A 576,716-nucleotide genomic window follows, 5' to 3' on the forward strand; every position below is an offset into this window, starting at 1 on the left:
TCTGGGATCTGCTAAACATGTCGTGATTGTGATTAAAACTATATCGGCCAACAGGCAGGACCTTTGACTTAAGGTTCAATGAACATACCTACGCTAGCACTAAAACACCATTAGGTTCATGTGCTTTAAGGAGGGATATGTTGTTCGCAGCACTGTCCAGCAACTAAACATTTTACGTAATGTCGAAAAAAGTAAACGGGTAGACATTTTAGAAGAGGTGGGTACGCAAAGAACCAGATAAATTCCTCAGTGAACAAAATGGGTTTGCAACTAATGCAAGCTTTAATATTTGCGACGGTTTACTCAGCTAAGTTAGTCTCTGCTTCGTTCATGATGTTCCAGCTCAACATGGGCCGCCTTGTGATCGAGTGCCGCACTGTACTGTCCTGGCCGCGTCTGCGCTCCCTAGCATCTACGCAGCTAACATGAACACCTCACAGCAGCAGGAAGGGTGCGAGCGTGTTGCAACAAGGAACCGCCACGGTCGTCCATTCCGTGGCGTAGCGTTGTCCGAGGCGCGTTGTCACGGTCCGCGCGGCTCCCCGCGTCGGAGCTTCGAGTCCTCCCTCGGGCATGGCTGTGTGTTGTCGTTAGCGTAAATTACTTAAAGTTAGATTAAGCAGTGGGTAAGCCTAGCGACCGATTACCCCAGCAGTTTGAAACCATAAGTCCTTACCACAAATTTCAAATTTCATTCCGTGCCGTCTCTCCTAAGACTACGTGAAGTAGCGTTAACGTCTAGGACCTAAAGTCCAGCCCCATCAGGCACCGAAAAATGTACTATAAGGATTGCTACTCCGTCTCTTTTTAGTGTAAAGACCTCTCTTTGTTCTAAATAGATTTTACTATTTTAACGGTTTGTATTTAATTTCGTGTTTGATGAATAACTGCCCGAAATATTATTGTAATAACTGTCATATTTTGTGATTTTTATGATTGAAGATTGTCTTATAGAGGTTGCGTGCAAAGAGTAGCGAAGGGAAAGTACACTTGGTTGTATGTATATAATTCCCTGATTTTATGTTTAGTTGATAACGCGCGAACACTTCATCATTTGCCGCCCATAGGTACGAATCATATACAGGGTGTTACAGAAAAGTACGGCCAAACTTTCAGGAAACATTCCTCACACACAAAGAAAGAAAATATGTTACGTGGACATGTGTCCGGAAACTCTTACTTTCCATGTTAGAGCTCATTTTATTACTTCTCTTCAAATCACATTAATCATGGAATGGAAACACACAGCAACAGAACGTACCAGCGTGACTTCAAACACTTTGTTACAGGAAATGGTTCAAATGGCTCTGAGCACTATGGGACTAAACTTCTGAGGTCATCAGTCCCCTAGAACTTAGAACTACTTAAACCTAACTAACCTAAGGACATCACACACACCCATGCCCGAGACAGGATTCGAATCTGCGACCGAAGGGGTCGCGCGGTTCCAGACTGTAGCGCCTAGAACCGCTCGACCACCCCGGCAAACAAACCTGTTATAGTTATATCATAAAAAGATTGATTCAGTCAAAAATAAAAAAGAATACCTTACAATATGTAAATCACGATCTCCGCAAACGAAATGTCGTTTTTTCCAAGATTTTAAAGTGATGTGCATAATAGTATTGTATGAGAAATGGGTATTTCACGATTATTGAAACTGTTTAATTTGATCAATAAAAATTATCGGTATATTTGAGCATCAAAAGGGATTACTTTTTGATATGTCATAAATTTTGATTGCGTGCTGAAGGTAGTTGTTCAGATTTATGAAATTCTAAAATAGTTCCAGTGGACTGCAACTATATCAAACATCACAGCATGCTGCCTACCGCTGCAACTACGTATTTAGGTTTGGAAATTTGTCGTAAGGCCTCATGGGACCAAACTGCTGAGCTCATCGGTCCCTCAGCTCACACACTACTTTATCTTACTTAAACTAACTTACACTAAGGACAACACACACACACACACCAACAGCCGGAGGGGGACTCTACCTCCGACGGGGGGAACCGCGCGGACCGTGACAAGGCGCCCCAGACCGCTCGGCTACCCCGCGCGACCGTATTTAGGTATCTTGTGCTACAGCAACCATTCTTTTGTGGATTTGTAATACATTTGGGGAACTAAGTGGGGTAACGCGAATTTGTCCTTGGTAACAGCGACTCTCTTTCGACAGCTACACTTGTTCAAATATTTAAGCAGCCTACGGCCTTGATCTGAAGAGTGGCAGACGTGCCTGCTGAATGTGCTGAGCTTCCGAAGCGAACATACAGAATTTCAAAGTTGCTTTGCTTTCCGAAAGGCAGGTTTTAATTGAATAGGCAGTCATTTCTTCGTGTTGTATTTTCTTCAGAGGATCTGTCTGCCAAAGGTTCAGTGGCTGATTACTTTCCAGTCGAGCTCGCTGTCGTCCTCTTGTGTGTACGAAGCCGCGAAGAAACAGCCCAGATGCTAGGCGGCCCAAGTAAATGAAGTTTTCAATGTGAAAGGTAGCTTCTCATTGCATATTTCAAATGCAGGGTGTTTCAAACAGATTAATGCTGTTTAACAGTACTGTATCTTCTACTTGAAAGAAGATAGAAACTTGGGGTGGATTTTAACTTGAGCATGGAAACTATAAGTTTACCTTAGCGGCAGTGATTCATGTGTCTCGCCTCGCTAGCTCGTTCATTGCCCAGTGTGGGTCGTGTCGAAATGGCGCCAACACAGCAGCAAAAGGTGTTTCACATTCTCCATTTCAGTATGTGCTTATTCAGTTACAACTGTGGAGCGTGATTTTCGCCGACAGAACAGAAATGATTCTCCTACAATTCAAAGCATTCGATGATGGCACCATCCGTTCAAGACAAAAGTTGTTTATCTACGAGAAATTTGAAGGTCGTCCATCACGTGGTCGTTCTAGACATAGAGAACATTCAACAGAACCTTAGAAGCAGTCCACAAAAAACTACTTGTAGTGCCAGCCGGTAGTTAGCCATTCCTCACGAGCCTGTCTGGCGTGCTTTGCGGCGACATTTGTGTTTCATACTACACAGATTGCAGTTGACCAAGGCCATTCATCGTGGTGATAAACAACAACGTGTAACCTTTTGTGACTTCATTCTTAGCGTATGAATGGAAGATAAAAATTTCATTTCATGGTTAGTGTTCAGTTCTGAGGCTATGTTCCCTTTCGGTAGAAAAGTGAACAACACAACGTAACAACACTTGGAACGCGACAAGCACGTGCCATAGTCGAACGTAAGAGACACACATCTCTCAAGTTCTCTCGGCGTGATTGATTGTTGGTGTACTTCCTAGTGTTCATCCCAATTTTTATTTCACTTCTCGGTACCTGGACTCCGATCACAGTCTGAACTATTGTTGGTGTCACGTCGCTATTTAGAGATGATTGTGAGTTCGACTGCCGACGTCCATTGCGACCTTTCATGCTGTTTTGTTTTTCGTACCCCGCAGGTGATATTTCGAGATACGCACGTTCTCTCAGCGTTTCCAAGATGTGACGGCCGACGATATCGTAACAATTTGACTGCTGTACCGCAAGCTTTGTTTAAATTGAAGCCGGCCGTGGTGGGTGAGCGGTTGTAGGCGCTACAGTCTGGAACCGCGAGACCGCTACGGTCGCAGGTTCGAATCCTGCCTGGGGCATGGATGTGTGTGATGTCCTTAGGTTAGTTAGGTTTAAGTAGTTCTAAGTTCTAGGGGACTGATGACCTCAGAAGTTAAGTCCCATAGTGCTCAGAGCCATTTCATTTTCATTTAAATTGAAAATTCCGGTAGATTCCTTAACTACGCTGTCCCAAAAACTTAGGGTCTGTACCACGATGTTAGTCTCATCATACTTCGTTTGAAGATCGTATTCGTGGCAGTGCTTGATTGTCTCAGTCGGGTGTGCCTCTGATGTTCCTTGGTTCCTCCTCGCCCGTTCTTATAGTCTGTCCCACGTAAAACATGCCACATTCACATGGAATGCGGTTTTCGAAGTCAAAAAGCGGCTTCAGTATTAGTTTTTAGCCTATTTGCTTGCAAAATACCTCAGCGAAAATATTCTCAGCGGAGAAGAGCGAACATAACAATCGCGGCTCCACTCACCTGGTACACCACCTCAGTGAGATGCGGCTCAGGGATGCGGGTACTGCCGTCAGTTTTGATGTAGTCTCCCTTTTTACGAGAGTCCCATTTTTTTAACTCTTGGAACTAATTGCAGGAAATTTCAGCAATTGTTTACTGATCTTTTCAGGCACGTTCTTACGTCGACTTATTTCCTCTTAGATGAAAAATGTTATAGACAAACCCATGTCGTGCCGCGCGGGGTAGCCGTGCGGTCTGATGCGTCTTTTCACGGTTCGCGCGGATCCTCCCGTCGGGGGTTCGAGTCCTCCTTCGGGAATGGGTATGTGTGTTGTCCTTAACGTAGGTTAGTTCAAGTTAGATTAAGTAGTGCGTAAGCCTAGGGACCGATGAATCAGCAGTTTGATCCCGTAGTCCTTACCACAAAGTTAAAAAAAAATAAAAAAATTAAAAAAAAAAATAAAATAAAACACGATGGGTGCTCAGATCGGCAAATTGCGTGGGCATTACAATAAAAAATAAGAGCGCCCGAGGAAGAAGTTGACGAAGGAAGAGATACCAACGATCACCTGTCTACCTTATGCTGGGCCAATACCCGGGAAGATCGGTAGACTCCTAAGGAAACAAGGCATCCAGCGTACTTCGGTCCTGTCAACAATTATAAAAAGTCTACCTTTGATATTAAAGACGACCTATGTCACCGATTGCCGGGTGTGTAGCGCGTTTCAAACAAATCTAGCATGCTTTATAATGGGGCAGACAATCAAAAAAGGAACATCAGCGACACACGAGATAAAACAACCTTGAGGCAAATCAGCTGTCGCCGAACATTGTCTCGAACAAAATCATCAGAGGAAATATGATATCTGATTAGACAAATATCGTGGTGCAACCCCAAGATTCTGGGACAGAGTGATTAAGGAATCTGTCGAAATAAGGATCTCAGAAACCTAATAAAAAAACCGAGATTTCAATTTTTCAATGTAAACAAAGCCCATGGTCCGGCACTCAGTTTATTAAAACCTCATTGGCCATCACATTCAAAGGAGCAGGAAAGCGCAGAGAAAACGTAGTTTCACGGAATAACATTGCGGGATCTGAAAAGCGAAGAAATGTATCTAAGGGTCGAAGTAATAATCAGCTATAAATAGCGACGCAACACCAACAATATTTCACAGTCAGATTGGACTCCCGGCAACGAGCTGTCATATTGTGCGAAAATGGAAATACGAGCTGGGCTGCACACTCGGAAGTAAATCTTTAGGAGAGACAGTCTTAAAAGCTTCAAGTGTTCTGTGCCATTTCTCGAGAAAAGATTTACGGTCTCTTCCTTTTCACGAAAAAGACAGTTACTGGAATCACGCTTATGGAAATGTTTAAGATCTGACTCTTCACAAATTGCGAGAACATGCTGAGTATCTCATTTTTCAATAGAACATAAGAGTCATGTATCGTAAGAGCATTTCTTAAGAATGAGATTTTAGTGTTTACGCTACACGGTTCGGTGTAAAAACGTATAGAACTGTGTATTCTTTGCTGTAGCTGTCCATGCCGGTACAGAGACAGGTTACGTACACCATGCCTGGAGCCGCAGTGTGGGAAAGCTCTGACAGAAGGATACTTTGCCCTTGAGTGACGGCAGATCGGAGGAACTCCCGTATCAGAATTGACGCCAAGAAGTATAGCGTCCAGTAATAATATCTAATGGTTGACTTATTGAAAAATCAGTCTTATAATGTTGTATCTTTGCTCATGCTGACGCTTCACAATTACTGTAATTTCACTTATTAAAAATTAACTTGCGAAATGAATTAGATCACTACAATGATTATCGACGTAGAGGGCCGAGTTATCACGAAAATGTGTCATGAGCGGGCAGGCGGGAAACAGCCAATCACAGTTTACTAACAGACTTGTGCGAGTCACCAGTCAGACCCAGTGATGTGAAAAGGTACCACTCATGAACATGTACGTTTTTTCACGTAAATGAAAGTGATATATATTTGGCACGGGAAACGTTAATTTGGTCTTAAAATAGTAGAACTAAAAGACAGTGAATTTATGTTGGATATTTATGGCGCTCGAGATACTATTATCAGACCTCGGGACTGTGATTTAGGTTTTCCGTGATTTCCCTAAATCGCTTCAGGCAAATGCCGGGATGGTTCCTTTGAAAGGGCACGGCCGATTTCCTTCCCCATCCTTCCCTAACACGAGCTTGCGCTCCGTCTCTAATGACCTCGTTGTCGACGGGACGTTAAACACTAATATCCTCCTCCACCTCGGGACTGTATGTAGATTTATGAACAACGGTTGCTCTCAAGTAGAACTTACAACGTTTCCATAACGAGAAGAATGGGGAAACGAAATTTTCTTCGATTAAAATTTGAATTTGTATTTTAGACATGGGAGGGCGGAAACGTTATAATTAAAAGGTCAAAGTGCCTAATTTCGCTTCACCTAGACACAGAGCTGGTAAAATTTAAAATGATTCCTCAACTGACTATTTTTCATTTTTATCCAGCTGTTCCTGCGCGGGCGTAAATTATATCGTTGGCAGTACAACAATAACTGACTACGCGAGGGAAATTTAAATTCTCGCCCTGAATGAACATTAGGTTAGAAAACATGTGATAACTATTCGCTGTGTAAAAAGTAAATTTATTTTTAGAACAAGATTTATACTAAGAAAATTCGATCTTCGGCGGTTGGCATCACGTCGAATGTTCTAGTCAACGTAATGCTACCAAATTCTGATGAGCTACAAAGAGATTCTTGTTAACATTCATAAATAGGATACAGTCTCGAACTCCTTAAATAAAACAAGTTATTATCTGAATTAATTATCTGTGGACTAGCGGTTCTAGGCGCTTCAGTCCGGAACTTCGCTGCTGCTACGGTCGCCGGTCCGAATCCTGCCTCGGGCATAGATGTGTGTGATGTCCTTAGGTTAGTTAGGCTTAAGTAGTTCTAAGTCTAGGGGACGCATGACCTCACATGTTAAGTCCCATAGTGCTTAGAGCCATTTGAACCATTTATTATTCAACTAATGAAATTACACTAGTGGATCAAAGTAGATGCTTACATGCTTGACTCAAGGGAAGAGAACAACAGTTGGTAGTCGCTTTTTATAGTCCCCCAAACATATCATAGAGTTCACTGATACTAGATCAGTCACATCCTCCCTGTGATATTCATAGAATTACAATACATCCAGAACGAGAGTTTCACTCTGCAGCGGAGTGTCCCGAGTTCGAGTCTCGGTCTGGCATACGGTTTTAATCTGCCAGGAAGTTTCAATTACAGTTCATGTTTAGGAAAATAATAAAACTAATAACTGTTATTGTCCAATGCAGTATTCATAACCATAATTTTGTATAGAAATTTCGATGCCCATTTGGAGGCGTTACAGACTGATTGTGTTGTTCTGATTGCATTGTTTCCTTATTTCACTTGGGCCAATAAATAAGGTGCATGCCTTTTTCTTAAAGAACATTATTAAAGTGACTGTAGTAGCAGTTCCAAAAGCCACACTAAATTTACTGTCAAAAACACTAATGTTTGAAGGTGCTACTCACGGAGAATAATTCCAATGGAATCAACGACACAGCTTTAGAAGACATGAGGTAAACAGGCCTATTCTCGAACAACCAGTGCAACATCACCTGCAGACTAATAGGATTTTTCCTCGCTGTTTATCCAATGTAGTCATCCATATGCAACTTCATGTAAAGGACAACTTACGGTGTTGACATACTTAGGTACAGTAATGTATCGCAACAGGGAGTTTCTCTATGTCGACCATTTTCAATAGAACAGATCATAATGAAGAGCCACTACAAGTTGCCTCAGCAACGGCTTTCTGGTTGGTTTGTTGGTTGGCGGTAGGACCAACAGCAAGGCGATCAGCGCCCACATGAAACCAACTTGGGACGAATGTGATGATATTTAATCAAATTGCGTATGAAAAAGTAAAATGTATAATAAAAATCTTGCTCAACCTGCTCCCTGCACGTATGTATTCATTTCTTTGTTGCGTTAATTTCCGGCCTATCGTCTAGATACTATGCTAGATCCTACATCCCTTTAATTACATAATTAACAATTATTATTTCAACAGAGAAACGATACATGATTCTCACATCCATCAACAATTTGTGAAGGCAAAGTGACTTGTTTGCGACCCTCAAGGGTCGGTAGCATGGAGATGTAACAAGAGGAGTTACCATGACGTCACAAGCGTCCACCATGTCAGTTACCCCAAACATTAGCTTCTGATGGAAGTTTTTCATAAAATATTCCAGCATGTGACATTTACAGGTGTACTAATGATTCTGATTATAGTCTAAAGACTGAAGGAACCATATTTCATTCGTATTTGGACTTGTTCCAGCTATATTTCTTTGTATGTATTTGAATTTTGGTTGCGCTGTTTACTTCTACTATAGTTGTTTTATTTCTATTCTTTGACTTTAGATTTCCCGTCAGTGCAGCTCGAAAAGCTCTCTGGGCGAATGCTGTATCAAATTAAGATTGGAAACCGACGAAACAGAGAAAAATATGTTCTCAGTATTTTAGGGAAGATGACATAAACCAAAAATGAGTTTCATAAGCCCATATTAAAGAAAATGCTAGGTTACAAAATCAGCCTTTTCACACGCTTGGTTATCGAAACGTGTAACAACAAGGAAGTTACTTAACGAGATGAAATGCGTCGCATTACTGGATAAAATTTGCGTGTAAGTCTAGAAAAACGTCCGAAAATGCATTCCTGATACTATGTTATTCATGAAAACATTGTAAAATTTTCTATTTTAACAAATGTTGTGTGCACACAGCAGATATTATGAACAAGAAGCAGTCTAAATAGTAGTCTGCTAATGTTTTAAGGAATCTAACATGGCGGCGGCGGCTTCAATGGAACGTACAGGATTAGTCGGTAGCACTGGTCTGCAGCGCCATCTCATCTTATTACACTTCCATGATCGGTAAATAAGTAACAAAGACCAACGGACAAATGCTCCTGCCAGAAAAATGCGAACATATTCCTGTTTATTTAAATGACTCCGACTGAATAGTGGAGTACCGGCTGCCTCATTCTACCTTCCTCAGCAACTTTAAAAATTTTCCCAAAACATTTGGCATGTGACATATTGGTGCTTGTACAACATGCAACACACCTCAGACTATTACATATGAAGATGGTATCTGTTCTTTCGGACATGTCCGAAAGAACAGATACCATCGGTGACTGTACAGCTCGTTAGAATGAAATTACAATTAAATCAATATAATGAAATGAATACCCTTAGCTGCATACAGGCGTTGATATACGTCAACGGGGACAGTTGAAAATGTGTGACCCGACCGGGACTCGAACCCGGAATCTCCTGCTTACATTTAACAAATATTGACCTAAATAATTTGGTAAATACTTCGCCAAATAAAGGTTTACGGTATAATATTATTCCAAATATTAATAAGAAAAATATGAAAGAGCCATAGCTGAAAATAAAATGCATGTGAATCTGCAAAGATAACGAAATTGTGGACATAACCACTGAAGTCAGTAAAGCCTTATCCGTTCAGTATAGCTCTTGCAAAGTTATGATTCACGAGACCTGTATTTTAAAAACTTTCAATTCAAAGTCAGAGAAACAGAAGACTATGATCATTAGAGCAGATAACGGGAAACATGAAGATAACTAAATTAGGACGACAGGAGAGTTCTTTTCAGAAAATCAATAACCGAAGTTCACAGATACCTGACTAAGATGTTTCAGACTACTCTGTGTAAAAAGATAGGTAGCCTCCAATTTCTTCCTAGTGAATACGAAAAGAAATAGCTTAAAATGATGAATGCTAAACTTCTCCAACTTGAGTCCTAATGTAAAATACGCAAAACCAATAATCCTGTTCATTGATCGTGAACAATATGTCATCACCTCACTAGAGACTAAATACGTTCCTTAACAAGACATCAAACTCAGTTTTACGTAATAAATATCAATTTTGGGTTTAAAACAGTTATGAACTTGCAAAAGGAACCAAGGATATTCCATAGTCAGTGTGGGAAATGCAAACACTAATGATTGTCACAATCGGTTCACAGACACTATCACTGCCATTATTGAAATTCTAATATCAATTATTCCATTATGAATTACTCAAAGTTCTATCAATATTCATCTCAACATATAATAAACAAATATCAGTCAATATAAGATAATTGTTGTTTATTTACATACTCAAACGTATACATGTAGCTTTATCATTTCCTGTGAGACATAAATCGTCAAATATATGATTGTTTAAATTTAATCAACAAGCAGGCCTACTGGCGTTCCATGTCATCACCTCCTGGCTTTATTTACTTTCTATTACATTTTAGTACTAGATTTACTTCAGTCATGTTCAGTGCTATACATTTCTAGATACTGCAAGTATTTTACGTCTTCTTCTAATACATAACACTTTCAATTATATCTTTTTTATGACTTGCTATTTTTTAACTGTATGGTACTGCCACAGCTATATTTTTTCTTCTTCAGCCACAGAGAGAACACCAAGGGACCATAGGCCAACTAATGAACAGAACATGAGTCTATGAAAGGAAAGCCATGTCTCATTAGAGATCCAGTGTGTCTCACACACTTCTTCACAACAAATGTGAGTTTTCTGGAGGCTAAACATTCTTTAATACATTCTTCTAACACCACTAACTAACTTAAGAAACTAGTATTGTGATAATATCCATCATAAATATTTTTTGAAAATCCATTACCAATTTACCTTAAGAGACTTCCATTATATCAGTGCAGTATGTTGTACCCCTTGACACCCCCAACCCAAATGTTATAGCTGATGTTATACTCAAAATGCCTGTAGTTAAGAACTCCATACGAAACAGATTAAATCTCTCCTTTTTGTACCATACAGGTCTACTCCCCCCCCCCCCCCCCCAAAGCCTTCCGCCTAGATATTTTTATTAAACATTATGGTTGATGATATTGCGTAGTAACTGAAAGTATGAATGATTGTAACCAATCAGATCCTTTGATCTTTCCACTAATCATTTCTAAAGATTATATATCCATTATCAGTTGTATTTATTTACGTTAATAAGTCATAGATGACTTGTACATACGACTTTTCTGAGCAAGATGTTTCATATTCAGGCGTCAGAAGAAAAAAAACTATTTTAGTAGTTTGGTATACAAGTTCAAGTTATATGGATGCTTTGATTACATACGTAAACAGTAAAATACATACAAAAACATTTTAGTGCTTGCAGGTTGTGTTATAGATTACATTCACATTACGAATACTTCCTGCAGTCTAAACTAGGTTATGCACTAGGAACTAACACGTGCAAAGAACATGAAAATAATAATTCTACCAACAATGGCATATACATATAACATTTTAGCCCCCAGTAGCTGAGTGGTCAGTACGACAGAATTTAAATCCTAAGGGCCCGGGTTCGATTCCTGGCTGGGTCGGAGATTTTCTCCGTTCAGGCACCGGGTGTTGTGTTGTCCTAATCATCATCATTCTATCCCCATCGACGTGCAAGTCGCCGAAGTGGCGTTAAATCGAAAGACTTGCACCAGGCGAGCGGTCTACCCGACGGGAGGCCCTAGTCACACGACATTTATTTACCGTTTCTAAATATTATTATTTATTATGTCGATAATGTGCGTGTGTGTGTGTCTGTGTGTGTGTATGGGTGGGTGGGTAAGTGAATGTGTAGATGAGAGAGATAGAGAAAGAAATAAAGAGAGAGAGAGAGAGAGAGAGAGAGAGAGTGGGCGAGAGGAAAAAGGGAGGAAGGAAGATAAATACGCAGTGAGAGCGTGTGTTAAAGGGACTGAGCCGTTGGTTGTTAAGCATGTGATTCCAATGTTTTGTCATGATGACTAATTCTACAGCACTGTTATGTTCTACATTTAATTTGCTTAAATAATTATGAGTAGCTCCTGATTGTGAGGATTCTGATGTGAGGATGTAGTTTTGGTGGTGCTAAGGAACTGACTTGTATACTAGTAAGCAGTTGTGTTAAAATATAACGGAAGTTATTGCAGCACACTGCATCCTAAGTGAAGTGTCAACAGAATTTCCCACGTTATAGCCGGGATCAGTTTCCCAGTTGCTCAAATGTGTCTTAAGCCAGAAACTGGCATAGCTTCAGCCTCCATTTTCAACATTCAAAACCACACTTGGCAAATCCCACGTATTTGTCTGCTGCTGTTTTGTAGGATTCCAGTCTGCCTGCCTGGTACACCGACTAAAGTAATTGGATATCTAGTACGCAGATGATACATTCGTCTAACAAATAAGCATTGATTTGATTTCTATTCTGCTACTACATTCTTTGCAACTTGTTTTCTTTCTGTACGCCAGGTTCTTAGCTGCCCCAGTCTCCCTGCTAGAGACAAATTATGGCATTTCTTTATTTCTTCTGCAATCTATAATGCCTCTATTTCTTAATCATGTTTACTAAATTCTTTACTAGCAGAGTATCCCATTCCCTACCAGCGAGCAACCCAAAAACAAAGAGCCTTTAATTCCTCAGCTTTTAATCAGTCTTTGCTGACGTATTGCGATATCTCAGCTTCATTTTACCAGCGAACTTCTTCCCTAACACTTCATCTATTTTTTCTTTATTGGTTCAAAATGTAATCCACCAAATGCTGCAGTATTTCTCCTGCAAGCATTCTGGCCAAAGTCATATAGAGCAGTTTACTGAAGACACATGTATGCAGTGAGTTAAAATTCTCAGGAGATGAGCCTCCTATATTAAAAGCTCCTGTATTAAAACACCATTGCCAGTGCCTTCCACAGTTTCCATGTACGATTTGCCGAACCGCAACGTCAAGACTGTTCAGGGACCTTAGCGAAGCTGCGTAGATCCTGTTAGCCTCCTACCGTATTCTTTGGGCGCCAAGTGTAGAGGTCAGGGTAAGCCAAAAATGGGTTCTGGGAGTCGTTGCTACGTTGTGTTTGATTAGTGCATCGCTCAGAAATAGCAACATATGGCCAGACATATAGTCATGATGGAGTACGCAGGTATCGGCGACTTCCTTTGGCGCACGTCTATACCGGTTATGCTCACACTTTCCCCATTTTCAAATAACCATCCAAAACTGAGTACTCAGTGGATTTCACTACATGTAAACGAACACTTTACCCGTGATCACAGTTCAAGAGTTCTTACACTTTATGTCTTATCATCTGTTCAGCTTAAGGGAAAATTTGAAGCACAAAACGAAATTTCATTCACATGTCACGGTGTATTTATTATCATTTGATGTCATCGTATGTTTATACCCATTTCATTGTAGATCTTTCGAAAATGGCGTAACGCCGAAATGCGTAAGGTGTAACAAAGACCATAAAAACTCCGATCAAGACGTAAGTGTTATTATAGTGCAACTAAATGATCTCACAAATCATTTATACAACACATTGCTACTTGGTGGGTCGCTGCATCTTGACACTTGACTTGAGTTTACGTGAGATTTTCACTTAAAAGCACAACCAACAAACTCCAAAAGTTCGAAGACTACTGAGCCTCGTGCTTCTATAATTTGTTCATCATAAGAATAAACCTGATGTAAACATTACGCCATGTATTCTTCCGCCTTTGCCTGAATCTCATTGGATTTCGTTTCACGTGGAGCGGAAGCCAAGTTGTGACCAGTACAGTCAAGTACGATCATAAGGATGCGTTTTATGCTCTGTTACACCCACATAGACTGCGCGACAATGTACTGGACAAAAGCTTTACCGGCGCATTAAACTTGGACAGCACTGGCCACCCAGCGGTCCAACTAGGCTGCAGTGATGTGAGCAGTTGCAGTTCAGACGTAAAAAGAGCAAAGAAACAATATATCTTCGAAAGTCATTTAATTTTTTAAGAGAATGAAGCAGTATTCGGCAAAACTCCAGCACTACCGCGCCCTTCTTAAGCGACCAGACGGAAAGCATAAAATGCTCTCGTTCTCACCTTACATAGTATTTTACTCACAAACAAGAGTGATTAAAACTCCTAACTTAAACACAGGGTAATTTTCCTGAGCGAACTGTGAGTGATGCAAAAGCATACTGTAGCGATTTCACTGTACTGTTGAATACTGAAGCCACTGAAGGTATTCATTACAGTCAGTCGTCACTTAATCTCTTGGCTCCTTCCTTATCCGAAACCGAGAAATACATTTCAGCACTGTAACTGTCATCTGCTACGTTGATAACGAGTCGATCGACAACAGAATCCACGAAGCCGCCCAGGCGCCGCATTTTCTCCTCTTCTTTTATGACGTGCCGTTGCATACCCCGCCAACGTTCGGCAGTGACATGTGAAAAAGCTCAGTGCTTTAGTTCCGGTACGTCTGGCGGCTTAACAGTTTGTTATTTCTTGTGCCAAATCCCTTATCTTGGCTCCATCAGTTCTGTTGGGTTCATATTGTCATGTTACAGTGGCAAATGTAAAAATGCAGGATTTGTATGGAGTGCTCGGTGCTGTGAAAATGATTGTTTTTCATGTTTTTACGACAGGTATCTCCATCTGTGGTATAAAACAATGGACATAGTCCGAATAAAGAGTGTTTAGTTTTTCATTTTTGCCTTACTAGTTAAATTGTCATGTTTTCTTAATTTAAACTACCTTTATTAACAGTCTTTCATAAAACATCGATAACTGAGAATTTATATTTGAAATGAAAACAGGAATTTCGCGTGCGTTATGTAATTAAAAACAAGAAGACGTGCATATTCATAACAATGATGATGAATTTAAGATTACGAGATGTATGTAATTCAAATTGAACGAGGAAAAAATATGACACGGGCGAGACTTGGACCAGCAATCCATTATACGCGAACGATTCCGCTACACACAAATATAATTTTGTCTCAACTGTATCTAATACAGTCCCTCAGAAAACTTCAAAGCCGTTTATCTCTGTAAATTTATGACAAACATTAAGAACAACCTATTTCTTGGCACTTTTTAACCGTATTCCACACGCGTGTTTCACTACGGAATGGGAAGTTTTTTTTTTTTCCTTTATTGTATTTCAATTCCCCATCGGGGCGGGCTGGCAGCAGCATATGCGCTGCTCTTCAGCCGAAAGACATAGAACAAACAATAGAACACCTTTAAAAATAACAAAGGAGAGAGTATGGTGAACATAGATATAAAAAAGGGGAACATCATGGAAGGCAATAGACAAAAAAACGGGGTGACTGTAAAATGGAGATAAAAAAAAACTGTTTAAAAGTAGCACACACAAAAAGCCACACACTGCGACAATTAAAACAACACAAGGCACAGTATGACTGGAGCATAAAAGGTATCGACGGATGGCGTAGCACATAACAAACACTGACGGCGAACCTCAAGGCAGTACACAATTAAAATCACACCTCTTAACGCACAGGAGAAACAGCACTAAACACAACACTGATGTGACACACTGACGATGATCAACACAGAGGATCTGCCAGACGCAAGGAGATGAGGGAGACCATAAGAAGGGAGGGAGAAGAAGAGATGGGGGAGAAGAGCGGGGGGCGCGCTGAGGAGGGCCAGGTAGGGAGGGATGTGGGAAGGAAAGAGGCAAGTATGGGATGCAGGGACTCAGGGGAGGGGGGGGGGGGGGGAAGGAGGAAAATCCACTCTGGGAGAAGGAGGGAAGAGGAAAAAGGGGGCCCTGGGGAGGGGGGGGGGAACAAGGCAAGGTCATAGTTGGAAGGAATGGGAAGCAGCCTCAGCCATTTTCATACTGCATATTAACAGCGCCTCAGTCAGAGCACAACAGTGCAGAGGCCATGACTATACACGATTTTTGAAATAAAAACTACACTACTGCCCATTAAAATTGCTACACCACGAAGATGACGTGCTACAGACGCAAAATTTAACCGACAGGAAGAAGATGCTGTCATATGCAAATGATTAGCTTTTCAGAGCATTCACACAAGGCTGGCGCCGGTGGCGACACCTACAACGTGCTGACGTGAGGAAAGATTCCAACTGATTTCTCATACACAAACATCAGTTGACGAGCGTTGCCTGGTGAAACGTTGTTGTGATTCCTTGTGTAAGGAGGAGAAATGCGTACCATCACGTTTCGACTTTGATAAAGGTTGGATTGTAGCCTATCGCGATTGTGGTTTCTCGTATCGCGACATTGCTGCTCGCGTTGGTCGAGATCCAATGACTGTTAGCAGAATATGGAATAGGTGGGTTCAGGCCTCGTATCAGTAGCAGTGGAGATGACAGGCATCTTATCCGCATGGCTATAACGGATCGTGCAGCCACGTCTCGATCTCTGAGTCAACAGACGGGAACGTTTGCAAGACAACAACCATCTGCACGAGCAGTTCGACGACGTTTGCAGCAGCATGGACTATCAGCTCGGAGACATGGCTGCGGTTACCCTTGACGCTGCATCACAGACAGGAGCGCCTGCGATGGTGTACTCAACGACGAACCTGGATGCACGAATGGCAAAACGTCAATTTTTCGGATGAATCCAGGTTCTGTTTACAGCATCATGATGGTCGCATCCGTGTTTGGCGACATCGCGGTGAACGCACATTGCAAGCGTGTATTCGTCATCGCCATACCGGCGTATCACCCGGCGTCATGGTATGAGGTGCCATTGGTTACACGTCACGGTCACCTCTTGTTCGCATTGACGGCACTTTGAACAGTGGACGTTACATTTCAGATGTGTTACAACCCGTGGCTCTACCCTTCATTCGATCCCTGCGAACCCCTACATTCCAGCAGGATAATGCACGACCGCATGTTGCAGGTCCTGTACGGGCCTTTCTGGATACAGAAAATGTTCGACTGTTGTCATGGCCAGCACATTCTGCACATCTCTCACCAATTGAAAACGTCTGGTCAATGGCGGCCGAACAACTGGCTCATCACAATACACCAGTCACTACTCTTGATGAACTGTGGTATCGTGTTGAAGCTGCATGGGCAGCTGTTACTGTACACGCCATCCAAGCGTTATTACCCCCAGAGGTGGTTGTTCTGAGTACTGATTTCTCAGGATCTATGCATCCAAACTGCGTGAAAATGTAATCACATGTCAGTTCTAGTAGAATATATTTGTCCAATGAATACCCATTTATCATCTGCATTTCTTCTTGGTGTAGCAATTTTAATGCCCAGTAGTGAATATAACTAAAGTGTGAGTAAGAAAAGTTGATGGCTGGTAATAAATTTGAATATCTTGATCATTTAACGTAACTTAGCAATAATATATCTAATACATAAGTAGGACCTACTTCCAAGAGCGCAACAATACTACTGTACCTGTGCTATGGCTTTTGAGCAATCATCGCGTTTGTGTTTGTTTGTTGTTGTTGTTGTGGTCTTCAGTCCTGAGACTGGTGTGATGCAGCTCTCCACGTTACTCTATCCCATGCAACTTTGTCATCTCCAAGTAACTACTGCAATCTACATCCTTCTGAATCTGTTTAGTGTATTCATCTCTTGGTCTCCCTCTACGATTTTTACCTTCCACGCTGCCCTTCAATACTAACTTGGTGATCCCTTGATGCCTCAGAACATGTCCTACCAATCGTTCCCTTCTTCTAATCAAGTTGTGCCACAGATTCCTTCTCTCCAGTTCGATTCAGTATCTCCTCATTAGTTACATGACTAGGCCATCCTTTGTGGCCATGCGGTTCTAGACGCTTCAGTTTGGAACCACGTGACCTCTACGGTTGCAGGTTCGAATCCTACCTCGGGCATGGATGTGTGTGATGTCCTTAGGTTAGTTAGGTTTAAGTAGTTCTAAGTTCTAGGGGACTGATGGCCTCAGAAGTTAAGACCCATAGTGCTCAGAGCCATTTGAGCCATTTTTGAGTTACGTGGCTAACCAGCTAATCTTCAACATTCTTCTGTAGCACCACATTTTGAAAGCTTCTAATCTCTTCTTGTCTAAATTATTTATCGTCCATGTTTCACATCCATACATGTCTACACTCCATACAAACACTTTTAGGAAAGACTTCCTGACACTAAATCTATATTCGATGTTAACAAATTTCTCTTCTTCAGAAACGCTTTCCTTGCCATTGCCAGACTACTTTTTAGATCCTCTCTACTTCGACCATCATCAGTTATTTTGCTTCCTAAATAGCAAAACTCATCTACTAATTTAAGTGTCTCATTTTCTAATCTAATTCCTTCAGTATCATCTGATTTAATTAGACTACATTCCATTACCCTCGTTTTGCTTTTGTTGATTTTCATCTTACATCCTCCTTTGAAGACACTGTCCATTCCGTTCAACTGTTCTTCCAGGTCCTTTGCTGTCTCTGACAGAATTACAATATCGTCGGCTAACCTCAAAGATTTTACATCTTCTCCATGGATTTTAATTCCTACTCCGAATTTTTCTTTTCTTTCCTTCACTGCTTACTCAATATATAGATTGAATAACATCGGGGACAGGTAACAAACCTGTCTCACTCCCTTCTCAAACACTGCTCCCCTTTCATGTCCCTCGACTCTTATAACAGCCATCCGGTTTCTGTACAAATTGTAAATAGCCTTTCGCTCCCTGTATTATACCCCTGCCACCTTCAGAATTTGAAAGAGAGTATTTCCGTCAACACTGTCAAAAGCTTTCTCTAGGTCTGCAAGTGCTACAAATGTAGGTTTGACTTTCCTTAATCTATCTTCTAAGATAATTCGTAGGGTCAGTATTGCCTCACGTAGTCCAATATTTCTACGGAATCCAAACTGATCCTCCCCAAGGTTGGCTTCTACCAATTTTTTTCCATTCGTCTGTAAAGAATTCGTGTCAGTATTTTTCAGCCGTGACTTATTAAACTGATAGTTCGGTAATTGTCACACCTGTCAAAACTTGCTTTCTTTGGGATTGGAATTATTATATTTTTCTTAAAGTCTGAGGGTATTTCGCCTGTCTCGTGCATCTTGCTCTCCAGATGGTAGAGTTTTGTCAGAGCTGGTTCTCCCAAGGCTATCAGTAGTTCTAATGGAACGTTGTCTACTCCAGGGACCTTGTTTCGACTTAGGACTTTCAGTGCAATGTCAAATTCTTCACGCAGTGTCATATCTCCCATTCCATCTTCACCTATGTCCTCTTCCAATTCCATGATATTGCCCTCGAGCACATCGCCGTTGTACAGACCCTCTACATGCTCCTTCCAACCTTTTGCCTTCCTTTGTTTGCTTACAAACGGTTTTCCACCTGAGCTCTTGATATTCGTGCAAGTGGTTCTCTTTTCTCCAAAGGTCTCCTTAATATTCCAGCAGGCAGTATCTATCTTACCCCTGGTTATATACGCCTCTACCTCCTTACATTTGTCCTCTAGCCATCCCCACTTAGCCATTTTGCACTTCCTGTCGATCTCATTATTGAGACGTTTGTATTCCTTTGCGCCTGCTTCATTTACTGCATTTTTATATTTTCTCCTTTCATCGATTAAATTCAATATCTCTTCTCTTACCCAAGGATTTCTACTAACCCTCGTCTTTTTACCTACTTGATCCTCTGCTGCCTGTACTATTTCATCTCTAAAAGCTACCCATTCTTCTTCTACTGTATTTCTTACCTCCGTTCTTGAGACTCGTTCCCTAACGCTCTCTCTGAATCTCTCTACAACCCCTCGTTCTTTCAGTTTATCCAGATCCCATCTCCTTAAAATCCCACCTTTTTGCAGTTTCTTCAGTTTTAATCTACAGTTCATAACCAATAAATTGTGGTCAGAGTCCACATCTGCCTCTGGTAATGTCTTACAATTTAAAACTTGGTTCCTAAATCTCTGTCTTACTATTATGTAATCTATCTGAAATCTCCCAGTGTTTCCAGGCCTCCTCCATGTATACAACTTCTTACATGATTATTAGACCAAGTGTTAGCCACGACCGAGTTATGTTCTGTGAAAAATTCTACGGGGCAGCTTCTTCTTTCATTCTTTACCCTCATTCGATATTCACCTACTACTTTTCCTTTTCTACCTTTTCCTGCTATCGAATTCCAGTCCCCCATGACTATTAAATTTTCTTCTCCCTTCATTGTCTGAATAATTTCTTTTATCTCATGATACATTTCTTCAATCTCTTCGTCATCTGCGGAGCTAGTTGGCATATAAACTTGTACTACTGTGGTAGATGTGGGCTTCGTGCCCATCTCAGCTACAATAATGCGTTCACTATGATGTACGTAGTAGCTTACCAGCGCTGTTATTATTTTTATTCATTATTAAACCTACTCCTGCATTACGCCTATTTGATTTTGTATTTATAAACCTGTATTCACCTAACGAGAGGTCTTGTTCCTCCTGCCACCGAACTGATTCCGCCGGCCGCGGTGGTCTCGCGGTTCTAGGCGCGCATTCCGGAACCGCGCGACTGCTACGGTCGCAGGTTCGAATCCTGCCTCGAGCATGGATGTGTGTGATGTCCTTAGGTTAGTTAGGTTTAAGTAGTTCTAAGTTCTAGGGGACTGATGGCCACAGCTGTTAAGTCCCATAGTGCTCAGAGCCATTTGAACCATTTTTGAACTGATTCCCACTATATCTAACTTCAACCTATCCATTTCCCTTTTTAAATTTTCTAACCTGCTCGCCCGATTAATGGATCGGACATTCACTCTCCGGTTCGAAGAATGCCAGTTTTGTTTCTCCTAATATCAACATCCTCCTCCTGAGTGGCCCCCGCCAGGAAATCCGAATGCATGACTATTTTACCTACGGAATATTTTACTCAAGAGGACGCCATCATCATTTAACGATACAGTAAAGCTGCATGCCCTCGGGAAAAGTTACAACTGTAATTTCCCCTTGCTCTCAGCCGTTCGCAGTACAAGCACAGCAAGGCCGTTTTGGTTAATGTTACAAGGCCAGATCAGTCAATCATCCAGACTGTTGCCCCTGAAACTACTGAAAGGCTGCCGCCCCTCTTGAGGAACCACACGTTTGTCTGGCCTCTCAACAGATACCCCTCCGTTGTGGTTGCACCTACAGTATGGCTATCTGTATCGCTAAGGCACGCAAGCCTCCCCACCGACGGCAAGGTCTATGGTTCACGGGGTGTGTTTGTCTGCATCAGGTTTATTGTTATGATGTTTGGAGTGTAGATGATATGATCTCCCCTCCCACCCCCCCTCCCTCCCACCAACTGATACCACAGATAGAGATTGCTCTCTGCCGGTCGCACTGGCTAAAAGAAAATCACTCGTGGTGTTTATTGGACACGTCCTATATTATGTGGCTTAACTACTTTCATCCAGTGGCGGATACATATGGGGGGCCGCCCGCATTGCGACCCACGCCATCCCCGCAAGTCAACCTGCACGCTATTCGTTCGTTTCTTTCGTCAGTCGACTCGACTGAATCGAGTTATCGAGCAGTTGTACTTTCCTATGTAGCACACGCGTCTGCGTCATCGTATTTTATACGTATCTGTCTGGCACATAGGGGTCACCTTAATGGCTTAGAGCTATTGAACACTCACCCTGACATTGATTGTCTTGTTGGCGATGTAAATAACCAATTTCCCTGGAAGAATAGGCGCATAGAATTCATCATTTAATGAAGAGAACCACAATTGTAACTTTTTTGTATCATAAGATGGCATTGTCTTGTATATGTGTATAATCAGTTTCAATCAAACTTTTTTAAACTTTGCATGTGACTTGATTATTTTTTATTACGGTAAAAGTAAAGGTAGCTCAAGATATCTTTAGCGCCCCCTCCTTGAGGTTTTTCTTTACTCGCCACTGCCTTCATCTTCCTCTTTTTAAACCTTTCCTCAAAGCCTTTATTGTAAATCCCTGTATGTCTACTTCCTTCATTATTGAAGCAAAATCACTATTTACTTCATTAGTTCGTTACTTGCTCCTCATTGTGCTTGAACAAATCATCTTTGCTTGTGAAAGATGCCCTAGAATTTTCTCTTGCATGATCAAGCTGTCTCAAATCGTATCTGTTCTCGTATACCTCCTCTATAATATGTTCGTCCAGGTTTTCATTGAAGCCTTCATCGCTTTCCATATAGCATTTCGTTCAATGTACTCATTCCTTGAGGTGATACACCTTAACCTTATGAACTAGTGTGACCTCCGCAAGCCTGAGTACCACCTCAGTTATACCTTTGCTATCTTTTATCCGTCTAATTCACTCCCAACTGTAATTTCCGGATTCGATAAAATATTGATCCCAGTACGAAATTAATCAGGCTGTAAGAGACTAGCATGTGATTAATTCGTGACCCTAGGCGCCAGTCAGTACGAAAATGTGAGGACTGACTTAGCATACAACCCTTTTACCTTAGCTCGCCTAAATGATCGTAGAAGGAACAGGGAAGGGGGTCGCACACCGTTACCCCGAAGCCCGAAAACACCATACTGCTGACAATGCTGAATTAATGGTGAAGAATGAAGTGTCCTGCTCTTCTGAAAACAAACATTCATTACAAAACTTTAACGATCGATCATTAACAGTGATAGCTGACACCGTCCATTTATAATGATTAGTGACTAGTGTTTATTCATTCAGTCCATCATTGAAAATATAAAACTAAACCGGTAGTTGATATGGCATGCACTAATCCCTATCAAATTCTGTTAAATGTTCCAGTCAATCCTAGTAATCAAAGACAAGTGCAAGCTGACTCTCTAATGTCATTCAACATCCATGAAGTCGTGTATAATATGCAGAATAGTGACGTGCTATAAACCGGCGAAAATATAGCCAAAACTTTTCTCAAATATTTAAGTCTCACTGCTGTATCACATTTATTGACTTGTCAGTGATTTCCATTAAAAAACCGTCGACAGAAAGATGAAAGTGAAAAATAGACCAAAATCAGGCTTATGCGAATATACGCTACCGACCAAATGAAGTTATCCTGTATCTAAGGTCTCATTGGTGGTTACCGATTAGTGTACAGGGACATGTGTTTCTACCACATGTTTCTCCCAGTCGAAATAAATACATGCATTGTTGCTGTAACATCGATTACTTGCTATATAAACTACCACCTGCATGTGATTTCATCTCAGTACACAAAGTTGCTGTTTCTATACATTTTTGCATCACTATCAGAAACTTAACAATGTCTTGTCTTCGTATCATTCTGTCATGTAGAAACAAGAGTACGATGTTATTCGTCTGGACTACTCATCTCTAAACAAATTTTGCGTTTTGCGAAAAGTAAATCAAATGATTTCGCACTACATGAAAACTAGTATCCAGTGTTTTCTTGAAGGAAGAAAATAGACCAGATCACTCACACAAAGATATCATGTCTTACGTGAGGTTGCCAAAATTGTCTGTAGTCATGATAATTGCGCGATCCTTGTAAGTGCTTTAACACTTGTTGCTGCGCGAAAGCTCAATTTCGAGGTCGACTACCTCGTTTACCAGTGGTTTGATAGAGAGACTATGATGTTTACTGGTAGCGACAGATGAGAGAGCTGCGGTTTTTGTTGGTGGTAAGAGATAAAGTGCGATCAGATGCCCTTTATGTTAGTTCTTTATATTCTTCTGAATTTTGTTGTTTTGAATTAGATAATCATGTACGGTAGTGGGAAAACATGGTAATTTTTAGATGAAACTGGTCACAAATTTCAGTTAAACGTTCCCCATTGTCATTGTATTCTGTCTCTCCAACATCTCTTTTAAACATAAGGAAATTCATAAATGTACTTGGCAACAGAACATCAGAAAACTTCATTCTATAATAGGTTATATTATCATTACATAGACAAGTAGTTTCAAGGCAGCAGATGGTGTAACTTATAGAGGAGCCAAGTGTGGATCAGACCATTATCTAGTAAAAATGAAGAGTTTTTGACCATGGAAGAATGCAAGAAGTATACTTAACAATACTGAAACAAATTGTGCTGAGAAAGCTCAAAATCTATATTTCTGTAATGACAGCCTTCAAAATGAGAGGACAGGAACATTCTTTGCTGCCAGAATGGAATGGACACTGGAAAAACCATTTGAAGGAAATACAGAGGAAATCTACGAATACATAAAAACCAATGTTATAAACATATCAGCAGAGATGCTGGGCATAAGGGGACAGAACCACAGACGTACAGCAGAATGGTGGTCGAAGGAAATAGAAAAGGCAGCTAAAGGGAAGGGGAACGCATTCAACCAGTGGTTGAGTGATGAATCGGAAGCAACAAGAACAGTCTACAAGGAAACAAAGAATGAAGTGATGAAAAAAAATAAGGATAACAAAGAATGAAGTATGGGAAAGGGCATGTGCCAATGTCAATAGCAAACAAGGATTTGGGAGAGCGAAAGAAATGTGGTCAGTATTAAAAGGGCTTCGACAGGAGACGAAAGCCAAAACCAATCTTCAGCTGATAACACCAAAGGAATGGGGAGAATATTTCCGGAATTATTAAATAAGGATAGGGAGGAGTATCTGGAGGAGGGAGCAGTGGAAGGAAAGGAACAGGAAGGGAAGGAGATTTAAATTTTAGAAAGCTAGGTGAGTAACTTATTAACAACAGGGAATAACGATGAATCCACCTGGTCCAGGCAGTATCTATCCGGAGTTCTTAAAATATGGTGGAGACAAAATTGTGAAACTATTATCACGATTATTCAATAAAAAGTTACACGGAGATTCAGTATCCAAGGAAATGAAACTAGGATATATTAATACCATATTTATCGCAAAAGTTGGTAGAACTATCGAGGAGTTTATATTATAAACACATTAATGAGAATTTTTAGGAAAATCATTAAAAATAAGCTGGCAATAAATTTTTAAACCCAAGAATTACAATATGGCTTCATTGCTGGTAGATCACGCGTAGACCATATTTTCGCATTACGACAGATCTTAGAGAAAAATAGGGAAAAATAAAAAAAACATGGGATTCATTTTCATAGATTTAGAAAAAGCACATAACACTGCCTCGAGAGAACTACTTTGGAAAGCATTACATATGGCGAATATAAAGGGTTCTTTAATTAAAACAACACTTTCACAGAAATTTAGAATAAGCAATGGTCTGTTTCAAGGCCGCTCCATGACACTAACATTATTTAAATCTAAGTAGACATAAGTCTTAAATCATTGTCTCGTTAATGCAATGGGATGGGGCTAGAAATTGAAGAAGGGGTTCATTTACATTGCCATCTATTTGCTGATGATCAAGTAGCTATAGTACAATACGGGGAGGATGCAAATTATATGTGTAATCTGTCAGCAATGGAGTACAGAAACTGAGGATTGAAGATTAATTATCAGAGGACAGAATACGTCACTCATGTTCCAGATAACCTATACATAGAGGGAAAGAGAATTAAGAAGGTCAATACTTTCTGTTATTTGGGATCCATTTTAGAGATGGAGGGAAAATCATAGGTAGAAATTAACGAAAGAATTAGCAGAGGAAGGGAGGTCACTGGGATGCTCAACTCAAATTTATGGAGCAGAAATGTAATAAACCGAACCAAAAGACTCATATACAAATCGATACTAGACTATGGAGTGGATACATGGACTATAATCTGAAACACGTAGAAAAACTGCAAGCAGTTCAAACGGACTTCTAGAGAAGATAAGCAAGAATTTATAGAAAAGAGAAAATAAGAAACGACGAAATAACAAAGAGAATGGAAGTAAGAGAAAAAATATAGGACGTGATGGATAGAAGGAAGTTACGATGGTATGGACATGTAAAAAGAATGGAGGAAACCAGAATACCGAAAATGATACAGGAATGGGAAGTGGCAGGAAAGAAAAGAAGAGGATGACCTATGACCACCTGGCTCCAAAATGTACAATTAACAACGAGAAGAATTGGCACAGAGTAAGAAAATGTACAAGACAGAAACCTAGAGAGACATCCTGAGAAGATAAATTAAGATCTTATGTAAGAGATGTAATAATTTCGGGTATTTGTTACCTTGGAGAAAAACCTTTGTATAGAGGAAAATCTCAATAAATAAAACAAATTGTTGTACTTGGTGTTCACTATGTCCGGGTCATATTCGTTTGCAAGGGCGACCTGTCTCAAAGTGTGTAATTCTTTTTTCACTTCCCCCTTGACGTAGGGGAATCCGTATTACTCTGTGTATCATAGAGTATAAGTACGTGTGCTCCTGACGTAGAGGATGATTGATGTGGGTGTGGGCATTGATAATACGTGCGCACATGCTGGTTTTTTGTGGTCAAATCTAAAAAACATTACTCTTTCCGGCTACTTCATTTCCCGTCGTGAATTCGATCTTGACACGCACACTACTCATTTTCTGGGCCAAGTTTTCTATTTGTGTGTTTTTTTTTATTTGCGCTTTAGGAAGGCAGCAAATTATAGACGGCTATAGGTGCAGCACGCGTCAATATTTCTGCAGAGGACTTGGAATGACATGTTGAATCCATGCCACGTCGAATTGCTGCACTACGCCACCACCTGTTAGTGGTACGACACCATATTAGGAGGCATGCCGTGACTTTTGTCATCTCAGTGTATAATGCCCAACGTTTCTGTATTCATTAACATTCATTTACAGGTACTGTAGTATGCTGTGACTGAGTCCATAAACTTTGTATTTAATTCACCATTGATAACGTTTCTGTATTCATTAACATTCATTTACAGGTACTGTAGTATGCTGTGACTGAGTTCATAAGCTTTGTATTTAATTCACCATTGATATTGAATTGAGATGTGTTACTGAAATAAAATCCAAAACGCGTAATGTTACTATGTAATGCAGTATGTTATTCAAATAAATAAACTTTGATGCTCCAAAAAATAATCTGTTTACTATTAACCAATCATGACGTGCAATCACGCCAGTTATCAGCGATTTTGTTTTCTGCGGAGGTTGGGTCGGAAACAGTCTATCGTTGGCGTATTGAAGCAGCATAAAACTCGCTTCTTCACATACTGAAGCAGAGGTGTTGTTAACCATCGTCCTCTACCCATGGTACTACGATTTGTGTACAAGATGGTAAGGAAAGCGTGTCTATAATTACACATATGTCACTTAAATACCTTAAATACACCACTGGGCAAGACAACATACAATGAGAAACATGCAGCTAGGATCGTAGGAAGTTGGTGTAGCCCACAAGAAGCTCGGGGAACTTAAATAGAAAACTCTGTAAGGAAGACGACGTAGTTCCCGCGAACTCTGTTACGTACATTTAGGTAACCATTACTTTATTAACACCATGCGACCATTATGCTTCCTCAACTAAGGGCAGATTGTTGACCCTTGGAACACCCTTAAACTTTCGCCTCTACCGAGCTCTGTAACAGAATATCAGTACATTTTCTTATTCCACTTTCAATGATGGCATTCACGCTGCCCTCTTTTCCTAAAATTATAAAATCGCTCCGGAAAATTGAGATTTTTCCAGATGTAAAAACATCTTACAAGCTACAACATGGTTTAGTATCCAGAACAAATATGCTATTGAAATTATTACTTTGCAGTGACACATCAAGTGAGGGTTACTTTCATCCTTAAGTTTTGCACACCATTGTAGTTAGAATAAATGATGGGGAAGACATCTGCTAATTGTAGAAAAAAAAAGACTGTCACAAGTACGAAACGAAGGCAGAAAAGGAGCTACCACTAAATAACCAAGTGAATATGAGTAATCACTCATTGTTTGCACTAATTGATTATACAATAGACAAACATCCCAATACATGGTCATAAATACCATTTCTCTCTTAAGTATTAAAAAGTGTATAGACACACACACACACACACACACACACACACACACACACACAGAGAGAGAGAGAGAGAGAGAGAGAGAGAGAGAGACAAAGGGGCGGACACACACGGAAAACCTTACATGAACATAAAAATACAGCCAAACGAAAAACAATTGAAAGCAAAAACTGAAAAAGTTGGCAACGTTTACAAAAACAAGTGGCACTCTAGACACAGAAAATAGCGTTTACAATGTTACATTATGAAAACACAGTAATTCTGCGAAAAATCTGAGTCTTGCAACACGTTTTCCAAACCTGCTTTGTTTTCAAATTATGAGTTAGACTCTGATGTGTAGATTTCTTTTCATTTTATTACGAAAAAGTCTATGAACTTTTTAAATGTACAACCAATAAGTGAGAACGAAAAAAATCAAATAATATGCCAGGACACTCACTAAAGATGTCTTGTTAAAAAGGCGAAACGCGTCTGGGTGCAACAATTAAAATAAATCTTAAAGTGCGAAACGTGTTTTACTGCAATCTACTCCACTTGGTGAGCAAGGTATACGAGATGGATGATATAGCTTCAGACATCAAGTAGAATATCATTCCATTCCAAAGAAGTAAGGTGCTGACAGGTGCGAATTCTACCAAGTAAAATATTGGCAGGAATTAAAGACAAATGGGAAATCTGTTAGAGCCCTGGGAAAGATCAGTCTGTGATCTGGAGAACCGTAGAATCACGTGAGGCAATACTAATTCTATGGTTTTTTTTTTTTTTTGAAGATAAGTTCAATTGAGGCAAACTTCCTCTTATAGCTCTTGAAGGCTTACAGAAAGCTTCTTAATTGTTAAGTGGAATATACTATTTGCAATTCTGAGGACAGCAAGGATAAAATGCATGAAACAAAAGGTTATTGATAACTTGTAGAGAAACCAGACCCTTGTTATAACAATCGGACATGAAAGAGTAGCAGTGGCTGAGAAGGGAATCAGACAGACTCGTAGTCTATTGCCAGTGTTATTCAATCTGTACAATGAGCGAGCAACAAAGGAAATCAAGGAGAAATTCTGAAAGGGAATGAAAGTTCAGAGAGATGAAATAAAAATTTTGTGCTTTGCCAATGACACTGTAATTCATCAGAAACAGCGATGGACTTAGAACAGTTTAATAGAATGGAGCATGGCTGAAAGGAAGTTATAAGAGATCATCAACAGAAGGAAAACAAAAGTAATGGGTTATAACAGGCGATGCTGAGGGAACTCAATTAGGAAATGATGATGGTCAAACTTGAGAAGGTATAAAATATAAATTAGCTATAGCAAGAAAAGAATTTCCGAAGAAGAGAAATCTTTGTAACACCTACTATAAATTTTCGTTGGAGATGTGGTTTGTCAACACATATAAATGAAAGGTTTTTTTCTTTGCCATACATGGTTAGCTTCTTTTTATTTATGAAGTATTTTCAGTGGTCAGAGTTGCACGCTTGTTTTATATGTATAACAATGCATTATGTAAGGATTTCTGATATTTTAATGTGTTACATTTTTTTGTTATTCTATTATAGTGTGATGAGAAACAATTTTTTGGGCCGCAAGTCTTGTAACGCTTCGTTCTACTTTCAAAATTTTATGATATTATTACTCCATATGTGTCGAGCTGGAGTTGTATTTAGTTGGTCTGCATAGACCAGAAAGTCCGATTGTCCGCATCTTCGAACCTGTTTCAATTGAACACTTCACTTTCACTTTTTGTTGGTTGTCTATGGTTACTATATAAATTGTCGAAAGGTATATACACAGGTAAGAAAATTGTATATTGACCCAGAGATGGTCTAATGTAGTATTGACTGTGTAGTAGCGTCGCTGCTCGACAGCGATCGCTGGTTCAAGGTGTTATGGGTAATTTGTTAGAGTAACTTTGGATAGGGAGATGTATGGAGGACTCTCCAAGTGTACAGATGTGTTGTACTTGATGTGCGCTCGCTGTGGGCAGTAATGATATCTTATTTGCAAGATACTATACTGGAAATAATTACGGTAAAGAAAGTTGTTTTGTTACCAATGCAATGTGCTTATTCGTATGTGATGATGGTGATGTTTGGTTTGTGGGGCGCTCAACTGCGCCGTCATCAGCGCCAATACAAAGTGCCAATTTTTCACATAGTCCAATTTTTTACACTGCCCAATCCAGCCACTGTCACGAATGATGATGATGAAATGATGAGGACAACACAAACACCCAGTCCCTGGTCAGAGAAAATCCCTAACCCGGGCGGGAATCAAATGCAGGACCCCATGAACCAGAGGCAGCAACGCTAGCCACTTAAATTTGTGCTTATTGCTGTCTCTCTTTGTTGTTATACTCAAGAAGTGTTTCTTTTTCCGTAAGGAAATGGATATTGTTATGTGTACTGCTCATTCCTGCATGAAGTTAATTTATTTTGTCTGTTGGTTCATTTACCATACAGATACAATCCACACACAAGTACCAGTAAACGACTTTGTATCTTTTCTTTGCTGTTATTTAATCAAAAGTGCACTTTCCACATCGTTGATACATATGACTGTCAATGTTCCTGGCGTTGGAGATGCCATTGGGAGGTCATCCTTTTTAAGTAATACTAGTTTTTCCAGTCGGATGTAATTTTGAGATGTGATTATTGATCTTGGTTATTTCCTAATATTATCTGTCGATCATTGGTGCATATCAGCAGGTTCTCTTAAATTAGTTTTTGTGTGTCTACAGTTAGTACTGAAGTGTACATATTCGCTATATCAAATGAAAAAAGTGAGGCTGTTTGTGGATTATGTGAGTTCTTTATTTGCTTTATAATTTCGTTTATGTTGATCACTGTTATGTTGTTCTTCATTTAATAGTATTGTGCTACGATTTTGTTGAAGTGATTTCTCACATAGTATGATGGCGCATTTATAAAACTGAAAGCTTGAAATAAAAACATCTATGAATGCGAAAATCATGAATTTGAGGGGAAAAAAATATGGGTCAAATATCTCTGAGCACTATGGGACTTAACATCTACGGTCATCAGTCCCCTAGAACTTAGAACTACTTAAACCTAACTAACCTAAGGATATCACACAACACCCAGTCATCACGAGGCAGAGAAAATCCCTGACCCGCCGGGAATCGAACCCGGGAACCCGGGCGTGGGAAGCGAGAATGCTACTGCACGACCACAAGCTGCGGACAATTTGAGGAAAATGAGTTTTAAGTATATTAGGTAATTAATGGCCATAATTGCACTAATAATGTGTTTTATTTGAGAGCTAAGCATAATATGGATCTAGCTTCTAAAATAAATTACAAGCATTGTATTGGAATAGGATGAAAAACTTACTGAAAGTCGAAATGCAATGAAAATCTCAAAGTGTCATAGCTCAATACTCAGCAAAAAGGTAGTAAAAGTTCATTCAGCTTCTGTAACTCTGTGCATGAGTGTTATTTATGAGGTACCAGTACTGAAAAATTTCAATCAAATCTTTCTTCTTTTCTTCACAGATGTGGCCTGCAGCATCCAGGGCAAGTAGTTGCATTTCTTGACAACCTGTACTCACACAACGTTTCTCAAAATAGGGATATCTTCCCAGGCCTCCTGGTCATACGTATATAAGGCTTATGTTTGTTCAACCATAGCCACTTTACTTTGGATTTTTTTAGATTTGCCGCTTTTATACTACAATCTGCTGCTTTCTTGAAATCTAAGAAGTCACATGAATTCATATTACTGTCGATTAATGGCTTTATTTGTCTTCATTGCTTTATTATGTCCTTTACATCTTCTGACACAGTACATTTGGTAACTCAAGAATAAACAATCTGTCCCGTTATGGTGTAGGGTAGCAACCAGTGATGAGACTTGCCTCCTATGCTGGATGGGCTTTTGCAGGAATACGTTGATTTTTGAAGTTATACATTCATTCCCTCCATTTATGAGCTTTTTCCTCATTGCTGTCGTAGTACTATCTCCTTTAATTCGTCGTTTCTTTTCACTGAAACTATTAAAAACATCTGCTGCCTACGTCATTTTATCTAACACAGGAATAAACTTGTGGATCGCACCTTTCATATGTAAACAGCAGTTCTGTTAAACTGCATGCCATCTGTTGATTGATTTTGGTACTACATTTACATTTGTGGCAGTTTTAGCCTTTTATACATTACTGGGCTTGCCACGTAGATCCCATTTCACACAAAACACAAATATTCATTATTACGGCATTTAGAGCCTTTTTTATTTCAAGTCTTCAATTTATGATAGGTCTCCTGGAATGATTGTATTGTGACTTTTGGGTTGATTTCTGAGAGTTGGTGCTTTTAGGTTATTTTATAATATGTGTTTTTTCTGTTTGGATGTGAACATATGTTTCATGTTGTTGAGATCGATTTTTGTGTGTGTGGAAATGTGATGTTGGATCAGATTTCAGTTTTGTGTTATGGGGAAGCATCACTTTTCATCTACGAGCATGGCATACAATATAAACTGCGGAAAATTGTACACGGATTTTAGAATGTCTTCAGATCTTCTGTATAGATCTTTAGATGGTCAAAAGTAGAGTCAGTAATGAAAATGAACATATTTGGGAGGTGATGTCAGCCGAAGCTGCAGCGTCATTGTTTCATTTGTCTCAAGTGGAGGTAAGCCTCAATAAGTAATGGAAGAGCAACTTTGAACGTAAGGCCAAAAATAAACTATAATATAGCTTCAGAAATTGGATGAAGTGGATGAGTTATCGTACATACGTAAATCGAGGACAGTGTCTGTCTAGACGAAAAAACAGACAAAGAAAAATGTTCTGGAGCCATTTAATGAACTATATTGAGTTTGCAAAAAAAAAAAAAAAAAAAAAAAAAAAAAAAAAAAAAAAAAAAAAAAGAAGCTTCCAGTATGTTTGAAACAGGCAGCTAAACTTCAATGTGTGTTATCAATTTCGAGCTATGACAACCAGAGAAAAAATTTTATTATAGAAAAATACAAAAACTAAGAGCTGTTCAGCGAGCACTGGAAACATGCACGATGGGAATTGCTATAAGAGACAGGAAAACAAATAAATGGTTACAGACTGCAATGAAGACGTTATCACAAAGGTAATGAAGGCAAGACATGTAGCCTTGTGAGTAAATTAGAACATTATAGTGTAACAGGAAATGCTGCAAAACGGTTCAAATCTTACATCACTGGCAGGAAACAAAGGGTGTTATTAGGAAATAGACATGTATCAAGCTATCAGGCATCATCAAACTGGGAACTAATTACATGTGGCGTCCCACAAGTTTCCATTTTAGGGCCCTTACTTTTTCTTGTGTACATCAATGACCTTTCATCAGTAACATTACCAGAAGCCAAGTTCGTTTTGTTTGCCGATGATAGAAACGTTGCAATAAATAGCAAATCAAGTGTAATCTTAGAAAGGTGTTGGCATTACTTCAGTGAGATGATAGTCAATTTGACATCGAGAGTTTGGATATTATGTATGAGGTAACCGAAATTAGACACTATACTTTAACAATGTTCAACTTAAAACCGAAAATGTGATTGGGTTTCATTTGAGTTAACGAATAACCGCCGCCAGTACGTATCTCAGATCGTTATGCAGCATGTGTAGTGACCCTCTTCCAAAGAATCGCTTTGCAATGCAATCCACATCTACATCTACATCTACATAATTACTCTGCAATTCACATTTAAGTGCTTGGCAGAGGGTTCATCGAACCACAATCATACTATCTCTCTACCATTCCACTCCCGAAGAGCGCGCGGGAAAAACGAACACCTAAACCTTTCTGTTCGACCTCTGATTTCTCTTATTTTATTTTGATGATCAATCCTGCCTATGTAGGTTGGGCTCAACAAAATATTTTCGCGTTCGGAAGAGAAAGTTGGTGACTGAAATTTCGTAAATAGATCTCGCCCGCGACGAAAAATGTCTTTGCTTTAATGACTTCCATCCCAACTCGCGTATCATATCTGCCACACTCTCTCCCCTATTACGTGATAATACAAAACGAGCTGCCCTTTTTTGCACCCTTTCGATGTCCTCCGTCAGTCCCACCTGGTAAGGATCACACACCGCGCAGCAATATTCTAACAGAGGACGAACGAGTGTAGTGTAAGCTGCCTCTTTAGTGGACTTGTTGCATCTTCTAAGTGTCCTGCCAATGAAACGCAACCTTAGCTCGCCTTCCCCACAATATTATCTATGTGGTCTTTCCAACTGAAGTTGTTCGTAATTTTAACACCCATGTACTTAGCTGAATTGACAGCCTTGAGAATTGTACTATTTATCGAGTAATCGAATTCCAACGGATTTCTTTTGGAACTCATGTGGATCACCTCACACTTTTCGTTATTTAGCGTCAACTGCCACCTGCCACACCATACAGCAATCTTAACTAAATCGCTTTGCAACTCATACTGGTCTTCGGATGACCTTACTAGACGGTAAATTACAGCATCATCTGCGAACAACCTAAGAGAACTGCTCAGATTGTCACCCAGGTCATTTATATAGATCAGGAACAGCAGAGGTCCCACGACGCTTCCCTGGGGAACACCTGATATCACTTCAGTTTTACTTGATGATTTTCCGTCTATTACTACGAACTGCGATCTTCCTGACAGGAAATCACGAATCCAGTCGCACAACTGAGACGATACCCCATAGGCCCGCAGCTTGACTAGAAGTCGCTTGTGAGGAACGGTGTCAAAAGCTTTCCGGAAATCTAGAAATACGGAATCAACTTCAGATTCCCTGTCGATGGCGGCCATTACTTCGTGCGAATAAGGAGCTAGCTGCGTTGCACAAGAATGATGTTTTCTGAAACCATGCTGATTACGTATCAATAGATCGTTCCCTTCGAGGTGATTCATAATGATTGAATACAGTATATGCTCCAAAACCCTACTGCTAACCGACGTCAATGATATAGGTCTGTAGTTCGATGGATTACTCCTACTACCCTTCTTAAACATTGGTGCGACCTGCGGAATTTTCCAATCTGTAGGTACAGATCTATCGGTGAGCGAGCGGTTGTGTATGATTGCTAAGTAGGGAGCTATTGTATCAGCGTAATCTGAAAGGAACCTAATCGGTATACAATCTGGACCTGAAGACTTGCGCGTATCAAGCGATTTGAGTTGCTTCGCAACCCCTAAGGAATCTACTTCTAAGAAACTCATGCTAGCAGCTGTTTGTGTTTCAAATTCTGGAATATTCCATTCGTCTTCCCTGGTGGAGGAATTTCGGAAAACTGCGTTCAATAACTCCGCTTTAGCGGCACAGTCGTCGGTAACAGTACCATCGGTACTGCGCAGCGAAGGTATTGACTGCGTCTTGCCGCTTGTGTACTTTACATACGACCAGAACTTCTTCGGATTTTCTACCAAATTTCGAGACAATGTTTCGTTGTGGAACCTATTAAAGGCATCTCGCATTGAAGTCCGTGCCAAATTTCGCGCGTCTGTAAATTTTAGCCAATCTTCGGGATTTCGCGTTCTTCTGAACTTCGCATGCTTTTTCCGTTGCGTCTGCAACAGCTTTCTGACCTATTTTGTGTACCATGGGGGATCAGTTCCATATTTCACCAATTTATGAGGTATGAATCTCTCAATTGCTGTTGCTACTATATCCTTGAATTTGAGCCACATCTCGTCTACATTTGCATAGTCAGTTCGGAAGGAATGGAGATTGTCTCTTAGGAAGGCTTCTAGTGACACTTTATCCGCTTTTTTAAATAAAATCATTTTGCGTTTGTTTCTGGTGGATTTGTAAGAAACGGTATTGAGCCTAGCTACAACGACCTTGTGATCACTAATCCCTGTATCAGTCATGATGCTCTCTATTAGCTCAGGATTGTTTGTGGCTAAGAGGTCAAGTGTGTTTTCGCAACCATTTACAATTCGCGTGGGTTCGTGGACTAACTGCTCGAAATAATTTTCGGAGAAAGCATTTAGGACAATCTCGGAAGATGTTTTCTGCCTACCACCGATTTTGAACAAGTATTTTTGCCAACATATCGAGGGAAGGTTGAAGTCCCCACCAACTATAACCGTATGAGTGGGGTATTTATTTGTTACGAGACTCAAATTTTCTCTGAACTATTCAGCAACTATATCATCGGAGTCTGGGGGTCGGTAGAAGGAGCCAATTATTAAATTAGTTGGGGTGTTAAGTATAACCTCCACCCATACCAATTCGCACGGAGTATCTACTTCGACTTCACTACAAAATAAACCACTACTGACAGACGCAAACACTCCACTACCAATTCTGCCTAATCTATCTTTCCTGAACACCGTCTGAGACTTTGTAAAAATTTCCGCAGAACTTATTTCAGGCTTTCTGTACCTATAACGATTTCAGCTTCTGTGCTTTCTATTAGCGCTTGAAGCTCAGGGGCTTTCCCAGCACAACTACAACAATTTACAACTACAATTCCGACTGTTCCTTGATCCAAGCACGTCCTGTATTTGCCATGCACCCTTTGAGATTGCAGCCCGCCCCGTACTTTCCCGAGGCCTTCTAACCTAAAAAACCGTCCAGTCCACGCCACACAGCCTCCGCTACCCGTGTAGCCGCCCGCTGAGTGTAGTGAACTCCTGACCTATTCAGCGGAACCCGAAACCCCACCACCCTATGGCGTAAGTCAAGGAATCTGCAGCCAACACGCTCGCAAAACCGTCTGAGCCTCTGATTCAGACCCTCCACTCGGCTCTGCACTAAAGGTCCGCAGTCGGTTCTGTCAACGATGCTGCAGATGGTGAGCTCTGCCTTCATCTCGTAAGCAAGACCGGCAGCCTTCACCAAATCAGATAGCCGCTGGAATCCAGAGAGAATTTCCTCAGATCCAAAGCGACACACGTCATTAGTGCCGACATGTGCCACCACCTGCAGCTGGCTGCACCCTGTGCTCTTCAAGGCATCCGGAAGGACCCTTTCCACATCAGGAATGACTCCACCCGGAATGCACACGGAGTGAACACTGGATTTCTTCCCCTCCTTAGCCGCCTTAGAATCGTCTCGGTTTAACTTCTACACAATCTCAGTGCAGTAATGTGTTCATTGCAAAAAGTGTGTGTGTGTGTGTGTGTGTGTGTGTGTGTGTGTGTGTGTGTGTCTGTGTGCGTGTGTGTGTAAGTACAATCTAACTTCTGCACCAGTTCAGTGCAGTAATGTGTTCATTGAAAATAAGTATTTACTAGTTGTATTACACGTTTATTACCTTATAAATAAATAAAAAGCTTTTTTTATTTTAAATTCAGTGCATTAGTATTTGTAAAATGAATCTTTCATATAGCGTTCATTAAAAAATGACGACCATGCCACTTGGGACCTGTGGATGGTACATTAGCTTATTTTTTTGAGTTGTAAATATTTGTCATGTATTGTTGTTTTTCTGACATGTTCTACCCCCTGGAGGACCTCCTCACTACGGATCAATTAGAATGAAAGTAAATCTAATCTAATCTCACTGGATGTGAAAGTGTTCATGGCGAGTTTTGTGACGTCAGAGCGGGAATTTCACATTCCACTACATTGCAAAGAGTGAAAGGAAGAATCTGTCAAGTCAGATTTTTGCCTCGTGGAGAGAAACATGACCAATGAGATGTCACATAGGTTTTACATCACTAGCAGAACTTAGGACATGCCATATTGATTGAACTCGGTATCTGATGGTGCTGGCATTATATAACGTGTGTGCTATGAATATAAGCTGTTTCAAAGCGCTTGTACATTAAAAATCTCTACAAAACGTGGTTTTTGGTACGATTCGTCATAATAAAATCTTGGAAACCACATATCGGTATTTAAAGGCTTTTCGTATTTGATACTTTTTGTGTTTTAACTTGCACACTATGAAAGTACGCCCTTACAGTGCAGTCAGACTAGTTATCAAAAGTGAGTCGGTTTAGTTACCATTTTTTGTAATTAAATTTCAAATAAATTCATCTGTGCTTACAGTCTCCAGACATCTATCAGAGTTGTTTATTGTGTAATTTAGCCCTCGCTGTCATGTTGAAACAGAAGTGTAATTGACAGCATCGTGCATCATTAATGGAAAGGTAGTGGGTTTGCATCTGGCTCCCTGCAATTTCTTTTTTCTCTTCATGTTTTCTCAAAGACTCCGGCACTTACTTGTTAATTTAATAAAGTATATATAATATGTAATACTCGATGTTATGTGTTGTAAACAATGTAACCGCTGCAATTGTTGTTGCACAGACCGACAACTGGAATGTTTCCCCAGTGATTGCCAGTCTATGTCAGAAAGTAAACTCACTCAAGTTATGCGCAGGAAGTTTTTGCTATTATGAAACTTTCTGTAAAGGACATATAGCTATGTCTCGGTTTTATGGCTGCCTCATGTATGTATCTTGCTGGTAAATATCTTTTCCGATAATGGGGGAGTAGCATGAGAAAATCTAGTTTTCCATTCGATTGAAACTACGAAACGAATCTCGAGCTTGACACATACGTGATGAAGTACTTTACGTCAGTGAGATGACAGTCAATTTGACATCTAGAGTTTGCATATTATGTATGTGGTAACCGAAATTAGACACTATGCTTTAACAATGTTCAATTTAAAACCGAAAATGTGATTGGGTTTCAATTGAGTTAACGAATAACCGCCACTAGTACGTATCTCAGATCGTTATGCAGCATGTGTAGTGACCCTCTTCCAGAGAATCGTTTTGCAATGCAATGACGAGTTTAGAATCGTCTTCGCGATTTTCTACGCTCTTCTTCGACGATCGCTAACAGTGTTAACGCCGCTATTTCACACAAGTCCTCTTTCGTAAACAAACTGTGATTATCACACCAGACGCATCCGACAACTGCCGCTGGAGAGCGCTGCGGTCGCAAATCACGTTGAGGATCGCGTCCCGTTTGATGTATCAGATCGTTTCAGGGCCTGCAGCAACCACGGCAGGTATCACGTCTGACGTGCTTCACTATGGGAAACAAGTCCAGTGTCAGAACGGCTTTAAGTCACATGCGGCGCGCGGGCACAATTACTCGGCTTATTGCTCTGCTAATCACAAAGAAGCGTTTATCGACTGACCGGGGTTAAATCTCAGCACAACTACACTGTAGCGAACTGCCCTTAATAGGGTCTGCAGCCTCGCTTTTACACGAAGACTCGGTTATACTTGTGTCTGACCTTAAATCAGTTAATAATGCATTGTAGCTGTCTAACTGCGTACAGGAAGGTTCCGAAATCCGACCTTTTGACTGTAAAACCTACCACACTAACCATCAGATGTAATTTGTTGTGTCAGTGAGACCTAGCCGAGCCCCTCTCTTTTATTGAATCTGTCTAACTATTTGTACGGCATGGTAGCTACAGGGGGTAGACAAAAACACGGATAACCAAACACGCAACTCATTACCATGCCTAATACGGTCTAGGAAACCCGCTGGCATTAAAAACAGCTTCCACGCGTCTCACATTGGATAAATAAAGGCCCTATATGGTTTTCAGTGTAATCTCATAGCATTCTTCCTGCATAATAGTGACAAGTTCAAGTAACGCTGGTTGAGGTGGGTAGCGATCACGGACGTTTCTCTCCAAAGTAGACCACAAAGGGTCAATGATACTGATTTGGTGCCTGTGGTGGCGAGGAGAGATGTGACAATTCATCCTCGTGCTGACAAATCTAGTCGCTGGCGATGCATGCTGTGTGAACAGGGTTCTTGTCATCTTTGAGCACAGTGTCACCATAGGGAGAAAAACATTGTACCATTGGACGAACCTAGTCGGCCAAAATAGTCACATAGTCCTTATCAACAAAGCGATCTTGCAGCGTAAGCATGGTGTTCATGGAATACCACAACAGGTGTCGTAATAGCTATTACGAGACCTGTTAAAGACACTGCTATACAGGGTGTTACAAAAAGGTACGGCCAAACTTTCAGGAAACATTCCTCACACACAAATAAAGAAAAGATGTTATGTGGACATGTGTCCAGAAACGCTTAATTTCCATGTTAGAGCTCATTTTAGTTTCGTCAGTATGTACTGTACTTCCTCGATTCACCGCCAGTTGGCCCAATTGAAGGAAGGTAATGTTGACTTCGGTGCTTGTGTTGACATGCGACTAACTGGGCAGGCATTGTTGGTGATGTCTTGATTGGGCCCCATGTTCTTCCGCCTACGCTCAATGTAGCACGTTATCATGATTTCATACGGGATACTCTACCTGTGCTGCTAGAACATGTGCCTTTACAAGTACGACACAACATGTGGTTCATGCACGATGGAGCTCCTGCACATTTCAGTTGAAGTGTTCGTACGCTTCTCAACAATAGATTCGGCGACCGATGGATTGGTAGAGGCGGACCAATTCCATGGCCTCCACGCTCTCCTGACCTCAACCCTCTTGACTTTCATTTATGGGGGCATTTGAAAGCTCTTGTCTACGCAACCCCGGTACCAAATGTAGAGACTCTTCGTGCTCGTATTGTGGACGGCTGTGATACAATGCGCCATTCTCCAGGGCTGCATCAGCGCATCAGGGATTCCATGCGACGGAGGGTGGATGCACGTATCCTCGCTAACGGAGGACATTTTGAACATTTCCTGTAACAAAGTGTTTGAAGCGACGCTGGTACGTTCTGTTGCTGTGTGTTCCATTCCATGATTAATGTGATTTGAAGAGAAGTAATAAAATGAGCTCTAACATGGAAAGTAAGCGTTTCCGGGCACATGTCCACATAACATCTTTTCTTTATTTGTGTGTGAGGAATGTTTCCTGAAAGTTTGGCCGTACCTTTATGTAACACCCTGTATTTATAACACGAAGGTTACTGGATTGGAGCAGTTTAGGCCTAGAAACTGGTAGCCTAGAAATAAAACAATACAACGACGATTGGTACTGTTTTTATTGAAAATGTGAAGGGGTGCTCTTATTACTAAAAATGTCGGAAAACCAGCGGCTAAAATGTTTGTGGTCGGAAACATCATGTTGACGTCATGGGTTGCGAAGTCCATGGTCAGAAAGTGCACGGCATCGGTGCAACAGGATGAATTTTGTGTCCCTAATAGCTAAGAGGGAGCACACACTGTATAGTGGAATGCATATGACAAGCTGCATCAGGTTTTTGGAGACATTTCACTCGGTCGGAGCGCAGTTAACAGTGCAAAGAGATGGTGTGGTTAATGTACCCACTCACATTTGGGACGAGCGACGTTCATAGTCCTACGCAGACATCCAGTTTTAGGTTTCCTGTGGTCTCCCAAACCCATTTAATGAAACAACTAGTATGGCTTTCCACCCCAACCAGTCCATTATGAACTTGAGCTCCACTCGTTGACGCTAACTGATCTCATTCTTTTTAAACAATGACTGATCTTGACAGAATCGAGCAGGTTAATAACCAAAATTACTCGTGGAATCAGTTCAACAGACTTCTCTACGAAGGAAAATGGTATTACAAAATTGTTAAGGCTTTCGTGGCCACTTGTTAACAAACTGCCTATTGGCTTCTATCTCGGGTTCTTCGACCGACGTTCATCTAATGATTTTTCTGACGTTTCGCCAGCGCTATTGGCTGGCATTGTCAAAGCTTCACCCTCCATTGCCGGTGGTGAACTGGAGCCGAGCTCGCTGCCGCAGACTATATGTACCTGGCGCGCCTACGTCCGAAGGCTTCTCCGCGGTCATTTCCGGTGCGGTTCTCCTCTTGCTACCTGCGACGGTCGTTCGCTGCAGTACGGGAAGCCAGGATCCGTTTACCTTAAGGCTTTCCTCTTTCTCGTTGAAACTGTTCGCGTGTTTTTGTGTTTCTACAGCTTCTCTGAACAAGCGCGTGTGATAGTGCTTCTCTACAGCCAGAACTTCCGTGTCGGCGAATTTTATTACGTGCTCGGTCTCATTCAGTGCGTGCTCTGCCACGGCCGATTTCTCCACTTGCCCCAACCTGCAATGTCGCTTATGCTCTTTGAGCGGATTGCAGGTTGGGGCAAGTGGAGAAATCGGCCGTGGCAGAGCACGCACTGAATGACACCGAGCACGTAATAAAATTCGCCGACACGGAAGTTCTGGCTGTAGAGAAGCACTATCACACGCGCTTGTTCAGAGAAGCTGTAGAAACACAAAAACACGCGAACAGTTTCAACGAGAAAGAGGAAAGCCTTAAGGTAAACGGATCCTGGCTTCCCGTACTGCAGCGAACGACCGTCGCAGGTAGCAAGAGGAGAACCGCACTGGAAATGACCGCGGAGAAGCCCTCGGACGTTGGCGCGCCAGGTACATATAGTCTGCGGCCGCGAGCTCGGCTCCAGTTCACCACCGGCAGTGGAGGGTGAAGCTTTGACAATGCCAGCTACTCGTCCTGGCGAAACGTCAGAAAAAACATTAGTTGAACGTCGGCCGATGAACCCGAGACAGAAGCCAATAGACAGTTTGAAAATGGTATTGTTGGAGCATGAACTGAAATGACAAAATGGTTTGTGAAAACTGTAGTTGCTTTGGTATGTGGAGATATCAGAACAGAAATCCGACAATAAAGAACAATAATAAAAGTATATTGTTCTTTTTTATCAGCGAAAGATACATGTGTCAATAACTTGCGTGCCTTCCTACTCGTTAGTGAAGACAGAGCAGTTATTTTGAGCTCGACCCCAATTCTGGAGAAGCAATGTCAAAATCCAGCCATACATATCCTTTCTTCTTCCTTGTCCAACTGAGTAAATACTCCCGTTCTAATGACGTCGTTGTCCATGAGACTCATCCTCGTTGGCAACCATTTCTGGCAATAACGGAGAGCGTTCACACTTTCGGAATGATGAAGACATGTACTGTGGTGTTAGTCGATGTCGGCTTAACACCACTGGAGCGGAGTGCCGAAACCAAAATTTCACAGAAAAAAGCCCAAACTGCAATGTGCAATGTGTACTAGCTATTTTGCTAAGAACAGAAAATGCTGGAATATTCAACATAGTGTGAAAGTTGTCAAATATTGAGGTACGTGGCATAATAATAACCTTACTGAACTGATAGGCACGGCCCAGAGGCAACTTGCAGTTCGACATGTAACGGAGTTAGAATTCATCGCTCTTGCTGGACAAAGTAGAATGTGTGAACTCCCAAGGCGTGGCAATCGTACAGGTATTAGAAGGAAGGTTAGAGTTAAACGTCCCGTCGACATCGAGGTCATTAAAGGCGGATTGTTTCAAGGATGGGGGAGGAAATTGGCCCTGTCCTTTCAAAGGAATCATCCTGGCATTTGCTTGGAGCGATCATGGATACCTAAATATGGATGCCTCGACGCGAATTTGAACCGACCTCCTCCAGAATGCGAGTCCAGTGTGCTAACCACTACGCCATCTCGCTTAACCCAGCTATCAGAGAAACAGGAAAATGCTATCGCGTGGCAGTCACAAGAGGAAAAAAAACCAAGAAACTTCTTGAACCGCCTATCACGGGGAAGGATAACAACGGTCACGAAGGAAGGAGATAAACAATCTCGCGAGAGTCCAGATAATTTCGGTTTATGCTTGACGTTAACTTTTAGAAGCGCAAGAAATGAAAAGGTGGTCTGGTGGCCCAGCGAATAAAGCGCTAGACTCTGTCCTTGGAGGTCCCAGGTTCAAATGAAATTGTTCAAATGGCTCTGAGCACTATGGGACTTAACATCTCAGGCCATCAGTCCCCTAGAACTTAGAACTACTTAAACCTAACTAACCTAAGGACATCACACACATCCATGCCCGAGGCAGGATTCGAACCTGCGACCGTAGCAGTCACGCGGTTCCGGACTGAAGCGCCTAGAACCGCTCGGCCACCACGGCCGGCGGTCCTGGGTTCAGTCCGGTAGTGGTGGGGACTCCTTCTCATTCCAGTCCCTCTAGGACGACCCACATGGCTTACTCAGCCTATCATCACACTGAGTGCTGGGGATCTTCCCCGGGGGTAAAAAGTGGCCGGTTCGATGGACTCGCCACCCTCCGTCTCCTCGTCCCACGGTGAACGGAAGGCTGCTCGGTACCTGTAGGCAGCCCAGAACCCCGTTCACGGGTCGAGCGCCACAGACTTTCTACATCTACATCTACGTTTACATCTACACGGCTATCTGCGAATCACACTTAACGTGCCTGACAGACAGTTCATCGAACCACCTTCGCAGTAATTATCCGTTATTCCACTCACGAACAGCGCGCGGAAAAACGAACACCTGTATCTTTCTGTGCGAGCTCTGGTTTCTACTTTTTTATTAGGATTATAATTTCTCCCTATGTAAGTCGGTGTCAACAAAATATTTTCGCATTCGGAGGAGAAAGTCAGTGACTGAAATTTCGTGAGAACGCAACGAATAATCCCTGTGTTTTAATGATTTCCACTCCAGATCCTGCACCACGTCCGTGACACTCACTCCTCTATTTCTCTATACTACAAAACGCCCTTCTTTGAACTTTCTCGATGTACTCCGTTAATTCTCTCTGGTAAGGATCCCAAACCACGCAACGGCACTCCAAAAGAGGACGGACAATCATAGTGTAGGCGGTCTCTTTAGTAGGTTTGTTGCATCTTCTTTCTGCCAATAAAACACAGTTTTTGGTTTGCCTTCCGCACAATATTTTCAATGTGATCTTTCCAGTTTAAGTTGTTCGTAATTGTAATTCCCACATATTTAGTTGAATTTATGTCCTTTAGATTTGATTGATTTATCACGTAACCGAAATTTAACGGATTCCTTTTAGCACTCATCTGGATGACCTCACACTTTTAATTATTTAGGACCAGTTGCTATTTTTCCCACCATATTAGTTCATTACCTAAATCTTTTTGCAATTGGTTATTATCTTCTGGTGACTTCACTAGACGCTAAACGACAGAGTCATCTGCAAAGAATCTAAGACGACTTCTTAGATTGTGTCCTAAACCGTTTATATAGATAAGGAACACCAGAGGGCCTATAATACTACCTTTGGAAACACCAGAAATTACTTCTGTTTTACCGAATGACTTCCCGTGAATTATACTACGAAATGCGACCTCTCTGACAGGAAATCACGAATACAGTCTCATAACTGAGACGATATTGCATAAGCACGCGATTTCACTACAAGCCGCTTTTGTGGTACAGTTTCAAAAGCCTTGTGGAAATTTAGAAATACGGAATCAATTTGAAATCCCTTGTCATTAGCACTCAAAACTTCGTGTGAGTAAAGAGCTAGTTGTGCTTCACAAGGACTACGTTTTCTATATCCGTGTCGATTGTGTGTCAATAGACCGTTTCCTTAGAGGTAATTCATAACGCTCGAACAACAATATACGTTCCAATATATGTTCATGCTGCATATCGACGTTAATGATAAGGGCCTGTAATTTAGTGGATGAGACCTACTACCTTCTTGAATATTGGTGTGACCTGTGCAAGTTTCCAGTCTTCGGGTACCGATCTTTCGTCGAGGTAACGGTTTTATATGATTCTTAAGTATAGAGCTATTGCGTCAGCAGTTTTTGAAAGGAACCTAATTATTATATAATTTGGACTGGAAGACTTGCTTTTATTAAGTGATTTAAGTTGCTTCACTGCTCCGAGGTTATCTGCTTCTAAGTTGCTCATGTTGGTAGCTATACTTGATTCTAATTCTGAAATATTTACTTCGTCTTATATCACGAAGGAATTTCGGAAGATTGTGTTTAGTACCTCTACTTTAGCATTACTGTCATAGAAAGAATTTCCACTGCTGTCGCGCAGAGAAGGCATTGATTGTCTTGCAGCTAGTATACCTTACATACGACCAGAATCTATCTTGATTTTTTGCCGTGTTTCAAGACAAAAGTTTCGTGGACGAAGCTATTATAAGCGTCTCGTATTGGAGTCAGCGTTAAATTTTGATCTTCTGCAAAAGATAGTCAATCTTGGGGAGTTTGCGAAGGTTTAAATTTGGGATGCTTTTTTCGTTGTTTCTAGAACAGTGTTCTGATCTTTTCTGTGCACCGCAGGGCATCAATTTTTTGTTTATTTTTGGTGGATTTGTGAGTTACGGTATTCAGTCTTGATGCGACAATTCTGTGTTCACAACACTGTATTCGTTTTGATACTCGTTATTAGCTCAGAGCCGGCCGTTGTGGCCGTACGGTTCTAGGCGCTTCAGTCTGGAACCGCGCAGCTACTACGGTCGCAGGTTCGAATCCTGCCTCGGGCATGGATGTGTGTGATGTCCTTAGGTTAGTTAGGTTTAAGTAGTTCTAAGTTCTAGGGGACTGATGACCTCAGATGTTAAGTCCCATAGTGCTCAGAGCCATTTGAACCATTTTTATTAGCTCAGAATTATTTGTTGCCAAGAGGTCAAGTGTGTTCTTACAAACGTTTACTGTTCGAGTGGGCCCATGAACTAATTACCTCAAATAAGTTTCAGAGAATGCGTTTAGCACAATTTCGGGTGATTTTTACACGTAATTCCGGATTTAAAAATGTAGTTTCGCCAACATATCGAGGGCAAGTTGAAGTCGCTACCAATTATAATTATATGAGTCGGGTAAGTGTTTGAAATTAGACATAAATTTTCTTGGAATCTTTCAGCAATTGTATTAGCTGAGCTGGGAGGTCGATAGAAGGGTCCAAGGGTCCAATTATTCTTTTATTCAGGTGGCTCAGAATGACCTCCACCTGTACTAATTCACAGGAACTATGTATTTCAATTTGGCTACTTCTAACAGCAACTAACTCGCCACCCCCAACCGTATGTAACCCATCCTTTCTGAACACCGTTAGGTCCTTTACAAACATTTCTCTAGCTTCCACTGCCTATAACGATTTGAGTATAGGTAACTTCTATTAGCGCTTGGAGCTCTGGTACTTACCAACACAGCTACAACAATGTATAAGGGTTGTACTGATGGTTCCTAGGTCTACGTTCTTCCTGCTTTCGACCTGCAGCCTTTGAGACTGCAGCCCTTTTTGTGTTTCCCCAAGATCCTCTAAACTAAAAATCTCCCAGTCCACGCCATACAGCCGCCATACTCGTGTAGCCGCCTCCTGCATGTAATGGACTCCTGACCTATTTAGCAGAACCCAAAACCCCACCACACTATGGCGCAAGTCGAGGATTCTGCAGCGTACAAGGTCGCAGAACCGTCTGAGCCTCTAATTCAGACTCTCCACTCGGCTCTGTACCAGAGGTCTACATTCGGTGCTGCTGACCACGCTGCAAATGCTGAGCTCTGCTTTCATCTCGCGAGCACGATTGTTAGCCTTTAACACTGGAAGTAGCCTCTCTAAACCAAAGAGAATCTCTTCTGATCCGAAGACACACACCTGCTATTGGCTGCGCCCTGTGCTCTTCATTGCACCTCGAAGGATCTGTTCCACGTCCGCAATGACTCCTCCCAGTATGCGCATGGATTGCACACTGGCTTTCTTCCCCTACTTGACAGCCACGTCCTAAGAGGTCCTATATCGCGCCTAACATTGGAGCTGGCTGGTAGGTTTCCTTTGAAACAGGGCAAGCGACTACTTTTGACTGAGCGATAGTGTCAGCCACAAACGTTGCGGAACTCTACTTAAAACACTAACGAAAATGCGAGAATTGTGTCTAGTGAATATTACCTCCCTGAAGAAGCTGTTACTTTCTACTTTGCTCTCCGTAACTGGAAGTCAACACTGCATGTACACTGCTCTGCAAACCTTAAGGATGAAAGTTACTTTCGCATGATGTGTCACTGCCAAGTACCGTAGCTCGATGAAACTTGGACCATACAAAGAAAGAATTGCTGCGATACAGTACTCGTATAGATGGTGACGTCCATTCAGGGACAATAACCACACCGAACTGACCGCGATTCATGGAGGTCCTCTGGACATTACACAAGGCGGGACATGGTTCCTGATCACCACGGATGGGAATACTTGATCTGCAACGTGCTTCCATGCTGGCCACAAGGTTGGTAAGGTGTTCATGTGGTAATGCGTTCCATTTCTCGACCAGCACGGTTATCAACAGCTGGACGGACGTTGGTTCATATGGTCGTGGTGCAATACAACGCACTCCACTCATGCTCTACAAGATTAAGGCCTGGGGAACGGGCTGGCCAGCCCATTCGCCAAATATTCTCTCGTTACAAAAACCCCTCCACGTGCGCTGTTCGATGCTGTTACCCATTGTCATCCGTAAAAATGAAGTCGGGACAGAATGCACCCCTGAAACACACACATGGCGAGGAGTGCAGTATCAGAACAACGTTGACTGGTGATTCTCCGCGTTCAAATATTTGGAGGTCAGTATGCCCATGCAACATGTGTGCTTCGCTATACCATATTGCCGGGACCATCTAAAGGATAACGCGTGACAATTTTCTTGGGTTCATTACGTGTTCGACAATGTTCCTGGCTGCATTATGTGATCGACAATGTTCCTGGGTGCATTACGTGTTCCCAATTCTTGCCATATGAGGGCAATTTCAGTACTGTCGAACATGATCGTTTTGGTGGTCCAGGTGCTATATTGTTGGGAGGCATATTGTTGTATGGGCGTACTGACCTTCAAATCTTTGAACACAATACACTCACCGGTCATCGATTGTAACACTGTACTCGTTCCTCAAGTGAATCTTTCCCTGACTTTGGTTTTATGGATGACAATGCGCGATCGCATCGAACAGTGCAGGTGGAGGAGCTCTTGGAACGCGATGATATTCGGCGAATGAACAAGCAAGTCAATAACAATTTGGACCACCTCTAGCCCTTATGAAAGCAGTTATTCGGCTTGGCTTGACTGAAAAAGTTATTTGGTGTCCTCCTGAGGGATATCGTGCCAAATTGTCTTCAATTTGCGAGTTAGATCGTCAAAATCCCGAGCCGGTCGGAAGGTCCTGCCGTAAGTCTTCAAACGTTCTCATATGGGACAGATCCGGCGACCTTTCTCGCCAAGGTAGGAATTTACAAGCACGAAGCAGGAGAAACTCTCGTTCTGTGTTGGTGGGCGGGCGTTATCTTACTTAAACGTAAGCGCAAGATGAGCTCGTGGTCGTGCGGTACCGTTCTCGCTTCCCGCGCCCGGGTTCCCGGGTTCGATTCCCGGCGGGGTCAGGGATTTTCTCTGCCTCGTGATGACTGGGTGTTGTATGATGTCCTTAGGTTGGTTAGGTTTAAGTAGTTCTAAGTTCTAGTGGACTGATGACCATAGATGTTAAGTCCCATAGTGCTCAGAGCCATTTGAACCATTTAAGCGCAAGATGACTTTTCATTGAGGGCAACAAACGGGCCTAGGATACTGTCGACGTACCGCTGTGTTGTAAGGGTGCCGTGGATAACAACCAAATGGGTCCTGCTATAAAGGAAATGGCACCCCAGATCATCACTCTTGGTTGTCGGGCCGCATGGCGGGCGAGAGTCAGGTTGGTATCCCACCACAGTCCGAGGCGTATCCAGACACGTCATCGCTGGTCATTGGCGCTCAGTTCTAAGCGGGATTCATCACTAACGACAGTTCTGCTGTGGCCCTCAGACACTTGCGGCGGCGAACTGGGCACCGAACCCTAGTGTGGCGCCGTTTTTGGCCTGGCGCTGTAATGACTCTACGACCATCACATAAGAGGAAGAGAAAATCGTTTTGGTTTTTAAAATTTTAGTGATATTAAAGCCCTTATTTTTATATGTTGTGCTTATGAATATTTTTATATATGAATTACTTCAAGAGGGCTCTCTTGAGCGGCCAACGGCCTTTCCGCAGTGGTAACACCGGTTCCCGTCAGATCAACAAAGTTAAGCGCTGTCGGGCTGGGTTAGCACTTGGATGGGTGACCATCCTGTCTGCCGAGCGCTGTTGGCAAGCGGGTTGCACTCAGCCCTTGTGAGGGAACCTGAGAGGCTACTTGACTGAGAAGTAGCGGCTCCGGTCTTGGAAACTGACATGCGGCCGGGAGAGCGGTGTGCTGACCACATGCCCATATCAGCATCCAATGAGGCCTGTGGACTGAGGATGACACGGTGGCCGGTCGGTGCCGATGGGTCCGCCAGGGCCTGTGGACGGAGTTTACGTTTTACTCTTGAGCACTACAAGCTCTACGAGCACTTAATGAAAGCGGGAGAGGAGTTTTTGGAATGTTAGAAAGCTCTTTTATAGTTTATTATAATAATAATAACGTCCTTATTGAAGTTTCATTGGTTACATTTAGGAACATCTTTTATGTGTTACATCCTTCACAGAGGGCACTTTAGAGCGCTACGAACTTTGGACCACTTAGGAACCTTACATAAAAATATTTTTAAAAATTTGCTTAATTTCACATCAGTGTTTCACGTTGTACTTAGGCGCATTTTTTATTAATGACATGAATTCACTCTCTACGAACAGAGGGCGCTTTCCAGCGCGCTAGGTGTTGCACCAATCAGCTTTATTAAAAATTTATTTATAAAGCCGCAGCAAACTGGTGTATGGCTAGTTGTGACGGTGAACTTTCAGTTCCATATTCGACACTTTACTCTGTAATTGGAACATGTGGTATCTTGCACAAATTTATATTATAACTAATTTTTAAAGAATGTTTAAGTTTGACAGACTTAAGTTATAAACCATTAGTAATTTGAGACAACTGTAACTATAAAATAATTTTTTGTAAGAGATCTGATCTGTAATAGATGTGAAAACCTGGCGCGAAACCGGTCATGCTGAAATAAAGGGAAGAGAAACGGAGACTGAATTTGGACACTCTTTTAAATAGAAACGGAGATAAAATATTAAGTAGTTACCCACAATTCTTTCACGGAAACTCAACAAAGGACGAAAATCAAGAGCTAGAGTTCTGTGTTAAGAAAGTGTACGACAGAGTGCATCTCGTTTCGACTTGGAGGATGAGTGAACAGGCGAGCTCGCTTGGGGAGGGGGGGCGATGCAATATATACCCGCCTTATGCAAACCAAGATCATCCTTAACAGAACCCAAAAGAGTTCTAATTTTAGACGAAGGTCGGAAAACACATTTAACGTCGTATTTCACATCGTGTGTATCGCATTCCTTGTAGTTGTGGCATGACGTACATTGGTCAGACTGATAGTGGGGGACTGGTGTACTGAGCATGTACGGCACACACGATTACAGCAGCCAAGTAGATGTGGTATTGCCGAACATTGCTTGGATACTGGTCACCCCATGTTGTACAATAACACCGAGATATTGGCATGCACGTTCAGCGATTGGGACTGTGTCATTAAGGAAGTTGCTGAGACGAAATTAGCAAGCAACCTTGTAAACAGGGATAGAGGTTTTTGTTTAAACTCTGATTGGAATCCTTCTCTCTCCCTTGTCAAAAAATAGAGGGACAGAGTCAATGTTCCCTCACCTGCTAGTCCGTAGTCTTTCACTATCGATACCTCTGACCTTGGTCATCTTTGGTGGCAAGTTGTGTGAAAATTGTATATGACAGGAGAAACTCAGGTCTCATATATCTCAACAGGTTTTCGTTTCCAGACATATAGTTATAGGAACTTTTCTTCCAGTCTCGACTAATGCTACCTTTTTTTCTAAAAATACCCTGTATTGCTTTTTCATCCTGCGAAATAACCGTGAAGGTAAAATTGAAGTGGCTTACCAAATGATTGTCTTCCTGTACACCATTCGCGATTAAAACAAGAAAGGGGAAAGCGGCAGTGGTATTCAAAGCGACTTTCGCCACAGTTTGTAAGGTGGTTTTCTGAGTGTAGATGTAGACGTAGACATAGACGTAAATGATGCAATGGAAAACTACGCTTAGCAGGTTTTGTGAGGACAGTGAGTATGCGAAGTGACTAACTGTCCGTTTATCACTCACCATTCGTAAAAGGAAGGCATGTGTATAGCGAACACGCAATATCTACACTAGACTGAAGACCAATGACGACCACATTCTTTTCACAGACGGGTCCCATTTTAGTCGGCGTAATGACGTCGGGCGCATTTTTATTTGAAGAGGAGCCTGAATCGATTACCATACATGTAGGACCTATGAGAAAGGAAGACCTCCGGGCAGGGCGTTGTCAGTGTATAGAGTGGTGTGATATGTCTTTAGGCGCGCACGTGCACCAGCGTGTCTATCCGCTTGGAGCTGTGACTGGGCAATCGCCTTAAGAGATGAGACCATGTCCTACGGAGCTGATGGACGCCATCTACTGTATAGCTCCACATACGTTGCATTGAAGCTAAGGGTAATCAGACTCTGTCATGGCAATTCTCGTGCTACACCAAGCAGACACATCGTATATTTAGACCTTCAACGAGAGACTTTAGGAGGGATTGTGTTCACCTACATCCCTTTCTAACACCAAACTATTTTGGAGTTGCTTCGAGTATAAAAGGGTTAGCGTGGTTACAAAGCCGATTGGTTTCTTTGCTTCAAAGTTATTTAAGCTCAGCGGACAAAACATTATTCATCCCCTTAAAACTGACAATTTTTTCCGTGTACGATCTGGAAAAGGAAACGGAAGGGCCCAGATGCTGTTGATATACTGCGTGCCGTCTGCTAGACTCTGTACAGATGTAAATGAAGGGATCAACAACGAGCTGTATGGACTCCAGTGCTCGCCTAGGTGAGGAGGTTTCTACCAATACACTACTAATAGCGCTTGAAATGGGTCTTGTGAAATACTCTATGTCGAAAGCAGTACTGCAGCGGTAGCTACAATCTTACAATTCGCAGAAAATGCAGTTTTTAGTTACATTTAGTTTCAGCCCGCTTGTCGCTGTCTGGTCTATACTCATTTTCCTGCGAATTTACTTTTCTCAGATGAAGCCTTCATCTCCAGAAATTGAATGCGTAACAGTCGCAATAGTAATGTGTACGCCATTGAGAAATGGTACACTACAGTTGCGGAAAGCCATAAATACAGATTTACAGTGGACCTATAGGGGAGCATAGTTAATAACTGGTTATTAAGAACGTATGTTTCCTCCGCGCTTACTACATCAGTGTACACAGTGTTTCAGAGAGACCTACTCGCTACGTTGTTACAACATATGCCAATTGGTCTTCGAGCACATGTGTGATCCCATTTTGCTCGTTTTGCACTTCTTGCTCATGAACACCACAGTCAGTGGTCCCCTGAACGGTGAACGGGGAGAGGAAGTTCTGTTTCATGGGTAGCTCGTTCAAGTGATCTGACTCGACTTATTTGTTCTGTTGCGGTCTTGTAGGAGTTGCATGTACAAGACACCTGTTGAGACTGCAGAGCTCATCGTAGCTGTCTGTGACATCGTTACAATAACACTAGGGTTGTTCGAGTGGATCGACAGACCTTACTACGACGACGTCACGCCTACACACACTGACGGAAATGAGATGTAGTCCACCATGAACACGTTTACCGAACGCAGCTTGACTGATACTCCAAATAACTTGATTAAACTTTAATCCGTGCACGTGCTTCGCTACAGTATTTTCAGTAAAAAAAAAAGTCATTCCTACAGGCATATTACGTTATGATTTTTGAGCGCGTCCAACGCGCCTGGAAATTTTCGGATGAAGATCTCAACACAGTATGCCCAGAGGACATGTACTTGTAGATTACTACCATCTTTCGGACTTTAAGAGAAGTCAGATGATTGATATGTGGGCCATGCGAGCATCATACCGACAGATCGGTCAGACTGTTGACTGTAATGCAATGATTTTTTTTTTTTTTAAAAGGGTTCAAATGGCTCTGAGCACTATGGGACTCAACTTCTGAGGTCATTAGTCCCCTAGAACTTAGAACTAGTTAAACCTAACTAACCAAAGGACATCACAAACATCCATGCCCGAGGCAGGATTCGAACCTGCGACCGTAGCGGTCTTGCGGTTCCAGACTGCAGCGCCTTTAACCGCACGGCCACTTCGGCCGGCTGTAGTGCAATGATGCAGAACGTGTGATCACGAAATGAGCTTAGGAAAACTCTGTATCAAGTAAAGTCTCACTTCTGTGTGTGTGGCGGTCAGATCGATATCAACGTGTCCGTAGACGACATAGTGAAAGATTACAGGAAGCAGGGCCTCTAGACTCCAATTTCTCTCCAAATCCTGAAATCGCAGTGTGGGTTAAGGCTACGACAGCAGGACTGTTTCGGTAACTGCTGAATGCTAGTCGGTATGTGACAAGAATGATGAACCCTGTTGTCATACCCTTCATGACGAGGATGCCAAATGTCATATTTCAGCACGGTGCAAAGCTCTGCACTGTAGTTCACAACACAAAAGCCTTCGAGACTTTACAGAGCCTTGACCTGCCTGCACCTCCCCTGTTTTGTCAACCACAGAGCATGTCTGAGACACGATGAAAAGTCCTACGCTTTCTTACCAGCCTCTAGCTGACACAGCATGCTATTTCAGGCATGGTAAGAAATTCCTTAGGATGACATTCAGAGGCTGCTTACGTCCATGCCACAACAGCTAACAACAAGATTGTATTCGAGCTCGGAAGAGTTTCCAAAAAGGGTCACACCTCGTACTGATGTTTATGAGGGACTCCAGATACAAATGGAATGGTAGTTTAACCATTTAGTACCTGTTACGTGATGATCATCTCGACCGAGTGTGGTGAACATCGTGCTTGTGCTCCATGGTAAACACGATCATCTCCACCGAGTGTGGTAAACATCGTGCTGGTGCTCCATGGTGTAACACTCCCCATTTCCGGCGGTCAATCAGCTAGGGGCTTCCAATCTGAACAACTGTTGCAATTATGTAGCACTGTGCAGCTAAACGAATTGTTATGACAATATATTTGCTTGGATTTTTATCGTCGTCAGCACATGACAGGAAAATCTGAAATTTTCCAGTTTTCACTTGTAGATTTCAACTGTCATGTCCGGACGAGGATTTCATATCTCCAACTGATGTATTTGCTCTACTCCATCACTGAAAGTTTGTGTCATCATCATGGGAACAGTCTGTATATACAGGGTGGCCAGAAACATTCTGGAAAGCTTGTAAGGGTGCCGCAGTGTAGGTTGTGCTGAGAAATAATTGTTAAGAAAAAAATCGATACGTTGCCGCCGTTTCCGAGTTAATTGGTATTGAAGTTATCCAAGCAGACAGTTGCGCACGCAAATTCAAGCGGCCTCCCAGAGACAGTGTCGCCAAATGTGTTCGTCGTTTGGTACCTTAAGACAGAACAAAGGAGCAATGCAAAATCTTGATATGGGACGCTAGTAAGAAACGAACCCGCGGCAATGGCTGAGCAGTCTCATACAGTATCACCTACGCTATACGAACAACCGACACTAGTTGTATCTGCCAGGCCGCTTGAATTTGCACCTGCAACGACCACATTGGCTAACTTCAATGCTAATTAATTAGGATATGGCGCAACAGATCGAACTTTTTTTATCAATAATTATTTCTCAGGGCAACCTACCCTGCAATACTCAGCGAAAACCGAAAATGGTTTATCGATCTTCCCCCTTCATTCCTTGCACAGGATGGATAGAAGTTTATTTTAGATAAACGAAAATTACGACGCTCATATTTTGTTGTTGTTATCGATGTCTTTGGTTTCTCAACTTAATATGTTTAGTAACCCTCTTGGTTTTTTCCATGACATCAGAGATGTTGACGAGGAAGCTGAGGCAGTAAGCTTGTTTTTAGAAGAAAGGGGATTGAAATTCCTGTTATGACCTTTCATTCAGGGGAACGGTAGTCGACATTACAAAGCAGTAGTAAATTTGTAGCTGGCGAGAGGTTATTTCAAAGTACCAAGTCACAAAGCTAACCTCCTCCAGATTAACAGCGAGTGTTACAAATACATGGCTACAGCTTACACAGGGACCATACGAATTTGGACGTCAGCGATTATGTGTATATATGAAGGTGTCCCTCCTAAGACTCGTCAGTCACAGTTTCTCTGGTTTTTCGGCAGATATTTGCAATTTCGTTTTTTCAGTGTGTAGCTGGAATCATGCCAAAAAATACTGCTCATCCAGTCTTTCATGCGATAGTTTGTTTCCCCTTGCAAACAACATGATTTTTAAAGTGGAATTTTACGTGTACATTCGATAGTAATAGCAAATCAGTCTAGTGCGATATTCGTTTTACCGATGTGTATTAAGTAAAACTCGAAGAATAACGAGTACTCCAGCGACATTGCTGCCCTCGGGCACTGGCTGCTAGGGCCATATAGCAGCACCGCTCGGTCGTCGTTGTAGCACGGGTCATTCTCCGTCTTTTACGGTCCCTGTTAATACCTATCGCTAAAACAAATATCATACTGGACTAATTTCGGACCGCGCTATCGAATCGGCAAGTAAAAAGCCACTTTAAAAATAATTTTGTTTTTAATGAGAAACAAACCGACGCTTTCCCTCGACATTGTGCGTCGAACGAAAGATGTGATGAGCAATATTTGTTTGGGCTGACTTCAGTTACATATTGCAAAAACGAAATTGCAGGTATCTGTCGAAACATCGGAGAAAATGCAACTGACGACTCTTGGGAGCGACACTTGGTATGCATATACAGATAGAGAAAGGCGTGTTATTTACGGAAATGCTCGTTCACGGTCAGTAATTCAGATGCTATCAAATCCTCATCTAAATGGCGTACATACATTTCCACAACCGGCCACCAAACCTGAAGAGTTCGGCGATGCAAAAAAGAAAGGACTTGGTATGGTCACTGTCATCGAGGCGAGGCTGTTTGCAATGAAGGTAGTTGCCGGTAGCTGATTGCGTAGCCTAAAAGCCTAATAATGTGAAGTTGTCGGAATTAACTTTCCTTTTTTAACATATGAGCCATTAGGGACGATATTTACTCTTCCGCATTTCTCTCATCATTTCTCAGTGTTTCTTTCTTCTGTACAAGTGGTTCTCGTCTTCTTCTTGGCTTTTTCATGAAAAATTTTGGAATTTGCGAATTATTTCTGAGTGACAGTCGTTCCTCTATATCTTGTGGAGTAATTATGAGCTCGTCTATGTGCCTTACAATTTTTTTGCACCATGTGTTGTCCATTTTTCACTTACCAAGACAAATGAAGTCTTTTGTCAGTCTGTTAGTATTCGTCCTTTTGTAGTGACCATTCTTCTTTTCATAATCATGTCTGTAGCTTTTTCAGTATGTGTATGAAGTTCGCTACTACAACGTCTTTATTTTGCGTTAACTCTTTAACTGGTACCAAAATTTTCTTTAGTATTTTTCTTTTTGTGATTTACCATAAACTGTTTCTCGGTGAATTATTGTAATTAGTGTATGTTAGCAACTTATTTCACGTTTACTTAAATTTCTTATCTGTTAACAATTTAAATATTAACTAACTGATACTGAATTACATTTTTAAATAAACTAACAGCTTTCTATTTTTAATTAATAATGGCATAACAAATTAAAATTTGATGGACATACGAAGTACCTTACTGTGAAATGAAAATTTACGTACATCAGTAACACTGTTCAATCTCAACAAATAAGAAATTATTTTATTTGACATTTCATGTTTCGTATTTTTGTACCAATGCTAATGTGTCATGAATGTTCACAATTTTATTTTGTAATTAAAAATAGAAAGATTTTTATTAAAAAAATAATGTTTCAATAGTTGTTAATTAATATTTCCATTTGTTAAAGACTATGGAATTTAAATAAAAGTTTCAGAAGTATTGCTGCTACTAAGATTTTAACCAGGACTCTATGATATCTACAAACACTCAATTACCTCTTCATTGTGTTCATAAGCTCGAAATACTTTGTAGTCAACAGCGGTCGGAAATCTCATTATTTTCAAAGGCGACGTTTTTTAGGTTTTTTTTTTTTTTTTGAGAATTGCGTCGAACAGCTTTAGGGACTTTATGCTTGTGCATTGACTTTGAAATCCTATAAATATTAAGAAAATAGAAGAGGCTAGGCAGCCCGTAAGGTGCCCCTGTGACTTTGGCTGCTGATTCTCATTTCGTAGCAGGGGATTGATTATCTTTGTTTTGCACGTAGTTGAGGCACAGTGAATTATATTTCTGGACAAATGAAGTGTATTTAAAAGCTGTGAGTGGCTTCATATAGTGACAACTGTCATTTTCACGAATCTGGACGTAAACGGCCTGTCTCTATCGATCTCGTCGTCAATTGGACGCTAAAATCAAGTCTTTATATCTCCTAGCCTCTGGGTAGACATCTTACGGTGGTCCCGCTGAATATCAGTCATTTCCATGTACAGATTTTCTAGTGGTTTAATGATGCAATAGTGATACAATAAAAAAAATTTCTATAACAAATTTTAATGTTATATAATTGACTTATTTAATAGAAATCACAACAATACAGTGTATAATAATGAATAAATTCTTAACTGATTAAAAATGTCTGCAGTGTTATAGATGAGTTCATAGTTCCGGTATCACATATCATTTGCACAAGGAGCTTCCAGCGCACCTCTTTGTGACGTCACATTAAATCCGCTAACATCACAGCTTCTACTGGTTTCCGACACTGAGACAGAGTCCACTGTAAGCCGTAGGAAGGATCGTTTTCAGTGTCCCACCTGCTGCAGCTCTTGGTGGAGATCACACTGACGTTGTTAACTTACATGCTACAGCATCACCTCGCTTGTCTTCCTGCTGCTGTGTTAATTTACGCAGGTCGTAATAAATAAAACTTCCTTCGGCGAACAAAATATCACAAGGCCAAGTACGTTAAGAAACCATTACTCCTTCCTTCCATATTCATAACTCGCTACTGACGTCTGTCCTTTTAATCACACACCAGTGTGAGGAATATCTGAAATATGAGAGTAACCATTCTGTGGAGTACTGAATAGCAGATGCGTGTGATGCAAGCGACTTATAAAGAAGAGAAAGGAGACTGGCATTTTATAAGGAATACAGAAATCTTTAAACAGCGGCTAGTCGTCTCATACCATCTAAACGGAGGTAGCCCTGGGCCATGAAGCTATGGGTGCTTCATTTGAAGCTGCTTGGGGTGTATGAGCAACAGTTTCAAGTTTGATGTCAGTGACGATGGAGACACTTGGAATTGGAACGTCAATAGCGGATATTTTATTTGAACGCCATTTCTCAGTTATCTGCTGCTTCTGGCCAGAATCGGAACGCCTCACATTACGCTTGAAGAAAAGAAAATGGGTATCTACCGGAATACAGCAGAAGCTGACAGATGACTGTTAACTACGTATTCCGTGTCAGCGCATACAGACGGAGGACTACACACGGTTTGTAAGCACATGCAATGCGTTTGTTTGTGACAAAATGAAGTTTGCTTTGCTGTTGAATTTTTGACTGTACAAGGCAGCGAAAATGAAAAACAAAGTTAAATGCCTCGCCTGCAGAGAATTGTCTGATGGAGCAACAGAAATGAGAAACCTGCATATTTCATCAGAAATACTTCGTCAAGTTAAGTTTCGCGTGAAGACCTTGTTCCTTCCACAAGCCTTTTAATGATAAATCGCTTATCAGTCAACAGAACAAGATTGTTCTTCTATAATATCTCCATCTAAAATAAGTTTTGTATGCCTGAGACCACTGAATATGCAAATTCAACCTGTTGCATAAATCAGAACATAGTATAATACCTGTTTTCTAGCATAGTCTCATTAGTTAGTACAGTGTAATGGACATTAAAGTGGAGTCCGTAGCTCCATTTATGTTGGAGTGTAGTGGAGTTAAGGAATACACACACTGCACGATGTTCCACACTCTGTCAGTGAGGTAATAGCAGCTTTTATCCTCTCTGATGACCAACTGTGGACTTGAGTCGCAACCCTGTTAGTGTCAAGCAACTTGCACTGATGAGGCAGAAACGGACGTTAATTTTTAAAATAACACATAGGAACATTATAACCGTCAGAGATTGTCTCTCGCACTGACAGCTGGTAACAGCGGAGTTGCAGGAATGTCTGCCACAGGATTCAAACACGATGCACGAACAGTACTTTCAAATATCGTGACCCTCGCATTGCACTCGCGACAGATTTCCAGTCTGGACGTCTAGTGGAGTGACGTCTTCTTGTCTCCGTCGACGATCACCGTCTGGAGGTTCCCGGCGGTCTCGATGACGAAGATGCCGTTGGCCACGCCCCTGCTGTCGCTCTCCACAGAAGAGACCGAGTCGTCCTTGGAGCGGAAGAGCGTCTCTATCTCGTAGGGTGTGATGGCGCGCGTCTCGGGGACGAAGAGCCAGACGAAGACGACGCCGACGAAGCAGACGGCGCCGTAGGCCCAGACGGCGCCGTGCAGGTGCAGGCAGGAGCGCAGGTCCAGGAAGGTCTTGGTGATGACGAAGGCGGACAGCCAGGAGAGGGCGCCGGTGAACGAGCTGACGACGCTGCGGTGGCGCTGCGGTGCCAGCTCTCCCAGCGCCAGCCCCGACACGGGGCCCAGGCCCATCGAGTTGGCAACGATGTACACCAGGATGGCAGCCATGGGCAGCCAGCCCAGCAGCGTGTCGCGCGCGTTGTCCACGTCGTCGCGGTAGTACAGGTAGCACCCCAGACCCACCAGCGCACACCCCATCACCGCCTGCAACAGCACGCGTACAATAAATATCCTTGAGGCAGGAAAGCCTATGCCCACAAATCAGGACAGATTTAGAGAACATCGCTAGTGTGATCTCAGCTTGATCTTTTCTCAGACGTTATACAGGAAAACCATGAACGAAGATCAACAGGCAGATTCCATACTCCTACATTTCCGGAAAATGTTTGATGCGGTGCTGTAGTGCAGATTGTTAATGTAGGTCCGAGAATACGGATTACGTTCCCAGGTACGTGAGCGGCTCCCAGACTTCTTAAGTAACAGAACCCAATACTTTAACCTGGACTGTGAATGTTCCTCAGCGACAAGACTATTGTCAGGAGTGCCGCAGTGAAGTGTGCGAGGAGCGCTTTTCACATTTATATACCAGGTGATCAAAACGTCAATATAAATTTGAAAACTGAATAAATCGCAGAATAATGTGACAGGGTTGTAGCCTCTCCCCAATGCTATTCAATCTGTATATTGAGCAAGCAGTGAAGGAAACAAAAGAAAAGTTCGGAGTAGGTATTAAAATCCATGGAGAAGAAATAAAAACTTTGAGGTTCATCGATGACATTGTAATTCTGTCAGAGACAGCAAAGGACTTGGAAGAGCAGTTGAATGGAATGGACAGTGTCTTGAAAGGAGGATATAAGATGAACATCAACAAAAGCAAAACGAGGATAATGGAATGTAGTCGAATTAAGTTGGGTGATGCTGAGGGAATTAGATTAGGAAATGAGACACTTAAAGTAGTAAAGGAGTTTTGCTACTTGGGGAGCAAAATAACTGATGATGGTCGAAGTAGAGAGGATATAAAATGTAGACTGGCAATGGCAAGGAAAGCGTTTCTGAAGAAGAGAAATTTATCAACATCGAGTATAGATTTAAGTGTCAGGAAGACGCTTCTGAAAGTATTTGTATGGAGTGTAGCCATGTATGGAAGTGAAACATGGGACAGTAACTAGTTTGGACAAGAAGAGAATAAAAGCTTTCGAAATGTGGTGTTACAGAAGAATGCTGAAGATTAGATGGGTAGATCATATAACTAATGAGGAGGTATTGAATAGGATTGGGGAGAAGAGGAGCTTGTGGCACAACTTGACTAGAAGAAGGGATCGGTTGGTAGGACATGTTCTGAGGCATGAAGGGATCACCAATTTAGTATTGGAGGGCAGCGTGGAGGGTAAAAATCGTAGAGGGAGACCAAGAGATGAATACACTAAACAGATTCAGAAGGATTTAGGTTGCAGTAGGTACTGGGAGATGAAGAAGCTTGCACAGGATAGAGTAGCATGGAGAGCTGCATCAAACCAGTCTCTAGACTAAAGACCACAACAACAACAACAATGTAGATAGAGAGGTACAAATTGACACACATGCTTGGAATGACATGGGGTTTTATTAGAACGAAAAAAATACAAAAGTTCAAAAAATGTCTGACAGATGGCGCTTCATCTGATCAGAATAGCAATAATTAGCATAACAAAGTAAGACAAATCAAAGACGATGTTCTTTACAGGAAATGCTCAATATGTCCACCATCATTCCTCAACAATAGCTGTAGTCGAGGAATAATGTTGTGAACAGCACTGTGAAGCATGTCCGGAGTTATGGCGGGGCATTGGCGTCGGATGTTGTCTTTCAGCATCCCTAGATATGTCGATCGATCACGATACACTTGCGACTTCAGGTAATCCCAAAGCCAATAATCGCACAGACTGAAGTCTGGGGACCTGGGAGGCCAAGCATGACGAAAGTGGCTGCTGAGCACACGATCATCACCAAACGACGTGCTCAAGAGATCTTTCACGCGCCATCTGTCGTACATTTTGTGAACTATGTTTTTTTGGTTCTAATAAAACCCCATGTCATTCCTAGCATGTGTGTCTATTTTTACCTCTCTATCTACATTATTCCGTGGTTTATTAAGTTTTCAAATTTATACTGACTTTTTGATCACACTGTACATAAACTATCTGATGGGTGGGGTGAGCAACGGTCGCTGACTGTTTGCTGATGATGCTGTAGTGCACTGAAAAGCGTTGTAGAGGAACTGCAGGAGGATACATGATAACTTAGAGAGACTTTGTATTTGGTATGATGAATAGCAGCTTGCTCTAAATGTAGTTAATACAGATGAGTAATAAAAACAGTGCTGTAATGTTCGAATACAGTATCAGCGGCCTGACAGTCATATCAATTACATACTTAGATGTAACGTTGGAAAGCGATATCAAATGGAACGAGTCACAAGATCGAACTGGGAAAAAAAGACGAAAAGGAAAGACTATTACGAGATTCGAACCAGCGATCCATTGATTGCTCAGTAACCATTTGATAATACAATAGCGTGAGCAACGCGGCATGTCGTGACAATCGCCTTAATTTTCGAAAGTTTAAGTTCTTCAGAAGTCTACTAAATCGATTTTTCTCAAGAATTTTTCAGGGATGCATCGAAATTCTTGGGAGTATTGATACTTGAGTTCTGAGCTTCTTTTTACCTGAGGCCAAACTTGAACATACACACTACATACACTGCAGATCCCTCATATAGTATCAATAATGACATCACCAGACCAAATAGTGGTCACCCTTTTAAAAGAGAACACTGGTAGTTCTGGGGCCCTGTAAATGGTGTAGAACTAGTCCCAAGCAGTGATGTGATGTTAAGTCACAGCAGTGAAGTGGTGTGTTTGTGCCAGTCGTTTGTATGCAATAAGCGCAGTAAGATGAGTAGACATGGAGATGTAACAAAGTGATAGAGAGGAGCTATCGTCTTTGTCCGTGTCCATAACCAAGCCGTAAAGTTGCCCAATCTGTTGGTAAATCGACGTCGACTATCCAACGTTTATACAGGAAATGGTGCACGGTGATAATAATAGTAGTAAGCATCGACAGGAATCGAAAACGACTGTCATGCTTTCTCAGTGACAATCTAACTCAACCAGTATTTAAGCGAACTTTGTGAAGGGAATTGCAGGCAATGGACATTTGTAACGGCTAGTGAAAGGTAGCGATCAACATCCCCGCAATTTACTAGCTCTGCACGATATAATCATCAATGAATGGCATCAGCTGAATATGGCATACCTGAAGAACCTTGCGGACAATCTTTCTTGCCGAAATGAAGCCATTAACTAGGCTATAAGCGGTACAGCCCGATGTTAACGTCTTGTGTCTGGAGTAAATATTTTCTTTCCGATGAGCTTATCATAAATCGCTTTTCAGCTCAGCAGTTCTAAGTAAAGTAAATGATACTACATATATTCATTCAGCTTTGCATCTTCCGCAGCATATGTTACATTACATGTCTTATTTGGCTTTTCTCGTCTTAAGCGTACTAAAAATTAGGAAATATTTTCACATTCGCGTTTCGCTTTAGTGTTAAGGCTTCATCAGTTATGATCGGCGTTTTCTGCTCGCTTTTCATGTGCTTTGGTGTACACCGGCTTTTCTGCTTGATGCAAAATTTTGATTTCGCTTTCACTACTTTCCTTTTTCCATTTCTGAGAAGCCCACTTCTCCTTTAAGTGCAGTCAGGTTATTCACTTCACTCTAATTTCACAAAACTTTATGGAAAGCGAACGACAACACAGTTGGAATGCAGAGTAAATAAAGAAACATTAAAGTTTGTGTTAAGTTAGCAACAACAAAGTTTTACAAATTGAAATAGTCTTGTACAGAGCTACCAAACGCAATTAAGTGAACTGTGGACTTCAGAAAACCGAAAAGAGTGAGTATTGAAAGTGGCACAAAGATTTTTTTTTTCTGTAAGCCATGGTAACGAGTGGGAAGATTAGTTCTCAACAAAACTCGCGAAACCTCTAATCACCACCGATAATGTTTTACTATTAAGGTAACGCGTCTGATGAAGAATATGCTTAAATAGTACTATGCTCAAGACAGGAAAAGCCTAACAATACTTATTAAATGCCATCACCTTATTTTGATGTAAACCTCCATGTAATTCAGCTCGGTATTTCATCCAATACTCCAATCATTATTACCTAAAATATGCAGCACATTTTTATGTGTAATTTTTGAATATTTTACTACTGTCTCGGTAGACGTGCGCTACCAGTGGACGTGACCGGATCTACCTTTTACTCGATACAGTGAGTCGTAGACCTTTTCACACCGGAAACTAACTTGGTACCCCTGCCTAGGTACAGCACGCTCTACTTCAAAGAGGCGCAGGTCATGACTCCGCAGTACGACCGTGAAAAGTGATCCTGAAAATTTCCTTCGCTGCCGGGCGCAACAGCTTGCTGTTGCTATTAATGTCATTGAGATTGGTTGACGATGAGCGTGACAACCTGACGGGGAAGGTGACAGAACGTGCAAGCAATGTCTTAAACAAAGTTGAGCAACTCCACGAAGCGCAAATTACGAGGGACGACGACGGCGACACGATGTTGAGCGATGTGGGGTTCAAGTACCTACTTCAAAGAAGAACAAAAGAGCATACAATAAATATCACGTTGACGATGAGGATAGTTGTGTTATCAGATTTTATGTTATGCTGTGATTGTTACAACGAGATACCGACCTTTAGGAAATTTCAGTATATTTTTTGCGGGGAACTGAACTTCTAGGCTAGGAAGAGAAGTTTCAGGAGACTTGTTCCGTGTATGAGATTTGATTTTAAAAGGTGTCAGAATAATTGTGTGAACGAGACAACACATTTTTAAAAAAAGGCACACTGCATTAAATTTTTACGAAAATATAGAGCTTCAAAATTAAAGCGTCCACTGTCCATAGGTAGGTTATTTATACGAAATAATGCTGTCAGTGTGTGCGTGGAGTATAGTTAAAAAGCGCTGGTTGCTGTGTGATGTTGTGTAATGTAGGGCAGCGTGGGATTGTGCTTTTTAGAGCCCTGTAGTGTACGCTGTTGCTAACTCTCTTCTGCGTTTCTCGATCGTAAATGCGATGGTGATACCGCCCGGGCCAGAACTTCATACTGCTTTCTCATTTCTGACACTAGCAGCTGCGGTATAGTTTGTATACGGGTGTATCATAAGCAACGGCGTACTCAGACGTGGGAGAATGAACGAGATAACAAAAGCAAACATGTGTCCGCAAACGAGCCGGTTTGCCAGTGTGTGGTTACGAGTCAGCACTGAGTTCAATATGAACTATTGCCCCATTTAGTACAAATATATTTGAAATGCAAACTTTGCTTAAATTCTGTTTCCACTGGCCGACAAAAATTGAAGCACCCAGAAAGAGAGGAAGAAACGAAGCAAAACTTCGCAGGTTGTGAGAGGGTATCACATGTTATTACAGTATCGAGCCCAATAATGAGTATGACTTTGATCCCCCCTGGTCTGCGTGCATACGCTTATTCGGTACTAAGACTGCCACGAAGCCGTTGTATCCTCCACTGGGGCTAGCTGGCGCACAACTGTTGTAACTGATTCTTGGTTTTCTGGATACTGATACTAGGACGGAGTTGATGCCCGAATTCGTTCCCACATCTTACGTCGGGTACAGATATTGGGATCTCTCTGGCCGCGATAGTATCTCAGCGTCATGAGGATATTTCATAGAGACGCACGCCACGTGTGGACGAGCACTAACATGTTGAAAAAGTGCACCTCGGCACTATCTCATGAGAGGTAACACATGAGGAAGCATCATGTCCGTGACATATCGTTGTGCAGTCAGAGTTTCCTCAGTATTAACAGCCGTGAACTCAGATCAGAACCCACTGTTTTCCACACCATAACGCCAAGAGTAACACCCCTGTGCCTCTCCAAAACACAACAATCTCTCCCCAAGTCGCCGCCACATTCGCCGACGACGGTCGTCTCAGGTAGCGCAGAACGACTACTTATTGCTGAACACAATGCGACGCCGTTCCTTAGAAGTCCGCGCTACAAGGTGACGGCACAGCCCCAAACGTAGCTGTTCATGTTGTCGTATTAACGGCAGTCTACCCATACAACAGTTATTCGCTAGTCCGGCTGCTGCCACTCTCCCACAATTCACGTAGAGTGACACACAATGTCGTAATGAGTCCATTGTTTGTCCTTGAGCGGCAGGTGCGGATGTAAAGGTGTTACAATGTCCTTGGCGCCCACTCTTGTGTTATCAGACGTGGTCAAATGCAATCTTGACATCGAGTATGCCTGCCGTCACATTCCCTTGCAGTCCAACATCGGGCCCCTCTCTCAAAGTTTTTCAGGTGTTGATAATGCTGTCTCACAAGAGTACACGCAATCAATGTGTCCTTCACAGTGATAACTCAACATCTGACTCTACTCAGACCCCTTATATACCCTACCAGTCCCGGTAGGGACACTAAACAGGAATGATGCTAATGCACTCTGGTAGCCGTTGTAAATGCCACAGAGAATTGTAACTCTAATCATTTATTTACCCACTGATGGTGTGTACGAGTATGAAGTTACATTGACATTCGAGAGTGTCTTCTGGATGATTTTTTTTGTGATGCAGTGTAACTGGGCTAAAAATTTTATCGATGGTCCGTGGTACCGGAATGTGGTGCCTGCATGAGAGATACTGGAGAATTTTGCTGGTGACGTAAGATCATATTTTACACGCCAATATGATACAAGATGGACAGGTCGAACAGGGCCTGGACATCGATGTTTCTGTCTGTAGTCACCTCAGAAACAAAGTGTTCAGCATTTCCATCGATATGGTTGAAGAACTGGAATAACGGGTTGTGTAGTTTCGTCATAATTTACGAGATGATCAGCGTTGTTTACAATAATTATTAGTTTACTGCAGAGACGGGTGCGTATTGCATCCAAATGGAAAGACGACACCTCAACACACCTTTTAACAAGTGGGAGTGTACAATAAATTGTAACAGGTAATGTGCTGAAGCAGTATTGTATTTGTTGTCAAGGTAGACGTTGGGTGAAATCAGAGTCCAATTAGATGGTGACTTAAATGAAGGAAGTTCGTATGACTTAGCTGCATTGGGCGCCGAAACAATTCAACAGCTGGACTTGAAAATTTACGACCGGACCGGTTGCGGACCCGGATTCTTCGCTTGTTGCGAGTACTCGCCTTGACCACCTCAGCCGGTGTCAAATTTTCAAACGCAGCTGCTGAATTATTTCCCTTTAGTTATGTAAATAAGACTGCTTAAGTCAATCATTAGTGTCTGTTCTTTCGGACATCTCTGAAAGAACAGAAGCCACACACGATTAGATGTCGACTTGGTTGAAACGTTTACATTTCAAACACATGTATAAATAAATATTTCATATCGAAGTCAGACAAATACTCATTCGGAATTTTCTCGGAAAGGGTTCTTTTGCGGACCCATGTTTACAGGGTATTATTTCAACCGTGTCAGTTTTGGCCATTAATTATGAATGACAAATATTTACCAACTGGTATGTAAGATCTCTGAATTCGCACAGCTTGAATATAAGCACAACAACTAAGTATGGAAATCTTGGAGACAGAAGCTCTGCTTCCTAAATGCAGACTTTAGAAATGGGGAGACCTTTTAGCAGTGACAAACACCGTTCAAGACTGGACATGCGGGCCGCCACATTATAACAAAGGTGACTAAAAACGATTTGAGCCAGTCCGGTTGGGAGGCGCTTGTAAAGAGTGGTGTGCAGGTAACGTAGGTGGACGGTCGGGCGATGTGCAGTACTCGCGACAGCCAGAGTAGTACCGTTATTCTGTAACATATGACTGCAGCGTGCACTTTAGGGCGTACTTAGAATTTTTAGCGTTGATTTTCATGTTATGTTAGGAACGGCGAGCCGATCTAGTTTCCACTATAGCGAAGATAAAGAAACAGAAAAGTGCTATGTTAACAAGCATCAGCGACAGTATTCCTACTTTATAAACGTTTGCAGGACAAGCAGAAGCAAAAACAGTGACCCAGCGTGGCGCTTACCCTAGTATTGACTGTAACCTAGGTAGGGCACCGTTTGGAGTCACTGGCCTGGGGCAGAGACACAGAACACAATGGTGGCACAGCTTTGTATTTTCCACCTCTCTCTGTGCAGAACACACCTGTCTTCTTATTTGCGCCTCACTTTAATACTGGATAGTCCGAAAGGTGTTGGAGGTGTTTTTTGGTGAGAAGATGGCACCACTATCTATCGCAAGATAGAGAAGGGGTAGTCAAACAGTGTTATAAGTAGAAGGGTGCCTTCCTCGTCCCACTCCCTTCTGCTACATTGTAAATATGTAATGATGTCCAGACACAGCACATCCCAGGAAAGGTCTTTAGTTTTCATTGTAAATAAGGCTGTTAAGTGAGAGTAGTTCCAATTTATTTGCCGACGGTTAATCAAGTTGTGGTATTCCACGATATTAGGGACTATCCACCTTCTAGCACTGGGAACAGGAAACAGACCCATTGTAAGTAGTGGAACAAAGTAACTTATGTACAAAGTATGTTAAGTACAGTAGTAATAACGTTTGTAATACAGTAGTAATGTTTAGTACACTCGAGCCGACAAAAAAATTGAAGCAACCCACGTATGTCAATATACTTCCGTATTCGGACACACCATCGGCGTTTCTGTAACTGATCAGAGTTGCAATTGAGTGCGACAGATAGAACGGCCACCAGAGTACATTGGTGTTGTTCGTGTTTAACTTTGTTGCCAGTCCTGGATGTTATATAAGGGACGTGAACAGCGTCAGTCGTTGAGTGATCACGGTGTAGGACACGGAGATGCCGCGCAATCGTGTGAGACCTTGTTGTCAGCACCTGACAGAGCGTCAAAGGGGCCCCATTGTGAGTCTCCATTTGGCCGGCTGGCCGAATCGTGCAATGTCCAGATTTATGGAGCGATGCTGTATTGCACGGGGACTTGAGGGCAGGCAATACTGGTCGTCTAGGTTCCGGTCGACAGCGTCTGGCCACCATAAGGTAGGATCCCCGTCTTGTGCGCCCTTCACACCCGGGCCTGCTATCTGAGGAGAAGTAATGGACTCCTTGCAACACTCCGTGTCACCCTACACCATTGTCTGGAGAGCAGCAGCAGCAGGGCTAGGGACCTAATATACCACGTGCAGGCTAGCGTCAACGTCACAACACAAACAGCTGCGTTTGGATCTGTGCCGCGGTCAGAAAGCGTGGAGTGCTAATGAATGGCATCGCATTGTTTTCAGCGATAGACTCACGATCCCGCACTACACCCCATGAGCATCTTTGGCATGTATGGCGGCGACCCGTGGAGGTATCTCATTTTTCCAATGTTTTCCAAAGTTCAATGTTTACCAAAGCAAGAGCGGTGTTACTACTGGCGTCATGGTCTGGGGAACCGTAAGGTATAACTTCAGGTCACGGCTAGTAGTGACTGAGGAAAGTCTGATGGCATAGCGATACGTCACTGTCGTCCTGTGTTGCCTCTCATGCAACAGTGTCGTGGTGCCATTTTTAAGGTTCCTTACCTCAGTTGGTAAAAACAGAATCCTTATAGGATCATTTTGCTGACTGAATGTCTGTTTGTTCGACTATTAAGACCCCTTTTTCTCAGAAATGGGTAGACGTATTAAGTTCAAATTTGTGTCACATACTGGGGTCTACGGTCGCTTTTCTTAAGCTTCTAGACTGAACAGTCTACTGAGTAATGCCGGTTCATTGTGTCCAACAGGCACGAAACTTAACCGACAGGAAGAAGATGCTGTGATATGTAAGTGATTAGCATTTCAGAGCGCTCACACAAGGTTGGCGCCGGTGGCGACACCTACAACGTGCTGACATGAGGAAAGTTTCCAACTAATTTCTCATACACAAACAGCAGTTGACCAGCGTTGCCTGGTGAAACTTTGTTGTGATGCCTCGTGTAAGGAGGAGAAATGCGTACCATCACGTGTCCGACTTTGATAAAGGTCGGATTGTAGCCTATCGTGATTGCGGTATATCGTATCGCGACATTGCTGCTCGCGTTGGTCGAGATCCAATGACTTTTAGCAGAATATGGAATCGGTGGTTTCTGGACAGTAATATGGAACGCCGTGCTGGATCCCAAAGGCCTAGTATCACTAGCAGTTGAGATGACAGGCATCTTATGCGTATGGCTGTGGCGGATCGTGCAGCCACGTCTCGATCCCTGAGTCAACAGATGGGGACGTTTGCAAGACAACAACAATCTGCACGAACAGTTCGACGACGTTTGCAGCAGCATGGACTATCAGCTCGGAGACCATGGCTGCGGTTACCCTTGACGCTGCATAACAGACAGGAGCGCCTGCGATGGTGTACTCAACGACGAACCTGGGTGGACGAATGGCAAAACGTCAATTTTTCGGATGAATCCAGGTTCTGTTTACAGCATCACGATGGTCGCATCCGTGTTTGGCGACATAGCGGTGAACGCACATTGGAAGCGCGTATTCGTCATCGCCATACTGGTGTATCACCCGGCGTGATGGTATGGGGTGCCATTGGTTACACGTCTCGGCCACCTTTTGTTCGCATTGACGGGACTTTGAACAGTGGACGTTACATTTCAGATGTGTTACGACCAGTGGCTCTACCCTTCATTCGATCCCTGCGAAACCCTACATTTTGCTCTGAGCACTATGGGACTTAACCTCTATGGTCATCAGTCCCCTAGAACTTAGAACTACTTAAACCTAACTAACCTAAGGACATCACACAACACCCAGTCATCACGAGGCAGAGAAAAACCCTGACCCCGCCGGGAATCGAACCCGGGAACCCGGACGCGGGAAGCGATAACGCTACCTTACGACCACGAGCTGCGGACGAAACCCTACATTTCAGCAGGATAATGCATGACCCCATGTTGCAGGTCCTGTACGGGCCTTTCTGGATATAGAAAATGTTCGGCTGCTGCCCTGGGCAGCACATTCTCCAGATCTCTCACCAACTGAAAACGTCTGGTCAATGGTGGCCGAGCAACTGGCTCGTCACAATACGCCAGTCACTACTCTTGTTGAAGCTGCATGGGCAGCTGTACCTGTACACGCCATCCAAGCTCTGTTTGACTCAAATGCCCAGGCGTATCAAGGCCGTTACTACGGCCAGAGGTCGTTGTTCTGGGTACTCATTTCTCAGGGATCTTTGCACCCAAATTGCGCGAAAATGTAATCACATGCCAGTTCTAGTATAATATATTTGTCCAATGAATACCCATTTATCATCTGCATTTCTTCTTGGTGTAGAAATTTTAATGGCTAATAGTGTACTTTCAAAATCGCTCATCAAGATCTGTAGGGTATTTCCCGTTAACCTAGAATCCTGAAATTTGCCAAGAAGCAAGGTTCTGCAGTACAAGTAAAGGAAAAAATGTGAAAATTGTTAATTTGTAATTACGTCACACAAAAGAAATATTTTTTGTCATGTTATCCGACTGTCTGTCCATCTGCTAAGATTACTTTTTCTCTGGAACAGGTAGACGTATCACGTGGAAACCCATGTCTTATACTAAAGTCATCCTACCTTGGCAGCGAAAAAAATCAGCTTCTATGGCAATGCAGTCAAAAGATGCGGCCATTTATGTCACATACTTCGATATCGAATTCTCGATTCCCACGGTTGATGAACTACCCATGTACATAATTAAGTTTGTATAGAAGCCTCTATGAGCGAGTCCTTCTCGCACTTAGCCGGTTTTTTCAATACGACAGTATTCGTGGACACATGAGATCCATCAGGGTGCTGTGTGCTTGATATTAATGAACACCCGTGACCAGCAAGATCTTCCAATCTGTCTCCAACAGATGTGTTGAACCAGTTTGGATGTCAGCTCCACGGCAGTGCCAGTATCTGGGATATCAAAGACGAGTTACAACAGCTGCGGTCCAGCATGGTTCAGGATGGGATACACTGGTTTTACGGCAGAGTTTCCAACTGGATCACTGCATGTATCCAGGCCAGAGCGGTTTCAACTACATACACACAAATGGGATCATACTACCAAGGTCTACGTACATATGACCCGATTTTGTAATCACTGAAAAAGTCACATACTTTCGTTTCGTTCCTTTCTGTCCTTCTCTACTTCCCTCTTTTCTCAGGCTGTATACACACTTCCTTACTGTATGAGGAAAGGGCTAATAACAGTATAATACACTGGAGCCCGAAAGAAACTGGTACAGGCGGTGTGCCTATTCAAATATGGAGATATGTAAGCAGACAGAATACGGCGCTGCGGTCGGCAATGTCTATACAGGTATAAGACAACAAGTGTCTGGCGCAGTTATTAGATCAGTTACTGCTGCTACAATGGCAGGTTATCACGATTTAAGTGAGTTTGAATGGATGGGACACAGCATCTCCTCGGTATCGATGAAGTGGGGATTTTCCCGTACGACTGTTTCACGAGGTGCCGTGAATATCAGGAATCAGGTAAAACATTAAATATCCGACATCACTGCGGCCGGAAAAAGATCCTGCAAGAACGGGACAAACGACGACTGAAGAGAATCTTCCAACGTGACAGAAGTGCAACCCTTCCGCAAACTGCAAGAAATTACAATGCTGGTTCATCAACAAGTGTCAGCGTGCAAACCATTCAACGAAACATCATCTTTAAGGGCTTTCGGAGCCGAAGGCCCACTCGTGTACCCTTGATGACTGCACGACAGAAAGCTTTACTCCTCAGCTGGGCCCGCCAACACCGACATTGAACTGTGATGATTGGAAACATGTGGCCTGGTCGGACGAGTTTCGTTTCGCATTGTATCGAGCGGATGAACGTGTACAAGTGTGGTGACAACCTCATGAATCCATGGACCCTGCATATCAGCAGGGGAGTGTTCAAGTTGGTGGAGGCTCTGTAATGGTATGGGGCGTGTGCATTTGGAGTGATATGGGACCCCTGATGCGTCTAGATACGACTCTGACAGGTGACACGTACGTAAGCACCCTGTCTGATCATCCATTCATCCATTCATTCATGTTCATCGTGCATTCCGACGGACTCTGGCAATTCCAGCTGGACATTGCGACACCCCACACTTCCAGAATTGCTACAGAGTGGCTCAAGGAACATTCATCTGAGTATAAACAGTTCCGCTGGCCACCAAAGTCCCCAGACATGAACATTATTGAGCATATCTGGGATGCCTTGCAACGTGCTGTTCAGAAGAGATCTCCACCCTGCCGTACTCTTACAGATTTATGGACAACCCTGCAGGATTCACGGTGTCAGTTCCCTCCAGCACTACGTCAGACAGTAGTCGACTCCATGCCACGTTGTGCTGCAGCAGGTGTATCAGTTTCTTTCGCTCTTTAGTGTAATTAAGTGTAATAAAATATCTAGAAAAGGGGAGAGAGTTGTCGCACGGTAGGTTACCGGTTGGATGAGCGCGTGGAGCGTGAGATGAGAATGTTGTTGACGGTAGAGCACAGAGCAGTTACCTGAGAGACGATGAGCAGCGGCCGGCGGCCGACCCTGTCGAGCAGGAGGCAGGCGACGAGCGTGGCGACGAGTTGGACGGCGCCGGTGGCGACGACGGAGAGCGGCACGTCGACGCTGGAGTTGGAGCCGACGAGGATGGTCTGCGTGTAGCAGAGGATGGCGCGCAGGCCGCAGAAGCGGCTGAGCGCGCGCACCGCGGCCACGAGCAGCAGCGGCCGCAGCAGCGAGCCCTGGTGCTTCTTGCCGCGCTCGCGGCAGCACAGGCTGCGCAGGCGCGCGCACAGCGGCGGCGCGCGCTCGCAGTGCTCCAGCTCCTGCCACACACACCACGCCGCAGCTGCAGCTCGACTACATTACACGATCGCTCCGAGAGTTGCAAATATCGCGCTTTTTTCACCGACCAAACACACGCTCTATGTTATTGACACGATAACATTTTTTGTCAATCGGTTAGGTGACGTGCTAGTCCACGAATGTCACATTATTACTGCGCAGTGTTTATGCCTGGGACTCACCAGTTAAGCTATGTTTTCCTAGCTGCGGGAACTTCCCGCAACGTACTGCGTACAACACGTGAGACCGCGCTCGCCTCTTGTACATTGCAAATATTCCAGACCATTTTCCTACTGTGCGAACGACTCTGTGCGGACTCTATCTGCGGGACACGCTTGGTGTTTCAGGACTAGACTGCTCCATATGTCGCAGCAGTTTGCTTGGTTGGAGTGGGGGAAGTCAGACTAAGCGGCAGAAAGCAACTAGGCGACAGCTACAGTACTTTTTCGCGCGCACAGTTAGCAAGAGAGTATGTGATTCTTCTACACCTACATGTCCATCTACATGAATACTCCGCAAATCTCATTTAAGTGACTGCCATAGGGTTCATCGAACCACCTTCACAATTCTCTATGATTCAAATCTCGTATAGCGTGCGTAAAGGACGAACACCTATATCTTTCCGTACGAGCTCTGATTTCCCTTACTTTATCATGGTGATCGTTTCTCTCTGTGCAGGTCGGTGTCAATAAAGTATTTGTGCATTCTGAGGAGAAAGTTGGTGATTGGAATTTCGTGAGAAGATTCCGTCCCAACGAAAAATTCCTTTTTTTTTAATGATGTCCAGCGCACATCCTGTATCAGTTCACACTCTCCCCCCCCCTGTTTCGCGATAATACAAAACGTGCCGTCCTTCACTGAACTCGTTCGATGCACTCCGTCAATCCTATTTGCTAAGGACCCACACCGCGCAGCAGTATTCTAAAAGAGGACGGGCAAGCGTAGTGTAGGCAGTCTCCTTAGTAGATCTGTTACATTTTCTAAGTGTCTTGCCAATAAAACGCAGTCTTTGGTTACCCTTCCCCATAACATTCTCTATGTGTTCCTTCCAATTTAAGTTGTTCGTAATTGTAATTCCTAGGTATTTAGTTGAATTTACGGCTTTTAGATTTGACTAATTTATCGTGTAGCCGAAGGTTAACGGATTCCTTTTAGCACTCATGTGGATGACCTCACACTTTTCGTTATTTAGAGTCAATTGCCAATTTTCGCACCAAGAAGATATCTCTTCTAAATCGTTCTGCAATTAGTTTTGATCTTCTGATGTCTGTATCAGTCGATAAACGACAGCGTCATCTGCAAACAACGTAAGACGGCTGCTCAGATTTTCTCCCAATTCGTTTATATAGATAAGGAACAGCAAAAGGCCTATAACACTACCTTGGGGAACGCCAGAAATCACTTGTGTTTTACTCGATGACTTTCCGTCATTTACTACGAACTGTGACCTCTCTGACAGGAAATCACGAATCCAGTCACATAACTGAGACGATATTCCATAAGCACGTAATTTCCAATCCAATTACGGCAACTTTCAACAGAAATGTCGGTTGACCATTTCTCTGCCTCAGAGGATGGGCAGCTTATTGAGTATTCAACAGAAATATCAGCTGACCATTTCTCTGCCTCAGAGAACCTATCGAACATTAAGGTATGCTCTACATATTACGACAATAACGTCAGTACTGCAGCCTTCGCTACCTACACACGAGTTATGTCACGTTCTCTCACAACGTATGTATATACCAACGTTACTTATTGATCAGAAATTTACCCTAATGTAGTTACAGGGATTATTCTCAGTTTTTCTTTAGTTAAAAGAAAGTAGATAATGTAACTAACTGGTTGGTGTGAATCTGAAGAATACCTAAAACTTGTCCCCATCGTCGAGCAGTTGTTTTGTTACTATAATGTTATATGTTCCTTTTTCCTCACGATATAAGAACATTTGTCTGACGGCTTTGCGCTTCCTGATTACTTTCCGAATAATAGACATTCTTCCTCCTCTTCCCTAACTTCCATGTGCTTCCAGAGTGCTAAAATTAACCGTTATTTTTTTAGACCAGATCATGCATGTCGTAAGGAACATTACATCGTAATCCAGAATAACACATGCACTGCAATATTGTATTTATCTGCCGCCACCGGGCAAGCAACTTTCAAGTAAAATGTCTTCCCAGTACAGGAATATACATAATGGATGTACCAGTACACATGGTTGGCACCATGTGGAAGGTTGAGTGTGGGCTGAGTCGTGCTCGCATAGCCAAATGGTAAGGTGACCGCTCGAAATAAGCGGCAGATCCCGGTTAGAGTCCAGGTTCGGCACAAATTTTCACTATCGTCATTCCATTATGCAGCTGATTGTAGTCCATATTCGCAACTGCGAACGCATTTCATATATAAAGTTATGTTGTGTTACGACACATATTTTAGGAGGTATGGGGTGATAAATACTGCGTAGTGTGGAAAATCAAGTTTTCTTAGAAGCTTAAATAATTCTCTACTTCTATAGCAGAAGATTTTCACTGAATTAAAAAAAAAAGGTGTCAGAAGGTAGTTGTTGTATCACTTCATCTGTTCAGTTGCCAAATTATAAACAACACTACATTCATTTTCTACGTTCTGATGCACACCAATGCGCGCCTATGAAAACGTTTCACGCAGCGTCCTGTGGCCCGCATCAGACAGCGGAAGACACAAGCGAATTTAACGAATCTCTACATCTCCCACATCGGTTAAAATATGCATATGTGAAACCATTTTTCAATAAAGGTGAAAAAACTGATGTAACAAATTACCACTCAGTATCCCTGCTAACAAGTATTGCCACGGTTCTACAGGCTCTCTCAGGATAGTTTTTGGTCACCTATACGGTCACAACATTCTCTGTCAATACAAGACTAGTTTCTGCCAATGCATGTCAACAGATGATTCTATTTTCTCTGCAGTATCTAAACAGTAAGTTGGCACCAATGGGAATCCTATGTGGCCTATCGAAGGCTTTCGATTCTGTAAGTTATGAAATTTTGCTAAATAAAACAGTAATCTATCGTTTAAGCGGAATAATTGGGACATGGGTTCTTATCTTACAGTAAGGAATCAGAGCCTAATGCTGACAGTAGTGGAATTTGTGCTTTGTCTAAGTGAGGCACAGTCAACTTGAGTGCCACATGGTTCAGTGCAGAAGCCCTTGCTCTTTCTTTATTTATAAATTATCTCCGATTCGGTTCCACTACAGTGAGCAAATTAACCCTCGTCGCTGACGGTACTTATCTTCTAGTCGATAAAACAGCGCGAAAAAACCTGGAAACCTCTGCTAGGAATCCATGTAATGATATTCTCAATTTCTCAGCTGCAGTAGACACTTTCTCAATGTAAAAAAAAAAAAAAAAAAAAAAAAAAAAAAAAAAAAAAAAAAAAAAAAAAAAAACCTCTCGTTATGTACAGTTTCATGTGACAGAGAAAGAACGAGAGTACATAAATATAAAATATAATGGACTCTGCTAAGTGCTTGGATGACGTCATTTATAGTAAATTCAATTGTTCCTGCCATATCCCAGACCTGAGAACAAGACTTCATTCCCATAATTGCACCATTTACAAATAAGCTACAGTCAGGGTCGCTTAGTTTGGACATTTCAGTGTACTGTTGTCTTATGGCATCTTGTTTGGGAGTAATAAGACCCTGAAAAAAAAAAAAAATTTTAGTTGCTCAGAACAGAATTATACACATTATGAGTGGTGTTAATCTGAAACACAATCCCAGGAATCTGTTCCAAAGTTCTTATTTTGGCGCGTCAGTGTAACTTTACCATTTATGTTTCATTTATATAAACTGCTCTCTGTTCAAAACCAATAGTGTATATCATGGTCACACAGTACGAGATCAAAACAGGACTTACATATAACCAGACAAACTTCATTCCATTTAGTACCAGCAAAAATATAATTCTTTTTATTTACAGAAAATGTATCACATTGATTTTCAAGTATTAAGGTACTATTAATACGAATGTCTCGTGGTATATGTGTAAATATCAATTCTGGTGTCTTGTTGTATTATTTACCTTATTTATTTTCTTGTATTATGATGTAACTTTACTTTATATGAGTACTATCATGACTATACAATATTGTACTCCACTGTATCCATTGTTGTAAATTTCATGAAAATTCATATTCGTAAATATTGTAAAACTACAGAGTCGTTCCATATCCTAACCAATCCAGTGTTATTGGGATCAACGGAACTCGCAATAGCTGCTAGAAGGTTTCTGTAAATATTTTAATGTGACAGAGGTTTTTTCATCGCAGAATATGTTCCTAAACCAGAAAAACTACAAATTAAAAATTAAACACGTAGTCTGTGTAATTAACTGTGTACGTGCGCTGTTTTCTACGTACTTCTCTACTGTAAATACTGTCGGGAATGAAATAAAATATTTATGGTAATTGAAAGCAACATCATCGTTTGTGAGTACTGGGACAACTGTTGCAAGAAAAATAGACAAGTATCCTTACTTGAACAGTCGAGCAAATGTTGTTTGTCAGTTCTGAGAACTGCTGCAAGTAAAATAAACATTTTTTTCTTCCTGTCGTGACACAATGACCCTCAGTTTCCTGTGCGACTGTGGATAACGAGGTATCTGGCGTTCCCTATTCAACTAGGAACTTCATGTCTTCAATGTATCACATAATATTTTCATATACATCTTCCAGCTCACTTCCTTATCTTTCATCGTTTACTTTTTCCGGTTTTTTGCGGAAATTTGTTCAGAGACAATTAAATTTTCCTTGGGCTCAGCATGAACTGATGTGTATCGTGCAAAACCAGTCTCGCACCGTACAATATATTTAACAAGCGTCAATATTTTTTAAAACTCTGCAGTCTTCTTCAATGTATGGCTTAAACCGATCTCAGATGGTCATTATTACTGTGCAATACTTGTTATCATGCAATGAATATTGAGGGTGTGAGGGAATCTTAAGACGACATGCAACCATCGTCAAGTTGGCATGGAGGCTATTAAACGCATGGATACGGAAATGACAGGCACTCCATCTCAACAAAATTATGACGGTAGAAGTAACGCTATCTACTCTCTGCACGCACGTTCCATCACATTAATGTGACAATCGCCCATATTCGACGTCACTGTGCAATAACCACTCACAGATGGCAAGTAGCAGCACTAGCTGTGTAAAGTGTGTATGTCGGGAACACGACCACATGGTCGTTGTAATGCGGAATCGGAGCGATTTATCAAACGTCCAAAAGGGATGATTATTGGCATCCGAGCCAAGGGTGGAAACATAAAAAAAAACAGGTTTTTCAGCTTTTTGGCAGGTAGTCGCATTAATGTGGCTGGACAGCGTGATCACACAGTGGATTTCTCATCCAGAAATCACAACTGAATGTTGTTTGTTTGTGAGAGAAACGTGTTGCGCCTTGTGTAAGAAGCAGGAACGTCTACCAGCATGAGTCGGAAATCAACAGAAACAGTCTCGTAGCTGTTGTGACGGCAGTTTATCGTTTTGCTATATTGCAGGTTGCATGGAGCAGTGTCCTACGACTGTCATACACATATAGATTCGATGGATTTGGAGAACGTTACTCAACGCGATTAGCGCCCGAAAGGAAAGCCATATTGTTTGATTACATGTCACATACTTTGAGTCAGGAATGCGTTTCTTTGTAAGAAAACATAAATGGAGACAGAGACTATCGACATCTGAAGTACCAACGACTGTCAGCACAGCAATCATGGCTGCGGCTTGCAGATGCAGCAGCAGTGGGAGCTGACACAGGAGCGACTAATGACAACACTTGACGCAGGAGTGGTAACACATCTTCTTTTCAGACAATTCCCAGTCCTGAGCACAGCATCATGCTGGATGCGTATGTGAGTGGAATCTCCAAGGAGAAAGAACATTTCCTTATTGCATTCCCCGTCATTATCCAGGCCCAGCACCTGTTGGGATGGTGTGGGGGTCATGGGATACAGAAGACGATCACCTCTGGTTCTCATAGCTGGTAATCTGGGCAGCGGGCGTTACATTCTTGACATGCAAAGGCTGGTGGCTGTGCCCTATCTACAGTATCCCCCAACATTATCATTCAGTAAGATAACACAAGACTACATGTAGCCTATGCTATTCTATCTACTTTAGAACAGGAAGGTATTCGAGTCTTGCCCTGGTCTGTACGTTCTCCAGATCTGTTCCTTATTGGAAAAATCTGCCACGGGTTGCTGAACGACTGGCATGCCACCAGCCGCCAGCCACTGTGATTGATGAAGCAGGTCATACAGACTAACAGCATGCAACGATATATGCATGTATTTGTCGTGCAGAGAAATTATTGTTGCCATATGTTGGCAGTTCCGTGTACTCAGTTCTGCACCCTCTACAGGGTGAAAAGTATTTAAACCGACAAACTCTGGGAAGTTGTAGGGGTCATCAAAACAAATATTTTTCCCTAATGTCATTTTCTCCTGTGAGGATTATTTAAACAGGTGGAGGCCGTATTACGCTCTTCAGCTGTTAGAGGGCGTATTACGTTTTTCAGTTGTAGGCAACTGCTGTCCACCAGTGTAGTAGTGCATTGTCTCTGTTTACTAATGGAGCGATACACCTGGAGTGAGTATGCTGATACGGTTGGTGCATTCTACGTAGCGCAACACAACGGACGAGCTGCACAGCGGGTTTATCAACAACAATATCTTAATCGCCGTATCCCCTTCATATGACCTTTGCTGCTGTGTACCAACGTCTGCGTAAGACTGGGTCATTTGGCAGATTACCTGGACAGGAGCACCGTCGCACGGCAAGAACGCTGCAATTTTAGGAAGCTGTCTCGCAGCATGTGGAGCGGGATCCTTCAATCAGCACTCGTGCAATTGCACGTAACATGGGGACGAATCATACGAATGTAAGAACAGTCCTTCGAGAGCAATTGTTACGTCCACTTCACTTACAGCTGATTATCCATCCAGAGCACAGTTTTCGCAATGGTGCCTGCAACAGTGTGAAATACATCCTACATTTCCATCCTCTGAGTTGCTTACCGATGAAGCAACGTTCGGGCGTGATGGAGTCTTCACCATGCACAATTTGCATGTTTGGAGTGAGGATAACCCACATGCCGCAGTTACTAGCGCTCCTGGACCAACGGTTACCAGAAGCGTGGATTGGCAGAGGTGGTTCTGTGCCATGGCCTGCTCGATCCCCAGATATGTCCCCTCTGAACTTTTTGTGTGGCGGAGAGATGCTCAACCTCGTTTACACAACTCCAGTTGCATCAGAAGAGGATCTGGTTTCCCGGATAGTAGCAGCAGCAGCAGGAGGAACAATTCAGGATACTCCTGGGGTTTTTGCCGGTGTCAGACAGAACATGATCCGACAGTGTAACCTTTGTTTACGTATCAATGGAGGTATTTTTGAAAATCTACTTTAATTGAAATTGGGTTGTGTTAATGTGTCGTCTCTTGGTCATCAAAAAATGGAAAAGTGTTTGTTCATTTAATTAATTTGCCGCCAGAGAAATCTTCCTCTACCGGTTTAAATACTTTTCACAGGAGAAAATGACATTAGGGAAAAATATTTGTTTTGATGTCCCCTAAAACGTCCCAGAGTTTGTCGGTTTAAATACTTTTCACCCTGTATATCCCCAAACACAAATTTAATCCTGTATTCTTGTTACTATACTGAATATATCCTTGCTGGCGTTACCATTTACTATTGTATTCGATCTCAAGGCCGGAACTATCTTCTCCACCAAACACTAATAAATTTTCAGTGGCACATGTTTCATTTTGCAGCTTGAATAGTTTATTTCTAGCAGTATTAAATACCCGTGCTATTAGTTTCTTTCCACTCAGTCATCAATGCAATTTTTGTCAGCAGTGTCGAGCCGTGGTAAAATTTGCTGTTTTGAAGAGCGCGCCGCTGCGGGCAGTGTCAAGCAGTCGCCTTCCGTTTCTGGCGGTGGTGCCGCTGTGAAAATCGCAGCTTTGGTGTCTCCCTCTGGTGGGAGAGGGGAAAAGTTGGCTGTTCACGTGCATTTAAGGAGCGCTGTAAGCTCGGCAAACTTCAGTCTGTCAGTCTCGGTGAGTCTGGTCAGTTGGTCAGTCGGGTCAGTGTGGGGCAGTCAGTGTCTGTCTGTCGTCCGGAGTGCTAGTATGTGTTAGGCCGCCAGTCTGCTCGAGTTTGTTCAGGCAATGGTCACTGGCGATTGGATCGATCGGTTGGTCGGTCGCGCACTGCGACATAATATGCCAGTCTTGAGCGTCGGCGCATGTGAGGTCGCCACGTCAGTCCAGTGGGCCGCGGCGTATAGCGAGGGGTAGTGACTTTGCGGCCGACACGAGAGCAACAGGAGTGAACCCACGACATCGGTCTGGCAGGCGCAAGCTGCGACGCCGTGAGACGGGAGATCGGCGCGCCTTCCTGCGTCCGTTGCAGCGGCTGGCAGCGGACGGTTCGGGAGAGCGTTTTGGGGGTGCTGCGCCAGATCTTCGCCAGACATCGCAGTTTATTAAAAGTTAAGTGATTCGTGATATGTTGTTTCATTTACTGGTTAAATTCTACTTGTGTTCTTGGTCGGTCTCTCGTTACCAGCTTGCTCGTCTGTCTGTCGTCCGCATTTGTTAGGCAGTTAGTGTCTGTCGGTCTGCCGTACGTTAATAGCTGCCTCTGTCATGTTTGTCGGATTCGGTGTTAACGAATTTATTGCTTAAGGTGTAAAGGCCGAATTCCTGAAATATGTTTTTATCTCGCCTATCATCTTGCGAGGTGGTATATATGTAATGTAGAGCATGTTGGTACATTTTACGTAAAACTGCATTTCGTGGATTTTGTTTAAATGGTCATTTTAGTATATAAAGTTGTCACCCTTCCACCGTAAGAGTTCTTTTAAAAACAAGTTGCACTTTCGGTGGCAAATAATTCTTAATGTTAGTGTTTTGTACCACCTCCATCCATCTTATGGGGTGCTTAGTTTATGTGTTTGTGTGAGTTGTTAAAATTTTTAGTTTACAGTAATCTGGTGTGTTGCAGATTTGCACCAGTGTAGCCTTTCACAGGTTGTTGTGAGCGGTCGTGACTACGGACGCGTTAAAAGGGAGCGGCAAGGTTCTCAGCCCGAATGCTCATACTATAAAATAAAAAAAATGTTATTTCTGCCTCTGAATAAATTGTAACTTGATATTTACAGGGCGCTTTCTGATTATAATTTTAAATCTGTTTAAAAAAAAAAAAAGGGCTTTTAGGAATAAAATTTCCATTTATTGAAAAAAAAATTTGTTTCATCAGTTACCCGTTGGCAACTACTTCCACGCTCACATAGTGTGGTTAAATGTGTTAATGTTCTTGGTGAATCGCTAGTAAATAAAGTAAATTCTTAAGAAAAGATTTTGAAAGTAAATTCACAGTTCAAGTGCGTAGAAGGTACAGAGCTCACTCCAGGTTTCGTGTGGTTTTCAAATGAGACAACAGAGGGACTGCCAACATTTCTGTGTAAGCGACAAGACGAGTGCCAGAGCGACGCGGGACGCACCTGCAGCTCCTGCTGGATGTCCCAGACGGGCCCGCGCAGCGCGCGCAGGGCGGCCGCCGCCTCGTCGAGGCGGCCCTTGGCCACCAGGAAGCCGGGGGACTCCGGGAAGAGCAGCGGCAGCAGCAGCGCGGGCGCCGTGAGCGCGGCGCCGAACGCCGCCAGCAGCTGCCAGCCCAGGAACGCGCCCGCCAGGTAGCTGGCCAGGATGCCCACGTTGAACATCAGCACCGGCACGCAGCCCAGCGCCCCGCGCCGCTCCGCGCTCGCCGCCTCGCTCACGTACACCTGACAAGGCACACCAGGTACGGCTATACACTCAGTAGGAACACCTTCTGAGAGTTGCTATTAGTACTCGTCCCTGTACTCTGGAAGAAACCTTATCAAGATGAAAACACATGAAATAGCTATTCCACTGGTGTGTGTAGCATCTTTTGATGTAGCTGTTGGACCAGGTTTTCGAAAAGTCGGTATAAATATGAAAACTGAATAAATCACGGAATAACATAGATAGAGAGGTACAAATTGACACATGCTTGGATGACATGGGGTTTTATTAGAACCAAACAAATACAAAAGTTCAAACAATGTCCGACAGATGGCGCTTCATCTGATCAGAGTAACAATAATTAGCATAACAAAGTAAGACAAAGCAAAGATGATGTTCTTTACAGGAAACGCTCAATATGTCGACCATCATTGCTCAACAAAAGCTGTAGTCGAGGAATAATGTTGTGAACAGCACTGTAAACCATGTCCGGAGTTATGGTGAGGCATTGGCGTCGGATGTTGTCTTTCAGCATCCCTAGAAATGTCGGTCGATCACGATACACTAGCGACTTCAGGAAACCCCAAAGCCAATAACCGCACGGACTGAGGTCTGGGGACCTGGGAGGCCAAGCATGACGAAAGTGGCTGCTGAGCACACGATCATCACCAAACGACGCGCTCAAGAGATCTTTCACGCGCCATCTGTCGGACATTTTGTAAACTATGTTTTTTTTTTGTTCTAATAAAACCCCATGTCATTCCAAGCATGTGTGTCAATTTTTACCTCTCTATCTACATTATTCCGTAGTTTATTAAGTTTTCAAATTTATACTGACTTTTTGATCACCACCCGGTACTTAGCCATATTTTTCTCCATCTCTTTCACACGGCATCTTTCCAGACAGACTAACGTATACTACAGTTAAACTCTTCTTTTAAAAAAGTAGTAGGATAGATATTAATAACTATTGATCTGTTTTTCAAACGTTTTTGAAGAGGTAATGTATTTAACAGTGGTTGAGCTTACCTGCAGATATTAGAGACTGATACAGCCACTGATTTCAGAAGCGCCTCTCCACAGAGCACGCCGTCTACTAGTCAGTGACCATGTACTAAAATATCCTAATGACAATATTTCATCAGTCAGGAGTTTTTGTGATGTGTCTAAGGTATTTGAATGTAAAAATCACATTCTTAATGGCTTTAACTGTTAGATAGGGGAGGGCCATGTTAGATAGCCATGCAGCTCTCAAGATGAATGTTCTTCTGAGTGAGGACAAATTATTACTGCCACGCCACAGGGTTCAGTTCTGGGGCAAACACTGTTTCTGCTATCACAGGATCATTCAGCTGCCCCTACCAATGGCGTTTTATGCAACCGGCATTGCGTCTGTATCAGGAACAGTATCCAGACAGGCTGCAGCCCCATAATCGATATAAGTTCCATCTCAGAACTTTGGACGACTGTTAGCAAATGGAAACATACTGTAAAAGAGCTCAAGATAGGATTGGGCATCAATTACACGGTATTTTTGGACCAAGATAGACCTTACTTCTGCCATACTTATCCAAGCGTCTTCAGTCTTTCTTTGTGTATTTACGGTTTAGTCATACAGGTTTTTTTCATGTCTGTGTAAGTTTATTCCGTTTATAGTACTTAATCATTCGTAAGTCAGAAATGTTGCGTTGTAAAGTGTGTTTCACCATTGGAAATAACGAAATTAATAGGAGCTATCAAAAAGGGAAACGTGGAAGTAATAACATTTAGGTATATAACCAAACGAGGATATTAATATATGACATGCTGTGTTAATGTGCTAAAGTAGTTTCATATACAAAATTTCTACAATAGGTCTAAGAAGTCTTCGGATACTTTACGAGTTATTCGGCGACATTTTGACAATGTGCTTCATATCTGCAGGACGAAATGATCAACAATACTGTTCTGTAGAGGTAGCTGAATCACCATGTATAAATGGCCTTTCATCTTTTACTGATATTTCGGAAAGAGTTCTTTTTGCTGACTATGACACTATCATAAAGTCCAAAACAGCTGCGGTAATAGAAGGAGCAATAAATGAAGTATTGACTGGTTCTCCATAAACGAACTATCACTAAACTTAGAAAAAAACACTCCTTATTCAATTCTGTACAAGGCAAGATATATCATCATCAAAGACAATTCCACGCAGTGTAAATGAAATATTTAAAACTGATGGGTAAGGCCGCGCGGTTCTGGCGCTGCAGTCTGGAACCGCGAGACCGCTACGGTCGCAGGTTCGAATCCTGCCTCGGGCATGGATGTGTGTGATGTCCTTAGGTTAGTTAGGTTTAACTAGTTCTAAGTTCTAGGGGACTAATGACCTTAGCAGTTGAGTCCCGTAGTGCTCAGAGCCAAAACTGATTGGTAAAACTTTAATCAGTGCATACTCATCATAACTTGATGTAGAAATAAAATATTTCAGGTTCTCTCAAACTCCTCAGTCACTAACATTTTCTCTGCACACAGTTTCTGATTTTGGCGATGAAGGCATTAGCAAATTAGCTTATTTCAAGTACCTCCATTCACTGATCTCATCTGAAATAATTTTCTGCGGCGATTCCACATATAGACACAAAGTATCCATTGTACATAAACAAGTTATATGGATAATGTCTGGTGCCCATACTCAGACTTAGTCTAGCCAACTGTTTTAAAGGCATTTAGCTTATTAACAACAGAATAAATTTACTGTCTTATGAAGTTCGTTTTGAAGAATCATGGCAATATTCTTAAATATACTACTAGTAACAGAAATCACCTCCACTATCGATAACTCAACTTCATTCTTGCACAAAAAGGAAAGTATGCAGCCATAAATGTATGTAACAAACTCATTTGTAAATTAAAGCTGCTGACAAGTAAAAGAAGTTTTAAGAACATATCATTTCTGCTTGTCAACACGTTCTATTCCCTAGGTGAATTTCTGAGCAGATAATGTGTATGTGGTTGGGTTATATTTAGCAAATTTTGTATTAAGGTTTTTCAAAAACTCAATAATGTATATGATCAGGATGTAGCCATGTTTTCACAGAGAAGATGCATCTTAATTCTAAACCTACTAACACATTCCACTTATTGGATCGTTCTCTTACATATGATCCACGGACGATGCAGAAAACTAAACTAAACTTAGTAATTTAGGTTCTAATTCGACAGGTATGAGTTGGGAAACTGTCAAAAATAGGGGTTTGTTTGGATAAAGAGGCATTTGGACCTGTGTGCTTGTTAGTCATGTTGACTATCATACCGCATAAATCATAAAGAAGAGGTAAAGCCTTTCTCCCGCGCCATTTAACTCGTGTATCAGAAAAGCTTTGAAGTAAATAAAGGAAAGGTTCAGTGGAATAAATGATGACTAACTGAAACCCTCAGCTGCCGAGAGGTGTTGTTGATATACCTCGATGTGGACAGTTGAAAATGTGTGCCTCGACCAGGACTCGAACCCGGGATCTCCTGCTTACATGGAAGATGCTCTATCCATCTGAGCCACCGAGGACACAGATCAATAGCGCAACTGCAGGGACTTATCCCTTGCACGCTTCCCGTGAGACTCACATCCCGGGTTCGAGTCCCGGTCGGGGCACACATTTTCAACTGTCCACATCGAGGTATATCAACAACACCTATCGGCAGCTGAGGGTTTCAGTTAATCATCATTTATTCCAGGGAAAAGCTGCACGGTCAACAACAGTAATCTGTTCTTTCTAGAACAGTTACTGTCTTCATATATATAGGAAGGTTCAGGACTGGCAGTTATATTCAGAGTGAAAGGTTTTCAATGATAAAGTTCTTTGATGAGATTGGTAGCAGAAGTGAAAGAGAAGTACAGGACCTGTTCAGTAACATGGACTGTCTACTGAGCACAGAATACAGATCGAGAGTAAATGAAAGAAAGATGAGAGTTTTAAGGAGCAACAGAAAATGGATTAGCGACAAACCGATCAAATTTGCAGATCACGTAGAATACGAAGTAAAGCAATTCCATTAACTCTGAAGCAAAAGAACGTCTGATAGAGGAAGGTAGCATGACATAAAACACAGACGAACACAGGAAAAGGGGGCATTTGTCGCCAAAAGACGTCTACCTGTAGCAAGCATCATCCTTAATTTCTGGAAGAAATTTCTGAGCATGTTTGCCCGGAGTACGCTTTGTATGAAAATGGGTCATGGACTTTTGGAAAACAGGGGCTGAAGATGTGACTTTACAGAGGGATGTTGAAAGTTAGATGGACTGATAAGATAAGAAATGAAGAGATTGCCCTCAGGATCAGTGAGAAAGGAAGTATATGGGAAATTCTAAGTAGAACCAGGGACAGGAGCACAGGGCATGTATTAAGACATCAGGAAATGAGTTCTGTTGTACTTGTGAGAGCCTCAGAAGGGAGAATTATAGGGGAACACAGACATTGGAATCTACGTGGTGTATATTAATTAACAGCTGAAGCAGACTCGGAGGAGAGTATATGATTAAACCAAAATGGTTTCAATAAACATGGGTCTTATCTGGAATGTAAACTTTTCGGTTAGGTCCTCATATAATTGGGCTCAAATTTCACTTATGGCCTACCTTAACATGAAATACAACACTGCTCTACTGTGTTACAAGTTCTGATTTACTGCAAACTCGAATCTGTTAGAGGAAGTGTACCAGATGTCGTCCTAGTAGATGCATGCAATATAGCACTCGTCTGTGCAGTGAACTGATAATCCTGTCCTCCATATAAACCCGTAAATCTTGAGAAGACTGTCCAATTCGCTGCTGCAGTTCAACTGTTTCAGTGTGCCTGCTAAACCTTTAACTTTTGAGATGATCCAAGCAGAAAAATTTGGATGATCGAGGTCATGTAATCGTGGATGCAAAGATACAGGCACTGCAAGACCAATCCGTCTTGGACCACGTTAGTTCGTTAGATATCTTAAATCAGCAAAAAATGTGCCGTGATCTCGACGTGCATATTCCAGGACTCGAAAAAATGGGTCATGAATCAAAACTGAGCTGAGTTAAATTAGGACTTCATCGAAAGTACATTTGTAGTAGCTCGGTCAGTACTTTACACTGAAGTCACTTACCTCACTATTGGTCCATGTTTACTGGAACGTTTCTGCTTCTATTATAGTACGCTCTAACATGCATGAGTTTTCGGTTTTAATTTTGAAGCAAGTTATATACGAGGGTCACTCTAAATGAAATGCACAGTATTTTTTAAAAAATCCATCTTGTATTCTACATGTTTGAAAGTTTTACAGTGTGTAGATACATCCTTTAGGAACAATATTTTCATTTTTCCACATAATTTCCATCCCTCCCAACTGCCTTACGCCATCATGGAACCAGCGCCTGTATACCCACACGGTAAATTCTGGACCAACGTGTTGGAGCCACTGTTTGGCAGCGTGAAAAAGGGAGTCATCATCTTCAAACCTTGTTCCACGAAGAGAGTCTTTCAGTTTCCCAAGAAGATGATAGTCACACGGAGCCAGATCAGGACTGTAAGGGGTGTGTTTCAGTGTTGTCCATCTGAGTTTTGTGATCGCTTCCATGGTTTTTTGATTGACATGTGGCCGTGCATTCTCGTGCAACAGCAAAACATCCTGCTTTTGCCGATGTGGTCGAACACGACTCAGTCGAACTCGAAGTTTCTTCAGTGTCGTCACATATGCATCAGAATTTATGGTGGTTCCACTTGGTATGATGTCCACAAGCAAGAGTCCTTCGGAGTCGAATAACACTGTAGCCATAACTTTTCCAGCAGAAGGTGCGGTTTTGAGTTTTTTTTCCTTGAGTGAATTTGCGTGATGCTGCTCCATTGACTTCCTCTTCGTCTCTGGTGAAAAATGATGGAGCCATGTTTCATCACCTGTCACAATTCTTCCAAGAAATTCATCTCCACCATTCTCGTGCTGTTCCAAAAGTTCTCTGCATACCGTTTTTCTTGTTTCTTTGTGAGCCACTGTCAACATCCTGATAACCCACCTGGCACAAACCTTTTTTAACAACACTTTCGGTATTCTGCAAATACTTCCTTCCCCTATCCCAACGTAGCGTGACAATTCGTTCACTGTGATGCGTCTGTCAGCAGTCACCAATTCGTTAACTCTCTGCACATTGTCTGGAGTGTGTGCAGTACGAGGCCTGCCGCTGCGAGGACAATCCTCAATATTGCCGTGCTCGCTTCAATCGCGTAACCTGCTTGCTCACCGACTAACTGTACTGCGATCGACAGCAGCATCTCCATACACCTTATTCAACCACTTGTGGATGTTTCCCGCTGTCTCGTTTTCACAGCACAGGAATTCTATGACAGCACGTTGCTTCTGACGAACGTCAAGTGTAGCAGCCATCTTGAAGACATGCAGTGACGGCGCCACTCACGGGAACAGGTTGACCTAAGTTTGAAAACAGGCGGGAAGCATGTATCTACACACTTTCACACATGCAGAATGAAAACTGTATTTGTACAAAAATAGTGAGCATTTCTTTCGGAGTGACCCTCGTACAATAAATAATCGATGTCGCCGTGCGTAGGTGCTACTGAGAGATGAGCGGAGAGGAGAGTGACCGACCTGCGCGGCGTCGGTGATGACGCCGAGGCAGACGCCCATGATGACGTGCGCGACGTAGAGGTGTGAGACGGCGGTGGCGGCGACGACGAGTAGCCAGGCGAGGGCCAGCGGCGCGGCGGCGGCCCAGAGCGCGGCGCGGCGGCCCACGGCGATGCACGGCCCGGCCAGCGCGCCGCCCGCCAGCGCGCCCAGCATCGCCAGGCTCGCCACCCACGAGCCCTGCTCGTCGCTCACCTGCAGGCCGGAGCCCGCCGCCTGCAGCGACGGCAGCGCCGGCGTCACGTAGCCCAGGCTCGCGCCCGACGCCAGCGCCACCCAGCACGCCAGCAGCGCCGCCACCAGCTGCCGGGAAAACGCGGCATTACTGTGCGGCGAGGGTACGAGTCCAGTGTCGAGGGTTGCATACACTAGCAATCGAGGGGACGCTGTTAGCCGCAGTTCTCACTGAGGCAATACGATATGTGATTCGATAAGCCGTGCGACTTACGATACGACTCAGAAACGACCCACATCGGTGAGCACTTAGAAACGTAGTCGAAGTGCAACTGGTACAGACTGCGCGCTTGCAGACGACGAGAGGCCGGAGCAGCCAACGACCTCGCAGACGGCGCCCACGACCGCTGCACAGGTTGGCTGCTCAGACGACGAAGTAGAGACGGCCCCCACCACCGGGCAGTCTCATCGACGGCCGCCGCCGATAGTCTTTGAGGTGGCCAAAGACTACAAGCGTTTCCTGCAGCTCGTCAGGCAGTGGACGACTGCCGATTTCACGCTGCGAGCTGCTTCTGGAAACCTTGTGCGGCTGCAAGTTAGTAATACGCAGGATTACATGAAGGTGATGTCGGAGGCGTCGAACCAGGGCCTGCACTGGTACACGCACGCCGCCGTCCCCGAGAGGCTGCTAAAGGTGGTCGTCAAGGGCTTCCCCATGGCGGCTGAACCTGACCTGCTAAAAGAAGAGCTGGCGGACCTTGACTTTCACGTCAGGAACGTGACGTGGGTCAAGTCCCACGTCAGCCATAAAGAGTCGCCTTCTCTGCTGGTGATTGCCACCGACACACCGGAGAACAGGCGGCTCTTCGAGCTGAAGAAGGTGGCCAACACATCGGTCACCGCGGAGGGCCTCAAGCAGAAGAGGGGGCTCGTACAGTGCTTCCGCTGCCAGGGGATGGGACACGTGGCTCGCCACTGCTCCTTTCCCGAGGCATGCGTGAAGTGCGCAGGCCCCCACGCAAGTGGGCTATGCCCACTTCCCAGGACGCACACACCCAAGTGTGCAAACTGCGGCGGCCCGCATGTGGCGAGTTATCGTGGCTGTGAAGTCTTCAAAGCTGCGATTGCTCGCCAGCGCGGGCAGCCAGCACAGAAGTCTGCCGGCCGCTCCCTCCGCCGTCCGCGCCCAGGCGCAAAACCGGCGAGGCGGCAGGCAACAGCGACTACCCAGAGGACAACCGCAGGCGCTAACAACGTCCCCACCACGGCGGGGAACAGAAGAAGGCGCATCCGCGCCAACAAACGTGCCCGAGAGGGCACGCCTGAAGCTGAGCGCGTTTCCCCCCACAAGGGGAAATTGCGCAAAGGAGACGCCACAGCAACGGACGGTGGCAAGAGTGGCAACACGACTGCCACCGCCCGTCAACCTGCTGCGCCAAGGCGAGAGGCTGCACCTGCAGCGAATGAAGACATCCTGGCAGCAGCCGTCTCCGCACTGTCTGTGGCGATCGACAAGGTGGCAAGCCTTGCCGACACGCTGCAGCGAGTTGCGGAGGCCATGCTGACGGCCACACAAGCGGCGGCTAAGCAGCAGCCGAAGTGAGGCGCTCCCTGCGCCGTCCGCGCCGGGAGGAGTGCAGTCGGCCCGCCGAGGGCCAACACCGTTGTCCGCACACGCGGCCAACACAGAAGGCAATTAAACCTGAAAAGGGCAACTAGAAGACAAGAATAAAAAGAGAAGAACCGAAGAAAAACAACTAGTCGAAAGAAGATATGGAGGCAATGCAGGGGAAGCCTGCAAATACTCCGGCCACCAGGGTTAGATGGCAAACCCTGAAGAAGATGCTCTAGCTGGCTGGTACAGACTGAGATGACAGCGAAGCCACAATTACACGATTCTCTGTCGTATCACCTGGCGCTAGGCGGAGTTCCAGTTTCTCCAACCGACTGTATCGTACGATACACGGGAAGCAAATTTCGACACATCTAATGTGCCTAATAGGTGCCTATAGGTGAGGTGATGCTATATCTGCTTCTATAGTTACACTATTGGTCATTACAATTGCCACACCACGAAGATGTGCTACAGACGCGAAACTTAATCGACAGGAAGAAGATGCTGTCATATGCAAATGATTAGTTTTTCAGAGCATTCACACAAGGTTGGCGCTGGTGGCGACACCTACAACGTGCCGACATGAGGAAAGTTTCCAACCGATTTCTCATACACAAACAGCAGTTGACCGGCGTTGCCTGGTGAAACGTTGCTGTCATGCCTCGTGTAAGGAGGAGAAATGCGTACCATCACGTTTCGACTTTGATAAAGGTCGGATTGCAGCCTATCGCGATTGTGGTTTCTCGTATCGCGACATTGCTGCTCGCGTTGGTCGAGATCCAATGACTGTTAGCAGAATATGGAATAGGTGGGTTCAGGAGGGTAATACAGAACGCCGCACTGGATCCCAACGGCCTCGTATCACTAGCAGTCGAGATGACAGGCATCTTATCCGCATGGCTGTAATGGATCGTGCAGCCATGTCTCGATCCCTGAGTCAACAGATGGGGACGTTTGCAAGATGACAACCATCTGCACGAACAGTTCGACGAAGTTTGCAGCAACATGGACTATCAGCTCGGAGACCACGGCTGCGGTTACCCTTGACGCTGCATCACAGACAGGAAAGCCTGTGATGGTGTACTCAACGACGAACCTGGGTGTACGAATGGCAAAACGTACTTTTTTCGGATGAATCCAGGTTCCGTTTACAGCATCATGATGGTCGCATCCATGTTTGGGATCATCGCGGTGAACGCACATTGGAAGCGTGTATTCGTGGTATCGTGTTGAAGCTGCATGGGCAGCTGTACCTGTACACGCCATCCGAGCTCTGTTTGACTCAATGCCCAGGCGTATCAAGGCCGTTATTACGGCCATAGGTGGTTGTTCTGGGTACTGATTTCTCAGGATCTATGTACCCAAATTGCGTGAAAATGTAATCACATGTCAGTTCTAGTATAATATATTTGTCCAATGAATACCCGCTTATCATCTGCATTTCTTCTTGGTGTAGCAATTTTAATGGCCATTACTGTAGTTTCTCAGTAAAACTTTTACTTTCCACGAAAAAATTGAAAACCACTGTTTTAGGATTTGTGTGTGTTCTCCACTGTGCAGTCTTTCTCAATCTGTATGGCGAAAATTATTTAAAAAAATTACCTTTTCACTTCTTGTATTCTGATATCACTGCCTGATAACAAAGTGGTTTACCTTTCGCTATTGCCCATAGTTGTTGCCTTATTTAGAAACTTATTAAAACACAGTGCCTATTCTGAAAAGTTTGCAGTAAAAATGTAGTCACTGGCCAGTTTACATTTGGTGCATTGTAGGTCATACAGTACTGCATACCTAACGTAGCTAACGTCTCACAGTTGTTTACGATGCAAGAGGACCAACCATACCTTTTTCCAGTCTTGATTAAATACGTGACATATTTGGAAGTTGTCCAAAACGAGACTGCCAGTGACACACTACGCAAGAGGCTGAAATGTAGCGACCCTTTGGCCATGCTATCTTTCTCCCCCTCGTTAATTACGCAGTTCCTGCAGCTACGGGGTGAGCCATCAGGGCGAGTAATTATAATTAAGACAGGGAATGACTGTTTGCCGCTAGCAATAATAGTTGTGGCATTAGATTTTTCTGTGTCGGTGAGGATGGCAGGGAGGCGTGCCGAGGACGGCAGACGTGAAAGCAAGAGCCGTAGGCTCTTCTAGGAAAGCTTCTGGGCTTCTACAAAAGCGTGAACGCTTTGCTTGTGAGCTCAGGCGGTGGCATTCCGCCACAAAGTCGGCCCACGGTGGCGGCCCGGACTTCTTCTTCTATTTAAAGAGAATTAAAATTACAAGAAAAGAGTGCACGGTATGGTAAACTGGTATTCTGGTTTATATACGTTGAGTATGTGGAATGTGAGTTTTTGTTATGTTCCTCAACAGCATTATTACACTCCTGGAAATGGAAAAAAGAACACATTGACACCGGTGTGTCAGACCCACCATACTTGCTCCGGACACTGCGAGAGGGCTGTACAAGCAATGATCACACGCAAGGCACAGCGGACACACCAGGAACCGCGGTGTTGGCCGTCGAATGGCGCCAGCTGCGCAGCATTTGTGCACCGCCGCCGTCAGTGTCAGCCAGTTTGCCGTGGCATACGGAGCTCCATCGCAGTCTTTAACACTGGTAGCATGCCGCGACAGCGTGGACGTGAACCGTATGTGCAGTTGACGGACTTTGAGCGAGGGCGTATAGTGGGCATGCAGGAGGCCGGGTGGACGTACCGCCGAATTGCTCAACACGTGGGGCGTGAGGTCTCCACAGTACATCGATGTTGTCGCCAGTGGTCGGCGGAAGGTGCACGTGCCCGTCGACCTGGGACCGGACAGCAGCGACGCACGGATGCACGCCAAGACCGTAGGATCCTACGCAGTGCCGTAGGGGACCGCACCGCCACTTCCCAGCAAATTAGGGACACTGTTGCTCCTGGGGTATCGGCGAGGACCATTCGCAACCGTCTCCATGAAGCTGCGCTACGGTCCCGCAACCGTTAGACCGTCTTCCGCTCACGCCCCAACATCGTGCAGCCCGTCTCCAGTGGTTTCGCGACAGGCGTGAATGGAGGGACGAATGGAGACGTGTCGTCTTCAGCGATGAGAGTCGCTTCTGCCTTGGTGCCAATGATGGTCGTATGCGTGTTTGGCGCCGTGCAGGTGAGCGCCACAATCAGGACTGCATACGACCGAGGCACACAGGGCCAACACCCGGCATCATGGTGTGGGGAGCGATCTCCTACACTGGCCGTACACCACTGGTGATCGTCGAGGGGACACTGAATAGTGCACGGTACATCCAAACCGTCATCGAACCCATCGTTCTACCATTCCTAGACCGGCAAGGGAACTTGCTGTTCCAACAGGACAATGCCCGTCCGCATGTATCCCGTGCCACCCAACGTGCTCTAGAAGGTGTAAGTCAACTACCCAGGCCAACAAGATGTCCGGATCTGTCCCCCATTGAGCATGTTTGGGACTGGATGAAGCGTGTCTCACGCGGTCTGCACGTCCAGCACGAACGCTGGTCCAACTGAGGCGCCAGGTGGAAATGGCATGGCAAGCCGTTCCACAGGACTACATCCAGCATCTCTACGATCGTCTCCATGGGAGAATAGCAGCCTGCATTGCTGCGAAAGGTGGATATACACTGTACTAGTGCCGACATTGTGCATGCTCTGTTGCCTGTGTCAATGTGCCTGTGGTTCTGTCAGTGTGATCATGTGATGTATCTGACCCCAGGAATGTGTCAATAAAGTTTCCCCTTCCTGGGACAATGAATACACGGTGTTCTTATTTCAATTTCCAGGAGTGTATTTCAATGTTCTTTACCCACTCAGTTAGTGTCCTTGTATTACTTTCGCATGAAAACAGGACGAAAAACTGGAATACTTTGGCGCGTCTCGCGCATTGTCATCTCTTCTCAACTTCACGCGTTAGTTAAAAAGTCTTATAGCCTTTCATTCAGATCAAAAGCCTGAGTTGTCGCATCACTTTTCAAACTTGCATGATGTTCGTCGTTTCTACCATTGTAATCAACTCTTTGGTTTCCCATGGAGGCTGAATTGTCGAAAAACAGTGTAACACCTAGCGATAAAGCCTGTTGCTCCACCCTTTTCCGAAGAGATGTGGCAGAAAATCCAAAGAGATTCTGGTCGTGTGTGAAGTATACCAGCGGCAAAACCCAAACGATACCTTCACTGCTTGATGACAGTGGCAATGTTACCGATTACAGCGCATCGCAATACTACAGAAGAGGGCTGACAAGCGTAGTTCTAGCAGTCTGTTTAGTAGACCTGTTGCATTCTTTCACCGAAGAAGACACAGTACATATTCCAGAATTCGAATCAAGATGAGCTGCTAACATTAGTAATTTTAACATAAAATAGACTTTTAACTGTCATAGGCAAAAATTCATCAAGGATTCCCAGCTTCGTATCTATATTTTAGGCAGTTAACTTATTACTCACGAATAAAATACTCCTTTTTCATATTATTTTATTACAAATCCCATTTTTGTGAGAATGCATGTTGTGTGTTCCTCTCGAACAGACGCCACACATTTATAAAACAGAGTCGCCTCGGTGGGCTATGAACCCACCACCTTCAGTACGAGTGCTCAGTCTCGTTCGACCTCCTGCAGGAATCTCTAAGTAGCGTTAAACCCAATCTTCCTTTGTTCCCTTTCAAAGTAGAAGCATGGAGGACATGGACGGGGACTGCAGATAGGTGGCGCTGAGTGGGAGTGTGGGTCGGCCGAGGGGCGTTCCGAGGTAGTTCCTCGCAATAGCGGTAAACAATGTGTCCAGTTGGCGCAGTCGTTAACGCAGCTGCCTGGTCAGCCGGAGGTCCCGGGTTCGAGTCACGGTGCGACACACTTTTTCATTTGTTGCCGTTGATTCCGCATAAAATCCTGATGATTCCTTCCCTTTCCTTTCTCCCCCTCCACTTTCAATTTACACAAAATACCATTTATGTGTCTTAAATTACTTATTAACTGGATAGTCTGTATACAGCATTGTCATAGATAATAATCATGACCACTGCTGTAGTCTATTATCCCTACTCGTAGTACAAGTTGACTTTTCTAAACGAAAGTACTTTCCGAAACGACAAACATATTTGTCATTTTCGCCTTGATCTGTGATTTACCTATTGTTAAAAATGGCTCAAATGGCTCTGAGCGCAATGGGACACTTAACTTCTGAGGTCATCAGTCCCCTAGACCTAGAACTAGTTAAACCTAACCAACCTAAGGACATGACACACATCCATGCGCGAGGCAGGATTCGAACCTGCGACCGTAGCAGCAGCGCGCTTCCGGACTGAAGCGCCTAGAACCGCTCGGCCACAGCGGCCGGCACCTATTGTTAGTACGACCTAATGTGCTTACTGTAATTGAAAACGTTTGCGGACTAGATATATTGCACATAGATGTAGATATATTAAATGAAAATCTTTAGACTGCCACTGGTAGGCCGTCATCACCGAGTCAATACTGATAGTGAAAGAGAGGAAGAATGTTATCGTAACGTCATTGTTGTGCCGCCATTGTGGCTGCCTCGTAGTTATGTATGTCCCTCGCGCACGATCGTAGACTGTATACTTTCTTGATGATAAGTAGCCACGAATATATTGAAACCAAAGACCCGTGCGAAACTTGCACACTTCTATAGTGTTAAACAATGACAGTATTTGGAAAAAGTCTAGTCGTTTACGTAAGGATGGGTGTGGGAATGAAGAGAAAACATCTTTAAAATAAACCGAACGACGTGAAATAATAATCATAAATTTGTGATATATACTTGTACATACATTTCCATTCACATAATTTTCAACAAAATTATTTACAGAGCATTACAACACTTCGGTGTAAACGATATTTGTGATAAGGATGTAATCTTCTAGTACATTTAGTTTCTCATTTTCTGTATGGGATACAAAAATGGTAGCCGATTCAGCTACTCTTGAAAAGGCTACATGTAATCGCCGGGTGAGTAAAGCCGGGATATGGAAAATGCAGTCCTGCGCTTTGAAACGTTTGTCTCTGTGACAACTTCTAATTTTTTTGTAGGCAACTGTCTTCGTGCTAATTGAAAAGGCATGTTTGGTTCAGATGATTTTAAGTTTAACCGTGGTATTACAACAGTTTTTCCGGTGTCAGTCAGCTGAGCATTAATTGTAAACAGGGGACCCCTGTGAAACTTTCACACTTTCCAGTTGTAAATAATGACGGTATTTGGAATATGTTTAGTCGTTGGGATAATGTTAGTTATTGACAATAACAATTATTTTGTCGTTTCGGAAAGTGTATTCGCTTAGAAAAGTCAGCTTGTACGAGAGGCAGAGATAATGTATTGCCGCAGTTGTCACAGTTACTATCTATGACAATGCTGTATGCAAATTATCCAGTTAATAAGTACTTAAAAAAATAAAAGGTATTTTGTAATAAGGTAATATGAGAAGGAGGTCTCTCGTTAGCGATTAATAAGTCAGCTTCGTAAAATATATCTGGGCGTCCATGACACCCTTTCTCCTATGGTAGTTAGAAGTCTCTTATGTTAAAATTTTCCACAAACAATAAATTTTAGCCCAAAATCAGTATGCAATATCAGAAGCCGGTTAAAAAGTATTTCTAACAAAATCTCATTTATCCCTGTACGATTAGTATGTGCTGACAAAAAGGGATGTTGACTTAAGTAATAATATATCTGATTTTAACTGATTCGCGAGCTTTCCTTCTGCTTGGTGACCAAAATAAAACTGGCTCTAAAAATATTTACACTGATAAGCCAAAACATTACGACCACTGCCGACCGCGACGCTGGTGGCCTTGCTGGAAGTTGACGAGGTAACGAAAGTATGTAAGCCGAGCAGACACGGACGGTGTATCAGCCTCGCGAAGGTGTGGGCTGCCAATGGCAAATACATTGAAATAAGCGACTTTGACTAAAGGCAGATTATTATTACGCAGATCATATGAATGAGTATCTCGAAAACGGCGAAGCAGATCGAATATTCATGTGGTACTGTCGTAAGTATTTACGGAAAGAGGTAAAAGGACAGTGAAACTACCACTAGGCGTTAAATGGCTGGACGTCTACGACTCTTTACAGAACGTGGTGTTCGGAGGCTTGTCTGCTCTGTAAAGTAGGACTGATGGTGACCTGTGGCATCCCTGCCGGGAGAGCATAATGGCAGTGCACGCACAACTGTTTTGGAGCTGCCATTCAAGGTACACTGTCGAATATGAGGGTCCGCAGCAGACCGCCCCTGCGTATTCACATGTTGACCCAACGACATCGTCAATTACGATTGCAGTGGGAGGACCATAGGGATTCGACCGTCGGTCAATGGAAACGTGTCGACTCTTCGTGTGAATCACACTTTTGCTACTCTAGGTCAATGGTCGTCTCCACAAACGCCGTCATCGAGGTGAAGGGCGGCTCGAAACGAGCAGCGCGCAGGCTTGTGGTAGCAGTATTGTGGTATTGGAGACTTTCTGCCGCGCTTGCGTGGGACCTGTAGTTGTGAGACACGCTGACAGCTGCAGACTACCTATATCCCTTCATGCCTGATGTCTTCTCCAATGGCGATCTCATCTTTCAGCAGTACTGTTGTCCGTGTCTTGGAGCCAGAACAGTGCTACAGTGTTTTGAAGAGCATTATAGTGCAATCACGGTGATGTCTCGGCGATCAAATTCGCCTGATGTAAATTCTATGGCACCCTTCTGGGTCGCAATCCGGCGCTGTCACCGCTTACGCAAATCAGCGGCCGTTATTTACTCGAATTACCTGAGCTGTGCGTAGACATCAAATGCCGCATAGCTGCACAAACCTACCAACAAATTGTCTGCTCCCCGCTACGTAAGAGTCAGTGGTGTATTTCGTTCCAAAGACGGACAAACAAGCTATTAAGCATGTGGTCATAAATCTTTCGGCTCATCAGTGTATGAGAGAGACGCGGAACTGACCCTTGTTAATGAACATACTTACGGATGTGCATGAGCTAAAGCGCCCAGACGGACTGTCACGTATTGAATTCTGCCGGTGGTTTATGAGAGAAATGGAATAGGGAATTGTAATCAGGACTTTCAAATGCTCAGTTTTTCATTTCTTCAGATGAGGCCTGGTTCAGCTAGTCAGGGTATGTGAATTCGCAGCACACGCGTCATTGTGTAACAGAAAATTCTCAACATTACTTTGAAACTCAAAAGATTGGTGTTTGGTGCACATCGTAACACGATTCTTTCAACAGACTGTTAATGCTAACAGGTACGTCCAGAAACTGTTTAATCCATATGTCAATCAACTCACAAAAGATATACTACTGAACGGATATTTCCAGCAAGACGGAGCAGCAGCACACACAGTGTTGACAAGCTTGTCACAAGTGCATGTGGTGTTCGGTGAGCAGAGAACAGTCAGCAGAGACAGTGTTTTCTCCTGGCCACCTCGATCGCCGGATCCCTCTCCCTGTGGTTTTTACGTGTGGTTGACCTATATGAATGGTCAGTTGTACTCAGATAATCCTCACACACTGGGAGACCTACGCCAGAACAACGAAAAATCCCTCCGGCAGAGCCACCACACGCGTCTAACGCCTTGATAAATCGACCACAGCGCTGCAATGATATCAACTGTGGCCATTTCTTGTATCTTCTCTGATGATGAGACAAAACGAATCAGTGTTACTGTAAAGATTTTCCGGACCAGTTCTATTTTGCCCACCCTGCGTAAATTTTACTATGACTGTACAAGAACTCTATTGACAAAATTTCAGAAGTTATTCAGGGACATCTTCTCAATTTTTTGGTGTAAGGAACCTAAGGTCTCTGTCGTCTCGTTACAGAACTATTGCAATTCGTTTGGTTGCGCCAATCAGCTATGTATCTGTTATTGCACTGAAACTAGTGCACAACAGCACAAACGTTGGCGGCATGCACTGTGTGTGCCTGTTTCCATTGGCTCACGGTACCGCTTGTTGACAATATTAATGCCCTCTGTAAATTGTTGCCTTCAAGATTGCATTCAGTACTGCTCGGTTCTACCTAGGGTTTTATCTTCCGGCAATGTTAGCTGAGCGTTAACAGCGATACACAGCAGTACTGTGAATACGTTTACTGATGTAGGGTTGACCGATAAGCAACTCGTGTATGGCTTCACTGAAAGCAATGGGAAAGTATCACAATGGAGCGAGCTATGCCGAACTGTTCACACAGTGACGGCAATCACATCATAACCCAGTGTTTCGTCGGAAGGTTGTTGCATTACTATGTGTTGCGCTTTTACGTACTGGTTATTGCATATTACAGGTTTATTCACTGCTGTGCAGGTATTTTCACGGAAACAACGGCGACTGCGGTAACAAAAAGCGAATAAAACTTAATTACGTTATTACTCTGTAACGAGTTACTGGAGACCGTCGGTCGTTGATACAATATTCAGAAGCTATCCCTAAACGACCTTTGAAAGTTTCATGGTCGAGTTCTGGTTCACCCTGTGTATTAGTAAAATTCTTCTTGGTGCTCTGTTACCGCAGATACGACTCTTTGTTTTAAAACTGCGTGACGTTCGTGCTCTTTAATGCGTTCTCTTACTATCCCCTCAGTTTCGTTTAAATATACTTTGCCACAGACATATGTTGGTTCATACGAGGTGCGACAATAAAATAATGAGACTGATTTTCTTTGCAAGATGTGGCAACCCTGCAGGCTTGCGTAGGCACAATGTCTTTGACCTTTGTCTATAAGCTACTTCTAGTCCAAGCGGCACATCGATGCATTTGCTCAGTCGTGAGTTGTGCTATAATAAGTTAACACATGTTTGTGTCTCTCGTCACGGAAATGGAACCGCATAATACTGCGCAAAGGTATGCCATTTCTTTTTGCCTTAAATTGTGTGAAAACGTGACGACAACTTACAATAAGCTTCAGAAGGCTTTTGGAGAGGAGGTTATGTCAAGAGCTCAAGTTTTCGTTGGCATAAAATGTTTAGTGAAGGCAGAACGAATGTTGAAGATGAAGACCGCAGTGGACGACCATCAACCTCACAGACGAATGTCAACTTGGCGAGGGTACTTGAACTCGTACGATCTGATCGAAGATTATCCGTGAAAATGATTGCAGAATAACTGAACATCAATCGAGAAACGGTTCGTCTAATAATAACTGAAGGTCTTGGTATGAGAAAGATTAGTGCAAATATAGTTCCCAAAAATATCACACCAGAACAGCGAGAAACACGGAAAAATGTGGCAGCCGATCTGTTAGAGCAAACGGAAATCAACCCAGAATTGTTGAGCCGTGTAATCACTGGTGATGAAAGTTGGCTTTTTCCGTACGATCCAGAGACAAAATGCCAAAGTTCGCAATGGTGCTCAAAGGGATCACCCAGACTAAAAGTAGCTCGCATGTCAAAGTCAAAAGTAAAATGCATGCTTGTATGCTTCTTTGATTCCAAGGGAATTGTTCATAAAGAGTGGGTGCCTCCTGGTCAAACATTTAACCAATATTACTACAAAGAAATTTTAGAAAGTCTTCGTAAAATATTTCTTCGTGTCCGTGCCAACATTGATGACAATTGGATTCTGCATCATGATAATGCGCCATCCCATACTGCTCTGTCAGTACAGCAATTTTTAACCTCAAAACAAATTTCCGTACTACCACAGCCACCTTATTCACCAGATATCGCTCCGTGCGACTTTTTTCTATTTCCAATAGTCAAAACGGTGGTCAAGGGACACTATTTTCAAACAACACAAGATGTTCAAAAAGCTGTGACGAGGGTCTTGGAGGATATTACAGAAGATGAGTTCCAGAAATGTTACCATCAATGGCAGAAGCGCTGGAAAAAGTGCAATCAGAAGGGAACTGCTTTGAAGGAGACAACACTAAACTTGAATAAAACGGTAAGCAATTTTTTTTTCACTTAAGACTCCTTACTTTATTGTCGCACATCGTATACCCCTGCAGTTTGGAGGCGATTATTCAAGGCCGCTGTAGGATGGAAAAAATCCAATATTTTGTGTTGACTGAAAAATGTAATCCTAATATTCTTCCAAATTATTGCCTGTGCGGTCGGTTACTCCAGTAACAAACGGTAACCTCGAATAGTGAGAGGGACGTTCCTCGTTCTTATGCCTTGCATTTTACGTGAACAGTTATCAGGAACGTACGACAGGACACAACAACATTAATATTTTGATAGCATTACCTCTCGCTTCCACTATCTGCTGTCAGTATTTACTCGGTGTCAAAGGCTTGCTAATAGCAGGCTGAAGATTTTTACCCCTTATCTCCAGTTCTCCGGAAAAGAGCGTGCTAACAGGCACTGAACTGGTTTCCGAAACCAGAAGAATCTTTAAGATCATAGCAAAGGGATCAAAATGTCGAACATTCTAGAAGCTCGAAGAGAAATATGACACAGCTTTTCAACTCGGAAGATTCTGCCATCAAGGAAAACGGCCACAAACCCTTGCAGACTTATATAATTCACGAACTTCCAGATGTTAAAATAGCACTGTTCGAAATGTGAATCTGATTCAGTAAGGATGGTGTTGAGGATCAGATTTTTCCGAAACTGCTTCATAGCCTGATTACTAAAAATCTATCCAAGTTAGGCTACAAAATCAATTCACATTACAACCGGAGCATGAAAATTTGCAAGTAACTGAAACAAACACCGGTGATTGAGAATTTAATAAGTGCTTCTTCATCTAGTTACTGTGCCGTAGTGAAAGATGTGTGTAATTTTTCTGAGAGCTGAGTCAGCTGGCTGCTGTGAGAACGCAAGGGCTGCAGGGGTAGAGTACTAAACAGGTCGTGAAACGGTTCTTCTGCGAAAAGGCAGAGTCGCTGTCAGGTATTCTCTGGGCGACGACCGCTCTTTGGGATGGTCATGGCGCTCCAATATCGACAATAGCAGGAGGCAGCAGACCAAACTCGGAAAGTTGTGAATTGACACTGTGAGAAATAACGCTCTAAGAAGATAGGATGCAAGGGGGTGGGGAAATCGTGAGAGAGACTGACAGAGAGTAATCTGCTGGACGCAAAGGAGGTCAGGGGTAACTGACGCATGAGTTTTGTAAGGGGGCTCAGGATTGGGTCACCAAAATTAATTTTATAGCGAGAATGAAAACTTGCGAATGACCCATGTGCAGCTACTATCATTGGGAAAAACGTGAAACCAAACTCACAGTGGGAGAGAATTACTGCTTTCTAACAGCATTATAAGAGTGAAATGTGTATTACTCGTTAATCAGAACAGATACTTTATGAGGTGGAAATCGCTAGTATTTTTACAAATTTTAATTGTACAAAACTCGGAAGGTCCACACCGACTGGCTGACGAGAACCTGGTGCTGGAGGAATCATCGAAATTTTTGGAAGGAGAAGATATGAACGCTTCGTCTTAGAGATCCAGAGAGTGAAGACCTGTTCTCCGTCTGCACTTCCAGCGGGCGATGGTAAGGGTGATGGTCGTTTTGAGACTCTGTCTCAGGGCCAATCACAGATGCTGGGCCCCAGAACTTGTAGTTTTTGGCTACCACTGCATCCATTCTCTGAGTTTTACAACGACGCTAAGTGTGTGCAGCATCTGTGCACGACGAAACAAAGCAGACGCGAAGTTCGTTGTTTCAAGTTAGGGTCCTGCTTTTCTGAATTAATTCACGCACGCTGTTAGCTGGGTTCAACATTAGGCAACGATACTGGTTCTCATGTGTAGTTTTGTGGGTCTTTCCTTTCATCTGTTAATTAATTCAGCAATCATTGGGGGTGCATTTGGAGACAACAAATTATACGAGATGATTAGTATTTCCATTCCAATTCCACCCCACTGTGCCAAGGCAATGTTCAATGTCTGGGTTAAGTTCATGCGTTTTAGCAATAATCAGGACTTTATTGTGACGTTTATTTTCATTCCATAGTCTAATTAATCCCATTTTTTTTATTTCTTTGCGAGCTATGGTACCCATATTTCATGTAAAATTGAGCTATCCCGGTTCAAGATCAGACATTCAATAATGTGTGTTAATATTCCACATGATCTTATGGGGAGAGGTCTATTCACTATAAAGGCCACCAGGTTCAGATCTTGGTAGCATCACAGGAGTATACTTAAACCTCAGCTGTAGAGAGTGAGCTCCAGGATGATCAGATCTGACCTGTTTGAAGGAGCCATCCTGGCACTCTCATGGCGTAATTTAGAGATACGACGGTATACCTGCAATCGGGACGTACTTTGCCATCCTCGTGCTCCCTCTCCGACGACCTCGACTGCGCATGAAATCGCGGACTCGCGTCTTCCGCGGTGTGGAGCGGTTTGTTGAGTACTGACCTGTGGTCTGAGAGGCGGCCGCTCCTCTTGCTTGGCTTGGACGTCATCCTGAGGACAGCAGGCGCCGGCTTCCTTCTGTTTGGCCTCGTCCTGTGGACAGAGAAACACACGTCAGAAAGTACAAGCGCCCACTCTGCCGCTGCCAGCGCTAGCGCTGGTGAAGCTACGACCGCACGAGTAGGTTTCATTTCGCGTCTCGCCTTCGGCGACCGTGAATTCGCAGCAGGAAGTTCTGATCTTTCTTGCGGAACCGGTAGCGCTGTGGTTAGATAGAGTGGTTAACGTTATATCAAGGTCAAAGTGATTGTAGACAAAACATCTCCGCTCAGTATGGCGTGACTGCCATTTGCTACAGGAGCGCTAAATATCCCTGGCACTTAATGTTTTACGAAGGACTGTATGATTAGAAACAAATACGAAAACACATGTTGCTGTTGCTCATTAGTTCTATGTTTTGCGATAATTATCGAGACAATGTGTAAAATACAAAATATTTTCTTTCGGAAACAGTTTTTTTGTATTGTTACCACCATTTTTTCCTCAGCTCATACATGAATTACAGTTAGTACGAAACATTACAAGGAAATGAGGAAAATTCTCCATCGTTTAGAAAATGGAGATGATGAGCGAACATGTGTGAGAGATCTGAGATAACAGGTTGTTCCTTTGTACTCATTTTTACGATGTAGTAGACTGAAGAGGTCATTTTTCAGTCTATAGATAACCTGCAGAAGATCTCGTCCAGTTCTTCATCTTAGAGACAAAGACGAGTGGAAAATAGTAAATAAAATCGCTGATGATGTCTCAAGGACATTACATGGCGAATATACACAGACACGGCGGTATCACAGAACACTGCACTGCAACACACACGAAGCACGTAAGACAGCACTTCCAGTTCGTATATCAACACACAAAGCAGTACCGAAACACACACTCAAACAGCAAACACTTTCACCAACACGTACCACAGACAACCTTACACAACATCCAAAACAATTAAACTCTATCAGAATAAACAGTGTAACTGTTCCAGCTGAAGTATAAACAGCAGGAATATCCATCCCGCTGTCATTACACTGCTATTGGAATGTAACATTTGTAACTGAACGCTCAGTATCTAAGCAACATAACAGGTAAAATTCAAGACACATAATATAGGAAATGAAGATTAATTAATAACCCTAAGAAATGAGATACTTTACACACACACTGCTGCAATCTCCACAATGTACATAATAGTTATAGTGTTTTTGTAAATAGTGTTTAGAAATATTAATCCGTAGATTAAAATGTAGCGAACCGGGACTGCAAGGCTCAAAGTAGTTCAGAGGCTTTCAGACCAGGATGACTCAGATAGAGTAACATTTCTCTCTTCCCCCTCTTATTATCCAAGTCTTTCCTATCATCTATCATCATATGTTCCTAAAATTTGAATATTTTTTGTGTTTTTTCTTTCAACTTCTAATGTATTTTTAATGTATTATTACTTCAATTGTAATTGCTGAAAACAATAATTGTTCTTTGTAATGCGGAATATGCTCTGTAATGTACATGAAAAGCTGTAAAATGAACGACCTGTTATAAAATGTAAGGCAACAGGCGTCTAAATGAGCGATAAATCAGATCAAATCAAATCAAATTAGTTCTTCATCTGACCGCATATAAATGAAACCTCAAGGCTTCCATTATATTCATTCTCGTTATTGAATTTCACCCAAACAAAAGTTATACATAATGTGAGAACATTTATTATCTGTAAACCTGCAAAGGAATGTACTATGTTCATACGCAACTCTGTATCGCTTCTCTTTATTAGTGTAAATATCCGTTGCATCGCGCTCTGTCCTCTCACTTACAACACGTACCGAACTCTTCTATCCTCCTTAAGGACAGGAAAAATCTCAACATAGGAGCTATATTAAATCCTTTTTTTCATGAGTTAATTATTCCAGGTGAATTCTATCGGTTCACTGCGTGCCCACTGTAATAATGCCGCACAGGAAAGTGAATTACTGAAGCTAGACTCGCCGTCTCTATTGCTTTTAGATTCCATATGAAAAAAAAATTCTTATTTTTAGATAGGAACTACAATGTTACCTAAGTAAGGAAACACTGAATAACTTAAGGTGTTTCGTGTGCGAATTAACACAGAAAAATCAGTAACAACCTGATGATATAGAAAATTAAATTTGAAAGAATTACAAGCTTCTTTGCGTGGAAATCATCCGCAGCAAGCGCAGAAATTTTCATTTTGTCAATAACAACCGCCTTTTTCTTGCAGAAATGTGTTTTGTTGTCCAGATGCGTTTCGCCTTTTATTTTAAGGCATCTTAGTAGAAAAATACGCTCTTGTTTTGATATGTGCTATTGTTAAATTTTAAAACAGTTTACGTCTTGTTTTTTACCTAAATAAGTGATTACTTACAGTTATTCGAGTTTGTGGTTGGCATCTGCGTTTTCTCTCATCTTGTCACATGCTGGAGGTCGCACTATAACTTCACTTATGAAACATAAGCGGAATTTCATGTCACGAACTTTTTTCTTCAAAATTTTCATGCTCTTTGCGCTAATTGCTGTGGAGCACTATTACTATTCTGTCACTTGTTGCAGATTTGTGTGTGTGTGAGTGTGTGTGTGTAATAGAGAGAGAAATGTTTTTATTTTTTTGTATTACTCTATATTCCACTGAAAATACTTTAAAGTAAAAAGCGAAACGCATCTGGAACGAACAAAGTACTTTGTAGCAGGGAAAGATCGGTTTTTATTTACAAAATAAATAGAGAAGTAATTAATTGTGTTTACTTTTGCTAGTAATGTTCCAGTAAAGACGGAAGAGGCAGAAAATGCTGTATTACTTTTCCAGGTCATTTTTATGATGCTTCGATATACTTGCAGTAACATAAAATTACATTTTCCAAGTTGTGACATGGCTAGTAGTCTCCTTCTTCATCGGAAATTTTCCTTCACAGGATACGCCGCTTCATGTCTGTGAAATACAGCAAGTAACAACGCATAATATGAGTAAGCGTGGTAGAAGGGGACGCGTCGTCTGTGCGTGCTGCAAGTCTGGTACATTGTTAGGTGATACTCAATCACTGAAATAATTAAAGTAAAGGTGTGGTTTCGTTACGGGCCAAAGCGTTGCCTTGCCCACGAATGATAAATCATCAGTGTCAAACAAAATACTCAACAATTTCCATAACTGGTTGATGTCGTTGGACATCTCATAAAGAAAAGGAAGAAATACGGTACTGTTACTATGCTACAGTCGAGGATAGAAGATCTCTGACAATTGGCAGCTGACAGCTTTCAAGTGCTAAATGTAAAAGATTACCAGTCAGTACTGACTAAAAACTTTTGTCGCCAAGAACTTAGACAGCATCAAAGCAGTACTATAGTAACGTCCACAAAACATCAGAGGCAACAGGAGACGCGCAATCCAACCGCACAAAGCCCACTCCAGCTTTCACGGATATTCTCTAGACGAAAGGACACAGCAACTAAAAGCGAAAAATTTGAGTGGGCACAAAAAGCGTGCAATAGTATTAAGAAGTGCTACTGCAAGTACGAGGGTCACTCCAAAAGAAATGCACACTTTTTTTTAAAATCCATCTTTTATTCTACATGTTTGAAAGTTTTACAGTGTGTAGATACATCCTTTAGGAACAATATTGTCATTTCTCCACATAATTTCCATCCCTCTCAACTGCCTTACGCCATCTTGGAACCAGCGCCTGTATACCTGCACAGTAAAGTTCTGGACCAACCTGTTGGAGCCACTGTTTGGCAGCGTGCACAAGGGAGTCATCATCTTCAAACCTTGTTCCACGAAGAGAGTCTTCCAGTTTCTCAAAGAGATGATAGTCACATTGAGCCAGGTCAGGACTTTAAAGGCGGGTGTTCCAGTGTTGTCCATCCGAGTTTCGTGACCGCTTCCATGGTTATTTGACTGACATGTGGCCGTGTATTGTCGTGCAACAGCAAAACATTCTGCTTTTGCCGATGCGGTCGAACACGTTTCAGTCGAGCTTGAAGTTTCTTCAGTGTCGTCACAAATGCATCAGAATTTATGGTGGTTCCACTTGGCATGATGTCCACAAACAATCGAAAACCACCATAGCCATAACTTTTCCAGCAGGAGGTGTGGTTTTGAATTTTTTTTTTCTTGGGTGAATTTGCATGATGCTACTCCATTGATTGCCTCTTCGTCTTTTTCAACCTCTTGTGTATGTTTCCCACTGTCTGGTTTTCACAGCACAGGAATGCTATGACAGAACGTTGCTTCTGACGAACGTCAAGTGTAGCAGCCATCTTGAAGACATGCTGTAACGGCGCCACGCACGGGAACAGGTTGAACTAAGTTTGAAAACAAGCGGGAAGGATGTATCTACACACTGTAAAATCTTTCACACATGCAGAATGAAAACTGTATTTTTACAAAAATAGTGTGCATTTCTTTTGGAGTGACCCTCGTATCCGGTCGCCGTGGCCGAACGGTTCTAGGCGCTACAGTCTGGAACCGCGCGACCGCCAAGGTCGCAGGTTCGAATCCTGCCTCAGGAGTGGATGTGTGTGATGTCCTTAGGTTAGTTAGGTTTAAGTAGTTCTAAGTTCTATGGGACTGATGATCTCAGAAGTTAAGTCCCATAGTGCTCGGAGCCATTTTTTTAACCCTCGTAAATAATGGCGGGGATTGTAATACATATATGGAAGTAATATAAGAACGAAGACAGATCAGACAGTGAGCATTTCTGACGATCGTATTATTTGGTATTGATTTGCTATGCTTGATTAGGGCGTAGTTTAACAGCGAAGGTTAGTAGGCAAAAATTACGATGGGGTTGGCCAATTCCTTGATTGAAGAAACCATTCCAGTAGTGATCTGAAAAGCATGATTTGTGTCTACCAAGGAAACCAGAATCACGACGGGAGGATGAAGCTTGAATTGCAGGTTCTCTGGAGCACGAGTCCGCTGTTTCAGCATTGCAACGCCTCACCCCGTCCCTGATGCTGACTGTTCTATGCGCTGTCTGAATGACGCTTATACAACAGCTTACCAAACACCGGAGCACCTATGTTCCCTCTGAAAACATACACGGCGGCGCGCTTCCGGCTGGGCTACAGCAGTACCGAAGCTTTGCGCAAGCAGAGTGCCGGCGCGGGAAGCGGCTGGTAGGACAGTGCAGGGCGCCGTGTTGGCACACGTAAATCACCGCCCGGCAGCGTCGGCCGTCGTAAACGCGGAGTGCGCCCGTGTTGCTGGTTCCCCACCAGAAAGCGCCATTGTTCTGGCCCCGCTGTCTTCCGTCCTGTGTCTAGCTGCACCAACCGCAAGGTTCTGCCGGGTTGTCAGTTACAGGGTTGTGCGGAATCGTGACAAACACTAGCAATCATCAAGGGCGTCCATAGAAATTTTTCCGAGAAGGGGCAAGATTCAAAACTTTGCAGTTTTGATATAACTCACTTCGTGAGTTCGAAGACGTATTGTGCCCCAATAACTAAATGTGACTTGGACTATGTAAAACTTATTGCATCTCAAAAGACTGATAGTTATCTACTTAGTATTTTTGAGGTACTTATACAGTAAGCACATTTCAATAGTGTATGCAAAGTACATCTTTTTATCTTATTAATATGCAAGTGGATATCGTGTGTTTGATACAACGATCTGCAATTCTATGCATATGTGATTAAATCCAGGAGATGCAAATCTAGAAACTACTATAAAAACTAATTTATTAATACTACTACAATGTTAGACCGAAATTAAAAACGTAAAATCAGACGTAGGATAAAATTAGAAAGATTGAGAAAAAACTGCTGGATATCAGTACAAATGCCACTTTAATAACGCTGAAGTGGAGACACATGGAATAAACTTCAAGAAAGGCCTATCATCTAAAACTTTGTTTGCTTATAAAACTTTGCATCGGTACACGATAATTTATTTATTGCATTGCTCTCATGATATGTTCTTTAGTGTCGACTGTTATAATTAAAACTGAACAAAATATGTTTTGAAAGCTACATTTTTTTGGATTTGTTAGGTAAACTTTTGTCCAGGACAAAAATACGATTAGACGAATGCAGGAAATCTCCCAAAACCATAATCAGACTGGCTGGTATAATCAACATTTAGTAGCCTATGACTGCACCAAACTAATCATCGTCTGCCCAGTTTACTATGGGTGCATGTGGCACCACGTTCTGCTCACAGACTTTGAGAAGGTACCAGTTCTGGACAGCGCATATCTTACCTTAAATTTTAACACTTTTCTCCTCTCTTCCTGTGCAGAAAATGGTATTTTCTTTTCTCGAGCGCTTTGAGCAAGGGCTAATCGAGGAAACGATAGAAAAACATTGAAGGTATTTCTTCGGTATGGTTCTGTAAAGCAATTTATTTTAAAGTTAATGTTTTAGTATAGGTGTATCCAGCTGAGCTATATAGGTCAACCTAGATGGACGATATCGCGTTTCGTTTGTTTTCGTGAATTTATGTTGGGTGTCATGTGCGACGTCTTTTAGAATTTGTGTTTTGGTTTCAGCGTGTCAAGTTGTAGCTGTATAGATCACCTCGTATTGCCAATACTACGTTTCGTTACTTTTGGTGATTTTTCGCCTGGTGTGTAGCGCTGTTTCTTAATAGGATTTCGGTCTTTCAAAGTGAACTTATATAGCTCAACTCAAGTTGTCGACACCACCTGTTGTTCGTTTTCGAGTTTTACCATTGTCTTTTGTTTATTTCATTTTTGTTTTTGTGTATTTTTCTATCAATGTGGGTTTGCCGTTGTTATGTTAGATGTTAGTTTCTCCTAGCCAGAAACAACATTTTCCCGCGGTTGCCCCATTAGTTTCTGTAATTCTAATCTAGATTTTTCGCGATATTATACTTCGTGATTATTTTTGGTGAGTACTGGAAACGGTTATGAGCACTCGTCGCCATCTTGAAATTTTGTGTGTTTTCATCGTGGGGTCGTCATTGGTCAAACCTGACGCTTGGTATCCTATTCCCTGGTTTATCCCAAAACGGGGCCGGAACTAAGAATTGTAACTCGAAGACTGGAATTTCTGACTGGTTCAGCATTGAAGAAATTCAGTCTTGGTAGTTTCATTCACAGCCTCAGTAACCAAAACGCTGAAATCTCACAAAAAAAAAGGTGTATGGTTAAAAGCTTTTGTTTACTACGTCAAAAACATGGTGGACATCACAGATTCACCGTCGGTTCTCCATATGGCCAATCACGGGACTCCGATTTCTCAGAATAAAAGTATAGCTAATTAATGCTTTCACATTTAAACTGTCTCCCTATTTCATAGCTTTCACCCCGACGTAAGAGACCCTCTGTCTTTATGGTTTGTAAATTGTTGTTGTTGTTGTGGTCTTCAGTCCTGAGACTGGTTTGATGCAGCTCTCCATGCTACTCTATCCCGTGCAAGCTTCTTCATCTCCTAGTACCTACTGCAGCCTACATCCTTCTGAATCTGCTTAGTGTATTCATCACTCGGTCTCCCTCTACGATTATTACCCTCCATGCTGCCCTCCAATACTAAATTGGTGATCCCTCGATGTCTCAGAACATGTCCTACCAACCGATCCCTTCTTCTAGTCAAGTGGTGCCACATGCTCCTCTTCTCCCCAGTTCTATTCAATACCTCCTCATTAGTTATGTGATCTACCCATCTAATCTTCAGCATTCTTCTGTAGCACCACATTTAGAAAGCTTCTATTCTCTTCTTGTCTAAGCTATTTATCGTCCACGTTTCACTTCCATACAAGGCTACACTCCATACAAATACTTTCAGAAACGACTTCCTGACATTTAAATCTATACTCGATGTTAACAAATTTTTCTTCTTCAGAAACGCTTTCGTTGCCATTGCCAGTCTACATTTTATATCCTCTCTACTTCGACCATCATCAGTTATTTTGCTCTCCAAATAGCAAAACTCCCTTACTAGTTTGTCTCATTTCCTAATCTAATTCCCTCAGCGTCACTCGACTTAATTCGACTATATTCCATTATCCTCGTTTTGCTTTTGTTGATGTTCAACTTATATCCTCCTTTCAAGACACTGTCCATTCCGTTCAACTGCTCTTCCAAGTCCTTTGCTGTCTCTGACAGAATTACAATGTCATCAGCGAACGTCAAAGTTTTTATTTCTCCTCCATGGATTTTAATACCTACTCCGAATTTTTCTTTCGTTTCCTTTACTGTTTGCTCAATATACAGACTGAAAAACATCGGGGAGAGGCTACAACCCTGTCTCACTCCTTTCCGAACCACTGCTTCCCTTTAGTGTCCCTCGGCTCTTATAACTGCCATCTGCTTTCTGTACAAATTGTAAATAGTCTTTCGCTCTCTGTATTTTACCCCTGCCACCTTTAGAATTTGAAAGAGAGTATTCCAATCAACATTGTCAAAAGCTTTCTCTAAGTCTACAAATGCTAGAAGTGTAGGTTTGCCTTTCCTTAATCTTTCTTCTAAGATAAGTCGTAGGGTCAGTATTGCCTCACGTGTTCCAACATTTCTACGGAATCCAAACTGATCTTCCCCGAGGTCGGCTTCTATCACGTTTTCCATTCGTCTGTAAAGAATTCGCGTTAGTATTTTGCAGCTGCGACTTATTAAACTGATAGTTCGGTAATTTTCACATCTGTCAACACCTGCTTTCTTTGGGATTGGGATTATTATATTCTTCTTTAAGTCTAAGGGTATTTCGCCTGTCTCATACATCTTGCTCACCAGATGGTAGAGTTTTGTCAGGACTGGCTCTCCCAAGGTTGTCAGTAGTTCTAATGGAATGTTGTCTACTCCGGGGGCCTTGTTTCGACTCAGGTCTTTCAGTGCTCTGTCAAACTCTTCACGCAATATCATATCTCCCATTTCATCTTCATCTACATCCTCTTCTGTTTCCATAATATTGTCCTCAAGTACATCACCCTTGTATAGACTCTCTATATACTCCTTCCACCTTTCTGCTTTCCCTTCTTTGCTTAGAACTGGGTTTCCATCAAAGCTCTTGATATTCATGCAAGTGGTTCTCCTTTCTCCAAAGGTCTCTTTAATTTTCCTGTAGGTAGTATCTATTTTACCCCTAGTGAGATAAGCCTCTACATCCTTACATTTGTCCTCTAGCCATCCCTGCTTAGCCATTTTGCACTTCCTGTCGATCTCATTTTTGAGACGTTTGTATTCCTTTTTGCCTGCTTCATTTACTGCATTTTTATATTTTCTCCTTTCATCAATTAAATTCAATATTACTTCTGTTACCCAAGGATTTCTACCAACCCTCGTCTTTTTACCTATTTGATCCTCTGCTGCCTTCACTATTTCATCCCTCAAAGCTACCCATTCTTCTTCTACTGTATTTCTTTCCCCCATTCCTGTCAGTTGTTCCCTTATGCTCTCCCTGAAACTCTGTACAACCTCTGGTTTAGTCAGTTTATCCAGGTCCCACCTCCTTAAATTACCATCTTTTTGCAGTTTCTTCAGTTTTAATCTACAGTTCATAACCAATAGATTGTGGTCAGAGTCCACATCTGTCCCTGGAAATGTCTTACAATTTAAAATCTGGTTCCTCAATCTCTGTCTTACCATTATATAATCTATCTGATTCCTACTAGTACCTCCAGGGTTCTTCCATGTACACAACCTTCTTCCATGATTCTTAAACCAAATGTTAGCTATAATTAAGTTATGCTCTGCGCAAAATTCTACCAGGCGGCTTCCTCTTTCATTTCTTAGCTCCAATCCATATTCACCTACTACATTTCCTTCTCTCCCTTTTCCTACTCTCGAATTCCAGTCACCCATGACTACTAAATTTTCGTCTCCCTTCACTACCTGAATAATTTCTTTTATCTCATCATACATTTCATCAATTTCTTCGTCATCTGCAGAGCTAATTGGCATATAAACTTGTACTACTGTGGTGGGCATGGGCTTCGTGCCTATCTTGGCCACAATTGTTGCGTTCACTATGCTGTTTGTAGTAGCTCACCCGCACTCCTATTTTTTAATTCATTATTAAACCTACTCCTGCATTACCCCTATTTGATTTTGTATTTATAGCCCTGTATTTACCTGACCAAAAGTCTTGTTCTTCCTGCCACCAATCTTCACTAATTCCCACTATATCTAACTTTAACCTATCCATTTCCCTTTTTAAATTTTCTAACCTACCTGCCCGATTAAGGGATCTGACATTCCACGCTCCGATCCGTAGAACGCCAGTTTTCTTTCTCCTGATAACGACGTCCTCTTGAGTAGTCCCCGCCTGGAGATTCGAATGGGGGACTATTTTACCTCCGGAATATTTTACCCAAGAGGACGCCATCATCATTTAATCGTACAGTAAAGCTGCATGTCCTCGGGAAAAAATACGCCTGTAGTTTTCCCTTGCTTTCAGCCGTTCGCAGTACCAGAACAGCAAGGCCATTTTGGTTAGTGTTACAAGGCCAGATCAGTCAATCATCCAGACTGTTGCCCTTGCAACTACTGAAAAGGCTACTGCCCCTCTTCAGGAACCACACGTTTGTCTGGCCTCTCAACAGATACCCCTCCGTTGTGGCTGCACCAACGGTACGGCTATCTGTATCATTGAGGCACGCAAGCCTCCCCACCAACGGCAAGGTCCATGGTTCATGGGGAGGGGGGGGGGGGTTGTAAATTATTGTCATTCGACTTTCTAGCTTATCGCCACAGACGTCGGTTAACCCAATCTGTGAATCGTGGAAACTTCTTTCTGTGTGTTACCGTATTTTCAAAGTGGCCCCACACTTAGGGAATGAGCCTAGTAGAGTAGACGTAGGAATCCTGCATCGCCGTTCCAGACAAGGTCCTAGTGGAGGTGGTCTGCCGGTGGCTTCCTCCGACCTGATATGAAGTGTAAAGTGTATATCTGTTTCGTGTGGATGAGTGTGATAAGTGCTTGTACAGTGTAGTGCTGGGTTGTGTTGTTATGGATAAGGGGAAACACACACCCTCACTTCATGAGACACTGCGGAGAGCTTTGAAATTTAATCCAGGACATTTGCAACAGCAGTGGTGACCAGGAACTTTATGCCATCACCTCTCCTCCCCTTGGCACGCAAATGCCACCAGGATTCGAACCGGGCAACGGCCTTGCCGCAGTGGATACTCCGGTTCCTGTGAGATCACTGAAGTTAAGCGCTGTCTGGCGTGGACGGCGCTTGGATGGATGACCAGCCAGGCCGCCATGCGCTGTTGCCATTTTTCGGGGTGCATTCAGCCTCGTGATGCCAATTGAGGGCTACTCGACCGAATAGTAGCGGCTTCGGTCAAGAATACCATCATTACGGCCGGGAGAGCGGTGACCTGACCCCACGCCCCTCCTATCCGCATCCTCCTCTGAGGATGACACGGCGGTCGGATGGTACCGATGGGTCACTTCGGGAGAGCGGTGACCTGACCCCACGCCCCTCCTATCCGCATCCTCCTCTGAGGATGACACGGCGGTCGGATGGTACCGATGGGTCACTTGTGAGCTGTAGACGGAGTGTTTTTTTTTTTTAGGATTCGAACCACCTTGCCTCTGAATCGAACACCGCGGTACAAGTGTGCATTAACGACCTCGGCTTCGCAGGCGGGTATTCTAGTTTAACAGTCTGAATATCGTGTTTTCTGAGGTGGGGATTGGGGACCAGCGCAATATTTCCGTAAACGAGCTTGGAAAACTGCTGGAAAAGCACACTCAGGCTGCCCGGTGCGCTAAGGAACTAGTAGATTTGATTTTCGTGTACGGAGTAATTACTGGAAACTGTAAGAAGCTGACAAGTTGTATTGGCCAACGTGACTTCATAGATGACATCCCGCGCGCATTATATTTCGAAGAACATGCCAGCGTTAGAGAGAAAGCACAGCGAGTGGTTCTACAGTTGTACGGACTTCTGACTTTGAAGAGGTAGTGTCTTTTTTCCTGGACGAGGGCCCCACAATCAGCAGTCGGTGAACTGTAGCACTAATGATTATTCCGAACTGCACTGCTTGTAAAGTAATACGGGAACAACGGCTTCACGACTAACATTTAAAAAAGTTCATGTTTTAACTCCTGCTGACTTCGGATCTCACGTCGTGTTGAATCAGTGGGTAGATTCTCACTTCCCTGCATGTATACTTTACCCGAGTTTACCGAGGCGCCTGCATGTGGACAACCACAATGACACACCTCCGTGGTCAGTTGCCTGCCTGCAGGCGCCTAGGAATACTTCACAGGTTTTCTCTGTAAAGGCACCCTTCTAAAATACTCAATAAAGTGGGCGTGTGCCACCAACGAACTTGCCGAACTTGGGGGGAGGGGGGCAGGGGGCAGGGGTCTTAGAACGACCTTATTACGTTTTATTCACGCTTGTGTCACAGCAGGGCGTGAAACAGCAGCACTGAAAAAGCCCTTTGCTGCTTCGGATTACGTCCAAATTTTGCTGAATGGTTTTGAACGGCCCCTAATTATCACACCCTGTACACCAGAGCGAAAATTGCGATCGCATCGCACTCCAAAGGGGTGAGATTACGTTCAGTGAGGTTGCAACCCCGTGATGTCCATCAAGAAGGGTTGAATCACCGAAGAGGTGTCAACAGTGCCAAAGGTTGTCAAAAACGTCTCCCTCTTTCTCATCGAACTGCAGACTGTCGTTTTCGAAGGCGAATTGTGTGGGAATCAACATCCAAAGGAAAGGGGTGGTTTCACTGACGCCCTTCATGCCACCCCCTGAGTCCTTTCCGTTTTAATTCTGCGCGGCTGTGGGTCTGAAATATTTTCCTCGACCACCCAATGTGCGGCCTAAAACACTAATCATCATCATCATCGACCACCCATAAGAAAACCGCGTGATTTCAATGCTAGGTGTCGCGGTTACGACCTCCACAGCAGAGGCGTCAGATGAAGCGATTAAATGAGGGTAAGAGGGGTTGTGACGATCTTTTCATTGTGTGATACGTCCACGGTGGTGTTGGGCAGAAGTTTGGTGGAATTTGGTGCCAACGTGACGTCATTAACCCACTTTGCAACGTCTCGTGAACTTCTGAGCTCTGGCTCCTTTTTCGCATGTGTCGCCACCTTGCTGTTTGAAACGTCACTGAGCTCCAGGGTGACGTTGCAGCTCGCCACGCTTTTTCACGATTCCAGAGGAAGGTTGCAGCCACTTTTGAACCAAATTTCAAACTTATGCGTCGGAAGGGAGACAATTACGGGTTTTTGAAAAAGTGATCCTTTAATTCTGTTGTGCATTGTATAGGGAAAGCCGCATTAATTCAAGTGTTGTTATTGTAACATCTTATGCAATTATAGAAATAATCAGTAAATATTCGGTCTTATTTTCCATAATCTTGTCACCGAACCTCATTTCGATTAAAAAAACTACTCGCTATAGTAACTGAACAGTATGCAATACATTACTAAAAAAATTGAGGGAAATTTCAGTGCAGTATTTGCACCAATTCTCAATTATTGATAGCTTTGCCTTATCTGACGCCTCATACGTTAGTACGAATTTAGGTTTGTAACAGAAACACGAAACTCTCTCATCGCCAGGGACTGCTAAGAACGGAGCGCCCGCTGTATATGCTACACTTCAAGCACAACTGCTTTACATGAGGTCTATTATGTAGGTGGCCTTGGTAACACATTCACAAATATGAACGACTATCCATGCTTTTTATTTTCTTTGGTATTATTAAGTGTGTCTCCTCACCTTCGTAATTACGATTTATTCTTTACATTGCACTCTGACAGGGATCGGAAATATTTTCTGGCTCACTCTTTGACTTTGTTACGGCTTTTCTTCACAACGACTCAATCACGTGTTCCTCGCCCACTGCAGAGGCTACACCTTATCGTATGGATGAAAATAAATAGTGACAGAGTACAAAAACACCACAGTTGTTTATTATACTTTTTAAGTTTTTTATTTATCTTCTCTGTACTGTTCAAAGAACACAAAACAGCAAACTACGAGAGGGATCCATGCTACAAATGTTGAAGTTCAATAAACAGTCGAGAATGAGGTTTCTAGAGAAGGAGAACTATTTGTTTGAGGATGAATAGTGCCGTGTCAGCCGTTTTAGAAATCGCAAGATGGCGCAATATAAATGAGGGTGACAGGATAAGACGCCATAGATAGCAATTTCAGCCTTTTGACCTCTGCAACACTTTTTTTCCTTTATTATAAATGGAAAATATCTCCGTTTCGTAGATACCGTAAAGTTTCGTGATAATGTTGTATTAGCTACTGTTATGCCAGGTAACAAGTCAGCAATTTTCTTATTTCTAAGACTTTTGTCTACAACCATCGCTTCGAGTAGTTAACCAGTTGAGGTGGCGCAGTTCTCAAGTCATTGGATTCGCACTCAGGAGGAGGCCAATTTAAATTCCCGATTGCACAGCCAGATTTAGTTTTGCGTGGTTTTACACATAGTTTCCCGCAAAGGCCAGGATTGTTCCTTCGGAAAGGAATATATCTTAACTCATTCTTCCTCCAGTTGGAGCTTGTGGCCGTCTCTAATGACCTCGTTTTTGCGGCGACATAAGACCCTAATCTTCCTATATTTCCCTGTGACCTCGTCGTGGACGGAACGTTAAATCACAAACTTCCTTTCTCACTCCTCGAACAGCGACCTGGCTGATACTACTCAACACAACAGTCGTCAAATACACTTATCGACCTACTTGTGGTATATCTGTAAGCTTGTTGTACCGCTGGTGAATTACAACGTAAAGTCGCACATCTGCCCCGTAGCCAGTCACTTCTAACAGCAGACTACCATACTGAGAGCAAAAGTTTCTGAAACTTAATGCTCTGAATGTGCACAAATCATGACGAATTGGTTTTACATTGTGCTATTGTTTGAGAAAATTTACATCAACATAACACAGTTATCATACATGGATGAAAATTATCCTATAAATCAAATATAACATCGTATGAAACAATGTAACGTTGCTAATATCAATCTTTGGTGTCGTAGGTACGCTGTGTGATAAGGGACTAACCTGTGGTTACTGAAGAGGCGCAGCAGTCATTTCAGTAGTAGCAGGGTAACATTCTGGATGATTGACTGATCTGGCCTTCCAACCTTAGCCAACATGGCCTTGCTACGTTTGTACTTCGAACTGCTTAACGCAAGAGGACATGCAGCTATACTGTATGTATTAATGACGATGGAGCCCTCTTGGGTAAAATATTCTGGAGATAAAATAGACTCTGGTTCGAATCTCTGGGCGGGGAGTACTCAAAAGGATGTTAGCATCAGCAGAAACAAAAATGGTGTTCTACGGCTTGATATGGTAGGTCAGGGAATTTAAAAAGGGAAATGGATAGACTGAAGTTAGATATGGTGGAAATCGTTTAAGTTCCGTGGCAGGATGAACAGGCTCTCCGCTCAGGGGTAATGTAGGAGTGCGTCTAATAATGAATAAGAAAATAAGAATGCGGGTAAGCTAGCATGAACAACATAGTGAACGCATAGTCACGAACACACACCACAGTTTATATGCCAACTAATTTCGCAGATGATGAACAGACTGAAAGAATGTGTGATAAAATAAAATAAATTATTCACGTAGTTACCGGAGTGGAAAATTAAACTGTGACGGGGGACTGGAATTCGATAGTAGGAAAAGGAAGCGAAGCGAATATAGTGGGAGAATATAGACACTAGCAAGGAAAGAAAGAGGAAGCCGCAGGGTAGAATTTTGCACAGAGCGTAAGTTAATCATTGCTAACACTTGGTTTCGGAATCATGAGAGAAGGTTGTAAAAGTGGAAGAGACCTATGGTCACTGGAATGTTTCAGGTGGATGACATAGTGGTAAGACAGAGAGATCGAAACCAAATTTGAAATTCCAAAAGAATTCAAGGGACAGTTGTGGACGCTGACCATAAATTATTGGTCGTGAAATGTAGATGAAAGGAAAGCAGTAGTTAACAAGCGAATGAGACAGGTACGCTACTTATCCCCGGTGTAATTCAATTTGTACATTAAGCGTGTTTTGAAGGAATCCAAGGAGAACTTCGGAAATGGAATTATAGGCCAGGGAGAAGAATTTAAAAGTTAGGTTTACCAATGACATAGTAATTCTATCAGAGACGGCAAAGAACTTGGAAGTGCGGTTGAACGGAATGGATAGTGTCTTTTGAAGAAATAACAAAATGAACGTCAACAACTGTAAAACAAGGACAGGGGAAAGTACAGTTGCTGAACTAAATCAGGAGATGCTGAAAGAATTAGATTAAGAAAAGAGTATGAGACGATTTGGTATTTTGGAGCACGACAGCTTGTGGTAGTCTAGAAGAGGGAATATTAAATGCCGACTGAAAACGGCAAGAAAAGGATTTCTGAGACGGAGAAATTTACGAACTTCCAACATGCTGCAATAATTTCAGGTCAGTAACTCCTGCTAATCAGTCGTGAAGTAAATTGTTGTTGTTGTTGTTGTATTCAGTCCTGAGACTGGTTTGATGCAGCTCTCCATTCTACTCTATCCTGTGCAAGCTTCTTCATCTCCCAGTACCTACTGCAACCTACATCCTTCTGAATCTGCTTAGTGTATTCATCTCTTGGTCTCCCTCTACGATTTTTACCCTCCACGCTGCCCTCCAATGCTAAATTTGTGATCCCTTGATGCCTCAGAACATGTCTTACCAACCGGTCCCTTCTTCTAGTCAAGTTGTGCCACAAACTCCTCTTCTCCCCAATTCTATTCTATACCTCCTCATTAGTTGTGTGATCTACCCATCTAATCTTCAGCATTCTTCTGTAACACCACATTTCGAAAGCTTCTGTTCTCTTCTTGTCCAAACTATTTATCGTCCATGTTTCACTTCCATACATGGCTACACTCCATACAAATACTTTCAGAAACGACTTCCTGACACTTAAATCTATACTCGATGTTAACAAATTTCTCTTCTTCAGAAACGCTTTCGTTGCCATTGCCAGTCTACATTTTATATCCTCTCTACTTCGACCATCATCAGTTATTTTGCTCCCCAAATAGCACAACTCCTTTACTAGTTTAAGTGTCTCATTTCCTAATCTAATTCCCTCAGCATCACCCGACTTTATTCGACTACATTCCATTATCCTCGTTTTGCTTTTGTTGATGTTCATCTTATATCCTCCTTTCAAGACACTGTCCATTCCATTCAACTGCTCTTTCAAGTCCTTTGCTGTCTCTGACAGAATTACAATGTCATCGGCGAACCTCAACGTTTTTATTTCTTCTCCATGGACTTTAATACCTACTCCGAATTTTTCTTTTGTTTCCTTTACTGGTTGCTCAATATACAAATTGAATAACAGACTACAACCCTGTCTCACTCCCTTCCCAACGCTGTTTCCCTTTCATGCCCCTCGACTCTTATAACTGCCATCTGGTTTCTGTACAAACTGCAAATAGCCTTTCGCTCCCTGTATTTTACACCTGCCACCTTTAGGATTTGAAAGAGAGTATTCCAGTCAACATTGTCAAAAGCTTTCTCTAAGTCGACAAATGCTAGAAATGTAGGTTTGACTTTCCTTAATCTATTTTCTAAGATAAGTCGTAGGGTCAGTATTGCCTCACGTGTTCCAACATTGTGAAATTTGATCTTCATCTGATTTTCTACAGTGCTGAAATTTGTTAACAGCGAATATTAATTTCAATGTTAGGAAGTCTTTTCTGAAATGTGTTCGTCTGGAATGTAGCTTTGTGCGGAAGTGAAACATGCGAGATAAACAGTTAGTCAAGAATTAAATAGAAGCTTTTGAAACGTGGTGCTGCAGGAGAATGTTGAAGATTGCATGGGTAGATCGGATAACTAAAAAGGAATTTTTGTGTCGAACTAGGGAGAATATAAATTTTATGGCCTAACTTGACGAAAAGAAGGGAATGGTTGATACCATTCTGAAGCGTGAAGACATCGTAAGTTTGGTAATGGAACGAAGTGTGTGTGTGTGTGTGTGTGTGTGTGTGTGTGTGTGTGTGTGTGTGTTTGTGTGTGAAGGGAGGGGTGGGGGGTGGAAAATTGTAGAGAGCAAAGCATGAGTACAACACGCAAGGTCAACTGAATGTAGGATGCAGTGGTTACGCACAGATGAAGAAGCTTGTACGGGATATAGTAGCGTCAAGTTTCAAATGGAGACTACAGCAACAACGAATTTATCAGGTTTGATTCCGCAGGGAAACAGTTGTACCCAATGACTGCATTCATTTCAAGCAATAAAGGGTACAGCAATCAGTTGCAAATCATGTTTATTGCACATCTAGGTTTCGGTCACTATATGACCATCTTCAATGCAGTAAAGGTAAGTTAAAACATTAACTTACATTTACTGCACTGAAGATGGTCACACAGTGACCGAAATCTAGATATGCAATACACATTATTGGCGACTGATTGCTGTACGCTTTACTACTTGAAACAACGAATTTACCTAACAGGTTTTCCCGAGAGTAACATCACATTATTCCTACAGATTCCTATGCAAGTTCCGTGATGTCCCTGTCGCATCGAGTGTGCTGTACCAATATGTTACGATCCTAGTCAAATTAAGTACTTTTATTTTCTTCCACCCTGTTTCACTTATATCAATAATCCTTGCAAATGGTTACACGGATCGCATAAGGAATGTGTGGAACAATGCGTCTAAAACCAAGCTCAAAGTCGTTCTTGTGCTGACGCCGTCCGATAGGACGACTGCAAGAAGGAAATCAACATTGTTGTAACTACAATAAACAGGTGTTAATGTCACGTCCTTGGGCACTAGAGAGAGCCCGTAGATATACAAAATTGTTAACGCTTTCGTGGCTACTTGTTGACAAAGTGCCTGTTGGCTTCTGTCTCGGGTACTGCGACGTTTCGATGTTTTGTAAGGACAATAAATGCGACGTACGTGGAAGGAATATTCGATAGTTAATTTTTTGTTAATAACAGGTGATTATAGAGATTTGTCAATGAGGGCTAGATGGTGAAAGCGTCATGTGAAAGCGCTAAGAATCGCGTCAGTAGTCATGAGAAAGGGAGCAGGTATTCGTGCCGTTTCTAGGTTGGCCTGGAGCAGCAGATCTAGCGTCCGAAAAGCCTCCGATCACTGGTGGCTCTACACGTAGGACAGGGTATCCAAGATAAAGTCGTCACCACAGAAGCCTTCCTGAGAAATGTGGCATTATTAGGAGCTGTGTGTAAGTGAATGTAAATAATTTTGTCCACGAAAGTACGTTGTAAATCCTTAGAGGCCTAAAAGCCTCAGAAGTAGGACTGCGAACTCCTCCGCCGTGATAGAGTCCAATACAAGAGGCTGGAAGTTTAGGTTCAAATGGCTCTGAGCACTATGGGACTTAAAATCTGAGATCATCAGTCCCCTAGAACTTAGAACTACTTAAACCTAACTGACCTAAGGCGGCCGGCGAAGCTTAGGTGAAAAACTTACAGCTGCAGTGTGACAGACCTTTCAACACACCAGTTAAGAGTGGTATTAAGAATGTTCGACACACGCTACTGCACCTTATTCGGTTGGTTGTCTGCGAGGAGCAGTATGAACGTAAACTATACATAGTGTGTGGGCCGCAAGGAATTAAACATAACTGCTACTGCGCAGATGGGCACCAATTCCAAAGGAAGAGGTCAACAAGGCTTATCTGGGGTAAGGCGGTTCGGAGTTTAATGATGCCATGATTTCGAAACATATCGTCCGTCTAAATGACTTCGAGATTGATTTTATTCATGACGTATGAGCGACGTCAGAGCAGGAACTACCGTGACAGTTGAAATAACAACTGTAAAGAACAGACGTGCATTCTGTCAGTCAGTTGTGGGGGACGGTGTTAACAGTTAAACAGTTGACGTGGGGCTGTAGTGTGTGGTCGTTATTGAGACGCAAACTGCAGTGGAGCAATATCTGCTGAAGACATTCTACAGGAAGTTACGGTGAAAAGAGAAATGTGTGCAAATTTTATCCTGCAAACCTTGACACATGAACAAAAACAACGGTGCTTGGAGGCCAGAACGCGGACAGTTCTTTCCTGGAAAAATTTATCGCGGATGACGAGACTTGGTGTTAACAATACGAACCTACCACGAAATGACAAAACGTAGGAATTTACATAAAGGATCAACGCTTTGACGACATAACCGACATTCAAGGCAATGCGCCGTGTGTGTTGAACGACATCCCAAAGAAGGGTTTTTCTGACAGTTTAAGCATGATTGCATGAACGTTCTGTGCATTCCGCTCGAGTGGGAGGAGACAATGTAGAACATTTGAATCATTAAAACCACCAACTTAACGTATCTCTATTTTTTATTAATCCAGTCCCTAAACTTTTTGGACTGACGGGGTAATCAGAGGAAGCACCTGAAGAAGGTTGGGTGAAGGCATGTAGCGGTCTCGCCGCAACTGCGTAGTGGGAAAAAAGCAGACTACAGCCCTGATTACACGACGAAAGAACGATTGAAGGATAATTAGACAACTTAGTTTGGTCGTACGTCTGGCTTTCTAACTCATTAGCGAAATCCAGATGCAACTAAATTATATAGTTTTCTTGTGGTTTCCCAAAACATACAAGGGGAATGAAACAAGCCAGACAGCGCTATGGTTAAGGCACAGAAGTCGTAAACCTCAAGCGTGGACTCCAAATCCTGTTCAACTGCTGCTGATTTAGGTTTTCTGTCGTTGCCTCGTATCACTTCAGGCGAATGTGGGGGCACCACCTCATTGCTGTCATTATTTCGTCCAGGCCGAGCTGGTACTCAGCCTCCTGTGAGGGTGAAATAAGTGGAACATCAGACACGAGCCTTCTTTATTTTTTCAGAGAACGTGTAGCTATTCCTAAGTTTATAAGCAATGTGCAGTACGCAGCTGCGGAGTGTGACTGACCAGTGGCTTGTTACTTGGTCGCGAGATTCGCACTTGGCACAGTGATCGGCCAAGGCGGCTGTTGGTGGCGAGACTATTTCGGGGCAGCACGCCGAGTGCACGTGCGTGTGTTGATGTTGTGCCCAGCAGCGGGCAGCCGGGAATCGGCTGAGAGGTGGAGGGTGGCGTGTCAGCTACCTCGCGGAGTCAACGGCCTCGCTACGCGGGGGACAGTGGCTGCACCGCATCCACAGTCTAGCACCACTGTGCAGTAGCGACAATGTACCGCTACTGACATGATAGGTGTGAAAATTTTAGTTTCCTTATAGGTATTGGTGGAAAGAAACCTAAAAAAGCAATACTTCAGGAAAATATAAAGCAACTGACAAAACTATTCAAATGGTTCAAATGGCTCTGAGCACTATAGATCATCAGTGCCCTAGAACTTAAAACTGTTTAAACCTAACTAACCTAAAGACATCACAAACACCCATGCCCGAGGCAGGATTCGAACCTGCGACCGTAGCGGTCGCGTGGTTGACAAAACTATTGACTACATTGCTACCACAAGAGGGTTGTGAAATCTGTTGTTGTTGTGGTCTTCAGTCCTGAGACTGGTTTTATGCAGCTCTCCATGCTACTCTATCCTGTGCAAGCTGCTTCATCTCCCAGTGCCTACTGCAACCTACATCCTTCTGAATCTGCTTGGTGTATTCATCTCTTGGTCTCCCTCTACGATTTTTACCCTCCACGCTGCCCTCCAGTACTAAATTTGTGATCCCTTGATGCCTCAGAACATGTCCTACCAACCGGTCCCTTCTTCTAGTCAAGTTGTGCCACAAACTCCTCTTCTCCCCAATTGTATTCTATACCTCCTCATTAGTTGTGTGATCTACCCATCTAATCTTCAGCATTCTTCTGTAGCACCACATTTCGAAAGCTTCTATTCTCTTCTTGTCTAAACTATTTATCGTCCACGTTTCACTCCCATACATGGCTATACTCTATACAAATACTTTCAGAAACGACTTCCTGACACTTAAATCTATACTCGATGTTAACAAATTTCTCTTCTTCAGAAATGCTTTCCTTGCCACTGCCAGTCTACATTTTATATTCTCTCTATTTCGACCTTCATCAGTTATTTTTCTCCCCAAATAGCAAAACTCCTTTACTACTTTAAGTGTCTCATTTCCTAATCTAATTCCCTCAGCATCACCCGACTTAATTCGACTACATTCCATTATCCTCGTCCATTATTCGCGTTAGAATTTTGCAGCTGTGACTTGTTAAACTGATAGTTCGGTAATTTTCACATCTGTCAACACCTGCTTTCTTTGGGATTGGAATTATTACATTCTTCTTGAAGTCTGAGGGTATTTCACCTGTGTCATACATATTGCTCACCAGATGGTAGAGTTTTGTCAGGACTGGCTCTCCCAAGGCTGTCAGTAGTTCTAAGGGAATGTTGTCTACTCCCGGGGCCTTGTTTCGACTCAGGTCTATTACACAGACAATTTTGAAACTGTAATCTGCTTATGTTATATTTACATCGAAGCAACTGCACTTATGAGTAGGACAGACTGCATGAGGACCAGACTCATACATCCCAGTCACTCCAAAAAGTTTCCAGACTGGATTTTGGCAAAAGTAGAGGAAACACGATGATTTTTAATACAATGAGCAGAATGTTCATAAACAATGTGAAACTATCATAAAAGTCGTTCTCTGGGATGTTAAAACTCGCTCGTCACATTCCCTTGAAAGTTGGTTATGTCGTCAAAGCGCTGATTCTTCATGTGAGTTTCTGCATTGCGTCGTTTTATGGTAGATGCGTATTGATAACTCCAAGTTCCGTCACCCATGATGATTTTTTTCCAGAAAAGCAAGTCTTCCGGTACAGACCGTACATCAGTTAGGTTCCTGATACAACAACTCCGTACTTAACAATCATATACAACCGTTCGCTTGACGAAAGATCTGTACCCAAAGACTGGAAAATTGCACAGGTTACACTAATATTCAACAAAGGTAGTTGGAGTAATCTACTAAATTACAGGCCCATATCATTAACACCGAAATGCAGCATGCTTTTGGAACATTATGAATTATCTCGACGAGAACGGTCCATTGACACACAGTCAACACGGATTTAGAGAACACCGTTCTTGTGCAACACAAGTTAAGTGTTGAGTGCTATTGACAAGGGATTTCAAATTGATTTCGTATTTCTAGATCTCCAGAAGGCTTTTGAACTGTTCAAAAATGGTTCAAATAGCTCTAAGCATTATGGGACATAACATCTGAGGTCATCAGTCCCCTCGACTTAGAACTACTTAAACCTAACTAACCTAAGGACAGCACACACATCCATGCGTGAGGCAGGATTCGAACCTGCGACCGTATCAGCAGAGCGGATCCAGACTGAAGCGCCTAGAACCGCTTGGCCAAAACGGACGGCTTTTGAACTGTACCACACAAGCGGCTTGTAGTGAAATTGCATTCTTGTGGAATATCATCTCAGTTATGTGACTGGATTCGTGCTATGCTGGATATGCTGTCAGAGAGATCACAGTTCGTAGTAATTTACGGAAAGTCATCGAGTAAAACAGAAGTGGTTTCTGGCGTTCGCCAAGGTAGTGTTATAGACCCTTTGCTGCTCCCCATCTGTATAAACGATTTAGGAGACTATCTGAGCAGCCACCTTAGGTTGTTTGCAGATAGTGCTGTCGTTTATCGACTAGTAAAGTCATCAGAAGATAAAAAAATTGCAAAACGATTTAGAAAATATATCTGTATAGTGCAAAAATTGACAACTGACCCTAATTAACGAAAAGTGTGGGGTCATCCACATGAGCGCTAAAAGGAATCCGTTAAACTACGGTTATACGATAAATCAGTCAACTCTAAAGGCCGCAAATTCAACTATGTGCCTAGGGATTACAACTACGAACAACTTAAATTGGAAGGAACACATAGAAAATGAAGTCTAACCACAGACTGCGTTTTATAGGCAGGATACTTATAAAATATAACAGATCTACTAAAGACACTGCGAACACTACGCTTGTTCGTCCTCTTTTAGAATACTGCTGCGCGGTATGTTATCCTTACCAGACAGGATTGACGGAGTACATCGAGAAAGTTCAAAGAAGGGCAGCACGTTTTGCGAACTATGGGAGAGAGTGCCACTGAAATGATACAGGATCTGGTGTGGAAATCGTTAAAACAAAGGCGTTTTTCAATGCGGCAGATTCTTCTCACGAAATTTCAGTCACCAATTTTCTCCTCCGAAAGCGAAAATATTTTGTTGATGCCGACCTACATAGGGAGAGACGATCATCATAATAAAATAAGGGAAATCAGAGCTCCCACGGAAAGATATAGCTGATAGTCTTTTCCGCGCGCTGTATGAGATTGGAATGATAGAAAATTATTGTGAAGGTGGGTCGATGAACTCTAGACTTTTTGAACGGAGGATGTAGGTGATCAGATATTTTTATGTGCACCACCAGAAAAGTTGCTATAACTTTTATTATGTTGTAACAAGTTTCAAGACTTGATGCCTTCTAGATGATGGCATACGTCGGCACATGGTTCAAATGGCTCTGAGCACTATGGGACTTAACAGCTGTGGTCATCAGTCCCCTAGAACTTAGAACTACTTAAACCTAACTAACCTAAGGACATCACACACATCCATGCCCGAGGCAGGATTCGAACCTGCGACCGGAGCGGTCGTGCGGTTCCAGACTGTAGCGCCTTTAACCGCTCGGCCACTACGGCCGGCGTCGGGACATGTAAAGTGTCTAAACTAGCTGCATCATAATAAAGGCGGTTCTGATAGTACACATAAAAATCTCTTTTATTAAAACTGTGGAAACAAGTAGAAGAACAATTTATAGGTAGCCAGGTTTAAATATACGTATCTCTGTTAATGTAAGTCACCCTTAGACGGTGACAGCAAGTTCAAATCACAGCCATGCAATCAGAACTTGCAACCAAGGATGGCCGCGGGCTGATCACACGGCTGACGTTTGGTAATAAATAAGTTTTGGAAGAAAGACTTCGCTATACATTATTCTATTTTTGAAACATCGCAACATTTCAACTAATATTCAAACTATCATTCCTAAACGAATAAGTGATGACTGTTCTGTTGAAGCGAAAACTGGGGAGGGGTGAGACACAAGGTCTCAGCGAACTCATGGCGCGCGTATTTGGGACTAGACACGTACGGCGCTCCAGAAACTTCACGGGCCCCTATGTTCTCTTCGGCGAGTATCCGACCTTAGGTAAACCGCTGCCGTCTCATTCAGTTGGTGTATCGCCAGGGATTGCCTGGATTCAAATAGCACACAGGAATCTCTATGGTGTAGCAGATCGCTCTCCATTCAGACGTGGAGAGTGACATCACAACAGCCCTACCGCCCACACACGTCCATTTCATTGGAGGTAGAAGATTAAATCATTAGAGACAGAAAACAAGCTCGGATGGGGGAAGAAAATTGGCCCTGCTCTTTCAGAGGAACCATCTACATCGACATTCCGCAAGCCACCATATGGCTCATGACGGAGGGTACCTTGTACCGTTGCTAGTCATATCCTTTCCTGTTTCCGTAGCAAACAGAGAGAAAGAAAAACAACTATCTAGATGCCCCCTACAAGTCCTAATTTATGTTATATTGTCTTCGAGATCCTTACGCGAAATGTACGTTGGCGGCAGTGGACTCGTCTTCCAGGACGCCGCAAACGCCGGTTCTCTAAATTTTCTCGATAGTGTTTTGCGAAAAAAACGTCGTCTGCCTTACAGGAATTCCCATCTGAGTTCACGAAGGAACTCTGTAATACTTGGGTGCTGTTCAAACCTACCAATAAAAAATCCGGCACTACGCCTCAGAATTGTTTCGTTGATCCTAAATACTCGAAAAGCGCTCAAGAGCGGTCGCACTAGTGTTCTATAAACCGTCTCCTTTATAGATGAGCCATACTTCCCAGAACTCTCCCAATAAACCAAAGTCGACAGTTCATCTTCCATACTGCTCACCACACTTGCTCGTTCCATTTCATATCGCTTTGCACGTTACTCCTAGATATTTGATCTAATTGACGGTGTCAAGCAACACACTACTAATGCTGTATTCGAACTTTACAGGATTGTTTTTACTGCTCAGCCGCGCGGGATTAGCCGAGCGGTCTGGGGCGCTGCAGTCATGGACTGTGCGGCTGGTCCCGGTGGAGGTTCGAGTCCTCCCTCCGGCATGGGTGTGTGTGTTTATCCTTAGGATAATTTAGGTTAAGTAGTGTGTAAGCTTAGGGACTGATGACCTTAGCAGTTAAGTCCCATAAGATTTCACACACATTTGAACATTTTTTTTACTACTCATCTGCATTAACCTATATTTTTCTACATTTAGAGAAAGCTGCTATTCATCACATATAGGTGTTCGCATTAAGCGGTATAGGGGAAGCACGGAGCTTACATCTGAATGACCGCACGGGGATTTGAACCACGCTCCTCTCACTTACGAGTGCAGAATCGACAGCGTGACCTCGCTCGGTTTGTGATACTCGAAAACTTGCGAAAACATTAAGAGCCTTTCTGTTAACCTACTGCACGTTAGTGAAAAGAAATTAGCTGGGGGGAGGCGTTCGGCTGCGATACAGGCGCTGCCGCAGCAGTGGGAGAGCGAAAGCTGGCTCTGAGCGCTCGGTGGGAAGGGGGGGGGGGGGGGGGCGGGGGTGACGTAACAGGGAGAGAGTGTCGCGGCCTCCACCACAGTCACGGCCAAGGGCAGAGCAGGCGCACCACTCCACTCAGCAGACAGAGGCGTCTCCAGTCAGGTAGCTCTACCCGATAATTGTAACGCTCCCGCTCCTGCACATATATACAACTTTTATCGTTGCTCCTACCGCCTGCTAACCGCAGGCTTTCCTTAACAAATAAAAAAAAAAACACCGCCACCAGATTAGATCTAGCCTGCAGATCGTCATTTGTACCACTGTGGCCGAAATGGACCTTGCAGCGCCAGACTTGAAGATGATCTGCAGGATCGATCGAAACCGTTAGTAGTAAAATAAATAAAAAATAAATAATAAAAACAAAGTGTGATCCCGACGGCGTTTCTTTATTTATTAATACAACAATTAATGATCATGGATACTATGACATAGCGTCAGTCATGAAATCATCGATTTGCGTTGTACGAAACCGAACCTTGGACGGTAAACGGTTCAGAAAAGAAGTGAATAGATCATTTTGAAATGTAGTGCTACAAAAAATGCTGAGGATTAGATAGTTAGATCACATACCAGGTAAAGAGGTACAGAATCGTATTGGGCAGAAAAGAAATCCGTGGCACAATTTGACAAAAAGAAGGGATCAGATGACTGGAACATCCCCAGGTATCAGCGAATTGTGAGTGTGGTAACGGAGGGAAGTGTTAGAGTAAAAATTGCAGAGAGAGACCATGTTTGATAACAGTGAGGGAAGAAGAGGCTAATATAGGACAGACTAGCGTGCAGAAATGCATCAGACCAGACTAAAACAAAAAAATAATAACAACAAAACGTATGTTGTTGTTGTGGTCTTCAGCCCAGAGACTGATTTGATGCAGCTCGCCATGCTACTGTATCCTGTGCAAGCTTCTTCATCTCCCAGTACCTACTGCAACCTACATCCTTCTGAATCTGTTTAGCGTATTCATCTCTTGGTCTCCCTCTACGGTTTTTACCCTCCACGCTGCCCTCCAATACCAAATTGGTGATCCCTTGATGCCTCAAACATGTCCTACCAACCGATCCCTTCTTCTTGTCAAGTTGCGCCACAAATTTCTCTTCTCTCCAATTCTATTCAGTACCTCCTCATTAGTTATGTGATCTACCCATCTAACCTTCAGCATTCTTCTGTAGCACCACATTTCGAAAGCTTCTATTCTCCTCTTGTCTAAACTATTTATTGTCCACGTTTCACTTCCATACATGGCTACACTCCATACAAATACTTTCAGAAACGACTTCATGACACTTAAATCTATACTCGATTTTAACAAATTTCTCTTCTTCAGAAACGCTTTCCTTTCCGTTGCCAGTCTACATCTTATATCCTCTCTACTTCGACCATCATCAGTTATTACAAAACGTAAGCGAATACATTTTCACATGCAGACTTCAAGTTTTTTTTCCAGCTTTAATATCTCGGTGGTGACCAAGTTTTCACGCGGGCTTTCTCTTGGTTGTGCCAACGGCGTTGCGCAGAAGTAACACCGCTGGCCGTCATATCTCCGAAGTTAAGAATTGTCGGCCTTGGCTAGCATTTGGGTGGGTAACCGTCCAGGGCTGCCGAGCGCTGTTGGCAAGCGGGGTGTACTCAGCCGTTGTGAGGCCAGTTGAGGAGCTACTTGGCTGAGAAGTAGCGGCTCCGGCCACGAAAACTGACAACGGGGGGAAGTGCGGTGTGGTGATGACATGCCCCTCCATATCCGCATCCATTGACGTCCGTCGGCTGAGGATGACACGGCGGTCGGTAGGAATCGTTGTGGCTTCCGAGGCTTGTTCGGATGGAGTTTTCTCTTGGTTGTAAGGCAACTGCGGAACTAGACTCCCCTCTCAAACATTCCCAACTGGACTCCCTCAGCCCCACAACCACTTCGTCTATTATTTCACTGAGAAGTCCCTGACCCTTCAGAGGGTCATTACTAAAAAGCCACCTCCATCTAGAGAGTAAAAAGTATACGCAAAAAATGAGTGGCCCTTGCAACTACCTCGTCATGGACTTTCCTTTCGTGGATGTAGACAGCATCGATCTGTTCGTCTTTGCTTCAGAATCGATAGCGTGAACTACGATCGGCAACAACATAAATATACTGCACATTAAGAAACACACTACTTAACTTGCAGCTCACTCGGACCTCTAATTGGCCCAGGACAGGATGTCGTGCTGCGCAGATGTCCCAGCAAACTTACTGGCTGTGCGCAAAGCTTTAATCCTCCGACACTCAGAGGCCCACAGGCGCCTTACTGTTAATCCAGTAGAACTGACACCTCACGGAGAAAATGCGAGAGGAAATGGGTTCGTTACGGCCTATGGTTCACGCCTAGATGAGCGTTTTCAGTCCAAAGCCAACAGTGTGTCAAACCTGATCTTTGTGGTACGCTGAAAGTAAGTTTCGAATCGAGGTTTCAACACGGATCTCCGGCTTTCGCGGCTACTGCTGCTGTCTTTGGAAGATCTAGGTCAGAGCACTCATCTGGCAGACACTGCCTGCAAATAGGATTTTTAAGCGAGAAAATCATTGTCGGTTGAATTGCGAACTAAAACTGTACTACTTTTTCGTAAAAAAAAAAAAAACTGTGCTGATTATATAAATTACGCGAACCATTTACCTGTTACTGGTGACATCTTGTATTAAATAAGAACAAATTCAACCACAAAATGGTTATACCGGTTCAACGAAACAGCCAAGGAAACATGATCATAAGATATTATTTAAGAAATCACAACACATCGTAAATATTATGGCTACATGCGGACAGTAAAGACCGGAATAAGCAAAAATAAATAAGTTAAGAAATCCCAGTGTCAGAGAGGGGCGAATAGAAAGCAAGGTACAGAAACACAAATCAAAGACTGGAAATGAGCTTACAATCCAGTAGAAACAATAGTAGAAATAGTTATCTAGAACAGATGTAAGAAATGTATCAAATGTCTGACCAATGGATGTAGCCGCGAGGTTTCTACGGCTGCCGCCGCCTCTCGTATCCCAATCTCCATCGTTCACGGTCATTCCAGTCTCCTTCATTAAGACCTCTCGCCGCCATTGCTTCGTTGACGTCGTCTTTCCAGCATCTCGCAGGTCTACAGCGCTTTCTTCTTTGATGTAGAGTTCATTGCCATACCCGTTTTGGCCATCTTGTGTCTGGCATACGCTGTAAATGACCATACAAGAGTAGGCGCTTCCTATCTATGTAGTTTAGGATTGTGCTATTGACATTCATAACCTCTCTGATCCTATCATTTCTAATATGGTCAAGTCTGTAGTATCCACAACTCCGTCTCCAGAAATCCATCTCGACAGCCAGCAGGCGATCTTTCTGCCTCTGAGTTAGTTCCCACAACTCTGCACCATATGTTGTGATACTTTCAATAATTGTGTGGTACATGGTATGTTTTGTTCTGCGCGTTATGTTTTTGTTCCAGAGAATACCATTTAGCTGTTTTATGTCTCGCTTGCCTTGGCCTATTTTATTGTTTACATCATCCATACGACAGTGTCACTCCCAAGTACTTAAAATTATGACACCCTTTAACAGTATCAGAACAGAGCTGTAAGTCGTTAACAGTATTTTCTCCCACTTTCAGATATTCTGTTTTAGATGAGTTTATGACAAGACCCCATTTTTCATATTCTTCTTTTAATTTGCGGAGCATGTAATTTGCATCTTCCTCATCTCCAGTTACTAACACTTGGTCGTCAGCAAAAAATAGAGTGAACAAGATCTCGTCGTCTATAGGAACACCCATTCCCCCGCATTTCCTTTTCCATGATTTTAGTGCCTACTCTAGGTAGATCTTAAAGAGTGTAGGGGCAAGTGTGCATCCCTGGCGTAGTCCCTTTGTCACCTCAAACTCTTGAGATAGTTGATTTCTCACTTTAACCATTGCCGTACAACCTTGGTAGAGAAGTCTGACAGCTTTCATATAGCTCGGTGACACACCATTATCAATTAGACTTGTCCATAGCTTGTTCTGTGGAACTGTGTCATAAGCTTTCTGGAGGTCTACAAAGACAAGGTGGGTTGTAAGGCCCCTTGCTGTCCTTTTCTCCACTAGGTTTTTGAGGGTAAATACTCCATCAGTATAGGAGCGACCAGATCTGAATCCATTTTGTTCTTCAGATTCAGTTATTTCTTCTTCTATCCTCTTTTTTAGGATACGGCCATATACTCTCACCATGGATGGCTCACACTAATACCACGATAGTTTGCACAATTCCTCCTGTTGCCCTTCTTAAATATTGATGTAATTGTTGCCTTTTTCCACTCCTTTGGGGCTACGTCACCTCTAACGCATTTGTCAAAAATCACTGCCAATATCTCAAAGAGTTTTGACGGTGCTGCTTCAACCAGTTCTATATAAATTAATCCTGGACCTGGCGACTTTCTGTTTTTCATGGCATTAATTGCATTTTGGACTTCCTTTGGGGTTATCGGTGGTATATATCATTACTGATTTCAGTGAATGCAGCTCTGTTCTCAGTTAGTAGTCCTTGATAGTGTTGTACCCATTGCTGCATGCTAATGAGGTTTATATTTGCTTTATCTTTATTCTGTGTTCTCATTGTTTTAATACCTTCCAGGCTTTATTTGCCCATGCTTTTTTCTATCTCTTCACCGGTTTTCTGCCAGGCTTCGTTTTTTGCCTTAATTATTGTTTTCTGTGCATCTTTTCTCCGCTCTCTGTATTCCAGCCAATCACTGTCTGATCTTGAGTTCAACCATTTATTATAAGCTTTCTTCCTACTTTCTACCTTCTCTTGTACCGAATGGTTCCACCACTCCATCATATATTCTATTACTCTTTTGGATTTCTTTTTTTCCCAGTGCTTCATAAGCTGCGTTATGGATGGCTTCTTTAACCATTTCATACATCTTATCTACACAGATTTCTTCAGTGGCAGCAAGTTTTTCTGCTAGTCTTTGCTGGTACAAGAAGCGTAGAACTATGGTCAAGGCTTTGTAAATTATATTGAATATTGTTGGCTTTCTCTGGTTCGGCTTCCACTTGAATTTCTGTGTCTTTGATAAACTTGAATAATATCTTAGACATTAGCACGAAATGGTCTGATCCGCACTCTGCACCTCTCATAGCCCTCACGTCTTCTACTACTAGCATTGTTGTTTGCTTTATTATGACATAGTCTGTAATGGACTTGAGGTTAACGCTTGGTTTCGTCCATGTGTATTTGTGGATGTCCTTATGCTTGAACCACCCATTCATAATTCTTAAGTCATTTTGCATGCAGAATTGTATCAATCTTTCACCATTATCATTTATGGTTTCTTCACCATATTGTCCCACTATGTTGTCATTAGCTTTCCATCCTGTTCTGGCATTTAGGTCACCTAGTGAAATGACTTCTTTGCGATTCCCTATGTTTTCAAGAGATCTTGGCAATTGAGTGTAGAATATGTCTTTCTTCGCTACATCAGTATCGTTGTTTGGTGAATAGACCACAATAATCACCACAGGATGGCCCTTTATTTTCATCTGTACTTGCAGAATTCTATCACTGACATATTCCCAGGTGGTTAGGTTTTTCTTGAATTGTTTCTTTATGGCAATGGTAACTCCACTTTGGGCTTGTTGTTCCTTTGGTACGCCACTATAAATGTATATGTAATCATTTGTCTCTTCTGTACCATGCCCTTTCACTTTGGTTTCTGTTAGGCCCACTATGTCGACATCAAGGCGCTTTATTTCTTTAAAGACTTCATATTTCTGTTTCTTTGTAGAAATTCCCTGTATATTCCATGCTACAATTCTCATTGTGCCTGTTGTCGTCTTCGTTTTGATCCATTCCGTTCCGAGGCTAAATTGGGAGGTTTTGCATTTGATTTCTTTTGCTAGGGTGGAGTGCAGGTCCAACGCCTAAACCCCCAACTTGGAGGACCAGGTGATTTTTATTCATGGTTTTCTTCCACTAGATGATGCCTTTCTGGGCTCAGGGACTCTGGGACTCTGTTTATCCCTCCCTTGGGTTCCTCTGGGAACGAGGTGCCACTTACGCCAAGTTCGCCGTCCCGAAGTCAATCTTCTTCGCGTTCCTTGCCAATGTGGTCTTCACCCGTAACCCCGGGCATGGGTAACGCGTTATACCCCGCGATACTGGGTCCCCAGCACAACTTTGCCACCAGCTCGAAAGCCGGACCCACCCCCGCGACATGATCACAATTAATAAATGGCTTAAAGTAGAAGGCAAAGAAAGAAAAATCATACTGGAGATTCTTAAGGTCCAGCCCGAGACGAAAGGCACTCATACTGAGAAGTTGAGAGGGAAAGTAAAGAAGCTAACAGATGCCATAAAGAAACAATGAGAGCTATACTGTACAGTAGCGTAAAAGGAATTTGTTTCGTCGGAGTAATTAAACCTATATAAGACACGTTTCATTAGAGACGTGGAAGCCTATAATGCAGACAATGATGTGAAGCTGTTAAACAAATGTTTATTTAGGCAAGTGGTTTCTAGAGCACCGTTTTCGTAGGAAGGAAAATTAGGATTTAATGTCCCATCGACAACGAAGTCATTAGAGATGGAGCACAAGCTCGAGTTGTTTCAAGGATGGAGAAGAAAATCGGCCGTGCCCTTTCAAAGGAATCATTCTGGCATTTGCCTGGAGCGGTTTACAAAAATCACGGCGAACATAAATGTGGATCGTCGGACGCGGAACTGAACCGTCGCCCTCCCCAACGCGAGTCTGTCCAGTGTACTAACTACTGCCCCACCCTGCTCGGTCGTTTTCGTAGAGGAGAATTAACAGAAGAGAGGAGGCTATGTAGTGAGTATAGAATACGTTAGTACTTTCAAAATAAGAAGATAAAAAGCTAAGTTATTTTACTCGATCCTAAAGAAACGTTGAAAACAACGCGCAATGCTGGCTCGGTATTTCGTCAACAACCCACTGGTCCTACGAATAGGAAGAATGTGTTCCGCTTCTGCTATGTGCGGCTTAGACGAACAGATGACTGTTTTGGGCAGGTGGGAGAGCTGCCGCTATTTTGGTGTGAGACGTAAACAAGGCGCAGTGCGCAGCGGTGGCACGGGGGCGTCTTCTGGACGGCCCCCAGCGCTGGCACTCTTCCATTCCCGCCGTGTATCCGCGCGTGTCCAAAACGGTCACGCCGTATAACACTGGGATCGGCAGCAGTTTGACGACCACTGCGACATCTGTCTGCTTGCTTCAGTATACTGCAGAAATTGCGATATGTTGCAAAAACAACTTAAGGAAAGAAGACTCTATCGCGGAACGCCAGGTGACGACATTTGTCGTTTCTGGCGACTCCTCACATCTTTGAGAGGAGAAGGCTAAGTTAAAACGAAGAGCGAATCCATGATCCGACCGAGATTGAATAACGTGACCTCACCGTTTCGAGGCACGCGTTTTACCTCTAGACCACCAAAACAGACCTCTACACAGATAGTTCAGCTATAGGTTTTGATGAATGAGTTTGCGAGTATCAATATTTGTAACACATATGCCGTATCACTTTGATTTCGTTAACTCAGGAGCTTAATTTTTTAACACCGCTAAGAGACTGTAGACCTTAGTATGTGACATAAATTTCAGCTTGATACCACCCGTTCTTGAGAAAAAGAAGTACGAACAGTCAGGCAGACAGACAGACAGACGGACGACAAAGGGCTCCTATAAGGGTTCCATTTTACCGACTGAAGCACAGAGTCCTAAGAAACATGTCTGAGTGTCGCCACACACTGAGGAGGAGATGTGCGAACCACATTATTCGTCCGCGTGTTGTTGATCGTGACATTGTCACGAGCCCGCAGCGTGAATCTCGTCTGGCGACCAGACCAGCTGTGTTCCCAAAGACGTTTCTGCCAGGCTCATTCCACCTCAGACTAGCGCAATGAAAACAGTGGATTAACCACGATTGCTGGCATCCCAGGAAAAACTTTAAATATTCACTCCCTCCAACATTCCCCCTCGTCCCGAAACGGCTCCTCCTACATTTGAATCTTCAACAAATTAAAAACGGAAGCGCAATGTGTGTGCTTTTGATTAGTCGTTGAGTATTTTAGAAAAGAATAATTTTAAATCTGGACCTATTTGATGACCTTTTCTCTCAATAAGACATTACCAAATTCCGATTCCAAATTCCAAACCAACCGAAATGTCTAAACTTGTAAGTTGTCACGAAAAGGCAATGAGCCGAATCTTAAACAATTAAGATAAAGTCACAAACTTCAATAATTCTATGACTTTTCAAGCTTTCCCGACAGATATGTCGCAAATACACTTCTCGGGTTTGCCGCCGAATCGCACTGTGTAACTCTCGCAATATTTCATCGATGCAACTGCTCGACATCATCAGGTGGTGGTAGCTGCTGCAGTCACTGCTGCAAGGTGCAACTGATGGTAATCGTGCGGCGGCGTCGAAATTTATCATGCCGGGAGCAGGCAATATGCGTGCGCGGGAAGACGCTCGTAGTTGGAGGAATTCTGTTGTATAACATTCAAAATATGAAAAAAAAAAAACCACACAGTCCAAAGTCACATCGCTTGCATCAGTACTGCGATTCCTTTTCCATTGTTTCATTACCGATCAACGCAAAGCTGTAACAAACGACAAAATCAAAGCCGGCCGAAGTGGCCGTGCGGTTAAAGGCGCTGCAGTCTGGAACCGCAAGACCGCTACGGTCGGAGGTTCGAATCCTGCCTCGGACATGGATGTTTGTGATGTCCTTAGGTTAGTTAGGTTTAACTAGTTCTAAGTTCTAGGGGACTAATAACCTCAGCAGTTGAGTCCCATAGTGCTCAGAGCCATTTGAACCATTTGACAAAATCAAAATAAAATTTACACTACCGTTCCAATGGGACACTTGGCAGAACGAAAGTGGTCCCATCAAGTTGCCGAAACAAGAAACGAACGTGTTCGTAGCAGGAAGAAATACGTCCAATGAAATCATTGCTTAATACAGTCCAATTCGAATCTCTTCATCTTTCCCTTTCATACATCTCTACCCCCTTTCAATTTTAGTGTTCTCTGATCCTTCCCGTTCTTCGTCTTCTTCCTCTTCTTCTCATTCCCTCCTTCCTTGGACCTTCCTGTTCCTCTTTTCTTTTGAGTTTTGACATTTCTTTTCGCTCCGTGGGCACGCGCCATCGCTGCCCTATTCTAGTTACTGCAATGCCTGCACACACCCGTTTTGACGCAATTTTCGTCTCGCATATCAACGTCATGTCGTAGGTGTTCAAACAGTTATCATCTCGAAATAGAAGCATTTAGAACTATTTGTTATAATGATTTTTTTCTACGCCTCTTGTTACTAGGAACACCCTCGCAAAGTTTATCCCGTTACTTGTATGAAATGTTCCTGATGGCTAGGGTAGTGATGCTTGTGGAAGCCCGAAGGCCCTGATAGAGAGCGGGCAGTGACCTCGGCGCCTGGGACGATGCTGAGCAGGCGCTGCCCCGGTCCCTGCTTATCTGGCCAGCGGCAGTTATCGTGCTCCCTCACCTGCCACCAACGCGGAAGCCGTCCGCCACTGTGGCTGACGATACCGTATCGCAGCCTCGTCTCGTGGCATTTGTAAGAACGGGGTACCAGGAAATCATCGCAACATTGTTATTAAAATGCATAAACTTTAGACTGTTTTCTAAAAACAGTGACTTCCCGCGCCAGGGTTCGATTCCCGCCGGGGTCAGGGATTTATTCTGCCTCGTGACGACTGGGTGTTGTGTGCTGTCCTTAGGTTAGTTAGGTTTAAGTAGTTCTAAGTTCTAGGGGACTGATGACCATAGATGTTAAGTCCCATAGTGTTCAGAGCCATTTGAACCATTTTGAAAAACAGTGATACACAGCTTTCGTATACTTGAAGAACGGCGGTACAAAAACACCAAAGGCTGCTTTGATGTATTTTTATTTATGGACGAGCAGTTTCGGTCAAGTATCCTTGCCGGCCGGTGTGGCCGGCCGGTTCTAGGCGCTTCAGTCTGGGCCCGCGGGACCGCTACGGTCGCAGGTTCGAATCCTGCCTCGGGCATGGATATGTGTGATGTCCTTAGGTTACTTAGGTTTAAGTAGTTATAAGATCTAGGGGACTGATGACCTCAGATGTTAAGTCCCATACAGAGCCATTTGAACCATCCTTCTTTAAGTCACGGATACCAAACGCCAAAGATGCGACTGCCAACTGCAGTGGACAACTGCACCACAGGATTAAAAGCTACAGAGTGCTGTTATTGCGAACCATCCGAAAGACACTACGCTAACATACTGTCTCAGGAGACGTGGGAATCGATCCTAATTTTGAAAGCGTAATCTTCTTCTCTGTTAGAGAGAGTAAATTCTGCAAGTTGTGGACTTCACTCTGCTTCCAGAAACACACTCGCTTTGCAAGTGGCATACATTCATTTAACTACGTACTGAGCAACTGCTCACGCGGTAACTTTAGCCAAAATGTTCCGACACCCTTGCCAGGAAATAAAAACCAATAATTGAGCTGGATTTGATCCTCAAACACCGGTTGCGCAGAGAATAAAACTTTAAATTTCAGGTGCTGAATGTTTTGTGGGATATAAACGTTTCTGCATTTTCTCTGTCAATTTGACCTTCTCTTCATCACATGTTTTTAGTAAGCTACATCTACATCTATACTCCGTAAGCCACCTGACGGTGTGTGGCGGAGGGTACCTTGAGTACCTCTATCGATTCTCCCTTCTATTCCAGTCTCGTACTGTTCGTGGAAAGAAAGATTCTCGGTATGCCTCTGTGTGGGCTCTAATCTCTCTGATTTTATCCTCATGGTCTCTTCGCGAGATATATGTAGGAGGGAGCAATATACTGCTTGACTCCTCGGTGACGGTATGTTCTTGAAACTTCAACAAAATCTCGTACCGAGCTACTGAGCGTCTCTCTTGCAGAGTCTTCAACTGGAGTTTATCTATCATCTCCGTAACGCTTTCGCGATTACTAATTGATCCTGTAACGAAGCGCGTTGCTCTCCGTTGGATCTTCTCTCTCTCTTCTGTCAACTCTATCTGTTACGGATCCCACACTGGTGAGCAGTATTCAAGCAGTGGGCGAACAAGTGTACTGTAACCTACTTCCTTTGTTTTCGGACTGCATTTCCTTAGGATTCTTCCAATGAATCTCAGTCTGGTATCTGCTTTACCGACGACTTATTTCACATGGTCATTCCATTTTAGATCACTCCTAATGCCTACTCCCAGATAATCTAGGTCACGTCAAGCCCTGGGAGGCATAAAAAAATGAGTCCCCTTCTTGACCAGGGTGGAATCGGTATGGGATACGAATAACAGATTAAGCACAGGATGATCCTTTGACTGACCATGAAAGAGGAAGTATCGTGTTTGACGTTCTCTCCAGCCGACACCTTGATCGTAACAGAAGGAGCACTGGCTCGGTGTGGGTAATGACAGAGACAAGCTTCATCTGTGGTAGGTACAGCATCAGAGTTCACCTGAAGTGGTCTGAGGAGTAATGTGTTGCATTATTCGGCATCGTCTTGAAAACTCGAACTTGCCAAATCCTGCATTGATTAAATGGCTATAACATTGCGGTAAAGGTCGTACTGTTCAGAATGTAATCAAATCTACATGAGCAGTGATCTGTGCTATTCTGGGAGTTTCTGACCGCACTCTGTGCTGAAAGACAAAAAAAGTGTTCTGGTAAGTATTCGTTACACACTATCAGTTGAATGGCAAAACAAGCGGACACAGTGAGCGAGCCAGCCGGCGGCCACTTAGTGTTTGCTGAGGTCAGCAGACGGCTCTGCCAACAAGTGTGACGTCTCTGCGGCGGCGCCCACGCAGCTGGCAGCCGTCCCGTTGCCACCAACCATGGGCTGCCCCACGTCCCCCTGCTACACCGAGGACACGACCGGCACTCATGGCACCGTCAGCGTTCCAGCATGCCGGTCAAAATGGCCGTGGTCTACAGGCACTGCTTCGTATCTACTGTATGAACTCGATATCCACCGATAAATTTCCGATATTGTTGACGAATATTTTCTGAGTATTATGCTATAAGTCGTCTCTAGTTGCTCGTTACAAATTAATTACATATCATATCTTTTCTTACTGCCATTTACCTTTGTATCTGTATTACATTGCAAATATATACGCTAGGTGCTATGGTTTGTTCAGAGACAAACATGTTCCATGCAGTGGCGATTTTAGCTGTTGCTGATAGTAACGTTCACTTTACTCTTCACCCCCCGGCTTTGATTCAATGTTGCTTGGTTCCGTTTTGGGTTTGTATTTCGGGCAGTGTTGGTTGTTCGGTGATAGCCATACACAGCAATGTGAATAGGTGTAGTGATCAAAAGCTGAACAGTAAGGATATCATGCACGGGGTCTCTGAATTCAGCGGAAGAGCACATAGTACTGCTATGCTCATCTATTTCCGAAGCGACGGCAATCACGTCCCAGCAATTATCGTCTGAAGATTGGCTGCTACGAGAAACCGCAAGTTTCCGTGTTAACAATAATTACATATTAAAGGAATTTTAATTTTTGTGATGGTATTTTTATTAAATTAAACCAAATGGGTTAACAAACTGAATGAATTATAGTTACACTAGTCTTTTCCCCGCGGCTTTACCTGCGAACGCGTTCGACACATACATTGAACACATCTTCCGCCCCCTCTCCCTCCTACCTTCTATCTACTCCTCACTCTCTCTGTCTCTTCATATCCTCCTCTACATCTACATACTTACTCCACAAGCCACCGTATGGTTCGTGACGGGGGATACCCTGTACCACTGCTACTAATCTCCTTTTCGGCTCCACTCGCAAATGGAGCGAGGGAAAAACGACTGCCTATATGTCTCCGTATCAGCCCTAATCTCTCTAATCTTATCTTCATGGTTCTTAAGCGACATGCACGTTGGCAACAGTAGAATCGTTCCCTAATCAGCCTCAACTGTCTGTTCTCTAAATTTTCTGAGCACTTCTCCTCGAAAAGAACATCGCTTTCCCTCCAGTGATTCTCATTTGTGTCCCTAAAGCATCTCCATAATATATGCAGGTTGTTTGAACCTACCAGTAACAAATTGAGCAGCCCATCTCTGAATTGGTTCGATGTCTTCCTTTGTCTATTTCCTCCACACCCCTCTATCTGACCATAACTTCCTCCTCCCTCCCTCTGAACATATCTCAACTGCCCCCTTTCTCCTTCCATCTCCACCTCCCCCTCTTCCTTTCCCACCTGTCCAGTAACTCTTCTCAGCTTCCATATGCCTCACGCATATTCCCCTCCTTCCCCCTCTCTGTCCATTTCCTCCTCCCCCTCACTCTGTCCAAACACCCTTCTATACATCTCAATCTGTCCCCAGCCTTGCAACACAGATCAATAAAGAAGGCCAATACTAATTCCACTGCTCACCTGTCATCTACGGTAGGTGACACATCAAAGGCTTCAAAATCATTTATTTGCCTCTCACAAGCAGGCTGCCGCACTAAGCATGTCAGTGAAACCATTTCTTGTTCCTGAAATGTAGGCTGCCCTGCAAAACAAGTTGACTTGCCTGGCCGATACTGTTCCCACACAACATGCCTGTTGTGCATGAAAGCATATATGCTAGCGGCTGGAAAAATATTTTTTTGCCCGTACCTCCACTCCTACTGGATCTAGAAAGCTATAAACCTTATGTTGCCGATGCTCGTGAAGCTTGCTGTTTCAGTGCCAAATTTTTCTGAAACCGATGCAGGGGTTTGGGAGGAGATGCTGGACCTAACACACTAACACTCTCCTTTGTATATGTAACAGATTATTACTCTGTTATACGCCAACATGCACCATGGATCCCTTTATATCGAAATACACAGAAATGTCCCTGAACAACCTCCACAATTTCTTTGAAGGAGGTCAGGTTGAACTTAGCACCACTTATGATTTTTGCAGTTCAACAGCATCTGAAAAACGTAATTCAGCCAGTTGACGAGTTACGAAATCTATCCAATAGAGATTGCATAGACAACAGAAAATGGATGAATTCTATGCCACTGAATGGCTACATATTATCTGGTAGGTACTTGAGCAAGTATTTCCATGTGGCATTAGTTACGGAGATTTCTTGTGAGTAACATACCTCTGTTTACAAACAGTATTTTCTTTCAATTTATTTGCTTTCAGGACATGTTCGTTCAGCTTTCTCAATTGTGGAATGTCAGTTATGACGATATGAACGTGAGAACAACATAACACCCAGTGCTTGAACAGAAAAAATTTCCGACCCAGTTGGGAATCGAATGTACAAGCAGTTCTTCAGCTGTTCTCGCATTGTTTGGTGGACTCTGCAGCAGACATTTCCGTCTAGTAACCCCCATAACAGGTATCTTTAATATGACCCAAGAACCTGGTTTTCGCTGGTGCTTGCTACTGGTTTGCATCCACATCTTCCAATCTACGGTTGATCACAAAGATTTAACTTATCATTAATTATCGCAGTGTACTATGAGACAAAACGTAAGTCGTGTCTGAAAATCTTTGTAAAAGCCTTCGTAAGACATAAATGAAGCACATAACACAAAAAATACTTTTATTGACCTCTTAAGTAATTTCGGTTGGCCACAATAAACTTTCGGCAATGTTTGTTAGGTTACTGGGAAACGTTTAGGTAATTCCTGTCTTACATCTTGTCACCTCCAGTGACGATTCTTTGTAGAACTGATACCTATTGGTCACACGTAACAACGAAATCTTCAGCACTTTCCATAGACGTGGCCTTCTCTTTGCCGCTAAAACTGTGTGATGTAAATCGGGATCTTCTGCTTACAAACGTCTTTTAATGATCCTAAGTTCTTCCAGAATCAATCTTCTCAGATAGCCCCAAAATCTGCGGCAGCAACTATTGCACTTGCTCGATGCTCGTTGAAGCGTCTTGATGCTGACCAGGACATGATGAATTAACAACAGCTTCCTCCCTGTCCCAAAATCACTTGACATCACTGGAGGCAAATTTCCTATTCACATTTTTTCACATGCCTGCATCAACAACGCAACAACGCAAGCATCTCGGTCGAAGTTTTCAACAACTTGTAACAAAAAGTGATCATCATACATTTTTGTGGCGCAGCAGACAAATCTTCTTCGACATAGCATGTTGCTCTTCAGCGAGTCTCTCCACGCACATGCATTCATTTTTCACACAGGTTGGCCGCGCGGGATTAGCCGAGCGGTCAAAGCCACTGCATTCATGGACTGTGCGGCTGATCACGTCGGAGGTTCGAGTCCTTCCTCGGGCATGGGTGTGTGTTTTTGTCCTTAGGGTAATTTAGGTTAAGTAGTGTGTAAGCTTAGGGACTGATGACCTTAGCAGTTAAGTCCCATAAGATTTCACACACATTTGAACATTTTTAAACACACTAGTTGCCTTTGAGATATCTGTCCTTTCTCTTAGTTTTCTAGATATAACTTGTAAATAAACAACTGCACTTTATTTTCTCGTGTTATATGGAGAAACCAACAATAATTTTTACTGTACAAGTGCTCTTATCAGTGCTTTTATAATATCTGCTACAGTGTACTTGCGGACGAGAAAGACACTACACATACGAAGAAAGTACGAGGCGTTTAGAATCAGCGATCACATGTAAAGCTACGTAGTAATTATTGTAACAGCTTGTAAAATATATACAACTTTCTCGTATCACTGAGAATAACCAGCCTTGTTACTTTTGAAAGGAAAAAAAACCTGTCGAAGACGATTTAGGATTTTTGCCCTAACAACAGAGGAATTTCAAAATACGACGAATGACTCTGATGGCTATCACCGAACCTGAGCGACGAGTAATCACCGCGCGTAGATTAGCTGGTTAGTGTCGAGTCAGGAATCTGTTCACCGTGCTCGGGCAGCGCAGAGATACGGCATGCCGCCGCGCGCTCGCTGCACTCACGTCGACAGCTCGCCGTGTTCTTTTGTCCCCGCAGGACACACTCAGTCACCTGCTGACAACACGGAATCTAGGGGCGCAACCAGCAACGAGATGTTTCAGTAATGACAGACTACCTTCCAAAACAAATCTGAGAGTTCCTTCAGTATCTCACCGTTCTGTAAAAGTGTATGAGGCCACAGTTTTAGTAACTGCACCTTTACGCTGGTGAATCACGCTGCAGCAATTTAAAGAATAATGTGACGGTAAGAAAGTTCACGATATTAGAGAAAAATCTAATTCAACAGCGGAAGTGCCTAGATAAATTAAATTAAATTAAGAGAGGTACGAAGGTCATCCAGAAATTAAGTTCCCCTATTTTTTTAAGGAAAAGAAAACATAGTTACATGGAAAGTTTCATTGGCATTTAGCAATGTTTGATCTATTTTTCGATATAATCATCACCATAGCGTGGAATCAGTTTTTCTGTTCCTGTGTAGTAGAAGTCTGCCATCTAGAAATGGAATCCATCTGTGATAGTCGTCTTCAGGTTCTCGTCGTTTTGAAAACGTCGACTAGAGGACCAGAATTTCTTGAGATGCAAGAAAAAAATGTAAATCGCTGGGAGCAAGATCAGCTTCCAGTCGAACATTTGTTGCGAACCGAGCTGTATGTGGTCGAGGACTGTCATGGATTGCGACAACACCTGCACTGAACAATCCACGCCTCTTGTTTTGAGTGGCCAGTCGTCGTTGCCCGAGAGTTCCACAGTAACCGTTAGCGTTCACTGTTCCGCCTCTACGCAGGAAGTCAATCAGCAGACCGAACCTCGGAGTCGGTGGGAGAAAGAACAAGAACCGCCATTTTCATTCACTGTTGCAGCAGTATTAACAACTGTTAAGACTTGTCCCGTCATATGATTTTTTAGTCATAGCTCTGTTGTATTTGCGCTGTATTTCTGGATAAATACATTTTCATCAAAAAATAGGGAAATGTATGGACGCTACTGTAAAGATGGACTACTGCCTGTCAGGTACAAATCCATTACGAATGATCGACGAGTAGTATGCAGAGAACCACGCGTCGCTTACTTAAGCTGTCAACTTGGGCAGCTAGCTGTACCAAGGTAACCGATACGCCAGAGTGAACAGGAACTCTTTGTCATGTAAACAAGGAAGGTCTGGACACACGCCCATTCTGTGCTCAGGAGTGTGCAGACAAACAACGCAACACGCCTGGCAGCAGAATTGTGGGAGAATTGTTGCTGTGTTTGTGTTTATACGTGTGTGTGTTTACGGTTTTCTTTAATACTTTTACCCGTCGCCAGCCATTTCTTTGACGTACCGTTTTGCTAGTTAAGCCGGATTTCCTAAGAGCAGGACAGGGCGTTTTGCGTCAGTATGGTGGCAAAACTTAAATACATTGTGCATTTGTGTTTTCCCAGAAAATAAGACCGCAAGGGCATAATTATTCAGTCAACACGTGCTATCTGGGACGAGTGTGGTTACTTTAAGAAAAGTGCTAAAATACTGCCATTGCGAATAATCGACTTGTAGTGCGTAAAGTACCATGCGTCCCTTATTTAAGGGGGAGAACAGAAAAAGGTACTCCTGGATTTGCTTTCAGCTAAACATATGGACAATGAAGAAGAGGATTATTTGCTCCAGACTTATGCAAAGCGCTGAAAATCTGTCAGCAGTATGCTTGTGATATTGTGTCAATTAATAGTTTATCCTCCTCGGCAATGAAACGCATCTCTAGTTTTTCAGCATACTTTTTTGCCTATTTGCTCACGAACTTTACCTGAATTGCAGATTAATTGCTTCACTAGTACGCAGCTTACAACGGATTGCACTTGTCCAGTACCAGCTGGCCTATTACTCCTGAACTCTGTCAGAAAACACCTTCACTATTTTGTCACTGTCGACGAGACGCACTACGGATCGGGATGCGAACCCTGAATTCCGCTTTACGCGAGCAGTCGCGTAATCGCCTTGGCCATCCGAGAACGCTTTTCCTCCAGCCAAAATTCCCAGTCTGTTACACACTACTGACACCTACTCATGAACACCTTGCTCGCTAATCCCTGATTCCCGTAGAGGTTGACCATGAGGTCCACCCACACTGAAAGAAAGTATCTTTGGTCGTCGTCACCTTATATAGTTCGAATCCCGGTGCGGCACAAATTTTCACCTGTTACCATTGGTGCATTTCAATGTCCAAAAGCGGCTAACGTCAATGAAACATTTGAACAATTTGAGTTATGTATTAATACCTTCAGCTGCTGACGAGCATTGATATTTATCAACGGGAACATGTGACAAAGTGTTCCCGACCCGGACTCGAACCCGGGATCTCCTACTTACATGGCAGACGCTCTGTCCGTCTGCCCCACCGAGGGCACAGAGGATAGCGCGATTGAAGGGCTACCTCGCACACGCCTCCCGCGAGACCCACATTCTCAACTTGTATGTCCACACACAGACAGCATATCCATATAAGTATATAGTTCTGGCAACACCGGCCATGACCTTCTTCTGTGCGGATGCACACGTATTCCGCGATCTCTTACGGGACTTGGTAAGATACCTTCCACGAGTAATGAGTGTGTTGGGATGGGACACTACGTTTGTAGTGCGTGGACATACAAGGTGTGAATGTGGGTCTCGCGGGAGGCGTGCGCGAGATAGTCCCTGCAGTCGCTATCCTTTGTGCCCTCGGTGGCTCAGATGGATAGAGTGCCTGTCATGTATGCAGGAGATCCCGGGCTCGAGTCCCGGTCGGGGCACACATTTTCACCTGTCCCCGTTGATAAATATCAACGCCCGTCAGCAGCTGAAGGCATTAATATATAATTCTAATTTCGTCCTAGACGGCTGCAGGTCATCAATGTCTGTTCTTTCGGACATGACCGAAAGAACAGACACCATATCCATATACTTATATTTGAACAGTTACTTGTATGGCCGCTGTATCAAGTAATCTGAAAGAACAGGCACTATATACACAATGTGAACATTAATAAAACCGACGAACTGCAGGGACGGATTCCTGATTGGCAAATGGAGGAAAACAGGTCCTACGAACATATATCCACAAATGCATCGTTGTCACGGACGATGGTGTTGACGAATGACAGTGCCTCTGACTACGTGCCGTGTGTTCCCTGTGTTTTACCGGTTGTGTGATTGACCCAGTGTACTCTAAGCAGCAGAATGGCCCGGTATTCACGTCGGGAACAAACTGAGATGGTAATCGTGTACGGCCAAGTAGATGGAAACGGTCGAGAGACAGCACGGCTATACCCCCACTGACACCAACCACATCACAAAACATTTCAAGCCCTTTTCTGTGATCACGGGTCCTTTCAGGCAGTTGAACATGCAAGAAGGCGGCGGACTGTGCGTACACCATATTTTGCGGACTGGGTCCTGCGTCTCGACCATCTCCATCTCCTTGACCGTGCACAAACACCATCTCGGTTTATTCCCGACATGAATAGCGGACCACTCTGCTGCCTGTAGCACACTGCATCAATCACACAGCTTCCAACACAAAAGGAACACATGGTACATGGTAAGAGGAATTTTCATTCGTCGGCAACGATTCATTTGCGGACACGTTCAATTCAATTCAATTCATTTTATTAGCGTCCTTGTAGTACATCATCAAAATGACATAGGACTTATCAATAAACATTACAATTTAAAATACATGTACATGAAAATTTATAATTGAATTTACTTGTCACTTAGACATTACAATTTTAATAGAACTATAAGAACATTAACATAAAAAATATACAAGCAGGATAACAACGTACAAAAAAAAAAAGCTAGTGATTCTCACATCAAAGACTATTTCCATTCTTACATTAACACTGTTTCACACTTTCATAGAAACAGCAAGTATTTAAATGTGAGCAATTACACATATTTATTTTGTCAGGGAAATATTAACTGCGATTTTATTGTCAATGATTCATAAACTCTTCAATACTGTAAAAACTGTTGCTCAATAACATGTTTTTTAATTCTCTTTTAAATATGTGCAGTTTTGGTATTATTTTTAGTTCTTTGGGGAGAGCACTGTATAGGACCTTTCTTCCTCCATTTTCAGTCAGGAATCCGTCACCCTATAGATCTACGTTCGGATATATATATAACGTAACTGCGAATGTGGCATGGTGCAGACTGTTGCTGCACGCTTTGTTTGTGGAAGTTATTGGCACCGCACACACGTTCTTTGTGCCACAGGCTAAACTTGGCTGAAACTTGTGCCACTTTATGTGGAGGGGCTGTAAACAGATAGGTTAGAGTGTGAAAAGACGTGGAGAGGGGGGAGCTGCAAGAGGAGAAATGTGGAAGGGGCAAGCGACAAGAATCTGGGGTTCGGCGTCACCCGTGGACTGGCGCCAGGCGGCGGAGATGTCTGCGGCGTGAGCAAACGTGTGCAAGTCGTACAAACATCTCGCCATTGTGGAGCCCGTAGGCTAGCAGCTTCTTCACATCGAATGAGTTGGTCGACTTGACCCTTAATGCAGATTCTGTTTGGTTTGTGTTTGACGATCTCTCGGAAAATTGTCATTTGGCTCACAACATTAGTGACAAAGTTCGCAAAAAGGTGTCCTTGGCTACGTTTCAGAAATCCAGAAATAATATGAGCATTACTCGTAAGTGTTTGGGAGAAACTATGAAAAATCTATGTGGGACGGGCCGAGATTGTCGTAGATCCTACAAGAGACGGTTTTAAAGTTTTTCACCAAGTTCGTTTGAAACAGTCTCATTTTTTAAGCAATATTCCTGTAACACTGGTGCTAGCACTAATGCGATCCTATCATAGAGACAGCTACCAACTATTTATCTTATACAAAGGATCTAGTGATGTGCGTAGAGAATTCACTATAAAATGCTCTTCTGAACTGAATGGTGAATCGTACAGTTATTTTTGATTTAATATCTGCTGTTGTAACATTCGTGGGAGTTCCTGAATTACTTTGGCAGTGAGACTTATGTCGTAAGTTAAGCTCACAGGACAAAAATTAGTCTCTTTACACGAACTAACTAGATGCTTTGGAACGTTGTTGGTGATGTACAACTGATACCAGCCTATCATGTGACTCATCAAGGCTGGAGTAAGCCATGTAAGTAAAATGATGTGTGTATGTCAGTCGGTTGTATGGAATCAGTGAATTAAGATGTGGAGACGTGTGAAAATTGCAGAAAGGAGATGCGAGCGGGGTTCACTAGGTAATGCAACGCATTTTTTCCCAGCCAGTTTCGGTTTTGAAAAAATTTAGAATTTGTTGCGGGACATCGTAGAATATTCCCACTCCAGCCATTATAGCTTCATGAAGTTCCGATAGGTGGTGGCGCTATACGTAGCCTTCAAAATGGCGGCTGTGACGGAGGTGCCTTCCAACAAGAGAGCGATTATTGAGTTTCTTTTGGCGGAAAACCAGAGCATCACAGATATTCTTAGGTTCTTGCAGAATGGCTGCGTAGACCTGGCAGTGAACAAAAGCACGGTGAATCCTTGGGCGAGACGTCTATCATAATCTCAACAAGGTCGCAAAAACCTATCGATTTCCCGTATGCCGGACGGCAGCACAGAGCTATGACTCCTGCATGAAGGAACGTGCGGACACTCTCATTACAGGTGATCGATGGATCACAATCAGATTCCTTGCTGTACAAAGGTTGGTAGTGCTGACACACTCGTCCACCACTGGGGAGCTCAAAGATGTGTGGCTGCTGGGTTCCCCGTCGCCAAACAGAAGACCATAAAGAGCAACGAAACTGCGGAACTGATTGCGCGTTTTGAGGCTGATCCTGACAATTTTCTGTCGAACAGCGTCATAGGCAATGAAACATGGGTTCATCACTTCGAACTGGGAAAAAACGGAAATCTCCTCCGAGGAAAAATTTCAAAGTCGCACCCTCAGCAGGTAAAATCATGGCGACGGCGAGCAATAAACTTAGTGACGAAAAACGTAAAATTATCATATTGAAGAATGTGATGATGGACAAAATATTTCACATTACGTAAGTACAGTGGAACAAGTAAGAAATGAATTATCTTACTAAATCAAAATCAAAAAGGTTTCAACACCATGATCAACAACAAAGCGACAGGAAAAGCAATAAACCTGATGAACCAGCGTTTAGAACAAGATTAGGTTTAGGAAAGAAAAAGGAACCAGAAAAGCTATGACAGCACTATAAATTACATTAGCAAGGAGAACTGAGACAAACAGGAAGACGTATGTCATTGTCACAGGAGAGGTCCACGGATTACGCGTCCTCTGCAGTAGTAGTAGTAGCAGTAGAAGATTTATTCATCCGTGGGTCTATTTTTACAAGGATATTGGACATCCCATGCTATCACTGTTTAAGAATAAGAAACAATCATAGCTCATACACAGTGGGATATGTGCTGAAATACCTAGAAAAAATACCCTTCATTCTGATAGAGAAAAATGTATTCAGAAATTGAGAAGGGCAGACAAAGATCAAGACATTATTAAAGACGTTTGGCGTAGTATAGACACAAAGTCATAAAGATTAGCTCACAAAGAGAAGAGATAGAGGAAGAATGCCAACTGGTAGAAAACGATAAAAAAATATCGGCCATTTGGAACAGATGATGAATAAATATAACATTGTATAATGCTTCGATTGCGCTATCTCACTGAAAGAGCTGCATTCTCGCCATATTTTGTTTGTTAAGAGTTGAAGGACTAAATCAGGATTTAAAAAAATGGCTCTGAGCACTATGGGACTTAACTTCTGAGGTCATCAGTCCCATAGAACTTAGAACTACTTAAACCTAACTAACCTAAGGACATCACACACACCCATGCCCGAGGCAGGATTCGAACCTGCGACCGTAGCGGTCACGCGGTTCCAGACTGAAGCGCCTAGAACCACAAAGCCACACCGGCCGGCCAGGATAAAAAGATAAACAGTTTTATACTCCAGAAAAGGGGGTGTAATTGCATTATACCTTCAAAACACTGATCAGCGCTTCGTAATAGCGAGACAAACGCTTCGTGCCACAGCAGAAAGCTGAGAACTAAACTGCGTTGGTCATCTTTGTAGTTTTCTAGGGTAACAGGGGGCCTGAGTTGATATGTCATCATCGTGTCCTACTAAGTTTGCTTAGGACACTCCAGATAAGACTGTTCGGTATGTTTGTGTAACTGATATAGAGGAGCGGCGGCATTGAGTCTTGGAGATACTAAACTGCTTACAGGCATAGTCGACGAAAAAAATGCACGGGACGTTATACTTCACGAATAGAATGGAGGTGCAAAAGCTTATACAGACAGTTAATTGTCTCAAGAGAATCTGTGAGGGTACGTCGGTAAAAGAGGGCATGAATGTCGGCTTACGTAAGGCTCTGTGACCATCATCGGTGACTACGTGGTGCTCGACTCTTGTTTCCCTTAGTTTATGAGATGCGCCTTTTGTCGCAAAAATTGTTGATCAATTAACTGTTCACTATCATCAGTAGGCATGATGTCTTTAATACTGCCAACTATGTCGAGATATAGCTTTCACTGAGATACGACCTACCGCTCTCGATGAGTAGTAACGCAGTAACGCCAAAAAAGAAATGTCCCTGTTAAAAGCTCGGAGTGATCACGAGAACGGTGTGTTACGCAGAAACCACGCGGTCTTACAAGGGAAAGGAGAAGGCAAATCGCTGCTCATCTCAGGAAAGAGCAGCCTTGCCACAAGGAGAGAGTGCCTACAGTCAAGGTTTCCCCATTTTTTCTGGCACCACTGTAGTTTTCGCCTACGTCTCGACTGTAGGAGAAGTGATTGGAAACAGCGGAACAGCACAAGCACTCCACGCCATGTTAACTACTGAGATTCGACAGAGAGCTGAAGCGAACGCAGGATGTCGCCTTGTTGCTACGTTTTGTCGCGATTTACTGCCCGCAGTCGCCGCATATCCTCGACGGTACTTATTCGAATCTGTATTTTTGCTGTCATTGACACAGGTGTTCTGCAGATCTCGAGCGAGTCATCATTACTCTCTACACGTATCACTTAGTACACTTTCGCATACTCTGGGCTTTGATACTTTTTTGTCTGAGACATGTTGTCCCAGAATTAAAAGAAAATAGTTCCCTTTTCCCGGTTCTGACCAAGATTTTCCGGAGGTTTTGCCTCGGTTGGAAGGGATATGCCGGAAATGGAAGTCTCCTCTGAAATACGAGTATTAGACATTCCCAATCCAGACTCTCTGTGCCTCTCTGTCAGTTCGTCTGGTACTTTGCCGAAAAGTTTTTGAGTGTAAAATGGTCACTACTTAAACAGCCCATTTTACCTAGAGAATGAAAAAAGTTTCCCCTGTCACACTTTAATTGTTTCACAGAATCATATAATCAAACGCGCTATGTTTTCATGTTTTTTTTCTGGCTTTTTGTGGAACGTAGGGTCTGAAATAGCCCGCTGTGCTTTTCGGCGTAGAAAGTGGAATGTGTTTCCGCCCCTTGGAGCGACGTTTCATGATATATAAATTTCAAAAGCATCAGACTTCAGAATACAAAAAAATGGTTCAAATGGCTCTGAGCACTATGGGACTTACCATCTGTGGTCATCAGTCCCCTAGAACTTAGAACTACTTAAACCTAACTAACCTAAGGACATCACACACATCCATGCCCGAGGCAGGATTCGAACCTGCGACCGTAGCAGCCACGCGGTTCCGGACTGCGCGCCTAGAACCGCTAGACCACCGCGGCCGGCTTCAGAATACAAGATACGTACATATATGTACATATGTATCAGCGCCAATAAACTAATCGATAATTTAGAAATCTCAAGACAGTGTGATATTTTACGGCACATACTTAACACTGGTATACATTAAAGGCTACTTTAGTCCCGCATTTGACAATCACAACGGCTTCAGAGCTTGCGAACATCAGGTCACCAATGGTAAATCTTGCAAGATATGGTCTACATTGGTGTAAGTGCTCCTTAGTTTGTCGAGCACCAAAGTTACAAACGGCTGATGATATGGAATAACTCCATTTATGCAAATTTCTTCTAATCTTGCGACCACAGTTCTGACCCTGTTTCCACAGGGGCCATTCGTCTGCGAAACTAGCAGTTAGATTTTCCGATGGTGTCATCCGGTGGCCTCAGCTTCGACAAACAATAATGGGTAAAAGTATTCATACATATTGTTCATGGAGAATAACTTTATTTATTAGAACTAAAGATCACAACCAGAGATGATATTTGAAAAACTAACAGTATGGGGATTCCTTCCTATTCTGTAAATATAAAAGGACTAATTAAAAAAAACCTTCTTTAAAAAGTAAATAAAAATTCTGTACTAGTTGGATTCACACAGTGGCGAAAATAGTATTCAGACACTACTAGAAATGTAAACATAGAAACGACTAACGAACAGCTTGCAGCAATGAACACCTGCAGTGGTAAGTTGTATCTCGTGCGTGTTGGTTTTGATAGACGGTGAATGACGAGCAACAGCAAAATGTGCCGCAAAGGGAAGGAAACAACTGTAGAAGAAACACAAATACACTGCCAGAAAAATAGTACACTTGGAAAGACGAGGTCAATTTTGATCCGATGACGGCATTTTCCACTTCGGTGATAGTGGATGTACTGATAATGGTTTCAACGTCGTCCAATAGATAGCGTAGTCGCATAGCTACCAGTGCAACATCTGTGTCTATCCTTTAATACGGAATGCTCACAGTCAGAAAGCTCAGTGCGGTGGAAACGTTTGAAGCAAGCAGCAAATTATGCCATGGAGACGCACTCGTGCTTCCTACAGCCAACTGAGCGTGTTTTAAAGGGCTTAAATTGTGGACTTTCGAGTGGAGGGATAGTCCTTTCGCAGGACTGTCCCACAAGTTGGACGTGCTGCGTCAGATGTGCAACTACGGTGGTATCAGCCGCCACGTGAAAATTCTAACACGTGTAGACGGGGTTCTGGACTTCCACGCAACACAGACGTCCGCCAAGACTGTAGTATTGTAAGGGCAGTACAGGCAGATCGTGCAGCTACCATAGCACAGATAAGAAGACTGGTGAGTCCAGACGTGTCAATAGGAATTGTAGCAAACCGACTATTAGCAGTGGGACTACAGGAACGCACGCCTCTAACCCTTCTTCCGCTCACGCCACAGCATCGACGTGCACGGCACGATTGCTGACGCCAGAGGATCACTTGGAAGATAGGATGGCGCGCCGTGGTCTTCAGCGATGAAAGGAGATTCTACCTGCAAACAAGTACTGGTCGTTGGCGAGTACTGTGTAGACCAGGTGAGCGAAGTCTCGTAGAGGCCTTTGGTCTGGGTGCGATAAGCTACATCTCCCAGCGCCTCCGGTGTTTCTGAAGGGAACGATAACCAGCACTTGCTACATGCAGAATGTTATTAGACCCATTCCTTTGCCGCCCTTGAAATAGGCATTTGCCAGTGATGTTCCAACAGGATAATGCTCGCCCACACACTGCCCATGAAACTGAACATGCTCCGCAAGACGTGCAGCATCTCCCCTGGCCAACACGTTTCCCGGTCTTGTCTCCAATCGAGCACCTGTGGGTTACGATGGGACGAGAAGTGACTCATGTTGCTCATCAACCAACAACTCTTACAGAAGTACGTGAACATGTCGAGCAGGCGTGGCTTAACTTATCGCTATCTGTACGATCGGCTGGATGCCCGAGACAGCGCCTGTATTGCCGCCCGTGGAGGCTACACCACTTACTAATATGGTTGTATCATCAGGGGCCCATACATGACACCTCACTACCGCTTCTGCTATTGGTCTGTAAATGTAATCATTTCATGTACTCCATATGCAGCGTTGTAACAATACGTCTTGAGTGAGTTGGAGACCTCTAAAAGGATGTACAAATATTTTATCCAGCAGTGTAGTTATTTTCCAATATGAAAAAGGAAAATCATTTTCAGAAATAGCTGACATTATTGGAAGAAGCCACGCAACTCTGCACACCATAATATCGCGATTTAGAGAAAGAAATACTGTCACTAATAGTGAAAAAAGAGGTCGACCATAGAAGCTAAAGCAATTATGTTAATTAGGAATGGTTAGAAGAGATCGTAAATTGAGAGCTTCTTCATTGTGTGTGGAAGTTAATGATCAGTCTGGAAGGAAATCACACCATGGGTTGCTCGCTAAATTTTAAGTAGCGCAAGTTATTGGTCTACATTGGTGTAAGTGCTCCCTAGTTTGTCGAGCACCAAAGTCACAAAGGGCTGATGGTATGTAATAACCCCGTGTGTGCGAATTGTCTTCTGATCTTGTAACCACAGTTCTGACCCTGTTTCCACAGACCCTGTTTCCTAGAAGAAAACCATACATTAGCAAGAAGAACAAGAAATTGCGACTTGAATTTGTTCGAGAGCACATAAGCAAGAACACAAGCTTGTGGGACAAGGTACTGTTCACAGATGAAAGTGAATTTAACATATTTATAAATGTTAATAGAATTTTGGTGTGGAGACGACCAAATACTGAGCTGGAACCAACATTCGACCCACAGTAAAGCACGGTAGTGGAGGAATTATATTTTGATGGTGTACGTCTGCATCTGATTTGGGCAACTTGTTTTTGTTGAGCTAATATGGATGGATTTACAGATTTCAGTACGCAAAAATCCTAAAGGCAAATCTGCAAAAAAGTACTGATAGCTTGTGTTTAGGCACAGATTTTTATTTACTTTCGACAAGACAGTAACCCTAAGCAAAAAGCGGAAATTGTTCGCCTATGGTTGCTGTACCGTACTCCCATGTTCTCAAGTCTCCAGCACAGAGCGCAGACCTTAATCCAATTGAAAATGTTTGGAGTACGCTTGGTTCAAATGGCTCTAAGCACTATGGGACTTAACATCTGGGGTCATCAGTCCCCTAGAACTTAGAACTACTTAAACCTAACTAACCTAAGGACATCACAGACATCCATGCCCGAGGCAGGATTCGGACCTGCGACCGTAGCAGTCACGCGGTTCCGGACTGAAGCGCCTAGAACCGCTCGGCCACAGCGGCCGGCGAGTATGCTTGAAAGAATGGTGAGAAAACATGAAATACGAATTAGGACTGCTCCGAAACAATGTCTACAACAAGAATGGCAGACTATTACCTCAGAGACAACCAAAAAAGTACTTCATTTCACGCCGAAGATGTTAACAAAAGCCGGCCGGAGTGGACGAACGGTTCTAGGCGCTATAGTCTGGAACCGCGCCACCGCTACGGTCGCAGGTTCGAATCCTGCCTCGGGCATGGATGTGTGTCATGTCCTTTGGTTAGTTAGTTTTAAGTATTTTTAGGTCTAGGGGACTGATGACCTCAGATCTTAAGTCCCATAGTGCTTAAAGCCATTTTTAAAGAACGATAGCGGAAGAGGACGCCTGCAGCTTATTTAAGGAATTACTTCAGATTTCGACTTACGTGATTTAAGGAATCGACGGAAAACGTGGTTTATCGTACAGGGATAACAACTTGACTGCTCTCGACTACGAGTCTAGTATCGATGCTGACTCAGTCTGCGCCAAATTTTTCGATGGCCTATGAAACAAGCGAAGATTAAGGCAGTTGTGGATGGACTTAATTAATATGAAACATTTAACGATGTACGATGTACGACATGTAGGATAATCTCCACGGTTGGAGTCATAATTAATGTGTGAAACGAATAATTTTGACTTGCTAGCTTAATGCGTAGTGCGCTAGTTCGTGGGTTATGGTGATAGATCACACCCAGTGCGGACACGCGCGACGGGTTGTCGACCGCCGGTCCGGTATGCCGACTAGGGATGGCGGTTATCGCTGAAAGAAACAGTTTTCAGTTAAATCGGTTTTTTAAACGCCAGTTTAACATGAGTGCTTACACCGCTCAAAATAACCGGTTTCTGAAATGACGATTTTCGATTTTTTGTTCCTATTATTTACTGTAGTGAACACAGAAATAGAACAAGATTGAAAAATTTTGACTCCCTCAGTTTCTAGATACATGGACTCAAACTACTAACTTAAACAGACAAATAAAGGAAAACTTAGTCCGTCGACCATTCCTTGCTTTTCTCTAAAAGTTGCAAGTGCCTGAATATTATAAACAATTACCATTATTGTCCTACTGCTTCTGATTTTTTTTGAAACTCTGCTAAAAATCATGTTGTAATCGGGTAATGCCACCAAGTGGGCATTATAGTCATTGCTAAAGCATGAAAACTGAGGTTGACTGACTCTATATTCGTGTTAATTTGTCCATTTTCAAGGGCTACAAGCAGATAAAAGCATACTGCACAGTCACAGGTAACAGATCAACTATGCAATTTTGTCATATGATGACATGATAGACCGTGGCTCTTGTTTGAAGACAAATGTTGATGGTGTTAGGACAGTAACCAGTCACAAATTTACTTTTAGTTCCTTTATTCAAAGGGTACCGTTACCGGTTTCGAATCGTTGTGATTCATCCTCAGACGGTTTACACGCTTTCTTTATGACATGTGGTGTGTTTTTTACAGATTAATTGTCCTAAAATATAAATAATACATAATTATAAACACGCCACACACAGATGGTTGCGTTACATATTTTCGTTGCATGTGACTTACGTGAAACGTCGGTTTCGAGTGTTTGTTTTCGTAACATTCGTCCAACATCCCTAATGCCGATCAGCCTGATTGTAGTTTTCCACGTTCTCTAGACAGATATTGGGCTGGTCCCCAACCACAGCCTCCGAGAATACGATAGGCTAGCAGATAAAGCACGGTAACACACAGATCAAAGTTGACGCGATTCACAGACTAGAGTAGGCGCGCTACTTTCCTCCCTTGTGTTAACTGACGGCTACGGAGACAAAAGAGTAGTCAGCCATAGAGCTAAGGCCAGTATTACACTATCAGATTTCTTTGCCCAATATCTTTGTCAAAGAAATTTGATGGTGTAATAGAGAACTTTGTCAAATGTCGTCAAATATTTAATCAAATCTAGGGCCTCGCTGTGGATTTGATCAAAGAAGTCACTCGTCTTCTGTTCACTGCAATGTGACATGTTATCGCGTGGAGTGCTAGCATCGCTGCAGCGTTCTGTCAACTGTAGTGCTTTTATAAACATTGCCGGTAAATACAATTGGTGTGTACCGACAACTACAAAATTAATAGAGACGTATGAAGCTGATGAGGCGCTTTACAACGTGAGGCATCCTGGGTACAAAAATAGATTAAGAAGATTGGAGACCAGACCTGACCTAACCTAACCTAACCTGTAGCAAGGAATCGGAGTGTTACAGTGAGCCTGTCTCATGCAGATGTAGCAGTTCTTACGTGAATATTGTGCTTTGTGATATGAGGATACACTTCATTGAGCACATACTGTCTGCTCATTCATTCTTAAGTAATTGATGTACGACTTGACGTCCTCCACTATAAGTTCATGTAACAAGTTTTGTTGAATGCTTTTATCGTGTCGTCGTAAAACCCACGGCTTCACCCAGGTACGTTTCCTTTTTTTTACCCTGCTTCTCTTCCGCATGTGCACACAGTGCAATTGTGGTACATGCAACTGCTGCGGTTAATAACAAGTTGTTGTTGTCAGCCACTTTGAACTTTGACGATAAATATGACGACAGTGTGTAGTACCCCTTTTTTAGCAACACGTCAAAGATCTTTGTCAAACATATTTGACGAATATTTGATCACATCTATGACCAAGTCTTCGAAAAAGAAATGTGATAGTGTAATACCGGCCTAAAATAAATTTGTCACAACATGAATACAGGGGTCCCCTATGACGAGAGACGCACAAGGAAAGAGAGAATATTACGGACCACAGTTGGGACGTCTTGAATGCTGCATCCAGAAAAGGCAGGCTACAGTGCGACATGGTCTGCCAGTTGTGCGATTGCAGAGGTAGAGTCCTAGCGCCAACTTGTGCCGCTCACGCGTCGTCCACGTGTGCAGAGACGCTTTCGTCCAGCCGCGTCGCCCGTGGCTATTTTGGTCGTTGGGTCGGTATTTGGAGCAGCGCTCGTGTCAGCTGACGCCAAGGTCACACGTGCCCGGCCGCTGTCAAAACGCCGCTCTTGTTGTAGACAGTCTCTCGCCTGTCGGCCAAGTTCCTCCCTGCCACAACACAGCCTCTGTCTAGGTCTGTCGACATTTAGACTCCTACGCAGCACAAGCAACTCTGTGTGAAACCGCCGGTATCTCTGCTCTAGGAAGCCTGCCTCTTCACCATGTTCAGTTTCTACGTCTACATCTACATACATACTCCGCAAGCCGCAGTACGGTATCCTTTACCACAACTAGCCGTTTCCCTTCCTATTCCACTCGCAGACAGAGCGAGGGTATGCCTCCTTATGAGCCCTAATTCCTCGTATCTAATCTTCGTGGTCTCTACGCGAAATGTAGGTTGCTGGCTGTAGGATCGTTCTGCCATCATCTTCAAATGCCGGTTCTTCATACTTTCTCAGTAGTGTTCTTCGAAATGAACGTCTTCTTCCCTCCATGGATTCCCATTTGAGCTCCCGAAGCAAATCCGAAACACATGCATGCTAGTCGAACCTACCGGTAACAAATCTAGCAGCTCGCCTCTGAATTGCTTCGATGTCTTCGTTCAGTCCGACCTGGTGCGGATCACGAACACTCGAGCAGTTCTCAAGAATAGGTCGCACTACCGTTCTATATGCAGTCTTCTTTACAAATGAACCACATTTCAATGTAGCCGGCAGCTGTGACCGAGCGATTCTAGGCCCTTCAGTCCGGAACCGCTCTGCTGCTACGGTCGCAGGTTCGAATCCTGCCTCGGCCATGGATGTGTGTGATGTCCTTAGGTTTAAGTAGTTCTAAGTCTAGGGGACTGATGACCTCAGATGTTAAGTCCCATTGTGCCTAGAGCCATTTGAAACATTTTTGAACTTCAATGTAGTTTTCGTCAGTTGCTTAATCTGAATGCCACTCACGATCTCCTTTCGTCACCGTACTGATAGAAAACTGGTTATTTTGCGTCGTGTTAGTTGTTAGGTAGTGACAAATGTAGGAGTAATTGACCACATAAAAACAAAACGAACGTAAGAGCGTTCAAGAGCCAATCTACAGCGTTCATGCACGGAATTTTTGTGGTGTTAGCTGCGAGGTGCATTGACCAACGAAATAGAATATAAACGCAGGAGCCTGCAAGAAGGAAGAGACATCTACACTCAGCTAAAGAGTGAAAAGATATCTTAGAGAACCAAACAATACACTTTGATCTATCAGATTTTATATCCACAGTTGTCATATTTCCTCATATTTTGATTGCATGCAGTGCTGATGATAAGTTCCTATAGTTCGATGTGCATTGCAGATAAACATGTTAAACACAGAAATAACTATAGGTGGTAGCTGATAAAAAATCGATGTATGTATGTTCCAACCACACTTGGTACACATATCCCTTACTGTAAGGCAACAATCGCTGTGAGGGTAGTTCATGAGATATGGCGTCATAAACAAGGAGATGCGGAAAAAACAGCCACATCACGGTTGACGCTTTAAATTTATTACTTTCTTTTTTTCTTTCGCTTACGCCATAGTCCCGCACCGATCACAGGGTCGGCGCGGTTAGAACGGATCTGGCAAGGTTAGTTTTAGGGGTGGCCGGATGCCCTTCCTGCCGCCACGCCGAACCCCCAGGGATGGAATCAGTATACCCCAGCTGTTTGCATCTAGTGTAAATCGTGAAATAGTGCGAACGTGTTTCAAATGTCTGCGACGCGTGTAACTGAGGCGGAACGTGTGGGCCAGCCCGGTATTCACCTAGCGGGATGTGGGAAACCGCCTAAAAACCACATCCACGCTAGCCGGCACACCGGCCCTCGTCGTTAATCCGCCGGGCGGATTCGATCCGAGCCGGCGCGTCTACCCGAGTCCAGGAAGCAGTGTTTAGCGCTCTCGGCTACCCTGGCGGGTGCTCAAATTTATTACTTATGTGCTACTAACTCTACTCGCAGACAGTATCCACATATGCCGCTAAATACATCTAAAAATTATGTCATAGTACCATGCACGGTTCAGGAGATATGACATCATAAACAGCGAGATGCGTCAAAAACGGCAGCATTTTGCATGACTTTTAAATTTATTACTTCTTCGCTACTAACTCTCTTCGCAACACATTTTGCAGATAGTATCTACGTATGCCGCTGAATGTACCTACAATTCATATCATTGTATGACTCACAGATCAGGAGATAGGACATCATAAACACTGAGATACATGAAAACTGCCGCATTGTGCATGAAGTTTTATTACATGTATTCCTTACTACTAAGACACTCCTACAGTCGAGTCAATTTTAGGAGCTCCATAGCGCCTGGAAGTGCTTTTGACAGCTTTCAATTGGTTATCACAAACGACTATGGCGGGAACAATGGCCATTCATAGAGCTATGAAGAGGAGTTGTCATAGAGAGGTTTACAAAATCGCATTGTAGATAGACGAAGCTGCTGCGCCCAGTCTACAGAAACTGGACATAGCAGAAACTGTTTATAATCGAGTTCTGAATCAAATAAACACTTCACGGAACTAGTATTTTGCATACTCTATCTCTCAATTTGGATACTCTACTTACACATCTGTACATTATGCAAATTTCTTTGAACGACTGTCCGTACGACAGTTTTTTCACGAATACAAAATATTTATGCGTATAGTGTGATAGTGTGTTGTTGGAGAAGAACAGACTCTAGGTATTACTTTCCTTTGCGATAACTTTTGTATCACGACAGCCTCCAAACATCAAACTTTTCCGTCAGGTAGCACAGCACCTATAACAAGTTTAACTAGGCGATAAAACATCGGGTATCAGAGACCGATCGCAGTGTATTATCCCTTTGGTTAGATTCCCGTATGTCTTACAACTCATTGTACTCACGTGTAGAGTTGTTGTTATCTTCAGGCAGGGCAGTTAAGCAGTAACGACCTATCGGCGTTGAAATCGTTAGGAATGGAGAAACGCCTCACTTGGGTAATAGTGAGGGAGGGAATCTCTTTTTAATGTTTTTGATTCCCTACTCCTACGGACAGAATAGGTGTTCGAGTAATGACCCATTGAAGAGTCCGCCGGCCGATGTGGCCGAGCGATTCTAGGCGCCTCAGTCTGCAACCGCGCGAATGCTACGGTCACAGGTTCGAATCCTGCCTCGGGCATGGATGTGTGTGATGTCCTTAGGTTGGTGAGATTTAAGTAGTTCTACGTTCTAGGGGACTGATGACCTCAGATGTTAAGTCCCGTAGTGCTCAGAGCCATTTGAACCATTGAAGAGTCAGGGACTGTTCAGCCAAATAACTTCTAACATCTTAGTTGGGCAGAGGGAGTCACAATCGGTAATATATGGGAGGGCACGTCCAGTTCCAGTATTTGCCCTATAACCAACGGAAAACTCAAAACCTACTGAAAATCTTGGTCGGAAAAGAAGGCTGGGGGCAGGGAACTATTTTCAATTTAATTCTGGGACGATATGTCCCAGACCAAAACATGCGGTTCTAGGCGCTCAGTCCGGAACCGTGCGACTGCTACGGTCGCAGGTTCGAATCCTGCCTCGGGCATGGATGTCCATTTGAACCATTTTTGAACCAAAACATACGATTCTTAGAGTATGTGTGTCAGAATTTGTTTATGTGTATTCAGAGAAAAGTCGATGACTTGCTGGACATGTGCATAGGAGAAGGAATCGGACATGGGTTTCTGTATGAACTGTTCTAGCACTCTCCAGAAAGAATGTGGAAAATTCTCCAGAAACGTTAATTCTCAATTCAGATAGCCGGAAGGTGATTGAAGCTTCGTTGTATCCGTATATGACGCCGTTGTGTTGACTGCTGTGCCATTTTGTTCAGTGCTCTGTCACTATTGACATTGCTGTCAGTGTCACACTAGACTAGCGACGGAATTGCCAACTAGTGTCTAATTCTACGTCATTTGTATGATACATGACGTAAGTCTCGCAACCCTTAGAACGTCGATAGTCTTTTAAATTCCTTTCCTTATAACTTAATTTTGTGTCCTGCAGGGTATATTACGCGTGGAAGGAAAATACTGTCCACAAAGTTTGACGGTTCTCAATGTACTTGATTTCTGGCCTGCCTACATGAGTTCTGTTGATCCCTGCGGCCCAGAGACAACGCCGATCAGTGGGAACAAAGAACTCGGCAACTTCCGGTGGCGCCACTGGGTGTAGACGCCAGGCAAACAGAAGGCGACATCTGGCGGCCCAAAGGTCGCGCGGCTGCTTCCACAGCATGAGAGGTCAACAGAGTGAGCCGTGGGGAAGGTACCGGAAGAGGCCCGGGCTGAAGCTCTGCACAACAGTCCAGCCTGCGGCGCTCCACAGATGCTGACACTGCCAGCGCTTGCCGCACCTTTATCTACAGCCTTAAAACGATTCTCATCTAAGTGCTTGGAAGAGGGTTCATAGAACCTCTTTCGGACTACTTCTCGACCATTCCAATCTCGAATTGGGAAAAATGAGCACCTAAATCTTTCAGTGTGAACTTTGATTTCTCTTATTTTATTACTATGGCCATTCCTCTATGTGGAACTGAAATTCTGTGAAAAGACCTCGCCGCTTAGGAAAACGCCTTTATTTACAAGACAACCACCCCATCTCGCGTATCATATCCGCAACAGTCTGTCCTCGAGTTTCGCTGCTCTTCTTGAACATGTTCGATGTTCTCCGCCAATTCTGTTTGCTAAGAATCCCACACCACGCAGGGATACTCCCGAAGATGATGATGATGAAGTCCCAGACTCCTTGACAGAGCGTAGGGGAACGATGCAGGAGACCCTCACTGCCGTACTAGGCAACATCCTAGGGGAAGTAGTTTTCCATTGTCTTCCTCCGACCGTAATGGGGATGAATGATGATGATGAAGACGACACAACACAGTCATCTCGATGCAGGTGAAAATCCCTGACCCCACCGGCAACCGAAGCCGGGACCCCGTGCTCGGGAAGCGAGAAGCTACCGCAAGACCACGAGCTGCGGATACTCCCGAAGAAGCGTAGTTTAGATAGTTTCTTTAGTGAACTTGTTGAATCTTTGAAGTATTCTGCCAATAAAAGGCAGTCTTTGGTTTGCCTTCCCCATAACACTTTCTGTGTAATGGTTCCAATTTAAGTTGTTCTTAACTGTAATCACTAGGTATTTATTTGAGTCGGCAGCGTTTAAATTTGTGTTATTTATTAAACTGGTCCTCTACTCTCAAAACAAACCGTTACCTTTCTCTGCCTCGTGATGATTGGGTGTTGTGTGATGTCCTTAGGTTAGTTACGTTTAAGTAGTTCTAAGTTCTAGGGGACTGATGACCATAGATGTTAAGTCCCATAGTGCTCAGAGCCAAACCGTTACTGCGCGCAAGCAGGTTCGAACCCTGGCTCGGGCATGGATGTGTGTGATGTCCTTAGGTTAGTTAGGTTTAAGTAGTTCTGAGTTCTAGGGGACTGATAACCTCAGAAGTTAAGTCCCATTGTGCTCAGAGCCATTTGAACCACTTTGAACCTCTCCGTTCCTCGAACATTTATTATGTTTACGTGATGTTAGAGTCCGCGCTTAGATAAGTCTTCAGATTATGATGACAATATGAACTGACTTGACACTACCTACGCATATGCGTAATAAAGATCGGTGTCTATTTTTGTACAAAACGTGTATCATTTTACTTTTTCTTAAACTTGACACGTATGTCAACGGCATGTCATGCCATATCTTGACTGTTATGTGACGGCTAGCACAGAAAAAAAGCAGACTTTCGTATTCTGAAATCCACTTTCCTGCGGATGACTAAAAATATTTCAGATTTTGTCCAGTGAAGTGTCAGTCTACATAGAGTGGTGACAATGTCACCAACAGTTATTACTTGGAGCCTCTCGCAGGGCGAATGGAGGAAGGAAGATTTGGATTTAACGTCTCGTCGACACCGATGTGGTTGTAAATGGAGCCTTTGTTCGGATTGCACAGGGTCAATGGGCTTGCTAAAGCACATCCGCATTTCCCTTAAATAATTTTGGGAAAACACCAAAGGCACACGTCAAAATGATTTGAACCACGTTCCTCCGAATACGAGGCAACGCGCCGTCTCACTCGACCACTTCTCGTGACCAGTGTGACGGTTCCCGACACGCAGCGTGGCCGTGATGACAACAGGCCGCGGCTCTGAAAGCACGGGAAACGATTAGGAGGGCACAAAGGCCGGACACGGCGAGAGTGGCCGGACAACGCCGGAAGCTGTGCGGCGGCGGTCTCTGCCACGGCCGCGCGTGCGCCGCACCTTTTCACTTTTTTCTCTTCTATCTGTCGGTACTGGACGGTAGTGATTAACGCACGTCTATTTATTTTTCCATGAAGCTAAAAGTACAAACAATAACGACACATCGATTTGGAACTCAAGGGGTGAGGGATGACAGCAATAACGCTGACACTAGAGATCAGACAAGTGATCGTCGGAAAGTGAGGAGTAGAGAAGGAGACAAACGTTGCCGAGGCCGAACTGATGTCCTCAGAATTTGCAAATCGTGTCTTATGATACTTGACTGAACCATATTTCTTCGCTAACACGCATTGACACCCGACGCCACCTCAAAAACTCAATGACCACTAGCGAATTAAATAGGAGTGATTTCGTGTTGATATGGGGTGACGACTGAATGACTCAGTCCCTGTACTCATTACTGAACATGGTGGCAGTGTGAACTTTCCAGCCGGCCGGAGTGGCCGTGCGGTTCTGGGCGCTACAGTCTGGAGCCGAGCAACCGCTACGGTCGTAGGTTCGAATCCTGTCTCGGGCATGGATGTGTGTGATGTCCTTAGGTTAGTTAGGTTTAAGTAGTTCTAAGTTCTAGGCGACTGATGCCCTCAGAAGTTAAGTCGCATAGTGCTCAGAGCCATTTGAACCATTTTTTTGAACTTTCCACATAGCACGATCTAGCCTTCCTCTGAACTGTTGATGTGAGTCATGAGTGTAGTGTAAATACGAGAGCCAATCAGGAAGTTTTTGTCCCCATTTTTTATTAGTCAAAGTAAGGTAGATACAGGTAATTACAAATATACATCCTATTCTACGTACAATACATTATTTTTCAACACAGCCCCACACCAGTTCACACATTTGTCTCATCACAGCATTAAATTTGAGATGCCTCTGCGGTAGAATTCGTCTGGCTGACTATGGAGCCAATGTCGGACTGCTGTCTTGGCTTCATCGGTGTGCCACCATCCGACGACGAAATTGCTTGCAAGCAGTCTCTTCTTGAAATATGCCGGTTTGGAACATATCTACTATTACGACAAGATTCTTCTGGTTGTGTTACCAAGTCATAATACATTTCGGTCATGAACGTCGTCGACAATAGCAGCCAACTAGTCAGCAGATTAATCAGATAATGACGTGGTCACATGCCCGTAAGGGTCAAACTGAAATTGACTGTGACCGCGTAGAAATCGCGCTTATAGAAAACTGCGCTGTTGAGCCAGAACATTATGACCGCTGCCCACCACGAGATCTAATACTGCCTGGTGACACTAGGGGAACGTGACGCGGTAAGTACAGTGGCGTCCAATATTAAAGCAACAAACGGAAATTTTGTAAGGTTGCGTTTATTTTGTCACAAAACAGTATAATCAGATGATAGTAAAGTAGAAACAATATAATGAATACAGAACGTAAACAACTGCAACATGCATAACGGTAGAGAAAAATGTTCTTCGTTTTCTCCTACTTAACTGATTTGTACACACATTCCGACAATTAGCTAATGTGTAATGTGTTCAGTATGGAATGTGACCACCACTGGCAGAAATACATGCCTGACAAGGACAGGGTACGCTGTGAATGATGTCATCAACTCCATGTTTGGGCAATAACGCCTATCCCTCCTGCAGAGCTGCTCAAAAATCTGGGAGAGTAGTTGGTGGATGCTTACGTGATGCAACCGTCTCCATAGCGCATGCCAGACGTGCTCTATGAGATTCAACTCGGGAGAGTGAGCAGGCCACGCCCTGCGTCCAATATCTTCCGTTTCCAAAGGAACGTCAACCATCCGTGCTCTATGAGGTAGAGCATTATCGTCCATCAGTAGGAAGTCTGGATACAAATTATATCGGAAGAACGGCAGACGAGATTCCAAGATCTCGTCACGATACCTGACACCAGTTAAACCTTGCCGATTCATCCGTAAAATTTCATGAAGGGGCGTTCGAGTGGTCAACATGATCCCTGCTACACCATTAGGGATCTTCCTCGATATCGGTCTCTTTCTACAATATTTGGATTCCGAAGTCGTGTTCCACGTGTGCGAATTCGTCGAGAATCACTCTCCAAACAAAATCGGGACTCATCTGTGAAAAGAAAATTGGCCCATTCTTCGACCGTCCAAGTGGCTTCTTCACGACTTCACTCGAAGACGCGTCGCAGATACACATATAGCAGATCTCGGACAACAAACGACGCTCTGCCAAAGCCTTATGTACGCAGTCCACGTCCAGTGTGAATGCTGAGAGCCAGATGTCAGTTGCCGTGCAGTACTAAGGCGGAACCGTCCTGCCCTTTTAGCCAAATAACGGTCCTCTCTTTTGGATGTCACACGTGGTCGGCCCCGTCCTGGTCTTTGGGATACAGTTTCGGTCTTTATAAACTGTCGCCGCATGCGAGAAACAACAGAACGATTCACATTAAGCCATCGAGCCACATCCGTTTGCTTTCATTCTTCCTACGGCCCTCCACCGCAGAGTGTCTGGCAGGCGTCTTCTCTGTGCCATAATGCACCGTCTGTGGCTGCGATTCTGGATGTGGAACTACCAGGCAAACAATAAATACCCCGTTTGACAGGCGCCCTGACGTCACCGTTGGCGTGGTTGTCCGTTGACCGGAATGTCATCTTCCTTGCAAAACACGATCGTACGGACAGTTTGTATGCTTATGTCGTGAATTAGAGACGGTACGGGAAAATAGCGGTTTTTTGCTTTAATTTTGGACACCAGTGTAGATACGATGATACGAGCTGGGCTGCTTTAACCAAGTGCAGACTGTTACTGCCATCTCGGAAACTATACAGCTGGTCTGCTATTCGCTTGCTGGTGTCGTGAGCATGTATAGAAACCTATTGAAGGACAGTCAAATCACAAATAGGCGACGAGGTGTTACACGTCCACGCCTTATCACAAATTGGAGGTAGGATGTTTTCCTGTTCCGTAAAGGGAGATAGGCTATCTGCTATCTGTGGGAGATCTGACGACAGGGCACAATGCTGGATCAGGCACAAGAGTTCCTGAACCCACCGTTCAACTCACATTGTCGAACATGGGGCTTCGCAGCAGACGACTCCTACATGTTCTCATGTTCAGAGAACAGCATCGTCCGTTACGATTGCAGTGGCTCGGGATCATCGAAATTAGACCTACGATCGATGAATAAATGTCGCCTGGTACGATGAATTACGTTTCTTGCTACACAAGGTCGACGGTCGTGTCCAGATACGCTGATATCAAGGCGAACAGCTGTCCCGGGTAGTATTATGCTATGGGGGACATTCACCTAGGCTTCCATGGAACCTGTGGTAGTAATCCAAGGCATTATGATAGCTGTGGGATACGTAAATTTTATTGACGACTGCCTGCATCCCTGCATGCTAGATTCCATCTCTGACGTAGATGGGATTTTCCGGTAGGATAATTGTCCGTGACACAAGACGAGAATCGTGCAACAGTGGTTTGAGGAGCATGATAGTGACGTCTTAGCCAGCAAATTTGCTTGACTGAACCCGATGGAGCACCAGGTCCACACCCACAAACTACCGGCTTGTAATATCAGGGAACTGCCTGACTTGTGCGAGACATCTGGTGCCACACACCTCCTAAAATCTATCAGACACCTGTCGAATCCATATCACGTAGAATCGTTGCTGTACTGCGTATTGAAGGTGGGCTAAAACGCTATTAAGCAGGTGGTCATAACGTTTAGACTCGTGAGTTTCACATAATCAACAACAAGTGTGGTGATTCCAATGTGCTCTTTCTGTGCGATGTTACTCTTAACAACAAAAAATGAAGATCATGTGATGTAAAACTTTGTCTGAAAAATATTATATTGATTATGTACTCTATAGGCACTGAGATCGGTATTAGTTAAAATTTGAGCCGAATAAGACGAAAATCTAGTCAAAAAAATTACATTTCAAATACATTACTATTAACTAAGACAACATTCCGTATTGAACTGAGTGGCGCGTCGTAACAACAAACTTCTCGCTTGCGGGCTCATGTCTACCGTAACGTTTTTGTTTGTATTGTGCATTTTCACCCGTGGCAGTTTTCGATATTGATTACGATACAGCTTATGTGCAGCCGTATCAGTCAAGAAAGCCAAGAAGAGAATGGCATCAGTCCAATCTCCAGAATTTCCGCACCAACTTACCCGTAAACAGAAGACGTGAAATTCTGGCTTAGCGTGCGCCGGAATGACAATACGTCGTATGAACAGCGGCCGTTCCACAAAAGGAGGCCATCGCGGGGCGCGGCTGGCTCACCACACCGCCACAGCCCGCCGCTGTGGTTGCAACTCACCTCACCCACGGGGCGGGCAACACGCTTCGTGTTCTCGCTCTTTACGTTGCAAGTGGCAAGAAAAATCATCTGATATAGGCTACACCTCGTGTCATGTGGCCTCTTATTGGTAAGGAGTTCCTGAGTTCCTGAAAACGTGAAAATGACTTATTCCCCTGGATCTACATCTACATCTACACCCATACTCCGCAAGCCACCTGACGGTGTGTGGCGGAGGGTACTTGGAGTACCTCTATCGGATCTCCCTTCTATTCCAGTCTCGAATTGTTCGTGGAAAGAAAGATTGTCGGTATGCCTCTGTGTGGGCTCTAATCTCTCTGATTTTATCCTCATGGTCTCTTCACTAGATATGTGTAGGAGGGAGCAATATACTGCTTGACTCCTCGGCGAAGGTATGTTCTCGAAACTTCAACAAAAGCCCGTACCGAGCTACTGAGCGTCTCTTTTGCAGAGTCTTCCACTGGAGTTTATCTATCATCTCCGTAACGCTTTCGCGATTACCAAATGATCCTGTAACGAAGCGCGCTGCTCTCCGTTGGATCTTCTCTATCTCTTCTATCAACCCTATCTGGTACGGATCCCACACTGGTGAGCAGTATTCAAGCAGTGGGCGAACAAGTATACTGTAACCTAGTTCCTTTGTTTTGGGACTGCATTTCCTTAGGATTTTTCCAATGAATCTCAGTCTGGCATCTGCTTTACCGACGATCAACTTTATATGATCATTCCATTTTAAATCACTCCTAATGCCTACTCCCAGATAATTTATGGAATTAACTGCTTCCAGTTGCTGACCTGTTATATTGAAGCTAAATGATAAAGGATCTTTCTTTCTATGTATTCGCAGCACATTACACTTGTCTACATTGAGATTCAATTGCCATTCCCTGCACCATGGGTCAATTCGTTGCAGATCCTCCTGCATTTCAGTACAATTTTCCATTGTTACAACCTCTCGATATACTACAGCATCATCCGCAAAAAGCCTCAGTGAACTTCCGATGTTATCCACAAGGTCATTTATGTATATCGTGAATAGCAACGGTCCTACGACACTCCCCTGCAGCACACCTGAAATCACTCTTACTTCGGAAGACTTCTCTCCATTGAGAATGACATGCTGCTTTCTGTTATTTAGGAACTCTTCAATCCAATCACACAATTGGTCTAATAGTCCATATCCTCTTACTTTGTTCATTAAACGACTGTGGGGAACTGTATCGAACGCCTTGCGGAAGTCAAGAAACACGGCATCTACCTGGGAAAGATGCTCGTCTTATATCTACCAGTTATCAGCTTTAGCTTACTTCTGGTCGGAATACGTTCTTTTCCTCGGCCGTAGCCTAGATCGGTAACGCACTACGTCCTTTTCTTATGCTGGATGTTGATTCCACTTTAATAAATCTGATGTTTCACAGAAGTCCGGTTATAACGTTGTAGATCTGAAAGAGAAATATTATCATCCAAGAAATATTGGAAAAATCATACAAAAAACTGAAAATGATATCTCTTGGTGCTGCAATCAGTAGGCTTTTCCTAACACCGCTCAGAGCAGTCTTAGTGGGAGATTCATTCTCTAGACAGTGTCTAAATTCTCTTTTACGCGATCGACTCTCTTGTCTTAATTGACTGCTCGAGACTTGTGAGTCCACTGCAGCGCGCCTAGCGTTTTATTCCGGTACTGAGTCTCGTCAGGATTGGCCATTTTCGTTTATACGTCAGGGCAAAATTGGCGGTTGTGTGAGAGCTGTCTGCTGTGCAGTTTACATCTGAATGGTGAAGGTGACGTTTGAGGGACTATACCTTTTTACGAAATGAAGTACAAAAGGTAGAAACAAGATAATGGAGTTCATTAACGACCAAAGCAGAATTCATAGTGGAAGTTCTTGTCAAACATCACATGAATTCTTTACACTCCTGCGAATTGAAAGAACAAGAAAACTGTCATCCAAACGTTTCAGAATATATACATGTGTTTGCTGGAGAAAATATATACTTGCAAACAATATCTGGAATGCAGTAAATAGCGCCTTTTTGCTTTATTCTGTGCCTTTTTTCTTGCTAATTGTAAGTACCAAATAACATCGAAAATTATTTTTCTCGTGAAAAAAATCTGCCTTTTTCACTGTTGAAATAATGTTCATTAAAACACGATTCTCCATTTACGTTCTGATTTATGCATAGTGCAGGCTTTTTCTCTGTAAAACGTAAATACCTTTTTGCTTTCACTTGTTTCGTCTCTTGTTGGAGGATAGTAGTACGAAAAATTGCCAGGACATTGTGTAACTTTTCAATGAGTCACGAAAACAAAGCAAACAACACAATACAAATTAAGAAGAAAGGAAAGCACCAAGTCCATTGCTGTAGTAGGAGAGAGTACATCCAGAATGGGTTAACTTCCGATGGTAGCAGACGCCATTATGGACCCTGTTACTGTGCGTGAGCAATGAGCAGCATACTCTGGAATTTAGAACTGGACATACGGTACAATCGACAGGTTGTTTCAAAAAGGACTTTACAACTTTGGAAATTCATATAAATTAACTTATAATACCTACAGAGGTGATTGTAGCATCAAGTTGCAGGGAAATACATCAAGTTCTGTCTTGCGTAGTTCACTAGTGTCGAATCGCACCGTAAGGAGCCCTAGCGGCAGCTGCGTAAGCTAAGCGCAAATTGAGAAGCGTATAGCACGTGTGACGTGACACGACACTACAGCGCGACGCGCACGTTCCGCACATGTTCCTGCACATATCGCGACGAGTACTCATACTTCGCTCGCGCCGGTTGGCGGCGCTCTGCACTGACAGAACCGAAGCACGAGCACCCTGTAACCTTTCTCAAACGATTTTACAGAAACTATTCAGTGGAAATATTTTATTTTTGCCTTAGTTGAAGCGTTATATGTCAGCTTCGTGGCAAAGAGCCCATCATCTCCTAATGGTCATACTTATTGTGATATACACATTTTAGTAAGACTCTACGCAAAATTCAAAAATTTTGCAATGAAAAATAGGAGTCGCTATGATTTTGTGTTTGGTGCGTATTACCCCTATGTCGCTGCGTTTGAAATTTAGCTAACATACTGCATTTTTGTTTAGGCGTGGGAGGAGGTCTCTATCTGTCTCCGATCTCGAGAAAATGGATCCTATGTAGCGCATTCACTCCCGATCTCACGCCCGGGGGAATGAAATATTCAAATCATCCCTCATATCTCCTAAACCGCTCGAGACATCGGGACGAGATTTTGGCGAATGATGACACACAAGAAGGAGAGTACTTTGCCAGTTCGTGAACACACTGAACTTACTTATCTATGACGATATATCAGAAATTGTACTTTCTATTCTATTTTTTTTCTTCCAGTCACTGTAATTATTTAAGAGTTAGTGAAACAAGAGTTTCCTAGTATGAAAGTAAACACCAAATTTCTTCTCTTATGTTAGCGCAAACCGATAGAATAATGTTTTTTGTAAGCTATGAAGCTCTCTGGTCGGCAATTACTTGTTTAATGAGAGCCTCTGTTTCAGCATTCTTTAACAATAGCTGCTGCAAAAAAGAGTTTGTGCAAATTATACTATGTTTTGGCACAAGAAATACAATTAAACCTGTGAACAAGAGAAATGTGGTCCTTACTCACAAATGGTGATACTTCTTCGAATGAGAAAAGGTTAACAATTAGCACAACAATATATCGCCAATTCTGTTGGAATTTTGGTTGAATCCCATAACCCACCCTAGTTTTAACACTGATCGACTGGAATGGAAACTTACCAAAGGATTTTATTCTTTTTCTTCATCTTAGAAATATTAAAATAATGACATGCACATGCCGAATGCTAGTTACCAACATACGCCTTGCCAAACTGACAATGTGTGATTCGCGAATAAAACAGTTGTTATTGAGAAAAGTAAACAATTGACACGTGGTACAACACAAGGGTCAGTGTATCGTTGGCAGCTGAGAATAATGCGCGACAGGAGTGCGGAAACTAGCCAAGTTTGGTTTGTGAGAGGAAGAGTTCACGTCGTTCGTAAAACATTGTCATGAAAGTAGATCTGCCTTTGTCAGCAATACATTTCACAAATTAAACATATTAAATCACCACCCTCTTTCAGGATACTCATACTTTCGGAATAATGCCGACCACTACTTCATTTGTGTATCCTATTGTATAACTAGTTAATTAATGCTGATAGTGTGTATTGCAACCATTGAAATGCTTTTTCTCGTCACGACGAGCCGATTAAAACATCGTTATTCGAGAGGGCTTCTCGACTGTTTCTAGCTTGCAGTTGAAATGTGATGTCCACATGTACATAGTTTAATGTCTCTTATTAAAGTGGTTCAAATGGCTCTGAGCACTTTGGTGGGACTTAACATCTAAGGTCATCAGTCCCTTAGACCTAAAAATACTTCAACCTAACTAACCTAAGGACATGACACACATCCATGCCCGAGGCAGGATTCGAACCTGCGACCGTAGCGATCGCGCGGTTCCAGTCTGTAACGCCCAGAACCGCTCGGCCACCCCGGCCGGCTGTCTCTTATTACACCCATATCCAAAAATGATAGCGAAACTTATGTACTTCATATCTCGGGCTCTTTTTACCAGGAGCACAAAGGGCCTTTTCGACTTTTTGTAACAGATCGTAGAGATATGTCAGAATAACAGGCAGCAACTACATAACGTTGTTTTACTTTCTTGCCTTGCTTCTACATTACATGATTTTATAATATTCCTTACTTTCTTAGTCCGCAGCTCCTGGTCTTGCGGTAGCGTTCTCGCTTCCCGCGCATGGGGTCCCGGGTTCCATTCCTGACAGGGTCAGGGATTTTTCCTGCCTCGACATGAGTGGGTGTTGTATCGTCTTCATCATCGTCATTCATCCCCATTACGGCCGGAGGAAGGCAATGTCAAACCATCTCCACGAGGACCTTGCCTAGTATAGCGGTGCGGGTCTCCCTCATCGTCTCGTACGCCCCTCGGGGTATGGGACCTCATCATCATCATTACTTCCTTATTCACTATCCTCACGATGAGCCTTCTGTCCCTTCTTACGATCTGAAAACATTTTGGAGGCAGAAGATATATTTCCAGTGGCTAAAGGCTCATCAGTTATTAAATGTGCATTGTTCTTGACGAAAGAATATATACAGATATATGTAACTGAAAACTATATTGTACTAACGAAAAGAAATGGAGCGCTTAAACGGCGAAAACGAAACACTTCTCAGTGGTAATAAAATTCAGTTTACCATAAGTCCGATTTTTCGGATGGGCAATACTTCCACTGCCCACATGCGCCATGGTGAAGTGAGCATACAGCAGGAGTGCATTCCCGCTCCCCGCCTCACCCCTCCCGTAGTGATCGAGTGGCGCGAGAAACTGTGCCACAGCCACAACGCCGCGCGACCTGGCGCAGGCGCGCGTCGCGGCGCAGTTAGCGCGGTCCCATTTGAACCTGTGAAGTTACAAAAAAGCGCGCTGCGCTGCTCCGCACAACACGCGCTGTACGCGTCTCAGTTTGCACCTAGCGTAGAATGCTACCTTTACTGGGCCCGTGTGTTTTGGTTCGACGAATCGAAGTTGGCGACAATAGCTCATCGTAATTTCCGTAACAAGTACGTTAAATATCTTCCTAGTAGGCCTACAATTTATGAGAGGAATGAATGTTTTGTAGAAACAGGGTGCTCGGTTATATAAGACATGGAGAAGCACGTCTGACGAAGTCGCTGAGCGAGTGAGACATTTTGTCAACAGCCCTACGAAATCGACCCGGCGTGAACTCGCGAATTGCAAATCCCACATACGACTGTTTGGCGCGTGTTGAGGAACCGTTTGCATTTGAAACCGTACAGATTGACGATCGTACAAGCAATAAAAGACACCGATAAAATTGCCCGCAAGAATTGCGGATGTCTTAAATCGATTACATGAGGATGAGTATTTCTTGGACAAAATCATCTTTTCTGACGAGTCGACTTTTCACTTTAGTGGCAAGATTAACTCACATAACTGTAGGATTTGGGGCAGCGAAAATCCACATCAAACATTGCAGCATGTTCGTGATAGCCCTAAACTGAACGTTTTTAGTGCACTGAGCAAGAACAAAGTGTAGGGCACCCTTTCCTCCGTGAGAGAACCGTCAATCGGATAGCGTTCCTGTATATGTTACAACAATTTTTGATACCACAGATCGACCAAGAACGAAATGTTTACTTCCTGCAAGTTGGCGCACCACCCCCACTACCTGGCTGACGTTCCGGATTTTCTCAGTGGCCGCTTTCCAGGTCAATGGTTTGGCCATGATGCGCCAATTGCATGGTCCCCACGTTCCCTAGATGCAGGGACGAAGAGGGCACGCACTACGAGTAGTCGATTTTGACCAGAAAGTCATTCGTGTAAAACGGGCGTAAGCCACTTATCCGCAGTAGCCTCTCTTACAAGCTCGCCAGTCTTTCAAGGGGCACGTGAGAGTTTCTGTGACTTTTACAAGGAAGGAGACAGATACTGGCAGAGCTAAGGCAGTGACGGCGGGTCATTAGACGCTCCTGCACACCTCTGACCAAAGCTGCACTACCATCGAAACGTGCGGTCACCGCTTCGGATCCTGGTCCAGCTCATAGTTTCCAGCAGTCAGGAAGTTTCATGTAAAATGAGTGTTGGACGACTCTTAGAAGGAGGGAATATAAAAATTTAACATCTTGTTGACGACGTCATTAAAGACGGACTACCAACTCGGAATGAAGCAGGGTAGAACAATCAATCGGCCTTGGCCTTTTCAAAGGAACCATTCCGGCATCAACATGAAGTGATTTAGGAAAACCACCAAAAATCTAAGCCTGGATGATCAACGACGGTCTGAAACGCCGTCCTCCCGAATTCGTGTCCAAGGTCTTACATCATCTACATTTATACTCCGCAAACCACCCAACGGTGTGTGGCGAAGGGCACTTTACGTGCCACTGTCATTACCTCCCTTTCCTGTTCCAGTCGCGTATGGTTCGCGGGAAGAACGACTGCCGGAAAGCCTCCGTGCGCGCTCGATTCTCTCTAATTTTACATTCGTGATCTCCTCGGGAGGTATAAGTAGGGGGAAGCAATATATTCAGTACCTCATCCAGAAACGCACCCTCTCGAATCCTAGACAACAAGCTACACCGCGATGCAGAGCGCCTCTCTTGCAGAATCTGCCAGTTGAGTTTGCTAACCATCTCCGTAACGCTATCATGCTTACCAAATAACCCTGTGACGAAGGATCTTCTCTATCTCCTCCGTCAACCCGATCTGGTACGGATCCCACACTGATGAGCAATACTCTAGTATAGATCGAACGAGTGTCTTGTAAGCCACGTCCTATGTTGATGGACTACATTTTCTAAGGGCTCTCCCAATGAATCTCAACCTAGCACCCGCCTTACCAACAATTAATTTTATATGATCATTCCACTTCAAATCGTTCCGCACGCATACTCCCAGATATTTTACAGAAGTAACTGCTACCAGTGTTTGTTCCGCTATCATTTAATCATACAATAAAGGGTCCTTCTTTCTATGTATTCGCAATACATTACATTTGTCTATGTTAAGGGTCAGTTGCCACTCCCTGCACCAAGTGCCTATCCGCTGCAGATCTTCTTGCATTTCGCTGCAATTTTCTAATGCTGCAACTTCTCTGTATACTACAGCATCATCCACGAAAAGCCGCATGGAACTTCCGACACTATCTACTAGGTCATTTATATATATTGTGAAACGCAATGGTCCCACAACACTCCCCTGTGGCGCGCCAGAGGTTACTTTAACGTCTGTAGACGTCTCTCCATTGAGAACAACATGCTGTGTTCTGTTTGCTAAAAACTCTTCAATCCAGCCACACAGCTGGCCCGATATTCCGTTGGCTCTTACTTTGTTTATCAGGCGACAGTGCAGAACTGTATCGAACGCCTTCCGGAAGTCAAGGAAAATGACATCTACCTGGGAGCCTGTATCTAATATTTTCTGGGTCTCATGAACAAACAAAGCGAGTTGGTTCTCACACGATCGCTGTTTCCGGAATCCATGTTGATTCCTACAGAGTAGATTCTGAGTTTCCAGAAACGACATGAGCAAAAGACATGTTCTGTAATTCTACAACAGATCGATGTCAGAGATATAGGCCTATAGTTTTGCGCATCTGCCCGACGACCCTTCTTGGAGACTGGGACTACCTGTGCTCTTTTCCAATCGTTTGGAACCTTCCGTTCCTCTAGAGACTTGCGGCACACGGCTGTTAGAAGGGCGGCAAGTTCTTTCCTGTGGGGTCCTGCCCACTCGTCACTTCTAGGGTCCCCTAAGAATGCTTCTTTCTCGGATAGCTACACAACAAGTCAAGCAAACCACATTAATGGTTTTTATTACAATAAAGTGGATTGACACTACTTTGGTTTATAGTGGTGACGCAAGTGATGGCGACATGCAAATAATCGATGTCTTTCGCTATATACAATTGGTTTTTAGTCCGGGTGTGCTTGTGTCCGTCTTCTACTGTCCGGCCGAGGCTGGCAGGCGTGGCGCTTATATTCTCTTCTCCAGAGGCCGTTACTGTCGTGATGATGTCCTAGTCAGCGTGCTATTGGCTGACGTGGTCTCACAGCCCTCTTTGCTCTTGCATTCTTCATCTTCGTACCGGCGGTTGTCGTTAGGCCGGAACATTACCACTTCACCACCTATCTCGGCGGGGGTGTTGGATGTGGTAGATATGCCAGAGACGGAAATGTTTGTGCAAGAGTGGCAGATGCAGGCAACAACATAAACCCAGTCAAAAACCTAGCAGCGCGATCAAACCTTGAGGAACACACGATGCCGACATCCTTCAGTGTCCTCTCTTCCAAGGGCAACATTGGAAGCGGTGTGGAGGGGCGTGTGGCCAGCTCACTGCTCTCCCAGCCATTGTGAGCTTGCCGACCTTTGCGGCCTCGCTAGGGCGAGTACACTTCAGTCGGTCCTCCCACAAAGGAAAACCCACCTGTAGTACTAGGAATCGAACCCGGTTCATCCGCTAGCAGACAGGCTCACTGATTGTTCAGATACGGAGGCACTCCTCGAAAGAATGATGAGTAAAAGAAATTCCGGGAAGCCCAATCTCGGCTCTTAGTCACACTACCTGAATCCCGCTCGTCTTCCAACGTAGATCAAAGACGAGAGTTGCTGGCTGGCGACGTGAAGCCCTTGTTACAACGTATCAGGGCTGATTGTTTTTCCTGGGATTTTCTTCTAGAGTCATCTGCATTTCAGCTGACGTGAGCGTGTAGCGGTATCACACTAAACGTCTCCAATTAGCCGCTGCGTCGTCCACTGTCATCTCCTTGTATTCACCTAAATGCAGCTTCTCAGAGGCAATTTAGCAGTTAGCTCACTACTGTATTGCATCAGCACTCTCCGCAACAGCCGAATACCGACAGACCCAGTTATTTATTTTTGATCGCTGACCAAACACTTGGCATCATGTACTCACGATCCTAATGGCCTCTTCTCGGACAGGAAATGTGTTAGTTCCTGAAAGATGTCTTCCGACATTTTTCTCAACAATTTGTAAGTAGTCAGTTTTCGTAGCTGAAATGTAATCTTTGCTTGTACTTAGAAATTTCTGCACAAAAAGCTTGCCTGTTTTGGATTACAGTGTCATTTTCAAGTGTACCTATGGTTGTTGTGAACAGTGCATGTTATTTACGTCTTACTTATGACCAATAACGTCACTTTTATGAATTAAGATTTTTACCTACGTCTAGGCGAAGTTGACGATCGCATGGCATTACAATAATTACGTAGTTTTAATAATATGAATTTTTTTCGTGAAAATTGTTTGACAGCTGTTTGATAGTTGGGATCCTTAGATGCCGTGTGTTCACAGATTTTTCTGTGTATGTTGCATAGTTATTGTTAGGTTAAAATTTTTGTGTAAGTGTTATTTGTGATTTCGTACGTTTATCCTTTCTCGTGGTCGAAACTTTCAGTAAAATTTATAAGTAGGGCTTGTGTTTCAGGTCAGTCTGTACACTGAGTAAGTCGTTCGAAAAATTTCTCGTATATGTGTACATCTCTTATTCTCCCAAAACATTCACACTAGGTCCTTTATATATTTTGTCTAACGTCTGTACAATGTTTTCAGTGCGTTCTGCTTTGTTGTTTTCATTTTTAAGACGTAGGTAGAAAATTGACTAATTGCATTCACATACTCTTGTGTGTTCTTTGAATCTAATGTTCATGTTTCTTCCAGTATGTCCGATGTCGGATTTCGTACAGTTTTCACAAGAAATATTGTAGACTCCTGGGCTCGAAAATTCTGAGATTTCGGCTTTTGCTGATGGAATTAGTATTTTCAGATTATTGATCGTGCATAATGCTAATTTTACGTTTGTCTTATGGAAAAATTCGTTCATTTTATTCGTTATGAGGTCCAGATAATTTGTTGGTACTTTTTTTTTTACTTGTGGGTGTATTTTCCAGTGTTAGATCCTTATGCATGGCTTGTATTTCAGGTTCTGTTTACTGGGTGTACTTTCCGAGCACTATATTTGGGTGGAAATTATTTTTTTGTGCGGTATGCTGTAATGTTGTAATTTCTTTTTGTATTGCAAGATACTCTAGGACCAAACTAGCATTTTGCGAGCCCAATAACCTGAAAACACTAATTCGATCAGAAAAAGTCATAGTCTCAGAATTTTTGAAACCAAGAGTCTACAAAATCTATAGTGAAAACTGTACGAAAGTATGCATCGAACAAATGGGAAGAAACATTAACATTAGACTCAGAGAACCCACAAGAGCATGTGAAAACAATTAGTCAACATTCTACCCGTATCTTAAAAATGAAAACCACGAAGTAGATCGCATTGGTACTACGAATATTTTAGGAGAATTAGAGATATACACATATACGAGAAATTTCCCGAACGATTTACTCAACGAACAAACTGACCTGAACCACAAACCCTAGTTAGAGAATGTTATAAATTTTCGACCACGGTGAAGGATAAACATGCGAAATCACAGATAATATACATACAAAAATTTTAACAAAACAACATCTATGCAACAAACGCACCTTCACCGACTCCCAAAGATGAAAAATCTATAAACATACAGCATCTAAGCATCCTAACTATCAAACAGCTGCTAAACAATTGTCAGGAAAAAATTTCATGTTATAACAACTGCGTGATTATAATAATATTGCATCATGACGGACAGCTCCCAGTTGGTTCCTGGATGCTATATGATCATCAACTCCACCTAGAAGTAAGTAAAAACGTAATTCATAAAAGTGATGTTATTGTTCATAAGTAAGACGTAAATAAGACTGACTATTCACAACACCCACAGATGCACTTGAAAATGGCATTATAAGCCGAAACGGGCAAGCTTGTTGTGCAGAAATTTCTAAGTACAAGCAAATAAAGATTATATTTCAGCTACTAGAATTGACTTCTTGCAAAATGTATTTTGGCATAGTTCATGCTGCAGTCTCTATTGATGCAAAAATGTTTCTATATTGTACCGTAAGAAAATTTGTAATGGTGAAAAAAGTATCAGCTGTGCTTTGCAGAGGAAGTTTTTATCCAGTTGCAACGACTGCTGCACCTCACCTGAGGACTTCTCGGTATCAAAATGTAAACTAGGATTTTTTTTCGTTTGTTTCCCTACTATCCATTGGTAATGGGCGATAAACAATGCGTTAGAGCTGTATGCGAAATATAGATAAGAGAAGGAACGGGTCGTTACTTTTAATGCGGATATTATGTTCCTCAACTCATGTTTTCTTTCTTAATGCCTGAAGGTGAAATTAGTTTTTGGGACGTGGGCTATGTTTAAGATTTTCTTCTTTTATCTCAATGTTGACATAGAGTAGCTGGAGAATATGAATAAGGGCCGATATGAAGAGTGTCACAAATTGTTCGATGATTTGATGAAGCTACATTTCCACTTATACTAAACATTAGAACATGATCCTATACTATTTCATGAGGGAACTTAGACGTTTCGAGTTTGGCATTGGACCGTACATTTCTTTTAGAGGGCAACGTTGTTGTTGGCGAATATGGCGACATTATCTATACAACGTAGCTGGAGTATGCTTGAATGTGTGCGATCCAACAGTGTTGTTCTGGTTATGAGGGTATTTAGACACCAAATTTGACACATTTCTCCTCTTGCGACATTAATTCAAAAACTAATTGTGATGAGTTCGCGATAGAAGACGTATCAATCACCGTGGAATTGAAGGTCAAGTGGCATTGAAAACCTTGTTGACTAAGTTCACTGGAATCAGATGTAATTCTTCAGAACAGGATAAAGTGTATATCCTAAAAATTAAAGCGGCACAGAAACTTTAGTATGATTATAGTGTAAGATTTTATACGCTTTGCGAGAATTTTACGGTAGCCACCCAACAGGATAAAGCTTTGCCGGAATTAATCACAATGAGTGATGAAACAACATTTCACTTACCTAAAAGGTCAACAGACACATACAGCGATACAAGAAACCCACAAATCGGCTGTTTCTAAATGGTTTGAGTTCGATTCGTATTTTCTTTGTCGAGAAAACTGCGGCATAAGTGTACATGCACATTTTGGGACATCGGTTAATACAGATATTTGCGCCCGACTAGTGATAACAGTGGTTTGGTATCAATATCAGGCTCGAACACTCTTGCATACAGAGTTTTGGAGTGACTGGGTCGACACCTGACAGGTATATCGATTGCTCGCCACACACGACAGGTACATATGACCACTGCATTTGTCGAAAAAGATTATAAGAGGTTTGTTCCTATGGGATTTCGTAAAAGACGAGCCTTACAACACTATACTTCTATAGCCGTTCGCAAAACTGAAAACTTACATTACCACAGCCTCAAATAACATAATATACACGCCTGAGAAACTTTGATAAGAAGCGAAATACAGCTTGAATCTCTATAACTCCAGTCGAGTTCATATTAGGCCGGAATCCTCTTTTTTTGTCGGAGTGTATCCCGCATCTTCTCAGGGTCCTCATATTAATTGTTGGCCTGCATTTGTTGGAGTCACGAACGAAGTCGGTCGAGTTTAGGCTTGTTCTGAGCACCTACTTCACACATTCTCCGACAGTTAATGGGCGTTCAGTAGTGTTCTGAGCGCTCTGCTGTGAATGTTGTATGCAATGCGAGCATTCTAAGCGATCGCAGTTAGTTATTTAGTGAATTTTTACTGCACTTGTTGCGAGTTGTCATGGCTGATAGTGATGGTGAACGACAAATGCTAACAAACTAGCGAGATACATAATTTGTGGAATACATTCTTTCATCAAGTGCAAAGCAGATGTATGTGCCTATCGCAACTGTCCTGAAAATGTCAAAAATGCAGTCCCCGTCCTTGTCTCAACCAGCACAAATAGCCAGCGCTTGTGGATCGAACTGTGGTAGAGGGTGGTCGGATGCCCTTCTCGTCACCACCCTTTCGCCCTCACACATCGTCCGCCATCTGCGTCTAGTGTTACCCATGGGAAAGCGTGAGAAAGTTTTCGGAATGTTTGAGAATAGTCGTGTAACTGAGGCAGAACTTAGGTACCAGCCCGGTATTGACCTAGTGGGATGAGGGAAACCACCTAAAAGCCACAACCAGACTGTCTGGCACAGCGACCCTCTTCGTTAATCTGCCGTGCGGTTGCGACTTGGGGCTAGCACGCCTCCCCGAATCCCGGAAGCGACTTGTTAACGCTCGCGGCTATCTGAGCGTGTCCATGTAATGTCGGAATAAATTCTTCATATTTATATTTTTGATTCTTTGGTAATATCTACATCTACATATGTATTCTGCAAACGATTACGAAGGGCATGGCAGACATTTCTTCCGGTTCCATTCGCTTACAGACCGCGGATACAATGACTGTTGAAATGCCCCTATGCACTGTAATTAGTACAATTTTGTCTTCGCGGCCCCTACGGAAACGATACATAGCGAGCTGTAGTTCGTCTTGTATCTCTGTGATTAGGCTTTTGTGGCGTAATTGGTGTCTGTCTTCAACCGTCTGTCAATTCAGGTTATTCAGCATTTCTCTGACGCTCTCCTATGAGTCTGAAACATCTACGACCATTCGTGCTCCTCTTCTTTGTATACGTTCAATATCCCTAGATCTATATGGTATGAGTCCAAAAACCCGAGCACTATTCTAAGATGAGACGCACGAGTGTTTTGTAAACAGTCTCCACTGCACTTTCATTGCATTTAGCCAGTGTAGAACCAAGGCACTGCTACCTGATATACCTACGACTGGGTTTATGTGATCGTTCTATTTCATATCCTCACAAATCGTTACATCTACGTATTTGTATCAGTTGACTGTTACCAGTTGTGACTCATTAATATTGTAATCACAGGGTATTATTTTTCCGCTTTTTAAAGAGTACACAGTTTTATATTTAAAACAAGTTGTCAGCCTTTGCACCACTTTGAAATGCTATCAAGATTTAACTGGATATTTGTGGTATATAATTATAGATAACAGCTCCATCCATAAAAAGTCTCACTTCAATACAACGTGAACAGAAAGGGCCCCAGTACGCTTACATGGAAAACGCTTGGAGCTACTGTCGATCACTCTTCATCCAAGATATCACGCTGCATCCTCCCTACCAAGGAATCTTCAATCCTTCACAAATTTTGCTTGTTATCCTTTATAATCGTACAACCATTGATAAGTGTAGATATCGTACTGAGTATTGGTGTTTATAGTTGATTGAAATATAGCTGTACAACCTCCTGTAATACCCTGTACATTTAGCCCAACGCGTAAAGATTTACCAGAGAAACGGGGAACGGAGTGCCATGTTGTCACAGAGATTTCTACGCCCCCCAGTTTTCAAGATAAGCATTTTCTCCATTACAGAGCACCAGGTGAAGGCTTTCTAGCTGTTTTCAGATGGGGAGGAAGAAAGCGATAATGGCGGCGTGAGCTGCGCTGATGAACTGGCGTGGCGCCTCCGTCACGGAAGTGGGTCCCGGCAAACCTGACGAAGGACACAGTCGCCTTACCCTTCCAGTCGCACTTGGCCCACTGCCGCTTCATTCACAAAATGCCGTTTACACCAAATTACGCGACCGACTCGCAATTCCGAGTCGAGTCACGATTCCTCCTTCAGACGTTCTAGGCTCAAGAAATTAGAGAGTTACAGGGAAATTAACTCGGCAACTTTTTGTTAGTTATCAGCTTTTCTTGTTTGGGTTTACGTTTTTTTTTATAATTTAACCTTGTAAGTACACTCAACTATGTACCATCGGATCGTTTTTTATGTGGCTCGTCACGACGTCCTCTCCAGCGCCAATCTCTTTGACAGAATAGGGCTTGCAACCAACGCCCTAAATTATTTGTTCGTTATATTCCACTATGCCTTCCCTCATAATTTTTCCTATTCCCAGTTCCCTCATGTACCACGGAAGTTATACCCTGACCCTTTAACGAATGTCCTATCATCCTGTCCCCAATTCTAGTTAGTGTTTCCCAAATACTGCTTTGCTCTTCAGTCTTACAAACAGCCTCCTAATTTATTATTAGTACATTTAATTTTCTATGTTCCTCTGGAACACCACATCTCAAACACTTCGATTCTCCTCTTTTCTGGTTTTTCCCACTGTCCATGATTTGCTTCCATACAATGCTATGCTCCAGATGTACTTTCTCAGAAATATTTGATACCGATACTCTGTATTTTTAAGCGAAGAATGCCCTCCTTGTCTCTGACAGTCAGCTTCTTATATCTGCTTTGCTTCGTTCATCATGAGTTACTGCCATGTTTTTAGGTCGCTTTCTTGTCTCTCTCTATCTGTTTATTAAAAATTTTGCAATTGATTTTAAACTAACTTTCTGATGAGCTAGCGACTTAAAATTTTAAACAGCTCAGAGCTGGATGACATTGCAATATTAATTTTCTTACTTGCCGGTCTGTTTGGTAGGGATGTGAATGAAGAAGTTGGTAATGGGTGACATTTAGGCTGCCCTGCACAACCAGCATGTTGTGTGGTTAGGGTCAGAATGCATTCCAGGAGGTATACAAGTGGACGGGAAAGGCTGACCAGAGAGTGGGGTGAGAGAGGATGTGGATACCGCCTTTTTTGTCTGTATGTCTCTTCGGTGCAAATTTTGCTCTTTATTTCAAATCTGTTTCCCGATGAGTTAGAGACTTGAACTCCTAAGCATAGCTCAGGACTGGATGACAATGTGATGTTAACTCACTTTATTGTCTAGTGTGTGGTGGAAACTACTTTGTTTACCACTGACGTTGGCCAGTGAGCTACACACTTTAAACATTCAACATAGCTCAGTACTGGATGACAAGGCCTTATTAACTGGTTTCCTTGTCTGGTGTGTGGCTGAGGGTACTTTCTGTACCACTCCCATTTCCCTCTTTTCCTGTTCCTGGTGTGAATGGTTCACAGGGAGAATGATAGTTGGTAAGCTTCAATGTGAGGTCAAATCTCTCTAATCTTTACCTTCACGGTCTTTTTGAGATATACATTGGAGGAAGCAATATACTGGTTCAGTCAGGTGCAGAGAAACTGAAATAAACCTGAATTTTACCACAAGCATCTGTTTCGATCACATCAAAATGTTTGAAATCGATTGAAAAATTTCACAAACACAAGAGTAAAAAATAAAAAATAATTATTTAAATGAAAATGGATTTTGCTTATACCACAGTTTCAAATACGACTAAAAAGTATAAAATAATTTCTCCTAGCCCCACATAGATTCCTAACTCCAAACAGATATAGTCCTGAAATTTTCAGATTGTGAATTTTTAACAGCTATAGAAATACTGGGTGGTTATTACAAGTGTAGCTACTAATGGAAGTCTAGTGTGGGCTGTAATTATCATATGGCAGCGAAACGTGGCAGATATGCTAATGAATTAATGAGGAGCCGATTTACGCTGGAAAAAAATTAGTTCGAATTTTGGTTACCAGGTGAAAACCTGTCGCTGTGCAGCATCTCTTTGACATCTGCAGTGCTCATATTGAACAAACTGCAGAAGTGGCGGCTAGTAATAAAATCAACGTTATGCCTTTCTCACTTGGTTACTCTATCTTGCATTCACAGGGCCAGATTTGCACCTGGTGGTATGGAACTAATTTTTTCCTGCGTGAATCGGTTCCACATTAACACATTAAAATATTTATTATATTTATTATAATTTAAACTCACACTGGACCTCTGTGAGTAGCTGCTTTTGAATTCTAAACACCTGGAACTTGTAAGGTTTAAAACAAAACAACGTGGGGTACATGCAATGCGTAATTCCTTGCTATTATCTGTTACATGCGCCCCATGTTTTTCGTTTTAAATTTTACAAATGTTTTCATAGCTATTAAAAATTCTCAAATAAATCTGTCTCAGGCTGAGAGAAATTATTTTATAGTTTTTAGTACACTTTAAAAAGTGATATATTAAAAACTCATTTTTATCTAAATAATTATTTTTGTTTGCAAAGTATACAGAGTCCTTCAAGTCATCTAATTCGTAGTCCCCAATTCTATTCTGTGTATCCCTTATCTCATTTCTGCTGCTCGTTAATACTTTCTTCTTACTGTAGTTTACTCTCAATGGATTGTTCACCCCATCCAGCAGTTCCTTTAATTCCCTGTCAGTTTCGCAGAGGAATGCACTCTGAATTTTAACTCGTCTTTTGAACCTGTCTTATTTCCTTCATTGTCTCTCTGATGTACAAGCTGAACTGTAGGGGATCTGCAGAATTCTTTTTGCTTTTTTATTTAAATCGTAGCACTTCCCTCTTGATCTTCCATTTTTCTTTCCGTTTTCTCGTAGATATTTCATATTCACGTCTCTCTCTATAGCGAGCAAATATTTTTCTGAGGATTTCAAACAGCTTGCACCGCTTTACATTGTCGAATGCTGTTTGTAAGTTGATGAATTCGATTTTTCTTACTTTATCAAATGTGTCATTACCTTTTCTAAAGTCAAATTCATCATCATGTAACAGATCCTCAGTGTTCTTTTCTCTTCTGTTGTATATTTTTCTTGCTAGCAATTTATATGCATGAGTTGCTAGGCTCAGTGAGCGATAGGCCTTGTGTTTATCTTTCTTAGATGTTTTCGGGATAGTCTGGAGGAAATTCTTCCGGAAGTCCGACGGTAGGCATTCGGTTTCATAGGTTCTTCACACTAACGTGAATAATTGTTTGGCTGCCACGTGCTTCAATGATTTTAGAAATTACGAAGGAATATTATCTGTCGCTTCTGCCTTATTTGATCGAAAATCTTCCAAGGATCTGTCAAACAGTGACTCTGATATTGGGTCCACTATGTCTTCCAAATCGACATGGGTTTATTCTTCTAGCACCTCAGCAGGCAGTTACGCAACAACCTAGAGACCCTTAAAGTACTCTTCCCATTATTATTATATTTTCTCCCTCTGCACGCTGATCTATCCGTTAAATGTCCTCACAGACTCTTTGTATCTCTTCATCTTCTGCTCGTGACATAGGCACGCATACCTGAACTATAGGTCTTGGCGTTTGTCTGCTGTCAGTTCTGATTATGTTCTGATAACTGAACGGTTATAACTCACCCTTTGCCCTATCTCACTATTAATAAATAATCGTATTCCCCGTAACCATTTTCTGTTGCTGTTAAATAACTGTATATTCCTCTGAGCATAAATCATTATCGTCTTTAAATCTGACTTTACTGACTACCATTATACCTACATTACATCTTTGTATTTTCCTTTTCCCATTTACTACCTGCCATACCATTCTACCAATTCTCAAGATATACGCTCCGATTGCCCGGATATTCACGTTTCGTTGTTTTTCTCGTCTTTTGCACATGGTCATCTCCGCACTGGCAGTGGCCTGTTGGAGATTCGAATGGGGCACTATGCCGAAATCTTTTTCCATTTGAGAGGTCATCATGACACTTTCTCAAATACAGGCCACATGCTTGTGGATACATATGGTGTGTCTTTAACGTAGTGGTTTATTTACCTTTTGCATCTCCATGCCGTTAATAGGTGCTGACTCTTCCACCGTTAAAGGCAGTTAAGGACGAGAAAGCACCTTGAATCTCTGACCTTCCTCTGACGTCTTTGAAGACGAGTCCTTACACGGAAAGTCTTGCTGATGATATTTATTCAAAATTGAAGCAGTAGGTAGAATGAATCCTCTTGGTTACCAGAGAGTGAATGTGAGTTGATTTTATGGTGAAGTTGTTGATCTGAGTCTTTTGTAATCTTTCTTAGCCAATCGGCTGCTACTTCTGGGAAAGGTCTCGTGCACTGTTGTTTTGACGAGTAGTAAACTACCCGTTTTTGTACTTAACGATCGCGTTACTGCCAAATCCGAACAGCAGTGCGTGATTACGTGCGTGTGTGTGGTGACGGCTGGCGCGTGGGTGTGTGCAGACTGCAGGCCGCGGCCGCTGCTGATGAGGAAGCAGGCCCTTGAGCGACGCGACGTTGGTTCTCAGAACCTGCAGCACGCCTAAAGCCGACCAGGCAAACTCGCGGGCGGTCCACACTTACGGCAAGGAAAAAAGTGACGAGAGAACCCAAATTCATAGTCGCTATGTAACGGCAAATATCACGTTCTCAGCGTATGGAGAAGCGATGATTAATCGAAACTGGCCGACAGGCATGTCTATGCAAGATTCACTCCTGAAACTTAGCACTAACTTGACACACATACGGCTGAAAACGCATGATTAGAGTTTATCTGTCCCCGGCAGTTGAATATTTACTGTATAGCATACGAACACACCCTTGACTGCCAAAGAGGACGTGAAGCTCCCAGATGGCGAGGGGGAAACGAAATGAAACTTCACGGAGTGAGAGGGTGTGTCATGTTATTTCAGTGAGCACGGAATGAGCCTACCACTATGACGTAGCATTCCCTTTGGCCTGGACGGACACATTGGCTCGGTTGGGATGTATGTCATGTTGTTGTGGTGGTCTTCAGTCCTGAGACTGGTTTGATGCAGCTCTCCATGCTACTCTATCCTGTGCAAGCTTCTTCATCTCCCAGTACTTACTGCAACCTACATTCTTCTATATCTGCTTAGTGTATTCATCTCTTGGTCTCCGTCTACGATTTTTACCCTTCACGCTGCTCTCCAATACTAAATTGGTGATCCCTTGATGTCTCAGAATATGCCCTACCAACCGATCCCTTCTTCTAGTCAAGTTATGCCACATATGTCTCTTCTCTCCAATTCTATTCAATACCTCCTCATTAGTTATGTGATCTACACATCTAATCTTCAGTATTCTTCTGTAGCACCAGGTTCCGAAAGCTTCTATTCTCTTCTTGTGTAAACTATTTATCGTCCTCCTTTCACTTCCATACATGGCTACACTCCATACAAATACTTTCAGAAACGACTTCCTGACACTTAAATCTATACGCGATGTTAACAAATTTCTCTAATTCAGAAACGCTTTCGTTGCCATTGCCAGTCTACGTTTTATATCCTCTCTACTTCGACTATCATCAGTTATTTTTCTCCCCAAATAGCAAAACTCATTTACTACTTTAAGCGTCTCACTTCCTAATCTAATTCCCGTAGCATCACCCTATTTAATTCGACTACATTCCATTATTTTCGTTTTGCTTTTGTTGATGTTCATCTTATATCTTCCTTTCAAGACACTGTCCATTCCGTTCAACTGCTCTTCCAGGTCCTTTACTGTTCTGACAGAATTACAACATCATCGGCGAACCTCAAAGTTTTTATTACTTCTCCATGGATTTTAATTCCAACTCCGAATTTTTCTTTTGTTTCCTTTACTGCTTGCTCAATATACAGATTAAATAACATCTCACTCCCTTCTCAACCACTGCTTCCCTTTCATGCCCCTCCACTTTTATAACTGCCATCTGGTTTCTGTACAAATTGTAAATAGACTTCCGCTCCCTGTATTTTACATCTGCCACCTTCAGAATCTGAAAGAGAGTATTCCAGTCGACACTGTCAAAAGCTTTCTCTAAGTCTACAAATGCTAGAAACGTAAGTTTGCCTTTCCTTAATCTATTTTCTAAGATAAGTCTTAGGGTCAGTATTGTCTCACGTGTTCCAACATTTCTACGGAATCCAAACTGATCTTCACCGAGGTCAGCTTCTACCAGTTTTTCCATTCGTCTGTAAAGAATTCGCGTTAGTATTTTGCAGTCATGGCTTATTAAACTGATAGTTCGGCAACTTTCACATCTGTCAACACCTGATTTCTTTGGGATTGGAATTATTACATTCTTCTTGAAGTCTGAGCGTATTTCGCCTGTCTCATGCATCTTGCTCACCAGATGGTAGAGTTTTGTTAGGCCTGGCTCTCCCAAGGCTGTCAGTAGTTCGAATGGAATATTGTCTACTTCCGGGGCCTTGTTTCGACTTATGTCATAAAGCAGTTGTATCCTATCCTGAGGCGAGCTGGCCCACAACTGTTGTAACTGGACCTTGATGTCCTGGTTACTGGCACAGGACGGATTTGACATCCGATCTGGTCCTATGCATTTCCACGGATAACAAATACGGGTGTCTTGGTGACCACGGGAGTACCTCAGCACCACGCAGACAGTCCACAGAGACACGTGTCATGTGTAAAGGAGCATAGTCCTTTTGAAAAATGACTTCACGATACTGTCGCATGAAAAGTAACACTTAAGAACACACGATGTCCACTACGTAGCGTTGTGTCATCAGAGTTCTCTCAGTAACTACCGACCGTAATCTGAAGTCACACCAGATGGCTCCCCACACTATGACGCCACGAGTGACACCGCTGTGCCTCTCCAAAACATTGCTAAAATGGGACCTCGTCCCAGGTCGCTGCCATACTTGCCGACGATAATAATCCGGGATAGTGCATGGCTGAACACAATGCGATGCCATTCATCCGTGCTTCCCATTCACGGCATCAACCCAAACGCAGCTGTTTTTGTTGCTCCTGACGATGACGATGGAGGCTATCGTCGAAAGCTTGAGATTTTATCCCGAATTGACGCGGCAAGAAAAGCGAGAATGTTTTACATATAGATGCAGGTCATGCCTGCTGTACGCGGTGGTCCCTTTCACGCCAGTCCATATGCGTGGGACAATGACGATTCCTGCCAGTGCAGTACAGTGCAACTGTAGAATTCCAGCCGGTCGTGGTGTCTGAGCGGTTCTAGGCGCTTCAGTCCGGAACCGCGCGACTGCTACGGTCGCAGGTTCGAATCCTGCCTCGGGCATGGGTGTGTGTGATGTCCTTAGGTTAGTTAGGTTTAAGTAGTTCTAAGTTTTAGGGGACTGATTACCTCAGATGTTAAGTCCCATAATACTCAGAGCCATTTGAACCATTTTTTTAGACTTGCAACTTTTGATCCCTGTGTACATACAGATCGAGAAGTACCATTGGCCATGAAAACGTTATCAAAATTTTCTGAAAATCCGCATGCATTTATTTAATATCAGTGTACACATGTTAGTAAAAATTGTAACACAATGGATGATTTTTACACTGCGTACCCTTAAAACAGGAATACTATGAAGAAGGAACGAAACAAACGTCAAATTGGCATGAGATGTATTACATGCTTGGATACGTAAATGATCAGTATTTCTGCCCAAACTACAAGAAGCAAGTAGGGCTAACGCTATCTACACACTGTAAAAAAAGAAATAATGACTCAGGCTTTCTTATTCAGAAAACGCATTTGAATATTGTTTGTTTGTGAGAATGTCGTGTTATGCCCCGTGTAAGAAGGGGAAACGTCTAGCAGTACGTGTAGAAAAATCAACAGAAACAGGATCGTGGCCCACTGAGACTGCAGTCAACTGTTCTTGCGATGTGTGTTGCTCGCGATACCGTTACTGTCATTCGAATATGGAACTGATGGGCTCAGGCTGGCCACAGTCAACGCCATAAACAGTCTCAACGGCCCCACATGACTATCGGCCGAGAAGACAGACATACTGTCCGCTTGACCGTGCAGTATCATACAGTCACGACCAATGTCTTGAGTTGGTAGACTAACGACAACGAACGTTACCAGATCAAACGGGACCAGTAGCTGACATGAAGGTGTGGGGCCAGTGGGTATCCGTATTTGCCATCCTAGCTCAAATCGGATCGCCGCCCAGTCGGGTAAGATTAGTTGTTGCTGTCAGATGTTGTTTATTTATGTACTAAATTTCGCACACTGTATACCCCGAAATCACCTACAAATTTAATCACGTATTCTTCCTGCTGTTGCGTATATGCAAATTAAGTAAAATTTTATTACTTTCTTTCCTTGTAAGTGGTGCAATTTTAATGGTCAGTAGTGCACCAGCTGGTGTCATGCAACATACAAGTAGCGAGTAGTTATCGCCTTGGGGCAGTTTCGTCACTGCCTGCTAATACAGCGGTGCCTGGGCGGTGGAAGCCGAAAGCTGTTCAATTCGCGTGTTGGATACTGAGCGCGGGATCTGTGGAGACATTCAGGCTGCGTGTCTGAGGTCGCGCCCCGGATCAGTCGTCAGCCGGTGAGGCAGGGGTGTGACCGCGGCCGCTATCTGGCCCAGTTATCACAGGTGAGGTGCGCCAAATGTCACGCCGCAAAGGTCGCCCACCGGCGCTTCATCTACGCTTCTCGGAACTGCGGTACAGCTGCTGGAAGACAGCAGGCAGCGCACGCGCCGGGCTCGCAGCTCCAGGTCGCCGCCTCAGTCGAGGCCTGCGAAGGTGTGTGGCGCTGTGAGCAAGAGCGCAACCAGGGACACCGACTCTGCTTCATAAATGGTTCAAATGGCTCTGAGCACTATGCGACTTAACTTCTGAGGTCATCAGTCGCCTGGAACTTAGAACTAATTAAACCTTGCTAACCTAAGGACATCACACACATCCATGCCCGAGGCAGGATTCGAACCTGCGATCGTAGCGGTCGCTCGGCTCCAGACTGTAGCGCCTAGAACCGCACGGCCACTCCGGCCGGCCTGCTTAATAACTCGCGCAATTATTTTCACGCGATTTAAACAAACGTAATCCACCCGATGAACCGTATCCTCACATATCTCCTCCATTCCTAGTCTTACATAGGTTGGATGATATTCTGCGCTAAACAACGTGCACTGCCTGAAGAAAAAAGTGAACCACTCGGAAGACGTGATCGGGTGTCAATGTAACTTCGTACGTGTACACCCTCTCGGAGAGTGTATAAACGGTTAGTGTTGCAGTTCTCTGTGAAAGTCATCGAGTAAAACAGAAGTAATATCCGGCGTTCTCCAAGGAAGTATTATAGGCCCTCTATTGTTCCTGATCTATATTAACGACATAGGAGACAATCTGAGTAGTCGTCTTAGATTGTTTGCAGATGATGCTGTCATTTACCGTCTTGTAAAGTCATCAGGTGATCAAAACGACTTGCAAAATGATTTAGATAAGATATCTGTATGGTGCGAAAAGTGGCAATTGACCCTGAATAAGGAAAAGTGTGAAGTTATTCACGTGAGTACTAAAAGATATCCGCTAAATTTCGATTACGCGATAAGTCACACAAATCTGAAGGCTGTAAATTCAACTAAATACTTAGGGATTACAATTACAAATAACCTAAATTGGAACGATCACATAGATAATATTGTGGGTAGAGCAAACCAAAGACTGTGATTCATTAGCAGAACACTTAGAAAGTGCAAAAGGTATACCAAAGAGACTGCTTACACTACGCTTGTCCGCCCTATTCTGGAGCATTGCTGTGCGATGTGGGATCCGCATCAGGTGGGACTGAGGGATGACATCGAAAAAGTAAAAAGAAGGGCGGCTCGTTTTGTATTATCGCGAAGTAGGAGAGATAGTGTCACAGACACGATACGTGAATTGGAGTGGCAATCATTAAAACAAAGGCGTTTTTCGTTGCGACGGGATCTTCTCATGAAATTTCAATCATCAGTTTTGTCCTCTAATTAGTTTTGTCCTCCAATTGCGAAATCATTCCATTGGCACCCACCTATATAGACATAAATGATCATCACGATAAAATAAGAGAAATCAGGGCTCGCACAGAAAAAATTAAGTGCTCGTTTTTCTCGCGCGCTGTTCGGGAGTGGAACGGTAGAGAGACAGCATGAAGGTGGTTCATTGAACCCTCTGCCAGGCACTTTATTGTGAATACCAGAGTAATCACATAGATGTAGATGTAGACAGGCAGAACTACCACCAGAGTGCATCAATGTTGTTCGTGTTTAGTGATGTTACCAAGCACGGTAGGGTACAGAAGGAGAGACAACAGCATCAGATGTTGACCGTTAGTTGTGAAGCAAACGGATTTGCCACATACTCCTGTGAGACAGAGTTATCAACACCTGACAGAGTCCGAAAAGGGGCTCGTTGTGGTCTCCATTTGTCCTGCTGGTCCAATTGTGCTATATCCAGATTTCTGTGGCATTCAGATGTGACAGCGGCCCGATGTTGTAGTACATAGGAACGCGAGGCCAGGCATACTAGTTGTCAAGATTCCGATCGATCATTTGTCGACTGCCACAAGGGAGGATCAAGGACATCCTAACTCCTCCCTGTCTGCCCTGCTATCCGAAACAAGTATGGACTCCCTCCGACATACCTTGTCATCCCACACCATTGGTCGAAGACTAGCAGAAGCCGGACTAGGGAATTACCGACCATTGCTTAGGCTGCTATTAACACCACAGCACTAGAGTGGTGGTGATGTGACCGGGAAGAACGAACTGATGATGAATGGCGCCGCATTATGTTCACCGATCAATCGCGGTTCTGCACTATCCCGGATGCCAATCGTCGGTGAGTATGGCGGCGACCTATAGAATGATTCCATTCTTTCAGTATTTTGGAGACGCACAAGCTGTTACTCCTTGCGTCATGTTGTCGGGAGCCATCGGGTATGACTTCATGACTCAAATGGTTCAAATGGCTCTGAGCACTATGGGACTCAACTGCTGTGGTCATCAGTCCCCTAGAACTTAGAACTACTTAAACCTAAGGACATCACACACATCCATGTCCGAGGCAGGATTCGAACCTGCGAACGTAGCAGCAGCGCGGCTCCGGACTGGAGCGCCCAGAACCGCACGGCCACCGCGGCCGGCCTATGACTTCATGTTCACGGCCGGTAGTGGTTGAGAGAATCCAATGTCACAACTGCATGTCACAGATATTTTGCATCCTCGTGCGTTACTTCTCATGCAACGGTGTCGCTGTGCCACGTTATAACAGGTGCCTCCATGAACTGCCTGCTTGCTGATGAGGCCCTCTTGTGACCAGCAAGATGCCTGACAGAACACGTGTGGAATCAGCTCGGACGTCCCAGTTCCACCGTCCAGGATATTAACGAGCAGTTACAACAGCTGTGGTCCAACTTGTCTCAGGAGAGCACACAATGGTTTTATGACACCCTCCCCAACCGAATCGGTGCATGTATTCACCCGAAAGGGGGTACGACGTCATCCTTTGGGTCACACTGGCAAGTTCTTTGTATATGTGACTCGATTTTGCCGTCACTGTAATATCACACACCCTCTCAAACTGTGAAATTTCGTTTCCTCCTCTCCTTCTAGGTGCCTCAGTTTTTTGTGAGACAGCATATTTCATTGTCTCCAGAAGAAAGCAGTAATATTCTGCACAGAGTCTGTCACATGAATGTAATGCACCGATAACAAGAATTTTTTTAGTATAATTTACGAGGGTCACTCCAAAAGAAATACATACTTTTTTTTTAAATCCATCTTTTATTCTACATGTTTGAAAGTTTTACAGTGTGTAGGTACATCCTTTAGCAACAATATTTTCATTTCTCCACATAATTTCCATCCCTCTCAACTGCCTTACGCCATCTTGGAACCAGCGCCTGTATACCCGCACGGTAAAATTCTGGACCAACCTGTTGGAGCCACTGTTTGGCAGCGTGCACAAGGGCTGCCACTCCATTAATTGCCTCTTCGTCTCTGGTGGAAGATGATGGAGCCATGTTTCATCACCTGTTACATTTCTTCCGAGAAATTCATCTCCACCATTCTCGTACTATTCCAAAAGTTCGCTGCACACCGTTTTTCATGTTTCATTGTGAGCCACTGTCAACATCCTAGGAAACCACCTGGCACAAACCTTTTTTAACGCAAACACTTTCATTATTCTGCCAACACTTCCTTCCCCTATCCCAGCTTAGCGTGACAGTTCGTTCACTGTGATGCGTCTGTCAGCAGTCACCAATTCGTTAACCCTCTGCACATTGTCTGGAGTGTGTACTGTACGGGGCCTGCCGCTGCGAGGACAATTCTCAATATTGCCGTGCCCGCTTTCATCACGTAATCTGCTTGCCCACCGACTAACTGTACTGCGATCGACAGCAGCATCTCCATACACCTCTTGTGGATGTTTCCCACTGTCTTGTTTTCACAGCACATGAATTCTATGACAGCACGTTGCTTCTGACGAACGTCAAGTGTAGCAGCCATCTTGAAGGCATGCTGTGACGACACCACTGACGGGAACAGGTTGAAATAAGTTTGAAAACAAGCAGGAAAGATGTATTCACACACTGTAAAACTTTCGCACATGCAGGATGAAAACTGTATTTTTACAAAAATAGTGTGCATTTCTTTTGGAGTGACCCTCGTACATTTTTTGTTAGTTGATCACTTCTTTACTCTTTAATTTTCATTGGCGTATAAATGTACCTTGTCACCTAATGAGTTGCCATCGTATCTTTAAACCTGTAGGTGTCGTAGTTCAGGCAGATTTAAATACCTGAAAATGAATTCACCTTTTAGTTAAGATGGCTGCAAGCTGTTGTAACAGCCTTTTCGTTCACCAGGTCTTCTTACCCCTTTCTAGGGTGGAGGATGCTTTGCACAGGAACGTTTCGGCGGGCAGCTCTCTGCGGGGTCAGCAACTTATGAAGAAAAACTTGCTTCGTTATCGGCCTAATGACTTCCTAGGCAGCATCATTTGTAGTACATTCGAGAAAGTTGGTTCCACGAATTAGTGTCTCCTCCGCAAAGTGGAAGGACTGCCCGCTCGTTGGTGGAATTTTTACTAGCGTATTTGTAGCTGAGTTCGGTATTGAGTGCCGATTTGTCGGACATTATAATGTAGCCTGTAACGTTGCAGACTGCAGCGACGAATCAAGCGCCTGTTAAAGATAACTAACAGTCTCTAATGTTACGGGGCCGTCTCGTTAAGCCACCAATCTTCGTGACTCTTCTTGCAGTAAAGCAAGGGTCAAGCAGTTTCATCAGTCAACAGACTACATAAGGGCATCGGTCAGGGTCTTGTCTTTCTTCGCTCGTCTCATAGCGACGATTGCTTGCTTTCTCTCTGGATCTCACGGTTTTTAGAAATCACGAATTACCTACTTCTTATCGTCTATGGTTTTTTTAATTGGACCTCGAGGCAGACCAATAAATTGTTTCACATGTTTTACTGTCTTCACCTGTATGGGAACGGATCTATGTTTCACATACCAAATTATTTACACCTTTGCCTGCATTTTCGTGCTATATAATGATCTCATTTTACGAAAGAAAATCCATTATATTGATCATCTGTAGAATCTGACGTCACCTTTGTGCTTCTTTATATTCGTAGTCAGTGCCTTTAATATCAATGCATATAATTAGACTGAAAAGCCAAAGAAACTGGAACAACTACCTAATATGTAGGCAGGTGTAGGGCCCCCGCGAGCACCCAGAAGTGTCGCAACACGACGTGGCATGGACTCCACTAATATCTGAATTAGTGCTGGAGGGAACTGACACTATGAGTCCTGTAGGGCTGTCCATAAATCCGTAAGAGTACGAGGGGTTGGAGATCTCTTATGAACAGCAAGTTGCAAGACATCCCAGATATGCCGAATAATGTCATGTCTGGGGAGTTTCGTGGCCAGAGGAAGTGTTTAAACTCAGAAGTGTGTTCCTGGAGCCACTCTGTAGCAATTTTGACGTGTGGAGCGTCGCATTGTCCTACTGGAATTGCCCAAATCCGTCGGAATACGCAAGGGACATGCATAGATGTAGGTGATCAGACAGGATGCTTACTTACGTGTCATATGTCAGAGTCGTATCTAGACGTATCAGGGATCCCATATGACTCCAACTGCACACGCCCCATACCATTACAAAACCTCCACCAGCTTGAACAGTTTCCTGCTGAGAAGCAGGGTCCATGGATTCATGAGGTTGTCTCCATACCCGTGCATTTCCATCTGTTCGATACAATTTGAAACGAGACTCGTCCGAGCAGGCAACATGTTTCGAGTCATCAACAGTCCAATGTCGGTGTTGACGGGCCCAGCCGAGGAGTAAAGTTTCGTGTCGTGCAGTCATCAAGAGTACACGAGCGGGCCTTCGGCTCCGAAAGCCCATGTCGATGATATGTCGTTGAATCATTTCGCTCGCTGACACTTGTTGATGGCCGAGCACTGAAATCTACAACAATTTGTGTCAGGGCTGTACGTCTGTCACGTTGAACGATTCTCTTCAGTCGTCGTTCGTCCCGTTTTTCAGAATCTTCTTCCGGCCGCAGTGATATTGGTGATTTGATGTTTTACCGGATTCCTGGTATTTACGGTACAGTCGTGAAATGGTCGTACGGGAAAATCCCCACTTCATCGCTACTTCGGAGGTGCTGTATCCCTTCGCTCGTATGCCGACTATAAAACTTCGTTCAGACTCACTTAAATCTTGATAACCTGCCATTGTAGCAGCAGTAACCGATCTAACAACTGCACCAGACACTTGTTTCATATAATTTTTGCCTACCACAGCGCCGTATTTTGCCTTTTTAAGTATCTCTGTATTTGAATACGCATGCTTGTACCAGTTTCTTTGGCGCTTCGGTGTAGATATTACGTGTATCCTAGTACACCGAATCCGCCACTAGGAAATGGTTCATGATACCTCATCGATTAGGATTCCAAAACCAAGAATTAATTCTGTGTATCAGGAAACTGAACTAGATACCAGTCCGGCTTACTCACAGAGTTAAAACGACAAAAGTAGTTTTGCTTCCGAAGCAGCATACCGTGTCCAAAATATGGTCCTAATCGGAAAAGAGGAAAATGGCGATAAAAATCCGATAAATGCCATAAAATAATCTCAGTACTTTCCCTTAAGCTAGAATTTACTCTCTTATACAAAATAATCCCCCCTCCGAGTGGGCACTGGATTGAAAAATAACGAAAAGATTGTATATTATAGTCTTTCTGCCTCCCTCTCTTTGGACTCGTAAACACAGAGTATTTTCTTGAAGAGAAAAAAAAAATTATCGCCACAAAGACGCCTGCCGGCCGCGGTGGTCTAGCGGTTCTAGGCGCTCAGTCCGGAACCGCGCGACTGCTACGGTCGCAGGTTCGAATCCTGCCTCGGGCACGGATGTGTGTGATGTCCTTAGGTTTAAGTAGTTCTAAGTTCTAGGGGACAGATGACCACAGATGTTAAGTCCCATAGTGCTCAGAGCCATTTTTTGAACAAAGACGCCATCTGGATTTTATTTTGCGAAGTAGAACCTTCGCTGAAGCAAGTACCACACAACCGGAGCATAGTCGAAGATGCGACAAAGTGCCATTTCAAGTCATGTAGGGGGCGAAATCCGAGCGACAAAATTTAACGGTGTGCGTTCGACAGTTGTTTCCGGAGCATACAGCATGCAAACTGGGAATCTGGAGTTTCTCTAGGAGCTTTGTATTCGGGGCTCAGCGTAGTTTATACGAGGCGTTCGACAGTCTGCGCCACTCTCACGGATTTGTAGAGGTGCGGTCGTTCTTGAGGAGAAAGTCGTATCTACATTTACTCATTCATAAATGGTGGAATACACTCTTCACAGGATCCCTCTTGAGTTTTCTGAAGGAGTCTCGACGTACATTAGTCGGGAGAGCTTCATAAATTCTTTGGAGGCCGGGAGAATACCGTTAATGTCAGAGGTACATAGGTAATGTACTAAAAAGACTACCGTGTTTAATACTTTTTAAGGTGTGTTGTCGTTCCAGACTTGACGAACAGTTATACCTACACGCATTATGCTATCCTGGTGAATTGATTTCCCACAGATGAAGGTATCTACAGCTTGGACTGAACAGCAAGGTCTACAATCCGAATCCTGTGGAAGACCGCAATATACGAGGGACATGATGTGCAACCCTTTAGTTGCCAACAAAGTGCCTCACAGGCGTCAGCACTGTTATTTCCCAGGACCGGGATCTACTATGAATGGTGCAACATGTCACGCCCCTGCCGAGAATTTATGGCCAACGATGTCCCTATTAACTGTTTTGTCGTTGCTGAAGGAACTTTATATTTTTAAATTCGAGTTTCTGGAAAATTGGAAATTTGTGGTAATTTTAATGGGACCAAACTTCTGAGGCCATCGGTCCCTAGGCGGATTACACACTACTTAATCTAACTTAACGCTAAGGACAGCACAAACACCCATACCCAAGGGAGGACTCGAACCTCCGACGGAGGCAGCCGCGCGAACCGTGGCAAGGCGCTTGAGACTGCACGGCTACCCGCGCGGCCCGAGTTTCTGGTATTAAAAGTTTTATAATTACATGTTAATGTAAAATGTTCTGCAAAACTTCCGACAATGAACTCAGAAACATTTTCTCATCTGTCGAATACGCTTACTTTGGGCATTAGAATCGGAAGGAAGAATAAAATTTAGCGTCGTATCCGTATCGACGACTTAGGAGATGCAGCACAGGCTTGGATGGACAACGGTATGGAGAATATCGTCTGGGATTTTATTTAAGAAACTCACGTCACATTAGTGAGGAGAGACTTACATCAGAATGAATGGGCGATCGTTCGAACGTTACTTCTCCAAGGACGCGCCCAGTGTCTTTTCCTACACTGTATCTGTTACTTTCGAGATGGAGTTATTTTGTTCGTTTCAGGCAATATAAGTGCTCGAATGACTGGATTTGAAGATTATTGTCACGTAAGGCAGTCGTATTGGTACCACTCTGGGTGTGGCACTTGGGATTAGCTTGTTACATGTAATCGAAATCAGATTTCAACACTCTTGCCTGTTCAGAAAAAAAATTCTGATTGGTGCGAAATCATTTTCATTCTACTCGCTAACATAGCTCCAGCACCGAATCTTTCTTTGTTGCGGGAACGCCATTCTGTAACATTTTTAGAGTTTCGGAAGACAGTTGTTAGGCACCTGCTAGCAAACAGAGCTTTACCCGAAAAACTTATTGTGGCCACTTGATTAGCTTCCTCACCATCCTTATTTCATACCTTCTCTGCTATCTTTACTCCTTATGACTGGTTCATTTGATGACGCACTAAGGTTTCAAATTCATTCATTCATGTGGTCTTCAGATCTGAGACTGGTTTGATGCAGCTCTCCATGCTACTCTATCCTGTGCAAGCTTCTTCATCTCCCAGTACCTACTGCAACCTACATCCTTCTGAATCTGCTTAGTGTATTCATCTCTTGGTCTCCGTCTACGATTTTTACCCTCCACGCTGCCCTCCAATACTAAATTGGTGATCCATTGATGCCTCAACACATGTCCTACCAACCGATCCCTTCTTCTAGTCAAGTTGTGCCACAAACTTCTCTTCTCCCCAGTCCTATTCAATACTTCCTCATTAGTAATGTGATCTACCCATGTAATCTTCAGCATTCTTCTGTAGCACCACATTTCAAAAGCTTCTATTCTCTTCTTGTCCAAACTATTTATCGTCCATGTTTCACTTCCATACAGGGCTACACTCCATACAAATACTTTCAGAAATGACTTCCTGACACTTAAATCTATACTCGATGTCAACAAATTTCTCTTCTTCAGAAACGCTTTCGTTGCCATTGCCAGTCCACATTTTATATCCTCTCTACTTCGACCATCATCAGTTATATTGCTCCCCAAATAGCAAAATTCCTTTACTACTTTAAGTTTCTGATTTCCTAATCTAATTCCCTCAGCATCACCCGACTTAATTCGACTACATTCCATTATCCTCGTTTTGCTTTTGTTGATGTTCATCTTATACCCTCCTTTCAAGACACTATCCATTCCATTCAACTGCTCTTCCAAGTCCTTTGCTGTCTCTGGCAGAATTACAATGTCATCGGCGAACCTCAAAGTTATTTCTTCTCCATGGATTTTAATACCTACTTCTAATTTTTCTTTTGTTTCCTTCACTGCTTGCTCAATATACAGATTGAATAACATCGGGGAGAGACTACAACCATGTCTCACTCCCTTCCCAACCAGTGCTTCGCTTTCATGTCCCTCGACTCTTATAACTGCCATCTGGTTTCTGTACAAATTGTAAATAGCCTTTCACTCCCTGTATTTTACCCCTGCCACCTTCAGAATTTGAAAGAGTGTATTCCAGTCAACATTGTCAAAAGCTTTCTCTAAGTCTACAAATGCTAGAAACGTAGGTTTGCCTTTCCTTAATATTTCTTCTAAGATAAGTCGTGGGATCAGTACTGCCACACGTGTTCCAACATTTCTACGGAATCCAAACTGATCTTCCCCGAGGTCAGCTTCTACTAGTTTTTCCATTCGTCTGTAAAGAATCCGCGTTAGTATTTTGCAGCCGTGACTTATTAAACTGATAGTTCGGTAATTTTCACATTTGTCAACACCTGCTTTCTTTGGGATTGGAATTATTATATTCTTCTCGAAGTCTGAGGGTATTTCGCCTGTTTCATACATCTTGCTCACCAGATGATAGATTTTCGTCAGGACTGGCTCTCCCAAGGTTGTCAGTAGCTCTAATGGAATGTTGTCTACTCCCGGGGCCTTGTTTCGACTCAGGTCTTTCAGTGCTCTGTCAAACTCTTCACGCATTCCCCATTTCATCTTCATCAACGTCCTCTTCCATTTCCATAATATTGTCCTCAAGTACATCGCCCTTGTATGGACCCTCTATATACTCCTTCCACCTTTCTGCTTTCCCTTCTTTGCTTAGAACTGGCTTTCCATCTGAGCTTTTGAGCGCCAGCCGAAGTGGCCGTGCGGTTAAAGGCGCTGCCGTCTGGAACCGCAAGACCGCTACGGTCGCAGGTTCGAATCCTGCCTCGGGCATGGATGTTTGTGATGTCCTTAGGTTAGTTAGGTTTAACTAGTTCTAAGTTCTAGGGGACTAATGACCTCAGCAGTTGAGTCCCATAGTGCTCAGAGCCATTTGAACCATTTTTTTCAGCTTTTGATATTCATACAATTGGCTCTCTTTTCTCCAAAGGTCTCTTTATTTTTCCTGTAGGCTGTATCTATCTTACCCCTAGTGAGATAAGCCTCTACATCCTTACATTTCTCCTCTAGCCATCCTTGCTTAGCCATTTTGCACTTCCTGTCGATCTCATTTTTGAGACGTTTGTATTCCTTTTTGCCTGCTTCATTTACTGCATTTTTATATTTTCTCCTTTCATCAATTAAATTCAGTATTTCTTCTGTCACCCAAGGATTTCTACTAGCCCTCGTATTTTTACCTACTTGATCCTCAGCTGCCTTCACTACAGGGCTATTACAAATGATTGAAGCGATTTCATAAATTCACTGTAGCTCCATTCATTGACATATGGTCACGACACACTACAGATACGTAGAAAAACTCATGAAGTTTTGTTCGGCTGAAGCCGCACTTCAGGTTTCTGCCGCCAGAGCGCTCGAGAGCGCAGTGAGACAAAATGGCGACAGGAGCCGAGAAAGCGTATGTCGTGCTTGAAATGCACTCACATCAGTCTGTCATAACAGTGCAACGACACTTCAGGACGAAGTTCAACAAAGATCCACCAACTGCTAACTCCATTCGGCTATGGTATGCGCAGTTTAAAGTTTCTGGCTGCCTCTGTAAGGGGAAATCAACGGGTCGGCCTGCAATGAGCGAAGAAACGGTTGAACGCGTGCGGGCAAGTTTCACGCGTAGCCCGCGGAAGTCGACGAATAAAGCAAGCAGGGAGCTAAGCGAACCACAGCCGACCACTTCTGGACTGACTTTTTTCGGGTTCATAAACATTTATTTTTATCTGTTATTGCTTTTATGTTGTAATTTCATGTACTGGCACGTTCCGTGACCTTGGAGATTTGCTCCTCAGTTTGGTCCTACGCAACTTGACGTGTAAATAAAAAATAAAATAATAAAGTGATTGTTCTAGTGCAGACGACGTAAGTACCTCGATACATGCAATACAATTCAAATAACAATTTAAATTTTAATTACTAATGAAAGAACTAATGTAGCGACGATAAGTCCTTAATTTACTCACACACATACAGCAACAGGAGATTTTAGTGCCTGTAAGAACCATGACACCCAAAATATCTTGCCAATCCAGATTAATTATATAACTGTAAATAACTATTCAAAACCAATCATACTGACATTCGGCGAGAGACATTACTTAATATATCGCTCTGTTTCATCTAGGCTATACTCTGCAAGCCATACTGCGGATTATGGAGGAGGACACTTCTCGTACCATCGTACACTGGTGTACAAAACTTAAGGATGAAAGTAACTTTCGCGTGATGTATCACTGACAAGCAACACTGCTTGGTTAAACTTAGAACATACATAGAAAGAATTACTACATTATACACTCATGCTCATAAATTAAGGATAATTGCACAATGTGGAGTCACACAACGTGGCACTACACAAAACTGGCGCTAATAGTACAGACACATAGGGAACACACTCAACACATATCTGTAAGTCCACGGTATTGGTGATAAGTTGAGAAAACCGGCCCGAAACACATGTGCTACAAAACGCCACTGTTTCCTGCGCATTTACCCCGACATCAATATGGAATATGATCACCACCCACACGTACACAGGCCGCACAACTGGTTCGCATACTCTGGATCAGTGGTCGAGCAGCTGCCTCCCATTCTTGCACCAGTGCCTGTCCTGAAGTGTCCTGGGGGTGTGAAGAAGTGCAGTGATATGTCGACCGAGAGCATCCTAGACGTAATCGATGGGGTTTAGGTCTAGAGAACAGGCAGGCCACTCCATTCGCCTGATATCGTCTGTTTCAAGGTACCCCTACACGATGGCAGCTCGGTGGGGCCATGCGTTATCATCCATCAGGAGGAAGGTGGGACCCACTGCAGCCCTGAAAAGCGGACATGCTGGTGCAAAATGGCGTCCCGACACATCTGACCTGTTACAGTTCCTCTGTCAAAGACCTGCAGGTGTGTACGTGCACCAATCATAATCCCACCTCACACCATCAAACCACGACCTCCATACAGGTCCCTTTCAAGGACAGTAAGGGGTTGGTATCTGGTTTCTGGTTCACGCCAGATGAAAACCCGGCGAGAATCACTGTTCAGAATATACCTGGACTTGTCCGTGCACATAACCTGGGACAACTGTTCCAGTGACCATGTTCTGTGTTCTTGACACCAGGCTTTACGGGCTCTTCTGTGACCAGGGGTCAGTGGAATACACCTTGCACGTCTCCGGGCGAATAAATCGTGTCTGTTCAGTCGTCTGTGGGCTGTGTGTCTGGAGACAACTGTTCCAGTGGCTGCTGTGAGGTCCCGAGTAAGGCTGTCTGCAGTACTCCGTGGCCGTCTGCGGGCACTGATGGTGAGATACCGGTCTTCTTGAGATGTTGTACAATGTGGACGTCCCGTACTGTAGCGCCTGGACACGTTTCCTGCCTGCTGGAATCGTTGCCATAATCTTGAGATCACACTTTTTGGCACGCGGAGGACCCGTTCTACGATCTCCTGTGTTTGACCAGTTCCCAGTCGCTCTAGTATTCTACCCCTCGTAACATCATCAATATGTGCTCTTTGAGCCATTTTCAACACACAGTCACCATTAGCACGTCTAAAAACGTCTGCACACTTACTCGCTGCACCGTACTCTGACATGCACCAACACACCTCCGCGTATGTGGACTGCTGCCAGCTCCACCGTGTGACGACCGCAGGTCAAATGCACCGCATGGCATACCCCGAGGTGATTTAAACCCGCAAACCGCCCACCAGAGCGTTGTTTTACCATGTATCAGCATTATCCTTAATTTATGAGCATGAGTGTAGTTCCAAAATCTCCTCTATCTGTGTAGCTCGATGCGGTCGCGCATTGCCAGTCATAAAAATGAAGTCAGGACCGAATGTGCCCCTGAAAAGACGTACATGGAAAAAAAGTACACTGTCACAATAATGTTGACTGGTAAGTATGCCGTGTTCAAAGATTTGGTAGTCACACACAAATGCAACATTATGCTTCCCAACACCAGAACACTTTGACCACCAAAACGATCATGTTCGACGATGTTCCTGTGTGCATTACGTGCCCCGACATCTTGTCTTATGAGGGTACGTCCAGCGTTGTCGAACATGATCGCTTCGTTTGGCCAGATGTTAGAGTGCGGAGAGACATAATGCTGCATGGGCAAACTGACCTCCTAATCTTTGAACGGAGTATAATCACTCTTTCTCCATGTGCGTCTTTTCCGGGGAACATTCGGCCCTGACATCATGGAAGACAATGAGCAACCACATCGAACAGCGCACGCGGAACAGCTCTTTGAACGAGAGAATATTCGACGAACGGACTGTCCTGCTCGTTCTCTCTGCTTAAAACTCATCTAGTACGCTTGTGATGCGTTAGGGAGGCGTACTTCAGCATGTCCCCATGCACCAATCATCATTTAGCAGTTGTCAGCCGCGGTGGTGGAGGAACCTTGTGGCTACCTTGTGGGGAGTATGGGAGCACGTTTCAGAGCCTGCATTACCGTCCGTGCTAATTACACATCCTATTAATTACCAGTCCCGCCGTTTGTAATGGTCAGGGGACCGCCGCATATGGCGATGGCTTCAGTGTAATTATTGTCTTTGAAAAAAGTGTCATTTCTGTTCTCCTCATTGCGTATTTTCTTCAGTTGCCTGGTGCACTATACTAGAGTTGTCTTTTATTTGTTTGGTCCAAATTTCATCGAGCTATGTTACTTGGCAGTGACACATCATGCAAAAATTACTTTCATCCTTAAGTTTTGCACACCAGTGCAGCATTACTGTGCCGAACGACTCTTGTGTACTAGTGGCGATTGTCAGATGCATTTCGACAGAAAAATGTGTCGGAACTGACACAGAAAGCCACATGTGGACACTACAAACAAATCGTCTCAAAAACTGCGCGTTTTCGGGTGAGCTTTCGCCTCATGTCAGACTATCGTCTTCTCGTTCAAACGGGTGGGGCTACGTCTCAGCTAGAAGTCAGCCTTCTTGATCACCATGAACGTCATTCCCCTGCTCTACTTCACTAGGTTCACGGTCCCTCTCTACTTAAATAAACTAGTAATAACGGTCAATATTACAGAGACAAGTAAGTGCGTACAAAAATAAATAGTGTTCGTAATCGCACACTATGCAGGAACCTGTCAGAGATATTTCAGCTTACATGAAAGGGAATAGCTAATGACGCGACTGCAAAGCGGCAACGTAATGGCAAAACCACAACATAACCAAGGTCAGCTAATCCACGTAATAGAAGACGGGGACTGTCGATTGCTCACGAAGAAACCTAGCACTCATCGAATGACGCAACAAACCAGGATTTTGCACACTGCTAACCGCACAGACTGTCCCAACACTTAGACAAAGGTCATAAGACAGCACGCTTATTAAATAACAACTATTTTGTAATACATTTCTTGATTAAATGCATTAGAGCTGGTTATATTTTATACATGAGCCTGTGCTGTACTTTCGGTGCAATATGACTGGCGTGACGTAACTGTTTCTAATCTGCAATCGCCAAAGGCAGTTACAAACAATTACTGTACTTATGAGAGAACTGGTGCCTAAAACACACTGAAGCGCCAAAGAAACTGGTAGGTATGCGTATTCAAATACAGAGATATGTAAACAGCCAGAATACGGCGCTGCGGCCGGTGACGCCTATTTAAGACAACAAGTGTCCGGCGCAGTTGTTGGACCGGTTACTGCTGCTAGAATGGCAGGTTACCAAGATTTAAGTGAGTTTGAACGTGGTGTTATAGTCGGCGCACGAGCGATGGGACGCAGAAGTAGTGGTGAAGCGGGGATTTTTCCGTACATCTACATCTACATCTACATCTATACTCCGCGAGCCACCTTACGGTGTGTGGCGGAGGGTACTTATTGTACCACTATCTGATCCCCCCTTCCCTGTTCCATTCACGAATTGTGCGTGGAAAGAACGACTGCTTGTAAGTCTCCGTATTTGCTCTAATTTCTCGGATCTTTTCGTTGTGATCATTACGCGAGATATATGTGGGCGGTAGTAATATGTTGCCCATCTCTTCCCGGAATGTGCTCTCTCGTAATTTCGATAATAAACCTCTCCGTATTGCGTAACGCCTTTCTTGAAGTGTCCGCCACTGGAGCTTGTTCAGCATCTCCGTGACGCTCTCGCGCTGACTAAATGTCCCCATGACGAATCGCGCTGCTTTTCGCTGGATCATGTCTATCTCTTCTATTAATCCAACCTGGTAAGGGTCCCATACTGATGAGCAATACTCAAGAATCGGACGAACAAGCGTTTTGTAAGCTACTTCTTTCGTCGATGAGTCACATTTTCTTAGAATTCTTCCTATGAATCTCAACCTGGCGCCTGCTTTTCCCACTATTTGTTTTATGTGATCATTCCACTTCAGATCGCTCCGGATAGTAACTCCTAAGTATTTTACGGTCGTTACCGCTTCCAATGATTTACCACCTATGGCATAATCGTACTGGAATGGATTTCTGCCCCTATGTATGCGCATTATATTACATTTATCTACGTTTAGGGAAAGCTGCCAGCTGTCGCACCATGCATTAATCCTCTGCAGGTCCTCCTGGAGTACGTACGAGTCTTCTGATGTTGCTACTTTCTTGTAGACAACCGTGTCATCTGCAAATAGCCTCACGGAGCTACCGATGTTGTCAACTAAGTCATTTATGTATATTGTAAACAATAAAGGTCCTATCACGCTTCCCTGCGGTACTCCCGAAATTACCTCTACATCTGCAGATTTTGAACCGTTAAGAATGACATGTTGTGTTCTTTCTTCTAGGAAATCCTGAATCCAATCACAAACCTGGTCCGATATTCCGTAAGCTCGTATTTTTTTCACTAAACGTAAGTGCGGAACCGTATCAAATGCCTTCCTGAAGTCCAGGAATACGGCATCAATCTGCTCGCCAGTGTCTACGGCACTGTGAATTTCTTGGGCAAATAGGGCGAGCTGAGTTTCACATGATCTCTGTTTGCGGAATCCATGTTGGTTATGATGAAGGAGATTTGTATTATCTAAGAACGTCATAATACGAGAACACAAAACATGTTCCATTATTCTACAACAGATTGACGTAAGCGAAATAGGCCTATAATTATTCGCATCTGATTTATCCAGGAATCCGGTAAAACAACAAATCTCCGGCATCGTAGCGGCCAGAAAAAGATCCTGCAAGAACGAACATTATTGAGCATACCTGCGATGCCTTGAAACGTGCTGTTCAGAACATATCACCACTCCCTCTTACTCTGACGGATTTATGGACAGTCCTGCAGTATTCATGGTGTCCGTTCCCTCCAGCACTCCTTCAGACATTAGTCGAGTCCATGCCACGTCGAGTTGCGGCACTTCTGCGTGCTCGCGGACTCCTGTACGATATTAAAACATGGTTCAAATGGCTCTGAGCACTATGGAACTTAACATCTGAGGTCATCAGTCCCCTAGAACTTAGAACTACTTATAGGACATCACACACATCCATGCCCGAGGTAGGATTCGAATCTGCGACCGTAGCTGTCGCGCGGTTCCAGAGTGAAGCGCATAGAACCGCTCGTCCACGCCGGCCGGCTGTGTACGATATTAGGCAGCTATACCAGTTTCTTTGGCTCTTCAGTGTAGTTACTGTAAGTATTATCCTATCCGTGCGAAGGCGTTTCGATAGTTTTCAACGACGAGAGTGGCAGGAAATACGAACTGGGAAATGCGAACTGTGCAGTACAATGCGTCGGGCCTCGAACAATCAACCCTACTCATCAGACTATGTAATGAAGTGAGAAGTGAGAAAAATAACCTTAGAGGGAGAACAGTGCTGTAGTAGTCTTACCTCTAATGTAAATGGCCAAACCTTGTCTTTATCGAAGGAAAGTGATAAGCGAATAGCCAGTAATTTTTCTTTCTTTGAGCCTCATTCACGTAAAAGAGTGGCCAGAATAATCTTGGTAATAGAGCTGTACAATTAGTGTAACGCGTATTTACGGTAAGAAATTTGATCAATGTCATGTGACTCTGATATGGATTAAATCAACTGGTGTGAAATATCACCTTCACTTTGAATGAAAGTAATTTTACAGGAAGCACGCAAGACACTGGTTATTCTCCATTACTGAAGTTACCAGATTGATGCCAAAGTTTTAATACCTGAGAACTCAATCTTTGCGCCAATATTCTACACTAAATTACAAATCTATCAGCACTGAGGTCATGTGACACTGTTGATGGTGATCATTCTATCGGCGGTCTGCTTGGTGCTCGTCGAGAGGAATGGGCTATGTGGCACCACTGAGTTTCATCCTCTGCGTTCTTTTATCGTCACTCAACACAAAACATCCACTACAGTCACTAACACTCAGCAGATAAATTTAAGACACAAAATTTACACACCACATGGTAATGGGCCTTTGCGCACGGAGGAATAGAACGATTTCCGATTAGGCGGCTCAAAACCCCTTCGAGATCTTCCAGCCATCTATGTCACAAGAATGTATTCTTGTTTACTATGAACTTACAATGACTCTCTGTCAACGAGCGACGAAATAGATTAGAAAAGCAGACATTTTAGTAACTAACCATATTAACTGGAGCTACAGATGATACGGCTTCATAGTAATGTATTTCATTTTAGTGGATAAACAAAAGAAAAAAGTTGGAAATGTGCGATCGTAGATTTCAGTTATTAACGAACATTGATCACTTAGTATCGGCGAAATCACTGGTTATGAAATTCTAAAAACATAGACGTTGACGAGCTCAAAAAATGGTAGAGAGTACAAATGTATATTACTGCATTCTTTCACGATAAAGCGAAACTTTTTTTTAAAGAAAAACAGCAATTACTCTCTTTGCAGCAGTAATTTCAAGACTACACTAGTACAGAGATTTCCTTCATGGGACTAACTGGCTCCAGGCAAATGCCGGGATAGTTCCCTTGAAAGGGCACGGCCGACTTCCTTCCCCGTCCTTCCCTAATCCGATGAGACCGATGACCTCGCTGTCTGGTCTTCCCCAAACAACCCAACCCCAACTAACTGGTCAATTAATTGGTTGGTTATTTGTGTTCAGTATGCGATGACTGAGAACGCAACTGCAGCGTGCTGCAGTATAAGTTGAAGAGTACGAGAATCATATTCGCACTTACGAGTATTACGAATCTTAGGCTGCAATATGCATTGGTGACAATGAAACTTTGTGCACGGGGCGGAACTCGAACCTGCATCTTCCGCTTAACGCTAGTGGTGGCCTTGACAGCCGCGACCATCCGAGCATGCTCCCCGGACCGACCCAGACTTCCATAAGTCACCGCTTTCGTCTACATCCTGTACTTTGAGTCCAGTACTGGAAGAGACATATGATTAAAGTCGAAGCCCATTTATTAGTTGTTCTAATATACTTCGCAATGTCCTTTAGACATGGATGCATGTCTGAACAACATTATGAAGTACATTAGAACAACACGGCACTGCAGTATAGTAAGATGGAGAACTTCGTGTGGTGGCCAGCCCCTGCATGTAGGCCGCCCCGCAGCACTGCCGTGAAAGCTCCACGGACGAGCGTCTATTCAGCATCCGAGCTGCTGGCTGTGTACTGCGGTGCAGTCCTGATTGATCCACGGCAAAAGCGTGGACAGTTTCAGTTCAACGCAGGCCCAAGCTTTTCAATAACCTTCACTTGATGCAGTGACAGTACGCTTAAGAGTATTATTTATTACAATTTCATACATTACGGTGTAATATTACGGTAACTGAGGAAGACAGGACTACAAAAGCTGAAGATGTCAATTTCATACATTATGAAGAGACGTTGAGGGATCAGACGTATGTTTTGCGGACTTCTTATTTTCAGAAACTCTGCTTGCTGAGATACAGTCAGGGTTTTCTAAGATTCGATTGCAGTCTGTTATTGCTTAGTCTTTTTATACTTTGCTGAAAGCTTTCATTTGTTTTAGGTCTCTGCTTCCAAGCTAAGAATTCAGACTGTCTCTCTTTTCTCGATACTGGGTGCTTGATAACAACATACGTAACTGTTCACGTCGCAAGATCAGCTGTCGTCTTCAGCTGTTAAAACATCACAGAATACTCAATTCTTCTAGAACTTGACACGCATTCTTCGGCGTGCATGTCACGTTTTCTTTAGTGTTCTGAGTCAACAGCCAATCTGTCTGGTTCTTCGTATGAAGGAACGTAAGCTACCTATCTGTCTAAATATGTATTGAAAACTCACTTGTATATACCAGCTCATCAAAAACAGTGGAAATATGTTAGCGCATACAACTTGAAACCCAAAAATCACGTTCGAAATTCACAGAGATGTGTTTACGTATATTCAGGGAAACTCAAGAAACAGACAGAATATAACGTGCGAAACACAAATATCACTGCAAGAGATTTACAGAACGTAATATTTGGCCAAACTAAAAGTCACGCTAGTGTTGGAGAATTAAGCAAAGCGAAAGTAGAACTGGTAAAAGAAATTAATTTTTGTAAAGACCCTACTATGCTGTTACGATAGCTTAAGCTATAATTAATAACATACATCATACGTATTTCTCTAAAATTTCGCCCATTATAACTGAACATGCGACGAAAAATGCAGATTGGAGAGTGACGTCTACCTCTCTCTTCTAGAACGCTTTGAGTTTAATATTTCTGCGTTGCTCCTTTTGTATTATGGTAGCCACTTTGTACTGTTAATGGCATTTACAGAGGTTCTAATAATACACCCCAGATTTGGCCTGCCGATATGAGTTAATGATCTATCTCTTCTCAAGGGATTACAGTGTGGTACTTCAGCTGAGGTACGTGTTTGAACAATTCATGAAAGACACATCTCTGTTAATATATATGTAGGTTAAGGAATCGACATTGAACTGGGGTCTAGCGAGACAGGCCGGTAGTATGACAGCAGTCTCGCATTTCGGAGGACGGCGTTTCAGATCCTCGTCAGACCATCCAGGTTTAGGTTTACCGTGGTTTTCTTAAGTCACTTATGCAAAATGTTGGGATGGTTCCTTTGATCAAGACTGGGCCCTTCCTCGTCCTCCCCTAACACGAGGTTGCGCTGGTTTCTAATAATCTAGTCTTCGACGACATTCCTAATCTTCGTTCCTTTACTAAACTACGCTTCAAGACCACAGATGAGACGGAGACAATGTTCCTAATACCCTTCGATACCATTTGATGTTACCTATCAAAATGCATCAAGTTTACAATCCCTTCGGATGTTATGTAAAGTTGGTCTAGTGGGAATGTGCAGATCGGGCTGCAAAACGATATGTAGTTAAACTCTCGTCACAGACACTCCTGTCTACATCATGATAACATTTACATGCACCCGTACCGCGATGTTAACGAGTGCATGGGAAATGCGCAGAAAGATACCAATGCCGTAGAAACCAAGTTTGACGAAACGCGATCTTGTTACAGTACGAATCCTTCATTTTGCAAATGATCTTCTAACAGCGCGCTCACAAAATCACCACCTACAGAGGATACGGGGTGTTTTGTTGGGGGCGGGAGGGGGGGGTCTAACATTGAATACAGGCAGACAGATTTAATCGTTCTATGGATACGTGATTTTCTCACAGTAACTAACGAAAGTTTCCGAATTTTAGTTTCACGGAACTCTCACTATCTTCGATCTAGATACCTTGCCTAAAGAGCTCGCCCACATAAGACAGTGTTCAGAAAAAAATGAATATTCCATCCGGCAGATTAATAGGGTACTGTCAGTTAAAAAAAAGTGTCAGGAAGTGAAAAAAAGAGCGAACACGCAGGTAAAAATTTCCTTTTGTGGTCAACATTTAGTTTAAAATAGCAAGAATTCTTCAGGTAAAAGTGACTTTCAATGTAGATAGGTTTTCGTAGTAATTTCATGCGTGTAAATAACGTGCACTTGGTGCTACAGCGACAACAGTGCATCAGTGTTGCGCCACGCAGGTTATATGTATGCACGACTTCGTCGCATAAAGCTCAGTCGCACAAACCTACTGTTGTTCGAACAACGCACATGTAGCGGGAATTCTCATCAGAAGATACTCTTCAATCACGCACACAAGACACATCAGATAATTCCACAACAAAAAATTAGCGGGGTCAGATCAGGTGAACAAGATGGTCACTAAACAGAACCTCACCTTCCTACCAATATTTCAGGGAACTTCCGATGCAGGCAAGCACGAGTAAGACATGGGAAGCGAGCCGGGGCCCAGAGAAGTTGGATCCACATGCGTGCACAAAAGTCAAGTGCGTTCAAATGGTTCAAATGGCTCTGAGCACTATGAGACTTAACATTTGAGGTCATCAGTCCCCTCAGAACTACTTAAACCTAACTAACCTAAGGACATCAAAGAAATTCATGCCCGAGGCAGGATTCGAAACTGCGACCATAGCGGTCGTGCTGTTCCAGATTAAAGCGCTCAGAACCGCTCGGCCACTGCCGCAGTCAAGTGCGGGTATCTTCCTACAACATGAGGAGTTTCCCTCTCAGAAACGCATTGTACACTGGTGCGATTTAAGTGGAAAGGAAGCAGATACTGGCCTAATAACCAACCATTGCCGCCAGAGAAATTTCTTGGCAGTATAACCTGGCAGTTTCCTTACAGTTTCCGTTCCATTGCCCGAACATAAAATTCATGACTGCGATTTCCGTAACAGGAAATACCGTTTTAATAGGGCATTCGCTTCAACCACATTTTACCTCTATCAGACCCGACCTCGTCTGTGTTCACATCATGCCATCTACAGTATGGAGTTTCCAATGGACGAGTTTGCCCATAAGACGTTTGACCTCGCAATGTTTCATTATGTTGTTCCTGATCTACAGCTTCTTTATCAACCTGATTTATACGTTCTTCTTCATTACCTATGAACTTTCAAATCGCCATCACGGACACATGCTGAGCATCTATTTGTTAAGCTGCAACCTGGAAAAGGATGGCGAAACATTCTAGGATAAGCTCTACAGCTTTCACAAGGAGACATTTCAACATTGATTTCGATCCCTTGACATTCCAAGAAGTCACACCCCTTAATGAAGGAATAATATCTAGCAATGCTATGGAAGAATAACCATTCATATTTTTAAGAAAAAGGGCGACAGAGCAGACTGTGCCAGCTATCGTTCATTTCATCTCATGCTTCACACAACGAAGCATTTGGGACAAAAATCTTGGAACATAATGTCCATACCATCATCAGTCTAGCTACCCATCAATTTGTTTCGTCGAGGGATGTGGTATAGTTGACGTTATTTGCAATGCCCGTTAACTCACTGAAAAACGGTTTATGACTGCTATTCGAGATTTGGAAAAGGCATTTGCCCGTGTTCCGTACCAACTGAATAGGTTGGCTCTGCGTAATCACAGTGTCTCTGGTGGGCATAATCTTGTACAAGAACACGAAAAACTGAATGCAGTGTCCATCAGGCTAAGTCAACAGCTTTTAGATGGATGTATGAATGCTCTGAGAGTCAGTAATGCCAGCAATATTGTTAACCATTTTCATGGACGCCTTTACGCAGGGTCAATACTGCCAGTAATATTGTTAACCTTTTGCATAGACGCCATTACGTGACAGTTGCAGCAGGACATACCTTGGATCTTTCTCTACCATGTTGAAGTCTTGGTTGCTGCTTCCGTAGCGCAGGAAATGCAGCTATTGTATGGCCATCTCATTCAATTTGCGCCCTTAATGAATGCTGGAAAAAAACTGGGTGTTCCCCGAATCGCACCAAATAAAAAACGAAGTCCAAACGGCAGACATAGTCCGATACATTGCGTTTCAACTAAAAAGTGAAAGTCGCATAAATATTGATGAAAGAACTACTCGCACTATCAAGGCAGTCTAGATACAATTAAGGGAAGCGCACTGGGGTCTTGTGTGAAAATAACCTCATTTATCTGAAGGGCAAGGTATAAAAGACGCTCCTGTCCCTGTAGCAACTCATGGCAGAGTATGCTTTGCAATAACAATGACCGCTGGAAGACATACACATCCCGTTACAACGCACACGTTACGTTGTACAATGGGCATTTCCCTCCGCAATCATCTCTAGAATGATACTATCTGCCAGAGATGTGACATATTTCCCGTTACATTGAAAATTAGGGAAAACTTAATTCACTGCTTTGGACACTCCCCATGAGAGCATATCTTAGTGTGATGAAAAATGTGTGCACAACCTAGAAATTAAGGGAAGGTGACCATACGGATCACTTGACCAAAGACGGCAAGATGTCATGAACAAAGATATGGCTCGATTCCATCCAGAAGATGACGTAACAGGTCGATAAATGTGGCGATCGAAGATATGAAAGAAGTGAAGAGAAGAAAATACATCAAACGTGTGTCCCTTCAGTCAGAGTGAGAGGAGTATTTATTTTCAGATGCGAGGCAGTGCTCGAATGAGTGTTTGTCATGTGTGGACAGTGTCGTTGAGCACGGACATAAGAATACCGTGAACGAAAAGTAGGAGACAAAGAGTTCATGGTATTGTTTAGAGATTGTTTTCTGCGGAAGGGGATATCGTACGTGCTTTCTAACATCCAGCGCTATCATGCCAATAATGTGTGAAGAGAAAACACGAAGCTTCTCTAACAAGTGCGTATGTGAGCAATAGGTTCCGATTTTTTTACTTTCGACGTAGTAAAGTACATCGTGTTTCATACGAAAAGAATACGTTCCTTTCCTGAGTAAGCATTCGTAGGACGTTCGTAAATACAGTACATCTTTGGAAGTTATTTTTATAGTTCAGCTGAAAGGCTTATAACTATTATCCGAAATAACGGAACAAGAATTACTTCATGACCCGAGTGAAGGTCTGCAGCTTGACAGAATATTTAATTTGCCGGGGAGCCTTGAGAAGCACAATTTCCAAATGTTGGCGCAACCAATCACCATGCAAAAACACAAATTTAACACTTTTTGAAGGTACATGCCTACCTCATCAGAAATTTCTTCACCCAAGATTCATAGCAAAGTCATCATTTTATAAAGGTAAACAAGTAAAAATACATTTAAGAGTCAACAATAACTTATTGGCCACTGTCCTTGTAGCCATACGCTCTTGTTAAAACGCAGCCCGTGAGATTCTGTACTTCAGCAAAAATTAAATGAGTATATGTTGACTGCGTACGTTCTTAGCAACACTGTAATAGAAATTCGTGTGCGCAGCCTCTCCTTCTTCAAAAAACATGTTTGGACGTAAACACATGGGCAACACATCTTTTCACCTCTAGCACATAATCATGTAACAAAAGACATTCCCAACTATCACCGTATCAGACTTGTCGTATTGTACTGGGACTTAGAATCCTCACACGCGCCGGCCGGAGTGGCCGAGCGGTTCTAGACGCTACAGTCTGGAACCGCGCGACCGCTACGGTCGCAGGTTCCAATCCTGCCTCGGGCATGGATGTGTGTGATGTCCTTAGGTTAGTTAGATTTAATTAGTTCTAAGTTCTAGGGGACTGATGACCTCAGAAGTTAAGTCCCATAGTGCTCAGAGCCATTTGAACCATTTTCCTCACACGTGCCATGTCCAGAGTACTTAAGAGAGTAAGTAGGGGATGCGAGGGTCTATCGTTATTTATACGTGCAGTTCATGCAAAATTCCTGTACGTAGTTTATTAACTGAAAAAGACTCGTCAATCCAGAACAACAAATCTGCAATCGCAGTAAACCCTTCGGCACACGGACCTTGCATTCGAACGTCAACGTTGAGCGTACCGAGTTTATGATGACGTAGCGTGAAGAAAACACGTCGAGGGGTGTTTCCGAACGTGTAGAGCAATATCAAACATGAGAGATATTCGGAACGTGCGTTTGAATGTAGACCACGAGATGGAAGAATGCCACCTACGTCACATGTACACCATCTCTCTTCAATACAGAGTCTGCAGACGCTGTATAGGTTTTCAGTTCAAGTTCATATTATAATTTATGTCCTATGAATAAATGTTGTTTTGAAGTACAAGCGAATCGATCTCTCTAAAAGTCATCGTTTATTGGTGCGATTTGTTATGATAAAGTGACATGAAACGCCGTATAGGTGGTTAAACAATTTTCGAATTGCAACTAGTTTGTTACGAGATATACCATTTGAAGGCAAGGGCACACTGAAATCCCTCAAAAACAAATTTTTCTTGGTACAATTTATTATAATGACATGTCAGCTAATAACTTATGTCCAATTAAAGCATTCAGAAGGGAGTCACGTACAAGACAGTGTCTATGTTACAGAAGTTCAGTACAGCGTAATGAATAGGGCGTAGAGTTGCGAAATGGTGCGTGACATGTTGTAAGTTTACGTTTTACTACATCCAATTTTTGTGTGTTCTAATGGGTTCTGAGAATTTCTTATTAATTTAATAAAACTATATTATATAATATCTGACGTTATATAAATATAAGTGCGCTCTCTTTCAGAAGTTCTGTTTTGTGTGTGTGTGTGTGTGTGTGTGTCTGTGTTCGATTGGTTTCGAATTTTGTTATTTAGTTTTGTATTTCGCAAGTTCTAAGGATTTTGTTATTGAACTGAAACAGCGGTCAAATAGTAATGAACTTGGGATTTTACTAACGAGTGAGAATGACGAAATAATTTTTCTTATTTGAAAGACTATAGTATATTTGTATTGCACTATTTTTAGTAAGCTTTTGTCCTCAATAACTGTGTATGGAACTTTTGTTTTTACCTTATAACAAGTTCATGGATATAGCTTTTATTTATGCATGCTGGAGACAGAAAAACAGACTAACATATGAACAAAGGAGCAAATGTGCGTTTTAACGAAGCTGACAAAGAAATTTTACGCCCCTCCACTTAGTAAACAAACTGTGCTGGAGCGCGCTGCGATTGCGTATACCACATTGAGACACCCATTGTGTAGTATGCCAAAACCGCGTCGTTCTTCAGCATTCAGCAGCACGGTGAACTCAGCACGCTCAACGTTGACGTTCGAATGCATGGTCCGTGTGTCGATGGCTAAATAGTGCTGACGGTCTGGGCAGTCCCTCCATGTCGCTTCGCTCGAGCGCATGGCCCTGGCAGCGTAATTCTTCCGTCTGTTGCAGAATGCAAGTTTGAACTAAGCAACGATTCGTGTGGTTCAGATTTGCTTGTAGTATCTGTGGTGTCACCGCCAGACACCACACTTGCTAGGTGGTAGCCTTTAAATTGGCCGCGGTCCGTTAGTATACGTCGGACCCGCGTGTCGCCACTATCAGTGATTGCAGACCGAGCGCCGCCACACGGCAGGTCTAGTCTAGAGAGACTCCCTAGCACTCCCCCCAGTTGTACAGTCGACTTTGCTAGCAATGGTTCACTGTCTATATACGCTCTCATTTGCCGAGACGACCGTTTAGCATAGCCTTCAGCTACGTCAGTTGCTACGACCTAGCAAGGCGCCATATTCAGTTACTATATGTCTTCTGAACAGATCATATTGTGAATCATGTACCATCAAGAGCGACGTTCCTCATTAATGGATTAAAGTTAAGTATCAAACTAATTACGTCCGCTTTCTGAATTCTAATTCCTTGTCATGTTCCAGACCTCACGTCAGTATAGTCCTTCCCTCCTGACGTCAGCCTGCGTGAGCTAAAACTCGTGCATTTCGGCCTCCATTCGTAAAACGGTGTTGGCTCTTCTGCCAACACAATAGTATCTGATGGAATTGTCGATGCGCAACTTTCAAAAATGTTGATGCAAGTGGGGATATTAAACCACCAGAGGACAGCATATCAAGCTGAGGGCACGTGTCAACGTGTGCCTCGGCCGCGCTCAGAGATGTGCCACCGTCTTCTAGCAAGCTCCCCAGCCCAAGTACTCGCCGGGCTGAATCATGTACAGCAACTACTGCGCTTAGGACGTCTATAATGTATATATGCAAACTGAAGCGACGAATGAGAATTTGTACCGAGGCCAGTATTTGAACCCGGGTCTCCTGCTCACTAGACATGCGCTAGCCACTACCCTACCCTGCCACAGTGGCTTTGCACAACTGCGCAGACTGCCGTAGCACGCCTCCTTCCTGAATTCAATGGAATATCAAGTGGGCTGTGCCATGAATGGGAATTTGGATTTCAGTTGATAGATGTTCGAGACTTGAAAAGGTCTGTGAAACAATTTTATTTTATACGGACACTGCCTCTGAACACATGTGCAATTCTTAGTGATTGTGCTGCTGACAACTTGTGGCTGCAGACTGGTTTCAGAAGTGGAATTGATGGTACAAACGATTATTTGATGTCTGATCTATTTACTGCACATCAATATATAAGTGGTTTTGCATTGTGTGTGGTGTTAATAATATGCTGCCAGGTGGCAGTGGGGAAGTTCAAACGTAACTTTTTTAAGTTTCTTATACATGAAAGATGCCTAATGGCTCAGATCTTTTTCTACTAACCCTCTTTCTTAAATGAATCCCAGATTCGATACCCACTTTTGAGATTGTTCGTGAGGATTCATGATTAACAACCCCCTCCCCCCCCCCCCCCCCCATCCCCCTGCTCCCCAAACAACGTTTTACTGAAAGCGTTTCTATTCTTACATATTCTAATATCCAATTATTCAGCTAACTTTTGGAATACACAGTATCATGAATACAGAAAGCCTTAAAAAAGACAAGAAATTCTGCAAAAAATTACAAGCTTCGTCTAACAAAGGATACTTTTCTGTTGTGTTCTTCAGGGTTAGCCCACATAAATTGGTTTGTGACCTGACTGGCTGTTAAAACCATTCCAGCCAGGAAACGGTACCTACTGATGAGCTGACCGTACCTGCTACCAACGAGAAATCTGACACAGTTCGAGAAGGCAGTTAGAGAAGGCAAGATAGAAGGGAAAGATGTTCCACTAAATAACAAAAACACTATTGACTTTTTCTTCTGGATGGCCACCAAAGACTCAATAAATTTGGAGCACGTCATTCCACTGTCCTGTATTTTATATGACTATATTCTGCACTACTAGTCTTGGGTATGGCCCATTTTCAAGTGCATCTGTAGCAACAGATGTGGACATATCGTCTTCATCTTATCATGCCATTAGTATCTGTGCACAGCACAGTCATCAACGTTCATTATCTAAAACACACTGATGTGCAAAACTTGAGAAAGACGCAAGCGACCTTCGCATTATGTGTCACTGACAAGTAGGTGCAAGAACAGAAAGAAATCCAGTAGTTCGTGTGCCAACTCGCCGCATTGTCCAGCGCAACTGTACGCGCCAATGGGAGCACGCAGAGGACGCTGGTTAGCCTGCTAGTCAAAGTGCAACAGTGCCATTACGGGCAGAACGTCATGCGCGCTCCGTTCACTCTGTAGTCTTTCTCACACGATTTTACAGAAACTATTCATCAAAAGATTTTGATTTTTGCGTTACGTATGGCTTTAAATTTCAGCTTCATGGTGTAGTGTACATCATCTCGATAATCGTCATATTTATTGCGATGTTCTCATTTAAGTAACTCGCTGCGCGAAAATCTATAAAGTTTGCAATGAAAGGTATAGGTCGCTATGATTTTGCATTTGGTGGATACTACACGATGTATTGCTGGAAATAAATTTAGCTAAGACATTGAATTTTTCTTTATACTTTGGAGGACGTTTCTATCAGTCCCCAATCTCGAGAAAGTGGAATTTATGTAGCACATCTATTTCCGACCACGTGCGCGCAAGAATGAAATATTTATAACATACCTCATAACTCCTATACCGTTCGAGGTGATTCCCAAGTGATAGCACACAGAGAGGAGAGTATTTTTCTGTAAGGTCAACACACCAAACATTTTTATGTAAGGCGATATAGCAGAAGCTACAGTTTTTATTTAATTTTTCTTCAGTGAAGTACTGTAATCTTTTAAGAGACTTCGGCGGCTAATGGAAAGATAATTTGCTAGTGTGAAAGTAAATGTGAAATTTCTTATGAAATACCAAACCGACGCATTGGGGTTTTCAATAAGGTTCTGACCATAATAATAAGACACTCGGTTTCAAGATTCTGTTGCAATAGCTATTGGAAGATGAGTTTGTGCAATTTATACTGTGTTTTCGCAAAAAAGTAAAATTAAATCTAACAACAAGAGAAGTGTAGCCATCCCTTATATTTGATGATTCTTCTTCAAATGAGAAATTGCTAACAATTCAGACACAAATAAATCGCCCATTCTGTTGCAATTTTGGCAGAATATTGTAGCCTACGATATTTTTAACAGTGAAGATCTGTAATGAAAACTTCCAAAAGAATTTTCTTCGTGGTTTTATCTCAGAAGTATGAAAACAATTCGTAGCAAATAGTGTACCATATTTCAATTCCTATACCCATTCAAAATGAAATGGTGAACATCTCCACCATAATTATCTTTTAATGTAAAAAATAGATTATGTACCTTTACAATCTATTTAAACCTTAATGAATAGTCTCAAGCAGTTCATTAAGTAATGAAACAATGTAATTTTAAGGACCGTCGATCAGTGGTGAAACGTGATTTGCTGTGGGTTTTGTAACAACATAAATGAAGCAATGATATGTTTATTTTCATAACGAAGATGTACTGCTTGATAAGCTATTGACCTGATTTGCCCTCAGTTCCCCACTTAATAAATCCCTGTTTCAGGAGGATTAAGATGCAGAAAGAAAATCATTTGCTAAGTTTCAATACCATCTGGTAAAAGACACTGAGTTACAAGATCACTCTGAAATTTCAATGAAATGAAGGATTTATTTTGATCTGACTTGTTAACCTTCTTTCTTTCCTAAAAGCGTCAACAGTGGTGATTTTGACTAAACAAGTTTAACAACTCAGATGAAAATAAATCGCCAATTCTGTTGTACTTTCAGGGAAATCCTGTAACGCAACATATCTTTAATAATGAACAGCTTGGACTGAAACTTACCAAAGGATTTGCTCTCTACACCTAGTTCACTCTGAATGGGGATAGGAACAGAAATATGGCACAGTATTTGCTGCAAATTACTTTCATACTTCAGAGATGAATAACAGGGACAAAATCCTTTGGTAAGTTTCCATTCCGTTTACTATTAAAAATACGGTGGGTTACAGGATTCCATCAAAATTGCAACAGAACTGGCGATTTATTTTTGCCTGAATTGCTAAAAATTTCTCATTTGAAGAAGCTTCATCAGTTATGAAGAATGGCTGCATTTCTCTTCTCAACAGGTTTAATTTTGCTTTTTTGCCAAAACACAGTATAAATTGCAAAAACTCACCTTGCAATAGCTATTGCAACAGAATGTTGAAACAGAGTGTCTTATTAAACAAGCAATAGGCGGTCAATATCTTACAGAAAACCTCACTGTGTCGGTTTGCTGTAATATAAAAAATTTCACGTTTATTTTCAGTGTAGAAAATTCTCTTAAAAAAATTACATTGTTGGATTGAAAGAATAAAATAAAAACCATAGCTTCTGCTCTCCTCTTTGCGTGCTATCCCCTGTCAAACTCTCGTATCGATATCCCAGACGGTTTAGGAGACATGAGGTGTGTTATGAATATTTCATTCTCTCGAGCGTGCGGACGGAAGTGAATGTGCTACATAAATTCCATTGTCTAGAGATTGGGGACTGATAGAGGCCTCCTGCCAAGTCTAAAGAAAAATTCAGTATCTTAATTAAATTTCATTTTCAGCAAAATCATAGCGACCCATATTTTTCATTGAATATTGTTTCGAATTTGGCGCAACTTCTTACTTAAATTACAATCTCACAACAAGTATGACCATTATCAAAAAATTTGGGTACTTCACCATGAGGACGACATATCAAGCCATAAGTAACGTGAAAATCAATTTTGTACCTATTAGTTGCTGTAAAATCGCTTGAGAAAGATTATAGGGCGTGTGCCCTGATTCTGTGAGCGCAGCACTACGCCAACCGTCGCGCCAAAAGCACGCAAACGGTGCATATCTCATTCATTCCGGCTTGCCAGCAGGCGCGGGACCCGCTGCCATTGTGTGCAGTCTCATTAGTTAACAAGGGGATATTTTCCGCGCTGGGTCAAGCCGCCCCTCTGGATAGGTAGCTCACTTTCTTCCTGTGCACACCCTAACACAGCTAGAAGAAACTTGGACTGTACATAGAAAGAACTTCTACAGTATAGTACAGAAGATAACTAAAAGAAATACTCAATGCGACGAACGGGAACGACAGTTTTATTCGAAGATAATAATCACACTGAAGTCATCGCAGTTTATAAAGTTTCTCCGTACATTACAAAAGGTGGAGCCTGACTCCTAATACGGTGTGTGATCACTATGGACGGCAGTGCATGCTCCGCAACATGCTCCGATGCTGGTTCCAATGTTGGAAAGGATTTCTCGAAGTAGGGCGTTCCACTTCTCCACTATCACGGTTGAAAACTGTTGGATGGACATTGGTGCGTGTGGCCATGCTTCATACATCTCCCCAAAGCATCCCAAACGTGCTCGATAGGATTTAAATAGGTGGAACTGTCAGGGCAGTCCATTCGCCGAATATCCGCTTGTTGCAAGAGCTCCTCCACCTGGGCTGTCCTTTTTGATGGCGCACTTTCGGCTACAAAAATGGAATCACGGCCGAATGCACCCCTCAAAAGATGCACATGGTAACTGAATACAGTGACACATTAACTATGAAGAGCGAGTGTACCGGTTCGAAGATTTGGTCAGAATCTTCTGTAACATTATGCCTCCCCAGACCATAGTATCTGGACCACCAAAACGATTATATTCGATAATATCGCTGGGTGTATTACGTATTTCTACATCTCGCCATATGAGGGTACTCCAAGTATTGTCGAACATGAATTTGGTGTTCCAGTTACTACGGTGTGGGGAGGCATTATGTTACAGAAGGTACTGACCATACCTTTGAACACGGTATATTCACTGGTGAAAGTTAATGTGACATTGTGCTCCTTTACTATGTGCATCTTTTGAAGGGCGCATGCCGCCGTGATTTTTGCACGTCCGAAAGAGCAGCGCAGATGGACGAGCTCTTGTAATAAACAGCTATTTGCGCAATGGGTTGGTCTGGCCGTTTCTCCTGATTCATCTACATCTAATCTATGTTATTACCCTGCTATTCACAATAAAGTGCCTGGCAGCGGGTTCAATGAACCACCTTCAAGCTCTCTCTCTACCGTTCCACTGTCCAACGGCGCGTGGGAAGAACGAGCACTTAAATTTTTCCGTGCGAGCCCTGATTTCTCTTACTTTATCGTGATGATCATTTCTCCCTATGTAGGTGGGTGCCAACAGAATGTTTTCACAATCGGAAGAGAAAACCGGTGATTGCAATTTCATGAGAAGATCCCGTCGCAACGAAAAAGTCTTTGTTTTAATGATTGCCACTCCAATTCACGTATCATGTCTGTGACACTATCTCCCCTATTTCACGATAATACAAAACGAGCCGCCCTTCTTTGAACTTTTTCGATGTCATCCGTCAGTCGCACCTGCTGCGGATCCCACACCGCACAGCAATACTCCAGAATAGAGTGGACAAGCGTGGTGTAAGCAGTGTCTTTGGTAGATCTGTTGCATCTTCTAAGCGTTCTGACAATGAGTCGCAGTCTTTGGCTTGCTCTACCCACAACACTATCTATGTGATCGTTCCAATTAGGGTATTTGTAACTGTAATCCCTAAGTATTTAGGTGAATTTACAGCCTTAAGATTAGTGTGACTTATCGCGTAATCGAAATTTCTTTTAGTACTCATGTGAATAACTTCACACTTTTCTTTATTCAGGGTCAACTGCCACTTTTCGCACCATACAGATAGCTTATCTAAATCATTTTGTAATTCGTTTTGGTTATCTGATGACTTTATACGACGGTATATGACAGCATCATATGCAAACAATCTAAGACGGCTGCTCAGATTGTCTCCTATATCGTTAATATAGATCAGGAACAATAGAGGGCCGGCCGATGTGACCGAGCGGTTCTAGGTGCTTCAGTCCGGAACCGCGCTGCTGCTACGGTCGCAGGTTCGAATCCTGCCTCGGGCATAATGTATGTGATGTCGTTAGGTTAGTTAGGTTTAAGTAGTTCTAGGTCTAGGGGACTGATGACCTCAGATGTTCAAGTCCCATAGTGCTTGGAGCCATTTGAACAATAGAGCCCATATAACACTTCCCTGGGAAACGCCGGATATTACTTCTATTTTACCCGATGACTTCCCGTCTATTATTACGGACTGTGACCTTTCTGACAGGAAATCATGAAACCAGTCGCACAACTGAGTCGGTATTCCATAGGCACGCGGTTTGGTTAGAAGGCGCTTGTGAGGAACGGTGTCGAAAGCCTTCTCGAAATCTAAAAATGTGGAATTAGTTTGACATCTCCAGTCGATAGCACTCATTACCTCATGAGCTTAAATCGAATCGAGCACATTTGGGAAGCGTTGGGGAGATATATTGCAGCACGTCCACTACACAGGTGTGAACCGCGCTGGGTGAGGAGTGAACGCCCCACCGCAAGAACTCCTTTCCAACCTCAGAGCCAGCATCGGCGCAAGTTGCACAGCATACATTGCCGTCCGTGGTGATAAAAAAAAGTGTCGCTCCTGTTCGTCTTATTGCCTATTTCTTTCAGTTATCTACTGTACTATTCTGTAGCAGTTTTTTTAATGTATGGTTCAAGTTTCATCGAGCAATGTTAGTTGGCACTGACACATCATGCGAAACGTATTTTCGTTCTAAAGTTTTACACAACAGTGTAGTTCTGTGGCATGACACAGGTATTTCTCGAATGTTCACACAAATGCTCTCCAGATGATGCGGTTATCTGAACTGAAATTTCTTGGAAGTTGTCTTGAAGAGATATACTAAACGCTGATACGATAAATTATATAAAATATTCAATATAATGATAATATAGCGTAATTATTTTTATAATTTTAGTCCCTCGTCGCTTGTTGAAAGTATTATCTCAAGAGTGATGATGATGTTTGGATTGTGGGGCGCTCAACTGCGCTGTTATCAGCGCCCGTACAAATTCCCAATCTTTCCTCAGTCCAGTCTCGCCACTTGCATGAATTATGATGAAATAATGGGGACAACACAAACACCCAGTCATCTCGAGGCAGGTGAAAATCCCTGACCCCGCCGGGAGTCTAACCCGGGACCGGATGCTCGGGAAGCGAGAATGTGACCGCGAGACCACGAGCTGCGGACGTCACAAGAGTCGGGGGGTGGGGGGGGGAGGGGGCGTAGGTCTGGAGGAGAGACGGGAAACGAACACCGACTCCTCACCCCGCGTCTATCCCGCCACAGAATCGAACGCTAGATACTCGCCTATCCGTGAAATAAACCGAACTGATGTGAAGTATCCCTCTCATTTTCTCCCTTTAGAATGTGAAGTGTGTATCTAGTTCGTCCAGTTGGCTTTGGTTGTTATTTCTGAATTGTTGTGTAGTGTTGGGTTTCTACTTCTGTGGAAATGAAAGGAAGCAGGAGGGGAGGTAGAGGAAAACCGATTTGCTCACCTACTCTTCCTCCTTTTGGGCATGTTCCCTCCTGATGGGAGAATCACCACCAACAGTATCGCCGGCCGGGGTGGCCGAGGGGTTCTAGGCGCTACAGTCTGGAACCGCGCGGCCGCTACGGTCGCAGGTTCAAATCCTGCCTCGGGCATGGCTGTGTGTGATGTCCTTAGGTTAGTTAGATTTAAGTAGTTCTAAGTTCTAGGGGACTGATGACCACAGCAGTTAAGTCCCATAGTGCTCAGAGTCATTTTTGAACCAACAGTGTCACACGGACATGCTCAACTAAACACTGAGGAAAACAACAATATTGGGGCATAATCTGTTCATAGAAAATAGTATGCCATCATCCATTCCATCGCTCCTGGTGAATTATCGCTGCTGAACGTTTCCTACCGCACCGGGATACAGGACCACCTACGTCACCGTTGACTGCCACTGCACTCTTGTGCAAATGTATCAGTTGATTTACGTTTCCCATAATCAGAAATGTGTTTGACGTTGCACATACCAAAGTGTTGATGTAACGGATTATCGGGAGACATTCTACCCGCACCTCATTTGCAAGCTTTGGGTTGAGAGATGGTAGCTAGGTACCAGCCTCGCACAACAACATTACGTAAGGGTCAAGGTGAAGAGGGAACGGTATATCCCGACAGAGTAAAAAAAATGACGGTGGCTTACGACCGGTTTGCGCAGAAAGTTCGAGACGGCGGGGAGTGAGCCCGGCCACCTGCGGTTATACAACGGCGGAGGCATCTGCCGGTCTGTACCTGCCGGCCACGCTTTACCAGCGTACAGGATTAAGGTGGATAGAAAACTAGAGACCAGCCACAAACCCGCCGTAAACGCCACACAGATTTCCTAGGCATATTACACTTCTCCCTCGCCAGCGTCACGATGCAATGCTTGTACTGTCGTGGTTTCAAGTAGCGCTACACATTCATTCTTTCGTTTCCTTTCTAAACTATCGGGCGTTCACTAGCGCAAAATAAATCGCTGATGATGTGTGACTTTCACTTGGAATTCGCGAAGGATGAAATAAAAGAAGGTACAAAAATAGCTCTCTGCGTGTGGCTGTCCGGTAGGGTGGGCGCAAATATTCACGCACGCCCGTATTTTTAAAGACTGGAAAAATAAACTGTGAGTGTGTCGCGCATTGGCCTTGTCTAGAGGCAAGCTAAGCCACCAAACCAGGAGTAGGTATATTATAGCTCAAACTCACTCAGAAAAAAGCGCTAATGCCAATGTGTCATATTAGCAGTTAGAACCGCAGTCGTCGAACAGACTTTGACATTCACAAAGGATACTTCAGCAACACAGTTCTCCTGTAAATCAGGAGAGAGAGATAAGAAGTGGCCGTGTATTTTCCAGATTACGGCTTTGACATCTGCACTGTCTGGTCAAAAATATCAGGGCCCTCCCATGTAATGTGGAATTGACCACTAGAAATCACCATAGGCTGACCCGCCGGTACAAAAGAAGGCGGTGGTTATTGTGTTGTCAATACAGAAGCAGTACTAATCGGTCAGTTTTGCTCACTGACTCGAACGTGGTCATTGGATGTCACCTGAGTAAAAAATGCCGAGGACATTTAATCTTTTCTAAAGCCAACTGGTGGCGATGTGATTGTGAAATGGAAACGTGAAGGGACAGCTGACATCTAAACCAAGACCAGGTAGATCTCATACGCCGACGGATAGGGACCGTCGAGCATTGCGGACGGTGGTTGTAAAATATCGTATTAAATCGATGGGAGAAATCACTCGTGGGTTGCAAAGTGCTACCAACAGTCGAGCTGACACATTTGAAGTAGGGAGTTTTACAGAATGGGGTGCAGTGCTCCAGTAGCTCCTTATAAGCCACATATTTGTGTAGTCAGTGCTATGCGACGCTTGAAGTGTCTTAAAGAGCGACGCCACTGGGCAGTGTGTGAGTGGAAACGAGTGTTTTGGAGTGCTGAATCACGCAGTGCCATGTGGAAATCCGAAGGAATTCGTTTTGGCGAATGCCTGGAGAGCGTTACTTGCCAACGTGTGTCTACATCTACATCTGCATACATACTCCGCAAGCCACCATGGTTCGCGGCGGTGGGTACCTAGAGCCACTACTAGTAATTTACTCTCCAGTTCCAGTTGCAAATAGAGAAAAACGACTGTCTGTATACCTCCATACGAGCCCTAATTTCTCTTAAGGTGGTTCGATGAACCCTCTGCCAGGCACTTAAATGTGATTTGCAGAGCATCCATATAGATGTAGATGTATCTTCGTGGTCCTTACATGAAATGTACATTGGCGGCAGTAGAATCGTTCTGCAGTCAGCTTCAAATGCCTTCCTCTAAATTTCCTCAGTAGTGTTCCTCAAAGAGAACGTCCCCTTCCCTCCATGGATTCTCATTTAAGTTCCCGAAGCATCACCGCAACACTTGCGTACTGTTAGAACCTACCGTAACAACTCCAGCAGCCCGCCCCTGACCTAGTGGGCATCCCAAACATTCAAGCTGTAGTCATGAATGGGTCGCATTAGCGTCGTATACGCAGTCTCCTTCACAAATGGACCGCTGTTTCTTAAGATTCTCCCAATACACCGAAGTCGACCATTCTTCATCCCTAGTACAATCCTTACCTGCTCATTCCATTTCATATCTCTTTGAAACGTTGAAATACGGTAGAGGTGATATTGTGGTATAGGTTAGGATGTGGTCCTTTATCGGGTTTAAGAAACAGCTAAATCCGAAATGATATGAACATGTTTCACAACAGAGCTACCCAAGCGTGACTCACGACCCGACCTCACAGCTTCGATTCTGCCAGTACCTCGTCTCCTACCTTTCAAACTTCTCAGAAGCTCTTCTGCGAACCTTGCAGAACTAGCACTCCTGAAACAAAGGATATTGCGGAGACATGGCTTAGCCACAGCTTGGGGGATGTTTCCAGAGTGAAAATTTCATTCTACGTTTCACAACAGTTTTGAACATGATTGTGAGTTAAATAGCATATGATAAGTGTTTTTCATTGAAATTTTCTTCTACCTGTACTGGCCGTTGTATTGTATTATACATTTAAATGTCACATATGAAAATAGTAAACTCAAGTTTAATGCCAAAATCAATTCATGTGTAGTTCTAAATAATCTATAGCGAAAGGAGAAACTCATTATGTGACTGGCTGCGTTAAAACTCAAAACTTTGGTAATTGGAGCTACAGCTTTATTTTCCACCTAAGGCAACAAGGTACTAAGGCCATTTGTAAGCCGAGTGACAAAACAGAAAGCGCACTGTCCAATCAGCAGTAGTGCGTGCGTGCGTGTGTGTGTACCTGTTTACCACAAATAATGCCTAAATAAGTAAGACGTATTGTTGTCAGACATCCACGAGATGTTCTGTAAATGACTCCCAATAACACTCTTTCTTCTGCCCAACAGCGACTAAGCTTTACTATGATATTAATCTCTAATTTAAATCCTTTGTAAAATCTGCGTACACAGCTTTCTAGCAACAAGCCTGTGTCCCTCCTTTTCCCGCTATCCCAGCCTTTAATCTTTCTGCGAAGAGTTCCACTAAGTTTCACTGCCTAGGCGATAAAATTGGTGTTATAGTACGACAGTTCTCCAAATGGTGCCAGACACGTATAAGCATTATTTGCTTCATTATAAACCGTGACATGTCTGCGCTCTTCTGACCAGCGATTCCTGTGGAGCAGTAGAACCGTGAAAATCGAATCCTACCGGTCCTCAACGGGTCGTCTTAGAATTGATCTCTGTATCCGAGCTACAACCAGAGTCCCCTAACTGGGCGGTAAGGTTGTCTGAGAACTAGTTTAAAATTGTGCGGTCGATATAAGTTATTTGGATAGGATTCGTAGGCGTTCCCATCACACAATAACACAATTAACGACAAACGTTAGCATATGTCTCCTGCAAAATCTTGTACTCGTCTAAATTAACAACTCCTTAGACTCAGTAAAATATCCCCTCCGGACTAATTCTGACAGAAGGTTTTATGATGTTGACACACTCTGGCTGCATCTGAGTCATAAGCTATCGTTATATGTAGCGCTTTACGTTGCCTTAACCAAGTAAAAATGGCTCTGAGCACTATGGGACCTAACATCTGAGGTCATCAGTCCCCTAGAACTTAGAACTACTTAAACCTAACTCACCTAAGGACATCACACACATCCAACACAAATAAAAGTAATTACATGTTCGAAAGAACAGACTCCATGTATTCATACAGTTGATTCGCATAGATGGGTAATCGATTCACCTTATTCAGTGCGGATACACAAGTACGTCCCACCTCCTCTATATATAATTATATGGCGCTACTGCTGGTACATAAAACCAAGAGCGGATTCGAATGCAATGTTGTGTCCAAATTTAAAAGCAATCGGTGAAGAACTTCCAATGACATACAATTTTGAAGAAACAAACATTTACATTTATATTTATATTATTACTATTGTGTTGTTAATTATAATTATCCTCAAGGTAACATTTTAGATGTAACTAATTGAACAAGAAGAACACATAGAAATAGTTTTGTATGATGATTTGATATGTATAAGCCCGCTCCAGAGCAAGTGACATCGTTCAGCGCCCTTATCTGCACAGACTAAGTGAAACAACGAACAACGTAATTGCCTGTGAGAGAGACAGACGCCAGGCAGCAGGCGCTGGGCCGAGATTGCGCCAATGGCCGCTGATGGCTGCCGCGGCCGCCTCGCAGCCGCTCATCGCCGCCTATACCAGCAGTCGCATCCGGCTGTCACACACGTGGCCGCGACTCACGCGCGAACGCTGCGCCCTGCACTCGACCACTGGCCTGTGCAGCCGGGCCTGCTCGCTCCGCGCCTACTTTCTGACTGACAACACGCCACGTCGCCCCTCCCCCTCTTCTCCGTTCCCCCCCTTCCCGACAGCGTGTGTCTACCTCTGCTCTTATCTCTATGTTGGATTTTTATAGTTTATTCTCCATCTCGCGCGGTACTTTAGGAACATCATGGAGCACACTACAATCTAAAACAACAGAGTGCCTTTATAGTTACGTGATAAGTGTCGTAGTCGTCACGTAGAGGACAATGGGAGACATTACGTAAACCAAGTCCCTACTTGGTCGAGGTAGCAACGCCCCTCGTGTCACACTAATCCAGACAAAAGTAGTTGTTTCGATTTCAGTCAGCACTACTTGGTATCCAAGGTAGGAGAGCTGAACTCGCTTATTTTATTCACGGCTGGATTTTGTGGCAATATTCAGGATTAGATCCCAGACCTCTTTGTTGCGTGCCGCCGATTCGAAACACCAGACTCGTTGGCCTCGTAGGTTACATTCAGAGAATTCATCGTCCTTTCGATTTCAGGTCATTAGAAATGGAGCATTACTTAGATGGACAAGAACGTGAGACCTTATTTGAGGAACTACCTGGACTTTTGCCTAAGGAGATTTAGGCAAACAATTTTGACTGTTCAGAAATGTTCAAATGTGTGTGAAATCTTATCGGACCTAAGCTTACACACCACTTAACCTAAATTATCCTAAGGACAAACATACACACCCATGCCCGAGGGAGGACTCGAACCTCCGCCGGGACCAGCCGCACAATCCATGACTGCAGCGCCCTGGACCACTCGTTAATCCCGCGCGGCAACAACTTTGTCTGTTCGAGAGAAATTTCATGTAGGGTGTCGACTGGTGACTAATACTCCGTTTGTCATCATCAACAGAAACACGACAATACCATCTGCTTGCTCCGGACACCGTCATCAACTGCTCTACACAAATGTGCTACAGACATAACACTCAACGATAGCCAAGAATACAAAATCATTTCCAACTAGGAGGCAGAATCGGCTTCCTGACTTTCAAAGCCAACAACATCGTCCATCTCTTTCTTTTATGCAGAAGAAGCTCATGTAATTTAAAATCCCCAACACTGAACTTCTAGCTGCGTCCCTTTCGTTTGCCCCATGTCGCTTTAAGGATCGGGGTAAACTGTCGACCTTTCTCTGCCCATCGAGTGTATTTATATATTTTGCTGCCTTTGGCTTATTTATTCAGTCATGACCAGAACATGTTTAGTGAAATAGTAATGGATTGACATCGCTTCAAATATAAATCCGGCAATCGTGATATACTGTTTTTTTGGCCGGGCGCGACAGCGTAAGATACGTCATAATATGACATTTTATAATGAAAAATTCCAGGTAAGCTGCAAATACTTTAATTAATATTGTTTCTTCTCTTTTACAACGTTGTTTCGGCTATAGCGCCAATCTCAAGTAAACCTGTCGGTGTTACACTTGGTGAGTCTACTAACGTAATCAAACTTGCTTACGAAGGTGAGTTTACATACATACTTACGTCTGTTGGAACAGAAGCCTGTACTGCATCAACGAGTAAACTGTCGGCTGTCTACCGTCACGTAAGTTGTATAGCATTTTTTTCGTAAAATAATTTTCACTCCTATAATGCTATTTCATCCTGAATATAGTTAAGAAATACATTGTCCTTTTGTACACGGCGGCGTTTGAAAACCAAAATTTAATTCACAAACATCGAAAAATAAGTTGAAACTAGCTTCCAAACCCAGCAAGTAATATGCACTACGCGCTGTGGTAATCATAATTATTAGTTATTTAAACAAACATCTCCTATTGTCCAATAGCGCTTACACTAATGCGTCGTTTGTTATAGACTTTCGTTACAATACGAAAAGACCGGTGCGCAAAACTTAAGAAAGAAAGTAACTTTCGCACGATGTATCACTGCCAAGTAACATAGCTCGATGAAACTTGGACCAATTGTTGCAGTACAGTACAGACGGTAATTGAAAGAAATATACAATGAGACGAAAAGACATGACACTTTCATTCAAAGACAATTATTACACTGAAGTGACCGCTATTTATGAAGGCCCACCGGACATTAAAAAATGTGGGACATTGTTTTTAGTAGGATTTGCGATCACAGCGGACGGCAGTGCGCGCTCTGCAAAGTGTTCCCATGAACGCCACAAGGTTGGTAAGGAGTTCGTGTAGTAGGACATTCCATTCCTCAATCAGCGTGGTTGACAAACGCTCGTATTTGGTGCATGTGAACGTACTGTAGTACGGCTCCCCAACGCATTCCACACATGCTCGATGGAGTTTAGGTCGGGGGAACGAGTGGGCCGCTCCATTTGTCGGATGTCCCTTTCGTTCCAAGACCTCCTCCACCTGCGCTGTAAGATGCGGTCTCACATTGTCATCCATAAAAATGAAGTCAGGGCTGAATGCACCATGGGGAAGGAGTAAAGTGTGACACTACGCCCGCCCGGTTGGCCGTTCGGTCTGACGCATGGCTTTCCGGGCGGGAAGGAGCGCCTGGTCCCCAGCACGAATCCACCCGGCGGATTTGCGTCGAGGTCCTGTGAACCGGCCAGTCTGTGGATGGTGTTTAGGCGGTTTTCCATCTGCCTCGGCGAATGCGGGCTGGTTCCCCTTATTCCGCCTCAGTTACACTATGTTGGCGATTGCTGCGCAAACAAGTTCTCCACGTACGCGCACACCACCATTACTCTACCACGCAAACATAGGTGTTACACTCGTCTGGTGTGAGACGTTCCCTGGGGGGGGGGGGGGGGCACCGGGGGCCGAACAGCACAATAACCCTGGGTCCGGTGTGGGGCGGCGGAGGGTTGAAGTGGACTGAGGTAGTCGTCGTGGGGTTGTGGACCACTGCGGCTGTAGCGGGGACGGAGCCTCTTCGTCGTTTCTAGGTCCCTGGTTAACATACAATACAAAGTGTGACACTAACGTTGATCAGTGAGTGTGCCGTGTTCAAGGATTTGGTAGTCAGTAAGCCCACTCAACATAATGGCTGCTCACACCATAACACCTGCATTGATCATGCTCGACAATGTTCCTGGGTGCATTACATGTTCCTACCCCTCGCCTTGTGAGGATACGTCGAACATCGTCGTTTTAGTAGTCCAGGTGTCACAGTGTGGGGAGGCAGAACGTTGCATGGACGTAGTGACTCCCAAATCCTTGATCACGGTACACTCACAAGTCTTTAAGTAAAAGTGTCATCTCAGTTTCTCTCATTGCTATTTCATTCAGTTACCGTTCGTACTATACCGTAGCAGTTCTTTTTATGACCGTAGCAGTTCTTTTTATGCGTAGTCCAAATTTCGTCGCGCTATGTTACTTGGCAGCGACACATCATGCGAAAGTTACTTTCGTCCTTAAGTTCCGCACACCAGTGTATAATGCTGTTTTATTGTTATTTGTGTTCTAGCTTTGGTTTATCACTCTGGATGTTACATTACGTATACAAGGAAGCGTGAACAGCTGATTTCACTTAGAAGTTTAATCACTTTTAAGTGTGTGAGTGGTGCGTTACATTATGTGCATATACACTCCTGGAAATGGAAAAAAGAACACATTGACACCGGTGTGTCAGACCCACCATACTTGCTCCGGACACTGCGAGAGGGCTGTACAAGCAATGATCACACGCACGGCACAGCGGACACACCAGGAACCGCGGTGTTGGCCGTCGAATGGCGCTAGCTGCGCAGCATTTGTGCACCGCCGCCGTCAGTGTCAGTCAGTTTGCCGTGGCATACGGAGCTCCATCGCAGTCTTTAACACTGGTAGCACGCCGCGACAGCGTGGACGTGAACCGTATGTGCAGTTGACGGACTTTGAGCGAGGGCGTATAGTGGGCATGCGGGAGGCCGGGTGGACGTACCGCCGAATTGCTCAACACGTGGGGCGTGAGGTCTCCACAGTACATCGATGTTGTCGCCAGTGGTCGGCGGAAGGTGCACGTGCCCGTCGACCTGGGACCGGACCGCAGCGACGCACGGATGCACGCCAAGACCGTAGGATCCTACGCAGTGCCGTAGGGGACCGCACCGCCACTTCCCAGCAAATTAGGGACACTGTTGCTCCTGGGGTATCGGTGAGGACCATTCGCAACCGTCTCCATGAAGCTGGGCTACGGTCCCGCACACCGTTAGGCCGTCTTCCGCTCACGCCCCAACATCGTGCAGCCCGCCTCCAGTGGTGTCGCGACAGGCGTGAATGGAGGGACGAATGGAGACGTGTCGTCTTCAGCGATGAGAGTCGCTTCTGCCTTGGTGCCAATGATGGTCGTATGCGTGTTTGGCGCCGTGCAGGTGAGCGCCACAATCAGGACTGCATACGACCGAGGCACACAGGGCCAACACCCGGCATCATGGTGTGGGGAGCGATCTCCTACACTGGCCGTACACCACTGGTGATCGTCGAGGGGACACTGAATAGTGCACGGTACATCCAAACCGTCATCGAACCCATCGTTCTACCATTCCTAGACCGGCAAGGGAACTTGCTGTTCCAACAGGACAATGCACGTCCGCATGTATCCCGTGCCACCCAACGTGCTCTAGAAGGTGTAAGTCAACTACCCTAGCCAGCAAGATCTCCGGATCTGTCCCCCATTGAGCATGTTTGGGACTGGATGAAGCGTCGTCTCACGCGGTCTGCACGTCCAACACGAACGCTGCTCCAACTGAGGCGCCAGGTGGAAATGGCATGGCAAGCCGTTCCACAGGACTACATCCGGCATCTCTACGATCGTCTCCATGGGAGAATAGCAGCCTGCATTGCTGCGAAAGGTGGATATACACTGTACTAGTGCCGACATTGTGCATGCTCTGTTGCCTGTGTCTATGTGCCTGTGGTTCTGTCAGTGTGATCATGTGATGTATCTGACCCCAGGAATGTGTCAATAAAGTTTCCCCTTCCTGGGACAATGAATTCACGGTGTTCTTATTTCAATTTCCAGGAGTGTATATACACATAAAAGTGCATTACACAGTTTTCGATGTTGCAACGTGATAAGCAGCCTACACTGGAACGTAATGGCGCGGATTCCTCGTTGCCATCACCACCCCAAGGAATGATTCGTCAGGTGGGGAAACAAAACACGAAATCTAATGTAAAACGTGAACTAGCCGTCTGAAAATGAACCTGTCGGTTCGAAACCGCTAACGGCGCTGTTTAAAGTAAATAAGCAGCATTGTAAAAATTGGCTGGTCGCTGTAATCTTCTGTGTAAGAGTCATATCTCTTCCCTCATTCAGCATCCCTGCAGGTATGTCATCTCTTCCTTGTGTCTTTGCTCTTCAGCATCTCTTTTGCATCTTTCTGGTGCAGGTTTTGTATTCTATTCTTTACGAATAATGTTACTGATAGTTTAATTGAATTAGCTTTTGTGTCAGACACTTCAAGAACTTATAATTATTTAATCTTTAGTTCAGATCGAGAAAAAAATATTAGAGCGCTTAATTCTACATTCCCTTTTCTATTAGCGTCGATGTCATAAGAGAAAAGAGGTATACAAACACATTAACCGGGGAAACGAAGCGCTCGTGAATGACATTTTCTAAAGTTTACGTAAATTACAACTTCAAGAAGAATACATGTGGTTGAAATGAACTTCGTTCCACAGATTACGCATACAACGACCCACAAATAATTGGAATTAGCTAACTGCGTATCATATTTGATTTCTGAGAAAACTCGTGAGTTAATACTTGGCATACGACAAATAAAACTAGTGCTGAAGTTAGTCCTTAAACGTCGCAGCATGGAATCAAAAAAGGGACTGTTTGTGTGCCTTGGATATCTCCCTCCCCGTTATACAGGGTGAACATTAATAAAACCGACAAATTGCAGGTACGTATTCCTAACTGGAAATGGAGAAAAGAAGGTCCAACGAACACGTGTCCGGGAATGTATCGTTGCCACGGTAGATGGCACTGACGAATAACTATTCCTCTGGCCACATGCCGTGTGTCCTTTGTGTGTTGCAGGCTGAGTGATTGACGCAGCGTACTGTAAGCAGCAGAATAGTCCGGTATTCATGTCGGGAACAACTCGAGAAAAATGACTTATAAATGTTGTGTGATGTGGCTGGTAACTGTGCGGGTACTTGTTTTGGTACAGCCGTGCTGCTTCTCGACCGTTTCCACCTAATTGGCCGTACACGTGTTATACCTGCTACGGGGACTGTCGCGGGGTTGGGGTTGAAATGACGGAAAGCGTGGCGGGACCCGCGGAGCAGCCCGTGAACAACACACAACGGGAGAGGACGGACACGACCAACAAAGGACAGAACGAATAACAACAAGATCGAACAATGGAGTCACAAGGAAACCTAACAAACACGTCCACTCGTACACAGAACAAGTAAGTAAGCTGTCTAATGCGAGGCGATGGGTCAACAGACGTACGCGAGATTAGACTGGCTGAATTTTTTTTTTTGTTTCTTTATTGTGATTTCATTCCCCTGCCCCATATGGGCAGGGGAGGGCTGTCAGCAGCACAATCCGCCGTTCTTCAGCCGAGTGACATGACAACTAAAACAAGAATATAATGCTACATACATAAGGCGATAAAAAGGGGGATCATCAAACAGAGTAAGTGGAGAATATGGAGGTAAAAATACACTGACATGGAGACGTTCATGGGGGGACAATTAAAAAGGTCGACATAAAGTTAAAAACGCAGTTAGCGACTCTTAAAACACAAAGAAGACACTGAAGGCACACACACAGGTTAAAAGTCGGCCACATTATTAAAAACACTCCAGAACAACACACTTTAAACCCACTTGGAGCACACACGATGAAGAATAAAACTGCCAGGTGTGACTTGCTGAGGGAGAGGCCTGAGAGGATGGAAAAGAAGGGGAGAACAAGGTGCAGCAGGGGAGGGGGCGGAATGAAAAGAGTAGGGGCGTCAGCAGGTACACGAATAGGCAGGAGACTGGTGGGGTAGGAGATGAAGAGGGAAGACAAGGCAGGAGGGAGTGCAGAGACACTGAAAGGGAGCACAAGAGAGGGGGGGGGAGTAGGAGGGGGAAGCCGCTCAGGAGAAGGGAGGGGGAGGAGAGAGAGCCCTGAGGAGGAGGCAAGAAGAAGGGGTTAGAGTTGGTAGGAAGGGTAGATGTCAGGGCGAAGCTCATCATCCGGGAGGGGTAGATGGTGGAAGTTGCGTCGGGAAAGGAAGCGGAGGGTGTGGAGATGGAGAGAGGGCGGGACACAGCTGTGAAGGCACGGCAACGGGTTGGGGGTGGAGAGGAAGGGAGAGAGGGATCGAGTAAAAGGAGAAGGTGGGGGGCTGGTTGAGTGTTTTTTTTTTTTTAATTTATTGTTATTTTAACACCTGAACAATCAGGTAGGCTGGCAGCGGCATACAGCGCCGCTCTTCAGCCAGAGGATACACAAAGAGAAGAAACACTGAAAAAACACATAAGTCACAGATCGTTGGGCAATAAAATAGTAGACACATAAAGACAAACACCAAGCCATTCACACTCGACGAGAATCCACACTGCAAACTGTTGATACGACGCACAAACACCGAAGAAGACGCTGGCACTGGTGAACGATGGAGTGTGACGGTGAAACACTGAACACTAAACATGACGGCACACACGAAACACTGATGGCGGTGATCTCCGTCGCGCGAATGTCCACTGAGCGTGTGCGAGTCCGGGGACCTGCCAAGAGGGGAACAGGGGTGAGGTGGGGGAGAGCGGAGAAAAAGGATACCAATGGTGGAGGAGATGGGGGCAGGAGGAGAGGGACAGGGGAGGGGAGGCCCAGGGGAGGAGGGGGGAAAAAGGAAGGAGGGAGGGAAAAGGGAGAGAAGGAAGGGAGGGTGCCCGAGGAGCAAGCACAGGAGGAGGGCGGGAGGATCACAGTTGGTAGGAGGGGTATATGGAGGGGAGGAGGGCATCATCAGGGAGGGGGAGCTGGCGGAAGCCACCTTGGGAGAGGGTAAGGAGGGTGGAGAGATGGAGACCGGGTGGGTCGAGCGAATACAGGTGCGGCAGCGGGCGGGGGTGGGAGAGGATTGGGGAGACAAGCGGGTGAGGAGGATCGAGCTTGCGGGAGGTGTACAGGATCCGTATCCTTTCAAGGAAAAGGAGGAGGTGGGGGAAGGAGATGAGATCGTACAGGATCCGCGTGGGGGAGGGGAGACGGATGCGATAGGCGAGGCGGAGAGCATGACGTTCAAGGATTTGGAGGGATTTATAAAAGGTAGGGGGGGCGGAGATCCAAGCCGGATGGGCATAACAAAGGATAGGGCGGATGAGGGATTTATAGGTGTGGAGGATAGTGGAGGGGTCCAGACCCCACGTACGGCCGGAGAGGAGCTTGAGGAGACCGAATCGGGAGCGTGCCTTGGCTTGGAGCTGGTTGAGTGAGAGGCAGGCGCTTAAGTACACTATCTGGGGCGCCGCTATTGGCCGTTGAAACCACGTGTTCCACTGTGGCGCCCTCACACTAAAAGTGTAAAAGCGGGCCAGGAGGCGCGCGCCGCCACAGCTTATGGCGCGATGGTGAGAGACCTCTATGGGTCTTCGACGTCCATGACGTCTGGCGCGGATTCAAATTCCGCGGCGTACGGTACCAGACACGAATACCATCTCGGCTTGTTCCCGACGTGAATACTGAACCATTCTGCTGCTTACATTACGCTGCGTCAATCACACATCCAGCAACACGGAAGGAACACATGGCACGTGGTCAGAGGAACTGTCATTCGGCAGTGTCGTCTACTGTGGCAACTATGCGTTTCCGGACATATGTTCACTGGACGTTTTTTCCTCCATTTCCAGTCAGGATTCTGCCTCTGCAGTTTGACAGTTTTATTACTGTTCACCCTGTGTAAATGCGACCAACAAAGTTTGTCAAGCACTAACAACACGCGTTTGGTGACGAGTGTAAACCTCTTCTACTGAATCGACTGACAAAGTTGCTTATGGGATTTACTGTACAAGTTAGCAAAGGTTGCCACACTCACTGCCCAGAGCTGATAAATCTCACGTCTTACCACAATTTTAGCGTGTCGTTTTCTAGACAGCGATGTAATTACAGACTCATTCTTTGCATTTCGTGTTGTGGGGACAATCATTGGGCGTCTACTTGCACCAAACTATCACACACTGTGAAATTGGCCACCTAACAATGGTTGAACCGTCTGTAGTTTACATTTCTGTTCGTTTGGATTGTCATCATCCAGCTGCACAATTTCTTCTGTGACAATTGTGATTAGACGTCGGCACGCAGTTCGTCTTCGAATATAGCAAAGCGGCGCCGTGCTCAAGGCTTTGCACTCGTATTGAGGAGCACGGAAGCTCGAACACCTGTTCCACCATCCAGATTTAGGTCTTCCGTGACTTCCCTAAACCGCGCAAGGCTAATCCCGAGATGGTCCCAATGAAAAGGAAATGACAAATATGATTCCCAACCTTTGTTCGAGCTCGCGCTCCGGACCTAGTGATCTCGTCACCGATAGAACTTCAACTCTTCAGTCGTCTATCTTTCGTTTTCGATGTGTGTACGACCTTGCTTCGTGAACTCAGATGGTAATTCCTGGAGGGAAGACGACGTTCTTTTCGCGAATCACCGTTGAAGAAATTTAGATAACCGCATTTGAGACCAACTTCAAAACGATTCTACAGCTGTCAAAGTGCATTTCGCGTACGGGCCACGAAGGCACATTAGAGAAATTAGCACTCGTACGGAAGCTTCGAGGCAGTCGTTTCTCCCTCGCTCTGTTTGCGAGAGGTACCAGGAAGGAAATGACTGGTAGTGGTACATGGTTCCCTCCTCCATGCACCGCACGATGGCTTGCGGAGTATGTATGTATTTAGATGTAGATGTAGGTATAGACTTGCAGGAACCTTCTGCGAGGAGGTGGAAGAAGCTTCAAGTGGGAAATTTGAAACCGTGGATCGGAAATATTTTCTTACAAATATTTGATTCTACTCATTTTCCTCAGAAAATTCGAACAACGAATTTCTGTTCCAGCGTTTTACATTTTCTCAGAAGAGTCACCACTTTGAAATTGCTTTTCTGATTTTGTAGACAGTGTAGGTCTCACGTCGTGTGTGATTGGTTACTAACGGTGCTAATATTGCGAAATAATCGAGATACCATCGGTTGTGTCATTATAGCAACCGACCGAGGAAGGTGAAGGAGGCTGATTGGCGAGGCCAAAAACCGACTGCAGTTACGTGGACAACCTAGTTAGTAAGCAAGTATCAGTAACACTGGGAATACTTTTCGAAATCTGTTCCCTTTTATTGAGTAAATACCATGCCCAATCGTAAAAAGAACTTTGACACAATAATGCAATGAGACAGGAGGGAAATAAGCTTCAAAACGGAATGTACAATATGCCATTTTTCCGATGCGCAGCAAAGGCGTTGCTGCGGGGCTGCTTACAGCTGTCACATATTCCCAGATGGAGACAGGTAATGAAAGCCAAAAGTAAAACTTTTACTACCTGCATAAGGGCATAAACTCTTCTGTGGCTTACCTACTGTTGGAATAAAAGGTAAGAAGACATGTTTCGTGATGAGAGGACATTCAAATCCGACCGCTACGGTCGCAAGTTCGAATCCTGCCTCGGGCATGGATGTGTGTGATGTCCTTAGGTGAGTTAGGTTTAAGTAGTTCTAAGTTCTAGGGGACTGATGACCTCAGATGTTAAGTCCCGTAGTGCTCAGAGCCATTTGACATTCAAATCAGTCAAGTGAAGTGACTGAGTTTCTAACTAGCATTTTGCTTGAAGGATTGGATATGAGAGTAACAGGGGATTTTAACGGTACGAGTACGTGAGCGAGTTATTCGTCCATCTAGGACAGATACTATGGAGAGATGAATTTGCTTGCTTGACTAAGTGCAAGTCGGCGGGAGGAGGCGAGCTCAGGTGCAGTGACAATGAGAACGTCGCCGGTAACGGATGAATTCCAGAATTGGAAATTTGGATGGCTGATGCTCGCATTGCCTTTGTGCAGAATATTCTCCAGGAAATGGCGGAGTGTCAGACACACTTAAAGATGGTCAGGTTACAACTCTTTGAGATTCTACCATGACTCACATCAAATATTAATGCATATGTGAATACATTTGCAATCCCAGAAAAATGAGGCGCATCCGACGACACAACAATATTTCAATGCTTTTGAAATTACAGAAGTTAATAACCAAGAGCGAATACACATTTTCACAGTGACTCTCTGAATTAGCGTCTTTTAATCGCTTCATGCGACTTCAAGAAACGATATCTCCGATGATAGCATTGCTCTATCATCCCTGAAAGCTAGGTATCTGTATCTATTTTATTTATTCCTTTACGACGTCTTTTGTATCTGCTTCATTATGCAACTGTTGGTCAGAACATTGTATCCGCCACAATTCCACAGCAAACGAATACAACTTAAATACCTCGTATTTTGCTATACTTTTGCTTTTATTTTTAACTGCAAACACGCTAAACACAAGGAGCTGCAAATCCAAATGATGAGTAATTTACTATTTTATCAGTAACTTTATTTAAATATCGGTTTCAGGTGCTGAAAAAACTGTGGTAATTTAAAAGTGGTCAATCGCATGTGTTAGCAGACACCACAATTGAAAAGAGTACCAAGAGACGCTTCTGACAAGCAGGCCTAAATAATTGTTTAACCAAATTTAACGACAATCTGTGGTCATTTATTGTGAGCGCATTTGCGCAAGAATACTGAATTACTGGTTTATGGCCAAACCTTTATTTGTATTTACTGTGAACGTTCCGAGTTTGATTGAATATTCATAACACTTCTTTATTTAAATACACTACTGGCCATTAAAATTGCTACACCAAGAACAAATGCAGATGATAAACAGGTATTCATTGGACAAATATATTATACTAGAACTGACATATGATTACATTTGCACGCAATTTGAGTGCATAGATCTTGAGAAATCAGTACGCAAAACAACCACCTCTGGCCGTAATAACGGCCTTGATACGCCTGGGCGTTGAGTCAAACAGAGCTTGGATGGCGTGTACAGGTACAGCTGCCGATGCAGCTTCAACACGATACCACAGTCCATCAAGAGTAGTGACTGGCGTATTGTGACGAGCCAGTTGCTCAGCCACAATTGACCAGACGTTTTCAGTTGGTGTGAGATCTGGAAACGTGCTGGCCAGGGCAGCAGTCGAACATTTTCTGTATCCAGAAAGGCCCGTACAGGACCTGCAACATACGGATGCATTATCCCGCTGAAAAGTAGGGTTTCGCAGGGATCGAATGAAGGGTAGAGCCACGGGTCGTAACACATCTGAAACGTAACGTCCACTGTTCAAAGTGCCGTCAATGCGACCAAGAGGTGGCCGAGTCGTGTAACCAATGGCACCCCATACCATCACGCCTGGTGATACGCCAGTATGGCGATGACGAATACACGCTTCCAATGTACGTTCACCGCGATGTCGCCAAACACAGATGCGACCATCATGATGCTGTAAACAGAACCTGGATTCATCCGAAAAAATTACGTTTTGCCATTTGTGCACCCAGGTTTGTCGTTGAGTACACCATCGCAGGCGATTCTGTCTGTGATGCAGCATCAAGGGTAACAGCAGCCATGGTCTCCGAGTTGATAGTCCATGCTGCCGCAAACGTCGTCAAACTGTTCGTGCAGATGGTTGTTGTCTTGCAAAGGTCGCCATCTGTTGACTCAGGGATCGAGACGTGGCTGCACGATCCGTTACAGCCATGCGGATAAGATGCCTGTTATCTCGACTGCTAGTAATACGAGGCCGTTGGGATCCAGCACGGCGTTCCGTATTACCCTCCTGAAACCACCGAGTCCATATTCGGCTAAAAGTCATTAGATCTCGACCAACGCGAGCAGCAATGTCGCGATACGATAAACCGCAATCGCAATAGGCTACAATCCGACCTTTATCGAAGTCGGAAGCGTGATGGTACGCATTTCTCCTCCTTACACGAGGCATCACAACAACGTTTCACCAGGCAACGCCGGTCAACTGCTGCTTGTGTATGAGAAAGCGGTTGGAAACTTTCCTCATGTCGGCACCTTGTAGATGTCGCCACCGGCGCCAACCTTGTGTGAATGCTCTGAAAAGCGTATCATTTGCATATCACAGCATCTTCTTCCTGTCGGTTAAATTTCGCGTCTGTAGCACGTCATCTTCGTGGTGTAGCAATTTTAATGGCCAGTAGTGTATTATTATAGTATATTAGTTTAGTAGGGGAAAGTGATCAACTTAAATAATATCTGTAGAACTTAAGAGCGATGTATTTTTGGTGAGGGTGGTCTTCAGCCAATGGAAAAGCAGATAATAGCGGAATACTACAAGAGTCAAGTAGAGACTGGGATTTCTCAAGTGAAGAGCTCAAGGTAGTGTTTGTGGACACTTTATGCCGAGTGTTGGAAGAAGGCGGACTTGTCTATAGTAAAGCGTGTGATTCACTTGCATAGGTGATAGATTCTCGGCGGTGAATGGCCAGACACCACAACTGAAAATAGAACCAAAAAACATTCTGACAAGCAGGCCTAAATAATTGTTTAAACCATACTTAACGACAGTCTGTGGTCAGTTAACGACTATCCTTGGGATCGCGAGTGCTATTTTTTGAATCGTCATGTTTGACTCTGAACTATTTTGAGATGGTGAATATCGCGTGTATCGTTATTACGAAATGGATTTAGTTTTCGCGTATCTTCGATGACTATTTAGTTTGGGGATTTTGCTACCATTCTCATAACGCCCTCAACGTAACCTTACTGCATTTAATAAGGCTATTTCTCGTCTGTATTTTAACTGAATATCGTAGGACCGCTTCCCGTTTATGTGAAAAGACCTTTCTTGAATAATCATTATTCAACATAATTCTTTGCCGTCTACATCAGTTACAGACGTTAAAATAGAATCCGCGTTATTAAATTATTCATTTGCCTTTTATTTTGTATTTGTGAGTATTTTATTAACTCACAATTGTAGCCAATGCGTAGACTGTTTGATTGCACGATCACAGCTACACGTTATTTGCAACGAAATAGATGCGAAGCATGAAAGCAGACGTGGGCGGGTCGACCCTATGTCTACATCGAGTTGTTCTTTTTAAACAGAGCCGTGAGTAGCCCGAGCACCTAAAGTACGAGTAACCGCAGGTAAACATACAACTGGTTTGTTGGTGTGGGATGCTGTTTGTAGGAGAAGTAAAGAGACCATCATGGCCAATAACGATCACATACGCGGCTCTGTGCCGACATTTCCCTTTGTCTTAGGCCATGCTACTGTCCAGATACCTTCAGCAAATGACCAGAAAGGCACGTACACTGCTCTAACTCGAGAAAACGTTACGTTCCCTTACGAACTCTGTTGTTCAACAGCTGGGATGGCCTGAATAGTGGGGGAATTTACTTTTCTACAGGTGGAATGCCGAATCTCTCCTATAAGAAGAAGTGGCAACTGCCGGAAATAATATACCGCAGATAAGCTGGGGAAGTAGATGAAGCTAAGGAATTTGGCTACCTCGTCGGCAAAATAACACATGACGGACGGAGTAAGGAGGACATAAAAGGCACACTAGCACAGGCAAAAAGGGCATTCCTGGCCTAGATAAATCCACTAGTATCAAACATAGGTCTTAATTTGAGGAAGAAATTTCTGAGAATGCATGTTTGAAGCAAAGCATTGTATAGTAGTGGAACATGGACTGTGGAAAAACCGGAACAGAAGAGTATCCAGGCATTTGAGACGTAGTGCTACAAAAGAATGTTGAAAATTATGTGGACTGATAAGGCAAGGAATGAAGATGTTCTTTGCAAAATTGGCGAGGAAAGAAATATATAGAAAACACTGACAAGAAGAAGGAATAGGATGATAGGACATATGTTGAGGCATCAGGGAATAACTTCGATGGTACTACAGGGAGCTGCAGAGGGCAAAAACTGCAGAGGAAAACAGAGACTGTAACACATCCAGCAAATAATTGAGGACGTATGTAAGAAATGTTACGGTTCAGCGTCCCCTTGATGCTCATCGACTCTCGGCCATCCTAAAGTGCTATTTCTTTTATACATATAACTTATTTCATGTCAAATGAGATCATGCTATTTTTAGTAACGAATGAAATATAATTCAAGTGTTAAATTATCAGAGTCGTATCCGTAGAAATGTCGCATTATCCATTAGCTACGCCCGCTAGTCATATTGATAAGTAGTCGATTGTCTTTCATTAAACAATGTACAGAGAAGCATGAACAGTACCTAAACCAGCCACGTCTAACGTAACCATCACTATTCTGGCCATCTTGATATTTACAGAATCTTTAACTATGATAATTAGCTATAACACATGTGCAGCAACATTTAACATTTGGCTTCACGAAGAAAGCTTACGAATTTATATCGATACAAAGTTCATTTTTCGCAAAGGTAGGTGTTTCTCTTTACACTAGCTGAGATATGTTTCGCCTCTGCGTAACTTATCAGTCGAATTCCCAGCTGAGCAAACAGTTTTTGTTTTCTTCTCAATATCTACATCTGGACTCTGCAAATAAGTGTAGGAGAGTGGTAGTTTTTTTATACTGTTCGACTAAATTTTAAACATTTCTTCCCTATTCCATTCACGAGTGTAGCGTCGGACGAATGCCTGCAATTCGCCTTTGTGGGGCAGTTACTAAACTATTTTTTCCTTCACAATTACTAGAAGGGTTAAGCAAAAATCACTCACTAATATAAATACGTAACCTTCAACGGCCGACGAAATTCAGGATATAATGGGGCGTCACATTGAAATGACACTGAATAATGAGTCGATATTCCCTCATACTCCTAGAGCACTTCGTGCGTCGAACATGCTCAACGGCCTGGAGAAGTCTATAGCAAATCGGTCCAAGCTATGTCCCTTGTTCCATAACATTCCAGAATACCACGTGATACTAAGTCGAAAAGAATTTCATTCGAAACTCAACTATTTTTCTTTGCAAGTTATTTAAAGTAAGTAAACAGTACTCATGGGGATGAGGCCTTAGGTCCGTTCCGATGAGCCGACTGCTGCCCGCAAGGCAATACGGGGTGCGATGAATGATCGTGATCAGCGTGTCGGCAATCCCTTCAGTCATTATTGCTAGTAGGCGATCGTGACCTCGTTGCTGCTTCTTTGTTGAAGCAGCTCCTCATCTTGCCACTTACTTATGCAGTAAAATATTGCTGGATCTAGGTGTAGCTTTTAATGACTGAATACACTATGAGGCTGGGATCTTTCTGTTTATATTATATACAGTGACCAGTCTTAAAAACAGGAGGACAGAGTTAAGAGAAAGCCATGCAACCAAGTTTTCCAAGTAAACCGTTGTCCTATGCGATGTGGGTAGTAGTATATTTCTCTGACCAGTAAAGGAACAAAATTTTTCTATTAGCAGTAGAACATCTAATGGCACAAGCGACGTTCAGCCCCAATTAACTCATCAAAGCGGTAAACTTTTTACTGCGTCACGTACGAAGGAGGTTGCCAAGAACTTAGTAACAGCTCTCAAAGAAGACGACGACGACGGATCTGGCAGTTTGTGAACCACGCTGCAATACATTCGCTCTATCAGTTCCCATCAGGGATATAATATATTTTAGTTTTAAACACTAACCACGTTTACAATGTTTTTTTTCCGCTACATCCGTAACAGGAACACGATTATCAAGTTGATATGTCATTTCTGAAGAGTTTAATGCTCTTTTGATGCCGATGCACGAAGGAGAATGAAAATTACTTTGCTCAGGTTTTGGTAATTATTGTGGATTTTCGTAGTTTCATACCTGATATCTCATTCATCCACGAATTTACCGCTTCACTAAATCGCCTTTACGTTACATATAATTGCGAACTAGAAACATGCGTCATCTCCTACTATTCTGAAAAAATCATGGAAACATTATTTTCTCTGAGTTGGGCTTTCTACCGACAGACGTGGCATAGTCGTTAAGACATTGGGACTCCCATTCGTGAGGGCGCCTGCTCTAATCGCTGACTGGCGATGCTTCGCTTCTAACTATCTTGTCCTTAAACCGAAACCTACTTCCTTCTCTGTCTTTATTTAGCATACTGTTTCGCGGGAAAATTCGCAGTTCAATGGTGCTAGTTTAAGGAGTCGAATCTGCTTGGAGTTTTCTCACATCAAAACCCCTCTTCCAACCTGCTCAGCAGAAAATATTCATAAGCTTTATTGATGTAAATCGTGCAAAGCGCACTCTTCCTGGGCGTGTCTCTTTTAGGCTCACTGATTACTTTGTCGTGACGGAGAACGTTACCCAAGGCGTGGGAAGTTAATCAGCACTAAAAATCTTTTTAGTTAGAAAAAGTATTCGTACATTTCTGACAATGTCCGTTTCCGCCTAGAAAGTTGGAGCGGATGCAACTCAGCAATATTTCAGTTCTGACGGAAACGCGCGACAAAATGCTGAAGAGGCGCACTCCGTACATTACCGAACAGTTCCCTCACAATGATTCATGGTTTTTAAAGAAAGGTTCAAATGGCTCTGAGCACCGTGGGACTTAACTTCTGGGGTCATCAGTCCCCTAGAACTTAGAACTACTTAAACCTAACTAACCTTAGGACATCACACACATCCATGCCCGAGGCAGGATTCGAACCTGCGACCGTAGCGGTCGCGCGGTTCCAGACTGAAGTACCCATAACCGCTCGGCCACACCGCCCGGCCGTGCTTTTTATTTTTTACTTTGTTATGTATTATTTCTCATTAGGCAGAATAGTATTATCGTTATATATATATATATATATATATATATATATATATATATATATATATATATATATATATAACGATAATACTATTATATATATATAACGATAATACTACTATATATATATATATATATATATATATATATATATATATATATATATATGTGTGTGTGTGTGTGTGTGTGTGTGTGTGTGTGTGTGTGTGTCTGTGATTATTTAGTTTATTGTTTCCAGCCCCCAGGCTGTGGCTCAGCCATGTCTCCGCAATATCCTAACTAACCTAAGGACATCACACACATCTATGCCCGAGGCAGGATTCGAACCTGCGACCGTAGCAGTCGCGCGGTTCCAGACTGTAGCGCCTCGAACCGCTTGGCCACCCCGGCCGGCTCAATGTTAGTTCGTGATCATTTTTTAATAAAAAGCAAAACAGTCATGTTGTCTCACCACTGCGTATGCCGGGCATGGGACCTTGCGACGTCTTTCTCTTCTCGAGGCTGAAGAGAACCACGCAAGGACGTCGTTTTGCCATCGCTGATGAGATAAAAACTGGATCGCTGAAGAAGCTGAGCACCATAACGAAAAGTGAGTTCCAGAAGTGCTTCAAACATTTGAAAAAGCGCTGGCGCAAGTGTGTTACATCTGAGGGGGATTAGTTTGAAGGGGACAGAGTTGATGTTGACGAATAAATAATGATTTTTAATAAATTTCCGTATCAAAAAACTTGACTGATCAATATTCTGGTCTCCTATGTTTATCAGTGAACGAGTTGGCGCAGTGGTACGAAATTGGACTCGTATTTGTGAGGACGACGGTTCAAATCCCCAAGCCGACCGTCAAGATTTAGGTTTTACATGGTGTTGCTACATCACTTAAGGATACACCGTCATGGTTCTATTGAAAAGAACACGACCGATTTGCTTCCCAGCATTACTCAATCCGAGTTTGTTCACCGTTTCTAGTGATCCCTTCGTCAACGGGATTTTAAAGCTCAATATTTTTCCGGTGCCTATACACCACTAATCACTTACATGAGAATTATGTTAATTATTACACCCACAGGAGCTTACAATTCGATTATCAGGAGTATGGTGGTTAAAACGCTTAATACCGTAATTCGCTACAATAAGAACTGCAATGAAAGATTCATAGTAGCGGATCGTAAATTTGCGAAACAGCCTTATCTCACAGTACTTTCCAGTTCATCAAAGTTCGATAACAATTTCTGAATGGCTGTACCGTATCTTGATATAAAAACAGTAACTCCGTCCATATGCCCCGGCAGGTCCACCAACCACGGTGTCATCTTTGCCACTGGCGTCACTGCACGCGGTATGGAGGGCCGTGGGGTCAGCACAGCGCTCTCCCAGCCCTCGTCAGTTTTCGTGTCCCGGAGCTGCTACCACTCGGTCTAGTAGCTCCTTAGTTGGCATCACGAGGCATCGCAAGAGGACCTAACTGAGGCGACATTACTTTTAACCTAGCTTTTCCACTGACTGATCCATCTCCGCCGTCATGATCGCACACGCACGCTAGTTGGTGTGCTGGGACTCCATCACAGCAGAGAAGAGATGTGTACGTGCAGTTCATGATCAGTAGTTGGAACGTCAAAGCTCTGGTCTAATGTTTTACTGTCTCCTCGGTGTCTCATTAAGTAGAGACATGTGACAAACTTTGTGTCCCTCCCCCCCCCCCCCCCCCCCACATTCCTCTATAACAAAACGAACAACTACACATACAACACAAATACCCATCAGAATCATCTACATTAAACAGGGGCACTCTCGATACAGTACACTTCACTGCGTCGCCCAAACAACAACAGACGTGATCTACAGAATTCTAGTTCAGATTAATGGGCAGGGTTAAAAAAAAATAAAGCTTAAATTATGAAATAAATTCGGTGGAAATTTTATAATACTGCCTCAAATTTCCACGTCTTCGGCATGTGTTTTATTCATTGTACTTCTAAGATGCTTTCGACTCAGAGCACTAGAGCCACGTTTGTGGAACTGCAACGGTAACGATAAGCGCAGGCTTCCGCGGCCATTGTTACAGACAATAAAATTCTTCAGGGCTGTTGGCCGCGATGTTAGTATAAAAAACCGTCCGACGTTTCGGTCACTATTACAAGTGGCCTCCCTCAGGGCTTGTGCTTTCATGCTCTGCAACTCGTGTGCTGATCGGCGGCCCCGTGTCGCCTACATCAGCAGTACATACTAGCAACTGATTTCTTAAACTGCTGCGGTGTTTAGTTTACTATGGGAATTGAGAAGAATGGAGTGCTGCCCATTCATTTTCCTCACTGTGGGTGAGTGAGAGTCCACTTTGGGGTGCTCCCTTTGGACTGCAGCGCGGCGTGTTTTGGGTGCCCCGTGTCGCAGACACAACACGGCCTCGGTCGGGGCGACGCCGCTGTTGCACAACGCCGTGACCGTTCGTCAGCGGGACACACGGTTTCAACTGTCACAATCCAAGGTCACGCTAAAGATTGTCCCACTTGCTGCAACATTGAACAGAGGAAGATAAGAGAGACCCAGGCCGCTAGGCCTAGGTTTAACACAACAAACGAGTATTCGGCAGAGGCACAGTTCAAGAAGCCTTCTGACAGATGCCCCGTAATTTTACCATATTCCGTCACACGGAGATTGAGGCGCTCTCTCCAATATTTCATGGTTGATTATTCTTTACATCCTTCCCCAACGTATTTAGAGCTCTGCCTGAAATGGTCTCGAAGTACATGCGTCTTTACATTACTAGACCAACGGTTTTATAAACAACAGTGCCACGTTTGACTGTATGTTTTTTATTTCCACTAACGCGATTTCGGCTTGTTATGTGGACATGTCTTACATGTACTGATATCTTTCACAGTTGTACTTTACCGCTGGCCGCGGTGGTCTCGCGGTTCTAGGCGCGCAGTCCGGAACTGTGCGACTGCTACGGTCGCAGGTTCGAATCCTGCCTCGGGCATGGATGTGTGTGATGTCCTTAGGTTAGTTAGGTTTAAGTAGTTCTAAGTTCTAGGGGACTAATGACCACAGCAGTTGAGTCCCATAGTGCTCAGAGCCATTTGAACGTTTTTGTACTTTACAATGCCTCGAAAGTCGAAACCTCTGCAGTGAAAATAATAAAGAAACATACAGTCAACTGGTGGCAGCATTATCATTTAAATACTTTATTAGTCTGTGGTCCCCATTGCAGGAAATATCAACTAGTCCAAAGGTATTTGGTTTGGACTGCGCAAAGACACGACTACTAAGTGAAACGGCGCTCCAGATGATTGTTACGTTCATTTTAGAGAAAAATTGATTGCGAATTCTTATGATTACACTTATGTTTCCCAAGTTTTCTCAACTTAGCTCTTGGATTATGGACCACTAGTACTGAGTGAAATGAGGAAAAACAACATGTCTGTTGTCTGGAACCGCGAGACCGCTACGGTCGCAGATTCGAATCCTGCCTCGGGCATGGATGTCTGTGATGTCCTTAGGTTAGTTAGGTTTAAGTAGTTCTAAGTTCTAGAGGACTGATGACCATAGCAGTTAAGTCCCATACTGCTCAGAGCCAACACGTCTGTTGTGTGTTACGGAGAATTCATATTCCAGTTCCGCCCTCATTAACGAACTTTATAGGCGATTGTTATAAAAGTCGTTGTAGCTTAGTGAATGCACTACTCCAGTTGTTGTGCACTGAAGAAACGAATATGAGTAGGATTTTCGTCTTTTTATTTTCAGCGTAGAAAATGTGTTTATACTCCACCTTAATAGTCAATTTCACTTTAAAAAATCCATTGTAATACTCGTCCTTGGCAACAGAAAGCAAAATATTAATGTCAGCAATCTCACAATTGTGGGCGAGGCTAGAAGAAAACTTTTACTCTTACATAATCCTTACAGCGTTTCGAGAGAGACTTACTGTTCGAGACACTTCGGCTTCGACACCTCCAGACACTTTGACGTCGACAACTGGGATCCATAACCGTTACTGATTCGACAATCATTTTTGGTTGCGTTTTTACGTCTGATGTACAGCTAAATTTTGCAGTGTTGCCGAAATAGTGTGTAAGTATTACGTAAGTAATCAGTGCAACGATTCGTGATAACTGATGACTGAATGGACGTCGATTTGCGAGCTTATTGTCTAGCAAATTATGAACAATCGAGGTCCATAGTCTTCTGCTTAATGCGGCAAACAGACTGCCTGCACTACGCCGTCCGCCCCCTACTACAGTACTGCTATGCGGTGTGGAATCCTTACCAGATAGGATGAACAGAGAACACCGAAAAAGTCCAAAGAATGCCAGCTTGTTCTGTATTATCGTGAAATAGGGGAGAGAGTATCACGTATGTGGTAAGCGAGTTGGGATCGTAATCATTAAAACAAAGGCGTTTTTCGTTGCGGCGAGATATTTGTAGGAAATTTCAATCACCAAATTTCTTCTCTGAATACGAAAATATTTTATGGACGCCAACCTACATAGGAACAAATGATCATCATAACGAAATATGAGTAATCAGAGCTCGCACGGAAAAAATTAAATGTTCGTTTTTCCCAGGCGCTGTTCGAGGGCGGAACGACAGAGAATTAATCTGCAGGTGGTTCGATGAATCCCTGCTAGGCACTTAAGTGTGAATTGCAGAGTAGTCATGTAGATGTAGAAATCATCCGCAACCCAAGCATCACATTGTAACCCTAATCAACGTAATATAACCGAAGAACGCCCAAATCGTGAGATTTCATAAAGTTTTTTGGTACAGTTTACTGTACATAGGGGCAGAAATCCATTCCAGTACGATTATGCCATAGGTGGTAAATCATTGGAAGCGGTAACGACCGTAAAATACTTAGGAGTTACTATCCGGAGCGATCTGAAGTGGAATGATCACATAAAACAAATAGTGGGAAATGCAGGCGCCAGGTTGAGATTCACAGGAAGAATTCTAAGAAAATGTGACTCATCGACGAAAGAAGTAGCTTACAAAACGCTTGTTCGTCCGATTCTTGAGTATTGCTCATCAGTATGGGACCCTTACCAGGTTGGATTAATAGAAGAGATAGACATGATCCAGCGAAAAGCAGCGCGATTCGTCATGGGGACATTTAGTCAGCGCGAGAGCGTTACGGAGATGCTGAACAAGCTCTAGTGGCGGACACTTCAAGAAAGGCGTTACGCAATACGGAGAGGTTTATTATCGAAATTACGAGAGAGCACATTCCGGGAAGAGATGGGCAACATATTACTACCGCCCACATATATCTCGCGTAATGATCACAACGAAAAGATCCGAGAAATTAGAGCAAATACGGAGACTTACAAGCAGTCGTTCTTCCCACGCACAATTCGTGAATGGAACAGGGAAGGGGGGATCAGATAGTGGTACAATAAGTACCCTCCGCCACACACCGTAAGGTGGCTCGCGGAGTATAGATGTAGATGTAGATGTAGAAAATGTTGGTCAGGAAGGGATTCTACCATTTTGTTCCGACCATTGAGAAACGGAAATTTATCTGCTAATTAGAGGCTCGTAGCTCCGAGCAGAAAGTCGCCGCCACTTATCCTCTGTCACGAAAGCGGGCAAACATGATCGATAAGCAAACATTTACCAGGCTGGCTCTAATGTTCTTACCACCTGTAAAAAAAATTCTATAACTTCATGCTATTTATTCTTCAAATAGAAGTTTGAAAATTCCTATGTAACTTAAAACATCAATGGAACTGTATGCCCACTGCAGTAATATTATCTCCAATAACCTTCTCGGCAAGTAGCATGAGCACTATTCATACATCTCTCCGCTAAACATTTATCGACGGATTTCGGTTCCTACAATTCCGCTCCGCCTCTCTCTCCATGCGATGTGCATTCGAGCACTGTGTTCTGCAAGATTTCATATGTACCGACGGTGATCTGAAGGCGGCTGTAGCTCACATTTGAACCGGTCTTTGTCAAAGTAAATCGGTTATTTAATTCGGTAAATAAAAAATGATTATCTTTTTAAATAACGGCAGTCTCCAATACAAATGCTTCGTATGTTGTTGGCACCAATTATTAAGTTGCCGGTTCATGTTATCGTGTACGGTATCCCTTATTTTTGGGTTACATTTTATTTCCCTATTTTCCAGGTTTACATTTTATGTCGCGTCTGCAGATATCAGTAGCATTCAATAAACTCAGGTAGCACTGTAGAGCGCAGAGCAGGGAATAAGATTGCCAGGCTTCTTGAAGCACACGCTGGACTATCGGGTATTTCCGGTATACAGTAGGGTGAGGTGCTGAGGCTAGCTGTGAGAAAGGCATTTACACCAGCGTACATACGTAGGAAAACCACAACCATTCTGGCGCGAAGCAAGTGATTTTCTTTAATAAGTATTTACTAATAAAGACCACTTTTTTCCACTACAGGTATTAGGAAAAGCCTATTGGTCATAAACATTTTTACAACAACATTATATCGCAACAAAGTAGTCATCTCTTGGCGTATTTTTTGATTTAACAAAGGCATTTGACTGTGTTGATCTCACAATATTGCTCCAGAAGTTGGACCATTACGGAATAAGGGGAGTAGCTCACAATTGGTTCACCTCTTACTTTATCAACAGTAGCAAAAGGTCATTATTCACAATGTTGATAACGGCTGTGATGCGGGATCTGAGTGGGGTACTGTCAAGTGGGGGGGGGGGGGGGGGGGGGGTGCCCCAGGGATCAGTGTTGGGGCCGCTCCTGTTTCTTATTTATATAAATGATATGCCCTCTAGTATTATGGGTAACTCTAAAATATTTCTATTTGCTGATGACAATAGCTTGGTAGTAAAGGATGTTGTGTGCAACATTGAGTCGGTTTCAAGTAGTGCAGTACATGACCTCAGTTCATGGCTTGTAGAAAATAAACTAACGTTAAATCACAGTAAGACTCAGTTTTTACAGTTCCTAACACACAATTCAACAAAACCTGACGTTTTAATCTCACAGAACGGGCATATGATTAGTGAAACTGAACAGTTCAAATTCCTAGGTGTTCAGATAAATAGTAAGCTGTCGTGGAAAGCCCACGTTCAGGATCTTGTTCAAAGACTTAATACTGGCATTTTCACTATTCGAACGGTATCGGAAGTGAGTGATACTTCGACACGTAAATTAGTCTACTTTGCTTATTTTCATTCACTTATGTCGTATGGTATTATGTTTTGGGGCAACTCTTCCCATTCTAGAAGGATATTTTTGGCTCAGAAACGGGCGGTTCGGGCAATAAGTGGTGTGAGTTCACGAACCTCTTGTCGACCTCTTTTCACGAGTGTGGGTATTTTGACATTGGCCTCTCAATATGTATATTCCTTATTGTCGTTTCTTGTTACCAATATTACTTTATTTCCAACAATAAGCGGCTTTCACTCGGTTAATACTCGGCAGAAATCAAACCTCCATTTGGATCGGACTTCCTTAACTATTGTGCAAAAAAGGTGTGCAGTATACTGCTGCATCCATTTTCAATAAGCTGCCACTCCTTCTATTCTGTCGAGGAGTTCCTTGAAAAATTAAGATGATTCTCATTGTATTGCTGATAGCGTTTGCTTAAACTTATGGACTGATTTTCTTTCAGGTTCATGAACATTTATTTATATCTGTTATTACTTTTATGTCGTAAGGTCATGTACTGACACTTTCCATGACCTTGGAGATTTGCTCCTCAATTTGGTCCTACGGAACATGACATGTAAATAAATAAAATAAAATAAATCTCAAGAAACAAGTGAACAATGCTTAAGATAACCAAGTTGACAGTTACGATGTTTCACGATTGTAGGTACGAGATCTAGACTGCGCGCCATAGTCGCCAGTCGCCGATAGGATGATTTTCGATTTAGTTCTGTCGTAAGACCATACTTTCTGGAAATAGCTAAGTTTCGGTTAAAAGTGATGGACTGTTTCATTGTTGTAAGACAAAGGCGTTTTCGTAAATAAACACATCATAAGGGCATCCAAGAACATCATTTCAACCAACACAGCTTGCTGTTTTCGTCACTTAGAAATTACAAGATATAGACTTGCACTTTCCAGAGGAATCCGATGGCGTTGATACTGCTTCTGTGAGGGATATCAAGTACGAGAGCTTTGCGACGAGACAGGTAGGAGGAAATAGCGTGCGACGGCTGACTGAGATAATCCAAGAGTGCGTCGTCTTAATCTCTGTAAGTCTCGGATGGAAAAGCACGGCTAGCCATCCTGTATGTCTCTTATACTATGTTCTACGGACTCCCTAACTAAACAAACACTTCTGGAGGCTTAGTAAGAGAGGAGACGGCTCAGATCTTACAGTTGGTGAAAAGGTCCATGGTGCGGGTAGATCGCCCCATCATTACTCAGCGTACATCAAGTCGAAGTAGCGATAGCACAGCAGCAACGGGCGTTTGCGTTCTCCGCTTCAACAGGTGCATTTCAGTTACTACTGTGCGACGTCATTTTCATCGAATGTGGGGCCTAAATTGTGTTCCAACCGTAACGGACGTGCGGATTTTGCATTAGACTATCGTCTCCGAGATCCCCGTCTTCACATAGACGTTTTCACCGGTTTTTTGAAATACTCCGTTTATGTGCCTGTCTTTTCAACTACTATGAGTGTTCTGAAATTTTTCATAGAGACAGAAATGAAATCAGTAACCGTAAACGTGCTGGTAAAAGTATGGGATGTGTTTAATTACCTTCAGGACGTGTTTCGAGCGTCCGGTGGAGGGCAGGACATTGAACATTTTTGAAAGGTGAATGAAAATTTTGATTTTAAACGTACTTGTACAGAGTACCCCAAGGTTATATGTCGATAAGTTGCGGCTATCTCTGCTGTTATACGTACGTGAGCGTGTCGACCGGGGTTCAGTCGTCAGTGCAACACGCCTGCCACACTCGCGATTTAAGATTAGAAGAAAAGGCTCACAGAGGTCACATTAGTCGAGATAGTGCCCAGTTGCATCATTCGGAACCGCGATTATAATCGGTGCGCATATTGCACCATTGACGACTTCCCTCTGTGACCTTTTAGCTGAATAGAATGAAGGAACAAACGAAACAAAACGTTGTCAAATCCTCGAAGTGCAATACCGGCTTGACAGAGTACCTGGGCGACGCACATATCGGTCCAGAGTAACACAAGCTTCCGGGCAGCATTCTAATGGCCAGGATATAGTGTAAGACCCCTAATATTAAAATGCGTTTCTACTGCATGAAACACACTGATAAAATTCAGAGAACCGGCATTTGAAGCAGACTGCAGATCGATTCTACTGCCGACGAAGTACATTTCGCTTAAGGACGACGAAGATAAGAGAAATTAGAGCTCGTAAAGAGGCGTATAGGCAGCCGTTTATCCTTCCCTCAGTTTACGAGTTTAACAGAGAAGGAAATAACTAGTAGTAGTGCCCTTTGAACTATGTATGTAAATGTACATGTAGATATACAGACATTGCTCTATTTGTTGCGACCAACAACGGATATTTTGGAGCTCAAAGTTAATCAGAAACTTCATTTAAAATAAAAAGTTGATTGCGGATCTCCACATAACAAAGGAATTATGTCATACGTTAATATCTCAGGATAGCCGCCCCTCTTGGTAATCGACGGCATAAAGGACATTCTGTGAATAATATTTATTTTTGTGTGGGATCACTTTCTGATCTTATATAAGAGACTCCGGTCAATAGGGACTCAGTTTTCTGCGCCACGTTGTCTACATGCACGGGCTTGGGTCGTTCGGTACGAATAGCAATGCGAGGGAAGACCAGAACAGTTGATTATGTTCCAACAATCACATTGTGTTCAAAGTCAGATGATCCCTTTGTCTGCGATGGAGGATTTTATGACTCACGAAGCCCTACTTGAAGCTCAGTATGCACTGCTGCATTTACTTCGGAGAGCCGCTGTTGACATCCGATTTCTGACAGTACAGAAGCACAGTTGTGCAACCGCTGACTACGCCAGTTTGTTCATGTTGTATACATTCACTTAAATTGCTGGTTCAAAATTCCACTCTTTCAAATTGCTGCAGTTTTCAGTTCTGATTAAAATTATATCTTTTTTCTGTAGCTGGAATTTTATCCAACAGCAGTATTCACTACATTCCAGAATGTGAAGCGTTTCTTGAGGCTGTCGAAGGAAGAAGGAGGAGATGTAAATCACTTGTTGTTTTCCTGCTTTTTTAATTGAAGCACAGCAGGACCGTTTATTACAAAACCTTATGAAATCGAAGGTGTCCCTTTGAACAAGTGCTCCTGTATAATAGTATTATGAGGATCCTCAAATACCCAAAGCCCTTTTTTGTTTCATACAACATAGCAACGTGTGCGTATGAAATTTGTTCTGTCTGTGGCTGCATAAACGCTCCAATCTCCAGGGTTATGCTTTGCAATCCCAGATGTGTTCTCTTTTTATTTATTCTATTTTTTCTGTAGTCGATTCGTCAAGATTCCCTAGCTATTAGTACTGTATGTATATGGAAGTTGTAAAGTAATTTAAAATCATTGTTCAGACTATTTATATTTTGATTTCTATGTATATATTATTTTATATTTGTATGAAGCTGTTGTCAGTATAGTTCAATAAAACCAAACCACAAAAAGAAAAATGAAACTACAGTCAATTTCTTTCTATCAATTATTCCAATTATTTAGATACCAAAACTACAAGGCATAGTGTAAACATGTATTTTGGGAATGGTTCAGAATGTACGAATGTGTTCTTATGCCACAAATCCATGTGAGGACTATGTACGAACCGGAGCACGGGTATGAAGTTCAGAATTGCTGAATTGGAACAGAAAGGAGGCAGGAAGTTCAGGGTCAGTTGGAACAGAATTCAAATTCCGCTCTCGGGTTGAGTGTACTCCAAATCGTTCATGATCTGCAAAACTGAATTTTCCATAAGGACTTGCGTTATGAAAGATCTTGCAATAGTTTCTAAGTTCTCCAGTACAACTAATTTAGGCAAACCGCAAATAAACCTTACTCAGGACTATCCGGCTAAGCTGTGAAACCCTCTCTTCGGACTGCAAGTCTTAACCACTCATCGCACGGCGCTATGTATCGAATGTCCCAAACAGCCCCAAAGAACAAAAGCTCCCAGTTTTCTCGATCGCTTTGCCAACGTGCATATCGTATCCGTAAATCAGTTTCTTGGCATGAGTCTAAGGATAGGAAGACTAAGCAAGAGTTTTGCTCTGCAATCAGCTGACTAACTGCAGACCCTGCTGTAGAGAGTCACACTTTCGACCGGCGACCCTCGATAACCCGCGCCTGTTTGTCTGCCCAGGTCCTGCGCTCTTTGTGATAACAGCCGAGCACGTGTTGCGTCGCCTGAACTTAGGGCTCACTGTTTATGTACATGTGGGGATGTGGGGGGGAGGGGGGAGGGAGGGGAGGGGCAGAGACGGAGCACTCACTCCGTTTAGATAATAATGGTGCAACAAATTGGCGGGCTCCATATCCGCCTGGGAACTTCGGGCAGTCTCGGAGTCCGCGATTATCAATCAGCTTTTAAGCGTTGCGTCACCTTCATCAATGAGGCAGAGCCACTGATACGTGCACGTTTTCTAATTACTGCGGTGTGGGACGCGACACGCACCTTTAACGGAAACAGAAAGGTGCACAGGAAATCCTCCTCCTTTCCACTCTCTCCTCAATAGTAAGTCTCGTACGCCAGTCAGATATGTATGATCCGTGTAGCACATTCAGTCCGATATGGTGCGAGATAACTAGCGTCAGCGGAGAGAATAGCGTGTGTAAAAATAGACTTTAATTTCAGTATTTGCTGACTGTATATGATATATTTATGACACTACCGACAAGTTGACGGCACAGTGATGACGTTTTCATTGTTTGGGTAATGAATATTAGGGCACTACGTACCGTCGACGTAGAGGTCATTATAGTCTGATTTAAATTCATTGGCATTTGGCGTTTAATGTCCAAAACTGCGACGTTGTCTTGAAAAGTGCTGTCTGCAGGCAGCTAATATAGCGCTCCGCGCTCCCTAGAAACCCATGCAAAAATGTGAAAGTAACGTACATATCGTCTCTGACCATATGAAAATCTGTTCTTAACTCTTCTTATGGCCAGAATTCATATGGCGAAATCTACTGAACTCACTGAAATGCAATTTTTTGCGCTGATTACCAAAAAACCACCACTTGCCAATGGAGATTTACAAAGCCGCGTACGCATTGTGTTTGCGAAGAATATGCTTCGAAAAACTATTTTTTGGTATGTTGTTAATATTAAATTCCTAACGAGCAGTAAATGTAATGTTTCTATCTCCTCCAAGATTCGGGCACAAAATTCGAACTTCACGTGTGGTATAATATCTATATCGTCTCTAAGCACGACAAAAATGTGTTCTTAATGCTATATAAGGCCGGAGTTACGTTTCCTTCTCGAATTACGCGAAATTTTCGCGTCCGGAACAATTCCTGCTTGAGAACTGTTACGAAGAAATCTTGACGCAATGAAACTGGCAACGCAGTGGGAGCCGACAATGCGAAGCTCCAATTGACGCATTGCTGGTGGTAGCAGCTCGCTAACTGACAAATCTAACTACTTTAAGTGGGGCTATAGAGACGGTGCACAAGTCCTTACTGGACAAGGATTGATAAGGAAATCTGGCAGTTCATATGACTCATGAACTACTGCGGCATTTGCTATAAGCGTTACATAGAAGTCATGAAAATCCTAAATCAGGATCGGCGTACGGACTCCTGAATATGAATCCGCTGTCTTCTACGCGTGATGAAGAAAATGTGCACCACAGGCTTTTTGTATGTCACGAATAGTATCATTGTTTTTTAATAAATTAAAATTCTGAGTTGAATAATCGATCCTCGTCATGCGGCGTACTGGGCGGTCACATCGCTTCCCAGTTATAAATTTGCACTTTGGAAAGCACAACAGACATACTTCCCTCGAATAGCTCCTCCACTAGACTCAAACGACCTACTTCGTCACTCCAGATTTGTGTAAACATCCTTGGCGAAGATATCTTCAAGCGTGACCCCTTTGTAACTTGAGCTAGATCTGCGCGAGGGAATGATGCGAGAAGCAAGACTGTTAGGTAAGCTGCTGTGTCAGAGTGGGCAGACGTGGCAGTTGTTATTTCCATGTGAGAGCCTGCATGCCCGCCTCACTGATCAAAATGGTTCGCTGTGGTGGTATTGTCTTTTTCGACCTGGAGTTAACCGATTCAACAGGGCAGTACCAGACATGAGAGTCATGCTCAGAAATAGAAATAAAAGGGTGGAATATATCTCTGGGAGCCGGCTGTGGTGGCCGAGCGGTTCTAGGCGCTTCAGTCCGGAACCGCGCGACTGCTGCGGTCGCAGGTTCGAATCCTGCCTCGGTCATGAATATGTGTGATGTCCTTAGGTTAGTTAGGGTTAAGTAGTTCTAAGTCTAGAGGACTGATGACCTCAAGTGTTAAGTCCTATAGTGCTTAGAGCCATTTGAACAATTTCTACCGTTCAGGCGGAATGACATGCACATGCCGGATGCTAGTTACCAACATACGCCTAGCCAAACTGGCAATGTGTGATTCGCTAATAAAATAGTTGTTATTGAGAAAAGTAAACAATTGATACGTGGTACAACACAATGGTCGATGTATCGTTGGCAGCTGAGAATAACGCGCGCGACAGGAATGCGGACCGCTTCGGTCGCAGGTTCGAATCCTGCCTCGGGCATGGATGTGTAAGATGTCCTTAGGAAACTTAGGTTTAAGTAGTTCTCATTTCTAGGGGACTGATGACCTCAGATGTTAAGTCCCATAGTGCTCAGAGCCATTTGAACCATATCTCTGGGGTCTTCATTTGTAGTCTTGTAAGCGTACTTTATCAATTGGGACAAGTTCTTTGGTGGGTGGACGTTCGTTCGGTTCGTTCATGGGTGTAACCAGCGCAGAGGCAGCTGCTTTTTCTTTCACTTCTCATGTGACAGAATACAGGCGATTTTTGTGTCATTTATGATGGTACGAAGATAAAGACAACACAACACTCAATCCCCGAGTGGAGGAAATCTCCGACCCGGCCGGAAATTGAAACCAGGACCCTTCGGTCAGCAATCTGTCGATATGTTATTCACGTCTATGAGTTTAGTTCAAAGATGCTCTTTACCACCCCTCAGTTACCGAGACGAACGATATGTTATTCTCGTCTATGATTTTAGTTCAATAATGCTCTTTCCCATAAAAGGCCTTAACTTTTCTTTTTGCACATGGTTAAATTATATCGCTTAGCCATTATACACGATGTAACAAAAATGTACGGCACAAATTTTCAGTACACATTCCTCCACATAGTCGAAGAAATTATATTATATAAACATGGGTCTGGAAACGCTTTGTTTCCATGTTACAGCTCATGTTCTCCGACTCATTAATCATGGGAAACACACAAGAACAGAACATCACAATCATAGGTGACATGCACTCTCGGTGACCTCTGGTTGTGCACTGCCAGTGTTTTGTTTTACATGTATCTCTTGTCATGCGACGAACGTTATTGCTTGTTTACGGGTGACATCAACTGATCCAACTATCAGTACGACCGTTGCAAGCACGCGGGTTACTACGTAGAGTGAATCACAGACTTGGCTCGTGCAGTCGCAGTGTACACAAATGCAGAGATGGCAGATGCCCATTCGATGCATGGATTAACTGACGGCAGTGGCGTTGGCGCCCAACGTTTGTACCGTGAGAGATTTCCAGGACGAAGGTGCCCCGACACTTTTGGAGCCATTGATCGTCGTCTTAGGGAGCTTAGGGCACTGATACTAGCGACCGTTGGAGTCCTACAAGGGCGAGGATACCGCTGCTGGAGGCGCCAGTTCTTCATGTTCTTCATGCTGTTGCCGACGACTCCAGTGTCAGTACATGACATGTAGCTGCAACACTGAATGATGACCACATGACTGTCTGGCGAGTATTGCACGAGGACCAGGTGTATCCTTACCATTTCAATGTGTGCAGGTGCTATCAGCTCGTGATTTTCCTGCAAGGGTACTCTTCTGCGAACGATTTATTTAACAAAATATGAACCGTAATTTTAGTGTAACGGTACTGTCCACAGACGAAGTGTCGTGTCAACGGGATCAGACTGTGAATTTTCACAATCAGCATGTATGGACAGATGTCAAACCGCACGCAACTGCTGAAGCAAGTTATCAACAAAGATATTCTGTCATTATTAGTGACTGTCTGGTAGGACCTTACCTTCTTCCACTCAGGCTCAACGGACAAAGTTATCATAATATGGTAGAGAGTGTTCTACCTGATCCCTTAGCAGATGTGCCTTTAGCTGTGCGACAAAACATGTACTTCGTGCACGATGTAACACCTCATTTTAGTGCTAATGTCCGTCAGCTTCTAAATAACAGGTTCAGTGGCAGATGGATAGGTACGGATGGACCAATTGCCTCGCCTCCACGCTCTCCGGACCTAAACCCGCTGGACTTTTATTTGTGGGAGCATTTGAAACTCTTGTGTATAGAACCCCAGTACAAGATATTCAGTCTCCGTACCCTTGCTATGGAAGGCTGCAAAACCATACGCAATACTCCAAGATACATCTGCGCACTCGAGATTCACTACGACAGCGGGTGGAAGCATGTATCAATGGCCATGGGGAGCACATTGAACATCTCCTGTGACAAATATTTGCACGTGGTATGCTGGTGCGTCCTGTTCGTATGTGTTTCCCATGATCAATGAGTTGGAGAAAATAGTTGATAACATAGAAAAAAAAAGCGTTTCCAGGCTCATTTTCATATAACGTAAGGAATGTGTCCTGCAATTTGTGAAGCACATTTTTGTTACACGCTGTATGCTAAGGACCATACAACTTGTTACAGATATCCACCAGCATAACCTGATCATTTGCGAAACAGAGTGAGTTAAATAAAATTAGCTATTAATGTACACGACAAGTAAGCAGTATAAATATGATGAAAAGAAGAATATTAATAAGTACTACAAAGGAAAAAATGTTTGCAAGGTGTTATAAGCAACTTGTGATCGCATATAAAATTGCTCAAGATTTTAACACTGTGAATGATGACAAAAAATAATTGGCTTATACAGCTTTTTCCTTCTAATTTTTTAAGATTTTGGTGTGGGGTATTTCATGATAGCTCTAACCAGAGTGAAAATAATATTGTAAAATTGGTGGGCGAGTGCGAACTAAAGCCACTGGAGATGAAGTGCTTTTCTGACAAACAGTGACGACAATTAAATTTTGTTCTTCTGACATATTGAATATAAACCATGCATATTCTGTTACATAAATGAATTATAAATTGGCCAGGAGGGATCAGGACTCGCCCACTGAGGGTTCGTACAACGCAATTATGTACATAGGCAGTTCATCCTTCATGGGAATCGAGAATGTCGACGATTTTTGCCTGTTGTCGACATTGATACTGGCAAGATATCGGGCCCAGGGGTTCCAAAACTTTCGACAATGCTTTAATTTCAAGTCTGAAGTTGCATAAAAAACGACAAAAATTATTTTTTCTTGTGGTTAAATTACAGATTAATAATTTTCTGATTTTTTTCCGTTACTTGTACTGTGAAAAGTTCCTCCTTGCCAAATTTCATGATCCTACGTCAAGTGGAAGTATGCTATAGGTTTTAGTGAGTTTGCGAATATCAAAATATGTGACATAAATGGTCGTATTGCACTATAATAATAATATAATAATGTCGTGTGACGAGGGCCTCCCGCCGGGTAGACCGCTCGCCTGGTGCAAGTCTGTCGATGTGACGCCACTTCGGCGACTTGCGCGTCGATGGGGATGAAATGACGATGATTAGGACAACATAACACCCAGTCCCTGAGCGGAGAAAATCTCCGACCCAGCTGGGAATCGAACCCGGACCCATAGGATTAACAGTCCGTCGTGCTGACCGCTCAGTTACCGGGGGCGGACCGTATTGCACTGATTTAGAAGCTAATGTTTATTACACCGCTAAAGGTTCCGTTTTTACCGATTGTGATACGGAACCCTAAAAGTGAATAGTAATCACGTTGAATGTAAATCGAACAATGTCATGGAATGGATAGTGTGCAGAAATATAGGATGAAGTTTACTGTCTGACACCACAACTGTACCAGATCGATACCCAATATCAAACACCAGTGTCTGCTGTGTGGCAAGGAGTTGATAGTGGTGAGTCTAAATCAGGGTCCACATTACGCGTTACGTATCCCTGAAGTTGCATTACACGGAGTGAGGCAACCGTGTAGGTGTCCGCCGTGCTGGCGCTCGGCCAGGAGGTCACGCGAGCCAGCGGGCGGCGGTCCGCACGAGACGCCTTTGTGGCGGCGGCGGCCCCCATTACGTCCCATCAGCTCAATGGGGCGCGCCTGGCGTCACCAGACACAGCGAGCGTACTCGCGCCTCACCCACCCTACCGTGTGTGTGTCTGTAGGGCAACAGCACACGGCAAGCGCCGCTGTTTCACTCGTCAGCTGAAACGCATCGATAATTAGCCAACTGTAGCCGGTCGATATGTTGTTGGAGGAAGGCATCTGCCCTGTTCGAGCGGCCATATTCGTACCAATCTACTCTGCTTACCGTTCAGTGCAATTACGGCAGACAGACCTTGGCAGAAGGAAGGGGATGGAGATAAGACTTGTACACTACTGGCCATTAAAATTGCTACGCCACGAAGATGACGTGCTACAGACGCGAAATTTAACCGACAGGAAGAAGATCCTGTGATATGCAAATGATTAGCTTCTAGAGCATTCACACAAGGTTGGCGCCGGTGCTGACATGAGGAATGTTTCCAACCGATTTCTCATACACATTAACAGCAGTTGACCGGCGTTTCCTGGTGAAACGTTGTTGTGATGCCTCGTGTAAGGAGGAGAAATGCGTACCATCACGTTTCCGACTTTGATAAAGGTCGGATTGTAGCCTATTGCGATTGCGGTTTATCGTATGGCGACATTGCTGCTCGCGTTGGTCGAGATCCAATGATTGTTTGCAGAATATGGAATCGGTGGGCTCAGCAGGGTAATACGGAACGCCGTGCTGGATCCCAACGGCCTCGTATCACTAGCAGTCGAGATGACAGGCATCTTATCCGCATGGCTGTAACGGATCGTGCAGCCACGTCTCGATCCCAGAGTCAACAGATGGCGACCTTTGTAAGACAACAACCATCTGCACGAACAGTTCGACGACGTTTGCAGCAGCATGGACTATCAGTTCGGAGACTGTGGCTGCGGTTACCCTTGACGCTGCATCACAGACAGGAGAGCCTGCGATGGTGTACTCAACGACGAACCTGGGTTCACGAATGGCAAAACATCATTTTTTTTTTAATGAATCCAGGTTCTGCTTCCAGGCCGCGGTGGCCGTGCGGTTCTAGGCGCTCAGTCCGGAAACGCGCGACTGCTACGGTCGCAGGTTCGAATCCTACCTCGGGCATGGATGTGTGTGATGTCATTAGGTTAGTTAGGTTTACCTAGTTCTAAATTCTAGGGGACTGATGACCACAGAAGTTAAGTCCCATAGTGCTCAGAGCCATTTGAACCATTTGAACCAGGTTCTGCTTACAGCATAATGATGGTTGCATCCGTGTTTGGCGACATCGCGGTGAACGCAGATTGGAAGCGTGTATTCGTCATCGCCATACTGGCGTATCACCCGGCGTGATGGTATGGGGTGCCACTGGTTAACGCCTCGGTCACCTGTTCTTCGCATTGACGGCACTTTGAACAGTGGACGTTACATTTTAGATTGTTACGACCCGTGGCTCTAGCCTTCATTCGATCGCTGCGAAACCCTACATTTCAACACGATAATGCACGACCGCATGTTGCAGGTCCTGTACGTGCCATCCTGGATACAGAAAATGTTCGACTGCTGCCCTGGCCAGCACATTCTCCAGATCTCTCACCAATTGAAACCGTCTGGTCAATGGTGGCTCGTCACAATATGCCAGTCACTACTCTTGATGAACTGTGGTATCGTGTTGAAGCTGCATGGGCAGCTGTACCTGTACACGCCATCCAAGCTCTGTTTGACTCAACGCTCAGGCGTATCAAGGCCGTTATTACGGCCAGAGGTGGTTGTTCTGGGTACTGATTTCTCAGGATCTATGCACCCAAATTGCGTGAAAATGTAATCACATGTCAGTTGTAGTATAATATATTTGTCCAACGAATACCCGTTTATCATCTGCATTTCTTCCTGGTGTAGCAATTTTAATGGCCAGTAGTGTATATACACTTACGCTCATAAATTAAGGATAATGCTGAAACATGGTGAAACAACGCTCTGGTGGGCGGTTTGCGGGTTTAAATCACCTCGGGGTATGACCATGCGGTGCATTAGACCTGCAGTCGTCGCACAGTGGCGCTGGCTGCAGTCCACATACGCAGAGGTGTGTTGGTGCATGTCAGAGTACAGTGCAGCGAGTAAGTGTGCAGACGTTTTCAGGCCGTGCTAATGGTGACAGTGTGTTGAAAATGGCTCAAAGAACACATATTGATGGCGTTATGAGGGGTAGAATAGTAGGGCGACTGGAGGCTGGTCAAACACAGCAGGTCGTAGCACGGACCCTCCGTGTACCACAAAGTGTGATCTCAATATTATGGCAACGATTCCAGCAGACAGGAAACGTGTCCAGGAGCTACAGTGCGGGACGTCCTCAGTGTACAACACCGCTAGAAGACCGATATCTCATCATTAGTGCACGCAGACGGCCACGGAGTGCTGCAGGTAGCCATGCTCGGGACATTACCGCAGCCACTGGAACAGTTGTCTCCAGACACACAGTCTACAGACGACTGAACAGACATGGTTTATTCGCCTGGAGCCTTGCATGGGCAGTCCACTCACCCCTGGTCACAGGAGAGCCCATTAATCCTGGTGTCAATAACACAGTACATGGTCATTGGAACAGCGGCCCAAGGTTATGTTCACGGACGAGTCCAATTGTAGTCTGAACAGTGATTCTCGCCAGGTTTTCATCTGGCGTGAACCAGGAACCAAATACCAATCCCTTAATGTCCTTGAAAGGGACCTGTATGCAGGTAGTGGTTTGATGGTGTGGGGTGGGGTTATGACTGGTGCACGTACACCCCTTCATGTCTTTGACAGAGGAACAGTAACAGGTCAGGTGTATCGTGACGTCATTTTGCACCAGTATGTCCGCCTCTTCAGGGGTGCACTGGGTCCCACCTTCTTCCTGATGGACGATAACGCACAGCCCCACCGAGCTGCCATCGTGGAGGAGTACCTTGAAACAAAACATTCAGGCGAATGAAGTGGCCTGCCTGTTCTACAGGGCACGTCTGGGATGCTCTCGGTCGACGTATACCTGCACGTCTTCAAACCCCTATGATACATCAGGAGCCCCGACAGGCACTGGTGCAAGAATGGGAGGCTATACCCCAGCAGCTGCTCGACCACCTGATCCAGAGTACGCCAACCCGTTGTGCGGCCTGTGTACGTGTGCATGGTGATCATATCCCACAATGATGTCGGGATACATACACAGGAAACAGTGGCGTTTTGTAGCACATGGCCGGCCGGAGTGGCCTGCGGTTCTAGGTGCTACGGTCTGGAGCCGAGCGACCGCTACGGTCGCAGGTTCGAATCCTGCCTTGGGCATGGATGTGTGTGATGTCCTTAGGTTAGTTCGGTTTAATTAGTTCTAAGTTCTAGGCGACTGATGACCTCAGAAGTTAAGTCGCATAGAGCTCAGAGCCATTTGAACCATTTGTAGTGCATATGTTTCGGGATATGATTCGGGAGGCAAACCTACGTTCCTAGCATTTGTAGACTTAGAGAAAGCTTTTGACAGTGTTGACTGGAATACTCTCTTTCAAATTCTGAAGGTGGCAGGGGTAAAATACAATGAGCGAAAGGCTATTTACAATTTGTACAGAAACCAAATGGCAGTTATAAGAGTCGAGGGACATCAAAGGGAAGCAGTGGTTGGGAAGGCAGTGAGACAGGGTTGTAGCCTCTCCCCGATGTTGTTCAATCTGTATATTGAGCAAGCAGTAATGGAAACAAAAGAAAAATTCGGAGTAGGTATTAAAATCCATGGAGAAGAAATAAAAACTTTGAGGTTCGCCGATGACATTGTAATTCTGTCAGACACAGCAAAGGACTTGGAAGAGCAGTTGAACGGAATGGATAGTGTCTTGAACGGAGGATATAACATGAACATCTACAAAAGCAAAACGAGGATAATGGAACGTAGTCGAATTAAGTTGGGTGATGCTGAGGGCATTACATTAGGAAATGAGACACTTAAAGGAGTAAAGGAGTTCTGCTATTTGGGGAGCAAAATAAATGATGGTCGAAGTAGAGAGGATATAAAATGTAGTAGCCGGCCGCGGTGGTCTAGCGGTTCTAGGCGCTCAGTCCGGAGCCGCGCGACTGCTACGGTCGCAGGTTCGAATCCTGCCTCGGGCATGGATGTGTGTGATGTCCTTAGGTTAGTTAGGTTTAAGTAGTTCTAAGTTCTAGGGGACTGATGACCATAGATGTTAAGTCCCATAGTGCTCAGAGCCATTTGAACCATATAAAATGTAGACTGGCAATGGAAAGGAAAGCATTTCTGAAGAAGAAAAATTTGTTAACATCGAGTATAAGTTTAAGTGCCACGAAGTCGTTTCTGAAAGTATTTGTATGGAGTGTAGCCATGTATGGAAGTGAAACATGGACGATAAATAGCTTAGACAAGAAGAGAATAGAAGCTTTCGAAATGTGGTGCTACAGAAGAATGCTGAAGATTAGATGGGTAGATCACATAACTAATGATGAAGTATTGAATAGGATTGGGGCGAAGAGAAGTTTGTGGCACAACTTGACTAGAAGAAGAGATCGGTTGGTAGGACATGTTCTGAGGCATCCAGGGATCACCAGTTTAGTATGGAGGGCAGTGTGGAGGGTAAAAACCCCAGAGGGAGACCAAGAGATGAATATAATAAGCAGATTCAGAAGGATGTAGGTTGCAGTAGGTACTGGGAGATGAAGAAGCTTGCACAGGATAAAGTAGCATGGAGAGCTGCATCAAACCAGTCTCAGGACTGAAGACCACAACAAGTACAACATGTTTCGGGACGGTTTTCTCAACTTATCACCAAACCGTGGACTTACAGATCTGTGTCGTGTATGTTCCCTATGTGCCTATGCTATTAGCGCTATTAGCGCCAGTTTTGTGTAATGCCACGTTGTGTGGCACCACATTCTGCAACTACCCTTAATTTATGAACATGAGTGTACTTATTGTGTTCGCAGAAAAGTCTCTCGATGTTTCGGGTTGTTTTCTCATTATCGTAAGTGAGCAACACAATGTATTTATCAACTCTACCGACATACATTTATATGCGTAACAGTATCGAATAAGTGAAGCTTTTCACGTGTAATGGCTCTGGACAGTGATATGCAAATTTCATGTTTCGCATAAATCATTTAGCTACGCGTTATGCTCTCACGACTGCAAAGAGGTGAAGCCGTCCTCATATGGTACACGTTTCTCATGGTTAAGCGTATCGAATATAGTTTCCATCGTGGTTGGTGCATGTTAGAAAGGACTGGCGCATCACACGGAATGGGCTCTTCATCATGATTTATGACTGTATCGCTCTCGAGCTGCAGTTGTTGGTTGTATCTGGCGCACAGATCACATAGTTTGTTTACGAAAATGGACGAGCGTAAAATTTCTACGTTAGCTCTATTAAAACGTACGTTTTCTCCCTTGTGTGCCTGCTAGTCATGTTGTTCTCTTTGTCTTGAACATAAACAAAAATTTCAATATCTATGAACATGTTGCAAAGGCAAACGGGAAAGTCCCAATACAAATGCACAATAATCTTCCATATAAGATAAAATTTACAAGCGTCGATCAAAGAGTTTCCGTTTGTGGGTGTTGCAGCAGCGTATACACAACGTTGCGCGACTGCGATGCGGTTATATAAACACCGACGTACAGGCACTCGCGCGAGGATCTCTGTACAGCCTGAATGTAGAAGTATCGTCTCTGAGTATAGAACTGCAGCTTGTCTGCAGATTCGTGTTCTCTGCATCGTCCGCCATGTTGTAGTTTGGCAAAAACAAATTTGCATCGGGCTGTACGTGACGAAGAATTGGAGACTTATTTCTTGTCTTGAACTTTACGTCAACATGTGATGTAACAGGCTCATGTGAGGCGGAATCGCCGGCAGTGGTGGACGAGCGGTTCTAGGCGCTACAGTCTGGAACCGCGCGACCGCTACGGTCGCAGGTTCGAACCCTGCCTCGGGCATGGTTGTGTGTGATGTGCTTAGGTTAGTTAGGTTTAAGTAGTTCTAAGTTCTAGGGGACTGATGACTCAGAAGTTAAGACCCATAGTGCTCAGAGCCATTTGAAGCATTTCTTGAGGCGGAATCGAAAAGTATTCTCTTTTCGTCTTCTAGTGACACATCTAAGCAGCCATGTTGTAGTTTGACAAGAAACGAAATATGACCATCTATGGTTGATATGATCAGACAGCTGAAGTTCAACATCCAGGTAGTATATAGATCACTACTTTCTCGTCTTTCCGAGTAGCGTGCAGCAAATGCGGAAACGTGAACTATGGCGACGTTATTATCGAATGCGTCCAAACACAACCAACGTGCTATTATTCTTTTCTTGTCTGCCGAAGGACAGACGACGATAGACATCCACTGGAGAATATACAGGGTGTTACAAAAGGTACGGCAAAACTTTCAGGAAACATTCCTCACACAAAAATAAAGAAAAGATGTTATGTGGACATGTGTCCGGAAACGCTTAATTTCCATGTTAGAGCTCATTTTAGTTTCATTCCAACGTGATCAAATTGTATATTTTCACAATCAACATGTGTGGGCTGACGAGAATCCGCACGCAATTGTGCAATCACGTCATCAACACAGATTTTCTGTGAATGTTTGCGCAGGCATGGTTAGTGATGTCTTGATTGGGCCCCATGTTCTTCCACCTACGCTCAATGGAGCAAGTTATCATGATTTCATACGGGATACTCTACCTGTGCTGCTAGAACATATGCCTTTACAAGTACGACACAACATGTGGTTCATGCACGATGGAGCTCCTGCAAATTTCAGTCGGAGTGTTCGTACGCTTCTCAACAACAGATTTGGTGACCGATGGATTGGTAGAGGCGGACCAATTCCATGGCCTCCACGCTCTCCTGACCTCAACCCTCTTGACTTTCATTTATGGGGGCATTTGAAAGCTCTTGTCTACGCAACCCCTGTACCAAATGTAGAGACTCTTCTTGCTCGTATTGTGGACGGCTGTGATACAATACGCCATTCTTCAGGGCTGCATCAGCGCATCAGCAATTCCATGCGATGGAGGGTGGATGCATGTATCCTCGCTAACGGAGGACATTTTGAACATTTCCTGTAACAAAGTGTTTGAAGTCACGCTGGTACATTCTGTTGCTGTGTGTTTCCATTCCATGATTAATGTGATTTGAAGAGAAGTAATAAAATGAGCTCTAACATGGAAAGTAAGCGTTTCCGGACACATGTCCACATAACATATTTTCTTTCTTTGTGTGTGAGGAATGTTTCCTGAAAGTTTGGCCGTACCTTTTTGTAACACCCTGTAGAGTGTGTATGGGGCAGTATGTCTGTCGAAAATCACCTTTGTGGAAGGTGAGCCTGGTTCCCTGGTGGCCGCCATACTGTGTAGAGAGTGGTTGCAAGACAGGTAAATAATCTGCAACGAATCAGTGAGAAAGGCTGAACTATTATCTAAAATAAAGAAAAACAAACCAGCCGTGAGAGAGTACATCGTGGATAAAATCGCTGAGAGCAGAGGCCACAAAGTAGTCCGATTACCGCAAAACAGCTGCGACCTAAATTCGATAGAACTGGCATGGGCCAAAATAAAACACAATTTCAGGGAGAACAATGTCACTGGTGACATTGGAAGATTGCAGAATCTTGTTAATGCTACTTTCCTTACTGGACTCAGGACTGGCAGGCGCTACATTCGGAAATCATGATGAAGAGCCCATTCCTTGTGATGCGCCAGTTCCTTCCTAACATGCACCAACCACGATGGAAACTATATTCGATACGCTTAACCATGAGAAACACATTCCATGTGAGGATGGCTTCACCAGTTTGCAGTCGTGATAGCATAACAAGTAGTTGAATGATTTATGTGAAATATAAAATTTGCGTATCACTGTCCAGAGCCATTACACGTGAAACGCTTCAGTTATTCGATACTGTAGGCAAATAATATTTTCGCGAGTGCCGCCTCCGATTTCGTGTTATACACAAAACGCTGGTGCCAGCACTACTACAAACAGCCGATGCTGCCTTCCACTCATCGCTCACCGCTCCTCTCCCCTCAGCAGCCGTAATGCGGGGTCACGAGCGCTCCCGACAGCCACCGCGCCAATCGTCTGCTTATCGCGGACAGGCAGTATCCACCTTATAAATCAGACAAGTATGTCGTGTACATCTTATTACACCACCTGCCAACAACTGACTGGCAGCCATAAAGTCTGCGGCTACAGACTCAAGCCATTCGTATACGATGTACTACTGAACGTATCTTGTGACCTTACATGAAAGTTTATTGTTGCCTCATAATACGTTAGCAGCGGAAAACAAACATGTTACGCGACGTTTCATTTAGGCTGATGAGACCTACGTGTCCGAGTTTTCGGGCGGCGACCAAAACGGATGTTGGGTTGGTTAGAGCTACTTGTTTTGTGAGGTCACTGCCAGATGTGTGCCTGCGGCTGTACTCCCTCCGACACGAGGTCAACATCGTCGTCTACCAGCACGCGGATGTGAACTGTGAACTTCGTTTTGTAGTGATTCAATTTTCCCTACGTTAGGCAGCAATATGCTGATGGAATTTACACTCATGAGCCGCACAACATTATGACCACTTGCGTAATAACGTTTAGGTTCACCTTAGGAGCGCAGTACAGCAGCGACTGTGCGTCGCACGATTTCGACAGGTACTTCAGCGACTAGATGTGTATGCACCGTTCACGATATTTCCGTAAATACGGGCTGGCGGTCTGTGGACGCGGAGATGGCGCCCGATGTCGTCCCAGATGTGTTCCATCTGGTTCAGATCACGCGATTCTGGTGGCCAAGACGTCAACATGAACTGACTATGCTGTCTCTCAAGCCATTACACTACGATTTTGGTCTTGTATCACGGACATTTTTTGAGCCGTCCACGGCTCATTGTTTGTCATCTTCCATTATGGTAGTATCGCCTCGTTTTCTTATTCCGTTCACTGGCGTCACTAACTTCCTGCATTACTTGCCCGTGAGCGTATCGGTAAGTGCACTGTCGTATCATCTCTGGAGGGACCGATAGTACTTCCGGGTCGTCGTGTGTCTGGTAGTCGGCTGGAGACGGACCAGCAGTGTAGTCGATCCGCAGCAGCAGTGCAGTCGGCGACGGAGCGCCGATGAGGCGCGGACAGCCAGTGCTCCAGACCGCTGGCGACACACATGCACTGTCAGACGGAGGGAGACTGGAGCGCTGGTTGGTCGTTCGGTTGGTTGCCTCACAGGCCGGCGTATATTTGGTCCTTTCACCGTTTTCGGGCCTGGGCAGTTGGTCGGTTGGTGTGGAGCAGCGAGGAAGTCTCCTGGTGCGTACTTTGGCCCGGGGCCGCTGCCGGCGTCCACGTGCGGTCGGAGTGTGAGGTGCTGTTTCCATTGCTACGAGGTCCGTGGCTCGCCGGTCCCGGACACGAAAGTTGAGTCTTTACCTAATCTACCAGTCAGCCCCAACTGTTCACATTGTGTCGTTTGAATTTCGTTGTGGGTTGTTGGGACATTCCCCCGAGTAACAACGTGTATTTTCAAATTGGCGAAATTCTAGCTGCCCTCCTGTGGAATTTAACCTAACTTGATTATTTCTGTATTGAAGTGCACCAGCGGAATCTTCTGCCTTGTGGCCGTTAATGTTCCGGTTACCTGCCCTGGCCGTTGACGTAAATTTAGGCAGTGTATTCTCCTCGGCGTGTTGTGGCTGTCCAGCACGGCATGTAGTTTGACAGCTGAATGTGTAATTCGTTATGGGCGCCGATACCTTCTGCGTTGTTCCATTGAACTCCCTGTTGTGTGCTGGTCGGGTGGAGCGGAAGTTATCCTGTCGCTTGGTCCGTTGACTGACTGTCGGGTGGGTTGCCGTCGGATTGAGAATTGTTGGGCCGACTGCCTGCCTCACCTAAGCGAGCGTTAGTGTTTGAATTCCAGGCCGACCCTTGGAAACTTCTGAGCGCCGTTTGATCCACTGCCTCTTCTTATTTGTCCTTGTTGTTTGTTTATGTATGGCTTCTAGGCGATTTTAAATCAAAGTTGTTTTGCTCTTAAGGCGTAAGATTGTTTGGGCCTTCAGCCTGATTTAAAGAAATTTTTAAGATAAGGCCTTCTGCCTTTTAAAATTCAAATTCCTGTTTTGAGCCTTAAGTTATTCGCCTTCAGCCGATTTTAAGTTAAAGTTGTTTTGTCCTTAAGGCGTGAGATTGTTTGGGCCTTCAGCCTAGTTTAGAGAAATCTTTTAGGATAAGGCCTTCCGGCTATTAAAATTCAGATTCTTGTTTTGAGTCTTAAGTGATTGGCCTTCAGCCGGTTTCAAATTAAAGTTGTTTTGCCCTTGAGGCGTGAGATTGAACGGCGCATTTAGTGGGGTATTAATGTTTGGCTTTCTCTGCTTTTAATGTTTTCTTTATTCTTGTAATATTTGTCAAATGAATAAAGTAGTATGTTCGAGTGCAACTGACAGCCACTCATTTTGGCCTCATTTGCACAAATTAAACTATCTGTCCTGTCCTGCAGGTATAGCAGGGGATCTCAGTTATCCTGACAGAAGATGACACAGCAGACGGGGAAGACATCAAGTGTGAAAAGTTGCAGTTGTGCAATTTTGTTGATATAGTACACAGCTGTCATAGTGCTGTCGATTATTACTACAGGTTCTATGGAATCTCGGCTGAACGTACCCCATGACGTAATACTGGCAGCATCGGCCTGCTTCCGTCGCGTGGTGCCAGCGTCGAGCGCCATTCGCCTGGATTACGGCATGTCCGGACACGATGATCGATCAGGTGTAACAAGCATCGTGTTTCATCCGCTCAGGTGACACGCTCCCACTGACAGATGGCCCTGCCTCGAGCGTCTCGTCGTGCTCACTGCAGTCGTAATTGAAGATGTCGTTGGGTGAACGTGAAACAAATTAAGGACTTCAAATAACTTACTGGAGCACGACCGGATGACGTCGTCGACGCAGTTATACCTTGGGAATGACAAGCTGTGCTCCAGTCGAAATGTCGGTGGTTGTCGACGGCGTGACCTGGCTGTATTCTCGTAAGTTAATTGAACGTTGTATACGCCGGGACAAACTCAGATCTCACGCATAGCGATTGCCTGCAGCGGAGCCGCATGTTAAATAGATGTGCGCTGAGCAGTGTGCGCCGGAACGCTTGTGCCCGAAACAGCGCTGTAGTCTGTCATCAGATCTGACGCATGTCGCTGCCTGTCCTGCTTTACAGAGGGAACAAGCCTCTGTTTTCCATGTTCTGTGACGTGACGTCGACTTCCAACACCTTATCGCCTACTCGGGGTTTCACCGCCCTCAACAACTTTCAAAAAAATGGTTCAAATGGCTCTGAGCACTTTGGGACTTAACATCTGAGGTCATCAGCCCCCTATAACTTAGAACTACTTAAACCTAACTAACCTAAGGATGTCACACACATCCATGCCAGAGGCAGGATTCGAACCTGCGACCGTAGCGGTCGCGCGGTTCCAGACTGTAGCGCCTAGAACCGCTCGGACACCTCGGCCGGCCAACAACTTTCCACAGATGTTCTCGACAGCAGCACGGCATCAGACGACCAGCTTCGCCATATCCGAGATGCTCGTTCCCAGGAACCGGACCAAAATAATCTGCCCTTTGTAAAGGTCGTTTTCCTATTTCGACTCGAATGATTCCCCATTCGTCTTTGCATCGCTTGTACACTTTCCTTGCAATGTCACATGTCCGCAACATCACCAGCCAGCATTCGATATCGCGGTGTGTATTGGCCAACATGTTTTGGCTTGTCATTTCAGTTAGCTTAAGTTAGATCCATGTTGGTGAGTTATGTGATTATATTTCTTAATAACACAATAATTGCACTTGAGAGCTGCATTTCCAATAAATTAAAGGATTAAGTGTGTAGGCTGTACTTCCAAATCACTGGTATTTGATTGAAAATTTCCGAGAGTTTTAAAACGGCCCGTCTTGCGCAGTTAGGTAAGCAATAAAAAGATGAAAGAAGAAATAGCATACGCTGTGACAGTTGCATGTCGCATACGAAATTTCGTTCGTGCTATTACTGATAGTGTCATCTGTTGATACTGTGTTGATATTACTACAACCACAATCATTACCATACTCGGGAATTAATTTTCATCTATTACTGCTGCCGCTGGAACATTTCGACTCGTGCTACTAGCATTTCTATCGTGGTTGTCTGCAGTGAAAACTGGTACTGGTACACTATTTTGGTTGCTTTTTTTAGTTTCGTGCTTGTTACGCGTTTCATACTTGTTACATAGCTGATAATGAAACATTGTTGACCAATGTAATGTCGTGTCCCCTTGGCGTCCTTGTCTTTGTTGTGGTGACTGTTCTTGCCACACCTATAGTGAGCAAAATCATGCTATGATTTCTAATAAATCGAAATTGCTAACACCTTGGTCCTCTCTCTCTCGATGATCTGACGACAGGATAACAAAGATTTGAGCTAGACTGTGCCCATTGACGGAAAATGATTAGAATTCGCGTATTATTACATATGGGGAGACCAAAAATCTCCTCTGTAGGAATCAACATGGATTCCGGTCATAGCGACAGTGTGAATCCCACCCCCCTCTGCTGGTTCACGACACCCAGAAAGCAGTAGATACAGGCAGCCAAGTAGATGCTATGTTCCTTGACTTCTGGAAGGTACTCGATACAGTTCGGCACTGCTGTCTAATGAGTAAAATACTAGCATATGGAAATCAGACCAACCGTGTGACTGGCTTGAAGAGTTTCACGCTAACAGAAGACAGCATGTCATTCTCAACGGAAAGAAGTCTTGAGACGTAAAAGTAACTTCGCGACTGCTCCAAGAGGGTAGTAAAAATCAATTACTTTTCGCAACACATATAAACGACTTATAGATATCGACGGAAGCTCCACGAGGCTTTTCGCGGGTGATAATGTTGTATACAGAGAAGTCGCAACGCTAGAAAATTGTAGCGAAATACAGGAAGACCTCCAGAGAATCGATGCTTGGAGTAGGGAGGGTTAACTGGCCCTCAACGTAAACGTAACGTACTGCACATAAACAGGCAGATAAACCCATTTCTGAGGTACACAAATTATCCTCCGTGACACACTACAAGGTGGTTGAGAAGTATAGATGTACAGGGTGAGAGACAAGTCCCCGTACCCCTGAAACTCCTGTATAGTATCAAATGTTAATATGCGGAGTGATATCTACGTTACTTCTTATCACTTGTTACGATCGATTGTCGGAATTCATGTTTATTTGTTTTTGCAATCCCAGTCGAGCTTTCATTTGTAGGCGTTGCAGATGTGACCGGTCTTACACTGAAGCGCCAAAGAAACTGGTATAGGTATGCGTATTCAAATACAGAGATATGTAAACAGGCAGAATACAGCGCTGCGGTCGCCAACGCCTACACAGGGTGTTACAAAAAGGTACGGCCAAACTTTCAGGAAACATTCCTCACACACAAATAAAGAAAAGATGTTATGTGGACATGTGTCCGGAAACGCTTAATTTCCATGTTAGAGCTCATTTTAGTTTCGTCCACCTACGCTCAATGGAGCACGTTATCATGATTTCATACGGGATACTCTACCTGTGCTGCTAGAACATGTGCCTTTACAAGTACGACACACATGTGGTTCATGCACGATGGAGCTCCTGCACATTTCAGTCGAAGTGTTCGTACGCTTCTCAACAACAGATTTGGTGACCGATGGATTGGTAGAGGCGGACCAATTCCATGGCCTCCACGCTCTCCTGACCTCAACCCTCTTGACTTTCATTTATGGGGGCATTTGAAAGCTCTTGTCTACGCAACCCCGGTACCAAATGTAGAGACTGTTCGTGCTCGTATTGTGGACGGCTGTGATACAATACGCCATTCTCCAGGGCTGCATCAGCGCATCAGGAATTCCTCGCTAACGGAGGACATTTTGAACATTTCCTGTAACAAAGTGTTTGAAGTCACGTTGGTACATTCTGTTGCTGTGTGTTTCCATTCCATGATTAATGTGATTTGAAGAGAAGTAATAAAATGAGCTCTAACATGTCCACATAACATATTTTCTTTCTTTGTGTGTGAGGAATGTTCCCTGAAAGTTTGGCCGTACCTTTTTCTAACACCCTGTATAACACAACAAGTGTCTGGCGCAGTTCTTAGGTCGGTTACTGCTGCTACGATGGCAGGTTATCAAGATTTAAGTGAGTTTGAACGTGGTGATGTTGTCGAAGCACGAGCGATGGGACACAGCATCTCCGAGGTAGCGATGAAGTGGCGTTTCCCCGTAAGACCATTTCACGAGTGTACCGTGAATATTAGGAATCCAGTAAAACATCAAATCTCCGACATCGCTGCGGCTGGAAGAAGATCCTGCAAGAACGGGACCAATGGTGACTGCAAAGAATCGTTCAAGGTGATAGAAAAGCAATCCTTTCGCGAATCGCTTCCGATTTCAATGCTGGTCCATCAACAAGTGTCAGCGTGCGAACCATTCAACGAAACGTCATTGATAGGGATTTTCGGAGCCGTGTACCCTTGACGACTGCACGACAGAAAGCTTTACACCTCACCTCTGTCCATAAACACCCACATTGGACTGTTGATGACTGGAAGCATGTTGCCTGGTCGGACCAGTCTCGTTTCAAATTGTATCAAGCGGATGGACGTGTACGGTTCTGGAGACAACCTCATGAATCCGTGTACCCTGCATCTAAGCTGGTGAAAGCTCTGTGCAGGTATGAGGTGTGTGCAGTTGGAGTGATATGGGAACTCTTATACGTCTAGATACGACTCTGACATGTGACCCGTACGTAAGCATCCTGTCTGATCACCTGCATCCATTCGTGTCCATTGTGCATTCCGACGGACTTGGGCAATTCCAGCAGGACAATGCGACACTCCACACCTCCAGAATTGCTACAGAGTGGTTCTAGGAACACTCTTCGAGTGTAAACACTTCTGCTGGTGACCAAACTCCCCTGACATGAACATTATTGAGCATATCGGGCACGCCTTGCAACGCACTGTTCAGAAGAGATCTCCACCCCGTCGTACTCTTACGGATTTGTGGACGGCCCTGCAGAATTCATGGTGTCAGTTCCCTCTATCACTACTTCAGACATTAGTCGAGTTCATGCCAAGTCGTGTTGCGGAACTTATGCATGCTTGCGGGGGCGCCACACGATAATAGGCAAATGTACCAGTTTCTTTGGCTCTCCAGTGTAGTTACACTGTTGAGGAGCGCTTAGTGACAAGTGTGTGTGTGCACGAACTATGGTAGTCAGGGCGTAGAATGAGACGTCTTATGGAAGCATTCGAGGAAAGATTTAATAAGACTCAACCGCGAAGGGCAACACGTATGGGCTGGGAAAGACATGCTTTTTCTGTCGCCAGTGTTAACGACAGACCGCGGAGTGGAAGGAAGAAGACACGAGAAGAAACGTGCGCCGAAGTCTCTGCTTCGATTGAGCAATCGAACTCCTATGAAGTCGACACGTAAATGTGCTTCGGGAAGCTGTATACCGAGGACAGCAATGCGAGATCACATGATAAAAGGCTGCAAGGTCGGACCTTTTCGACTGACGTTCACGAACGAGTTATTGGATGCAGCAAGACAGAGCACCTCGTCACTACGCTCTTGCAATGCGCGAGTTTCAAAATGAGAACTTTCCAGAACAATGGATAGGTCGTGGTTCATCAGCAACACAAGTCCCCTTGAAATGACCCCCAAGAAGACTTGATCTCACCACGCTCGACAACCCGTTATGGGAAGTCATTAAGGCGCGCGTACAAGGTGACAATTATTGAACTATATGGGAGAAAACGTAAATTAGTTACAAACTACGGCGTGCACACACTTTATTCAACACGTAAATGTCACTACAAATATTCGGATTTAGGTTATGACATATTCGGTTTGCCTGCCATCATTGGCGATGACGTGGCGAATAGCGAAATTCTTCATGATCCGCTGAAGTGTCGGAACATCGATGCTGTCGATGAACTCCAATGGCTGCTTTCAGCTCAGCAATGGTTTTGGTGTTATCACTGTACACCCTGTCTTTAAGATAGCCCCACAACAAGGAGTCACATGTGTTCAGAATATGGCGGCTAATCCAGGCCCATGCCAGTGAGTGGCCTCTGAGTTACCCAGAGCCAGAATGCGGTCCCCAAAGTGCTCCTCCAGGACATCAAACACTCTCCCGCTTCGATGGGGTCGTGCTCCGCCTTGCGTGAACCACATCTTGTAGAAATCAGAGTCACATTGGATAATGGGGATGAAATCATTTTCCGAAACCTTCAGGCACCATTCGATAGTCACTGTGCCGTCAAGGAATATCGCACCGATTATTGCGTGACTGGACATTGGACACCACACAGTCACCCATTGAGGGTGAAGAGACTTCTAGATCGTGAATAGTGGATTTTCAGTCCCCCAAATGCGCCAGTTTTGATTGTTGATGAACGCATCCAAATGAAGGTGGGCTTCATCGCTAAACCAAACCACACAGCGCATACTAATTCCCATCATGCCCCTCGGCCAACCGCGCAGTTTGAACCTCCTAACGCAAACCGCAGAGAAGTTATGACGATTTTATTTCATGTAGTTCAATAATTGTCATCCTGTATCTGCACGTCATAATGCCACAAGCGAGGAACTGCGCAAAGCTGTTGAGGATGTATTTCGCACTATAAGGCCGGAAATATTTAAAAATATATCAAGAAGAATACGGAGGCGTATGGAAATGTGTTTACAGCACAATGGGGAAGATACAGATACACTGAATACCTAATACGTAAGAAAGTACTTGTGCTAAAACAAGTCAAATCAGTCAGCATTCGACACTAGCTGGTACGGGGACTTCTCGCCCACCCTTTGGTCAGAAACTACTAACGTCCGCTCTCCCTCCTTCTCCAGCCGCACCAAACGTTGAGGTCTCTGGTAATCCATCAAGCAAAGTGGGACTGCAGTCGGATACGAAGTACTTGAATAATGATAGCAGAACCAGCGGCTGTTCGTCTGAACATTCTGGGCTTGTTGTTGCCACGGAAAGTACGGAATCTAGTTAGTTTTGGCGCCCTGCGTACGACTCTGTCCATTGCACACGAAAACGGTTGTGGACGGCAGGTTATGCTTGGGGCCTGAAGATGACACCATTTCGTGTCGAAACTGGTAGCGGGCGTTTAAAAGAATGAACGACGTTGGATTCGAACACAGTCGCTGGTTCTGTTACCATTATCAAGTAAACGTTGACGTCTTCCGCCACAGGAATTGGAACCGGCCACAAACTAATGAAGTAGCACGGCTCCAGCATGACATACACTGAAGAGCAGCTAGGGGCCACCATCTCATTGGAGGTGGGACGCGTGCGCCTCGGACATTGACTCGAGCAGCGGCGTTGCACAAGAGGTCGGCTGGCAGAGCGGCGTCCGCGCTTACTCACGGCTGCATCTCCGCGCTGCAGCGTGCCCCCAGCTGCCGCGGAACGGGGCCAAGGAGCGCACCTCTCGCTTCTCGCCTCACATCGCGGGGCGCACCTCCATTACCTGCTCATAGCGCGAGCTGAGCTCGCTACTAATTGGGTCGGCCGCGTCTCTCGGCGCCCTCGGGTGCAGCTGTACTGCCGCTGGCGAAGCAACAGAATTCACCACGCTAAAAGACTCTCTTCTGATTAGTTTTTGTTATTTCCGAACCAGCACAGTTACTTTTACATCTATATTTCGCAAACCACCACACGGTATGCGGCGGAGGGTACATATCACTGTCAGTTTTTCCCATCCTATTGTATTCGCCGATGGTACCAGGGAAGAAAGTTCGTTGGTATCCTTCTGCATATGCCTGAATTCCATGCAGTCGGCGTCTTGCTCTATTACACTACCGGCCATTAAAATTGCTACACCAAGAACAAATGCAGATGATAAACGGGTATTCATTGTACAAATATATTATACTAGAACTGACATGTAATTACATTTTCACGCAATGTGGGTGCATAGATCCTGAGAAATCAGTACCCAGAACAACCACCTCTGGCCCTAATAACGGCCTTGATACGCCTGGGCATTGACTCAAACAGAGCTTGGATGGCATGTACAGGTACAGCTGCCCATGCAGCTACAACACGATGCCACAGTTCATCAACAGTAGTGACTGGCGTATTGTGACGAGCCAGTTGCTCGGCCACCATTGACCAGACGTTTTCAATTGGTGAGAGATCTGGAGAATGTGCTGGCCAGGGCAGCAGTCGAACATTTTCTGTATCCAGAAAGGCCCGTGCACGACCTGCAACATGCGGTCGTGCATTATCCTGCTGAAATGTAGGGATTCGCAGGGATCGAATGAAGGGTAGAGCCACGGGTCGTAACACATCTGAAATGTAACGTCCACTGTTCAAAGTGCCGTCAATGCGAACAAGAGGTGACCGAGACGTGTTACCAATGGCACCCCATTACATCACGCCGGGTGATACGCCAGTATGGCGACGACGAATACACGCTTCCAATGTGCGTTCACCGCGATGTCGCCAAACACGGATGCGACCATCATGATGCTGTAAGCAGAACCTGGATTCATCCGAAAAAATGACGTTTTGCACCCAGGCTCATCGTTGAGTACACCATCGCAGGCACTCCAGTCTGTGATGCAGCGTCAAGGGTAACCGCAGCCATGGTCTCCGCGCTGATAGACCATGCTGCTGCAAACGTCGTCGAACTGTTCGTGCAGATGGTTGTTCTTTTGCAAACGTCCCCATCTGTTGACTCAGGGATCGAAACGTGGCTGCACGACCCGTTACAGCCATGCGGGTAAGATGCCTGTCATCTCGACTGCTAGTGATACGAGGCCGTTGGGATCCAGCACGGCGTTCCGTATTACCCTCCTGAATCCACCGATTCCATATTCTGCTAACAGACATTGGATCTCGACCAACGCGAGCAGCAATGTCGCGATACGATAAACCGCAATCGCGATAGGCTACAATCCGACCTTTATCAAAGTCGGAAACGTGATGGTACGCATATCTCCTCCTTACACGAGGCATCACAACAACGTTTCACCAGACAACGCCGGTCAACTGCTGTTTATGTATGAGAAATCGGTTGGATACTTTCCTCATGTCAGCACGTTGCAGGTGTCGCCACCGGCGCCAACCTTGTGCGAATGCTCTGAAAAGCTAATCTTTTGCATATCACAGAATCCTCTTCCTGTTGGTAAAATTTCGCGTCTGTAGCACGTCATCTTCGTGGTGTAGAAATTTTAATGGCGAGTAGTGTACACATACTTTGACGGAAAAAAAAATTGCAACACCAAGAAGGAGATGTACAACATAAACGAACATTGGTAGACGTGTCTCTACATCTGAAAGGTAATGTCTATCCACATTTCGCGCCAGCTGCATAAGAGTGGCACTTGTAGCGCCAGTATAAGGATGCAAACCACGTTTGCTTTAAATTCAAGCTGTAACTGTCACGAGTGTTAGTTACCTTTGAGGTTGAACGCTGTGAGTTGACTTTAGTGAAGAATGCCTTTAAGGCGACAAACACGCCATTATCAACAACTCACTGAGTTTCAACGAGGTCACGTAGTAGGGCTACTAGAAGCTGGATGTTCCTTCTGCGGTATGGCAGAAAGACTTGGCAGGAATGTAGCCAATGTACTTGTTTCAAATGGTTCAAATGGCTCTGAGCACTATGGGACTTAACACCTGAGGTCATCAGTCCCCTTGAACTAAGAACTACTTAAACCTAACTAACCTAAGGACATCACACACATCCATGCCCGAGGCAGGATTCGAACCTTCGACCGTAGCGGTCGCGCGGTTCCAGATTGAAGCGTCTAGAACCGCTCGACCTCAGAGGCCAGCTTGTACTTGTTTGCTGGCGGCAGTAGTCACGAGGATGTACGGTCTCCCGAGGAGATCACGAATGTAAAATTAGAGAGATTCGAGCGCGCACGGAGGCTTTCCGGCAGTCGTTCTTCCTGCGAACCATACGCGACTGGAACACGAAAGGGAGGTAATGACAGTGGCACGTAAAGTGCCCTCCGCCACACACCGTTGGGTGGCTTGCGGAGTATAAAAGTAGATGTAGATGTAGAAGAAGTCTACGCTCCGCACGGCCACGAGAGGGCAGATCATCGTGTTCGGCGTGTGGCTCTGGCGCATCGTTCTGCATCTGAAGCAGCAATTTAAGCAGGGCTTGGCATCACAGTGACACAACGAACTGTTACAAACTGGTAACATCATCGACATCTCAGAGCTGGATGCCTTGTAGTTTGCATTCCACTGACCCCAAACTACCACCATTTGCTACTTGATTGGTGTCGAGCGAGAGCACATTGGAGGGCAGGGTGGAGGTCTGTTATGTTTCCTGACGAAAGCTGTTTCCGCCTCGGTGCCAGTGATGGCCGTGAGTTGGCTAGAAGGACGACAGGTGAGCGCCTTCAACCAACCTGTCTGTTGCCTAGACACACTGGATCTACACCTGGGGTTATGGTCGGGGCGAGATTTCGATATGATCGCAGGAACACTGTTGTGGTTAACCAATGCACCCTGACTGTGAATTTGTACGACAGCCTGGTGATTCGACCCGTCGTACGTCCGTTCATGAACAGCATTCCAGGAGGTGCTTTCCAACAGGATAACGCTCGCCCACATACCGCTGTTATAACCCAGAATGCTCTACGGAGGTCGACATGTTGCCTTGGCCTGCTCCGATCGAACACATGTGGGACATCATCGGTCGACAACTCCATCTCATCCACAAATAGAATAACTGTCCCTGTACTGACCGACTAACTGCCACAGGCATGGAACTCCATCCCACAAACTGACTTCCGGTACCTGTACAATACAATGAACTCATATCTGCATGCTTGCATTCAGCATTCTGGCGATTACACCGGTTATTAATGTACCAGCATTTCCCATTTGCAATGGCTTATCTCGCACTTACCTTTGCATTAACCTGTGATCCTGCAATGTTAATCACTAAAACGTGTTACCAAAATTTCGTTACTGTACATTACTTATTTTTAAGTGTAGCGATTTTTTCCCATAAGTTTATTTTTCCAGGAAATACACACATCAAAAAAAGTTTTGCATCACCTCGGTTCCGAGAGTTCTGGAACCTGTACAGAAAACTGGAATAGAGATCAACATAAACATAATTTCCGGCGTTTTTATTGCTCATGAAAACCATACATGCATGTTGTACCACCATACAGTGAGACCTTCAGAGGTGGTGGTCCAGACTGCAGTAAACGCCGGTACCTCTAATACCCAGCTGCACGTCCTCTTGCATTCATGCATGCCTGAATTCGTCGTGGCACACTATCCACAAGTTCATCAAGGCACTGTAGGTCCAGATCGTTCCACTCCTCAACGGCGATTCAGCGTAGATGCCTCAGAGTGGTTAGTGGATCACGTCGTCCATAAACAGCCCTTTTCAGTCTATCCCAGGCATGTTCGATAGGGTTCATGTCTGGAAAACATACTGGTCACTCTAGGCGAGCGATGTCGTTAACCTGAAGGAAGCCACTCACAAGACGTGCACGACGGAGGCGTGAATTGTCTTCCATGAAGATGACTGCCTCTACCAATATGCTGCCGATGTGGTTGCACTATCGGTCGAAGGATGGCATTCATGTATCGTACAGCTATTACGACGCCTTCCATGACCACCAGCGGCGTACGTCGGCCCCACATAATGCCACCCCAAAACAGCAGGGAACCTCAACCTTGCTGCACTCGCTGAGCAGTGTGTCTAAGGCGTTCAGTCTGACCGGGTTGCCTCCAAAGACGTCTATGACGATTGCCCGGTTGAAGGCATATGCGACACTCAACGGTGGCGAGAACATGATGCCAATTCTGAGCGGTCCATTCGGCATGTTGTTGGGCCCATCTGTACCGCGCTGCATGGTGTCGTGGTTGCGAAGTGGGACCTCGCCATGGACGTCGGGAGTGAAGTTGCGCATCATGCAACCTACTGCGCACAGTTTGAGTCGTAACACGACGTTCTGTGGCTGCACGGAAAGCATTATTCAACATAGTGGCGTTGCTGTCAGGGTTTCTCCGAGCCAAAATCCGTAGGTATCGGTCATCCACTGCAGTAGTAGGCGGCCTGAGCGAGGCATGTGATCGACAGTTCCTGTCTCTCTGTATCTCCTCCATGTCCGAAAAACATCGCTTTGGTTCACTCCGAGAAGCCTGGACACTTCCCTTGTTGAGAGCCCTTCCTGGCACAAAGCAACAATGCGGACGTAATCGAACCGCGGTATTGACCGTCTAGGCATAGTTGGACTACAGACAACACGAGCCGTGTACCTCCTTCCTGGTGAAATGACTGGAACTGATCGGTTGTCGGACCCCATCCGTCTAATAGGCGCTACTCATACATGGTTGTTTATATCTTTGTGCGGGTGTAGTGACATCTCTGAACAGTCATAGGGACTGTGTCTGTGATACAATATACACAGTCAACGTCTGTCTTCAGGAGTTCTGGGAACCGGGGTGATGCAAAACTTTTTCTTGATGTGTGTAGTATACTTCTTGACTAATACTGAGACTTGGGCTCTTGGGATTTGCGCTTAGCCATATTCCTGTAAAGTGCACCATTGCATTTTGGTAAGCGTTAGTGTGACACTCACACGCTGACTTAACAACCTTGTAATTATGTTTTCTACCAGAATATATACAGGGTGTAACGAAATTCCCTTTACAGACGTCGAGGACTTGTAATGGAGATCAAGACGGTTAAGTTTAGCATTGGAACTAATGTCTGGAAAAGTGCCTATTTCCGGTACAAGCAAAATACTACAACACACGTTCGAATCTCCCGCTATTTTCGGCTCCACTGGCTGGGGTATTACGTGCTTAGCGGCCCGTTTGCTTGGCCTGCAAGTGCTCCCGACTTGAACCCTCTAGACTAGGCTACTATTCGAGAGGTCACATGAAATCCTTGATTTACAAGGTCCCCTTGGCATCCGAGGAAGACCTACTGGCACGGGTTGTGGCTGAGGTAGATGCTGCAGGACCAGCGATAGCTGATCGCCTATACCGGAACATGATACGGAGGTATCGTAACTGTGTTGACGTCGGTAGTCGTCTCATCGAGCACCGCTTGTAAGTGGACCCAGAAGGCAAGCAGCAGGAGTCAGAGATCCATGTGTCTTGTGGTATTTTGTATGTAGCACTCTATACAGAGCGTGAGCGATAACCGTTTTCGAAAGCATCACAATTAGTATGAGAAGACGAACAATTTGATACAGGACGCTTGTGGTCTACCCAGTCAGGAAACAACGTAAAATTGGCCTGCAAAAGCACCTAAGCTACTGCGTATGCGCGCCGCGGTAAACATCATCTGGCCCTCTTACACCGCTAGCGTTGTTGGCCTTAACTGTTTGACGCTCATTTCTCTTTCTTGCTAAAACTGTCCTTCAGAACTGTCCTTCAGTATTAAATACACATTGCTGTTATACTTACAAATTGTAAAACTGACTTTTTTGTGTCAATATTACTTCAAAATTTTGAGAATTTTAACAGCGCAAAATTAACAATATTTTTTTTTTCTCTCGAGTGCAATGCTGCTGTTCTTGTAAGGATTAAATTTGTATCGAGTTGAAAACGTACTTAGTTTTCACACAACACTCACAAAAGTCCTTTTTCTCCCATTACCCCAATGAGAAAGTTTAAATTGCTAATGTTAACGTACTAAAAAACAATTAAAAAGTCTTACCGACTAACCTGGTGGCGTGAGAGGGCGAGAGGATGCTCAAACACGCGCGTCGCGCATGCGCTGTATTGTAGATGGTTTTTGTATGCCAAATTGAGGTTGATTTTCCGGCCGTGGTGGCCGAGCGGTTCTAGGCGCTTCAGTCTGGAACCGCGCGACCGCTACGATCACAGGCTCGAATCCTGCCTCGGGCATGGATGTGTGTGATGTTCTTAGGTTAGTTAGGTTTAAGCAGTTCTAAGTTCTAGGGGACTGATGATCTCAGATGTTAAGTCCCATAGTGCTCAGAGCCATTTGAACCATTTTTTTGAGGTTGTTTACCGGTTTGGTAGACCTGAAGTGACCTGTAGCGAATAGTTCGTCTCGACTTCTACTACGGCAGTTTGGTACGTAGTAAACATTTATGGTTTAGACCCTTTATAACAAACCTTTCTCCACCGCGAATTTTTCAGTGTCAATTATCATACTCTACTAGTTTTGCGACTTAGTACAGGTAAATAAAGACTTTTAAGTCCTACGCAAGAATTTCAGCAAAGCATTGTTGCAATGTAGGAACGCAGCATCTGACGATAATAATACTGTAAATACTAGATGATTATCACCTGCTCTGCCACCAAAACTGAGCGTAAATACATCTTACTGCAATCTCAAAGACGGGACTAATACGGTTTTGACATGGACATTGAAGTTTACGTGCTATCTGAAGCGTAATGTTGACATTGTTGTTCTCTGGATGCCTCTGTGACACGACTGGCTAATAATAAATTGTGGACGAATGACTGAAGACGCGCAAAGAGAGGGTATCATTGCAAAAAATTATTTAGGAATCGTGATTCCACTGTGATGTCGTCCCAAAGACTGAACAGTTTTCGCGAGAGAACCTATAATCGTAATGACTGTAAAGTGTGTGCTTAAAGGCCGAGCGTACAGAAGTTCCAGCCGAACGAAGGACGGAAGGTTTGAGTTTAACGTCTCGTCGACAACGAGATCGTTAGCGACGTAGCATGAGCTCTCACAGATTAAAAATAGGGAAGAAAACTGGCCATGTCCTTTTAAGAGGAACAATTCCGACATTCGTCTTCATCGATTTAGAGAAAGCACGGAAACCATAAACCTAGATAGTTGTAGATCCCAGTGACTTCTCCAGTATGCGCCATCTCGTTCAGTCGTCCAGCCGATCGAGCGAGGTGGCGCAGTGGATAGCACGCTGGACTTACTTTCGGAAGGACGACGGTTCAAACCAGCGTCCAGCCATCCAGATTTAGGTTTTCCGTGATTTTCCTAAATAACTCCAGGCAAATGAAGGGACGGTCCCCTCCCCATCCTTGACATATACCGAACTTGTGCTCCGTCTCTAATGACCTCGATGTCGACGTTAAACCCAATAACCCAATCTTCCTTCCTTTCTTTTCGTCCAGTTGAATGGTCGCAACGCATTCTGACGCTTTCTCCGAAGCCAGGCCAGCAGAAACCAGTGTGGAAAGCCAGCCCGCAGCTGTACCTACCACAACCAACGGCGAGCTAGTTTCCACGAAAGCGATTGTAAACGATGGCGCGCTGACTGAAACTAGGTACATAAGCTGCAACATAATGACATCATATATTAGCGGATATCCTGTAACAATTTCATAATAATTATGGATGAACGTTCGCAGAAGTCAATAATCACAATGGCGGGATGCGGAGCTCCGGAAAGCCCCGCAATCTTCCGTTGAACGCGAATCTAACACTCCAAATGCAAACGTGTTTTATGTCGTTTCGAATGCATGATTTTCCCAGCTTTATTCACCATCTACTGCAAGTCACGTCTGTCTGGCCACTGAGTAACATTGTTTCACACAACGGCTAACAGTACTATAGAAGATACAGGTACTCCCCATTTGCCTCGAGTCAAAAGACAGAAATCGATAACTGCTATATGGACTGGCTGTTCGCAGTACATTCCGTACAATGACATTCCGTTTAGCAGAACTGTCATTGCGACACTTCATCCTGTGCGGTTTGGATAAAGATGCAGTTATATCCCTGAATTTCCAACGAAGTTACCAGAACCAAGAAGAGACTTACCACAGCCACTGACAACGTAATCCATAGCTTCTTGAACGTCTCCCGCATTCTACACCGGGCAACCACCACCTACACTTATGGTAGATGTAAGACTCCTCATTGTTTCTCTTTGAGATGCATGTAACATAACATATTTAAGTACAGCGTAGCTGAGAATATAGTCTTATGAGTATGCCCACTAATTTCAAAATACTCTGTATTCCCGTAAAAATGGTGTGGTTCCATAATGTCAACTGTTTCACTTAATACTTTTTGATGAAAGAGATCTTACAGAAGTTCGTGGCAAAATATTGGGTCCTAGGGGAAGACATGGCGGACAGGAGACGACGTCAATATCTGATTTCATTTGAAGATGTCTACTGTGCTACATTAGAGAGATTTGATTTTAACTCGTTGTCAGACTGAAATCTTTTGCCATCGCTTGGGCCACTTCGATACATCACTATATTAGATTTCAGATGTAGCTGTGAAAAATCGTTCGTCTCCCATCTTCTTCATCTTTTACCAGATTTTCAGCATCACCGCTTTTCGTCAGAGATAGAAAGTGTAGCCAAGACGCTATTCTCGTACCTAGCGTTTGACTGTTCCTCTAACGGCAAATGTTACTGCAGGAAACTCCAAACACCTGATCCGGAGCAGTCTAGTACAATAGAGAAAACCGAATTTACAATTCTAGGAAGGGGTATACCTGCAGATCGCCAAGCTGTAAGTGCAAATGTAGAACATGTGTCAGTAAGTGACGCATTAATAATATTTTAGGAGTCGTCTGAGTCCGTATTTGACCATACTTCTGTGCAGAGCGTCATATGATCTGCTCCAACTCGTTGTTGTATCTTGCGAGCCATTGAGTCAATAGGACACGGATCATTCCATGGAGACTTGAGGTCCATGTTATATACACCGCGAGGGCCACTACCTTCACAGTTTGGGGAGTCTGGCGGGTACGGTGCACTCATTTACCCAAAATGTTCCTCACATGGACACATGGGATGTCTCTCTGAAACTTGAATGTCTCTGAGCGGTGCTTTGGCTTGGATGTATGTATGGTTATTCTCCTTCTGAAACACTCCATCTTCTACATTCACCATCTGAAAGATATACTGAAAATACTGACATCATACTGCCGAACAACATCCTCAACAACCACTAATGTTGATTTCAAGTCAAACTCAATAAGCATACAGCATGAAATATCGCAGTGAGATGGGCTCTGCCGTCTCACCGCTGCGTCCTCGGACGTGATTACGACGATCACTGCAGCCGCGCCTGACGTGTGATTCATCACTGAAATTGACGTTACGCCATTCGACGGTACAGCGCGGCCTTTCCAGACTCTAGGCCACACTTAAACGCCCATGATAAAAGGTCAGGGGATCAGTGGCAAGAGGGGATTGTAAGCCGCGAGTACGCGAGCGATTACCAGCTGCCCTCTCATGTGGCGTGCGGCGCCGCAGGTGGTTGCACTTGCGCCGCTATTGTTAGCTGGTATGACAGTCGTGCGACGACGTCCACATTCTGCAGTCAGGTAGCTCGTCTTGGAGCACGTCTCCCTCCATTTTCCCGCTGCTGCCCTGCACGTTGTGCAGTAGACGCATTTCAACTAACTCCTGCAACTGCAGTCCTCTGTGAAAACACACTTCCCGCCCACCAATTATATACACCTTGTTCATGTCCATCTTCGAGATTATATGATAAGCGGCACTTCGGACAGTTTCATCACGTAGGCTAAATGTCGGTTATGCTCCACTGCGCTACGTTATTTGACGGAGATAGACCCGCTTAATTAAACATTGTTTTGTAAATAAAACTGCCTTTTCCTGCTGCTACTTAGGTTATTTATCCCATACGCGTTTCGCCTTATCTTGTTCTAAGGCATCATCATTGGGATCTACAACAATACATTTTTGTTAGTTTTAGATTATTAAACAGTTTGCGTCGCGATTTTTTGTAAAAAGTAATTACTTACGTTTTGCTGATCTGTGTTTCCTCACATCTGGTCTGGAGGTCACACTACCACTTTTATTACTGTCATATACGCACAACTTTGCGTTCTAACCTTCTTCACCATGTTTCTCATTATTTTTCGTGCTGCACTATTGTTCTTTTGCCACTTGCTATAACTATTCCGTCGGACATTGCTTTTCACAACGTAAATATTGTGACTCCATTACGTGTTTCCTCCTCCTTGGCATGTTTGCCTACTTGTTGCCAACTTAACGAAGTACAAAGTATATGTGCAAGGCTAACTTCTATTCGTGTGTGTGTGTGTATAAGAGTGAGAGAGAGAGAGAGAGAGAGAGAGAGAGAGAGAGACGACGACGACGACGACGACGACGAGTGCTTCTTTTGTGTTGTATTAGCTGTTAGCGAGTGGTTGAAAACTTTGGTGCCAACTGATTTGACTTTTCTTTTCAATATTCTGTGGAGGTGTTCATGGATAGGTGAGTGTAAAGATGTTGGGTGGTATTATTATTATTACAGCGGGCAGTATTATTATATTAATCCTCTTGGGAGCTTTATTCTATTATTTTATGTATTAGTGTAAATAATGAATTGCTTGGCATGCATACTTGGTCATTCAAACCAAATCAGTATGGAAAACCCTGTTGAATGACCAAGTATACATGCCAAGCAATTCATTATTTACACTAATACATAAAATAATAGATTAACGCTCCCAAGAGGATTAATATCATAATACTGCCAATATAATAATAATAATACCACCCAACATCTTTACACTCACCTATCCATGAACCCCTCCACAGAGTATTGAAACGAAAAATCAAGTCAGCTGGCACCAAAGTTTTCAATCACTCGCTAACAGCTAATACAACACCATACAATTCAAACCACCAACATAAAAAAAAGCACTCGTCGTCGTCGGCGTCGTCTCACTCACTCTCTCTCTCTCTCTCTCTCTCTCTCTCTCTCTCTCTCACTCGTATACACACACACACACACACACACACGAATAGAAGTTAGCCTTGCACATATACTTTGTACTTCGTTAAGTTGGCAACAAGTAGGCAAACATGCCAAGGAGGAGGAAACACGTAATGGAGTCACAATATTTACGTTGTGAAAAGCAATGTCCGACGGAATAGTTATATCAAGTGGCAAAAGAACAATAGTGCACCACGAAAAATAATGAGAAACATGGTGAAGAAGGTTAGAACGCAAAGTTGTGCGTATATGACAGTAACGAAAGTGGTAGTGTGACCTCCAGACCAGATGTGAGGAAACACAGATCAGCAAAACGTAAGTAATTACTTTTTACAAAAAATCGCGACGCGAACTGTTTAATAATCTAAAACTAACAAAAATGTATTTTTGTAGATCCCAATGATGATGCCTTAGAACAAAATAAGGCGAAACGCGTATGGGATAAATAACCTAAGTAGCAGCAGGAAAAGGCAGTTTTATTTACAAAACAAGTATTTATATGTTTGCTGCGGAAGATGGCCACAGAAACAAACTTGTTAATTAAACCTACTGACGTGAAACCACCATCAAATCTACATCTATATCCACATCTACATCTACATCCCTGCTCCGCAAGCCACCGTGTGGTGCGTGGCGGATGGTATCCTGTACCATTACTAGTCATTTCCTGTTCCACCAGCAAACAGAGCGAGGGAAAAATTATATATCTCCATACGAACCCTAATCTCTCTAATATTATCTTCATGGTACTTACTGGAAATGTAAGTTGGTAACAGTAGAATCGTTCTGCAGACAGCCTAAAATGCCTGTTCTCTAAATTTCCTCAATGGTGCTCCTCGAAAAGAACGTGGCCTTCCACCCTGTGATTCCCATTTTAGTTCCCAAAGCATCTCCGTAATACTTGCGTATTGTTCGAACCTGCCAGTAACAAATCTACCAGCCGACTGAATTGCTTCGATTTCTTCTTTAATACATCTCGGTGCGAGTCCCAAACACTCGAACAGTACCCAACAATGGGTCCCTCTAGTGTCCTATATGCAGTTTCCGTTACAGAGGAACCACACTTTCCCAAAAATCACCCAATAAACAGACGACGACCATTCGCCTTCCCTAGTACGGTCGTCATGTGCTCATGGCATTTCATATTCCTCTGCAGCGTTACGCCCAGATATTTAATCGACGTAAGTGTGTCAGGCAGCACACTACTAATGCTGTATTCGAACATTATGAGTTTGTTTTTCCTACGCATGTGCATTAACTTACATTTTTCTGCGCTCAGAGCTAGCTGTCATTCATCACACCAACTAGAAATTTTGTCTAAGTCTTCTTGTGTCGTCCTACAGTCACTCAGAGACGACACCTTTCCATACACTACAGCGTCATCAGCAAACAGCCGCAGATTGCTGCCTACCCTGTCCGCCAGATCATTTATGTGTACAGAAAATAACAGCGGTCCTATCACACTTCCCTGAGGCACTCCTGACGATACCCTTGTCCCTGCTGAACACTCGCCGTCGAGGACAACATACTGGGTTCTGTTACATACCAGTCCGGCAGCATTCTGTATCTCCAAACTCAACGCAAGTAATTTTCATTTATTATGATGAAATTTATATTTTCCTTTAATGAAATTATGGAGTTCCCAATAAACACACGTTCTTAGCCGCTTGAGTATTTATTTTCTTTGTCGTATACACGCAAACAACAAAGCTGCATTTCCAGTAGCAGTTTATTCCCTTAGTACGTAAAATTTTTTGTGCTTTGTTCATTTCTATCGCTTACAAAACGTAGGGAAACAGAGAAATCCTCACGATGTACTGTAATTCAGAGGTATTATTATTATTGGCTTTAGTGACGTGCACATAAAGCCATCTCAATAATATACTGTTAATTATGACGTTACGAACGTAAAGGCAACGCGACACCCGGTCCCCAAGCACAGAAAAGCTCCAACCCGGCCGGAAATCGAACCCGTGCCCCTTCACTTAGCAATTCGCCGCGCTGAGGCGGACTAACTCAGGGATAATGTCGAAAGTTTAACAACATTACATAAAAGCTGTGCAGAACCATGAATTATAAAGGCATCATCACCTGCTCTAACAAGGCATACAACGACGTCGTTTCGTCGAAAACACTTATTCCACAGGAATACTGGCTTGCCCAGAGTCAGAGGTTTGATTTCAAGAAATACAGGTGAGCAAATGCAAACAAGGGAAAAATAATAAGAACTGGAATAAAATATAAAATTATGGTCGATTGTAACGAGTTTAACGAGTTATCTCCTGCAGCGCTGATAGATGAGTTTATGGACTAGAGAGAGCTGTACGTTACTTCGTCGCAGTCGGTCTCAATCTTATTTTGTAATTAAGCTCATAATATATTCCGTCAGAGGTCCCATATAGTTATCATGATCTCCTCTCCTTCAAGTAATGGTTACAATTTTTTCTAATGTATGATCATGGAAGAACATTGAAGCATACAAACAAGAAACGTCTCTGACATTATGTGCTACACTTTCCAGCTCTCAGAAAAGGTAAACACTTGCCCAGCATTAGTTCAAAACTTTGGCTTACGCTGGCTGGATGTTAACAAGTTCGTTCGTCTTACGACTGGTACGTGATAACTGTGAGATTCACCAGTCACGTGTAACCATTTCTTTCCATATCATATGTTATCTTCCCGATAACTCACATGGCATTATTTGTTGCTACAAACAGCAGTCGTCTTATTTGGAGACGGGAGGATGGGGAGAAGGGAGGGGGGAGATCGTGGTGACGTCACTGCAACGGTAATCAGTAGCGTTGTTGGCTCAGTGAGCAACAATTACAGACTTATTGGTCACTGACAGCTCGTCATTTTTCTCAAGCTATGTCGATAAGTGTATGTTTACCGCTCATGTGGCGCTGGAATCGGCAGTCTTTTGATCCACTCTTAAAAAACAAGTCGGTAATGATTTAGGCGTCTGTCCAAAATTTGCTGAATGGGAACGTTTCGAGGCGAAGCGAGATATCCCATGTGCATACCTCCTCGAGAAAAGCACTGTGGAGACAAAAAAAAAAATTAGGACTGTTTTACTTTACTTTAACCATAATCAACGAATCATGGTAGCAGCCACAATAAGGATGTCAGAAAGTCAGACACGGTTGTTTGAAGTGGAAAAGCAGGGGGGAGAAGTGGGGAGTCCGAGGTGTGGCGCAGCATCAAAGTTATCATCAGAGATGGTTACGCCCTGCTTATCAATCAAATGATGCTACTGTTGTTGCGATCAACATATGTCACAGACGTAGCCGTCGCCACTCCTTCCGGCACCACTATTCATTCATTCTTTGTACATGGTGCTCCGAATCTAATCTTTCAACTTAATGTAGGAGACAGAGAAATGAAAATAAATATATTTAGTTACGATATATATGGCCCCTGACGACAGTTTCTGATACTAGGGACGAATTACACAGAAACTGCTAGAATGCGCGATCACTTACCTATATGCACGCAGTACATCGTCGTACCGTTGATTGTCGTGTTCGTTCGAAGATCCCTGGCATGTGAGCAGTGGTACCAGTAGCGACGTCAGTTGCAGCGACAATGTCTTCTTCCGCTTTCACAACGGTTCATACGCCAGCTGCCTTAAATGCCATCAGAGCAGGAAATCCACACTCGTGAGATCAGGTGACCTGTGTGGCCAAGCCACAGTGCCACCTCACCAGATCCATCGATTCCCGATGGGGGCCCTCGCAGTATTGCTCACAGCAGTGCTGTAATGGGCTGGCAACCCATCGTACTGGAAGTACATTTTCCAGCAGTTCAGGCAACACAATTTCCGCGAAGATGTGATATCTCTGCCCGTAGAGGCGGAATGGAAGAATGTGTGTTCCGCTCAACCTATCACCGAGAATGTTGGCCAACTGACATAGAAACGCTGTTGATGAGCACGAGTCGGAGTACCTCGTGGATTCACAAGTGTTCAAACATGCGAATAAAGGATATTTAAACGTCAGTACACATTCACAGTCTGTGACACCGACCGCAACAGTTTATTTCAACACCACCAACAAAATGTCCCCTAATATTACAAGCTGACTTCAGAGGGCATATGTTTCTCATCGAAATATATTTCGTATGATGTTCTCTACCTTCTGTATTAATTTGAACTACACTACTGACCATTAAAATTGCTACACAAAGAAGAAATGAAGATGATAAACGGGTATTCATTGGACAAATACACTCCTGGAAATTGAAATAAGAACACCGTGAATTCATTGTCCCAGGAAGGGGAAACTTTATTGACACATTCCTGGGGTCAGATACATCACATGATCCCACTGACAGAACCACAGGCACATAGACACAGGTAACAGAGCATGCACAATGTCGGCACTAGTACACTGTATATCCACCTTTCGCAGCAATGCAGGCTGCTATTCTCCCATGGAGACGATCGTAGAGATGCTGGATGTAGTCCTGTGGAACGGCTTGCCATGCCATTTCCACCTGGCGCCTCAGTTGAACAAGCGTTCGTGCTGGACGTGCAGACCGCGTGAGACGACGCTTCATCCAGTCCCAAACATGCTCAATGGGGGACAGATCCGGAGATCTTGCTGGCCAGGGTAATTGACTTACACCTTCTAGAGCACGTTGGGTGGCACGGGATACATGCGGACGTGCATTGTCCTGTTGGAACGGCAAGTTCCCTGGCCGGTCTAGGAATGGTAGAACGATGGGTTCGATGACGGTTTGGATGTACCGTGCACTATTCAGTGTCCCCTCGACGATCACCAGTGGTGTACGGCCAGTGTAGGAGATCGCTCCCCACACCATGATGCCGGGTGTTGGCCCTGTGTGCCTCGGTCGTATGCAGTCCTGATTGTGGCGCTCACCTGCACGGCGCCAAACACGCATACGACCATCATTGGCACCAAGGCAGAAGCGACTCTCATCGCTGAAGACGACACGTCTCCATTCGTCCCTCCATTCACGCCTGTCGCGACACCACTGGAGGCGGGCTGCACGATGTTGGGGCGTGAGCGGAAGACGGCCAAACGGTGTGCGGGACCGTAGCCCAGCTTCATGGAGACGGTTGCGAATGGTCCTCGCCGATACCCCAGGAGCAACAGTGTCCCTAATTTGCTGGGAAGTGGCGGTGCGGTCCCCTACGGCACTGCGTAGGATCCTACGGTCTTGGCGTGCATCCGTGCGTCGCTGCGGTCCGGTCCCAGGTCGACGGGCACGTGCACCTTCCGCCGACCACTGGCGACAACATCGATGTACTGTGGAGACCTCACGCCCCACGTGTTGAGCAATTCGGCGGTACGTCCACCCGGCCTCCCGCATGCCCACTATACGCCCTCGCTCAAAGTCCGTCAACTGCACATACGGTTCACGTCCACGCTGTCGTGGCATGCTACCAGTGTTAAAGACTGCGATGGAGCTCCGTATGCCACGGCGAACTGGCTGACACTGACGGCGGCGGTGCACAAATGCTGCGCAGCTAGCGCCATTCGACGGCCAACACCGCGGTTCCTGGTGTGTCCGCTGTGCCGTGCGTGTGATCATTGCTTGTACAGCCCTCTCGCAGTTTCCGGAGCAAGTATGGTGGGTCTGACACACCGGTGTCAATGTGTTCTTCTTTCCATTTCCAGGAGTGTATATTATACTAGAACTGACATGTGATTACATTTTCACGTAATTTGGGTGCATAGATCCTGAGACATCAGTACCCAGAACAACCACCTCTGGCCCTAATAACGGCCTTGATACGCCTGGGCATTGAATCGAACAGAGCTTGAATGGCGTGTACAGGTACAGCTGCCCATGCAGCTTCAACACGATACCACAGTTCATCAAGTGTAATGACTGGCGTATTCTGACGAGCCAGTTGTTCGGCCACCATTGTTGAGAGATCTGGAGAATGTGCTGGCCAGGGCAGCAGTCGAACATTTTCTTTATCCAGAAATGCCGTACAGGACTTGCAACATGCGGCCGTGCATTATCCTGCTGAAATGTAGGGTTTATCAGGGATCGAATGAAGGGTAGAGCCACAGGTCGTAACACATCTGAAATGTAACGTCCACGGTTCAAAGTGCCCTCAATGCAAACAAGAGGTGACCGGGACGTGTAACCAATGGCACCCCATACCATCACGCCGGGTGATACGGCAGTATGGTGATGACGAATACACGCTTCCAATGTGCGTTCAACGCGATGTCGCCAAACACGGCTGCAACCATCATCATGCTGTATACAGAACCAGGATTCATCAGCAAAAATGACCTTTTGCCAGTCGTGCACCCAGGTTCGTCGTTGAGTACACCATCGCAGGCGCTCCTGTCTGTGAAGCAGCGTCAAGGGTAACCGCAGCCATGGTCTCCGAGCTGATAGTCCATGCTGCAAACGTCGTCGAACTGTTCGAGCAGATGGTTGTTGTCTTGCAAACGTCCCCATCTGTTTATTCAGGGATCGAGACGTGGCTGCACGATCCGTTACAGCCATGCGGATAAGATGCCTGTCATCCCGACTGCTAGTGATACGAGGCCGTTGGGATCCAGCACGGCGTTCCGTATTACACTTCTGAACCCAGCGATTCCATATTCTGCTAACAGTCATTGGATCTCGACCGACGTGAGCAACAATGTCGCGATACGATAAGCCGCAATCGCGATAGGCTACAATCCGACCTTTATCGAAGTCGGAAGCGTGATGGTACGCATTTCTCCTCCCTACACGAGGCATCACAACAACGTTTCACCAGGCAACGCCGGTCAACTGCTGCTTGTGTATGAGAAATCTGTTGGAAACTTTCCTCAAGTCGGCACGTTATAAATGTCGCCACCGGCGCCAACCTTGTGTGAATGCTCTGAAAAGCTAATCATTTTCATATCACAGCATCTTCTTCCTGTCGATTAAATTTCGCGTCTGTAGCACGTCACCTTCGTGGTGTAGCAATTTTAATGGCCAGTAGAGTAATAGTTTGGGAACAACCTGTATTATCGACATAATCAACTCTTTTAATCTTCTCTTCATTTGTTTACTGTTTGGGTTGGTTCAAATGGTTCAAATGGCTCTGAGCACTATGGGACTTAACATCTATGGTCATCAGTCCCCTAGAACTTAGAACTACTTAAACCTAACTAACCTAAGGACAGCACACAACACCCAGCCATCACGAGGCAGAGAAAATCCCTGACCCCGCTGGGAATCGAAGCCGGGAACCCGGGCGTGGGAAGCGAGAACGCTACCGCACGACCACGAGATGAGGGCTACTGTTTGGGGCTTGATACTTCAAAGTGTTCATAGCGTGTTTTGAGATTTGTTTCTGTCTGTCGTTTACTTCTCGGTCAATACTCAGTAGTTTAGTTTGCTCGTCATAAATCGTTGGATCATTTCTGTAGCCTGTATTCTATACTTTTATTGAGAGCTGCCAGGAACATGTGTCGTTGACACTCAAAAGGGTCGTGACAATCATTGTTTAATGAACTACATATGGCATCACTAATTTTCGAACGCATAACGTCAACTGATAAACCAAGAATAGATCTTCAACGCGCAGCAGCACAATGAAAAACATTGTTGATGAAACCCCTGATCCTGACAATTTATTTGTCTATAGTTGTATTAATGCTAATTGAAATCCTAGTCATCTAAATGGTAAAAATGATTGAATAAATATTTAAAGGAAAGAAGGAAGTTGAGCGTTTAACATCCCGTCGACGACGAGGTCTTCAGAAATGGTTCGAATGGCTCTAAGCACTATGGGATTTAACATCAGAGGTCATCAGTCCCCTAGACTTAGAACTACTTAAATATAAGTAACCTAAGGGCCTCACACACATCCATGCCCGAGGCAGGATTCGAACCTGCGACTGTAGCAGCAGCGCGTTTCCGGACTGAAGCGTTGGAACCGCTCGGCCACAGCGGCCGGCGAGGTCTTTAGAGGCAGAACACACTCTTGGATTGGGGGAAGTTTGGGAAAGAAAATCGGTCGTATCCTCCTCAAAGGAACAACTTTCGCATTTGCCTTGAGACATAAATGAGTATTAATGAACAGGATTTTTAATCACAGTCAGAGTATTACCACTGCGTCATCTTGCTTGTCGAGGGATATTTGCCAATATCCAACGTCTAAATAGTTCAAACTTGCACAATAGCAAATTCTACCACCGTCTTATAAGGTAAAGCGTTGCCTGACCGTGACAGATCTGAGACGCATAAGGAGCTGCAAAAGTGATATTTAACTGAGAACCTGCTGCAGAGCAAGAGAACTGCCAATGCTGCAGTATAATTTGACAATATCTATAGCTATAATTTAAACTACAACTAGCAAAAGAGTGGACGGTCTCTTACTTAACCTGAACATTGAGAAATCTACAATGGAAAACAGTGGAGCAAGAGTGACACCTGCAGGTGACTGAAACAAGGAACACATCTTCATCTGAAACTGTAATAATGTGCGCTGAAAAAAAAGGTACGGACTCGACGGAAAAGGAATTGGGAACATTTCACATGTGGCACTACAGAGGAATGTTAAAAAGTAAGAAATTAATTGATATTTGAAAGACGGATGGGAAATAAATGGTTTCAAACTGCTGGTAGAATGTCATTGTTAATGCTATTTTGTCGAAAGACATTTTGAGACAGCCACTATTGATAATGCTATTTAGTTACATAAACAGCACCGTAAACAGATTCGAATATGCTGTTCACATCAAGATGCACATTTGTTTAAGTTTACACACGTTTTTGGCTTTCATTCCTCCTTGTGGTGAAAGATTCTTGGTATTGTGTAGAGTAGAGCATATGCAGCACTTACACAATTTGTGTGTGTGTGTGTGTGTGTTTGCATGTGCGGTGTGCGTGTGTGGTGCTTCGCGCAATGTGGTTATATAGACATAAGTGCTGTACATACTCTACAGTATTTCGTGAATACAAGCCAACAACATTGCAAAAAAGTTCCGCAGAATGTTCCACGGGACCGTCATCCCAAGAATCTTTCGCCACAAGGGGGTGTAAAAAGCGAAACTTCAATAAATGTGCATCTGGATGTGAACAGTCGTCTGAAGATAAACTTGTCGGTTTGAAACTGACTACGGCACTATATAAACGTAAAAAAATAGCGCTATCAATAGAAGCTGGTTGCTGTCTTCTGTGAAAGAATCAAACTTCATACCATCATTACGTTGCGCACTGGAGGGAACCACATGGGGTAATTTACTTGAGTTGCCTCGTCAATGGTGGATCAGGGGGCTAGAGAAGTATATATAAACAAATTGGACTGAAATCGGTATCAATGAAGCACACGGCACTATTCCGTATGTCCAACATAAGTGATCGTTCATTCGTGCTGTAGTATCTATTTTCATTTATGTCATTTTATACACTCTCATTGTTAACTACAGTGTATTTTGTATGTTCTTTGTCGCAAAATTGTGAGGAATCAACAACGACACTCTCTTTCCATCTGCGACAACTCGGTACTCGTTTATTTCCTGAATATGGGATGCTTTTATACTTCGTTATTCATCGCATGTCAAAAGTCGAGTGATGTAGGTTTACAAAAGTGAATCAGTTGGTACTTTCTGGAAAATGGGATAATATAAAGAAATCAATCGAGAGGCTGATGGCTGCGGGTTAAAACGCAATGTAAGAAATGGGTTATGAAGAGGTAAGCTGGAAGGGGAACGGTTGTGACTGAATGAGACGGCACGGTAGTCGATAATCTTTACCCGTACTACGTTTCAAATATCCGTACAGACATTCTGATTTAACTTTCCCGTGTTTAGATTGTTTCCCTCTACCTAGATGTCAGTATGGGTCGTCCACAAGGACACAGTCTGTTCTCTAGGTCTACCGCAGCCCCAGAAGAAGCGCACCGTCCTCACGACCTCGATGTTGATGAAAGGCTGAACTCTAACCTTGTTTCGTTGCGCAACCATAATTGGGTATAGCGCAGCGCCTCTAACTGGAACTCACAAGGAAAATCTTTCACACTTACATTGTTTAACCTATTCAGCCTAAATATTTCCAGGCTAATTATTTCTATGGAAACGAGTTAGAAAAGCATCGTCATTCTACAAATTAGCAGTCCAAAATATAGCAATATACACTGTCTGATCAAAAGTATCCGGACTCCTCTATGTAATCCCGAACTGACCACTAGATGTCATTAGAGGAGGAACCGCCCGCACAAAAGAAGTATTGTGTTCTCAGTAGAGAAGCAGCAACAACAGAATGGATCGTTCAGGAAGGCTCAGTGACTTCGGACGTGGGCTAGTCACTGGATGTCACCATAGTAACAGATCCAGTAGGGACATTTCAACCCTTGTAAAGCTGCCCAAGTCGACTGTTGCTGCAAATCTATGTAGTAGTTTGCTTTATTTACGTATGGTGATCGGTCATTGTTGTGTTTTTCTCCGACTTGGAACAGCTGAGAACAAACAAGAGCTCCAAAGGGAGGTGGCGCGCATACAATAAAAATATTTCTGCTGGAAGCCAGGACTCAGTCAGGTACATGCTGGGAACTGAGCGCTGTTTTTCGAGTGATATTAGGAACCTGGGTGGTTGCCGTTGGCGTGGCAGATCAAGAGTGCCCAGCACGTTGTAGACTTCAGTGTGTAGGGAGCTTAAAGAATAGCTCCTAGAAAAAACGAACTCTGTGAAGGGAAGAGAAAAACACAATGTGCTCAGCATGAGACGTAGCTGTTGAGGGTCGGAGGAGACCACAGGTGTCGATGCATAAATTTTGTTAGGAGGCCCATGGTTGACTCATCATAATTAATTTTGTAGCGGTGTTGGGGAATTGTGAGTGCAGATGTGCAGCTGTTTCTATTGGATTAAACTTGAAAACACACTTATAGTGAGAGAATTTCTGTCTCCTCTCCCACTCTAAGATAGGACTGACCAGTATTGGTTAACCACATTAGTTTCGTTAGAAGAAAGGAAATTATTGCAATTGTTACAAACTTTTCATTGGTTAGAAATCAGAAAATATGCGGCTATTGGTTGCCGATGTTCTGGCACTGGCAGAACCAGCTACATTTTGTGGAGGAGAAAGACTTCATCCCAGATCTTCATAAAGACAAGACTTCATCTTCGGACTGCAGACAATCAACACTTTATTACTGCAGAAGGAGATGTCCTTGCTTTACAGCTGATCACAGATGCCAGGTCTGAACTCAGAATTGTCAGCCACTACTGCAGCCATCCTCTATACCTGAGTATGGGCAGAGTGGTAAGCGTGGGCCGCATACGTTATGACGAAGGGACTGCGAAGTTATTTGTTCCACGTCAAAATTTCTTTTTTGGAATTAATCCAAACAGCTACAATCAATATGCGCTTAGACGAGAGACCTAATACTTGTACATACTTTACTTCTCGACCGTGAAATGTGGATTCTCTCCGGCCGGTGTGGCCGAGCGGTTATAGGCGCTTCAGTCTGGAACTGCGCGACCGCTACGGTCGCAGTTTCGAATCCTGCCTCGAGCATGGATGTGTGTGATGTCCTTAGGTTGGTTAGGCTTAAGTAGTTCTAAGTTCTAGGAGACTGATGACCTCAGATGTTAAGTCCCATAGTGCTCGGAGCCATTTTTTTTGTACCCTTGTGTAATAATTTGTATTGTTTATTCTAGAATCACATTAATGCATCTAACAATAAGTCGAACTGTTAGCGATCTTTAGTTTTATTTAGTAGCTTGGTTCAAATGGGTCTGAGCACTATAGGACTTAACTTCTGAAGTCATCAGTCCCCTAGAACTTAGAACTACTTAAAGCTAACGAACCTAAGGACATCACACACATCCATGCCCGAGGCAGAATTCGAACTGCGACCGTAACGGTCGTGCAGTTCCAGACTGAAGCGCCTAGAACCGCTCGGCCACCACGGCCGGCATTTAGTAGCTTGATGAAAACTTGTAACAATATATCTCTGTGAGTTGCGGTAGCCATATTTCATGTTCAATTGGACAACCACAGTTTAATTCAGATATTTAGTTAGTTATCCATTGCGGGACTTTCCTTTTTCATTTCACATGATCTCATCTGCAGCGATCTGTTCACTTTCTAGGTCACCAGGTTCAGATCTCTTCGCTTCTCAGAGGTACGACAAATGTTTAACCAGCACCTTATCCCTTTCAAAGGAAACATCCCGGTATTTGCCAAGTGCGATATAAGAGAATCACGGGAAACCTAAATCAGGATGGCCGGAAGCGGATTTGAAGTATAGAGAATGGGGAGAATGGCATCAGAACTGACGAAACTGTACACGTTGATACATGCCAGTTGGAGTTCGAGTACTGCAAAAACCAAATGAAGTGAGAGACCGTCTTCGTCAAGACAGGACCATCCTCGTTTCACCAGTGAAGAGTACAGGAACTTACTGCCCGATCTTTTTCACCTACAGCATCATGCAGGCGACCTCCAGGAAGACAATGCAGTAAATTATCGCTCCTGTATTGTGTCATAATGATATATTATATCACTTTTTCTGTTTGAACGAAACTAATTTAAACTACTTATAGAAGTTTTAAGAGAGTTTGTTTCTAGATACTGTCTTGAGAACGTTAGCTGCTCGTATAGTCTGACGCAAAGCACGCTGGCTTACGTGGCAGTCCCAGTTTCCTTGTTTCGGAAGAGTGACTCAAAAATGGCTCTAAGCACTATGGGAATTAACATCTAAGGTCATCAGTCCCCTAGATTTAGAAACTACTTAAACCTAACTAACCTAAGGACATCACACAAATCCATGCCCGAGGCAGGATTCGAACCTGCGACCGTAGCAGGCGCGCGGTTCCGGACTAAAGCGCCTAGAACCGCTCGGCCACCGCGGCCAGCGGGAACAGTGACTACTGGCAAGGTACACCAGAGAGCCTGTGTGTAGTTTTGAATTAGTATTCTACACTTGTTTATATAAATTTTGGCCTCTTTTCCCATTTTCGCTTCATAGCGACAACACGCAAAAAATCAAAATACAGATACACACAGAATAAAGTTTATCCGATTCGTAGACAGATCGTGCACATGATTTTCCTCCATTAGCACAGCTATGTCTGTGGCGGTAAGCTGGGGAACGGGCTACAGAGTTACAATAAATACAACTGTACAATCATTGATGGACGCGTGTATGTCTATAACGAGCTCTAATGTAGACGGGACAGACGCCGAACGAAAGATGTAAGACTTTCATGGGAACTTACCCACCTGACTTTCGACCTTCTTAAGTCCCAAGAGATCTGATCTTGCTTTCAGTTTTTAGAACACTCGCTGTAAAACGTAGCTTGACGTTCCAAGATCCTATACGTCGAAGTGCGATGAGCAAGTAATTTTTACAGTAGATCCACTCCCGTATTTACTTTAACTGTGAGTAAGATATGCGAATGTTTTACTATTTGTTTGCTTGTTAAACCTCATTATCGCAGTTTCCACTTTTCCGCATTGGAATTTGTAGCATCAACGACACATGCGAAATTAGATTCTATTATCAACAAAAAGTGGATCATTCGATTCTACAGAAGTATTTCCACGTTACTGTCGCTTTCTGTACGCAGCTCGTGGTCGTGCGGTAGCGTTATCGCTTCCCGCGCCCGGGTTCCCGGGCGGGGTCAGGGATTTTCTCTACCTCGTGATGAATGGGTGTTGTGTGATGTCCTTAGGTTAGTTAGGTTTAAGTAGTTCTAAGTTCTGGGGGACTGATGACCATAGATGTTAAGTCCCATAGTGCTCAGAGCCGTTTGTCACTTTCTCAGCAAGTATTTAATTCATTTTTCCATTAGCGTATCTTATTGTTTCCTTATATAGTCTATTAGAGTCAACCTCTGATAGCCCACAGGCTAAAGAACTAGTGACTTTAGCAGACGCAGGAGAGTCAAGATGCAAAGTTTTGTACTCCCCCTTCTGCCACGTGAGGCTTAGGTTTATTGTACTGCATTTAACTTTTACGTTTGTTGACTAGTATAGATCTTTTAATTTGTAATGTTTTATGTGTTTCGTACAGAAGGCAACAGTATTTCACAACACTGATTATTTTCCGATTTTCCAGTACGAATAATGTTCCAACGAAAACGCTCTTGTCAGTCTGTAAAGGAAGTGTATGATGCTGGCGACTACCATGTGCAGCAATCGTTGCCACACGTAAAAATGAAACGTTTCTGTTTCGATAGATACGAGAGAGGAGCTCTTCTTGGTGAAGTCTAACACTTTGATGGAAAGCCGGCTTAAACAACTTCTCGAGTTTGTTATGTTCTTGTGGATGCGAGAATGTAAGAAAAAAGCACATACTCACTGACTCACTTTCTCCCAAACTGTTTGGTGAGCAGTAGACCCCCACTAGTGCTAGCAATTTTCTGTGGTCTCTTGCTTCTAGCACATCCAGAGATTTAATTTGAAGCGTATCTATCATCATATCCGAATGTTTTGAATCGCTACTACAAGTTTACTGTCTTCCATACGATAGTTCTTTGTTACTACCGGCAAGAATTGTAAGAGAGTAAAGGAATTGTGTGACTTACAGCCATATTCACGCCAGACTCGCACTCAACGAACTCCTTGCTCACGGGCGACGATCTGTACGCCTTGCTTTCACCCTCTGGTACTCTGGCATTAATGGATGGCGTTTGAAAATATTATGTATCCAGCATACTTATCGACGTGGTGCTGTGCTTCGAGTCGAATAACACCAGTAATAGTTCCAACACCACTTTCAAGTATAGAGTTGGTTTTTCCTGTATTTCCAAGTACCCTACTGGAACAAACGAGTACACGAGAGTGCCTTAATCCGCTCTGTATGATGGCAGATTGTTTTCGAAGCATTTTTCAGTATTGTCGTATACGCGTCGTGTTTTCAAACACGGAAACTGTGTTTCTCTCGAATCCAGTTGCCAAGCTATTCGTTCGAAGTATAATTCATCAAAAAATTTATTCTAATACATTTATTCTCACATCTAAAACTAATTTATCGGTAATATAAAAACTGTCTAAGTGTTGAGACAAAGCTCTGATGATACTGTGACCTTGTAAGGAAAGAGCATTGAATGCGTAGGAAGCCTTGACATTTTCAGAAGAAAATTGGTATTAAGATATCTGAACTACTAATACATCTCTCTGCTTATGAAGTGATCACATAACTACGATTGCACGATGGCTTCACTATATAATAATTTCTTATTTTCCGACAACTTGTTTCGCTTCTAGTTCATTATCTACCGGTACGTGCAAAATTAGCATATGTCAGAGAATTTGTGGAACCGTTCGTGAACAAATGATTCTCCTTCCTAAATTTCAATCTTTGAACAATAAATAAATAAAAAATAAGTAAAGTAATACATCGCGATAAACAACTGTTACGTACAGCTCCAGCCTACATTAATATGAGTAACAAAACCACCTGACTTTCTCGTGGTCGTGCGGTAGCGTTCTCGCTTCCCACGCCCGGGTTCCCGGGTTCGATTCCCGGCGGTTCAAAATGGTTCAAATGGCTCTGAGCACTATGGGACTCAACTGCTGAGGTCATTAGTCCCCTAGAACTTAGAACTAGTTAAACCTAACTAACCTAAGGACATCACAAACATCCATGCCCGAGGCAGGATTCGAACCTGCGACCGTAGCGGTCTTGCGGTTCCAGACTGCAGCGCCTTTAACCGCACGGCCACTTCGGCCGGCGATTCCCGGCGGGGTCAGGGATTTTCTCTGCCTCGTGATGGCTGGGTGTTGTGTGATGTCCTTAGGTTAGTTGGGTTTAAGTAGTTCTAAGTTCTAGGGGACTGATGACCTAAGATGTTCAGTCCCATAGTGCTCAGAGCCATTTCACCTGACTTTTCCTCGGGCAGTTGCCTCGTATATGTGCGAGGGCAACTTTTTTTTTCAACCTCCAATCGGTCACGACATTAAAACCACAGTGAAAATCCAATGAATCTTTGCGGAGATGTGTGGCGCAGTGTCTCTAGTAATCCTGTCGAACGCGTCACATTGCACTTTTCAGTTCTGACTTCACACTCACCATGTAATGACACCTAGAACAATAGAGCCGCCTGCCAAGTGAGAAGTGCCTAGTGAGGCGTTCCGCCTGATTTCAAGCAGCCCATGTAATGCAACTGTCATGCATTTCCTTCCTCAAGACAGTTCTCGGCCGCACGCTGCAGGGGCAATGACGACGCTCCTCCAGCGTTTCCGATGGGATTCGTTTGATCAGCCACTCCCCAAACAGCCCGGACTTGGCGCCCTCTGATTTTCATCTCATCGCTCACGTGAACCGCTCGCTATGAGAACAGCATTTTGGCACAGAGGGTGAGCTGCAGACACGCAAAGGAAATTGGTGGAAGGCACAGGTGGCTGCCTTCTATGACGAGGGTACTGGACTTAAAGAGAAATGGCTGGAAGGTATAGCTGAACGTTGCAATAAAACATTTTCGATTTTCACTGTGGTTTCCATATCGCGACAGATCGGAGGTTGGAAAAAGTAGCACTCATATACAAGGTGAATCACCTACAACTTGCACTTGCACCGCAGAATTTGCGGAAATGGAAAGTTCTATTGTTGTGAGGTTTTCACAGAATGGATTGGTAGTCAGGGGCTCATATTGTTAGCCAATAAACAGACTGTAATAATACTTGGAAAGCGAATTTTTTGTGCAAACACACACATTTTAAATGGAACAATGACATTAACAAACGAAAAGTAGGATAAATCAGGATATTAGTGGTGTTTGTTGCAGGAGTCTAGTGCGAATCGATTAGGATATATCGTATTTTGAAAAGTTCCCACAGCGATACTTGTACATTACCTGTGGTAGCGCGTACTGAAGAATACCACAGATACAACAAAAAAAAAAAAAAAAAAAAAAAAAAATGGCTCTGAGCTCTATGGGACTTAACTTCTGAGATCATCAGTCCCCTAGAACTCAGATCTACTTAAACCTAACTAACCTAAGGACATCACACACATCCATGCCCTAGGCAGGATTCGAACCTGCGACCGTAGCGGTCGCGCGGTTCCAACTGTAGCGCCTAGAACAGCTCGGCCACCACGGCCCCGCCACCACAGATACAAACGCTAGTTACATGGCCTCTGACCAGTAACGAGACAATCGATCATCATAGGCTGTGTTCAAAATGACCATCGGCAGTGGCAGTACACGCTTCCAGTCTGGCATGGAACGACTGCTGCACACGTGCTAGCATTTCAGGGGAGATGTCCGAGTAGGCTGCAGTAATACGTCGTTGCGTATCATCGGGTATAGTTGGTATGTCCTAACAGGTAATGTCTTTCAGCTTTCCCCACAGGCGGGGAACGGACAGGCCTTGATATTGGTCCTCTGCGTCCAGTCCAGCGTTTTGGAAACAATGCGTGAAGAAATACTGTACTACTTCGCGCACTATGGGCTGGACAGCCGTCATGTTGGTACCACGTGTTCCTCCTAGTCAGCATAGGAACGTCTTCTAGCATCCATAGAAGATAGGAGGCTGCAATACTTGTGCACGTTCAGTGTTCCGCCTGTGCAAAACAAGCCTATGAGTTAATGGCTCACTACCGCACATCACACGTTTACACTCCATGGGCGCTAACGATCTACCGAAGCCAACGGGGATTGTCAACAGACCAATATAAACGTAGGCTTCCGCGGCCATTGTCACAGCCAAAAAATGTTTCTGGTTTTGTGACCGCATTGTCAGTATGAAAACTACCGATGTTTCGGTCACTGTTACAAATGACTTTCTTCAGGGTGTTTTTGTAAACAAAAACACCCTGAAGAAGGTCACTTGCACCAGTGACCGAAACGCCAGAAGTTTTACATACTGACAATGCGGTCACTAACCCAGAAAAATGTTATTGACTGGAACAGACTAATAGTTCGTGTTTGGACGCTTTGATTGGCCATGATCGGTAAATATGGCTTCATCACTAAACAAGATAAATGATACATCTATAATATGTGCAGAAGTTAGCACGATTCTCATAATCGTTTCCATGCAGTTCTTGATGGAGAAAGATGTGATGAGGATGGAACCTATGTCGATGGAGAATGCATAGGACACTTGCCTAACTCATGCCGCTTCATCGTGAGATTTCAAGTGAGCTAACATGCGGATCAACTGCAACAACATAAATTTTCTCCTCTTCTGTCGTCACTTGTTTCGTACTGTTACGTTGTCTAGGTGTTGCACCATCACTTTCACGAAACTGGTTGAAGAGGTTAATAAATAATTGCCGAGACGCTTGACGTCTGTTAGGATATCTTGGTGTATACGTCGTACAAGAACGAACTGCATTCTCCCTACACTCTCCATACACCATGAGCATGTCGGCTTTTCCTGCATTGGTACATCGCAACGTCCACTCACGACCTGCTGTTTGGACTGTCATACACTATTTGACTAGCAAGTCGCAATGCACTCAAGGAACACACAGGCACACAGTAAGCAAATATAACAACATCGTACCTAGCAACTACTCAAGCTGGATAGTACAAATAAGTGTCGGCGTGTAAAGTTTCCAAAATATAATATCACATCAACCACTCGCACTATTATCCTGCAACAAACACCACTAACATTCTAATTTAAAATATTCAAATGCGTGTGAAATCTTATGGGACTTAACTGCTAAGGTCATCAGTCCCTAATCTTACACACTACTTAACCTAAGTTATCCTAAGGACAAACACACACACCCATGCCCGAGGGAGGAGTCGAACTTCCGCCGGGACCTGCCGCACAGTCCATGACTGCAGCGCCTTAGACCGCTGGGCTAATCCCACACGGCATTTAATTTAACCTGCTTTTAATTATTATTTTTTTAATGTCAGTAGGAATTATTACCTTTAAAAAAGTGTATATTTGCACAAAAGTACACTTTCTAAGTATTATTACAATCCGTTTATTGGCTAATAGTACTAGCCTCTGGCTGCCAATTCATTCTGTGAAAGCTGTACGCCAGTGGCACTTTCCACTTCCTGAATATTTACGGTGCAAGTTTTAGGTGACGCACTCTGGCATTTGCACCGTTCTCAACGTTTTGGCAATGAACATTCTGTGTGATACACCCCTGTAATCAGTAAAGCCTTCTGGACATCTGCATACGGCTCTGTGTCTTTAGTTGAAGTTTCTGTAGAGCCATAGCAGGTGGGGAGCAACGAAAGAAATCCTGACTGAAGGAGCAGGTAGTCAAATATCGTGAGAGACCTAGAGAGGATGATGCAAGCCTCGCTGTCCATGGTTTAATCTTAGTGCAGATCGTTTGAGTTTCCTTTTAGCACTGTGGAAAATTGGAAATTTGTGGTAAGTTCCTGTGGGACCAAACTGCTGAGGTCATCGTTCCCTAGGCTTACACACTACTAAATCTAACTTAAACTAACTTACGCTAAGGACAACACGCACACCCATTCCCGAGGGAGAACTCGAACCTCCGACGGGGAGAGCCGCGCGAACCGTGGCATGTCGCCAAAGACCGCGTGGCTACACCGCGCGGCTTTTAGCACTATGAATGAAGTTCAAGATGTGTAACTGTACCGTGTGAATAACTAAAAGGGCTACTTGCCATTGTTTTTGTGGATGAGTATGGAATGAGATTAATATACAGAATGAAGTTATACACTGGTACACCCCTCCTTTTTTGTGAAAAATACCACAAGAGTCCCCGAGTTCAAAGTACCCAATGAATTTCACATAGTCTGACGATCACATTTTCGATCATATTTGTTGGTAAACGAACATATGACCAAGTAGCAACGAACCGCTTAATTTCGGTAGCGGCTACCTGAGTCACAGTGATTTAGCTATATCGGTGACAGACGCAGGTCATAGGGACATTGTGGAAAACAAGTACAGCAATGCGAGTAAGCACACCGGACAAATAGTAGACGAGTACCATTTGGAAGCTAATAGTAACTTCAGGAAAGGGCAGGTGGCTGCATAGTCAATCGATGGTTGGTGGCTAGGAGGGTTCAAATGGTTCAAATGGCTCTAAGCACTGTGGGACTTAACATCTGAGGTCATCAGTCCCCTAGACTTAGAACTACTTCAACCTAACTAACCTAAGGACATCACACACACCCATGCAGGATTCGAACCTGCTACTGCAGTAGCAGCGCCGTTCCGGACTGAAGCGCCTAGAACCGCTCGGCGACAGCGGCCGGCTCGCTAGGAGGGTCTGGATAACTAGTCAGTTTCGCATTCAGTTTCCCCACGGAGTGGTACAGCTCAGCGCCTGTTTTGTTTCTCAGCTATAACACTAAGAAGCAAGAAGAAGTGACCAGTCCGGTGTAAGTATCTTCAAGAGTACTAAAGGCAATACAGTAAATGAAGCAGTGGATTTCGCATGTGCATTGTCATTTTATGTCCTTCAGATTTAGTGACAGTGATAAGAAATAACTCGTTCCGAAAGACGATCATGACAGGCCAAAACCACGTGCTTATTCCGGCGCTCGGTTAAAACGGGTTCACTACAGGCAACAAGGACTTCACGATGCCAACTCTAATTATTCCCTACTACTTTGCGAACGCGCAGTCCAGAGTGAATTGCATCTAAAGTATTTTTCCAGTACTGTATGCCAGAAACCGCTGTTCGCTTCTTCCTCATTGCAGCAGCAGGAGATGTATCAGCAGTGGAGAGTTGGAAACTTATTATTTGGTCACGTAAATCACATTTATGTCTGTATGTGTAGGATCGTAGACCTCGGGAAGCATTTCAGGAAGACTATGTGAAAGTGACTGTTCCATGTGAAATTAGTCCTATGACGTTCTTTGAATGTTGTGGTAGAACTATTATTCTGAGTAATCACAGCTTCAAACACGTTCATTATTACCGTTCATTCGATTTTCCATCACAAATTGTTAAATGCTATACCCACTTCTTGCATTTCAAGAACATCTACACTGCTGTCAGTGCAGAAGACTATGCACATCTGAGGTCGATTCCGTTGCCGGGATCCATCCTGGAAAATCCAAGTAAACTCTCCATGACCTGAGAATGTTTTCATTATGCGAAAGTTGTTTCTGTGGTTGGTGTGGTAGGCGCCTTGAACTGGAACGGCTGTTAGAACTATCAGCCAAGTGGTTCTTGCCTTTTCTTTATGATATTCCAAGAAGCCAGTCCATGCATTCACCAGACTGAACTGTGATTGAACCGTGAATGCCGGCCGCGGTGGTCTAGCGGTTCTAGGCGCTCAGTCCGGAACCGCGCGACTGCTACGGTCGCAGGTTCGAATCCTGCCTCGGGCATGGATGTGTGTGATGTCCTTAGGTTAGGTAGGTTTAAGTAGTTCTAAGTTCTAGGGGACTGATGACCACAGATGTTAAGTCCCATAGTGCTCAGAGCCATTTGAACCATTTTTTGAACCGTGAATGCAAGATTAGCACTCAGAAGTTAATCCATGTTTAAAGCGCAATCTCTAAAACAAAACAAAGAAAAACAAACAAAAGAAAACAATAACTTTCTTGGTGGTTGACCAATAAGGGGCGAGAAAGGTGAACACAAGGCGGGCCAGATTAGAAAATGTGCAGTAGGCGTGTTTGCCAACCAAGCTCCTTGATGCTGCCTTCCAAGTCGCACTTGTTTCTCTGCATGTGCAAGGCATCTCATTTGTTGGCAACAGACGTCAACTGCGGAGGACACATTCCTGAGAAGCAGTTCATAGCGCAAAACACCTTCTTTGTGCCACCAGGTGTATATAAATAACAACATATTTTGTGGACGTATACAGGCCATCGTTTGAGTTAATGTTGTTTGTTATGGCTTATCCATTACTTTCTCTTTATGCATTACCAATTTTCTCTTTATGCGTTACCAATAGTACTTCAAAGTGCCATCAGGCTGCACTGATTTAGGTTTACGGTGACCTCCTTAAATCTATTACGGCAAACGCCAGGGTCAGTCGTTTGAAAGAGCATAGACGACTTCTTATCCCACCCTTGCCAGTTCGAGATTCTGCTTCGTGTCTAATCTCGTTTTTGACGAGACGTCGTACCGCAATTCTTTTTCCTTTCTTTTAACCTCAGTATGACTACTCAAGGTAAGTGTCGCTTGAAGGTTAATTGGTCGTCACACTTGCCAGTTATCGGATACACTGTCACTGACCATAGCAGTAAATCGCAGAAATGTCCTTCATCAACGCCAGTTTGTCTTCTTGAATGTGGTGATTAATTTATCTCAAAACGATCTTACTTGAAACGATACAACTTGACTTTCTCGATAGCACTCACTCCGTACAGGGCACAGGTTTTTCGAATTGCCTCCACTGCATACACCCTTTTACTAAGCACAAACAGAACACAATGTCACTATTGTTAGACTTTACTGCTTTTTAGACTCCGTTTTCTAATGCATAAACGACGCTCCCCATAACGTCAAAAATGAAAAATATTCAAGCTGTCATGGCACGAGGTATAATACAAACGTGAACGAAATAAGTCCATAATTAAATATGCTTATAGCAACATGCCATACAAAATCGCATGGAGCATGCTGAAACATAGTATTACATCATGAATATTTATTCAACTGAGGCATAATTAATTAATGAGCATCAAGATAATAAATGTAACTTTGTTTCCAGATATTTTTGGAATAAAATTGTCTACATTGCTTAATAACAGTCTTTAATTTTTATATGACTTGTTTGTTTCTAGACGATGGCCTTATTCTGATGTGTATCCCAGTGGCATCCTTGTGAAGAACCTAAAACGTAAATACGGATTACGCCGGCCACACTTCTGATGATAAACAACATACATTCCGTTTCCTTTAACTTGTCATGATTTCGTCGTCGACGGATTTCAAGCCCTAATCTTCGTTTTCCCTCTGAAAATTTCTGTCTCTTCCTGGAGTAGCATTGGGGACATCATACATGCAATCCGGCTGACTTGTGCGATTTGACCGCTGATGTCTCTTACACAGAGGACATTCTGCAGTCCACGTCCTAGACAATGGAGAAGTCAACAGGGATCGCACTATTCTGCGCTATCAAGGAAAATGAAACTAATTTTTTTTCAGTTAGTTATGCTAACAAGAGACCCAATAAACTACACCTGTCGCAAAAATAATATTTGTCGGAAGTACAGTTCATATTGTGAACAGGCCCGTCCGGTTGGCCGTGCGGTCTAACGCACGGCTTTCCGGGCGGGAAGGAACGCCTGGTCCCCGGCACGAATCCGCATGACGGATTTGTGTCGAGGTCCTGTGAGCCAGCCAGTCTGTGGATGGTTTTTAGGCGGTTTTCCATCTGCCTCGGCGAATGCGGGCTGGTTCCCCTTATTCCGCCTCAGCTACACTATGTCGGCGAATGCTGCGCAAACAAGTTCCCCATGTACGCGTACACCACCATTACTCTACCACGCAAACATAGGGGTTACACTCGTCTGGTGTGAGACGTTCCCTGGGAGGGGGGGGGGGGGGGGGGGATCCACGGGGGGGTCGAACCGCACAATAACCCTGGGTTCGGTGTGGGGTGGCGGAGGGGTGAAGTGGACTGCAGTAGTCGTTGTAGGGTTGCGGACCACTTCGCCTGCGGTGAGGGCAGAGCCTCTCCGTCGTTTCTGGGTCCCCAGTTAACGTAACACATAACATATTGTGAACGAAATACACTCCTGGAAATTGAAATAAGAACACCGTGAATTCATTGTCCCAGGAAGGGGAAACTTTATTGACACATTCCTGGGGTCAGATACATCACATGATCACACTGACAGAACCACAGGCACATAGACACAGGCAACAGAGCATGCACAATGTCGGCACTAGTACAGTGTATATCCACCTTTCGCAGCAATGCAGGCTGCTATTCTCCCATGGAGACGATCGTAGATATGCTGGATGTAGTCCTGTGGAACGGCTTGCCATGCCATTTCCACCTGGCGCCTCAGTTGGACCAGCGTTCGTGCTGGACGTGCAGACCGCGTGAGACGACGCCTCATCCAGTCCCAAACATGCTCAATGGGGGACAGATCCGGAGATCTTGCTGGCCAAGGTAGTTGACTTACACCTTCTAGAGCACGTTGGGTGGCACGGGATACATGCGGACGTGCATTGTCCTGTTGGAACAGCAAGTTCCCTTGCCGGTCTAGGAATGGTAGAACGATGGGTTCGATGACGGTTTGGATGTACCGTGCACTATTCAGTGTCCCCTCGACGATCACCAGTGGTGTACGGCCAGTGTAGGAGATCGCTCCCCACACCATGATGCCGGGTGTTGGCCCTGTGTGCCTCGGTCGTATGCAGTCCTGATTGTGGCGCTCACCTGCACGGCGCCAAACACGCATACGACCATCATTGGCACCAAGGCAGAAGCGACTCTCATCGCTGAAGACGACACGTCTCCATTCGTCCCTCCATTCACGCCTGTCGCGACACCACTGGAGGCGGGCTGCACGATGTTGGGGCGTGAGCGGAAGACGGCCTAACGGTGTGCGGGACCGTAGCCCAGTTTCATGGAGACGGTTGCGAATGGTCCTCGCCGATACCCCAGGAGCAACAGTGTCCCTAATTTGCTGGGAAGTGGCGGTGCGGTCCCCTACGGCACTGCGTAGGATCCTACGGTCTTGGCGTGCATCCGTGCGTCGCTGCGGTCCGGTCCCAGGTCGACGGGCACGTGCACCTTCCGCCGACCACTGGCGACAACATCGATGTACTGTGGAGACCTCACGCCCCACGTGTTGAGCAATTCGGCGGTACGTCCACCCGGCCTCCCGCATGCCCACTATACGCCCTCGCTCAAAGTCCGTCAACTGCACATACGGTTCACGTCCACGCTGTCGCGGCATGCTACCAGTGTTAAAGACTGCGATGGAGCTCCGTATGCCACGGCAAACTGGCTGACACTGACGGCGGCGGTGCACAAATGCTGCGCAGCTAGCGCCATTCGACGGCCAACACCGCGGTTCCTGGTGTGTCCGCTGTGCCGTGCGTGTGATCATTGCTTGTACAGCCCTCTCGCAGTGTCCGGAGCAAGTATGGTGGGTCTGACACACCGGTGTCAATGTGTTCTTTTTTCCATTTCCAGGAGTGTATAAACGATGTAGCTAACAGGATAGACGGTAAAATAAATACGTGGCATTTGGAGAACAGATTAATGCCTAATTGTAAGAAAACGCAATGTGTACACTTTCTCACACCGAACTCTGGCAAAGGCGAAATATTTCACAGTCCAGCCACATTAATTTGAACATCGCCCATGTTCGACGTCAGCGTGGAGTAACCATTCACAGACAGTAGGTGGCAGCACTAGCAGTGGACGGTATATAAGGCGTTTCGGGGGGACGCAGAACACAGTGCAGTCGTAGTAAAGCGGAAACGGAGTGATATATCCAACGTCCAAAAGGGCATAATCACTAGCTTTCGGGCCCTTAGTGGAGGCATATTCAAAACGGCTAAGCTTGTGAACTGTTCACGTGTCTCCGGCCGGTGTGTCCGAGCGGTTCTAGGCGCTTCAGTCTGCAACCACGCGACCGCTACGGTCGCAGGTTCGAATCCTGCCTCAGGCATGGATGTGTGTGATGTCCTTAGGTTAGTTAGGTTTAAGTAGTTCTAAGTTCTAGGGGGCTGATGACCTCAGATGTTAAGTCCCATAGTGCTCAGAGCCATTTGAACCATTTTGTTCACGTGTCGGTGTGGTCAACGTATAAAGTGCATGACAAAATTGTGCTATCCAAACCCAGCACTGTGGCGACTGTTGTGCAGCACGGGCCACAGATGACAGGTTTGAACGACGGTTGCGGAGATGTGTGCAACTGTTGAGGTACTGACTCCCCAGAGGAACCAAGGGGTTACCAACAGTGGCTCCTCAACGACCGTTCAACGACTCTTGCTGCATATGGGCCTATGCAGCAATGCCTGGTTCATGCAACCATACTGACTGCTTTATGAAGATGGTATCTGTTCTTTCGGACATGTCATATAGATCAGGCTTACTGGTCAATCATCTTCTTCAGTGTAGATGTACTCACATTGCCCGAATTCTTACGGGAATCGGTAGATTGACTGCCGCGAGTAACGAGTACAGTGGGCAGGGGCACTACAAATGTAGTGTGTGGACAGTAAGTTGGAAGTGTGGATCTCACGGGGAGCGTGCGAGAGATAAGTCCCTGCAGTCGCATTATCTGCTGGACCTCGATGGCTCAGTCGGATAGAGTGTCTGCCATGTAAGCAGGAGATTCCGGCTTTCAGACCCGGTCGGGGCACACATTTTCAAGCGGCCCAGTTGATATTTATCAACGCCTGCAAGCTGCTAAAGGTCTGGATTTCATTGTAATTTCATGCTGACTGCTGTTCATCGGCGACGGAGGCTGGAATCTGCACGCCGGTACCACAACTGGACGTTCATTAAGTGGCGACAGGTGGCCTTTTCAGATGACTCGCGTTTTATACTCCATCGGACAGATGGCCGTTGACGTGTACGGCCCTGAAACCATCGTCGTAAGAGTCCAGGACGAAGGAGGGAGCGTTATGGTCTGAGGAATGTTCTTGCGGCATTCCCGAGGTGACCTCTTCAGTCCTGAAGGCACAATGGATCAACGAAGGTAGCTTCTGTTGTTAGGCACCATGTCGCACCTACAATTAATTTTTTTTCGACACTATGGCACCTACCAGGAAGAAAGCAGCATGTCACACAGCTCGCAGAATACGTGCTTGTTTCAAAGAGCACCAGGATGAGTCTACCGTATTCCCTCGGCCACTCAACTCCCTGAACCCAATCGGGACTCTGTGAGACGACCTCCATCGGATTATTCGCGTCATGGATCCTCAACTGAGAACCCTAGAGAAGCTGGCCACGGCACTCGAGTCGGAATGGCTCCGCATCGTCGTCGGTACCTTCCATAACCTCATTGCCTCTCTTGCTGCACGTCACGCTTTTGGCAAGTGATCAGATTAATGTGACTGGACAACGCATTTTCCACGGTAGTCAGACAGTCAGATAAAGCGATCATTACAGTTTTCTTTGGTCTGAGGGAAGATGGGTAGCTTTCTTGGAAGTCTCACAATCAAGATTTTGTGCTTCTGACAATGAAACGCGAAAGTTTGTTCGCACTGCATAGTTTCACTTTATCTCTTACGGTACTACAATTTGAGGCACCTATGTGCACCCAGTAATAATGCGCTTGGTCCAAGAAAGGGCTATCAGGCAAAAATGCAGTGTCAGCTCGCAAACTTCGTGGTACTGGCAATACTGACTCATACAGAAGAAATTCCAACATTCATATGGTAAGAACTAGATGGGAAAAGTTTTGAACTTGGGTAACACTTCACTAAGCACTGCACAGAGATAAGCAGGCTTCCTTTTCAGCAGGCTTCCAGCGCAACTGAAAACACTGAGTGATAATCCGCAAGTCTTTAAATCCATGTTGGGAGGTTTCTTTGTAGCACACTCTGTTGTGACTTGGCAAGACAGCCAAGCCACTAGGAGAGGAAGCCGAAAGGCACGCGTTTAAGCTCACGCAGGCTGGTGTGAGGTCTGGAACAGTTAAAGGATTTGAGTCTAGCAAATAAAGTACGTAGCTGTTGGAATACTTAACTTTAATCCATAATTGGTGAACATCGGTCTGACGGTACATGCATCACAAGATAAATAGCAATTGATAATGGATCCTTGCTAGGTCGTAGCAAATGACGTAGCTGAAGGCTATGCTAACTATCGTCTCGGCAAATGAGAGCGTAATTTGTCAGTGAACCATCGCTAGCAAAGTCGGCTGTACAACTGGGGCGAGTGCTAGGAAGTGTCTCTAGACCTGCTGTGTGGCGGCGCTCGGTCTGCAATCACTGACAGTGGCGACACGCGGATGCGACGTATACTAACGGACCGCGGCCGATCTAAAGGCTACCACCTAGCAAGTGTGGTGTCTGGCGGTGACACCATACACTCCTTGTATTCTGTACCGGTGTTCCTCGGAATAGCTAAGAACTTTTACCAATAATGTGTTAAGTATTCGAATATTGTCTCATATTTTTCCTTATTCTATCAGTTCTTTAGTTTCTTTTGTTTATAAACTTTCTACTCAGCAATAATCTGCAAAATTTGTATTGACTAATGCCGTGACCAAGTAGCTTTGGCACGCAAGTCCCACGGAATCTGATGAACAGATAAATAAGATAAAAATACACTGAGGTGACAGAAGGGCATTGGATACCTGCTAATATCGTGTTGGATCTCCTTTTGCCCGGCGTAGTGCAGCAACTGGACGTGACTTGGACTCAACAACTCGTTGGAAATTCCCTTCAGAAATAATGAGCCATGCTGCCTCAAAAGCTGTCCATAATTACGGAAATGTTTTCGGTGCAGGATTTGGTGCACGAACTGACTTCTCGATTATGTCCCATAAATGTTCGATGGGATTCATTTCGGGCGACCTGGGTAGCCAAATCATTTGCTCGAATTGTGCAGAATGTTCTCCAAACCAATGGCGAACAACTGTGGCCCAGTGACATGGTGCATTGTCATCCACAAAAATTCAATCTTTGTTTGGGGACATGAAGTCCATAAATGGCTGCAAATGGTCTCCAGGTAGCCGAACATAACCATTTCGTCATTGGTCCATGTAAACACTGCCTACAATGCTATGAAGTCACCAACAGCTTACAAAGTGCTTTCTTGACAACTTGGGTCCATGGTTTCGTGGAGTCTGCGCCACACTCTTACCTTACCATCAGCCCTTACCAACTGAAATCGGAATTCATCTGACTAGGCCACGGTTGGCAAGGGTCCAACCGATATAGTCAGGAGCCCAGGAGGAGCACTACAGACGATTTTGTTCTGTTAAGAAAGGCACTCGTGTTGATCGTCTGCAGCCATAACCCATTAACGCCAAATTTCGCCGCACTGTCCTAACGGATGCGTTCGTCGTACGTCCCACATTGATTTCTGCGGTTATGTCATGCAGTGTTACTTATCTGTTAGCACTGACAACTCTACGCAAACGCCACTGCTCTCGGTCGTTAAGTGAAGGCCGTCGGCCACTGCGTTGTCTGAAGTGATAGGTAATGCCGGAAATTTGGATCTCGGAACACTGAATTCCCTAACGATTTCCGAAACGGGGTGTCCTACGCGTCCAGCTCCAACTACCATTTCGCGCTTAAAGTCTATTAATGCCCGTCGTGGACACTTTTTCACACGAATCACAAGAGTACACGTGACTGCTCCGCCAATACATTGCGCTTTTATACCTTGTGTACGGTGTACTAATGCCATTTGTATATATGCGTGTCTCTATGCCATGACTTCTGTCACCTCAGTGCAGTAATACGGCGTATTCCCGCGTCCAGAGCCGACCTAGGCCGGTATGTGTGTCAGCGCGCGAGGTTCGTCAGCGGCGGAAGTGGACGGCACGCGCCGCGACGCTCCGTTTGACGGAGGCGGCGAGCATCTTCCGCTCTGTGGCGGCGCATGCGCACGCCACACGCCGGCCTTGACCCCGATGAGCCGTCGGCGCTGCCCGTGACACACTGCAACCGCAGACCCGCTCTCCGACCTCTCCGTCCCCTCCCCCAACACAAGTGGAGGATCTTCCCCTGGCTCCTAGGTTGCAAGGATTAATTTTCTTGCAGGCCCACTACTTCCTCAGATTTTCTGAGCTCTCTGTCTTTGCTGAAGTTAGAAATTGAAGGGCATCTGACGTGTTTTGCATACCTCTGCCTTCTCTAGTGCGCCGAAGACACCGCCTTCCTAGCCCTATACCCAACTCTCCAGAAATACCAATGAGCTCATTTCAATCAGTTTGCCTCTTGGTGAACCAGTCTCAAAATTAGCCCTTTCCATATGCTGACAATGACTGTAGGATGAATTCCCTTAAGCTTCCACTAACATGACTTTTACCTCATCATTTATAGCCGTCCTATCCGGTTAACTTAAACACTAAAATACCTCGGATTAGCCCTTGACCGTATACTAACATGGAGACCACACCTACTAACCATCTAATAAAAAATCCACAATAGAGTAAAAGCACCAACTGACCGAACATAAAATTCAAATGGCTCTGAGCACTATGGGACTCAACATCTTAGGTCATAAGTCCCCTAGAACTTAGAACTGCTTAAACCTAACTAACCTAAGGACATCACACACACCCATGCCCGAGGCAGGATTCGAACCTGCGACCGTAGCAGTCCCGCGGTTCCGGACTGCAGCGCCAGAACCGCTAGATCACCGCGGCCGGCACCGAACATAGGAACTGCATCCCTGCACCATATTCCGCACTTAAAACGGGTATACTAAATTCTACCACACCATCCAAATCTTTAACGCCGTGCACTCTGCGATGCCATTTCCCAGAATTATTCCGGATGTTTTATTTTCTGAAACCTACTAATTTCCTTTCATCTTCGGATATCCTACACTTCCTCTAAACTAGACACCAACCACCCTACATTGCTTAAGTCATTTGTAACCACTGTACTCTGTAGCACTAGTACCAGCACATCCCTTCAAACATACTGCTCCACGCTCTCCGCATACCACCCCAACGAAACTTTAACCGGCTCCCAATTACTGTTCATGAATTCCTTACAGCTATAATTGAAAGTTTGTCCTCTTCTCCATATCAGTGCTTTCCTCACCCCCCCCCCCCCCCACCCTCCCCCACACACGCCTTTCCCATTTTCCTGCCTCCCTTTTCAAATGTTTGGTTCGGTGTCCTCCAGCCCTACTCTTCCATCCTACATCCTTTTCAAACTGCTCTTCCTCCAACAATTCTCACCACTTACTACTCATTTTCTGTAAACTGCTGGCCGCTGTGGTCGAGCGGTTCTAGGCGCTTCAGTACGGAACCACGCGGCTGTTACAGACGCAGGTTCGAATCCTGCCTCGGGCATGGATGTGTGTGATGTCCTTAGGTAAGTTACATTTGAGTAGTTCTAAGTCTAGGGGACTGATGACCTCAGATGTTAAGTACCATAGTGCTTAGAGCCATTTGAACCATTTTTTTCTGTAATCTAAAGTAAATTGAAATACTCTTTTGTTATAAAGACTTTCACCGACAGTCTACTTGTAAAACGGACAATACGCTTTTACTGAAAATCTTCAACCAAAAACTTACTATTTTACAACTTTGAAAACATGTCCATATTTAACATTTTTAAATTATTTAGAGGTTATGTTCGTACATTTTATTTGTGCTCTCGACTGAAGAATGTAATGAACTGCTACCAGCCCAAAATTAAGTGCCTGCTATCCGAAACAGAAAAATAAAATTTGGTATAGTAATAACTTTTTGCGCAAGTGAAGTAGGAATTTGTTCGTTTTTCTGTCATTGAGAGAGATTAATAAAATTTATGTTGGCCGTATTACCTACTTGTGGAGTATGACGGATGGAAACTGATTAGGGAAATATCACCACACTGTCTGTACAACAAAAAGTCAAATGTGTAGTCAAACGAAGATTTTGATTTTGTGCCTTACGACAGGATGCAACATTACAGATTTATCGCTAAATTACTTATAGAAATTCCATAACAAAGAATTAAATCAGAGGATTTTCAAGTGCATATAGATTAGTGGTTGGTTACATACTGCACATACACTGTGGGATAAAAAAGCAACACTCTGAATGACTGTGTTCAGTGGCATCAGCGTATAATACATGCATACTGAGGGGTTATAGTGTTGACGATCCATTTGTCAAAATGGTTCAAATGGCTCTGAGCACTATGGGACTTACACTTCTGAGGTCATCAGTCCCCTAGAACTTAGAACTACTTAAACCTAACTAACCTAAGGACGTCACACACATCCATGCCAGAGGCAGGATTCGAACCTGCGACTGTAGCGGTCGCGCGGTTCCAGACTGTAGTGCCTAGAACCGCTTGACCACCCCGGCCGGCGATTCATTTGTCACGCTCGGCGGGGATCAGAAGGCACCCTCTGTCGTGACTTGTAGGCAGTAACTGTGCTGAGTGCAGAAGTTAATAGTGACTGCAACATTCGTTCTAGGGTACAACCATTCCCCAACGACCATTGTGTTCTCCTGTATAACACCATTTGAACGGGGTCGCATTGTGGGATTACGGGAAGCTGGATGGGCTTATCGACGGATTGCGTTCCATGCTGAGAGCAATATATTGGTGATGGATTCTTACTTTCAATAGCGGCTTGTGGAACATCCCACACCTGTAGACCAGGATTTGGACATCCGTGTAACACAGACGCACCTAAGTATCGACGTATTGTGCTAGCAGCGCTGGCCGGCCGAGCGTCGTAAAAGGACGACATCTGGCCACTTGTTACACCTGATATACCATTAAGAACCATCTGCTTGCAGTGGAACTGAGATCCCTTGCGCCTCTGGCCACTTTACCACTGACATCCCGATTCCTCAAGCAGGGATACTCCGGTGTCGGGAAACAGTTGAGTGGAGAGTGGAATGGCGCTCTTTCGTCCTCGGTGATTAGAGTACCATCTGTCAATATGCGAGTGACGGACGTACACGTGCATGGAGTAGACCTGGTTCAAATGGTTCAAATGGCTCTGAGCACAATGGGACTCAACTTCTGAGGTCATAAGTCCCCTAGAACTTAGAACTACTTAAACCTAACTAACCTAAGGACATCACACACATCCATGAGTAGACCTGGTGAGTTGCTTATTCGAGAGTGCATTAGCCACGATGCTCATGTTCTATCCCAGGCTTCATGGTGTTGGGGTCCTCATTTACATCTCGTGATCACATTCGGCGTTCCTGCAGGATACGGTAACCAGTGCCCGCTACACTGCACAGGCACTGCTGTGCTACTGCCATTTCTTCAACATGAAGGTGTTGTGCTTTTAGCCGGCCGCTGTGGCCGAGAGCGGTTCTAGGCTCTTCAGTCCGGAACCGCGCTGCTGCTGCGGCCGCAGGTTCGAATCCTGGCTTGGGCATGGATGAGTGTGATGTCCTTAGGTTAGTTAGGTTTAAGTAGTTCTAAGTCTAGGGGACTGATAACCTCAGATGTTAAGTCCCATAGTGCTTAGAGCCATTTGAACCATTTTTTGTTGTGCTTTTTCATCAGGAAAATGCACGTCCACTCACAGCTACAGCGACTGCGTGGTGTACAACAATTGCAATGGCCAGTTAGATCGCCAGATCTCCCGCCAACTGAACACATATGAGAGATGATGAAGTGGGAACTTACGTGTTCTGCAGGGCCTGCAAGACCCAATGGCAAATTGCAACAAAAGTCGCAAGTTGCTTGGAACAGTTGTGCCGGATGTCACTCAGCACATTTATGATCATTTGCATGCTACAATACACTCCTGCGTTGCAACCAGAGTGGGTTCTCTATCTACTGATGCGACTGTTTGGACATCTTTTATTGTCCATATGAGAGATGATGAAGTGGGAACTTACATGTTCTGCAGGGCTTGCAAGAACCATTGACAAGTTGCAGCAAACGTCGCAAGTTGCTTGGAACAGTCTATTGCCGGATGCCACTCAGCACATTTATGATCGTTTGCATGCGACAGTACACTCCTGCGTTGCCGCCAGAGTGAGTTCTCTGTGTAATGATGCGACTATTTGGACGTCTGTTACTATGACATGTGTGTTTCATTCCGTCAGGATTTACGAGGAGCGTTTAAAAAGTATTGAAGCCCATTTTTTCTCCGCTAATTCCTGTTGAAAAAATGCGGAATTTTTTGTGGGACGTCGTGGAATATTCCCGCTCCAACCACTATAGTGTCACGAAGTTTCGTTGTGTGGGGGGGCAGTGCGTAGCCTTCAAAATGGTCTCTGGAACGGAGGTTCGTTCCAGGCAGAGAGCTGTCGTTGAGTTTCTTTTTGTGGAAAACCAGAGCATCGCAGATACAGTCGCTTACAGAATGTCTACGGAGTCCTGGCAGTGAATAAAAGCACAGGGAGTCTTTGGGCGAGCCCTCTATCATCACCGCAACGAGGTCACGCAGAACTGTCCTATCTCCATCGGGCCGGCCTGCCGCACACACCTGTGACTCCTGCAATGTTGGACCGTGGGGACACTCTGATTCGAGGTGATCGACTTATCACAGTAAAACACCTCGCTGCTCAACTGGACGTCTATGTTGGTAGTGCTGACACACCCGTCGAACAGTCGGGGAGCTCATAGCTGTGTCCCCGTTGGGTTCCTCGCCTCCTAACAGAAGACCATAAAGAGCAACGAAGGACCATCTGTGCGGAATTGCTTGCGCATTACGAGGCTAATTTTTATGTAAAAAGGCCGTACTCATCCTATACGCACTCATTTACTATGAGAAACAAACTTTCTGTCGTAATTTGGAATTCAGTTAATAGAGCAGTTGTAACAATATTGCAAAACACAGTAAAATAACATAGCAAATAACTTCTCATTTTTTGTTTTGCAGTTTGTCCCAGTCTTGCAGCATGCGTCCATTGTCGTTGTTGTTGTGGTCTTCAATCCTGAGACTGGTTTGATGCAGCTCTCCATGCTACTCTATCCTGTGCAAGCTTCTTTATCTTCCAGTACTTACTGCAGCCTACATCCTTCTGAATCTGCTTAGTGTATTAGTTATGTGATCTACTCATCTAATATTTCAGCATTCTTCTGTAGTACCACATTTCGAAAGCTTCTATTCTCTTCTTGTCTAACCTATTTATCGTCCACGTTTCACTTCCATACATGGCTACACTCCATACAAATACTTTCAGAAACGACTTCCTGACCCTTAAATGTTAACAAATTTCTCTTCTTCAGAAACGCTTTCCTTGCCATTGCCAGTCTACATTTTATATCCTCTCTACTTCGACCATCATCAGTTATTTTGCTCCCCAAATAGCAAATCTCCTTTACTACTTTAAGTGTCTCATTTCCTAATCTAATTCCCTCAGCATCACCCGATTTAATTCCATTATCCTCGTTTTGCTTTTGTTGATGTTCATCTTATATCCTTTCAAGACACTGTCCATTCCGTTCAACTGCTCTTCCAAGTCCTTTGCTGGCTCTGACAGAATTACAGTGTCATCGGCGAACCTCAAAGTTTTTATTTCTTCTCCATGGATTTTAATACCTACTCCGAATTTTTCTTTTGTTTCCTTTACTGCTTGCTCAATATACAGATTGAATAACATCGGGGAGAGGCTACAACCCTGCCTCACTCCTTTCCCAACCACTGCTTCCCTTATGCGTCCATTAAGAACATTAATAAATATAAATCGTTAACAACATATAACTCTTTTTGAAAAGCCATGTAGTCTGTTTCCTACGAACTGTAACAAATGCTGATTCGTATTTACCACGTTCAATAACAGGATCTTGAGATCCGAGATACATGAATTTATAGCCACGAAAACGACAATAAATAGAAACGAAAGTCAGTAGGTGAGAAGTGCAGCAACTTACTGTTTTCGCTACAGTGAGTGACTCTGCTTCCCCTTCAGATATGGTGGGAATGCAGGCGCACAGGCTAAGTCCGATAGCTGGAGTGTCGCTTCTTATCGTCGCAACTACTCAGGGTAATTCGCCAACGGCTCGGTGCAAACGTTTACTGTCGTCGTCGGTTATTTCCACAGGTACACAGCAAAGGAACTGATATATTCGTCTAGCACTGACCTAGTCTCCTAAACAGACTCTATGCTAACAGCAAGCTTTTCATGCTCGCAACTTTCATGATTTTCATTACTAGTATTTAGCAACGGTGGGAGAAGATGTGCAAACGTGAAATGTCTCAACATTATCCCTTGCAAGCCCGTCCGAAGTGCCTCACGGAGTTAGCCGATGTGAAACTGTCAGCGATCCGACGTCGTATGAGAACTTTAAGCTCGGCAGCACCAGGCTATGTGCTGACACATGTTTATACCCCCTTCCGTGATTCCATTCCAGACTCACTCATAACACAAACACAGCGTTACAGCGCACAGGTAGGGGAAAGGAAGCGGTAAACCTCCTTCACTAGTACTTTGACCATTGCCTAAGTGTGGAATTATCTCTGAGAGTCCTCGACACGGCTGCTTCAGTGTCCAAACAACTCATGCCGAACCTGTCTTTCCCAGCTAGTCCATATCAGACTCTTTTAAATCTATTACTAATGTATGAATTCCCATAGCATTGCCTATTGTGCGCGTCCTGGGCAACAAAGTCTAAATCCACTTCCTGTAAACTATTAAGCTTACAGTCATTTCACGAAAACTTACTTCCACTGATAGCTAGCGGCAGTGTCATGAAATGTCCTTACATGTTTATACTAAAATGCAAAATATATTATTTTTAACTTGCGATAAAAACCTAATGTTACGCGAGGAATCCACATATTGAGAACAGAGTCTTCTAAATCACACTACGGCGTACAAAATATAAAATTCAGGCAGATAAAATCATGTTCAGAAAGTGCATTATTTAAGAAAGTAATTGCTATAAACGACTACAAAGTAGGAAGGAACTGTTAACAAAGAGCGCTAACAATTGGGTACAAACAAGGAGTATTACCTAAAATCAGGGTTAGGAAAATAACGTTACAACATGGGTTATTAAAAAGTTTTGCAGGTCTTGTTTAGCAGTTACATGTGTTTTTCGAAAGAGGTGTTTTATGTAACCACTGCTGCCCTTTATTTTCCATTTAGAAAAATAAATATTGAAATGATATAAGCAGCTTACTAGTCATTATGCCTAAGTTCGGGGTCGGAGCTCTTTTTTTTCGATTCATACTATCGAATTTCGCAACACTGTCCTAAGCCGATTTGTGTGTTTTCTTTCCGGTTTTTCTGCATACAGCAAGAACTTGAATAAAACCTGACAGCAATACCTCCATCAGAAACCACAACTGTTTCACCAAATATACTGACAGTCGACCAATGAGAGTCGACATCCCTTAAGCTCCAATTTCTGTTTTGCGGTCTATGGCAGCTGAACACGTTGCTCTGTTTTTGCGCACTATTACTTTTCCCATGATTTTTTTTTTTTAGCCTACTCAACATTTAATTTTATTTAACTGTAAGACCTTTCTTATCCTCCAAATAATGTCAACCTTCAATCTTGTTCACAGTTAAATATTAACTGGGCCTAAGAAGTAATATTTTTCCAATTTTAACTTTGTATGAACTTGCAATATTACAAGAACGTAAAAAGTTTTCCCAATCTTCTCCTTTCGGTAAAATTTTATTTACGGCAGCGGCGACTTAGTGGGGTGATTTTGGCAACGACCGGCCTTGAACTAAGTAATTAATGCTGTTCCTGCTCTATGGTTGACAGGTTCTTGTGTGCGCCCTTGTCCGTTCAGTAAATCAATTATTCTTGTAAAGCGAACATTTTACAACGAAACGTGACTTAATTCCCAGCATTCAACGGTCGTTGTCAATATCAGCACACAACGCGCGCCGCTGCAGTAAAATAAAATTTAACGCCGATGTCTCTAAAGAAACTGCAACAATTAAAAAATCGCTTACCTTGTTTCGTTTTCTCAACGAATTACAGTAAAACTGCCACCAGCTGCTGTTGTAAATATTTCCACTTCCATGATATGCTTCGCACAACTTTGTTTTCAACAGCAGAAGGAGTTGCCAACCGTTGATACACCTATGAGTTAAAATTCATACAACGTTCGAAGTAGAGGCAAAATATAGCCGAACAAACAATGAGAATATTTTCCATATTGAGTTTAGAATTGACCAAATTAACTTACATCACTTTCTTTAGGAAATAGTAAACGAGTTTCACTACTTGTAACAAGATATCTAATGCTGAAGTAATTAACCTATCTAATACATATTTTGATCAACCCAACCCTTTCCAAAGACTACAGGGAGAAATTATTCCAGTACACCGTCTCTGAGTATGCGGTGAACGACAGTTTTATCTATGGATGTGACTCAGAGCAGCTAAATGTCCTTAAATTTTGTTCCGAACTAGCTACAAAACTTGCGAAAATTGCTCATTTTATGTCACACTATCTATAGTTCTGAATAAAACGACACACAGTATCCTGTCTGCCAATGATTGTGTTGAATGTCTTTGGAAGCTTTATAATTTTTTGTTATATCTCTGTAAAACAATTGCAGAGAAATGATTTATATGAATTATAAGTATTATTACGGTTATTACTATCTATTTTCCTGTAGCGCCGCCTCATTATGCCACTGTCTCACAAAATAATTCACAATTCAAACATAACAGGATAAAGACAAACCGTATTTTTTCTGTTAGGAAAAATGAATAACAAATATAGTTTATTTTGCACATTTTCATTGTTTTGAATATTTTATTTAAAAATCTTTGTTATGTGCTCGTCTATGGTTCTTGTGAATGACAATGCTTCTTATGAATAAAATAAATAAAAGTAGTGAAATTATGAAGCTTCGCCGATACTTAAGGAGGAATATATTAGTGTTCGATGAGAGTGAGTTGTATCCGTTACGCCCACGTTATAATGTAGCGGATGCTGTTTACTTTCAAAACTTTACAACAGCTATTTTTATAAGTTACGACCCCCGTTACTATCCGCAGTCATTCGACATAATCTGTCAATGGTATCACAAAAGCAGCCATTTTACTTATGCTCCCAGTGTGAATGGAACAGGAACGACAAGAAACGCACTTTCACCGCGTCTTTGAACAAATGTGCCCATAGAGAGCTGCAGATGTGTGCCCTGACTTAAATTCCTTTGAAACACTGTAACCAGTCATATTTAAAGATCTCTTCCCAATAATTATCAGATATAAAAAGGTCACCGTCCACGGTCAGGTTCGTGGATCTACATATTAGGTCAGCGCTTCTTAAACTGTAGGCCTATTCCACGAAACACACGTGCCTTTCTTATAACATTCAAGAAAGTTACTTGAAAAACAATAAATATTAACACCTCTATGAAATAAAAAAGTAGATAATTATCCATCTCTTTCACTTACTAAATTGGATAGTCGGTCAGGCATCGCCAGCAGATAAGGCTGCGTTTATCCGAGACCACTCGGCACTCTTTCAGACAGCAGCCGACAATGAGAATGACTGCTCAAGGCATGATTGTAGCTGGCCATACAAACTTCCATCGTCATCCGTCTCACAGTGCACCTGAATCCATGTCAGCACATACCACTGCTTACCACTAGAACGGCGCGAGTGTATGGTCTGATGGAAAAAAATCGCAACACCTAGGAGGAATTGTGCGACATAAACGTAAGTTAGCATGTGTGCTTTTACATCTGAAAGATGATGTCTATTCAACTTTCATGCGAGTCACATAAGAGTTGGTGCTAGTAACGCCATCTATGAGGACGAAAATCGGGTTTGCATTAATATATACTGTAGAGGTCGTGAGCGTTAGTTACCTTTGAGATCGGACGTGGTGAGTTAATGTCAGTCACTTAATAAGGCCGCAAGGAGTTCGATGTTCCTTCTGCGGTATGGCGGAAAGACTTGGCTGGAATGTAGCGCCATCCGGAGTAGACGAGCGGTTCTAGGCGCTTCAGTCTGGAACCGCGCGACCGCTACGGTCGCAGGTTCGAATTCTGCCTCGGGCATGGATGTGTGTGATGTCCTTAGGTTAGTCAGGTTTAAGTAGTTCTAAGTTCTAGGGGACTGATGACCTCAGAAGTTAAGTCCCATAGAGCTCAGAGCCATTTGAACCATTTGGAATGTAGCCACTGTACATGACCGCTGGCAGTGGTGGTCACGGGAACGTACGGTCGCAAGATGACCGGGCTACAGACGGCCACGTGGCAGTACCGACAGGGAACACCATCATGTTCGGCGTACAGCTAGGGCGCACCAGACTGCGTCTGCAGCAGAAATCAGATCAGCAGCCGGCACCAGAGTGACACAACGATTGTTACAAATGAGTTACTTCAAACACAGCTCCGAGCAGGACGCCCTGTAGCGTGCATTCCAATGACCTCAAACCATCGCCCATTTACGCCCTCAGTGATGTCAACCGAGAGCTCGTTGGGGGGCAGGGTGGAAGTCTGTTGTGTTTTCTGATGAAATCTGGTTCTGCCTCGGTGCCAGTGATGGTCGTGTGGTGGTTAGAAGTAGGCCAGTTGAGGGCCTGCAACCAATCCGTCTTCGTGCTAGACACATTGACCAACACCTGGAGTTATGGTCTGGGGTGCTCAAATGGTTCAAATGGCTCTGAGCACTATGGGACTTAACATCTGAGGTCATCAGTCCCCTAGAACTTAGAAGTACTTAAACCTAACTAACCTAAGGACATCACACACATACATGTCCGAGGCAGGATTCGAACCTGCGACCTTAGCGGTCGCGCGGTTCCAGGCTGAAGCGCCTAGAACCGCTCGGTCACAACGGCCGGCGTCTGGGGTGCGATTTCGTATGACAGCAGAAGCATTCTCGTTGTTCTCCAACGAATCTTCAATGCAGATTTGTACGTCAGTCTGGAGAGTCGACATTTTATGCTGCCATTCATGAACAGCATTCCAGGGGATATTGTCCAAAAGGATAACGCTCGTCCACATACCGTTGTTGTAACCCAACCTGATATGCAGAGCGTCGACATGTTGCGCTGGCCTGCTCTATCACCAATGCCTCAGTCGGTAAAAACAGAACCCCTATAGGATCACTTTGTTGTCCGTCTGTCTGCCTGCCTATCCGACTGTTAAAAAATCTGTTTCTCAGAAACGGGAGGACGAATCAAGTTGTAATTTATACCACATGTTAAGGTCTACCGTCCCTTGGCGGTGTAAAAAATGTAAGCTTATACGTCAACGCAGTGAAAAGATACAGCCATTTATATAACATTTTCTGATACCCGCAAATTCACTCATCAAAACGTATAGGTTACTTTCCTTTTACCTGAAACCATGACATTTGTCAAGAAACAAGGTTTCGCACCAAAAGTACAGGAATAAATCTGAATAGTGTTAATTTGGTATTTTATCACATGAAAAATTATTTCTTTTTCATTTGTTGTCCGTTAAGACCCTTTTTTCTCAGGAACAGATAGACTTAACAAGTTGAAATTTACGTTGCATAGTAAGGTCTATGGTCGGGCCGGAAGGAGAGCCTGGTCCCCGGCACGAATCCGGCCGGCGGACTCGTGTCGAGGTCCGGTAAGCCGGCAAGTCTGTGGATGGTTTTTAGGCGGTTTTCCATCTGCCACGGCGAATGCGGGCTGGTTCCCCCTATTCCGCCTCAGCTACACTATGTCGGCGATTGCTGCGCAGACAAGCTCTCCACGTACGCGTACACCATCATTACTCTACCACGCAAACATAGGGGTTACACTCGTCTGGTTCAAATGGTTCAAATGGCTCTGAGCACTATGGGACTTAACTTCTGAGGTCATCAGTCCCATAGAACTTAGAACTACTTAAACCTAACTAACCTAAGGACATCACATACATCCATGCCCGAGGCAGGATTCGAACCTGCGACCGTAGCGGTCGCGCGGTTCCAGACTGTAGCGCCCAGAACCGCTCGGCCACCCCAGCCGGCCACTCGTCTGGTGTGAGACGTTCCCTGGCGCGGAGAACCACAATGACCTACAACGGCCTTGCCTAAAATCAGAGTACCTATTTGCACACCTTACGTATGCTTCTTCTGTTGGTGGCAAACAACACTTTGTTGATACTTTGTTTAGTATTTGGTCTGTTTTGGAGTGTTGTGTTTCCGAGGAACCTTTTGCGCAATGTAATGCTACACATTTGCATTGTTATTTTAAATTGAAAGATAAGAAGTATTTAGATGAAGTACGTATGGGTTTGGAATTTATGTTTGGTAGTATAACCGGCGTATTTGTTGTTCAAAGTTGTAAGAGCAGGAAATCAGCTTTGATTTATATAACTAAATATGACGAAGAGCCTTTGTCTAACTGTAATGATTCTGCCGCGCGGGTTTAGCCGTGCGGTCTGAGGCGCTGCAGTCAGGGACTGTGCGGCTGGTCGCGGCGGAGGTTCGAGCCCTCCCTCGGGCATGGGTGTGTGTGTTTGTCCTTAGGATAATTTAGGTTAAGTAGTGTGTAAGCTTAGGGACTGATGACCTTAGCAGTTAAGTCCCATAAGATTTCACACACATTTGAACATTTTTTTTGTAATGATTCTGCGTTGTCCTTTAATGTGAGGTTACGTAGATGGGCCGAACGAAGTACTAGGCTTGATTATACTGATCCTTTTCTTCTGGAGTCGAATACGTTTTATAGAGAAGTACTTTGAATCGTTTCAGGCTCACCGGGGGCCAAACCGCACAATAACCCTGGTTTTGGTGTGGGGCGGCGGAGGGGTGAAGTGGACTGCGGTAGGCGTCGTAGGTTCAAAATGGTTCAAATGGCTCTGAGCACTATGGGACTCAACAGCTGAGGTCATTAGTCCCCTAGAACTTAGAACTACTTAAACCTAACTAACCTAAGGACATCACACATATCCATGCCCGAGGCAGGATTCGAACCTGCGACCGTAGCAGTCGCGCGGTTCCAGACTGAAGCGCCTAGAACCGCTCGGCCACCAAGGCCGGCAGGCGTCGTAGGGTTGTGGACCACTGCGGCTGCGGCGGGACGGAGCCTGTCCATCGTTTCTAGGCATCCGGTTAACATACAGTACAATACAATACAAGGTCTATGATTCCTCGGTGGTGTTTAAAACTGAAGATTCTAAGTCAATGAAATCAAAAGATACGACCATTTATGGCACATAATTTAATACTCGCAAACTTACTCATAAACATCATATATAGTTGACGTTCCTGAGACATTAAAACTTATAGAGTAATTACCGTTGATCTAGAATCATGAAATTTGGCAGGAGGCAAGGTTTGACAGTACAAGTAAATTAAAAATTCAGAAAATTGTTAATTTGTAATTATATCACACAAAAATATTTCTTTTTTCATTTATTATCGAACACCAAACTTAACATTCTCAAGAGCCTAGGAATTCCCGGGAGCAATATCTTGCCACTGTCAATGTCGCTAACAGTCATAAATCGTCGAGGTCCTCGGTTTCGGGATGGATGAACTGTTTATATACACAATAAAGTTTGTACGGAACACTTAGTGCGCGAATCCTACTTGCAGTTGACGAATTGTTTTCTATACGCGTGGTTATTTGGAGGTCTCACATCCGTCACTTTCACTTCTGGCCAACAATTCAGACGAAATCGGTGGTGACGAGTAGGAGCGGTTCCCTTGCCAACAACAGTCGACATCGAACAGCGAAGGAGGAGCAGGTGGTTATCACGGGCTGGTGATCAGCGACAAAGAGCGCTTATGGGTGACATTCGCAGTCGGTTCACTGCTGCGACACGGGGCTCCAGAGGCTGAACAGGGTCCCGGTGGCGTCACAGACAAGGTCGCCAGCACCAGTGTGTTCCGCGCAGGATGGGCGACACGAGAGGGGGAAGGGGGGGAGGGGCAGCGTCACGGTGCGACACGACACGGTCCAGGCGCAGGCCTCCGCCACTGCCAGGTTCGTGTCCTAGCACGCTAGCACGCGCTTCCGTGTGCCGCCTACTGACGCAACCCTGCCCCTGCGCGACCTTACCGTCCTCTGACACAAGTGGCCTTTGTTCCGGTGGGGCAACGCTCCAAGTCGGTGCTGGATGAAGTTGAGAACTTCGAGGAATCGAGAACGCTGTTCTCAGAGACGAAAAGGAATCGAATACACATACGAGGATCGAAAAATACTGCGAGTACGGCCAAGCTGCTAGGATCGCTGTCCGCTTCAGTGAAGCAGTCGGCTTTAAGCCTCGGCTGTATATCGCAGGAATGACCTGGTACGTAACCAGTAAACCATCAGTTCTTTAAAGAGTGAATTTCCTACCTCTAAAACAGCTTCAAACGTCTAGCTACAATTAAATCAGCGCGTTAAATGTTTGACGTTAAGCATGTAAGCGAGAAAAAGTTTAGAAAAGTTTCAAATTACGCCGTTGGGAGCTGTTAAATGCTCTCATTATCAAACACTGGATGAATGTAGTATGGGTAATTTACTCTCCATTTTAAGCAAAAGCAAGTTTTTCACGCATTTTAATGTTTATGATATCATATCTCTTGAACGATGTGTCTTACAGTGATACAATTTTGCGGGTTGGTCGCAGGTTCGAATCCTGCCTTGGGCATGGATGTGTGCAATGTCCTTAGGTTAGTTAGGTTTACGTAGTTCTAAGTTCTAGGGGACTGATGACCTCAGCAGTTTAGTCCCATAGTGCTCAGAGCCATTTGCGGGTACATGCAGATATATACTGTAGATACTGTCTGCGAAAATTATTGCGGATAGAGTTACCAGGAAAAAAGTGGTAAATTAAAGCGTCATATCTAATGTTGGAACTTTGCTGCGTCCCATTTTAACCAGAAGCTAGTTTCTCACACATCTAAATGTCTATGACGTGATATATCCTCAACTATACAAGGTGTTCGGAAATTTGCGTTACAAACTTCTAGGATTGTAGAGGAGAGTGAGTACACAATATTTTGAATAGGAACCCATATCCGGAAACGTACCTCTTCCGTTCTACCACGGTTACAGTTCATATGTGTAACGTGTCCACATCTGCTGACGGAAATAGAAAAGTCTCAGAGTTGCTTGTCGTGTTATGCAATGGGGTAGACAGGATGACATGGGCCGGCCGCTGTGGCCGAGAGGTTATAGGCGCTTCAGTCCGGGACCACGCGGCTGCTACGGTCGCAGGTTCGAATCCTGCCTCGGGCATGGATGTGTGTGATGTCCTTAGGTTAGTTTGGTTTACGTAGCTTTAAGTCTAAGGGACTGATGACCTCAGATGTTAAGTCCCATAGTGCTTAGAGCCATTTTTTAGGATGACATGTTCTACATCAGACCGTCACCTGATCTCACTAAACGTCTGCTTTGCTATGTGACTCCTGAAGCGACAGAGGAAGATTTGCTGCCGCAAACTCTGGCAGCTGCACTAAGAACTGAAGAGACAGCAGGTGAGATGGAGAGTGTGTACTGAAACATGCTTCGTAGGTACAATGTCTGTAAGAACGCTGGTGGTCGCCATATCGAGCCACTGTTGTGATAGTACTATTCTGTGCGTGGGGTATCCTAGGTTCTTTTTTGTTTTGGAATAATGTAAACAAATAATATTTAAGTGTTAATACAAACAAATGTGCTTAAATGACCAATGGATGTTTTCTTTCTAATTGTTACCTAATAATTGTACTGCGTCACGCTTAATTCCTTTCCTCAGGCGGAAGTGGATGAGTTAAGCATTTGAATTGAAAACGTCGTTGAACGGAAACGGTACGTTTCCGGTTATGGGCACCTGTTGAAAATATTATGTACTCATTCCCCTCTATGTGTCCTAGAAGTTTCTAATGGGAATTTCCGGACACCCTGTACGTCGTACAGTAGTATAATTTTGCAGGAATATTCAGTGGTGTAGATACTGTCTGCGAACATGAACAAAATCGGTGGTAAAGAAGTAAAAAATTAAAACGAACAGCGAAAATGAAGTAAACTATAAACATTTTTCCTTTCATCATTTTGTGGAAGATGTCAGGGGGGAAGGGCAAGTTTTGTGAGGGTTTGAAATCATGTGGAAGTTTGTCGGAGTAGCTACGTGCTGTCATTCGCAAGTACTGCATGAATAAGTCTGGGCATTTGGGAGCCATCAGTTACGCTACCTCAAGATAGACACATAGTTTCTAAATCTAATACTTCACTTATTGTGTTAAAATTTTGACGTAATATCGAACCCATTAATGAGTAGATTATGACAGCATTTCAAATTTAACTACGCGAAATACTGAAAACAAGATTTCATTGCCGCTGGAAGCTTTAAGACAGGCAAGCTGCAACTGGTACGACGTTCCGGGTTCCGGATTTCGGATTCGGGAATAGTCACTCATTAACACGAAAGGCTACTCGCGGATGGTGTTGCTTTATACGGAGGAGTCGCAACGTTAGAAGACTGTAGCGGAATTCAGAAAGGCGCTTGGTGAACGGATAGGGTTTTCGCGCTAAACATAAACTAATCTAACGTGTTAATAAGCAGAAAGGCCCGTTACGGGCTGATTACACGATTGCCGAACACTTACTGGACGCAGACACAATCATTAAATATCTGTAAATATTTGTACGGGTCAATTTAAAGATGAACAAACACATAAAGCTAATCATAGGAAAGGTAGATGTCGAACTGAGATTCACTGAAATAATGTACATCATGTGTTGTACACCCATGGATGAGATAGCTTACAAAATCCTCGTTCGACCAATTCCTGAATATCGCTCGTCACTCTGGGATCCTTACCAGATAGGTCTGAAAGACGAAATAGACAACATCCAAAGAAGAGCAGGTTCGTTTAGCAAGTGCGAAAGACTCACAGAAATGCTCATCGAACTCTAGTGGTAGACGCTGCAAGAAAGGCGCTGTGCACCACGGTGCAGTTTAACTCTTAAAATTCCGCGTATTTCGTGAAGAGACTGTGGGGGTAAAATTACAGATGTTCCAACAAACCAGGAAGCTTACGAAGAGCCGTTCTTCCCGCCCACCATTCGGAGTTGTACAGGGAAGGAGGGAAGTGAAAGTGGTATACAAAGTACCCGCCGCCACACGAGGTATAAATATAGATGTGGTGGAACCGTGAAGGAGATTGCAATATAGGATTTCATATTCTCTAAAGAAATCATTTTTATGTAAATGAAGCAAAGTTACATCCGTTTCTGAAGTTAGTTTTTCGGATTATTGGCGTAATTCTAGCGGTTATGTTAATGTAGGTTCAAAGTATGTATGGTACATGATACTGTTTTGATAATACTAGCAAAAGCAGTTATCGGAATTCTAGTAGTAAGAAGCAGTTGGAAACAAACTGAAACCACATCCAAGAACGGAGAACTTTTACGAGAAAAATCAACTATTCTTGTTCTGGTCCCGAGTGCTATCGACACGAGCCGATCCTCTACGTAAAACGAGAGGGCATGTTCTCGAAACAGTATTCGAGAAGTCGACTTCAGTTCCATCGGTTATCGGGAACACGTTGGAATCGAGAAGTGCTCAGTTCTAGACTTTCGGATTACCCAGCATTACTCCAAGGGTAGGAGACTGTACCGTGTGCAACTGTACCGGGTGCAAGGGTATCGCTATTGCACTATATGTTGCGTCACATATTTTTTGTAGTATGCCATATCTGTATTAAAGTTACATCAAGACTTCGATTTACGAAATGTAATACTGTCATATCAGTATGTTAAAACTATTTACTGTTATCTAGATTGCCGGCCGCTGTGGCCGAGCGGTTCTAGGCGCTTCAGTCCGGAACCGCGCGACCGCTACGGTCGCAGGTTCCAATCCTGCCTCGGGCATGGATGTGTGTGATGTCCTTAGGTTCGTTAGGTTTAAGTAGTTCTAAGTTCTAGGGCACTGATGACCTCAGATGTTAAGTCCCATAGTGCTCAGAGCCATTCGAACCATTTATTATCTAGATTACCCCGGTATGGAATTGCACAAGCTGAAGAGTTTCACATGCTGAGATCTTTCCACAGCTGTCTGAATCCATGCTGTCTCCAATGCTTATTGCTGCTCTTGGTGTTACACACAACTTAAACTAACTTATGCTAAGAACAACACACACACCCATGCCCGAGTGAGGACTCGAACCTCCGACGAGAGGGCCGCGTAGTCCGTGACATGGCGCCTCTAACCGCGCGGCCACTCCGCGCGGCTAGATACATACAACGAACAAGGTGACTGGCATGGTCCGTTCAGCTGGGATGCTGGAGATTTGCGAGCCACAGAGGTACTCAGGTCTTTATCGTGTTCCTCTGGCCATGTGCCAGGTGGCACTGTCATATTGGGAAACTCCATCTTCTTCATGAAAGATTGTCATCACGAATGGGGGAAAGTGGTTTCCGAGAGTATATTCATCGCCAGTTGTGCTCGGTGGTTCAGTGGGTAAGTTCTAGACTACAGACCTAAGACGCGATGTAGCTCGATAGCGGTTCTTCGTTCTCTGCGAGAACTAGTCATACCAAGAATGTCGTTTGTGAACCAAAGTCAGTAAACAGGGTAGAATGCTCCAAATGTTTGAGTGTACACACTGAAAAAAACTTGAACTGAAAGAAGCATATTTCTGAGCCTCTCAAAAATTAAGCTCAGCTATTTCTGTTCTTACTGGTCTTGGAAAGGAACGAATCAACCTCCTGACGTGTTTTGCATATTCTCACTCGGTAACGTGTCATGGAATAATTTTCTTGGGTGACTAACCAATTAGGAGGAATGTATTTATTGTTTAAAAGCGAGTAGTAAGAATAATACGTTGTGTTCAACCCGCGGTCGTCGTGTAGATACATCTTCAAGGAACTAGGAATTGTAACTGCACCGTCGCAATACATACAGGGCTATTACAAATGATTGAAGCGATTTCATAAATTCACTGTAGCTCCATTCATTGACATATGGTCACAACACACTACAGATACGTAGAAAAGCTCATAAAGTTTTGTTCGGCTGAAGCCGCACTTCAGGTTTCTGCCGCCAGAGCGCTCGAGAGCACAGTGAGACAAAATGGCGACAGGAGCCGAGAAAGCGTATGTCGTGCTTGAAATGCACTCACATCAGTCAGTCATAACAGTGCAACGACACTTCAGGACGAAGTTCAACAAAGATCCACCAACTGCTAACTCCATTCGGCGATGGTATGCGCAGTTTAAAGCTTCTGGATGCCTCTGTAAGGGGAAATCAGCGGGTCGGCCTGCAGTGAGCGAAGAAACGGTTGAACGCGTGCGGGCAAGTTTCACGCGTAGCCCGCGGAAGTCGACGAATAAAGCAAGCAGGGAGCTAAACGTACCATAGCCGACGGTTTGGAAAATCCTACGGAAAAGGCTAAAGCAGAAGCCTTACCGTTTACAATTGCTACCAGCCCTGACACCCGATGACAAAGTCAAACGCTTTGAATTTTCGGCGCGGTTGCAACAGCTCATGGAAGAGGATGCGTTCAGTGCGAAACTTGTTTTCAGTGATGAAGCAACATTTTTTCTTAATGGTGAAGTGAACAGACACAATGTGCGAATCTGGGCGGTAGAGAATCCTCACGCATTCGTGCAGTAAATTCGCAATTCACCAAAAGTTAACGTGTTTTGTGCAATCTCACGGTTTAAAGTTTACGGCCCCTTTTTCTTCTGTGAAAAAAACGTTACAGGACACGTGTATCTGGACATGCTGGAAAATTGGCTCATGCCACAACTGGAGACCGACAGCGCCGACTTCATCTTTCAACAGGATGGTGCTCCACCGCACTTCCATCATGATGTTCGGCATTTCTTAAACAGGAGATTGGAAAACCGATGGATCGGTCGTGGTGGAGATTATGATCAGCAATTATTGTCATGGCCTCCACGCTCTCCCGACTTAACCCCATGCGATTTCTTTCTGTGGGGCTATGTGAAAGATTCAGTGTTTAAACCTCCTCTACCAAGAAACGTGCCAGAACTGCGAGCTCGCATCAACGATGCTTTCGAACTCATTGATGGGGACATGCTGCCCCGAGTGGGGGAGGAACTTGATTATCGGCTTGATGTCTGCCGAATCACTAAAGGGGCACATATCGAACATTTGCGAATGCCTAAAAAAACTTTTTGAGTTTTTGTATGTGTGTGCAAAGCATTGTGAAAATATCTCAAATAATAAAGTTATTATAGAGCTGTGAAATCGCTTTAATCATTTGTAATAACCCTGTATATTCGCTACTGAAATTTTTCATAAGAAATCCACCACAATCTGAGGAGAACAATGATGTCCACATTTACAAAAGCAAAGGAAAAAATGCTTTTATTATCCATTATTAAAGCTGTCGTCGATCAGAAAGAAGTTCAATACACTCCAACAAAAATTTTTGATCAATTACCTAATAACGTAAAATGCCTGACAGGTAGCAAAGGAAGTGTTAAATATAGCCTAAAATTATTACTCCCGGACAACTCCTTCTGTTCCATGGACGAAATTCTGTTTGATAACTGGTAGTCTGAAAAAAACTTGCTTTTGAGTGTAATTGGAGTAGAACTAAAAAATAATTTGTCCATTGATGTTAACACTAATCGTTTATAAATACCCTGCCCGTAAACTGGCTCCTTTCACATCATTTCGAACAAAAAAATCGTTTAAATGGTCTATGGAATATGTAACTAACTGCGCTGCGCTGCGCTGTGGAGTGGTTCGAGGTGGCTAGGAGCTCAGCGATATCCACTAACAGATTGTCATTTCCAGCGAGAGGCGTGGTCGTGCTGTGACCAAATTAGGACCAAAGTGAGGCTAGATGACTGGAATTTTTTACAGAATTTGGGAACAAGGCGGCTAGAAAATTCCCACAGGTTAAGAAAGACGACTAAACGCAGATACAGAAAAGAGAGGCGCAGGCTAAGTCAGATAGCTTGGCGACCAACCGCTCCGAACGTACTATTATTTACGAGCGTCCAGCGGTTGCATCTGGTCTCATATAACCGTCCGACTATACTGCTATTTATGAGTGCCCCGCCGAGGCGATAAAGTCACGCGCACGCGGCCGGCTGCTACCTGTTTAAAGTTACGAGCATCCCTCCGCTGTTAATGACTGGCATTGCCTCAAGCATAATTTGGTTTTCGTAGCAACCAAGTGAAACGTGTCACCGAGGTCCGGCCTTCCACCAGCCTATGCTCGACCCAGCTGCTCTGCGGCTTCCGCGTCTGGATGGTGCGTGGCTCCTGTAGGCGGCAGAATGCCCAAAGTAAATGCACCCAAGCATGGCGGCCTCGGAGTGGTGCACCAGACGCCGGCGAGTCTAATCAACACCGACTCAAAGGAGGGCCTCGGCGCTAGGAACGGCGAACGCCAGGTCTGTTGCAGGCATACTCATAATAGTGGTCTCTCCCTCTCTGACACAGGAAAATGTGAAACTATTGGCGTTAGTTGACCAATACACATTGTTCTGAGAGATTTCTGGAATCAATTAATTGTGCAATTCATTACACTTCTTAACAAATAGTGTACTCCTGAACTTAAATTACCACCTGTTTTAAGGGTAGACATACAAAAACAATTTCATGGTCCAGCAGCAACAGAATTCGTGCTTCTTTACCTTATTTGTAAATCTGAGGAAGTTACGTTTGTACTGGGTTGCTTTTACATGAAACTATGAACATATTGGTGCTCTTCTTTAGGTATCTTGGTTGACAATGGGGTGAGGAGCACTGAATGTTAATGAAATATCTTGCGTTTGTACACGTTGGGGGAGGGGGTGGGGGACAGAAGACGAGGCAAAAGAGAGATACTTGTTTTATCAAATAATTTTTTTTTTATCTTATTAAGTTTCTCCTTTCAGTTGCAAGAGGGGAATATTTATCTTTTCTAATGTGCATGTTTGAAAAAGTTTAAGCTCAGCAGTATTTTCGATGTATGAAGCTATTTTGTTTCCTGTTTAGAATTCCTTTCGTTGAAAACGACTGTAATCTAATGACTGGCAACAGTTGGACATTTACACATGTAAATTAGTTCACATTTCCAGTGACGATGTCAAACGAAAATAAATAAAAGAAACGAGTTCATTGTAAGGGGGTTGGGGTAAGTTTCGATAGCAAAATGGATCAAGTAAATATAGTTTCTTGAATGTAAAATTTCCGAAGCTTGCAATGGGGCAAATCATCTTCTCATTTTGATCTACGTTTGTTTCGACAGGATTCAGTAATACAGAACTATGATCTTCATTTGTATCTTTAAGTAGTAAGAAAATCCTTCATCTAAATAAAACTGCAGAATCGAAAACAATACCAAATAGTTTGTCCAAAAATAAGAGATTTATAGTGATAAGCACGCCCAGGCGTTTCTGCCTGCAACAGACCTGGCGTTCGCCGTGCCTAGCTGACGTGACGTCACCAACAAGCGCCGAGGCCTTCGTTTGAGTCGGTGTTGGTCTAATGCTGCAGGAGCAGAAAGAACGAGTGACTGCTTGCGGCTAGTCAGGAGACGGCTGGTGAAACAGTGGCGTGCGTAGCTCGGCGGCTAAGTAGGCAAGTGCCAGATTGCGAAGTCAGCGGTCTCAGGCATGTTCCTTTAACTTCTCACAACGATCCGAATGTTCGAAAACTTGCACTGTGGTGAGGATTCCACATTAAACTGTAGGTCTAGTATAACTGACAGGAAAAATCAGTTCGAAGGGCAGAGGAATCCATCTCCAGCATGGCAATGTCCAATATACTATTACGGTGTTCAAACTGACTTTCGGATTACTAAAAGCTTTCCGGTGCCAAGTCGCCCAAGAGTGCTATCCACGTACATTGAAGAGATTCCAGCGCTGCATTCATCGTTTTGTGTGCTTCTAGAAAATTGATCACAATATTTGCAGTTGATATACACTACCTGACAAAGCGAAGAACCCGCAAAAGTATGAGGAAACTAAATGAAGCGTCGCGGGTAGAGAGGGGAATGGGATTACAAAGTACTTAGCAGTATGAGCCCGTTTATCAATATGAATTTTCACGTCTTTTGGCCCGAAATCACTGATTCGGTTGGGAGTGGTGTCAGAAAGTCAATGTATCCTCTCCTAAGAAAAGCCGGCCCACAACTGCTCTAACTGGCTCTTATATCCTGGAACTTGCACTTTGACGGAGTTGACAGCCGAGATGGTCCTACACTTGTTCTGTTGAGGACGGATCTGCGCTTCATACTGACCGCGGGAGTATCTCAGTATCATGCAGATAGTTCATAGACACACATGACATGTGTACACGAGCGTTGTTCTATTGCAAAATGGCACCACAATGCTATGGCATGAGAGGACTGCATAAGGACGCAGGACGTCCGTGGGGTAGCGTTGTGCCATTATAGTTCTCTTAGGCACTGCCAGCCCGACCTGAAGTCATTCCAAATGGCTTCCCACACTACTGGCCATTAAAATTGCTACAACAAGAAGAAATGCAGATGATAAACGGGTATTCTTTTGACAAATATATTATACTAGAACTGACATGTGATTACATTTTCACGCAATTTGGGTGCATAGATCCTGAGAAATCAGTACCCAGAACAACCACTCTGGCCGTAATAACGGGCTTGATACGCTTGGGCATTGAGTCAAACAGAGCGTGGATGGCGTGTACAGGTACAGCTGCCCACACCACAGATCATCAAGAGTAGTGAGTGGCGTATTGTGACGAGCCAGTTGCTCGGCTTCCATTCACCAGACGTTTTCAATTGGTGACAGATCTGGAGAATGTGCTAGCCAGGACAGCAGTCGAACATTTTCTGTATCCAGAAAGGCCCATACAGGACCTGCAACATGCGGTCGTGCATTATCCTGCTAAAATGTAGGGTTTCGCAGGGATCGAATGAAGGGTAGAGCCACGGGTCGTAACACATCTGAAATGCACGTCCACTGTTCAAAGTGCCGTCAATGCGAACAAGAGGTGACCGAGACGTGAAACCAATGGCACCCCATACCATCACGCCGGGTGATACGCCAGTATGGCGATGACGATTACACGCTTCCAATGTGCGTTCACCGCGATGTCGCCAAATACGGATGCGACCATCATGATGCTGTAAACACAACCTGTATTCATCCGAAAAAATGACGTTTTGCCATTCGCGCACCCAAGTTCGTCGTTGAGTACACCATCGCAGGCGCTCCTGTCTGTGATGCAGCGTCAAGGGTAACCGCAGCCGTGGTTTCCGAGCTGATACTCCGTGCTGCTGCAAACGTCGTCGAATTGTTCGTGCAGATGGTTGTTGTCTTGCAAACGTCCCCATCTGTTGACTCAGGAATCGAGACGTGGCTGCACAATCCGTTACAGCCATGCGGATAAGATGTCTGTCATCTCGACTGCTGGCGATACGAGGCCGTGGGGATCCAGCACGGCGTTCCGTATTACCCTCCTGAACCCACCGATTCCATATTCTGCTAACAATCATTGGATCTCGACCAACGCGAGCAGCAATGTCGCCATACGATAAGCCGCAATCGCGATAGGCTACAATCCGACCTTTATGAAAGTCGGAAACGTGATGGTACGTGTTTCTCCTCCTTACACGAGGCATCCCAACAACGTTTCACCAGGCAACGCCGGTCAACTGCTGTTTGTGTATGAGAAATCGGTTGGAAACTTTTTTCATGTCAGCACGTTGTAGGTGTCGCCACCGGCGCTAACCTTGTGTGAATGTTCTGAAAAGCTAATCATTTTCATATCACAGCATCTTCTTCCTGTCGATTAAATTTCGCGTCTGTAGCACATCTTCGCGGTGTGGCAATTTTAATAGTCAGTAGTGTAGGAGTAACAACTATGTGCCTCTGCAAACTTCGGAAGAATGGGACTCCTCCTCAAGTCAGCACGATATTCGCCAACGGAGGTCATCCGGGTTAGTCCGCAGCTCGTGGTCTCGAGGACGCGTAGTCGCTTCCCGAGCACGAGTACCCGGGTTCGATTCCTGGCTGGGTCAGGAATCTTCACCTGCCTCGAGATGACTGGGTGCTTGTGTTGTCCTCATCATTTCATCATAATTCATGAAAGTGATGAGTTTGGGCTGAGCAAAAGGTTGGGAATCGAATTTGTACGGGCGCTGATAACCACGCAGTTGAGCGCCCCACAAACCAAACATCCTCATCATCCAGGTTAGTGCACAACTGTAGTTCATCGCTCAGCTCAGTGCGACGTCATTCATCGGCAGTCCATGATACCTTGTCACGGCTGCAAACTCTGCCGTTTGTATTGTGATGTTAACGGCAGCCCACGCATGGGACGGTAATACTCTATTCCGGCTCCTGCTAGTCGCTGATCGAGGGTGCGGTATGACACAGAATATTGGAGGGAGTCCAGTACTTCTTCTCAGATGAAGGCGCAGATGTGAGGGAGCTGCAATTTCGTTGGTGCAAAATACGGCGATGCTGCCTTATGGTTGTGAGAAATGGTCGACTAGAACCTTGACGACGTTCCCATGCAGTCCAACAGTGGGCCACTGTTACATCGTAGCGCCCCACAAATCTGGATGTGGCATGTTTCGATTAGCTGGACAAATATAGACCCACAGTGGTACCCGCTTCAAACTCCTTCAGATACTGCTGTCTCACAGGAGTACGGGACATTTCTGTGTCCTACAGAGTGATCATTCAACATCTGACGTAGTTCACACCTCTTCTGTAGTCTAACAGACATGGTAACAACAATAAACACGAACGAGTTCAAAATGGTTCAAATGGCTCTGAGCACTATGGGATTTAACATCTATGGTCATCAGTCCCCTAGAACTACTTAAACCTAACTAACCTAAGGACATCACACAACACCCAGTCATCACGAGGCAGAGAAAATCCCTGACCCCGCCTGGAATCGAACCCGGGAACCCGGGCACGGGAAGCGAGAACGCTACCGCACGACCAAAACACGAACGAGACTGACGCACTCTAATATCCGGTCTACTTGTCACAGATAATTGCAACTCTAACCATTTATATTTACGGAGTTACATTGACGCCCGATCATGTCTTCTGACTGCCTCACTTTCTCGTCAGGCTCTGTATCTTGGGGAGCTCGTGGTTTACGATCATTCCTGTGAAACGAAAACGTGACTCAATGGACTTGTCGTATTAGCAGGTCGCTGTTGCGAAATGGTAAGTCTTTTTGTTTGATGTAACGTCATCCAATACGAGGACTAAGACGATGTATGTGCTTCAGAGTAATATGCGGAAACATGTTTACTGATCCGTTGTGGTAAACGCAGTGATGGTTTGTTCTTCATTTATTTGAACAGTGACTGCTTTACCGTAGCATTTCCGCTGTCCTTCAAGTAACCTCAGAATAGAAACATACCTAAGTTCTCACGGAGACTATTCTTAAAGAGTTAGCCTGCTCTTGGTAGATTTTAACACAGTTGCGAATATTTCTCAAACTTTGCCGCTGCAGGTCTACTACTTGTAACGTAACAGCCTCTAAGGTAAACGTTAGGGATGCAGTTGGCGGTTGGAACGGTCAGTTCTTTCGGGTGAGAAGGTTGCTGTGGTACCTGTACAACTGCTGTGGAACACTGTGAACGTGGGCATAAACATTATTAACTGGCAAAATTTGGAGCACCTAGAGTAATGTTGCAACTGTCAACAGTTGTAATTTATTTAGAATTCGTAATAAAATGTTGTTTTAACCAGGAAATTTTTCGTTCGGCTTTGTTATTTAGTAGTTGCGCCTCTCTACAGTTATTTAACCTGAGTTATGTTACGGACAGTGGAAGATAGCCAGTGAGATAGGGACTGTATGGTACGATTCGTGCTAACAACCAGGCGGTGGATTCATGTGTGCTCCTCTTCACCAGAGGGTCGAGAATCATTCGTTTATGAATGACAACGTTCTTTATCGGTGAGGGCAGTAATAGAAAAGCTCACAGAGAGCCTGGAAGTCCTATTATACATCTGATTAGCCACTTCCCCTTACGGGAGTATAAATTTTACATCAAGGAAATGGTCCTAGAAATAGATGTCCACAATGTATTGACCCAAAATATAAAATACCGAGCAGGTGGTATAAAGACTTCAGAGATCGCAGCTGTATTCTAGAGGACGGTGTTCACAAAATCATACTCGCATCCTGGTTTCGGTTTGCCTTTACTTTTCTGAATATCTCTATAGCAATATCCACATGACTTCTACAAGTAGAACACCAGCCATTTCTCTCACGTACCTGTTCAATTGCTTTCATTCTGCAATACAGTCGCAGTCTATGGACGTTAATCTCTAATTAAATGCCTGAGTAGGCATCTTAACTAACAGTTGTTAAAAACAGCTTCGTGGAATAATAAATAGCTATTCAAAAAAGTGATTGGTTGCAGTTTTATGTATTTACAGTCAATTAACAGTCACTGGTTCTAAAATATCCGTGAAGGATAAGCTTAATAAGTTATTATTTTGCTTATTTCAGTTAAAACTGTGCTGTTAACTGATTTTTTTCACCACACGCGTTTCGCTTTGTTAACAAGGTATCCTCAACGGCGATACCATGAATATTTCTAAATCATAATCCTTTCTGATAATTCGATTACTGTAGAGTTAGTAACTGTTTTGTATCCAACTGAGGTGTTATCTTTCACAAGTTATGAGGAGAATCGGTCTTTCTTTTCATTGTTAGCAGAGGCTGAATTACAAAATACTCACTGCCCGTTCACTGACTTTTTCTCCAGTCTCATTTAGTTTTACACTATAGGAAATTCTGCACTTCACTTTTAATAAGAACGGATTTATATCACACTTAAATTACGAAATCACCCGGTCGCTGTACGTACTTTTCACTCGGTTCTGTGTTATTGTGGTTCCGTTTGTTCTTCCTGTAGTTTTTGTTACAGAAGCCAAATCCATAATAACTATGACTCTGTTTTGCGGGCATGGGAAATTTCGAGAGTACAATCATTCGACCGGCTAGCAGCGCGGTGACATTTCTTTGGAGGAGAGATACACATGTAACATTTTTCATAGGTTTCCTGTAATGTAGAAAGTGATGCAATGCTCAGACGACGGATGTGCAGACGAGGTGACCAGATTAAAACTGAAAGATTTCGGCAGTTAGTGGTACGCCCAAGTCAAGAAAGTTGCCTGTGGCTGAAGTTGAGATGTCGTCATCCACGTAGGCACGCACGTGAGCCGTTGCGGTTGATGAACAGAGCTGAATGAGGGCGTCGCTCCGCGTAACCGATAATTTGCTGTCCCGTGGGAAATATTTCCGCCGCCACTTTGGGATGTAAACACCGGCGTGACTCTCAGGAACGGATCTGAATTATACTCTTTCCAAATTACAGCTGTTCTGCTGACAATACGGTCTTCATTCAACTGGGTACAAAACCTGCAGTGTTCTATTTGTTCATTTGAATTGTTAAGTATTCTGAACGAGTCCCAACTTAAAGTGTCATGTCATTTCCTGTGTTGCATTACTGCCTGTTGCATTAACTGCCTGAAGCTACGAAGTTTGGGTTAAAATACGATGTCATACTTCCGAGACTGAGATCCAATACAAAAAACTTGAGAAGTTTCTAATGGCGCAGCTAATAAAGAAAAAGGAGAAATTTAAAGAGGGTATTATCAAAGAGAATCAGTTCCCTTTGTGGTAAGAAAGAAGTACAATCAACCCAGTGTTGTAAATTGCAAAGCTGATTGTGCACGATAGGTTTCCTCAATTCCACTGAAAACTCACTTCAAATGAACAGCTTTTGCCCACACACCGTATGTCCTGCATATTAATACTACGTATGGAGAAATCCGTGTCCGAACTGTTGAGTAGGGCCGGCCTGAGTGGCCGAGAGGTTCTAGGCGCTTCAGTCTGGAAATGCGCGATCGCTACGGTCGCAGGTTCGAATCCCGCCTCGGGTATGGATGTGTCTGATGGTCTTAGGTTAGTTAGGTTTAAGTAGTTCTAAGTTCTAGGGGACTGATGACCTCAGAAGTTAAGTTCCATAGTGCTCAGAGCCATTTGAACCACTTTTTATTGAGACGGTACTGCGGCAGGAGTTGTGTCGCTGGGTTCCAGTGGCAGGTACTGTCATTTCCAGTGATTTGGCAAGCCACTGTGTTTTCATTGTCGAAACGTTTTTCAAGAGCAATAAATCTGAGCTAGCGACAGAAACAGCACTTCTGTGTATGTGTGACACCGTAAAGAAACAAAGCATTGAGTGCTGGTCGTAGTCAGTCAAGGATTTCACGAAGCCTCGATGCTTAGACACTCCATAACTGTCTAGTACGCTAAAGCCGATACTGATATCTGGAGCCGTATTTCATCGCTGTAAAACATGTGACAATAGCTGCGACGCCTTACGGATAGTAGACGTGTAACAGAACTTACTGTGACCCGTAAAGGATGGATTTAGAGAAAGGGAGTGGTTTCAGTAGAACGAAATTGTTGCTTCCACCCCCCACGCCTGTACTATCGTATGTGAGAGAAATGTTCTACGATTTTTTCCGTTTTGTAACATCACTCGATCCTTTAAAAATGACGGCCATTTTAGTGCTATTCTCTTTGAAAGTGATTACAAAAATTGCAATAAGCATGTTATTAATAAGACAGTTTCTTGTTCCAGGTATTTTGTACCACGTTCTTCAAAACGTAGTCGACTTCTTTCCTTTCCTTTTTTTTAAATTAAACATCTTGCATGCAGCTATTGTCTTTGATTGTTGGCGTGATAAGTATTCTTTGTATGGCAAATGGGCCACTATTCCTGCCGGTGCGTTGCGTCAAGTAAACTAGATCTGTGTTTTGTTAACAGGGAGTAACTACACACTAGTAGCCACTATCAAGAAAACATCTGGAACCAAATCCATTGAAAACACAAGTCTTCGCCTTCCATTTCAGAAACAGACATGCGGCAAAGACAAGTGTAGGTTTTTTGGGAAGATAGATAACTAGAACACTGGTTCATTACCAAATATCTGCGGGTAACCCCGTGACCGAGCACTCGTCTACAGAACACACTGCTTGAATACCAAAAGCAAATCAGCAAGGAACTATTTTCTCAGGAAACCATCTGGAGCAGAGCACCCCTAGCATCTTAGGAACTTCAGATGCAGCCCTCTGCTATTCTGCTGCAGCATATGCCTGTCCAGTCTGGTGCAGGTCTAATCAGGTGAATCAAGTAGATGTCAACTTAAACGAGACCTGCTGATTCATTACAGGTTGTTTGAGACATACACCACTCGAAAAAATTTGCTGTCTAGCAGGTATTCCACCTCCAAGACATTCGTGTGCGGATGCATCCCGAATGGTGAAATCGAAGGCACTGAATTTGAGGACGCATACTTTATATTGGTATCAGCTGGCAGTCCAAAAGCTCAAGCCAACAAAGAGATTCTTTCATGCGACATAAAACCTTACTGACGTATCTTCACACTTCACAATAAATTCATTGCATTCCGGACGCAGCCACCTTTCAGGATGGATGATGCTTTCTGAAAACCTCCCTTCAGTTCACGAGAATGTTGTCCTGTAAGGAAAGCGCTCAAGACAGCACTCTGGAGTTGGCAGAACGAAGATCAATATGAGAAGGCGGGGATTTGCTAGCGACTCTACATTATGCGAATGCGGTGAAGAAGACACAATAAACCATCTCCTTGTCTCAAAGTCGTGTTCAACTACATGCTGTATCTAGGACGTAATAGCACCAATCTGTCTGAAGCGTTTTTGAAATGATTGTCATATTTTGTAAATTATAGTGTATGCTTCTGACACTATCAAGTTAAACCTAGTCATGTTTGGCGGACTGTTGACTTCCAGTTCAGAGTGACTCATGCTTCATGCATAACCGCATTCCATTTTCCTCTAGGTACGCGAGAGGTCGGCTTATCTATTCAAAGACCGAAAGAATCACACATACTCATCGAAAATGCTGCAGTTCTTGCTCAAGTTGCAGTAGCTATTGAGAAATGAAGAAACATGCGTGGGATAGAGTAGTGTTCGGACTAGTATTCTAGCATCAATTAAGACAATCTGTTATACAAATGTGTCTACAGATAACGAGGACATGTGGAGTGGAAGTTTTTCTTAATATTTAGCGCCGAAAATCTGCATAATTGCTTGTCACCAGAAAATAATATTACGTGAGTTGAAAATGGGTTCTGATGATACAAACAAAAAATCGTTGTACTTGAAACACTGGCGTGAACTGATCTTAATCCGTGTGACTTTTGGCTGTGAGGCTCCGGAAAGATGTTGTGTTCAGTGTTCCGATTGCAAACTTAACTGCATTGAAGGCACGCATTGCGCAACACATTCTGAACACGACCCCGGAAACACTTCGATCAGTTGTGGAACATGCTATTTCTCGATTTCAACTTGTTGTAGAAACCGGTGGACAGCATACTGAACATGTTTTGCGCCAGTAACACGGAAATTAATAATCCTGTTTGATTTTTATTGATGCTTTTTATGCGGTTTTTGGCCTCAGAGCAATTAAACACCGATTTTTTTCCATCCGGTGTGATATGACGTTGCGTGGTGGATAGGCTTACGTAACCAACAGTATCACTCCGGTACACCTAAGCACATTAAATAGTACGGTTTGGCCGGCCGGAGTGGCGGTGCGGTTCTAGGCGCTACAGTCTGGAGCTGAGCGACCGCTACGGTCGCAGGTTCAAATCCTGCCTCGGGCATGGATGTGTGTGTTGTCCTTAGGTTTAATTAGTTTTAAGTTCTAGGCGGCTGATGACCTCAGAAATTAAGTCGCATAGTGCTCAGAGCCATTTGAACCATTTGAGCCTGCTCCAGCAGAAGATATCTCAGAAGGAGTCATCAGTATTACTTGACGCATTTTCGCTGAAGTTGTAGCCAACGATTTGATTGACTATTACGAAGTACAATGTAAAATAACTGTGGTCGCCGGAACTGTCAGCTAGGACCGGAAGCAGTCGTGACTACCAGCTGTCCCAGGACACTCTAGGCGCGCTGCGTGCCGTTGTTTGTCAACTGGTGACGGCGACGTGTTTACGAGCGTGACCGCTGATGACAGCCGGACACGCCGCTTCGTCAGCTGTTCGCTCACATTCCACATGACCGCTGACGCAAGCACCTGTTGCTACAAACACCGCTAGTGCACTGCGGGACCGCGAACCATTGCCGCGTCTCCTGGGAAGGTGCCCTCTGGGGCGCGCGCGCTAGACAACCCTACGTACACCTGTCCACAGCCACACAGACGTCGTATAGCGTAGGAGACAAACAGAATTCAAAGGCGAAAAGCGGAAGAGTGACCGATGTTGTTTCTGAGCAGTAAAAATGTTCCAACGAGGGGCGTTTCGTAGCCTCCTATTTCCTTCCACGATGGAGAACTTTTTGAAATACACACATCAAAAAAAGTTTTGCATCACCTCGCTTCGGAGAGTTCCGGAACCTGCACTGAAAATTGGAATAGTGATCAACATAAACATCATTACTTCCCTTTTTATTACTCATGAAAACCACACATTGTACCCCCATACAGCGAGACCTTCAGAGGTGGTGTTCCAGATTACTGTACACACCGGTATCTCTAATACCCAGTAGTACGTCCTCTTGCATTGATGCATGCCTGTATTCGTCGTGGCATACTACCCACAAGTTCATCGAGGCACAGTTGGTCCTCAGCGGCGATTCGGCGTAGATCCTTCAGAGTGGTTGGTGGGTCACGTCGTCTATAAACAACGCTTTTCAAGCTATTGGTTCAAATGGCTCTGAGCACTATGGGACTTAACATCTATGGTCATCAGTCCCCTAGAACTTAGAACGACTTAAACCTAACTAACCTATGGACATCACACAACACCCAGTCATTTCAAGCTATTCCAGGCGTGTTCGATAGGGTTCAAGTCTGGAGAACATCTTGGCCACTCTAGTCGAGCGATGTCGTTATCGCCGGCCCGTGTGGCGGTGTGGTTTTAGGCGCTTCATTCTGAACCGCGTGACCGCTACGGTCGCAGGTTCGAATCCTGCCTCGGGCATGGATGTGTGTGATGTCCTTAGGTTAGTTAGGTTTATGTAGTTCTAAGTTCTAGGAGACTGATGACCACAGATGTTAAGTCCCATAGTGCTCAGAGCCATTTGATGTCGTTATCCTGAAGGAAGTTATTCACAAGATGTGCACAATGGGGGCGCGAATTGTCGTCCATGAAGACGAATGCTTCGTCAATATGCTGCCGATATGATTGCAGTATCGGTCGGGGGATGTCATTCGCGTATCGTACAGCGGTTACGGCGCCTTCCATGACCACCAGTGGCGTACATCGGCCCCGCATAGTGCCACCCCAAAACAGCAGGGACCTTCCATCTTGCTGCACTCGCTGGGGGCAGTGTGTCTAAGGCGTTCAGCCTGACCGGGTTGCCTCCAAACACGTCTCCGACGATTGTCTGGTTGAAGGCGTATGCGACACTCATCGGTGAAGAGAACGTGATGCCAATCCTGAGAGGTCCATTTGGCATGTTTTTGGGCCCATCTGTACCGCGCTGCATGGTGTCGTGGTTGCGAAGATAGACCTCGCCACGGACGTCGGGAGTGAAGTTGCGCGTCATGCAGCCTACTGCGCACAGTTTGAGTCGTAACACGACGTCCTGTGGCTACACGAGAAGCATTTATTCAAAATGGTGGCGTTGCTGTAAGGGTTCCTCAGAGCCATAATCCGTAGGTAACGGTCATCCACTGCAATAGTAGCCCTTGGGCGGCCTGAGCGAGGCATGTCATCGACAGTTCCTGTCTCTCTGTATCTCCTCCATGTCCGAACAACATCGCTTGGGTTGACTCCGAGACGCCTGGACACTTCCCTTTTTGAGAGCCCTTCTTGGCACAAAGTAACAATGCCGACGCGATCGAACAGCGGTATTGATCGTCTGGGCATGGTTGAACTACAGGCAACACGAACCGTGTACCTCCTTCCTGGTGCAATGACTGGAACTGATCGGCAGTCGGGTCCCCTCCGTCTAATAGGCGCTGCTCATGCATGGTTGTTTACATCTTTGGGTCGGTTTAGTAACATCTCTGAACAGTCAATGGGACTGTGTCTGTGATACAATATCCACAGTCAACGTCTATCTTCAGGAGTTCTTTGAAAAGGACGATGCAAAACTTTTTTTTATGCGTGTAATCTGTACCATTTCTCAAGCACTTTAACCAGCGATGTAAGAAAGGCTACTCGCCTCTTGGCAAAACTTTAATCAACGAGGGTGAACTACTAAACAGTGACCGGTTAATGTTGCAAACTCAATATTGCCATCCATTTATCATTTTGAGGGTTCCGTACCTCAATCGGTGAAAATGGATCACTTTGTTGTCCGTTCGTCCGTCTGTCTATCTGACTGTCAAAAACCCCTTTTCTCAGAAAGGGTAGACGAATGAAATTGAATTTTCGTCACAAGTTAAGGCCTACGGTCCCTTGATGACGTACGAATTGAAGATTCCAAGTTAATGCATTCGAAAGATGTGGCTGTTTACGTCACATATTTTGATTCTTGGAAACTCACTCATCAAAACCTATAGGTTACTTCCTGTTGACCTATAATCATGAAATTTGTCAAGGAACGAGGTCTCACAGTACAACTAAAGGGGGAAAAAATCGAATATTGTTAATTTGTAATTATAACACGAAAAAATTATTTCGTTGTTTGTAAGCCGACTGTCTGTCCTTGCGTTAAGACTTCTTTTTCTCAGAAAAAAAGACGTCTCAAGTCAAAATTATTTCACATTCTAACGTCTATAGCCCTTAGCGGTGTAACAGCTTCTAAGTCAGTGTAATCAAAAGATACGTCCATTTACGCCACAAACTTTGAAACTTGCAAACTCTCTCATTAAAACCTGTGGGGTACTTCCCATTGACCTGGAGTCCTGAAATTTAACAAGAAGCAAGGTCTCACAGTACAAGGAAAGGAAAAACTCCGGTAAGTGTTAATTTGTAGTTATATCACATAAAAGAAATCTTTTTTGTCATTTGTCGCCCGACTATCGGTTCTTCAGTTAAGACCCCTTTTTTCTCAGAAATGGGTAGACCTAGATCTTGCACGTATTGATACGGATAACAGGTCCTTCTTTGAAATTTTTCGATCTACTCCGTCAATATTATCTTATGAGGTTCCCACACGGCCAAACAGCACTCCAGGAGAAAGCAGACAAGCGTAGTATAGGCAGTCTCTTTCGTAGACCTGTTACGTTTTTGTGTTCTGGCAACAAATTACAGTTTTTGGTTTGTTTTCCTCACAACATTATATCTGTAATTGTTCCAATTCAAGCTATTTGTAATCCCTACGTATTTAGCTGAGTTTACAGCCTTTAGATTTGTGTGTTTTATCCTATAACCGAAATTTAGCAGATTCCTTTTACTGTCATGTGGATGACTTCATATTTTTCATTATTTATAGTTAACTGCCGCTACTCGCACCATACATATATCTTGTATAAATTGATTTGCAGTTTGTTTTGATCATCTAATGACTTCATAGGGCTGTAAATGACAGCACCATCTATCTACAAAAAATCTGTGAGAGCTGCTCCTAAATCGTTCATGTAGTTCAGAAATTCTATAACACTTCCTTGTGGAACGCCGGATATCACTATTGTTTTACTAAATGATTTCCTGTCTATTACTACTAACGGTGACCTTTCTAATAGGAAATAACGACTTCAGTCACGCATCTGAGACGACACTCCACAGGCACACAGTTTGACTAGAAGTCGCTTGTGGGGAACGATGTCAATAGCCTTCCGCCAATCTAAAAATGTCGAATCAATTTGACATCCCCTGTCGATAGCACTGATAACTTAGTGTGAATAATAGTCTGGAACGGCGCTACCGCTACGGTCGCAGGTTCGAATCCTGCCTCGGGCATGGATGTGTGTGATGTCCTTACGTTAGTTAGGCTTAAGTAGTTCTAAGATCTAGGGGACTGATGACCTCAGCAGTTAAGTTCCATAGCGCTCAGAGTCATTTGAACCATTTGAACCAAGTAAATTTTGCCTGTTGAGCACTTACATGTCTGTTAGAATGCGAAGTTTGATAGCTGCACACGATGTCTCTAAGCTGTCGATGCGAAGCTGAGTTTTGGCTTTCTACTTGTTATCGGTACATGTCGATAAACTTCATGTCAGCTGTCTTATTTTACGACTGCTGCCAACTTCAGTGACCTAGTAGCTGTTGCACTATAGTAGCGTGGCGAAGTCGTGTTATGTGTGTCAGATGAAAAACAAATAGCGTAACGAGTGTGTTTCACACGAACAACTCTATGATATACTTTCATATAACATTTTTCTTCCGTGTGTAATTTATTTGTCTGTCCCCCGATAATGTATTGCCATGCGGTGTAGCATCCTTACCAGACAGGACAGACGAAAAAAACCGAAAAAGTCTAAAGAAGGGCAGCTGGTTTTGTATTATCGCGAAATAGGGGAATGTGCGCCTCAGATATGATAAGCAAGTCAGGGTGGCGATCATTGGAACAAAGGCAGTTTCCACTGCGTGAGATATTTTCACGAAGTTGCGATCAGATATTTTATTGACACCAACCTGCGTAGGAAGAAATGATCATCATAACAAAATCAGAGAAGTCAGAGCTCGTACGGAAAAATTAAGGGTTCATTTTTTCCTCGCGCTGTTCGAGAGAGAAACAATAGAGAAATGGTCTGAAGGTAGTTAGATCAACTCTCTGTCACAGGCACTTAAGTGTGAACTGCAGAATAGTCATGAATCAAGGCAGTCAAATGAAGACAGAGGGGAAAAAAGTAAACAAACTCTTTATTATTTCAAAAGTAACCGTCACAGCTGATAATATACATTTAACCCACTGCGAGAAAAGACGGTCAGTGCTTTCATGGGAAACCGAGCGAGGTGGCGCAGTGGTTAGCACACTGGACTCGCATTCGGGAAACGACGGTTCAGTCCCGCGTCCGGTCATCCTGATTTAAGTTTTCCGTGATTTCCCTAAATCGCTCCAGGCAAATGCCGGGATGGTTCCTTTGAAAGGGCACGGCCGACTTCCTTCCCTGTCCTTCCCTAATCCGATGAGACCGATGACCTCGCAGTTTGGTCTCTTCCCCCAAACAACCCCAACCCTCGCATGGAAAAATGTTTACGGTTGTACGCAGGCGTGCACCTCTTTGTCCGAAGCACATCGACGGCCACCAGTGTCTTTTTTCAGAGATAAAAAATTTGTAAATAGCGTAGGGAAAAGTCGGGACTGTATGGAGGACGTGTAAGGGCTTCACAGCGAAACTTCTGCACGGTAGTCGAAAAGACCTTGGCACATGTGCGCCGGCATTATTCTGCAACAAAATTATGCCGTTTATCTCACTTTCGGTATGTTGATCCAAGATGAGTTCGTGTTTTAACTGAATAATGTGAACACATGTGTGGTGTTTATTACAAGAGTGTTCGTCTTAGTTGGATTGGAGAGCGTTTTGTCGAACCCGCGCAACAATGTCTTCAGCGAACCGAGTAGCGTGTTACGCTGCTTGTTTACTTGTAGTAACTGTTGCATCTATTTTTGACAATATCACCTGAAACATGTGAACATTTTCATGTTTTTATTCTTGTGTCATTAAAGATACTACAAATACATACATTTTTGACACAAGTTTGCCGAAATAGGACCTGTTACTAAAAAAGGTGTAAATATGACTTCACATGCACAATAAAAATACATTTGTCTACACTACAGAACCTGGATTCGTGCATAAATTGCTGTAAAATTCACCCTGAAATCCAGGAAAAAAATATGAATTGTCTTTCAAATCTGGGCTCTAGTCATTATAGGGAAGATGCTTATTGACACTTCCGGGCAGATTAAAACTATGTGCCGGACTGAGACTCAAACTCGGGACAAGGAAAAGGTCCCGAGTTAGAGTCACGGTCCGGCATACAGTTTTAATCTGCCAGGAAGTTTATCAGAGCAAACTCCGCTGCAGAGTGAAAATCTCATTCAAGGTGCTTATTGTTTGTTGGGACCTTTGTTTTACTTTTAATTATTTTAACTCATTATTTATTTATTCATTCATTTGTAGAATAATATACTTGGTATGTATGTCATCAGTACTTCGTACTATGTTTCTTGTATGGTATTTAGTCCTAAACCACTTCTAAGGCTGACTAATGACTTGCCCATTTATTCAGACGCGTGACATTTTTCGTAATGAGCTTTCTTTCCGAACCAACTATGCTGAGAAAGAAAGCATTTGAAGTAGACTTTTGTGCAACATACAGTGTATATACGCTAAATACGGGCGATTTGCGGAGCAATTTATGTCAATATCAGTATGCGACGCAGTGCTTCTCATTTTCATTCATTTGTATCAGATTTATCAGTAGATGCAAGCTGTGTTCCTAATTTAAACGTTGAAACAGCTTGACAGGTCAGCTGCTTACATTACATTTTTTGAATACGGATTTGAATGAACATCATCTGCTTGAATAAAGCTGAACATTCCCTTCCCCCCCCCCCCTCCCCCACAATATAAAAAATTATCTATGCCCCTGCTTTTGTTTAGTATACACAGTACGCTTTCTACATTAACTATACTAGCGGCACTAAGTCATCAAGTCTGCTATCTGTTAATGGTGTGTATTTTAGTAGCAAAGTGTCTGATCAAGGTATTGTATAGAGAGCCTAGGCAAAATATATAATGCCTAGAACTTTTTGGCAACATGTTTGATTTTATTTTAACACTTTTCTTAGGAAATCTATTAAACGTTTTCGTACTTTATAAAATGCTAAATAGACATAAGAAAAGTATAAATTACAATGAAATAACATGTTAAACCTAGAAATTTATGTATTTAATGAAGGTTAAATCGAAACATCAACATTATCACGTGTTTGTCTGAAAATTGGCTTTTCCTGAAGTAGATGAGTTTTAGTAGTTGCTAATAAGTAATAAAAATTTAAAAAAACAGTTTTAAAAATTATTAGAAACGTTAATAAACAAAACCTGAATCTAAACTCAATTTTTATGTACGTCGAAGATGTACTTCTTTTATACTTTATTTATTGCAGCAAGCAGAGCTGCAGTAACATTATGAACTGCAGACAACTTTACACACCAACACCTGAGGTTCTGGCATTTATTTTCGTACTTGCATTTCATAGATTGCTGCGTTGCAGCTGATCTGAGAGATACCGGTACTTCTTTGTCAGTCGTCACATCGTTGGACTTAAGGACAAATTTATTTCTCGCTGTGAACTGTTACCTTGTGTACAACTGGACTTGTAGCTGTCGGAATACGTAAACTACCTTTTTCTCATACATTGCCTTAAAAGTAACTGGTATTATATTAAATGCGTAGGCAAAGCATTAAACAACATGCATTTCAATCACTGCCCAATGATTTTTGGTGTTCTGTAGTTTGCCTAGGCATTCCACAAAATTCCACATACAGGATGAGGCATTTGAAACTACTTAGGAAATATCTGGAAACTACAAATCGCTTTAAAAAGAAGGTTGTGGTAAATGTTGTTCGTCTCGAGGGGGTACATCCAATGACATCAATTCAGTCCCCCTGCCCCATACGCTGGAGGCATGAGGAGCGTCAACTTTGAAATCTTAAAGATGAACCCCCATTATTTTATAAATGCCTTTCGTATTTAACATTTTTTTTTTCGTTGCAGGATAAATGGCATTGCAAAAGACAAAACTCAAAACGGGTTAAAAACCGAACTTCTAGCCTGCTGGAGCACCTGTGGTTCTGCAACTTCTGCAAATTGGTACAACAAAAAAACAGTCCAAAGTTGCACATTTTACTCTTTTTATTCACTCGATGACTGGTTTCGGGCCGGGACCCATTTTCAAATCATCGTAAAGTAGGCAAAACTCGTCGAGTGAATAAAAAGAGTAAAATCTGCAACTTTGGACTGGTTTCTCGCTGTACCGAGTAAAAAACCGGTGAAAAATGATAATATCTCAAGAAATACACACTAGATTAGGATCCCAGGAGGTTAAAAGGACAGTTATTCTAAAATCTTTAATGATAACAAGTTTTCACACCATAAAACTTCATTCTCCTGAATATAATACATTACTTTGTCCACGTTACTGGTGTAATGTCTTTCACAGATGTCGCTGTAATGGAAAGGAGTTGGAACAATTCATAGGTTTGTGTATCAATGAATTAAAAACTGTTAAAAAATTACACAAAGAATACGGACGAAGTATCGTAATCTGACGTGTATTCTTAGACCTACTATCATTTTCCAAAGGTTTTTAATCCGTTTTGATATTTGTCTACTGTAGCGCATTCTCTCACGCAACGCCGGCCGAAGTGGCCGTGCGGTTAAAGGCGCTGCAGTCTGGAACCGCAAGACCGCTACGGTCGCAGGTTCGAATCCTGCCTCGGGCATGGATGTTTGTGATGTCCTTAGGTTAGTTAGGTTTAACTAGTTCTAAGTTCTAGGGGACTAATGACCTCAGCAGTTGAGTCCCATAGTGCTCAGAGCCATTTGAACCATTTTTTCTCCCACACAACGAAAAAAAAGGTTAAATACAAAAGTTACGTATTTTTCCCCGAGAATCTGAATCAGCGTTAAAAAAGAGGATTCCTATTTAAGACTTCAAAGTTTACACCTCCCGCCTCCTGGGAGTGAGGAAGGGGGGTGGGGGGAATCGAAATTGGCGTCATTTGACGTCCCGTTTCGAGACGAACAAGTTTTATCACAGCGTTTTGTTAATCCGATTTGTAGCTTTCCAGATATTCCCGAAGACAGTTTTAAATGCCTAACCCTGTACACACAGATTCAGCTTCGTGTAAAGTTGCTACTTCCATTTCTCAGCACTGTGCACTCGAACTGCCACCAGCACTTTATCATGATTCAGAAATGCTACAAATGTTTCCAATTAATTACAACCGTCACAGGTCCTCTTACGCAGTTCCTCGACTGCAGTTCTCGGATCGTATCTTTCATTCTGCAGTAGAGTGTGCGCTGTCTTCAAACTTCCTACCACATTAAAACCGTGTGCCGGACGGGAGAGTAGTTGGGCAGCATTACCAGATGCAAAGATGTGCTGGTTGTGACTCGTGTCTGGGTAGCCCAACGATCTGTTCTCTGGGAGTGGTGTGCTGAACAGCGGGCTAGCGGGTGGCCGCACTTTTGGAGAATCGCCGTACGAGTAGCGATAGCAGGAGACGCGCGGTGTGCAAGCTTTAGCGGTTCCGTCATCAGCAGAGTCTCATTCGCTCTCCCAAGGTAGAGTTGACTATAGGTATTGACCCAAAAACTTCAGCAGGTATAAGAAATCCTGATCCGAAACATACGTCGTAACTTGCTAGACGATTTCCTTTCCCACCAACGGGATTGTACACTATCCCCACATTGTTTCCACCTGCTGCTAGGGTATCACGTTATTACCACTGCTCATTGACTTATTAATATTTTTCCCCATAGGCGACCGTATATTTACTATTTAAACTTACGAAAATCAGCATATTTTGCCTTTCACACATTCCTCAAAAGTATGTAAACCTTTTTTTTTTGAGACGAATTCTTTATAACTATTTATTCTTTATTGAAGTGACGAAGGGTGAAGATAATACTGCTTTAGAAGTTTTTGTTGGTGTGATATACCCGAAAAAATACGGCACGTGCAAAGCCACTAGAAATTTCTCACACTCACATCGTGTATCACTTTTCTTCTTTCTTGCTTTGCACAGTGCACAATTTCTGGACTGTGCGGAGGAGAGGAGGAGCAGATAAACGTAATAAAATCTGAAAAAGATTGCTTATAACTCACGAAATGCCATTGAAATCGAATGTGATATATACCACGAAGTAGATCATTCAGCAGCTTTCGAATAGTGTATAACATGTCATATCGTCTATTGACAGAGAAGAAGAAACATTAAGAAGAAGCAATAGCTGCTCGGCCCGTATCACAGCCGGCAACGTACTAACGGGCTTGAAACCTGCCGTCGGCTGTTTAAGACAATGGGTTAAAGCAAATGCCTCGTTTCGTATATAGGGATGACCCCATCGCCGCAATAAGGAGCTGGAAAGTATTACCCACCACAGACGAATCCGGGTAGGAGGAATTTGCGTAAAATGCTAACTTACAACAAGATTTTTCTTGAGGTACGAAGCTTCTTCAGTAAGCTTGCCACTACAGAGGGCTTTTATGAATCACGCTTCTTTTTGTTGGTATTCAGTCACCTATCGCAGCAAGATCATTACAGACATAGTCCTTGTGCTGAAATGAGCTGCTACGGCATTCAGCTGACACAGTTAAGGAGAGTTCTCCGACGTGGAGTAGAAGGAAAAGCGAATGTGTCAATTGCAGATGTTTTCCCAAAGAAATGTGATATCAACTGGCTTAATACAGTTCAAAACATTTACGGTAGACGGTGCAAGGTGTAGAAAATTATAATAATTTTGCTCTTAGTTTTTTGAACTATTTTGCAGAAGCTGCCATTATATTTTCTTGGTAAAAGGCTCATTTCCTTCATAATTAATATAAGTAACAGACAGTGTGGAAAAAATGATTGGTAATCAGTATCCGTCATACTCCATCTATTCGTGTGTTCAATTGGTCTACAGCGTTATAGAATTGTAGAGGTAAAACGTGCTGGAAATGGAACTATGGTCGGCAGCTTCCACAACACGTTGAAAAATAAGACAAGCCAAGAAACATGAGAAACGTTTTATGAGACCATGTCTCTTCCAGGACTTTACATAATAGCTGAAATGATGGTGCTGAGCAGAACAAAAGCGTGTTCTAGAACAGACTGCATTAGAAACGGAGCAGTGAAGCAGGTGACTGGAGTAGGATCAGGTGAATATAGAAGATGCAAATACCGCAACACCTGGTATCAACACGTTCAAACGATGGACGACTTACGACTTCCCGATAAACAGTAGCTTATAAACTGTCAGTTAGAAACGTATGAAGACTGATTAAGATAGGCAAATACTTTCTGAAGACGAACCAAGCGTAAAATGTAACTCACGAAGTGAAGGACAAAATGAAGAAGAAGAGTTAACAATAATAATAATAAGACGTACTGAGCACATGAAATTTTTGCCCTTGATGCAATGTACATCAGTGGGTGTATTTCCTAGTAAAAACATAAAGTCTTAACTGGGCTGTGATCGTTAATATCCTTTTACATTAGCTCCTCAGAACAAGACGTCTACGTAACTCTCATAGCTTCGCAGCGACTTTGCAGTTCAAATCGTAGAAATGTATAAGCAGGGACTGCTCGTAACGTACACTTCTGTGTGTTTCCTGCCATCAATGGTTGCTAACAAAGACCACGAAGGACCCTGTAAAAGTTTTACAACGTGTACTGCGCTCATTTCAAAAGACTCCGAATGGGTCATAAATTTGCACTGGAACGTGAAAACGACCGTCAATCAGTCATTGGTCGCCTGTATTGACGGGTTTGGAATCGTAAACGGTAAGCAAACAAGTATGAGTTGTTTGGAAACCACGCCACAATGTTATCATCTCAGTTTACATTCGCCAAGGTCATGTTCCCATTAAGTCTATTAGTCATTGTTCGTGCCTGCAATCAATTACGGAATTGTGGAGTAGCTGGAATGCCACATTTAACCCGACCGCCTCACACGACGAGCTGTTGTCGCTACGGGTTCTAAACCGTAACACGAGCTATGCTCGCAAATGTGCGCTCCGCTAAATGAATGCATCGAATTGACTTTCTAGGTAACAGATGGCTCTTAAAAGTATTCTAAAGCGAAGCAATAGTCATGAGTGTCACATGCTAGCTTATCTCCGTGAACAAAGTGAAAACGCAGATGGCCTGCGTAGACCTGCAAGACCAGACGACAGCTCTCTTTCCAGTCATACTACGCGAGATAAATGATGATAAAGAATACAGCTTTCATCTTTTTGCTATGCGTCACAAGCCCAGTGGAAATACAAAAAACTGCTACACCGACTTCAGGATAAACGTTGCACACCAGCTGCTGCAGAATGCACAGCTACTCAAGTATTCTGTTCACGAGCGACAGTGAGTAGCATACCAACGACACTTCAGGCAAAAACATTTCTCGATGAACATATACCCAGCGTAGGAGGAAAGTGTCGTAAAAAAGTCTGTTGCTTCAAGAGGTGAAAGAAGTGAAAGTGCATTGCAGTATAAAAAGTGTGGCTTTCCTCTGCAGTTATAAGACTGTTTTGGGATCTACTATAACCAACGATCATAATAGTTTATATGTAAAACAGTCATACTAGCTGATAGATATTACCTCTAATTTTACAGAAACCAGTAGAGTAGCAGTTACGATACGTACCACATCCATTTCAGAGCTTCTGCAGTTTCCATAAAACTCGTCTCTCGTGAATTCCGAAACGATTTCCCAAATGATATACAGGGTGTCCCAGAAATGTTGCGACAAACTTCGAGAGGCTGTAGAGGGTGTATTCAGTGATCGCGACTGATTGCCATGATTGCCAGTGGATAAAATGTTGCGTAGACAGGCCTTGTCTCCTAAGAATGCGATGCTCTGTTGCCTCGGTTGATAACTGTTTCAGACACAGGTTTCCATCCGCTGTTTATTTTCCTCCTGGAACCTCTAAAATCTCCGATGTTCTTCGGTATACACGAGAAAAATAAACTACAGATGGAAACCTGAGCATCGCATACGCAGCAGCTAGCTGCATCTTCTCCTCTGGCAATCGTCACAATAAGTCACAATCACTCAATAACAAACAATAGTGTGAGACGTTTCTCCTACGGTCCGCCAGCGTACAAAGTCATATTTACTGCCGAAGGGGTGGCGCAGGGCATACGTCAGCGCCTATGACTTCGACGCTCTGTAGCGTCGTAGGATGACGTTTCCCGATATAGATTCCTATCCTTGATTTCTTGCTCAAGACACCCTCTACAATCCCTCGAAGTTTGTCACATCATTTCTGGGACACCCTGTATAGTGTTGCATCTGACCTTGGGCCTTGTTTTTAATAACTAGGACAGTGATTTATTTTTCCTTTTTTTGTGGAATTGACAGTAATGTTGTCGACCTACCGTGAGTTAACATTACCCTGAGAGGAATCAGCTGTTTGATATCACTTGTGAGTTTAGATTTCGTTAGAATATAGATGGCACATTTAGTTTGTTAGGTTGGCTGAAATGAAACTGTAGAATAGTAAACACAGTGCTGATGAAGAAATCTAAGAAAGATTTTCTTGATGTCGAGAACAGCTACGATGTTGCGATGTGTTTGAACAGGCTAATAGAGTGCATCACATCTGTCAAAACACTAATCAACAGCAAAGAGTACCGCTATAAAAATATTCCGTAAGGGTTTCACATTAAGGTTTCGTTACTCAAAGCAATGTCCAATATTTGGGAACACCACGAAAAGTTTGTCTGCTAATTTGTGTCAAATTCAATGCAGGAAACGGAGAAACTAGACTCATATCCGGCCGGCCGCTGTGGCCGAGCGGTTCTAGGCGCTTCAATGCGGAACCGCGCTACTGCTGCGGTCGCAGGTCCGAATCTTGCCTCGGGCATGGATGTGTGTGATGTCCTTAGGTTAGTTAGGTTTAAATAGTTCCAAGTCTAGGGGACTGATGACCTCAGATGTTAAGTCCCATAATGCTTAGAGCCATATGAACCATTTTTAGACTCATAACCGTCAGGTAAAGGATATTGGAGACTGATGAAAGAACATGACAAGTGACAGCGTGAAATAGATACACAGTACAGCGGTAGACCGGATATGGTCTGTCTGTGCCGCTTATCACGTCATGTGTCCTTTTGCAGAATGTCCATAGGGGCTATTATGCTGCCTTTGCATGGCAGTAGACGACTCCCCATACTGTGTGCCAAGCCATCCAGCGTAGACTTGGATAATACTCGTACCCATCGTCGCCGAATAATCATCCTCTGCTGATCAGCTGCGGTTCGTGCATCGTCACAGTGTTATGGTTGCATGCGTGGTCAATCGGAAGCACCCGATGCCTTTGTGCGTGGGAAATTCTTCCGAACATACAGAACGATTATCTTTTTTTTTTTTTTTAAAGCGCTACTCTTACAACTTTTTAGTAGAAAGTATATCTCTCGATAACAAGGCAAGCAAATACATTTTAGGCAGTTCAGTCTGTACACTGGAAATGATCTTCACCAATGGTTGTATACACTGATCAGTCAGAACATTATGACTACCACCCTGCTATCGACATAGACCCGTCCAGGCGACAACAGCGTCACCTGGCGAGGAGCGACTGCTAGTCAGACACACGCACGCTGCTTGTAGTATCAGTGAGCGTGCTGTCCGTGTGTAGAATGGGGTAGGCGTGCAATCTATCTGAGTTTGAGCGAGGGCGGATTATGATGCCTCGCAGGCTCGGCACGACATTTCTGAAGCTTCATGACTTGTCAGGTGTTCGAGGAAAGCTGTGGTTGTCTTCAGCGCGTAGTGAAACTGAGATGTAACCATGTCATGGAGTTGGAAGGCCACCCCACATTACAGATGTCGACGTCGTATGCTGGGAAGACTGGTAAAACAGGACATAAAACAGTACAGGAGGTGAACTGTGGCGGAATTAGCGTCAGACTTTAATGCTGGGAACACACAGTGTACCGAACACTCCTAACGATGGGCCTCTGCAGCCAACGAACGATTGATGTGCCAATGTTAACACCACGACATCGGAAGCTACGATTGAAACAGGCACGTGACGATCGGCACTGGACGTTGGCACAATGGCAAAAACGTTGCATGGTCTGATGAATCCCGATACCTTCTCATCATGCTGATGGTAGGGCACGAATCCGTGGTGTTCCAGGGGAAGATCTCCTTGCCACCTGTATTGCCGGACGAAGACAATCTAGCGGCAGCTTCATTATGCTCTGGGGAACATTCACTACCGAGCGAGTGGGCGCAGTGGTTAGCACACTGGACTCGCATTCGGGAGGACGACGGTTGAATTCCGCGTCTGGCCATCCTGATTTCAGTTTTCCGTGATTTCCCTAAATCGCTCCAGGCAAATGCCGGGATGGTTCTTTTAGAAGGGCACGGCCGACTTCCTTCCCCGTCCTTCCCTAATCCTATGAGACGGATGACCTCGCAGTTTGGTCTCTTCCCCCAAACTACCCAACCCAATCAACATTCACTTGGGCATTCATGGGTCCAGTGTAGCTCGTGCAAAGCCCAAGGAGTATAGCAGATTGGTTGCAGACCACATACATCTCTTAAGGGGCTCCGGAACGCCCTATACTTGCAATGTTAAAATAACGTTTATAAATTACATCTTTCCTCACAAAGTATTTGAGGTAGGATGTTGAACTTTTTACAGATTATTTATTGGAATATGAGCTACAACTTAACACAAGGATTTTACAAAATTTTGGTTCAGTTATTAAAGATGATTTTTTTTCAATTGTAATGAAAATTCACAACATTTTTTTTGCAATTTTTTATTTATATATTCAAAAATATACAGTTTTTTGGAAAAAGGCTGTGTTAAATTATGCAGAAGGTACTGTGTAACATTTACTGAAAGTTTGAAACAAATATGTTTGGAAGATCCTTAGAAATCATGTAATTAGTATGAGAAAATAAAAGTTTTGGGAATCGAGCGACAAAGATTGGATTAACTTTTTAGTGCATTCCAGGTCCATAGGATGGATTATCTTCATCCTCTGCAAACTCCTCCTCCAGCTTCCTCTTGTTCCTCCTCCTGTTTACTCTTGCTTGTATTTCTAGACTCTTTACAGCCCTGTCTGCAGCCCGAAGGCGTTCCTTGTCTAAAGGAAGCATCGCTCGTTGTTGTGTTCGTAGATTTTGCTACCATTTTCTTCAGTTGCAGTTACTGCAACACTGTTCCAAAAGGTGGTCATGTATGAACACTTATCACACTTCAGTTGTATTTCACTAGCAAGTCCTACGTGCTTTATTATGGAGAGTTCCAGACCAACTTCACTACAATGAATACATCTTACACAGTTTGAAAAAATTGCTTTGAGAACCGACATATCAAATATTTCATTCACATCCGATTCGCCCATAAAACATTCATAGTTTTCACTCATTGAACCAAGCTTCTTCTGTGAAGTATTTTCTTTCCCACTTTGACTGCTATGGGCAGGTGTACTTGAGAGGTTAGGTTCACTCACTTGGTTATCGTCTTTATTGTTTACAGTAATAACACATACCTTTGGCTTTCCAACATTTCTCCTTTTCTTAAAAGCCTTCAGAGGATTTCTAATAACTTTACTTTTACTCATTATTATACTTCAACAAAACAGAGACTCAAGAAACAGAATTAATTACGAATATTTTCGAGATAACGACAGAGTAAATAAACATGAAACAATCGACAATCACACCAGCGATATATATTGAACCATCACAGGCTAGCCACAACACATACTTTATCTCACATCACTAAAATGTACCTGATGAACACGGACGTTAATAATAACACCATTTGACAGCCGTTTAACAGCGCCACAGTGGGTCACGCCCATGTAGAACACATTTCAAAAAAAAATTTAAAAATAGTTGTAGTCTTCGGAATTGAATAAATTATATATCTATTAAAAGGTAATAGTCTGCAGATTCAGAAAACGCAAAAAAATTGAACTTTTCATGATTTTGAGCCTTTCCGGAGCCCCTTAATGACGATCATGTTTCTCGACGGCAGTTGCATTTTTCAACAAGGTAATACGCCGTGCCACAGGGCCAGTAGTATGGTGGAAGGGTCAAGGAACACAATGGCGAGTTCCAATTGATCTGATGGCCTGACAAATCGCCAGATCTGAACCCAATCGAACAAATCCCGAATGTGATCGAACATGGCGTCAGAGCTCATTGTCCCCCTCCCCGGAATTTACGGGAATTAGGTGACTTGAGTGTGCAGATGTTTTGACAGCTGCCTCCAGTAACGTATCAAGGCTCCATTGCTTCCATGCCACGACGCGTCGCCGCTGTTATCTGTGACAAAGGTGGACGTAGCGGCTGTTAGGTAGGTGGCCCTCATGTTCTGGCCTTCTCAACACATAAAAGCGGGAATGTCATTAGCATCCTTTGGCAGCAGTTTTCCTCTACTGGCGTTGATAACTTCAGTCCTTGTTATTCCTGATAGATCAGAAGATCGCTGAACAACAAAAACCGCCTGCTGAGCTGGATAAATACTGTACCACTGAATATGTTGCTGCTTTGTGTAGCAGGCATTAAGGGATTACTAAGATAACAGTCACCGATATTCATTCGAGTGGTCGTATCCTCTTTCTTGACAACTGCTGCCATTGTATTTGTACCAACAGTTTCTAGCACGTGGGCCGTGAGGCTATTTCGACTTTCAAGAGGCATGATACTGAAAATGATTATATCTCTCTTCCCTTGCTGGGTTCGAACAGATCCATATATTCGATAATAGATATTCCCAACTACTACTGTCACACAGTCCTGATCATCATTAGCTTCACCCCTTTAAGTGTGCCTCAATTTATCCTGTGTCATTTGTTAGCACGTAAGTTACTTTCATCGATAGCACTGCATTCTTGTTATGATACCACAAATTGTAACCAGTGCGATATCCTGTGTCCCAGTCGTCAGTCCCGAATCGACACTGGCTAGTAACTGATTTATTGTTATAGACGCAACATTCTGGTCTCACTTATCTGCGGGACCTTTAGATGCCTGTTGGGTCGAAAAGCTATCTAAGTTTGTCGAGTTCTCGTAATACCCACCTTGCATAGAAGTCGGCGAGACGCAGCCTGATGACGTGCTACGTAAACATTTTGTTTCCTTCTTGTCCTGCCACGACTGAGTGGCACAATTATTTTTCGTGAATGTCTTCTTGTGGATTACTGAATAATTCATACAAACTGCCCATCGTCAGCCGGCCTGGGTGGCAGAGCGGTTCGAGGCGCCACAGTCTGGAACCACGCGACCGCTACGGTCGCGGGTTCGAATCCTGCCACGGGCATTGATGTGTGTGATATCTTTAGCTTAGTTAGGTTTAAGTAGTTTTAAGTTCTAGGCGACTGATGACCTCAGAAGTTAAGTCCCGTGGTGCTCAGAGCCATTTGAACCATTTTTGCTCATCGTCAGAAAGTATCAGCGTAATGTTATAGCATCGTAAAATTTTCAAAGAGCAATACAACATTAATCACTGGCCTCAAATGTTACAGCAAGCTCAAAAAATCAGATACCACCGATGAGTTCATCTATCAACAAACCGCCTCTCTCACGTCAGTTATCACAGTCTCTCCTATCACGAAGACTTCCAATATTGGAAAAGTAAAAATAAAACAGGCTGCTGGACCTTTCTGAGTCCTTGGATCTTTGAGTCTGGGTCTCAAAAATATGAAATAGTGGAGCATCAGCGAGCAATCGGCTGAAGAGAACCACAATCTGCACAGAGAAACAGCTTCGATTGAATGTGAACAAAAATGGTCCACAAACATTGAGAAGCATATCATACAAATTGTTAATTTTTTTGAGAAGGCGAAAACAGAATGATATTTCAATATAGTTTAAATTTTCACATTAACTTCCATTCGATACGTTGTAAAATACGAGCACCGTACTGGTTGATTTAACTCTGAACTGGCAAAGCCGTAAAACATGGAGTACGTATTTTGAACGAAATATTTGCTGCAATGTTGTCTGTAACCCAGTACTCTGTACAGGATACTGATCTCTCGGGGAAGTATTAATCGTCCATACTGTCGAATTTTTAAAATTACTTTTAATAGTCAAATCTTGCATTTAAAGTGTCAAAATATTTCTTACACTTTCAGTCTACCTTGTTTCTTGACACCGCTGAATTTTAAAAACATCTCTCAATAGTGAAATCTTGTTTTCAACGAATCGAATAATTCTAATGTCTTCAATCTGCATCGTTCCTCATGTTTAAAGAACACCGCGATAAACGGATATCTCTACAATCAACCAAGTGCCATGAGTTTCTGTGACTCAATCCACCGTCTCCTTTTTGTCACCCAAAAGATCTACCATCTTCTTGTTTTTCTATCCCACATTTCTACTCAATACATTTTTATTATATTGTATAAGGGGCAGTCAAATGAAAACGACACACGTGGAAAAAATGTAAGCAAACTGTTTATTATTTCAAAAATAGTCGCCATAAATGTTAATACATTTATCCCTCTGTGAGACAAGACGGTCAGTATCTTCACGACAAAATCTTTGGAGTTGCCTGCGGCACCGTGATTATATCCAGGCGTGCACCTCTTCCTCCGAAGGAAACCGATGGCCACGAATGTCTTTTTTCAAGGCTCCAAAAATATGGAAATCACGTAGAGAGAGACAGATCGGAACTTTATGGAGGATGTGTAAGGTCTTCCAAGTGAAACTTCTACAGCGTTCTCGAAACAACCTTGGTAAACTGTGGGCCACTAAGAAAGAAATCTATTTGTTCCCTTGCGCTGCCTCTCTGTGCCGAAGACAAACGGTAAAGCGGAACCTTTAGGATGCGCTCTCAAATCCTGTTCCGCTAGTTTTGATTTTAAACTGATTAACGTCAGTGACGATTCTTCCCCACGAACAAGTCACATTTCTTGCCACTGCTTCTTAAGGATTGAGATACAGTCCTTCCAGTTACTTCACCCTATATTAAACGTTTAAACCTAAATACGAGATCTGCCTATAATAATTTCATAAATCTTCATAATTGCATCTAATCATTTTGTGTTAGTTAGAGGTTGTCACAGTTGCACGATATTTACTAGTTATGCGTATAACACTTCCCATGTAGCAGTAAGCTCGCCGATTATTGCTGAAAAACTGAGGTACTTGAGAATACTATCACGCCGTTAAGCAAGTGGTCAGAGAGATTTCTAGCAGTGAAAGACATTTCCAACAAGAAATGAAAGTGATGAGAAAAATTATGCAAGTCGCTATTCCCCCTTATATAGTAGGTTTACATGTCATTTCTACCTTCACACTATTAATACCAAGGCTGATTCTCTATCTTGTCGGAAAGTTGTCGTGTTTCATGCACAGAAAACGAAATTCTTTAAGTTCAGAAGTCTCATTATCTACTTTGTTTCAAAGGTTTTCCATGATTCGTATTTCATCCATCTTTTTAGTTAATTTATTTAGTAAAAACTGCATAATTACATGTTATGTAAGTAATTTATTGCAGAATGTAGCCGTATAACTCCTGTGAAGGCAGTACCTCAAGGTTAAATGCTGAAGGACATACAAAGAGTTCTGCTGTTTAACTAGAAATCAAAGCTGACGTAGACCCGGTGGTTCAGTTTTCGAAAGAGAAGCAGGTGCCTTATTAATACAGATACGCAGTATTGTAATAGTTGAAGTATCTGTGTTACATTGCCTGATTACTGCCTCTGTTAAAAGCATCTGATGTTGCAGCTGTATCTAGTTAAGAGTGGGAGACCATGAAGATGTTGCAGACGGTAAACAAGTCCGGCTTGGCAGAGGATGAGTAAGCATGAAGTCCGTGTCCTTTTCAGCTATCCCGACATTTTGTTAACAAGTTTAAGGAAACTACAGAAAACCTAAATGTGGATGGCCGGAGAGGGTTTTGAACCGTTACTTATCACCGCGCCGCCTCGGTCGTTTTTCAAGCAGTGGAGGTCATGCAACATCATGTGAACACTACGTAGATGATGTGAGTAAACGTGCTGTTAGTAAGCTGCAGTAACTGTGAAATATGTATTAACGTGACTTCATACATATGGTGCATTATTTGTCAGAACTTAACATTTCGAGAATTCTGCCTATTAAGCAGATGACAAAAAGGCAGACACCAAAAGTAGATTAGAGAAAGTGAATACAGATTTTCTTCAACATAAGAACACAGCTTGTATGAAATATTATCAAGAAATTGAGGGAGCTTTGCCTGTAGTCGCACAAAAGAAGCATTTTAAGTGTTTAGTGGATACAAATATTAGTGGACATAAAATGAAGAGGCAGCCACCAGAAAGACCAGGCGAGGAAAGAAACATAAGAGAACCTTTACCAGAAAAAAGAATTGATAAAACATCAAGATAAGCTAACTTGATCCTGAAGCAAGAATAAATAAAACTTTACGAATAACGAAGATTATAGTATGTAAAACAAATATTTTCAAAGGTGGGTAATGCGTAGGTTTGTGAAACGACAAAATGGTAGCAGATACTAAGACAGTGAGGGCTAAATCGGCCCAATTGGCCGATATGTGTAACACATTTCACGAATGGTGACGAAAGAAAAAGTTAGACTGAGAAACTGTAGTGAAGTGTGTGCGTACGACATCAAACGGTGATAGTAATGGAAATTTGCTTCTACAACAGACTGAAACAGTCTTGGCCTCCAGTAATGGTTCCCTAAATGTGAACTACTTACTTCGACATATACAGTAACAAAGAGGAATAAATAACTTTGATGTGAATAAGAAATATAACTGTGTAGATGCATAATCTAATGTTCCCCCAACATTAATTTTCTGGCCGAAGATTTACGTACTACATAATCCGTTCTTGAAGTTTGCAACGTCAATTCGTGGAATATGTCCAATAGATCCCAGGTTTCCGACCGACCGAAGTGATGAAACAAATGAAACACTGGACTTGTTTCAGATCGGTGTCTGGTCTGTTTCCAACGTCTAAAACTATGCTCAGGCGAATGCTGAATCGATTCATTAAATAGGCCATGGCCGCTTCCTTCAGTTGAGTTTCTGTTCGTCTGTAATGACCTTGAGACTGACGAGACTCTGTACCCTCCTAACCTTCCTTCCTTCTTGATAGCCATGACATTTCAGAATCTTATTTCTTGTGTAAAATGATGAGGTGAGTGTTTGTGTAGGGATTTCACACTCAACTTCGATAATCGTTATCCATATTTGCCATAGTGGAGTAGTCCTTCAATATTTACTTTCAAAGATGGATAACAACCTGATAATTGTTTGCTGTATCCCCAAAAGCTGTAGAGCATTTGTTAGAAGCATCTACGAAACATTCAGACGGATTTAATTTTTCTTTTCCTCTCGATTCTTACACCTGATGAAACATAAGCGTGAAATAATAAATAGAAGTGAAACAATATCTTTGCATGTCTGGCTAGTTCACATTTACAACGTTTAACGGCGCCATTGGTACCAAATCATCTACGTCTAGCGTTTAGCTGTTTCTGTTTAGTCAGATATAGTGTTTGTTACAATTGATTCGCCAAAACGTCTTTAGCATTGTTAGCCGTATAGCTGCGGATTGAAAATTGCATTAAAGTTTGTAACTGTAGACGTAAAGCAGTTCACATGCATGTAGCGTTTTGCATTAGGCGTTATTCACATTTCTTTCAGACTGTTGCTTTCTCTCGTCTCTTTGTGAAACAAATAAGCAAATAAAATAAATGAAGTCGATTGAAACTTATCCGTGATCAAATAGGAACGAACATGAGAGAGATACATGAGTACTGCACATGTGGTCACGACTTGCTGTGTACCAACCAGCAGACGTGACATGATTTATAACATATTACTGCGAAACTACTATGGTTTCGTAAAGTGAAGCCAGTAAAGTAACCTGCGAAACGTTACAGATAGATGTTCAGTCGTCCGCGTTCACTAAAAATGAAACCCAAAGTGAAGCATGAAAAACACGGATATGCTGTATATTACAGAATTTGCTGACAAGCTTATACACTGAATTTACAACATCTTCCTGAATAACTTTGTGTAATTTTTTATGTTTCAGTTATATATTTAAATTTTTAAGCTCACATCGGTAGAATATTTTTCAGTGACTGCGAAATCTGCCCACTTTACCGAGAAAGCCTGATTTGTATTTTGCCCTTAGCTTCGCATCAGTAGCGATCGGAAATCAGAAATGCAATTACCAAAACTGAAGAATGAATGACTTAATAGGGAACTGCCAACTTGATTTGTCTCTCAGACATCGTGGCTAAGCTGCAGTTCATCAGTGAAAATTTAAAACCCGCACCATGGCCAAGGCCAGGAGAGATGTACCTCATATAACACACAATTGACGTCAAAGGAACGTATAATAACAGTTGTCGCTAGCATTTACACTGCTGTTGTTTCTTGCATATAACCAACATTATCGCAGATAACTGCGGATGCAAAACTTTCCAAGGTGCATTGCAATTAAATGCGGATTTGCCGTGCCACGGGACTTACGCCATGCATAATGCCAATGTTCCGCAACGAAAATTAAGGGAGAACCTGTCGACGCCGTCGCTGTTTGATGGGAATTGACCGCTAGAGTAATAGTGGATAGTGTGACGTGGACAGTCAGCCAGGAAAGCAGTGTCTACGAAGCGTAAGTGCTAACCTGAAGGAATTTCACGTAGCCATTTGTTGATGCTGTTTGTGTCCATCCTCCTGTCTGAGCTTTTCCCGTTCCATTACCACCCGTTTTTTACGCCCGTTGCTGCGTAAATTATTTTTATCTTATGTGCCACAAGCCACTCAATTAGTCGATTAGTTCTCCTCGGCGCAAGCTCTGGAACAGTTTTGATGCATATTTTGTACTCAATTTACCCTGTTAAGGGCCGACTTTGAGAAAATGTTTCCTCCGAATTTCATATCTCTACTACCAGTCGTATACTGTAAGCATTGTTAGTTCAGTTGGTTTCTCTTTGAAAAGTACACAAACTGACCGGCCAAGAGGCATGGGAGGGGTTGTTCCATTTGAATACATGCCGTGTATGACGCCCGAATGTTGCGCGAGACGCCACGTACGGCGCGAATGTTGGCACGTTACCTGAGCTCTTTATCACAGACAGGTGTGTAGTAGCGAACATGGCAGCGAGTAGCGAGTTAGCCGACATTAACGCTGCAAGACGTCTGGGCCATAACGGACCGGAATTACCCAAGACTTTAGGTTTCAAACGTCAACACTGTTGTTGCTCCCGTAGAGCTGGAAACTGGAGACATCAGCTGCGAAATATCCTCTTATGGAGAACAAAGGAGTGCTTTTCCACTCAGCTGTTTTAATATTTTAATTTCTTTGCAAACGACTTCGAAGTAACTACGGCTTCACCTTCAGGCATATAAGAGCCGTTATCGAAGTGATATACCACTGCAACTATAACCTGTTAATGGACCCAAGCATAACCCACTATAAGACTTAGTCGTACAAATAAGACTGTCTCATAATTGCTGCGCTAGAGGATGCTAGAATACATTAAGAGGATGTACTTGCAGTTGTACGTCACGTCGATAATAGCGCTTAAGCACCTGAAGATGAAGCTGTTGTTGAAATCGTTTGCAAATGAGGAAAAGCGATAAACACAGTTGAGTGGAACACCAAACTCCAGAAAGTGTACAGAATAAGATGGCATCACTACAATACATGAGTGATATTCCATAATGCGAAACTTCGGCATTGCGGGAGGCGGTTGTCTTGTCTCTTGTATTATATGCTTCAGAAACTAGACCTCTAGGAGAGCATTCAAAAATTTCTGAAACTGCAAAGGGAGAGCGAAAAATTCTAAGAAAAATTGGCTGCCCCACTAACATAAGTGGCATACGGATTAAAAAAAAAAAGAAGCTACAGACTTACACACAGCAACAGACAAGTCCACTGTTGCAATACGTAGAAGACGCTTTAAGTCCTATGGTCACTTCTCAATAATACGCGACACTAGATAACAAAAAGACTACTTAATATAATAAATTCAAAAAAGGCAAAAATCACTTGGTTAGAAGAAATTAAGCAGGACTTACGAGAAATAAATACCACGGAAAATACCATCAGAAAACGCAAAGCGTTTAGAATCCTAGTTGCGAATCACACATTCGTAGAGCAAGCTAAAAATATACACTGGGGAACATCGGATAGAGGAACGGAAGAGACAACATAGGGAAATCATGAAAGAGAAGAAGAAAAAGAAGCTATCAGCCCAAACTAACAAGTTCAAGCGAGCTCTTTAACTTGGCGTAACGAAGAAAGAAGGAAGAGGAATTGAGTGAAAAAAGCAGTAGCCTTTGTTCTCCATATCCTAAGAGATGAACAATGTCTAGAGTGGATTTTCAGTGTTGCAGGAACGATGTTACCAGACATGTAAATCATTGCACTAGAAGACGAGTGTTTGACAAACGGACTTCACGTCACCTCGGCAGATCCGTACGAGTCTGAGTCTCATCGCAGCCGATTAGAGGGTGAGGCATGTGAGGAATCCACCATCCCTTAGTCATAACTGTCTCACACTGATTGCGAGTAGGTGAAGGACTGATTTTCAAGAGCAGAGATCGTCAGATTATTGATACTGTTGTCGCTCACAGCAGCGAGTCGTTGTTGTGACGGCTTAGCGGAAAGAAGCAGCGGCTGAGTGTATCCCCATCACTGTGGGCCGACCCTCTTATAATTATACCAATTAGTGACAAAAGTATTTGCTTTTACCAAGACGTTAATATAAATATGTAGAGTCTAGTTTCAGCCGCGCCGACCAATGGATCGCAATGTAGAACACGTGTGCACAGTACTACGAGGAGATTTCTAAAAGTAAATCACGCACGTCATCCCACGCTATAGCCACTGCGCAACAAGACAGGTGCTTCGTCAGAAGATAGTACGTGTTTTAACTTCCCTGCAGGCACAGTTCTGCCGCGATGTGGATAACAGGTGCATCGCAGTGTGGAGCGAAGTGACGCGGTAACTGAAAACGTACTCCAAAGCTGGAGTACACGGGACCAAAGCTGATGTACGCGTGACCGTGCGATTGTTGTGCGAAAAACGTCCGTATTGACATACAGATTTACCGCAGAACTCTGGCACCATAAGGGCCAAATGCAGTGTCATGGAAAGGAGTCAACAATTCAAACGAGGGGCACAAACGTGGGTGATATGAAGATGGCATCTGTTCTTTCGGACATGACATTCTTCAGCGCGGATGCACACGAATTGCCTGAACTCTTACGGGACTCGGTGGATTGTCTGCCGCGAGTAATGAGTATAATGGCAGGGACACTACGAATGTAGTGTGTGGACTATAAGTTGAGAATGTGGGTCCCACGGGGTGCGTGCCGGCGATAAATCCCTGCAGTCGCACTATCCTCTGTGCCCTCGGTGGCTCAGATGGGTAGCCGGCACGGTAGCTCAGCGTGCTCGGTCAGAGGGCTGCTCGCCTTCTGTAATAAAATAACTGAGTAAAGGAATCAACGATCAACTTGGGCGGATGTCTTGTGACGTCCGCCCAGACCAAACGCAACGAACAATACCGAACAAAAAAAAAAAAAAAAAAAAAAAGGGGTAGAGCGTCTGCCATGAAAGTAGGCGATCCCGGGTTCGATTCCCGGTCGGGGCACACATTTTTAACCGTCCCCGTTGATGTATTTTAACGCCTGTCAGGAGCTAATGGTATTAATTTAATTGTAATTTCAACGTGGGTGATGGTTATCGGGAAGGAAGGTCCACAACATGGACGACAGACAACAATATTCACGCAATCGAGGAACTATTCGCAGTCACAGGTTTTCAGACAATGAGGACGTTCACAAAGCTGCTCTCGAAGGCCTCCGTGACCAAGGAGCGCATTCCTACCGTCGAGGAACAGAAGGATCGGTAACAAGTTTATAGATACTTAGTGACCATGTAGAAACGTAGTGTCACGTATCTGTGTCACTTTTAAGTGTAGTGTGCCGCGCGGGATTAGCCGAGCGGTCTCGGGCGCTACAGTCATGGACAGTGCGGCTGGTCCCGGCGGAGGTTCGAGTGCTCCCTCGGGCGTGGGTGTGTGTGTTTGTCCTTCGGATAATTTAGGTTAAGTAGTGTGTAAGCTTAGGGACTGATGACCTTAGCAGTTAAGTCCCATAAGATTTCACACACATTTGGGCATTTTTAAGTGTAGTACAGTGACAATAATAGCTCCTTTGCCCGCGATACCAATGTGCAATTAACTTTTTTTAAGTCCCCTTGTACAATAACGTGTGACGTTATTTAGGTGTACTGAACCTGTGTTTAGATTAGACGCGAGTATGTGGGTAAGACGAGGGTAGTGTGTCTCCCATTGTGTTACACGAAATTACATTACTTAACAAAACTAAAACTCATAGTGAACTTGATCATCGCAAGATCTGTATTTCCTGAATATAATGTTATTAAGCAGTCAGATCTCGTTACCGTGACAAAATCGATACTCTATAACATTAGGTCACGACAACAGGGGTCAAAGGTTATGCTACCAGATTATTCCAGATTTTAACAGCCAAAATAAAGGCAGGGGTGTTAAAAGCGCTAGGATCTCATTTCTACGAAGACTGTGTGCTGGCAAATGCACCGCATAGGCTTCGACAGCCGGCGACCGACTCCCGTCTGAGTGGCTTGCCACGACTATCGGTGTCTTGTTACAAATGAGCACAAGATCCGAAACTGCACGGCCAGGCGCTGCAGCCGCCACTGACCTGAGGCAACGGCAGAGGCAGACGCGGTGGCGCCGCTGACGGGAGCGGCGGCTGGCGTGCGACGTGCGGCGGCGTCATCCCGAGTCCGTGTGCGGCTGGCTCAGTGGCGGGCGCTGGGCATCCCGGTCCGGTCACCGTGGCTGCGCGTCTCTCGGAGGTCGAGCGCACAGTAGTCAGTCGTGAGCGTGGCGATGCGCGGCGGTGCGACTCCTAGCAGGGGCCGGCGTGCGACTGGTGACCGAGCCTGCGGCACACTACGGCGGCGTGGCGGAGCGTCGGCCCCCTCCACCACCGCTATATATACGGCGGGCCGCGGACTGCAACTGCACCAGGCGCACCGGCCACCGACACCCCGAACCGTGAATCACTCCTCGTGGGCGGACCGCCCGTTCCTCCGCGTTTCCCGGTGCACTCCACCGACGCGTAAGGAATTTGGAAGTCAGATCGAACCCACGCACAGCCGCGCTATTCCCAGCAACGCGATAACACAGGCGGACATACCTTGTCTCTCATCCTTCCGCCCTCTGCCGGAAATATTGTTGATTTCTCGATTCAAACTCCAGTCATGCGGTCAAGTGTCCTTGGGAACTCGTGCACTCTACGACCAAGTTCAAATGGCTCTAACAAGGGAACCTCCCCATCGCACCCCTCTCAGATTTAGTTATAAGTTGGCACAGTGGATAGGCCTTGAAAAATTGAACACAGATCAATCGAGAAAACAGGAAGAAGTGTGTGGAACTATGAAAAAATAAGCAAAATATACAAGCTGAGTAGTCCATGCGCAAGATAGGCAACATCAAGGAGAATCTGAGCTCAAGAGCGCCGTGGTCCCGTGGTCAGTATGAGCAGTTGCGGAACGATAGGTCCTTCGTTCAAGTATTCCCTCGAGTGAAAAGTTTGCTTTCTTTATTTTCGCAAAGATATGATCTGTCCGTTCGTTCATTGACGTCTCTGTTCACTGTAATAAGTTTTGTGTCTGTGTTTTGCGACCGCTATATTTGCTGGATTCATAGTGCCCACGGAATACATCTCGCGTATTTAATGCACTCTCGTCCAAAGTAGCGAACAGTCAACTGCCAGCCAGGGAGCTTCGTTAGCAGGAATACTCTCTCTTCCGTGAGCTGTAGTCGACTGACGTCGTGTGTTTCGATGTTTGTTTAGGTGTAGCGTCCCCATACTACGGCGCAGTTACCTCGCATCGGACGGACGGACGGACGGACAGATAATAATTGTCTGAAAATAAAAAATTAAACTTTTCACTTTTGTTTTAATTTCATTTTGTTCGCTTTTGTTCGCTGCATCTGATCGGGGTGGACGTCGTAAGACATCCGTTTAAGTTCGTTGATGATCAATTAACTCAGTTTTTTTATTACAGAAGGCACGAAACCCTTTGACCGAACACGCTGAGCTACCGTGCCGGCAATTTCAGTTTTTCAATGCCTATCCACTGTGCCAACTTATAACTAAATCTGGTCCGCAGCTCGTGGTCGTGCGGTAGCGTTCTCGCTTCCCGCGCCCGGGTTCCCGGATTCGATTCCCGGCGGGGTCAGGGATTTTCTCTGCCTCGTGATGACTGGGTGTTGTGTTATGTCCTTAGGTTAGTTAGGTTTAAGTAGTTCTAAGTTCTAGGTGACTGATGACCATAGATGTTAAGTCCCATAGTGCTCAGAGCCATTTGAACCATTTTTTTTAACTAAATCTGAAGGGGGTGCGATGGAGAGGTTCCCTTGTAAGTACTATGGGAGTTAACATCTGAGGTCACCAGTTCCCTAGACTTAGAACTACTTAAACCTAACTAACCTAAGGACATCACACACATCCATGCCCGAGGCAGGATTCGAACCTGCGACCGTAGCAGCAGCGCGGTTCCAGACTGAAGCGCCTAGAACCGCTCGGCCACAGCGGTCGGCATGACCAAGTTCAGGGACATTAAGAGCAGGGGTGACCAGACTTCTAGCTTCCCTGAGCCATACTGGAAGAAGACAAGAACTTTCGGGCCGCGGCCGGCCGAAGTGGCCGAGCGGTTCTGGGCGCTTCAGTCCGGAACAGCGCGACCGTTACGGTCGCAGGTTTGAATCCTGCCTCGCGCATGGATGGGTATGCTGTCCTTAGGTTAGTTAGGTTTAAGTAGTTCTTAAGGTACGTTTACAATGGGATACATGTATCGCGACATGTATGAGCGACATGTCAATTTGACATGTCGCGATACATCACCTCATACAAAAATTCACGGAACTTGTATGCGGACCCTCGAGCTCATACATGTCGCGTGTACATTTTATATATCGCTTTTTGGCCATATACGCGACATGTATGAGCGACATTTGAACTCGCGCATGCGCAGTACTATCATTTCCTGTCGTCTTGTCGCGTGCCGCTTATTTTGACGATTAGCGCATGCGTAGTACCAGGCTCTTTGGCGGCTGTTTGAGTTTTGGAAGTGCCGACTATCGTTTCGACGTTAATGTATCTGCATAGAACATCAAAAAGCGCCATATGCAACATTATTCTTCGTGTTTGCGAGGCCACTGTGCAAGTTTTATTCCAAGAAGTGAAGGTAAAAGTTTTATATATATCGGAGTATGTAATACATTCTATAATTTTTTCATGCATCTGGCACGTATATCAAATTTTTGCTATTATTCCGGCGGCCTCGCGTGATAATGTTGACAACGGATGCCGACAATCGTGTGTGAGACGTTGGCATTAGCAATCGCGCGACAATGCAAATGTTTTGTAATGAAATCTTCGTTTCGAGAGGAATCCCCAGTGGCCAAAAAACGGAGTGTTACTGCCAACTGATCATCTGGTGGAATCGCTTCCCGAAAGTTTGTGTTGGTTTTGGACACAAGAGGAGCCACAAGTGATAACAAACCGTGGAAATCCTCCATACTCATCCGAACATAATTTCTAAAATATGCGCCATCCTTTAGCGTTAATTCGCGAGAAACTCTCTCTGCCAGCGTCTACGCTTCCTCCGCCTTTTCTTCCTATCATCTTCCAAAAGAGCAAGTGTACCAGCACATAAAAATGTGAAATCTTCCAAATCGTCGTCGAAAGCTATCGCACAGTGGTACATATCAACGAGTGTAAACGCACGCTCATACATGTATGAGGTTGATACTTGTCAACTCATACAAGTCGCGATACATGTCGCAAAGTTGCATATACATGTATCTCATACATGTGCCGCTACAAATGGCAGTGTAAACGCACCTTAAGGTCTAGGGGACTGATGACCTCCTATGTTAAGTCCCATAGTGCTCTGAGCCATTTGAACCATTTTATTTTTCGGGCCGCAATAACCACTGGAAAAAAAGGAAGGACCAATGAGAGAATGGTGTCGTGTGGGAGGAGTTCCAAATTTAACCTATTAAATTTATCACAACTTTACACAGTAGGATTTTTTTTTTTTTACCTATCGTGCAATAGGTGCTGACTTCATGAGCCGCACTGGCAGCTGTTTTGGGCCGCAGGTTGGACACCCGTGTGCTAAGGCATGACTCATGTGGCAGTATGAACGGGTGACCGAGGGGGGCGGTAGGGGGAGGGCAATAAGAATGAGTTAAAAGGGTACAGAGTAAAACTGATGGGGAGGAGTGAAGCCTTGCACGATACAAAGGGATGTTTGAAGAGAAGTTTAACGTCCGTTTAAATCATTTACTCCGTCAGAACAGGCCTTGGAAGGCCCAACGGTTACCGCCGGCCGCCGTGTCATCCTCAGACCAGAGGCGTCACTGGATGCGGATATGGAAGGGCATGTGGTCAGCACATCGCTCTCCCGGCCGTATGTCAGTTTACAAGACCGGAGCGCTACTTGTCAGTCAAGTAGCTCCTCAGTTTGCCTCACAGGGGCTGAGCGCACCCCACTTGCCAACAGCGCTCGGCAGATCGGATGGGCACCCATCCAACTGCTAGCCCACCCCGTAAGCGCTTATCTCCGGTGATCTGACGGGAACCGTTGTTACCACTGCGGCAAGGCCGTTGGCGACAAAGTCATTAGTCATATATAAATGTAGACAGAAGAGACGAATAAAAATTTGTACCAATGCTAGGATTCGAGCCCAGGTCTCCTGCTCACTAGGCAGTTGCACTAACCACTACGCCACCCTGGTACAGTGGTTTTGCAGTGCTGACGGACTACCCCCGCCCGCCTCCCTCCCCATTTCAAATTCAGATTCAGGCTTCAGTCCACTTGTTACTACCACTAAATTCGAAGAGCATTGCAGATGCTCTCCAACTGTATTGGAACAATACCTCAGCATCGAACGAAATGGGGAATCCTGACTGAAAACCAGCCATAGTTGCTTTAATCAAATGAAACTATATGGATCCACAGACCTTTCCAAGACTCAGACATCTATGGAGTGTATATGTAGACTGAAGCGACGAATGAAAACTTGTACCAGGGATATCCTGATCACAAGACGTTGCTGTTCGACTTTAGAGGAAATACCAAGTGGGTTGAGGCGTGAATGGGAATCTGGATTGAGGAGGGTGGTGTGCTAGGGTAGTCCGTACAGTTCTGCAAAGCGACTGTGCCATAGTGGTTAGCCCAACCGCGTAATGAGCAGTTGGCCCGGGTTCCAAACTTGGCCTAGGTACAAATTTTCATTTTCCGCTTCAGTCTGTATACATACAGATCTTTGAGACTTGAAAAGGTCTCTGGAACTATACAGGGAGGTCCATTGATAGTGATCGGGCCAAATATCTCAAGAAATAAGCATCAAACGAAAAAACTACAAAGAACGAAATTCGTCTAGCTTGAAGGGGGAAACCAGATGGCGCTATGGTTGGTCCGTTAGATGGCGCTGCCATAGGTCAAACGGATATCAACTGCGTTTTTTTTTAAATAGGAACCCCCATTCTTTATTATATTTTCGTGTAGTACGTAAAGAAACATGAATGTTTTAGTTGGACCACTTTTTTCGCTTTGTGATAGATGGCGCTGTAATAGTCACAAACGTATAAGTACGTGTTATCACGTAACATTCCGCCAGTGCGGACGGTATTTGCTTCGTGATACATTACCCGTGTTAAAATGGACCGTTTACCAATGCGGAAAAGGTCGATATCGTGTTGATGTATGGCTATTGTGATCAAAACGTCCAACGGTCGTGTGCTATGTATGCTGCTCGGTATCCTGGACGACATCATCCAAGTGTCCCGACCGTTCAACGGATAGTTACGTCATTTAAGGAAACAGAAAGTGTTCAGCCACATGTGAAACGTCAACCACGACGTGCAAAAAATGATAATACCCAAGTAGGTGTTTTAGCTGCTGTCGCGGCTAATCCGCACATCAGTAGCAGACAAATTGCGCGAGAATCGGGAATCTCAAAAACGTCGGTGATGAGAATGCTACATCAACAACGATTGCACCCGTACCATGTTTCTATGCACCAGGAATTTCGTGGCGACTACTTTGAACTTCGTGTACAGTTCTGCTACTGGGCACAAGAGAAATTACGGGACGATGAAAGATTTTTTGCACGCGTTCTATTTAGCGACGAAGCGTCATTCACCAACGAAGGTAACGTAAACCGGCATAATATGCACTATTGGGCAACGGAAAATCCTCGATGGCTGCGACAAGGGGAACATCAGCGACCTTGGCGGGTTAATGTATGGTGCGGCATTATGGGAGGAAGGATAATTGGCTCCCATTTTATCGATGGCAACCTAAATGGTGCACTGTATGCTGATTTCCTACGTAATGTTCTACCGATGTTACTACAAGATGTTTCACTTCATGACAGAATGGCGATGTACTTCCAACATGATGGATGTCCGGCACATAGCTCGCGTGCGGTTGAAGCAGTATTGAATAGCATATATCATGAAAAGTGGATTGGTCCTCGAAGCACTATACCATGGCCCACACGTTCACCGTATCTGACGTCCCCGGATTTCTTTGTGGGGAAAGTTGAAGGATATTTGCCAGTAGTGTCAGTGTCGTCGTAACTGCCGCCTGCTTCACGTCTGCTGTGCAGCGAACTACCTTAATTTAAGTATTAACTGTATTTTTCTTACTTGTCACTTCTTCTTCCGTGTGTTTTTGCTTTTAGGAAGCTTTAGTTGTCGAGTGCTAGTAATAGTGTTCCATAGATTTCGTGTTTGTTTTGAATACAGTCAGAGAGTCCCTTTAGTCAGCCACAGTGCCAGTAGTGCTAGTGTTTGTTTTGAATACAGTCCAGAGACAGGTAGTGCTATATTCATTGTTTTCTACAAGAAGTGGCTAGCAATCACAGTTTAGTCAACAATCAGCCACCTTTAGTGAATTAGCAGTCTAGTTAAAAGTTGATTAACTCTCTACAGTAAATTGATTCCTTAGGATGGATAGGATGTGTGACTGCTGTGTACGGACGCAGGAGGAGCTGGCCACTGTTCGCGAACAGCTAAGCGTGTTGATGGCCGCGATCAGCCGTCTTCAGGCTGCTCCCTCGGAGTGTAGCGGCAGTGGGGAGTCTGGTGCGTCGCATGGTACACCCCAGGTGTTACATGCTTCGCCCACTGTCCCTGCTGTCGAGACATCTCCGCGAGTACCGGGCGCGGTTGGGCCACCCTCTCCCCAGGGGGAGTGGCGAGTTCAGCGGCGTTCGCGGCGCACGAGGCGGAGGGTAAATATGGAGGCTGGCCGTGTGGCATCGCCTGCTCTGCCTGTGAGTGGACATGTGGCTGCTCCTTCAGCAAGGTCCGAGCAGGCACACGGGGGGAGGGGTTTATTAGTTATTGGGAGCTCCAACGTTAGGCGGGTGATGGAGCCCCTTAGGGAACTAGCGGAAAGGTCGGGGAAGAAGGCCAGTGTTCACTCTGTCTGCTTGCCGGGGGGTCTCATCCGAGATGTGGAGGAGGCCCTGCCGGCGGTGATAGAGAGCACTGGGTCCACCCGACTGCAAATTGTTGCTCATGTCGGCACCAATGACTCCGGCCGTCTGGGTTCAGAGGTCATCCTCAGTTCTTACAGGCGGTTGGCGGAATTGTTGAAGGCGGAAAGCCTCGTTCGCGGGGTGGAATCAGAGCTACCTATTTGTAGTATCGTTCCCAGAACCGATCGCGGTCCTCTGGTTTGGAGCCGAGTGGAAGGCTTAAACCAGAGGCTCAGTGATTCTGCGATCTGCGGTGCAAATTTCTCGACCTCCGCTATCGGGTGGAGAAATGTAGGGTCCCCCTGAATAGGTCAGGCGTGCACTACACGCCGGAAGCGGCTACAAGGGTAGCGGAGTACGTGTGGAGTGCACATGTGGGTTTTTTGGGTTAGAGAATTCCCTCCCTAGGCCCGACAAGACGCCTCCTGAGACGCGGCAAGGCAGGAGTAGGAAAATGCAACAGGGAATAACAATATTAATGTGCTAATAGTAAACCGCAGGAGCGTCTACAGAAAGGTCCCAGAACTGCTCTCATTAATAAACGGTCACAACGCCTATATAGTACTAGGGACAGAAAGTTGGCTGAAACCAGACGTAAACACTAATGAAATCCCAAACTCAGATTGGAATGTATACCGCAGAGACAGGCTGGACAGTGAAGGGGGAGGCGTGTTTATAGCGATTAGAAGTGCAATAGTATCGAAGGAAATTGACGGAGATCCGAAATGTGAAATGATTTGGGTGAAGGTCACGGTTAAAGCAGGCTCAGACATGGTAATTGGATGTCCCTATAGGCCCCATGGCTCAGCAGCTGTTGTGGCTGAGCACCTGAAGGATAATTTGGAAAATATTTCGAGTAGATTTCCCCACCATGTTATAGTTCTGGGTGGAGATTTTAATTTGCCGGATGTAGACTGGGAGACTCAAACTTCATAACGGGTGGCAGGGACAAAGAATCCAGTGAAATTTTTTAAAGTGCTTTATCTGAAAACTACATTGAGCAGTTAAACAGAGAACCGACTCGTGGCGATAACATATTAGAGCTTCTGGTGACAAACAGACCCGAACTATTTGAAACAGTTAACGCTGAACAGGGAATCAGCGATCATAAAGCGGTTACGGCATCGATGATTTCAGCCGTAAATAGAAATATTAAAAAAGGTAGGAAGATTTTTCTGTTTAGCAAAAGTGACAAAGAGCAGATTACAGAGTACCTGACGGCTCAACACAAAAGTTTTGTCTCAAGTACAGATAGTGTTGAGGATCAGTGGACAAAGTTCAAAACCATCGTACAATATGCGTTAGACGAGTATGTGCCAAACAAGATCGTAAGAGATGGAAAAGAGCCACCGTGGTACAACAACCGAGTTAGAAAACTGCTGCGGAAGCAAAGGGAACTTCACAGCAAACATAAACATAGCCAAAGCCTTGCAGACAAACAAAAATTACACGAAGCGAAATGTAGTGTGAGGAGGGCTATGCGAGAGGCGTTCAATAAATTCGAAAGTTAAGTTCTGTGTACTGACTTGGCAGAAAATCCTAAGAAATTTTGGCCTTATGTCAAAGCGGTAGGTGGATCAGAACAAAATGTCCAGACACTCTGTGACCAAAATGGTACTGAAACAGAGGATGACAGACTAAATGCCGAAATACTAAATGTCTTTTTCCAAAGCTGTTTCACAGAGGAAGACTGCACTGTAGTTCCCTCTCTAGATTGTCGTACAGATGACAAAATGGTAGATGTAGAAATAGACGACAGAGGGATAGAGAAACAATTAAAATCGCTCAAAAGAGGAAAGGCCGCTAGACCTGATGGGATACCAGTTCGATTTTACACAGAGTACACGAAGGAACTTCGCCCCCTTCTTGCAGCGGTGTACCGTAGGTCTCTAGAAGAGTGTAGCGTTCCAAAGGATTGGAAAAGGGCACAGGTCATCCCCGTTTTCAAGAAGGGACGTCGAACAGATGTGCAGAATTATAGACCTATATCTCTAACGTCGATCAGTTGTAGAATTTTGGATCACGTAATATGTTCGAGTATAATGAATTTTCTGGAGACTAGAAATCAACTCTGTAGGAAACAGCATGGGTTTTGAAAAAGACAGTCGTGTGAAACCCAGCTCGCGCTATTCGTCCACGAGACTGAGAGGGCCATAGACACGGGTTCACAGGTAGATGCCGTGTTTCTTGACTTCCGCAAGGCGTTCGTTACAGTTCCCCACAGTCGTTTAATGAACAAAGTAAGAGCATATGGACTATCAGACCAATTGTGTGATTGGATTGAAGAGTTCCTAGATAACAGAACGCAGCATGTCATTCTCAATGGAGAGAAGTCTTCCGAAGTGAGAGTGATTTCAGATGTGCCGCAGGGGAGTGTCATAGGACCGTTGCTATTCACAATATACATAAATGACCTTGTGGATGACATCGGAAGTTCACTGAGGCTTTTTGCAGATGATGCTGTGGTGTATCGAGAGGTTGTAACAATGGAAAATTGTACTGAAATACAGGAGGATCTGCAGCGAATTGACGCATGGTGCAGGGAATGGCAATTGAATCTCAATGTAGACAAGTGTCATGTGCTGCGAATACATAGAAAGTTAGATCCCTTATCATTTAGCTACAAAATAGCAGGTCCGCAGCTGGAAGCAGTTAATTTCGTAAATTATCTGGGAGTACGCATTAGGAGTGATTTAAAATGGAATGATCATATAAAGTTGATCGTCGGTAAAGCACATGCCAGACTGAGATTCATTGGAAGAATCCTATGGAAATGCAATCCGAAAACAAAGGAAGTGGGTTACAGTACGCTTGTTCGCCCACTGCTTGAATACTGCACAGCAGTGTGGGATCTGCACCAGATAGGGTTGATAGAAGAGATAGAGAAGATCCAACGGAGAGCAGCGCGCTTCGTTACAGGATCATTTAGTAATCGCGAAAGCGTTACGGAGATGATAGATAAACTCCAGTGGAAGACTCTGCGGGAGAGACGCTCAGTAACTCGGTATGGGCTTTTGTTGAAGTGTCGAGAACATACCTTCACCGAGGAGTCAAGCACTATATTGCTCCCTCCTACGTATATCTCGCGAAGAGACCATGAGGATAAAATCAGAGAGATTAGAGCCCACACAGAGACATACCGACAATCCTTCTTTCCACGAAGAATACGAGACTGGAATGGAAGGGAGAACCGATAGAGGTACTCAGGGTACCCTCCGCCACACAACGTCAGGTGGCTTGCGGAGTATGGATGTAGATGTAGATGTGACCCATCGACAACGCCTGACAACATGCACCAGCGCATTGTCAATGCATGTGCGAACATTACGGAAGGCGAACTACTCGCTGTTGAGAGAAATGTCGTTACACGTATTGCCAAATGCATTGAGGTTGATGGAAATCATTTTGAGCATTTATTGCATTAATGTGGTATTTACACGTAATCACGCTGTAGCAGCATGCGTTCTCAGAAATGATAAGTTCACAAAGGTACAGTTGTGCTCAAAAGTATCCGAACGACCTGAACTTCATTTCGCCTGATTAGCATGCAACCGGCATAACGCGGCTGTCTAGCAGGTCCTGTAAACGCTACTTGGTACAGTCGTTTGACTATTGAAAATGGTCCTAATATGTCACGACTAGAAAACACTGCTCTGTATCGCAGTAACTCAAGATGTAAAGTAATACCACGATGCTACAAATATCAGGGAACACCTTATTCACAGACAAGACTGTCCTTAAGACTTGTAATCTCACATTTATTACAATAAATGACATACCTGAAATGTTACCGGCCGGCCGAAGTGGCCGTGCGGTTAAAGGCGCTGCAGTCTGGAACCGCAAGACCGCTACGGTCGCAGGTTCGAATCCTGCCTCAGGCATGGATGTTTGTTATGTCCTTAGGTTAGTTAGGTTTAACTAGTTCTAAGTTCTAGGGGACTAATGACCTCAGCAGTTGAGTCCCATAGTGCTCAGAGCCATTTGAAATGTTACCACTCTCATTATTACGTCAGACAGATAATGCACGTAGTAAGTTCGACGTATTCATGATTTCTTCTTCAAAGTAACATACAGTACTTATTATTTAACACAAAACTGCATTAAAAATTTAAGTTATCCACGAGCAGCTGGTTGAGAATATGTATGAACTGCAAATGACTGACGCAAACTAACAGTCATTCCTGATTAGGCATACAGAGAGTGATATACCTCGATTTTAGACAGTATCAGTTAACAAATATCAGCTTTAAATTACATAACGCAAACATTTTTAACGGACGCGAATTCCTACCCAGCATCTATTGTCCCTGTTAACGAACTACGAGAGATGTTAAATATTGCTTCTTCATAAGTAACTTACTTGAAAGGCCGTGAGGCAAAGCTTTGTGTTGGACAGGGATTAGAACCCAGAACCTAATCGGATTGATATCGAAGCACAACCAACTGTGACATATCGGACTTTATCGGCAGTAGCTAGATGTTTTAACTGAAACGAAACATTAATTTTTTCCTTCCCAGGACTCCAACCTGGCACCTATCGCTGTTATATTCTAGAGAAAACGAACGTTAAATATGGGTTTGTTGCACCAGCAGCGACATGTGAGCATGTTTGAACTAGAAATAATATGACGAAGAGTTCAGTGCTCACTGGAAATAGAGCCCCACACATATCGTTGTTGAGTACACACAAAGAGACGTCAGCTACCGAATTTTTCTCCACCAGCAGCTCGGAATAACATCTTGAACTTACAGTGATATCGCAAATAGTTCTGTGTCCCACTGGGAGTCAAAAACGTCAGATATCGTTAGTGTTGACAAGGGATGGAAAAACATTAAAAATCAAAATTATTATCCACCCGCAGATAGGTGTTCTCATGCTAGAGATTGATAATACATAATGAAATCTTTAGTGCCTGGATTCGAACCCATTCATGTGTAATATGTGGAGATGTTGAGGAATCTGCAGTTTTGAACAAACAACAAAGTGTAGCCGAGCTGTATTGTCACGAAGGGATCAAATTCCGCGTTAAGGGCTGTCTGAGTTGCATTCTCAGTTCAGAACCAATTTTAGCGACACACAGAAGCTCAGATGAAAGATGGAATAAGTGTCCTGTGACTATACATAGCGTTTGTTTCGTCACTAGAAATAAATAACTAGTATAAGAAAGGTTACTGGTGATAGAGTTTTTACATGTCGCCACTCCAGACTTTATTGTGGTTCAACCTGATGTCTACTTGGCAGAGAAAGAAAATCATCTTTAATGTGAATTTCAGACCACACTGCCATTATATCTTCTTCACTTGGTATAGCCAGAAGAGAATGGAATCTTTCTCTCCCTATCTAAAATCATTGACAGAAGTGGGAATCGAACCCAGACCATAGGTATAAGAACCTATCATCAGTCCAACAGACCACCAAATCCTCTTTTCTGTGACGCATTTTTCTATCGTAACACCATTGCGCCACACTGGATGAGAATTCTGACACACAGGTTCCCTGTAGTAAATTGTAGAATGTTCAGTAAATTCATTTACTTGGTTGACCGAATCACCATGAACTAGCTGCCTCGGCTACCCAGTGCATACATTCGACTCTATTTTGTAATCACCGAAATAAAATCACGTATCTGCCACCTACACAGAACTGCCAACAGTGTAGGATGCAGAAATTTAAATATGAAGTGTTCCTTTCCACTTGAGGTATTCTATTGCGCTATCTGTAAAAAACGTCATGCAGCGCAAAAGAAAAGCTGTAACTGTTTCTCTCAGAAGTCTAGACTCGGCCATTTGCATTATCTCGCAGCGCTGTGGTATGCAGAAGTTCTGGAGGAATTGTTGTTCAGCTCTGGAGTTGTTGTAGCTGTGTGTCAGCTAGTAGCGTAATGGTAAGTGTCGTGCACCATTGATAAGATGTCGCGAGTTCGAATGCATTTACTGCTAATTTTTTTAAAAAACTCAATTCTGCTGTCTGCTGAAGCTACCGATCTAATGGAACTTTGAACATTCCCTTCAGTTCTCAACCCAAAATAGTCGCGTGTGGAAAAAGGGCTAACTTCTGTGACATTTTGTTCTTTTCAGGTTTAATAGGCAGCCAGGCAGCAGATGCATCTCGAAGCTTTCGTATTATGTATGGGGAGAGCGCATCGTGCCCAAATACGTCAGAAAAGTATTTTCTACATTAGCTGCCGTGTGGTAGTGGCATTTTATTCTTCTTCAAACATTGTTTGACAGCTTTAACTCAGAACAAGTATTCTACATGCATGTAATCAATAAACTTCATGTGCATCGTCAGACTGTTATAGATAACATCAGAGAATTCGCATATATCGTTGATGATTAATTTCGCTCTCATGTTTACTATTGTTTCAGCAACACTAAAGGAAGCCTTATGAAAATTGTGCATTGTATTATAAGAATAAAACTACCCACAATAACCTTACGACGAAAGTCTAATAAAACTGAGTATCTGTACACAAGCATGCCTCTATCGACACGAATTAGTAAAATACTACTCACTTAGATTTTGATTAGGTCTGTGTTTATTTGGTATGCTGTGTCATACTCAAGAGGTATGCAAATGTGGCATTTCATAAATATAGTTATGTACTTCTAGAAACCCAAAATTTGCTTTTCAGCAGCGGAAAGAGGAGTTTCCTGTTGTGCATCATTGTAAGTTTTTCACCATTGCACTATGAGCTGAAAGTATTTTCTTGCAATTTCCTTATTGATGCTTGGCCTGACTGCCTGTAGCTCTTTCACAGAGGGGGTAAAAACGTTGAAGTCAGTGAGACTGGAACAGCGAACCATAACAGACACTTTTTCACAGGTCAGCACGTTACCACAGAGCTTGCGAAGAGGTATGTGTTTTAGCTTCCTCTTACGAGGCCAATAGTGACTAGATCTCATAAACCGCTATTTAAAGGACGAGATTGGTTGCGATTTCCACCTGCAACGACATTCCTGGGCTGAAAACCGTAAGTTTACAATCTTTTGTTACACCTCAAGCTATAATAACTGAGATTATTCAATGGAAATGACAGGTAAAATCAAGTGAACTTTGAGGCTTAATTCCGTGCACACAAGCAAGTAACTCGTCGATCACAGAGTTGCCAAACATACGTCACCTTGTTGCCAAATCTCAGTTACAGTACCAGCAGGAAGAAGACGAACCAATGTGAACCTACAGCGGGCTGGGAAGTGACCATAGCTGGTGTCTCCAAGTCGCAGCTGCTACGGCCTGGAATACGTAAATTGTCTGATTCGCATTTCTGTAACTAGGTTTAGGGACTGGAGCGTAGTTACTAATAATACTCAGAATTGACTGAAAACTAAGCATCATAAATCAGTAACTCTCATAGTTGTTTTTATATTTCTTTCGTAAGTGTACTCAAAACTAAGAAACTCATTCACAGGCGTTTTCGTGCCTCGCGGACAGTCGAGCACAACAAACAAATAAAAAATGTGTGTGTGTGTGTGTGTGTGTGTGTGTGTGTGTGTGTGTGTGACAGAGAGAGAGAGAGGGAGAGAGAGTGAGGGAGAAATGAAAAAGAATGAGAGAGAGAGTGCGTGTGTGTAAAACACTGTTGCAAAGAAATTGAATCATGGTATGTAAAGAAATCTTTCATTTAAAATGACACGTTCCACATCAGTACGAAAAGTCGTATTCATGATGTATGGAACAAGAATTAATCTAATCTAATCTAATAACATCATATTGATGACTAGCCATGAAGAGTCATGAATTACCGAAATTTTTGCCAATACCAGTAACCAAATCTAAACTTGAAAATAAAAGACGACAATTTTTGCAATAAACTGGGACTCCTATCAAGACCCTTTCGTCCCTGTTAGCTAACCACGAGAGATGTCTGATATACCTCCATTCTGAAGTAACAAAGTGTACATGCATTTAAAGGTGAAGTGCATGATGTGAAGTTCTATGACGGAGATACAAACCTAACACGTAATCGGATTGTTAACTAAGAAAAATCAAATGTTACGTATCGGTTTTTCTTACGAGCTGCTAGGTGTTTGAATCTAAAATAAGGATACAAACTTCTGTGCCTAAGCGACAGTCGAACTGCACAACTACCGTGCATCCACGAATATAGCTTAAGTATCAGTTGCTTACTCACCAACAGTAAGATGTGTGCTTGTTTGACCAGAAATAACAACCCCTATTGCGATTGTTGGCAATAAATGAACAGACATTAAAAATGCGCGTTAATTTTCACTAGCAGGTGGGTGTGCACTTGATAGGTCTTGAAATTAAATTATGAATATTTTTGTACTGGATCCTTTGGAGGAGACCTAGTGAAGATTGCAGTCTTGGGAAAGGGAACGAAATGATTGAACTATACTGTTCTGAGAGATTCAGATCCTCGACAGAGGAGATACGAATTCCAATCACAGTCCAGCACCAAGTTTTTCAACGTTTCTAGTTCAACCAAGTACAAGTAAAATAATAGACCTGTTGCTTTAAATGGCAATCGGTTCATCAAATAAAATAAAATGTTCTAATGTAAGTAGGTTTACTGGCGACTGTATTTCTGTTTGCCATGACTTTCGCTATGTCATTACCCAACGTAAACCGGCTCTGCCCAGTTGGTAATGAAGGAACGTGATGTTTAATGCGGATTATGGATTATAACGTCTGTCTCTTGAGGTTACCAGGGGTAAAATAAATCTGTTTCTGCCTCTTAAAAGTAAATTCCTGAACCCACGCAGTGCACCTGTGATAATTCGTTCCACCAGACCATTGTGGCCACATTTCCCAGCCTCAAGAGTGTGCTGAAACGGATGATGTGCTTAGCTTACAAAATTAGTCACGGTGGAAAAAATGCGAGTCTATTAAATGGTTAAGTAGAAGCAAGATTATGACGCGGAGATTCCGCTATTCTCATGTCAGCAGGATGTAAAGACTCTTCTAGGCATCATAGGCTCGTAGTAAAGCCATTTTGAATTTTCAAAAATTGAGCAAATTTCTTAGTTCGAGAAAATCCACTGTGAAGTGTGAAGTTACCGGATAATTCGATTATTACCGTCGTTATTACTATCATTTTATTCATACCGCTGCTGGAACACACGTGCTTGAAGATCATTTAATGTCTTTTGGTCACTATTGAAGTAGTTTCCCAAGAACAGGTTCTCTCCCTGTCTATGGAATCCTTCTCATGTTAATATCAAACATCAGCAGTTACTCGTAGATTACATTAAAACTAAAGTAATTGATGAAGACGTTATTTGATAATAAAAACGCGCTGCCTTTCTTCATTTACTTGCGCCTACAAATGGCTATCGAGTACTGCCAAACCAAAAGGCAAGAGATCTTACTGCCTTCCGATATATAAGTCGCTGTCAGTTCTTCCATATGATTTGGCCGACAAGACCTGTTTCAAGTTGTGTATGACAGACAATGATTCAGAAAATCAATTGTTTTCCTTTGAAATAAACAGAAAGATTTTCATTCTAAGCTATCCAAGTACAAAATTTTCGCAATATTAGTTCAAATTTAATATTCGCTTCTATAATGTAGGAAAGTATTTCACAGTTGCAAAACTTGCATCCGACTCATTGACCTTACACTTAGTCGCTGACCATAAACTCTAGCTCAGAGGACACCAAAGTTTTCAACCAATGATTTCCCACAGCTACAGGAACACTATTTGTGATACCTCTTAGACAAAATACTTACGCAGTGTTATCAGACGAAAAGATCAACCTGACACAAACTGTGGGAAGTTTGTTTTACAACCTTCGTACCTGGATAATAAGCTTTTTCCTATTTGAGATATCTGTGAACGTTGGTGCTTAAGACGGTTTAAGAAGAAACTAAATTCCTTCAGCTACGACAATGTTTGGAGAAATGGTCTTAACGGCACTAAATCGGGGTTTGTGAATCGTTTACCGGCCGTACTCTGCCGCATTTCTATGGTTGGAAGGCAAAAAGCTTACTGACAAATTTCACAGAAGGAAAAGGGGGGCGAAATGTCTCCAACTGGAAGGTCATGTTGTTTTATTTAAATGATTACAAAATCAGGTAAAACGAACAGTCAGATTGTCAGTATAAGCACATTACTGTCGTCAGTATGGTGTTGCACTGCCCAGCGCCTGTAATGATAAAGGGCCCGTTTAGGTCAGGCATATTATATACAGAAGTGGAAGAGAGAGCACCACTAAATTCTGCAATCCGTATGCGTTGCATACACTCATAAATTACTGTTGCAGTGTACTTGTGGAGCCAAATGAGTGAACTGCGTGTTTTCGGGTGAGAAAGATGAAAGTCTCTGCTGGATTCCTTTCATGTTAATTACTTAAATCTGTTGTCATTTACGGCACAAATTCCTCTTCTAATTTTACTGTGGTGTTTCTGACTATCTGGGAGGAGACTGAGCAGTGAAACGTGTTACTTTTACACATAAACAACAACAATCTGTCACACTTCTACACTTTAAAACACAGTTTATATGTAATTCATGTCACACAGTCTCATACAGAACCTACATCCGCTTTCTTTTGTATACTGTATATGATAAGATACTGTCATCCCCCTTCCCTTCTGTGTGAGAGGATGAATGAGCAAATGTATTTCTAGTTGCATGCTTGATGGTAGCAGACAAGCCTGTCTGCTAGAGAACAGTAGGACCAACGTCGGAACAGATAGCTACGCTTTCTAAAAGCTGAGAGGTTTCTATTCTTAGTATGGTCCTGTCTGTCCCTTGGCATGTTCGTATAGGAAGCTGCCTCTCTGGTCACTTCAGTTTGTATCTGTTAAGCACGTTCGGTAGGAGCCCAGGGCAGTCTGTCCTCGGCGAGCGTCTGAAGTGGTAAGATCTCCGGCTAAGCGTGTATCTGCTAAGTCCGTAGGACACTGGATTTCTTAAGTTCAGCCTAACTGAAAATTTAATCACCTTTATTTCAGGTTTAGCTCTAAAATATCTAATGTTATCTTAAATTGCAACGCAGTGTAATTCGAGTGTGAAGTTCAGAATGTCTTCTGGTAGTTGCTTTGTCACTAAATTGTGAGTAAAGTGGAACCACGTGTTGATCAGTAACTCTAACTAAGATTATCAATCTTAAATGTGAATGTGCGTGAGATTATAATGTCTCGTCTTGACAATATTTTTCAATATAGCAACTTTTCTTTATGTTCAACCCACGTGGGGTGTACTTTGTGAGACCAGTACCACGTGCTTATACAATTGTTTGACCCATCAGGTTAATAGTAAGACGATAGTAACCAGTTCGAGGTTTTTCTTTTGTAAATTGCTTTTCGATCTAATTTATTTTAATTATCAAAATTATTGTGGAGTTACACTCTTTGCGTAAACCAAGTTGACCACATGAAGCATGTGGTGTAATCATCAAAGTAGCCCTCAGCTATTCTTTTCGGGAAGATTTCACAGAGAGTTAGTATGAATTTAGTATACCAGTGTGTGGTAATTACATGACGGACAGGGTTGCGCTACGAACATAACTTCTTTAGGTGACAATTGAATCGGTTGGCTGTGGTTAATTTCCTCTTTCATATGTTTCAACGTTCTTCGTGTGTTATTTTATGAATGCAGTGTTGTATGCAGTCTCCCAATCTTGGCTCCATATTTGATGTGTTCTGTAAGATTACAAACTCACATTTTCACAATCCTAAATAAGGCACCAGTTTAGTTATGAATCAAGTTTAATATGCTGAAATTTCAATGATCAATGTTAAAATAAATTTCCCAATATAAACTGATTTATTTCTTTTTATTTGAATTCTCTTTTATATATATATATCACCGGTTGTTGTATGACTATTAAAAGATTGTAATTAATGTTAGTCTGGTTGGGAATCTGGTAAGCTAGACTGGATACCTGGTGAGACAGTTGCTCAGTAATGTAACGTTAACTTCCCAAGACAGCTCACAGCTTTTAACCCGCTTTTATTGTCTATCAGCACCGCTTTCAGAACAAATTAATGCAACAACATTACAAAGAGCACTGGCAAACGGTATTCGCTACACTAGGTTACTTAAACTGGTGTCACTGAGCTAGAACTTATGGCCAGCGACTAAGTGTAAGGTCAATGAGTTGGATGCAAGTTTTGCAACTGTGAAATACTTTCCTACATTATAGAAGCGAATATTAAATTTGAACTAATATTGCGAAAATTTTGTACTTGGATAGCTTAGAATGAAAATCTTTCTGTTTATTTCAAAGGAAAACAATTGATTTTCTGAATCATTGTCTGTCATACACAACTTGAAACAGGTCTTGTCGGCCAAATCATATGGAAGAACTGACAGCGACTTATATATCGGAAGGCAGTAAGATCTCTTGCCTTTTGGTTTGGCAGTACTCGATAGCCATTTGTAGGCGCAAGTAAATGAAGAAAGGCAGCGCGTTTTTATTATCAAATAACGTCTTCATCAATTACTTTAGTTTTAATGTAATCTACGAGTAACTGCTGATGTTTGATATTAACATGAGAAGGATTCCATAGACAGGGAGAGAACCTGTTCTTGGGAAACTACTTCAATAGTGACCAAAAGACATTAAATGATCTTCAAGCACGTGTGTTCCAGCAGCGGTATGAATAAAATGATAGTAATAATGACGGTAATAATCGAATTATCCGGTAACTTCACACTTCACAGTGGATTTTCTCGAACTAAGAAATTTGCTCAATTTTTGAAAATTCAAAATGGCTTTACTACGAGCGTATGATGCCTAGAAGAGTCTTTACATCCTGCTGACATGAGAATAGCGGAATCTCCGCGTCATAACCTTGCTTCTACTTAACCATTTAATAGACTCGCATTTTTTCCACCGTGACTAATTTTGTAAGCTAAGCACATCATCCGTTTCAGCACACTCTTGAGGCTGGGAAATGTGGCCACAATGGTCTGGTGGAACGAATTATCACAGGTGCACTGCGTGGGTTCAGGAATTTACTTTTAAGAGGCAGAAACAGATTTATTTTACCCCTGGTAACCTCAAGAGACAGACGTTATAATCCATAATCCGCATTAAACATCACGTTCCTTCATTACCAACTGGGCAGAGCCGGTTTACGTTGGGTAATGACATAGCGAAAGTCATGGCAAACAGAAATACAGTCGCCAGTAAACCTACTTACATTAGAACATTTTATTTTATTTGATGAACCGATTGCCATTTAAAGCAACAGGTCTATTATTTTACTTGTACTTGGTTGAACTAGAAACGTTGAAAAACTTGGTGCTGGACTGTGATTGGAATTCGTATCTCCTCTTTCGAGGATCTGAATCTCTCAGAACAGTATAGTTCAATCATTTCGTTCCCTTTCCCAAGACTGCAATCTTCACTAGGTCTCCTCCAAAGGATCCAGTACAAAAATATTCATAATTTAATTTCAAGACCTATCAAGTGCACACCCACCTGCTAGTGAAAATTAACGCGCATTTTCAATGTCTGTTCATTTATTGCCAACAATCGCAATAGGGGTTGTTATTTCTGGTCAAACAAGCACACATCTTACTGTTGGTGAGTAAGCAACTGATACTTAAGCTATATTCGTGGATGCACGGTAGTTGTGCAGTTCGACTGTCGCTTAGGCACAGAAGTTTGTATCCTTATTTTAGATTCAAACACCTAGCAGCTCGTAAGAAAAACCGATACGTAACATTTGATTTTTCTTAGTTAACAATCCGATTACGTGTTAGGTTTGTATCTCCGTCATAGAACTTCACATCATGCACTTCACCTTTAAATGCATGTACACTTTGTTACTTCAGAATGGAGGTATATCAGACATCTCTCGTGGTTAGCTAACAGGGACGAAAGGGTCTTGATAGGAGTCCCAGTTTATTGCAAAAATTGTCGTCTTTTATTTTCAAGTTTAGATTTGGTTACTGGTATTGGCAAAAATTTCGGTAATTCATGACTCTTCATGGCTAGTCATCAATATGATGTTATTAGATTAGATTAGATTAATTCTTGTTCCATACATCATGAATACGACTTTTCGTACTGATGTGGAACGTGTCATTTTAAATGAAAGATTTCTTTACATACCATGATTCAATTTCTTTGCAACAGTGTTTTACACACACGCACTCTCTCTCTCATTCTTTTTCATTTCTCCCTCACTCTCTCTCCCTCTCTCTCTCTCTGTCACACACACACACACACACACACACACACACACACACACACACATTTTTTATTTGTTTGTTGTGCTCGACTGTCCGCGAGGCACGAAAACGCCTGTGAATGAGTTTCTTAGTTTTGAGTACACTTACGAAAGAAATATAAAAACAACTATGAGAGTTACTGATTTATGATGCTTAGTTTTCAGTCAATTCTGAGTATTATTAGTAACTACGCTCCAGTCCCTAAACCTAGTTACAGAAATGCGAATCAGACAATTTACGTATTCCAGGCCGTAGCAGCTGCGACTTGGAGACACCAGCTATGGTCACTTCCCAGCCCGCTGTAGGTTCACATTGGTTCGTCTTCTTCCTGCTGGTACTGTAACTGAGATTTGGCAACAAGGTGACGTATGTTTGGCAACTCTGTGATCGACGAGTTACTTGCTTGTGTGCACGGAATTAAGCCTCAAAGTTCACTTGATTTTACCTGTCATTTCCATTGAATAATCTCAGTTATTATAGCTTGAGGTGTAACAAAAGATTGTAAACTTACGGTTTTCAGCCCAGGAATGTCGTTGCAGGTGGAAATCGCAACCAATCTCGTCCTTTAAATAGCGGTTTATGAGATCTAGTCACTATTGGCCTCGTAAGAGGAAGCTAAAACACATACCTCTTCGCAAGCTCTGTGGTAACGTGCTGACCTGTGAAAAAGTGTCTGTTATGGTTCGCTGTTCCAGTCTCACTGACTTCAACGTTTTTACCCCCTCTGTGAAAGAGCTACAGGCAGTCAGGCCAAGCATCAATAAGGAAATTGCAAGAAAATACTTTCAGCTCATAGTGCAATGGTGAAAAACTTACAATGATGCACAACAGGAAACTCCTCTTTCCGCTGCTGAAAAGCAAATTTTGGGTTTCTAGAAGTACATAACTATATTTATGAAATGCCACATTTGCATACCTCTTGAGTATGACACAGCATACCAAATAAACACAGACCTAATCAAAATCTAAGTGAGTAGTATTTTACTAATTCGTGTCGATAGAGGCATGCTTGTGTACAGATACTCAGTTTTATTAGACTTTCGTCGTAAGGTTATTGTGGGTAGTTTTATTCTTATAATACAATGCACAATTTTCATAAGGCTTCCTTTAGTGTTGCTGAAACAATAGTAAACATGAGAGCGAAATTAATCATCAACGATATATGCGAATTCTCTGATGTTATCTATAACAGTCTGACGATGCACATGAAGTTTATTGATTACATGCATGTAGAATACTTGTTCTGAGTTAAAGCTGTCAAACAATGTTTGAAGAAGAATAAAATGCCACTACCACACGGCAGCTAATGTAGAAAATACTTTTCTGACGTATTTGGGCACGATGCGCTCTCCCCATACATAATACGAAAGCTTCGAGATGCATCTGCTGCCTGGCTGCCTATTAAACCTGAAAAGAACAAAATGTCACAGAAGTTAGCCCTTTTTCCACACGCGACTATTTTGGGTTGAGAACTGAAGGGAATGTTCAAAGTTCCATTAGATCGGTAGCTTCAGCAGACAGCAGAATTGAGTTTTTTAAAAAAATTAGCAGTAAATGCATTCGAACTCGCGACATCTTATCAATGGTGCACGACACTTACCATTACGCTACTAGCTGACACACAGCTACAACAACTCCAGAGCTGAACAACAATTCCTCCAGAACTTCTGCATACCACAGCGCTGCGAGATAATGCAAATGGCCGAGTCTAGACTTCTGAGAGAAACAGTTACAGCTTTTCTTTTGCGCTGCATGACGTTTTTTACAGATAGCGCAATAGAATACCTCAAGTGGAAAGGAACACTTCATATTTAAATTTCTGCATCCTACACTGTTGGCAGTTCTGTGTAGGTGGCAGATACGTGATTTTATTTCGGTGATTACAAAATAGAGTCGAATGTATGCACTGGGTAGCCGAGGCAGCTAGTTCATGGTGATTCGGTCAACCAAGTAAATGAATTTACTGAACATTCTACAATTTACTACAGGGAACCTGTGTGTCAGAATTCTCATCCAGTGTGGCACAATGGTGTTACGATAGAAAAATGCGTCACAGAAAAGAGGATTTGGTGGTCTGTTGGACTGATGATAGGTTCTTATACCTATGGTCTGGGTTCGATTCCCACTTCTGTCAATGATTTTAGATAGGGAGAGAAAGATTCCATTCTCTTCTGGCTATACCAAGTGAAGAAGATATAATGGCAGTGTGGTCTGAAATTCACATTAAAGATGATTTTCTTTCTCTGCCAAGTAGACATCAGGTTGAACCACAATAAAGTCTGGAGTGGCGACATGTAGAAACTCTATCACCAGTAACCTTTCTTATACTAGTTATTTATTTCTAGTGACGAAACAAACGCTATGTATAGTCACAGGACACTTATTCCATCTTTCATCTGAGCTTCTGTGTGTCGCTAAAATTGGTTCTGAACTGAGAATGCAACTCAGACAGCCCTTAACGCGGAATTTGATCCCTTCGTGACAATACAGCTCGGCTACACTTTGTTGTTTGTTCAAAACTGCAGATTCCTCAACATCTCCACATATTACACATGAATGGGTTCGAATCCCGGCACTAAAGATTTCATTATGTATTATCAATCTCTAGCATGAGAACACCTATCTGCGGGTGGATAATAATTTTGATTTTTAATGTTTTTCCATCCCTTGTCAACACTAACGATATCTGACGTTTTTGACTCCCAGTGGGACACAGAACTATTTGCGATATCACTGTAAGTTCAAGATGTTATTCCGAGCTGCTGGTGGAGAAAAATTCGGTAGCTGACGTCTCCTTGTGTGTACTCAACAACGATATGTGTGGGGCTCTATTTCCAGTGAGCACTGAACTCTTCGTCATATTATTTCTAGTTCAAACATGCTCACATGTCGCTGCTGGTGCAACAAACCCATATTTAACGTTCGTTTTCTCTAGAATATAACAGCGATAGGTGCCAGGTTGGAGTCCTGGGAAGGAAAAAATTAATGTTTCGTTTCAGTTAAAACATCTAGCTACTGCCGATAAAGTCCGATATGTCACAGTTGGTTGTGCTTCGATATCAATCCGATTAGGTTCTGGGTTCTAATCCCTGTCCAACACAAAGCTTTGCCTCACGGCCTTTCAAGTAAGTTACTTATGAAGAAGCAATATTTAACATCTCTCGTAGTTCGTAGGAATTCGCGTCCGTTAAAAATGTTTGCGTTATGTAATTTAAAGTTGATATTTGTTAACTGATACTGTCTAAAATCGAGGTATATCACTCTCTGTATGCCTAATCAGGAATGACTGTTAGTTTGCGTCAGTCACGAAATCTTTGCTTAGTCTGCCTGACTGGGGTTTGAATCCATATGCACAACGAGACGGTTCGTCGTGTCATTTGAAGTTCATACATGTTCTCAACCAGCTGCTCGTGGATAACTTAAATTTTTAATGCCGTTTTGTGTTAAATAATAAGTACTGTATGTTACTTTGTAGAGGAAATCATGAATAAGACGAACTTACTACGTGCATTACCTGTCTGACGTAATAATGAGAGTGGTAACATTTCAGGTATGTCATTTACTGTAATAAATGTGAGCTTACAAGCCTTAAGGACAGTCTTATCTGTGAATAAGGTGTTCCCTGATATATGTAGCATCGTGGTATTTTTTTTACATCTTGAGTTACTGCGATACAGAGCAGTGTTTTCTAGTTGTGACATGTTAGAACCATTTTCAATAGTCAAACGACTGTACCAAGGAGCGATTAGAGGACCTGCTAGACAGCCGCGTTATGCCGGTTGCATGCGAATCAGGCGAAATGCAGTTCACGTCGTTCGGATACTTTTGAGTACGACTGTACATGTATCACATTGGAACAACCGAAATAAAATGTTCAAACGTACCTCCTTTCTGTATTTTAATTTAAAAAACATACGTGTTACCAACTGTTCGTCTAAAATTGTGACCCATATGTTTGTGACTATTACAGCACCATCTATCACAAAGCGAAAAAAGTGGTCCAACTATAACATTCATATTTCTTTGCGTAGTACACGAAAATGTAATAAAAAATGGGGGTTACTATTTTAAAAAAACGCAGCTGATATCCGTTTGACCTATGGCAGCGCCATCGAGCGGGCCACCCATAGCGCCATCTGGTTTTCCCCTTTGAGCTGGACAAGTCTCGTTCTTTGTAGTATTTTCGTTTGACACTTATTTCGTGAGATATTTGGTCTGGTTACGATCAATGGACCACCCTGTATGGTTTCATAAGGTCATCAGTGATGTGAAATATCGCCACCTCTGGAACCCGCCTCCATGGCCGAGGTTGCTAACGCTCGTCTGTGGCCCTCAACTAGAAAGTAAGACACATCGAGTCCTGGACGTAGCCGAAATTTTCATTGCCAGTATTGGCCGAAAATGGAGGACAGGTGGTTGCGTAAATTTCCTGATCACCAGCCTTTGCGCCAGTGTCCTGAATTAAATTCCAAACCTCTCCGCAGGGTCTCATGAAATGAGAGTATTGACACTGTTGACGTTGATCCATCCATCGGATGAGGACTTTAAGCTCGACGGCTCCGTGATGCTATTCGAGAGGAGTAGGCTACGTGCCGCGGCCTTAACACTGGAAACAGGAAGGTTCACGTCTTTTTCTGGAATTTTCATTTGCTTCCTCTGTTTCACCTACAGCGTACGAGTAAACAGCATTTCTCGAAATGAAGGTGTCAGGGATCATGTAAGTCTCGATAGTATAGCATGACGAAAAACACAGAAATCAGATTCGAGGATTTGTCGACAGTCGTTCTTCACAAGCACCAATCACGGTTCGAACAGCGAATGCAAGGCGCGGGGGCGGGTGGGGGGGAGGGGGGAAGGGAGGCAATGAGCGATTGGTAGGAGGGGGTACTGCTACTATAAGTCTCTCCGCCAAACCCTGTGAGGTCTTACGCACAGTATAGATGTAGATTACAACGTCTCACTGGACCAGGTGTCAATAAACATTAAAATAAACTACTGGATTTTATTCATTTTCACCTTTTATTACTAACAACATTCTTTGTATAGTGTATAATATCTCTACACGTTATTCTGCTTTTTATCATTCTTTCGAACATCTCTTTACGCAAAGAGCCGTTTCACGAGCTCCGACGTTCTCCCTTTTTTTTTTTTTTTACGTCAGCTCAAAGTAGCACTTACGTCCTCAATTATTTGCTGGGTGTATTCCAATCTCTGTCCTCCTCCGAGTTTCTACTCTCCACAACTCCCTCTGGTACCATGGAAGTTACTCCCTGTTGTTTTAACAGATTTCTTATCATCCTGTCCCTTCGTCGCGTCAGTGATTTCCATGTATGCATTTCCTCGCCGATTCTGTCGAGATGGAGAAGCTCCACATTTGTTACCTCGTCGGTCTACCTAATTTTCAACATTCCTCAGTAGCTTCTCATTTCAAATGCTTCGATTCTCTTCTGTTCCTGTCTTCCCACAGTCCATGTTACACTACCATACAATGCTGTGCTCCAAACGTACATTTTCAGAAATTTCTTCCTCAAATTAAGGCTTATGTTTGATACTAGTAGACTTGTGTTGGCGAGGAATGCCCTTTTTGCTAGTGCTAGTCTGCTTCTTATGTCCTTCTTACGCTGTCCATCATGGGTCACTTTGCTTTGTGATCACCAATCCTGATGTTAATTTTCTCGCTGTTCTCATTTCTGTTGCTTCTCATTACTTCCGTATTTCTTCGATTTACTCACAGGCTACTTTCTGTGCTCATTAGACTGTTCATTCCATTCAACAAATCCTGTAATTCTTCTTTTCTTTCACGCAGGATAGCGTAGCTTTTCATTGATTTCCTTCACCTTCAATTTTAATCATATTCTGAAACCTATCTCTTATTTCCATCATTGCTTCTCGACGTATACATTGAACACTAGCAGCGAAAGATTACATTCCCTTCTTATACCCCTCTAATCCGAGAACTTCGTTCCTTGTCTTCCAGTTTTATTGTTCCCTCTTTGTTCTTGTACGTACTGTGTATTACGTGTATTTCCCTACAGTTTACATCTATTTTTCTCAGAATTTAGAACATCTTGCAGCATTTGACGCTGTCGAACGCTTTTTCCAGTGCGACAAACCTTATCAACATTTCTTTACTGTTCTTCAGTCTTGCTTCCATTATCAACCGCAATGTCAGAACTGCCCCTCTGGAGCTTTTATTTTTCCTAAAGCCAAATTGATCGCCATCCAATAAATCTTCAACTTTCTTTTCCCTTCTTCTGTGTATTATTCTTGTCAGCAACTTGGGTGCATGACCTTGTAAGGTGTCAGGTAAATCCAACACCTTCCATGAAAACCCTGACATGATAAGCAAATCCAGTAGTATGTCACATAGCTCCGAATAAATCATGACACTAAATTAACCAAAGTAATACGAGTAACGAGTGAGCAAATGGAATACCACAGACTAACACAAGAATGCCTAAATGCGTGTCATACCTTCCCACTGTGAGACAGATGCAGTTCTGGGGGGAGAAACGAGAACAGAAGCCGAGAGCAGAACCGTGTTAAGCGAGAAGGCCCTACGATAAGGGACAGACACCCACGTCGCCAGCTAACCGCTAGGACCACCCCCAGCCCATGTTAAAAGCTAGAGCCCTCCAGAAGAAAAGTATAGATCTTACGATAACACAAAAAGGGCCACACCACCTGCAAGTTTTAGCGTGAGACTTTTTCGCGTCTCTGTTACGTCAGGACCACCCCCCAGCCCATGTTAAAAGATAGAGCCCTCCAGAAGAACAGTATAGATCTTACAATAACACTAAAAGGTCCACACCAGCTGCAAGTTTTAGCGTGAGACTTTTTCGCGTCTCTGTTACGTTGCAAACTTTAAAAACATTGCCCCACCACGAAAAGTATAACGTTTCTCATTGGATACACAGAATTTTTGTAGGCAGAGCTTAAGGTTAACATTGAGACCCTGATTGGTCAGATGAAAACACAGTCAGATAGTTTTTTTAAACCAACTTCGGTAAATTGTAATAAGAAGAAGTTAGGAGAGAGTTGCTTCCGAGATGGCGAGGTGAGCGGAGCTGTGCTGTCCGCCGCCCCCTGACGAACACTGACAAGGTAATGAACGCTCGCGATGCTGCGTAACAGCGCATAAAGCTTCACTCAGAACTGCAGAAGTCTCATTTGTTACACCCCCTTTTTGCGTAATGCTAGTGTCGATCGTCAATTAAAGCTCATGGTGTTCACATTTGCCACTTGAAGTAAAAATCTGAAATGCGATGATTTTTCTGTTATATAGTTATTGTGAAGCCACACCAGCCACTGTAATTTACGACAAGTTAGATAAGTAATTAAAGATAATTGAGGGTCACTGTAGACCATTTTGATAGTTTTCTCTCTTGTGAAACTTAATTTAAACCTAGATTATAGATGTGATATGGCATAGGTCATCCTTTGATCCACTGTAGAACTTGGAAACCCATTCAGGGAATATTCGTTCACATTTTTGTTGAACGCAGTTGGTTTTTACCATCCTGTATTAAAACATTTCCTTTTATCAATAGTGCAATTTACAAACGATGTTTTGTGAGTAGAATAAAATTTGCAATGGTAAACTTAACTGCTTTTTCGACGTTATTTTACCAGCTAACTAACAATAGGAAAGTCCTGAACCCCTTCCACTAAATTTAGTTAGTATTAAGATTCTTTTACAGGGAGTGCAGTGGAGCTGATGCTGAAATCATTAAGTATTTGGTTATATCATCGCTAGTCTCACTGAACTCTTCTGAATTCTACATGTCATGTGTGGTCTGGCGTCTCCTTACGAGCAACAGGTCCCAGGTTCAAAGTAGTCAATTCCCTAAAAAACACGCTCAGAGCGTCGTTGCGCGAAAGTGGTAGGGAGATACGATATAGAACAAACAGACAACATGTAGAATGTCCGAAAATGGCGACCCTGCCAGGATGATAAAATACCGTGATTGAAGGTCGACCACATGCCTAACTAGGTCAGACAAATATCCTGTTAAAAAAAATTTTCGTGATAAAAAGAAATTTTTTTGAAAGGCATAAATATTTGAAACAGTAGCTGCAGCGACAGATAGTGAGACGTTCTAGCAGAGACAATAGCATAATTAAGTTATGAATTTTAAAAATTGTTAGAATTAAGTTTTCTCTGCAATGCAAGCGCACAGGTGGCGGATACATCGTTGACAAGTTGGTTCTGACCCAACAAGTAAGTGAATTGATTGTCAAGTCGTGTGTGCAAAAAGTTTATAAAACGCGTGAGATCGTATGAGCGCATGTTGACTCGAAGTAGGGCGCGTGAATTGCTTTTAAAACAGAAAATAAGGGATTCGGAAAGATTAGCAATGGCAGATCGAGATCTTGACCGAATTGATGTAGAGACCCAGCATGAAAATGGACAGAGAATAGAGGACAGTACCACAGACGATGCAGTATCGCGAAAAATAGGATATATAACGCACCATAACGAGGATAATGTTCGTCAAGGCATAGAAAACGTAAGTCAGCATACGACAGAGGAGCAGAAAAGTAGAGAGGCAGTCGATGAGGATTCTAACTTGCGCCTTGAATACGTAGAACCCATAGTGCAAGTAATCAGAGCTCCCTCACCACAGAGTACAAAGAATGCGAGCAGAAACGTGTCACAGCACAGTTCAATGCAATCGGTTGTGAACCAACACTTGGGCGAAAACACAGAGCGTAGGACGTAGGAACAAAACGCAATAGGACCCACCAATCTGGCAGAATTATTACAACAATTTACGGAAACCATGACAAGGCAAAATAAAGACATACCGAACCAAATTAAAATTCAGAGAGCAGAAACGACGAACCAAATTGCAGAAATCACGAGACAAATGCGTGAGATTAGAGAACAAAACAAAAAAATTCAGTTACACCTAAGTCATATTGAAGACGAGGCAAAAGAATCTCGAGAAGTGATAGGAAACTTAATAACAGGTCACAATCAATTGAGAACAGACATTGACAAGGTACAAGCGGACGTACAAACATTGCGTAATGACACTCAGGACGAGATCAAAACATTACGTAACAACACCCAGGGAGAAGTCAAGAAACTAGAGAAACAGATAAACGAAATTACTAGACAAGCAGCAGGTACAGCGCGTGAACTTGTTGAAAACAGTGGGTTATACAAACGTATCACAAAAGCAGCGCTCAAAAGATATGATAACCGCATAGTCAAAATAGAAGCGCAAACGAAGCGACAATTTCAGAAATTGCGAACAGAATTGTTGCAAACCATTGAAGAGCGTAGTGAACAGGATCGAACAAGCACAGAGTCTGCAACCACATCCGTATCTGTAACAGCACCGGAAAAACAATCAATTAACGAAGATATTACGCATTTGCGATTCCAATCACAGGCGGAAAGTAACATACGTGAAATCAGACAGCCTGCACAGCAACAAACACGTTTCGAAATTCTTGATGAAAAAACGTCATCACAAACACATGCGGAACCACAAATGTATGTTTCAAGACAGTTTGGATCGTGCAATGAAGCAGCAAGGTTAGCCAAACAAGATACCGAACCAATACCTGACAATGGAAAGCCAGGTCGCGAAGAGTACAGTGCAATGCATTCAGCTACACGTTCACAACCGATGGATGAAAATTATTGCGTACCACTCCAACGATACTACGCAAGGGTAGGCGAAAGTTACAGTGGACAATATCCAATGGATCTACCACAACCGGAAAGAATGACGGGAGAAATGATCAGAAACAAAAGTGGCGATGAATCGCGAATTTCATATGGAACTATGACGAAGTACGACAACGATCATTTCCTCACAGTCAGAAAATTTCAACACTTTCGAGAAGGAAACTCATTACATCCACGAACTTTTATTGATCAATTCCGAGTAGGATTACCAGGACACTGGACGCTAGCTCACAAATTAGACTTTATATGTGCACACATGTCAGGAACAGTCGCAGAAACCATGCAGAATGATGCAGCGACATGCCGATCATACGAAGATTTCAGAGAGAAGTTTCTCTCACGATATTGGTCCAGCGAAGCACAGAATAGAGCGAAGTACGAATTATTACAGAACCCATATTTTGAAAATTCAGGAGAGAAGAGTCCCGTGAAATTTTTCGAATTAATGGCAAAGAAAAATTAATGCTTAGATGTACCATACAGTGACGGAGAGTTGATTAAATTATGCGCGATGAAGCTACCATTGAAGTACCAGCAATCATTAGTAGGTCGTGGAGGCAATGACGTCGAAGCATTTAAAGGTATTCTAAGGGAACTAGAGTTCATATTTTCGGAAGATGACGCAAGAAAAAGACGAAGCGCACGTGAAAACGAAAGCAAAAAGCAGTGGAATCCACAAGACACAGTACGAAGAAACAATACTTACGAACCATGTGATAACTTCGCACCAAGAAACGACAATAGATTTCAACAAAGAACCGGTTATGGATTTAGAAGAGAATATGGCAATAACTATAATTCACCCAAGAACGGCAACAACTATTACAGAGGAAATAACGACAACCGGAACGGGTACTGGAGAACCAATAGATCGACAAATTATCAACAAAGAAACCACTATCAACAAGCTGAACAAGAAAAGAGAATACAGATAGAAGAGGTGGAGGTAAGACCACCAAACCCCGATAAACGTTCGAATTGGCAGCTAAGCGCCCATGCCAAAGAGAATGACGCACCGACCCAGGACAATTGCAGCACCTTGAACAGAGAAGTAAATACCTTATCATGAGAAGAGAAGAAGGAAGAAACAAATCCGCAGGGACTACATGAAAACGAAGACAAGAAAATAACAATATCGTGTTGGCACGAAATTAATTGGGAGAATACTGACGAGGAAGATGAATTACCAGAGGCATGCACAACGAATGTAGGAGGAAAGGACGAAGTAATGCGTATTGCAGAGCTATTTGAGATGGAAACCACGGAAAGCGAATTCAATGAGGATAATGCGCAATCGACAGAAGTTGAAAATAAGTTACGAGTGGGCACACAACCCAACGTATACAATGAAGGAAGTTATGAAGCGATAATTAGAGCATTTAGATGCGATTATGTGGAAGTAGCGACGAAGAAGGAGAAGATAGACGAGGATGAGGAAAAAGTAGAGGATGTTGAAGAAAGCGTAAATGAAGGAAGAAATAGAGAAGAGGAAATAAAGGAGAGAGAAGTAGCAGTCGAAGCTTATCCTACAGAAAGTTCGAATTCACAAGACTCATGTATGATTCAGTGGAGGATTCGTTGATGCAAGAAGAAGAAGAACAGAACCAACCCTTTCAAATTCAACCAATTGTGAAGGCCATGGTAAAGCATATCCCAGTCAATATTGTAATTGATAACGGAAGTGAACTGACTGTGATCTCAGAAAATTTATTCATGCAGTGTAATGCCAATGAGGAATTGCCGGTTCTGAAAACACGTAAGATTAAAGTAAGAGGTCCTAATGGAAACAATGCTGCGGAAGTTACGAGACAAACAAGGTTAACTCTTTCGTGTCAAGGTCAAAAGATCGAAGCCAACTTCGTGATTTTACCTAAACTAACTGTAGATGGGGAAAGGTAGCGTAACATTTGGGAATGTCACACTTCTCTTTGAGCAAAAGCTAAAATTAGAAGAAATACCAGTTATAAACAAACACTTAAGAATGACACGAGATAAAGAGGATGAAGAATTAGAATGGTATGCACAAAAAGGGGGAATCGCCTCAACTCATGTTAGAAGCCCATGAAGAAATCGACGAAAAATTGCAAGAAGTTCAAGGTATTTCGGAACACAGTAAAAGAGAATTACAGGGTATTTTACGAGATGAAGCAGAGGTATTTTTGCCTAAGACTGGCAGTATTAAACACTTTCAGTACAAGTTTGAAGATTAATTTTATTACTGGGTAAATAATCAGCAGAATATTTCAAGATTATGTTGCAGATAAGATCGTCAGGAGAAAGAAGAATGAAGAGACAGGAAGGTGGGAAAAAGAAAGTAGTTTCAATAAAAACAAAAACAAAAATAACACTAATAGTACCATAGATTAAGGTGAAGGGATAGAGCGTAGATAGTCTAACAGCATGAAATACTAAAATGCTATACACCACGACACTACACAAAAATAAAAAACGAATTTGAGGATTCTTATAGATGTTAAGACTCAAAATATCTTAGAATTGTAACATGGAAAGGGCGCTGAAATTTGTAAAGCTTTTTAAGAAGGCATAAAACAATGTAGATACTAGACATATGTTAGATGATTATAAGTAAAACTTTTTGTAAGAACCATTGTAAAAACTCCAGCAAGGATGAGATGCAACGACCCACAAGTTGCAATGCGAGACATATCAAGAAAGAAAAGGACGTAATTAGCAAGACACGATTCCTACAAGGCAGAAGCGTCAAGAGAAAGGAAAGGACAGCGAGACCAACAGAAGGCCCTTGTATCAGAAGTGGGCCGTAAATCTGCCCGCTAAGTGGAACCCTGCTGGGACAGAACATGGAACCACAGAGTAGCGGAACCCTGCAGAGACATGACAGGACACCGAATGCCAGAAGGGTCTCGGAACGCCCCCACTCAGTGGAGTGAGCAAAAAACGGCCCGACGAGAAGACCGCTTGGGCAAGCCACCACTGGCAAAAAAATACGTGTAAGAGTCACACTGTTGCTATTAAACAGCACGCTGATGCACGAAACTGAAGAAAACATCCACAAAGTAAAAATGACACGCCCAAACAATTTATCAAACTGTCACTAAGAGGAGAACTTCAAAGCGACTAGTTATCAATAAATATTTCCATATCCTGCCCAGAGAAGAACCAAGAAGCAAGTAAGAAGCAGAGAAAAAGCAGGAAGAACAGAAGTTGAAGATTCGCAAGATTGAGACCAAGAAAGAAGATGGGTGAAGAATAGACGACATACCTTCCCAAATCCTTATCCTATTGTAAACTAGTCGTCTGCGAAGTATTACAATGAAAAACGACCGCTTTCAGCGACACATAACGATGACTTTCACACATACAAAGCCAGTAAACCACGAGGTTCTGCACTCACAGCTCCATTCCATTATGGGACCTCCACAACAGCAACACACACTTGCAAAGCCAACAAGAACGATGAATGAAGGTGTACATCAAATACTTGCCCACATCCATCTCGCTCAAGTCCATCACCTTCGTGCAAAAAACATTCGCAACTTCATGCTTAAACATTCATAGGATTGTGTGAATGTGTGAAATCAAATTATGTGATGTAGGAATTGTGCAAAAGAAATGTGTGAAAAACTAAATAAGTTAAGCACACCAGACAGCTAATAAACTACAAAATAACAGTCATTGACTATGGACTTAAGTAAAAACATATGCTATCGATAAAAATAAGTCATTAGTTCTGAAATGGACAGTATATAAAGAACAAAAGTAAGGCATAATAAACACTAAAACTATATGCCACTTATTTTCTCCTCATAAAAAATAAAAGAATAACTATATTTTACTTATTTTCTCCTTATAAAAACAAAGAACAAAACATTATCTTGTTGGATGTTTTCCCTTTTTTTTAACATTTGTACCATTTGTTAGGATAATATCTCAATACTTGTGTATGTATATTTCTTTGTCAAAGCAATTCTTGGAAATAATTCTTATTTTTAGTGTAACAATGTTGAAATGAGTGTCTAGAAACAAAAACATTTTACTTGTACATGATATTTAGAAAATGTGTTAGGAATAGATTTTACTTAATTACTACATTTATAAAAACAATATTTCTAAGAAAATCGATGTGAAAGACTCCTCACTTTCGATAACAAATTTCTTAAAAAACAAACTTCACAATTAAATAAAGAAAGAAAATAATTAAAAAATAATTATTATAATAAAATAAAAATATTCTTCCCTTGTCAATATAAACATATTTTGATAATAATGTGGAAGAATATAAAAATATAAATTTGTAATACAAACTAGCATAGAACAGAATAACGTGGCTGAACAGTAGGCAACAAAATTTAGATAACGGAATAATTTTTGACTGACTTAGACAACGATTCAATCATTGCCTAACTTCAGTGCAAAAATTAAGTTTGAAGGGTGGTGATATGTAAGGTGTCAGGCAAATCCAACACCTTCCATGAAAACCCCGACATGATAAGCAAATCCAGTAGTATGTCACATAGCTCCAAATAAATTATGACATTAAATTAACCAAAGTAATACGAGTAACGAGTGAGCAAATGGAATACCACAGACTAACACAAGAATGCCTAAATGCGTGTCATACCTTCCCACCGAGAGACGGATGCAGTTCTGAGGAGAGAAACGAGAACAGAAGATGAGAGCAGAACCGTGTTAAGCGAGAAGGCCCTACGATAAGGGACAGACACCCACGTCGCCAGCTAGTCGCTAGGACAACCCCCCAGCCCATGTTAAAAGCTAGAGCCCTCCAGAAGAAAAGTATAGATCTTACGATAACACAAAAAGGGCCACACCACCTGCAAGTTTTAGCGTGAGACTTTTTCGCGTCTCTGTTACGTCAGGACCACCCCCCAGCCCATGTTAAAAGATAGAGCCCTCCAGAAGAACAGTATAGATCTTACAATAACACTAAAAGGACCACACCAGCTGCAAATTTTAGCATGAGACTTTTTCGCGTCTCTGTTACGTTGCAAACTTTAAAAACATTGCCCCACCACGAAAAGTATAACGTTTCTCATTGGATACACAGAATTTTTGTAGGTGGAGCTTAAGGTTAGCACTGAGACCCTGATTGGTCAGATGAAAACACAGTCAGATAGTTTTTTTAAACCAACTTCGGTAAATTGTAATAAGGAGAAGTTAGGAGAGAGTTGCTTCCGAGACGGCGAGGTGAGCGGAGCTGTGCTGTCCGCCGCCCCCTGACGAACACCGACAAGGTAATGAACGCTCGCGATGCCGCATAACAGCGCATAAAGCTTCACTCAGAACTGCAGAAGTCTCATTTGTTACACCCCCTTTTTGCGTAATACTAGTGTCGATCGTCAATTAAAGCTCATGGTGTTCACATTTGCCACTTGAAGTAAAAATCTGAAATGCGATGATTTTTCTGTTATATAGTTATTGAGAAGCCACATCAGCCACTGTAATTTACGACAAGTTAGATAAGTAATTAAAGATAATTGAGGGTCACTGTAGACCATTTTGATAGTTTTCTCTCTTGTGAAACTTAATTTAAACCTAGATTATAGATGTGATATGGCATAGGTAATCCTTCGATCCATTGGCGAACTTGGAAACCCATTCAGGGAATATTCGTTCACATTTTTGTTGAACGCAGTTGGTTTTTACCATCCTGTATTAAAAAATTTCCTTTTATCTATAGTGCAATTTATAAACGATGTTTTGTGAGTAGAATAAAATTTGCAATGGTAAACTTAACTGCTTTTTCGACGTTATTTTACCAGCTAACTAACAATAGGAAAGTCCTGAACCCCTTCCACTAAATTTAGTTAGTATTAAGATTCTTTTACAGGGAGTGCAGTGGAGCTGATGCTGAAATCATTAAGTATTTGGTTATATCATCGGTAGTCTCACTGAACTCTTCTGAATTCTACATGTCATGTGCGGTCTGGCGTCTCCTTACGAGCAACAGGTCCCAGGTTCAAAGTAGTCAATTCCCTAAAAAACACGCTCAGAGCGTCGTCGCGCGAAAGTGGTAGGGAGACACGATATAGAACAAACAGACACCACGCAGAATGTTAAAACCTGCTAAGCTGATTATGCGATAAATCCCGCACTTGTCTGCTCTTGCAGTCTTTGGAATTGTGTGGAAGATGTTCTTCCGGAAGTCATTTTACTCACCAACGTGAACAGTTGTTTTTATTCCAGAATGAGATTTTCACTCTGCAGCAGAGTGTGCATTGATATGAAACTTCCCGGCAGATTAAAACTGTGCCGGACTGAGACTCGAACTCGAGACCTTAGCCTTTTGCAGAGAAGTGCTCTACCAACTGAGCTACCCGAACACGACTCACGACCTGCCCTCATAACTTCAGTCCTGCCAGTACCTCATCTCCTACCTTCCAAACTTCGCAGAAACTCTTCTGCGAACCTAGCAGAATTGGCGGTTCTGGAAGAAAGAATATTGCAGAGACATGACTTAGCAAAGATTGGGGGGTGTTTCGAGAATGAGATTTTCACTCTGCAGTGGAGTGTGCCCTGATATGAAACTTCCCAGCAGAATAAAACTGTGTGCCGGACCGAGACTCGAACTCGGGATCGTTGCGTCTCGTGGGCAAGCGCTCTACCAACATTTTTTAAATTTGTTGAGATCACATAGGACGCCCTCCATTCGAAAAACAATTATGTTTAATTACCATCAATAGCGAACAAAATAAAAAGGGAATTATAGAATTTAAAAGAAAACGTCCTCCTGGCAGAACAGACAAAATGGCATCCGCGTCCCGCCAACTTGTGGGTAGACGCACACTGACTCCCAAGGCAGTCATGCCTGTTGCAGAATATCGCATTTGCCGATGTATTGGATCGAATCCTGGTATTACACAATCTCACTGAAATCACCTTCACATACCTGGGACGCCCCAGCTGCAGGGGGGATCGAAGAAAGCACTACCCAAAAAGTTGGCGTAGTACTGACGGTATCGCGGATGGTGCACGAGAAAGGTAAAGCGATCTTGCAGGAACGTCCAAAAATCAAGAACACTCTTTTCACCTTCATGGAACAAATAAGAGATCGAGAGGCCTTTTATCCAGATCACAGCATTTGTCTTCGTACGTGGAAGTATGTATCATCTGGGAACAGAAGGGGCTGCGGTGTAATTGCATGGGGAGCAGTACGCAGAAGAAAAGCAAGCATCTTCTGAATCAGCTGCCACACGTTTGCAGAAGAGCCACACATGAGTCGATGTTCGTCCATATCAAACGTGTGACAACGACGAATCTGTCATTTTTATGGCATGCAGGCAAAGTTGTGTCATGTATTTTCCATTAACGACCAGATACCAGGTCGCACGATCTCTCGTGTCGAGGAGGATATGGTGCACAGAACGCCAAACCACTGGCCATGCGATCGTAGGATGTCGGCTTTCCACAACATTCCTAGTATGATGTCTCATCATTGGGCGGTAAATATCACGTGCGGTAGGGTTTCTGGTACTAGGCAAGTTGGCATGGACATACTTGTATTCGATGAAAAAGGTCCTAACATGTGAGAGCGAGGAATAAATATGGGCTACTGCAACAGGTGCGACTCGGGAGGGAGGGGCCAGTTCGTCACTCAGGCTTCCCGATAATCTGGTTGGGCGGCGGGTCCACGACTTAACAACCACCGTACTTACATAAAGGGCAGCTGCTCTCGCTTGGACGTTGACAAGGCCGAGGCCGCCATCTCGAGGAGGAAGTGTCAGCGTGTCGTAGCGGACTTTGAGGATAAGACCCGCGCCTACAAAGTAGCCGAACGCCGCCTGAAGTCTGTGTGCCGTTGCCTTTGGCATCGGTAAAATCTGTGCTAAATGGGGCAGTCGTGAGACTAGATGAGTGTTAACAAAATCCACCCTTTGTAACATGTCCAATGCTCTCAGGATGTTGCCACGAACGTTCGCGCGGATTCCGTTAAGCAGGCGTTTATAGTTAAAGGAGATCATGCGCGGTATATCACGTGTGAAGATGATCTCCAAGCATTTGAGCCTGTACACTAATGACAATGAAGCCACACACTCTCTGTTGAAGACCTCTACCGACGGACATAGCAATAGATTTCGTCAGGTTCACACGGCTGCCCGCAGCAGTCCCGTACTGGTTGTTCCATGCCAGTGCCTCTCGCACTTCATCCTCCGATAGAACCAAGAACACCACGTCATCTGTATAGGCGCGGCAGATGAAACCATTCCCCCTCATTGTTACCCCTGTGAGCTGGCTCCTCAAACCGTGAAACTGTGTGCCGGACCGAGACTCGAACTCGGAACCTTCGCCTTTCGAGGGCAAGTGCTCTACCAACTGAGCGACCCAAGTACGACTCACGACCTACCCTCACACCTTCATTTCTGCCAGTACCTCATCTCCTACCTACCAAACTTCACAGAAACTCTTCTGCGAACCTACCAGAACTAGCACTCCTGGAAGAAAGGACATTTGAGAGACATGGCTTAGCAACTGCGTGGGGGGTGATTCCAGGATGAGATTTTCACTCTGCAGCGGAGTGTACGCTGATAAGAAACTTCCCGGCACATTAAAACTGTGTGCCGGACTGAGACTGGAACGCGGGTCCTTTGCCTCTGCTGCAGAGTGAAAATCTCATTCTGGAAACACTCCCAGGCTGTTGCTGTCTGCAATATTCTTTCTTCTAGTAGTGTTAGTACTGCTAGGTCCGCAGAAGAGCTTCTGTGAAGTGTGGTAGGTAGGAGACGAGGTACTGGCAGAACTGAAGCTGTGAGGGAGGCTCGTGATTTGTGCTCCGGTAGCTCACTTGGTAGAGCACTTGCCCACCAAAGGCGAAGGTCCCGAGTTCGAGCCTAGGTCTGGCACACAGTTTTAATCTGCCAGGAAGTTTCAGTTGTTTTGTTGCCACTTCCCCCAATTATTTTAGATATTCTGATGGATATTATCTATTTCATCTGACTTTTTGATCTTAAAAGAAGTCCAAAGCTCTTTTAAATTCCGATTCTAATACTCGATCCCTTATCTCTTCCTGTCGATCTCTGTTTCTTCTTCTGCCTCGTCATCAGACAAGTCTTCCCCATCACAGAGACCTTCAATGTAGTTTTCTTACCTACCCACTCTCTGCTCGGCATTTAGGAGTGCAATTCCCATTCCAGATTCAATGTTACCGCCCTTGATTTTAATTTCACAGAAAGTTGTTTTGTCTCTTCTATATGCAGATTTTTCCTTCCGACAATCATTTGTTTTTCGATTTCTTCATATTTTTCTTGCAGCAAATTTGCCTTAGCTTCCCTGCACTTCCTATTTATCTCATTCTTAAGTGACTTGTGTTTCTGTATTCCTGAATTTCCCTGAACATTTTTGTACTTCCTGCTTTCGTCGATCAACTGAAGTATTTCTTCTTTTACCCACGGCTTCTTCTCAGTTACCTTCCTTGGACGTGTGTATTCCTTCCAACTTCTTTGTTTGCCCCTTTAAGAGATGTATATTCCTCTTCAACTGAACTGCCTACTGAGCCATTCCTTACGGCAGTATCTATAGCCTCAGTAACTACAAGCTAATCTCTTCATTCTTTAGTACTTGCGACATAGTAGCAGCAAAATGTACAGTGATCCCCTAAACCGTTTATGTCTTTACTCCAGTTACACATCACACTCATATACAACTGAAACCGTCTATGATGATCATCCGCCAGTCTGAAGAAATAAGACTGAGGTGTCCTGCCATTGAGTGTGTCCATGTACAAGATGTACCAAAATTACGAAATAAGGCAATCAGGAACAATAATTTATATGTATCTGATACAAACAGCTACCTTATTGACGTATGGTACAGTCAGAAAACAAGAGTAAGCCGCTAAAGTACGTCATCTAGTGTAAAAAGGTTAATTACCACATACAAGATGGAATAAGCATGTTGAATCTGTGCAACAAAATATTCAAGATAGCCGACTAGCGAGGCGCCTGGGTATTTGTCTTGCGTAATTACAAGTTATTTAGGGGGTAGATCGTTCCTCCCCTCTGTACATGAAAGGATAATATCAAATTTACATCTAAACGGCTCTTTCCAGAGCTAAAGGACAAAGACTCCGAATGCGCTAGCTCGGAACAGAAGGATCCAGCAAATCATAAGGTGAGATTCTATCCAAGATCTTGAGGAAAAAGAATGTGGACATCGCTGTTATTCAAGATACTCATATCGACAGTGAAGTTCGATCAAGAAGCAGAATACAAGAGTAAGAAGTATTTGGTGCAGCATACCATTATGCATACGGCAGCGCAACTTTCTTTCGTAGTAGTATAGAAAATGCCTGCTTATTACGTGTTAATACTAAAAATGAGATCCCGATTGTCACCAAAAAAGTTGAAAAGACCATAGTAGCGAATGTTTATAAGCCACCTTGAGTCCAGTGGCAACCTGAAGTTCTAACACCACTCGCTCATCCAGCTATCTACACTCCTGGAAATGGAAAAAGAACACATTGACACCGGTGTGTCAGACCCACCATACTTGCTCCGGACACTGCGAGAGGGCTGTACAAGCAATGATCACACGCACGGCACAGCGGACACACCAGGAACCGCGGTGTTGGCCGTCGAATGGCGCTAGCTGCGCAGCATTTGTGCACCGCCGCCGTCAGTGTCAGCCAGTTTGCCGTGGCATACGGAGCTCCATCGCAGTCTTTAACACTGGTAGCATGTCGCGACAGCGTGGACGTGAACCGTATGTGCAGTTGACGGACTTTGAGCGAGGGCGTATAGTGGGCATGCGGGAGGCCGGGTGGACGTACCGCCGAATTGCTCAACACGTGGGGCGTGAGGTCTCCACAGTACATCGATGTTGTCGCCAGTGGTCGGCGGAAGGTGCACGTGCCCGTCGACCTGGGACCGGACCGCAGCGACGCACGGATGCACGCCAAGACCGTAGGATCCTACGCAGTGCCGTAGGGGACCGCACCGCCACTTCCCAGCAAATTAGGGACACTGTTGCTCCTGGGGTATCGGCGAGGACCATTCGCAACCGTCTCCATGAAGCTGGGCTACGGTCCCGCACACCATTAGGCTGTCTTCCGCTCACGCCCCAACATCGTGCAGCCCGCCTCCAGTGGTGTCGCGACAGGCGTGAATGGAGGGACGAATGGAGACGTGTCGTCTTCAGCGATGAGAGTCGCTTCTGCCTTGGTGCCAATGATGGTCGTATGCGTGTTTGGCGCCGTGCAGGTGAGCGCCACAATCAGGACTGCATACGACCGAGGCACACAGGGCCAACACCCGGCATTATGGTGTGGGGAGCGATCTCCTACACTGGCCGTACACCACTGGTGATCGTCGAGGGGACACTGAATAGTGCACGGTACATCCAAACCGTCATCGAACCCATCGTTCTACCATTCCTAGACCGGCAAGGGAACTTGCTGTTCCAACAGGACAATGCACGTCCGCATGTATCCCGTGCCACCCAACGTGCTCTAGAAGGTGTAAGTCAACTACCCTGGCCAGCAAGATCTCCGGATCTGTCCCCCATTGAGCATGTTTGGGACTGGATGAAGCGTCGTCTCACGCGGTCTGCACGTCCAGCACGAACGCTGGTCCAACTGAGGCGCCAGGTGGAAATGGCATGGCAAGCCGTTCCACAGGACTACATCCAGCATCTCTACGATCGTCTCCATGGGAGAATAGCAGCCTGCATTGCTGCGAAAGGTGGATATACACTGTACTAGTGCCGACATTGTGCATGCTCTGTTGCCTGTGTCTATGTGCCTGTGGTTCTGTCAGTGTGATCATGTGATGTATCTGACCCCAGGAATGTGTCAATAAAGTTTCCCCTTCCTGGGACAATGAATTCACAGTTTTCTTATTTCAATTTCCAGGAGTGTATATAGGCGATTTTAAAAGCAGTCATACAATGTGTAAATATAACACCAGTGATTAGAATGGTCTGCACTTGCAGAACAGGCTGAAGAAAACAGTTTAAGCATCATTTTTAATGCATAAGGGTAAATTCAGATCTGCAGCATGGAGCAGAGATTAAAACCCAGTTCCTTGCTCATCGAAACAAATTTCTTAAAAGCAACCTCTACACATGTCCAGAATAATTCTAGGTGACTTTCGTAACAGCCAACGCTGACCAGCCATGTGCAAAGTGGGGTTCCAGATTCCAGTTAGACTAACACGAAACTTTCAAAGGCCAAACTGGGAAACATTCTCCAAGGAACTTGATAAAATAATCCGATGAATAACAGTTTCACCTGAAGATTATGACAGATTTGTTAGTGCTGTAATCCCGGCTGCAAAGAAATTTGTACTTAGGGGTTACCGCGAGGAATATATATTCCACCGTGGAGACATGAAAACGAAGATCATATATGATGGATGGTAATCCTGATCTTTCTCGTTGACTGAAATGAGTCAGGAAGAGAGAAATGTATCGAAACAACAATCTAGTTGGATTTTAATAAATCAAGTCGTCATCCTGGACTAGCTGAAGACGGTGGGTGGAAGTAGCCGACCAATTCAGTTAGATTACTCACTGACACCCGTCCAAATAGCAAACAAAATTGTTTCACTCTCGAAAGCCCCATGGGACAAAAAACATAAAATAAAACTAAAAAAGCAGCTTAGTAACAACCCGCAAATAATACCTGCTGATATTCAATCTCTCAGGACTTCACTCTGGAGGAACAACAGGGTGGCGCAAACAAGGTGTTAGAAAGTTTTTGTCTACTACGACATAATGGAATTATATATTCTTGTCATCATAGTTATGCTACAGAAGACAACCTGAAATTTAATACAGAAGGCTTTCAACATGGTTTCACTCTGCCGCAATGCGTGTGTAGGGGCTTAGAACAGTTACAGCATGTTTGCAAGGATATAAACCGCATCCGAAAGTATACGGAGTGTGTGCATACAACCTGCACAAATGGGGTAAACAGCCTGCCCCGAGTTGTGATTGTGGAGCATCGAGCCATACCACCCGGCACCTTGTCGAAGAGTGTAAATTGAGACCAAACGACTCTTTGATGGCCACAGCATCAAACCTTGACTGGATAACGAGATTGGACATTGGAATGTAAGACCTGTTTTTAATTTACGCCGACGGAAAAATGCCAACACCACGAAACAATTAATGTAGAGTAATGAAAATTTGGGGATATATTTTCTAGGTAACATATTTAAGTGATTAACATTGCAAGATCATGTGACTGCCATAAAAGCCTTTGCAAATGTGAAGTACTGGTACATTTATTAGCTGAATGTGCGTCAGGGTGCGTGGGATAACCACTAGTGTGGTCCTGCTGTCATACGAAATCTCACCTAGTAGTAGTAGTAGTAGCTTTATTCATTCGAAAATCTCTTTTTACAAGGATATAGGACATGTCAAAGAATTTACAAATTTAGATCGATTTAAAATAAGCTAATTCTTATAGACATATATTTACAGACTTCTAGTTAGAGGCAATCATTAAATTTACTCCTGGTATACTTGTTCAATACTTTTTTTACAAATAATTTATTAAATAACGTAATGCCACATTGTTCACTCATATCTCACTATCAGTCATAGCACTCACTATACACACATTGTTTCATAACATTTCAGTCATAACACACACACACACACACACACACACACACACACACACATACACACTGGTGATCTCTGGACCATTTTCTGTACCGCAACTTACCATTTTCTATCCGGAAAAACAGAGTCAGTATCCCTCCATAATGAGTAAGATGTTGAGCTCAGAAAGAGGAAGAGGTGTTTGTGGTGTGGTATGCATAGCTTGCGGGTAAGTATTTCTAGAAAGAAAAAAAGAAGGGAAAAAAACATAAAGTGAAGGTGTTATGTGGAATGTTGGATATTTTATAATCATTATTATTATTATTTGTTTGTATGACATTTTTTATCACTCTCCTACTCTGTTTTAGCTAAGTAATCCTTCATGGTATAAAATGTATTGCATAACAGGTACTTTTTAGCTGCATTTTTAAATAAGTGTATTTTTGCAATTTCTTTAATCTCTTTTGGTAATTTATTGTACAGTTTTATTCCTTGATAGAAAATGCTATTTTGAGTTTTATTTTTATTTCCTCTCTGTAAATGTAAGTTGAGGCTATCTCTTGTTGCATGGTCATGGAAAGAGCTGTTTGTGCAGTAATTACCAATGTTATTTTTGACGTGTACAACTGACTGGTAAATGTATTCACATGGAGCAGTTAAAATCCCCAGTGTTCGGAACAGATCTTTACAATGAGCTCGACTAGTATTTTTGGTTAGTATTCTTATGGCTCTTTTCTGGAGTTTGAAAATTGTGTTCACGTTTTGTGCATTTGTTTCCCAAAAAAGAATGCCATAGCTAAGAATTGAGTGTACATATGAATAATATGTAACTAAAAGACACTGCATGTTACACACTGATGATAGTATTCTAAGGGCATTACATGCTGACGACATTCTGTTTGCACGTACCTTTGTGTGTTCACACCACTTCAAGTGAGAATCAATATTCATTCCGAGAAATTTTGCATTTGTTACATAGTCTATAGAGGTGCCATCTACATTTAATTTAACATTGTCATTTTTCCTCTTCAAACTAAAAGTTTAGGGAATGATTCGATGCCTGACTTTACTGTTGTTATTTGACAGAGATGGTCTGATAGTCCGAGATCTTTTACAGCTACATCACATTTTTCCCTGTCCATATTTGTAGCCACTTGGTCAATTACTGATGATGTCGTTGTGGTAACCCTTGTTGCACTGTTGACCAATAGGGACATGCCAAAACTTTGAAGGATGTTTATGAAGGTACTGCTGGATTCATTTATGATGTTAGTGTTGATGTTAATGTCCCTACACAGAATTATGTGGACCTTTGTACTTGAGACTTTATCTAGAACATCTGTTAACTTATTGAAATAAGTGTCCACTCTACTACTGGGAGATCTATACACACACAAAATGGTTAATTCCTTGGTGATATCAAGCCCTGTTAATTCAATAAATGATATTTCAAAGTGCTTCTCTTCACTTACCGTACTGAGGTCATGTCTTGATTTGAACTGTGTTCCTTTCCTGATGTAAATGTATGATCCCCCACTCCTTGACGCAGTTCTACAGTAAGAGTTTGCCTTTTCATACGAGACTAATACTATACGTTGGATTTCTGTGTCTCTACACCAGTGCTCAGTAATACAAATACTGTACAGTTCAAAGATTGGAGCTCAACTTCTAATAGTTGTATTTTACTTTTTATTGATTGCATATTTTGATGGAGGATTGTTAAATCTGTGAAATTCCCCATGTTACTCTTTCCAATGGTTTGTTTTTCTTTGTGACATGTGGTATATGTGATATTTTAGGTCTTAAAATCTGTCTTGTGAGTGATTGTTTCAGTATTTTTTAAAGTGCTGTAGATATTCTTTAGGCAGGGGAATCCGTTGCCTGGATTTATCCAAAAAAGGACCAACTTTTCCTACCTATGACAACAGGTATTTGACCGAGTGTAGCCCGAGATCCACCTCCTATACTTTCATGAATCAGCTGTACCAATCTTCCCTTCCCAGTCCTGTTGAGGTGTAGGCCATGCCTAGTGAAACCCCATCTGATGATAGTACCGATGAGCACCAGAGAAACATGAGCAAAGTTGGCTGTCCTCAGAGCCATCCCTAACCCCACATTGATTCGCCTTACGGCTCCATCAAGGTGTGGTCGATCATGACGCCGGAACAGCTCAACAGAGTGTAGTGTACATTGGTGCCATGAATCAGGGAAGCTTGTCCAGGTCACCACCTATGTCATATGCCCCATCCTTGTCCAAACTGTTTCCCAACCCACCCACTATCACTACATGGTCCTCTTTTGTGAAGTCCTTAAATAAAGACCATAGATCCTCTATCACATGACTTAGCCCTGAATATGACTTGAAGATACTGGTGGTCTGGTACGCTGCCCCTAAACTGTCCTGTAACTGAGGGCCTACACCTCACCCATGGCTCCTACCTAGAAACAGCAGTTTCTTCTTCCTAACACTTTGTACATTTCTAGGCTTCTTGTCCTCAGTTGAAGAGTGCTGCACATTTTTTGCTTCTCGTTCAACCTGAAGCTATTCTCCACTTAACTCTGACAGTGGTAGATACCTGTTTTTGGTGTCGATGATAAAACTGTCAGATCGTGTTCTCTTTCTTCCTATCTTTGTACCAGCTGCCAGTTCACAACCTCCCTCCTCCCCCCTATCTCCCTTGATCCTTATGAGTTCCTTCCTTGCTTCCTCCAACTGTGCCTGAAGGGCACAGATTTTCCTTTCCTGTTCCCCAATCAAAATGTTCCTACTGCATACTCTGCAGTTCCAGGAGAGATACTCTTCCGTTCTCTCAACATTCACCCCATTGCATCCCCCCCCCCCCTGTGAAAGTATTTCCTGCAAGATTTGCAATAAATCCCTCTACTCATTACCCTATAACAGCTCCCACATTTCTCACTCATGGTCAGTTTCGAAAGAATAATTAAGTTTAAAGAATGTTTTAAATTTCTCAAGGACGCAAGATTGGCTGTGTGAAAACAAAAAACGACACAAAGGTCTTATGTGCGGTGGTTGTTTTTTTTTTTTTTTACTGATTTAGAGATACAATGACAGAAGAATAAATTTGCAATTAATTTGCTTGTACAGAATTTACGTTATCAGGCCTGTTTGGTCAGGTTTTTAAACGTTTATAACTCAGAAAATTTAGGCCTAGATCGCGTCTATCTAACTAGTGAACAATACGAAATGTGTTAGTTAAATACGATTTAGAGACGTTTAATTCCACTTTTATTGACACAATAGACACTGATGAAATTAGCAGCAGTCTTTTTTAAAAGAATTTTGCACTATCAAGAAAACGTGAATAGAATTTTTTGTGTTTATGTCACTCAGTATTTCGGTTTATGTCGCGATTATCGGGACTTCAGCTGAAGAACAAGTTTTTGAAGAACAAGCGCTGCTGGGACGCTAATATTCAGTTGTGTGACAAGAACAGACACTACAGCAGGTATACAAAACAAAGAAATTTTAAATTTGACACTTTTTCCTCTTAAATAAGTTCTTTTAGTGGACGAAGAAAATACCTGTGACCTCACTTGGCGTGCATCTTGGTCTCATCTTGGCCTCAGATCATAACTCCAGATATAAGTCCATTGTGTTTAGGCCGCAGACAGGATGACTGCAGGCGCTCAATTATCTCCTTCTAACCTCGCCAGTGGAATGCACGCTACAGAGCGTCTGGCTTGGAGCTGTACTTGAAGTAACAAGTTTGTAACAGTTCGTTGTACCACTGCGGTGCCAATTACTGTTCAAATAGCTGCTGCAGATGCAGAACGATACGCCACAACAGTACGCCGAACACGACGGTCTTCCCTCACGGCACTGCCTCGGGGCCACCGCAGCCCGGTCTTCTTAAGACTGTACATTCTGCTGACCGCCGCTGCCACCAGTCATGTATAGCAGCTACATTCCTGCCGGGTGTTTCTGCAACATCGCGGAAGTAACATCCAGCATTCCGTAGCCCTATTACACGATCTCGATAGGTATCGATAATGGCATCTTTGTCGCCTGAAAGACATTCTTGACTAACATCAGTTCACCACGTCCAGTTTCAAACGTAACTAAAGTTCACAACCGTGACAGCGCGTGTTTGAAATAAACCTGATTTGCATCCACACAGTAGCGCTAGTAGCGCCACTCTTACGCTACAGCCGCGAAACTTGAATGGACATCATCTCTCAGATGTAGAAACACGCCTACCAACTTTCGTTTATTGATTTATTGATCCATCTTTAAGCATTTTTCATGCAATTGATGTCCGTCATTTTACATACATTATATAATTACAAAATAAGTCATACATTTTTAACATTCTGAATGAGTAAATATGTTTTATACCGCACATGTTTAGTAGTCATTAAACATAAATGTGTTGTGCAGAATGACAAAAGGTGATACTGTATGTGTAACACAATACGCATGCTAAGAAAAAACATTTCAACAAATATGAATGAGACAGGCTTAATACATGTTAACCATTGGGGAAAATGCATTATGTAAATAAAGCACATCAGCATGGTACAATAACATTTTCAGAAGAACTTATGTAATAGGGTGATCATGTCATACAGCAGTTAACTATTGAGTAAAAATACATTATGTAAATTATTCGCACAACTCCTTCTTGGTGTTGGGATTTAGATCAGTGCATTACCTGTACTTATGTCCATTTCTGTCTTTTTATGTGCTCATTGACTGTATTTCATGTATAGTGGTATACCCTAAACAAAGAAATAAATAATGTAGTTAAGTTTTTAGTGCTTCAGTTGAATACATTTTTTAGCGAATACACTGAGCAGTATCTAGTATTATAACACAAGTAAAGCTTGGATTGTTTTGATTTCTTACTGTATGTTTTTAGTACATATTCCGTGTTATGTTGAATTGTCGATTCTCAAGGTCTATGTCTAATTTTTCCGAGTGATAAGTACTGTGAAAATGTGAAAGTAGTACTTGAATTTTATAATGAATATACGTATTGGAGCCTGTTATGTCAGAGAAGTGCATTTTACGAAATGTCTTGTTTATTTTGAATTCCCAATACTCGATCTGAGCGATAATGTTAGAATAATCTTGTTAATTAAAATTATTTCATCAAATCCCTTTAGACATACACAAATGCCAACTCAGTCTACTGTTTTATTGCATCTAAACTTGTAAAGGACAGGCGATAAACGACCAGTATTACTGTCAACTATTTGAAGCACATACTTCATACATTCTCGCAGATTTACGTAATCTTGCGTATACACGGTTTCTTGTTCTTCGTTTCAGAATCTTTGACGATGAGTGTAGGATGTGGGAGTTGTCGTGAGAAATGGAATTTGCTGTGTATCTTGTGGGAAATAGCTTCAAGATGTGGGAGTTGGGGGAAGGTCTTTGGGAATGCCAGAGAGGTCGTCTCCTGAGACTGTATGATGTACAGTAGGAATAACTTGATTAAGGAACAGGAAGGGAAGCAAGGAAAGAACTCCTAAGGAGTTAGGGGGGCAGGGGAGGAGTATAGTTCAGAACTGGTAACTGGTAAATGGGAGGAGGAGGAAGAAGAGGAGGACGTCTGAAAGTTTTGATGTGCACACCAAACCAAGATTTCAGCAGCTGTCAAGAGTTAAGTAGAAATATGCAGCAGACTCCACAAGTTATCAGGTAGCTTATGCGCGTGAAAAATGTTGGGAAGAAGAAAGTATTTCTGCTAGGAAGTAAGCACGGGCAAGGTGGAGGCCCTTAAATACAGGAAATGTCAGAATACCAGGCCACTAACGTTTTTAAACTAAATGCGGGGCTCAGCCAAGTGACAGAGGATTAAGGGCCTTTATCTATGGAATTCAGAAGCGAGGGTGAGATAATAATTGTGAATGGGACCGGAAAAAGTTTGGATAGGGACTGGGGATACGATTAGGTGGTGACCTAAACGGGTTTGCTAGCCATACCTCTCGCACCGACGTGAACTTTGTTCACTTGTTCCAGGACCATGACAGACCATGCCGTAATACGTCTGTAAATCTATTGATGCAGGGTGGAAGATGATACTGATGATGGCTTATGGCATGTTGCTGCGGTCCAGCTGGGGCTACTGCCGGATAATGCTTCACAAGACAGAGCCTTTTGTAGGAGTCGATGGTTGGGCTAATTAGTGAAAACGTAGTGGGAGGATCTCGGGCAACACATGGTCAATAACTGTTCTCTTTGGTAGGAAGATTAGACCTTTTTCAGAATAAACCCAGATAAGAGGTGCCTCTGCTTAAGGATGTCCTTATTATTAGAGGAACTTTTCCGGACAGCTCAGAAAAAATAGTCAAAATCACAGCATAAAGCTTGCTCATTAGGCATCAGAATAAGGAAGAAACCGCAAGGGCCAATAACATTGGAATTCGTGTAGATCTAACAGCCTTCACTAAAACATTCAGTCAATAAAAAATAAAATCCAGCAATCTGAATCTAAGTTATTAAACTGTACAGTAATTTACGTCACAGAAAACTGGTATAGAAATACAGGATTTCAGCTTATAATATTCACAGCTTCATTGCCGACATTTTCTAAAATTTTTGAGAAGGTGATGTATTCTAGAATAGTATCTCTCCTGAACAACAATAATATCCTCAGTAAATCACAGTTTGGATAGCAGAAGAATTGCTCCACTTAGAATGTCATTTACATATTCATTCACTAAAATTTTACAAGCAATAAATAATAAAACTGCACCAATTGGTATTTTCTACGACATATTTAAGGCATTTGATCGTGCGAGTCATAATAGTTTCCTACATAAATTGGTGTTTTATGGAATTGATGGTATGTCATAGCTAACAAAAAGATTGCAGAAAGTTGTTCTTAATAATTCAACCAATGTAGTCCGAGGACATTAGTCTGACTCGTCAGAATTCGTGTATGGGATTCCCAACGTCTCAGTCCTGGACGCATTATTGTTCCTCATATATGTAAACGACCTTTCATCCAATATACAACAAGCAAAATTGGTTCTTTTTGCAGAAAAAAAGGCACAACATATCATTGTTGCCAAGACACCGTCCGTGTGGCTCCCTCCTGTCGGAGGTTCGAGTCCTTCCTCGGGCATGGGTGTGTGTGTTGCCCGTAGCGTAAGTTAGTTAAAGATAGATTAAGTAGTGTGTAGGCTTAGGGAGCGATGACACTGGCAGTTTCGTCCCATAAGACCTTACCACAAATATCCAAAATTTTCTGCAGTAACTCATCGTTAAGAAAGAAACTCTACATTGCCCAAAAACGTGTTTTAAGAGTGACATGTGGTGCACAGCTACAATCATATCGTAGCCATCTGTTGAAGGAGTTGGGCATTCTGACTACTGCTCCACAGTATATTTATGCCCTCATGAGGTTTGTTGTAAATCATCTGCAGTTCAAAAGGAACAATGATGTACATAATTGCAATACGAGAGGGAGAAATGACATTTATTACTCCACATTAAGGTTGTCTTTAGCACAAAACGGGCATACGATGCTTCAACATAAATTTTTGATCACCTACGCAGGGATATAAAATGCCTGACAAATAACAGAGTAAAATTTGAAAACGAACTAAAAGAGTTTTTCCTTGAAAATTTATTCTGTTCTAGAGAATAATTTCTGTTACTGTAATGTGTAAAACGTGGCGGATAATAATTACTGACTCACATCTGTATATATAATGTATAATAAATATAAATATATAATATTTAAAAATTAAGTTGTGATATGTACCGGTATGTAAAATGACTCGTTCCACATCATTACGATTTATCGTGCAAATGATTTGTAGAACTTGAAACTAACTAACTAATTATCCTAGAGGGAATGCAGTTCAGACTCAGATATGAACTTACCATAATTAATGATGAGAGACATGTGCCTACAAAAGACTTGGCTGAAAACAAAAGTTCAAGATTTTTCAAGGGTATTGTTAAACAAAACTGGCGTTTACAAAAAACAATCATTTTTTGTGTATACCGATCTACTAGTTAAAATGTAGACATATTTTTTGATATATAAGAAAGGTTCAAAGATTCAGTGCCCAAGAACAAGATAATCTTATGTGGAGACAATAATAAACACAAATATCATGGACGAAACCAGTAGCAGTCTCAAATGTGCTTCGCAGTTTTGGCATGTCACGGTTGGTTGGCAGCACAAAAAACGTAACAAACACCACAGCATCAGTAATAGATCACGTTATAGCAAATATAGAGAGGGAACATTGTGTAGTACATGGAGTTTGTAATCGTTTCTGCCTATTAATACATACCCAAAGTTCAAGATTTTTGGAGGGCATTGTAAACCAGAACTGGGATGAAGTGGAGAGAGAAAACAGTGTAGATGCAAAATCTCTAATATCTGTACAATACTTAAATCAAGCTTTGAGAAATCATTTCCAAAAGCATACATATCATAACAATGTCCAATAAAAACAAGTAGATAACATTAGGTGTAATGAACTCCACACAGGCTATGCAACATCTTAATTCCATAAAAAAACACATAGTTAGCCATAGTTCCTAAACTATTATCAAGAATCCAAACAGATTTACAGGAAGGTATTACCTGCAGCAAAAAGTTTAGCAAAAGATAAAACAATACTTGATGTTGAATATGAAAAAGATAGCAAAGGACAAAACAACATGTGACCCCTGAAAAAAGTAAGACCATCTGGAATATTGTGAAACACAAAACAGAAAAATAATGACAATAATTTAGAGGTAAAAGACAGTGGTTGGTCGATAAATTATTCCCAAGAACTAGTACATTTTGTGGATGAATATGATTGAAGTATAACATAAATTAAAGGAAAATTTCCCAATATCAAATGTTCGAGTAAAAATTTGTGTGATAAGCACAGTGCTGCTGTTACCCACCAGAATATGAAGTCAGGAAAACAGAACAAATATTAAAAGAGAGAACGCCAACCAGCATAAATGGGGGCCAGTCTGTGAAGTTAATGAATACATAGGTAGAATGTAAAACTCATTTACCGACATAATAAATAGATCTTTCAGCTCAGGCACCTTTCCGAAGCATCTGAAATAGGCAACGGTTGTGTCTCTACATGTGTTGTAGAAGATATGGGGCACTACAAGCCCATCTCTCAGCTGCTGTCATTAGGAAAAATAGTAGAAACTATTATGAAACACGGCTAGTGGATTACGGTACTTAAATAATTACCACAGTAGCAGATGTAGAGAATCAGCCATAGTAGAGGTTAAAAAAGTGGTACTTGATGCATCTGCGATATTTTTGCCACATAAAACACTGTTTCTTTTTATATGCTCTAAACACTCTAAAATCTTATACACGCTGTTTTTCACATTCTATATAAAACAAGAGGAGTCTGCCGACAGAATTCCTCGTGGACAAATTTATTTTTCACTTTATGCATACTGCCCTATTTGATAGCTTTCTATGAAAGATCCTCCCCACCTCCTGGCTAGCTAGTCATTAATATCGAGCAAGTAGTAATCTTAGATAAATATCTGGATTTGTTTAGTAGATTTTATTATTTGATTGCTGCGTTGTTTCAAACTTTTTACATTTGTTACAAATTTCGTAGTTTACCATTTATTAGCTATACATACTGTGAGGAAAGTCGTATGTACGGCATTTGACATGAATGTGCCAGATTTAAGTTATTTTAATTTATGTTTAGTAAGCTTCTAAACGATGAATTTGAACCTTGTGCTGTCACAGTTTATACATCTTACCGTTTTTAACAACTTTATTGTCTTTCTATTTGTGTCTCAAGTCTGAAACATTGTCTAAACCGTCGTGGAGAACAACGTCTGTTCGGCAATGGCGTTAAGCAAATTTCAGGTGCGTACGTACAAATGCCTATCCTGTATATACTTCCCTCATACTTACCTACTGTTTTACGCTGCAGCTCACATGAACAGCGAGTAAACCTACTAAAGCTCCAATTGTACCTTGTATGGATGTAGTTGGGGCGTTGTTTTTAGGTTGTTCTATTTGTTTATTTGTGATCTGAACTTCAACTTACTTATTTTGTTTGCAGTATTTTTATTTAGTTATTTATTTATTGAGATTTTCCTCAATTCAAAGGTTTTTCTCCAATATAACAAATACCTGGATATTATTACATCTATTACATAAGATCTTAATTTACCTCCTCAGGATGTCCATCCAGGTGTTCGGATCTTGTATATCTTCTTCCTCTGGGCCAAGTCTTCTTGTTGTTAATCGTACATTTTGGAGCAAGTTGGTCATTCGGTGTCATTTTCTCTTCTTTCCCTCCGGTTCCCATTCCATGATCATTTTCGGAATTCTGGCTTTCTCCATTCTTCTTAAATGCCCATACCATTGCAACTTCTTTCTATCCATCATGTCATGTATTCTTTCCCTTACTTTCATTCCCTTTATTATTTCGTCGTTTCTTACTTTCTCTTTTCTAGAAATTCTTGCTGATCTTCTCCAGAAGTCCATTTCTACTGTTTACAGTTTTTTATGTGTTTCAGATTAACAGTCCAAGTCTCCACTCCATACCTAACTATGCTCTATAGTATTGATTTATATATGCTTTTTTTGGTTCGGTTTATTATATTTCTGCTTCATATGATTGAGTTGAGCATCTCAATGAGCTTCTTTTCGCTGCTAATTGTTTTATTAATTTCTACCGCTGATTTTCCCTCCATCTCTAAAATGGATCCCAAATAAAATATTGCCCTTCTTAATTTTCTTTCCTCTATGTATAAGTCAGCTGGATAATTAGTGACATATTCTGTTTTCTGTTAATTAATCTTCAGTCCCCAGTTCCTGATTCCACTGCTAATTGGTTACATAATTAATCTGCGTGCTCCCCGTCTTGTGCTGTAACTACTTGATTATCAGAAAATAGTTGGTGATGTAAATAAACTCCATCTTTAATTTCTAGCCCAATCCCATTGCATTTACGAGACCATGTCTTAAGACTGATGTCTATGTTTGCTTTATTTACTATACATAAATATAATATTAAATACAGATAAGATACATATACGTTCTGTCAGTCAATATCCTGATCATTCCATCAAGCATCCAATAAAATGTCTGCCTGTACCCTTCTGTGAAATGGTAGACTATCATATTGCCGCCGTCCTTGACACACGAATAGCTATTTTATTTTGAACTGGCATTTCTCTTCGTTACGATGTGACATGTATTCAAAAGATCTTTTCCCCAGAGTACAAAAAAGTATTCATGCCGCAAATTTATAACGGCAATATAGTAATATAACATCAATGCTTCACTTTTCAGATATACCTATAGGGGGTGGTAAACAAATCTTTCTTCGAAAATTATTTCATGCTGTACGTTCTTACTTGGAGCTGGAACCAGTTCACTAACTGTTTGAATCAATGCAATGTTATGCTTTTACGATCTGTTTGTTTTGTAACATTTGTTGTTTCTGTTAAATCAAGTCATGTAATTTTGTGTTACGATGTGCCACTATTTGCACATAGTTCTATTTACTCCAGTAGAAAATGTCTAGAGGAATCATTGTACTAAGTAAACAGTTGAGTGTATATTTCATGAGTGTATTGTACACGGGGATTCAAAATAATGACCTCATTTCAAAAACCCGCATTTATCGACAAAAACATACTACACACATGGGATGAATTGCAAAATACAAAATTTTAAATTTTTAGGTGTGCTGTTACAAATGTTCTATGTTTCCACCAGCACAACTAAATTACATAATGTATCTGCTGTTACTCTGTTCTTCACTTCTTCTATGTCACGAGATACAGGAGAGATGAAGACACCTTCCTTCAAATAGCCCCACAAGAAAAAATCGCAGGAGTTTTTATGTCTGCCTGGAGTGGCAAACATAAGTTGCAACTGGTAGCAGGACGTGACCGGGGTTTGACGCAAGATCTGATGGCCGAGAAAGTCTCAAAGTAAGGCGCCAGCGATCAGGAAGATTACTTATCTTTATTCTCCACACTGAGGCAGGCACCACCGTCTACTGCTCTCATAGCAAGTAGCAACGTAATTAAGTTCACATTACAATTCACAGATCCACAGTGCAAGCCAAATCATAACTAAGTTCTAAGCCCAAGGTTGTCATATAAGATCTATACTATAACACTTCGATATTACCACAGCTAGCGAGCAAGAGCGAGTGGCCGTGGCGTCAGGTCTGTGCTCCCGTTGTGGCCATAGAGGGAGCTGCAGGCAAGAACTATTGAATGGCGCGACGTCTTCAGCCGGAGATAACGCCGTGAACCTCCGGCGGCCGCGACGTGAAGCTAAGGCCGACCACCGCGCATGTGCGGCCGGGCTGAGCGACGGCAGGGCGCGCGTGGTTCGGTTACTCCGCGGACATAGCAGGGGTCTTGTCCGGTAATCTTGGAGGCCCAAGAATGCAGGGCAGTGTCTCGGGGTCCCTTGCGCCTTATCCATTTGCATCTACATCTACGTCTGCACCGATACTCTGCACATTACACTTAAGTGCCTGGCAGAGAGTTCCTCAAACGACCTACACAATAACTCTCTACTATTCCACTCTCGAACAGTGCGTGGAAGAAACGAAGACCTACATCTTTCCGTGCGGGCTCTGACTTCCCTTATTTTATTACGGTGAGCGTTTCTCCTTATGTAAGTCGTCGTCGTCAACAAAATATTTTCTCATTCGGAGGAGAAAATTGTCGATTGAAATTTCGTGAGAACATCCCGCTGCAACGAGAAACGCCTTTGTTTTAATTATGTCCAAATCGTGTATTATGTCGTGACTCCCTCTCCGACAGCAGAATATTAGTTCCCTTAATCGGGCAGGTAGGTTAGAAAATGTAAGAAGGGAAATGGATAGGTTGAAGTTAGATGGATTAATGAAGTTCGACGGCAGGATGAACAGGATTTCTGGTCAGGTGAGTACAGGGTTATAAATACAAAATCAAATAGGGTAATGCAGGAGTAGATCTGATGATGAATAATGAAATAGGAATGCGAGTAAGCTACTATGAACAGCATAATGAACGCATTACCGTGGCAAAGATATACACCAAGTCAACACCTCCCCAGTAACACATGTTTATATGCCAACTAGCTCCACAAATGATGAAGAGATTGAAAGAACGTACGATGAAATAAAAGATATTATTCAGGCTGTTGAGGGAGAGCAAAATTTAATTATGACAGGGGACTGAAATTCAGTACTAGGAAGAGAAAGAGAAAGAAAAGTAATGGCTGAATGTGGACTGGTGGAGACTTTGGTATAACTTTGCACGAAGCATAATTTAATCATCGCTAACACTTGGCTTAACATGACTGAAAGAAGGTTGCATACTTGGAAGAGACCAGGAGACAACAGATTGATTATATAATGATAAACAGAGGTTTCGGAACCAGGTTTTAAATTGTAAATGATTTGCAGGGACAGATGCTGACTTTGGTCAATAATTTGTTGGTTATGAACTGTAGAATAAAACTGAAAAAATTGGAAAAAAGTGAGTAATGGAACCTGGATAAGTTGAAAGAACCAGAGGTTTCTGAGAGTTTCATAGTGTACAATATGGAGCGATTGATTGAAAAAGGGGAAAGGAGTACAGTAGACGACGAATGGGTAGCTTTGAGAGATGAAATAGTGAAGGCAGTAGAGGATAAAACAGACAAGAAGACAAGGTCTAGTAGAAATCTTCAAATATCACAGGAGATATTGAATTTAACTGATGGTAAGAGAAAATATAAAAATGCGGCCAATGAATCAGGAGAAAGGAAATACAATCACTTAAAAATGAGAGTGTCAGGAAGTGCAAAATGGCTAAGCAGTAACGGCTAGAGAACAAACGTAAAGATATAGAAACGTGTATAACCAGGGGCAAGATAGATATCGCCTATAGAAAAATTAAAGACACGTTTGGAGAAAAGAAAATAAGCTGTACGAATATCAAGATCTCAAATAGAATACCAGTACTGAACAAAAAAAGAAGAGCGGAAAGGTAGAAGGAGTATATGAAGAGGTTATACAAGGGAAATGAATCTCAAGGTAATATTATAGAAAGAGAAGAGGACGTAGATGAAGGTGAGATAGGAGGTGTGATACCGCGAGAAAAAATTGACTGAGCACTAAGAGATCTCAGTGGAACAAAGCCCCTGGAGTAAATGACTTTCCATGAGAACTACTGATAGCCTTGGGGAAGCCAAACATGAAAAAACTAAACCATCTGGCTTGCAAGAAGTATGCGAAAAGAGAAATACCCTCAGACTTTAAGAAGACTGTAATAACGCCAATTTCAAAGAAAGCAGGTACTGACAAGTGTTAATATTACCAAATCGACAGTTTAATAAGTTTTGGTTGCAAAATACTAACAACAGATTATTTACAGAAGGATGGAAAAAGATTAGTTTGGATTTTGGAGAAACGTACGAGCACGCAAGGCAATACTGACCCTATGACTTATCTTGCAATATAGACTAAGGGAAGGCAAACCTACGTGTATGGCTTTTGTAGACTGAAGAAAGCGAATGACAATGTCGAATGGGATACACTCTTTGAAATTATGGACGTGGCAGGGGTAAAATACACCGAGTGCAATGTTATTTACAATTTGTGCAGATACAAGACAGCAGTTGTAAGAATCAAGGGTCATGGAAGGGGAGCAGTAGTTGATAAGAGAGTGAAATAGGGCAGTTGCCTATCCCCGATGTTATTCACTCTATACATTGACCAAGCAGTATAGCATAATAAAGAAAAATTTCGAGAAGGAGTTAAAGTTCAGAGAGGTTAATTAAAAACTTGAAGGTTTGCCTATGATGTTGTAATTCTGTCAGAGATAGCAATCAACTTGGGAGGATATAAGATGAACCTCAAGAAACGTGAAACAAGAGTAATGGAACGTAGTCGAATTAAAGCAGGCGATGCTGAGATAGTTAGATTAGGAAACGACACAGTAGTAGTCGTAGATGAGTTTTGCTAATTGAGCAGCAAAATAACTGATGGCCTTGGTTGAAAGGATATAAAATGTAAACTAGTAATGGCAACAAAAGCGATTCTGAAGGAGAGAAATTTGGAAGCATCTAAGACAGATCTAAATGTTAGGAAGTATTTCTCTGAAGGTTTTTGCCTTGAGTTTACCTTTGCATGGAAGTGAAACGTGGACGATAAATAGTTCAGATGAGAAGTGAATAGAAGCTTTTGAAATGTGTCGCTACTTAAGAATGCTGGAGATTAGTTGCGTGGATCATGTATCCAATGAAGAGGTACTGAACAGGCAGCAGCAGCCGGCCGAGACACAAGCAGCAACAGGTAAGTAACCGATATTTTGACTTTTACGAGTTCCTAACCAGAGGAGAATTTCGTGATATCATCTATGTGTTTTAATAGTACAGTTTCTTGAGTTTCTGCGTGGTAATTTAATATCTAATAGCCACAGTTCCCGCGTTTTCGTTTGCGTCGGAAAGTAAACCGATTTTGTGACATATTACAAGTTCCTAATCAGGTGCTAATTATTTAGTTTCACCTGAGTGCTTCGGTAGTTTGGTTTTTGAATCTCTACGTATTAACCCAATTTATTAGACACAGTTCCCGCGTTTTTGTCAGGGTCTACAGTAGAGTTGCGCAGCACGTGCCGATAGTCCGTTTATCTGCATAGTTTAGTTCTCCACGGTCTTTAGTATGGACAAGGACTGTGATTGTTTTGTGCGGATGATAGCCGAGTTGGTGACACTTCGCTCTCAGCTTCAAGCTGTGATGGCTTCGGGTACACAGCTTGAGGCTGCAGTGAATGGGCACCACTGTTTGTGGGCCAGCGGTGGGGTTCCGACGAACGTCCAGTACGTCCGAGTCCTCCGATGGGTCCTCACTGGTGGCTAGCCCAGATAATGTTCACACTGAGATTGACCCTGTGGTCAAGTGGCAGGTCGCCCCCGGGCGTAACAGGCTGCGAAAGACTTGCCAGGCGGACGCACGTGAGACCTCCCCGATCTGTCTGACAGACAGGTTCCAGGCGCTGTCTGTGGCTGACACTGTCACTGAGCCAGATGCTGTGGCCTGTCCTGTTTCAGAGGGAACCTCTCACCCTGCAAGATCTGGACAGTCACAGAGGGTGGGATTATTGATAGTTGGGAGCTCCAACGCTAGGCCAGTTACAGGGCCCTTTAGGGGCAGGGCTGCTAAGAAGGGAAACAAAAACAATGTGCACTCCGTGTGCATAGCGGGTGGAGTCATTCCAGATGTGTAACGGGTCCTCCCGGATGCCATGAAGAGCACAGGGTGCAGCCAACTGCAGGTGGTTGCTCACGTCGGGACCAATGATGTATGTCACTTTGGATCAGAAGAAATTCTCTCTGGTTTCGAGCAGCTAACAGAAGTGATAAAGGATGCCAGTCTTGCTTGCAAGATGAAAGCAGAGCTTACCATTTGCAGCATTGTCGACAGGACCGATTGTGGACCTCTGGCACAGAGCCGAGTTGAGGGTCTGAATCAGAGATTCAGACGGTTCTGCGACGGTGTAGGCTGCAGATTCCTCGACTTGCGCCAAACGGTGGTTGGGTTTCGGGTTCCGCTGAATAGGTCAGGTGTCCACTACGAGCAGCAGGCGGCTACTCAGGTAGCAGGGGCTGTGTGGCGTGGACTGGGCCGTTCTTTAGATTAAAGGGTCTTGGGAAAACACAAGAAGGGCTGCAGTCACAAAGGGTGCAGGCCGAACACAGGAAGAACGTAGATACAGGAACCATCGGTATAACAGTTGTAAACAGTCGTAGCTGTGTTGGGAAAGTACCAGAGCTCCTAGTGCTAATAGAAGGCACTGCTGCTCAAATCGTTATAGACACTGATAGCTGGCTAAAGCCGAATATAAGCGCAGCCAAAATTTTTGCGAAGGACCTAACGGTGTTCCGAAGTGATAGACTAAACGCGGTTGGCGGTGGCGTGTTTGTTGCTGTTAGAAGCAGTTTATCTTGTCGCGAAATTGAAGTAGTTACTTCCTGTGAGTTAGTATAAGCAGAGGTCATTGTTGGCAACCGGAATAAAATAATAAGTGGATCCTTTTACCGACTCCCAATTCAGATGATACAGTTGCTGAAAGGTTCAAAGAAAACTTGAATTTGATTTCAAACACATACCCGATTCATACAATTATAGTTGGTGGTGACTAATTTACCGTCGATATGTTGGCGAAAATACATGTTTAATTCCGGAGGTACGCATAAAACATCACCCAAAATTGTACTAGACGCTTTCTCTGAAAATTATTTGGAGCAGTTAGTTCACGAGCCGACACGAATAGTAAACAGTTTTGAAAACACACTTGACCTCTTACCAGCAAACAATCCTGAGTTAATAGGGAGCATCAAAACCGATGCAGGGATTAGTGAACACAGGGTCGTCGTAGCGAGGCTGCATATTGTAACACCCAAATCCTCCAAAAATAAACGAAAAATAAATCTATTCAAAAAAGCAGATAAAAATTCACTTGACGCCTCGCAGAGAGACAATCTCCACTCCTTCCAAATTAATAATACAAGTGTAGACCAGATGTGGCTTGAATTCAAAGAAATAGTATCGGCAGCAATTGAGAGATTTATACCAAATAAATTAACAAACGATGGAGCTGATCCTCCTTGGTACACAAAACGGGCCAGAACACTGTTGCAGAAACAACGAAACAAACTGTAAGGGGGCTATAATTTCGCACCTTACAAGCACTCATCTACATAAAAAAAATGGTTCAAATGGCTCTATGCACTATGGGACTTAACATCTGAGGTCATCAGTCCCATAGAACTACTTAAACCTAACTAACCTAAGGACATCACACACATCCATGTCCGAGGCAGGATTCGAACCTGCGACCGTAGCAGCAGCGCGATTCCAGACTGAAGCGCCTAGAACCGCTCGGCCACAACGGCCAGCACTCATCTACATACATTGCCGCGATTTAAAACCAGAACTAGGTATCATTTGATAGGTTGTACATCGTATATACGAATATTTATAGAAGACTGACATGGTCACGTACACCTTGTAGATAGTTGTCAACGCTTACTGCATGAAGGTGATGGATTGTCTTTATTATCTAAACGGTGTAATGAATGATTGCCTATACTAGCTGAGGTTGTAACGCCAGTGGGAATGAAATAGCAGGAGTAACTCTAGCCCTGATCGGAAAATCCTGCACAGGTGTGTTGGTATGCTTAACACAGGAGTAGCCCAAAACAGACGGTCGGGGCACCTGAGCACTGAAGCACAGTAAAGCGGCGGCCGGCCGGTGTTTTAGCGGGACCCGAAGGATAAACAGATAATACTTCAGAAAGTCTAAAAATCTTGGACGTCTCAGAGAGGAACAAGGGAGCATTAGGGCCTACCTCGGAAATCACGCAGGCTGTGCTATTTCTGAGGATTTTTACTCTGAGAAGAGTACCCTTCCATGAATTCCTAATTAACGCGTATAGGAATTTCACGCAAACCTTCCTCACTGGACGACAAAAGACTAAAATAGGGTTGGTAGGCGCTTGGAAGAATCTGTAGAGAGGGAGAATATTCCGTGGTTTCGAGAGTATGATGCGGTTTCTGCAGTTACGAGGGAGGGGAGTCGAGCTTTCCTGGGAGGCCAGCGGTGGAGAGAATGTGGTTTTCCGTTTTGAGCGCCCATGTTTGACAGTCGCTCAATATCAGCTTTTGTTGGTACAGGTGGGCTTTCTGTCTTTGCTCTCAGGAGATTTTATAGTTAGAACGGTTAGGCACTGTACTGTTGCGAACTTATACGATTCTGGACTTCCCCTCCAGGTAGGGAGTCGTCGTTGAGTAAGCAGCATTCTGTGACTGAGAGCACTTCTGTCTACATTCACATATAGACATTACATGAATTACGTCCTTGTGGCTGGGGTTCACGTTTCTTGTCTGTAGAACACAGAGTGGAGAAGACAGTATTAGATTATACCAGTTAGAGGACTTAAGTTTATTTCCACTGAGGTTGCACACCACTGTAGATCATCTTTGAAAATATTGTCTTCTAGTGTTTGGTACGTAGATGATGTCAGTCATCTCGTGTTATTTATATTAGATCGCGTAGCCATAAAATTTTTTCGGTGTACTCCGTCAGTCCTATCTGGTAAGGATCCCACATCGCGCAGCAGTATTCTAAAAGAGGACGGACAAACATATTGTAGGCAGTCTCCTCACTAGATCTGTTACATTTTCTAAGTGTCCTATCAATAAAACGCAGTCTCTCTACGATTTTTACTCCCTACATGGCCCTCCAATACTCAGTCTGTGATTCCTTGATGTATCAGAATGTGTCCTCTTCACCGGTTCCCCACAACATTTTTTACGTGTTCCTTCCAATTTAAGTTTTTCGTAATTGTAATTTCTTGATATTTAGTTTCAGTTTTTTGGTCTACCCACCTGAACTTCAGCATTTTTCTGTGGCACCAAATTTTGGAATCTACTATTTTCTTCTTGTCTCAGTTGCTTGTCATCCATGTTTCACTTCTGTAAAAGGTTATGCTCCAAATAATTTCCTTCAGAAAAGATTTCCTTACTCTTATATTAGATGTCAACAAATTCCTCTTTTTCAGATATGCTTTTCTTGCTATTGACAGTCAGCGGTTTATATTCTCTCTGCTTTTGCCACCCTCACTTATTTTCCGTTCAGCTGCTCCTCTAAGCCGGCCGGGGTGGCCGAGCGGTTCTAGGCGCTATAGCCTGGCACTGCGCGACCGCAGGTCGCAGGTTCGATCCTGCCTCGGGCATGGATGTGTGTGATGTCCTTAGGTTAGTTAGGTTTAAGTAGTTCTAAGTTCTAGGGGACTTATGACCTCAGAAGTTAAGTCCCATCATAGTGCTCAGAGCCATTTGAACCATTTTTGCTCCTCTAAATCCTTTGCTGTCTCTGACAGAATTTCATTGTTATCGGCAAGCCTCGATTTTTTTTCTTCTCTCTGAGCTTTCGTTCCCTACTCAAATTTATCCTTGGATTCCTTTAATCCTTGCTCAGTGTACAGACTGAATAACACCGGGGATAGGGCATAAACCTGTCTTACTCCCTTCTCAACAACTGCTCCGTTTTTACGCCATTCGACCCTAGTAAATACTGTCTGGTTACTGCACTAGTTGCAAATAAACTTTCGCTCCGTATTTTACTCCTCGTACCTTCAAAATTTTAAAGATTTTATGCTAGTCAATATTGTGAAAAGCTTTCTCTGATTCTACACATGCCATAACCTTAGGTTCGAATTTCCTTAATTTGCCATCTAAGATGGATCTCTGGGTCAGCCTTACCTAGCGTGTTCCTACATTTCTTCTACCAGTCTTTCAATTCTCCTTTAAGTAATCCTTGTTAATATTTTGCAACCATGTCTTTTTAAACTGATAGTTCGATAATATTCACGCCTGTCAGCACCTGCCTACTTTGGAATAGGAATTATTACATCTAATTTTCATGTCCCATATGTCTTGCACACCAGGTAGAATAGTTTTGTCTTGGCTGGCTCTCCCAAGTACCTCAATAGATCTGAAGGAGTTTTGTTTATTCCAGGAGCCTTGTTTCGTCTTAGATCCTACCGTACTGTGTCACATTCACCTTAGAGTATGAATCTGTCAGCTCATTTTCTTCAACTTCCTCTTCCGTTTTTATTATACAGCCATCAAGTTCATTTACTCTTATAGCCACTCTATATATCCCATCTTCCCCTTCTTTGCTTAATACTAGCTTGCCATCGGAACTTTTGGTATTCATACAGCCAAGGAAGACGCTCCTACGCCGAAAATGTGACGCCAGCCTCAGCCATAATGGTGAGTCTTAATGAAGTGTTCGTAACGCAGTTCTGCTCTTTAATTTTACCTAAAATAGGAATAAAACATTGGGCTGTTTTGCCGAGATATACACCATGCTGGACGAGTAGAACTGGAATTAACTTTAACTATTAATTTTTTCAGTCGAGACTCTTTGCGTCTACTTTTAAAGTTTTTAATTGTCTGTTGAAGAGTATCCATCCGCGAAAGTTTATTGCTTTGAAGTACATACTCAGAGCTGACTGTCAATTCAACGCATTAACGCTAAGTGGGTAAGTTTAACTCGGGGCCTTAACGGAGAAACGGACTTCAGAGACTTCTCGATATGGCGGACTGGCTTCATCTGACGTCTGTGGTCGGTATAGGTAAAACCATCTTCTCTTTAGTCAAACATCCCTGCATACAGTTGCTTCTCTTTCCTTCAAAGCTTACTTTAATTTCCGTATAGGCGCCCAAAGAAATTGGTAGACCTGCCTAACATCATGTAGGACTCCCACGAGCACGCAGAAGTGCCGCAACACAACGTGGCATGGACTCGACTAATGTCTGAAGTAGTGCTGGAGGGAACTGACAACGTGAATGCTGCAGGGCTGTCAATAAATCCGTAAGAGTACGAGGGGATGGAGATCTCTTCTGAACCGCTGGTTGCAACGCATCACAGATAAGCTCAATGATGTTCATTTCTAGGGAGTTTGGTGACCAGCGGAAGTGTTTAAACCCAGAAGAGTGTTCTGGAGCTACTCGGTAGCAATTCTGGACGTGTGGGGTGTCGCATTGTCCTGCTGGAATTGCCCAAGTCCGTCGGAAAGCACAATGGACATGAGCGGATGCAGGTGATCAGACAGGATGCTTACGTACGTTTCGCCTGTCAGAGTCGTATCTAGAGGCATCAGGGATCCCCTATCACACCAACTGCGCACGGCCCACACCATTACAGAGGCTCCACCAGCATGAACATTCCCCTGCTGACATGCAGGGTCCGTGAATTCATGAGGCTGTCACCGTACCCGTACACGTCCATCCTCTCGATACAGTATGAAACGAAACTCGTCCGACCAGGTAACATGTTTCCAGCCATCAACAGTCCAATGTCGGTGTTGACGTGCCCAGGCGAGGCGTAAAGCTTTGTGTCGCGCAGTCATCAAGGATACACGTGTGGGCCTTCGGCTCCGAAAGCGCATATCGATGGTGTTTCGTTGAATGGTTCGCATGCTGATACTCGTTAATGGCCCAGCACTGAAATCTGCAGAAAGTTGCGAAAGGGTTGCACTCCTGTCACGTTGAACGATTCTTTTCAGTCGTCGTTGGTCCCGTTCTTGCAGGATCTTTTTTCGGCCTCGGCGATGTTGGAAATTTTGTGTTTTACCGGACTGCTGATGTTCAAGATACACTCGTGAAATGGTCGTAAGGGATTCATGGTTCAAAATGGTTCAAATGGCTCAGAGCACTATGGGACTTAACATCTGAGGTCATCAGTCCCCTAGACTTAGAACTACTTAAACCTAACTAACCTAAGGACATCACACACATCCATGCCCGAGACAGGATTCGAACCTGCGACCGTAGCAGCAGCGCGGTTCCGGACTGAAGCGCCTAGAACCGCTCATCCACAGCGGCCGGCGGTCGTAGGGGAAAATCCCCAGTTCGTCGCTACCTCGGAGGTGCTGAGTAGCACCGCTCATGCGCTGACTATAACACCACGTTCAGACTCACTTAAATCTTGATAACCTGCGTTTGTAGCAGCGGTAACCGATCTAACAACTGCGCCAGAGACTTGTTGGCTTATGTAAGCGTCGCCGACAACAGCGCCGTATTCTGCCTGTTTACATATCTCTGTATTTGAGTACACATGCCTACACCAGTTCAAAATGGCTCTGAGCACTATGGGACTTAACATCTGTAGTCATCAGTCCCCTAGAACTTAGAACTACTTAAACCTAACTAACCTAAGGACATCACACACATCCATGTCCGAGGCAGGATTCGAACCTGCGACCGTAGCAGCAGCGCGATTCCAGACTGAAGCGCCTAGAACCGCTCGGCCACAACGGCCAGCACTCATCTACATACATTGCCGCGATTTAAAACCAGAACTAGGTATCATTTGATAGGTTGTACATCGTATATACGAATATTTATAGAAGACTGACATGGTCACGTACACCTTGTAGATAGTTGTCAACGCTTACTGCATGAAGGTGATGGATTGTCTTTATTATCTAAACGGTGTAATGAATGATTGCCTATACTAGCTGAGGTTGTAACGCCAGTGGGAATGAAATAGCAGGAGTAACTCTAGCCCTGATCGGAAAATCCTGCACAGGTGTGTTGGTATGCTTAACACAGGAGTAGCCCAAAACAGACGGTCGGGGCACCTGAGCACTGAAGCACAGTAAAGCGGCGGCCGGCCGGTGTTTTAGCGGGACCCGAAGGATAAACAGATAATACTTCAGAAAGTCTAAAAATCTTGGACGTCTCAGAGAGGAACAAGGGAGCATTAGGGCCTACCTCGGAAATCACGCAGGCTGTGCTATTTCTGAGGATTTTTACTCTGAGAAGAGTACCCTTCCATGAATTCCTAATTAACGCGTATAGGAATTTCACGCAAACCTTCCTCACTGGACGACAAAAGACTAAAATAGGGTTGGTAGGCGCTTGGAAGAATCTGTAGAGAGGGAGAATATTCCGTGGTTTCGAGAGTATGATGCGGTTTCTGCAGTTACGAGGGAGGGGAGTCGAGCTTTCCTGGGAGGCCAGCGGTGGAGAGAATGTGGTTTTCCGTTTTGAGCGCCCATGTTTGACAGTCGCTCAATATCAGCTTTTGTTGGTACAGGTGGGCTTTCTGTCTTTGCTCTCAGGAGATTTTATAGTTAGAACGGTTAGGCACTGTACTGTTGCGAACTTATACGATTCTGGACTTCCCCTCCAGGTAGGGAGTCGTCGTTGAGTAAGCAGCATTCTGTGACTGAGAGCACTTCTGTCTACATTCACATATAGACATTACATGAATTACGTCCTTGTGGCTGGGGTTCACGTTTCTTGTCTGTAGAACACAGAGTGGAGAAGACAGTATTAGATTATACCAGTTAGAGGACTTAAGTTTATTTCCACTGAGGTTGCACACCACTGTAGATCATCTTTGAAAATATTGTCTTCTAGTGTTTGGTACGTAGATGATGTCAGTCATCTCGTGTTATTTATATTAGATCGCGTAGCCATAAAATTTTTTCGGTGTACTCCGTCAGTCCTATCTGGTAAGGATCCCACATCGCGCAGCAGTATTCTAAAAGAGGACGGACAAACATATTGTAGGCAGTCTCCTCACTAGATCTGTTACATTTTCTAAGTGTCCTATCAATAAAACGCAGTCTCTCTACGATTTTTACTCCCTACATGGCCCTCCAATACTCAGTCTGTGATTCCTTGATGTATCAGAATGTGTCCTCTTCACCGGTTCCCCACAACATTTTTTACGTGTTCCTTCCAATTTAAGTTTTTCGTAATTGTAATTTCTTGATATTTAGTTTCAGTTTTTTGGTCTACCCACCTGAACTTCAGCATTTTTCTGTGGCACCAAATTTTGGAATCTACTATTTTCTTCTTGTCTCAGTTGCTTGTCATCCATGTTTCACTTCTGTAAAAGGTTATGCTCCAAATAATTTCCTTCAGAAAAGATTTCCTTACTCTTATATTAGATGTCAACAAATTCCTCTTTTTCAGATATGCTTTTCTTGCTATTGACAGTCAGCGGTTTATATTCTCTCTGCTTTTGCCACCCTCACTTATTTTCCGTTCAGCTGCTCCTCTAAGCCGGCCGGGGTGGCCGAGCGGTTCTAGGCGCTATAGCCTGGCACTGCGCGACCGCAGGTCGCAGGTTCGATCCTGCCTCGGGCATGGATGTGTGTGATGTCCTTAGGTTAGTTAGGTTTAAGTAGTTCTAAGTTCTAGGGGACTTATGACCTCAGAAGTTAAGTCCCATCATAGTGCTCAGAGCCATTTGAACCATTTTTGCTCCTCTAAATCCTTTGCTGTCTCTGACAGAATTTCATTGTTATCGGCAAGCCTCGATTTTTTTTCTTCTCTCTGAGCTTTCGTTCCCTACTCAAATTTATCCTTGGATTCCTTTAATCCTTGCTCAGTGTACAGACTGAATAACACCGGGGATAGGGCATAAACCTGTCTTACTCCCTTCTCAACAACTGCTCCGTTTTTACGCCATTCGACCCTAGTAAATACTGTCTGGTTACTGCACTAGTTGCAAATAAACTTTCGCTCCGTATTTTACTCCTCGTACCTTCAAAATTTTAAAGATTTTATGCTAGTCAATATTGTGAAAAGCTTTCTCTGATTCTACACATGCCATAACCTTAGGTTCGAATTTCCTTAATTTGCCATCTAAGATGGATCTCTGGGTCAGCCTTACCTAGCGTGTTCCTACATTTCTTCTACCAGTCTTTCAATTCTCCTTTAAGTAATCCTTGTTAATATTTTGCAACCATGTCTTTTTAAACTGATAGTTCGATAATATTCACGCCTGTCAGCACCTGCCTACTTTGGAATAGGAATTATTACATCTAATTTTCATGTCCCATATGTCTTGCACACCAGGTAGAATAGTTTTGTCTTGGCTGGCTCTCCCAAGTACCTCAATAGATCTGAAGGAGTTTTGTTTATTCCAGGAGCCTTGTTTCGTCTTAGATCCTACCGTACTGTGTCACATTCACCTTAGAGTATGAATCTGTCAGCTCATTTTCTTCAACTTCCTCTTCCGTTTTTATTATACAGCCATCAAGTTCATTTACTCTTATAGCCACTCTATATATCCCATCTTCCCCTTCTTTGCTTAATACTAGCTTGCCATCGGAACTTTTGGTATTCATACAGCCAAGGAAGACGCTCCTACGCCGAAAATGTGACGCCAGCCTCAGCCATAATGGTGAGTCTTAATGAAGTGTTCGTAACGCAGTTCTGCTCTTTAATTTTACCTAAAATAGGAATAAAACATTGGGCTGTTTTGCCGAGATATACACCATGCTGGACGAGTAGAACTGGAATTAACTTTAACTATTAATTTTTTCAGTCGAGACTCTTTGCGTCTACTTTTAAAGTTTTTAATTGTCTGTTGAAGAGTATCCATCCGCGAAAGTTTATTGCTTTGAAGTACATACTCAGAGCTGACTGTCAATTCAACGCATTAACGCTAAGTGGGTAAGTTTAACTCGGGGCCTTAACGGAGAAACGGACTTCAGAGACTTCTCGATATGGCGGACTGGCTTCATCTGACGTCTGTGGTCGGTATAGGTAAAACCATCTTCTCTTTAGTCAAACATCCCTGCATACAGTTGCTTCTCTTTCCTTCAAAGCTTACTTTAATTTCCGTATAGGCGCCCAAAGAAATTGGTAGACCTGCCTAACATCATGTAGGACTCCCACGAGCACGCAGAAGTGCCGCAACACAACGTGGCATGGACTCGACTAATGTCTGAAGTAGTGCTGGAGGGAACTGACAACGTGAATGCTGCAGGGCTGTCAATAAATCCGTAAGAGTACGAGGGGATGGAGATCTCTTCTGAACCGCTGGTTGCAACGCATCACAGATAAGCTCAATGATGTTCATTTCTAGGGAGTTTGGTGACCAGCGGAAGTGTTTAAACCCAGAAGAGTGTTCTGGAGCTACTCGGTAGCAATTCTGGACGTGTGGGGTGTCGCATTGTCCTGCTGGAATTGCCCAAGTCCGTCGGAAAGCACAATGGACATGAGCGGATGCAGGTGATCAGACAGGATGCTTACGTACGTTTCGCCTGTCAGAGTCGTATCTAGAGGCATCAGGGATCCCCTATCACACCAACTGCGCACGGCCCACACCATTACAGAGGCTCCACCAGCATGAACATTCCCCTGCTGACATGCAGGGTCCGTGAATTCATGAGGCTGTCACCGTACCCGTACACGTCCATCCTCTCGATACAGTATGAAACGAAACTCGTCCGACCAGGTAACATGTTTCCAGCCATCAACAGTCCAATGTCGGTGTTGACGTGCCCAGGCGAGGCGTAAAGCTTTGTGTCGCGCAGTCATCAAGGATACACGTGTGGGCCTTCGGCTCCGAAAGCGCATATCGATGGTGTTTCGTTGAATGGTTCGCATGCTGATACTCGTTAATGGCCCAGCACTGAAATCTGCAGAAAGTTGCGAAAGGGTTGCACTCCTGTCACGTTGAACGATTCTTTTCAGTCGTCGTTGGTCCCGTTCTTGCAGGATCTTTTTTCGGCCTCGGCGATGTTGGAAATTTTGTGTTTTACCGGACTGCTGATGTTCAAGATACACTCGTGAAATGGTCGTAAGGGATTCATGGTTCAAAATGGTTCAAATGGCTCAGAGCACTATGGGACTTAACATCTGAGGTCATCAGTCCCCTAGACTTAGAACTACTTAAACCTAACTAACCTAAGGACATCACACACATCCATGCCCGAGACAGGATTCGAACCTGCGACCGTAGCAGCAGCGCGGTTCCGGACTGAAGCGCCTAGAACCGCTCATCCACAGCGGCCGGCGGTCGTAGGGGAAAATCCCCAGTTCGTCGCTACCTCGGAGGTGCTGAGTAGCACCGCTCATGCGCTGACTATAACACCACGTTCAGACTCACTTAAATCTTGATAACCTGCGTTTGTAGCAGCGGTAACCGATCTAACAACTGCGCCAGAGACTTGTTGGCTTATGTAAGCGTCGCCGACAACAGCGCCGTATTCTGCCTGTTTACATATCTCTGTATTTGAGTACACATGCCTACACCAGTTCAAAATGGCTCTGAGCACTATGGGACTTAACATCTGTAGTCATCAGTCCCCTAGAACTTAGAACTACTTAAACCTAACTAACCTAAGGACATCACACACATCCATGCCCGAGGCAGGATTCGAACCTGCGACTGTAGCGGTCACGCGGTTCCAGACTGAAGCGCCTAGAACCGCTCCGCCACACCGGCCGGCCCTACACCAGTTGGTGCTTCTGTGAATTTTTCTCCTACACATGCATATTCCTACATCCTTGCATATCTCATCTAGCCATTCCTACTTTGCCATTTTGCTGTTTCTGCCAATCTCATTTTTAGACAGGTATGTTCCTTTTTGTCTGCTTCGTTTGCAGCATTTTTACACTCCTGTTCAGAAAAAAAATACGACATCTTGAACGACTAGAGTTAGGACGTTCGTATTCATAGGACATGTACATTCGTATGTTCTGCAGAAGTGATTTGCATTTCAGTCACCTCGCTTCAGCATGTGTCCTGTTGCCTATTAGGCACTGGGTCCACCATCGGCCCTGATAACTTGTCCCATGTATGATGGCATCGACGCATACAAGGTGCGAATGGTGTCCTATGGTATAGTCACCAAGCTGCATTCACCTGGTTTCCAAGTTCATCTATGGTGGTAGGAATTGGGTCATAGAACTGCACCTGTCGTTTCACGATGTCCACACATTTTCGAGTGGCGACAAGTCTGGTGATCTGGGGGCCAGAGCAAAACTCTGACGTCCTGCGACACCAAGAAAGCACGTTTCCTTTCATCAGCAGGTGTTTGTGCATGGTCTTGCTGAAAAATGGCGTCTGGGTTGTTGTGCAGAAAGGGTATGGCTGTGGGTCTCAAGATGTCATTCACGTAGGTCACACTGGTCACAGTGCCCTAGACACGCAAAAACCGTGATTCGTGGCTGTATCTGATAGCATCCCACACAAAGACCTTGGGTTGAAGCTGTATGTCCTGTGCAAATGCTGTCAGCTTGATGCCACTCCCCCTATCTGCGTCGAAACAAAATGCGGCCATCATTTTCAAACATTTTCGTCCGAAAACACTATCTGATGCCATTCCTGTCCCCAGTGACGTTGTTCCATACACCATTCCCGTCTAGCATGTTTCTGCACATTTGTCAAAGGTAGGTGGAGAAGAGGACGACGTGCACGTAACCCATGCAGTAATAAACAACAACGGGCTGTCATCCCTGTTAGCGAATGATGTTTTAGACTGTTCCCCTCTTGCACCAGAGTAGAGGAGGACGCAGACCTGTCTTACAATGGCATTCAGATGAGGTGCCTATCTTCTCGTGGGGCGGAGGCTGGTGCGACCTGACCCATCCCGTCATATTCTACGGCCTTCCGTGAACCATACTGCACACATCCGTAGCACTGCCGAAACGCTTCGTCCCACACGAGCAGCACTTTCTCGGGTGGATGCATCGCATTTCTCATCCCAATAACACGCCCTCTTGCAAACTCATGGATCTGACTGTATGGTTCGCGCATACGTCTGCGAGACATCTTGCACGTCTGCTCAAGTCACACTGACCCATTACCTTTGGTTTACAGCAACAATCAGAGACGCAAGTACATTTCACCGGTGGGTGGTGTTGGGCTGTGATATCGATGTTGACCTTGAACCAGCTGGCCGACATGGTCCAGATGCTAACCATTTCTCCGGAACATACTAATGTAAATGTCCTTTGAATGTGAACGTCCTATCTCTAGTCCTTCAAGGTGTCCTGTTTTCTTCTGAACATCAAGCACTGACGCCAGAGGGCATGGGTCACATTTCACTGGTGCCAGTTAAGTCTATCAGTAGATCGAGTTTCACTAGGAATGGCCTGCTCCTCAATAGGTATGGGAAGGGGAGGCTGGCAAAGCTTATAGGTGACAGTGTAGTGGATGGTGGTGAGATCACTCATGGAAAAACTCCTGTAGTAGTTGGTGTGAGAGCTGCACCTTTTTTAGATTGAAGTCAGCTGATAGGTATACCTGCTGTTTCCAAGTAGAGAAGGAATCAGCATATTTCGCCAAAATACAAGAGGTATTAGAGATAAAGTTTGTGAACAGCTTATAGATGTTGACTCTGAAATCATTGGTATATCGGAGCATCACTTAAACAATTTGACAATTCGGAGGCTTCCTTTACCAGGATACAGATTAACTGGCTGTTTTCCAAGGAGTTTCTTGCTGAGTGGAGGAGTGGCCATGTTCGTAAAAAACAATATTCCATTTGACTCCATGGACGTATCATGGCAGTGCACTGAACAGATATTTGAATGTTGTACAGGGGTAGTTGAATTTAGTGAAACAAAACTTCTAATTTTTGTTGTTTATAGGTCCCTTAACTCTGACTTCAGAGCATTTCTGCTGAAGCTAGAAAGGGTTCTTGATTTACTTTATAGGAAGTACTCGAAATTAGTTATACGTGGTGACTTCAATATTAATTTTCTATATAAGGTGCAAGAAAAAAAACATGTTTATAGATCTCCTAAATTCATATGATCTCATGCAGACTGTTTTTTCCAACTAGGGTCCAGGGGAACAGTACACAGCCATGGGCAATACTTTCAATCATTCTTCATCACTAGATGGACAATCTGTTAGTAAAAAAGGTGAATGGCCTTTCAGAGGACGATGCACAAATTTTAACACAAAAAGGCTTTTGTACTCAAACAAATGTCGCATATAATTACAAGCTATGTAGGAAAGTTAATCCAACGGTAATAGAGAGTTTTTTTAAACCTTGTCAAGAAACAAGAGTGGCAGGATGTTTATAGTGCCGACAACACAGATGATAAATATAATGCTTTCCTTAACACATTTCTCATGCTCTTTGAGGTTTGCTTTCCAATAGAACGTTCTAAACCGGGTACTTGGAGTAAAAGGCAGCCTAGGTGGCTGGCTAGTGGGATAAGGATATCATGTAGAACAAAGCGGAAATTATATCAGAATGTTAGAAGTAGTCACAATCAAGCTACAGTAGCCCATTACAAAGAATTTTGTAAGGTGCTTAAAATGTTGTTAGGGAGGCAAAGAGTATGTGGTACACAAATAGAAAAGCGAATTCACAGGATAAAATTAAAACCATATGGTCAGTTTGAAGGAAGTGTCTGCATTGCAGCACAAGGTCGACGACATAAAGTTAGTTCGTAGTAAAAATATTTCTGTTACTGATAAATCAGGTACCTGTACAGTATTCAACAATCATTGCCGACGAGTTAAATAAAAATTTACTTTCTACAGGGAATCATATAACTCTCTTGGCAAATGCCTTTCCGAGACTGATGCCTGAAATACTCTTCTGTAATACAGACAAGGGGTGGATTGAGTCAATAATTAAAGCACTGAAGGGTAAGGACTCTCATGGATATGATGGAGTGCCTAGCAGAATATAAATATACCGTTCTGCACATCTTAGACCTGTATTTAGCCATATTTGTAATTTTTCCTTTAGGAGTGGTCAGTTTCCTGAACGATTAAAGTATTCAGTAGTAAAGACGCTTTATAAAAAGGGAGAAAGGAATAATGTAGACAATTTTGGGTCTATTTCTATGCCATCAGTGTTTGCTGTTTTGAAAAGGCTATGCATGTAAGGATAATTGATCGTTTTATATCACATAATTTGCTATCAAATGTAAAGTTCGTCTTTAGGAGTCGTTTATCAACTGAAAATGCTGAATTGTCTTTTCTCTGTGAGGTAGTGAATGGGTTAAACAAAAAGGTTTCGAACGCTGGGTATATTTTTTTTATTTAAATAAGGAGTTTGATTGTGTTGATCACAAAATATTGCTCCAGAAGTTGGACCATTAAGGAAGACGGGGAGAGCTCACAATTGGTTCCCCTCTTACTTTAGCAACAGACAGCAAAAGGTCATTATTCACAGTGTTTAGGATGGCTGTGACGTGGGGTCTGAGTGGGGATGCCCCAGGGATCAGTGTTGGGGCCACTCCTGTTCCTTATTTATGTAAACGATATGCCCTCTAGTATTATGGGTTAACTTTAAAATATTTATGTTTGCTGATGACTCTAACTTTGTAGTAAAGGACGTTGTGTGCAATATTGGCTCGGTCTGAAATAGTACAGCTCATGTCATAAGTTCATGGCTTGTAGAAAATAAATTAACGCTAAATCACAGTAAGACTCAGTTTTTACAGTGTATAACACACAATTCAACAAAACCCGACGTTTTAATTTCACCGAATGGGCATACGATTAGTGAAACTGAACAGTTCAAATTTCTGGATTTTCAGGTAGATAGCAAGCTGCCGTGGGAAGCCCACGTTCAGGATCTTGTTCAAAGATTAAATGATGCCATTTTTACTATTCGAACGATATCTGATGTAAGTGATCGTTCGACACGAAAATTAGTCTACTTTGCTTATGTTCATTCCCTTATGTCGTGTGGTATTATATTTTGGGGTAACTCTTCCCATTCTAAAAGGATATTTTTGGCTCAGAAACGGGTGGTTCGGGCAATAAGTGGTGTAAGTTTGGGAAGCTTTTGTCGACTCCTGTTCACTAGTCTAGGTATTTTGACACTGGCCTCTCAATATATATATATATATATATATATATATATATATATATATATATATATATATATATATATATATATTTTGAGAGGCCAGTGTCAAAATACCTAGACTAGTGAACAGGAGTCGACAAAAGGTCGATATATATATATATATATATATATATATATATATATATATACATATTCTTTACTGTCATTTCTTGTTAACAATATTAGCTTTTCCCAACAATAAGTAGCTTTCACTCAGCTAATACTCGGTAGAAATCAAACTTGCATTTGGATCGGACTTCTTAACTCTTGGGCAGAAAGGTGTGCAGTATACTGCTGTACCCATTTTCAATAAGCTACCACAAAAATTCAAAAATCTTACCAGTAATCCACTCGCTTGCAAATCTAAACTGAAGATTTTTCTCATGGGTCACTCCTATTCTATCGAGGAGTTCCTTGAAAAATTAAGCTGATTCTTGTTGTATTGTTTATTGCGTTTGCTTAATCGTTTGGCTTGACTCTTTTTGAGCTCATAAACATTTTATTTTTATCTGTTATTACTTTTACGTTGTAATTTCATGTACTGACACGTTCCGTGACCTTAGAGACTTGCTCCTCAATTTCGTGCTACGGAACCTGACGTGTAAATAAGTAAATAAATAAATAATTAATTGAGTGTATATTTTTTCATTTAGAAAATTCAATATCTCATGCGTTAACCGTCGATTTCCACTCTTTTTTCCTATTTGATTTTCTGCTGCCTTCACTGTTTTATTTCGCAAGGCTGCCCGTTCCTTTTTCCATTTTGTTCCTTACCCAGGTTTCAATCAACCATTGCCCAAAGCTCCATCTGAAAGCTTCAACAACCTCTGGTCCTCTCAAATTGTCCAGGTCCATTGCTGTAATTTCCTACTTGTCTGTAATTTATTTGTTTTAATCTGCAGTTCATAACCAGTACGTAGTGGTCAGAGTCCATATCAGCACCTGGAAATAATTTGCATCTTAAAATCTAGCTGCTGAATGTCTGCCTTACCATTAAGTAATCTATCTGAGACCTCCTTGTGTCTCCAGATCTCTTCCACAAATAAACCGCGTACTAGCGATGCTGCAAAATTCAAACAGACGGCTTGTTCTTACATTTTTTTCCCACATTCCATAGTTTCCTAACATTTTTTCTGTTGTTTTTTTTTCCCTACTATCGAATTGTAGTTCATCATCATAATTAAATTTTTGTCTCCTCTAACTATCTGAATAATTTCTTTCATCTTATCATACATTATTTCAATCTCTTCATCTGCGGAGCTAACTGGAATACAAACTTGTGCTGTTGTGGTGGATGTTGGCTTTGTGCCTCTCTTGATCATGATAATGCATTGATTATGCTGGTCATAGACGCCTACTGGTATTCCTTCTTTCTTATTCGTTATTAGACCAATCCTCCGTAGCCACTATTCGATCTTGTGTTCGTAACTCTGTACTCACCTGAGCAAAAGTCCTGTTCTTCCTGCCACCGAACTTCACTAATTTCCACTGTAACTAACTGTAACCTATTCATTTCCTTTTTTAAATTCTCTAACCAACCTACCCGCTTAAGGGAGCTCACATTCCTCGCTCGGATCTGCAGAATGCCAGTTTTGTTTTTCCTGATGACGGTTCCCTCCTGAGTAATTACCGCCCGGATATCCGAGTGCGGGACTATTTTAACTTCGGAACATTTTATCCCAGAAGATATCATTACTTAGCCATACTGTAGAGCTGTGTAATATTTCCTGCGTGTTTTGCAAGTAACAAGCTGACTTTCTGCGAAGAAGAACGTCATCGGACGGAAGGAAGCAGTCACAACGGGAAGCTACAGTACAAAGCTTTCTCTTCCTTCAACTTACTCTCCAACCCAAAGAGGTTTTTTTCTGTGTAAGAATTTTCATTTTTATTTTCTTGTTTCAGAAGCTTCCCCACCTTTCAACTTCTCGCTTCCTTCAACTATTTTAAAATTACTTTCACAAAAATAAAGAAGTTGATACATTTGCTGAATACTTTCATCTGAATAATGAGCCAACACACACACACACATTCGGAAAATCATCTAATTTATTTTTCTGCATTATAAGAAAACTACATAAAGTATCTTGGTATATAATTCCAACCCTTTTCCTCCGTGCCCTCGGACCGCATCATTTTCACACAGGCGATACCCAAATAGGCGCTGTACCCCAGTGCACTTGGACTGGCAGTGTGTTCGATCTACAGATATCCCTGAACATATCTCACTGTCAAAAAACTATTTTGCTGTTAATATGTTTTTATTATTTATCTCGATCTATATCGTAATATCGATCTTGTACCATGAAAATTAGTAATCAGAAGTGTCAATGAAATGTTCTAACAGCAGATTTACGCTTCAGTTTTCATGTAAATAAAATTTCTGTCTTCATTTACAATTTTTTAAAATTTGTTCTATCGATAGTGAAATCGATTTTATAAAATAATAGGAAGCTACTATTTTACATATTGTCATATTTTGAAACCTTTGTTATGAACCATCAAGACCATAAAACTTCACTTAAATAATTATTTTCAGAAAACAACATAAATTAAGTCTGAAAAATAATTTCAGTTAAGACAATTATGTTAATAATAATTTAAACTATATCCTATTCTAGAAGGTACTGGAAGCTGGATTCGTAATATACCATATACAAATTTTTTACTCCAAGAGCATCAGAGGGGATTTAGCATCTGTCGAGTTTTGTACATGTTGCGCTCTGGTCACATACGTTCTTTGTATGGCTCAAACATGCTGCACAATGTATTTTTGAAAGATGTCAAGTATGTGATGGTAAATTGTGTTTCAAGAACATGCACACAAAAGAAGACAATGGTCAAATGCAACATAATATTCCAGCGAGTTGTATTTGAACGCACCCCGGACAGATTCTTTTCGGTAGTTTATACAGGAACAAAGGAATCAGTAAAGACACTGAGGCCAACTTTGCAAGATAAGTACTATTTATCTGCAAATACAATGCATTTTCTCTAACAAAATAATTTAAACATCTCTATAAAGTATGAGATACCTCTTACAACACAAGAATAAATATTAGAATTCTTCGTAATATCTGGACAGTTAAGAAAGGGAAGTGCGTAATGTTATCCTCAGAGAAAGGGAAGCGAAGACCTGTCAGAAAGAATAAGCGATGATGTAACTACGTGCTACACTGCAGTTAAGGAATGAAGATTAGAATTTAACGTCCTGTACATAATTAAGTTTATTTTACAGGGTATAAACGGTATACGTTACCAAAAAAATTCCTATTAGTTGAATGCAAGTGATTGATTTAAAACGCCTAGTAACGTGCCCGTCTATTTCTTACGGTTGTCGAAGAAAGAACAGTTCATCTCGGGACAGTGTTTTTGGAACGGTAGACACTGGACTGCACACGTGGGTTACACATGACTTGTGGAATCATTATGCACAGTAGAATGGGAGAATTCTTTAAAAAGGATCAAAACACTACGAGGTGCCTGCTCCGCCTCACCCCCCCCCCCCCTCCCCCCCTACCAACACCGGCCTGCGTGGTTGAGTCACTGCAATACGCCGACCGCCGGCAGTCGTCGAGTTACCCGCGCAGACGTTATTGCAGCTCTGTTAAAAGTTAAGATGGAAGGGAGATTTACTATCACTGAACTATGAGGTACTCATTTAATTTATGGCTTGGCAAAAGGTGTTGCGAGGGCAGCTGTACAAATTTCTTGAGAAAGATTCCTGCACGATCGACATTTTCTGCTGCGCACCAACAGTCTGTATCATCATGACTCTCTACTTTTACTCGATTGTTTTGCAATTCTTTCGTCACAAAGTACAGTAGTTATCTTTACCTTCTCACATATAATTCTGTATGGGGAACGTACTGTCTGTCCTGATATACCTTCGTTTTATTTTTAAATAAATCATGACAGAATACATTCTTCAACTTCTCCCGGCGTATTTCTTGCTCGAACAGTCCACCGGTGTACTGCCGGTCCATAGGACCGGACCATGGACCGGCAGTACACCCATGGACTGTTCGAGCATGACAGAATACAGCTTACGAGTACTTATATAATATGAATAGATTGAGAGATATTGGCTCTTTACTACCCCACGCAGTAGTAACGCATTTTCAGCGCCGCTTTTCCGTAAATACACGGGGGAGGGGGGGGGGAGTATAATCGATGATTACATTATTGGATCGTACGTTTTACCTGCACGATTGACTGGTAACAACCACCGAACGTTTCTAGTGCCGACATTGGTACCAACTTTATTGTAAAATATGTGGTTTTTTGACGATGGTAATCCACTCCACATTGGTCACAGAGTACGAATGTATTTGAATAGACGATTTCCAGGACGATGGAAAGGATGTTTTTGTCTACGTCGATGGCTAACACGCAATCCTGATTTAAAACCACTGGATTTTTACTTTTGGGGCCATGTGAAGGAACTTATTTATGCTCAAAAATAGATAATGTGGACGAACTGACGCAAACCATTTTCTATGTTGCCAATACCAATAGGCAAATTTGCATGTGTGTGAACGAGTGCGATGAAACTGGGTTCACCGTAATTAATCATATGTCGAATCGAATAGTGATCAATTTGAATACCTATTGTAGTTGGTAATGGTGTAACAGGAAACAAAGAAATGTGGGTTTCATTTTCGTTACGGTACTGTTGCAGAAAAGGAAAATAATCTGAATTTAATTTTCGTTATTTTATTGTGGCAATAAGAGGAAACAGGTGATTGTAATCAAAGAACAGCAAATTTTGTGGTAGTTGGTTGATTTTGTACTACGGGAAACACGTTTTACTTGACGTTTGGTTTTCTTTACTACCATGACCTTACGTCTGGTTGTACTTAATTCACTGTTTACATACAACGAATTGCACTTTCTTGAAAACCCAATGACCGTTTAAACTGCTTGTTTCGATAGTACCTAGGCGCCGCGCCGCGTCATTGTGCACGTCCAATGTTTTATGTTGCTCCGGTTCGTTAGTTACCTTTCTCTGACCGCCGCGTCGATGTCGGTAATACACAGGCAAGGCCGTGTGCAGTCATTTGCCAGTGTGAACAGAAATGCGTCTATTGTTAAATCTACAAATATTTGCCTTTTAGGAATACAAAAATAAAGAACATGGTACAATGTTATTTCATTAGACTTTTTTGTCAAGCACACCGAGATGTACTGTCAGTATAATTTTGGCAGCTTATACCGCTTACATCCTGTAAACGGAACACAAGCTCGGATTAGGGAAGGAAAAATCCCGGCTTTCGCCTTGCGAGATTTAGAGAAGTCACTGTGAACATAAATCTGGATGGTCGGACGAGGATTTTAAACGTCGCGCTCCCAAATGCAAGTCCAGTGGCCTGCCACTACAGTATCTCGCTCGGCGCAAGACTGGAGAGAAGGCCAGCTAGAGGAAGTATGAGCTGTGGATACCGTGGACCAATCGCCCTGGGAATGGAGTGTGTCAGAGAAAGTAAAGCAACAATTCAAAACATTAAAATTCAAATAACTGATGGTACTTCTTGCATCAAATATGCAGCTATAAGGATTTTTATACGAGATTTAACATAAAGAAGAGAAAAACTGCATTAAACCGAGAGGAAGATTTTTACTATAGTAAACTGAAGCGGTGCGATACCGTAATTTGAGGACGTCTCTTAGCATTTCGCTTTTCGTGCATCTTTCCGGGTCCATTCTTGTTTGATTTTTTATTTCTGGTCACAACAGTTTTTCCTGACTTGACTATGAGAGACAAGGCACGTTTCACTAGATAGTGCTGGAACGACAGCTTCCTCGTCGCACTTGAGAGCGCCTAGGCGAAGCGTACATAGCCTTCACTGTATGTGGCAACGTACCGCTCTTATTTTCGATTCTCACCGTTGATTGAGGAAGGAAGATCCGTAATCCCCTGACACCTTACTTTCCGCCTCCCGTAAATTGGACTTCGTCATCACAAGTCAATGTGCTCATTGCTGAGTCTAATGACCACATCAGCCAAGAGCCTCCACCACGGATGGTTACCAACTTCTCTTAGCGCCTGCTATCAAGGCTGACCGGTGATCTCGATTTCATCTATCCACCGGCTCGCTGCTCTTCCCCTCGGTCTCGTGTCCTGGATCTTTCCTTCCATCGTTATTTTCTCTATATTTTTTCCATCTCACAATCTGGTCAAAGAACTGGAGAAGTTTTTGGCTGACATGAGGAGAACGGCGTCTGTAGATACTGGGTTACTCAATAATGGACACTTTTGTTCTTACTTCGATCTGTTTTATGCGCAGCATCTTGCTCAAGCACCAAAGCTCAAATGCATCGATATGCTCCTTGTCTTCGCTCTTATGGATCCATATGGTGCCACCGTAAATGAGGACGAAAAAATAGGAATGTTTCAACAAGCCAGACTTTTGTGCTATTTATTATTGCTCTGCTCTGCCAGATCTTGGTGAGCTGCTTCATATGCACTCGCCCCAGTGTGATCCGTCTTCTTATCACATCTTCACAGCTTCCTGTGTCGCAGTTGCTCGGCGCAAGGTAGATTAAAGAATGCACGGCTTGCAGTTCATTTAATCGACCTCTGAGTTGGGCCTGTGATCCTCGATCAGATACCATGAGTTTAGGCTTGCTGAGGTTGTTGCCTAATCCTTATGATAGAATAGTGTCCTCTACTTTTATCAGAACCGCGAAAATTCATTTTCGCTGCTGGTTAAGTTTGGTGGCATCAGCGAAATCGAAGGCTATTAATAGTTCTTCTGCTAACTGAAATTCCATTAGTCCAACCATCAAGAGAATTCGTAATGACATATTTTACATAGGTGTAGCACCGCTGGGCGGATAGGACACAACTCTGTCTGACATCCGTTGATGTACCCGTACTGAAGAAATCAGAAGTGGCAGCACTTGTTTTCGCGGTTGAGATGCGATTCTTGCATGGACTTGGGGTCAGTGCTATCAAGAGTGGTGGGTCACCTGCCGCAACTTTTCCCAGAAACACAGTCAAGGACTTTCCAATAGTCAAGGAAGCAGAGGAAAAAGACGAACACTAAACTCTTGCGATTTCTCAGTCATTCGTCTTATGCTGAGGACATGTTCTCGATTTCCTTTCCTTTCGACAAAACCTGCTTCTACTATCAATATGTGAAGCTCAATATACGTCTTCAAAAGCTGGTTCAAGATGTAAAGCAAACTTTTGCTTCCTATGAATATGAAAGTAATAGTTCGATAGAGCAGTTCCAAATTAACGCTTTCTGTTGTAGGTGAATTAAAAGAGATTTTAACCAATCTTCTTTTACGCAATGAATGTAGAACACCAACACCTTCCTACTCCATTTCTTTGATCATCTCTCCAGATATTCATTCTAAACCAGAGGATTTAATATTCTTCTGATGCTAACTGCATTCTCTGTTTCGCTCTGTAAATTTGTAGTTTCTAACGTAAGTTGCTCAAATGTTTGATGGTACGTACGTTGTCATTCCAGAATACAACTTTTCACAGCTATTTCCACCTCGTAACAACGTCTTCATTGTCTCTGATAAGTTTACGTTCTCGTCGTCTACCAGTCACGTAAGAGGTTAAATTTACCGGTGATATTGTTGAGCTTCTTAAAGAGATCATGTAGTTTAGTACCGATTATGATGTTGTTCTATATCATCACAAATACCGCTACTAAAATGTGGTATGTCCTTTCTGCAGTTCCGTTGAATTTCTCTGTACAGGTTCTTACATTTGTCTTGATCCTGGGTAGTGCGGATAACAGTTATCTCAGAGTGCTTGTCTCTTCAACAAACTATCGCGTGTACAGTAACATTCAAGGATGTTTTACACTTTGTGGTCGTTCTCACGTCAGAAGTGACGAGAAAACATCTTGCATTCGGTTCCATATTTGTAATGCTGATGCTTCCTTTTCAGGACTGACGTTGTGCAGTTTTGGTCTCAAAACCTCCCAAAATTTCCAATGATTAAGAGTGTTTTAGATTACTTTTTCCTCCCTTCTTACTAGATTTGAGCTAAATCCGCATTTTCATGGATAGCAAATTGTGATCACCTCCACAGTCAGCTCCAGGAAAGATCTTACAGTCTAAAATCGAAGTCTTCCATCGTCTTCGCACTAAGATGAAGTCAGCCTGGTTTCTAAGCCTATCAACAGGTAATATCCAAGTACACAGTCGTCTTTGGTCATGTTGTAACATAGTGCTACAGACGGTCATGTTGTTACTCACACAAACAACCAGTGAGGACCTGCATAGTTCATTTCTCTCACCTAGACCACAAGACCATCCGCAGATTTTAAGTGCCTATCCCTGGTAGTATCTCCAAATTTAGCATTGAAGTCTTCTTAAATTACTGTCTATTCTTTATTAGGAATCTTACCAAGGGCTTGTTCCAGTTGTACACAGAACAGGTCTCCTCATCCGACGCTACGGCCGTAGGGAATAGACATTTAACTGAAGTTGGATTTACAAGGAGAAACATTAAATTTGATAGATATGATCCTGTTATTAAAGGGTCCATAATCTATAACACATTCGTTCAGATTTCGATGAACGACTATCGCAACACCATTTTTGTTTCGGTCACTACTCCTTGAAATGTACACAGTGTTCCTTTCTTGGATCATTAAATGGCCACTTCCTCTCCAATGAGTCTCACTAACAATGGCACTTCGCTTGCTCGCCACCACCAGTCTCGTTGTATATGCAGGGCGTGAGCAGAAACGAAAGTGACGGAGGAGTGAGCTCCAGATGGCCAAGCGTTTGTGGCGCGGGCCGGGTGAGACACGAGCCGGTCATGCGTGCATAGTTTAGATGCAGTGCTTGGCGCAGTGGAAAAAGTACAGAACGGTAATCCGATGGTCGTGGGACCGAATCCCTACGTGGAAACTTAAAAAAAAATACTGCAAACAAACCGAAATAATGCTTAATGTATAGTATTTATTAATATTTTCACAAAAGGCATGAAAACGGAAGGCAAAGGAAGATTTGGGATTGCAAGAAAATTTTCAGCAAGGGTTTGTAAGTCATACACGAGAACTTTTTATATGAAATGAGATACTTTTTTTATTGCACAGTTGATGATATACACACGTGCTGGGGTGATATTCATCGTAAAAGCACGGGAATTTATTTTTCGCGAACAAATACCGACGACTGTTCGGAGGTCAGATTGAAACTAACGGAAGCCTGTACGCTTTAATTACAATCTCTTCTTGGAAAGTTATTTGCACCGTCGTCGTGGACACTGTAAGTACAATATTGTCTTGGAATTATTTTTCTTTTGCCTTTCCTTTTCACACCTTTTACGGAGGTATTAATAAATACAATATATCGAGTTTTATTTCGAAATATTTTCACAGTAAGAAATGTAAAAACTAAAAATAAAAGCTGAAGTTTACGATAGGCGATTCGATCCCACGACCCTCCGACTATTGTTGTGTACTCTTCTCGCTGCACCAACCGCTGCTGGGGAACTACGCCAGTGCAAATGACTCATGTCTCAGCAAACCTGTGCCAAAACCGCTTTTTTTTTGCATCTGGAGCTCCCATTTCTGTCACTTTCATTTCTGGCCCAGCCTTGCACATACCATAATTTTGAAGAAATTGGTGATCACTTGTAAGGCCAAGAATGTCCAGGTCATACGCACTCATTTCCCTCTCTACTGTGGCAATTTTTCTCGTTTGAAATAGTCCACACACATTCTATGTTGCATTTTTTCTTACAACGCGCATCTATAATTTGCACTGCAATGTTGCTTTAATGTTTTTTCTCAATCCTGTCCCCCAACGAGACCCGATTGAAGGACTTGAAGCTCCGGATAATTCAGAACTGAACAAAGCTATGGGTTTCACACCGGAAAAATGTCAGTGGTTTCCCGTAACCTTTCACTGATTTCCAAATCCTGTCTGCTCAGGGACTCATTGTCAGTATCCCGCTGGGGTTGGTTTTCCAGCTTTCTGCTGAGTTGCTCGGCTTAATAGGTGGACCATAAGGACGACAGTTAGGCTGGTATCTCCCCCGCCCCAGGTGTCTCCGGACAAGTGTCCAGCCTGGAATCTTATTCACTGGAGTAGAATTGCCTTCAGCGACAAGTCCCGCTTCGAACTGAGCCCAGATGACTAACGAAGGCGTGGTGTAGAGACGCCTCGGACAGCGGTGGGCCACCCATCTGACTGTGCCCGCCATACGGCGCATCAGCCACGAGTGATTGTGTGGGGTGCCATTTCATGTCACAGCAGGAGCCTTTTGGTTGTCATCCGCGGCGCTCTTACAGCACAGCACTACGTCGACAATATTCTGCGCCCCGCTTTGTTGCCCTTCATGGCAAACCGTCTTGGGCTTACATTTCAGAGTGTAAGGTGGCTATAATTTCGCACCTTACAAGAACTCTTCCACACACTTTGCTGTGATCTACAAACACAATTAGGTATCATGTGACAGGTTGTACATCGTATATGTGAATACGTAAAGGAGACAGACATTGTCACGCACGTCTTGTAAATAATTGTTAATGCTTATTGCATGAAAGGTGACGGAGTGGCTTCATTATAAAAACGGTGTAATGAATGATTGCCTATAGTAGTAGAGGTTGGAACGCCAGTAGAGATGAAACGGCAGGCAGAACTCAAGCTCTGGGTGGAAGGCCCACACAGGTGTGTTGGTACTGCTTCAACACAGGAAGTAGCTGGACAGACGTCGTGGCACCTGAGCCCTGTAGCACAATAGGGTGACGGCCGGCCGCTATTGTAGTAGGGGCCGGAAGGATAACCGGATAATACTTCCGAACGCTGAAAATCTTGGACGCAGGTGAGAGGAACGAAGAAGCGGCACCTCGGAAACCACGCAGGCTGGGTTATTTCCAAGGATTTTTACTCAGAAGCGTACCATTGTACGAGCATAGTTTTTTTCTCGCAAACTTTCCGCGCTGGACGACAAAAGACTGAAATATGGTTGGTCGGCGTTCGGAAGAATCTGTAGAGGGGGAGAATATTCCGTGGTTTCGGGAATATGATTCGTTTTCGGAATTACGATGGTGGGGAACCAAATCTTGCTGGGAAGCCAGCACTGAGAGACGAGGTCTTCCGTTGTGAGCGCCCTTGTATGACGGTCGCCCGATATCAGCTTTGTTGCTACGGATGGACTTGCTGTCTTTGCTCTCAGGAGAGTTTATAGTTGGAACAGTTAGGCACTGTACTGTTGCGAACCTATACGATTCTGGACTTCACCTCCGGGTTGGAAGTCGTCGTTGAGTACGCAACGTTCAGTAGTTGAGAGCACTTCCTCTGCCTATAGTTACGTTGAGACGCTATCTGAACTCCGTCCTTGTGGCTGGGAGTTCGCGTTTCTCGTCTGTAGAACACAGAGAGAAGAAGAGAGTGTTGGAGTATATTATCAGAGGACCGCCTTCTGCCGTCCTAGTGTTTGAAAGCGTTTATTTGTGGCTGAAGTTCTTCCATCGTCGCAGACGAGTACGAGAACCATCACTTCGACGCACCGGTCGCAGCACATACGGTGATATCGCAAATTGCTTCGACTTATTAGGGCTATATAAGCTAAACAGCTGTGATCACGTTAGTTTATTTCCACTGAGGTTCCACACCACTGTAGATCATCATTGAAAGCAGTTTCTTCTAGTGTTTGGTACGTAGATGTCATTGATATTAGACCGCGCAGTCGTAATAAGGGGCAGAGTTGGGCAATTGATTAGTAAGTTTACTTACGAAATGTAAACTTTGTAATCTAAAGATTTTTTTAATCTACAATAAATATATAAGCAGGAACATCGTTTATCATTTAGTAGGATTAGTTGCCTCCATTATTCATTTATGTATAGATTGTAATTTATAGAATTAAGAGATCCTAAGATCTGCTTCAGGGGGTAGTCAGACAGGGCCAAATCTTCATTTAGCATTTGTTATTTTCCTTTGCGCACGTTCATTTTACATCTGCCTGGAGTAGCATCATGGAAGCGAAATAATGCCCGCTCGCACACGGCGAGAGTTTCTACTACTTTTATTCGTGCTTGTCAAACCTTATGTTAGTCAACAAGATTGCCGGACCTCTCCTCAATTAAGAACGTTTGGAGCATTATCGACAGGATCCTCCAACCATCTCGGGACTTTGACGATCTAACGCGCCAATTGGACAGAATTTGGCACGATATCCCTCAGGAGGTCATTCGACAACTCTATCAGTCAAAGCCAAGCCGGACAACTGCTTGCATAAGGACCAGAGGTGGACCAACACGTTACTGACTTGCTCAATTTCTGAAACTCTTTCTCTTGAATAAATCATCCAATCGTTCTGAAAGTGTAGTCATTTGTTTATCTGTTACGTCACATCTACCGATTTATGTCCCATTGGGATAATTCCCTCATCTTGTGTCTTTTTTGTCTTAGAGTGTATTACGTGCTTCTTCGTTTTTCTACGTACTCCAGTTAGGGTTTAATATTGGAAAACTGAAATTATATAATCATTATCTTACCTATCAATGACAGACGTAAAACCAAATCTGTTCGAATAGGCTACTAGCAAAATTTAAAATCTTTAAAGGTGACCACTGGATGTGAACAATACTTTTGCTAGTGGCTGAAGTGGACATTTTTATCTGAAAGTTTAAATCTTAGACGGCCATATTATCAAATGAATAAGAATTAGGAATCCAGGTGAACTATTATGAACACCGTGGTAGGCAAGAAAGATACATAGCCAAGACGCACCAGAGTAGTGCAACCTTATATACATACCAGTTTCAAAGAAGAGTAATTAAAAAATTTATGACAATATGAACGAAAGAAATACCTTGTTCTTTAAGAGAGACGAAAATGTAACTGTAATAGGGAATTGCTATTCGATAATACAAGAAGGAAGATAACCCAAAACAATTAGAGAACATGGACTGGGGCAAAAGAATGAAGCGGGAAGATACCTGCTAGAATTTTATACTGAACATTATTTAATCTTTGCAAACACTTAGTTTAACAACCATGAAAAAAGTTTATGTCCGTGGAAGATACCTGGAAATACAGGATGGCTTGATACAGATCATATCAGATTAAAACAGAGATTTCGAAATCAGATTATATGCTGCAAAACATTTTCAGGGGCAGTTGAGGACTAACGGTAATCAACTGGTTACCAACCATACATTAAAGTGGGAGAAATTACAGAAATATGGTAAATTGAAAGAACCAGCGGCTATCGAAAATTTCGGAATAAGCATTAGGCAACAACTAATTGAAACGGGGAAAGGAAATACAAGGCAAATTAAAAACAACTTCGCAAAGAAAGGTAACTGTTCGACAGACGACATAATAATTTGTACATTGCCTGACAAACAAAGTAGAGCACGTATAAAACATTGCCGGATCTCAATATAGAGCACATGCGCACGCCATCCACGCGTATGTGAACGATCAGATTTGTAATTCTCTGTGACAGGTAGACCGGCCATCAGAGTGCCTCAGTGTAGGTCCAGTTTAGCATTGTTACCAGGCCAGGTAGAGTATACAAAGGACGTGAACAGCACTAGATGTTGAGTGTCCAGTGTTAGGTACACGAAAATGCTGTTTACTCGTGTGAGGAAGAACAATCAGCATTTGACAGAGTTTGAAAGAGGCCTCATTGTGGATCTCCATTTGGTCGGCTGATCGACTCGTGCAATATTCGGACGGGACTATGGCCAGTGTTGGACTGCCTGGGTACGTGAGGGCATCGTCAATCTTCTGGTCAGCTACGTCCGCCCGTGCTTTATTGTGTACCAAGGACATCGTAACCTCTTCAAATCTAAATGGTTCAAATGGCTCTGAGCACTATGGGACTTAACATCTGAGGTCGTCAGTCCCCTAGAATTTAGAACTACTTAAACCTAACTAACCTAAGGACATCACTCACATCCAAGCCCGAGGCAGTATTCGAACCTGCGCCGTAGCGGTCGCGCGGTTCCAGACTGAAGCGATTAGAACCGCTTGGCCACACCGGCCGGCTCTTCAAATCTGCCAACTCCCAATTTCTGTGTCATTCCACAGCATCAGTCGCAGACTGGCAGCAGCCACATTAAGGAATTACCGTTCCGTACTGAGGCTGCCGTTAACATCACAGCACAAACGGCTGCGTCTGGTTCAAATGGCTCTGAGCATTATGGGACTTAACTCCTGAGATCATCAGTCCCCTAGAACTTAGAACTTCTTAAACCTAACTAACTTAAGGACATCACACACATCCATGCCCGAGGCAGGATTCGAACCTGCGACTGTAGTGGTCGCGCGGTTCCAGACTGTAGCATCTAGACCGCTCGGCCACCCCGGCCGGCGCTGCGTCTGGAGTGGCGCCGTGACCGAGAAACATGGACTACCGAGAAATGGTGCCGCATTGTGTCCAGCGACGATAACGGTGCCGCACTACTCCGGATGACCATCGTCCACGAGTATGGTGGCGACCTGGAGAGAGATCCCTTTGTACCAGTGTCTGTCGAGGCAGGACGGTGTCACTCGTGGCGTCACGGTGCAGACAGCCAGCGGGTATGACGTCAGGTCACGATACCGAAGTCTGACGGTACAACAGGATGTCACAGATACCCTGTGACCTCATGTGGTACCTTTCACGAGACAGTATCGTCGTGATGTTTTCCAACAGGACAACGCTTGTCCACACACGTTACGTGTCTCTACGAACTGTCTGCGTGATGCTGAGGTACTCCCGCAGCCAGCAAGATATCCAAGTCTGTCCCCGATGGATCATGTGTGAGAGCAGCTCGGACGTTAACTCTGCCACAGTATCAGCATCCGGGATATCAAGGACCAGTTGCAGTAGTTGTGGGTCAGCTTACCTCACGAGAGGATACAACGGATCTGTGACAGTCTATCTAGCCGAATCAGCGTACATCCATTGTGCAAATATATATAATTAAACAAATTAATTACAGTAGTATCAAATTAGATTTTTAAAAATTTTGAAGTGAATGAATTGAATCGAATGATTATCTTTCGGTCTTAATTTGCAACTCTTGAACACTGTAAGTCAGTAGTAGTGTGAACTTACGTCGATTTTTGCGTTCTTTACGCCGCTGAGATTGCCGTAAATTATATATATATATATATATATATATATATATATATATTTCGCCATAAGTACTCTCATTTTCGACCGTGAATACAATGCTGATTTTTATCGGACTTCCTCTTCAGATGCAGGCAGCTACAGCATAATGCGCGGAAGAAAAAAGAACTTTCGTTGTTTTGCACCAAAAGGAACTATCACACTTCATACTTTCATAAAAATTATTATTCAGATAACACAATGCCTACTACACGCTTCTCACAAGAATATGTCTTCTCCCTACGATAACTAAAGACAGATTCTTCTAAAAAAAAATTGAAAAAATTTCCATCATTTGTCATTCGCCTTCCGGCGTAGCAAAATACATCTTTGCCGACGCTTACGCGGCCGCGCTAGTGTATATTGTCATTGGTTTTTTAACTTTTATCGGAGCGTGTCGGGGCTTTTCCTTATGCACCTATACACCAACAAACCCAGAGGAGACGCAACGTCAAACTGATAAGCCGGCTCTTACTGCCAAGTTCTTTGTAAATTTGACTTAATTTTGTAATCACTGAAATATCAATACACACTCTCGCTATCCGTGAAGATTCATTTCGTTTCCTCCTCGACTTCTGGGTGCTTCATTACTTTTGTCAGACAGTGTAAATCTGATGTGCTCGCTCCAGGAAGCAATACGACTCACGTCCGCACACATTTTTCTCAGTTTCCGCTCGTACACAGTCGTAACCACAGCTCCGTGAAATCAGCACGGAGCAGCGATGAGGCATTTCCTTGAGGGAAGTGTGAGAATTACGGGAAGAAATCAAGACCGAGACGCAGAGGGGATCACGCCCTCCCACAAGATCCTGCGGTTTAAGGCACACTCGATGCGTAAAGGGAAATATGCACCTACGCACCTTCCTCATTCAGCTTCCTCACCGCCGGACTTCCAGCATTTCCCACCACAACTGCAAGTATTTCACTCTGGTCAGTTAATAAGAACTGAGTGTCTCTACCTTCCTCCTAGCTATTCACTAACAGTCAGAGGGGTGACTGTCTACCAGTATTTCACAAATATTTAATTCCGAGGCTGAATTCCCTTACTACCGCCTCAGTAGTCAGCGAATCAAACATCTGTCTGGTGTCTTCCAGAACTTTGTTCTGTATCTTACCGTAATCTAACCGTTTGTGTAACGCGTTTTCTGAAGACTGCTTACCAGCTCGTCATGGGGAACGACTCGAAAACCACGCTGACCAGTATGCCCAATAGTCGCTAGTCCAGCAAACGTAATCCCCCTTGACATAATTCATCCCACTCCCCCTCCCGTACGCTGCGCTTTAATCTATATAAGCAAGTCTTATCTGAGTAAAGCAGCGGTTGCTAACCTTTCTCAGACCAGTTGCATAAAAGAAATTTAATTTCTTTCTCGGTTTCAGGCACTTAGTGCCCTTCTTCAGAAAGGCTAGTGACACTATGAATCACATGACAATGGCATTATGCTGCATTTTGACACTCGCAAATAATACAATAGGTATAACATTCTGAAGAAGGGCTCTAAATGCCCGAAACCGGTAAAGAAATTAAATTTCTTTTATGCAACTTGTTGCTTATTCTTTCGTTATATACGTCTACAGTTGCTGAGGATGGATAAAAAACTAAACTTTCTGAGACCATTAACCTACTGTAATCAGATATTAGCTAGTAGCCCCATCAGCCTCACCCCCTCCCTCCCCCGCGGTCTACATTAGCACCTAACTAAACTTTAGAACGATAAAGAATTTTCGTCGAACACTTATTTTTAAAATAAAGAAAGATAAATCATATTTAATTTTTGTATCTATTTCATCTAACCACGAACTAATATGTCAATGAGACAATTGGTACTGCTTATTTCTAACAACCTTTTCTTGTACAAGAGCCAATGTTTAATAGACGATTTTCTCTTGTCTTGGTCCATACTACCACCTCTGAAAGTTACCTACCTCCCCCCCCCCCCCCCCCCCTCCCCCATCTTAGCATCAACAGAACCGGTACATGAATTCCGCTGTCGGAGGTATCAGAAGGGTTTTCCCTTATAGCTTTCGACTCGTTCGTTTCCAGTACATTTTTCCTGCTCCATCATCCTTGATAGTTTGTAACTTCATCACGGAATTATCCTGTATATACACACATCAAAAAAAGTTTTGCGATTCCCAGAACTCCTGAAGATAGAGGTTGACTGTGGATATTTTATCACAGACACAGTCCCTTTGATGGTTCAGAGATGTCACTAAACCCGCCCAAAGCTGTAAACAACCATGCATGAGCAGCGCCTATTAGACGGAGGAGATCCGACAGCCGGTCAGTTTCAGTCATTGCACCAGGAAGGAGGTACACGGCTCGTGTTGTCTGTAGTTCAACCATGCCTAGACGATCAATACCGCTGTTCGATCGCGTCCGCATTGTTACTTTGTGCCAGGACGGGCTCTCAACAAGGGAAGAGTCCAGGAGTCTCGGAGTGAACCAAAGCGATGTTGTTCGGACATGGAGGAGATACAGAGAGACAGGAACTGTTGATGACATGTCTAGCTCAGTCCGCCAAAGCGCTACTACTGCAGTGGATGACCGCTACCTACGAGTTATGTCTCGGAGGAACCCTGACAGCAACGACACCATGTTGAATAAGCTTTTCGTGCAGCGACAGGACGTCGTGTTACGACTCAAACTGTGCGCAATGATGCGCAACTTCACTCCCGACGTCCATGGCGAGGTCTATCTTTGCGGCCACCACACCATGCTGCGCGGTACGGATGGGCCCAACAGTATGCCGAATGGACCGCTCAGGATTGGCATCACGTTCTCTTCACCGATGAGTGTCGCATATGACTTCAACCAGACGATAGTCAGAGACGTGTTTAGAGACAACTTGGTCAGGCTGAACGCCTTAGACACACCGTTCAGCGAGTGCAGCAAGGTGGAGGTTCCCTGCTGTTTTGGGGTGACATCATGTGGGGCCGCTGGTGGTCATGGAAGGCGCTGTGACAGCTCTACGATACGTGAATGCCAGCCATCCTCCGACCGATAGTGCAACCATATTGGCAGCATACTGGCGAGGCATTCCTTTTCATAGACGACAATTCGCGCCTCCATCGTGCACATCTTGTGAATGACTTCCTTTAGGATAAAGACATCGATCGACCAGAGTGGCCAGCATGTTCTACAGACATTAACTCTATCGAACATGTCTGGGATAGACTGAAAAGCGTTCGTTATGGACGACGTGGCCCACCAATCACTCTGAGGGATCTACGCCGAATCGCCGTTGAGGAGTGGGACAATCTGGACCAACAGTGCCTTGATGAACTTGTGGATAGTGTGCCACGACGAATACAGGTATGCATGATTGAAAGAGGACGTGCTACTGGGTATTAGAGGTACCGGCAATCTGGACCACCACCTCTGAAGGTCTCGCTGTATGGTGGTACAACATGCAATGTGTGGTTTTCGTGAGCAATAAAAAGGGCGGAAATGATGTTTATGTTGATCCCTATTCCAATTTTCTGTACAGGTTCCGGAACTCTCGGAACCGAGGTGATGCAAAACTTTTTTTTATCTGTGTACAAACATTTACAGGCACCGGCGCCTATAACTCTTACGTTTTCAGACGTGGATTCCTATGTAAAACTTGATCTACTACGCCCCCTCTACAACCTCTAGAAGTGTGTAACATGAATTCCAAAACATTCTGTAGAATTATGAAGCAATTCTCAATCAATCGCGAGTGCTACCTAAAACTGCGTCTCAGAAAAGAAAGTTAACTATCCACAGAAGGGTAGACACTTGATACAAAACATGCATCCTCTGCACCACTCCTCCCCGTAACAACGCTTGTTACACCCACACCCTGCACCCTCATTTAAATTCAACCAAATTAAAATGTGTGCACTTATAATTACTGTTTGTAAACCACTTGATTGCTGCACTCTTTACTTCTGTAGTGGCAGAAACTGGAAGACCAATGCATTGTGCCTGACCACCGCCACTAATAATAATAATAATAATAATAATAGTGACACCGGGAGCATTGCCGAAAAATACTAGTGTACACTTGAAAACCATTGGCAATGATAAAACAACCAGCTGTCAACTACAAAACGCAGTTTTATTGGGATGTGCACGAATTATCCGCCGATACGTCACACAGTCCTACACCCTTCTAAAGCGTCTGATTAGTCACGCAAAAAGAAATTCAATACAGTGAACTCATTTGCTGTGGTTACTGTTATAAACAATATGTATACATCAACTGGAATAATAAATGTTTGCAAATGTAATATGGATGGCTAAAAAATCTAGTCACCAAGCGGCGGCAGAAAAATAATTCTACATCTACATCTATAGTCTTTCAAACACCATGAAGTGCATGGCAGAGGGTATCTCCCGTTGCCATTGTACCAGTTATTAGGGTTTCTTCCCGTTCCATTCACGTTTGGCACGTGGGAAGAATGATTGTCTGAATGCTCTGTGCGTGCTGTAATTATTCTAATCTTATCCTCACGATCCGTCTGTAAGCGATACATAGGGGGCTACAGTACTCGTATATTCCTAGAGCCTGTTCTTGAAACTTTGTTTATAAACTTTCTGGGGATAATATATGTCTCTCTTCAAGAGTCTGACAGCAGTTTCTTTATTATCCTTCTGACACTTTCCCACGGATCAAACAAGCCTGTGACCATTCGCGCTGCCCTTCTCTGTATACATTCCGTATCCCCTATTAGTACTATTTGATACGGATTCCACACAATTGAGCAGTAATCTAGAATCCGTCGCACGAGTGATTTGTAAGCAATCTCCTTTGTAGAGTGATTGTACTTCCCCAGTATTCTTCCAATAAACTGAAGTCTAACCCTGCTTTACCACAAAGTGTTACACCAAGGTATTTGTATGAGTTAACCGATTCCAACAGTGACTCATTGGTGTTATAGTCACAAGATAATATGTTTGTTTTTTGTTTTATGAAGTGAATTTCACATTTTTGAACATTCAAAGCAAATTGCCAATCTTCTTCAAATGGCTCTGAGCACTATGGGACTTAACATCTATGGTCATCAGTCCCCTAGAACTTAGAACTACTTAAACCTAACTAACCTAAGGACAGCACACAACACCCAGCCATCACGATTCTGATGATGATTCTCCATCCAAGATAACATGCTGCGTCCAGAAAGTTCTCAATCCAGTAACAAATATCAATTGATACCCCATATAATCGTACATTTGATAATAAGCGTAGATGTGGTACTGAGTCAAATGCTTTTCGGAAATTAAGAAATACTGCATCTACTTGCTTGCTTTGATCCGACTGTCAGCATGTCATGTAAGGAGAAAAAAACATGTAAAATTGTGGAAATGCGCAAGAACGAGGGAGATACGACTGTCTAAAAGACCCTATAAGAGCCTCAATCTCTCTTCGTAATCCTTAAACAAAATGTACACTGGGACCAATAGAATCATTCTGCGGTCAGCCTCAAATGCCGGTTCTCTAAATCTCCTTGTAGTGCCTCGCGAAAAGAGTGTCAACTTTCCTCCAGTGATCCCCATTTGAGTTCACGAAATAACTCCGTAATGCTCCTGTGTTTATCGAACCTATCGGTAACAAATTTAGCAGCACGCCGCTGAACTGTCTCGCTGTCTTTCTTTCATCCGACCTGGTGGAGATCCCAAACACTCGAGCGGCACCTACTGAACGATGGGTCGCACAAGTCTTCTTTACGCCATCTCCTTTATAGATGGACTGCACTTTCCCAAAATTCTCACAATAAAACGAAGACCACCATTCACCTCCCCTACTACCTACCTGACATGTTCACTGCATTTCATATCGCTCCGCAACGTTACATGTAGATATTTAATCGATGCGACCGTCAAGCAGAGCACTATGTATGTATGTATTAAACCGGGGACCTAGAAACGACGGAGAGGCTTCGTCCCGCCTTAGCCCTCAGTGGTTCCCAACAACACAACTGTCCACAGTAGTCCACCCACCCCACTGCCACCCCACACTGAACCCAGGGTTGTTGTGCAGTTCGGCCCCCAGGAACATCTCATACCAAACGAGTGTAACTCCAAAATATTTGCGTGGTAGAATAATTATGGTGTACGCGTATGTGGAAATGGTGTTTGCGCATCAAACGCCGACACAGTGTAACTGAGACGGAATAAGGGAAACCAGCCACATTCGCCGAGGCAAATGGAAAACCGCCTTAAAAACCATCCACAGACTGGCCGGCACACCGGACCTCGACACTAATCCGGCAGGCGGATTCCTGACGGGGACCGGCACGCCTTCCCGCACGGGAAGCAGCGCGTCAGACCGCGCGGCTAGCCGGGCGCGCGTAAGCAGAGCACTACTAATGTTCTAATGGAACTCCTGCGCCGCTCCTAGTGTGGCGTCTAACCTTCAGGATACACTGAGGGCGATGTATCTTACGTCCTTTCTGAATCCTTCACTAAAAAGGAAAATGCCATATTCTGTGAATACAGTGAATTACAAATGGTATCAGTCAACTTATACAAATACATGAAAGAAATAGGCTGTAAGGATATGGGATGGAATGATCAATTGAGCTTAATTGTAGGTACAGCATGTTTCAGACATGATTTCGTTGGCAGGATACTGGGAAAATGCAGTCAGTGTACAACAGAGATCCTTACAGAACATTCGTTCGTCCCATCCCGGAAAATTACTCAAGAGATTGGGTTCGTACGAAATAAAACTATCAGGGAATGTTTAAAGTATACTAAGAAGGACAGCATGAATTGTCATAGGTTTGTTTGATTCACAGGACAGCGTTGCGAAAGTGCTGAAGAACTTGAACTGTAAGACTCTTGATTATATACAGCAACTACCGCTATTAGAATTAAGTGGAGGGTCTAGGAATATACTACAACCTCCTACTTGACGCTACCGTAGGAGCCACGAGTAAATGCACAAAAGACATTTAAACAGTCTTTCTTCCCGCGACCCATACGCAAATGGAGCTAGACTAAATCCTAATGTGTGGAACAACGAGAAGTACTTTGTCTTCGCACTTCATAGTGGCTTGCCGAGTACGCTATAAATGTATCCGTAGAATCATGGGGAACATTTTGTTTCAGATTTTTAGGAAAAAATGATTTGGGATGTAACCGGCATTCCGGTTCATCGCAACGATACAATGATAATCAGACTTCTTCGAACCAAGATGTGTCGGCCCTTTCTTTGTTGATAGGAACGTTATCGTCCTGGTGTGATGAAGTTCGATTGTAAAATGTTGTCACAATGTGAAAAGCGTTCTTATTGTTTCGAACTGATTTAAATTCATTGAAATAAAATAAATTGTTTCAATAGGGATGCAAACCTTCTACTCGTTTTGAAAGCGTATCTGAGTATTTAGACAAGCAGACACTGAATACGGCTCACTAATAACACAATTTGTTTCAGATTAATGTTCTGGAGTACTCAGTAGCAATACAAATTAGTTTGAACTTGGACATTGACAGCAAATCTCATACGGTATTGTCTCAAAGTGTAGTAATATCGAACCTTCTAAGCTCAATTTGTGCAAGACAAATGTGTTTGGCATCTGCTGCCTACACTACCTAATAATCTGGAAACAGAGAGCTTGTGTTGTGGAAGCACTGATTTATGGTGACGCCGTCTCTGCCGCCGCATACCTCGAGAACTGCTTTAGCGTCGCGTTGCTGAAACGTTCGTGTGGGAGATAAACGCAACCGTGCCAAGTCTATGTAGCTTAGACCATGGGTAAACTGCAGTGTAAATGAATGGAACACGTTTCGGCTAAACAAAGGTTAAGTATTCAAATCTGAAGGTAGCGTACATGTGGTGAACAAAGCAAAGGTGTCAAATACTGAATTCGTGAAGCCCAAATATATGAAAAATCCGTGAACTAATCTCGTATATAAAGTCAAAGGTTATGGTTAGTGACAGGGATGGACTGAAAATTTAACATCCATTCCGAACATCATGGTACAAGACCGGTGCAAAAAAAAATTACTACTTGTCGCTAAATAGTCTTGCGAGAGAGAAGATCTGTTTGCAAGTCGCTTCAGTTTTCAGAGATGAATATTGATCACCAAAAAGGGTACGATATTATCCATGGTAGGTCCAAATGCACAATGCAGCGTGAATGAGGACACGATTTCCAGAATGAATATTCGCTCTGCAACAGAGTATTCGCTGATCTGAAACTTCCTGAAGATTAAAACTGTGTGCCTGATCGGGAGTCTAACATCAGAACTTTGTCTTACGCAGCAAGTGGTGTGCTGATTGAGCTGTCTTCTTCTTCTTCTTCTTCTTATTATTATTATTATTATTATTATTATTATTAAAAGCGTTTATTTACATTTGTGGGCAGAGATAAGACTATTACGTGATAAATCTTTTACAGACATAATAAATCCATACAGCCACATGGTTCTTGTGTAAACAGGAGCACAAAAATCGACCACAAGTTCTATCATCAAACATTTTAATTCTATACTACATACATGTTCGGTCACTAAGCTAATAAATACGGAAAAACTTTCTAGACCCAAGACGCTAAAATGTTGCTAAATGTTGCTAACATGTTGCTAAAATGTTGCTGTTGTTGTTGTGGTCTTCAGTCCTGAGACTGGTTTGACGCAGCTCTCCATGCTACTCTATCCTGTGCAAGCTTCTTCATCTCCCAGTACCTCCTGCAACCTACATCCTTCTGTATCTGTTTAGTGTATTCATCTCTTGGTCTCCCTCTACAATTTTTACCCTCCACGCTGCCCTCCAGTACCAAATTGGTGATCCCTTGATGCCTCAGAACATGTCCTACCAACCGATACCTTCTTCTAGTCAAGTTGTGCCACAAACTTCTCTTCTCCCCAATCCTATTCAATACCTACTCATTAGTTATATGATCTACCCATCTAATCTTCAGCATTCTTCTGTAGCACCACATTTGGAAAGCTTCTATTCTCTTCTTGTCCAAACTAGTTATCGTCCATGTTTCACTTCCATACATGGCTACACCCCATACAGAAACGACTTCCTGACACTTAAATCTATACTCGATGTTAACAAATTTCTCTTCTTCAGAAACGATTCCTTGCCATTGCCAGTCTACATTTTATATCCTCTCTACTTCGACAATTATCAGTTATTTTGCTCCCCAAATAGCAAAACTCCTTTACTACTTTAAGTGTCTCATTTCCTAATCTAATTCCCTCAGCATCACCCGACTTAATTCGACTACATTCCATTATCAGACTAAGAGCAGCCGACCAGTTGCAAAGGATAAAGTAATCTTTACCTAGGTTTCAATAGATATAAATCTATCTTCTTCAGAAGACGGCAGTATTATAACAACATGAAGTGATATGTCCTTATCGTTTAGGCAAACATCTGCATAGTTACATTAATCATATAAAATATAGCCCTGAAAACAGGGTTTGTCAGACAAATAAAATAGGTACATAGAAGTTGCAGAGCGCCTAATACTGCCGTCTTCTGAAGAAGATAGATTTATATCTATTGAAACCTAGGTAAAGATTACTTTATCCTTTGCAACTGGTCGGCTGCTCTTAGTCTGATTTACGTGGAACCGTTGCTGTAGCGCAGCTATGTTTAAAGTACTGACATTCCATTATCCTCGTTTTGCTTTTGTTAATGTTCATCTTATACCGTCCTTTCAAGACACTGTCCATTCCGTTCAACTGCTCTTCCAAGTCCATTGCTGTCTCTGACAGAATTACAATATCATCGGCGAACTTCAAAATTTTTATTTCTTCTCCATGGATTTTAATACCTACTCAGAACTTATCTTTTTTGTTTCCTTTACTGCTTACTCAATATACAGATTGAATAGCATCGGGGAGAGGCCACAACCCTGTCTCACTCCCTTCCCAAGCACTGCTTCCCTTTCATGCCCCTCGACTCTTATAATTGCCATCTTGTTTCTGTACAAATTGTAAATAGCCTTTCGCTCCCTGTATTTTACCCCTGCCACCGTCAGAATTAGAAAGAGAGTATTCCAGTCAACATTGTCAAAAGCTTTCTCTAAGTCTACAAATGCTAGAAACGTAGGTTTACCTTTCCTTAATCTAGCTTCTAATATTTATTTACAAACAACCCGTTTTAACAGAATTTGCTGTCATCTTCGGCTCTTTAAAAATTTATGTTGTAAACGGTATTCAATTTGAGTTTGAGGTACAACTCAAAGTGAACACAATTTATAACACATTTTTGAAGACCTGAAGTTGACAACAAAGTCTTTCGAAACCGGTTTTTTGTAAATAGAGACTTATCTATGCGTTCTTGGCTTTAGAAAGTATTTACTAAGTAAAACAGATCGTTCGCTCTAATTTCTCAGCATGAGAAAATTTAGTTAATAAATATGTATTAAAAAGCGATTTATGGCATATCTTAATACTTGAAATGTTCATTCCATTATCTGCAAGTACATGTAAAGAATGTAGCATCTCTAAGATGTACATAACTACGTAACAAAATATAGATTGGAGAAGATTCAATTCCTTCGTTGAATAAACAGAAAAAGGCAATGCCACTGGAGAGAGTAAGTTTTTTTCTAGTGCCATACAAACTTTTCTATTTAGCAGTCGGAAACAACAGAATAAATTGTACTTTCACTCAGTCACAAAAGAGCTCCTAAGATGTATGTGATATTTTTGGAACATTTCGTTACCCAACACTTGCATTCACTACAGATGTTGTCACATTTAATAAAAAAATTGTCCTTATATTTTGCATACTCACTCAAGTTTCTCTCCTCTCGATGCATAACACAAAGCCATTGCAACATCATCCATATCATCCTGCCTCGTTACCATTACCGTCCATTGCGCAGTGGAAGCTGGGCTTCATCCTGTCGCTCCGCAGCCCTTTTCTGCAGCTCATGGAATTCTTGGACATGCAACACAGAGATTATCATGATTTAATCGTCTTTCTTTTACTTTTTTTAATATTCGAGTTAACATTTGATTTCTCCGCTTCTTCGCTGCTTGCCTTGTCTGTTTTGAACTAGTGTGAGGGTACAGCTGAGCTTTTGACTTAATCCTGTGGATGTGAGAATGATCTGCATGGTTTGGACTGGTCAATATTCAGATCACTCCCTATGGCATCACATCGATTTAATACAGGGCATCATACAATGGGTAACTAATAGGAAAGGTATTGTCCTACCAAACGTGACACTTAGGTGTTGCAGCTCACAAAAGATAACAAACAGGGTGGCCATCTATCTCTAAAGGAAACAATGTTCCACATTAATTTCTGTTTATCTATTCAAAAGAAATGCAGCGCTTGCGAAAACTGACAATAATGACACGAGACAGTACTAATTTAACAGTCGACTGTTACGGCAATCACTGGATAGTTTAGGTGAATGGCATAAAACCGTATGGTACGAATGAGGTATGGGACGACAAACTTCAGCAAAATGCCGACCAATGCTACTTTTGTTAACAAGACAACAATCTCCTCTCCTAGCAAAAGTTTTACAGCGTTAACCAGTCGTTTCATTCTCAGGTACACAGTTCTTGAAAATTGACTTCAGTCAATACAATAGTCTTTGCGTCTGCAATTCTCGGAGACTGGCATCCTGGCTTCCCTTTCCTTGCTATTTTTTTTAACATTAACCAGCGAGGAGCCCTCGTACAACGTTTTAGACAAGAGGTTGTTCACCCCAAGGAAGGTGGCGTCAGAAAGACGGCCCTTGCTCTACAGAGAGGAAATTCCTGGCCACAATGTAGCACTGTCGCTTCTCACGGAATGAATTTCTGTCTATTACTGACTTCCTCTTGTACAGCCTTTGAAACGTGTTTTGGCCGGATTGCACTGTTTGTAAAAACTAAGATTACGTGCGAGTACATGTATTTGGTATGTTACGTTGTGCTACTTCTGTGAATGTAGGCGTGGACCACAAATTGCTCAGGGTGCGAGAAACTTCCGAAATGTGTACCCAGATCCCCGCCACGAAGAATAACTGGCTTGATGTGTGTACCTATCAGTGATGTGATGTGAACAGTGCAGTAAAGACGTAAAAACAGACGAGCGGAGAACAATATAGCTTTGTGTATCATTTAACTTTCAAACAGAAGGAAATAATATATGGCAAAACTCAGGCAATACGCTTCTTAGGTGACTGGGCGGAAAACATAACATGCTCTCGACTTAGCTAATATAGTATTGGGATCAAAAACAAGAGTGGTGAAAATTCCTGATTTTATGGTCAAATGGCTCTGAGCACTATGGGACTTAACATCTCAGGTCATCAGTCCCCTAGAACTTAGAGCTACTTAAACCTAACTAACCTACTGATATCACACACATCCATGCCCGAGGCAGGATTCGAACCTGCGACCGTAGCGGTCGCGCGGTTCCAGACTGAAGCGCCTAGAGCCGCTCGGCCACAAGCGGCCGGCATTCCTGACTTTAACCAGGGTAGTTTATCTGCATGAGTTATGCGTGGCATAAAAACGCACTGCTGCTTTCTCATGCAGTTAAGCACTGAAGCCACTGTAGGTATTACAGTCAGTCGTCAGGTAATCTCTGAACTCCTTCCATATCGGACTCCGAGGATTACAATTCAGTACTGCTACACTGATAACGAGGTGATCAGCAATAGAATGCCGATCCACCTAAAAATCCTCATTTCCTCCTCCTCTTTTATGACGGTCTGTTCTGCAGTTCGCCATCGTTCGGCAATAACGTTTCGCAAAGCTTCGTGCATTAGTTCTAGAACGTTTGGCAGCTTAAGTGTCTTTTTATTTCTTGCGACATATCCCTAAACCTGGCTTCAGATCAATTCTATTGGGTTCAGATTGCGGTGACAATTGTAAAAATGCGACATTTGTACAGTGTGCTCGACGTCGTGAAAATTATTCGTTTTCCATGTTTCTATGTTGCTTATCACTCTGGCTCATGTGAGAACAAATCTGTCCTACAAAACAATGGGTGTATTCAAATAGAAGAGTATTCGATTTTTCATTTTTCTCCAGAAAGTTTCATTGTGTAATGTTTTCTTAACTTCAAAAATCTTTAACGATCTTTTATAAAATCGGTAATTAAGAACTTAATTTGCAATGAAAACCAGAATTTTGCGTGAGATACGTAATTATAAACTAGAAGACGCGCATTCTTCTTGAAAAATGATGGTTAAGTATGAGTTAATTAACATACATGTGATGAATTTTATTTTTAAATGATTTTGGTATTCAAACCGAACAGAAAAAATAGTAGATCACAATGAGATTAGATTCGCCGCTTCTTAGCATACACGATTAACATTCTGCGACACTACCGATTATGCCATACATGTAATTGAAATACGGCCTTTTATTTATTACATAAGGTTTCTCGAAAAATGTCGAAGCTGGTTTTTCTCTGTGATTTTGTGAAAAACATTGAGGTCAATTTGTTTCTCGCCATTAACGGTGCTCCACGCGCGTGTTTCACTACGTATCAGGAAGCAGTGTCATCAGTTTTCACAGTACTTACAGGGGACAGGCAAAATAATGTGAACACCTGTACTTAGTTGGGAATGGTTTATTAATAAGGGCGTGGACCCCCATTTTTCCGTAATACAGCTGCGATTCTTCTTGGCATACTGGCATGTAATGATTCTATAGTCTTCAGTGGAATGTTATGTCACTCTTCGATCAGAACCTCTCCTAACGCCTGTAGTGACGAAGAAGGCGGAAATCTGCTCCGAAGTCTGCGCTCAAATACCGCCCAGAAGGGTTCGACGATGTTCAAGTCCGGGGACTGTGCTGGCCAGGGAAGCCGCTGCAGTTCAGTTGCACGCTTCCCATACAACGATTGAACTTTCCTGGCTGTATGAATGACTGCATTATCGTTATTATCATTATTATCACTCAAATATGTCACCATTGTTGGGGAATAACATTTGAATCGTGTGGTGCACCAGATCACCTAAAATGTTCACATACTCGTTGGCTGTAATCCAGTCTTTGAGAGTAATGATGGAACCAGCAGAATACCATGATCTGGCTGCCCACACCATCACGCTTCCACCTCCATGTCTAACCGTTGGAATCAAGCAATCAGGACTGTAGACTTCTTCTGGCGTTCTCCAGACGTAAATCCGGCCCGATGTTGCAAATAACGAAAACGTTGACTCGTCGGACCATATGACGTGTATCCACTGATCAGCCACCCAGGATTTATGCTCCTGACATCACGTTTTACGCTTCTTTGCGTTGGTTGTCGTCACTAATGGTTTGGGCATAGCAGCTCATCCATGAATAGTTTACTTTATGAAGTTCTCGGGAGACAGTGTCGATAGATACGGGGTCTCGAAGATGGCTATTGAGCGCTGCAGTCACTTTAGCTGCCATAGTTTTGTGTTGTTTTGACACAATTCGTGTTATCGTACGACGATCTCTGTCATTTAGTTTTGATTTGCGCCCACTATTACGTTTATACGATGATGTCTTTCCATGTTTTGTGTAGGCTGTCATGACTGATGAAACAGTTGCTCTTGAAACATTGAATAACATGGCTGTCTTGGTTATTGATGCACCAGCTAATCGGGACCCTACAATCTGCACTTTTGGAACTGTGTTAGGTCTATCATTGCACGTCGGCCTCGGCCTCTGAATGCAAATATGAAGTGTGCACTACTCGTAAACAGCTAGCGCTGATGCCTAGTCCGTACTGAACACGCACAGTCCAGCGCAACACGTGCCTTACCTGCGTTGCTGGCCGTCAAATATAACCATACAACCACCCCATTACTACCCCTGTTTACATTATTTTCCCTATCCCCTGCATTAACAGTGAGGCAATCAGAGCTCAAGCAGCGTTTACAGAGACAGTGAGTGCGGCGCGGGGTAGCCGCTCGGTCAAGGGCGCCATGCCACCGTTCGTACGGCTCTCCCGGCCCCCCCCCCCCCCCCCGCCCCCTCACCATCGGAGGTTCGAGTCCTCCCCCGGGCATTCGCGCGCGCGCGCGCGCGTGTGTGTGTGTGTGTGTGTGTGTGTGTGTGTGTGTGTGTTGTCCTTAGTGTGAGTTAGTTTAAGTTAGATTAAGTAGTGTGCAAGCCTAGAGACCGATGACCTCAGCAGTTTGGTTCCATAGGAACTTACCACCACCAGAAACTGTGATTGTCAAGATTTTTGAAATAAAAATGACGTAGCTGGAGTATGATTAAGAAAAACGTTGAAGGCTGTTAATACAACAGAATGTTTTAAAGTTTCATGTACAGTGACATAGTAACAAGACATCTAATACATAAGTTGGACCTACTTTCAAGAGCGGAAAAACACCAGTGTACAAGACCAACAGCTGCTGACTAATCATCACGTATGTCTTTGTTTACGTTTTTTCTTATGATGAACGAAGAATAGTTGACTTACGTTTATTGTCAGCATCATCGCTCACCATTTTGCACCCTTGATCTTCGGAGACTGTTTCTGGAACGTCCTCATCCAATTTTCTCCTACTTTCAGGCCCTGATGTATTCAAAGTGCGGTCACTCCGCCGTAGCAGAACAGCTGCATACGTCATTGCACATAGTGGACTTGTTTCAATAGACAGTTGTGCAGGACGTCTATGGGCACAATTTTCTACATCTACATTTATACTCCGCAAGCCAACCAGCGGTGTGTGGCGGAGGGCACAGTTCTCCCTCAAGGGTTCAGTGGAATTGCACATGGAACATGTGTGGGGTTACATTCCGACACAACACACTCTCTATGACTGCAGACTGTCACATAAGAGGGCATCTGCTTCTGTAATATTACTTTAGCTATCCGATTGCCATTTCACTTGCGATACCAGAAGTTTCTGGAACATCCTTCATCTCTGAAGCAATAAACTGTCCCGTAAAAGCTAAGCACGTCTCGAATCTTTTCGAGCGGCACTTCGAACGGTAAATTACAGACCATTACATGTTGCAAGCCAATACCTGCCTGAGTTATTAAGACAGTACTGACAGATCCATCATTATACTTAAATTTTACGTTACCATCAGTGTTTCCAATTATTTGTTCACAAAATTCGTCATTTGTAAATTATGGATATGTACAACTATTCACGGCGTTTTTAATTTGATAACCTATCACTTCCTCATCAAGCAACTTTGGATCGTCAATCAGCCATTTCCGAAAAGAGAGAGGTGTAGGCTTTTCGGCGTTCTTCTCAAAATTAAACATCAAAGTGGCTCTCCACGAGGAAAACATGTTACTTACAGCTCTGTTCAGACTTCCCTTCAACACAACCGACACTCGTCAGTAAACAAGCGCTCGGCGCGTCACTGCGGCCAAGGGCTGACTGGACCTCATCTCCTGCCTCCAAATCGTCACACAAGCCCTCCTGCACACCTTACAAGACTAACACTCCTGGAAGAAACGATATTGTGAGACATGGTCTAGCCTCAGCCTGCGCTGGAGACTGTGTGCCAGACTGGGACTCGAACCGGAGACATTCGTCCTGCACGGTACGTGGGAGAACTTTTGTGAAGTTTGGAGGGTAGGAGATGAGCTACTGACGAAAGTAAAGCTGAGAGAGTGGGCCACGAGTCGTGCATGGATAGCTCAGTTGGTAGAGCACTTGCCCGTGAAAGCCCATTATCCCAGGTTCCAGTCTCGGGCCGGTGCACATGCCAGGAAGTTTCAGGACACGGTTTTACAAAAGTTCAACACCCTCACGATTTACTATCACATGAATACAACCTGAATACTTTACGTTGAAAGTTGCTGGTCGAATGCTCCCATATCAAGTACATACGACAAAAGTGAAACACTTCTGCTCAAATGTACTGACGAAAGACGAGAGAGGAAGACGAAATACAAGACCAAACGCCTTTTTGTTTCAAACTGCATGAGGCGATCACACAAACAATACATGTCCAGCACTATTCTTGGCCGGCACCACCAAAACCTGTATCGTTGATACAAAGGATACCTGCTCTTTCAAATTCGCAAACACACTGACAAGTCAGGACATTATGACCGCTCCCCACCGTTGGATAACATCTGGTGGCTTTACGGGCTTGTGTCTGCTCAGCTTGCATACAAAAGTATATAAGCGGAGCAGATAGGAACAGGAAATCATCCTAGCGAAAATATGGTCTGTAAATGGGAAAATCCATTGAGATAAGCGACTTTGAGAGAAGACCGATTATTATAACTCAAAGCCTGTTGTACGTGGTGAGAGGTAATGCCCGAAATTTGGTATTCTCGGGACACTCTTGACATGGTGGATCTCGGAATATTGACTTGCCTAACTACTTCCGAAATGAAATGCCCCATGCGTCTAGCTCCAACCACCATTCTGCGTTCAAAGTCTGTTAATTCCCGCCGTGCGTCATAATCACATCGGACACTTTTTCACGTGAATCACCTGAGTACGTATGACAGCTCCCTTCTGTAGCCTGTGTATGCGATACTGCCGCCATCTATGAGTTCATATCGCTATTCCATGACATTTGTCACCTCTGTGTATATTGGTTACGATCTGAAAAGAAATACTGTGGGGGTAAGCACCATGGGGAGAGAAGGGGGAAGGAGATGGACAGAGAGTGGGGAGGAGGAGATGAATAGCGAGAGGGTGAGGAGGAGATGGTCAAGGAGAGGGAGAGGAGATGGGCAGAGAAAGGGGGAGGAGGAACTGGACAGAGAGAGGAGGCAGGAGGAGTTGGACAGACAGACAGAGAGACAGAGGAGAAGATCGACAGAGAGGGAGTGGAGGAGATGGAAGGGGAAGAGCAGATGGACAGAGAGGGGTTAAGTAGGAGACAGATGCACAATACAAAGGAAATGGTGACTAAAATTAAAGATTTTAAGATTACAGTGAATGGTTAATTCATCGCATTTTATATTTCCAATTTATATACTAAAACATCCATTAACAAGACATCTGATGTTGCAAAGAATAAGTTAAAGAAAGTAATATGTGAACATTTGGGAGTTACCAGAATTAGTTGGCACTGTCCTATGACTATATTAAGTATCAAGACGAGATTCATTTCCAACAAGATAGTATTGACGTAGTGACATATTTGTGAATCATTTAAATCTGACTTCTGTAATAAATAAGACACAGGCACTGATGCTGCTGGTTGGTGCTGAGGGTGCTATTGACATCAGGTGGAAAGGTGATTTCTATGAGTAGATGGACGGTGTATCTATGGGTTCCCCTCTACCGCCTGTCGCGGCAGATATTTTTATGCAGGCGCTCAAAGAAACAGCCCTCAAGTCTGCACCATTACACCCAGAATGCTGGATATAACATGTTGACGACACCTTTGTCATCTGGCCACATAGAACTTTAAGTAAGATGGTCTGTAGGGTCATCAGTGAAACAATCTCAAAGCTGAACTACAGAATGTCAGGTACATTTTTGGAGCTAATGGCTACGACATTAGGATGATACATAAAACTATGGTGCCAAAGGAGGAGGGCAATAGGGGAATGCAGAAAGAAGCACAGAATACATCCTACTACCATATGTACAAGGGGTCACTGAACGTCTGGGCAAAATTCTCCATTGGGCAGGTATTAAGCCAATTTTTCATAGCAACAACAAGATAAAAGACATTCTGGGCTCGACGAAAGATACAATTGACAAGTTTCATGCCACTGTATTTTATGAAATCAGGTGCGAATGTGGACTGACGTATGTAGACGAGACTGGGCATCCAATAAGCACACGGTTATCTCAACACAAGAGATATATTCGTCTCAAACAATACAACAAATCAGCAGTGGCAGAACACTAGGAACAGTGCAGGATGAAGATTGAATTTCAAGAGGCCCAAATACTGGCAAAACAGCCATTTAGCTTGAGGGGCAAGATCTGGGAGACTATAGAAATAGCCAAGCAACCCGACAACATGAGTAGAGGAGATGTGTACTGACTCCCAGCATCTTGGCTGCCAGCAGTGCAGAAGGACAGCTCTGGCAAAGCAACAGGCATGCGGTAGGCCACAGCGGTGAAGGATAGGCAGAATCTGACGTGCCCTAGCCAACACTAGGCAGCTAGTAAACAGTGCTAAGCTGCGGTCACCACTCAGTTTTCTATTCACCGATTTCCACCAATGGCAAGCAATAAAGGAAAAAACTCCAATGGAAAACACCTATTTCTGCCAGTAACATTGCAATGCAAAGACCAATAAAAGAACACCTAAAACCCTTTCATCCTCAGGTCGAATGACAGCATTCCTCCATAGTATATAAGTAATTAAACTAGCACCCATTCAGCAGTTAGCAATACACCCTGAGAAAGGCGTCTTGCAATAGTCACCAAAATGTCGGAATTTTATATCTGACAATGCGGTCACAAACCCAGAAGAATTTCTGATGCCACGCTTTTCACAATGGTGTGAAGAGTATGCATGTAGATAATTGATGCTCAATTAAATGGCCTACACAGTTTAATAGAATTTTGTGGATTAATGAAACCAATCAAAGCAGCAGCTTTTTAGACATGGAAAATGACAAATGTTAAGCTGTAGCATAAATTTGAAATTTATCAAAGAAAAATAAAATTCCTAAATTGCAAAAAGTCAGGTCATTCAAACATTAGTCTTCTTTGACCATACGCTGAGTAACTTGATTTGCGAAACAACAAATAAAAGTAGACTGTAGTTGCCCCAGATCAGAGATCTATACTTTTGAATGGGGCAGGTGCTGAAAATTTTGAGTACACCAGATGCCCGAAATTTTTGAATAGGTCACACAGGAAGCCCATTTCAACACTCAGATCAGAGAACATACAAAACTGACACATACTAATAACTTTGCTATGGTAGCCCCCCCATTTGAAAGAATATTATCACACAATTGCAGATACTGATCACTCCCTACAAGCATTATATAGAACTAATCATTTTAAAAGTATCGTATCAGAAGGAGAATTTACTTGAGAAGACTGTAAAATTGCAATAGTCGGTATTTCAGTTGAGAGGCAGGCTGCTAGATTTGCTACCGGTATGTTTGAACAGCACATAACTATTACAGAGATACTTCGGGAACACAAATGGGAGTCAGCAGAGGGAAGGCAAAATTATTTTCAATGAGCATTAGAGAGAAAATTTAGAGAACCAACTTTTAAGGCTAACTGCTGAATGATTCTACTGCCACTAATGTACATTCCGCATAAGGACTCCGAAGGTAAAATTAGAGATATTAGGGTTTATATGTCGGCATATATACACCCATTTTTCCCTCACCCTATTTGTGAGTGGAACAAGAAAAGGAAGTAACTGGTAGTGGTACAGGGTACCCTCTGCCACGCACCATATGGTGATTTGTGGAGTATGTATGTAAAAGTAAAAAGTAAAAAAAAAGAGAGAGAAAGAAGAAGAGGAGACAGACTAATAGAAGACTGGAATAAATACATACCCGGGATTTTTTTTATTTTATAAACAACCATTTAACTGCAGGTAACAATGCGGGTCAGAAAATAGAGATATAGTATGATGGTGAGTCTCTCCTCCCTTATCTCCCAATTGGAAGATCTCTATTCTAGCTTCATAAACATGCATATGGGATCGTATAAGATCTTACTATTGAACACTTTTGATCTGAGCTCTCAGAGTGACATTTACATTACTTGGTTCATACCTATGCTGCTTTTTTCTTGAGCACTTGGTTCAGATGCGGGTTACTGAAGGCATGTGACGATACAAAATGCCTATAGAATCCAAAAAGACCTAACATGGCAATCAATTGTTTCTCATTTTTCAGCCTCAGAAATTCCTCATTTACTTGTAACTGTTCCTACTTCAGGTACAATATCATAACATTGACGATATCTCCTAAGAATCTTAGCTCTCGTTTAACTAATTCAGTTTTACTGAGTTTGAACTTCTTCCTTCCTTCCTGATTGGCCACCAACACTCACTCCAATAAAATACAATGTACTTCCAAAGTAGCTGTAGGTAACAACATGTCATTGTCGTATACAGTCTGTAGTTTCATCAGTTCTGGGCCGAATATTTTGTGCATTGCCCTTATAAAGGCACAAACCGATGTGTTTAGCCTCAACAGCAGTACACAGAACTGATAACGTAAACCCCCATGCAAAAATGCAATATACTTTCTTGATGCCAGTGTTAACTTGAGATTCCAGAATCCACAGGCTATGTCCATGGTCTGTGCAAGACTTCACACCATGAAAACGTTGTAGCAGCTCATTAATTTAAATGCGTCTATCACTTTCTCACTCAATTACTGAATTTAGTTTCATGCATCCAGAATGAGGTGTATACTCCCATCCTTTTTAGAGACCACAAACAACAGATTAATATATGGACTGCTGGCCCTCTAAATAATGCCCCATGCTGCCATTCAGTTCATCTCTGTCTGCACAGCCTTCCTTTGCACAAAGGGCACAGGATAGGCCTTTAGAGCAACCTTCTTGTGAGGCTTTATATTTAGCCCTCACTCAAACTTCTCAACTACTCCAGAGTCAAAAATTTATCAGCAAAATCTCGTTCAACTTTACCTTCCGTGTTTCTGAAAACATCTCCATATCCTTAACTCTCTCACCCCTCTCATCCCGTATCTGTTGTTGCTCTATGCCCAACAGTTTCTGCTCTGTCTGATATGCTTCCTTACTCTCCATTCTCAGACTTCGTACATTCACTAATCTGTTCTCTTTCTCTCTCTCTCTCTCTCTCTCTCCATTTCTTCTGGATACATAACTCCTGAGGTTCTCATTTCCTCATCCTTTTGCTATACGAAAGGCACCACTACAGCCTTTTCCTTTCCGTACAATTTTAAATAACACGCATTAAAAATCGTATCACAGTAAAAAAATCAAAAATCAATTCCTACAAATACGTTAATGTTCAGCTGAGAAATAATTAAAATGTATGTTCAATTATAACGACATTTAATTTCACGGGCAGTGTGATTTCATACCTAATTGTCGTTTACATATTTCCCATTCTTCCGTTGATCTTCACACTTGACAGCGGCAGCATCATCATATCTGTTTTACTTGGCAAGGCTTCAAAATATTCTTGCAAAAGCACGGAAATATCTGAACCACTATCTAGGAGTAACTCGTTCCCCAACCATCGCTGCTAATGCCCTTACACTAGGTTTAAATTCAGCTACTGCTGCCACCGGGTCTGCTACAGATTATAGACCTTTAATTGCTGCTTTTCTGTCAAATTCTGCTTTACCCACTGGATTTTCAGGCTTCACTCTTTCTACAGATAAGTATTCTGGCATGAAACGACAAGTCATATATGTACTCCGCTTTACACCACTCAGTCTGTGAGTCTAAAAGCAATGCATTCGCGTTAGCTGACCTTAAGGGCGGTTCATATCCGGAATTACCATCGAATATGAATTTAATAGATAACGCTGCTTTTCCCCAAAAGCATTGCTGCGCCTTTGCATTGTTTCACCTGTTCAGATTAGTTAATATGTACTTCAGGACTTCTGCTGCGTTCCTCGCCCCTTCTTTCCACTGTCAACTTCTTCCCCTTCTGTGCAGGGTCGCTAAAATGGCCCAGCAACAGCCCTACCTGCCACCTGCCAGCATGTGAATCTATTGTCCCCAGCTACGTCTACCTTATTCCACCAAGGTCAGCCGTGACATCACCTTGCTGTGTTTCATTATTTCATACATCTGGATTGTTCTTTGCCCATGTTCTTCGTAGTATTGGGACCACAACTTTCCTTGTCGCAGGTCAGTCCCCGACTGTAACAGTGCTTAGTTAAATGGGTCTTCCGGAATATCTTGATAACCATACTGAGGCTCTTCAAAATGGTTCACTTTCGGTCGTCTGTTACGGGGTTTTTGTCTGCCACCATGATTATACGTAACACACACCTGCCTACCAACATCTTGCCATGTCTGTCTGTTCTTACTGTTTCCATCCTGTCCGTGCAGTCACTCCAGCCTAACGAGAAACTGGACGTAATTCTCACAGTTATCACGCAGTTCTGCAACCAACTCTCTCCAAATACAGAATGGTAACATCGACTCTATATCTGCGACTAACAATTCTGTTACTATATCTATGTAAATATATTTTATTTTCTTACACCAATACACACAGAAAGCCTTCATACTTGCGCGATCTGGCTGGTACCTATTACCACTCCAGAATTCTACCAATAATTCTCTTTGAATTTCTGAAGACGAATATTCCTGCAGCAATTTTTCTTTGAAGTCTGTCAGATCATTGCAAGTATTTAGTATGTCATTATCCTAGTGAAGTGCATTTCCTTTCAAATGTCCTACCGTGAAAGCAATTTCGTTTTGTCTTGACAATGACAACGGCAAAATGTCCATGAAATTTCTATGAATACTTTTGGATGTACAATACCATAAGGATCAAAGTGACTGAATTTGCGAAACCTAATGGAGGTCGCTTCCACTGAGGTAACAGAGTAGTGCTTAATGCAGTTTTTGACAACTTTAAAATCGCTTCGTCAGTCTTGACAAATGTCTCGTCAACAATATGCTTATGTGCGATCTGTTCCTTGTGAAACGACTCTCGCTCTTTTCGCTCAGCATCCAGTGTCCAATTCGTTCTATTACATGACTGGTAGAATTAGCATCCTGATCGAGCATAACAGTATTACCTTTACTAATTAATTTCTTTACTTACCGCCTCCTCGTGAGTTGGTTGCATTAACCCTACGTTCTCTGCAAAGATTTGATATACAACTTCATTTACTTCCAACTTGTGACTCGTAGCTCAGGTTCCTTAGCACATGTTACACAGTTTTAGCTTACAGTACTGAGTTCTTAGTCTACTTTTGAAACAATAGTTTTTAACCGAAACGCAAAACATTCTTCTAGTTGTATCTATATTGGGCAATCTGGTTTTCAGTGTCGTTCTTCACTTCCGATTTCAGCCTTAACATTTCCGTTAGAACATCAGTTCTCACATTGTTAACCTCAGTTTTTACATGTTTAATCTCCTTCTTTACACTGGCATTATTCGTACTAGTTTTCCCTTCATAATATTTCATTATTCTTTTGCAATTTCGACCTGGAATTTCGTTGTGTCTCTATTTATGACAGCAGGCTTGACATCTGGAGACATTTGCTCCGCTACCTACTCGGTCATTGCCAGAGTATCATCAGGACCAGTAGGTACTGAATCGCTCAGTTCGAGTACAACTGGTTCAATGCTGACAATTCAGCATTGAACCAGTTGTACTCGAAATGAGCGAACTGAGTAAAACGATCTAGGAGATTCTACCACCGTTACAAGCGAGCCCAATAGTTCGAAAATAATTTGATACCTTAGCTTTTGCAGACTACTGAGCCATAACGCTCATAAATGCATTCTCTATTTTTGCTGAGATGGTGAGTCCACCGCCGCAGGCTGCATGAAGCCTGTCACACGCTGACTATATTATCCGTACCTTCCGCCAACATGTTTTATGACCTACAAGCCGATGCCGTCTGCACTCAGCCAAAGTGCTCGGGCCTAATATAGCTACTCTTCCTTTTCTGGCACTAAAAGGAGCAAGCGACAATCATCAGCTATGTCTTTTCATGGTTGCTTCCTAAACCCACAATATCCATGGAGAATCACAAAAACTTTATTACTCACATATCCTTTCTTCATCAATATTCCATACTGATTTCCGATACCACGACGCTCCAATTTGGAAAATGCTTTACTTTCCTTTGGTTATGACACTAATCCCCCCCATGAACCATGGACCTAGCCGTTGGTGGGGAGGCTTGCGTGCCTCAACGACACAGATAGCCGTACCGTAGGTGCAACCACAACGGAGAGGTATCTGTTGAGAGGCCAGACAAACGTGTGGTTCCCGAAGAGGGGCAGCAGCCTTTTCAGCAGTTGCAGGGGCAACAGTCTGGATGATTGACTGATTTGGCCCTGTAAGACTAACCAAAACCGCCTTGCTGTGCTGGTACTGCGAACGGCTGAAAGCAAGGGGAAACTACAGCCGTAATTTTTCCCAAGGGCATGCAGCTTTACTGTATGATTAAATGGTGATGGCGTCCTCTTGGGTAAAATATTCCGGAGGTAAAATAGTCCCCCATTCGGATCTCCAGGCGGGTACTGCTCAGGAGGACGTAGTTATCAGGTGAAAGAAAACTGGCGTTCTATGGATTGGAGCGTGGAATGTCAGATCCCTCAATCGAGCAGGTAGGTTAGAAAATTTAAAAAGAGAAATGGATAGGTTAAAGTTAGATATAGTGGGAATTAGTGACGTTCGGTGGCAGGAGGAACAAGACTTTTGGTCAGGTGAATACAGGGTTATAAATACAAAATCAAATAGGGATAATGCAGGAGTAGGTTTAATAATGAATAAAAAAATATGAGTGCGGGTAAGCTACAACAAACAGCATAGTGAACGCATTATTGTGGCCAAGATAGACACGAAGCCCACGCCTACTACAGTAGTACAAGTTTATATGCCAACTAGCTCTGCGGATGATGAAGAAATTGATGAAATGTATGATGAGATAAAGAATTTACTCAGGTAGTGAAAGGAGACGAAAATTTAATAGTCATGGTGGACTGGAATTCGACAGTAGGAAAAGAAAGTGAAGGAAACGTAGTAGGTGAATATGGATTGGGGCTAAGAAATGATAGAGGAAGCCGCCTTGTAGAATTTTGCACAGAGCATAACTTAATCATAGCTAACACTTGGTTCAAAAATCATGAAAGAAGTTGTATACATGGAAGAACCCTGGAGAGACTAGAAGGTTTCAGATACATTATATAATGGTAAGACAGAGATTTAGGAACCAGGTTTTAAATTGTAAGACATTTCCAGGTGCAGATGTGGACCTTGACCACAATCTATTGGTTATGAACTTTAGATTAAAACTGAAGAAACTGCAAAAAGATGGTAATTTAAGGAGAAGGGACCTGGATAAACTGAAAGAACCAGTGGTTGTACAGAGTTTCAGAGAGAACATAAGGGAACAATTGACAGGAATGGGGGAAAGAAATACAGTAGAAGAAAAATGGGTAGCTCTGAAGAATGAAATAGTGAAGGCAGCAGAGGATCAAGTAGGTAAAAAGACGAGGGTAACAGAAGAGATACTGAATTTAATTGATGAAAGGAGAAAATACAAAAATTCAGTAAGTGAAGCAGGCAAAAAAGAATACAAACGTCTCAAAAATGAGATCGACAGGAAGTGCAAAATGGTTAAGCAGGGATGGCTAGAGGACAAATGTAAGGATGTAGAGGGTTATCTCACGAGGGGTAAGACAGATACTGCCTGCAAGAAAATTAAAGAGACCTTTGGAGAAAAGAGTACCACTTGCATGAATATCAAGAGCTCACATGGAAACCCAGTTCAAAGCGAAGAAGGGAAAGCAGAAAGGTGGAAGGAGCATATAGAGGGTCTATACAGGGGCGATGTTCTTGAGGACAATATTATGTAAATGGAAGAGGATGTAGATGAAGATGAAATGGGAGATACGATACTGCGTGAAGAGTTTGACAGAGCACTGAAGGACCTAAGTCGAAACAAGGCCCCGGGAGTAGACAACATCCCATTAGAGCTAATGACAGCCTTGGGAGAGCCAGGCCTAACAAAACACTACCATCTAGTGAGCAAGATGTATGAGACAGGCGAAATACCCTCAGACTTCAAGAAAAATATAATAATTCCAATCCCAAAGAAAGCAGGTGTTGACAGATGTGAAAATTACCGAACTATCAGTTTAGTAAGTCAAAGCTGCAAAATACTAACGCGAATTCTTTACAGACGAATGGAAAAACTGGTAGAAGCCGACCTCGAGGAAGATCAGTTTGGATTCTGTAGAAATGTTGGAACACGTGAGGCAATGCTGACCCTACGACTTATCTTAGAAGAAAGATTAAGGAAAGGCAAACCTACGTTTCTAGCATTTGTAGACTTAGAGAAAGCTTTTGACAATGTTGACTGGAATACTCTCTTTCAAATTCTGAAGGTGGCATGGGTAAAATACAGGGAGCGAAAGGCTATTTACAATTTGTACAGAAAGCAGGTGGCAGTTATAAGAGTCGAGGGACATGAAAGGGAAGCAGTAGATGGGAAGGAAGTGAGACAGGGTTGTAGCCTCTCCCCGATGTTATTCAATCTGTATATTGAGCAAGCAGTAAAGGAATCAAAAGAAAAAATCGGAGTTGGAATTAAAATCAATGGAGAAGAAATAAAAACTTTGAGGTTCGCCGATGACATTGTAATTCTGTCAGAGACAGCAAAGGACTTGGAAGAGCAGTTGAACGGAATGGATAGTGTCTTGAAAGGACGGTATAAGATGAACATTAACAAAAGCAAAACAAGGCTAATGGAATGTAGTCGAATTAAGTCAGGTGATGTTGAGGGAATTAGGTTAGGAAATGAGACACTTAAAGTAGTAAAGGAGTTTTGCTATTTGGGGAGCAAAATAACTGATGTTGGTCGAAGCAGAGAGGATATAAAATGTAGGTTGGCAATGGCAAGGAAAGCGTTTCTGAAGAAGAGAAATTTGTTAACATCGAGTATTGATTTAAGTGTCAGGAAGTCGTTTCTGAAAGTATTTGTATGGAGTGTAGCCATGTATGGAAGTGAAACATGGACGATAAATAGTTTAGACAAGAAGAGAATAGAAGCTTTCGAAATGTGGTGCTACAGAAGAACGCTGAAGATTAGATGGGTAGATCACATAACTAATGAGGAGGTATTGAATAGAATTGGGGAGGAGTTTGTGGCACAACTTGACTAGAAGAAGGGATCGGTTGGTAGGACATGTTGTAAGGCATCAAGGGATCACCAATATAGTACTGGAGGGTAGCGTGGAGGGTAAAAATCGTAGAGGGAGACCAAGAGATGAATACACTAAGCTGATTCAGAAGGATGTAGGCTGCAGTAGGTACTGGGAGATGAAGAAGCTTGCACAGGATAGAGTAGCATGGAGAGCTGCATCAAACGAGTCTCAGGACGGAAGACCACAACAACAACAACAACAACAATGACACTAATATGGTTTAACAATTTTTGGTTAATTAGAATAAAACGTGCCATACACAGAACTTCACGGATAAATTATTCCAGCATTGTACATACACCGAATTACACCAAGAGAAAGAACCAGTCAAAACCACGGTTCTGCAACGTAATATTGAACAACATGCATGGGACGGTAAGTTTTGGTCTGACAGGGCTGCGTAACTTAGTTTCAACAAAGATCTAGTTTCTCATTCTGCATGCTTGATGTCCACTTGCGCAACATCGACCTGTTAACCTACGTGCTGCATTTGTTTTTGTGCTCTGCTCCCTTCTTGAACCTGACTGAAATTTGAATACAACAATACTCAGAAAGAACAAACTAATCTGCTAAAATCAAGTACATTATTTAGCGTCTTTTTCCTCCAGAGAAATGTGTGTCCATATGTTACAACATTTACGCAAAGTTGACAATAGCACCCATCAGAATTCAAAGAGTTTTTGGGATTGAAACTAATTCCAATTGACGAGACGTTACGCCCCATCGAATTAGCTATTCCTACATACCATTACAATCAATGTTCTTTGTTTTTTATTTATTTATTTATTTATTGTTCTGTGGGACCAAATTAAGGAGAAGTCTCCATGGTCATGGAACGAGTCAATACATGAAATTATAACACGATAGTAGAAACAGATAAAATGAAATATAAGAAACATATTCAGGCGACAGGTCGTAAGTTTAAATAAAGAAAATCAACAATGTAACACTGGAATTTGCTTAATTTTTCAGCTCTTCCAGGAGCTCCTCGACAGAATAGAAGGAGTGAGCCATGAGGAAACTCTTCACTCTAGACTTAAAAGTGTTTGGGCTCCTGCTAAGATTTTTGAGTTCTTTTGGTAGCTTATTGAAAATGGATGCAGCAGAATACTGCACTCCTTTCTGCACAAGAGTCAAGGAAGTGCATTCCACATGCAGATTTGGTTTCTGCCTAGTATTAACTGAGTGAAAGCTGCTAACTCTTGGGAATAAGCTAATATTGCTAACAACAAACGACATTAAGGAAAATATAGACTGTGAGGGCAATGTCAGAATTGCCAGACTATTGAATAGAGGTCGACAAGAGGTTCTCGAACTTACACCACATATAGCTCAAGCAGCCCGTTTTTGAGCCAAAAATACTCTTTTTGAATCAGAAGAATTACCCCAAAAAATAATACCATAGGACATGAAAATATGTGAAGTAAACTACTCTTCATGTTGACCTGTCACTTATTTCAGATACTGTTCTAATGGTAAATAAAGCAGCATTTAGTTTCTGAACAAGATCCTGAGCATGGGCTTTCCACAACAGCTTACTATCTATCAGAACGCCTAGGAACTTGAACAGTTCTGTCCCGTTTATAATGTTCCCATTCTGTCTGATCAAACTATCGGTTCTTATTTAATTGTGAGTTAGAAATTGTAAAAACTGAGTCTTACTGTGATTTAGCATTAAATTATTTTCCACAAGCCATGAACTTACTACATGAACTACATTATTTGATACTGTTTCAGTATTACACACAAGATCCTTCACTACCAAGCTGGTGTCATCAGCAAACAGAAATATTTTTGAATCACCTGTAATACTAGAAGGCATATCATTTATATAAATAAGAAACAGCAGTGGCCCCAGCACCGAACCTTGGGGAACACCCCACTTAACAGTGCCACATTGAGACTGAACATCACTACCACTCTCAATATTATGGAGAATTACCTTCTGCTTTCTGTTCTTAAAGTAAGAGGCGAACCAACTGTAGGGCCTAAGCTACTCCCCTTACTCCATTATGGTCCAACTTCTGTAGTAATATTTTGTGGCCAACACAGTCAAAAGCCATCCTTAAATCAAAGAAAACAGGATATAGCATTTTCAGTTGTTAAACCATTTCTAAAACCAAACTGTACATTTGACAGCAAATTATGTGAATTTAAATGCTCCAGTAACCTTGTACATACAACCTTCTCGATAACTTTAGCAAACACCGATGGCATAGAAATAGGTCTAAAATTGTCAACATTATCCCTGTCTCCCCTTTTATAAAGTGGCTTCACTACCGAGTACTTCAATCAGTCAGGAAACAGACCACTCCTAAAGGAAAAGTTACAGATATGGCTAAGTATTGGGCTAATATACATAGAACAACACTTCAGTATTCTGCTAGATACCCCGTCATATCCATGAGAGTTCTTGGTCTTTAGTGATTTAATTATTAACTCAATCTCCCTCTTGTCGGTATCATGGAGGAGCATTTCAGGTAACAGTCTCGGAACACTTTTTTCTAAGAGCGCTATATGATTCCCTGTTGGGACTAGGTTTCTATTTAGTTCACCTGCTATGTTCAGAAAGTGATTATTAAATACTGTACATATATGCGACTTATCAGTAACATGGACATTCCCACTACACACTGATTCTATATCCTCGACCTGCCCCTGCAGACCAGCCACTTCCTTTACGACTGACCATATGGTTTTAATTTTATTCTGAGACTTAGCTATTCTATCTGCATACCACATACTTTTTGCCTTCCTAATAACGTTTTTAAGCACCTTACAATACTGTTTATAATAGGCTGCTGCATTTAGATTTTGACTGTTTCTAACGTTTTGATATAATTGCCACTTTGTTCTACAAGATATTCTTAACCCTCTAGTCAGCCACCCAGGCTGCCTGAATGTGCTACTACCCTGTTTCGAACGCCCTAACGGAAAGCGACTTTCAAAGAGCACGAGAAAAGTCTTGAGGAAAGCATTATATTCATCGTCTACTGTATCAGCACTATAAACATCTTGCCACCCTTGTTCCTTGATAAGGTTTACAAAGGTCTCTACAGCAACTGGATCAGCTTTCCTAAACAGTTGATAACTATATTTAACATGCGTTGCACCACAAAAATCTTTTAGAGTTAAAATTTGTGCATCATGATCTGAAAGGCCATTCACCTCTTTGCTAACAGAATGCCCTTCTAGTAATGAGGAATGAACAAAAATGTTGTCTATGGTTGTTCTACTGTCCCTTGCACTCTCGTTGGAAAGAATACGGTTTGCATAAGATTATATGAATTAAGGAGGTCTACCAGCATCCTTTTCCTTGCACAATCACTTATACAATTAATATTGAAGTCACCAGATATAACTACCTTTTTGTATTTCCTATAAAGTGAACCAAGAACCTATCCTAGCTTTAGCAAAAATGTTGTGAAATCGGAGTCTGGGGATCTATAAATAACAACAGTTAGAAGTTTAGCTCCACTAAATTTATTCACACCTGAACAACATTCAAACACCATTTCAGTGCAGTACTTTGAAACATCAATTGACTCAAATGGGATGCCGTTCTACGCATACATGGCTACTACCCCACACCGCAAAGAGCTCCTAGAAAAGCTGCCAGCCAACCTGTATCCTGGTAGAGGAAGACTCTGAATATCTCCTTATTTAAGAAGTGTTCAGATATACCAATAATTTCAGAGTCAACATCTATAAGCAGTTCACTAGCTTTAATACCTTGTATATTTTGATGAAATATACCAATTCCTTCATTACTCGGATACCTAAGCTTTGTCGAAAGTGGTTCCTTTGTTAGAGAGACTTCCCTTAAGCAGTAATACCTATCAGCTGACTTCAATCTAAAAAAGGTGCAGCTCTAACACCCACTACTACCGGAATTTTCCCATGAGTGATCCCACCACACCCATCTATGCTGTCACCTATAAGCTTTGCCAATCTCCCCTTCCCATACCTGTTGAGGTGCAGGCCATGTCTAGTGAAACCCGTCCTGCTGATAGATTCCATCAACACCACTGAAATGAGACCCATGCCTTCTGTCATCAGCGCACCCCCAAGTCTCATGTTATTACACTTGACGGCTGTATTAAGATGAGGCCGATCGTGACGCTGAAACAGTCCGACGAAATGCACATTCGTGTTGCCAATCTGAGTGGCTATCTTTTCCAGGTCACCATTTATGTCATACTCCCCATCCCTGTCAATACTAATACCAGCCCCATCCACAATCACTACCTGATCCTCTTTAGTAAAATCTTTACATAACCCCCCTATGTTAACAGTCACCTGAGCCAATCCTGCATTAGGCTTCACAATGCTGGTGACCTGGTACTCACTCCCCAACACTTCCTGCAACTGCTGGCCTACACCTCTGCCATGAGAACTACCTAAGAGCAGAACCTTCTTCTTTCTCTTCGACTTTGTAACTGTCCTAGCCACCGTAACAGCTGAGGTCTGCTGCATACTTCCTACATCTACAGCTACTAGAGATTCCTCTCCACTAGACTTTGGCAGTTGGTCATATCTATTGCAAACACCAATAGTAAAACTATCTGAAAATCTCCTTCTCCTAGCAGATCTCTTGCCAACAGCCAGCTCCCATTCCCCAACCCCCTTCTCCCTCCTCATCCTATCTAGCTCCTCCTGTGCGTTTTCCAACTGCACCTGAAGGGCACAGATCTTACGCTCCTGCTCCTCTATCAACTTACTCTTGCTACATAACCTGCAGTTCCTGGAGAGGATCTCACCAGAATGCCCACTGGCTTCCCCACTGCATTCCCCCCAGTGAAAATACTTCGAACAAGTCTCACACCGCAATCCACTACTCACGAATCTACGGCAAAGCCCACACTTCTCACTCATGGTAAAATTTAACTGTTATTGAAACAAGAAAACTACTTTACCTAAGTTCCGCTACTACAATAAGAAGATGTTAAAAAACTGACTACAATAATCACAAACTTACTCTACAAGGGAAGTAACTACTATTATTAACAGTATTAATCAACAAGAAATGAGAATATAACAAAAGACTAACACAGAAAGAAAATCAAACGTCTAATGACGCAGTAACGAAACTGCCAACAGTTCCCAAACAGTTCTTCTGAAATTATTTCGTCAGAATACACCAAGAACACCGATTGAAGACTACTAAAGTCCCTAAATAAACCACTATACACAAACAATTAATTAGTACTTAGCTTTCGATGCGCCGCTACAGCTGCAACTGGTCACCGCGGAATGTAAACACAGGTAAGAGATCAAGTTGCTCGATACGAAACACTCACAAATATCAGGTCACAACACAAGAAAGGCAGAGGTGAATGAAGAAACCACTAATAAGTCACTTATATAGTAAATATTACCACAAAAACCGTTGAAATATGTATCTGAAACCTAAAAATATATAAAAACTTAGAGAGCGATCTCACACGCAGTCACGCGCTTATGACGTCACACCAAAGATCTGCCATACGGGTCTTAGGTACAAACTGACAAGATAGTTTTAGAATTACTGGCAATAAGTCATATGATTTAACCATGATACAGAACACCATAACCACATTAGTGACAATCTATAGCAACACTTTAGCCAGTGCACAGCTAGATAGTCAGCATCGTCCAGCTTACTATCATTCGGTTGAGTGATGATGTATGACACTTGAAAAACTTTGTTAAATTAACCCAGCTACAGATGTCTGCAGATGTGTGCAAATGTTGTCACCATCAAAAATATACTTTTAAGCACCAAATAGAAGCACTGCCTATGTGACTGTACGTAGACAGAACAGATATAAAGGTTGTGAGGTAACTAAGTTGGACTGCCATGTGGCATAGGTCTGACCTCAGCAAAATCCCGGCGCATCCTCCGCTACAAAATTATCTGTTGGTCCTACTTATAACTTTTGGAACCTCAGTGACTTCAGACAAGCCACTTTACCAATAATTTCCCTATTAAAATTGTAGTGTCCTTACATTGTTTTCCCCAGTGGAAACTGCACTGGAACACTGTCTCCTTAATTCTGACTCAGAATGGACTCAGATGGACTATTTTTCTTTCCCTGGGTGTCTATTCCTTGTAATCATTCGCCCGCCTGTTGAAAAGGGGTGTCTGTCGACGAAGTTTTTGTTTTAGATCTTTGTACTCTTGTATCAGCTTCCTGAAAACCTAACGTAGCCATACTTTACTGCCCACCATGATGAGTTGGTGTCCTTTGGCACTCTGTCGCCTCAGCTCACGGCAGTTGTTGCCTTTGGCTGTCGTGTGCTACCACGAATCTTGAATTCAGTACTTAATTAAAATTTAAATATCTCGTGATCCATAACTATGATCACCATGCAGTTTTCACAAAACTCTCTTAAATGAATGATCACATCAATACATTTTCTGTTCCATCCTCTTCCTCCTTTGTGTAAATGTTTTAATGTATGTACAACAATTAAACTGGAGGAGAAAGACATTGAATTATATATTTGATTTTACCAGATTAGTTTGTTCTTTCTTTAATGGTATACTGCTCTTTTACAGAATACTGTAATGTTCAGACGAATTTCAGTCAGGTTCACATAAGAGAGCAGAGCATAAGAACAACTGCAGCACAGGTAAGGTCAGCTAGGTTAACGGGTGAAGAATGTGTGGCTGGACTTTAAATATGCAACATCACAAGGTAGATTCGTGTTGCTACTCTGTCAGGCACCCCTGATTTTGGTTGGTTCTTTCTATTGGTGTAAACCGATATATGTACAATACTGGAACAGTTTATCCACGAAATTTTGTGTATGGCAGATTTTATTCTAATTAACCTGAAATTGCTAAACCACATTAATTTCATAACAGAGAGGAACTAGATCATGTTATAGGTTGGAAGGCTGCCTTCATTGCAGATGGAATGTTCCATGGATACAAGTTTGTTGGTTGGGTTGGGCAGAGAAAGGGACCAAACTACAAGGTCATCAAGCCCTTCTGTGTACAAGTGTTGATGCTGTCACTTGTGGTGACTACTGTAGGCATATACCCACAGATACAGATCGGTGTGTGTAGGCTTTATGCACACACTGTGTCCCAACTTGCCACCTGTTTCACTTGGACATCAAGAAATGGGAGAACACCATCCTATTTCAGATCTTTGGTAAACTGTATGTTGGAGAGAAATGAGTTGAGGTAAAGGGGAAATTCACTTAAGGTGTCCCGTCAGTGGGGCCAAACGACAAACTTGACATCTGTGTGAAGGTGGAAACAAGTTGGTTTTATTACTGCTTGCCCCAGGGCCTTCTCCTCCAAATCGTCCATGAACAAATTCACCACCATTGACGGCAGGTGAGATCCCATGGCTTCGCTGTCCATCTGTTCATAAGAATTTCCATCAATTAGGAAGTAAGTTGAGGTAAGCACAAACTCGAAGAGTGTCGTAAGGTTGGTCCCTAATTTCTCGCTTATCAATTCTATGGAATGCTTCCTTTAATGGTGCCTTGGTGAAGAGTGGCACTAAGTCAAAATTACAACAGGCCACTATCATTGAGACGAAGTTCTTGTAGATGTCATATAAAATGAATAAAATCCCAGATGTGATGTTAGCATTTCCCCAGCTATATACTTAGGAGAGCAGTCAGGTGTTTGGTTAACCTGTATGTTGCTGGTCCTATATTTCTAACTATGTGCTACACGGGTCTTTTGGTAGCCCATACAGTCGTGGCGGAGCAGCAGCTTGCAGCTGCTGTTTCTCGACAGTTTTTTTCAGTTTGACAGTCTTTGCAGCATCTGCAAGAACATCGTCCCAATGAGAGTGACCTGCTGCTGAGTTTTGACGCCCAGTCCCTCTTCACCAGGTTTCCAATAAAGGACTGTGGACCCGATAATCAAGACTCAGATACCAGTACGAAATTCATTTGGTAGAACCTAACAGTCGGCGACAAATAAAGCACATACTGTCACACTTACGATCGTTTGTGTAACATGTCTTAATGACTTTTCGTATAACGTAACTATACTTAGAATTGTGTAAAGACGGGCATGTGCTCCATCAATCTTTAAAAAAATTCTATATAGCCAACGTCGATATTCCAGCCATCAGAAATGGTATTCCTGTTCGCTGAGGTGTTATAATTCGAGGTGAAAAATTAAGGCGACCTCACTGAGTTACCTACAAGCCAGAAAAGAAACTATAGAACTAAAGAACGTCCGTATTACTTTTCCACTAATTAACGATCTGTAGACTGTTTCGCAATGGTTAGTTTCTCTGTAGTTAAAATTTTAAACCGAAGCTTTCCTTTTCGTGGATCATGTATGTACATATTTTTGCTCAGACACACACTACTGCAGGTTATCGCAAGAGGGAATAATCTATACTACATTGGTGGATGTGTGACTGAACGAGTTTACCGTTGATACCATGGCAGCATTTCGGCGCTGCATCTGCTTATTTATATATGCTGCATAGATTTTTGTTTTTGTAAAATCGATCTTTTTTGAAGTTGTTCACAAATTGCAACTTCTTCTAAACTTTTCATGCTAATTAAGGGCACCGAAGCATGGTCTTTTCCGAATGTAACTCTGACCAAAAAGCGATTCTGGTAGCTCGAGTCCAAGGTTTTTGTTAATCATGCCTTTTGCGTTCTTGAGGAGATGTTTCCATAGAAACTTCCATTCCCCTACACATATTTCGTTATATCTAACCAAGAAGTGAAATGCCAATTTTCATAGATTCAGTTTAAAAATATTTTAATATAACTGATTCCTCACAACTACACTTGGGAAAAAACATGGACGGTGGACCCACACAATTGTCATTTGTTGTTACGTGTAGTGCACTTTATTACTTAATGACAATATTAACAAATGGTTCAAATGGCTCTGAGCACTATGGGACTCAACTGCTGTGCTCATAAGTCCCCTAGAACTTAGAACTACTTAAACCTAACTAACCTAAGGACATCACACACATCCATGCCCCAGGCAGGATTCGAACCTGCGACCGTGGCGGCAATATTAACATTGCGACTTATTAAACATTGCAACTAATTAAAGGAATCAGCAGTCTGAGCAAAAGGTGAACAGGCTCAAATCATTTTAAAGAAAACAACTTTAACAATTATACCATTAAAGGCAGGACATGAAAATCGGAAGCACAAAGTTCCCAAAAACAAAAAAAGTCGCATCAACTGGGCGTGCGTGCAAACAGGTTCAATAAACAATTCTATCAAACAAATTAATTACAGTCACAGCCGTTAAATGTACTAACAATGTACTAACAATAGCTCAATTCGTTAAAAAAACTTTAACAATGGCACCATTACGGAGAGGTCATTAAAAACCGAAGTACAGAGTTTCCAAAAACAAGAAAAGTTACATCAACTGAACGTGGGTGCAAGCAGGTTCGACAAACAATTTTATCAACCAAATGAATTACAGTAACAGCTGTCAAATGTACCAACAAATAGCAAGCCTAACTGACCGTTACACAGTTGGATAACATTCATCCAAATACCGGGATGCTCACAAGACACGCCACTAATTGTAGCTGTTGGAAGGCAGCTTAGCAATGTATAAAAAAATCTCCTAAAGAATAAAATACACAGTCTCTGAAACAGATCAACTGGAAAGGTATAAAATTTAAACACAAATGTCCTCCCATATATTGCAATCAAACATTAACAACTCCGTTTAATAAATATACAATTGCCCAAAATTCAAAGTAAGCTGAGAGCTACAGCAGACGGCTATCACAGCCAACAAAGAACGAGCAGACAAAATTCGGAGCAAGTGTAGTAGCTAATGATTGTGGATCAAGGTAAGGCTCGGCAGTTTATCTTGAGAAGTAACATGTCTTAAGATGCACACGCTGAGAAGTAGTAAGAAAAGTGCTAGCTTTAAAAGAACAGTTACAGAGGTATAATAAGGAGAAACCTCAGGCTTGACAAACACGCCTTAACCCCCTAAGCTCTCTAAATTCACCAAACAGATCCAACTACTGGTTCCCCATGGATGGCGACACTCCGCCGTGGCACACATGAAACGATCAACTTTACTTAGCCTGAGCAGCTATGACGCGGCTTGTAGGAGCGGCCGACTGCCGATCAACGCAGACCCCGTGCGTCAACAGGAGTGCCACCCCGCCAACAAACACGCCTCTTCTGAGGCGAAAGCTACCCTGCCAACACACACAAAAAGGGAACAGTAATCTGCGCAAATAAAGCTTCAGACAAGACTGGCAACGGAGTAAAAACTATAAATTAATGGCAAAGTGGGTACCAATATAGATTAAATTTAACACTCCTTAAAATTACTAGTATTCACAAGTGATCATATCAGCGCCTGCTGATGCAATAACACATACACATGTTAAAATGGAAATGCCGTGTGGCTAAGGCCTCTCGTCGGGTAGACCGGTCGCCTGGTGCAAGCCTTTTGAATTGACGCCACTTCGGCGACTTGCGTCTCGATGGGGAAGAAATGACGATGATAAGGACAACACAACACCCAGTCCCTGAGCGGAGAAAATCTCCGACCCAGCTGGGAATCGAACTCGGGACATTAGGTATGACATTCCGTCGCGCTGACCTCTCAGCTACCAGAGGCTGACATGGTTAAAATTTATTCCCTTCATGGAACCTATCACAGGGAATACTCTTACACTTGCAGACATTTGGCCTAGAGCACAAATTGCAATTAGTAACACTGACTGACGGTCATAACGCTCAGACATTGTAGCGTTAACATACTGGTCCAATTCCGTATAACACAGACATGGTCACGTAATATCAAGTACTCAGAATAAGAAAAACAACACATAACTCCACTCAGGTGCGAAGAAGCCGTGACTTGCAGGACATTATTGCCTCCAACGCATACAGGCAACCACCGAGGTGCTGTAAACCCTACTCTTACAGGGTAAGTCGAGAACTCTCCGACCAGGTTGCACGCGACGTCCGTCTCTCTTCGCGCCGCCCGCCGCTACCAATTCTTAAGCCTAGTTTACATGACGACACTAGGTTGCAGGCAGCTGCGCTAACGGCCACTGCGCAACTCGTCGGTGAAACTAAACACTTTCGGCGTTTTCCAACTTTGGCGACACTAGTTGCATGAGTTTTGAGGTTATGTGTGTTCGTAGTGTGTAGACAAACTGAAATATGAAGCGGGAACGGAGAATAATGGTCGTTTTTTGGATATCTATGCTTTGCATATGTGTTTGTGGTATTTCAGTGGTGCTGATTACAAAAATAAGCAACATATTGTTGCCGCTGAGACCTTCATGAGCGATCATAACATAGATGGTTTGACACTATCTGAACTGTAGGGCAAAATTTATTGAGTTAGGAGCACACATACAACTGAATTAAGAAAAATACAGCCGGCCGCTGTGGCCGAGCGGTTCTAGACGCTTCAGTCTAGAACCGCGCTGCTGCTACGGTCGCAGGTTCGAATCCTGCCTCGGGCATGCATGCGTGTGTGTTGTCCTTACGTTAGTTAGGTTTAAGTAGTTGGTTCAAATGGCCCTGAGCACTATGGGACTGAACATCTGAGGTCATCAGTCCCCTAGAACTTAGAACTACTTAAACTTAACCAACCTAAGGACATCACACACATCCATGCCCGAGGAAGGATTCGAACCTGCGACCGTAGCGGTCGCGCTGTTCCAGACTGAAGCGCCTAGAACCGCTCGACCACACCGGCTGGCGTTTAAGTAGTACTACGTATAGGGGACTGGTGATCTCAGATGTTAAGTCCGATAGTGCTTAGGGCCATTTGAAGAAAAATACAAGCAATTCTAATTCTAGCTGTGGCAATGTTCACGTCTACGAGAGTAAAATCCCGTCGTTCGAGTTGGCCAACTCTTTGCTAAGGAATACTGCTGACAGGGGGGGGGGGGGGGGGAGGAAGGCTACACAAATTCAAAGAAGCTGCATCCTTTATTCAATATTCATCTGTTTAAAACGTCGCTGCAGCGCTCCCATTCACATATGTTAGATTTTTGGAATATTGGCACTGTACAGATCTTCAAGAGAGTAGTTTGCAAACCATTCTCTTCTTAATGCGGCGTAATTCGAATAATTATTGTTGCTAATGTCAATAATTATTGGTGTTAATGAAAAAGCGTCATCACCCAATAAAACCGTATCTTATAGCATGCCGAGTGTTCTCGATTGTAATGCACGCAATATGATATGTAATTTCAGTTCTGGCGACAGTGTTTCATGCATTACAGTACCTTTGTTCCTTATCGCAGAACTAACTCTATTTAGAAGAAACGTGAACAGTTCTCGTGACATTCTAAGATAATTAGAAGAACTTCTTGGATCTTCCGTTGGAAATTATTTCAGCGAGGATGCTGAGTATCCGAGCTGACGTCTTTTCTTCATCCAGTCACGAATCGAAACACTTTTCTTATTTTTTTTCTTATGCAGCGATTCCAAAAACAAGCTTTAACTCCATCACAACTCGTGTGAGGTGCGGCTCCCAAAAGTTTCATTTCAGACGCGACTCAGGCACCCACAAAACGACGAAACTGAAGTATATATTGGTGTCATCGTGTCTAAAGTCTTATACGAAACCACTTGCGTGCAACTCATTCCACGCTACGAGTGGCGCAACCCAATGTCGTCGTGTAGACTAGGCTTTAAGCTAGCCGGCCAGTCTTGCCCCCGACCGACTTAACTTTTCGCCGCTTCTCGAGACCCGCGCCGGACCGCCGGAGTCCCCCAAAAGCCACAAATCGCCAGCCACGTGCCCCTCAGTCAAATGACTGCAGGCCCCGCGAAACCAACCGCACACACACACGTCGACCAAAGACCTTAGCTTGCGACACACGATCGACTCGACATTGGCAACCTAAGCAGTTAGTGATACCAGTGGAAAGCCGCACCGCCAATATTAGAGCCGCCGCGGCTCAATAACGAAATATTTTCTTAAAAATTTCCATCCTCTATTTCGGTCCCTTAGGGGTTGAACTTCCAAAAACACTCAAACACGATTATTTTAATTTCTAACTGAGAAATTGTAACAGCGAAAATCCAGATAAAATATTTTCTGCACCATCCAAAATTTTTCACCGTTTAATATCCGTTGATAATTTGTACTGTACTTCTGATTCTGATTCCCTAAGCTTTATTACAGATTTCTTTCTGACTGTGTACAATTGATTGTAATTAAAAATATCGCAAATTGCTGGGTAATTTTATTTAAATGTATCGATGGCAACGACGAAATGGCAGTAGCCGTGCCGTTGTTTATCTTTGCGTATCGAGAGTCTCTCGCGTTGCGAACAGAGAGGAAGCAGAGCAGCTGGAGTCATCAAAGGGTGCGGAAGTGTTTGTTGGGCGCTCCCGCAGATGAGGGGTGCAGCTATGCTCGGCCTGTGTAGACACGCCTGATTCGTTAAGCCGCGAGTATTGAGAGCACGATAGGAGTGGACAGGTGGAGGAAGCTGCAATTCTAACTACTGCCTGTCCCGTAATTATCCGTGGTTCTGGAGACGACTGCGGGTTCTCAAACAGCAACAGCAGCAACACCAGAGGCAGCTCAGCATTGTCGTCGGTTACATTCTTCGTCACCCGCACAGCTACAACGTCGCAAGACTGTAAACTGACAGATATAGTATTGTAGAGCATCATTTCTTTCACAATGTATGGCTAGTTTGAATAATAACCTGCAATAGTTAAAACTTGCAGGGCACCTGTGTTGTCATGGTCCTCAGACATTATTAGCAAGCGGGGTCCCTTTCCTTTCCATGCAATCACCGAGCGTCGCAAGAATATGAAAACTGATTAACTATTTACTGCCAGTTTTGTTTGTTTGCTAATGACCAGTTTCAGTCTAAATTTTCTGCCTCAGTAACTGTTCATTCTTGTGTTGCATAACAGAGGCTCAACTAATTTGCAATTTTGAGTATTAATTTTATTCACTTAAAGTAACGTAAAATTTCACTGGCAAAACTAATAGCCAAAGATACAGCACAAATTAAGAGTGCACAATTTCATTTATTCTGTATTTAGCTTAGCGAGTGAGTTCTGCTTGCTTGGTATGTATTTTCTTGTTATATTAAAAGTAAAATCAGTTGCTCATTTGCTTAAAAACAATTCAATTCACTCTTTCAATAATTGAAAGCAAATTGCTCGCCCTTTTCTAAATTTTGCATCATGTTACAGTGAAGTTACTGCAAGTAATTTTTTTACATAACAAAGTTTTAGTTACATTTATTTAACCAGGAACTCCAATTAACATTACCTTCAAAATTTAGTATTTCGGAATAACTAACTGCAAACTCAGTGCTTTCTGATTTATTTATTTTCTCGTGAACTGTTGTGCTGTGGAAAAGCGTGACAACCTTCTTGTCCCGCGCCAGTGATCATCCGCTTAAATTTCTTTGCCATTAACTTTCCTAAGATTCTGGAGATTCATTGCCCTTGCAGGTCGGCTACCTTTTAATTATCCCCTTTTTAGTTCTTCAGTGTTTTTTTTGTATTATCAGTAATTTTTGTAGTAAATATTACGTGGTACCTTTTTCCTCCTATGTGGTTCGTGAGCGATTGCAGTATATTCCACCGATTTCAAAATTATGATTAGTATTTAGATTAGGTTTAGAATAGATTTTTCCTTCAGAAGGGCCTGTTGTACACTTTCCACCAACTAACCGGTGTTATTTTCCTTCAGTAACGATAGCCTTGTATTGTATTGTATGTTAACCTGGGACCTAGAAACGACGGAGAGGCTCCGTCCCCGCTGCAGCCACAGTGGTCCACAACCCCATGACGACTACTGCAGTTCACCTCACCCCTCCGCCGCCCCACACCGATCTCAGGGTTATTGTGCGGTTCGGCCCCCGGTGGACCCCTCCCCCCCCCCCCCCCCCCTCCCAGGGAATGTCTCACACCAGACGAGTGTCCCTATGTTTGCGTGGTAGAGTTGTAATGGTGGTGTACGTGTACGTGGGGAACTTGTTTGGGCAGCAACCACCGACATAGTGTAACTGAGGCGGAATAAGGGGAACCAGCCAGCATTCGCTGAGGCAGATGGAAAACCGCCTAAAAACCATCCACTGACTGGCTGGCTCACCGGACGAAGTCCGTCAGGCGGATTCGTGCCGGGGACCAAGCGCTCCTTCCCACTCCGGAAAGCCGTGCTTTAGACCGCACGGCTAACCGGGTGGGCAACGATAGCCTTATTCACTGTAAAATTTCATTAGGCATATGTGATCATGGTCAGTTATATCGCAATCCTGTAGGCCGATTAGGAAGGGGGAGGTTACAAAGGCAAATAGCAATTTTCGTAGATGTAGCCTTAAAAATTCTTTAGTAATTCTTTAAAAATGATTTACCTTCAAAAAAATTTTCAACCACTATTTCACCCCCAAAGGTATCTAATTTCTAAAAATGCTAAAACATGTGTTTCTTTATTTCTGACAGAGAAAACAAATACCAATTTTCGTAGGTCTCACATCATAATTTTCGTAATAGTGACATTTTTCAAAAAAACTTTCATCCCATATTTCACCTCCTTAGGAGTGGAATTTTGAAAAATCTGTTCTTAAACGACGCCTGCAGTATAAGATCAACACCCTCTCCAAATTTCAAGTTTCCATCCTTAGCAGTTTGGACTGGGCGATGATGAGTGTATCAGTCACCACATTGTGTTTATATATATGTAGATTAAATATTAATGAGGCAAAATATTATGGCCGTCTCCTTAATAGCGTGTTGGTTCACCTTTGGGATGCAGCAGCGGTTTTGTATGGCTTGGATGCAACAATCCTTGGCGGGTTTCTGTACGGTGCGTGGCACCGGATGTCTACATTAAGGTCGTGCAATTCCCGTAAATTTCGTGTCTGTGGTCTGCGGGTGCGGACCAGGCAACCATAGCGACGCAGATGTGTTCCATAGGATTCAGTCCAACCGAACTTGGCGGTCACAATATTAGCCTAAGTTCATCATCATCCTTCTCAAATCGCTGTAAAGCTCCTCAGACCACTGTGGCACGATTGTGGCCATGTCACACGGTCAGTTAACCTGCGAGAAGATGGCAGTGGCGTCGAAGAAGAAAATGCAGATGGTCCACAATAACGTTCATGCGGTCCACAACTGTTATTGTGACTTCGCCAACTATCGTGAAAACCCAGGTGAATGTCTCCCATTGCATAAAACTGCATCTGGCAGTCTGTGTCAACGATGCGCGTGTTTCGAGAGTCCTTCCTTCTGGATGCTGGTATATCCGGACACGATCATCTGCCTGGCGTAGCAATAAACGCGATCAGCCGACCAGGTGACAGGTTTCCATCGATTGTTGGGTCAACATGGGTACGTGTATGGGGCATCCGCCGTGGACCCCCATTTCCAACAATGTGCACTGGACTGTGTGAAGCGAACACTTGTGCCTGCACCAGCAGTTTTCTCTGTCAGCAGATTGTAACACTATAACACAGGTGGCATTTTTAAATATTTTTATTAACTATTATCTAAATTTTTACAATCAAAAGTATCTGTTGTTCTGTAACTTAGAAGTACCTGTGAGTAAAAGAAATTATATTTTTCGTATTTGTTACGCATCTTGTAACATACATTTTAATAACGTTTATAATTATATGCAAATTATTGCTACACAATGTCTCTGGGTATTGCCTTGTCACGTCAGAGTACGCACAATCGGCACTGCATTGCCAGTGGTGATAGTCAAACAAGACGAGAAGCTGGTCGATGGAAGAATCAAAGATATCGTACTCGAGATAAACGAGCAATGTTTGTTCTGCAGATTGGTTGCTCTTACAACTCTCTATAGCCTACAGTAATGAAAATATGAACGCTCGAAGCTGCGATGCGCACAGTAGGAGCGACATGTGTGGTGAGATGAATTAAACGCCAAATAACATCAAGACCATGCCCCAAAATCATCTACAATCAACCATAGTGTTCATGTAACGTCTGGAGCCAACGGAACATTGTCACAGATGCCAACACCGTCGTCTCAGCAGCATCGACAATCTGTAAGAGTTCATATTGAAACGTTTTCATCGACTGCCGTCGTAACTGATTGACGTTGGTATATTTACGCATATCAGACTGATGTTGAATGTAGAAAAACAATGGAATTATAATGGATCTACATCTGACTATAATGAATATACTTCTTTTTCTTTTGTTCGTGCCTTTGTCCCATATCAATACAGGGTCGGTATGGTTATTATGGATTTAGCATCGTTAATTCAAGGGGTGGCCCGATCACATTCCTTTCACCACCCTGTTACCCCCGGGAAAGAATATGTGAACACCAACTGTCTGCATGCTGTGTTATTCATGTAAAAGTGAGCGGAAGTTTTTCTGAATGCTTGCGAATCGTGTAACTGAAGCTAGACTTGGGTGCAAGCTCGGTATTTACTTAGTGGCTGGGGCAAACTTAAAAATCACATCCAGGCTGGTGTGCACTTCGATCTTCGCCGTTTATCCGCCTTATAGATTCAGTCTGGGGCCAGTGCACCTCTTCGTCCCGGAAGCGGCTATGCGGGTGGGTCCTCTAACAAATATATATCTGACTATACTGATTATTTAAATGCAACGCATAATGTTTATTAACTCCAGTAAAAACAATCGTACTATCTTCTCTAATGTACACAACGACACTTTAAATATTCTAGCAGGCCTCTCGAGGTACCACTTACTTGTGGTACTGACTGCAGCACGCTTGATACTAGATCATAAAATTGAAAGAGAGCGATGCTGTTCTTTGCCTTGTAGCTGGTCATTGTGCAATGGACTAACTTGGTCCTCTCCACGTGGTTACAACAACTTTTACGTCTTCTTATGCAAATCATCTTATTCTATTGGCTGGTATAATAGCTTAATATTCAGACAGGAGGTATGTTTCTTGCATAAAAAAAGAAATCGAAGCTGTGGAGTCGAAACGGCGTTGGCAACATGTACATGGGTTCACATATTTTCGACTTCGTTTCAGAAGTTTAGACAGGTAGCCATTATACATCCTCCATATAGTTCCGGTCTCTCCCCGTGGATTTCCATATGTTTGTAACCCTGAAGGAAGACATTCGTGACTGTTGATTTGCTTCGGACGAGGACGTGCACGACTGAGTACAATCATGATTCCGTAGGCAACCGCAAACATTTTTCCATGAAGGCACTGACCGTGTTGTCTCACAATGGGATAGATGTATGAACAGTTATGGTGATTAATTTTGAAATAATGAAGAGTTTGGTTACGTTTTTCCCATGTGTTTCGTTTTCATTGGACTGCCCCTAATAGAACATCGACTCATTCCTTCTCTGGTTTCAGGTCTTGAGGAAGAGTGGGCCGCCTTTCCACCTGACACATTCAAGAAACTTTTTACAAATTAACTGCATATTCTCAGAGCTCTTCCAGTAAATCTAAGTCTTCTATTCGCCTTCCCTAATACTGATTTTACGTCATAGTCCCATTTCATATTGCTTTGTACTATTTGGTGTATTCAAGACGTTCGCCACTCGTCTTGTATTTAGATACTACACTAAGAGCCAAAGAAACTGGTACACCTGCCTGACTTCGTGTAGGGCCCCCGCGAGCACGCAGATATGCCACTACATCACGTGACATGGACTCGACTGATGTCTGAAGTAGTGCTGGAGGGAACTGACACCATGAATCTTGTAGGGCTGTTCATAAATCCGTAAGAGTACGAGGGGGTGGAGATCTCTTCTGAACAGCACGCTGCATGGCGTCCCAGATATGCTCAAATGCTCAATAGAGTTCATGTCTGGGGAGTCTGGTGGCCATCGGGAGTGTTTAAATCCTCTCTGGCTTCCGGCGACTATCTGATTTGGTGAAGACTGCCAGTCTCGCTAGCGGGATGAAAGCAGAGCTCACCATCTGCAGCATCGTCGACAGGACTGACTGCGGACCTTTGGTACAGAGCCGAGTGGAGGGTCTGAATCAGAGGCTGAGACGGTTCTGCGACCATGTGGGCTGCAGATTCCTCGACTTGCGCCATAGGGTGGTGGGGTTTCGGGTTCCGCTGGATAGGTCAGGAGTCCACTACACGCAACAAGCGGCTACACGGGTAGCAGGGGTTGTGTGGCGTGGGCTGGGCGGGTTTTTAGGTTAGATGGCCTTGGGCAAGTACAGAAAGGGCAACAGCCTTAACGGGTGCGGGGCAAAGTAAGGACATGCGGGGACCAAGCAGCAATCGGTATTGTAATTGTCAACTGTCGAAGCTGCGTTGGTAAAGTACCAGAACTTCAAGCGCTGACAGAAAGCACCGAAGCTGAAATCGTTATAGGTACAGAAAGCTGGCTTAAGCCAGAGATAAATTCTGCCGAAATCTTTACAAAGGTACAGACGGTGTTTAGAAAGGATAGATTGCATGCAACCGGTGGTGGAGTGTTCGTCGCTGTTAGTAGTAGTTTATCCTGTAGTGAAGTAGAAGTGGATAGTTCCTGTGAATTATTATGGGTGGAGGTTACACTCAACAACCGAGCTAGGTTAATAATTGGCTCCTTTTACCGACCTCCCGACTCAGCAGCATTAGTGGCAGAACAACTGAGAGAAAATTTGGAATACATTTCACATAAATTTTCTCAGCATGTTATAGTCTTAGTTGGAGGTTTCAATTTACCAGATATAGACTGGGGCACTCAGATGTTTAGGACGGGTGGTAGGGACAGAGCATCGAGTGACATTATACTGAGTGCACTATCCGAAAATTACCTCGAGCAATTAAACAGAGAACCGACTCGTGGAGATAACATCTTGGGCCTACTGATAACAAACAGACCCGAACTTTTCGACTCTTTAAGTGCAGAACAGGGAATCAGTGATCATAAGGCCGTTGCAGCATCCCTGAATATGGAAGTTAATAGGAATATAAAAAAAGGGAGGAAGGTTTATCTGTTTAGCAAGAGTAATAGAAGGCAGATTTCAGACTACCTAACAGATCAAAACGAAAATTTCTGTTCCGACACTGACAATGTTCAGTGTTTATGGAAAAAGTTCAAGGCAATCGTAAAATGCGTTTTAGACAGGTACGTGCCGAGTAAAACTGTGAGGGACGGGAAAAACCCACCGTGGTACAACAACAAACTTAGGAAACTACTGCGAAAGCAAAGAGAGCTTCACTCCAAGTTTAAACGCAGCCAAAACCTCTCAGACAAACAGAAGCTAAACGATGTCAAAGTTAGCGTAAGGAGGGCTATGCGTGAAGCGTTCAGTGAATTCGAAAGTAAAATTCTATGTACCGACTTGACAGAAAATCCTAGGAAGTTCTGGTCTTACGTTAAATCAGTAAGTGGCTCGAAACAGCATATCCACACACTCCGGGATGATGATGGCATTGAAACAGAGGATGACACGCGTAAAGCTGAAATACTAAACACCTTTTTCCAAAGCTATTTCACAGAGGAAGACCGCACTGCAGTTCCTTCTCTAAATCCTCGCACAAACGAAAAATGGCTGACATCGAAATAAGTGTCCAAGGAATAGAAAAGCAACTGGAATCACTCAATAGAGGAAAGTCCACTGGACCTGACGGGATACCAATTCGATTCTACACAGAGTACGCGAAAGAACTTGCCCCCCTTCTAACAGCCGTGTGCCGCAAATCTCTAGAGGAACGGGGGGTTCCAAATGATTGGAAAAGAGCACAGGTAGTCCCAGTCTTCCAGAAGGGTCGTCGAGCAGATAGACCTATATCTCTGACGTCGAACTGTTGTAGAATTTTAGAACATGTTTTTTGCTCGAGTATCATGTCGTTTTTGGAAACCCAGAATCTACTATGTGGGAATCAACATGGATTCCGGAAACAGCGATCGTGTGAGACCCAACTCGCTTTATTTGTTCATGAGACCCAGAAAATATTAGATACAGGCTCCCAGGTAGATGCTATTTTTCTTGACTTCCGGAAGGCGTTCGATACAGTTCCGCACTGTCGCCTGATAAACAAAGTAAGAGCCTACGGAATATCAGACCAGCTGTGTGGCTGGATTGAAGAGTTTTTAGCAAACAGAACACAGCATGTTGTTATCAATGGAGAGACGTCTACAGACGTTAAAGTAACCTCTGGCGTGCCACAGGGGAGTGTTATGGGACCATTGCTTTTCACAATATATATAAATGACCTAGTAGATAGTGTCGGAAGTTCCATGCGGCTTTTCGCGGATGATGCTGTATTATACAGAGAAGTTGCAGCATTAGAAAATTGTAGCGAAATGCAGGAAGATCTGCAGCGGATAGGCACTTGGTGCAGGGAGTGGCAACTGTCCCTTAACATAGACAAATGTAATGTATTACGAATACATAGAAAGAAGGATCCTTTATTGTATGATTATATGATAGCGGAACAAACACTGGTAGCAGTTACTTCTGTAAAATATCTGGGAGTATGCGTGCGGAACGATTTGAAGTGGAATGATCATATAAAATTAATTGTTGGTAAGGCGGGTACCAGGTTGAGATTCATTGGGAGAGTGCTTAGAAAATGTAGTCCATCAACAAAGGAGGTGGCTTACAAAACACTCGTTCGACCTATACTTGAGTATTGCTCATCAGTGTGGGATCCGTACCAGATCGGTTTGACGGAGGAGATAGAGAATATCCAAAGAAGAGCGGCGCGTTTCGTCACAGGGTTATTTGGTAACCGTGATAGCGTTACGGAGATGTTTAATAAACTCAAGTGGCAGACTCTGCAAGAGAGGCGCTCTGCATCGCGGTGTAGCTTGCTCGCCAGGTTTCGAGAGGGTGCGTTTCTGGATGAGGTATCGAATATATTGCTTCCCCCTACTTATACCTCCCGAGGAGATCACGAATGTAAAATTAGAGAGATTAGAGCGCGCACGGAGGCTTTCAGACAGTCGTTCTTCCCGCGAACCATACGCGACTGGAACAGGAAAGGGAGGTAATGACAGTGGCACGTAAAGTGCCCTCCGCCACACACCGTTGGGTGGCTTGCGGAGTATAAATGTAGATGTAGATAAAAGGGGTCCTGGAATCACTCTGTTGCAATTCTGAACGTGTGGGGTGTCGCATTGTCCTGCTGGAATTGCCCAAGTCAGTGAAGGCATAATAGACATGAATGAATGCAGGTGATCAGACAGGATGCTTACGTACGTGTCATCTATCAGGGTCGTATCTAGACGTATCAGGGGTCCCATATTACTTCATCTGCACACGTCCCACACCATCACAGAGCCTCCATCAGCTTTAAAAGTCCCCTGCGGACAGGCAGGGTCCATGGATTCGTGATGTTGTCTCCATACCCTTACACGTCTATCCGCTCGATACAATTTGGAATTAGACTCGTCCGACCTGGCAACATGTTTCCAGACATCAACAGTGTTAACGGGCCCAGACGAGGCGTAAAGCTTTGTGTCGTGTAGTCGCCAAGGGTACACAGTGCGCCTTCGGCACCGAAAGCCTATATCGATGATGTTTCGTTGAATGACTCGCACGCTGGGACTTGATGTCCCAGCACTGAAATCAGCACCAATTTGTGCAAGCACGTTGAACGATTCTCTTCAGTCATCGTTGATCCCGGTCTTTCAGGATATTTTTCCGGCTTAAGCGATGTCGGAGATTTGGTGTTTTACCAGATAGTTGATATTCAAGATACACTCGTGAAATGGTCGTAACGGAAAATCCCTACTTCGTCGCTACCTCGGAGGTGCTGTGTACCATCGCTCGTGCGCCGACGTAACACCGCGTTCAAACTCACTTAAATCTTGATAACCTGCCATTGTAGCAGCAGCAACCGATCTAACAACTGCCCCAGACACTTGTTGTCTTACATAGGCGTTGCCGACCGCAGCGCCGTATTCTGCCTGTTTACATATCTCTGTATTCGAAAACGCTTGCGTGTACCAGTTTCTTTAGCGATTCAGTGTATTTTCTTCTTCCTCCTTGTCACAGGCATTATCTTACATGTATCCACATTTAAAGACAGCTGCGATCGACTGCACTAAGTGTAAATTTAGTTCAAGTCTTTCTGCATTTCCTTACGATCGTCTAATGACGATACTCCTGCCTGTACCTAACTGCGCGGACAGCAAACAGTGTTATAGTGCTGCTTGCCCTGTATGATAAGTCGTTTGTGTACGTTGTGAGCATCAGAGATTCTGTTACGCTTCCTTAGTGCACACCCGATGCCACTTTCGTTTCTGTGGAACGTTCGCCGTCCAGCATAACGTACAGTGTCCTGTCAGCCACAGCAACTAAAAACCCAAGTTGAGACCCACGGTGGGGAAGGGGTGGTAGCGGGGAGACGTTACGGCAGAGCAGCAGATGTTTACGTGGCGGCGGCTGACGTCGGTGGCGAATCCGCGCGCCTGCAGCGGCCGACGCCGGTCACGAAGTCGTGACCGCCGCGCGAGCAGGTTTCCCGCGCCGCGCCGCGCCACATCCGTCCGACGCCCCAGCTAGCCGCTCCCTGGGACGAGATGACACCTCCAGCCGTTGTATCGCTCTCCGGCAACCTTTCAATGCTGTCCAAAGTCCACTGATTTCTTGCTAACAGACTTTATTTACACCGAGTGTAGCTTTCCGATGAATACAAACATTAGTATGACGCATGCATTCGCTCTGTTCGTATCCTGTTGAAACTGAGCTCTAACTTCAAAGGTACTTTCATTTTCCCCGTATCGTATCATTTCTCTTAGTTACGTAATCATTTGCAAAACGTTACACGGTTGTGAAGTTTCATGAGGCATAATTTTCCCGGCGGCAGTTATTTACTTATTATTTCACTGTGAACTGGTATTTTGCATTGAAATGGTACGCTAAGTGACCATTAAATTGTAATATGCGGAGAACACAGGCAACAAATGACCGCACGGACAATACCAGAGGGACAGACGACAGTAGCAGAGATCAGACGACTGCGGCACAGGCGAAGACAGCGAAACACAGAATAAGCGCTAAAGGTATGTTCACTGGACTCCCACGGAAACTAGTGTTCGTTAAACAGTAATACTAGGTCGTAGGAGAAATGTAGAAACAGAGGACAACACACGCTGCCGTGTAGAGTATCCTGACCTAGATTTACAATCACGCCATGTGAGGCCGAGAGCCTCGAAACACGGCTTGCGTCCTCGCCGTCGGATGGCGATTAGTAGTACACTACTGGCCATTAAAATTGCTACACCAAGAAGAAATGGAAATGATAAACGGGTATTCATTGGACAAATATATTATACTAGAACTGACATGTGATTACATTTTCACGCAATTTGGGTGCATAGATCCTGAGAAATCAGTACCCAGAACAACCACCTCTGGCCGTAATAACGGCCTTGATACGTCTGGGCATTGAGTCAAACAGAGCTTGGATGGCGTGTACAGGTACAGCTGCCAATGCAGCTTCAACACGATACTACAGTTCATCAAGAGTAAGTAGTGACTGGCGTATTGTGACGAGCTAGTTGCTCGGCCACCATTGACCAGACTTTTTCTATTGGCGAGAGATCTGGAGAATGTGCTGGCCAGGGCTGCAGTCGAACATTTTCTGTTTCCAGAAAGGCCCGTACAGGACCTGCAACATGCGTTCGTGCATTATCCTGCTGAAATGTAGGGTTTCACAGGGATCAAAATGTTCAAATGTGTGTGAAATCTTATGGGACTTAACTGCTAAGGTCATCAGTCCCTAAGCTTACACACTACTAAACCTAAATTATCCTAAGGACAAACACACACACACACCCATGCCCGAGGGAGGACTCGATCCTCCGCCGGGACCAGCCGCACAGTCCATGACTGCAGCACCTCAGACCGCTCGGCTAATCCCGCGCAGCTCGCAGGGATCGAATGAAGAGTACAGTCACGGGTCGTAACACATCTGAAATGTAATGTCCACTGTTCATAGTGCCATCAGTGCGAACAAGAGGTGACCGAGACGTGTGACCAATGACACTCCATACCATCACGCCGGGTGATACGCCAGTATGGCGATGACGAATACACGCTTCTAACGTGCTTTCACCGCGATATCGCCAAACACGGATGCGACCATCATGATGCTGTAAACAGAACCTGGATTCATCCGAAAAAATGACGTTTTGCCATTCGTGCACCCAGGTTCGTCGTTGAGTACACCATCGCAGGCGCTCCTGTCCGTGATGCAGCGTCAAGGGTAAGCGCAGCCACGGTCTCCGAGCTGATTGTCCATGCTGATGCAAACGTCGTCGAATTGTTCGTGCAGATGGTTGTTGTCTTGCAAACGTCCGCATCTGTTGACTCGGGGATAAAGACGTGGCTACACGATCCGTTACAGCCATGCGGATAAGATGCCTGTCATCTCGACTGCTAGTGATACGGGGCCGTTGGGATCCAGCACGGCGTTCCGTATTACCCACCGATTCCATATTCTGGTAACAGTCATTGGATCTCGACCAACACGAGCAGCAATGTTACGATACGATAAACCGCAATCGCGATAGTCTACAATCCGACCTTTACCGAAGTCGGAAACTTGATGGTACGCATTTCTCCTCCTTACACGAGGCATCACAACAACGTTTCACCAGGCAACGCCGGTCAACTGCTGTTTGTGTATGAGAAATCGGTTGGAAACTTTCCTCATGTCAGCACGTTGTAGATGTCGCCACCGGCGCCAACCTTGTGTGAATGCTCTGAAAAGCTAATCATTTGCATATGACAGCATCTTCTTCCTGTCGGTTAAATTTCGCGTCTGTAGCACGTCATCTTCGTGGTGCAGCAGTTTTAATGGCCAGTAGTGTAGATCTGGCGGTGACTGCCCAGGAGCGAGAGAGTAGAGGTACTCCCTCCTAGATAGCATTTAAAAACTATATGCTGAGGTGACAAAACTCATATGAAAGCGATATGCGCATATACAGGTGGCGGTAGTATCGCGTACACAAAATATAATAGGGCGGCGCATTGGTTCTAGTGGCTCTAAGCACTATGGGACTTAGCATCTGAGGTCATCAGTCCGCTAGTCTTAGAACTACTTACACCTAACTAACCTAAGGACATCACACACATCCATGCTCGAGGCAGGATTCGAACCTGCGACCGTAACAGCAGCGCAGTTCCGGACTGAAGCGCCTAGAACCGCTCGGCCACACCTGCCTGCGGCAGCGCATTGGCGGAGATGTCATTTGTACTCAGGTGATTCATGTGAAAAGGTGCCCACACGAAGGGAATTAACAGACTTGAACGAAGAATGGTAGTTGTAGATGGTCGCATGGGACATTCCATTTCGGAAATAGTTAGGGAATTCAATATTCCGAGATCCATAGTGTCAAGAGTACCAAAGTTCAGGCATTACCTCTCCTTACGGACAACGCCGTGGCCGAAGGCCTTCGCTTGACCGAGAGCAGCGAAGTTTTCGTAGAGTTATCATTGTTAACAGACAAGCAACACTGCGTGAAATAACCGCAGAAATCAATGTGGGACGTACGACGAACATATCCGTCAGGACAGTGCGGCGATGTTTGGCGTTAATGGGCTGTGGAAGCAGACAACCGATGTTAGTGAGTTTGCTAACAACACGACATCACCTGCAGCGCGTCTCCTGGGCTCGTGACCATATCGGTTCGATGCAACAAGACTGGAAAACCGTGACCTGGTCAGATGAATCCCGATTTTGGTTGGTAGGATCTGATGGTAGTGTTCGAGTGTGATGCAGATCCCACGACGCTATAGACCCAAGTTGTCAACAAGCCACCGTGCAAGATGGTGGTGGCTCCATAACGGTGTGGGCTGTGTTTACATGCAATGGGTTGGGTCCTCTGGTCCAGCTATACCGACCATTGACTAGAAATCGTTATGTCCAGCTAGTTGGAGACCATTTGTTCCCAAGCAACGATGGAATTTTTATGCATGAAAATGGGCCACGTTATCGAGCCACAGATGTTCGCTCTTTGTTTCAGGGACTTTCTGTTCAAGCAAATGATTTGACCACCCACATAGCCCGACGTGCATCCCATCTAACATTTACGGGACATAAACGAGAGGTCTTCATGCACAAAATCCTGCACCGGCAACAGTTTCGCAATGAAGTGAAATGAAACAATCGTATGGCATTTTTAGCCGGGATATCCCATGGGGGGTGTGCAGTTGTGGACAGCTATTGAGGTAGCACGGCCCAATATTTCTGCAAGGGACTTCCAACGACTTGTTTAGGCCATTCCACATCGAGTCACTGCACTATTCCGGGCAAAATGATGTCCGACACGATACTGTGGGGTATCCCACGACTGTTCTCACCACAGTGTAAATCTGAATTCACTGACACCATGATTGCTGGTGACACCCTTGCTGCACTTTCTTCGCAGGAGAGCAGTTCGATTGCTTGTGTTCTTCAAGTTCCCCAAATTGGTGTCGCCACGGGGAAAGCATGAACTGAACGTTCAGAAATGAAGGACAGGAAAGATGCATTTTCTGTTTGTGTGCTGCGTTTGGCGTAAGGGCATGCCAACAGGCTGCACTGTGCAAAAAGACGGCATCAAGAATAACCCTCAGGTCCTTATCATCATCATTTCATCCCCATCGCCGAAGTGGCGTCAACTCGAAAGACTTGCACCAGGCGAACGGTCTACGCGACGGGAGGCCCTAGCCACTCGGCATTTCCATTTTGCACATTAATTAACGGCTTCCCTTTTTATTATTCAAGACGACTACATTATAACCCACTAGTTTCATTGTCCACCACATACATCTGCAAGGTACAAGAAGTAACAATTGAGTGGCGCGTATATCACCAAGACCAGACACACGCTATCTCAGAGTCTAGTATGCGAAACTACTATATCTAAAGAGCAGGTCCCTGCGCGAAGTATCCGTTACAGCAGTTCTACTGGGTTATTTGATGCGGCACTGCTACATGTTTGGAATCAGCAGATAGGAGAGCACCGTACGTATAGACGGAAGGGCAATGTGGCCGCAATACGGAATGACCACCAACTTTCCGACGTGGACCTAGCGGGTACTACTACTCAGACCACAGTGTTGGATCGATACAGACGCACCACAGCGGGTGTGAAGAGATGTGTCAACTGTTCCACACAGTCTGCGTGCGTTTGGGCGGTGGCACGCATTCCTTTGGGTTACCTTTCACGATTCAGAAACTTCAAATACGCCAGACTACAATGGCGACACGAACTCATTCACTGATGTGCTGACTAGCAAGATGTAGAATTTTCGGCTGTTCTGCTGGGTCCCATCTTAAAACTGTATACACGACCTGTGCTGGGTGTGGAAACTCATATAAGTTTCGCGGAACGGAGGAAAGGAGAGTTTAGTTTTGTATGAGATTTGAAGATATTTTTGCTCATGGGCATAACGTTCAGATATATCTGAATACTTTCTACATAGAAATTTTTAGTAGCTTTCAGCAGTGGCTGGCAACACGAAAAACGACATCGTGAACTGAAGGTACTAAACTACTTGAAGCTCTTAGGACCCAGAACTGCCTGGCATTTTAAGCTGCAAGGAGAACACAAAACGACTAAATGCAGAAGGGCACATGAAGGACTAATGCTTTGCTGACATAACCAATATTCAAGCCAATGTGACTCGTGAATCGAACCACATTCCAAAGAAGGACTTTTCTGACAGTTTCACATGGTTACATGAACTCTCTCACCGTTGTACTCTCGTAGGGAGAGACTATGTGAAACATCTGAAGCATTAAAACTACCATCTCAACATTTCTCTTGTTTTTTAATAATCCAGTCTCGAAACGTTTTGGACTGACGGGATATTTGTAGATTCCTCAATCTGATTCTTGAAACTTTGTGAGTAGGCTTTCATGGAATATTTTCGATCAAACATTTGTAGACTAGTACTGCAGTTCTTTATATTCGAACAGTATCTCCAGTTATTCCGATTTGTTATGGGTCTCACACACAAGAGCAATATTCTAAGACGCTACTTAAAAGTTATAGACGGGCTGTATTTTACCAGTAAACTCCCAACGAAACGAAGTCTGCCACCTGCATTACCTACGACTGAACCAACGTGGTCATTCCAAGTTACTACAAGTGTTACACCCAGATATTTGTATAAATTGACTGATTACCATTCTGACTCATTGATGCAGTCATAGATACTACGTTTCTTTTGGAAGTCAAGAAATACTGCATACACCTTCTCAAACAATCAAGTTCGTCTATTTTTGCTTTTCGTATAATTGCTAATCTTGGAAACAAACGTATCAACCTTCTCACATATTTTGCACATTTACACTCAGTAATGTCGTACGGAATAATTTTATGGGGTAACTCATCACTTAGAAAGGAAGTATTGACTGCACAAAAGCGAACAGTGAGAATAAAATGTGGTGTTCATCCACAGACGTTATGTAGGTACCTCTTCAAGGAACTAGGCATTTTAACTGTATTGTCACACTACATATTTTCGCTACTGAAATTCGTCGTAAATAATCCATAACATTTTGAGAAGATCAGTCATGTACAGACCTAAACCCTAGAGGGAAAATGACCTCTGTTACCCATTGTTAAAGCTGTCTATCTCAGAGAGGAGTTCAGTATGCAGCAATAAAAATTTTGATTGTTCCATTAAGTTAGGGGTGTGCAGCCTCAACAAATCTCCTTCTTCTAATATTTCGGCTGTATTCCGTCCAGCCATCTTCGGAGTGAGTCGCAACACTGCCGCTCCAGTGCTCGCTTCGTCCCTTTGTACTCGTGTACCGCACGACTGCGCATACGGCCACAGATGCAAATGCGCCAGAGACGTTGGTCGGCGGCAGAGACGTGCATATTGCGCGAGTTGTATCTATGGCTCCGCAGTCGATCTGTGTTGGCATGTCGATATGTCATTGTGAGTTGCACTGTGACGACGTCTTTGTGAGTTTATTACAGCAAGTGCCGGATTCAATGATTTATCAAGATTGAAACCATTATCTCTATTAATTAAATTCGCCGTCAAGCGGATTTCAATTGCCTCCTTCACTATAGAGTCCCAAAGGATGATGTAGTTGCCAAAATTTCGACGTTGTCATACAACATACTGTGACCATTATCAATACAGTGTTCTGCCACTGCCGACTTGTTAGGTTGTAAAAGTCGTGTGTATCTCCGGTGTTCTGTACATCTTTCTTGGACAGTACGAGTTGTTTGTTCGATTAAGAAAGGCCACATTCACATGGAATTTTGTAAACTCCAGATTTTCGGAGCAGCAAATCATCTTTGACAGAGCCCACGAGTGCAGCTGTCTTGGGTGGAGGACTGGAGCACTGGAGTGGCAGTCTTGCGACTCACTCTGAAGATGGCTGGACGGTATACAGCCGAAATATTAGAAGAAGAAGGAGATTTCTTGCGGCTGCACACCCGAAACTTAATGGAACAGTCTTTGCGCCGCCAAAATCTGAAAATTCACATCAAAATTTTGATTATTTGCCCAATAACATAAAACGTTTGACAGGCTTTAAATTACTACTGTCAATGAGTTGCTGCTTTGCCTTACCGTGAGCGGCGTTAGCAGCGCGTATCGATATACCCCTCTCGTAGTATCTTTGCTTGACTGCTATTACTTCCCGGTCTCGTATGTCGTTGAGCAGTTCGTCGGAGTTCGCGTCGCGAGTTCGGGTCTGCCAGTCAGTTGGATCGTGTTGGAGCGCAGTCCGGACCTGCCAGTCGGGGAGCTGCAAGGCGGTACTAGTGCAGTCGGGTTGGAGCAGTGAGGTCTGCGTCGACATTGCTCGCCCGACCATTGCCGCCACGCATCTCTTGAGCCGGGCTACGGTCTTGCTGGATCGTCGGTCGGTCGTCCTACCGGCCGACGCGTTTTGGCTCGCCGATCCTTCATGAGTCAGCTGTGTGTGTATGCATCGACACCCAATTTGTCTTCGTGTGTATTTATCTAGTGTTGGGCATCGTTCCGGTCTTCGTGTAAGAGTTTGTCAGGTTGTTTGTGTAGTTGGCGTTACTTCCACTGACGACTATTTTAGATGTTGTCAGCATTCCGAGAGGAGTCGGTTGGTTGCTGCGGACCAGGGAAGTTATCTCCGCGCGGTGCAGCCGGCTGGTCCGTTGGCGGTCCCTGCGCAGTGTCGGAGCGTTTGTGGAGCTTCGTGGTTCACCGGCCCAGGACGTCAAAGTTCAGTAGTGGTTTTAACTACCCAAGCCATGTCCATTTATGTTGTGGTGGTTCGTTTCGGCGGTTTGCTGTTGGGGAGGTTTTCCCGTGAGTAACACCGAGTGTTTGTACATATTTGATTATGGATCATTACGTCCGTAACATTTTGTGTTTGAATTCTCATGTACCGATTGGTGGCAAGCAAGTCGTTTTGTCGGTCAGTCCGTGGCTGTCCCTTGGTTGGGTTCCGACGGATCAAGTGTAGTTGGGCTCACCACCTGTCTCACCTAAGTAAACGAGGGCAGACCGACCTCCCTGGAGGCTTCTGAGTGCCGTTGTCTTTATTGTCTTTCCCAACGGTGTCTAATATATTTTTGGAACTTAATTGTGGTCATCAGCCATTTGTATTGTAACTTGCATATGTTTGTTCTAGCTGCTTTGCTTTGAGGCTTTCCACCTAGCTGTGATAGATGTTTTTTTAACTATTTTGTCGCTATTTTAATTGGATTTTTATCTTGGTTTTTAAGATTTCTTGATGGGAGGCCTTCAACCGTGAAAGAGTTGCATTTGGTAAATGTTCGGCTATGAACCGCTTTGGTTGTAAATGTGTTGTTAAATTACAATAAATTACAATTAGAAGGTGAAACTGACCCCAACCTTATTTGGCCCTTTCCACAATCCTAATTACCTGTTCTGCCCAGCGGGTTTAGCGGGCGTTTCAAAAACATTCTAAAGAATCTTGTTTTTAAGTGTAGTTGCATGAGTAGGAACTAACTGATGTGTTCATTAATGTTAACAGTATACATATACTGTAAACTGACTCGTTTCACATCATTTCTTATGAAAAAATCGTTCAGATGATCCATGGAGCATGTAACTAAGTAACTAGCCTTGATCTCTGTGTTGAATTTTGATATGCATAATCGATCGCTTTGTCAAGATGTGATATCCTATCGTAATCTTTAATTGTTATTGTTGTTGTTGTCTTCAGTCCAGAGACTGGTTTGATGCAGCTCTCCATGCTACTCTATCCTGTGAAAGCTTCTTCATCTCCCAGTATCTACTGAATCTGCTTAGTGTATTCATCTCTTGGTCTCCCTCTACGATTTTTACCCTCCACGCTGCCCTCCATTAGTAAATTGGGGATCCCTTGATGCCTCAGAACATGTCATATCAACCGATCCATTCTTCTAGTCACGTTGTGCCACAAACTCCTCTTCTCCCCAATTGTATTCAACACCTCCTCATTAGTTATGTGATCTACCCATCTAATCTTCAGCATTCTTCAGTAGCACCACATTTCTTTAATTGTTATAGATCCTCAATCCATGGGAGCAAAATATGGGGTAATGACTTTATCTGGTTTCAATATTCGAAATATTAATTTCTTACCGTGATCTTAAAATACTATTTCAGAAGGATTGTATGCTATCCACGGAATCAGCAAGCAATGAACAATTTCGAGCTGTGTTAAAAACATGTCTTATGTGCAATGAAAATAGAATTTACGAAATATCAGTTTAGTTTATGATTGCAAAGCGTCGCAATCGACTTTGCCTCAGTAACTGGTAATCGATTGCTTAAATGATATCTGAGTGTACTTGCTGATACCTGACTTGCTTTAGTGACAGTGGCCTCAGAAAGGTTTTACTCACTGCTCTATGGACTACGCTATAGTAATAATACATTACACTATTATTTGGAAAAAGTGAAGCACCTAGACTGAGAGATACAGTCACAATGTAATTTATTACACCGATTAGCATTACAGACCTGTACAAGCACTGTGACTGTGGAAATCCAGGACTGAGTAGCACCACGAAGTGCCGCTAGACGTCGTGGCATGTAATCAAACAGAGCCTGCATATGCTGTGGGGAATACTCTGCCACACAGTTTGTATGCGCGTCTACAAAGCATCAGCTGTGGCTGCAGGAGGGCCTGAACGAGCAAGTTGCCGAGCGACCATATTCCAGACATGTTCGATGAGCGACATGTCAGGAGAATGGGCAGGCCAGGGAAGCAGTGGTACCCATTCTTCTTTGAAGAAATCTTGCTGTTTCCTCACTTTTGTATCCCACCTGGAAGGCAGTGCATGGGTCTGCTCCTGAATACTTAAAGGTTGGCCGAATGAAGGAAGCGAGTAGGTGCAGGTGAGGTAAAACACGTCGGTACTTCAAAATTGCTCTGAGCACTATGGGACTTAACATCTGAGGTCATCAGTCCCCTAGAACTTAGAACTAATTAAACCTAACTAACCTAAGGACATCACATACATCCACCCCGAGGCAGGATTCGAAACTGCGACCGTAGTGGTCGCGCGGTTCCAGATTGAAGCGCCTAGAACCGCTCGGCCACACTGACCGGCACACGTCGGTACTGCAAGTAAGTTCAAATGGTTCAAATGGCTGTGAGCACTATGGGACTTAACATCTGAGGTCATCAGTCCGTAGAACGTAGAACCACTTACACCTAACTAAGCTAAGGACATCACACACACAGTAGCAGTCGCGCTGTTCCAGACTAAAGCGCCTAGACCCGCTCGGCCACACCGGCTTGCTGCAAGTAAGTAAAAGGAGTTTACTGGTACATAAATATCTACTGAATCATACATAGCTTTGTACAGATGAGCACGTAGGTGTGAAGCCTTAGACCTGTCGTAAGTATTGCAAAGTCGCTACAAAAAGCAAAGCTGGAGCGAAGTGTCCCGGCCGTCTGCTCTTGATGAACTGGGTGAAAGTGGAGCAGCACTCATAGAGCTGCACAGCGTGGGCTAGAGGGTGCTGTGGCCAGCGAAGATCTTCCACTCTCGTAGTGCCAAACTGAGAACTAGCACCTACGCTGTGGTATCGTAGCTATCGATACCACATCCCTCTCCCCTGAAATGGCGCACCGTCGTTGAGTAGGGCTTCCGACGAAGGGTGGAGGGACTCAGGGGCGGCGCAACTGAGGGGCCGTACGGCGGAACTACTGGGGAGTGCTGCCCACCCGCGTCCCCGAATTGCTTGCGAGGGGGCAAGGAAAACGCCCCGTGGAAAACCTGCCCAGGCCGCGCACCGCCACTAGGTATCCTCGGATGAGGAGGCGAAGCAACAAACTCCACGGGCGGCGGCGGCGGCAGGAGCGCCCGTGGCGGAGGCGCGAGCGGCGGAGGCGCCGTCGGTGGAGTCGTGGGTTGAGGCGGCGAAAGACGCGAGGCATCTAATTCTGCCGGAAAAGAACCAGCGGCAGAAAACCGAGGGCGCCACAAACGGATCTGGTTTCGTTGTCGCTTAACAGTGCCGGAGGGACCAGAAATTACAAATAAGGTGCGGCCAAGCTGGCGAAGAATGCGCCCCTGCACCCAGCGCTGCCTGCCAGAGAAAACTACGATAGAACACCAAAGCATGCGGCGCCAAGCCAGAACGAGGCGAAACAGTGGGAGCGCGCTTCGGCGGGTGCAGTAGCTGCAGGAGCGACCGATGGTTGGGGTGTTTGGGGAAAGAGACCAAACAGCGAGGTCATCGGTCTCATCGGATTAGGGAAGGAGGGGGAAGGAAGTCGGCCGTGCCCTTTCAAAGGAACCATCCCGGCATTTGCCTGGAGCGATTTAGGGAAATCACGGAAAACCTAAATCAGGATGGCCGGACGCGGGATTGAACCGTCGTCCTCCCGAATGCGAGTCCAGTGTGCTAACCACTGCGCCACCTCGCTCGGTGCGACCGATGGGCGCGGCCATGTAGCAATTCTGCTGGGGAACGGGTGCCGTGCGACTGGGAGAGATATGAAGCTAGGGAAGTCCATAGCAAGTGCTTCCGAGAGTGCGTGGCGTGCAGCCTGCTCATCTGCGATTTAAATGTACGCACAAAGCGTTCAGCCTCGCCGTTCGACTGGGGGTGGAACGGGGCTGAGGTCAGATGGTGAATGCCATTAGCACCACAGAACGCTTCAAACTCGGAGGACATAAATTGGGGGCCATTGTCTGAGATAATAACTTCAGGAAGGTTGTTGTTGTTGTTGTTGTTGTTGTTGTTGTGGTCTTCAGTCCTGAGACTGGTTTGATGCAGCTCTCCATGCTACCCTATCCTGTGCAAGTTTCATCTCCCAGTACCTACTGCAACCTACATCCTTCTGAATCTGCTTAGTGTATTCATCTCTTGGTCTCCCTCTACGATTTTTACCCTCCACGCTGCCCTCCAATGCTAAATTTGTGATCCCTTGATGCCTCAGAACATGTCCTACCAACCGGTCCCTTCTTCTCGTCAAGTTGTGCCACAAACTCCACTTCTCCCCAATTCTATTCAATACCTCCTCATTAGTTATGTGATCTACCCATCTAATCTTCAGTATTCTTCTGTAGCACCACATCTCGAAAGCTTCTATTCTCTTCTTGTCCAAGCTATTTATCGTCCATGTTTCACTTCCATACATGGCTACACTCCATACAAATACTTTCAGAAACGACTTCCTGACACTTAAATCTATACTCGATGTTAACAAATTTCTCTTCTTCAGAAACGCTTTCCTTGCCATACAGCGAGGTCATCGGTCTCATCGGATTAGGGAAGGAGGGGGAAGACATCAAAGCCCGAACATTACTGGAAGATGTAGTAGAAGACATAGGCACAAAAGAAAAGTTGCTGTACGCATCAATAACTATTAACCAGCGGGTGTCCCAGAAAGGACCCGCGAAATCAATATGAACGCGCTGCCAAGGCGCAGTAGGAGTGGGCCACGCAAAGAAGCACTGGCGGGGAGCAGATTGATGCTCCACGCAAGAGCGACAATTAGCAAGCAAATTCTCAATTTGTTTATCAATGCCGATCCAAGTGCAGTGACGACGCGCTAGTTGTTTCGTCCGCACTATACGCCAATGACCAGCGTGCAGTAAGTGGAGGATTTGCGACTGTAACGAGCGAGGTACAACCACACAAGACTGATCATTGTCAGTTCGTAACAAAATAACACCCGTGGTGTACAGACAATTTGCGATGTTGCGCAAAGTGGATCACGAATCTGCATGGCAGACGGAGGCCATTGAGTGCGAATGTACTGTAAAAAAATCTGCAAAGAAGCATCGCGGAAGCAATGCGACGAAAATCCACTGAAAAACCATCAGCTAATTCCTTATCCCGCGAATCAATGAACATGCATGATAATTCGGAAGAATCAGACACTTCGTCAGGGCCGATAGGTAGACGAGACAAAAGGATCGGCATTGCCATGCTGGGCCATAGGCCGAAACAAAATTTCGTAATTGTAGTTAGACAAAAGCAAGGACCAATGTTGCATCAGAAGGTCAAATCAAATTGCAAAACGATTTAGAAAAGATATCTGAATGGTGCGAAAATTGGCAGTTGACGCTAAATAACGAAAAGTGTCAGGTCATCCACATGAGTGCTAAAAGGAATCCGTTAAACTTCGGTTATACGATAAATCTAAAGGCCGTAAATTCAACTAAACACCTAGGTATTACAATTACGAACAACTTAAATTGGAAGGAACACATAGAAAATGTTGTGAGGAAGACTAACCAAAGACTGCGTTTTATTGGCAGGACACTTAGAAAATGTTACAGATCTACTAAGGAGATTGCCTACACTACGCTTGTCCGTCCTCTTATAGTATACTACTGCACAGTGTGCGATCCTTACCAGATAGGACTGACGGAGTACATCGAAAAAGTACAAAGTAGGGAGCACGTTTTGTATTATCGCGAAATATGGGAGAGAGTGTCACTGAGATGATACAGGATTTGGGATGGACATCATTAAAAGAAACGCATTTTTCGTTGCGACGAAACCTTCTCTCGATATTCCAATCACCATCTTTCTCCTCCGAATGCGAAAATATTTTGTTGACACCGACCTACAAAGGGAGAAACGACCACTATGATAAAATAAGGGAAATCAGAGCTCGTACGGAAAGATATAGGTGTTCGTTCTTTCCGCGCGCTATACGAGATTCGAATAATAGAGAATTGTGAAGGTGGTTCGATGAACCCTCTGCTAGGCACTAAAATGTGATTTACAGAGTACCCATGTAGATGTAGATGTAGACGTAGGTGGAGATGTAGATCCGGAGCTATTTCTTACGATGTTTATCATTGAGTGAATTTGAGAGTAAGTCCCTCAGTAGGCTAAACGGTTCCCTGCTATCAGCAAACAAAACACAGGACTGAAAACATGGTGTATCGTGAGTGTGACGCCACATACACTGCATTCCGGTGGGTCTTCATGCCACAAGAGGTAAAAAGTGTCATTGGGCACTGTCTGATACGAAGTCAAAAAAAAAAAAAAAAAAGGTTCAAATGGCACTGAGCACTATGGGACTTAACATCCGGGGTCATCAGTCCCCTAGACTTAGAACTACTTAAACCTAACCAACCCAGGGACATCACACACATCCACGTCCGAGGCAGGATTCGAACCTGCGACCGTAGCAGTAGCGTGGTTCCGGACTAAAGCGCCTAGAACCGCCCGGTCACAGCGGCCGGCGATACGAAGTGAGGACCACTTCATCCCTTCGGGGAGTTCGAAACGAAGTGTGCCATGGGCGAATACTAGGTTTGACCGATTGTAGCTTGTTGTTGGCCACTTCCAACTACTGCCTTTCCCATTCAGCCAACACTCTCTTTGTCACGCACGGCGCGACAGCCTGTTGGGAGACGTTAAGTCGAACTGTGATATTCTCCTGGCAAGCTGACTTTGCTGTTCTGTCAGGTTCCTCATCCCCCTCGATTCCCATGTGTCCAAAGGTCCATCAGAAGCCACCTCTTTCTCCTGTCTCTGCAGAAGGTGGACTGAGTCCTAGACCATCTGAACTAGCCTATTTTCTGGGAACATGCGTTGAGTAGCCGATAAAATGTCGTTAAAAATCCTATTTAAAACAACATCGATCCTAAAATGTTGTCCTTTGGGATCTGATAAATGTTTCACTAAAAACTTGGCCTTATTTGAAGCACGCACTACCTCTACCGTTTGTACCCTGCTTCCAGATGTGTTCAAAACGTCCTCTTGTTTCTAATGATTCTAGTTTTTCCAGTAGAATTTTATGGTTATCAATACCAAACCCCGTAACAAATTTAGAAATATACCTGACATCTTCATCCTTTTCTAATGTATCAAGAACCATTTTTGAAATCTCTGTTACGGCTGATTCTGTACTTCTGCTACTTTGAAAACTGAACTGTGTTTTACCGAGGAGGTTATATCTATTCAAGTAATTCATTATTCTGTCTTTCGTAATGGATTCTATTTTTTTGTGAGTGAGGCAGTAGACAAATCGGCCGTCGTTTTCCATATCTTCTGCATCTCTTTTATTGAGAGATACTCAACTCTTGTATGATTTTTATTAATGGGCTTTCGGGACGTGCCCATACTAGCCGTCTCAGTAGTGGGACGTCAGTTACGGCGATACGAACGTAAAGACAACACAACAGCCGGTGGCCGAGAAGAGAATATCTCCGACCTAGCCGGGAATTGAACCGAGGGCCCTTCCGTTAGCAGTCCACGCAGCTACCGACGCGGCCGCCTGTTTCGGATATGGTACTCTTGGAAGTTACCTGAGTTGAAGGACTAGTTTACTGTGTCAGTTAGCTGGGTCTATGCATTATTTAATTACACTGACTGGCACCTCATCTATGCCTGTTGACTTCTTGTTTTTTTTAATTTTTGTACTGTTTTCCTTACTTCATAGTCTACGGAGGGTAACATCATAATTGCACTTGCGCCAAAGTTTTTAGCGGTGCATCATTGGATATTGTGGATTTTTGGTTGGGCGGTGGGGGGAAAGGGAAGGAAGCTGGTCGTGACCTTTCAAAGAAATCAACCCAGCATTTGCCTTAAGCGATTTAGGGAAATCACGGAAGCCCTAAATCAGGATGGCCAGACGCGGGTTTGAACCGTCGTCTTCCCTAATGCGAGTCCAGTGTGCTAACCACTGCGCCACCTCGCTCGGTGGAGTTCTTAGTTCCAGTTTCTCTGCTATACCTGAGTAATATTCATCCACAAAATCTGGTAAGTACTGTGAGTTGTTTATCGACCCAATCCTGTCTTTTATCTGTAAGGTAACTGCGAATCCGTTTCTTTTTTCCTGTTTCTTCTTTTACAACCTTCAAGGCCGCTTTGTTTTTATTTTCAGCATTAAGTACTGTTTTGTTATTTGCTGACTTTTTTTGCAGAAATTACTCCTGAAATCAACTTAACTGTAATAGGTACAGATCAATGGTAGTCAAAACGCAGCCTGCGTGCCGCATGCGGCCACAATCAAGTATTCCTGCGGCTCACGGTTCTCAACCGAATTTTGTATTAACATGCTTCTAGCAACTAACAGCCGAATCCAGAAAAGTCAACTTACGTTAAGAACTTCTTAAGAGTGTGGTTTTCATGCTCGGTAACGAAATAGCACTTAGACAGACAGTAATGTGTCAAGATGTGCTCCATTCTAATTTACATTGGTTCATACGACCGAGAGCTGAGTAAAGTTGGTCGCTTACCTCAGGTAGAGAGGTAAGTAGCACGGCTCCTACTGGTTAGAAGGTGTGAGAGAGGAAACGTTTCGTTGTTTTTATTTCAGTACTGACAACTCATGGACGTGCTCGGACGTATCAAGCAACTACTATCATATAAATTTCGACGAGGAAGTAACATGGATTCGTGGATGCGCGTTATAGAGACGATAATCTTTTAAACGCCGTTCATATTCGTAGCAAGGATTATGAAACTAAATTAAGGTTGTTGTAATAAAATGCAATGAGTAGAAGAAAAATGATATTCAAAACATTTAGTAAACATTTGCGATCGTGTCTCACATTGCATTAGGCTTTTAAATATAGTATAGTTACTGTTATTAACCAGTTAATTTTCCGCTCTCACAGACGGCTCAAATTTTCGTTTGTGTCGCAACTTTGGGATCGCTAACGATGGCAACAATACAAAACAGAGAAAAGTCAACACTAGGCGTTCCTAATGGTGCGCAACTTATCGCGCCCTTACTGTAGCCAGTCTATTGGAGATTTATAAGGTACTAATTTATGTAGCAATTCATAACAAATCGATACAAGGTTAGTATTGGCTTATCGCAAGAGGTCACATTACCGCTTAGGATATCCGAACATGCTCCCGGACCGACGCAAACTTCCACCTGCCACACACATACCTATTTCTTCTCATAGATTAGTAATTCATTTACTCTCACTCGCACATCTCGTGATTCCCGTGCAAGTTCTAGAATCAGGATAACGAGAAGTCATAGAGTATCATTGTCATTTTCGTCAGAGGTCGCTCTTTTCCTTATGTATATTATATCTGATGACGAAATATAGTTTCAAATACTGACATTTATTCTTGAAGCCCAACTTAATAACGACAGTCTATGACTTCTCGTTGTCTTGATTCTAAAACCTCCACGGAAACCACTAGATGTGCGGGTGTGGGTAAAGTAATAATTTATGAGAAGAAATAGGTGTGTGTCAGAGGGAAGTCTGCGTCGAGGTGCGGAGTGTGCTCGGACAGCTAAATGTTTAGGCGACCGCTCGCGATAAACAGCAAATCCGAATTAGAGTTCCTGACCGGAACCAATGTTCGTACGTCGTTTTTGGCAGTGTATCTACACCCATTACAGTCAAATTCTATTTCAGGAATAAATTTCAATGTTTGAAACTGTAATTCGTCGTCAAACATCAATGTATATAAGACAAAGAGGGCCTGTGACGAAAACGACAATGGAAAGTCCATTACTTCTCGTTGTCCTGATTCTAAAACCTGAAAACCTGCGTGGGAATCACGAGATGTGTGAGTGAGGGTAAATGAATTAATATTTTTGGAGTAGAAGTTGATAGGTGTGTGACATATGGAAGTATGGGGCAGTCCAGGGACTGTACTCGGATAGCCTAAGTGGTAATGCGACTGCTCATGATAAGTGGGAAATCCAGGTTCTAGTATTGGTCTGGCATTAATGATCATATGTCACTTTACGAATAAATTTCAATATTTGAAACTGTAGCTTGCACCTTCCTCCTAATCTTTTTGTACGTGTGGTAATAGTTTAGAACACTGGCTCACTATGGAATGAGCTACTGCATAATCTGGAAGGACTTTCTTGTACCTCCTGCCATCCACTGCCACTGCTATTAATGTAGATACTTTTTTAAATAACTGTTTAGTTCGTGGTGCATTCAGGTGGGAATACTCGTAGCAGTATAACTAAGGCAGTCAGTGTAGATAATATGTGTTTTATCATCAATACTACTCACTCTTGGTCCTTGGGTGGCGTCTTCGGTCCCGCGTTCGAATCCCGCTGCTGTATAAATTTTGATTATTAATCAGCATTGACGGCCGAAGACTTCCGGCATAAGAAGTCACCCTCATTCTGCCAACGGCCTCATCAAAGAGGGTGGAGGAGCGGACAGAGGTCCAGGGCACTCTCTTGTCCTAGGAGAGAGAAACTGCTCCTGAAGACGAAAGAATCAACAAAGATCAACGGCATGAGGATGCAGAAGGCAATGGAAACCACTGCATTAAAGACACATAACGTATATCCACAGGACATGTGGCCTGTAATTGAAGAAGTGTCATGATGTTCTCTCTTTTTAGCAAAAGATTCCGGAATACTCCCCCATTCGGATCTCCGGGAAGAGACTGCAAAGGGGGAGGTTACCATGAGAAGAACAATGAATAATCAACGAAATAATAACATTCTACGAGTCGGGGCGTGGAATGTCAGAAGCTTAAACGTGGTAGGAAAACTAGAAAATCTGAAAAGGGAAATGCAAAGGGACAATCTAGATATAGTAGGGGTCAGTGAAGTGAAGTGGAAAGAAGACAATGATTTCTGGTCAGGTGAGTACAGGGTAATATCAACAGCAGCGGAAAATGGTATAACTGGAGTAGGATTCGTTATGAAAGGGAAGGTAGGGCAGAGAGAGTGTCACTGTGAACAGTTCATTGATAGGGTTATTCTCATCAGTATCGGCAGCAAACCAACACCAAGAACGATCAGGTATACATGCCGACGTTGCAAGCTGGAGATGAAGAGATAGAGAAAATGTATGAGGATCTTGAAAGAGTAATACAGTATGTAAGGGGAGACGAAAATCTAATAGTCATGGGGAACTCGAATGCAGTTGTAGGGGAAGAAGTACAAGAAAAGGTTACAGGAGAATATGGGCTTGGGACAAGGAATGAGAGAGGAGAAAGACTAACTGAGTTCTGTAACAAGTTTCAGTTAGTAATAGCGAATAGTCTGTTCAAGAATGGCAAGAGGAGGAGGTATACTTGGAAAAGGCCAGGTGATACGGGAAGATTTCAGTTAGATTACATAATGGTCAGACAGAGATTCCGAAATCAGATACTGGATTGTAAGGCCTAACCAGGAGCAGATATAGACCCAGATCACAATATAGTGGTAATGAAGAGTAGGCTGAAGTTTAAGACAATTATTCAGGAAGAATCAATACGCAAAGAAGTGGGATACGGGAGTACTAAGGAATGGCGAGATACGCTTGACGTTTTTGTAAGGCTATAGATGCAGCAATAGGGAGTAGCTCAGTAGGCAGTACAGTTGAAGATGAATGGACATCCCGGAAAAGGGCGATATTAGAAGTTGGGAAGGAAAACATAGGTAAAAAGAAGGTAACTGCGAAGAAACCATGATAACAGAAGTAATACTTCAATTGCCTCGATGAAAGGAGAAAGTACAAAAATGTTCCGGGAGACTCAGGAATACAGAAATACAAGTCGCTGAGGAATGAAATAAATAGGAAGTGCATGGAAGCTAAGTCGAAATGGATGCATGAAAAATGTGAAGAAATCAAAAAAGAAATGATTGTCGATAGGACTGACTCAGCATACAGAAAAGTTAAAACAACCTTCGGTGACATTAAAAGCAAGGGTGATAACATTAAGAGTGCAACGGGAATTCCACTTTTAAATGCAGACGAGAGATCGGATAAGTGGAAAGAATACATTGAAAACCTCTATGAGGGGGAATATTTGTCTGGTGTGATAGAGGAAGAAACAGGAGTCGATTTAGAAGAGGTAGGAGACCAGGTATAGAATTTAAAAGAGCTTTGGAGGACTTAAGGCAGAAGGAATAGATAACATTTCATCAGAATCTCTAAAATCGTTGGGAGAAGTGGCAACAAAAAGACTAGTCACGTTGGTGTGTAGAATGTATGAGTCTGGCGACATACCATCTGACTTTCGGAAAAACATCATCGACACAATTCCGAAGACGGCAAGAGCTGACAAGTGCGAAAATTATCGCACAATCAGCTTAACAGCTCATGCATCCAAGTTGCTGATAACAATAACATACAGAAGAATGGAAAAGAAAATTGAGGATGCGCTAGACGATCATCGGTTTGGCTTTAGGACAGGTAAAGGCACGAGAGAGGCAATTCTGGCGTTGCGGTTAATAATGGAAGTAAGACTAAAGAAAAATCAAGACACGTTCGTAGGATTTGTCGACCTGGAAAAGGCGTTCGACGATGTAAAATGGTGCAAGACGTTAGAAATTCTGGGAAAAACGGGGGTAAGCTATAGGGAGAGACGGGTCATACACAATATGTTGAGAGGTGGCATGAGCCCCCTCTCATATTTCTATCTTACGATTTTCCTCTCTAATTGCATGCGGTGAAAAGTTGCTATTCCTTCACACGCGGACTTCCCACGCAGCGTCTCTTGTCACCCAGGTGGTCCGGTGACAGGCGGGCTCTGCGGATCTTGAGAGGGTTAAGCCGATGGGTGTGAGGGAGTCGAGTGAATACTTTCCAGACGCCGACATTGTCAAGAGACACGCCCGCGGGGGCCTGAAGTAGCGGCTGGGCTAGAGGTTCCGTTACTTCGGAGAAACTTGGCGAAAACACTTTCTGGTGAGCTACCAGCGAGGCGTGGGAATGACTTGTGTACCCAGGCAGTTGTGGCGGGAAAATTCCCGCGCTTTCTGCAAAATAGTAACTGTGATTGGCTTGCTCAGGGCATAGTTCCGTGACGTAGCAAAATCAGCGCAGAAATTGGCGCCAAGAATCTCCATTGGTGGAATGGTAGTGCTCTGGCAATAGATTGGAATTTTCCGCCGGTTTTCGAGTTTCTGATTGGAACATTTAACCACGGCCACCGTCGTGGGGGCGGGAATGTTCTGTGTTCGGCCTGTACGGGTGCTCTAGAGAGGAGTCGGCTCTCGCCTTTCGATCGAAGTAGGTTACAAGACTGAGCTCTCGCTGCTCTGGACAGCCTGCTTTCCGTTGGCTGTCTAATATACTTTTATTTAATTGTAACTGTTTGACGAAGTTGCTGAAGTTTCGACTTCAACGTAACTTTCCGAGTACAGTTGGCAATTGAGCATTCTGCATACAAGCGGCCTATGTTGTCTGTCTTGAGCAGTTTTGGCTAAAGTTGACTGTATCGGAGTTACAGTGTGACTTTGCTTGTTAAAATCAATCACTGTACCATCAGTGATTGTGTGGCAAGCCTTCTTCGTCTCCCTCAGAGGCGCATCTGTATTGCTAGGAAGTCTCTAGTCTGGAACAACCAAACCAGGATTATTCGTTTCGGGCTATACTCGCGACATTATCATCACCACGACAGGACGTCGAAGCTACCAGCCATCGCCTCCGGTACGCCAGATCGTGTTCTGGCAGTTAAGAAGACAGTTTGGTAATGTATGTCCGCAGCACCGGCAGATAGGGATTTTCCTATGTGATAATCAGAGCTCAGCAGAGCGCGCCTGTTCGCCTTTTTCTAACTTTGTTCTGTCTTGGGTAGCAGCAATTAATGTTGGGTTAGCTGTGTGTCTCTCTTAAGATTTGAGTGGCAAGGAATTGGCTCCACATACCACTTCGTCATAAACCTCACAATCTAGTTTAGGGACAACTTCACCTTCACAGCGTTTGTTTGAGTATCCAATTTGAGCCAATTTGATGTGTTATAAATGTTTCATGTGTTTTTGTTTATTATTTTGTGTTTAGTATTAATAAATCATATTGTTATTTTGGACAGAACTTTCATTCTGTTGATCGGTAGAGCAACCCTATCATTTCTCACTACGTTATTTAACTTATTTATCAAATTAAATTATTGCAGGTGCCAAACTCTTTTCTACTCCACTTGCAGGGTTGATTACAGTCAGTTCGCATATATTTTTTAATCCATGTGCAACAGCAAAAGTCGGAGTTAGAATAGGGGGGGGGGGGGGGGGGGGCTTAGAGCATCATTTACATATGTAGATTCTAGAAGAATTTAGTGTTAAATACACTGCTAGCCCCGGCACCTCGCATAAAATGGCGACCCTTAGCCTCGGATCTTTCCTGTGAATCACTGATTAACAAACAGTATTCAATTTTTTTTCTCTACTATTTTTATGATTAGTACCCAAGTTCTTTTTCTTGTAGTTCCGCGATTAGTTTTTATTAGCGGCGCGTGATTACAGTTTTTGTTTTCAGTGTATATATTTTTTTGTTTGTTCATTGTTTTTTTTGTGTTTCTTTGATGTGGTGACCGTACCTCATCACACTTTGTCGGGTTTGTGTGCAGTTTCTGTACCACAACAAATCGTGCTTGTAGTTACAGCGTTGAAACGGCGTTGTTGAAATTTTATGTCTATGTGAAAAAAAAATATTGGGAGTAGATGATTTTTATTGTGAATTTTAGATAAAATTGTTTTTTTCATGAATGATCACGAGAAGTAAGGCACGACTATTATCGAACGAAACTAAAACAAAAGAGGATAGCATAATGGATAAGAGGCAGGTTACTCACGAGGATAGGTTCGGAGATGAGATGGGCACATTTTTAGCAGCACAGGACGACAGGGTCATTGATGAGGAAGGTGATTTGGACGCGATCTTAGAGCAACGTCGCGACCGTGATTATGATAGTGAAGTGGAGGATGGAACAGAGACAGGCACACAGGTCGAGACGGTAGCAGAAGTTTATAGTCAAACGAACGAGTGCAAACAGAGGCCAGCTCGGTCACGTCAGAGCTCTAGCGCCCAGGTGTCCAGAGTTACATCGCCCATGTTTGAAGAGGATCAAAAAGATGTAAACCCAATACTGAGCTTCCTACGATCAATGAAAGAAGACGCTGATGAACAACGTAAAAAGGAGAAGGAAGAAGATGAGAAACAACGTAAGAAGGAGAAGGAAGAAGATGAGAAACAACGTAAGAAGGAGAAGGAAGAAGATGAGAAACAACGCAAGAAGGAGAAGGAAGAAGCTGACGAACAACGTAAAAAGGAGAAGGAAGAAGTTGACGAACAGCGTAAGAAGGAGAAGGAAGAAGCTGACGAACAGCGTAAGAAGGAGAAGGAAGAAGCTGACGAACAGCGTAAGAAGGAGAAGGAAGAAGCTGACGAACAGCGTAAGAAGGACACTCAGGCAATAATTTCGCATATAGGAGAAATTCGAGGGGAATTACTAACAATAAAGAAAGAATGTGCAGAAGTAAAACAAATGTCAATGGCTGCACAAAAAGTAGCAGGCCTGGCCAAAACGGCGGCAATAGGGGCAATGAAAGTCGCAGAAGCAACTTTTAACTCGCAGGGCGCTTGCGACGTACAACACAATCCCACTCAAAATCCCTAGCGTTCTTAAAAACTCAGGGTAATATCGCGGTTGCGAACAACACGAAACGAATGGAAGAAGTAGAGAGTCGGATAGCAAAACTAGAGCAAAACGGGCACACGAGCACTGCGCGTTCGGATACCAATGATGGAGTACACAGAATTGTGTCTCCGAGGAAAAGCCCGCCGCGCTCTAGCCCAATGACCGAGTGCGGAACTAACAATGCGCACGCAGAAACAGCGAGCAATAGCTCCAATAATTGTAGCCCACTTAGGAGAGTGAATTCTGAGTGCCACTTCCACTGTGATACAGACGTAGCACATCACAGTTATCAGCTAGATAGATCAGGACACTCAGCAGACGTGCAAGTATCGGAAACGAGTGACAACGCCAGTGCGAGGATCAGACAGGATTTTGATCACAATCACTTCCTGTCGATACTAAAATTCCAGAAGTTCGAAGAAAATGGTGGGTCAATGCATCCGAAGAGCTGGGTGATGCAGTTCACAAACTCATTACCGGCATCATGGCCAATCCAGGCAAAATTAGATTTCATGTGTGAACACATCGAAGGCCAAGCCGCGGAAAAGATGCGAGGTGTGGCAGCGACGTGTCGGACTGATCAGGAATTTGTTGGTGCATTCCTGCGGACCTATTGGTCAAAGGAAACGCAAGACAGGATTAAAGAGGAAATAATATTTTGTCCTGAACTGGAAGTGTCCGGGCATAGGAGCGCAACCAAATTTCTTTATGATTTACTCAAGAAGAATCAATTTTTAGATAGTTCATATAGCAACGGAGAAATCATTAAATTTTGCTTTTCCAAATTGCCAGTTACGTACCAACAGACACCTGTCGGGAAGTGTGGATCTGACATAGAAGCATTCAAGAGTCTATTGCGCGAACTCGAAGTTGTCTTTGATAAACAAGACGCAAAGGACAGGAAGAAGAGGCAAAGTAACAAATACCACGGGCCAGGAAGGGAAGACGACAACAGATCGCATAATCGCACTGGTCAGTTAGGAAACCAGGATTACGGAAGCCAAGGCTACGCTATTCAAGGTTATGGAAACCAAAGACACGGAAACCAGAACGTAAGGGAGCAGGGTCAATCTAGACAAGGAATCTGGGATAGGAGGAGTAACGAACGGCAAAGCGACCGTAATTGGAGAGAGCGAAACCAAGGACAACAGTGGAGCCAGGAGATTGAAACTAGACCCGCAAATCCTAATGCACGTCAGAGGAGGGGGAGCTTAACAAGGGATTGACGCCAGACTAGTGCGAACACAGGCCGCCGGAATTTCGCACGTAATCTCGGACCTGGCCAACTACTGATGATAAATTACGAAGATTTATCAGAAATCCTGCTCGAAGAACATAAAACAACTCCTCGACAGGATCGGCAGCCTCTTATCACAGTATCAATAGCTGAAAAGAGTATGAATGCGATAATAGATAGTGGAAGCTACATAACAGCAATAACTGGGGCAGCATACAAGAGGTGCTCTCAGGAGGTGGACTGGCCTGTCCTATCGGTTAAGAAAACCAAAATAAAAGGGGCATTAGCGGGTAAATGTACGGAGGTCACCCAACAAACAAGACTGGAATTCTCCTGCCAAGGACACAAAATAGAGTCTAACTTCTGGATCGTGCCAAATCTGCCGATCGACATGATAATAGGAACGGACTTCCTAAATGAGCATGAAGCGATAGTTGATCTAGGACGAGGTGAAGTGGTTCTGAGGAAAGGGAATCCCGTCCACATTAAGTTCGACGACCAGCTGATCCCAGCTCAACTACCGTCTAACTGTGTTCGGATAAACTATGCGTGTCAGAAAGACAGAAAGGAAGAACAGGTCGACGTTGCGGGTAGGGGAGAGGACACGGATAAGAATGAAGTCGTAGTAATGGGAGAAATAAAGGAGAAAATAGGAGAAAAAGTGGAAGCAATAAAGAATATAAGGTGCGACCACCGCAAAGAACTTCATAAATTACTAGTAGAACATGCGGAGGTTTTCATTCCCAAGACAGGATCAATAAAGCACTTCCAATATGAATTCCGTGTACGTCCGCACAACCAGTTTCGTGTGCCACCCTACCCAATCCCCTTGGCATATCGACAGAAAGTAGCAGCTGAAATTACGCGAATGCTGAGTGAAGGAATAATAGAACCTACGGCTTCAGCCTATAATAACCCGTTAAGAGTAGTCGAGAAGGCAGATGGTAGTATTCGGTTAGTCTTGGACTCGCGACAGATTAATACCATAATAGAACCCGAAACAGACAGACCGGAACGATTAGAGGAACTCTTACAAAACTTCCATGGGATATCAATCTTCTCATCAGTTGATCTAAAATCGAGTTTATGGCAGATCGAGCTCCATCCAAATTGCAGACAGTATACAGCCTTTTTAGCATTTGGAAGATGTTACCGGTTTCTTCGTCTACCATTTGGTTTAAACATTTCGTCTGCCGCATTCATTCGGGGGCTGGACAGCATACTAAGCGATAATTTGAAACGTCATGTCACCAGCTATGTGGACGATTTGCTGATCGCGGAGAAATCTTGGGGAGAGCACAATGCGGTCCTCGGTGAACTCCTTGCGACATTCAAGGAATACGGAGTGACTATCAAAATCGAATTTTGGGACGTCCTCTGTCAAATTTCTAGGACATATCATCACGGGTGAGGGCATTGCCCCAAATCCCGAAAAGATCGAAGCGATTGAAAAGTTTCCCATTCCTACGACAAAGAAGCAGTTAAGGGGGTTCTTGGGGATCATAAATTTTTATAACCGCTTTATACATGTCAAAACTCAGAGCAGTCCTAGGTTGCATCAACTTACAGGAAAGAAGATTCCTTGGGAATGGGATGAGGCGGCCGAATCCGAATGGAAAGCATTAAAATTCGCATTATTACTAGCACCCATCCTCTCACACCCTAATTTAGCAGAAGAGCTTTGCATAGTCACGGACAGTTCATATTCGGGTCTGGGTGTCATGGTGTTCCAAGACTATGTACATGAAGGAAACAGGGTGTGGAAGACAATCGCGTTTGGTAGCAGAGTACTAACCAAGAGTGAGAGGAATTACTCAGTAACCGAGTTAGAGGCACTGGCTATTGTATGGGCGTTTGAAAAATTCAGATACCTTCTGTTTGGTCGCAAGACGAGGGTCTACACTGACCACAAGGCACTCGAGTTCCTGATGACTGCAAAGCTTAATCACAGGCGGCTCATTAGGTGGGCATCATATCTGCAGCAATACAATTTTTCGATACAATATGTCCCCGGCAGTCAGAACATAATTGCAGGCGCCTTATCACGGTCACCGATCGGATTTGAGCACAACATAGAAGAAGATCTGGAGGAAAATCACTACTGCCTTTTCTATATGCAGAAAGTAGCCTTTGAAAATTTTATTACCTGTAGTATGCAGGACATCAAGAAGGAGCAAGACAAGGACCCTGCCCTAGTGTTATTGAAACAGAAATGGATAGACAGGAGACACGCCACCGTCAGGCAGTTCTACCTCTTGCGGAAAGGCATAATTTTCCACCGAAATTATGCCAATGACACTGAATGGGGGGTATGCCTCCCTGAACACCTAATAAACAAGGTTATATGGCATACTCACCTCAGCTATGGACACTTCGGACCACGCAAGTGCAATCTCAAGCTAAGGACCATGCGTTACTTTCGAAACATGGAGCGTCGAATTCGGAGGGTACTGTCGGTGTGTAAAGACTGCCAAAAGGCTAAGCACACCACTGTGAGCATGCAGGCACCATTATACCCAATCGTACCGACCAAATTAAGACAATTAGCAGCAACAGATTTGATGGGACCTTTGCCAAGAACAAGAAGAGGATATACTTACGTATTAGTGTTTGTTGAACTAACGTCCAAATACGTTACCTTTACGGCACTGAAGAGGGCGACAGGACGAACTGTATCACAAGCCCTAATCCGGGATTTCCTACCACAGGTTGGTCATGTGAGTAGAATTATTTCTGATAACGGGCCACAGTTTAAGTCAAAAACATGGAAGGAGACGTTGCGTCGATGTAAAATTGATCCCATTTTTATATCTTCACACCATCCGAGCTCGAATGCTGCAGAACGGGTTATTAAGGAACTCGGAAACTTGTGCCCGTTGTACTGTAACAAACAGCACACGACATGGGACGTTTTCCTTAAAGACTTCCAGGAGGTGATCAATGAGGCACCCCATGGGATAACAAAATTGGCACCCATTATAGTACTGAAAAACCGGATTCCTAAGGACTTGATAACCGAAGTCGTAAACTTCCCACCAAGGGCGCGAACGCAGCACCGAGCCATAGTGGATTTGGCTCTCAAGAGGATACGGGCTGCAGCAGAGGTCAGGAAGAGACGTGCCGACAGGGGAGCTCGTCTACGACACTTCCAAATTGGACAAAGGGTGCTCGTGAAGTCTTTCCGACTCTCTAACAAACAAAAAATGAAATGCAAAAAATTCTATTCTGTTTACAACGGCCCGTACCGTATAAGGAGAGCAGCTCACCACAATGATTATGAATTGTAGACGCTGAAAGGAAAGAAGTCCATAGGACTCCACCACATCTCTCACATAAAGAAGTTCGTGGAATAGTAGTAGTTTAAGTGGTGTACGTAGCAGAATAGGCAAATATATGAACCTTTCTTCGGGGAACAATAATCGTTGCATTAATAGATTAAGATTGTTAAAGTATTAACACACTGCGTTGTCTCGCATAAGAATTTACTGCTGCTAACTTTTTTTTGGTTTATGTTCGCGATCTGCACTGTCGATGGGATAAGAGGCACTACCTTTCCATGAGCAATGTTTTTGTCCTTTCCTATCTGGTGTCCATGTTAAGGGATAATGATGAGTGACGAGATGTCGCACAAACGGGCGCATACAAGAACGTGCTCTTAGAAGCGTTCTGAGAAATCGTGATACGCTCCATAGCGGCCACAACCAGTTCGTGAGACGTTCATATCAATGCTTGCAGGCACGCGTCAGTGCACTGCAAGATTGTGGTATATTGCGTGATTTCGAGGATGAATATGGGCAGTATAGTTTTTGCAGAGCTGCGCCAGCATCGTTGTCTTGCAAGTCGGGGTGAACCTGTGAGCGTTTGACTCCAATGGTGCCCTAGACGATAGAAATGCGGGCATAAAGCCTACCATGGCAATGTGCTGGTTGGGGATTTAGCGTGCTGCTTGTGACTGTCACAGATCAATAACCAAGGAATTATACTTGGAGATTCGTGACATACTCTGTAGCTGGCGTGTGTTGGGCGACTGAATCCGCAACAGGAACCAGTCCTGGCTTGGTCATATTACATTGTCTCTGGAAAGGTGTGCTTTGATCGCGAAAACCGCATCACATAGAGAAGGAAGTTGCAACTATAAATTTATTGTCGTGTATAGCCATGGCTAACCCAGTCTCTGGAGTTTCAGTGAGGCGTAATGAAAACTCGGAGGTCATGTCGTACAGCGCGCACATCACTGTCGTCAATAGCGGCGAGCAGCGAGACATCTCAACGTAACAGGAATTATGTAAGAGTATTGTATAAGGTAAAAATAAATAAATAAAAGGGTACGATATACTAGGATAAGTTAAACTGTAGGATTTAACAATAACTGGATTAATATTGTGGGGGTTTTCTACCACAAGTGTTTGGCGCGCGCCTATTGGGATGCTATTTTTCAGCTCACCAAACCACAGACCCGAGATGGAGGGACGACGGGCGAGCGAAAGTAGAATAGTTGCATGTTCTTTATAGCACAGTAAAACTTCGACCTGCATAATAACATAATTTATTCAAAAGACATAGAATGTAGATCGTTGGCAAATGGTAGTTAATTCTTGAGCATGTCTACTGTCGATCTATATAATTAATAGTAATATTAGTGCGGGCCCGCACATTTAGTTGTTCATCCATTACATAGCATCAGTTATCACACACCATGTACAATACTGAGATCGGTCTCTACACAAATATCAAAATAAATTATTTCCATGTCTAGACTAGATACACCAAGATTTTGTTATAATGATAGCTACAGATAAATAACTATAAAATTAAAATTAGAGTGTCTGAAATGACAGACCATCAATGTATCGTTATGTAAATTTATTATAACATAGAAGGTCATGGGGAAAAGTTAGGCATAAGATTTTTGTAAGAATTGTGCAGATGACGGGGATCGTGGCAATGCAGAGGCCAGCCGGAGCAAAAGTAAGAGGTCATCGGCTACCTGCAAGAAGAGAGCGTCAGCGCGCCACCTGACGTGAAGGGCGCGAGAGCATCCGGTCCTACAAGCTGACAGTCACCGGGCCGTATACCTGAGGGATTAGGCGGCAGACAGCCCTCGCCGGGCCACAAGCGAAAGTGAGGCTGGCCGTTGACACTGACACGCGACCCACACGCGACAGCCTGCTAGCTCTCCGGACGCGGCAGCTGTTTGGAGGGATTCCCTGCGGCAGACCACGTTGTCGTGAGTACACGAAGAAGATCACATATCGTGTCAGAACCTGCGCTTCATGTGCCTCAGGACAGAAAGGGACGCTATATACTCACCTGTTTGGGTTTTTACAACTCACTAGCATTGGCCGATCTGCATACACAAAGCAGTATCGTGCCACGCTAACAAATGAATGGTCTCATTTCTATCTTCTCCTCTCTATTAGAGAGCAGTTGTAGCAATCGTCGCTTCTAGTTCGATCCTGTATGGATGACCTCACACACTTGTGGAGTCACTCCACGTGCCATCATCCCTCGTCGGACTGCAATATTGGGAAACATAAAGTACTGTCCAGCGAGAGAAGAGACCTAGACTAGTGATGTATCCCAACAAGTAGACCTCAGAGACAATTAATCGACGTGAGGAGAGCCTATCACTGTGTCTTCCTACCATACTGCCGTGATCATACACATGGGTCTTGCTGCAATCTCAACAGAGTACTGCAGATGCTCCAGCACACCCTATTGCTGTTGCAACAACGTAGCAACAACACCCGACGTTTAGCCCTATGTGATGTCAGTACTGTGGAATTTGTGAAGTGCTTCGAATATTTCTAACAATGTGATTTAGTGCCTCATTCTTAGCACAGTCGTGAACATTGTGCAATGTGGAAGCACAACTTGACACCCCATGAACCTTGTTTTTTTTCTTAGATTTCTATCTCTAGTGTTGTTTTTGTAATATATGTTATACCTTGTATGTGTTTGTGTTTTACACTGTAATTCTTATGTAAGTGATAGAGTAGGGTGCACAAATTACAAATTTCTGTATTGTTCTCCACACCATGTTTTTTGATTGTATTTTGTATTTATTGTTGTGTGTATGCAAACAGTGTGCCTGAAGTCCCCATAAACTGAAGCAGATACCACCACTGTCATTGTGAATGGACCAGCAGTTCAGGGAACATTTTGTAAAGGTTATTCTTGCTGCAGGGAGACAGAATGAATCGGAGGTTGTAACTAGATTCTGAAAGCTCACAAAGAGATTGTTAACTTAAATAGTATCATGTGTGAGTGAGTTCAGGTTAGTTTAATGATTCAAATTGTTGTAACATCTTGGGCATTTAATTGCAGAGCACTCCAACTCTGTAAAGAATAAACTGCTCCATATTTGGCTCACATGCCCGGGCCATATTTAGAGCGTGTATGTCGGTGTGAATCGGTGTTTGGAAGGGGATCCCTGGGTATGGATGTGTGATGTGAGTGTTAATGTTCCATATTAAGAAGGTGAAGTTGGCTACATCATAAATAATCCTCCCACTATGAGCTGCATTTTTCAGTTGCAGTGATTTTCCTTGTAGAGTGCGGCATGTGGAGTCAGTTTGCCAGATTGTTCTTGGGCGATTGACTCACTACCTTGCTCCTAAGTGAGCCAACCGCTCGCCAATTACAATCTAAAATGGCGTAGGGGCTATGAGAGGTGGCATGAGCCCCCTCTCATATTTCTATCTTACCATTTTCCTCTCTAATTGCATGCGGTGAAAAGTTGCTATTCCTTCACACGCGGACTTCCCACGCAGCGTCTCTCGTCACCCAGGTGGTCCGGTGACAGGCAGGCTCTGCGGATCTTGAGAGGGTTAAGCTGAAGGGTGTGAGGGAGTCGAGTGAATACTTTCCAGACGCCGACATTGTCAAGAGACACGCCCGCGGGGGCCTGAAGTAGCGGCTGGGATAGAGGTTCCGTTACTTCGGAGAAACTTAGCGAAAACACTTTCTGGCGAGCTACCAGCGAGGCGTGGGAATGACTTGTGTACTGTAACGTCTATTAGCAAAGGACATATTTTGTAGCACAGAGAGAACATTGTGCATTATATTCTGTTATTGTATGGAATTATGTATTTTTTTTATTATTATTTATTTTAGATAATATCTGTGTCGACGAGTACTGAAACCGCACAGACGATAAATATCATACAAAGATAAGAATATACCACTAGTATAAATAATACAGAACGAACATTAATTTCTCTGTCTTCTTTTTGGAGTTGTACGAGTAAGATAGCCTGTGACGCTGTAGTATATGCTAACGTAGTCTTCTTTTGTCAAGGTCGATAGATGTACGCCATTACGTACTCATTGTAAAAGGTGTGTATTAGTTAACATATTTGAATGTTTTGAATAGAGTTATTTAATGAAGCCTTGCATTATTATTTGTAGTAGCTTGCTTGGAATATTATCCCATCCTTTTGAGATATTTGCAGTTATTTAAATATTATCCGTGGTGCAGAGCTGCGCTACGAACGAACGAGCCGCTGCCGCAGCGCATTCAAACTGCATAAAAAGAAATCGATCATACCGCAAAGAAGCGGGAAGGTAATAGTGAAATAAAATCATCTCTTTCAGCTTCCGGACTTGCAGAGCAGAGCAGCAGATTTTTATGATGTGTTTTGCAGGTTGACGCAGGCTGCTGATAATATATTACTAACAGTACAAAAAAGATAATTTACCTTCGTAATATAATAGGAATTTCGCTGTGCTTAGTTCTTGTCTGGCAACCCTTATAGTGAAAACGTATTTTTCTCCGACAATAGTCTCATGTTCTTGTGCTAGTCGTGGTAATTATTGGTGTTTTACTCTTAACAAAAATCCACTGCAAAGTTATTTTGATGATGAACAATCTTTGCGAACTGTAACATAAATATTTCATAACAAAATAATTTTTCATTTTCAATAACTATAAAGTAGGGAAGATATGTTGACTTTTATAGTGAGTTACAGTAACGAAAAATGTTCCTTTAATAGAAAGCCAGTTACAGAACAATAAGAACCCAATATATTCTGTTTTGTTGAAAATTAATGATTATAAAGAAATTCATGGCACAGCATTAATAAAAGGTATTTCGCGGCTCTTTTCGTATATGCGTTGTTACGCAAATAATAATAATAATAAAACAAAGCAAAATAAGAGAAAAGAGTTTTTACGAAAAGAGAAACTGACGCGAAACTGGCGCCCATAAACGCGGGGCCCGAATTTGCAGTGGCCACGAAAATAAATGTTTATGTAATTTCTTTCAGTGTCTATTGTTATATATATGTATGTATTTAGTGATAAATGTATGTATGTGTATCATGATTAATGCCATGTATTAATGAATGTACAAAAATTCTTTCATGAAACAACGCACCACTGCAAGTGAGTCAGAGGAAACGATCCTGATAGTACTGAGAAACTATAACGACTACATAATCCGGGGGCAGCCGAACCCCGAGATCAGATAAACTAAAGGTAAGACTACAGTGTAGTTGTCCTGTTTGTAGAAGCTTAACTCCAGTGAAGTGATCTCATATCGCTAGTGGTGTGTAGTTTGATGTTAGTGTTTATGACAGGACAAAGTTGATTGTAGATAGTAATTTTTAGTGTGCCGTGTATTGTAGATAAATTAACATATTTTGTGTGCCAGTGAAAAAACGGTCAGATCTTGTGTTCGAGTAGGTAATTTATGAATATGGTTAAATTGCGTAGTCAACGTCCGAGCAATATGGATACTGAGGAACAGCCATTAGTTAGTGCAGGAAATGTAGAAGCGGGTGCATTAAGCAGTACAAGTACTCTCTTTGAGGAGATACCATGCGAAAATGTGGGGGCAGGGGCACAGGAAGTGATGTCACCGCCCACCAGTGCTCAAGGAGAGGTAGATAAAGAAATTACACCACCTCCAGAAAAGCAGGAACCAGAGAGTGGTAATCTGCCCTGTGGGAATTCACTTCAGGCGATATTAGAGCGCGTGCTGGATTACCAGGCAAAATTTGCGCAACTGCAAGCCGAGGGAGATCGCCAGCAAGCTGAGCGAGATCGCCAGTTAGCAGAAAATTTACTTGCCCAGCAAGCTGAGCGAGATCGCCAGTTAGAGGAAAAGTTTCTTGCCCAGCAAGCTGAGCGAGATCGCCAATTAACAGAAAATTTACTTGCCCAGCAGGCTGAGAGGGATCGCCAGCAAGCGGAGCGAGATCGCCAGCAAGCTGAGCGGGACCAGCAACTTGTGCAATCGTTAGAACATATGAAAAAAGAGATTGCCTGTATGAAACAGAATTATGAGTCGATACCTAAGGCCGTGCAGGAGTTGACTGTACAAGTCAACAACCTGCAAGTAGCAAACACTAACAGGGTAGACGAGATAGGTGTCTTAGCCAACCGATTAGAAAAGCTAGAAATAGATTCCACACAGCTTGTAGAGCAGAAGTGGAACGAACAAGCAACTAAAATTGAAACCGAATTCAACTCATGGCTAGAAGTAAAGGAGAGTGAGATCGACAAAAATATTAATTCTAAGGTACAAGCAGCCATAACAGATAGAGATCCCGAATCGTTCAGTACCGCAGTAAATAGTCAGGTACAGAACGACGTGCAAACCATCAAACAAATACTCAGTGATGATATTCCGCAGTGGCAAGCGAATATTAACAAACGGATATCCAACTTGGAAAAGGGTTTAGCACAAAGTAGGAAACATCTTGAACATGAAACTATGTCGCCAACAGCCAATGTTTTTGGCAACGCACAAACTTATATGCGACGCAACAATGGTGAATCTTTAGGCGATAATGCGAAGAGCCTTAGCTTCGGTTCGGAGCACACAGCCTATGTCCCAGGAGCAAACCAGTATAGTCCAAAAATATTAGTTGAAGAAAGTTTGATAAAAAGTAGGCAATTTCATACGTTTACTACTGAACGGAAGTCAGTACACCCAGTAGTATTCATAAAAAGCTTTAAAAATATCTTGCCTGGTGTGTGGAATGAAGCACAGAAAATTCAATACGTAATGTCATACATTCAGGGTGATGCAGCATTGTGGGCTACGGAAGTAGCAGACAGCTGCATGACATACGAACAGTTTGAGAGGGCATTTTTGTCGAAATACTGGTCGCCTTGTATACAAGAGCGGCTAAGAAAAGAAGTATACAATCCCGAACCGTACTCACCCCGTCTTGGGAATCTGAGACGGTATTTCGAGAAGTACATAAACAAAACGCGTTACTGGGACGAGCCTATCTCACCAAGAGACATAATAAGACTCCTAAAATCACATTTACCCCTTCATATCAAAGAGAAATTAATACACGTACCAGAAAGCGACATGGAACATTTCCTGTCTGTTCTAGATTCAATAGACTTAATCCAGGAAGACGCAAAAGCAGCGTGTGATCACTCGCGGAATAATGGATCAGGGTATAAACATGACAGAAATAATAGTGCACAAAACCACAACCATGGAAACGGTGGGAGTGGTAGCAAGCGGCAAGAGCATTCGCAACGGGTATGGTCAGCCGTCTCATAATAAAAAGCGTCGGTTTGACGACCGGTACGATTCCGGACTGCCAGGGACCAACCGCTGGAAAAATGCGCGAGGTCAGTGGCATAGCAATTACAATGACGGTAATCGTAATTGGAATCAGAATCAGCGACCAAGCCCAGAGCGGCAGGGTAATGACCGGTACGACAACAACAGACCACCACTGCAAAACGCGCCTATTGCGCAGTCGTGGCGGCCCACAAACCAAATCGTAAACATAGTAGAGGTCGCGGATAATAGCCGTCCAAGTACCTTGCAAGCAAGCCATCCAACAAACTAGAATCGGCCTCGATATGCTCTCCATCGCTGGCCGAGGGGTGGAGTGAGAGCAACACGAATGACAATAATATCCCTGGAATACATATGCTGCGATACAACGACGATATCAGTATGGATAAAGATCTACTGACCGAACCGCATGAATGTAAGATAGATAGCAACGAAAATGTGCAAGCCATAATAGAAGCGAAAATCAATGATGTTGCAGTGAATACAATCATTGACACAGGTGCCTCAGTGAGTGTAATGAGTACAGAGTTGTTTAAAGTGCTAGGGAAGGGACGTAGCATACCGACTTTCCCGGTTAATAATTGCAAGGTGTCTGGAGCTATAAGTGCACAGAGCCAGTTAGTTAAGTACCAGGTGCAGGTGGAGATTTGTAAGGAGGGCGAAGCCATAGTGAGCTCGTTCCTCATTGTTAAAGGGTTAAAGGTGGCCTGCATTCTGGGAGTAGATTTTCTCCGTGAGAGGGACGCAGTGATCGACCTCTCCTCGGGAAAACTAAGCATAGTTAATAAAGGTAGGAGGATTGAGTTGTCTATGATGAAATCGAAGGAGGTACTTGTGCCATGTTGCAATCGAATTAACATCAAATGTAGGAGCCCCTGGGTACTACACCTCAATGATTATTCACCTGTGACGGATCTCTACTATCCGAGTATAGGAGATAGAAATTTTGAACCAAATGTTGATGAATTTCAAACCAAAGTACAGGAATCTGAAAGTTTAAGCAACATACAAAAGCAACAGTTGACGCAGCTGTTATCAGAATATAGCATGGTATTTACCGACCGACCAGGAATAGTCAAAGGGTACCACTATCACATAGAGGTGATGCCCCATAAAACATACTGTCGCGCATCTTACTCCATCCCTTGGTCGAGGAGGGAGGTAGTGGCTAAAGAGATTCGGAAGATGTTAGAATGGGATATCATTGAGCCCTCTCTCTCCCCATACAGTAGTCCTCTTGTAGCAGTGGCGAAAGCCAACGGAAAAATTCGGCTAGTGTTAGATGCACGGGATATCAATAAAATTATTATACCCGTCAGAACTCGCCCAGAAAATTTAGATGAGCAGATACAAAAATTCCACGGGGTGCATTACTTGACCTCGGTCGATCTTAAAAGTTCATACTGGCAAATCCCACTTACACCAGAATCAAGGAAGTACACAGCCTTCATATTCGGAGGGCGAAGTTACCAATTCAAGGAACTTCCCTTCGGATTGAATGTAAGTGCTGGAGTATTTATTACTGCTCTAGACACGGTACTGGGTCCTGACTTGTAGAAAAAATCACAGTATATGTTGATGACCTTGTAATCGCGACTGCTACTTGGGACGAACATATGGAATTGCTACATAGAGTATTAGAGAAATTTAAGCAAGCAGGTGCTTATTCGTAACCACCCCAAATCCTCAGCCACCCTAAAGCGAAATAGTAAGTGGCAATTGGTATACTCAGGGCCCTTTGAGTAATAAAGGTGCCACACGAATGTAACTATTTGCTAGCACATCCCCAGACGGGGAAAATAAAAGGACTGTATCCACGTAAAGATGTAAAATTATTTATTCAGTGACATGTCTGATGTAAATAGTAGTAGTAAGAAGATTTCAATTGTGTTTTAGAGTATAAGTATGTTAGTTTTAAGAAAGAATGTGTGTACAGTTAAAACTTTGAGAAAGTAGAATCAGTAAACAGCAATAAAAGGCAAATTGAAGACTTTGTTTACAGACAGTTAGTGTCATTAAAATACGATATGCTCTTCAAGCAATGAATAATCTTTTTGTTGACAAAATAATGATTAATTTCTTGAATCATTTTTCATTTGTAGTAAGTAAGTACAATTAATGATGCAATCTCATATAATTATGTAACAGATGTAATTGTGTTAGAATTAAGGAACCCTGAGAGAGAGTCTCTACTAGCCAAAAATGGACTTTGTAGTACGAAATAATTATGTGATGTAATGTTTACTGCCAATAGTGATCTGAGAACGACACTGGAGCAGAATTCAATCAAAAACAAACCCGTTCCATGTAACCTACGCTTTGTATGTATCGATGCTTCAATTGAAGCCTGTGTATTCGGTACACGTTCTTGAATATTAATTACGCGGTACGCGAATCAAGTTACGCGGAAATACACTGTAGTCCTGTAGGACAGATCATTAAAAATAATACTAGTACTAAATGAAGTATTTATTGAGCAATATGCCCAAGTCAAGCTGTCATGCACATGGTAAAATCTGTTTGCTAGATGGGTGATAACCTGGCAAGCTACACTAAAAAAGGAAAAGAAAGCTATGTACCAAAAATCACACACCTTTAAATAATTACAAAAAAAAGCCATATATGTCTAGTAATAGTATTAAAAGTGTGTAATGACAGGGTAACACAATGGACTCAATGTAAATGAGAGTGATTATGCTAAGAACAGTTGTTATGCATTAAAAATAAACTGTGTGCATAAACATTCTAGGAAAGGACGGAATATTGTGTGTAGTAGGGACAGAAAATGACTGTTGTACCTGCACCAATATATACGTCGGTATAAGTTAAGTGTTGAGTGACTAACTGTCATAGTGCAGTGCTCAACGAACAATACACTGAGTAAAAACGGTAGTTAATGATCCGTTCAGAGTCGATACAAACAAACATCGCTCAACGGAAACATTTAGTGTGTGTGTGAACCGAAACATTTTCGCGTGTTGAGAGACGCTTTGGCAGCGAATCGACCGTGAAAACAAATGAAAGTGTGTAGTACAATGTGTGTGTGACGAACCCTAAATACCAGTGTCACAACAGACCCGTTATCACGCCAAAACAGCCTGTGCATACCAGCGAAGCGACGGCGTTATGAACAATAAACGCTTTTAACCAAAGTGCATTTTCTTCCACAGCTAATAATTTGTATCCTTAAAGACAGTACACCGTTGTGGAATATTTGTTTCATGCGTTACGATGGGGAGCCATGCGGAGAACCAGAGACGGGTCCCGCGCCGCCAGCCAGCCGGTCGCGGAAACCACTGCAACACGCCGACATTGGGGAATGATTCGGCGCGGTTCGCGACTGCTCGGGCGCCACCTCAGTACGCCGTCGCTGTTACTGCGAGCAGGTCGTCGACCTCAGCGGACGTTGGCACGCCGCGTTCCAGACGACGCTACGCAACAATTGCTTCGCGCCGCCCGCTCCGCACGACATTGTTGACGTTCAACTGAACATTACCAACTACGTTGTTAATGTACTGATATGAAAATGATTTATTGGACACGAAATTACGTGACAAACATTTTTTTCTCTTCTTTAGTTTACTGTGTATAAACTCAAAACATTCACTTGTTCAATGATATATGTGATATGTGTTCGTCATATTAGTGAAGCAAACTGACACGAATGCCATACCATGATAGAACATTTGTCGTGAGTAAGTGTAGAGACAATCCATTACATTACTGTAAAACTGTTGAATGATTGACTTTCATAGTGACACAGAACACAAATGTGAAAGAGTGTAGAAGGTACATTTTTAACAGAGAGACTAAAAGTTTAACATTGGGTAATAAATAACCTTTGTTATCTGTGAACATTGGATAAAGTCCAACCTTTTTTGATGAACAATCAAACCGTGTGTTAAGACAAACCAGGTGAGATGACCATGGCTCCGGCGCAGTTTTCCCAGGTTTTCTGACCGCACGTAGCCCAAATGGGGGAGCCAGAAAACTGTAATGACACTGGGACTAGGTTTACGGTCACCTCGCAAAGTGTGAAAAAACTATAAAGAGTGTAATTAAAACTATAATGTAAAAGAGCAAAGAAGTGAACAGTGAATATTCCAAACAAGGTGATAGACAATGACAAAACGGACGTTAGTGGCAGCATATTGCCAAACATTCTTAACGTTAGTCAATTGCTGCCGGGGGGCACTGTAACGTCTATTACCAAAGGACATATTTTGTAGCACAGAGAGAACATTGTGCATCATATTCTGTTATTGTATGGAATTATGTATTTTTTTTATTATTATTTATTTTAGATAATATCTGTGTCGACGAGTACTGAAACCGCACAGACGATAAATATCATACAAAGATAAGAATATACCACTAGTATAAATAATACAGAACGAACATTAATTTCTCTGTCTTCTTTTTGGAGTTGTACGAGTAAGATAGCCTGTGACGCTGTAGTATATGCTAACGTAGTCTTCTTTTGTCAAGCTCGATAGATGTACGCCATTACGTACTCATTGTAAAAGGTGTGTATTAGTTAACATATTTGAATGTTTTGAATAGAGTTATTTAATGAAGCCTTGCATTATTATTTGTAGTAGCTTGCTTGGAATATTATCCCATCCTTTTGAGATATTTTCAGTTATTTAAATATTATCCGTGGTGCAGAGCTGCGCTACGAACGAACGAGCCGCTGCCGCGGCGCATTCAAACTGCATAAAAATAAATCGATCATACCGCAAAGAAGCGGGAAGGTAATAGTGAAATAAAATCATCTCTTTCGCTTCCGGACTTGCAGAGCAGAGCAGCAGATTTTATGATGTGTTTTGCAGGTTGACGCAGGCTGCTGATAATACACTCCTGGAAATTGAAATAAGAACACCGTGAATTCATTGTCCCAGGAAGGGGAAACTTTATTGACACATTCCTGGGGTCAGATACATCACATGATCACACTGACAGAACCACAGGCACATAGACACAGGCAACAGAGCATGCACAATGTCGGCACTAGTACAGTGTATGTCCACCTTTCGCAGCAATGCAGGCTGCTATTCTCCCATGGAGACGATCGTAGAGATGCTGGATGTAGTCCTGTGGAACGGCTTGCCATGCCATTTCCACCTGGCGCCTCAGTTGGACCAGCGTTCGTGCTGGACGTGCAGACCGCGTGAGACGACGGTTCATCCAGTCCCAAACATGCTCAATGGGGGACAGATCCGGAGATCTTACTGGCCAGGGTAGTTGACTTACACCTTCTAGAGCACGTTGGGTGGCACGGGATACATGCGGACGTGCATTGTCCTGTTGGAATAGCAAGTTCCTTTGCCGGTCTAGGAATGGTAGAACGATGGGTTCGATGACGGTTTGGATGTACCGTGCACTATTCAGTGTCCCCTCGACGATCACCAGTGGTGTACGGCCAGTGTAGGAGATCGCTCCCCACACCATGATGCCGGGTGTTGGCCCTGTGTGCCTCGGTCGTATGCAGTCCTGATTGTGGCGCTCACCTGCACGGCGCCAAACACGCATACGACCATCATTGGCACCAAGGCAGAAGCGACTCTCATCGCTGAAGACGACACGTCTCCATTTGTCCCTCCATTCACGCCTGTCGCGACACCACTGGAGGCGGGCTGCACGATGTTGGGGCGTGAGCGGAAGACGGCCTAACGGTGTGCGGGACCGTAGCCCAGCTTCATGGAGACGGTTGCGAATGGTCCTCGCCGATACCCCAGGAGCAACAGCGTCCCTAATTTGCTGGGAAGTGGCGGTGCGGTCCCCTACGGCACTGCATAGGATCCTACGGTCTTGGCGTGCATCCGTGCGTCGCTGCGGTCCGGTCCCAGGTCGACAGGCAAGTACACCTTCCGCCGACCACTGGCGACAACATCGATGTACTGTGGAGACCTCACGCCCCACGTGTTGAGCAATTCGGCGGTACGTCCACCCGGCCTCCCGCATGCCCACTATACGCCCTCGCTCAAAGTCCGTCAACTGCACATACGCTTCACGTCCACGCTGTCGCGGCATGCTACCAGTGTTAAAGACTGCGATGGAGCTCCGTATGCCACGGCAAACTGGCTGACACTGACGGCGGCGGTGCACAAATGCTGCGCAGCTAGCGCCATTCGACGGCCAACACCGCGGTTCCTGGTGTGTCCGCTGTGCCGTGCGTGTGATCATTGCTTGTACAGCCCTCTCGCAGTGTCTGGAGCAAGTATGGTGGGTCTGACACACCGGTGTCAATGTGTTCTTTTTTCCATTTCCAGGAGTGTATTTCATAACAAAATAATTTTTCATTTTCAATAACTATAAAGTAGGGAAGATATGTTGACTTTTATAGTGAGTTACAGTAACGAAAAATGTTCCTTTAATAGAAAGCCAGTTACAGAACAATAAGAACCCAATATATTCTGTTTTGTTGAAAATTAATGATTATAAAGAAATTCATGGCACAGCATTAATAAAAGGTATTTCGCGGCTCTTTTTGTATATGCGTTGTTACGCAAATAATAATAATAAAACAAAGCAAAATAAGAGAAAAGAGTTTTTACGAAAAGAGAAACTGATGCGAAAGTGCCCAGGCAGTTGTGGAGGGAAAATTCCCGCGCTTTCTGCAAAATAGTAACTGTGATTGGCTTGCTCAGGGCATAGCTCCGTGACGTAGCAAAATCAGCGCAGAAATTGGCGCCAAGAATCTCCATTGGTGGAATGGTAGTGCTCTGGCAATAGAGTGGAATTTTCCGCCGGTTTTCGAGTTTCTGATTGGAACATTTAACCACGGCCACCGTCGTGGGGGCGGGAATGTTCTGTGTTCGGCCTGTACGGGTGCTCTAGAGAGGAGTCGGCTCTCGCCTTTCGGTCGAAGTAGGTTACAAGACTGAGCTCTCGCTGCTCTGGACAGCCTGCTTTCCGTTGGCTGTCTAATATACTTTTATTTAATTGTAACTGTTTGACGAAGTTGCTGAAGTTTCGACTTCAACGTAACTTTCCGAGTACAGTTGGCAATTGAGCATTCTGCGTACAAGCGGCCTATGTTGTCTGTCTTGAGCAGTTTTGGCTAAAGTTGAATGTATCGGAGTTACAGTGTGACTTCGCTTGTTAAAATCAATCACTGTACCATCAGTGATTGTGTGGCAAGCCTTCTTCGTCTCCCTCAGAGGCGCATTTGTATTGCTAGGAAGTCTTTAGTCTGGAACAACCAAACCAGGATAATTCGTTTCGGGCTATACTCGCGACATTATCATCACCACGACAGGACGTCGAAGCTACCAGCCATCGCCTCCGGTACGCCAGATCGTGTTCTGGCAGTTAAGAAGACAGTTTGGTAATGTATGTCCTCAGCACCGGCGGATAGGGATTTTCCTAGGTGATAATCAGAGCTCAGCAGAGCGCGCCTGTTCGCCTTTTTCTAACTTTGTTCTGTCTTGGGTAGCAGCAATTAATGTTGGGTTAGCTGTGTGTCTCTCTTAAGATTTGAGTGTCAAGGAATTGGCTCCACATGCCACTTCATCATAAACCTCACAATCTAGTTTAGGGACAACTTCACCTTCACAGCGTTTGTTTGAGTATCCAATTTGAGCCAATTTGATGTGTTATAAATGTAAGACAGACGAAGGCAATGAGGAATAGTAGAAATGAGAACAGCAAGAAACTTAATACCAGGATCGATGGTCACAAAGTAGATGAAGTTAAGGAATTCTGCTGCCTAGGCAGTAAAATAACGAGAGACGGATGGAGCAAGGACGACATCAAAAGCAGACTAGCAATGAAAAAAGGGCATTCCTGACCAAGAGAAGTCTAATAATATCAAATATCGTCCTTAATTTGAGGAAGAAATTTCTGAGAATGTACGTCTGGAGTACAGTATTGTATGGTAATGAAACATGGACTGTGGGAAAACCGGAACAGAAGAGAATCGAAGCATTTGAGATGTGGTGCTACAGACGAATGTTGAAAATTAGGTGGACTGATAAGGTAATGAATGAGGAGGTTCTGTGCAGAGTCGGAGAGGAAAGGGATATGTGGAAAACACTGATAAGGAGAAGGGACGGGATGATAGGACATCTGTTAAGACATGAGGGAATGACTTCCATGGTACTACAGGGAGCCATAGAAGGCAAAAACTGTAGAGAAAGACAGAGATTAGAATAAATCTAGCAAATAATAGAGGACGTAGGTTGCAAGTGTTTCTCTGAAGTTAGCACAGGAGAGGAATTCATGGCGGGTCACATCAAACCAGTTAGAAGACTGATGACACAAAAAAAGAAACACGACACAAAGAACAACCCATACATGTACAACTATTGTTCAGAGTGAACTGACTTAACCAAATATTGCCTTATTGTAGACCCTCTCCCTGCTCACCAAAGAGTCACCTTCTTTCTTGTTACAGTTATCGATGGACGATGGTACAGTCACCACAGAGCTCCATCCCCCCCCCTACCCTGGGAGTGAGGAGCATTGTTGGGGAGGGGGGGGGGGGGGCAGAGGCTATTGGAGCCTCTGTTGATGGCACAATCTTCGCTATGCAGGGCACAGCCGAACCGGTTCTCAGCGAGAGGATGAAAGAAGGTGTGTGGTACCTTCATCCCTCTTTGTATACAGGTGTTATTGCACAAGCTGGAGAGGGATTCGATGGTATCAGCCATAGTGTGACTTTGTCTGGGTTGGAGTAGTGTAGGAGAGGTGTGTGTGTGTGCGGGGGTGGGGGGGGGGTGGGGGGGGTCTAGGTTGCGGGAGCAGCGAGGTCAAAGTTGCACTTGCCCCAACCTCCGTTTGCATACATGGTGCTTCTTAGTAGCTTTGCTGGTAAGGTCTACAGCAGGACTACAACAACTGATAACCGTGGTGTGGTCATGGTCGGTTCAACATGGTGGGGCAGTTTTTAGCTGCAAGTGAATTGACTGTAGAGGAACTCCTCGTCGACCTGCTGCTCCCTTGCTGTCCTTTGGCAACGATGAAGTTATCGACAGGCTTCCCTGTCACATCTTCTGGTTGGAATTGCTGCACATCAAGTGCTGTTTTCGTTTGACATCTCACATGAGTAGCTCTGTCTTTGAGGGGCGTGAGAACTGCCGCTTGTATGTGGGGTACCTTTGTCGGTAACGCCGCTGGTGTCCTGCAGAGCCCACTCAGTTTAAGGCACTTCATTGTAACAGTGGTTTCCCGTAGTCACAGAATGTCAGAAGTGATAGCTCCGCATTTTATCGTTCCATGGGGGAGTGAATATCGAGACTGAAAACACGGAGGATCATATCAGCCCATAAAACGACACAGTCACAGACTTTTAGAACTGGATGTGCAAAAATTACAGGTAAGCTTTGTACCTGCAGAGGTGGTAGTCTGAGGCACGCAATGTTCTGTTTCCCTTTGAGGATGACAGTAGGTAGTATCTTATCTGTCGGCGGTTGTGTCAGCAAAACGAAGCCAAATGGTAACGTGAGTGGCTCATTATATAGGATTTCCGCTACTAAAGCACGGAGATCTTCGTTATGTGCAAACTGCACTCCTAAAAGCACCCACAGCAAGGATTCTGTCCAATCGTCAT

The 576,716-nt window shown here is 43.4% G+C and overlaps 1 protein-coding gene and 1 pseudogene across 1 annotated transcript; one reads left to right on the top strand and one right to left on the bottom strand.

The window, feature by feature from the left end:
* Positions 1–49,475: 49,475 nt before the first annotated feature.
* LOC124555412 lies at positions 49,476–49,593 on the top strand (annotated as a pseudogene).
* Positions 49,594–57,774: 8,181 nt separating this feature from the next.
* Positions 57,775–389,834, bottom strand: LOC124547252 (facilitated trehalose transporter Tret1-2 homolog). The gene is made up of 6 exons (XM_047125094.1): positions 389,596–389,834; positions 105,497–105,586; positions 90,338–90,679; positions 83,464–83,748; positions 73,571–73,885; positions 57,775–60,225 (listed from the first exon to the last, which is right to left on the bottom strand). The coding sequence occupies exons 1-6, from the start codon at positions 389,671–389,673 to the stop codon at positions 59,695–59,697; spliced, it is 1,641 nt and encodes a 546-aa protein (XP_046981050.1). The 5' UTR covers positions 389,674–389,834; the 3' UTR covers positions 57,775–59,694.
* Between the last annotated feature and the right edge of the window lie 186,882 nt (positions 389,835–576,716).

Source organism: Schistocerca americana, chromosome 1 (assembly GCF_021461395.2).
Source record: "Schistocerca americana isolate TAMUIC-IGC-003095 chromosome 1, iqSchAmer2.1, whole genome shotgun sequence".
Lineage (NCBI taxonomy): Eukaryota > Metazoa > Arthropoda > Insecta > Orthoptera > Acrididae > Schistocerca > Schistocerca americana.

Coding starts and splice junctions, on each gene's coding strand:
- LOC124547252 (XM_047125094.1), bottom strand. CDS start 389,673: ATGACGCCGCCGCACGTCGCACGCCAGCCGCCGCTCCCGTCAGCGGCG. Junction 105,587..389,595: donor TGCCTCTGCCGTTGCCTCAG/GTCAGTGGCGGC, acceptor CTCTGTCCACAG/GACGAGGCCAAACAGAAGGA. Junction 90,680..105,496: donor GGCCGCCTCTCAGACCACAG/GTCAGTACTCAA, acceptor TTTTCCCGGCAG/CTGGTGGCGGCGCTGCTGGC.